The sequence below is a fragment of the Notamacropus eugenii genome, chromosome 4 (genome assembly GCF_028372415.1).
Source record: "Notamacropus eugenii isolate mMacEug1 chromosome 4, mMacEug1.pri_v2, whole genome shotgun sequence".
Classification (NCBI taxonomy): Eukaryota; Metazoa; Chordata; class Mammalia; order Diprotodontia; family Macropodidae; genus Notamacropus; species Notamacropus eugenii.
Window position 1 is genome coordinate 49,825,282 of NC_092875.1, and position 576,716 is coordinate 50,401,997.

General features: G+C 45.6%; 3 protein-coding genes and 2 long non-coding RNA genes across 16 annotated transcripts; 3 read left to right on the forward strand and 2 right to left on the reverse strand.

Annotated features, from left to right (window-relative positions):
* The first annotated feature begins 80,928 nt into the window (after positions 1-80,928).
* FBRSL1 (fibrosin like 1) lies at positions 80,929-378,365 on the forward strand. 7 transcript variants are annotated; one of them, XM_072600792.1, is made up of 19 exons: positions 80,929-81,406; positions 166,459-166,662; positions 214,635-214,739; positions 230,175-230,210; positions 299,253-299,282; positions 347,830-347,875; positions 352,573-352,918; positions 353,462-353,703; positions 355,221-355,381; positions 357,427-357,477; positions 358,846-358,941; positions 362,112-362,183; positions 362,550-362,579; positions 362,883-362,954; positions 366,188-366,320; positions 369,857-369,934; positions 370,545-370,628; positions 371,611-371,818; positions 375,509-378,365. In XM_072600792.1, the coding sequence occupies exons 1-19, from the start codon at positions 81,092-81,094 to the stop codon at positions 376,689-376,691; spliced, it is 3,492 nt and encodes a 1,163-aa protein (XP_072456893.1). In that variant the 5' UTR covers positions 80,929-81,091; the 3' UTR covers positions 376,692-378,365. The 7 variants fall into 7 exon arrangements, with proteins under 7 accessions (XP_072456893.1, XP_072456891.1, XP_072456892.1 ...); XM_072600790.1 differs by lacking the exon at positions 355,221-355,381 and adding an exon at positions 355,459-355,676; XM_072600791.1 differs by lacking the exon at positions 355,221-355,381 and adding an exon at positions 355,459-355,676 and having other exon boundaries at positions 353,465-353,703.
* Positions 378,366-461,540: 83,175 nt separating this feature from the next.
* On the reverse strand, positions 461,541-462,845 carry LOC140499417 (uncharacterized). Its single transcript, XR_011965438.1, has 2 exons — positions 462,691-462,845; positions 461,541-462,115 (listed from the first exon to the last, which is right to left on the reverse strand). It is a non-coding gene; the product is annotated as an uncharacterized lncRNA (long non-coding RNA).
* A 452-nt stretch (positions 462,846-463,297) lies between these two features.
* On the forward strand, positions 463,298-499,848 carry CHFR (checkpoint with forkhead and ring finger domains). Of its 3 annotated transcripts, XM_072600803.1 has the most exons (18): positions 463,375-463,726; positions 467,041-467,140; positions 471,642-471,751; positions 475,133-475,192; positions 475,338-475,550; positions 478,295-478,462; positions 481,406-481,568; positions 481,939-482,093; positions 482,216-482,378; positions 487,307-487,449; positions 492,350-492,472; positions 492,776-492,859; positions 493,918-493,988; positions 495,229-495,316; positions 497,045-497,152; positions 498,054-498,126; positions 499,293-499,364; positions 499,504-499,627. In XM_072600803.1, the coding sequence occupies exons 1-17, from the start codon at positions 463,513-463,515 to the stop codon at positions 499,333-499,335; spliced, it is 2,079 nt and encodes a 692-aa protein (XP_072456904.1). In that variant the 5' UTR covers positions 463,375-463,512; the 3' UTR covers positions 499,336-499,364; positions 499,504-499,627. The 3 variants fall into 3 exon arrangements, with proteins under 3 accessions (XP_072456905.1, XP_072456904.1, XP_072456903.1); XM_072600804.1 differs by having other exon boundaries at positions 463,298-463,612; positions 499,293-499,848; XM_072600802.1 differs by having other exon boundaries at positions 499,293-499,848.
* On the reverse strand, positions 478,019-505,531 carry LOC140499418 (uncharacterized). The gene is made up of 3 exons (XR_011965439.1): positions 505,369-505,531; positions 481,295-481,474; positions 478,019-478,441 (listed from the first exon to the last, which is right to left on the reverse strand). It is a non-coding gene; the product is annotated as an uncharacterized lncRNA (long non-coding RNA).
* A 227-nt stretch (positions 505,532-505,758) lies between these two features.
* GOLGA3 (golgin A3) lies at positions 505,759-547,552 on the forward strand. Of its 4 annotated transcripts, none has more exons than XM_072600797.1 (24): positions 505,794-505,880; positions 510,117-510,427; positions 513,286-513,567; positions 515,308-515,420; positions 517,439-518,121; positions 520,386-520,497; positions 521,428-521,734; positions 522,274-522,476; positions 524,789-524,926; positions 527,653-527,814; positions 528,296-528,664; positions 531,243-531,320; positions 531,623-531,886; positions 532,281-532,375; positions 534,093-534,309; positions 535,063-535,206; positions 535,583-535,780; positions 536,526-536,642; positions 536,933-537,072; positions 537,912-538,044; positions 538,276-538,398; positions 539,292-539,456; positions 540,283-540,443; positions 545,538-547,552. In XM_072600797.1, exons 2-24 carry the CDS (start codon positions 510,298-510,300, stop codon positions 545,728-545,730), a joined length of 4,527 nt encoding a protein of 1,508 aa, XP_072456898.1. In that variant the 5' UTR covers positions 505,794-505,880; positions 510,117-510,297; the 3' UTR covers positions 545,731-547,552. The 4 variants fall into 4 exon arrangements, with proteins under 4 accessions (XP_072456900.1, XP_072456902.1, XP_072456898.1 ...); XM_072600798.1 differs by having other exon boundaries at positions 513,286-513,444; XM_072600799.1 differs by lacking the exon at positions 510,117-510,427 and having other exon boundaries at positions 505,759-505,880.
* Positions 547,553-576,716: the final 29,164 nt, after the last annotated feature.

Sequence of the window (576,716 nt, forward strand, 5' to 3'; positions counted from 1 at the left end):
CCATTCACCCTGCAGGTATTTTTATAGCCATGTTACAGATGAGGAAAACTGAGAGTCAGAGAGGACATATGGTTTACTCATGTTTGGTTCATTCCTTCATTCAAAGGCATTAATTAAGCACTTACTATTGCAGACCCTAGTTCTCCTGTTTCTAAATCCAGTGGTCTTTTCAGCTATACCAAGGAAAGAAGATGAGGAAAAGGCATTTTCTGTCCCACACATCTGCTGAATTCCCTTCTTGAATTGCCTGGTCCTGTCTGAATGCTCTGGCCCTTTCCCCAGGCCTCCTCCTCACTGCACATAGTGTACCCCAAGTGCCCAGGAACCATGCCTAGCACACAACAGGCTTTACCCGCAGGCTCTGTTTCTGGCTCTGCAGCTATCTGGGCTGCCTGGCATAGGATTGTCGATTTAGAGCTGGCAAGAACCCTAGAGAATATCACTGAACTCTCCCACGCCCATCATTTCACAGATGAGGAAACTGGGGCCTGGAGAGGGGAAATAACTTGCCCAAGGTCGGGGAGGTAAGCCTCAGGGGCCAGAATTTCATTTCAATTCAATAAACATTGATTAAACATGTACATGTGCCTGGCACTGTGTTGAGCACTGGGAAAGGAGATCCTGTTACTCCTTGAGGAGCCAGGTGAGACCTAGACTTGGGGTCAGGAAAACCCAAGTTCAAATCCTACGTCATACATTTTACTAGCTGTGTGACCTGGTCAAGTCACAACCATTTTCATTGTCGTGTACCTATACAGCACTTTAAGGTTTGTAAACCACTTTGCAAATAATACCTCATTCGATTCTCATAACAACTCTGAGAGGTAGGTGTTATTATTGAGACTGGCTTACCCATAGTCACACAGGTAGTAGAGTTTCTGAGTTAGGCTCATAGCTCACATCCTCCTCTCTTCGGGTCTGGTACTCTATCCAATATGTGCCTCTTTCAGCCTCTGTTTCCACACCTGCAAAAATATAAGAAAAATGACAGCGCCCAGCTCCCAGGGTGGTTGTGAGGGTCAGATGAGGTATTTGTAAACTGCTTGGCAAACCTGAAAGACTAGGTTGATGGTGATGCTAAACACAACTCTTTCTTTACCCATTTGGTATCTGGCTCAGCACGAACTCCCAAAGGGCAGGATCAAGGCCTGTGTCCTTGGTCATGGACAGGATGTTCTGGGCAGGGCAAAGAAAGATCTGGCAGCTGCAGGGCCTGGCAGACACAGCTGCGCCCTCTGAATCTGAGCCTAGCTTGGCGTGTATGGGGGCAGGGCAGAAGGGGACTAAGCTGGAGCAGGAGTGCCTGGCATGTCTGGAGAGGGAGCTGTTTTTTCTGTTTCCTTCTCCAACTAAGCAAAACCTACGGGTCTCAATCATTGTCAGAGAGGGACATTGCGAGTACCCTCCAGGAGCTCAAGGACATCTCCCTGGGTGCTAGAATCTCATCCTTCTCTAGACCTGCCAGGCTCCTAAATCCTGGAGGATAGAATCAGAGCTGGGAGAGACCTTAGAGACAGTCATATGACTACTTCATTTGACAGATAAGGAAATTGCCCCCACTCAAATACATGGGGAGCAGCAGGTCCAAAATTCAAACCCAATTCTCCCAGAAGCAATGCTTTTCTAATACAATTGGCTGGATCAGGGTCCTTGTCACCTGGGCATGTGGCTCTGATAAAGGAGACAATGAATGGTAAAAAGAGCATGGTTTGTAGGCAGCAAGGTCTGGGTTCTAATTCATTTTCTCTCAACTTGTGGGAGTCATCTTCTCTGTGTGACCCTTGGTAGGTCACTTCTCACACGACTTCCTGGTCCATACAAATTATTTATCAGTGTCAAATTCAAATAGAAACAGATTGCTGAGGGCAGCATTTTAAGTTTGAAAACCACAGATTGATATTATCTATCTTGCATTTTTATGTATTTCATTAAGCATTTCCCAATTACCTTTCCATCTGGGCCAGGTTACCCTGAACTCTAATTCTGAGGCTTCCACATCTCTGATGAAGAGTTTTTGACCTGGAATCTTAGAACTTTTTCATGAGATCATAGACTTAGAACTGGCAGTAAGGGGCCTTAGAGGTCATGTACTCAAACTGTCCCATTTTACAGATGAGGAAACTGAGGCAAGGGAGAAGAAGCACAATGTCAATGAGATAGTAAATTGTAAAGTCAGCATGTAAAGCCAGGCCCTCTGACCTAGATCCTGCCTTCTCTCCACCACCCCACCCTGTCACCCTGGTCAGAGCAAAATCACTAAGCTCTCTGTGACAAAACAAAGTGGGAAGGCTTGATTGGATACAGGTGTTCTCAAAAAGCTCTGGGTGAAGGAATAAGCTGAAGGTATGTTATGGTGGCCCCCAAAGTCCATGCAAACTCTGTTTGCATTAAGGGAGGTTTCTGGATCAGGACCAAGGAGCTAACAATTTCCCGTGCTCTGCCCAGGCCAGCTCACACCTGGAGTATTGGGCTCAGGTCTCAGCAGCCCAGCTCAGTTTAATAATGACACTGATATCCATAATACAAAAATATTTATAGTAGTTCTTTTTGCAAGAACAAAGAACTGGAAACAAAAGGGATGCCCGTCAAGCAGGGAACTGCAATACAGATTATGTGAATGTGATAGAATATGAATTATATGAATGTGATGGAATATGATCATGTCATAGGAGATGATGAAAGGAGTGAAAACTTGTATGAACTGATGCAGAGTGAAGGGACAAGAACCAGGAGAACAATGTATACAATAACACCAGTATTATAAAGATAACTTTAAAAGACTTAAGAGCTCTAACGAATGGAGGGACCAACCAGGGGATCCTAGGGGACCAGTGAGGATTCTTGCTCCCCACCTCCCAACAGAGAGATATGGCATCAAGATGGAGAATAAGACATCTATTCTTAGACGTAGCCGATGTATGAATTGGTTTTGCTTGAATGCACATACGTGTTACATTTATTACATACATGTTACATGTTAATCATTTTCTTTTTAAATGAGGAGGGAGGTAGGAGAAAAAATAAATGCTTGCTAATTGGGGAAAAAAAAATAGGACATTGAATTAAGTTGGAGAGCCTCTGGGATGGTGAGGGACCTTGAGACCATGTCATGTAAGGATCTTATTGAAGGGACAACATTTGGAGACATTGAAAACTCAGCAGGAGGCATTCTCTTTCCCCTCAAACTCTCCCCTGGAGGCTGAAGGCTTCCCACCCTGGGCTCCTCCTTCAAGCCCCTCTTCACTCCAATCCATCTTCCACACAACTGCCAAACAGAAATCTCTTTCCTCAAGGGCAGATATGACTTCATCACTTTCCCAGTCAATCAGCTCCAAAGGCCCCAGAAGATAAAATACAAACTCTTCTGGTAGGCTTTTAAAGGTCTTCATGACTTGGCCCCAAGCTATCTTTCCAGCCTCATTATCCCCTTATTGAATCCTTTGATCCCATCCAACTGGATTATTCTGGGTTCCTTATGCACCACACCCCTTCTCCTGACTCTTTTTCCATGCCTAGAATACACTCCTTCCCCTACATATTGGCCTCTTAAAGTCCCTAGCTTTCTTCAAAACTCAAAGCACTCCTTCCTACTCAATGCCTTTCCTTAACCCATCAGCTCCCATTGTCCTCCCTCGTGAATTGGCTTGAATTTTATCATCTTCTATTATTATATCCCATATACATCCATTTATGGACATATTATCATCCCCCTCCCCTCTGAATGGAAGGAACTATTAATTTGTGTATCTCCAGCTCCTGGCACATAGTAGGTGCTTTATAAATGCTTCTTAATTGATGTTTAGACTGGAGAACTGAAGACTCAGGGAGGATGTGAGAGCTGTGTTCAAGTATTTGAAGTACTCTCAGGAGGGGAAAGCCCTTGACTTTTCACGCCTGGCCCCAGAGGGCAGAACCAGAAACAAAGGGAAGATGTACAAAGAAGAAAATTAAGGCTTCATATGAGAAGAAAAACTTCCTAACACTAGAACTGTCACCAGGTGGCCTGGTCTACGCCAGAGGTGGTGGGTCTTCCAGCAAAGTGTGGCTGTCTACTCATTGGGTATATTCTAGACGGGATAGGGGTTGGTCTAGATGGCTGCTGAGGTTGGTCCCTGGGGGAAAGGAACCCCAGCACAATCCCTGAACTGGGTGGTCTTCCCATTGGAACGTAAGCCCACTCCACTACCCTCACCCCCAGGGCATGGTGTGCTTTCCCCTTTCTTCATCTCTCTTCAGTGTCTGACCCCTAGTAAGAACTTCATAAATGCTTAAAGACCAATGGACTGACTTTGGGAACCCTGCGCTCCATCAGCTCTCCCACAGCACCACACCCTCTCAGCCCTCCCTTTTCCCCTTCTCCAGAGGATTCTGCACAGGGGGATTCAGCACACACATGTTCAATCAAACATGTTGCAAAAGCAAAGTTATTTTATTGGTGTGTGAGATACAGATACAAGCTGCACACAGGCAGATTAAAGTGATTTACAAGCACGCAGCCTCACTATTCTCTTCAGCCTGGCGCAGTTTAACGTCCCAATCTGACTCTGAAGTAAAGCCATCCCTGTTTTCCTGCTTCTCCTGTCCCCTGACCAGTGGAGAGTTCTTGATGCTTGTCTGTTCCTCTGCCTGTCTCTGTACATTCATCTATCCCTCTATTTCTGTTCTCCTCTCGTCTCTGTTTCTCCGTCTTAGCCTCCAGAACCTCTCTTAACTTCTTAGCCCTCCCTATCACTGAATAGGGGAGATCATACTTGTTTAGTATTCAGAACTTCTGACTTGTATCCTCCTTGGCATGGCAGGCTCACTCCTTTACCCCCTGACCCTTGCATATGAGCCTCCAGATCCACCTCTGCTTCTAGGTTGAAGCCATTGCCACAGAACACTGACTCAGTGGTTCTGCTTTTTTTCTGGATACCAATCAGCATCCAGTCTCTTTTCTGACCCTTCACCAAGTCACTTCCTCTCTGGGGGACCGTCTTTGCTCTTTTCCATAACAAATGCTTCCAGCAGTCAATCCACAGCAAACAACCCATCCCTTCTCTCCCCTCCTCCCTAACCCTGTTCCAATGTAATTGGCAGGCAGAGAAAACGCTGGCCTGTTTCTGACAACAGCATTTTAAAGAGGTCTCACTGTTACAGGGCATTTTGCGGACCCAAATGATTATAACTGGGTTTATTTCATCAATAAAACTGGGACTGCACGATTGGATGTCTCAGGTGGAAACTGAGACAGAAGCTGAGATTGCCATCCAGCCAGAGCTCTGGCTCTAGGCTCCAATGGAAGTGACCCTTGCCCAAGTCCTAGCTCTAGCCCATTCAGATTCCAGAGGAGGGTGGGCAGGGGACATAACAGGAAAAAATCCCAACAGCTCTTCAGTTCCAGAATTACATTTCCTGTGGTCAAGGGAGTAGAGAGGAGGAAGATCCATTAAAGATGCCATCAGACCATGGTAAGCATTGTAAATTGGGTATTTCTGTTCCCACAGTTCAGAGACACACGAAGAGGTTGTGGCCAGTTTGGGGCTTCCCTAAAGTTTCATCCTGCACTAGAACAAAGGTAGCAGAGACACTGGCAAACTAGAGAGTAGGGCAAAGGAAACAGGAGGCAGAAGCCCTAGGGTCAAAATCCCTGATCTGTCACTTACTATCTAGGTAACCTTGGCCATATCATTTAGCCTTTGAGACTCAATTTCTTCATCTATAAAATCAGGAGGCTGAATGGAATCGCCTTTGAGGTTCCTCTCAGCCTTAAACCCATGAGAAACTTTAAAAGTTAGAGTTATGTTTAATCTAGAGAAGATTTAGGGCAGATAATTGGTCTCCTCCTTGCATAGGTGGAAGAATGGTGGTGGAGGTACATAATTCTGAATAACATGTCAGTTTCTTTTATTTTTTCCCGTTTTGTATTCTTTACTACTGAAAATTACTCTCTGGGAGGGAGCTGGGGAAGAAATATATTAGAAAATACAGGTGATATAAAAAAAGGACACATAATTGGGGGAAAAAATAAAATATTAAATTAAAAAAAGATGGCAACTTTTTATTCTCCCCAGTTTTAGGGCAGCCTTAAAAGTTGCCTTCAAATATCTAAAAGATCTTTGTACAGAAAAGAGATTAGGAGTTGCATCTAAGATTGTGAGGTAGAATTGAATTTAGAGATGTTAGATTGGCCATCTGAGCCAAATCTACAGATGAAGTAAGGGATGCTGGAAGTGTCAATAAGTAAGAGAAGGAGAATTCGAACCCAGGTCTTCTGGCTCCAAGTTCAGTGTTCTATTTCTAAAGAACTCTGCTCCTCTGGCTTAGCCCAGTGGCTTGATTCCTATCACTCCTCTCCCTCCTCCCAGGGTACAGCACATAGATGCATATACACTTAATAAGAATCACATCTCTAAACCATTGTGGTCTGGAACAAAGCACCTGGGTTCAAATTCCATCTCTGATATTTACTACTTAGGAGACCTCAGGCAAGTTATTTCACCAACCTAGGCCTTAGTTTTTGGTCACTGGTGGTGCACTGGATAGAGTCCTGGAGTTGGAAGGAACTGAGTTCCTCAGACACTTCCTAGCTGTGTGACCCTGGGCGAGTTATTTTACGCTATTTGTCTCAGTTTCCTCATCTGTAAAATGAGGTGGAGAAAGAAATGGCAAACCGCTCCAGTATCTTTGCCAAGAAAACCCCAAATGGGATCACAAAGAGTTGGACATGACTGAAACGACTGAAAAACAAAAAGGTAATAGTTGCCTCCTCTATAATGGGATCTAAGGTCTCTTTCAGCTCCAACTCTGTGATGCTATGAACTGGAGCTGTCCATTAAAGGCATGGGTTTTGAAGAAGTGAGGTCTTCATCACTGGAAGTTTTCAAGTAGACACTATATGGATAACCACCCATTAAGGCAAATGCAGGGAAGATCCCAGGACTGAGTGAGATATTGGATCTAGATCACCTAACTTCCATTCCATCTCTGAGACTCTAGGCTCTGAAATCCAACCTTGCCACTGGGTGAGCATTCGTTCTCAGAATAATCATCATTCTCATGCCCAGAAGAGTCAACAGAGGTCATTCGTCCTGGCTAGTCCCCCTACCTTCAAATGAGGATCCAGGTAGCCATGGGTAAAAGGCTAAGTGGCTCCTTTTCTGCCCTTTCCCCCTTGACTGGGGGCCAGCATTAAGGAACAACTGAGCCCCACTCTTCTCTTCCCAGGCTGGAGGCGCCTGCGGCCCCAAGGGAACACAAGGCTACTTCAGTCTTGGCAGACCTAGAGTCTCATCTTGGCAGTGACTCATCTCTCCTCCTCTCTCTGAGGGAGGAACAAAGACAGTCAGTGCCTAGAAGCAGTTTCTCTTTTCACCTTCTGTTTATTGACTTAAACTCCAATTTACAGTGGACTCAGGGTCTGGTGGACCATCCTGTGGATGTCTGGTGTCAGTCATCCCATGGTAATTAGAGAGAAGAGAAAGAGTAAGACCCTTCCTTAGCCCTGTGAGCTGTGAGGGCTGGCTGGGCAGCTGCCTGGAAACCCTGGGAGAGCATCTGATCCAGCCTCGGAATGGTTCTGAGAGAAAGGCAAAAGGAAAGAAAGATTCTCAATTCCTCAGTGATAAATGGAGATATTAGGGGACAGAGAGGGTAGGTCACTTATCTAAGGTCACTTAGTGCACCAGAAGTCTTCAAAGAGGGCTTTGATCCCACCTTGGACAGGGGAGCAGCTACCCATCCCAGGAGAGTTTAGCTTTACCCTGGAGTCTTTGATCCAAATTCCCTCCCTTCCTGCCCAAGACAATAGCCCCTTTGACTCCCAAAGGTCAAGCAAATGGGCCAGGTCATGTCAGGTCAGACTGGGTGGGCTGGGTTGCACGACTCCCTGCATTCTCTTCTCTCAACAATCTAGCTTCCAGGAACTAGATGTGATTGTGATTCTGGGTGCTTTGGAAGGAAAGCTCCCCTAAGTATCCACAGAGTACTGTGTTAGACTGACCTGTAGGCCTTGAGGTAAAAGGGAGCTTGTGTCTAGGATGGAAGGCAGATGAGAGAAACAAAACCAGGGATTTTCTCACCCAGAGCCACTGAAATGGAGTAAACCCTCAGGTGAGCAAAAGGGAATGAGGCCAGCCTGAAGCAGGACAATCTCACCACCACCCCAGGATACCAACTACTGTGCAAGAGTGTCTGGGAGGAGTCCCTTATTTTAAAGGATTCTTCTTCCAAACTTAGCTGCTGAAGGACTACAAGGATTGTCAGAACTCGCTAAGTTCAACACCCTGGGACAAAGCACATGATGCCCCACCCTAGATGATTCTGGAGGGGAGGAGGGTAAAGCTCAGGCCAGGAGATTTGGATCTTCATAGGAAAGGGGCATTTTCATTCTAAATATCTTAGCTGTATCTAGTTGATGGGGTACAGGTTCTAGAAGCCCCCTTGAACTCTCCTTGAATTTTCCAACTTCTTGTGAGGGAGGGGCTGGAGAGTGCTGGCAGAACTGAATTAGCCTGCAAGGCCCAGGGGATCTGGCTGGCAAGGGAAAAGGTCAGTTGGCACCTGAGTAGGGGAAGGGGTCAGAGGGGTAGATACCCCAGAGACAGCCATGGGGGTGAGGCCACAGAGGGAGCCACCTCAGCAAGACCAGTGACTGGGCTAGGAGAGATTGGGGTAGGGATAGGAACTGGAGAGGTGGTGGGAATGGAAATGAGAGAGAGGGGGGATGAAGCCCTGGGGGCCATAAGAAAGGAGTCATTTTGTTGGCCCCTATTGCCCTTTTGTGGGGCAGCTCCAGCTAGGAGCATCTCACAATCTTTCCTGAAAACGGGTTCTGAGAGAGTTTGACCAAGGACATTATGTAGGAATTTTCTATCCATTTTCCTTCTTGGCAACAGTATAATTCTAACTGCAAGAGAGTATTGTGTTGTAAATTCCCAAACCAGGACCACACTTCATGGCCCTCTAGGCAATACTGAGGCCAAACAATGTTGCAAAAGAACACCAGCTTTTTCTTTTTAAGTTCTGTAGAGAAACTAAACTTTTCCCAATTTTGTAAAAGACAACTCAAAGGCAAACTTTTGGGAATTGAAAAGGATTGATCCATTAGAGGAGTAGAGGTCTGGAAGACCCTTCCTCCATAAAGGAGGATCTGAGAGTAAGCCTCAAGAAACAAATAAAACAAACCAAGACAAAAAAACAAAAAACTACCTGAAGTTTTTCCAGTTCCCTAGTGCCCAGAGAATTGAAAGAATTAGATATACACTTCTGGATGGGGCATCTGTCCTTGTCCTGTATGCTTCAGAAAGTGTGCCCAGGTCCATGGCCTCCAACATAACCACTGGACGGAGAACCTGAGAGTACAAGACAATCTGCTAGCTGTCTGACCTACTGGGACCTGAGAGGTCAGGCCTGAAAAAGCACCTCCTAGGTGCTCAGAGGATGAGAGAGTGATAAGGAGAGGAGTTGGCTGACATATCTTTCAGTTTTGGCTGGAGAAGAATTTGAGATTGGTGATATTCCTGGTCAGCGAAGCATATGTTGAAGTGCTTGGGCCCCCAAAACACTGACACCCCAAGTCCCGCCCAAATGGATTCGACTCAAGCCTTCTTCTAGCCAAAGTAAAACAAAGTTTATTAAAGGTCCTGCCGTACTAGGTTGACTTTTAAGAAGTCTCACCATTGGGCGCAGAGCCAAGATGACGGAGTAGAAAGACACACATATACAGGGTCTCCCCACACAACCCATAAAATACCTGTAGAGAGGGACTCTCAATAAATTTTGGAGCAGGAGAAGTGGAGAACAACAGAGTGGAGGAGATTTCCAGCCCACGGTGACCTGAAAGGCCCATGGGAAACATCGGTTGCACCGGATGCAGAGCACAGCGTGAAACCTAGCCCAGCCTTGGCCTCACTGTGCACAGCTCGTGAACAGCCCTCGGGGACAGAATATCTAGTCACAGAAACCCCAGTCCCAGGAGCAGTAGTTCCCAGATCCCTCAACCCACAGCTGCCAAAGGTCAGTGACAGGGGTTTTTCAGCTGACCAGGAAGGGAGAAGGGCCTTCCATAGCTGTGGCAGCAGGCAGTGGCCACAAAGGCTGCACAGTAGCCCTTACAGACACACTCCATTGTTGGAGCGTAAAAACCCCTGGGGGCACTGAAGAGCTGAGTCTTGCCTCAGCCCTGTGTGGAGGCCCTGGGGGGAGCTGATCTTTGTCTCACACTGAATGGCTGCCCTGCCCATCCAGCTTATCTGAAAATCAGCCCCCAGTGCTGACTTGGCAGAACTGGAGGCCAGGTGGCTGTGGAGAGGAACCTCTGCTAAGATTCTGGGCACAAAAATTCCTCTCTGCACCCAAACCAGTACACGCTTGATTGTGCCACCTTGGAGGAAATGAGATCTTACAGATTCCCACAGTATACCCTACTATTGACAAAAGACCCAAAATTCAAGTAACTGGTTGGGAAAATGCCCAAAAAAGGGGAAAAAAATAAGACCATAGAAGGTTACTTTCTTGGTGAATAGATATCTTCTCCCATCTTTTTGGATGAGGAAGAACAATGCTTACCATCAGGGAAAGACATAAAAGTCAAGACTTCTGTATCCCAAACATCCAAAATAAATATTCAATGGACTCAGGCCATGGAAGAGCTCAAAAAGGATTTTGAAAATCAAGTAAGAGAGGTGGAGGAAAAACTGGGAAGAGAAATGAGAGAGATGCAAGAAAAGTGGGTCAACACCTTGCTAAAGGAGATCCAAAAAAATGCTGAAGAAAATAACACCTTGAAAAATAGGCTAACTCAATTGGCAAAAGAGGTTCAAAAAGCCAATGAGGAGAAGAATGCTTTAAAAAGCAGAATTAGCCAAGTGGAAAAGGAGGTTCAAAAGCTCACTGAAGAAAATAGTTCTTTCAAAATCAGAATGGAACAGATGGAGGCTAATGACTTTATGAGAAACCAAGAAATCACAACACAAACCAAAATAATGAAAAAATGGAAGATAATGTGAAATATCTTATTGGAAAAACAACTGACCTGGAAAATAGATCCAGGAGAGACAATTTAAAAATGATGGGACTACCTGAAAGCCTTGATCAAAAAAAGAGCCTAGACATCATCTTTCATGAAATTATCAAGGAAAACTGCCCTGATATTCTAGAACCAGGGGGCAAAATAAATATTGAAAGAATCCACAGATCACCTCCTGAAAGAGATCCAAAAAGAGAAACTCCTAGGAACATTGTGGCCAAATTCCAGAGTTCCCAGGTCAAGGAGAAAATATTGCAAGCAGCTAGAAAGAAATAATTCAAGTATTGTGGAAATATAATCAGGATAACACAAGATCTAGCAGCTTCTATATTAAGGGATCGAAGGGTGTGGAATATGATATTCCAGAAGTCAAAGGAACTAGGACTAAAACCAAGAATCACCTACCCAGCAAAACTGAGTATAATACTTCAGGGGAAAAAATGGTCATTCAATGGACTTTCAAGCATTCTTTTTTGAGTTCTTCCATGGCCTGAGCCCATTGAGTGGGCTGGGATACAGAAGCCTTGACTTCTGTGTCTTTCCCTGATGGTAAGCATTGTTCTTCCTCATCAGAAAGGGAAGGAGGAAATACCTGTTCACCAAGAAAGTAACCTTCTATAGTCTTATTTTTTTTCCCTTTTCTGGGCATTTTCCCAGCCAGTGACTTGCCTTCTGAATATTCTCTTCACACCCACTTCACCTCCTGACCCTCCCAGCCAGTGCTTGGGGTCTGAGATTCAAATGCTGCTCCCCAGCCTCAGGGCTTTGGGCCGAACGGGGCTGCTATTCAGTGTGAGATCAAGTTTAGGTGCTCAGGTGGGGGCAGGGCCACATCTCAGGCTCAGTTCCCTCAGGGGGTTTATGCAGAGACCTTCAACAATGGATCCAGGCTCCTGCCTGCTTGGAGAGCCCCGGCCTGCTCCCGCCTCCGCTGCTGCCTCCTGAGGGGGCCTGAGTTATGGGGGCACCCCACTCCCCTCTCGACCCACCAAAGAGACCCTCTCACTGACCCTTGTCACCTGTGGGTGGAGGGACCCACGTGGCCGCTGGAGATTCTGTCCCTGAAGCCTGCTCGGATTCACTCCTCTCCTTGCCGCTCGGCCATGGCAGGGCTGGGCTTGGCTCCATGTCCACAGCATGACGAACCTTTTGCGAGAGGTTTGCAGGCTTTCTGGAACAGAAATCTCCTCCGCTCTGTTGTTGTGTGGCTTCTGCTGCTTCAGAATTTGTTGGCAGTTCTTTTTTACAGATATTTTATGGGATGTGGGTTCGGAGCTAGTGTATGTGCGTCTTTCTACTCCGCCATCTTGGCTCTGCCCCCACTTTCAAGCATTCTTAATGAAAAGACCAGAACTGAAAAGAAAATTTGACTTTCAAACACAAGAATGAAGAGAAGCATGAAAAGGTAAACAGCAAAGAGAAGTCATAAGGGACTTACTAAAGTTGAACTATTTACATTCCTACAGGGAAAGACAATATTTGTAACTCTTGAAACTTTTTTCAGTATCTGGGTAGTTGGTGGGATTACACACACACACACAAACACACACACACACACACACAGAGACAGAGACAGAGACAGAGAGCACAGGGCGAATTGAATAGGATGGGATCATATCTTTAAATAATGAAATTAAGCAGTAAGAGAGGAATATATTGGGAGGAGAAAGGGAGAAATGGAATGGGGCAAATTATCTCTCATAAAAGAGGCAAGTAAAAGACTTTTCAGTGGATGGAAAAAGGGGGGAGGTGAGAAAAAACATGAAGCTTACTTTCATCACATTCAACTAAAGGAAGGAATAAAATGCACTCATTTTGGTATGAAAACCTATCTTACAATACAGGATAGTGGGGAAGAAAGGGATAAGCAGGGTGGGGGGGATAATGGAAGGCAGGACATTGGGAGGAGGGAGCACTCTTGGGGAGGGATAGGATCTAAAGAGAGAATAGAAGAAACAGGAGGCAGGATAGGATGGAGGGAAATATAGTCTTACATAACACGACTTTTATGGAAGTCATTTGCAAAACTACACATATATGGCCTATATTGAATTGCTTGCCTTCCCAAAGGGAATGGGTGGGGAGGGAAGGATGAAGAGAAGTTAGAACTCAAAAGTTTTAGGAACAGCTGTTGAGTACTGTTCTTACAACTAGGAAATAAGAAAGACAGGTAATGGGGTATAGAAATTTATCTTGCCCTTCAGGACAAAAGAGAAGATGGGGATAAGGGAAGGGAGGGATGTTAGAAGGAGGACAGATTGGGGATAGGGGTAATTAGAATCCTCAGTGTTTAGGGGTGGGGGGGGGACAAATAGGGAGAAAATTTGGAACCCAAAATTTTGTGGAAATGAATGTTGAAAACTTAAATAAATAAATAAAAAGAAGTCTCACCATTTATGATGCTTGTATCAACAAGCTAACTAGACAGAATTTGAATCTAAACTAGATTGAATCTGAGCACCTTCATGGAGGCAAGATGGAGTTTATATACAGAAAGCCTGTGGGAGGGATCTAGGGGTAGTCTAGTAGTGTGGGAGGAGAGATCTAGGGAGGGTCTTGAAAAGGAATCTAAGGAAGATCTTGATGGGACTGGGTGACCTGAGGTCAGAACCAAGATAGGGGGGATTTTGATGGGATCAAAGGTGGGTGGGAAGCAGCTGGAGGCAATCTGGCATAGCAGACAATGGAGAGTTAGACTAGTTTAAGAGGAATAGATTTGGGCATTGATATTTTGATAGGATTAAGGGTAGGAAGTAGGTGGCAGCAATCTGGAGGTAACAGACAATGGAGGGCCAGGCTCAGTAAAGGGTAACAGAGATTGGGGCATAATGATCATGAAAAATTTATGGCCTCAGGTGAACCCCAGATCAAGTAGGAAGATTCGATGATACTTCAAGGGGGGGTCTCAGAGCCTGTACCCCATCATAGTCATTCCCCCATTAGAATGTGAGCTCCTTTGCTTTCTTTGTATCCTTTGCATCTAGTTCAGTGTGTGGCACAGAGTAGGTGCTAATACATGCCTTTTTGAATGACTGTGGACTTCAAGCCCTCCTTAATCCTAAACTTGGTCCTACTCTCCTATTTCTTAGAGTCCCAGTGACCAAATGCCCTATAACCCAGAGGTGGTGAGCCTCACATAGTGGGACTGTTCCAGCATCCCTCAGAGGATTTTCTATGAGAGAGGAATCAGGTTTATTCTACTTGTCCACAGAGGGAACAACTGGGAGCAGTGGGTGGATAAAGTTCTTAGAGGTAGATCTCCCCATTAGAACTGGTCCAAAGGTCCTGGGTTCCTCATCACTAAGGACTTCTGGGTATGCTGTGGAGGGGATCCCTGTTCCGGTATTTATTGGACTAGATGGTCCCTACAGTCCTTTCAACTGAGACATTGTGAGTCCACGATTTCCTGGTGTAGTGGAAAGATGCGGGGAATTTTTTGTCAAAGGATCCAGACACAAATCCAGACTCTATTTGAGATTCATCACTTATCTTTTTGGGTCTCAGTTTCCTCACCTGTAAAAGGAGGGGGCTGGAACAGATGAACTCAAAGGTCCCTCTTGCCTCTAAATCTGTGCTCCTATGACTCCACAGGGGCAGGAAGGGGCTGTGAAGCTTCTAGCCCCAATAATCTCTTGATATCCTATTTGTGTTTTTAGCTATAAATGAGATTTTCTCATTGTTCAGTCGTTTCAGCAGTGTTGGACTTTTCTTGAACCCATTTGGAGTTTTCTTAGCAAACCCATCCTGAAGTGTTTTGCCAGTTCCTTTTCCAACTCATTTTACAGATGAGGAAACTGAGGCAAACAGGTAAAGTGACTTGCTCAGGTTCATATAGCTGGGAAGTATCTGGGAGATACCCTCTCTCATCCCTACCCTGTTGATCCAGCAGCACCCCTTAGATGGGTGAGGGGATATAGGAGGGGAAACACTTGGGAAGACACAGTCTCAAGGACAAAGAGACCCCAGGTAAGAGATGTGGGAGCAGCAGTTAGATGGTCTTGCAGCTAAAGCTATGTCTTCCCACTCAGCTGTCTATCTGGAGGGGCCTGTGGAGTCCGCAGGGCAGGGACTACCTCATGTATTAAATTCAACTCCAAGAGGCCCATCTGTTAACACGTCAGATTTGGGGGGTGGGGCGGTGACACCGAGAGTGAGAGGGTCCTAGAAACATTCCTATCCAGGTTGTCTCTGGAGCAAGGCAGGGCAGGACCATTTTAAATAAAAGCTGCTCTCAAATTCCTTGAGTGATTTAAGAGGCCTGCTGTCTCAGGGCTGTTTGGAATAGTCAAAGCTAGGATGGGCTGGCCAGAACCAGAGTGACCTGATGCATGTAGTGTCAGACTATCTGTAGGGATTATTGAGAGCAGGGGGAAGATGATCCAATGCTCAGCACCCCTCTGCCTCAGCATCTAATAAGGAAGAGGAGAAAAGATGACTGCTCTCCCTCTCAAAATTGTTCCCATCCTTCAAGACTCCTGTCCTGAAGGTGTTGTATTCTGCACAAAACCTTTTCTGCCCCTCCAGTAGAAATGAATTCTCTGGGCTCCACAATGCCTCCTCTCCTCACCTCTTACCCAATCCTCCCCTCACTTCCACTCTTAGAATTTTGCAGTTCTCATATATTTGTGGTCACTCTTCCCAGATTGTCTATATGTCTGGGCTCTTATCCCTCTGAGGGACTGGGCATTTCTGAATCAAAAACTAGGTTTTACACTTCCAGGTCTCTCTCTTACTGATAATGTTTGTTGAATGAATGAATGAATGAATGAATGATGGGAGAGAGATCAAAGGCCCACCCAAAGTCTAGGCCTTAGGACAGAGGAAGGATACTTGGTTACTTACTGAGGTTGGGTGAAAAATTTATCTTTAGTGCCTTCCCTCCTTAACCTCAAACCTAAGCCTTAGAGTCTATGCTGTCACCAGGTTGTCCAGCTCTTGGCCAGGCTCCCAGTCTGTACCACCCTCCTCCTTCCATCTATTTCTGTACTATCCCCCCTTCCCCCCTAAACCTATGATCCAATGTTCTATGAACTATTTCTACACTGTATCCCACTCCCCCCTAAAAAAAAAAGCTTATTCTCAGCAAGGGGTGAGTTGGGAATGAATCTTTCTGACAAAATGCTTCACATTGAGTTACAGGTTTCATAAGCTCCCCATCCTAAAACATATTGTATTTTGAAAGGGGGGCCAAATCTTAAGTCATAGAAAGGAGAATGTAAAAGTGGGATTTCAGTGGGGAAAGGAACAGAAAGAGGTAGGAAGTTGCCTTTCATTAGGAATGCAACAGAAGAATTGAAAAGAGTACTTGGTTTGAAGTCAGAATACCTGAGTTCAAATCCAGACTCTACCATTTAACTACCCAAGTGACCTTGGATTTACCCCAACTTACTTGGAGTTTCAACTCTCGGAGATCCAGTCTTCTCATCTAAAATAATGATAAACACAGCACCATACAGAAACGGACAGACTGGGGGGAGGCAAGGTGGCAAGGGGGATAGAGCTGCATCCTTGGAGTCAGGTAGCACCTGAATTCAAATTTGGCCTCAGACATTAGCTGTGTGACCCTGGACAAGTGACTTAACCCCCTCAAAAGAAACAGACTGACTCACTAGATGGTCTAGAAGGTCCTATCTACCTCTATAGCTCTCTAAATCTAGCATCTGGGATCTCACTAATAGACCGTTACGTACTTGAACAGCAGAAAGAATTCAGGTAATTGAAATCACTGAATCTATTATCTTATCAATGTGGGGACTCCAAAGGATTCAATAAACATTTATTAAGTACCCACTGTGTATCAGGTAATAGAGATAAAAAAAAAAGACTGACAGCCCTCTACTCATAGGGGGAGGGGCTGAAGGAGATGGTATGCAAGGCTTGAGTTAGCAGCTTGGTGATGAGATCAAAAGAGATGAGCTTATCCTTGGGAGGGGCATCTTATTCCTTGGAGTTGAAACTGGACAGAGAAACAGATTCCGAGTTCAGTGAGCAATAGAGTAACAGCTTAGAATCCACTTATCCTTTCCCAGCTTGTGTGAGTGAATGAATAAATTTTGTCCCATATCCTAAAAATCCCTGGGAGCCTTCCCCAAGGCCTTTGGAAATTCTGCAGATGCTACAGGTCCCATGGGGGCTATCGGTTGATGTTCATTACTGGGTCATCTCCTTTTGGAATCCCCATCCTCTGGGAAATTTCCACCATCTTGAGGTGAATGGTGGATGTGAACAGGCTGCTACGTAGGACAAATGAAGCATCTGGGGGTTTTTTATGAATATTTTCTTGATTTCTTTTTTCACATCATCTTTTCCCCCCCATTCTGTTCCTTCCCTATTGCCAGCTCAGACAGTAGTGGCATGAGGATTATAGCTGAAATTTTATTTCTGTAGGGTAACAGTTCTCAAACAGAAGACCCATGGGGGTCCCTGAGACTCTTTCAGGGGGTCCATGTAGTCAAGTTTATTTTCTTAAAAATACTAAGATGTTATTTGCCTATTAAAATACTGCCTCCCCTACCCCCTTTACCAACTACATAGCTGTGTAAGGCCAGTTTTTCTTCATATATTTCAACCACAACAACACATCCCTTCAGAGAATGCAGAAGTAGATAGGGGAATCCAGCTATTTTCTATTAAGCCAGATATTAAAGAGATTTGCAAAACGTGTAAAACAATGCATCTCTTTTCACTAATTTTTGTTCTATCCTAGCACTTAGCACAGCGCCCAAAGACACTGAATAAATGTTTAGTGATTAATTATTTGGAAAAATAGTTATTTTTCACTAAAATGCTATTTATGTTTACTATAAAATCGTATTTAGTATACTCACTTTTCACTGTTTGGGGTTATCTTTAAGGAATTGATAAATATTTTTAAATTCCAGCTTCTAATACAGCATATTATTATCCTGATATTAACAACAGGAACAAAAGTTTTATGGGGTCATCAATCATTATTAAGAATATAAGATTGAGAATAGCTAATTCAGGAAACTCCAGGAAAAGGAAACTCTTCCTATCAATGCAAGTCAACGTTCCTCTACTAATTGCTGTGTTGGTGACTATTGTGGAACACTGAAAGCCAAAGTGACTCACTCAGAGACCACATATCCATTGTCAGAGCCAGGAACTGAACCTGAGTCTTTGCTACACCTGGAGTCAGGAAGACTCATTGTCATGAATTCAAATCCACTGTGACCCTGGGCAAATCAATTAATCCCGTTTACCTCAGTTTCCTCATCTGTCAAATGAGCTGGAGAAGGAAATAGCAAACCACTCCAGTATCTCTGCCAAGAAATCTCAAATTGGGTCACACAACTGAAATGATTGAAGAACTTCCTGGCTCAAAGGGCAGCTCTCCCTCACACTGAAAAACAAGAAAAAGAAGGGGAAAAATCAGTTCAATAAAAGTAACCAATACACCAACCAAATCTGATAGCATAAGCAATATTCCCCATCCAGAGTCCTCTATCTCTATAAAAAAGACAAGGAGGAACATTTTGTCATCTCTCTAGGCTCAGGCTTGGTTGCCATAGCTACACAACATTCAGTTTCAGATTTTTGTTCTTTCCATTTACGTCACTGTTGTTATTTTGAATATTGTTTCCCTGAATCTGCTTACTTCACTCTGCATCAGTTCATGGAAGTATTTTCATACCTTCTCTGTATTCACCACTCATTTTTACAGTGCATTTCATTTCATTTATGTAACACAACTGGATTAGCCATTCTCCAGTCGATGGAGACCTACTTTGTTGTCAGTCTTTCAGTACTATCCACACATACCACCACGCACACGCACATACACACACACGCACACACACGCACACACACGCACATTTTCACTGATAATATAGTCTGACCTATTTTTTTTTCTGAATTAGTCCTGGCTTCCTTCAAATCCTAACTAAAATCCAACCTCTTATAGGAAGCCTTTCCCAATCCTTCTTAATTTTAATGCCTGCCTACTCACTGTTAATTATTTTAATTTATCCTATACATAGCTTGTTTGTACATGGATGTTGGCACACTGTCTCTCTCATTAGACCGGGAGCTCCTGGAAAACAGGGCCTGGCTTTTGCCTTTGTATCTCCATCATTTAGGACAGTACCTGGCATATAGTAAGTGCATAATAAATACTTGTGGACTGATTGATTTCATTGGTGAAAAGGGAACTCCCTTTACCAGCACATCTCTTATTGGCGTTGCTCCTAAGAGTCCAGAATTGCCTGGAGAGCACCCAGAGTGACAGGGTCAGGACTCAAACATAGGTCTTTCTAACTCAGAGAACAACATTCTCTCCACTACACTATGCAATCTTCCATTAAAAGACCTGGAGGGGTTTGCCATTTCCTTTTCCAGCTCATTTTACAGATGAGGAAATTGAGGCAAGAGGAGTAAAGTGACTTGCCCACAATCACACAGCTAGTAAGGGTCATCCTCAGTTTCCTTCTTCGAAAGTGTGAATGAAAAAGATAGCACCTATCTCCCTGTTTGGCAAGAGGATCAAGTGAGATAATACGTGGAAAGCAGTTTGAAACATTTAAGGTAGCTAGTTTTTATGTGCGGGTGGATGTTTGGGAGTGGTGGGGGAAGGCTTCAGTGTAGGAGGAGGAAGTGAGAAATGGCCTGTCGCCTAGAGCTGGCAGAGGGAAGCCAACAACTTTAGGTCCCTACTCACTCACACACTCACACACACACACACACACACACACACACTCACACTCACACTCATACACACATGGATATGCATACGCTCAATGAACACTTTTGCACACTCACATGCACACATATATACATACTCAAGCTTGCACATACATTCACACTGACACACACTCACATCTGCACACCCATTCACTCCTACACGCTCACATACACACATTCACATACATACATGTGCATGCACACTTGAGCATGCACATAATTCAGCACTTTCACTTACTCATACACACATTCACACATGCACACTGTCACAGGCACGGACTCCACACACTCAATTTCAGGTTGGGGAAGGAGCCTGCCATGTAGCTGTGGAATGCATGCCTTCCTTTTGCCTGCAGGACTCTGAACCTGGAGGAAGGAGGGCGGGGGGAGGGGAGTCTTACACCAGGAATAACTTGGTCAGGTCATTGTTACCCAGCCCCTTTCATCACAGGAACAGGCAGTAATGACAACTGCTTGGCCTCTGTTCTCCCAAGCACGTTGGCTTTTGCTATTGTCCTTGTTCAGGCATGTCTAACTCTCCATGACTCTTCCACCCTCCACCCCTTTCCTTGGCATTCAAGGCTCTACCCAGTTTTCCAGCTTTATCTCTCCACTGCTCCCTTTTCTTCAGAGGCATCAAACACAAACTCAGCTGGTCCCAAGAGGTCCACAGCACTCAGAACCAGATCACAATGTAATTGGCATATATTTAGCAAAATAAATGAAAATACAATAATCATAGTCCCTTAATCTCCTGTCCAATAGTGTCTGGTAAGACAGCACTATGAGAGGAGAAGCCTCTGGCTTTCAAGGGTGACTTGAATACAGACCTCTCTTCTCTGCCTTGGTATTTGTTTGTTGGTCTTAGGGGAAGGAGATCAAGTTAGAGTTCTGAAAGGTCCAGAGAGCCAGCCCTGCAAGGCCCAGGAGTTTGGGAGCCATTGAACCCATGCCAGCCAATCCTGCTCAGAGGAAACTGGGACTCACTCAGCATTTGAAAATGAAATTGGTGGGTCCAATGCCCTCTCACAGTCACTGCCCACCAAATATGTGGTTCGGTGAGAAGCATGGTGGTGGTGCTTGTTCACCCTATCTTCTTGAAGAGGGCAGATGACATCGAAAGGGTGATGACTTGTCTGTGAATTGGATTTAAATGAGGCAAAGTTGCAAAGTCCTCAACCTCCCTCTCCTCCTAACACTACTGAGTACATTGTCACATGCTGTGGGAAGTGGTTCCAATGTCTGCCATCCCATGCGCTCTTCTCCAACTGCTTTTGGAAAGGCCCAGTCCTAGGTACCAGATTTGTCTACAGTGAGAATGGATGGAGCATGTCACATCATTTCTATAGGATGCAACCAGTCCAGGGTGCTTCTGCTTTTTCTCAAGTCTGAGCATCTCATCCATGTAGGTAGAGGTCCCTCTGGCCAAAACCTCACTGTACCCCAGTGATTCCCATTCACTAACCCCTTGCTGGTTTATGACAATGGTCTAAGGGGGTCTATGTTAAAAAAAAATTTTTTTAACGGTGGTTAGAAATATGGCAACTCAAAAAGACAAGTTCAGAGGACCCCTTAACATTCCTCAACATGCCTTAAGCAACAGTTGCAAAATATTGTGAGCAGTAAATTACCCTGAGAGTTCACAACACATTTTTGTTGTAGTCACTTAAAAGTGATTCTAGGAATAAAAAGGCACTGCTTGGCTACTGTCTGCATGCTCCTCTAACCCTATATTCCTTTGAAGTAAAGAGAGTCCTGTTCTGACTTCCTCAGACAGACCCTAGTGGTCTGGTGCTTTATCCAGCCTACCTCTGCCCTGTGACCTTCCTCAGCACAGTGAGGGGCACTGGAGGAGTGGTTATAACCGCTTCTCCAGAGCCTGGGGAAAAGCCCCATTCGTCCCAGCCTGGGCATGGCTCTGTTCAGTATGGAAAAAACAGATAAATATTCCCTTGGCAGCAGTGGGCACTGAGTGAGGAAAGCCTTGACCAACATCTTTAAAAAGAGGCCAGTGCTCTGAACTCAATGGAGAAATATGTGACCTCAGGACTGTGAATGTGGTCTAGCACATAAGGCTACCTCCAGGCTCTCTGGTTACCCGCAGCCTCGATCCAGGGTAGAGAGCTTCCTATCATGACCCACATTCTGTACCAGCCCCAGACATATACACATTCACACAGGCATGCAAGCACACACACACACACACACACACACACACACACAATACAGACACACTTGTACTCACACATACACAAAGGGATTTGACAGATACATACACAGACCAACACATAGAGAAATTCACCATCACACACATATATCGAATCATATGATACACAAATAAATATTTACTCTTAAATAATACATACTTATACATTCATAAGTTCATAGAAAGGTAGATTCAGAGTTAGAAGGGACCCAAGAGGCCATGTAGTCATAAGATCATAAAGTAGCAGAAAATAACTTTTACAGATGAGGAAACGAAGACCAAGGAGATGGGATTTGTCCAAGGTAACCCTTGGCAGAGCTGAGATTCAAAGCCTAATTCTCTGATTCCAAATCCAGTCCTCTCTCCATGTCATCATGCTATAATACACTCACGTATACTAACACATATGTATGAATGCATGCATATACTTGTGTAGATATACATACACTAACTTGTGAATATACTCATACTCACATCAACATGCAAACTCATCTACTAACTTGTACAAACACACATCTATGTTATGTAAACTACACAGGAGGAAAACTTTTCTGAAGGTCAGGTCCTACTGAGAAGGTCTTGGCCTCCCACCACTGAGCTATTCAGAAGCACCACCATGGGCCCATTTAAGGCCTATCAGTCCATGATGTCCTTTCCCAGGCCAGGAAATGTCTCTGGTCTGTTACAATTGTAAGGAAGAAGCAGTTCTTATGGCTCCATAGCCCTGAGAAGCCCCCGGGGCAGATAGATACCTTGAGGACAGAACCCAGAGATTGTATTCAGTAGGCACTTGCTTGACTCTGCCTTCTTGGAGGAAGAGAAAAAGGGGAGGGGTTGCTTGAGATATTTAAAAGGCCTGTCAAAGATTGTGTCTCCAGTCAGATCTGTAAACAGAAATTCTGGATGCGTGGGAAAGGGCAATATAAAATGAGATCTCAAATAAACATTGTCATTTATGAGATGAAAATAATGCATCAAGTTACTAATACAAATTGAATTGTGAAACTATTAGCTTAGATACAGTGGCCCAAAGCCCCATGCAGGGTGACCCCGGGACAGTACACTGTGGGGAGAGACCTGGGGATACCAATCCAAGGGGAAAAGACACCCTTCATGAGACTACCTCTGGGAAAGCCTAAGAGGGAGCCTCAGGAAAGAGAAACCACCAAACCACCTGGCAACTTCCCATTTTAACTAGTCTTGCTATCAACAATGTTGAAGGATTAACAAAGATTATCCAAATGTAAATGTAGCAAATTGCAAAGTCTTTTAAGATTGTTTAAAATGTTTGTGGCCTTCAAATTTTGGCACCCTGGGACAAAGTCTTGATTGCCCCACCCTAGTTATGACTCCAACCCCAGAAAAGTTTACAGCAGCAGAAGAATCAGGATAAAGCATATACAGCTCATACTTTCTAGGAATTCAGTTCCATTCAAGAAGTCAACTATGTTCCAGGCATTGTGCTAGGTTCTGGTAATGTAAGAAAAATTAAGCAACGTCTGCCCTCAAGAAGCTTGTAATCTGCTGGACAGGAAACATTATCACAGATGCAAACAAAAATATGCAGAGTAACTGGGTTGGGGAGAGTAGTAACAACTTGGAAGGGAGGAGTAAGAAATTGAGGAAGTCTCAAAGGAAGCTGGGGATCCCAGGAGGTGGAGATGAAGAGGGATGCCATTCTAGGCATGGGGGAAAGCCTGTGCAAAGGCATGGAGGTGGGAGATAGGCACAATAGGACAGCTTGGCCAGGAAGAAAAGTGTATGTGACAAGGAGTGATATGAAATCAAACTGGAGAGACCAGAGTCTGGTTTTGGAAGGCTTTAAATGGTAGACAGATGTTTGTATTCTATTTTAGAAGCAAAAGGGAACTACTGAAATTAATGAGCAGAGGAATAAGGTAGTTGCATTTACACCTTCAGAATATTAATTTGGCAGTTTTATGGAGGATTGATTGGAGAGGGGAGGGGTTAGATGTGGGGGGACCAGTTAGGAGACTATTATTGCAATAGTCCAAGTAAGAGGTAATAAGGGCCTTCACTGGGGTGGTGGTCCTGTGGGTGGAGAGAGAAGGCCACATGTGAGGGATGCTATGGAGTTAGAATGACAGGCTGTAGCAACTGATTGGGTGCCCCTCTACAGAACTAGGAAAGTGAACTGGGCAACTTGGTGGTGCTGAGTTTGAATCCAGCCTTAGACAGTTACTAGGTGGGGGACCCTGGGAAAGTCACTTTAATTTTGGAGTGCCACAGTTTCCTCATCTGGGGATAATGATAATAATAATACCTACATCCCAGGATTGTTACGAGGATCAAGTGAGATAATATTTGCATGCCTCACACATAGTAAGCTCTATGTAAATGCTGGCTATTATTATTAGGTGAGAAAGAGGGGTGGAGGAGGTAGAGATAATACCTTTGAGATGCTTATCCAGGTGGAAATATCCAGCAGGTGGTTGTAAGACACAGGACTGAAGCTCAGGAGAGAGATGAGTAGCTGGATATATACTTTAGGGGAGTCATCTGCATAGAGATGATCATTAAACCCACAAGGGCTGTTGAAATCACTGTAAGACAGTATATGCTTCTTGGCCTGGTGTCAGAGATTGATGCACATTTCCAGCCATAAGTCCCTTGATTCCCTCCCTCCCTTACTTCTTCCTTCCCTTCCAAGGTGCCATGAACTTACTCCCATCCTTGTCTTTCTAGACCAGGAATTTCTTCCTCCCAGATGTTCACCTGTTAGATTTCTATCCATCCTTTAAAGTCCAACTCCAATGCCATTTCCTCAGGGAGGCCTCTCTGGTGCCTTCATTTGGCAGCTGCTTCCATCAATTATCACTAGAGTTATCTGTGTTTGTCTTATTGTCCTACTGAGCCATTAGCTGCCCAAGAGCAGGGCCAGAGTTTTGAAGCTCTCCCTCCTCTCCTAAGAGCATCCTCATTAAACACAGTGAAGGCAAGATCCTTCCTTATTCACAGATCAAAGAGATCAATCAGTCCCTAAGCCTGGGCTGTGGGTGCTTGAAGGAGCAGGCAGGGTCCAAGCTGATGCTAATAGAAGGGAATTCCCCAAGCTCTTCAGTGAGCTCTTTGGAAGTGCATAAAAACCCAGCCCTGAGGCATCTGTTCTCCCCTCTCTGTGAATAGCTTTTTCAACCTTATCATTAGTGTGTAGCATTTTAGGGTTGTCACGAAACTTAGAGAATTTCTAAGTCAAACTAGAAAGTCAATCTAGGTTCAAAACCCGGCCTGGCCACTTCCTGCCCTCTCTGAAATTTCTCTGCCAAATGAGACTCAGAAGGTCTCTCCTGGTCTAGGATCTCTGAATCCCAGGCTTGTATAGGCAAAGTGACATGGCAGGTTTTGATTTGAACCAGGCCTCTCTTTCCACCATATGATAAGGAAAAGTTCCTATTTCATCTTCTCCTCCATAGGTTATGAGTGGGGGCAGGTAGGGGACAACACAGCACGTGGAGCACAGGACCTGCAATCAGGAGACGAGTTCAAGTACAGCCTCAAACACTTCCTACCTATGTGATCCTGGGCAAGTCGCTTAACCTTGTTTGCCTCAGTTTCCTCTTCTGTAAAATGAGCTGGAGAGGGAAATAGCAAACCTCTTTGCCAAGAAAACCCTATAACAAAGAGTTGGATGTGACTGTAAAAATGTACACAAGGTGGTTGGAAAGCCTATCTTGAATCTGAGAAGCTGGCTTCCAGTCCTGCCTCTGACGCATACTGGCTTTGTGATCTGGGCAAGATATATACTCTCAGGGTCCCAGGTAACTGTGAAACTCAATAGTGCCCGTGATTCTCAAGACCATTTCTCAGTCTCTCCATCTGCCACCTTCTCGGGGTAAGACTTCCACCTCCAATCTCTTCCTGTCACTGGGGAGTTGGTCCTGCCACCCCCTTTGGAGGAAGCACTCCCACCAGCCAGATCAGCTTCAGACTCCTTCTAAACCTGGCCCCTGCAGAGCCCACCCCCAGCCCTTCTCAGTTCCTTGTATGGGCTGTATTCTCCCATTAGAAAGTAAGGTCCTTGAGGGTAGAGGCTGTCTTTCTTGTTACTTGTATCTGTATCCCCCGCCCTTGGAATGGTGACTGCGGAAGTATTAATACAAGTTTTCTTTCTCCTCCTCTCTGTCTGTGGGTCTCTTTCCATTTCCATCTGTCTGTCTGTCTCTCTCTCTCCCCCCATGTCTCCATCTGCTTGTCTCTCTTTTACTTTTCTCTCTCTCTGTCTCTTTCTCTCCCTCCCTCCCGTCCTCTCTCCCTCCTTCCCCCCTCTCTCAATCTCTCCACCTCCATCACACAGATGCACGCACACATTGATAAAATCACCTCTCTCTTTTTTTTTAAAGTAACAAGTATGCTGGGGTCCCAGGGATAAAAGAGCAAACACTAAACCACAGACCCCAAACTGAAGGAGGGGAGGAATCCACAATATGCATACAGATAAAAAAATATAAATAAATACAAAATCTGCAGGGGTAGAAGAGAGGGGAGAAGGGGATCAGGACAGGTTTCCTCTAGGGGGTGACACTTGGTCTTACCCTTGGAGCCTGGGGCTTCCAAGAAGCAAAATTGAGGGAAGAGAGGACAGCCTGGGTCAGAGGGGCCACGCTGGTAGATGGAATGTCCAGTGTGGGGAACTGCACATCAACTGGTAAGTATTTACTAAGCACCTACTGTGTGCCAGACACTGTGCTAGGCTCTGAGGATACACTTTCAGAGAAGAAAACAATGTGCTTATACTCTAATGGGGGAGACATGCATGCCCAAGATGAATAAAGGCAGTTTGAGGACAGCAGGCGCAGGTAATGATCAGGATCATTCAGTCCTCTCATGGGAGGGTGGAATACCAAATTCCTCCCAACGCCTTCCTTTATAGAGAACAGAAACTGGACCCTCAGTTTACTCTAGTCTGCCTCTGTGTTGGTTTCAGCTCCTTAGAACAAGATGTCTCCTGCCAGATAGCTTGTTCCCCATCCTCTTTTCTGTCTCCCCCATTAGATTGTTACCTCTTTGGGGGCAGGAGCTATTTTTTTTTAATTGTATCCCCAGAGCCTGACACATATTGTTGTTCAGTCTTTTCAGTTCTGTCTGACTCTTCATGGCCATATTTGGGGTTTCCTTGGCAGAGATACTGGAGTGGTTTGCCATCTCCCTCACCAGCTTGTTTGACAGATGAGGAAACTGAGGCAAGCAGGGTGAAGTGACTTGCCTGAGGTGACCCAGTTAGTAAGTATCTGAGGCCAGATTTGAATTTGGGTCTTCCTGACTCCAGACCTGATGCTCTATCCACAGTGTCACCCAACTGCCCATGCCTGGCACAGAGTAGGTATTTAATAAACATTTGTTGGATTGAATCTGTAAAGGCCTCCTATAGAGGGAGATATTTGAGCTGAGTTATGAAAGCAACCGAGGACAATAAGTTGGAGGAGAAGAGGGGGCCGTTGCAGGCATGGGGGACAACCAGTGCCAAATAGGTCAGTTTGTCTAGAATAGAAAGCACTTGGGAAGAAGCTGGAAGGGAGGATAATAGGCCATCAGCTTGAGAAGGTAGGCTGAGCCAGATTGTAAAGGGCCATGCTGGAGCCAGCTCTTAGTAAGCTGATTGTTAAATTTTCAGCCAGCATTTATGACTTGGGAATTGGCAAGCTGCAAATCAAGACTTGATGTTGCTTTGTTGATTGTCTAGACTTAAGAAAGTGATGGAGAAAATGTAGATTAAACTTAAAAGTGTGTCCTGCTTTGGTTGTTAAACATTTCCCAGAAAATCACCAGCTTTCAGTACCAAAGAGAGAATTTTTAAATTTGATTCTAGAGGCAATAGGGATTCACTGAGCTTCTGGAGCAGGGGAGTAACATGGTTGAATGTAATCTGCCTCTTCTACCTGCACCACAGAAAAGATGGTAAATGGAGCTGAACCTCCTGATTGGGCTATAGGCACATGGAAGGAGGAGAGCTCCTGGATGTCCAGAGGAGCTGATTCCAGGTCCCCACCAGGTCAACGTTGCTTCTAGTGGATCCAAATAGTGACACACAGACGCTCAATAAATTGCTTGGTTGACAATGGGTTAACTTTGGTGGAGTTAAATGTTTATGGAGTACTCCTGACAGCCAGTCTCCTCTTAGAAGTGAAAAGAACCTTAGGGATAGGAGTGTGCACAAGGTATCTTACCTGGTCAATGTTTGTTGAATCAAATTGAATCTTGTCCAAACTCCTCATGTTACAGAGGAAGAAGTTGAGATCTGCACCAGGCATAGGGGTGGGGGTTCTATGCCCAAAGTTCCACAGTAAGTCAGTAGTCAAGCCAATTCTAGTTTTGCACTCCCAGCTCCCACACCAGAACTCTCCGCATTGGACTACCTTACCGCTTTCACCTCAAGCACTTGTCACTCAAATCTTCCTCTTTTCCAAGCCCAGGCAGGAAAGATAGGCTTGTGTGAAAGGTGTTAGCACACTTACTATGTCCTTGGGTTTGCTTTCCAAGTTGGAAATATCAGGTGGTTTCCATTATTAAATATTTACCCTCCCCTTGGCTTCTGTGTCATGGAAACACCACACCAGGATGAGCAAAGAAGAGGAAACACCAATTGAGAGGAAGGATTCTATACCACTGGGTGGGCAGGGCTTGATTTCTGCAAAGTCTGACACCTGGGCTTCCTGTTCATTTGTAAAGGTGCAAGATTAGCAAAGACGGAAGGCAGGAGGCAATGCCATCCAGGTTCTGGGCTCTGAGCCCAACTCTGCTATCTTTCTGGGTGCCCCCAACTGGGTCCAAGTCTCAGTATCCCCTTCTGTAAAATGTGAATCATTGTCTCTGCCTCATAGAGAAGACAGGAGGAATGGTGAGGATCCCGAAGAATTGAAGGGTTCAGATTCCAGCTTTGCCATTTGGATGACTCTGGACAAGTCACAGGCTTTCTGAGCTTTTCTGTCAAATAAGGAAGTTAAACTAGAGGACCCCTGGTCCAGACATAATTTTATTAAACTATGACCTTGTGGTTTGGTGCTATTATTACTTCCATTATCAACTAACTCCATAAAGTCTTTCCTGATTTCTTCCCCCACTCTCCTCACCCCCATTGGTTGGTGCCCTGCCTCCCAAAACTATCTTCAACTAATTTTACATATAATCTGTATATACCTATATATATATATACCTATATATACCTACATATATGCCTATATATATATGTATATATATATATATATATATACACATACACACACACGTTTCTTCTCCATTCAAATGGAATATAAGCTCCCTTCTTTGCCACTGTCCTCAGTGTCTAGAACACAGTAGGTCCTTAATAAATAAATATTTGTTGGTAGATCAATTGGAGAGAGAATCATCTTGGAATCAGCATCAGAAACCCTACCCCAACAACCTCTTCTGGAAGACAGGGACAGGGTTCAAATGTCTTTCCCATGCTGCAGTTCAGTTGTTTCGGGTGTGTCCATCTTTTCGTGACCCTATTTGGGATTTTCTTGGCAGAGATATTGAAATAGTTTTCCATTTCCTTCTCTGGCTCATTTTACAGATGAGGAAATCGAGGCAAACAAGGTGAAGTGACTTGCCCAGGGTCATACAGCGAGTAAGTGTCTGAGGCCAGATTTGAATGCAGGAAGATGAGTTTTCCTGATTCCACTCTTAGTACTCTATCCATTTCTTTCCCATAGTCTGGTCCAAGCTCTATAAATGCCAAGATAAACCCAGTACTTAGAACAGTGCCTGGCACAGGGTATGAGTTTAATAAATATATTACCTGACTGGTTAAACAGGGGCAGCATGATGTAGTGGGTAGAATGCTTGGTTTGGAGTCAGGAAGGCCTGGATTCAAATCTGCCTCAACAGTTCCTAGGAATACCTAGATCCCTTTAGGGTTTATTTCTGGTGTTTCCAGCGCTATCTTGGTCTCATCAAGGCTCTTTCTTGGGCTCAGAACATAAGATAGGAATGGAAATAGACCTACTCAATCAATGTGGATTCACTGATACAAGAAAACTGGCAAACTAACAACATCTTGTCCCCCAGTAATCAGTCAGGTGCCTTCTATGCACTTAGTGTCTTAATGAAGAAGTGGGACTTGAACTCAGGTCTTCTTGAGCTTGATGCTGGCTCTCTATCCTCCACACTAGTATTGCTTCTCATAAATAAGAGCCTGGTGAATTGATTTGGATGAAAACCTCGGAAGCTTACTATCAGGTATCCCTCCCTAGTGACCCATTCCTTCCAAGCACGGAGAGTTCCTGCACTCCCCTGGCAGAGGTGACCTACAGAGGGCCAAGGATGAAGGAGAGAGGGCAGCAGATCCCTGGCACCTCCTGGGCCTTGTGGATCCAGCGTGGCCATGGGTTCCTCTCGCTGCTCCATAGAGGAGCAATCCTCCCGATGGCTCCCTGAACAGTACGGGCATGTTGGCATAGGTAATGGAATCCTAGATCAGGACTGGGAAACCCTGGGTTCAGACTCTGCTTCTGACACGGACTAGCTATAAATCATAGCTGGGGCATTCTCTGAGTATCGACTCCCTCACCAATGACATGGAGGAAATACTGGAGCCATGGTGCATAGAGAATTGACCTCGAGGCCCGGAACACCTGGACTCAAGGGGCAGCTCATACATGTGCCCCTGTGCTGACTCTTCAGAGCCCTGGGCAAATCTCTAAGTCTTTCTGTTGCAGAGGAGGGGCCACATGCTTTGCTAGATGGGAGTTCCTAATAAACAGTGTAATCACAGTCCCTATCCCTACTGTCTGTAGGATAGGTTAGTTGTGAGGCTTAAATGAAATTTCAAGGTCTTGCGTACATATCAATTACTGTTGCTGTTTTCAGACTCACCTTGAGGGCCAAGAGTCCTGGGGATTCTGGCTCTAAGTCCCTGAGATGTTAGATGTCAAATAGGGTCTGCTTAAGGTGTGAACCCTGTGGATCAAAGATTTACATCTGGATGATGCCTCAGACATCATCTAGTCTAAGCCCCTCATTTTGCAGATGGAGAAACTGAGGCAAAATTACCCAAGGTTTCACTCATAGCAAGTGGCAGAGCTGGGATCTGATCCCTGAGTCCTGGACTCTTAAATCTCACTTTCTTTCTACTGTACGCACCATGCGCTCTCTTAGGCCAAGCACCGCCATCCTGAGACACTTGGCCTTTTGATCTAACTGCTAGAGTGTGCTTAAAGGTCATGTCAAGATATATCCTTGCTCCCCAGATTTCTCATCCCCTAAAAGAAGGTCTTTCTCCCTTGCTGCCCCGAGGTCACATCAGGACAGAGGAGCGTGCCACCGGAGGCAGGCTGTTCTGGCCAGGAGCCTCGGTAACGAAATCCCCCAGGGGCCCGCTGGGACACCTCCAGGCCAGCACCGGATCCCATAGCAACATGGCAGAGAGCACTGGGGCCCAGCCCAGCCCAGCTCCCCAGCTCCCTCGTATTGACATTGGCTCTGGGGCTAGGCAGCCTGTTTATCCAGAGAGACTTGGAAACAATGAGGCTGCTTCTAATGCGCCAGCTGGGGAGGGGGGGAATGGAGGGCAGGGGCCCAGAAGGGCAGAGCAGACCCAGAGGGAGGCTTTGAATATTAATGTCTTTTCTCCCACTCCACTCTGTCTGGAAAGCCCTTCAGTTCTGCAGGCAATTAGGACCAGGAGAAAAGGAGAAAAGCTTCCCTCCTGGCCCAAGGCTCCAGACATACTGAGCCCAGAGCTAAGAAAGACTTCCAAGAAGATTTAGAGCTGAAAGAGACCTTATGGGGCATCAAATCCAATCTCACCCTATTCCACTTATTTTACAGATAAGAAACTGAGGCTGGAAAGGCCAATATCATTCTGGGAGAACCCAGGTCAGAAGCCAGGAACCCTAGGCCCTGGAGCAGGTAGCCAGCAGTTATGCTTGGGGTGGTAGTTCAAGTATATAGTGGGGTTCATGATGATAGTACATGGGGAAAGGGTCAGTAAGTCCGTCAATAAACATTTCTTAAGTGCCAGGGACGGTGCTAAGAGCTGGGCAAAAACATGGTCCCTGCCTTCAAGGAATTCACATTCTAACGGAGAAAACAATGTGCAAACCCCAAATAAGATATACACAAGATAAACTGAAGATAATCTCAGAGCAAAGGCATTAAGAATTAGGGAAATCAAAGAGGTTTCTTTTAAAAGATGGGATTTTAGCTGAGAGTTGAAAGAAACCAGAAGGTGGAGATGAGGAGGGAGAGACTTTCAAGCATGGTGCACACCCAGAAAAAATGCCCAGAGTTGGGAGATGGGGAGTCTTGTACAAGGAGCAGCCAGGAGACCAGTGTCATTGAGTCACAGAGTAGCTGGAGAGGGGGGAAGGAGTCAGAATTCAGTTTGAGATTAGACAAGGGTTTGGGGCTCACAGCCTGGAATGTGGCATAGACTTTAAAAATTATTTGTTAGCTAGGATTCGAGTTAAAGTTAAGATTAGAGTGGAGAAATTAAAGATTAAGGACGGGGTGTGATTATTGGGAAAGATCATTCTTAGGCAAGAGGAGATCTAGTCACCTGGTATCTCCCCAAGATAAAGTGTCAAATTTGATTGCCAAGAGAAAGAAATGGGGAAACATTCAATCAGCATTTGTTAATCTCCTGCTAAAAACAGGCATATACTAGGCTGGGCTAAACATTGGGAAATAAACAAAATAAAATCAGACCCTTCCTTCAAGGACTTCACATCTGACTTGGAAGGAAACAAGACCCATAGATAAATTAACACAAAATACATACACCAAGTACTCTGCCCAGAGACATAGGCATGGCCTAGGTGACATCCAAGGGGTCCCATCTAGCTCAGTTATTCTATCTGTGCCCTGGGAGAGCACTTCTTCCCAATTAATCACTTCCCAGAAGGGGTGAATATGGGCATCTTCCTGTGCTAGAGTGATGTATTTCAGAGACTCTCAGATTCACCAGCCTTTGTTTTTCTAAGACTCTTCCTGCCAAAATTGCCTTGGTGGAAATCTTATTCATTTCAGAGATTAGGTCACTGGCAGCTTTCCATGATGATGGATGGGCTCGTTCCACAGATACACTGAGAATGGAGACTAACTCTGGGCACACTGACACAGAGGACCCCATCTACACAGGGTAGCTGTGTAAACAAGCAAAGGGTTTCCAACAATTGGGGAGAGAAGAGAAATACCTAGAGAAGACATTGAAGGTAAAATCTGGAATTCAAGACTTCAAGTGCCCAGTCATAACCTTGGACCGGTATTTAGGCTACTCAGTGGGAAAAACAAAGGAGCACCAGCCCCAGTCCCTGCCCTCAGAGAGCTCCCAATTGGGGGACAAAGATCCAGGTCCTGCCTTAGGGGCTCTGACAGAGGAGGAGCAGACACAGACCCTTCCCTCAGGGAACTCTTAGTTTAGGGTTAAAAGAGTGAGGAAACCCACCTTCTGTTGTATGTAGGGAGAGAAGGAAGATGAAGGTGGTGTCAGGAGTACAGTCAGTGTGGTAAGGACCTTGGCTGTGGATGGGAAGTGGCCAGGAGACCTGGCCCTGGCCAGGAGAAGGGGACAAGGTAGTAAAGTAGGAAGAATGTTGTCTTTGGAGTCAGAGTGCTCGGGGTTCAACCCTTACTCTGCCATGTACTAGCTGTGAGACCCTGAGTAACCATGTGTCCTATATGGACCTCAGTTTCTTCTACAAAATGGAGGTACTAGACTGGATAGCCTCTAAGGTCCCTCCCTTCTTAATCCTTGATCTCCTGATCCTACTACTAGATAGCTTTACATTCTAGGCAGCTCTTTTGTAACCCCCCTTTCCCCCTCACCCCATACACCCTTTCCTTGATGGTAACCACAGAGAATGACTTGGCTCTAAGGAATCAACACTCCAACTTCCACAGACATCCTCTTATTGCCACTGCCTCAATCATATGCCCTCCATTCTGCAGCCTAATAAGGATTATTGTAGCTTCAGCCTTCTTTGGAAACTCCCAGAAAGCTTTCCTGACTCTCACAGGGTGGCTGGGGGCAGGGGATCGGCTAGCACCTGTTAAAAATATGTCACAGTCTCCCTACTTGATATTGGAGCCCAGTCATCCAGGAGGATAAGAATAGCGGGTATGTATATCATACTTAAAGGCTTGCAATGCCCTTTATATACATTTTTCTCATTGGAGTCTCACAGAAACCCCACCACCAGGTGCTAACTGTATTAGGATCCTTGGTTTAAAAGGGAAAAAGACACAGACCCTGCCTCAGGAAGTTTATAGTTTTTAGGGTTAAAAGAGTGAAAAGTGGGAGAGGGGAACCTGCCCCTCACAGGAAGCATTTCATAGGGTCATAAATTTAGAGCTAGAAGGGAGCCAAGAGGCCATTTATGTAGATAGAGGCCCTGATATGGAGACAGATGATGGATGGATGGATAGATAGATAAATGCATGGATGGCTGGATAGACAGACAGGCAGATAGATAGATAGATAGATAGATAGATAGATAGATAGATAGATAGATAGATAGATAGATAGATGACGGATAGATGGATGGATGGATAGATGGATGAATAGATAGATAAATGCATGGATGGATGATAGACAGGCAGACAGAGAGAAAGACAGATCAATACATACATACATACATGCATATATACATACATACAAAGATGATGGATAGATGGATGGATGGATGGATGGAGAATATAGCACAAAGACATTAAGTAATTTATCATGGTCACACAGGTAGTCAGAAAGTGAGGCAGAAGTAAAATGGTGTTTTCCTTGTGCTGAGCGCCCATCTGCTTGGCCCTATCCTGGTCTTCCAGGTTCTAGCTGTAGGTGGACTAGAATCTCTGCTTCAATACACCCAACCAGTGATCTCATGGCCTTCTCAGAAACTCCTCCAGTGAGAGGAGAGTCATTCTCTCCTTCCCCACTTTGAAATAGCTCCTCCTATTAAGAAGTTTTTTTTCACATCAAGCTCCCTCTCACTCCCTATGATTTCCACTTCTTCTTCCCTCTGAGGTGAAACAGAACAAGCCTCATCTCTCTTCCACATTCAGACTTTTCAAATAACAGAATACAGCTAACATGTCTTCTCCAACACCCTCCTCCCACCAGCCTCCTCTTCTCCAGATTTAACATTCCCAGTTCCTTTAACTGACCTTTCTATGGCAAGATCTCAAGACTCTTAACCAACCTAGTTCAAACAATGAATCAAGCAAGCAAGGAAGCATTTACTAAGCATCTACTTAGTACCTAGTAGTGTCAGGCACCATACTAGGCACTGTAGACACAGAGAAAGTGAAACAGTCACTACCCCCAAGGAGCTTCTAAGGAAGACTTTCAGTTCAATAAACATTTATTAAGCACCTTCTGGAGTGGATGCAGTGAAGGGGAGTGCCATAAAGCTGATGTGGGTTTTGCAATCAAAACTAATCTAATCAGCAAGCTTGGCAGCTTGCTGCCAAGAGGAATGAATGACAGGCTCATGACAATGCAATTGTGACTCGCAGGAGAACGCCATGCCACCATCATCAGTGCTTATGCTCCCACCATAACAAACACTGATGAGGTCAGAGAAAAATTTTATGAAGACCTAGAGACCCTTATCATCAATGTGCCAAAAGAGGACAAGCTTATAAGTCTGGGTGACTTTAATGCTAGAGTAGGCTCAGACTATGAGACTTGGCAGGGAGTACTAGGGAGTAATGGAGTTGGAAACAGAAACAGCAATGGTCATTTACTGCTGAAGACTTGTGCATCACATGACCTTCTCATCACCAACACTGTTTTCCATTTACCTGAACACAATAAACATCGTGGATGCATCCTCACAGCAAACATTGGCATCTAATAGATTATGTGACTGTAAGAGAAGAGACAGGCAAAATGTGAGAGTGACAAAGGCAATGTGTGGTGCAGAGTGCTGGACTGATCATAGACTTATCCTTTTCAAGCTAAATATTCACATTCATCAAAAGTGCCACCTCCAAGGCAAAATGACTACCAGAAGAATTAATGTCAACAAATTAGATTTCTTCTCTTAGTGTGAACAGTTTGTTGCTAACTTAAAGGGAAAGTTGAGCCAACACATAGTTGGCAACAGTGGAGCAGAAAAGGAGTGGGCAGCTTTTAGAGATTTGGTGTACAGCACTGCATTTGCTCATCTGGGTCAGAACACTCACAAACACCAAGACTGGTTTGATGAAAATGATGAGGAAATTCAGAAGCTGCTAAATGAAACACGAGAACCACAGGATACACCATCAGGATAGTTCATCCACCTCTAAGAAGGCAACATCTAATTTCATCAAAAACAAAGTACAAGCAAAGCTTAGAGAGATGCAGAATTCCTGGCTCAGTAAGAAAGCAGATGAAATTCAGTTTTATGCTGATAGCAACAATCCAAAGTGCTTTTATGATTCCCTGAAAGCTATTTATGGACCAAAAACCTATGGTGCATCACAACTACTCAGTGCTTATGGAGTCACATTGATTAGTGATAAGGACATGATCCTAGAGGGATGGGCTGAACACTTCCATAGTGTTCTCAACAAACCATCATCAATCAATGTTGAGGCCACTGACTGTTTACCTCAGGTTGAAGTCAATCCCTCCTTAGCTCAATTTCCAACTGAAGAAGAAATCTTGAGGGCCATTAGGCTCCTTTCATGTGGCAAAGCACTTGGTACTAATTCTATTCCAGCTGAGATTTACAAGGTAGGGGACCATTGCTTATACAAAAGCTCAGTAAAATTTCCAGGTTACATGGCAAGAGGAGGTTATCTCCCAGAAATTCAAGGATGCCTCCACTGTCCATCTCTATAAAGGTAAAGGGAATTGATTGCCCTGCAACAATCATAGGGGAGTGTCTCTTTTGGTCATTGCTGGCAAAATTCTTGCTAGAGTTCTCCTTAATAGACTGATCCTTCACCTGGAAGATGGTCATATACCTGAGAGCCAGTGTGGCTTCAGAAAGGGCCAAGAAACAGTTGATATAGTGTTTGCTGCCTGACAACTCTAGGAAAAATGCCAGGAGCAGAACAGAGGTCCTTACACAACGTTTGTAGATCTGACCAAGGCCTGTTATTCGTGAGGGCTTATGGAAAATTATATCAAAATTTGGTTGCCTGGAGAAGTTCATCAATATTGTATGTCAATTTCATGATGGCATGTTTACCTGAGTTCTGAGTGGACAATGCTCTTGTGCCTTCCCAGTCACCAATGGAGTGAAACAGGACTATGTGCTTTCTCCCATACTTTTTAGCATAATGTTTTCAGCCATGTTGTCAAATGCTTTCAATGAGGATGAACACAGCATCAAGGTCAACTACCATACTAATGGTGAGTTCTTCAATTTGGAAAGGTTATAAGCCAAGACCAAAATGGAAGGAGTGTTGGTGCATGATTTTCTGTTTGCGGATGATTGTGCACTCAATCTAAGCCTCTGAATCTAAGATGCAACAAAGCATGGATCAATTCTCTGCTGCCTGTGCTAATTTTGGCCTAATAATTAACACCAAGAAAACACAGGTGCTCCATCAGCCACCACCACACCATCCATACATGGAACCATCATTTACAACAAATGGAGAAGTTTTGAATGCTGTGGATAATTTCACTCACCTTGGTAGTGTACTTTCCAGGGATGTACACATTGACAATGAGGTTGATGCAAGCATTGCCAGAGCTAACTCAGTGTTTGGGAGGCTCCAAAGAAAAGTTTGGGAGAGAAGAAGTATTAGACTGACTATCAAAATGAAAGTCTACAGAGTTGTTGTGCTGACCTCATTGTTGTATGCCTGTAAAACGTAGACAGTCTACCAGTGCCATGCCAGGAAACTGAATCATTTCCACTTGGACTGTCTTAGGAATATTCTGAGAATCACCTGGCAGGATGAGGTACCAGACACTGAAGTCCTTGCTCAAGCTGAACTGCCCAGCATTCAAACTATGTTTCAGAAAGAGAAACTCTGATGGGCTGGTCACGTTATTTGAATGCAGAATGCACGCTTGCCAAAAAGACTATTTTATGGAGAACTCACATGGGACAGGTGATCACATGGTGGTCAGAAGAAGCAATACAAGGACACTTTCAAGGTCTCTCTCAAGAACTTTGGATTTGACCGTGCAACATGGGAGAGCCTGGGACAGGACCACTCAGCCCAGTGTATCCACATCAGAAAGAGTGCTGTGCTCTATGAGCAAAGCAGAATTGAGACAACATAAAGTTAACATAGGATGCTCAAATTTTGAGTATCCACCCCCAAAATTCATAGGGACTATCTGTGCCCAACCTGTGGTAGAGCATTCCAAGCTCGTGTTGGTCTGCTCAACCACAGTCATTTTGGTCCTCTTCAAAGACGAAGGACAACAACCAACCAACCAACCAACCAACTGGCTGGGCACAGTGGGTAGAGACTGGGCTTGGAATCAGGAAGACTTCTCTCTTCTTGACTTCAAATGTGGCCTCAGACACTTATTAGCTGTGTGACCTTGGGCAAGTCACTTCATCCTGTTTGCCTCAGTTTCCTCATCTGTAAAATTAACTGGAGGAGGAAATGGTAAACTTCTCCAGGATCTCTGCCAAGAAAACTCCAAATGGGGTGAGGGAGATTCAGACATGACTCAATGACCACACCAGCAACATACCAGACATTGTATGAAGTGCTTTCCAAATTCCTCTTAATTCTAGAGCCTTCCTTCTGTTGATTATCTCCTATTTATCCTGTCCATGGCTTTTTGGTACATAGTTGTTTGTAGGTTTCTCCCCTTTAGGCTGTGAATTCCTTAAGGAGTGACCTTTGCCTTTTCTTGTATCTCTAACATTTAGCTCAGTGCCTGGCACATAGTAGGAGTTTAATAAATTTTTTATTGACTGTCTAACAGGGAAGATGACATGTATTTAAAAGACATCTATAGATATGCACAAAATACATGTAAAACATTGTATGTTCTCCAGCTAACCAATGTCCTTCTTGCAATGTGGTGCCCAAAACTAAACACACAATGCTCTAGAGGTGATCCGACCACAAGAAAGAACATCCAAATGACCACAGAAACCACACTATCAGTAATCTAGAACTGGTAGGGATGTCAGAAACCATCTCACCCACCTCTCCCATAATTTTACAAGGGAGGAAACTGAGGCACAGAAAAAGGAAGTGATTTTGCCCAAGGCCTCCCAGGTACTAAGTGACTGAGGCAGGATTTGAACTTTGGACTTCTTGATTCCAATCATTCCTAGAAATGTAGCCTAGCGCAAGAATGTTATGGCCTTTTAGGCCACCATGTTATACTTTTGATATATACTGAGCTTGTGATCCTCTAATATCCAACCTACTATTTGACCATGTTCTCCTCTCCATCTTGTAAGGTATTTGCAATGTAAGCATAAGATTTTTGAGTTATCCTTATCACTTTTTGTCTCGTTCCATTTGATCCAATGCTCTAGCCCTGTCAAGATCCTTTGGAGGATTCTGATTTGGTTATCCAACCCCTCCCAGCTTTGTGACTTCTCCAAACTTATCTACAAAACCATCTACAAACTCAATAAGTGGGTCTAAAAGAGTTTCCAGCTGGAGGAGAGGCTTCAACTCTGGGCAATACCAGCTGGTGAGAAGCCAAGCTAACCCACAAGAGAACAAACCAGGTGGCAGAAGGGGCTGGAGATTGAGTGATCGGAGGGTAGGTCAAAGCATCTCTGGCTGTTTCACCTGCAGGAGAGAAGCCTCAGAAGAGCCTTGAGGAACTGAGATACAAGTAGATAAAGCCAGGCCCTGCAGACTATGTGGATTGGACTTGTTCTTCATGGCCCCAGAGGGCAGAAGTCAAAAGTGGGACTTTGTGGAGCCAGAATTCACCTCCCTGTATGGAAAACCTAAGTACCCATTTAAAAGGATCCCAAAGCTGAACCTCACACTGGAGTGGGAAGGAATGAGCAGTTCTTCACTTGAAGATCTCCAAGTGGATGCTAAAAAATTGCTTGTTGTAGATGTTGCAAAGGAAGATTCCTGCCTAGGTATGGGATGGACTGGATGACTTTCAAAGTCACTTCAAATCCTGTCCTGCAGTGGAAAGGATACTGGCTCTAGATTCCAAGGATCCTTATTCTCAGGCTTAGTAGCACATGGGCTTGGCAGAGAATAGGTGCTTGGTAAATGCTTGTTGATTGATTATTAACTGTACGAACTTGGGAAAGTCTCTGAGCCTCAATTTCCCCATTCTGGGGCTCCTTCTAGCTCTCTCTCCATCTAGGGGCCTATGATTCTTAGAGCTTGACTTTGGAACTCAACATCGTGACTGTGACCCTATCCAGGTCACCATGGCAGTCCCTGGAAGGTTTTAATTTTCTCTTCAAGGACATTATCAGTCCTCCCAGGTGATAGAGGTACAAGGAGTCCTAAATCAGCTGGGCTGAACTGACACCCAATGGTGAGGTGGTAAGCTCCAGAGTCTGGTCAGGGACAGAATGACCTAACCCGTCACTGCCCAGCATTCACAGGGAGAGCCTCTATCCACTCCCCACTCCCCACCTCCCAGCCCACCTCCACCTCCCCCAAGGAAGGAAAATTGGCAACAATCTTGAGCTAAAGGGCAAAGGATTTTTTTTTAGACAAGAACAAACCTCATGAATGTATTTTCAGACATTTAATTATAACCCTTTCAAAGTAATAATTCCCATAACAGATGGGCATCTGTCAGTAATATCCTAACAACAGGAGACACCACGTTCCGTCTGATGTTATTAACACTGGTTATTATGTGTGTTCAAAAGTCACGGACTCCAGGAGGAATATTCATGTAAAAAACAGAAGCTGAGCATAGCCACAGCCCAACTGGATTCAGCCAGAGAGCCAGCTTAATAACCCTACATGCTGAAATGTGTGATTTTTCCCAGAAATGTTTATACAGAGCCAGACGCACCTTTCCCCGAACTCTGGCTAGTCAGCCAGCCTGGGGATGTTTACAGGCCCCTTGGTGCTGCCTGGCAGGCTGCCTGCCCAGCCCTGCAAACAAAAGGAACTCAGTCTTCCCTCAGACCCATCACCTGAGATACCTTGTAGGAAGAGATTCCAAACTACCCTGAAGAGGCCTGTTTATTATGCACCTACTATGTGTCAGGCTCTGTGCTAAGGGGAAGAAGCGCTGGGGTTGGGGAGTCTGAGGACCTGGGTTTGAATCCCAGCTCAGTCACTTATTAGCTATGTGACCTTGGGTAAATCACTTAAAGTCTCTAGGCTTCTATTTCCTCATTTGTCTAATGAGAGGGTTAGAAGATCATCTCTAAAACACCATCTGGCTCACAATCCACAAAAGTCTTTCCTTTCCCCATCTCTGAAGCAGCAGATTTCTGGACAGGTTCAGACCCTGAAGAGGTTCTTATTAACTACTTCTCTGGCTCTGAACAGCACCCACCCTGGAGCCCTGGGTATAATTACCTCCAGGGGGGAGTCAAATGGTATTCAGCTAACAAAGTAGATCAAGAAGATCAAGTCTAAGATTAGGGATAGAGATTGAATCTGTGATTTCCTTAGCGTAGGGACCTCCCAGGTGAGGGAGAGTTGCCTAGAGCACTGAGAGATTTAGTGATTTGTCCAAGGTTACACAGTCAGTATGTGTTTGAGGCAGGACTCTGTATCAGTTCATACAAATCTTCTAAAGTTTCTCTGAATTCGTCCCTTGTATCATTTCTTATGACACCCAAGGCTTCTTGGCTTTGAGACTGGCTCTGTAACCGCTAAGACAAGCATGGAATATATGTGTTTATATATGACTTATGTATGTATGTGTGTGTGTATATAGTTATCCCTTCCACATCACAGGGATTAGAAGCATGATGCCCCTATGATCTGGAAAATCCTTGTATGATTTTTTGGCCTTCCCTTCAACCTAAGAAGTCTGATTTTTTCCTTTTTCTTTTATGGGGTGTTTACAGTACCTTATTGCAAAATTTGGGTTAAGTATTTGGTCTCAGACTCTGGCTACTGCAAAACTCTCCCAAAATTTCCATTTAATTTCTTAGGCCAATGGCAATATATCAAAATCGCCATGGGGAAAGTCATGATGTGGAAGAAATAACTGTATATGATGTCAATTTATTGATGGAATACGTGTGTGTGCATTATGTGTGTATGTGGGAATATATATTATACATATATATGATGGTAATTTATTTTCTCCATGAGAAAATGCTAAAAAGCATAAAAGACTTGGAAGTACCCAAATGACAAAGACAAAAACAAGTAGTAATAATTTATAACTACTATTTTGCTCTCTCATGAGGTTGATACAATATTAAAACATGAAATATTTTGTGATCTGATTGAATACACGTTTCCCACTCAATACCCATCATATAGCAAGCCAGGCCAGAGTCTAGGACTCCTCTGTGGCTATCTTCTCCAACAAGGTATACAGTTGTAGAATTGTCCTTTCTTCTTCTGGTGAGCTTCTTCACTGAGGGGCCTGTGAATTTCTCACCTCTAGAATTCACAAGGCTGCCTTTCAAAGATTGGCCACATCCTTTTCAGGTTTGCCCTTCTGTCTGTCACCTATGGTGTGGGAAGGAGCACAAGACAAAAGAGGCAGCCAGGAGACCAAGGCCCAGAGTCAGGCAGGACACATGCCCTTTTTCCTGGGCTCATAGCTACTACCAATCTGCCCAGGGGTGAGGAGGGGTCCCAGAGTTACATGATGCTGGATTATAGGCATAGAGAGACCTAGAGTGGCATCCCTACTTATATTCTACTGAGTGGACTGGCTTTTCTTTATTTAGTGGCCTATCTTCTCTAACCCAGCTTTTGTTTATTTATTTTGCTGTACTAGGCTGCCTTATATTCAACTGTTGCTTGGCCAAATATAAGGAATCGATCACTAACAGCATCCTCTTGGCCGTTACAAAGGGGGGATGTTGGACCCAAGAGAATCACCCACCCCAGCTTGTGCATCATCCCAAATGAACAAGACCTTTGGCACTAAACCATGCCCATCCCCAGAGGTTTCCACACTCAGCCCACCCCTGCAGACCCATCCTCACACATACTCCATGGGATGCACTACAATCTAATCCCTTCCAACTTCCCCCTTTCCCCAATCATATTTTTGGACTGGGCCCAGGACCTAATTTATACAGAGAGACCTGGGACCTGTAGAAGGACAGGGGGGAATGGAAAGAAAAACTCCCTTCCAACACAGAGTTGTACTCCCTTTGCAACTTAGAAAGTTGTATGGTCAGTCACTTATAGTCAGTAAACATTCATTAAGCACCTACTATATGCCAGACACTATACTAAGTTCTGGAGAAACAAATATAAAAAAAAGAAAGTCCTTACCCACAAAAGTAAGCTGAAAAGGCAAGGTAGCCAGCAAAAGGAGGGGGGAAAATTTCTCCACTGGGTGTGGGAGTGGGAAGATGGAGTCAACCCCAAAGGACCACCCAAAGGAAATGAAAACATGGCTGGTCTTACTCAAAGAGTAGGGATTTGAACCCAAGACCACTGACTCCAAATCCATCCCTCTTCCTACTGTAGCATGACACCTTTATTCTAATTCAATTCAACCAACATTTTTATTTTTTCTTATTCTAAACTTGACATACACACACACATATGAATATTTTCTTGTATGAAGACATTGATGCTAGTTCACCATCACTGGCCCTCTTCTCCTTCCCAGTTCTCTGTAGCTTCTCCCCAGTCCACATCCCAGTGTTGCAAAACCCTTCCTTCTCATCAATAAATATAGTCCAACAAAACCAGTCTACATTTTCATTCTACACCTCACCTCGTGTATCATGTCTCCACCAGGATGTAGGAAGCATGTTACATCATTGGTCCTTCAGAATCTTGACCATTCACTGCATTGATCAGAATTCTTAAGTCTTCCAAAGTTGTCTTTCTTTACACTGTTGCTGCCATTGTGTAAACTGTTCTCCATGCTCTACCTGTTTTACTCTGCATTAATTTATCCAAATCTTCCCAAGTTTCTCTGAGTTCATCCTAATCATTTCTTATGGCACCATAATATCCCATTACATTTATATACCATATACCATAATTTGTTCTGCCGTTTCCTAGTTGCTGGACACCCCTTTAGCATTGTTTCTAACTCCTTGCTCCAATATAAACATCGTATTTTAGTATGTATGTGACTTATCTCTTTTTTTTTTTTAATCTGGTTGGAGTGTAGGCCTGGTAGTGGTAATACTGGGTCAAAGGGTACACATATTTGTGGGAGGGAGGGATAGTTCTAAACTGTTTTCCAGAATGGCTGGACAAATTCACAGCTCCACCAAAAGGATACCAGGGTGCCTGTCATCCCACAGTCCTTCCAACAACTGTCATCTTTTCTTATCTGTCAAGTACAAGACGGAGAAGCAAGCTTTTAAGTACCCACTCTGCTAATCTTGGCGTCAGGTAATAAAAGACACAAAGATTGGGCTTTCCACTACTTCCTGTTCCGTTATCTCCAAGGCAGTATCCTCTCTCTTCCCCGTGACTAAATTAACCCAGCACTTCTTGCCTGCCTCTCCCTCGACCAGGGTCAGAAGTAGGATTCTAAGGGACCTACTGGAGCCAGCTCATAACCTGCTCAGAAGGGCCAATTGCTACATTTTCAATGTGAACATTTATGCCTCAAAAATTGACAAAAGCTGCAATTCAGGGCTTGATTTATTGTTTTTCAAGTTGTCTAGTCTTAAGAAAGGGATGGAGAAAATATTAATAATGTAGATTAAATTTTAAAATCTGTTCTGTAGAGATCCCTGCCAAAAAAAAGAGCTGGTTGTTAAACATTTTCCTATACCCCTTTGCTTTGAGCCCAAGTCTCCTTAGTTCCAGTTGTAGTCATCCATCTGCTCTGTGCACTCAGCACCTAGACCAAAGAGCCAGTGGCTCTGCAGGAGAGCATTCTTGGCTCACAGTGGTCTTGGGCCTGGGACAGAGGCCTTTTGGTTCCCGGCCCTGGCTCTGACCTTTCCAGGCCCTGACAGGAACCCTGGGACACCCACTTGTCTGCTTGCCTGCCTGCAGTATTTTCAAGCTTTCAGAAGATAGTTGCTTGGAGAGTTTCATCATGCCTTGAAATGCTAGTGAGGCTTTAACATTAAAATTAATGACAGAGAGATTGTGGTCTTTCCAAGAGGGAACAGGGACTGAATGCTTCTCCCTTGAAGAAAGAGAATGAGAATGGAGCCTTAACTAGGGAGGGCTCCACTTTCCCCAACAGGATCCCTTTAATCATGGAAAATTGATTTTAAAGATTAAAGACCCCCAGCTTCAGGCAGAACCACTTTGGAGTAATTGGGATGAGAGAGGCCTGAAGCCCCCATGTCAAGAGCAGGGAGCTGAGCTGGGGTGAGGGATGGGAGAGGAGGCAGGGCTGATGGAGAAGGGGACTGGATAGGAGGAAGAGAGGGACAGAGAAATGAAAGGCTCTCCCACTCACTGAGAATTCCTGTGGCTCAGAATAAGAACCAATCACCTTCTCTGTGATCAATGACATCGATCTCTAAGCGAGTCTGCTCTCCCAAGGCAGAAGGGGAGCTGCTGAGGGCAAGGACCCTGTCTGTCTGCACTCAGTCTCCACCAAACTGGGAGCTCCCTCAGGACACGGCCTGTGTCTCTCCTCTATCTCTCACAGACTGTGAGTTCACCCAGGGCAGAAGCAAGGTGGACCTTTCTCTCCCTGGTATAGAGCTGGGTGCTCAGAGCATCTCTGAAAATAATTTGAGTTGAATTGTGGCAAACCACTGATAACCCAGACCCCCAAAGCTTCCTTAGCAGGTCCCAGGTTTCCTATTCCTGGGAGTATACTATTAAAGAGACCAAGCCTGTCTACATTTAAACCTGACTCAGCCCCAGACTCCCTAAACCATAACCTATTGACCTAGGCCTAGTGGGAGGTTCCTCTAATCCTGGTCCAGTTTCCTTTTGTGCATGTGTCCATTAGAATACAAATTCCTTGAAGGCAGGCACTATTTGTATCCCCAGTGGGTCAGCACAATGTCTGGAAAAGGTGCATGCTCTCTCCTCCTCTCTCCGTCTCTCTCTCTCTCTTCTCTCTGTCTCTGTATCTATCTCTGTCTCTGTCTCTGTCACTCTGTCTCTCTCTCTGTCTCTCTGTCTCTCTCTGTCTCTGTCTCTCTCTCTCTCTCTCTCTCTGTTCTTCTCTCCCTTTCTCTCTCTCTCTCTCTCTCCTTTTCTCTCTGTGTGTGTCTCTCCCTCTCTGTGTGTGTGTGTGTGTCTCTCTCTCTCTCCTCCTTTACCTCTAGGCAGAGGTATTGCCTAAACTGATTCGAATTTCTCCAGGATTCATCTTTTAGAACAATCAAAATTATTTTGACTAATGGGCAGTGGCTTTCTGGGTCCAGCCTGGGTGATTCTCTTAGAGGGGAACGTCTAAGTTCCCAGAACAACCAAGGTATGTGAGTTTGGGATGGGAGAATCAGAGGATCATAGACTTAATGCTACAAGGGATTTTAGAATTTCCCTAATTCAATGCTCTCATTTTACAGATGAGAAAACTGAGGTATGGTGATGTTAAATGACTTGCTCAATGTTACACAGGCAGTAAGAGGTAGGTTGAGGAATCTTTCATTCTTACACTACTGCCAGACTCTGTGGCATCTCTGCCCAGGCACCTCCTACCAGACATCTCTGGGAAGCTTCCCAGGATTTAGATTTTAAGGGGGTCCACCTTATTTGGTAATAGTGATGATGGTGGTGGTAGTGATGGTAATGATGGTGATGATGATGGTGGTGATGGTAATGATGATGGTGGTGATGGTAATGATGATGGTGGTGGTGGTGGTGAAGATGATGATGGTGGTGATGGTAATGATGATGGTGGTGATGGTAATGATGATGATGGTGGTGATGGTAGATGATGAGGGTGGTAGTGGTGATGGTAATGATGAATGATGCTGATAGTGGTGGTAGTGATGATAACAATGATAATGTTGGCGGTGATGGTAGTGATGATGATTACTCACATTGTCCAATCTCCTCATTTTATAGATGAGGAAACAGGTTCAGAGTGGGTGGCACAGCCAGGATTTCTTTCACCCCCAGAAGCCCCCCAACTCCAAGTCCAGTTTGCAAAGCACCTTATATGTGTTATTTCATTTGACTTTCTCCACAACTTTATTGGTTCCCTAGTCAATCAACTCCTCAAGAAGGATTTATTGATTGCCTTTCCCACCATGGTAACAAGCCCAGGGTTACTTCTTGTGGAGAAAAGAGGAGATGTGAGGCCAATCATTGGGAAACTTACAATATTGGGAGGGGTACTGAAGGGGGGGGTTTCCTGAATGGAAAGAATGTTAACTGGAGTTCCCCTCTCTGACCTTTCTAAGCAAAAGGTGAATCTGGCAAGAAAAATTCAAGTTTCTATAGGCCTGATCCTATTCCTTTTTTATTTTCTGTCTCAGTGTTATCCTCCTTTTAATCAATCAATGAATCAATCAATAAGCATTTATGAAGGGCTCATCCTGTAAAAATGAAATAGTCCCTTCCCTCAAAGAGCTTCCATTTGAATATATTCATCAGAGTATATACATAATATATAGTCTTCCTTATAAAAACCAAGAGCTCAGATCTGGGGTTCCTCTGTGAAACATCAGGTCTCCGTCTGGCTCTGCTGTGTTCTGTTCATCTCTAGATGCTAACTCACTCTGGAACAGGACCTTTCAGTGTTACACAGCTCCCCACCCCCACTGACACAGAAACCCTTTCCCTGGGGACAGGAGCAGCTGTTTCCATCAACTGTTCATACCTTTCTGCTTAAAGTCCTGTGTCAGGGAGGGTAGAACCATCAGCTGGGAATCTCTGGGGTACTATTGCATTCAGAGCTCTCCTCCTTTTCCATATTTTCTAGAAGGGAAGGATTATATGGTATGCCACTATGGTACTGTGGACAGCAGCTACATTTGGAGTCAGAGATGCTGAGCTCAATTCTGCTAGGGTTACTTCCCACATGGGTCACCATGGGTGAGTTATTTCACCACTCTCAGCCCTAATATCTGCAAAATGAAGGGACTGGACTAAATGACCTATAAATCAATCAGTCAACAAGCATTTGTTAAGCACCTACTACATGTCAGACACATGATAAGGACCTTTAAGATTCTTCCTGAATCTGAGATCCTATGAGAAACATACAAGACTGCTTAATTTGTGATATTGACTATAAGTTTTAGGAGCCTTTGGAGTACGGAAGATCACTTTGGATGGGGGAACCTAGGAAAGAACAATGGATTTGAAGTCAGAAGACTTGGAGTAAAATTCTACTACCTTAGGAAAATCATTTCACATGTCTGAGCTTCAGTTCCCTCATCTGCAAAATGAGGAAGTTGGACTATTTGTACTCTCAGGTCCCTGCCAGCTCTAAATCTATGATTCTACAGCCTCTCGATCCCCTGCTACAATCAGATTATAAATTCTTGACAAGGTGGCAAGATTGGCATGTTAAAGAGGGTTTCCTCCCCAGGAATTCCTTATACTCATGAAGTCACAGGACTGGTCCTTTCCCCCTCACACACATTCTCCTAAGTATTATTTGAAACTTCATTGATCTAGAGTTGGAAAAGACCCTTTATTTTGCACAAAAGGAAAATGAGGCCCAACAGGTCAAGTGATTTATCCAAGGCAGTAGGTGTCATAGTTCAGGATTTTACATCAGGTCCCCTGATTCAGATTTAGAGGTTTTCCCAGGATTTCTCCTAGGTGCCAGGGATACAGACAATGTAAACTATAACTCATGCCCAAAGGGAGCTTACCACCTGAATGGGAAAATGAATAATGCAACATTTTCACAGGTAAATATATACAGGCTCATGGAAGGAAGAAATAACACTGCAAAATAAAGGAACCGGGAAAGGCTTTCCATGAGCAATGGTCAGGGGACAGGGGAAGGGACTATTGGGGAAGGGATGCTACACAACTGGTCAATACCAGAATCCAGCAGAGCCAGCCAGATGGCTTTCACTGTCTCTGAACCCACTGAAGTCCCCACTTCTGGCCTCCAATAAGATGTAAACCATCCCCCTCGCTCTCTTTGCCGCCTAGGCTCCCAAGTCCATTGAATGAGTGGGTAATTGAAAAAGAGAAGCAGAGTCTCCAAAGCCCCCAATGACTCAGAGAGATGAGTCAAATCAAGCAGTGCTTTAGAGAAGTGAGTCACCACGAGTGGGAGACAGCTCCTAATCAGGGTTTGAAGGGCCCTGGGCAGCTCCCCCTCCCCACTTCCCCCTCTTACCTTCTGTGCATCCATCCTCTGTTATTCTGATTGCCTGCTTCGCACATCCCAACGGTCACTTAGCAACAGGACTAGGTCTCTCCAGACCAGGACCAGACCTGGCCCTACTGTCTGCTCTTAGAGATATTTTCCCCTTCCTGGTTGTTCTGTGAACAACCTGTGGAGTCAGAGAATCCCAGCATTTTTGAGTTGGAAGGGACCTCAGTGCATCTAGTCTGTCCCATGCCTGAAGAATTCTTTCTGCCACTTATCTGACAAGGGGTCTTCCAGTTTGTGTTCAAAGACCTCCCAGGAGGATCATCTAAGCCACTATTTGGCAATAGCGCTGTCCAAGGTCCCCTAATCTCAGTCTGCCCACCTCCATCTCCGCCCCACATCATGATGATGAGTTCCCTCTTGCTCTCTGACCCTCTGGAAATTCTCACCTAAATACAAACCTAAAATTAAGAATGAACAAAAGGGTGAAAAATCATTTATCAGGTGCTTCCTATGGGAATTTGCAAATGGCTGGAAAATGGTTCCTAGCAAGGGTTTCCATAGATGCTGCTCTGGGATCAGCTAGGGAGAAAAAGAAGAAAACTAGGGGCAGGTAGAGGCAAAAATGGCCAGAGTCATGATCTGTCTTCAGGCATTTGAAGAAGGATTATTAGACTTGTTCTTCTCAGCCTCAAAGCAGAACTAGAAGCAATAGTGAAAAAGAAACAGACTCACCTCAATATACTGAAAAAAATGCTAACTATTGTCATCATTGCTGTTCAGCCATTTTGGTCTCTTCATGACCCCATTTGGGGTTTTCTTGGCAGAGTTACTGGAATGGTTTGCCATTTCCTTCTCCAGCTCATTTGACAGAAACTGAGGCAAACAGGGTGAAGTGACTTGCCCAGGGTCACACAGTTAGTAAGTGTCTGAGGCTGGATTTGAACTCAGGAAGATGAGTCTTCCTGACTTTAGGCTTTGTGCTATATCCACTGTACCACCTAGCTGCCCCTAACAATTAGTTGTCTCAAAATCAAATGGACAACCTCCAGAAGCTCCCCATGTCTGGAGTTCTTTTGGCAGGGGCTTAATGACTACTTGTCAGAGGTGATGGAGAAAGGATTCGGGTTCAGGCACAGGTTGGGCTAGCTAGTCTCTGAGATCCTTCTTGTCCTGAGCTTCCATGAGCCTGGATCAATCAAAGTCTGATTGTGACTTATCCACAGACATATTTTCATCTCAGGCCAACATCCTTCAATCAATCCATCACAAGGATCAATTAACACCAGCTACCTGCCAGGCACTGTGCTACATGTTAGAGGTATAAGACAAAAATGACTATCTTGGTTCTCAAGAAGTTTGCAATCTAGATGGTGAGAAACCACACACACACACACACACACACACACACACACACACACACACACACCCCAAATGAATAGAAATAAATGCAAACTTGTTGGAGTTATGAACTGATCCCACTACTCTGAAGAGTAATTTGGAACTATGCTCAAAGAGCTATAAAACTGTGATCCTTTGATACAGCAACACCTCTGCTAGGTCTGTATCCCAAAGAAATCCAAAAAAGAAGGAAAGGACCTATTTGCACAAAAACAATATTTATAGCAGATCTTGTTGTGGTAGCTAAGAACTGGAAATCAAAAGGATGCCCATCAATTGGGGAATGGCTAAACAAGCCATTGCAATGGAATAGTATTGTGCTATAATAAGTGACAAGCAGAATGATTTCAGAAAAACCTGGAAAGATTTATATGAACTGATGCATCGTGAAGTAAATAGAACCAGGAAAACAATGTACACAGTTAACAGCAATACTGTTTGATGAAGAATTGTGAATGACTTAGCTATTTCCAGCAATATACTGATCCAAGATAATCCCAAAGAACTAATAGTGAAGCATATTATCTGCCTCCAGAGAAAGAACTGATATTATTTAAACACAGACTGCAGCATGCTATTTTTCACTTTCTTTTATTTTTCCTTTTATTTGAGTCTTCTTGCACAAAATGACTAATATGGAACTGCTACACACAATTGTACATGTATAAGCTATATCTGATTACTTACTGTCTCATGGAGATGAAAAGGGAGGAAGGAAAGGTTAAAATTTGAGACTCAAAACTTTCTATCAAAAAATTGTTTTAAAGAAATGGGTGAAAATAATCATGGGAAGGAAGTACAGTACTAATAATTGAAAGATAAGGTAAGGCTTTGTAGCTTGAAATAGGCAACCAATGGAGCTGGCCATGAAGAGGTGATCCCTCTGGAGCCACCCAGCACAGGAACTTTCTGCAAGTAGTAGTATCATCAACAGAGTGTTCCACTGGGCACCCTGGGTTCAACCCTCTGGACTACCCATTCCTCCTGGGTAATCTCCCTTCTGGGTTTTTAAGATACTACAGTCTCCTGACTCTCTGACTTCTTTGACAACTAGTCTTCAGTCTCCTATGTGGTGGATACTATTATTCTCATTTTCCAGATGAGGAAAAGAAGCACCAAAGTGTACTAGACTGATGGCCAGATTTAGAGGCAGGAAGACCTGGAATCAAATGCAGCCTCTGACTGATACTGCCTTTGTGACCCTGGACAAGTAACTTAGTCTCTCAGTCTCTCTATAAACCTAACTCAGAAGAGCTGTCATTTTGTATTTGTGGCAAGAGTCTTTACACCAGGAATGTGATAAAATCACAGGTCCTGTTTGGTGGGGGAGGGAGAGGTTAGGGAAGGAGACACATGAAGTTAAGGTTCAGAGAGTTTAACCAAGGATCACACAACTAACAAGTATCTGAGTAGAGCCCAGGTCTTCTTGGCTCTCAGTCCAGTGCTCTAACTTGTGCACCTCCACAATAAACTTTGTCATTCATATTAACAGCTCCAGAGAGCAGGTTGTAGTCATCCAGTCAAAGGGTTACTCCATGTTCTTTATTTTCTTTTCATGAAGGACATTGATTCTTGCTGTTTATGTCCTGAGGATTTCATTGTGCTGTGATTAAAAACTAATCCAGGATGTTATGATTGACTCACCAGAAGACATAGGGCTTCATCACCGGTTTTCAAAAGAGACAATGGCCTTCCAAATTGCTGCCATCACTTTTGAAAACAAGACAGAAACTTTGCTTGTTCAGAGGCCCAGTGCAGATCAGGCTGCTGTTGTGGCAGTTGCATGAGCCAGAAGTGTAACTAGGACAGGGCTGCTGTCAGTTTGTCCCAGGGCAAGAAATGCATTGGGTGCCAATGGCAACCTTTTCTCCTATAATACCTGTCCAGGGGCCTTTTAGAATGTGCTTCCTCCCCTTTCCAGCCCCACCTCATTTATGGGGTGGGCTTCTTCCTCCCAGAAGATACGGAAGATCTTTCCCCTCTGGTCCTGAGCTTCCATGAGCCTGGATCAATTATCTGATTGTGATTTATCCACAGACATATTTTCATCTCAGGCCAACATCCCTCAATCAATCCACCACAAACATCAATTACCACCTACTACCTGCCAGGCACTGTGCTACCTGCTAGAGGTGCAAAGACAAAAATGAATATCTTGGTTCTCAAGAAGCTTGCTGGTGGCTCTCCCCTGGTTGCTACCCCTTCCATTCTACCCCATTCTACCTGCCCCTACAGTTAAGAAGTCTCAAGGTTATTCTGGTGTGGGCTCCCTTCCCTAGGCCCTTCCCTCTCATGAGCATTTCTGCATCACTACCTCCAGAATCACAGAAACCTCCTAGTGTCCTGGGGGGTGCTGCTTCACCACCTTGTTTTTCCCAGCCACAAACATTGCCAGTTACAATCCTACTGAGAGTAAATTGTTTCAGGAGGGGAAAAATATACATCAGTAGTTTAGTTGATAAATGGAAAGAGACACAGCAACCCATTAAACATAAGTGGACATCTGTGGATATTTACAGTTTTTCTCCAAGGGAAACTTCATTCCTGTTTTGTGAAAGATCTGTCACTGCCTTCCAGGTCAGGCTTCTCAGTTCCATTCAAGCCATCCCTCTGCCTTCTTCTTCTGCTGTTGGATGATCCATCATTGAGGGGGTAGGAACCAGGAGAAATCAAAGAGGTTCTCTTGAAAAGCCTTGCAGATACTTCTCAAAACTTACCAGTCCACAGGTATTTTTCTCCCTTTGACAGACTTCTAGACCTTCTTCTGCACTGACCAGGGTGCTGAAAACAGTTCCTTTGACAGCAGGACCAGTCAGTTAACTGGGACATGGTGACTGGAGAGGGAAGCAGACCATGGGAAAATATGTCTTAATTTTAAGTAAAAACTTGACATCCTCTTCCAGCCTCCAAATTGTTCTTCCCTAGGAGACAGTCCTTCAGACATATAATGACAACTGTCATAATTTCCTCTCTCCCCAGTCTTTTTCTTCTCCCAGCATCCCAAGTTCCTTCAAGAGATTCTTCTATGGCTTACTTGCCAGTCTCTTCAGCATCCTCAGACTACACATTAGTCTGTCAATAGTTCAACCCTTTAGTGGCACCTCAATCTCATTGGTATGTATGTGTTCTCCCTCTAAAAGAGCAGATTATCCTTGCACATAAAGGTGGCCAGGCAGTGTTGATGCAAGAGATAAGGGAAGGAAGCCTCTGCATGGTGGGCCCAGTATCCCCCTGGGGCATCAGGAACAAGATGAGGAAGTCACTGAAAGTAAACAATCACATGGAAGCCAGTTTCCTGGCATGATTCTAGGTGCAAAGTCCTCCCCCATTTGTTTCAGACCTTAGAAAAGGGAAACTCATCCTTCTGGAGTTCTGGAAATCCCAGAATGTCTGAACTGAAAGTCTATGCAGTCCAACCCATTATTGGGCAGGAATCCCTTTTATAATCTACTTAGCAGGGGGTTATCCAGCCTTTGAAGACCTCTAGGGATGGGGAGTTAATAAAGGCTCTCATCCCTATTCAAATACATTGAACAGTAGCCTCATTCTCCAGTCCCACTATCCTGCAGGTCTTTTTCTTTCCAGGCTAAACATCCCCAATTTTTGTTCTCTTTTTTGTTTCTTTCTTTGTTTCTTTTCTATTTTTTTAGGCTGGGTCTCTCTGTCTCACCTAGGCTAGATGAGCAATGGTCACTCATGGGCCCAACCTAAGAGATAATCAACATATGGGTGCCAGACCTTGTGTGGACACCCAATCAATTATCATTAATAATAATTATCAATAGTTTATTAACTACTATTAATAAGTGGATATCTATATCATTTTACATTTACAAAATGTTTTACAAATGTTATCTCATTTGATCATCACAATAAACTTGAGATAATAAACTAGGTGCTATCCCTATGTACATTTCACAAATGAGGAAACTAAGGCAGAGTGGAATAAGTGACTTGTCCAGGGGAAAGGGAAAGGAGAAAAGGAATAAGCATTTATACAGCACCTATGAGGCATTAGGCTTTGTACTAAGTACTTTTTACAACTATCTTCTCATTTGACTCTCACATTAACCCTGGGAGGTAGTAATGATGGTATTATTATATCCATTTGACAGTTAAGGAAACTGAGGCTGGCAGAAGCAAGGTGACTCACAGCTAGTAAGTGTCTAAGGCCAGATTTGAACTCAAGGCTTTTGGGCTCCAAACCCAAAACTCCTCCGTTGTGCCACCCAGCTGCCTCAGAACTCCCAGACTCAAATGATTCACTAGCCTAAGCTTCCCCAGGAGCAGAGACTACAGGAGAATATCAACCACATCTGGAATCTGCAGTTTTTTTCAACTGAACTCAAGACTCTTTACCATCCTCAATTCCCTCCTCTGGGCACTCTCAATCTTATCCATGCCTTTCTTAAAATGTGGTTCCCAGAGCTGAACCCAACACTGCAGATGACAGCAGAGGACAGTGGGACCACCATTTCTTTTATCCAGGACCCCATGCCATGAAGTGTGGCCTGAGATTCCATTAATTTCCTGGCTGCCATATTCCTCTTTTGATTCCTGTTGTAGTCCATGACAGTAGCCAGATCTAGACAGTAGAACATCTGTCTAGTGAGTTTTGGACCCAGTCTCAAAGGTACTACTCATTTTTAACCATGGCACATTGTGAAAGAATTCCTTCTCCCCACATTAAGGAGATTTTGACTCCAAACAGTCCTTTCCCTACACCATTTCCATGTCCTAATATGGCTCATGATCAGTTCAATGTCTGAGCATTTAAATTTACAAACCTGGGTATTTACTGTCCCTTATGCATGATTGATGTTTGGGCTTGTCTCTAAGGAGAACCATGAGCTAATTACTCAAGAGTAACTTGACGATGGCTTTCCCAGCCACCACCCTGTGGTTTCTGTGCCTTCCACCCAGGAGCTGTGCTAAAGGTTAATGGGCCACATGTGGTCCTCTCTCTTACCTCCTGTGCTGAGGTAGTCATCAGCCATGCTCAGAGCACTCAGACCCCTGAAGATTGCATTGCTGTCAGCACCATCTCTTCCTACACTATTGCACGGATGGCTTGACAGATTTGCTTGAAGTACTCTGCTTCTCTCTTGGGGCAGATGTGGCTTTTGCCCCTGAGACTGCAGGTGTCCCCAAGCAGAGGGGACCATGGATAACCAAATGCAAACCAATCATCCAAAACAGAAAAGCATAAGCAGTCTCTTCTGGTAGAAGCTACTCTACAGCCCTAAAGTCTTTTAGGTCCCAGAGGAAGTTAGCCAGTGGGGCACTGGGTAGGCATCTGACTGGATGGGCTCAAGCACCCAGAATTTCATTTCACTTGTCTGATGAGTTCATCTAGATTGTCAGTCTCCTGAGGGCAGGGATTGTTCTGGGCATCACATTTTAGGAAAAAACAATGACAATCTACAAAGTATCACTGGCCAGAATGGTCAGTGGCTTTTAATCCATGCCACCCTATAGGAATCAGCTGAAGGAACTTGGGGTGGTAGTCTAGAGAAGATAAGACTGGAGGAGGATGAAGAGGAGAATAGGATGGCTTAACTTCAAGTGTCTGAAAGGTGGTGACGTGGAAGAGGTTTACAGTTGTTCTTCTTGGCCCCAGAGAACAGAATTGGGAGTAATGGGGGGAATTTACAAAGAAGCAAATTTAGACTTGATTTAAGGACAAATTTTCTAACATTTAGAAATAGGTCAAAGTAGAATGAGCCAGTGAGAGCGATAATGGGATCCCTTTCATGGGTGGTCTTTTTTTCTATTATCATTCAATTCTATTTTATTGTTGGTTTCCAGTACTTTCCCTCACCTTTCCCCCTCCACCATCCATTGAGAAGGAAAGAAAAACAGCTCATTATACAGATATGTAGAGTCATGCAAAATAAAGGACACAGGAAGTCTTCAAACAGAGGCATTGGATGACTACTCTCCAGATACATTGTCAAGGGGATTCTTTCCTGGATGTTGGTTGGGGTAAGTTAGTCTCTGTGCACCAGTGACCTTTCCTTCCAGCTCCAAAATTCTGTGCTTCTGTGAGACTTCCTGTCCACTGTGTTTACAAAGGCCAAGTACACACCTGAAAAAGCATCCCTTCTCTGACATCCCCAGTAAGTGATGGTCCAGCTTCCGGGAGCAGAACTCCTACCCATCCTACCTACCCATACAACCCAATCCATCCATTTGCAGACTACCATCATTGTTAGGAAGGTGCTTCTAACACCAAGCCCAAATTTATCTAAGTGCTAGCTAGAGACTCATTGATTCTAGGTCATCTACTTTGGAGAAGAGGAAAAAAATGGCAATGATCACAAACATGCACGAGAAAATTCTAAGGTGCCTTCTATGGGGAGGAAGGCAAGCGTTAAGGAGTCACAGGCCTCCACCCTCATAGTTCTTGTAGGCTCATTTATGGAAATTCTTTGAGAGCCGAGTTGCATCTCACAAAGGGAAGGAGGAGAGAAGGAAGGGCACTGGCTGCTTGGTTTGTTTTCTTTATCTTGAAGGATCTATTTAGACTCTTTTTATTTTTATTTTTTAGACACGATCTTTAATTGTTTTCTTGGCATATATGTTGGGGGAAGGAAGACAGAGTCTAGAGGTGGGGCCTAGGGTCTGATCCCTAGGGGTGCAGCAGTAGGGTCCAGAAGACTGAGTTCAGATGGCCCAGTATGGGCAGAAAAGTGCTGGATTTGAAATCAGAAACCCAGGGTTCGAATCTGGTTCTGCTGCTTCCCACCTGTCTGGCAAGTCACCCCCCCTCCTCCATCTCTGGGCCTCAGTTTCCTCCACTGGGAAACGAGAACATTGGATTATGCAACCTCTAAAATCTCTTCTGGCTCGAAGTCTGATTCTGTGAATATTCATGACCTGTGGCCCTGGAGACCTTGACCAACATGGAAGTACAGAGGAATTTCTTTCCCTTTCCCTCTGCCAAGGAAGGTGGTGGACTCTTCATCCCTGCTTTCAGGATGGCATCCCTGCCCTGGCTGGTCTCCAATGATTACCACCCTTGTAACCAGTCATTTGGATCTTTCTAGCCTAAAGGATCTGGCAGAAAGCAGAACCAATTTCCCCAGCCAGCCAGAAGGCATTCCCCTGTGGGCATCCCCGGGCAGTCCCAATCCAGCCTAAACATGCTGTTCATGTGGATGGACAGATGGACTGACATATGGACAGACTCTTTGAACAAGGTCCAGGAGTGATTTAACATTCAACATGAAACACCCCAGCATGGTGGAGTAGGGAAAGCATTGGACCTGGAATTAGCAGGGACCCGAGTTTGAATCTAGCATCTGACATTTGCTATTTGTGAAACTGGGCAAGTCATTTGACTATTCTGAGCCTTTGTTTCTTCATCTATAAAATGGGAATGATAATACTTGTAGTACCTAGAAAATTGTGAAAATCACACAAAATAATGTGTGTAAAGTACTTTTTATAGACCTGAAATCAGACCTGAAATCAGACCTGAAATCACTGTATAAATGCTAGTTATTGTTATACTGTAGTGATAGCGTGATGTTTTGGGAGGTAGCGGAATATAGCTGAAACAAGTGGCTGTGGAGTAAGAGGTTCTGTGTTCAAATCCCACTTTGGATGCCTACCACCCATATAATCTTGGACAAATCACCTCACCTCTGGGAGCCTTAGTATCCTCATATATAAAATGAGGGTGTTGCACTAGTCTGTTGAGGTCCCTTCCAGCAGCAGGTCCATGATTCCATGAGCTGTGACTCAGAACACATGCTGAAGCCTTCCCCAACATGCACTGAGTTATTCACATCTTGTCCTCTTGATCTAGAATCAAGAAGACCCGAATTTAAATTTAGCCTCAGACACTTGACTATGTGACCTTGGGCAAGTCACTTCAGCTCTAAATGCCTTGATTTCCTCCACTGTAAAATGGGAATCATAATAGCACCTACTTCCCAGGGTTGTTGTGAGGATCACATGAGATAGTAGGTATAAAAACAGTACAATGCTTGGCACACATTAGGTGTTTAATAAATGCTCCTTCCCTTCCTTATTTTCCCTACTAGAAGGTAAGCTTCCTGAAGGCCTTTTTTGTATTCCTAGTGCCTGACCCATAGTTTGAGTTGTTGTTTAGTCATTTCAGTCATGTTCAATTCTTTGTGATCCCTTTTGGGGTTTTCTTGACAAAGATTCTGCAGTGGTTTGCCAGTTCCTACTCCAGCTCATTTTACAGATGAGAAAACTGAGGCAAATAGTGTTAATTGACTTGCCCAGGGTCACCCAGCTAGGAAGTACCTGAGACTGGATTTGAACTCAGTTTCTCCTGACTCTGGGGGCCACACTATATCTACTAAACTTCCTAGCTGCCCATATAATGAATACTTAATAAATGTTTGCCCATTGCCTGGATGACAGTTGACCTCAGAAAAGAGGCAAGCTGGCCGTTATCACTAAGAGCTTTATCTCACACACCCCAGGGCTGCTTGAGACAAATTTTATGTTTTGTTGATGGGGACGCAGATCCAGGAAGAGATGTCCTCTACCCACTCAAGGTGAGGGTTCCCAATGCCTTCCTTCCTCTGTGGGGAAACTGGCTTCCTGAGCCTATTATCTGTCATAAACAGAAGGCTTATCCAATCTGCCTATTGATCAGAGAGATTAGAGCCTGGCTCTTTCCTCAGGGGCACCCTGCCTCCCATTGATCTGCCCCTGACTGATGCCTGTATTCTTTGCCAGTTTTGTATGGCGGAGGTGAGGGCCCGGAGATTATTCCATCACTCACTGTGAATGCCAGAGGATGCCTGACTTCATCTCAAGTGGTGTGATACACAGTCTCTAGGGCCTCCCGGGCCTGTTTGTGCTTATACCCACAGAGATAAACAAAACTCTTTTTGACAGTATCATGTTTGATAAAACACCTGATACTCGTGCTCTTGTTGCTTCAGGAGTTGGGTACAATAGGAAACTGAAAGATCCCCCTGGATGGAGTGCTGCCAGAGGTCAAGGACCCTCCCTGGGGTGGGGAGAAGGCAGTAGTGACAAATAGAAGGTTAGTGAGAGAGACAGAGGCAGCAATGTATAAAGACTGTAAGCTAGCACACGTCCAATGCACAAGTAAGCGAATCAATCCAGTTCCACTTAATTCCAAAAGGCTTTATGAAGCACCCACTCCGTGCTGGGGGCAGCATAAGACCTCCGCCCTCATCAAAAACAAATGTGAAAACAGCCCCTGCTTTCAAGAAACTACCTCTTACCTAGGGGAACCTGGAATGTTTCTATCATAGAAGTGGGAGGGGATTGTCCAGGCATCCCCTCAGACGCTGTTTTTTTAGGTGCTTCCCTGCAGTTTGGGAGAGCTAGCACCCCACAGGTGGATGGAGCTGCTTGCTCAGATAGCTTAGACCAGTCAAACTCAAGTAGAAACCTGTTGTTCGTTTGTTTTTCAGTTCTGTCTGACTTCCTAACCCCATTTGTGGCTTTCTTGGCAAAGATGCTGGAGTCATTTGACAGATGAAGAAACTGAGGCAAACAGGGTGAAATGACTTGCCCAGGGTCATACAGCTATTTCCTGACTTTAGGCTTGATGCTCTAACCACTGTACCATCCTAGCTGCCTATAAGGATCCATGCAGATGGCATGTTGACTCAGAAGACCACTTATTAACATTATCTATGTTTTATTACAGATATGGATCCTTGTGGGAAGAATATTAACTTAGAAAAACTACAGATTAACATAATTTATATTGTATTGGATTTTTATTTATTTTGTAAACATTTCCCAATCACACTTTAGTCTGATTCAGAGTTTTGCCCATGGGGAGTTTGTCACTTCTCTTATAAGGTACTGTAAGGGCCAGGACAGTCCCTACTGAGTCAGAAAGGTCCTGCAAACAGGCACAGGAATGAACCAGATGTTCTTAGTACAAAGGACCAGCTGGGCTAAGTTCAGAAAGATTCATCTTCAGCTTACGTCAGTGGGATGGAGCGGGGGAGGTTTCAGTTTTTTGTCCATGCTAAGTCCCCTGAAATTGAGAATTATCAGTTTTAAGAGGGTCATGGTGAGCAACTCAACCTACACGTGTGGCATGTGTGCCCATATCTATAGAAGAATGGATCTCTGAATCAATCAATTAACAAACATTTAAAAGTACCTACTCTGTGCCAGCCACTGGGGATAAACTTTGGTATCCTAATCAGATTTTCAGATCACACAAAGTTGGGAGGTATGGATAACACAGTGAATGATAAAGGATCACACCAGGTTACAACATTGGTATGAATCTAATAGCAGAGGATCCTTGAGAATGAATGTAAAGTCTCACACTTGGTTTGGAAAATTGACTTGATAAATACGAGAGAGTTGGAATGGTCAGGCAGCAGTTTGCCCATAAAGATCTGGGGTGTTTCTATTAGATTGCCAATTCAACGTGAGTCCATAGCAAGATATGACAACCTAATTCCCCCCAACACTGAAAAAAAGCTGAGGCAATTTTGGCCCCCATTCCAAGGGATGTAGCTTCCAGGAAGTGATGGTTGGATTGCCCTGGAACCCTACTGAAATCCCATCTGGAATACCGCATTCAGTTCTAGGCACCACAGTGTAGAAAGTGTGTGGGCAACCAGATCAGTCAAGGACCAAGAGTCCATGCCGGATGAGGAACTGGAAATGGCTAGCCTGGAAAAAGGAAGTGTGGGAGTGGGGGAGGGGAAATGCTGGCTATCTTATGGATCAGGCTTGTGGATATGATTCCAGAGGAAAGACAGGTGGGAGCTAAAGACACAGATTTAGACTCAACTTCAGGATGAGCTTCCTAAATATTAAAGCTTGTCCCAAAGTAGAATGGGCTGTCTCATGAAGTAGTGAGTTCACCGTTATCACAGGTCTTCAAACTTAGGCTGGACAATCACTTCTCAAAAACACTGTAGACACGGTTTTATTTTTTTTTTTACCAGTCAATGAAGGAATTTGTTGTGCTAAATTTAATATATTTGTTACAGTGGGTTTTGTTTTTCTTCAGGGTGGGAGAGAAAGAAGACAGATTTTCATTCATTGAAAAGAAATTTAATCAAAGATATTGTGGGGGGCATTCTTACTCTGAAACGAGTTAGGTGCTGTACAACTTTGACAAGCTATAATTCGGCTTTTGTGAAGTAAGTGACCTTGTTTCGCCTTTTTTATTTTAGTATTCCAGCACTTAACACAGGGGCTGACACACAGTAGGTGCTTAATAAATGTTCACTGAATTGACCTTCCCTACACTGGACCTCAGTTTCTTCATGTGTAAAAATGAGTTTTGAGGATCTCTCAGGTTTATATCTTCAGTTTATATCCTATGATTAAGACTCAGAGGAAGCTCACTGCCTTCTCAAACCCCCCAATCTAACTATTCCATTGGTATGGAGACCAGTTCCTGCCTGGCAACAGAACACAGAGATGGATGATTTATGGTTTTAAATGAGACATTGCCAATGGATTGCTGGCCATTGCTGGCATCGCTTGTGGGGGACTTGATTCCAAAGTGTCAGGGACTTCTGAATAGCATTTCCTGCCCCTCCCTATCTTTCTCCTTTCTCCTTCTGCTTCTCCTTCCTTTTTTCCTACATTTTGTTGCAGAAAAGGTGTTGCAGGTTCAAAAACACTAAATAAGAGGCACATTGAATAAAACTCCTCTTTTCTCCCTCTTCTTACCCATGCCCCCCATCTGGAGCTGGTCCCTTGGGAAGCCCTGGGTGTCTGCTATGAGAAGTGTTTGGGATTGGTTGGATTTCACGGGGGTGGGTTGTGGTTGGCCACTTAGTCATTGCACAGCAATGAGACCTCCACACAGGCTAGCCACGCTTGCTCCAGTACCACTGGAGGCTAATCAAAGACTCTGCCTGAGTGGTTCTAAGTCCCACTTGCCAGAAGTCTGGTGATTGGGTTGGCATGGCTAAGGCTTGCCCCAGCTTCTCCTCCCAGCACCTGTGACGAGGTTGTCTCCCTCCCACTGGCCCACGGGTACAGAACCACACACACACACGTGCACACACACACACACGCACATGCACGCACACACGTACACACACACGTACACACACACGGAGATTTATGACCTCAGAGCTGGAAATTCACAGTGTCGATTGTTTCCTCTGGGCCTAGACTCTGCTGGTCAAGGGGATTGACTCTTTCCAGTCTAATCTTACAGTAGCTTGTCCTGGGGCCTGACCAGATTGGGCTAGCCACTCTATAAGCCATACCCAAGAAATATTAGGCAGATTTCATTGATTTTATTTGTATTTGTATTTGTACCATTTAATTTGCATTTTTAAAATACATTTTATTTTGCTTCAGTGAGTGTGAATAATATTATTTTATGGTATTGCCATGAGACACAAATAGCATCATATATATGTGGAGCACTTTGGAAACTTTAAGTGTTATATAAATGGTTTTTTTTTAAGTATTTAGTAAGTGCCTACTATGTGCCAGACTCTGTGCTAAGCACTTTACAGATATTATGAAATTTTATCCTCCAAACAACCTTAGAAGGTAAGTGCTATTATTATTCCCATTTTACAGATGAGGAGACTGAGGGCAAATGAGGCCAGATTTGAACTCAGGTCTTGCTGACTCCAAATCTGGGACTATAATTCACTTGGACGCTAATATCAGAGTCACATCTGGATATGCCATCCCCACCCCCAGGCTAGAATCAACAGGTTTCCAGTAACAAACAGTTAAACCAAAACAACCCCCACCCTAACCTTGTCTGACCACACTTGGAACATTCTGCCCCTATTACCCTTCTCCTTGTAATCAAGACAAATAGTTGAAGAAAAAACGACTCCTACAAGAACTACTTCATCTGACAGAATCCCAGCCATGTCACACTCAAATGGGGGCCATTAAATTATACACAAGGATCCCTGCTAGCCAAACACTGACTTTAAAAACCACATGTTAACATTATCTACATTCTAGGAGGTTCTAGAGTGCTGGATCTGGAGTCAGGAAAACTCTTTCTGAGTTCAAGTCTGGTCTCAGACACTCACTAGCTATGTGACCCTGGGCAAGTCACTTAACCCTATTTGCCTCAGTTTCTTCATCTGTAAAATGAGCTAGAGAAGGAAAGGGCAAACCTCTTCAGTATCTCTGCCAAGGAAGCTCTAAATGGGATCATGGAGAGTCGGACATGACTGACACAACTTAACAATATTATAATTTTATTTATTGTCTTAAACATTTTCCAATTCTGTTTTAATCTGACTCATGATGCACCAGGGTGTTTGGGACCTCCACTGTCCACAACATTCAGCCCTCATTGGCCCTGTCCATCTTCTGAAAAGAGGGAGATCATAGGATCAGGTATTCACATTTGGACAGAACCTCAAATGTCATCTAATCCACCTCCTTTCATTTTGCAGCTGAGGAAACTGAGGCCAAAGAGGAGAAATGATTTGCTAAAGGTCAGGCAGTCAGTGGCAGGGATGAGATTTGAATGGAGACTTTTTGAACTGGAGATTCAGTCCGTTTTCCACTAGCCAGCCTTGGGTAGATCTTGTTTTATTACGTGGTCATTTGCCCTCTGGTCCCATGCTATTTAGAGAAATGTTAGAGGCAAGATTGAACCGAGGTCCTCCAGGGACACAAAGCCAGTGTCAGGCTGTAAGGGAGGAGCGAAGCAATGAAGTGTAAAAGGAGGAAGACTGGTGGGCAGAGACTGTGCATGGTACACAGAGTGGTGGCAGCTGGAGAGGTGATTCAGTGATCCCTGAGGGGGATGGAGCATAGAGTGATGCTATGTGGAGTAGAGAGGTATGAACAGCTTGAGAAACCAAGGTGTGATTCAAGGAGGCATGAAGCGGCCCTACAAGCCCAGCTGGGTAGAGCTGAAGCAGAGAGGTGGCAGTGGTGTCCTCCTGGCTCCCGCAGCTTCCCACAGGGGAAGCTGGGAGTGCTTGAATAAAGAGTGAATGGATGTTAATTAGTGTCAGATAACCAAGAGGAGGTTGGGAGCCTCAGGCTTGCTTTCAGAGAAGTGGCTAGAAGCAGAGAGATGATCAGATGTTGGGTGTCTGGGAATGGAACCTAGAATGGGCTTCCCTGAGAAGGACAGTGCTCTGCCAGTCCTGAGGCTCTGGGGAGTCACCTGATATTCTTTAATTTCCCCATGACTTGTGGTTTCACTCAATCACAAGAACAAAATTATGAAACAGTAAGAGACCTGAGAGGCTGGCAAATTTAACTCCTTCATTTTACAGATGAGGAAACTGAGGTGGAGAAGGTAAATGACTTGCCCAAGGTCACACAGCTACTACATATGACGGGCTGGAATGTAATTCAAGTCTTGTTGACTTCAGGTAGTTAAGTAGCCTACTGAATAGAATGCTGGATTTGGAGTTAGGAAGATCTGAATTTGAATCTTCTCCTAGATGCTTACCAGTTGAATGACCTTGGGCAAGTCACTTAACTTTCTCTCAGTAAAATGGGGATAATAATAGCAATTCAAAGAATTGGTATGAGGATCAAATGAGATAATAGATGTAGAGCTCTTTGCAAACCTTAAAACATCACATAAATTTTTATATAAAAATTATATAATACCTAATAAATAACACAAATAATAAACAAATCTTTATTGCACGGTGCTACCTCTCAATCAATTAATAGATATTTTGTTGTTGTTTCGGTCTTGGCCAACTTGACTTTGTTTTGAGTGAGGGAGGGCTGTGCAGGTCACCAGCCTCCCTTCTCCTCCAAAGCCATCTGAATCCAGTGACCAGATATTCATCAGGATGACTGGAGATGACCCAGGATGAGGCAATTGGGGTTAAGTGACTTGCCCAAGGTCACACAGCTAGTGAGTGTCAAGTATCTGAGGTGAGATTTGAACTCAGGTCCTCCTGACTCCTGCACTGGTGCTCTATCCACTGCACCACCTAGGTGCCCCATCCTCCTTCTCCCCTGCTCTCCAGTAATATTCTCAGGTTGGGTCCCCAAAGGAAAATTTCACCGGGTTGAAAATATTGTGGGGAGGTATCTATACCCCTCAAAACTGTAGCTCACAAGCCCCCATAGGTGTGTTTTCCTTTATCAGTCAGCCAGTATACACAAGCAACTCAGAGCAAAGACATTTACTGAGATGGTACAGAATGGACAATGTTAAGAAAACATTCCCCCCACCCCATCAGCCTGGAGTACATTTACCCACATCTATACACAGTGTCAGTTGGAGTGGACAAATATATAGCAGACAAATACTGTGGAAAGGCACACACCTATGTAGGGAATACTCCCTCCTCCGACATTATAGGGCCCTTTACATGGTAGCCTCATGCTGCTTCATAGTCTACAACATCTTTTCTGGGCAGGTAGCTCATATGACCTCCCTGTTTCTCTCTGTATTTCAGCTCTTCACCATCAGGGCTAAATGTCTCTTGAATCCATAGCTGATTCTCATGTTTGCTGCCAGGAGGCTCATCTCTCCAGGCTATCTCCTATCCAGCTCTATTTTGGCCCGTCCCCTGATGCATGTCTGAGTAGCTCCCCTGCTCACGGGGGTGGAGCGAGGAGAGAGCCATCCTTCCCCTCAGCCCTAGAGACCTCTGGGAAAGACTCAAAGGACCCTCTTAAGAAGTGAAATATTTTGCCATAGCTGACTGTCTTCTTTGATGTCAGGGGTCGCCCCTCAGAGGTCTTCTGCCTCAACTGATTACTTAGAGAGTTTCTCCATTTTTTTAAAAGAGCCATCAGGGTCATGACTAATTGCTAGCGGCCCTCTAATTCCATCAAACTTGACTGAGAATCCTTTTTGTAATCTATCTATCTCTATAACTCCTTAGCTCCTCCACGGAACTGGGAGCGGCCAGGAGTCTTCTGATCTACTCCCCCATTCCATAAGTAAATCCAGAAAAGTCCTCTTTGAAGGAGGCGTCCCCTGAAGGAAATGGGAGATCCAAGAGGCAGAGGTGAAGAGGGAGGGTATTCTAGGCATGTACGAAGAACCAGAGGTGGAAATAGTGTTGTATGCCAGGGATAGAAAGCAAGCCAGTTTGGCAGGAGTGTAGCGAGTGAGGGGTAGTCATGTATGATTAACCCAGGAAGACGGCCCGAGGCCAGATTATGAAGGGGTTTAAATGCCAAACAGAAGAGTTTGTGTTTGGTCTTCAGGGCAATGGGGAACCCTTGGGGTTTCAAGAGTAAGAAGAGAAATCTGCTCAGAACTGTGCCTCAAGCTGTGCAGAGAGGATGGATCGGAGAGTAGGGAGACTGGAGGCAGGGAGGCTATTTAGGAGGCTACTGGTTGCACAGAGTGCAGGACAGAGGTGATAAAGGCCAGAATCGTGGCCTGACTTTGGTTCTGAGGCTTGTCTTTGCTCGGAAGTGGAGGATGTTCTGAGGTCCTAGGGGCGCATCCTGACCAGAGGCAGGGGTGAGATTCTCAACAAACAGCCAGAATCAGATCTGAACAAAGCTCTCTGGGGTGTGTCCAGAGTGAGCCTGGGATCCTGTGGATAAAGGGGAATAAGGGGGGAGGGAAAGGAGAGTTTCAGAGTCCAATTCTACTGCTTCTGGTTTCTGCCCCATATCCCTGCACACACCCTCCCATCAGGCTCAGAGATGTTCCAAATTCCTTCCATGCCTAACTTCAGCCAGTCAGTCAGCTGGTCATCTTTTGCCCTGCCCAGGAGGCAGGGTAGGTCACTGGAATTGTCCCAGGGAAGCCACAAAAGAGAAAACAATGCTGCAGCTGTTTTAGTTAACACGCGCGCGCTGCACACATACACACACACACACACACGCCAAACTCATACAAATCCAGAAGCCAGTTTCTCAGATTGGAAGGGACCTCAGGAAGCCAGAGACAGATTAGGACCTAGAAACATAGAGTCAACTAGAGAACTGGACCTACAGTCAGCCAGATCTGGGGTCAAATCCCCACACTGACACTGGGTAGTCAAACCCAGACCTCCCAGCTGCTCTTGCCTTTCCTGCCCCACCATTACCTTCACATATTTAAAGATGTATATATTGTCTCCTCTGATAGAATGTAAGTTTCCTGAAGACAGAAACTATTTGACTTTCTGTTTTTGTATTCGCAGTCCAGCACAGTTCCTGGTACTCAGTAGGCACTTCATAACACTTGCTGAATTAGATGAATGCTATTGAGGAGATTCTCAGTAAGCTCCAGAGTGGATTACAAGGTGGTTTCTGAGGACCTTCCTACTCTAAGATTCTGTGTATTAGAATAGAGGAGAAGCCTAGTGTCCAGAATGTGGGAGGTGGATGTTCTGCTGTCTTCTGCTCTGACCACATCTGGAGGATTGCATCTACTAGATCTAGGCATTCCATTTTAGGAAAGGTCATTGACAAGGTGAATCAAGTCCAGAGACGGTAACTAAGATGGAGGCAGTACACAGAGAGTGTGAGGAAATGGAGGGAAAAAGAGATTCATAGCCTGAAAGAAAGCTGACTTGGAGAAACATGGTCACTGTCTTCCAGTGTCTGAAAGGTAGGCATGTGGGAGAAGGAGTAGAAATCTTCTGGGGGGCCTCACAGTGCAAAATAAAGGACAGAAAGTGTCAACGAGAAACTGAGAGGAAAATTAAGGCGATATTCTACATGGTTCTGGCAAAAGAGTATGGTCTGTCTTGGGAAGTAGTGGCTTCCTCTTCACCATAGGTGAATTAATGGCTGAATTGTCCTGTCCATCTGTCCCATGTGCCTTTGAGGGGCTTCCTGTTCAGGTATGGGGGGACTGGATGGATTCCGAGGTCCCTTCCTGCTCTGAAGTTCTGTGATTCTGTTTTTTAGGAAAATTTTTCCAAGGGGAGAGATGGGAGTCTTTGCCAACCTTGAAGAAAGCACCTTCCACTGCCAAGAAGCCTGCATGGTGTCTTCAGGCTTGTTGGACAGGGTCAGTGACACCAGCTGGGGCTCATGGTCTTTGTGCCAGTGTCTTGAGAGTACTGCAGGGTTATAATGGTTTAGTCCATGACTCCCATGTCCTTCATTCTCCTGGAGGGAGGAGCGAATAGGGTCAGCCTGAGCTGCTTAGCCCAGGATCAGGCCCCCTTGGTAGCAGTATCATTGGACTGATACGCTACGTGAAACTGCATTATTCAAAAAGTTCATGACTTCAGAAAATATCTGTGGTTAATTTAATTTTCAAATGCACAGTTTTCACCATGGGGAAGATTCCTGTGTTGTATCAGCAAAAGCAGAACATTTCTGGAAACTGTTTCTTTTGGGGAACTTGAGATCAATGTCCCTAGATAACTTGGACTTTATGGGTTTGGATTCTGTGGATTTGCTATCCTTAGACACAGTGTGGTGCAGTTGTCAGATCACTGACTTGGGAGTCTGTGACCTGGGTTGTAATCCTGGCTCAGTGGCTACCTAGGTGACCTTGGACCATCACTTCACTGCTCTCTGCCTCAGTTTCCTCATCTGTAAAATTAACAGCTTAGACTAAATGCCTCTAAATTTAGATCTAGGATATATGAGCAAAGGGGAAGAGATTGTTGTATGGGTGAGAGGCAGTCATGCTGCTGGAAAACTTCAATTAAAAACTGGATGTTAAGGGGTATTTTAGAAGGGTTTTTTGGTCAGGTAAGGGTTGGATTCGATGGTCCCTTTCAACCTATTCTGAGATTCTGTGACTGAGTGTAAAGTCTCTAATCTACCCAAAATCTCTCTTTTTCACTGACCAATCTAGCAATTTTCTTTCAACAAGGGACTCAGTGCATAGACAGGCACACATACTATAAGCACATGTGTTCACACATGCACAATACACATGATCATACCCCAATGCATAAGGACATACAACATGTCCAGTCAGACACATGCTTGTATCTAATCCCTCATCTGGAAAAGTGGCTATTCTGTGTATTGACAAAGGGCAGAACTTACATAGGTGTTGTAAACGGGAAGATTTAGGCTCAGTGTGAGGAACAACCTTCTCACAATGATAGGGGCCCTAAAATGAGAGGGCTTGTAAGGGAGGTAGTGAGCTGACTTTCCTCAGAGGTATTCAAGCACAGGTTGGATGACCACTTGTCAGGGATATTGTAGAGAGGATTCTGGGTCAGATATGGTCTGAACTAGCTGACTTTTAGGGTCCCTTCTAAATGTGAGATTTTGGAATTCTGGCACCCAGAGAGGACTTGAGGGTGTCTCTGTCAGTAGCAGACACTTGGGTTTTGAATGTCTCTAGCCTGGAGATTGGAAATTCCTTAAACTCTTGACTTCTGTTTTCACATCTATAATTACTAATAATATTTTTGTTTACAAGGTTCACAAAGTGTTTTCTGTACAGTAATCTTCCCAACAATGATACATTATGATTCTCATTTTATAGATGGAAAAACTGAGATTTAGAGGCTTAGTGACTTGCCTGTGGTCACACAGGTAGCAAGGATAATTGTAGGATTTTAGATTTAGAGATGGAAGAGATCTTAGAGATCATTGAATATACACCCTTTATTTTATAGACAGAAAAGTGTGATCTAAAGAGCTGAGGTTACTTGTTCAAGATCACGCAGGTGGTAAATAAGAGAGCCAGGTGTTTGCTTTTTTTTTTTAATTTAGGTTCAAGGACTCCAAATCCCAGTCTTTCTCCTGGAACCCACTATTGGATTGGAACCCAACCCTTTCTGGACTCCAAATCTGACACTCTTTCTACTATGGAGCATTGAACTTGGGGTCAAGAAGACCTTGGTTCAAAGACCAAGTCAGTTAATTATTAGCTGTGTAAGCCTAGACAAATCACTGAACCTTTTTTTTTCCTTCAACCTCACTTTTCTCATCTGAAAACAGGGCTAATAAAAACACAAACAAACCTGTAGTCTGGTCCTCACCTTTGAGAGATGTTATCAGGATCATGAGAGAGAAAGAACGTTTATACGTGTTTTACATTTTACAAACTCCTTTATATCCATTGGATTCTCATAAGACCCTATGTTGTTAATGAGTTGTTTCAATCAGCCGGACCCTTTGTAATCCCATTTGGGGGTTTCTTGAAAGAGATATGGGAGTGGTTTGCCATTTCCTTCTCCAGCTCATTTTACAGATGAGGAAGCTGAGGCGAACAGGCTGAAGTGACTTGCCCAGGGTCATACCTAGCATCCCTTACTAGTGTCTGAGGCTGAATTTGAACTGGAGTCCTCCTGACTTCAGGACCAGCACTCTGTATACTGTGCTACCTAGTTGTCCAAGACCCTGTGAGGCAGGTGCTTTTAATTTACTCCTATTTTACAGATGAAGAAAGTAAATCCAAGGAAAAAAGTTAAGTGCTCACTCTAAATTAGTTGACTTGAAAATTTAATCATAGGACCATAGATTTAGGGCTGGAAAGGGCCTCTTAACGGTCAAGTCCAACGTTCTCATTTTACAGAAAAGAAAACGAAGGCTCAGTAGAGTAAAGCGGCTTGTCAGCATCTGAGGTGGGATTCAAACTCAGGTCTTCCTGAGTCACTGAATTCTGGTATTCTAACTCTGTGCACTTTATATCAATGTCAGTTATCATTATTGTACCAAGTTGCCTCTCAGTGAGTCTCAATGAGTCTCAGATGCTTTCTGAGGTTCCTTTCAACTTTTCTTTCTATGATACACTATGAGAAGAAGAAATTTGAGCTTTCCATGGAAATGTCTTGGAAAGAACCCCAGCAAATGACTATGTTTGATCTCTCTCACTACAGTGAGCCCTTTAGGCTGGGCAGCAGCTAACCATGGTAGGAACCAATTCCCCAGGGCTGTCTCTAGCAACTCTTGACAATGAAGCAAACCATATGAACAGTCCCCTTGAATAAATATTTTTAGACCAGTTCAATTGAACATTAGAAGTGGAGAAGACCTTGGGAAGACCTTCAGGATACCACTCCATGTGAGGGAGATCGAGACCTCCTGGACACCCACTGCTATACAGAAAGTTTCGTAGAGAGGGACCAAGGTGGGCAAGAGTTCTCCTGGGGTATGATGAATATTAAAAGGAGAGGGAGGAACACGTCATCTAATAGCTTCCATTTTTAACTAATCTTCCTTATTAAGTAGGGGTGCTAAGCTCAATTATTTCTATTTGCAGGAGTACAAGTACTGTCAGCACCCCTGGAAAACTCCCCAGCTACCCTATCCTAGTTACAACTTCATTATTCACAAATCTTGAAGAAAAGAAAGTTCCTCTTGGCAGAGATGTGTTCATCCTGCATGGTTCCTATCCTCCAAAGTAGGCGTAGGCACACAACAGGCACTCAGGAGGCAATGTGGTACAGTTGTAAATTTGGGGTCATAGTACCTGAGTTTGAATTGCATCTCTGCCACTTACTACTCTGTGACTTTGGGCAAGTGATCTAATATCTCAGAGCCACAGTTTCTTCATCTGTAAAATAAGAGGGCAGGACTAGATGCCCTCTAAGGTCCCTTACAGCTCTGAGTCTCTGCTCCTTGGATATAGGTGCCTATGATCATTTTATCAAAACTTTGGTGGGTGCTTCTTTAATCCTTTCTGAGGGCATTGGGGAAAAGGGGGTTGAAGGAGAAAGGGCAACTTTGGAAGTGTCCTTTCCCTCTTTGCCTAAGAGGAGTAAAGGCACCAGTGGACTCTCCAACCGTGTGACCTTGGGCAAGTCAGTTATCCGATCTCTGCCTCAGTTTCCTCATCTATAAAATGGGGATAATAACAGCGTGTACTTCCCAGGATTGTTGTGAGGATCAAATAAGATACTATTTGTTAGGTGCCTGCCCTACAATAGGTACTTATAAATAAATACCTCTTTCCTCTCTTCTCCCCCATCTAATAATAGCCTACTATCTTTGAGAGGGAGGGAGAAAAAACTGGTGTTAAAATTCTGATCAACACAGCAATTTTACCACACATAGTGAATTTTTACAGAAAGCCTGGCATATCTTCCAGAGGGTTTGAGGTAGAGAATCAGCCCTTAGGTTCTTTCTCTTTATTAATACTGAGTTGAGGTGCTTTACCTCCTCCAGGATGTGTAATAATGATAATAATGTTGGGAATAATTTGATACTATATAATATTGGGAATAGTCTTGATACTATATAATAATAATTTAGGAGAAAGGAGGGAGGTCAGACCTGTTATTACAGTGGTCTAGGGAACTTTTAGTATGGAAGCTCCCTCTACAGTGTAATATGTTCTTTAGAGTTGCCTGGAGCCCTGAGAGATCACATGCTCATGGTCACACAGCTAGTGTGCATCAGAGGCAGAATCTGAACCCAGGTCTTATTGACACAAGGCTATGCCTATCGATTACTTCTCTGTGTCTCTCTAATAATATTATGCTTTAAGTTAAGCACATTACAGACAATATTTCTTTTGAGCCTCACACCAATACTGTAAGGTATTACATATGTAGATATTATTATCTCCGTTTTATAGATGAAAAAACTGAGGTTGGAGTGATTAGGTGACTAGATTCAAATCCTTACTACCTATGTGACTTTGGACAAGTCACATAACTTCCCCGGAGCCTCAGTTTCCTCACCTGTAAAATGAGGGTCTTTTCCAGATCTATGGACCCTGTGGCTTTCTGAGAGTCACATCGCTCACAAATGTCAGTCAGGATTCCTGACTCTAATTCCTAAGCCCTCTGTTCACTGAACAATCCTACCTGTTCCCAGGTGCCAGGGTGGAAACACCTAGAGGACCCAATCAATGGTCACGTGACTGCACCTTGCTACTGTGACTAAATGAATTGTATAAATCCTGAGTCCCTGATGTTGCCAAAGCAAACACTTCACTTAGTGCAAAGACCATGAAGAGGGTTTGTCAGTTACTCTGAGTTTGTCTATTTCCCGGGAAAATGGCTCTCAGCTCCCGAGCTCCTGCTCTCTCCCTGCGGTGGTGAAAAGCCTATTTGAACCCCAAAGCAGCAGATGGCTTGAGGCTGATTTATGGGGTCTGATGTAGATCTGTTAAAGCAAATTTAATTCTGAATACAATTTCATGTCAATTAACTTTGTTCCCAGCCTTGTAGGAATAGCAGTGAAGGGCTGAGGCACCACAGCCAAGTGGCCAAGATTTATGGAGCGGCCTCCCGTGTCCTGGAAGCAGCTAATTATTTATAATGATTCCTGGGGCTTTGACAGTGATCAAAGTTGGCAGTGAAGGCCAAGCCCCGCATGGGAGGGCAAGGATGACCAGCAGTGTACAGGAGCCTGGGGAGCTGACCAGCAGAGAGTTCAAGTGGCCAGGGAGGGCAAGAGTCAACTCCATTCAATAAGTCGATGTACCAGTGAATAGGCAGTGTGGCAAAGTGAAGAGAGTTAGGAAGACTCAAGGTCTCCAGAATATACCACCTGTGTGACCATGGGCCACCCAATTAACCCCTAAGTGTCCTCAGGCATTCTCGAAGGTTCTAAGACTAAAGCAGGTGCCCCACTGCAGTGGCAGAGTGAATTACCCTTAAAAAAAAAATCACAAAAATGCTCTAGGCAATAGAGATGCAAAGACAAAAGTGAAATTAATCTCTGCCCTCAAGGATTTTACAGTCTCCCAGGAGAAGAGGACAACAGGTTCCTCAACTAAATGTTACACAAGGAAAAGCTGGAGCCAATGAATTTTTAAAAAATATTTTGATATTTGAAAAGTGTATTCCAATATCTTGAGTTCCTTTGTTATCCTATGTATTTTATTTTATGCTTTTAAAAGCATCATTCTGAGAAGGGGTTCACAGGCTTCAAGGCCCAAGGGGATCCATCATACAAAAATGATAAAAAACCAAACCAAAAGAAAATCCTTTTGTAAAAAGCCTTTCTGGTCCCTCTTCATGGTAGTGTCTTCCCTCTGGAATTATTTCCAATTTATTCTGCAAACTATATTTGTACATAGTTGTATACATGTTGGACTGTGAACTCCTTGCATGTCTGACACATAGTAGGTGCTTAATAGAGGCTTACTGTCCTGACTAGAACCCACGAACTAATGACTGCCTGAACATGGGAAGCTTTACAAAGGAGGTGGTGTGAGATGAAGCTTGAAGAATTTTAATCACTTAACCATTTAGTAATCACCAACTGTATTTCGCAAAGAAATTGAAGTACTTCAGATCTTGAGAATATTACATTCTAGAAAAGACAGGAAAATGAGGAGGGAGGGCACTCTAGACATGGGAATGGCTTTTTAGCCATGAACAGACAAAGGGAGATGGAGCAGTGGGTTAGAGGGGAAAGCCAATGTTCCAGTCTGGCCAGAAGGGATGCAGCTCCCGCCCAGAGTCAACCAGATGAGCAAATGCACAAGTCATCCCTGTTCCATCCCACAGCTGGAGGCAGGACCCCCTCTGTGTTTTGACCCTGACCCAGATGAGGGGGCTTAGAGTCCCCTTGGCAGGAAGTGAGTTTGAAGCTGTTAACTGGATGGGAGAGAGATGATTAAGTCAAAGTAGTATGGGGACCATAGAGGGTCCCTGGGATTACCATTCTGGGCTCAAGATTCTCTGGTTCCCCAGGTGAATGATCTGGTTTTCTACTTCAAGATTTGCCCTCATGAACATTGCTCTCTTCCTAACCTAATTCACACTGGTAAGGATACTGTCGTTTGACTTTCATACTCCAAGAGGACCATGACATCAGGAAGGTGATGCCATGACTTGCAAGTGAATTGTGTTTAAGTGAGGCAGGGCTGAGCAAGGTCACTAGCCTCACTATTTCCTCTGGAGTTATCTGGGATGGCTTTTGCCATTTGTATCTCGGCCGCATATGGATCAGGACCATTGGAAGTGGGCCCTGGTGAGGATAGGAGAGGCACAAAAAAGGCAGTTGGGTTTAGTGGATTGAACTCTGAACCTGGAATCAGGAAGACATGGGTTTAGCCCCTTTCTGAGTTCCCTTAGTTATGTGAACCTGGATAAGTCACTTAACTACCTCATCTGAAAATGGAGATAAACATATTTATACTCATTTCACAAGTCACAGAGTTGTTACAAAGATCAAATCATGTAACGTGTCTAAAGCATTTTGCAAATCCTAAAATGCTATATAAATGTCAATTATTATTTCTCTAAGGAAAATTTGGCAGCAGGAATTGCTGATACCAAGTGGGAAGGCGACGGTCTATTCCTTTCTGGAAAGGGAAAATACAGTGTTGAAGATGGGGGAGGAAGGGGAGGAGTATGGCAAGGAGACTTCTGAATTCAGCATTGATGAGGGCATCTTGGTCCCTGAAACACAGGACTGAGACCATAAGGCAGACATTGGGGTAGAGGCCTCTAGGCTAGCAGTAGCGCTTGTACAGTGCTAGAGAATTGCCTGTTTTCACATCTATCTGCTTTCATTTCCCAATCCATTATCATTCACCCAGAGTTATAATGTGATGAATATCATTGTGTGCAAAGCCATTTGATGCACAGAAATCACTGGAGCTGCTGCCTCTATTTGCAATATAAAATTGACTTGGTTGGTGGGGAGTGGGGGTGGGGGAAAGGCAGAAGGTGATTCATGCAATTTATCTCCAATACAGTCTCCCTGGAAGCTTGATTAATAAAACGCAGCATCCTGATGCTGATTATCTAATCAGTTCTTTGGCTATATGTCCTGCAAAAGTGTGTTTAGCCACAAAGGTGGGTAAACGTATTTCCTTCCAGAAGATAAGTCATCCAGATTTTACCTTCTCCAGGGGTTTTCAACCCTGTCCATGGTCCAGTGCTTTTCACACATATGCCTGGACACAACCGCTCAGCATCTACCCTACTTCCTCCAAAGGAGACAAGTCAAAACAAACAAAACCAGGTAGGGAAGGCAAGCGCCTTCTAAGTATTGTCACTGGGAGGCATTTAAGAAACTGCCAATCTGCTTGGTTCCCCCATCCTGGCTGGCCATTTAGTTTTGAAAAGAATAAAAGAGGACTGCAGAGGGATTGGAAGTGAATATTGATGGTCTCCTCCACAGGAAGATTCTAATAAATCTGCAAGGTAATCTCCCCTGCTTATCGTCCTGCTAATTTCTCTCTCTTTAAGACCTTTGATCATCTAGAGAAAAATTACTTTGGAAATGAATTGTCCCTTCCCACCCAATGGTAAAAGGTAATGCAACCTCGAAGTTACCAAGTGGTTAGTTGTGGAGAAAGAAGCTAAGGTGGGGGATGAGAAAAACCCTGACACCTGATCCCAACTCCAAGTACTCAGTCCCTCCCAAGGCCTTTTCTAACTGGTGGTCATCTTCAGGAGGCTAGCTGGTGTCATCATAACAATAGCTAATCTTAAATCGTCCTTGACATACTTTAGCTTATTTGTGGCATACAACAACTTGGTTAGGGAGAAATATTGTTCTTCAGTAGTTTCAGTCGTTTCTGACCCTTGGTTCCCCCGTTGGGGGTTTTCTTGGCAGAAATAATGGAGTGGTTTGCCATTTCCTTCTCTAGCTATTTTACAGATGAGGAAACTGAGGCAAACAGGGTAAAGTGACTTGCCCAAGGTCACACAGCTAGTAAGTGTCTGAGTCTGGATTTGATCTCAGGTCTTCCTGACTCCAGGCCTGGAGCTAACAAGTGTGAGAAGTAGGATTTGCATTCAGTTCCTAATGACTCCAGAGCTAGCGCGCTCTCCATTGGACCACAGTTAAGTGACTTGCCTCAGGTCACCTACATAAATGTGAAAGGTGGGATTGGACCCCAAATGTTCCCTGATACCAAATCTAGCATTAGCCTCTATTCTGGTGAAGTCCAACTCAATCTGAAACGGATGCCTGCCTGTGGCACATGTCGCATTGTATTTTTATTTATTTGTTAAACTTTTCTCAATTACATTTTAATCTGGTTTCCTGCAGCACTCCGGAGCTTGGTGGCTGGCCCACTGGCCTGGAGTCTGACACCTCTGTTTTACTCCAAATTGTCCTCCGGCTGCCCACAGACTCCCTCCTGGTCTTGGAATGGACTCCAGTAAACCCAGGTTCAAATCCTGCCTCACTAGCTGGGTCATTTTGGACAAGTCATCTGGGAGACAACTATACCCAAACCAATATTAACTTACGGCAGATAAAAAGTTTTGCACACTTTAAAGTGATATAGAGATGTCAGTTTTGTGTCTGTCTCCTGTTTCTGAAGTCAGCTCTCTGGGAACTAGATCTCATGGCTCCTGTCTTGTCTCCTTCAGAACCTCTTTACAGGGTTAGCACTCAAAACGAGGCAGGATGTGGGGTCTATAGAACTTTCTACTCACTGAAACTTTTGTCCAGAGAAAATAGCCCCGAAAGTACCATTGGGACGTCCCTGGCTTTCAAACCTCTGCCCACACTAGGTTCTGTCCCTAACCTGTCACTCCCCGTAGCTCCTTCTCTTCCCTTTGTTTTGGGGTGGTGAGCACCAGGTTCTCTCAGTCTCTGGGGCTCCCACCTCACAGCACTATTGTGATGATCTCTGTAAAATGCTTATTCCATAGATCCTGGCATATATGGAAGAGGCACCTTTTCCCTCCTCTTCATTACCAGGGTTTCTTCACAATGTCCACATTCTTTATCGGTACCCCCACCCCCAGAACCTCCTTTGAATCAAGGAGTCCTTGATACATCATACTCAATGCTTTGCTCATTTTTTCCTTTACCTTTCTCCTTGGTGGTAAGCCATCCTCGATCCTCCCTCATGTGCCCCAGGGAAGGCTGACATGGGGGCAAGGGGCACCTACCAGGTGTCTAACTGCCCTAGGGCCCTAAGTGCCAGAAGCAGGCCTAGTTTTACCCTGATCAGTGCATTATTCAGGTATCCTGCCTTACCTTTCGTCCTGGAAGCTGCTTCATGTGCTAAATCCCTAGGAATAAGAGAAGGAAACTGGAGGTAGCCTGGAGGGAGGCGTGTGTGTATTCAGTGTTCTCGGTTCTATAAGTATCACAGCCCCACCCCTTCACCTTAATAGGGCTGGGAGTGGGGGAAGACTTATCACAGCCTCTACTAGATGAATGGGGACTAGGAGAGCTGGTTGGAGGATTTGGGATAATTCAGCCTAGGAAAGGTGTCTTACTGGAAGTCAGGGTGTTCAACAAATGCTTTTGAAAACCTCCGAGTTCCAATGGCTGTCTTTGACACTTACTAGTTGGGTGACCCAAGCGTACATCTCCTTTTATGAAGAAGCCTCATTTTCCTCAGCTTAATAATAAATAAATTCCTCCTAATGATAGGTCAGAGTAACTGACAAAGTTGTTGTGAGGTTCAAAGGTTTTGGAGGAGGGGGGAGGAGGCAGTGAGTTGATGGGGCAAGTTAACAGAGCCAATAAGGTGGAAGAGATGGGACCCTTTTGCACCTGTCAGCCAGAAGTAGGATGGGTCCATCTGTGATGAGGGTCCCACTATAACTGTAATTGATTTCGGGTGTACTGCTCAGAGACATTGGCCTGGGGGCTGAGGAACACTGTGAGGATACACATAGGCTTTTGCAGGGGGAGTGTGGGAAGGCCTGCTTCCAAACACAAAGCTGAAGGTTACCTCCTCACCCAAGGAGGCAGAGATTTGTATTTGAGAGTGAATGTCCCTGACTCATCCAATCCCGCGGGTAGGAGGGTGTTTTTCTCTATCCAGTCCCCCAACAGAAAGACAGCGAAGTCAAGTATCTTTCACAGCTTCAATTTCCTTATCTGTAGGACATCTAACCCCTAACAGCCCTAACGGCCTCTGCGCCAGGGTCTCTCCTCCACCCCATCTAAAGCGAGGGGGTTACAGTTCCCTTTGAGGGGTGGAGCCCTAGTCCTTGAGAAATTACAGTTACACTCTGGGAGGTCAGGGTCGGGGCCACCCAAGAGGAGGGAAAGTCTCTCTCTACGGTCCTAACACCAAGGATTCACCTGCCTGGGGCAAGGGGGAGGGAGCTGCCTCGGGGGTAGCCAGACTCATCCCCGGGTAGGAGAGGGTTAACTCTGCGGGGTCCCCAAGAACCATCCCTCCCCGGTGAGAGCCTGGGAGCTGTGGCGCCCCCTCCCCCAAGCTCAGTTAATGGAAAACATGGTCCCCGGAGGGGAGGGCTTTCTCCCTCCTCTGAGGCTGAGGACGCCAGGGGGAAGGAGGGGTAGGTGGGAGGGGCCGACCAGTGGGAGTTCTGCCCCCCTCCTATTTTGTGATGGCAGGGGAGGCCCAGGGCACGTGCCCCTCTTCGACCCTCTCCCCACAAACCAGGAGTCGCCCCGGGCTCCCCACGGTCCCGGGGGCACCTTCCAGGAGGGATGGGGCGGGGCGGAGGTTGGGGAAGGAGGTCCCCCTCTACCAAGGGGCGGGGCCACAGCGGGTTATTCCAAACACACCACGGGGGGGGTCATGCTTGGTTTCCAGAGGGGGCGGGGCCGCTCTTGGGTTCTCCTGGATTTGGGGGAGGGGGTCCCCGAAACCCCAAGATCCCGCCAGTGCCAGCACTCTCCCCGGCTCAGGGGCTCGCCAGCCTAGTCCTCTTTGGGGAGGTGGCGAGGACGTAGAGGCGTGGGTTTGTCTGGGCGGGGGCTGAGGCCTGGGGGAGTCGCCCACCCCCCCGCCCTCCCCTGGGGACAGTAGGAGGCGGCCCCCCGGCCCCGCCGCGCCCCCGCCCGGGCTCCCCGGCCCCCGAATAAAGTCCCTCACTTCCTTTGGTAATTACAGGCTGGCGGAAATACGTCAGTTGTTATCTGCTCTGGGCTTTGCTGCACTGTACAATTCAGAAGGAGAGGAAATTTCCCCCCTCCGCCCGCCTGCCTGCCCTCCCTCCTGCCTGCAGCCGCTTCTGGCCCTTTAAGAGCCCGGATCCAGCCCGCCGAGCCGCCGAACCGGGGGCATTTCACCGGGCCTGGGGGGGCCGCTCCCCCGGAGAAGGCGTCGCGGGTGGGGGGACGACCATGGGGAGACAGATCCCCGAGCCGCGCAGGGCAGAGCAGCCACGCTGAGAAGCTTCACGTCCAGAGGCCGCTCCGGCGGGGGGGCGCCCTGACACCCCCACCCCGCCCTCCCATCCCCTCCAAGAGACGGATGAAAGTTCCCGAGAGGCCCGGGGGGGAGAGGCCGAGCCGAGGCTGGGTCTGCCCACCGCCCCCCCCAGCGGGCGTGTGACCTCGCCCCCTCCCACCTCCTCCACCCCTCGGGGCTTCGGGAGGGGCGGCCGGGGCCGGGGCCGGGGCAGCCCCGCCGGCCCCCAGCCCCGCGCGGCCCTCGCTACAAAGTTGCAAAGCCCCAGCGTTCGGATGGAATTCTGTGTTGCGGCTTAGTCCCGAAGGCGGACAGAAGGAGGGCGCGGGCGGGAGCGGAGCCTCGGAGGGCAGAGAGAGGGAGCCTCCGAGGGCACGGAGAGGGAGCCGCCGGGGGCACGGAGAGGGAGCCGCCGGGGGCAGAGCGAGCCGCCGGGGGCACGGAGAGGGAGCCGCCGGGGGCAGAGCGCAGCGGACCCCTCCGGCGCTGGAACAGCCCCGGGGGGGCGTCCTTCGCCCGGTCCTCTCGTCTGGATTTTTAAAACCGTTCCTCCGGAGGGGTTAAACGGTGGGGGCTTTTTATTCCATTTTTAAAAAACCGTCCTGGGGGTTGGAGTCAAGGTCATCGAGTGGCTTTTCCGCGGCGGTGGCGTCCAGCCCCGGTGGATCCCTAGGGGCAGCGAGGAGGACTGCCTGGCGTGGGGCGGCGGGCACGGCCGGGGCCGTGGAAATGGATGGCAAGGTCCGGCAGAGCCGCCGGTCTCGATCCCAGAGGGACCGCGTGAGGCGGAGGGAGGCGGCCGCCCGCGAGGCCCGGAACCAGAGCCCGTCGTCCGGCTCGGAGAGGGAGCCCAGCCCGGGCAAAGAGAACACGAGCCAGAACTGCGCGCACCCCCGGGGCGCGGCGACGGCGGCGGCGGCGGCGGCGGCCGCCCCCCGAAACGCACGCCCCCCGCGCCGCCGGCGCCGGGAGTCCAGCTCCCAGGAAGAGGAATTGATCGATGGCTTTGCCATCGCCAGCTTCAGCACCCTGGAGGCCTTGGAGGTGAGAGCGGGCGCCGGGCTCCCCCCTTTCCTGGCCAGTCTGGGGGCGCAGGCGGGGCTCCGAGGGTGTTTACTTTCTGGGGCTAGGAATGGGAGGGGGCTGTGCTTCTGGGAGCTTGACTCCAGAGGGCTCTCCGGAGCCGGACAGGCCCCTCCTCCGCCGGGGGCCCCGAGGCTCTTTGGGGGCCCCCGTGGCGGATAGTCTGGTCTAAGCGGGGACCGACGCGGTCCGTGAACTTGGACCGGCAGGTGAGGCGTCTGTGCAGCACGTCAGCACTGACTCCCCACTCCCTGTACCCCGCACCCCCGACCCTCCGGGGGCCGGGGAGTCGCTGACCGGAGCGTTCCTCCGGTGGGTGTCTCATCTGGAATTTCCTGAAGCCTCCCCTGTGGGGCAGCCGGACCGGGCGGGGGCGGGGGACGAGGGCGGTTTTTCTAGAATGCTGTCCGTGTCCGGAGCCCAGGCTTTGGGTTGGGCCGGGGTCACCTGCCCTCGTTGGCTCGAAGGGGTCAAGACCCGGCTGTCAACCTTTTCCATCTTGCGGTTCTCTAAGGCCCTCTCTCAGGTTGCCAAATTGTGATGTTATCTGCAGCCGGAGAGAGTGGGGAAATGGATACTGCGGGATGTTTTCTGGGGATAAGATGTTGAAATGGCTGATTTCCACTCCTTTCTTTCCCCCTCCCCCTTCGTCTGTGTGTCTGTGTGTCTTTTTAGGTGGGAATATACGTTGGGGCAGGTGACTTTTAGAAAGTCTCACTTCATGTTGATGACATGTTTGCCAGGGGTTTGTCTGGAGAACTTATTATGAACAGTATTTACTGAGCAAATTCACCTCTTCTTGTCTGAAGGAGGATGACAAACCAGGGCTGGACCTGCTTGGAATGCTTTTGGAGGAGGGTGTTGTTTTTTCCCTGGTGGGGATGGGTGGTAGGGGTCTAGTGTGTGTGAGGAATCTGGGTCTGGGGAGGGCTGAACCTTGTCCAGTCCCCAAACCAGTCTCCCAGGCGAGTACCTGCTCAGGTGATTTCCCAAGGCCCTGGGTGTTGGCTACTGCAAGGCTATCTGTCAGTAGGAGAGCTCCTGCTGACCTGGGCAAACTCTCCCCTCCCTCCTGGAGCCGGTAAGGAGTGGGGCTTGGGTGTTTTGGCCTTTCTGTGATTTGTGTTTAAGTGGATTAGCAGCAATAGTAATTGTTGCTTAATGTAGCAGCTTTACTCACCTGATCTCATTTGATCCTTACATGTTCCCTGAGGTAGAGCATGTAGTCTGTATTTTTATTCCCATTTTACAGGTGGGAAAATAGAGCCCCCAACCAAGGGAAGTGACTTACCGGAGGTGGGGACTTGTACTCAGCTCCAGATCCCAGTCTACATCTCTTTCCACTCTCTGATGATGGCTGCCACTTATTTTGGGATTTAGCTGGCATTTTCTTCTCAGTTTCTCTGATTTTTTTTTCCCCTTTGTGTGGCACTCCTAGTATCCCTAATCTAGCAGCAGCATCTCAGTTTGCTCCTAGACCTGCCTGGGCTATGGTTCAGAGATCGTAGAATTTAGAACTGGCCAGGATCCCTGAGAACTGATCCAAGTCCCTTGTTTTTTACATATAAGGAAACCTGGGTCCTGAGAGCTTGTCATTTCAGGGCTTGACTTTTGCTGTGGGCTTGAGAAGGTGGACCTTGAGTAGTATCTGTGACAGGTCCATGGGAGGGGTGAGGATTGGGCAGTTTCCGTTAACCTTGCTGCTCCTGAATGAGATAAATACCTGGTCTGGACCTGTGGGGTTTGCTCCTGGTTGGGTGGGACCTTTAGGTTGGAGTTATGTACATTTTTCTTTCCCCCTTAGAAAGGAAGTGCCCTGAGGGCAGGATCTGACTTTTAGCTTCTTTTTATATTCCCTGCGCCTGGTATCCACTAAGGGCTTAATAAATGCTTTTTTGATCTGCTAAATAGAGCTTTGGGAGTAATCTCCCTCAGCTATGTCATCACTCCCTTTGGAAGTTTTACCAACCATTTATTTAACTCTTACTGTATGTCATCTCCTGGGCTAAGCTCCCAGGATACAAAGAAAGGCAAAACCTTCACATTTTAAATTGTATTAAAATGATTTGTTGATAGAGCCATAGGGTTTGGAGTTAGAAAGGGATCTGACACCTCTCATTTTACAAATGGGGACATTGAGGACCTCCCCCCCAAATTCTTTTGAATCAGAGGCCTCTGGCTATAAATTTTCAACCATCCTCAGTTTGTGTACGTGATGATAAATTAGTAGAGCTATTGGACTGTAGTGTATGGAGCCTAGTTTGAATCCTGTCTTATACAGTAGGAAATGTTTGTTCCCATAAGGCCTAGTTCAGGTGGCACCGTGATCCTTGCTCACACAACCCCCTGCAAAGTTCCATATACACTTGAGCTGTTATTATTATTTATTATTGACTGACTGTTAAACCCCTCAATGGAAATCAGTCTCTGAGAGGGGCTCCCAGGGAGATAATATTTATCTGAGGTGTCTGCATTGAGAGTGACATTTAAAACAGAAAGCTTCTTTGGGGTTAGGGGAACCACTGATGACTAAGAATGGCCTTTATCCTTGTCATATCGAGAGAATTTGAAAATGCCCAAACTTCCTGCAGCCGACCAGCGTCGGTAGCCTAGAGAGTTAAATTTAAGGACCTTGCACCTTGAGCCTGGATGTTTCTTCCTTCTCTCTTTGACTCCTGAGGGCAGGGGTCAAAGTCAGTCCTGTGTCAGAGGCTAGACTTGAACCCAGACTTTTGTAGGCATGAGGCCAACACTCCACCACACCCACTGCACCACATAGCTTCACATATTGGAGGCAATCGATGCTTGTTAGTTAGGGAGGCATTCTTCCTTTATTGTAAAGGATGGGCAATAGAACTTAATGTTGATTTCATTGGGATGTGCTGCTAGATAAGCAAAGGAGTGTCTGGGTCCTTCCTTGAGAAAGGGAGGGAGGGGAGGCATCAAGCTTTGGGGAAAGAACTCAACTTGGAGTTAGGAAGTTAGGGTCCAAATCTCATCTGATCCTCTGGATGCTCAGTGGCCCCCAGGACAGATCAAAGGAGAAAATACCATGTATGCAGAAAGCCTTTAAAACCTTACTTTTCCTCATAAATATCTGTTATTAGAAAGTGCTAGGTATCACTGTAGTTTCTACATTCAAAATTAGGGTCCTTTAAAAAAACAATTCCCTCCACTATCCCTTTCCCCCCAAAATCCTGTCTCATTGCTAGAGCAATAAATAGGATTTATTTAGGGCTAGAAGGGACCTAAAGATCCAATCTAACCTTCTCATATTACTAGAGAGAAAATTGAGGCCCTGTGAAGGTTAAGTGGTCCCAAAGCCCCTCCCGGAGTAAGTTGTAGAACTGGAATTTGGACCCAGGACCTCTAACTCCAAAGGCTTCCACTGTCTCACGCTTGTTCCTGGTCTTTATAACTGACTCATGGTATCTATCTGGTTGTTCAAAGTCTGTACTGGGCATGCTCACTGGTCATCTGTGAAAGAGAACATTTCCCAGATCTGAAGGCTCTGGTGACAGATGGGTCACACTTTCTTCTGACAAAGGAGAGACGGCATCTCGTTAAAGGATTCCCCTTTTCTCTAATTTTTAGAAGCTCTGATGGACTCAGACTTCTGAGCAGAAAAGAAAGGCTGGTTTGAGGCAGGTTCCCTAGGCCTGGTTTGAGGGCTGGAGTGACTGACTTTGTAGACCCTAGTTTCTTTCCTTTTTTGTGTGTCCTGGATCCTTCTAGCCATCTGCTGAAACCTGGACTCCTCAGAATCATGGTTGTAAATGCATAAAATACAGTGGATAAAGGAAACCAATTCTGTTGGAATGTAGGTATCAGAAAAAAAAAAAACTTAAAACAAGGTCAGATTATTAAGAACTCTTGCTCCCAGAAAAAGTTGTCTCCCTACTTTTCTCTACTTTTTTTATTTCAGCCCACAATTATTAAACACTACTGGTGCAGACTGCAGACAGAAAACCACATCCCCTCCCCTCAGGGATCTAACCTTCTATTCTGTCTTTAGCCCCTTCCCCAAGCTGAGCTTTCACCTTAGACTTCCTAGGAAGAGGAGCCCTAGGGAGTGGAGAGAGGTAGGGGGAGGGGCTGGCTACTGGTAGGTGTCCCTTCTACTCTAGACCCTTGTGTCCCCCAAGGTTCCTTCAGCTTTCTTGCTCAGTTCAGTCTTTTTTTTTTTTTTTAGTTGAGTCTGATTCTTTATTGACCTCATTTGGGAGTTTTCTTGGCAAAGATACAATGGTGGTTTGCCATTTTCTCCTCCAGTTCACTTTACAGAAGAGTAAACTGAGGGAAACAGGGTGAAGTGACTTGCCCAGAGTAACACAGCCAGGTCAGATTTGAACTCAGGAGGATGACTGCAGGCCTGGTGCTCTATCCACTTTACTGCCTCTCTGTTTGGAGGACTCAATAAATGCCTGCTTCTTAAAACTTTCATTCTCAGGACTGTCTGTGGGCACTCCCTGCCCTTGTGAGGGGGCAGAGAATAGGAGGGTTAGGTACAAATGGTCATTCTTCTTGTTTCCTAATCCCAGGCAGTCCTATTTCTGTCTCAGGACACAAGAGGCCAGGCTGTGGTGTGGATGCTGAGGCCCACTGCCCACCTAGTAAGGATGCTGAGAGGGCTGTGTGGGGTGGCAGAAGAATGCTACCTGTGAGAGTCTGACCTCAGCCTCCCCACCTATTTGACCTTGGGCAAGTAATTTGCTCTTTGAGAACTTTGGTTTCCTCCTCTGTCAAAGGAGGGGATTGACTTCCATACCCATAAGATCCTTGATTTCTGTAAATCAAATGATTCCCCCACCTCCCTTCGATGTTACTGGGGGTGGCAGTGGAGGGGTGTTGGATACACCTTGGGAGGGGAGCTTGAAGGTTTGTTGCTAAGAAATGGGAACCTGAGGTGACTTTTGACCTTGTCCCATCAGAGCAGTGAATTGCATGGCTTGCACGACTCCTGAGGGTGGGTTGGGCCACCTGTCTGTGTATACAATCACACCTTGTGTGCTCAGCAATTTCCATGTTTATCCATGTTCTCTATGGTACTCTGTGAGGGCATCTAAGACTGAGGCCTCCTAACAGTCCTCTTCACCCTGCCCGAATCCCCTCAAGGAATTTCATCCTGGAGATTGGCCACAGATGCAGGAAGAGGGATTTCTTCTGCCATTACCTGGGCCTCAGGGTGCCCTCCCATAAAAATGAAGGCTTAGAATAACTTCTGAGGTTCCTCCCAGCCCCAACCTTCTGTGTTCTAAAGGCCCTCCTAACCCTGATATCCTATGTTCTAAGGCCTCTCCCAGCCCCTGACATTCTGGGTTCTCAGGGCCCTTCCAGCTCTTTCATTCTGTGTTCTAAGGGCCCTCCCAGCTCTGCCATCCTGGGTTTTCAGGGCCCTCCCAGCTCTGCCATCCTGGGTTTTCAGGGCCCTCCCAGCTCTGCCATCCTGGGTTTTCAGGGCCCTCCCACCTCTGACATTCTGTGTTCTGAGGGTCCTCCCAGCTCTGGCACTGTACTTGGGGAGGGGAGGTAGGGAGCAGTGGAAGGTGGAGTCCCTTGCTAATATCACCCTCGGGCTGTGAAGGGGGAGAGTACAGGCCCTGGGGACTGAGGAAGTTGGGTCAGTGGAGCCTCATCCGGCTGCCCGGGAGATAAACACCCATTTCATGCAGATGAAACTGCTAATTGGGTTTGAAGCTGGTTGGGTGAATCACGGGAGAAGTATCAGATGGATGTGGAGATGGCATTTAAAGGCGCTTTGATCCTCTGCTCTGTTCCTTTTAAGTAGGAGAGTCGGGCTAAAAAAGGAACTTGGTTGGAATGCTAATGAATCAAAGTCTCCAGCACCAATTGTTTACTAGAAACTGCTCCAGAGGAGACAGATTTCTTTGGGGGCCACCCTACCGAGGTGGCCCCCGGAGCCTGCCCTCTCCCGCTGTAGCTTTTCAGGACGAAAACCTCCTTCCCGTGATCTCCAGGGCCATGTTCTAATGTTCTCTGCCTCCAGCTCTTGGTGCCCGAGGCAGAATGGGGGTGTGCCCCACAAGGGCACTTCTGGGACTCGTTGAGTCCTGTGGGGCCTGGCATCCATACCATCGATGGGTGCAGGCTATGGCTTTGGAGTCAGACTGGGTTCAGTCTTACTAAATATGTGACTGGGGCAAACCACTTAACCTCTCTGGGTCTTCTCAGCCCCGTAAAATGAGGGAGGGACTTGGAGTTAAGATCCCATTCATGCCCCCTTCCAGCTCCACATCTTTGACTTCCTTAGCTTCCTCCAGGACGAACACTGGGCTGGAAAATAAAGCTGTCAGCCAACGTTTATTAAGCTTCTGGGTGCCCAGCATGGTGTGAGTCACTGGGAGTAAAAGGTAAAAAATGGTTCCTACCTTCTGGAGCTTACGTTGTATAGGGTACAGAGCTGAGAGCCCTTCTTTGCCTAGGTGGTGGGTTGGGGATCCTCGACATTGCTGTACTGTCGGTTCTGGTGATCTAGCTTTTAGCAGTGGCTCCCCCTCCCCCTTATTATCAGGAAGGAAAGAAGGAAGGGAGAGAGGTTGGTTTTATTTGGAAATGAGAGTGATAGAAAAGATTAATAAAAATTAATAACAACCAAAAATCAGCCCAGGGCCCTTGTATTTCCCAGATCATCTTCCTTTTGAAGCCTTCCTGGTCCTTCTCCTTCCTAGCAGACCACCTTAGAGTAAGCAGTTGAGGAGGGGGGCTTGAAGAAGCAGACTTGGTTCTTTCCTCCCTTCCTCTCCCCCAGCCTGAGCTATCCAGCCTGTGGAGGGATTTGTGAGACCAAGTTCAGGCCTACTGTCTGCTAATGGGGAGAAAAAACAGACTTGTCTGGCCATGGGGTGGGGATGCCTAACCTGGCCTTCTGGTGTAGAATTTGAATAGCAGTAAAAAACTGACAGGCCCCCAGTAAAGAACCTCCCTGTTTTAGACTGATGTGTAGATGGTTCTCTCTCTCTCTCTCTCTCTCTCTCTCTCTGTCTCTCTCTCTCTGTCTCTCTCTCTCTGTCTGTCTCTCTCTGTCCCTCTCTCTCTGTCCCTCTCCTTTGTGTCGGGACTGGAAATGATTTTGGTTCATTGAGAGGCCAGGAAGACCACCATGGAGAAGGCCAAAGTACTTGTCCCTCTTTCTTCTCTTTCTCCCCCCCTTCGCCCTCCTTTCCTATGAAAGTCTTAAGTGGATCAGGTGAGAAAGAGGGTTGGCTAAAGGACTGCATTACCTGTCTAGAATTATGAAGCAGGATTAGATAGATGGAACCTTGGATAGAGCACCAGCCCTGAAGTCAGAAGGACCAGAGTTCAAATGGGACCTCAGACACTTACTAGATCTGTGATCCTGTACAAGTCACTTAATCCATACTCAAAATAATTGCTGATGTCTATAGAGCCCACTTTTCAATCTTAAAGCATTTTCTCTTTATTATCTTACTTGATGGGCGATATTGTCATTCCCATTTGAAAGGTGAAGAAACTGAGGTTCCCTGTGTTGGCTCTAGGCTTGACTGCCTCTAACTCCTTCAGTATCAGCGTTAGGATCAAGGCTGATCCAACCCCTGCCTTCAGCTTGGGCCTTTATCCTCTTTGACCCTTGGGTCTCTGGGAGGAGAGAAATCTTTTCAGAGCTTGGCTGGGGGCCAGTGTTGGTGGGTCCTCTGGCTGGAATGTTGAGGATGAGGAAACTGGAAAAGGGAACTTCAGGCAGACCAAAGCCCTATTTGAGAGAGGAACCACACAGAGCAAATGCACTGTTGGAGAGGGATGAAGGCAAAATCCCCTGTAATTCCCCCAACTCTGTGAGACTGTGTGTGTGTGTGTGTGAGAGAGAGAGAGAGAGAGTGTGTGTGTGAGAGAGAGAGAGAGAAGTGTGTGTAACAAGCTATGCTAAGGACGTTACATTTAAAAACCCCAGTGAAACCCAGGAAAAAGTCCCCTCTGTGCTGAATCAGAGTTAGTCACAGGGCAGCCCTTGGCACTGAGTCCTGGCAGAACTATAAAGCTCAGCTGTCTTTGGTCCTGTTCTTTCTCTCCCTGCCCTGTCACCCCAGGGCCCTCAGGCTTCCCAGATTTTTCCCTAGGCCCCTACCCTTCTGCCCTTCCCCCTTGACTCCCAGAGGTACTGTGGGTCTCTACACCTGTCACTTGGAAAGCACCTGTGACCAAATGACTTGTTCCTGACTTGGAGGAACTAGATGGATTCTCCCTCCAGGGCTATTTCTGTTTTCACAGGTGCCTCCTTAAAACTGTCTCAACCCAGAGAAACTTGTCTGTATAGTAGAATTCCAGGCCCATGTGGGAGGAGTATGACCTTCGGGAAGGGAGGGGTGGGACCAGCCCAGTCAGAAAAACTCTAGGATAGAGATGGACTGATTCCTATTTCAGACTCTGCAGCTCAGCTAGTAATCAGGGAGGAATCCGTGGATCATAAACCTAGAAGGGATCCCAGAGACCCACTCATCCAGCCCCTTCACTTTAAGGATGAGAAAAAAACCCCAAGGCTTGGAGAACTGGTTACCCAAGGCTACCAGGTTGTAATAAAAGGACAGTGAATGATGAATAATAATGAACCCGACTCCTGTGTCATCACTCTTTACATTCTACCACTCTGAAATGGACCTCAGAGACAGTCTAGTCCAACTCTCTTATTTTACAGATGAGGAAACTGAGACCTAGGAAAGTTAGTGGCTTGCCTGTGGTTCCAGTCCAAGTCCTGGCATGTTCAGTGCTCATCCACTAGCTGCCTCATTGCCAGTGAGCCTCAGTCTTCCTGTGCAATGTTTTGTGTTCTATGCAGCAGTAATGGGGTTGAGTTCACTGGGGTTGGGTTGGCTCAGTTCTCCCAAGATGCCAGGCAAATTTTGGGAGGCAAAGGCCCTAGCCCTGGAGAAATTAGGAAAGATTTCATATAGATGGTACTTGAACTGGATTTACAAGATTCTCTAAGAGGTAGAGGTGCAAAGGAAAGGATTCCAGACATTGGGGACTTGGTGTGGGGCCAGGAGATGGAACATGGAGTAAGGCAAGGTCAGGAGGCATGTTGCGCTGGGCTCTAGAGTCTGGGATAAAGTTAGAAAGGTATGGGGTCCATACCAGGTTGGAAAGGACCTCAACAGAGGTATTTGATCCTAGAGGCAATAGGGAGTTGCTGGAGTTTATTGAGTAGGGGAGTGATAGACCTAGGCTTTAGGAAAATCACTGGCTGCTGTGAATGTGATGGATTTGACAGGGAGAGACTTGAGACCAGGTACCAAGTGGGATGCTATTGGAAGTGGTCCAGGGGAGAGGTGATGAATGCTGGAGTCCATTGATTAGCACAGCCCCTAGCACATAGTAGGTGTTTATTGAGTTAGTGTCATGGCCTGAGATAGCTGTGGGACTTTGGGTGGTGGGTCCCTGAGAAGGGAAATGGATGGGGGGGGGGGGGGTGTACTGAAGAGAAATTTTCTCGAAGAGGTGAATGTGTGGAAGTAGAAGTTTGTGTATCTGGGAGAAGTTGGGGCTGGTGTCCTTCCCCAGGGGATGAGGCCAGGGCTGTTGGGGCCACCTGGGCTGTGTCTGACTGTGCTCCCCTGAGAACTAATAATGGAACTTTGCCTCTGAGGATCTCAGAAGAGCTGGGTCACTGGTGGGGATGAAGACCCTCAGGTGCTCTCAGGATGTGCAGGAAGAACCGGGTAATTATGGGATCACTAAAGAAGGTGGGAAAGACCCCAAGGCAGAAACAAAAGAGCAGGCCCACAGACCTGACCGCATTTGGAGGGGTTGCTTCTGGGGGCTTAGATTCATTCTCACTGGAGTTGGCAGTGGAGGGTGGGAAGGAGAAGAGGGAGAAGTCAGACATGTATGGGGGCTAGCTTGTGCCTGGCCTTTTGCAGGGCCTGCTGCTGGTGGGACTCCGGTCCATTCCCATCCTGTCACCCGCCTCCCTACTTACCTTCCTACTCATCTCCAAGAGCAAATACAAAATCTCTATTTGACTTTCAAAGCCTTTCATAGCCCAGCTGCCTCCTGCCAGTCTTCTTACACCTTACTCCCCAATATGTACTCTTGTATCCAGTGACGCTGGCCTCTTGGCCTTTCCAGGAATAAAACATCTAAAGTCCTAACTAAAATCCTATCTTCTACCAGAAGCCTTTCCCAGCCCCCTGAATTCTAGGGCCTTCTCTCCTTCCCTACTTATCCTGAGTAACACGGGCAGCTAGGTGGTACAGTGGATAGAACACCAGTGCAGGAATCAGGAGGACCTGAGTTCAAATCTCACCTCAGACACTTGACACTCACTAGCTGTGTGACCTTGGGCAAGTCACTTAACCCCAATTGCCTCATCCTGGGTCATCTCCAGTCATCCTGATGAATATCTGGTCACTAGATTCAGATGGCTGTGGAGGAGAAGTGAGGCTGGTGACCTGCCCAGCCCTCCCTCACTCAAAACAAAGTCAAGTGCAAGTCATGTCATCATTTCTTTGATGGCATGGTCTTCTTCGGCAACAAAAGATGAACACATACATCCTGAGTAACAATTTGTTTGCATAAATGTTTGCTTGTCCTGGTAAACTTTGGGTTCCCGGGCCTGGCCCTCAGCCCTTGGTAGGTGCTTAATAAACGTTTATTGTCTGATTGACAATAAACTCCACCAAAGAGTGCAGGTAGTTTTCCTCCCCTGTGCCCTTATCTTACTGCCCCTTTTATCGAAGTTTCTTGGCTGGTGGTGAATGTATAGGCAAGGATAGAAGGATGTCCTGATGCTGGGGAAGACCAGAAAAGGTGATAGGGCAGCTGGGTGGTACAGTGTGTAGAGCTCAGGACCCAAGTTCAAATTAGGCGGCACAGTGGATAAAGTACGGAACCTGAAGTCAGACTTCTGTACAGCTTCAGACACTTAGTAGCCGTGTGACCCTGGGCAAGTCACTTCATCCTGTGTGCCTCAGATTCCTCATCTGTAAAATGGGCTTGAGGAGCAAATGGCAGATAGTTCCAGTATCTTTGCCAGGAAAACCCCAAATGGAGCCACAAAGTAAAGATTCAGACTCACTGAACAACAGTTAAGGATGTGATACTTGTAGCTCCATAAATAACTGATAATCAGAAAACACAAGCCTCCATCTTCTGTCTTTGTTTTCTACCACCTGTTGTTGCCCAAGCCTGGAGTGCTTCCCCTCTTAGCCCCTGCCCCCTTAGTCTTTCCTGGCACCCCCACCCCCACCCCCAGCTGCTAGATTCTCCTCCTCCAAGGAATGTACTCTGTATTTAGCCAGTGTGTGAGAGAGCAGAAGGGCCAGAGGGCCAGCTCAGCCCCAGTATGCTTACTGCTGTGAGACCCTGGGCCAATCACTTGTCTGTCCCAGTGCTTTTGACTTTGTCCTTCATTTTTTGAAGAGGACCATGACATCACGGAAGTGATGCCATGACATGCAAGTGAATTGGATTTAAGTAAGGCAGGCCTGTGCCAAGTCACTAGCCTCACTTTTCTCCTCCCAGAGCCATCTGGGTCTCGTGGCCAGATGATGATCAGGATGACTGGAGATGGCCCAGATGTGCAGTAGGAGACCTTGGCCTTTGTAAGCTAAGGTCTTTAACAGGTCTCAGTTGGACTGAGGTAACAGTGCTTAAGGCTAGGTAAGAAGTGAGGTAGAGAATGACCTCTTTACCTAGCCAAAAAAAAAGTCCCTGAATCAGTCTGGGAGGGGAAGACCCTCCAGGTTTTTGGCCCAAACCGAAACAGCTGCTATTTACATTCACTCTGAACCAGCATGGGCTCCAACAATGACCTAGTGGGTCTGCTGTCAGACTGAAATTGTAGGGAGGTGCCCACCTGCCTAGACTTGGGGAGTTTCCCCACCTGGGTGTTCCTTCTTCTAAAGAAATCACTGCTCCCGCCGGGTTCTCTGGTACCTTTTCTTTTTTAAATGCCTCTCCCTTTGCAAGTGAATGGGAGAGCTGGGTTTCTCTCGGCGGCTGGGACTGTTGGAGCTTTACAATTTTTTTTTTTAAATCCCCTGTTGATTGATTGATTGCTTTTAGATTTGCAAAGGTCAAAACCAGCTGTTGTTCTTTGAACAAATGAGGGCATTCCTGAGAAAGCTGGTGGAAATTAATGGACCAAGTTAGTTGGGAGGGGGTGGGGGCACTGGGGGGGTGTTTATGGTTGTTTTTGGTCTGGCCTTTGAGCCCAGGGCTGGAAGGGACCTTGGTGCTCACCTCCTGCCTTATACTAGGGATACAGCCTCCCTGGATGTGCCTGGGAAGGGAGGGTGGGGAGAGGGAGGTCATCTACACTCTGCTTGGACCAAAGGAGGAGGAGGAGAAGGGAGAGATTAATTACTGGATGAGCCACTAGCACAACTTTTAAACTGAGGGGGGGAAGGCCTTGCCTACCTGACCAGCTTTCCAGTTCTGCTTGCTTCCCCTGAGACTGACTGGAGAAGAGTCAAGGTTAACCATCTAGTCCCTGGGTGTTGAGAAGGGAGGGGTCTCTGGAAGGGGCTCAGGCTGGGGGCGGGGATGGATTACTCCTTTTTTCTAGCACTTTGACTTCTTGCTGGTTCTCTATCTCCCCTCCCACTCCCACCTGGGACCTTGTGTCATCACAGTAACAGCTAGCATTTATATAGATAGCTTTACTCTAGATCTTCTTAATGTCCCCATGAGCTCAGTGGTTTTTTTTTTATTATCATCACTATTTTGTTCTTGTTTAATCCTATCCCACTCTTTGTGAATCCGTTTGGAGTTTTCTTGGCAAAGACACTGGAGTGGTGTTGCCATTTCTTCCTCCTGCTCATTTTACAGACGAGGGAACTGAGGCAAACAGGGTTAAGTGTCTCACCCAGGGTCACATAGCTAGTCAGTGTCTGAGGCTGGATTTGAACTCACGAACGTGAGTCTTCCTGACTCCAGGTCTGGTCTACCATTCATTGGACTGCCTAGCTGTCTCCTCCTGCAGAGCTGAAATCTTGAAGGCAGGGACCTGTGTCCTTTATATTTTCTCTTCTCCCATTCCCTGATGGCCATGGGACATTTTGCTCTGATTTATGGTGGCAGTGGCAGGGGGAGTGGGGGGGAACATGACCTTAAAAACCTTCAGGGGCTTGAGGGTCATGAGCCTGGAGAATGGGTGACTTGGCTGAAGTCATCATAGGAAGCAGAGTTTCAGTCCCCATGTGTTCTGCTAACACTGAAGGAACTGGACATATTTGGCCTGAACTGAGGGATCAGTAATGATGACTCTCCTCCAAAATTTGAAGGGTCAGAGGGAGGGAGTGCGTGTGTGCATGCGTGCGTGGGCATGTGTGTGCGTGTGTGTGTACACACACATGTACATACATAAGAGTGATTAACTTTTTTCTTCTGAAGAGAAGAGAATTTGGACTGGATGGGAGGAAAACTTTCCTAGCTTGGAGAATATAAGCCCTTTGAAGTCAGGGGTCATTATCTAGGAGAAGACAGCCTATAGAGGAAGGTCTAGAACTTTGCTAGAACCCCACTGAGGTTGGGGATGAGATGGGACTGGAAAGTAGGGATGAATGATGGGGACCCCAAGAGCCTGTAAATGGCAGATCTTTCATGGTGAGTGATGGTTGGAGACCCCTGCTTGGGTTTCAGAAGTTTCTCTCACCCTTGAATCCCTCATCTCTATTATCACTTAGAGTGTGACAGAGAAGAAAAATGAAGACTTGGGTGCAGAATTAATTGAATTGCATGGGAGAGCTTGTGCTGGACTTCTCTTGAACAAAACCAGCTTGTGTGGCCTGGTTGTAAATGTTTTCTGCAGGCAGGAGGGGCTTTGGGAGCTGATGGGGCTGGGAGAGCCAGGCCTCCTCCCTCCAGAATTCTGCCCTGGAATCCCCAGCTGCTGAGGGGCTGGCCACCAGGAAGGAAGGTCACTTTCTCTCCAAAGGCTGGGCTTGAGGAGAGGGGAGAGTGAGTGCTGGTTGGCTTTCTCCTTCCTGACTACTCTGACTGGTAGGGGTGGCTGCTCAGAAATGCCACACCTCCTAGTTGTGTTTCTGTCCCTTCTTACCCTCCTCTGGGGCACCCCTGAAACCGCACCTGATGTTTGCTCCAGCTTGAGAGTTTGTACTGGAATCTTGGTAGGGAAGGCTTCCCTTCCTGACCTCCCTCCCCTGGTACCCCGGGACCTCTCTGCTTGGGCCCTGGGAGCCCATATTCATTCTTGTCTTTATGGCACTAGGCCTGGGTGGTGAAATCAGTGCCTCACTGGGGGTGAGGGTAGGGTTCACTATCCCCTTCTGATCTCTTCTCAGGACCACCCAAGGTGCTGGTTTAGGAGGAGGAGAAACCGGGTTCTAGTCCTGTGTGAGTGGGCCAGTTGGATCTCCTTCTGATTCCTACCCTGTATAATAAGAGGTTGGGCTGGCCCTACCCTCCAGAACCTGCCTTCTGTCTCCTGTTCTCTGATTCAGCAGCCTCGGGCACAGCGTTGGTATGGAGCGGTACTTGGTGTCCAGACTCCAGTTTGTTTGGTTAATCCCAGCGGTGACCCCTGTTATCTCTTTACCCGACGCTTGCTTAACCTTCTGGGCTAAAACTTCTTCAGTCTATAAAAAAGGAGAGACCAGCCCATGCCCTGACGGCTTCCTGGGGTGGGAGAGGGGGCGGGACCTGGGGCATCATTAGCTTTCCCTGTGCTGTGAGCCTGGGAATCCTCCGGGGAAGGTTCCTCTGAAGTCTGCTGGGTGAATGGCTGGTGAATGAAATCCCTGGGGCGTGGGGGGTGGGGAAGGAACAGGTCCCAGACCTGACTAAGAGTGAGCTGGGTCCCTTCTTTTCTCTTGGCAATTTCTAGATCCCCCTCCCCAGGGACTGTACTGCCCCTGATAGGGCCCTGGGGTGGTGTCTGCACCTTTCTAGGCAGGGCCAAGAGAAGATCGGGGCCTGGATGGCAGGAGCCCCTTTCTTGGGGCTGTTGAGTAAACCCAGGGGCTGGATCCGGCCGGCTCCTGGGGGCCTGTTTGAAGCTCTGGAGACGTTTGCATATCATGGGAATCTCTGTTTGCTTATGATAAAAGGGGAAAGCTGAGCCCTAGGGACTGGACTAGGGGCCAGCCTGTCCCTGGACACTTCTGCAGGCTGACATGAATTTCTTTAACACCGCCCCCTCCAACTTTCCGGGCGGCTAGGAGGTCCAGGAATATCCCCCTCTCCCCTTAGAAGCTGTTCTGGTGACTTGGGAGCCTCCTGAGGCCAACTCTTCTTACCCCTATCCTTCCCCCAGTTAGGGTGCTGGAATCCGTCTGCAAAGGATTTGAAGTTTAAATTAATAAAAATAAATTAAAATTTACCAAATGCCCAATATGTGCCAGGCTCCGTGTGAAACACTCTCCTGGGTTCATACCCTGATTCCTTTGCTGAATAGTGAGTGACCTTGGGCTAGTCCCTGAAACCCCCCCCTCCCCCATCCTTAAGCCTCTGTTTCCTCATCTGTAAAATAAAGGCAGGAGAATTAGATGTGCTTTGCCCTAAATCCATGATCCTAGGCCCTCCCCTCCCCTCCCCTCTTCTAGTCCTCTTTCTCTGTCTCTGTCTGTCATTCTCTTCTCCTCCCCCACCCCCCAAACCAAGATAAATCTGGAGCCTGCTGGCTCTCTGCTTATGCTATCTGCAGGAATTCCTATGCTCTGGAGGCCATCTAGGGCAATTCTCCCATTTTACAGGTGAGGAAACTGAGGCCCAGAGAAATGAATTCACCGGGCCAAGGTCACTTACACTGAAGGTCCTTCCTACACCCCCACCCTGCTTTCTTTGACTCCCACCTCTTTTCCCTCCTTCTGGGACTCTGCCAGGGCAGCCCGAGGTTTTTCAGCCTTCCTCTACCCCCTGCTCCATTTTGCAAGAGACTGCCTCTGTACTACTAAGTAAGCCAGCCATCCTGTATGCACCCACTCGGCATCTAGAATTCCTAAAGCATGAGAGCATTTCATCCTGAGCTTCTGGGAGTAGGGACCCCTTCATTGCTTTCCCAGACTGGAGGGAGGGCTGGGACTTTGGGGATGCCTGGGTACAGGGGAATATCTGAATGAGCAGGAAAGGTCAGCTTCTTTCTCTTCCCCCCCTCCCCCCATAGCCACCCAGCTCCTTCTGGTCAGGAGCGGAAACAGATGCCCAGGCTTCCTCTGGTGAAGTCTTAATCCCAAAGACCCCACAAAGGAACTCAGACTGAGCTTCTGCTGACAAGAACCAGCCTCAAGGGTGTGGGAAAAATGAGGAGGAGGATGGCTTCGGTATCCTAGCTTTGCTTTGGATCCCAGGGTCTGTTTGTGTGGGTATCTGTGAGTATCTGTGAGAGAGAGTGTGTGTGTGTACATGTGGGTGTTTTGTGTGAGTGTGTCTGGGAGAGTGTGTATATGTGGGTGTGTGTCTGTGTGAGTATATATATGGGTGTGTGTCTGTGAGTATATGTGGGTGTCAGTGTGAGTGTCTGTGAGAGAGTATGTGTGGGAGTGTGCATGACTGTCTCTGTCTCTCCCTCAACCCCCCCCCCCCCCCCCCAATTACTGGGACTGAAACCTCGGCTCGGGTCATTGATTTACGGATCTGAACACACCCACACACCATCTCCGAGGTTCCCCATGACCTGCCAGGGGACAAGCTGTACCAGCCTGGGATTGGGATGAGAATGGGGTGAGCATGCCCTGGGGCTTCGCACAGTTGGAACTGGCCGCGTGTTTTTAGCGTTATCTGACTTGTGTTGACCTGTGACCTGGGAGGTGGAGGAGTGGAGGAGTGAAGGGCGGGGCTTGTCCCCTCTCCTGGTGCTGATTTACCGAATGTTTGCTGGAGCCTCCGCTCCCACCCCGCTGGAGTCCTGCTTGGAAGCACTGAGGTAAATAACACTGGTACTAACAGTCAGCCTTTATTAAGTCCTTACTGTGTGCCTGGCCTTGTGCTAAGCTGGCCTGCTGAGGGATGCAAGTGGAGACCCAGAGACATAGTGAGACACAGTGGCGGCGTTAACGTGCCTAGCTGGAATTTATACAGCTCGTTCAAGGGTAGCTGCAAAGTGCTTTACAAACATCTCATTTGGTCCTCCTACAGTCCTGAGAAGTGTTTTTGTTCCTTGGGTTCATTCATAGCCGACTCTTCCTGATGACCCCATTTGGGATTTCTCTTGGCAGAGATACTGGAGGGAATGTTTTACCATTGCCTTCTCCAGCTCATTTTACAGATGAGGAAACTGAGGTAAACAGGGGAAATGACTTGCCCAGGGTCACACCGCTAGAAAATGTCTGAGGACGTATTTGAACTCAGGAAGATGAATCTTTCTGACACCAGTTTGGGGACTGTCATCCTGTTTTACAGATGAAAAAAATGGAGACAAAGGTGAAGTACTTGCTGAGGGTTATACAGTCAGTAAGCATCAGAGGGTGGATATCAACACAGATCTGGTACCAGAGAAAGAGACTCTGAAGTGAGAGGTAGTGACTTTAAACCTTGATTTTGACACTGACTGCCTCAGGCAAGTCACATAGTTGAATAGACCTCAGTTTTATTATCTGTGAAGTGGGAGAATTGCAAGAGAATGATTTCATCTAGAACAGGTTATGCCAGATGATTGTCATTTTTTTCCCCGACAGGTTTGCTCGCAGATCAGTGGCACCCTGAAGTGTTGACACAGGTTGTAGATTACAGGGAGTCAGTTTGCAAACACCCAGTCACCTGCCAACTGACTTGAGCTCCTAGAGTGGGAGCTCCTAAGATTAGGAAATTTATTTCATGGGTGGGAGATGGGCAGGAGTAGAAAGGAGGCTTCCTTCTTTGCAGGTGCAGGATGCCCTTACACACTTGGTGGTCTTCTGCATCTGCCCCTTCCAGGACCCCCATTTCTTCCAAATAATAATACTACTGCCTACTGTTTATATATTTGTAAAATACTATTTATATATTTTAATTGAAATATACTACTCTTTACCATATTATATATTATATATTGTGGTGTGCCCTTTGGTACTCCCTAGCCCAGTAACAAAGGGAAGCCCCCACCCCCAGACTCAAATTCTGATCTGGAAAGAAAAGGGGGAGATAGGGAAAGTGAACAATTGGAAAGCCCCCCAAAAAACAAGAGATCAACTCGGGTTGTAGAGACATGTTCCGGACTGAGACCGGAACAGGAAACTGAGTCTGAATACAGAAAAATGCTAAGGCCTTGTTGTGAGAAGATTGCCAGGGATGCTCAGAAGCAGGGGTGGGGTAGAGAACGAATGCTTAAGGGAACCAAAAGAGCCTTCCCCCCTTTTTCCTCTTGTAGCCACATGAAATCAAAGGAAGGAGAGAACCATGTCTGCTTTCTGTGAGACAAGTGAAATGATGAGTTCAATGAGCGGACCATTTATTAAATTCCTTTTAAATTCTAGTTTTCATTCCTTAGTTCTGTTGGGCAACTGAGTTCTCAGTTCTCTCCCTTCTCTCAGTCATTCACTTATGAAGCACCTACTATGTGCAGATCTCCAGAGATACAGAAAGAGGCCAAAGACAGGCCCTTCCCTCCGGGAGCTCACCATCTAAGCCCTCAAATGCCCTGATCTATAGCCTGGATGGTAAAGAAAGGAAAACGCAGATCCACTGTTTTTGTTTTTAAATGCTATCTCCCGAGGCTGCCAAAAATAAGTGCTAAGTGCTTCTCCACCTGGCTCTGGGCTAGGAGCTGAGAATACACGGCAGAAACAGAAGGTTCCCTGCCCGCTGGGAGGGGACAGTTCTGAGAGTCTAGGAGGACCCTCCTGGCCCTTTAAATACCGTATTTCACCACATCATCGCACCCTGTACAAATTGCTTTGTAATTTTCTATTGATTGCATCATTGGTGCATGTATAATTCTGTCCATCTCGACCCTTAGAAGGGAATCCGAGCCGCAGTATGGACACGCATTTATCTTCTGCTCATTGGGAGCCATGGGCCTAGAATCCTCAGCACACACAGGGGCGTTGTCAGCGTATTTCCGAAAGCCACCTTACATGTTTTCTTTAAGAGCTATGCTGGACTCATGGTTTTGTTACTCAGCCTGATGAAGAGCCAGAGACATGGGGGTTGGGGGGCAGACTGAGCTGCCATGAGTATGTCACATGATATGGTAAGATTTGCATCTTCCCCATTTTAACATATTCATGAGTATTCTGTGCGTCCTAATCTTGCACCAAAGACAGTTTAGTAAAAAATGATTATTAAGTAATACCAGCATGAATTAAAAAAAACCTTCATGTAAGGGTCGCATCCCACTTTTGACACAAAACTGTGACAATTAGTCCAAAAAGAGAGGAGAGGAAAAAAACAGTTTTTACCCCCCAAAGAGCTAACATTCTGAATCATGTTCGTCCTTTGTTGCCAAAGAAGACCATGCCATCAGACAAATGATGACACGACTTGCACTTGACTTTGTTGTGAGGGAGGGAGGGTTGTGCAGGTCACCAGCCTTACTTCTTCAGAGCCATCTGAATTCAGTGACCTGATATTCCTCAGGATGACTGGCCTTATGCTTAGATGAAGTAAATTCTAAGTCTCAGTACACAGATGGGTAAATATAAATGGAAAGAGGAAGGAGGAATCAGGGAAAGCTTCCTGTAGGAAGTGGCTCTTGAGCTGAACCTTGAACATTTCAAAAGGATGAGAAAAAAGGGTGGAGCATCCCAAGCAGGGGGAAGGGGAAGGTCAGCTTGTGCAGAGTCACAGTGGGGAGAAGGAATGTCATGTCTGGGGTACTGTCAGCTGTCTAGATGACAGAAGGCAGAACCACTCAAATCCTGTTTCACTTCTCCTTTATTCAGTGAAGGAGTATCATTTTTAGATTAGGAAGAATAAATGTCATTTCCCAGAGGGAGGAGAGCAAACTCGTAGCTGCCCTCCATGAGTGTCAGTCAACTTGCATGTGACTGCTGATCCACTAGAGATGGTATTTAGAGGGGAAAGACCTAGCAGAGCTAGGAAGAGTTCTGGAGACAGGCAAAAGTCCCGTTGTTAGGGATGTTTCCTAGGGACTCTGTTCAGGTAAAAGTTGGATTAGGGCTCTTCCAACTTGGAGGCTCACAGTGTGATGTAGTGGATAGAGTATGGGACTTGGAATTGGAAAGATCCTGCCTCACACGCTTACAGCTGTGTGATCTCTGTACCTTTAAAATGAAGGAGTTGGACTTAATGACTTCTAAAGTCTAGCTAGACCCAGATGGAACCTCTCATCCCCAAAAGAGCAGAAACAGGGACTTTGCCCTGCTGGTTTTCTTAAGTACCCCTCCTCCCCACTTAAAACAAGTCCTAGTCTGATTTAAAGATAAGAGGAAAAGCAAGAGAACAGGGACTGTCAGTGCTTGACCCCTGCCACTCACCAGGGGGCTGGTGTACAGGCCCCAAGACTTGTGGAGTCAGGGGAGAGATTCCTTGGAAAGGAGTTGGAGCCACACATCGAGGCTCATGTGCCCTCCCTGCCACAGAAGGAGAGACTGGCTCCCACACTCCCTTAGGAGTGCTTTCAGTCAGGAACGGTGGCCAAGAGCCCCTGAGATCTAGGAGTAAACCGTAGGCCACCAAAAAGACATCCCCCAGAATCAATACAGAGGTTTGGGCTAAATGGAAAATCAATCTGTATCACTGATCCTAGTTTAAATATAATCCCTCTCCCACAGAGTCTCACTCTGCAGCCTTGGCTTGGGAGAGCCAAGCTAGAGAAGTGAGTAGGACCCCCCTTTCCTCTGTTGTGTGTGAGTGATTGACTGGGGCCCTTGCTCTGTCCCTGATTAGCTAGGGGACTTGGGGCAGGCCACCTCTGGTGACTAGATCTCCAAGGGGGAAATGTAAGAAGTGGAGGTGCCAGAGATGGGCTCAAATTCTTGTTCTGTCATGTACTACCTGGGTGACCATGGACATGCTATTTAACTTCTGGACCTCGGTTTCCTTGACTGTAGAAAAGAGGATTGAATTAGACAACTTTTTCATTGCCCCCCTTTCTCAGAATCATGAGTTTTAAGTATAAAATAAAATACATAGGAATAACAAAGGGGATAGATCATCTTAAAATAGAGTTGTCAAAATGTTTTTTAAAATTTATAGACCTCCTGAAAGCTATGCAGAGACCTCAGATTAAAACCCCCTGGATTAGATGGTCTCTCATGTTCTGTCTGTTCTCTAGTTCTCACTTCTGAATAGGGGGTGACATGGTGGGTGGGTAGGTGGGGGAGCCCAGGTTAGCATTGCTGAGATTACTTCTTTCTCATCCTGGCTAGAACCCTCTCCCAGCCCTTCCTCAACCGGTACCCTGGGTTTGGAGGAGACAAAAGCATCTCTGTGTCTGCCTGCTTGTCTCCCTCTGTCTGCCCGACTTTCTCCATCTGTTCCTCTGTGTCCAGCTGCCTCTGACCAGACGGGGTTCTCCCTCTCCTTGGCCCTCACCAAAGTGAGGCCTGAGCCAGAGGGATGGGAGTAGGCAGCACTGGTGACAGGTCCGTGTGGTTGTGCCTGGATCTGGGCCTGCCGACACCTCTTGTCCTTGGGGGCTGACTTTCTCCCTCCGAGTCTTGGATATTGGCATTTCTGGGGGCAACAAAGGAATCAGCCTTTGAGTTTCTTGGAGTCCTTCTCCCTTCCCCCCCTCCAGTTGTACACACTTTTTGCTCTCTTGGTTACGATCAGGAAGCCCAGGATCATTCCTCACTCACCCCTGTCTTTGCCCAAGGCCAAAGGAAAAGCGACTCTTAGGTAACTCTGGGGAGCCTAGATTTCAGGCTTGGAAAATATGATCCTCAGAGGCTATCTAATTCAGCCTTACTCTCATTTTATAAACTGAACCCCAGGGTGGGGCAGGGACTGGCCCAAGGTCATACAGGTGGTAAGAGGCTGAGTCAGGACTTGAATCCAGGCCCTCAGATTCCAGGAGCACTTTTTACTCTGCCTTGAGAGGGGAGGTCTGTAGTCCAAGGAAGAATCCTTTGGGCCAGTGTAGGAAGCAGAGAAGAAGGATACTTGTGCCTTAATAGAGGAGCTGAGGTTTGGACTATGTGGATCCTGTTCTGGGAGGGTAGGGCCTGATGGTCATCTCGGTGCTGAGGATTCTTCAGCCTCCCTCCCAGCCTCCCAACTCAGGGCTTCAGCTGCCATACTGTCCAGCAAACATCTTCAACACAACTTGTCCAAAACGAATTCTTCCCCTTCCCCCAAACCCTTCCTAATTTCCACATTCCCCTATTAACAGAGGAAGGTAGGACCATCTTCCCAGCCTCTCAGGCTGCCCAAGTGTCCTGGCCTCCTCATGTTCTCTTGCCCATGCAAGCTGTTATCAAGGCCGGTCCATCATCTCTCCAGTACACCCCTTCTCTGCTGCGACGCTGCCTGCAGTGCAGGCTTGTGTCACCTCCCACCTGGATTACAGAGGTAGCTGCTGGGGTGTCAGCTGCCTCAAGTCTCTCCCTCTTTCCCATTCCAATCCATCCTTCATTCATCCACCAAAGTGATCTTCCTGAAGCACACCTGGGCCCCGCCACCCAGAAAACTCCGGTGGCTTCCTGTTTCTTCAGAGTCCTTTATAATCTAGTCCCCTCCTACCTTTCCTGTTTCCTTACTCTTTGCTTCTCCTCTTTGAGCCATTGATGGCCTCCTTGTCTTTGGGTTTTCTCAAGACACCCCATCTCCAGACTCCAGGCATTTGCATAGGCCATCCCCCATGCCTACAGTGCTCTCCCTCTTCATCTCCTGCCTGCTAAAATCCCATGTTCTACAGAAGCCCTTCTCCATCTCCCTTAATTTTAGGGACTTCCCTGTATTCATTAACTCTCATTTGGCTCCCCCCCCATCTTGTTTGCCAGAGTTGTTTGCTTCTTATTGGCCCCCATGAATTAGACAGTGAATTTGCAGTGTTCTTTACCTATATTATCCTCACAACTGTCAGTGGTAGGTGCTATTGTAATCCTCATATTACAGAGGAGGTAATGAGGCCAACACAGGTTAAGGGACTTGCCCAGGATGAGATGGTTACTGAATGTCTGAGGTCCCATTTGAACTCGGGTCTGCCTGATTCTAGGTTCAGTGTCCTATCCACTGAGCCATCCAGCTGCCTGTACCTTGTTTTTCATTACCTCTATTTCTCAACACTTTCCCTTCCCCTCCCCCCATCAAATGAGATAATATTTATAAAGCACTTTTTGAAAAGGTGCTTAATAACACGCTTGTTTCCTTTCTATTCCTTTATTACAAAGAAAAAAATAAGAGAAGAAAAACTCCGTTTAGTAAAACTAACCAACATATCAAAAAAGTCTGACATTAAATGCAGTGTTTCCTATCCATAGTTCCCAGCCTCCACCAAGAACCAGTGCCTTGCCCTGTTTCCTCTTGGGGGCCAAGCTTGGTCATTATCATTTCACAACATTCCATTTTGATTATTATGGTTTCCATTTACATTGTTGTAGTTGCTGTGTATATTGTTTTCTTGGTTCTGTTTACTTTGTCAGTTCATAGACATTTTCCCCTGTTAAATTATCTTCGTCATTTTTCACAGTACCATGACATTGAGTTGTGTTCCTGTACCAAAATTGTTTCACCATTCTCTATCCTTCCTCCCTCTTTAAAAATAATAAAGGTCCTAGTTGCATGACCCTGGGCAAGTCACTTAACCCTGATTGCTGCTATGAAAAGAAAATAATAAAGGTCTTTCACTTTCTTCCTGGAAAGGCCGTAGTTCTAGTGTTGGAAGAGATCATAGAGGTCACCTAGTTCTAGTTCTCTTATTTTACAGAAGAGGTATGGAGAGATTAAGTGATTGTGCACAGGGAATAAGTACAGAGCTGGAATTCAAACTTAGGTTCAAATTCATTACGCTTTCCCCTGTAACTTACTGAGACCCTCATGTTTGGGGACCCAAGGGCGTTGAGTCCCCAGTTGGATGACTTTTCCTTAGGTTTTACCTTCTCCTCTGGTCCAGAACAGTCATGGTGGGTCTTAGAGTAAGGCGAGGTAAAAAAAAGGTCAGACCCAGTTGCAGGCATAGCATTCCCTCTTATCAGGTAGCATGATATAAAAGAAAAGAATGAAGGCCTAGGTTCAAAGCCTGAGTTGGCTCCCTTGGGAAGCTCTCCTAAATTCCCTTTGAGGTTGGTCCTAAGTCATAGAACCTCAGGGACTGACCGGCCAGCGTAAAAGGAATCCTTTCTCTATCCCTTCTTCCCTACATATCTTTTCTCTTGTATTTTCTGTAAGGCTTATGGTCTCTAGGCTCCTGCCCTCTATATCAAAATGGCATAGCTATAGGTAGCCCTGGGATCCGAAAGGCTGTGTGATTGAAATGCAAGCTTTGTCAGGTTCCTTACTGGGTTTTCCAGAGGGTTCTCTCTGCACAAAACAACAGCTAATAATGGCCTTGACTTTCCCATATGATAATCTCATTCTTCAAAAGGGGAGGAACCGAAAAAGGGAGGAGGGGAAACTGTATTCTTCACGTCTTAATGACCTGGTTGCTGAAGTGGAAATGACAGAAAGCTTGGGGAGGGGAAAGAAGTGACCACTTTATCTTAGATTGTGTGTTCAGAAAAATGAAAGCTGTTTGATGTGTCTTAGATTTTGGGAGAACAAATTTCAGAGTCTAGAATAGGATGAGTCAGGCCCCAAACTAAAATTTAGTGTGAGAGAGACTAGTAGTCACCCAAAAGATAGGAGCTCTAATAGTAAAGTTTAGAATTACAAATAGAAACAATTTTAAAGAAGAAGAAAAGAAGGGGTTGTTTAAGGAGAATTGATGTGACTGCTCAGGGAGCTCTCTAACCAACTTAGGTCTATGTCTAAGAAAGATATATATGGGAAAATAGAAGCCAGGACAGGTAACAGAGTGAATATAAAAATTAGACTGACGTTGGGCATATCAAAGCCAAGGCTATTGAGGAAAACTAAGGGGACCAGAACATTTATACACGCATATATAAGCGTCTGAAATAGAAAGGTCAAAGAAAGGCTAGGATAGGGACTTGGGAGATTAGAGATGGTGAAGAGAGAGCCATTCACCTGTTAAGTTCTATTTTCTGTGCTGAGGAACCTGATGTTTGGACAAAGAACCAAGTAGCTGATAGGTTAAGATATTAATAGGGAGAGGGTATAAGAAAGCAGCACCTATCTGTCCCTCATGATGCAGGCCACCATGCTCAGGTGAACTGTCTCTCTACATCTTCAGGTCTGTGACCTGACAGGACAGCAGAGGGGTTGGACAGGAATGGAGAAGGGGGGCAAATTCATCCCTCTTCCCACCCCCCCAGAAGAGGGAAGATAGCAGAATCTCTGATTCCAGAGCCAGTGAACTTGCCTTCCGCTAATTCTTGACCAAATTCTACTAGGTATTATTAAAGAGATGGCTAATGAAAATCTAGAAAAGGAAATGGTGTTGATAAGGAGCCAGCTTGGCTTCTTCAAGAACAGGTCATGCCAGACTAATCTCATTTCCTTCTTTGACAGGGTGATTGGATTGTTAGATCAGGGGATTTTATCTAGATATTAGCAAAGCATTTGCCACAATCTCTTATGCTCTTTTTGCAGAAAACATGGAGAGATACTGGTTAGATGGCAGCATACAGTTAGTTATGCATAATAAATAGTGGTTGAATGGATGGCCCCAGAGGGTAATGAATCGTCGATGGTTTTCTGTCAGTTTGGAAGGTCTCCAGTGGAGTGCCCCAAGGATCTGTGCTGGCATTGTTCTTTTGGAGATTTTCAGCTATATAACTTGGATAGAGACATACATAGATGTCCTTTATGTGTGACTTAAGGATTAATGGGTTGGACAATAAGTTCCTAAGAGATCTTGACCATCTAGCACATTGAATCAGATATGAAGAGAAGAAATAGAAGAGTGGTAAATGGAAAGCTTTACACATAGATTTAAAAAGTCAGCTTCCCTCTGTTTTTCGGAAGAGATGTAGCGGCTAGACAGCAGTCCCTAGAGGCAGAGGGATTCAGGGGACTTTTGTAGACTGCAGGCTGGAGAGGAGTTAACTGGGTGATGAGATCCCGTAGGCTACCTGCAGAGGAATGCTGTCTAGGTGTGTGCCCGTGGTGGGCCTGCCTCGGCCTCTGCCCTGATCAGAGCACGTGCAGAGTACACGCACATGTCCACACTCAGGATCTCCTGATAACGATAATCTATGGTTGTTTGTTTTCAGGCCAATGTCAGTCTTTTGCTTTTGACACCATTTTCCTTCCTCTTTCCCCTGGCTTGATGTTCCAGCCCTGGGGAAGTTCTCCTTGACCCTCCTCTATGGTACTAAAGAAAGGCCTCCCTCTCACTTTCAGACTACACAGTAGTTCTCTGGGCCACCTTGTGAGGCCTATCTTGGGAGTCTCTTTTGGTTCTTACCAGACTGGATCTGGTCCACTCAGTTTTCTGGACGTAGCCCAGGACTATGATTGGGGAAAGGCTGCACTACTCTCCCTTCCATCCAGGGGCCATCCTCTGCACCAGGCAGCGTCCTAGGGAACAAAGCAGACTTGGGAATTTTTACGTTCATTCAGAACACAAAAGCCTTGTCTCCAGGTGTACGAAGGGCTGTTGGCCTCAGAGGGCAGAGCCAGGAGCACTGAGGGGAAGGGGGATGAAGAAAAAGATTAGACTTCTTGTCTATTAGAATAGAGCCATCCCCAAGAAGGCAGCACTGCCACTGGAGCTAGTGGGCCTCCCTCATTCAGGGTCTCAGGGCATGAACTGGTTGGGGAGGAGAAGGGAGGATCCTGTTTAAGGTTCCTCCCAACCCTTGACGTTGTGGTTCTATGTCTCGCTTTTAGAGGACACCTCTTGTCCAGATTTTTAGCCCCCCAAACTATATGATGCTAGAACAAGAAAGGGGGGGAATCTTCATAGGGAACTGATGAAACTGCCTTCCAAGACAGGGTACTTGGGTCCAAGTGTCCTGATCTATAAAACAATAGGGGGCTGAACAGATAGCTTCCTCATCTGTAAGTGGTAGGGTTGGGCCAAATGACTACCTATAAGTAACTGTGATGGGATCTGAAAATAGGGGACTACTGGTCATGGGTGACTGGGAGTTCAAACTGGCTTCAGATACTTAATAGCAGTGCGACCTCTCTCTGCCTCAGTTTCCTCATTTGCAAAATGAGAGGTTGGCTTCAGTGACTTCTGAGGCCCTAAATCTGTTTTCCTGTGATCTGTAAAGCAGAGGGGTTGAGCTAGCCCCATGGTCCTTTCTAGCTCCAGCCAAATCTGGGATCTGATGACTTACCTGTTAACTTCCCTCCCCCCCTCCCATGCTTGAGAATTTCCATGAGCTCCTTTCTCTGCATCCCCCTCCTTTTAGGAAAAAGCAGCCTCTTGAAATGAGAAGCATTTCAGATGTTGGCTCTGGAGCTACTTTAACATGCACAGTTTATTTTTAGAGCAAACAATGTCAGCCAGATTTGTACTAATTGTTGGCAGCCGCACATCCCAGTCTCCCCCTGCCCGCCTCCCAAGGATGACAGGAACACAATGTTTGCTGATTGCCCGCCCCTGTTAAAATAAGTAGGACATTAATTTCAGAATCGTGGAGTGGTGGTGGGGTGGTGGAGAGCTTTTGGTGGCGGGTGCTTGTGGGATACCTACCCCAGTGTGTTCAATGCTGGGGGCTTGAGGCCCAGGGATGATAGGATGGGCTTTGAGCCTTAGAGAAAGACCTTGGGATGTACAGAAGGACAGCAGGCTTCCCCTCATCTGAGAGTATCAGCAGGGAGAGCTGGATGGCAGTGGCCTCTTTGACGCTGCCTCCGAACCTTTGCCTAACCACACACCAGCTCCTCTGGACTCTGTGCCTTCTGGTTTCCTGGAGGAACCCCTGAGGACTGCAGGCCCTGGGTGCCCTGAGGGGATGCTCTAAGCTGAGGCCAGAAGGCCTGCCCCTTGGATCCACCCTGAGATGGCCTCTGAACCTCTTTGCCCTTGTTCTTAGGCTAGTTTAGTTTTGTAGTACTCAGAGAAGGATTTAAAACCATCTCTTCTGGGTCTCAGTGGGTAGACCTAGAGTTGGGAAGACTCTTCTTTCTGAGGTCAGTTCTGGCCTCAGACACTTCCTGGCTGTGTGATCCTGGGCAAGTCACTTAACTCTGTCTCAGTTTCCTCATCTGTCAAATGAGCTGGAGAAGGAAATGGCAAACCATTCCAGTATCTTTTCTAAGAAAATCCCAGCTGGGGTCAGAGAGGCAGATACCACTGAAAAAATGACTGAGTGACAACCTCTGACTCCAGTGCTCATTCTGTCATGCCACGTTGCCTCCTCAGTGAGAGTGAAATGAGCTTGTTTTTGGGGGAGGGGGCAGGTGTCAGAGAGGGATAAGAGATTTGTTTGAGGCAGTAGAACAAGCTTGGCTAGCTGGGGAAAATCAGGGAGTACTTCCTGGAGGAGGTGTTGTTGGCTGGTACGTAGCCTACAGAACCCTTTTTCTAGATAAAGTGACTGCCCTATTCTCTACCTTCCATCCTTCTGTGCCCTAGAAGGCCCTTCCTTGTCTGAGCTCTGGTTCTGGGGCATCCCTGTAGGGATGTCAGGTAGGTCCGGGAACTGGGACAAGTGGCCCAGGGCTGGCTGCTGTGGAATTTACCTCTGTGTCCCTCACCCCCTTAGGCTGTTTGCCTGTAGAGTGTGGTTTGACTTTGGGGTTATTTGGACTCTTTGCTAAAGGCCTGCAGGATCGATCTTTGGGTTGTCCAGCTTGCCCTGCCAAAGTGGCTTTACTGAGATGTCAGCCATTCTGTGATTCCTCCCCACCTCACTAAACTCCAGTGGCTCCCTGTGACCGTGGATCCAAATCCTTTAAAGCTCTTTCCTGCTTACCCTGCTCTCCGGGAGCCCTACGATGGTCTGCTTGCTGTTCATCCAGCCTGATGCTACTGCCCCTTGTGCCTGGGCTGCTCTCCCCCTTTACCTCCTCCTCTTTATTTCCCCACCTTCCTTCATGACTCCGAGCTCCAGCCTGTCCATCTTTTTTCCCCGGGTTCTTGGGCTTCCCCTCTACATTTTTTACCTTTTGTTTTATTATATTTTTTGGCCTCGTTGCCAGAGCTTGGGACTGTTTCTGGTACATAGAGGACATTTCAAAAATGCTTGTTGAGTGATGATTGATTGTTGGACTGCTGGGGGGTGGTGGGGGGAGGGGCATGGGGGGGGCGCTTCTTCCCTTTGATGGTTTGGTGCATAAGGTAGAGAGGGAGCGAGGCCAGGGGCAGAGAGAAGTAGTGTATTGTACTGGAAAGAGCGTTAATTCAATTTGAGGATCAAGAGACTTGAGTCCCTGTTCCCTGCATGACCTTGGTCAGGTTCCTCATCTCATAAGTGGGGATGATACAGGTACCTATAGACCTTATCTCACCAGGATTTGGGGGATCAGATGAGATAATGTGTGTCCTATTGCTTGTACACCAGCCGTTACTTCCCCCTTTCTCTCCCTCTTTTGAGGTTCCTGGATCCCCAACATATATTGCTGTTTGGGAGGGCCCTGTGGGTGCTGTGCTCCCTAAGAGGACACAGGCTTCTCTAGACTCTGTAGGAGATGAGGAGACTGGGCCTGCATTGAAGTGGGAAAGGTCCCTGGTACACCTTCCCTTCCCCGGACAGTAATAATCTGCTTCAGGATCTCTCCACCTGAGCCCAACCATGGAAGCCTGAGCGAACAGGCAGACCTCCCTACCTGGTGGAGTGTGAGTGTTTAACCCCTGGGGCCTCCTAGGGAAGGATCTGAGGGGAGCCCAAGGTAAAGGCTGCATGTCTGTCCCCTAGGCACTGAACTCCTGACTGGGGGCTTTGGGAGGGCTTTAACCTGCCCTGGAAACTAGGACTGGCCCAGGGTGTTAATGCCCAGGGCTTAACAACTATGTCTTAACTCCTCTAGCACCTGAAGGGGTTTGCAGAGAGATTTACTTAAGTCCATGCTGGTGTCTGCCCTGGCTGCCCTGCCCTGTGGGGAGTGGCTCCCTAGGTCCTGGAAGCTTCTTGGAAGGCAGACCTGCCTTTTGCTCGTATATTTGGGTCTTGGGTGCTTGCTGCATAGTAAAAGCTTACGAAAAGCCCTTCCTCCTCCTCTTCCTCCCCCAACACTTAGTATTCCTTCCCTTCCTCTCTCCTTCCTCCCTCCTTCCCTTCCTGCTTGTCTCCTTCCCTCTCTCCTGCCTTCCCTTTTACTCCCTCAAGTTTGGCATCTTTGTTCCCATTTTGCTGATGAGGAAACCAAGGCTCAGAGGGTTCAGATTGGCGATGGCTTCTCCGGGTCACCCTGAGTGGCAGTGTTCCAGGTGCTCTTTGCCTGTGAAACCCTGCCTCCTGAGGCTCCCGGATTTTTGACATCTGTTACTCAGTGTGGTTCGGTGGAGAGAGTTCAGGACTTGAAAACCTAGGTTCAGATCCTGCCTGTGACACTTATTGAGGGAGATGTGACCTTGGGCAGCCACCTAATTTCACTGGGCCTCAGTTTCCTTATCTGTAAAAGGGAAATAACAATAGCATGGATTTCACAGGGTTGTAGTAAGAATGAAATGAATGTCAGTTCTCCTGATTTGCAGGCTTCCCAGTGTTAGGTAAAAAAGCCTCTGACTTATTCCTTCTGCCCAGTTATTTTGTGACTGACTTTTTATTGTTACTTGTTTGGCGGGTTTTTTTGGAGGCAATCTGGGTTAAGTGACTTGCCCAGGGTCACACAGCTAGTAAGTATCCGGGGCTGGATTTGAACTCCAGTCTCCTGACTCCACGGCCAGTGTTCTATCCACTGCACTGCCTAGCTGCCCACAGCTGACTTTTAGAGAATTGCTTGAGGACACTTCGAGACTGAGAAGGTCACACAGCCATGTAGGCTCCAGAAGCAGGATGTGAACCCAGGACTAACTGATCCCTGCCCTCCTTATCCACCCCAGCTAGGCTTCTTGACTGTGTATGTAGCTCTTTGGCAGTGTGGTGAAGTCTGTGGGCCCCTTCTCAGAATCAGTGGCTTTGGAGACATAAAATAAAAATACATAGGATTCCAGTGGACAACAGTTACTGAAACAGTTATCAAACAAGGCTTTCAACCCTGAGGTCCCAGAGCTTATGTTAGCAGTGCCCTTCCCCATGTTTTTCCCATCGCTCCCCACTCCCCTCCGTCTGGCATCTCCCCTCTCTTTAAGTTCCTATACTTCAAGCTCGGAAAGAGAACTGAGCTGTGTGTTGAGACCCCGCTTCTCATCTCAGCTGTGTAACCACAAGCCCTGGCCACTTCTCACTCTGGGGCTTGGTTTCCCTGCCTGTATAATGGGGAAAAGAAGACTTCCCTTAAGGGAATGTTGCAAGGGAAACCCTTTGTAAACTTTTAAATGTTTCTAGAAATGTAAGTAAGTTGTTATTGTCATTATTGAGTTAATTGTCTCTCCCAGAGGGACCTAGCCCAGTGGCATGTTCTGGAGAGCTCTCCCCGAGGCCCAGAAAGGAGATACCTGCAGGGCCCAGTGGGGCTGGGCTGGGGGAGCTGGGGAGGCCCCTGAACCCAGCAGCCAACGAATATTTCCCCATCATCTTGCTGGGTCTGGGCAGAGGCTGGCAGCCTCCCAGGGCTGCCCTGCTGTTTTCTTGAGGGAGGAGGCCTTCCCTGGGGCACTCCTGTTTCCTCACTTTGCTGGCAGCCTTTCACACATTATTGGCCTCTAATCAAGGTTTTTCTGCAACCACAGTGGGATCCTGGGACATAGGATCATTGATAAGTGGCTAGGCAGGCTGAGCAGTGTGACTCAGCCTGGCCTTTCTCTGGTTGGTAGCAGCACCCAGTTCTTCTCCCATGGCCGGCTTCACCTTATTTCACTCTGGGGCTGAAAGAGACCTTGGAACAGAAACTCTGACAGAGAACTGGAGGGCTCTAGAGGCAACTTACATTTTACAGATGGGAAAACTGAGGCTTGATAAGTTAAAATGCTTTACCCAAGGGCACAGTGGCAGAAGTAAATGGTAGATTCTGGATCAGAATCCAGCTCCTCCACCTCCAGTGTCAGCCCTTTATCCTGTACCACACTCTGTCTCTTAGCTAAAGGGAGCCTCAGACCTTCTAGTCCAACCTATACCTCACCAAAAATTCCCTCTAGAGCATTCCCAATAAGTGGCCATGCACTCTGCTTGAAGACCTCCAGTGACGGGGAGCTCACCACCTCCTAAGGCTCTGCTCCTGTACTTGTCAGGAAGTCTTTGCTTATATCTGGCCTAAGCAGCACCTTCCACTCACTTGTCTTCCATGGGACAGTCCAAGCGACACTGCCATGCCCCTAATCCCCCCCTCCCTATCTCCTCTTCAGGCTGAACACCCCCAGTTTCTGAGTCAGCTTAGATCCTGCATCAGACACTTCCTGGATGTGGGATAGAGGTCCTGGCAGGAGCACTAGAGACCCTCAAGCCAGACCCCAGCACTTCACAGATGAAGAGACCGAGCAGCTTGAGCAGAGAGACCCAGGCTTCCACTGACAGTCGATGTATACATAGCATTTCTTCCAGCGGGAGCCCAGTCCTGTTTTGCTAAGCCCTTTCTGGCCCTGGAGGACTTCAGGAGGTCTTTAGTCTCTCCATTTGCAAAATGAAGGTGAGGTGGGGGTCAGCTTAGCTTCCACCTCTAAGATCCTGACATCTTGGTCTTGATCCTCCCCCCCTCCCCATGTGCCTAGCTCTGTGCTGGAGGTGAGGGAACTGCTTTCAGCAGTTGGTCCTTCCAGTCAAGAAGAGGAGACAAGACCTGAGTGAGGAAAGTTAAATTCCAGTCAGCTTTCCAGACGGTAGGTGAAAAGCTGTCACCAGGCAGTCCACGATTAATGGGCATATGGAGTCTGCAGACAGTAAGTGATACGTGCAGCAGCTTGGAGGGAGCGAGGGAGGGAGGGAAGGGATTGAGGGAGTGAGGGGTCCCACCAGGCTGCTGGTCAGGGAAAGTTTCGTGATGGAGGTGAGATTGAGGTGGTCCCTGAAGGGTGGTTGGAATGGAGAGGGCAGGGGCATTCCAGGGAGAGAACTGACTGGCATTTGATAGGGAAATCCCTGGGCATAGACAAGGGTCAGTGGAGGAGAGAAGGATGTGCAAGAAGGGAGCCCCCTCTAGAGAGAGAAGGCAGAGGAGACTTTAGGGGAGGCATTGAATGCCAGGCTAAGCAGTGTTCTGTGGGTAGGCTGTGGAGAGTCACCCAGCACATTGAAATGACAGTAGTAGTAGTAGTAGTAGTAGGAGGAGGAGGAGGAGGAGGAGGAGGAGGAGGAGGAGGAAGAGGAGGAGGTAGTGTTCGCATAGTACTTTAAAATTTGTCTCTAGTTCCTTTTAGGAAGTTTTTTTCCTTTTTCTTGAGGCAGTCCAGGTGAAGTGACTTGCCCAGGGTCACACAGCTAGTGTCTGAGGTTGGATTTGAACTCAGGTCCTCCTGACTCTAGGGTTGGTGCTCTCTCCACTGAAACTTCACCTGCCCACTGTTTTCACTTCCCAAATGGGCCACAGGCAGTTTCTCACACCTGCTCTCCAGGGGTCTGAATTACCTCTCTCTAGGCCTTCATTCCTCCTTTATGAAATGAAGGCAGGATCCGTTTGGGTCTTTGCGGCCTATGGCCCAATGGATGGAGGACATCAAGGTGAACTGGATTGGTGTGACAGGAAGCTGTTCCTCTGCTGGTGTGCACCAAGTCAGAGCTTCCTGGGAAATTAGAATGCGCAGAGGCCGTTCATAGAGTACTGGCCTTGGAATGAGGAGAAGTGGGCTGGAATTTTAGTTCTTCTGAATTCCTGGGGGTCCTCAGTTCCCTCTTCTGTCACATGAGAGTGTTGGACTAGATGACCCCCACAGTTCCTGGCTAAAGATCTGGTCCCAGGACCAGAATGAGCTCTGTCTGCAGCCAGTCTCCCCCCCTTCCAAGGCTCTAGTCTGAACTGCCAGCTAGGCAGCTAGCTTGGAGGAGGAGGGAGAAGGAGCACTAGGGAAAGCAGGACAGGCAGGTGGTGAATCATGGCTGATTTACACGCTAGGCAGGGGCTATAAGCAGCATAGAGACATTCCTTCTGAGAAAAAAACCAGCCCTCTGACTCACTGATCCTGCTGCTTCAAACCAATTCCCACCTTTGACCTCACTGTCATATCTGAACATAAAATGCTTTAAATGAGGTGTTTCCTTCTCACCTCAAGCTGTGATGTGAGGGTATGATTTTACAGTATCCATGTGGAGTCAAGCCCTTACCTCTTTCTAAAAGAATGAAATTCTGAGGTGTGGTCAGAGAGAGCCCTGGGGTGAACACTTGGCTAGTGTTGGGTGACAGTAGATTTTTTACATCTCCCAGTTTTTGCATAATCTCTACCCTGGACTGTTACTGGATAGGGGAAATCCACCGAAATACGTAGGGGGTGGGGGTGGTAATCCATTAAAAAAAATCAGTGAGCAAGATAATAATGTGGTCTTAAGACCAAACATTGGGCCTAAAAATCTGAGTTTCCTTTCTTCTCCATTAGCTGTGGTTATCCTCTAGCCCAGATTCCCTTGCAGGGAATGAAGGCTGGGTCAGAGTGTGCTGACCAGCCCTCACTGGTCACACACAGCAGAGCTGGGGCTTTCTGTCCTGGAGTGAGCCCTAATCCTCTGTGCCTGGTGAGAATGCCTGAGTAGCTTGTCATCCTCACCAGACATGTTGGATTAGGGCTTCAGCAGATGGCCCGTTTCCTGCCCCCTGGGAGCTCCCCGAGCCGTGTCCTCTCCCCTTCCTGCCCCTGGAGAACAGGACAGTAGGAGAGCCAAGAGCTACAAGGCCAGGCAGGCTGATTCCCAGCAGTGGGTGGTACCCATGTCATATATACCTCACACGTGCAGCTCCACCGAGCCTTACTGGGCTACTGAGGGCTTCCATAGCTATTAGCTCATCTGATCCTAACAATAGCCCTGTGGAGCAAGCAGGGGCTGGGTGTGGTGGAAAGAGCGCCTGACTAGAGTCAGGAGACCTGGTTTTCAGGCCTAGCCCTGCCAATTAATAACTATGACCTTGGGGAAAGTCTGCCTCTCTGAGCCTCAACTTCCCCACCTGTAAAATGGGGATAATAAGATTTCTCTCACAGCTCCCTTCAAACCTTGGGTAAATTTGTCATTACTGTTGTTATAGGTTTCTCCACCTTTTGGGGAGCGATATCATCGTTAGAGGGAACTAACATGGAAAACTCCCATTGATGGCAGTTTTCAAAGTATTCCTAACTTAGGAGAGCTGACTGGCCCTTGGCCTAAGCTGTCTAGCTAGTACAGGGGTGGGGAACCTGCAGCTTCAAGGCCACACGTGGCCCTTTAGGTCCTCAAGTGGGGCCTGAATTCAGTCAAAGTGTTTGTCTGCTGCCAGGTGTTAGGGCAGACTTCTGCGTGGGAACAGCTTCCAATGCCAACTTGCGTTATCCCTCTAGAGAAGCAATTCGGTAACAAGCATTTTTTAATAAGTGAAACTCTGTTTCCTCTCTGTTTCCCTTTATCTTTGGAAAAGAAAAGGAAAACCCTAATAACAGATCTGCATTGTCAAACAAAATCAGTTTCCATATTCTCCCTTTCCCGAGAGCACATCTCGAGACTGTGTGTGTCAAGACATGTGTGTCATAGGGCCTGCTGAATTGTGATTGATTGTGGGGTCTGAGGAATAACCATGTGTGTAGTACCTACTGTGTGCCAGGTGATCTCATTTGATTGTACAAAAAAAAACAAGCATTTGTTAAAAGATCCTGCTGTCTGGGCAGTTTTATGGATGGATGGATAGATAGGTGGCTGGCAAATGGATGGATGAATGACTAGGATGGATATAGATTGGATAGGTGGATAGATGGATGGATGGATTTAGATGAATTGGTGTGTGTATGGACGGATGGATGGATGGATGGATGTAAATGGATAGGGGGTGGATGGATATAAATGGATAGGGGGTAGATGGATGAATATGTGGGTGGATGGCTGATTGGATATAGATGGATGTGTGGTGGATGGATGAATGGATAGATGTAGATGGAGAGGTGGATGGATGGATAGAGGTAAGGGCAGTGAGGTAGAAGAGTAGATAGACTGTTGGACCTGGAGTTGGGAAGACCTGAGTTCAAATCTGGCTCACTGAATTGAATCTATATTGTGCTCTACGCTCTAATTCCTTCTCTATAGAGCCTTTGCCTTGTCAAACATCTGTCTCCCAGAAGCCCTGTCTTCCACTTTAAAAACAGTCAGCAGGATTATCTGTCCGCTCTTAAACATACAGAGGAAACCCTTCGCTGTTCCACAGACTCAGATCCAGCCTTGGGGCAAAAGCCTGTCTCTAACGTTTAAACAGCCGCATCTTCCACAGGCCTTGTAGAACCCTGCAGACCTGAAGGGAAGCTGTGGTTCCCTTTCCTCCACACTGCAGGGAAGCCTGCTTTCTAAGGCATCTTCTTCCCCCCACCCAGTCCTCAGGCTTTCGGTGCTTGGCTCTGGGCCAACTCCGGAATTAATTTTGGAGGTGACTTCCTAGTTTCCAAGAGGAAAATGTTTTGCTCTTGTCAGTCGGCCCTTGCTGGAGAAAAAGGGGAAAATGAAGACTCCCCAGGCCCTGCGTCTTGGGGCCAGGCCAGCCATCCAAACTGTTTTTCCTTAGAGCTGCTAGAGGTTTCTTTCTCCCCAGCCACACCCACACTCACAGGAGCCAGGGCCCTGGTGGCTGTGCCAGCTGCAACTGGTAAGTCTGACATAAAATGACAGGCTTCTGGGATTGCCAGGCAAGGTTTCTGGGGCTTTTTTCTCTCTAGGTGGGCAGCATTTCTCCCTTGCTGGGCTGGAGGAGCAGGTGAGCTGAGTTACCAGGAGCAGGGCTGAAACCCAATAGATCTAGGGAGATACCCACCTTGAGCCAGGGTTCAGACCACATAGGTGCTCGTGCTGCCTTTCCCTGCCCCCCACCCCCACCCATCATTGGTTTCTCTTAAATGATACAGATTTTTTCCCCCAATGGAAACTTTCTCCCCTGTGCCTTATTGAAATTGAACCTTATTAACTCTTCAGAAATCAATGGGTGTGGATCAGGGAGACCATGTAACAGTACGAGCTGCAGATGATAATGTGTGCATTAGCCAGTGAGCATTTATGAAGCACTTGCTGTGTGCCAGGCTGCTGCCCTAAGTGGCAAGACAGGCCCTGCCCTAGGAAGGTCACCGTCTGAAATGAGGGGGACAGCATGCAAACAGCGACCAATGAGACCTGTGCAGAAAAAATCAGGGATCTTTCCCAGCCCCATTCGGTGGCCCTTCCTTGTCTCTGCAGCCACGTGAGACGGCTCGGGTACAAGTATTTTTTGACTGGAAAAGCCTTGGTGGCCTACCCTACACACAGCCTCCGAGGTCAACCCCTCAGTTCTTGGGCCAAGAAGCTTAATTGATAATGTTTTTGCCCCATAAGCCCCCATTTATTAAAACGGAGACTTTGGGGGATGAGCAGGCATTGTGCAGCCTTTGCCGTTAAATTAAAAGGCTTCTTCATGAATCGATGCTTGGTCATTGTGGGCAGGAGCAGCTGCCCGGTCTGATTCTGTGGCTGGTTGAAGCAGAAGGATCCCTAGATAAGCTAGTTCTTGGGTTTGGGGGTGGGGGAGAGAAGGCCCGTGTGAATGTGGTGTGCCTCGCTGCCCTCAGTGCCCAGGCCAGCTCCTCCCAAGGGAAGTTTATAGGCCAGAAGGATGTTTATGGAGAGATCAGAGTAGGCTGGGGTGGGGAGGGGCAGCCCTGTCATCAGGGGAAACTTTTATAAATGAAGGCCTGTACCCCCGCCTCCTGTCCCAACCCCCTTTGGGGCTCCCCCCTCCAAGAAGGGGATCTCTGGGTGGGGAAAGGGAGAGGGATCAGCTGTTAGCCCCTTCTGTACGGCATCAGCTGCCTGGCTGAGAGAGGCCAGTGACAGGTGGGCAGCCAAGCTTGGGCCCACTTTGGGCAGTTGGTGTCAGAGAGTAGAAGCAAGGGAGGAATCCTGGGATAGCAGACTCATAGCTGGACCAGGCCTCAGAGGTCATCCGGGTCAGCCTCCTCCTTTTACAGACAAGCACACTGAGGCCCACAGAGATTATAAATTGGCCTGTTTGGACCCAAAGCTTAGGAGGGAGGGGGTGAGTCTACTAATCCCTCCCGATTGCTGCCTGGCTTCCTCTAGCTGCTTAGAGGCAGCAGAGTCCAGGGCAGGGGGAACACAGCTGTTTGCACCCGAGTGTGCCCTTTTCTTTCTGTGCTTTCCACATTATATGTGGGTGCTTCCCCAGGCTCCTTCCAGTCTTCCCCTCCTTGGCTACAGTGGCTTTTCAGGCCCATTCCAAAGCCCTTTTCTTCCCCTTGGTCCCCGGTAGATGCTGGTTTGCCTGGAGGTTAGCAGGCCACTTAAGATGCTGGGCAGGGACTTCCCTGGGAGGGTTTGCAGTGGGATTGTAATGGGAGTGGATCTGGGGAGCTGGCCCAGCCCAGCCGCAGCTGCTCCTGCAGAATCCTTAATAAATGGCATCAGGGGAAGATGGGGAGAGAGTGGTTCACCAGGGAAAGATCTGGAGTGTGTGCAGGGGAGAGGGGGAAGGAGTGTATCTGATTTCTTCCCAAGCTGCTCCCCTGCTTATACCTCTGCCTTTTCAGAGGTCAGTGCTGACCTCCCTGTGGGAGGCGGGCAGTTAGGAGCCCAGTTCCAAAGCTCCCCCCCACCCCAGTACCTTTTCTGGGCTCCTGCCCTCTCTTCCTGCAAGCAGGAAGAACAGGCAGGCTACTTACAGATGCCTTCTCTTAGTGGAACTGGAGTCGAAGGTCAGTGCCGAGGCAGCACATCCAGTGAGCCTAATGCCCCTCGTTTTTTTTTTTTTTTTTTTTTTCAGATGAGGCCCAAGATAGGAAAGGGGCTTGCCACATGGCTAAGGAATGGCTGAATGCAGGATTTGAACACAGCATCACTGGGTTCTTTCCATTATATCATGATGCTCTCAGAAGGGGGTTGGTGACTTTTCTGAATAGTTTGGCAGTAAAGCGTATTAGTTTCTGCTCCGACCTAAAGATAGTAGCCTCACAGGCCAAGGAGAAGGCTTCCTCATAGGTTCCAGGTCCTGTCTTCCCCTCCAGACTGATCCAGTATTCTGTAAGGCTCCAGACATGGTTTCTTGGCCCTCCCTACTCACCCACCCCCAATATCACGGCATCACCAAATAAATAAGTGGAATGAAATGAATTCTGCTGTCTCTCTGCTTTACCAGTCTGATCCCTAAATGTAGAAGATCAGCAGAAATTGCTAACGATTTAAAAGGCTTAGTGCTGGCTACCTGGGCTTTTTGGGGTGGGGGGCAGGGATGGAATAGCCACTGGGAGCCAGTCCCCCTCAGATATAGGTCAAATGCTAGGCTGAGATCTATGTAACAGCTTGTAGAATACCCTCAGGATGAGCCTTTGGGGGCAGCTCTTTCCATGGCCCAGATGCTTCAGGGCAGGCGGAGTTACTGTTCTTGGGAGAATGAGCATTTATTAAGCTCCTGCTGTGTGCCAGGAGAAGAGCTCTTCCCTAGACTGAGTGCTCCAGTGATGAGCCTCTGTTCTTGCTTCCCTTTATTACTCTAATAACAGCTTCCTGATTGGTCTCCCTCCTTCCCGCTTCTCTTCCTCCTCAGTCCATCTTCCACAGTGCTGCCAAAATAATCTGCCCAAATCTCTCCTTTACCTAAAAAACCTTCGGTGGCTCCCTATTACCCAGGCATTCCAAACCCTCTGCCACCTGGCCCCCACCTATCCTTTTCCAAACACATTTGCTCTGTGTTCTTTCCAAACTGGAGTACTTGAGATGGTTTTCACTCTTGGCATTGACACACGCAGCTGACCTTCCTTCCCCTTCAACTGTGTAGTCCCTTCCTGCCTCATCCTTTCATAAATCTTGTTTTCTGTGAAAGCTCAGAGCATTCTGGTATCATCCCCTTCCTTCCTCCCTGCTCCCATTGTTAATAATAATAAAAATCTAAGGAAATGATTAAATGTAAAGTTTGCTGTACAAATAACAGTAATAATAAGGATAGAGTCATATAGCGCTTCAAGGTTTGTAAGGCATTTTACATATGTCATTCACTAGATGCTGATGCCACCCCTCTCCATCACTTTGTATGGATTTGCTGCGTTTCTTTACCTGTATAATGTGGTTTTCCTTGCTAGAGGGGGAATACGGTAAAGGAATAAGCATTTATATAGCACCTACTGTACGGCAGACACTGTGCCAAATCTCATTTGATACAACAATGGGAGGGAAGTGCTATTATTATTTATAGTTGCTGCAACTGAAGCAAAGTGACTTGCCCAGGGTCACCCATCAAGTAAGTGTCTGAGATTGAATTTGGTCTTTGTGCATCAGCACTCCACTTAGCCACCATGAACTATTTCTGTTTCTGTGTTCCCAGCACATAGTAGGCACTTGGTACTTGATTTTTGAATGGTTGTCTTAGCAGCCCAGTAGCATCCGGAGGATTATTATCACCACCTGAGATGAAAAAACTGAGGACTCAGAGTCATTAAGTGACTTACCCGGGGTCTCACTCCTAATATACGTCTAACTTCTAGTCAGATGGACTTTATACACTGTGCTCCAGTGCACTTTTCTCAGGTCAAATTGCTTTGTTATCTCTACATACCATAAAATGGTGGAATGCTGCTTCTGAGAGATTAAAGACAGCACAGAGAAGTCTTGGATTTGGAGTCAAGAAGACTTTGGTCTGAAACAGACCTGAGATGCCTGATCTAACCAGAATGTGTTAGACACGTACTAGGTGCTTCTGTGTACTGTGCCAGTCCATGGAGGGATACAGAGACAGAAAAATTGAACTGGTCCTGCCCTCAGGAGCCTACATTCTCCCAGGGAGGAGGATACCACTCAGATACGCAGATCAATCCCCATGAATAATAATTGGAAGATGGAAAGACTCAAGACTTTCCAAAGGAGGGGACACTAGAGTTGAGCCCTGAAGAGATTCCAGGAGGAGGCAGAGGTGAGAAGCCAAACAATTCCAAGCATAAGGGATAGCCTGTCAGAAAGTCTGCTGAGAGCACGCAAAGCTGAATTCCTGGGGTTGTCCACAGTCTGTGGCTTTGAGCCCCCAAAGTGCCTTCTCACTGGCAGTGCCTCTGTCTTCAGATGTGGGGACTGTGAATTGTGTCCTTGATGGCAAGTTCTCTCCTCCTGGCACATGCCCAGAGTCATTCCGGCCCAGATTTCGCCAGGGCTTTGAGGTTGCCCTGCGGTAGGTAGGTCATTGGCCTGGTGCCTGAGAGCTGCTGGAATGAATCCTGGGCCCTCATGGCTGAGTTAGAACTTAAAAATATTTTTTTTCTGATGGTTCAGGGTCTGATAAAATGCACTCCCTTTTCCGTCTCTGCTGCCCAGATAGATGAGCATCAACTTGTCATTTGATGACAATCTGGGATGTCCAGGTACTTAGGATCTCGGGATCATAGAGTTGGAAGGGATGTCTAATCCAACCCCTTTGCTTTGCAGAGAGAAAACAGGATCATATTTCATTCAACTCTATATAAGTGCCTACTGTGTACCAGGCATTGGGAGTGTCCCTGTGTCCCCTACTCTCGAGATGCTTATAGTCTAAGGAGCAAATACAACACACTAAAGAAAGCTGAATAGGTGGGGAGAGGTTGCCAGGAAGGTGACTTGCATGTAAGAGGGTGTTCAATGAAAGTAAGCCAGTAAGCTCAGAGCCCTCCATAAAGGAAGCTTTCGGAGGGGCTTAGTGCTCCACTTTCCATCCTCCTGGTCAGGGGGGAAAGGCAGCTAAGGGAGGCGGGAAGGGGCTGTGTAACTAAAACTGAATCAATCACCAGGATGGTGAAGATTGCAGGGGATCAGCTTATGGGGCGAAGGCATGATTACACAGTTAGCTGGGTAAAGAGCTGTAAAATAACTTTCCAAAGGTCATGTGAAAGTAGGGATAGTGGGATTTGAATCCAAGCCCTCTGACTTTTGACTGTGCCTCTGGTCTCCTGAAAAGCTCCATTCACTTATCATTCAAACTGTTAGGGTCTCAGTCCTTCCGTTAGAGTGTTGAGGGATGACTTGGTTTCACTCAGTTTCATTCGCCATGGATTAAGTAGGAACTGTGTGCCAGACTGGGTACTGGGCTCTGGATAGATGAGGGTGGGGCCCTGCCTTCAAGATCCTGGTGGAGATGGTTGTAGTTTATGAAATGACAAGTAAATACAAGGGGATGAGCCTTTGCCTGTGAGAAGCTGGGACAGAAGAACGGGCTGGGCTTGGAGTTCTTCCCAACCCTCAGACAAGATCTTTGTGGATCCTTCCACACAACCACTAAACTGGTTTTCCTGATTTATAGATCTGACCACATTATTCACCTGCTCAATAAAATCTAATGGTTTTCTATTGCCTCTAGAATAAAATATGAACTTCTGGTGTTCATCATTCATCACAGCCTGGCCCCTTCCTTGCTTTCTAGTCTGCTTACTCATCACTCCCTTCTCCATACTTCGTGGACCAGTAGCAGTACTGACTTCTAGAATCCATGACATTCCACCTCTCTTCTCTGCCTCTTGGGATCCCAGGTTCCCTTTACAATTAAGCTCAAATACCACATTTGCCATATTGATTTTACTGATTTCTCTCCCAAAGCTATCTTGTGTTTGTTTTTTCTGTGTTCTGTCAACATTTATGTGTTGGTACATGTTGGCTTTCTTGTTAGGATGTAAGCTTCTTGAGGGCAAGGATTATTTCACTTATATCTTTTTCTGTATGGAGCCTGACATTTGTATTGAGTTTTTAAATGGTGGGCTGAAGCCCCACTTTTAGGATATTAATGTCTCATCAGTAGGGGTGTTACTGGCTGGAAAGGGGCATAGAGCACAAAAATTTGACATTTTTGTGTCCTATAATGTTTACCCTGAAGTGGTTGACATTGATCAAATGTCCCCCAGGTCCCACTATCTACTCAGGAGCTGAAGGATGTAGGAGTCCTAAAAGAAGCTGTATATTCGGGGAGATTCAGGGGTCCAAAAAGAGAGTACAGGATCTTTGGTAAAGAGCCTGGCATCCAGATGCCTAGCAGGATTTGTGCAAGTGCTACCTGTTTTTACCTGGGTACTTCCCAGCCTCAGGACCATGATGATAGGAGTAAGTATGGTGTAGTAACGGGAGCCTTGGATTTGGAGTCAGGAGGCTTGACTGTGACACTTAAATGCCTTATGACCCTATGAACCTCGGTTTCCCTTTCTAAAATGGGGCTAGTGTCATGCCTCAAGGCCCTGCCTTTGGCCCTGTGCTAGTTCACATTTGTAACCACTGACTTAATTGAAGACTATAGATGGTGCGCTGGAGGGGATGAAGAGCTTGTTGGATGAAACAATCTGGAGGGAAAATGCTATCAGGAGCCTAGAAGAATAGTTCAAATCTAAGGAAATGATTAAATGTAAATTGCTACCTAAGGGTCCAAAAAGTCAGCTGTACAAGTGCAAGATCAAGGGGTTTGGTTACAGAGTCATTCACGTGGAAACTGTCTCATAGGATGGAAAGGGAAGGTAATGAGCCTTTTCCAATGTGCCTATATGTGCCAGGTGCCATGCTGAGCAGTGCCTTTACAAATATTATCTCATATGAGTCAGAATTGGTGTGAGGTGAAAGCCACAAACTGGTTCTTGGCTCTGCTGAGAGGGCTGGGGATATCTCCTCTGCCCTGTGCCCTGATTAGACCACATTTGGAGTACTATGCTCAGTTCTGGGCACCACATTTTAGGAAGAACATGCAGAGGACTTTCACTGCAGTGAGGAGTCTGGAGACAGAATGGAAGACATTTATCCTGGAGCAGCAGAGTCCCAGGCAGGGTCAGGGAAGCCATCTTCTGACCTTGGAGGCTTGTCATAGGGGAGAGGGAGAGGGATTGCTTTGTTCTGCTTGGCTCCAGGGGAGTCTTTAGGGAAAGTTGAAGAGAAGCAGATTTAGGCTTGACAGGAGGAAAAACTTCCTCACTCAGCCCGATGGGTGCCAGGCCCAAGTGCCTGGGCACTGTTCCCAAATCCGCACAGAGCTGCTTGTTCAGCTGGGGCCCAGGGCAGGCAGAACCCACTGCACCCTCCCTCCGAGGGGTTGGGGAGGCCTCGTCCCTTTGGGAGGTAAAACATGTCAGAGAAAGACCTTGGAGAACGTTGGCCTCTTGTCAGTCTGCAGATGACCCAGGAGAGAAAGGCCCACTCCCTGTTATACTGGACAGGAAAGTGGAGGCTTTCCTTTGGGCTGCCTGGGAGTCCTGCAGGGTGGCAGCTCTCCCTAAGCCTGCTAGTTCTCCAGACTCCAGGGGGTCTCCGGCTCTGGTTCATTTCTCTCCTAATGCCTCCCTGCTTCCTGAGGCAGCCCTTTCCATGCAAGGACAGCTTTAATTATTAGGAAGATTTTCCTCCCACCAAGCCATTATTATAACTTCTACCTGTGGCAGACTGGTTCAGGGGAAAGAGCCATGACTGTGGATTTGGAGGCTCTGGCTCCAGCTCCTGCTTCTGATTCATGTTACCTGTCTGATCTTTGCTAGTCATTTTGTTAAAGGGGGTAGGGGTGTAAGATGGTGTCTGAGGCCCTTCCCAACTCTAGAACCAGGCACCTCTATCAGGAAAGTCTTCGAAGCACAAAGGGAAAGGAGGGCATAGTCTAGGATGTGAAGTCAGAAGACCCAGGTCCAAATCCTAGCTCTTTTCTCTTTCCTCTCACCTGTGTGAGGGGCTCGGTTTATTAATCTGTAAGATGACAGAGTTGGGCTTGACCTCTGAGGTCCTTTGTAGGTCTAAATCTAAGAGCTCCAGACTCTTGTGATAAATCCTCATTTCCAGTTCTTTAGGGACTGGTGTTCCTCGGTCCATGTCTTGCAGCCATGTAGCAACATCAGAAAGCTTTTTAATGCTCATTTTACAGATGAGAAAACTGAGGCCCAGAGCTTATTTTCCTCTTCTCTAGGCTCAGCATCCCCATTTCCTTATTCATGCGTGTATGTGGGAGAGAGCAGTTGGTTTGCTTTATCAAACCACCTTTATTGACTTTTTAGATAACCAAGAGAACTTGGCCATTTGCCAGGGTGACTCCTTCCCTTCAGGACCATGATGATAGGAGTAAGTATGGTGTAGTAACGGGAGCCTTGGATTTGGAGTCAGGAGGCTTGATTGTGACACTTAAATGCCTTGAGACCCCACGAACCTCGGTTTCCCTTTCTAAAATGGGGCTAATAACACCAGTACTGGCTACCCCTTTAGGATTATTTCAAGAAAGCTCTTTGGAGACATTAAGGATGCAGGCACTCTGCTGGGCTCCCCCGCCGAAGGAAAGGAAGATACATTCACATGCCCTGGTGGCCTAGGAAGCCACTCGGAAGCAGTGATCTCAGGGGAATACAGAAGCTCAAGTTTTTAAGCAGAAGTGTCAGGGGACCCTCTATGAATGGCAGCATCTCTCAGGACTGAGTCTGTCCAGCCCAGAAAATCCGCTGGCCTCCACCTCCCTGGAGGAAGGGATTACCAGGCCAGTGTGTCTGCCTTAGCATAGAGGCCCTGTAATATCTAGACAGTGGGCCGGTAAATAAGGTTTCAGCAATCTACCCCTGGAGGAATACAAATTGGGGGTGGTTTTTGTCTGTCCACAGGACAAAGCTGCCTCCTGGGTGCGATGGAGGACCCAAGGGGGCCTTCCAGAGGGACTCTCAGGGGGCTGGATTTGGTCCCAGCCTGAGTGCTTTATCGCCAGATTCCAATGCTGCCTCTAGAGGAGGTGTGTGAACCCTGGGCAGGCCATTTCACCTTTGCCTGTCAAGCTTTCCTCATCTGTCAGCATAATACTAGGACTTAGGACTTACCTAAGTACCTAATACTAGGACTAGGACTAGGACTAGGACTTACCTCCCAGTTTAGTTTGGAGGATAAAATTTGCAAGGCTTAAACTGTGTATAAACACTAGCTATCTTCATTAGTAATAAACCGCTTGCCACCCTTCTGCTCCACCCAGAGTGACACAATGACCCTGAATTGTGTTGAGCCAGGGAGGATCGAGACCGGTGGACAAGGAAGTGTCTGTTGGTGCTCTAGGAGGGGCCAGTTGCATGACTGATGATCTCTGGTACCTGGCATATAGGTGAGACTGCTCACTCAGCAGTGAGAGATCAGTGGTGACTCACTGTGGTTTGTATCCCTGGCTGACCTGTGCCACTATGCCTCTCTACAGGCCCCTCTCCTTAGGTTCTGACTGTACCAGGAATCCCACAGCAGAGAGAAGGGCTAGGGGCTGTCTTTTGCCTTTCTTTGTATCTGAAGAGCTTAGCTTGGTGCTTGCACACAGTCAGCACTTAATTAGTGCTTAATGATGGATTGGCTGTGCCAGGCACTGTAGAGACAAAGACACAAAAATGGAATTCCTGCCCTCAACGAACTCACGTTCTTTCTACTAGGAGGAAGTCAAAATCAATCATTCATTAAGCATTTATTAGGTCCCTACTGTATACACACACTTAAATAGGACAGACAAAAACAAAAACTGTACCAAAATCATGCCTCTCCCAAGGAGCTCATATTCTGTATGGGGCTCACACTCACAAAAAATTCCCAGGGCTTGGCACATAATAAGCCTTGCCACTCATTATTAAGCTGCTTTGGGTCCCTGAAGGACTAGGGTGAGTGCTTAGGAAGAAAAAGGGGTGAGTGATGCTGCTAGGAATGGTGGGAGTGGGGGGTTCAGAGCAAGCTGGGATGGGACCACAAGGCAGAGCCAGCAACCTTGGCCTCCCCTGCTGGGGAGGACAGTTGAGACTTCTCTTTGCCAAGTTCTAATTAGTTTTTATCTCCCCATGGCCAGTGCCCCAACCCAACTGGTGGCTTTTATTGGCCCTATGTAATCATACCTCGAAGTGGGGCTAAAAATAGCAACATCCAGATTGCTGGGGACGGGAGTCCAAGGACACCTGGGGGTGGCCTGGCTCCTGCTTGGAACCCAGGGTTGCTACAGGAAACGTGAATGATGCCTTAGTCCAGAGGGTATTTTTGCCCTTTTCCGAGGAACCCCCTCTATTCTCCCAATCCTTATCAGGATGTACAACTCTGGCAGAGTGCAGAGGAGAGGCTGGGTAGTGTAGTGGAACTTGCACCCGATTGGGGAGTCCTAGGTTTGGAAGACCCGGCTTCACAACCTGTTCCAGCATCTTTATGAGCTGTGGGACCTCCGCAAGCCCACTTATCCTCTTTCTGCTCTCTGAAATGAGGGAGTGGGACTAGTCTCTGCAGGCCAGATCTATGATTTATCTGTCTAAATCAAATAACAAACTCTCTGAGCCCATAAGGATTCTTTCCTCCCCTCTAAGCTCCATTTTGTGCCCTCTTCATTCCGTCTCCAGGCCAATGACTCTGGCCTCTTTCCTGTTTCTCTCAAAAGACACTCCATCTCCCAACATGTGCCTGCAGTACCAGCATGGCGGCTTTCCATGCCTGGAGCTCCCTTCTTCCCCATCACCACCTTGGCTTTCCTGGCTTCCTTCAAGGACCTGCTAGGAAAATCCCACCTTTTATAGGAAGGCCTTCCTGATTCCTCTTAATTCTAGTGCCTTTGCTCTCTTGATATTTTTATTTCCTATTTCTCATGTTTGTGGCTTTTTTTGGTACGTAGGTCTGTTGTCCGCATGCTGTCTCCCCCATTAGACTGTGGTATCCTTGAGGATAGGAACTGTCTTACCTCTTTTTCTGTCTTTGGCACAAGACACACAATCCCTAGCACATAGTAGGTGTATAATGAATGCTAATTGGCTATCATTATTGTCTCTTTTCTAGACTGCATGTTGGGGGAAGGGATTGTGTCTCATTCATCTTTGTCCACCATCATATCACTGACAACCTCCTCCCCCATGTCAATGAGTTGAATTAATGAGTATATTTCTGCATGCATGTAGTTCAGTTCCATAAACGTTTATTAAAAGGATCATGGTGGTCAGGCATTGTGCAAGGCTCTCCTGCCTTCCAGGAGTGGGGGGCAGAGGTTGGGACAACAGGACTGCCTGAGGGAATCATGCGCAGATGAGTATAGATGCAAAATAAAACCGCAAAATTATTTGGGGGAGTGGGGGCGGTAGACAAATATAATAATGTGGGGGCACTAAGGATTGGGGGCAGTTTGGTCATGCAGCGGATTGAGTATTGGGTTTAGAGTCAGGAAGATCTGAGTATGAGCTGTGTGACCCTGGGCAAATCACTTCACCCTGTTTGCTTCATTTTTTCTCACCTGTAAAATGGGGCACACTGGAAAAGGACACTCTAGCATCGTTGCTAAGAAAGCCCCAAATAGGGTCGTGAAGAGTAACCAAACAATAGACAGCTATTTAGAATTGGGGGAGTAATCGGGACAGTCCTTTTGTAGGCATGATGCTTGAGCTAAGCCTTGAAGGAAAGCAGGGATTCTAAGAGTCCAAGCTACAGAGGGAATGTGTTCCAGGCATCGGGGATGAAATGGATGGGGAGTGTAACTGTCAAGGCATGTTGTCCCAAACTGGCAAGTTGTCCAGTTTGGCTCAGATGGGTAAGTGAAGTGTCCATCTTTGTTGTTTTTGGTGGTTGAAGAGGGCAAATTGACCTCACACAGTCTTGATTTGCATGTGAATTGGATTTAAGTGAGAAAGCTGGGCAAAGCCATAGGTCAGGATGACTGGCAACGACCCATGATGTGTCAAGTAAACCCAGCCTGGTAGACTGGATGGAGTCCGATTAGACTGAGGACTGAAGAGATTGTATCTTGTCCTAAAGGCAAGAAGAAGTCCAGGAGGGTTTTTAAACACATGATGAGATATTTGACAGCTGTGAAGGCTGGATTGGAGTGCCTAAGGGCCGGCATGGTGGCCATGTGAGTAGAGAGAGGAGGTTGATGTTGGGGAATATAAGTCAGCAAGGCTAGTCAGCTGATTGGATGGAGGGGGGACGCAGAGGGGGAAGGAGTTAACTGAAACAGAGAGATGTGAGATCCAGCCCCTACTGTTTATGTAGTGTTCTTTAGGTCAGAAATATTAAGCTAGGGAGGGCGCCTTCAGTAATCATGATAACAGTCATTTCCTTAACAACTTATTTCTTTAGTGATTGTTTTTCCTCTGAATTCATCTAATCTTCTAACACTGTACTTTTCTGCTGCCTTTAGCATTTTCTAATTTGCATTATTATTGAAGATACTATATGGCCAGAAAAGGAGCTGGGTCCGTCATGTGGTAGGGGGGCAGAATCAAGGGACAGTTCTTGTATTTCATTGGTATTCACACAATGCCAAGAAAACTCAACTTGGTACCACCCCTGCCACACATCCTCCCTCTCCCTCCAACACACACGCGTGCACACACACGCACAAAAACCAAACAAACACAGTGTCTGGCACCATGTTTTGGAAAGGACACTGACCCCCTCCACCAAGATAGTCACACACACCAAGCCTACATACAGGATGAGGCCCCTTGCCTGGGATTTATAAGTGTATGTAGGGTCATAGATTGCAGGATCTCAGAAACCACTTGGTCCATTCTCCTCATTTGACATTTGGAGACTCTGAGACCCAGAGAAGGGGGTAACTTGTACCAGAGGCAGGATTTGAATCAAGATCTTCTAACTCCAAATCCAGCGTTCTTTCCACTCTACCAGGATACTTCTCAAAACATAGTGGCCCACATAGGAAACAGTGTGACCTGGGCGTTACTGGGGCAGTGTGTGAATTTCTCACATCCTGGGAGGGCATGGACCAAGTATGGACTAGAGTCGCCCTGAGGGTAGGGACTAGCTTTTTTTTTTCATTTTCCATATTTCTCCAGCAGTATCTATTTCATGAATATTTGAGATGGAATGAATGAATGTATCCTTGAATGACTAGGAAGCACTAAAAGGCACTTTTAGTTATTAAAAAACTATTGATTTTTTTTTTGTTTGTTTTCACATCACCTAACTTTCTGTATTTCTTCCCTCCCGGAGAGCTATCTTATCTGTAACAAAGAACTAAAAAAAGGAAAAACAGGAAGAAGAAAAAACTTAGCAGAACCCATGTGTGCGGTGTCCCACGCTTGTGGACCCCCCACCTTTGCAGAGGAGTGGAGGGGGCAGGCATGGCTTCTGTGCTTTCTTTGGAAGGAGCAGACTTGTTCTTTGTCATTTTTAACATTTGCTTGTAATTGCTGGGATATTTTTCCATTTGCATCATTCTGGTCATTGTGTATATTGTTTCCTTGGCTTTAATTTATTCCATTGTGGATTAATTCATGTAAATCATTTCAAACTTTCATTTGTCACATATGTGTGTATCACAGTATGTACATTCATACTGTATATGTATATATGTACTGTGTACATATATATGTACATATATATCACAGTAATATTCCATTACATTTGTGCATCTAGCCATTTTTCAATCGATGGGCAATCTACTGTTTCTTGTTCACTATTACAAGAGGTGCTGCCAGAAATAGTTTGACTTATAGAGAGACTTTCTTTTTATCTAGTTATTTCTCTATAAGTATGATCTAAATTCTTTTGGTCAAAGGAGTAGGAATATTTTAGTCACTTTATTTGTATAATTCCAGGTGGCTTTCCAGAGTCATTGTACCAATTCATAGCTCCACCAACAATGCATTAGTATGCCTATCTTTCCACAACCTCCCAACAGTGATTGAATTCTGAATATCCATCTTTTGTTTTCTTTGCCACTTTACAGAGTGTTGGATAAAAACCAACGGTCTTTATTAGGTTTAAGATCCAGGAGCAAGGGGAGTGGCATGGTTAGACTTGGTATCTCTAGGTCTTCATTGTCCCATGCCTGTCCTAGACCTGCTGTGAAAGCCTAAAGGCCTTTTTGTTGTCCCATCAGCCTCTGCTGGCTCTGACTGGTGTGGTCTTTCTCACCTTTATCCATAGGTTACTCTTGTTTTTCACACTTTTCCTTGTTCTGATCTTGCTGGTATCAGTCTGAGGCAGGTTGCCTTAGATATAGTGTGGCACAGACAGAGTAATGGTGGAGTTGTGTTCGTGTCCTGCCTTGGCTGCTTTCCAGCTGTTTTACCATGAGGAAATCTGTTAGCCTTTCTGAACCTCATCTGTAAAATGGGGATAAAACAAATGAGATCATGTGTGTAAAGAAGACTGAAAATTTCCAAGCACTGTATAAACGCTGTATAAACAACAGAGCATAGGAATGAAAGGAAGGAAATGGGCATTTATTAAGCACCTACTGTTTGCCAAGTACAAGGAATGCATGTGAAAATGTGAACTTGTGGTTATGTGCTGATTTTTTTTAAAGTTGTGTATTAAATTGCACAAGTTAGTGACAGAATAAGAGGATGAGCTACCTTCTAAATTCCCCCTTTCTAATTTGGGGCTTCTGTTTTGTCCTCTGAGGAATGGCAAGGAGTAATGGATGGTGGGAAGAAGGGAGGGAGGACCTTTAGCCAGAGGGAGGGGAGAGAGGGCCTGCAGCTGTGGGAAGGGAAAGGGAGCCAGCAGCTCTGGGGGGAGCCTGGCTGCTAGTGATCTCCCCTTGCCCCCTGGGATGTGCAGAGGGCCTGAGAGCTGCTGTTTCCAGAACTGGTAAACTCTAGGCTTATGAGTTGCCCAGCTGACGAGTTGGCCTCTCACAAGTGTCCCATGGGTGGATGGGTGTGCTGCGTATGCTGTTGCTTTTCTTCCAGCTCTGACAGTGTAATTGGCCTCCACACTCTGTTCTAGTGTTTCCTGGCAGGGTAGGGAGCCCCAGGCCTGAGATTGGGACAGGCATGTGGTCTCAGCTCCCAGAGAGGATTGTCTGACCTCCTAGCTCAAGGCTCATGGGCTTCTTGTTGATGATTAATTTATCTCCTCTCTTTGCAACTTGGCCAATAAATTAGGGCCCTGTCATTAATCTATACCCAGAGGATGAATTAGCTTTCCTGGGCCTTTGGGCAGGAATGAATCTGATCCCAAACAGGAAAGAAAGCCTTCCTCATTGTCTGATCTGGAAGATCCTGTCAAAGCGCAGGGCCTCAGTTTCCTCATTTGTAAAATGAGAGGCTTTCAGGACAGAGCATTTAAGATCTCTTAGCTTGAGATCTCTGATTCCATAATCCTTTAACCTCTCTCTGCCCAAATTTTATCACTTGGAAAGTGAGCTTTTGGATTAACAGGTTTCTTCCCCACCTCCCAATCCAGGATTCTATGACAGGACACCAAATAATCAGCCCCTCAGTCACCAGTAAAGAAGACAGATGCTCCTCACAAATGCTCTACTGGTTTTCTGGTCCTTAAATTACAGATTGGGAGCTGGCAGGCGCCATCTTGATCCAAACTGCTTGTTTTAATGGTGGAAGAAACTGAGGTTCAGGGTGAGAGACAACTGAGATTTGAACTCAGGCCTGAGGATCCTCAGAGGGTTCTGGGTTTAGAACTGAGGTCATCCAGCCCAGTGGTGTCAAACTCAAGTTAGTACAGCAAGCTCTCTTGGCCCAAACCAGTGAGCAGCGCTGCCAGTCTGAGGAGTGAGATGCATGGAGATGATACAAGGGCACACAGATCTCCTTTTTTAAAAAATGTAATTTTTATTAATGCCTTGTGTGTTTATATCACCTTTATTTCTTTTTTTAAAATAAAAAAATTTAATTTTCAAAAATTTGAGTTCCAGATCTTCTCCTCTCTCCAGCCCCCACCCCAGCCATTGAGAAAGGCAGGCAGTATGATACTGTTATGCATGTAAAGTTATGCAAAACATATTTTCTATATTGGGAATATTGCAAAGAAAAAAAAAAGACAGAAATAAAGTGGAAAAATGCTTCAGTCTGCTCTGAGAGTTCATCAGTCATCATCTTTGTTTCTAAATATGTCTTTTCCCCATTCCCCTCCCCATCTAGCCAACCCTTTAACCAAAGTTAAGAGAGAAGGATGGGGGGGAAAGAGTTAAGCAGAATGATAAATAGTAGCATAGTTTGGGGTGTGCAAAGCACTTTATATCCCCTATCTCATTTGATCCTTAAAACAACCTTGGCGGGTTGGTGCTACTATTATCCCCATTTGACAGAAGGGGAAACTGAGGTTTTAGTAGGCAGAAGTTAAATGATTTACCCAAGGTCATATAGTTAGGATTTAAATTCAGGACTTTGGGACTCCAAGGCCAGTAATCTATCCACTGGACCACTTAGCTGCCTCACATATCAGTAAATTGGATAGCCAATGTAATATTCCACACCTCTAGCTCCTGCCTCTGCACTGAAGGGAGGGGTTGGTTTCCAGGGCCACTTTTGGTCATGACAGTGATAGTGTGATCAGTTGGGATTTTGTTGTTGTTTTTCCTTCCGACGGACGCTATGGTGGTAATTTTGTGTTTTATTTTCCTGTCTCCTCTCAGCATCCTTTCCATCAGATTCCAGATCTGGAGTTTTCTTTCTATGCCTGGAATGCACTCGTTCCCTCCATCTCCTCGTCTCTTTCCTCCTTTAAGATGCAGCTCACACCCTTCCTTCCCAGACTCCTTGTAATTCACTGCTATGTGTCTGTATGTTTATCTATTCATGTATTAACTTTGTACTTGTACTGTCTATATTTTTATATGTCCTTGTCTTTCCCCACTAGAATGCAGACTCAAGGGTTCATTCTTTGCATTTGGATCTCCATGTTGAATTGAATTAAAGTGAATTGAGGTAATGAGTGACTGATTGCCAAGGAAAAAGGAACCTCAGAGCTTGTAGTGGAAGCTCTTAATAGATATTTGGGCACTTAACAAATATTGGTTGACTAATTAATTTGTTTCCAGGTCTTTCTCACTGCAAAAAGCCCTGCTGTGAATTTGCATATTTTGACTTAGAGGGAATCTTCCTTTCTCTCACTTGGAATATAGATTGTTCCAGAAAGTCCAAAAAACTTTACTAGTGTAAAACTGTACTAAGAATTTGGGGGGCCTGTAGAGTGCCAGCATATAGTACTTAATAAAAACATGTTGCCTGTATATGCCTAGCGGTGGGATTTCTGAGTCAGTGGGTGTAGATGCGTTAGTCCCTTTTGGAGCTTGGTGCCAAATTAATGTTCTCTGAGGTGTCTGTCAGGGGTGATCCGTCTGGAATCTCACATACTATTTCCCATAAGTACCCCCAGTTAACAGCCCATGAGCAAGCAGCCTATGTTTTCTTGTGTGATGGGAGGTGAAAAGAACAGATGAGAGATCCCTTCCTTCTAAGAGCTTCTCTTGGATGTTTCCACTGCAATGAGCTGGGGCTTGGAGAAAGAACCTGAGTTCTGGGACCCGAGCTGCCCCAGCACCAGCTTGTCTGTATTCAGAGAGGCCAGTCCCCAGGGTGTCCAAAGGGGTTGAGTCTTTTAGCCACAGCAGCTCTCCAAGACAGTCTCTTAAGTTGTATGATCAGTGTTGTCTGGGGGAGGACCCACTTTCAGGAAATCCCAGCACACTTCAGGAATGGAATCCTGCGGAAAACCTCGACCATTTTCTTCCATAGCGGTATCCACGCTCGGTCCTGAGGGAAAAGATGTGCTCACTAATACTGGAGTCACTGGAATAGCTTGTTCCTGGCTGTTGGTACTGGCTGTGGTGGACCTGGAATATTAGAGGGTCACCACGCCCAATATCCAGTCAGTTGACAAGTCTTGGCCCTCCTCCCTCTTCAGGACTGCCACTCCAGCGGCCGCCATCTTGGTTGGTGCAAGCCCCATCATCAGCAACAACCTCCTACTTGGATTCTCAGCTTCCACTGTCTTCACTCCGTCCAAAGCTTCCAGGCGGATCAACTAACCATGTCACTCTCTCTTCCAGTGTTTCTTTGCTTTTCCAGGATAAAGTACAAAAACTCATCCAGGCATTTAAAGCACTTTATTACTTGGCACCAGCATCACTCTCCAGATTTATTTTACCTTACCTCCTTCTCTACTCCATTCTAACCTAATGGACCTCATGACTGATAACTGGAACTGTTATTTAATCTCCCTGCATTGTGCCCCAGTGCTTGTCCTGGCCTTCCTTCTGTTCTTAGCTCTGTGCCTCCTAGAAAGCTTTTCCTGATCCCATTTCTGTCCCGATGTTGAAGTCCCTCTGGCTCCTCAGATTTTATTAAAATTAAATTATTTGGTTGAGTACATACTTCATCTGCTTATACGTTGTATATCCCAGCTAAGTGTAAGCTCCTTGAGGGCAGGAACTATTTTTCAACACAAGAGTTTTGCCCATAGGAGTTGCTTAATAAATGCCTGTTGTATTGAGGGGGGGGAAGCACTGATGAGGACTTTCTCTTATTATTTGTTGATTTTTATTACCATCTTGTTGTATTTTCTGCAGTATCTGTCCTATCTGCAAATGAGGCTGGAGTATCTTCTCACTTCATAATTTGGGGCTGAACCTTTTGAGAAATAATTTTGCTTGTTCTTTAATTCTGTTTTTTGGTGGTGATGTTGTTTTCCTGCCTCTGCTTCCCTCACTTTGCATGTCTTCATGTTCCCCTGTATTCATCATTCTCTCTTTCAGAACAGTGTACTTCATTGCGTTCATGTACTATAGTTTGCTCAGCCATTCAGAGGCCTGTACTTTGTTTCCAGTTCATTGTTACCACAAAAAAAAAAGACTGATATAAATATTTTTGTATGTACGGTTCCTTTTTGTCAGTGGTCTCCTTGGATTATCAGAGGCAGTTTAAGTAGAATGGTGGGTAGAGTGCTGGACTAGGAAATGGGGAAGAGCCAATTCAAACTTTGTGATTGACCCTGGAAAAGTCACTTGACCTCTCTCTAAACCTCAGTTTCCTTATCTGAAAAAAGGGGATAATTGTGGTACTTTGTTCCCTTGATTAAGAACCTTGGGATCAAATGAGATCATATTTGTAAATTGCTTTGCAAACCTTATTATATAGGCAGCAGTGGGGCGTCTGGATCAAAGGGCATAGATAGACATTTTAATTACTTGGCGTGCATGGTTTCAGTTTGCTTTCCAGAATAATTACAACAATGCATAATTCCACCAACGATGCATTAGTGTCCACAGCTTCGTCCCAGAATCTCTGATTTGGAAGAGACCACTAAGTCTATCTTTGACCAAGATTCTTCTCTGGACCTAGTGAGGGTGAATGCACTCCCTCCTTAGGCAATGCTTTTGTACAAAATCAAGCCAAAATTTGCCCTTTTACAATTTCTACTTGGTTCTGTCCCCTGGGCCAAGTAGAAGTAAGTCTCATATTTCAACCATTCATATACTTGAAGGGGTTTCCATTTCCAGTCCCCTTCTCCTTCCACCTCCTCCCCTCCATCCCCAATCTTCTAGGGGCTAAATATCTCCCTACGTTCTTATGATTCTTTTCTCTGTTCGCTCTCCAGTTCTCTGTGTTCTTTCTGGTCTCACCTGCTCGTTTTACAAGAAAGGAAAACAGAAAGGAAAGAAATGGGAGGATGGATTGGATGTGGACTGGATTCAGATCTTGCCTCACAGCACTTGTTAGTTGTGTGACTCTGGGGCAAGTCACTTAACCTCTGGGTGCTTCTGTTTCTGTAGGTGACATGAAGGTCCTTTCTGGGGCCCGATGCGTGGCCCCCCCATCAGACTGGCCTCAGCATGCATGGTAGCTGGGGAGGGTGTGGATTCAAACCCAGTAAACTGCTACTTCGCCTTTCTCTTCTTGATATGAGCTCTTTCCCTCCTCCCCCGCCCCCCAACTCTAAACAGAAAGCAGTGAGATCCCTCCCTTACCTCCCCCCACTCCTTACTCTCCAAACCAAGACAGCCTTGAACAGCCTGGCCCCCCCCCCGCCCCCCCCCAGGTTGGGGTCACTAGGGGTCACGGCTGGCTAGAGGCCTCCCCATCCATTGTCCTTCAGTCCCCACGGAGAGGCTGTGCGGTCATATTGAAATGGAATTAAATCTTGGAGGGAGCCTTTGGCCGGCGGGCTTTGCCAGAACCAGGGGAGGCATTCTTTCCCCACCCAGCGGGCCTCCTCTCCTCCCTTCTCTTGCGGGCCCACCCTGTTCTGGGCACCTGCGGGAGTGCGGTGTCTGCTGCTTAATCGGATTAAGCAGAGCCGCCCGTGCTAATCTCTAATCCTCTTCCAAAGAAAAATCCAAATCTTGCTGCATATTTCTGGTGTTTGTGTGAGGGGGACAGATTTTCCCCCCAGGGAGTTGTGGCGGATGAATTGACAGTTTGAGAGGCAGACAATTGGATCAAGACCGCAAACATGCCGCTCCGGAGCTGTTCAAGTCACCATTGAGGGGAGCTGTGAATGTCTAACCGTGCTCCCCTCCCTGGGGGAACCCGAGAGGAGAGGAGGGGGGAGCCAGTGTGTTTGTAAACAAGGCAGGGGGACCGGGGGCTTTGGCGAGTTAGCTGAGGGAGGTCTTCAGCCTGGGCACCTCTTAGACCAGTGGCTTCTGTGTGCTAGCCCATGCCTCCCTTCTTCCTCCTCCCTCCTCCCTCCTTCCTCCTTCCTCTTTTCCTCAGGAAGACAGTGATCTTTGCAGTGCCTAGACCTGGGGACAGGGTGACATGGTGGGGATGCTCTCTCTGAAGCCATGTCTTCCTTCAAGGCTCACTCAGATATGACCTCCTCTTGGAAACCATCCATGATTTGGAAGGCCTTGGAGTCTACAGATACAGGTTCAGATCCTGGCCTTGCCACCTTACCTGTATGGATTGGGAGCGAGTCTTGGTTTCTCTTTTATTTAAAAAAAAAAAAAAGAAGAGGGTTGAGCCAATGTCTACAGTCACTTCTATTTCTCAAGTATGTCCTCCTACAATTCTCCTAGCTGATCTATACTAGCCCCTTCCTCAAATTATCGCGGTGCTTTGTGCATTGTTCTTACTTTTTGGTTGTGGCCAGCTTTTTGTGACCCCCATTTGGAGTTTTCTTGTCAGAGATGCTGGACATTCCCTTCTCCAACTCAGGCTGACTTGCCCAGGATCACATAGCTAGTGTTGGAGGCTGGATTTGAACTTACAGAAATGAGTCTTCCTGATTGCAAGCTGCGTCACCTAGCTGCCCCAGTGGAATTCACTTGTATTGTATTGAGCTTAATCAGTGGCATCACCAGAGAGAAGGGAACAGAGGGAGCCAGTAGTTGAAATAACATTGGATTCAGTCAAATTCTGGCTGAGCTGTTTATAACCCTCTGTGAACTTGGGCTCTTTTCTGGAGACTGCCTCCGTTTTCTCATCTGTGGCAGGAGGGGTTTTGGAGTTCATATTCCTTGCTGCCTTAACATCTAGGGTCCTGTTCAATTCAGCAGACATTCATTTTTTAACAGCCTGGAGATACTAAAGAGAAAAGGAAGGAAGGCGTGAAGGAAAGAAGGAAGGCAGAAGGGAAAGAAGACTGAATTCAGAGAAAGAGAGAGGGAAGGAGAGAATAAAGAAGGGAGGGAGGTTCTTGCCCTCAAGAACCATACATTCTACTTGGGATAAAAGCATGAAAGTAGAATAAGGAAATATAAAATTAGAGTCTCACACACCAAGAGGGTTAGGGCTCCCCAGGGGTTTTGTTTTTCTGACTCCCAGGGTTACCTTCCTAGACCAGCTGCTGTGGGCTCTGAGAGAATGACTGAGAACTAATCCAGAGTAACTGTACCTGTGAACATAAGCTCCCTGAGGGCAGAAGCCACTTCATTTTTGTCTTTGCATTGCTGCAGAGTAAGGACTGGGCTTCATAGATGCTGGTTGATTGGTTATCTGGGCAACTGCCAAGGCCTTGCTTTCCTCTACAGAAGGGTTCTTTGGCATAACTCAGTTAGCTTGGGTGCTGAATCCCACCACCAGGATGCTGAGTGCCCCCAATCTGTGAAGCCCTATGTTCCATAGAATGGGGTCTGCCTGGGTCTTGGCTTTGGGTGAGGAGGTTAGGACTGCTTAAATGGCTGTATGTTGAACATCTGTGGGACCAGATCCTTATTCCCAGCAAAGACTTGTGAGTACCTGGGGGAATATCCCCTTCCTACTCTCTACCCGGACCTGAACAGCTGCCCACAGATTGGATGATGAAAGGAAGTGGGCCTCTGATGCTACTCTGTGGAGTCTGGCCCTCCCTCCAGGAGGACACTGTTAGATTCAATTTCTGTGACCCTTCCTCACATGAGCCCTGGATGGGCGGTGTAGGAACTGGCTTTATTATCTTCATTTTACTGCTGGAGAGTCAAGAGGTTTGAGGAAGGAATGTATTTCAGGCCTGGCAGATGACCTGTTTGGAAAGGCATGGAGACAGGAGATGGGTAGGTGTGTGCACAGAACCACTCATTCTGAAAGTGAGAGCCCTGATGATGGAGGGAGGGTGCAAGGGCCAGGGCCAGGGCCAGAGCTCGCTCCCTGACCATAAGTGCCAGACAAACACGGACTCTGGCCTTGATGGTCTTCTGCCTGTTGCTTTCATTTCCTAGGCTTGTGTCTCTTAGGAGAGCTGGGGCAGGAGGTGGGGTGGTCCAGTGGGAAGTGTGCTGGGATCTTGGCCTCTGCGTGTGAGTACATATTCCACAGATGTCTTTCATCGTATTTAGAGTCAGAGAAAGTGGGATACGATGGAAAGAACGCTTGATTTGGACTCAGAGGATCTGGCTTCAAATCCTACCCCCACTACCACCACCACTCGACTGGCCATGTGGCCTTGGTCTGCTTGTTCTGGGCCTCAGTTTCCTCTTTTGTAAATTGAAAAGGTTGGGCTAGATGACCTTGAAAGCTCTTGTCACTCTGGCTCTGTGATCCCTCCAGCTCTGAATCTATGGTCCATTGTGTGGGGTAGGCCCAAGCTGCAGTTACCAGGGCTGTTGGGAGTGCCTGGTATGTGGCTCTAACAACCAGCTTTGCACACAGTCTTTCTCCTCCCCCTCACATTTGTCTCCCTTTCCCTTTTGGGGGAAAGCTCTGGCAGACAGCAGGTCCCAGACCCAGAGGCAGCTGCTGCCTGGACCAGGGGGCCCAACAGCCCCCCCCATCCACCCACCAAGAATCCCAGCCAAGATTTGTAGTTAGAATCACACTTTTGTTCCCAAAGCTGATGATTGGAGGATTTCAAGACCTCCTTTGATATGCTCTCAGTCCCTAATGAGCCTGGACTACTGCTAATGTCCCTTCACCAGTGACAGAACTGGAAATGGTCTGAGACATCAGTTGTCAGTACCTATGGGATCATGTAGGTAGATAGTTATATGCAAAATGTGCACATAGGGGCAACTGAGTGGTGCAACGGATAGAACACCAGCCCTGGAGTCCAGAAGAACTTGAGTTCAAATTCCTGCCTCAGAAATGTACTAGCTGTATGGCCCTGGGCAAGTCACTTAACCTCGATTGCCTGAAAAAACGTGTATAACATGCAATCTGTTCTGGAGGCCAGGGAGTACTTGGGGCATCAGGAATGACCTGTAGTCAGTGCTTGAGGAATTAGGAATTGTAAGATGTGGAAATAAGGAAGGGAGAACATTTTGGTCACAGGGGACCTCCAGTGCAGATACATGGAGGTGGGAGATGAATATTGTCTGCGACCAAGGAATAGTATGGTGCTCGCTATGCTAAACATGCTACAGTTATCTCATTGGATCCTCTTAACAACTCAGAGTGAGGTTCTATTATGATTCCCATTTTATAGATGAGGAAACTAAGGCAAACAGATTAAAGTGACTTTCCCAGGGTCACACAGCTGATAAATGTCTGAGACCAGATTTGAACTCAGATATTACTGACTTAAGCCTGGGTGGTGTATCTCTTGTGTTACCCAGCTGCCCTGTCTACATTATAGACCAGTGTGGCTGCAACATAAAACAAATCTATCTGGAGAAATGGACTGAATACACATTGGAAAGGGTTTTCAGGTCCAGAGGTTTGTGTGTCCTCGCCCCACCCCCAACCAAAGGGGAGCCATGGAAACTTCTCAAGATTTACCAGTTTGGCAGCTGGGTTCAGGGCTAGATTCAAAGGGGATTGGTCCCATAGGCCCTGAAAAGGCTGAAGGCATTTCCTCTCCTCCAGGAAGAATGAACTCTCCTAGGTCCTAGAACATCACGCAGAGTGCGGGTGGGTCACATTGGCATCCAGTTGTACCACCTGGGATGGGATGGGAGGAGACCCGTTTTCTCTGGGACAGTGAACCCATTGTGCTAGAAATCAGGAGATCTGGGCTGAAACCCAACTATGCCACCTGGACAAGTCACAGCCTTGGTTTCCTCATCTGAAAAATGAGTGCCTTGCACCAGGTGACCCCAGGCTGTACCTTGCTCAATAATTCAGGCTATTGATTAATGGACTGTGACTGGTAAGTTTGTCCTCCCATTGATTCTGCAACCTGGTCACTCACTGAGTGAGGGCTCTGTCTTTCTAGCTGTTGCTCATTTCCCTTTGTGAAGTCATTGAGCACTCACTATCTCCCCAAGGCTATGGATGTGTAGGAGTTGCCTGTGGAGCTGTGGTCCCCACCTATACCCTTGGGTCCATATGACCTGCTGTCCCCTTTACTCCTGCTTAAAGCACAGTTATCCAGCCTTTGAGATCTGACCCCATCTTATGGTGGAGAATGCCTGAACCCTAGAGAAAGGAAATGTCTTCCCTTCAGCTAGAAAGGGAATTTGGGGGGTCTCTGTACTGGGAATGAGGAATCGTGGGTTCTAATTCTGATCAACGCCAACTAACTGATCAGGGTTCAATGACCCTGGCTTCTTCAAGAACCAGAGGCAGTATGGCACACTGCTTTGGAATGAGAAGAGCCGGCTTGGTATCCAGCCCAGATATCCTTGGACTGTTTTCATCTGCAAAATGGTGGTTTGGAATTGGTTGGAATCATTGACTTAGGAGCTGGAAGGAATCTTAGAGGCCATCCTGCCTTCACTTTAATGAGGAGAACTGAGGCTTGAGGAATTTAAACAACCTGTGTGGGTCATACAGCTTTTGGTTACTCAGTCATGTCAGTCTTGTGTGACTCTTGGCAACCCCATTTGGGGTTTTCTTGGCAGCAATCCTGGAGTGGTTTGCTATTTCCTTCTCCATCTCATTTTATAGATGAAGAAACTGAGGCAAACCGGGTGAAGTGACTTGTACAGGGTCACACAGCTAGGAAGTGTCTGAGGCTGGATCTGAACTCTGGAAGATGAATCTTCCTGACTCCAGGCCTGGCTCTCTATCCACTGCACCACCTAGCTGCTCTTAGTACATCTTGGAGGTGGGATTTGAACCCAAGTTCTGTCACCTCCCTAGATGATAATAATAACAGCTAGAATTTATATAACCTACTGTGTGCCAGGCACTGTACTGAGTATGTTAGTTATTCTCACTGAGCCTCACAGTGACCCTGGGAAGCGGTGATATCATCCCCATTTTTCCAAGTGAGGAATCTGAAGTTAGTTAGGTGACATTCAAGGTCATCCAGCCTAGTGATCTCAGGCCTGGCCATTGTTTTTCCCAGTCTTCCTTTGGGCCAGCTTTCTAGAAGCCAGGTTTGTTTGATTTTCAGTGCTGTGACTTTTTTCCTGGCCTGGTCTGACCTACCTCTGGAGGCTGAATGGTTGAGAGCCCCTCTCTGTGCCCCTGGCTTGGCTCTCTGGAGTCCTTCCTCCTTAGGTGGCTGGGCCTTCCTCCGCTGCTCTTTTCGGAGGTGACTTTTTCCGCATCCACCTGCTTTTTGCAGACATGATCTGACTTTCTTCTGGCAGTGCAGAGATCCTGACTTCAAATGTCATGATCAGGGGTTTGGCCTTTATTCCACAGGCGGGGGGCTGCTCTGCTGGGGTGGAGAGGGCAGCCTGTGTAGGAGTAAGGGATTGGGGGGACTGTGGTCTGTGGAGCTCTGACAACTCCCAGTCCTACTGATACCCATCCTTCCTGTTCCCAGCCTAAATGTTCCTGCTTGGGAAGGAAGGAGAGGAAGCTGGAAGTGTGGCCACCCACTGTTATTTTGCTTAAATGCAGGAAAGGAACAGACAGGGGTGTCTGAGATGCCCCGCTGGGCCATAAGCATGTGGGAACTGGAGTTCCTGGAGGACCCGTGGAAACCTTGACTGGGCATTAAATTCATCTGCCAAGTCCCTGGGGGTAGTGATTGCAGCTCCTGGTGCAGGAGACTGGTGAGAGCTGGCCTGACTTCATAAGTCATTGGAGCATTGGGTTCCAATCCTGACCCAGCCTCTGTTCCTTTTAATGCAAAACGAAGGGGAGTAGGCTGTCCTCATTTAGGCTCTGCGGACTTCTTTGTGATGACAGTTTCACTGAAATTGGTTTCCTTTGTAAATCCTGTGTATCTGCTTATATAAACATGATTCCCAGAAGGCCTTACTGGGGTCTCTGAGGATTCCATGATGATACAGAAAAGGCGAAATAGATGGATGGCCTCCAGCTTGTGATCCTGTGACAACCCCTCATTCTGCAGAGGGAACTGTGCAGATCAGGAAAGTTCTACCCTTGTGAGACGTGTGTGCATGAGCGTGTGTAGCCAAAACTCCTTTAGGAGCCCCAGTCTGCTTCCTTCCTGGGTTTTTTCTTCCACTAGGGAGTCATAATATAAGATAATAGATTCAGACCTCAAAATGGATGTTAGATATTACTGGATTCTAGGTATGCAGTGGGAAGGGTCTAACCTGAATGCCAAAGGAATCTCTCATGAAATACCCAGTTGGGGCAGGGCTCTTCCATCCTCTGCTTGGAGACCATTTTTCCAGATAAGGAAACTGAGGCTCTGGAAAGGGGAAGTGACTTGGCTGAGATCACATAGGATATAAGTAGTGGAGTTGGGATTTGAATCCAAGTCTTCAGACTGGCCTCTTTCTAGTCAATCAGCAAGCAAACCTTTATGAAGTGCCTACTGTATGCCAGATACTATGCTGATTGGAGGGGATACAAAAAAAAGGCAGAAGAAGGTCCCTGCTTTCTAGCAACGATGGGGGTGACAATAGCAAACCACTCTGTACAAACAATACAGAATCAGATGGAGATAATTAAGGGAGGATGATCAGGGAAGGCTTTTTATAGAAGGTGGACACCAGCTGCTTCTCCCCTCTTCCTATCTCTCCCTGGCCCAGCCTGTACCAATTTGCTACCCGTCCAGTTGCTGGTGGTGCCTGGCTTTTTTGCCCTCCTCCCTCCACTTTTTATGCCCACCCCTACCCTGCCGCCATTGGGCAGTACCTGAGGATCCTCTAATTGACATTAATAAACTGTGTTGATTCTGGGATCTACCTAGCCCTGCCATATCAAAGCCCACCCACTCAATTCCAAGGTCCAGTGACAGGCTGTGGGTGCTGTGCTGGGTTCTGCTTAGCAGCTTGTGGGATTTGCTGGAGGTGGTCAGTGGGGGAAGTCAAGGTAATGGATCAAGTGCCAGGGAGAGGCTGCCAAGGAAAAGCCTGGAACAACTGTATGTGCCCAATAACTACCCAAAACCAGTCCTGAATTTGGACTCAGTTTTAACTCCAGGCCTGCCAGTATACATGTGGTATGACCTTGAGCAAACCCTTCTCCTAAGCCATTCATTCATTCATTCTTAGATTCAACAGGCATTTAATGTTTTTGCTGCTGGAATTACAGGGCAAGGATGGATGAGTCCTTGCCTGCAGGGAGCTTAAATTCTGTTGGGGGAAACAATTTAGACCCATATGCCAGTGGAAAGTAAATATGTAATCTATAGAAGAGAACTTTAGCTAGGAAAAGGGGAATCCAGGAAGGCTAGTGTAAAGATTGCTATGGTGCTGGAGTTGGACAGAAACCTGAGTTCAAATCTGGCCTCAGACACTTACTCACTGTGTGACCATGGGCAAGTCACTTCATCCTGTTTGCCTCAGTTTCCTTATCTGTAAAATGAGCTGGAGAAGGAAATGGCCAACCGCTCCAGTACCTTTGCCAATAAAACCCCAAATGGGTTTTTACAAAGAGTGAGACAGGACTGACGAATGACTCAGCTACACCAACAGAACTGTACTCACCCCTCCTGTTCACTGTACATATCCTTTATTTCCATATTTATATGTTGTCCCTCCAATTAGAATGTATGCCCCAGGGCTGGGACTGTCTTTTTCTTTGTATTCCCAGCATGCTCAGCACTTAATAAGTGCTTATTGACTAACTAGCTACCTGATTGCCTGCTTCAAGCCCAAGAGAACACTTCCTCCAGGAAGCCTATCCTGATTTTTTTTTTGGAGGCAGTCAAGAGTTAAGTGACTTGCCCAGGGTGACACAGCTAGTTAAGTGTCAAGTGTCTGAGGTCAGATTTTATGTCAGGTCCTCCTGACTCCAGGGCTGGTGCTCTATGCACTGCACCACCTAGCCACCCCCTGATTTTTAAAAAATTGATTGCCCCCACCCTGCAAGGATGAAGCATTTTGCTTTCTCTCCCTCCTACCTCCTTCCCCCTATCCCAAAAGGAAAACAAAATCCTTGTAACAAATCTATAGTAAAATCAAGCAAATGACCCTTCCAAAAATCAGCCTTCTCCTTCTGCCTCTTTGGTCCAGCAGGCAAGTGAGTGCTCCCAAGGAATAAGCCTTGATTGATTACGGTCTTCAGTTTTTCAAAGGTGTCTCTTTTTAACCAGGTTTTAATTTGACAGGTTGCACCCCCTCTACTCTTTTCCCTCTGAATCAATTCCTTTAAGTCTTCCTGGGTTTCTCTGAAACCGACCTTTGGGGGTTGGTCCTCTCCTCCTCATCTCTGGCAGCTCACGGTGGCCACATCCTTCGTGCAGGACCTCAGTCCTGGGTTTTCTGGGCTGTTCCTTAATTCACCTAAGAGGGAATGTGTTATTCCAATGATCAGGCTATCCTCTCCTTGCAGGCAGGCCCATGTGCTTTCTACAGCTTCACATGGAGGTCCAGTGCACACTCCCCCCTCTCTCCCCAGTAAAATAAGTACACCCCCAAAGAAAAAAGCCTGCCTGCTAATGCAGCATCCCTGGGCCTCAGGATTTCTGGCCACGTCATCAGTCTGCCTGCTTCCACTTGGCATGAATCTTGCATTGGAGAAATACTGCCCGACGTTTGAGTTTCTTCTGGGAATGGAAATTGGTTATGGTGTCGGCTCAGGATATTAATCATCTCTGACCCTCAAAGTATGAAAAGTTATTGTCCTTTCACTGAAGATAAAGCATGTAATTCACAAGGATTTTTTCCAAGTGTTAAGTCAAGAGTAGAAAACTCATATATCTGTCGCTATCAGCCCTATCTAAGGAAGGCGCGGACCCTGGAGTAGTAAATGTGCCGTTTATTCTGGGGCCTGTTGGACGTGGCATCTCAACAAGGTGCCCGCTGGTGTATGAATCTAGACTGTGTTCTGGCCTCTGCCCAGGGGCTCAGAGAGCTTTTTAGTAAATGTTCCGGGAGTTATTCTAGAGTCTCTCAGGTGGTTCGCTAGTGTCCATTGGTAAACGACCATGGGATTATCCTGAGGTCTCTTTGAGTTTAATGGTAGCTGTGAGCAGATAATCTTGTATTTATTCTGGATCCTGTCTGGTGGCTCACAGTGATGCTCAGATCGTTCTCGTGTGTGCGTGTGTGTGTGTGTGTGTGTGTGTGTGTGTGTGTGTGTGTGTGTGTGGAGAGAGAGAGATGTGGTACTGTACCATCATTTCTTGGCAGAGACACTGGTGTGGTTTGCCATTTCCTTCTCCAGCTCATTTTCCACATGAGGAAACTGAGGCAAACAGGGTGAAGTGACTTGCCCAGAGTCACACAGCTAGGAAGTGTCTGATGCCATATTTGAACACAGGAAGAGGAGTCTTCCTGACTCCAGGGCCAGCACCTCCTTCCCTGCACCATCTAATCCTGTATGTAATTGTAGCTAGCCTTTATAGAATGCTTTAAGGTTTGCAAAGCACACTTTACAAGTGTTCTCTCCTTTGATCTTCCCAACAACCCTGGGATGTAGGTATAATTATTTGTCCCCATTCTGCAGATGAGGAATGAGGCATACAGCAAAATGCAGTGTCTGCCCAGGGTCAGACAAGTAGGAAGAGCCTGAGATTGGACTCTGGTCTCCTGCCCAGAAGGTCAAGCCTTCTCTCCCCTGCACCCCCAACTCATCTGGGATTGGTGCTGGGATCTTTCTGATGGCTCATGGTATCCATTGATGGATCACTTGGGACTTATTCCGGTATCACTAAGTGATCTGAGTGTTACACTCAGCTTCTGTGGTGGTTTCCAGTGCTTTTTAATTTATAAATGATCCAGGGTTTATTCTGATAGAGCCTTGCTCTACTTTTCAGTGTTCCCTAGTCTGTGACCTGCCTCAGGGCAGCGCCTGGATCTCCAAGCTCAGAGCTGGGCCCCCTGAGCTTTGAGCTGTGGCTTGGTTACTTTCTATTGGGCACGTACATCCTCTCCTCCATACCAGACCTGGCCTGGGGAAACTTTGCAGAATCCGGAAACCAGCATCTTCCTTTGGCCAAAGATCTAGCTGCTGAATGCTTGGCCCAGTGGGGATTGGGGAGGGGCAGGAGCAGAAGGGAGAGTGGTTTACATTGTTTATGGGAGTTTAGAATCTTGGTTGGGAAGAAAACTCTTTTGAATGCAGATGGTAATTTCATCATTAGCTCCAAATTACAGGGTTGTGACAGCCCTGTGGGGAGGGGGGGGGGGGGGTGAAGATCACAGGCTGGAGCCTCTTACATCTCTCCTTCTGGGGCTCGTTCCTTCTTGCTTCTGGACTGAGAGATGCGCCCCCGGAAGCAGCCCCAGCCCAGGGCCAGGGAGTCAGTACTCCCGGCCTTCATTGGGGCGGCATTGAGGTGCACGCACTGTTGGGAAGGCTGTAAAAGACCAGCCTGAAAGGGGGCCTTGCCCTCTTGGAACGGGCCATTCTCCCATCTAGTGCTGGGTCCCAAGGAGGCCTCCTGGAGGGAAGACCCGGGAGGGCCGAAGGCAAAACATGATAGCAATAAGAGTGATCATGGGTCTTTAAATAGCATGTTAATGTTTGCAAAGCAGTTCATGTGCTTTGTCTAATGGGATGCTAGAGTGTTTGTCATTTCCTTCTCCAGTTCATGTTACAGATGAGGTAACGGAGGCAAACAGGGTGAAGTGACTTGCCCAGGGTCACACAGCTAGTAAGTGTCTGGGGCTCCCTACTGAGCCACCCCGCTGCCTTTTACATCTATTAAGCACTATTATAAATGCGTGTTCTTCTCAGTCCTCCTTCTTAATTATCATTATTATGCTTCCTAGTAAGTGTCAGAAGTAGGACTAGTGGGTCTTGTGCCATTGTGGTGCAGGGACATGGTCCCCCTTTCTCTCAGTTCTTAACTTTTGCTTTCCTGGTGGATCTCTCCCAGTAGGTTGTAAGCTCCTGGAAGGCAGGGTCAGGTTTGTTTTGGTCTTGGGTCCCTCTTGCCCTTCGTGCAGTGGGTGCTGAATAGGATTATTAGATTTAGAGCAAGAAAGGGGACCCCTCAGACCACTGAGACCTCACTCTACAGCTAAAGGAACTGAGGTTGGAGCAGACTGAGGTTAAGTGACTTGCCCAGGGTCACAGTGCTAGTTAGTAGGTGTTAGGAGGTAGACCTTCCTGACCCCAAACCTAAGTGCCCCATCCCCTGAGCCATGCTGCCTTAGCTTGACAATTCCAGTGAATGCCAAATTGGTCAATAGAATGAACCCATCTCCCAAGTGGCACTAAGTTTCCTGAGTAGATAGCCTAGCCCTGGGCCAGTCCCTCAGGGCAAGGTCAGAGTTGGACACAGGGGCCTCAGCTCTGTATAGCCTCCCTAGTTCTGCTCCATGAATGATCTGGAACTAGTCTCTCCCTTTGCTGGATGTAGCCCAAGACAGTTTTGGAGGAGAGGCTATTGATGAATCCCATTTGCCCCTGAGAGAAGACTGAACAGCCGAGTACCTTGTCCCTCCCCAGCCTGTGAAGCACCGAACCAAGTTCGGAGATCTTAGCCTTCATCCTGAACATCCAGATCCTGAGTTATATTCAGGTATTTTATTTGCCTGGCGGAAGAAGGCTAAGACTTAACTCTGCTTGCCCCCGCTGGGCAGTAGGAAGTCCTGGAGAGACACCAAGGGGCAGACTGAAACAGGGGGGACTATACAGAGATGGAATGAGATGCTCCCCGAGGCGGGGGACTGTCTTTTGACTGTGTTCCTGGTGCTCTTCCTAATTGCCGGACACATAATAGGTGGTTTGCACAATTTCTTGGCACATAGTAGGTGCTTAATTAATGTTTATCAACTGACTATTCAAAGGAGAAGTCTTCACGCTAAGGCTAGACAGGCTGGACAAGCTGTATGACTGTGTTAGGGAGCCCATTCTCTTTCAAATACAGCCTGAACTAGCTGACCTCTGGGGTCAGAGGTCCTGATCATGTACTAGCCATGTCACGTTGGACTTCAGGCCCTTCCAGCTATAAATGCAGGGACCTTTTAAGACCCTACTGTGTTTAAAGTACTGGGGATGCACAGAGAAAAACCAAACTTTGCTTCCACTCTCCTGGTAGGGATACGTGTCCAGGGAACTCAAAGGCAAGGTGAAGCTGGCAAGTTAGAGTGTGGGATGGTTCTTGTGTGTCACAACAGAAAGTGGATCTGGAGGTTTGGGTTCAAATTCTCCTTTTGATTCTCTCAGTTTCTATCTCCTTTCCTTCTCCCCTCCCTTCCTTTCCCCCATTTCATCCCAAGCCCACAAGATCCTAGGGGATCCGTGGCTCTTCACTTGCCATTACAGAAGGGACAGACTAACCTGGATGTTGGAGTCTTGGGAGATGTCTCTCATTTGGGATGTGAACCTTTCCTGGCTCACAGGGACTCCTGATGGAGGCTGACCCAACTCTTGTCAAGAGGCCAGGTTGTTCCCCTGCTGTCCCTCTCTTTAAAGGCATGACAGTCCCTATCTCACGGTCTCTGGACTGCCATGAGCCTGAAAGGGGGTCATGAATGGAGCCCTGATTTTGGAATGTGTGCTCTCATTCATTCAGTCTACAAACACTTGTTATTAAACACCTGCTATGTACAGAGCACAAACCCAAGGCCTACCCTTTCTATTTTTGACCATTGTGGGAGGGAGGAGCAGGGGGGGCAGCTCCTCAGGGATTCCAGGCCCTCTGTTGGGGCTCCCTGATCCCGTCCTACCCTGAACTCTGAAACCGAAGCCGGAGCCCATGTAGGCCAGACCTGAGGAGGCTAGGCCCTCCCTCTCTGCCTGTGACCCATTTGTACTTCTCTCTATCGGCCCCATGACTCTGGCCTCTGGCACAAAGACTCTCTTCAAGCCTGGGGTGGCCGTGACAGACACGGGATTGTCCCGGCACGCTGAGAGGCAGAGAGGTGGTGGAGCCATGGCGCCCCATTGTCCGGAGCTGGAACTCAGTCGGGCCTGGTCTTTGGGCTGGGAGAAGAGGCCCCAACCCCAAGCCGAGCGTGTCGTCTTGTGCCAAAATTAACATCTTCTGAGCCTCCTCTGGTGCCTCATGGGAAACTCTGCATGGCCCGCCCTTGCCAGGCTCCTGCCTCCCCCTTCCTCCCCTCTGTAGCAGCTGATCCACACAAGACTTCCTTAATGCATCTTATTTTGTGTCAGCCACCCAGGTTTTAAATTCGACTTGCCTCACTTTACTCATAGCCTTGTTTTAAAAACCTGTTGTTTCCTGAGATCATTTGTCCCCTTCCCTTTCTCCTATCATCTCTCTGGTCCCTTTCCTCCTCCCTCTTCCCTGTTCCCTGTTCCCTCCTCTCTGCTCCCTGTTCCCTCCTCCCTGCTCCTCTCTGTTAGATTAAGGCTTGACCAGAAACCACAGCCGATGGTTTGTTTCCAGGCCCACCCACAAGGTGAGGCCTCCCTCCCTCTTTCCACAGCAGATTAAAGCGAGAACTATCCCTCTGGGATGGGTGAATGAAGAGATGTGGTCTACAAGTCTTGGGGGCATACAGTGGGACTGTTGGAATCCACATCTGGGGATTTGGAGTCAGAAGAGCTGGGTTCAGATCCCAGCACTGCCAGTGATTTAGAGCTTCATTTTTTTTTTTCTGTAAACACGATGCAGTGGACAAGATGACCTTCAGAGTCCCTGACCATATGCTTGGGTGGTCAGCTGTCTGTGACCTGGCCAGGTGGACAGGGTCCCTCCCCAGCAAGCCTGTGGGACCTGTGTCCAGGAGGCCGGTTTCTTTGTGGCTCTTCTGTGGGGGCCAGCCAGGTTCATGTCCTGGGTCTGGGGAGCCATCCCTAGGGGCCAGTGGGAGCTGCAGCTAAAAAATCTTGTGCTGGAAGGGGTCTCAGAGACCATCTAACCCAATCTCTGGGCAGTTAGGTGGCACTGTAGTACACAGAGGCGCTAGGCTTGGAGTCAGAAAGACCTGAGTTCAAATTGGACCTCAAATGCTTGCTGTGTGATCCTAGGCAAGTGCCTTAACAATGTTTGTCTCAGTTTCCTCATCTATAAAATGATCTGAAGAAGGAAATGACAAATCACTCCAGGATGTCTGCCAAGAAAACTCCAAATGAGATCGTGAAAAGTTGGATATAACTGAACAAGTTCGATCCCTGCTTCTTTGTCTTAAGAGACAGGGAAACTGAGGCCTGAGGGTTACAGTGATTTGCCCTCAAACACATGGATAGCGCTTTTGCACTAAGATTATCTAATGTCACACTTAGTGTGCTTTCCTCTGATGGAGCTCACAGGGTCTGCATAGTAGACCCCATAGCATGATACATCGGGTAGAGGGAGGTTGGAAGTGGGGAGACTTACATGCAATCCTCCTTCTTACACTTTTATTTGCTGTGTGACCTTGGGTAAGTCACTGAGCACCTCTCCTCTCTTCCTCATCTGTAAAATGGGGATAAAATTAACACCTATCTCCCCAGATGGTTGTGAGGATCAGGTGAGATAATATTTGCAAAGCACTTTGTAAACCTCTAAGTGCTCTATCAATGCTAGCTAATAGTAAAGATGTTGGTCATAATAATACCTTGGAAGAAATGGCCTTCCAAAAGGAATGATGGGAGAGAGGAGGCAGCTCAGTCCAGACTGTGTAGGAGGAAAGAGAAGCATGTGCCAGGGATCTGAGCTTTCTTCCAGGCTCCAGGAATGGAATAAAATACATGCGTGGTAACTGGAGAGTTCTCCCCGCCCTGAGTGCCTGCAACTCTCTTAGTGAATGTTGTCCTTTTCATCGGCCTCTCTGGTTTGCTTAAGAGGTGGTTTCAGCCCAGATCCTGTGAGCACTCATGTTCCTAGAGCCAGAATGGACCATCCCTTCTTCCCTCAGCTCCATGTGCCCAGCCTTAATTACCATCAGCAGGTAACTGGCCCTGTGCTGGGCTCTTGGCCGCTGACTGATGGACTCTGTAAGTGGACATGATCTTCCAGGGATGGCCGAAGCAGTTTTAATCGGCTCCCAGGGAGGGCAGAGAAACTCGGCCCTAATTAGGTCTGACGAGAGCCTCAGCAGGTGTCCCTGGCCAGGGGAAGCAGGAGAAGGGTAATTGCTGTGGATTTCGTATGTCAATGTTTTGACAGTTATACAGACTTCATTTTACAGGGACTCTGTCCAAAGGGGGAGCTCACCTTGCAAGCCCAGGACCCCCAGGAGACATTCTAAAAACCTTCACATTCCTTTTGTCTCCCTGGTCTGCTTTCAAAATCAAGAAGCCACTATCCCTCAGAATAATACCTCCTATAAAATGCAAGAGCCCTAGTCATCTAGCCTGTCCAGTGAGAGAGGACCATCCAGACAGGCCATGTCCATCTTGGACAGTTCTAAGGGTTGAGAAATGTTCTTGAACACAAAGCTGATTTTAGGCTTTGTTCCTGATTCTGTCCTGGAACCAATGCAGAATAAGGCTCATCATCCCTCCTTCAGTGCCTGGCACATAAAATCTGGACTTGAGAATTGCTTTTTCCCTCTACCTTTATATGACAGCCTGTCAAGTAGCTGAAGACAGACCACCTTCTTGTGTTTCCGCCCCAAGCCAGCAGTCATTTATGAAGCACCTATTGTATTTCTCAGGATACCAAGAAAGGGCAAAACCATCTATCCCTGCCCTCAGCAAGTTCACATTCAAACAAGAAAAGAATGTGTAACTCCTTGGGCACGTAGTAGATGTATATGGTAATCTCAAAAAGGATTAGTTGATCACGACTGAGGCAGTCCCTTGAGCTAAGCCTCAAACAGCTTCTGAGAAGGGGAAGTAAGGAAGGAGTCCATTCTGGCCTTGGGAAACAGCCCCCACGTGGAGGTGTTAGAATGAGGAAACTGAAACCCCAAAAGATTCCTACTAAACTATGCTTACTATTGTGGTGTGGACAAAGTTACAACATAATATTAAGTGACAGAGGCAGGACTTGAACCCAGGTTCCTTTGACTCTAAATCTAGTGCTCCGTTGTGGTTCTGCACTTAGGTGTCCAAGGCTACCTCTCGCCTCTGACCTCTCCCACCCACCCCCAACCTGTCCCTTTTCCCTAGGGTTGCCCAAATATTGTGGGAAAGCCCCAGCCCAAGCCTGGTCTATTTAAAGCAAGCTGTCATTAATTCTGCTAATAAATCACCAGGCCGGAAACAAGAGTCTTGCAAGATTAACATCTACAATCAATGGGGAATTACAACATGGGTTTTCACAGCCCAGACTGGGCTCAGGCTGCCTGAAATTTATGGCTAAACAAATCTGCTTATAAAAGAGTGTGTTGACTGGAAGCCTTTATAGATCATTTCTATTATTGTTGGATGTGCGGCTTGAGAAGGTTCACGCAGGAGCTTTGCCCTCCCATGAGTGGGGGGGAGACAGGACTACCTTCCTGAAGGTAGTCCTTTCCCATTCATGAAGCAGATATGATGGTTCCTAGTTTTACAGATGAGGAATACTGAGCCTCAGAGGGAAAGTAATTTGTTCAAGTCACACTTGACTTGGAAGTAGTAAAGCCTCTTAGTAACATTATCTCATGGTAGTCTAAGGATCAGGCATTTTAAACATTTTTATCCCCATTTTATAGATGGGAAAACAGTGACTTAAATACATTGTGACTTGCCTTGGTTGTATAGTCAGTGATGTGATGATAAGACTTACCCCTGGATCTTACCCTCAGGAGCCAGTAGCCTTTCCAGTATACCACACTGCCTACTACATATGTGAAGCTGGTCTTTGGTACTCTCGTGTGACCTGGTATATTTCATCTTGCTTTATCCCATTTTTCTAACCTTTAAAAATATTTTCGGATCCTGTCATCTAGCATGTTAGCTATTTCTTCTATCTGTGCCAGCTGAAGAAAATTAAGTCGTTATAATTTTGGAATTGTAGTTGTGGTAAATAACATAGGACCTGTGATTTCAGAGTATGAGTAGTGGAAGATATACAGTAATTGCTGTGGGAAGACCTGAGTTCAAATGCAGCTGTTACTTGACAGTTAAATGAACTTAGAGATGTTTAGTCTGAGGAAGGGGAGCTTTGAAGGAGGTAGATATGATAGCTGCCTTCAGATATCTGAAGGGATTCCAACTTGAGAGAGGGATTAGACTTTTTCTTCATGGCCCCAGGAAGCAAGTAAATGGGAAGAAATAGCAGAGAGGTAGATAATAATTAGGGCTGTCCAAAAGCAGAATGGAATGCCTTGAACAGTAATGGCTTCTGCCTTGCTGAGGCTGAGAGCCTAGGGGTGGCTTTTCCAGGTAGGTAAATGGGTGGCCACGGAGGTCTCTCTCTGGAAATTCTGTGACTCTGTGACTTTGTACCTTTTCAGGGCCTCAGGTTCCTCATTTGTTCTATCCAAGAAGTTCCATCCAGAGACCATCTAGGGAGGGATGCTGTTCCACAGTGGTAGCTGGGGATTGGCTGGGGTTAGAGGCTGCCCAGTAGTGATCAGCACTGTGTTGTCCGGGCTGCAGCCTGAGCCTGAGCAAGAGGCTTCCTTGCTTTAATGAACCCCCTTAATGGAAGGGTGGGCTGATGAATTTCAGGATCAGAGCTTGGAATGGACATGCTGCTCTCTTGAGGTTAAGCCCATAAGAATGCAGGCTGACACAGGGGTTGGCCCAGTGCCTGGGGGGCGTTTAATAAATGATTCTTCTCTTTGACTCTGACACATAGGGTTACATGCGTGTATACGAATGAATATATCTGTATGTATCTAAATCTGTAGATGTATCTCTGTATATGAGAGAGAACATGTACACAGGAAGGGACCTCTCCCCTCTTCATTTTACTTATGAGGAAACTGAGGTGCAGAGGAAGTGTAAGACAGATAGAAATGACAGAACCAAGATTGGAACTTAAGTGTTCTTACTGAGAGGTCACTGCTGTACTCACTGCACCGAGCTGCCTGTGGTCTCAGACTGCCTCTCTGCTCTATGTCGGGCAGTCAGATGAAGATTTCTGGGCTTTGGATCTGGGCTGGGTAGGTACACAGGGCTCTGAGGCCCATAAACCCATTATGCCCTTACCGTGTGAAGTTCTCGGCATCACACAAAAGAAGGTATGAGCATGACTGAACAATGCTGCCAGGCCTGAGTAGCGTCCTGGCAGAGGGCTGCTGCTTCCCCTTGCTCATGGGATGGAGTCTAGGGACACTGGACTCCAGGTGGGAGTCACCTTGTCCTCGGTACTGGCTGTGGTGATTGGGCAGAGCTCAGAGTCGGCCTCCCCCAAGGCCCTTTGGCTCTTAGGGCTCCAGGAGCCGGAAGAGCACCTGATAGTTGCCGTGGGGCTGCCTTCCACAGAGGCGCTGGGAGCAGCCGCCAGGACTTTGAGTTGGTTATCACAAGGAGGTCCAGCCAGTCCCTGCCTCTCCATGAGCAGGTGTCTTTCTTCACTAAACCCTGTCCTAGAGGTAAGCCCATGACTGGGAGCTATGATCCTTGGGGACTACGCAGCTTGGGGCCTTCCTGTTTGAGAATCCTCTCTGATCCCCAAGCCTGCATCTAGGGATGGAAACATAGGCCGACCAGGCTCATGCACAGCGGGATTGCAGCCTGGCTCACTAGACAGACTTTAGATCGGCTCTTACAGGAATCCATGAGCTGGTGCCCTACTCCCATTTGAGGGAAATGAAAGTGACTGACACCAAGGTCCCCAGCCCTTTCTAAAGGGAAACTCTTCTCCCATCTACTTTACTTTATTACCCATGGGGTATGGATTACTCAGCTAGCCACACAACCCAGGGACCTATCAAGATTCTCAGTCAAAGCAGAAACCCCTCCCCCTTCTCCTCTCCTATCCCCATCTGACTGAGATGTGATCCTGATGGTGAAGGACTCATTTACTTGGGCCTACAAGGCCTTCTGGCTAGTTAGAGCTGTGTGTAAAGGAAGAGTTAGTGGGCTCTTTTAATAATTATAGATCCTTGGAGATAGTGGGCCATGTGGATAGAAAGCTGATTTTGGAAGATTTGGTTTACATCCTGCTTCTAACAGTATGCTGATGGGGTGATTCTGAATTAATTAACTCTAGATCAACAGCTCTCTCTGGCCTGTTAGTTGAAGAACCCCTTGTGGATCTGCACTGGTCAAGGGATTTCCTCACTAGGAGTCCTACATGAAAATGAAATGATTGAATAAACTCTCCCACCACCCCCTCCCAACCAAAACAAACCAAAACAACCCTCCTAGGATCGAACACTTAGAGATTCAACCAGGGCTTCCCAACCTCTTGGTTGGGCCCCTTGGCTTTCAATAAGACTTCTTGTACCCCCTACCCTACCCTTCAATATAAAATGAAATAAATTCCAGCATTTTCCACGCATAGGCCCATGCATTGAATCACACAATTATAAAAGTACATTCTAGTATTTTCCATACATATGTACAAATAAATTGATTTTTCATAAAGGCAACTATTGAGCACATAATACCTTTTCTGTATCGTGAATTTGCTAAATGTGTAGTAGAACAGTAAGTGAGTGAGACCCTCCATCCTTATTTCTTGTCTACCACCAATCTTTTTCTTAGATGAGCTTTTTTGGAAAGAGCTTTTTTGCATGTTGTAATCAGCCTGTAGTTTGTTTCTTGTTTTAGACTTGATTGAGAATGGTACTGAGAATCCTGATTCCCAGAAACCAGTTGTTATAAATGGAATTAAAGCCTTCAGAGCACTCTTAGAAAGCCTGGGATGGGTTTCTCTGAGGCTTCACCAAAAATTGCGTAACATCGTTGATTGGAAATCAGTTCTGAGTCTCTGGTTCTTGCAGTGATCAATTAACTGGGCTGCCATCGATTTTTTTTTCCTAGCTCAGTATCAAGTGGGCTTCACATCCAAATCCCATTCATTGGACTTGGATCAGTAGGAATTATTCCTTCTGCTGTCCTAATTATATCATGAATACTCCTATCCCTTCTCTAAGCCACAGATGTTTTTCAGTAACACTAAGCCACTTTCTGGGATATTTAAACAATAATTGAGTTATTGACCAAATTCCCAGCTTCTTTCTCCCATAAGCTTTCCGGTCCATAAGAGTTTCTGTTCTAGTCTTTTTCCGAAGGAAGCTTAGACATTATCAAGTCCAACTCTGACCCTTGTTTGTTGTCTCCCAGTTAGATTGGGAGCTCCTTGAGGGCAGACGCTGTCTTTTGTATCCTCAGTGCTCAGCACAGTGCCTGGTACTTAGTAGGGGCTTAATAAATGTTTATTGACTGAGTGGTACAACTTTCCTAAGGTAACAGAATTAGTAAGGAGCAGAGCCAAGGTCCAAATCCAGCCTTAAATCATAACTCATTCAACAGGTATTTCATTAAGCACCTCTATATGCCAGGCACTGTGCTAGGGGATAGGGATACAAATACAGACGTGCCCTCGAGCTGCCATTCTGCCATCTTTTCATTAGTCTAGACATCAGCTCATGTTCGATTGCCCTCTGCAGCTCCACCATGGCTTTCCTTGTATGAGGTAGGTAGATTAGGTGTTATTCCCACTCTCCAAATAAAGCAGTTGAGGCTTGGAGAAGTCAATACTCAGAAGTAGCAGGAGTGGCACTCAAATCTGGATTATAGGATTATGGAATGAGAGCTGGAAGGGGCCTTATAATAAGGTTGTCTAGTTAGGCCCTCATTTTACAGATTAGGAAACTGACCCGGGGGAGGGTGGATGACTTACCTGAGGTCACAAGTCCAAGTGTTTGGCCCATACCTCCAAATGTTTCTGGGCTATCCCTACCTGCAGACATTTGCCTTGAGGCTGCCACTCTCCATATTGAACCCACCAGGGTGGGCACTGAGCATATACTCAACAAGCTTCCTCTCAACAAGGTCCTTAGGAATGAGGAAACATTTGGAGCTATGGTCTAGCAGATATCTAGAATAGTGGAGCAAAATGGCGCCAGGTTCAGGTTGTTGGCCCACTTGTCTGGCCTAGGGTGGGGCTGATGGTGCCGGGGTGGGTGGGGCAAGTGCTGACTGAGAAGGGAGTGTCCTCTGAGGGCAGGGATACAAGCGGACTTTGGAGGCCAACACCTCCCAGGGGATGCCATTAAGCATGGTGTGGAAGGAACAGGCCAGGGGATGAGGGGATCATGTGTGGAGCTCTGCCAGCAAGTGCCTCAGTGGCCTGTCCTGACGGGAGAAAGAGAGAGAGAGAGAGAGAGAGAGAGGAAGAGAAAAGGATAGATAGAGGAGGGAGGGAGAGTGAGTGAGAGAGAGAGTGTGTGTGTGTGTATGTATGTGTGTGTGTGAAAGAGAGAGAAGGAGGGAGGGAGAGAGAGTGAGTGAGTGTGTGTGTGTGTGTGTGTATGTGTGTGTGTGTGTGAGAGAGAGAGAGAGAGAGAGAGAGAGAGAGAGAGAGAGAGAGAGAGAGAGAGAGAGAGCTGGAGGAGGGGTGTTCTTTTCCATGAACCAACTGGAGATGCCATCAGGAGAGGAGCTCCCTCCTTTCAGGGCCAGCACTAGACCCTCTAATAATCAGGCCTCAGCCTTAGCCCAGAGGGAGGCACTGGCGCTCACTAGACCATAGATTTAGAGCTAGGAAAGACCTCAGAGGCCATGAGTCCATATCCCTCCTCATTTTACAGATGAGGAAAATGAGGTTCAAAATGACTAAGTCATAAATAGCAGAATCAGCAATTTGAACCCAGATCTGTTGGTTCCAAGTCTGGTACCATTTCTACTGTACCAGGCTGGTTCCTCCAGGGTGGAGAGGGAAAGGGGGAAGTCATAAAGGGAGGAAGTATTAATGTAGTACTTACTGTAAGTGCCAGGCACTGTGCTGAGCATCATTTTTTTAAGCAAAGGTTATCTCATTTAATTCTCACAGTAATCCTGTGATGTAGGTGGTATTATTATCACCCTCATTTTTCAGTTTGGAAACCTGAGGCAGAGAGCCATTAAGTGACTTGCCCAGGGTCACATAGCCAGTGTCTGAAGCCAGATTTGAATCTAGGTCTTTCAGACTCTAGGCCCTGTACTTTGCCCTATACCATCTAGCAGCCTAGCTTGAATGAATGGGTGAATGAATGAATGAGTGAATGGCTACACTTGGTTATTAGTCCTTACTCACACTTACTTGTTACCTACAGCACTTGGCCCTCCTGGTCCCCCAATTCGATTCATGCTTCCCTCAGTGTCTCCTGCCTAAATGGAGACAGGGATCTGGCCCGTACCCTGTGGATCTATAGAGTCATTAGGGATCTAATATGAAATGGACAACACCTGGTGCAGGGTTGGGGAGGATCAGGATGACCTGAATGGACACGTACACTCTCACTCATAGACATTCCCCAGTGGACTTATCCATCATTTTCCTTTCCAGGGGCTAATACTTACTGGGGGAACTAGGTAGCATTGTGTAGTTCTCCTCTGTTCAGTTAGATTTCCCTAATTGATAGTGCAGTAGGGCATTAAATTTGGAGTTTGAAAGCCCAGGGTTCAAACTGCCCTGCAGGATTTTAGCTTTTTGACTTTGGGTGAATTGCTCTTGGTCCCACTTTCCTCATCTATAACATGATGGGATGAGGCCCCTTTCCACCAGAGTCCTTCTCTCACTATATTCTTGTGAGCTTTGAAGGGCTTTGTCCTGTGGAAGAGTGTTAGCCTTGATCTGTCTGCCCCTGAGAGCAGAACAAGGAGAGAAGGTAAATTGGAGTATTGGAATGAGGGAAGACTGTAAAAGTTATAGCCATCCCCGGGAGGATGGAGTGCCTTGTCTCCATCCTGCAGGTGGGATTCTCTTTGAGGCCTGGGCTGGACCAGAGGACCACTAAGCTCTGTGATTCTGAAAAGGAAGGGAGCCTGGGTGTGTGGGTGTGTCATTAAGGCAATTGACCGACTACTGAGCTCACCTGCTGTGTGTCAGGCCCTATGCCCAGGGGTGAGAGGGCCACACCCTCCAGAAGAGCCAGGCTTTCCCTCCAGCTCAGTCAGGTCTCTTGAAGAGAAAATCCCCAGACTGGTTCTCCGTCTTTTCAGCCATTAACAGGGCCAGCTTACCCAAGGATGGGGATGAGTGACTTGGGCATGGCCGCCTTGAGGACTTGGCCCTGAACTGTGGTACTGTTTTAGTGTGGAACCTCTCTGGCATTCACCCTTTTCCATTGCACATCTCCCCAAGGTCAGTGTGACCTGATGACTGTAGGCCAGTTCCCTTTGGTTGCCCCTGGGAAAAGGCAGTGGTCATCATAACTGATGCTTCTGCGGCATCAGAATGTCTGTGGCTCCAAGCGGGGGCTAACAATCTGGGTGCTCCCTGGATCAGAGCAGTCTGGCCCTGCCCTGGAGTCGTGGTGAGGTGGTTTCAGTTATGTGGCACTCTTCATGACGCATTTGGGGTTTTCTTGCCAAAGGTCCTTGTCCCAGGGTCATGTTGCTGGTAAATGTTTGAGGCTGGATTTGAATTCAGGTCTTCTGACTCCAGGTCTGATTTTGTGTCCTGACAATACTTACCTCCAGGATGGCTTTTATTGGCAACATTTTCTCCTGTGTTTTCATTTTTTCAGGATTATTTTCTGAACTGGGACTCAGTGTTAGGGCTGCTCTTTATGAATTTGTGGGGAAAAAATGATTCTGGTCTGCTTTGGTACTGGCCTTATTAACTAGGATTTGATTAATGAGCATTGCTTTCCTCCAGGTCCTCAGGAGCACGGTCAGGCTGTTTTGGTCCAGGGAGCACCTAGCTAGGCAGCCTCCCATTGGAGCCTAAGGTCAGAATGGCACACTTGCAGGTCCCTGGTGTCCTAAGTTAGACCCTGCTCTGGACTCTGTCTGCCCTTGTATACGGCAGCTGGTGCTGGGTCACCCTGGCTTCTCCCTAGTTTCTAAACTGGAAAGTTTTCTGTGAGCTTTTTTATGTGGATTCGCTTCCCCAAGCATCCTCAGACCTCTAACTTAGCACAGTGCTGGGCACACAGTAAGAGCTTAATAATTGTATGCCTGCTCTGGCTCTGTTTGTCTGTCTCTCTGTCTGAATCTCTCTGCACTCGATGAGTGTAGCTAGTTACATATGTGTGTGTGTGTGTGTATCTATCTATCTATCTATCTATCTATCTATCTATCTATCTATCTATCTATCTATCTATCTATCTATCTATCTATCTATCATGTGGAGAGGCCCATGCATTTGTTTTTTCCCTGACTTTCTTGATCATTTCTCCATCTTGTGTGTTCTTGTTCTCTCTCTCTCTCTCCCAATCCCGCCCCCCCTTTCCTTTCCCCCTCTCTCCCTTGATTTTATCCTGATTGTGACTGAGCTGGGCTGGCCTACTTTCACTCATTCCTCTGTCTTGTGGAGAGCCTTAGAGAACTCCCAGGTAAGGAAAGTCTCTCTGCCAGTGTAGGGGGACCCCTTCTCCACTTTTTATAACCTTAGGGAACTTCTGAGAGCTTTCACTTGCCTGGAGTCATAGAGCCAGGATATATCAGAGGCTAGAATTGAATCCTCAGGTCAGCTTTCTCCATTTTGCCTCACTCCTGCTCCACAACATGTGTATTTAAACATTAGTGCAGAATAATATGCCAACTGATTTCCAGTGGTTGTGGGGGAGGACAGGAGCAGCTTGGGGAGGGGGAGGAATCAGAATAGACTTCCTGTAGGAGGTGGTGCTGGAGCTGAGCTTTAGAGGAAGCCAAGGATGGTAGGAGGCAGAGGTGAGGGGGAACACCACAGTCAGACCTGGCCATGGGACCCAACATGGAATGTCATGGAGGAGGGACAGCATGGGGGCCTGTTCACACTTCCCCGGGGCACAGTACCCTTATCTAGTTAGGGAATTGATGAATTTTTGTGATTTTCATTGGGTTAAGAATGGGTGATGATGGTGATGGTGATGACTGGAGCTCACATTCTTGTGGCTCTTTAAGGTTTACAAAGCACTTTGCAAATGTTGTCTCATTTGATTTTGTTATCCCCATTTTAGAGGTGAGTAAACTGAGGCAGACAGAGGTGACATGACTTTCCCAGCTAGTAAGTAGTTATCTAATTTGACTCTGGTCTTCCTGTCTCCAAGCCCACCACTATATCCACCTCCCTACCTTGCTGACTACAATGTGCTTTCTAAAGGTTGCTCCCCCAAGGGCAACAACCTCCCCCCAGGAAAAGGGGGGAATGAGGCTCAGAGTGGACACAGAGAGGGAATTATTTGAGGTTTAAGGGTGAGTTCCTTGCCCAAGCATTTGAATTATCAGCCTTTGTTTCCATTTTAGCATTAGAATTTTTGCCATGGTGACGTTAATAACGCCCTCTTGGCCTTTCCTTCTGGGATCTCTGCCTCTGAGTGTTTTCATAGGAAGCTTGCAGATGGAAAGATTAATAACTAGATTTCCAGGGCCACCTCCTTGGAGGCCAGTTGCCTCTCCTGCTGGGATCTAGGGAAGTGGAACCAGAAAGGGGGGATAGGAAGAAGGCTGAGCTTGGGAGTACCAAGGATTATTTTTTGGGTTTTCTAAATTGATGTCCAATAACAGGAAGGCCCAGTTTGCTGGTGTGAGTAACTGTAGATCTCAGAAACTGATACCCAGTGACAGAAAAGAATCAGTTAATGTTTGGGAAATTAGGACCCCAGAGTCCTGGGGGGAGGGCAGAGGGTGGGAGTGAGTGACCAGGGAGGGTATAGATTTAGAAACTGGAAACAAGACATGACCCAGAGAGATCCCTTCTCTCCTCCATATCCACATCCTGCATCAGGATGGGCCTAGGTCTCCTTAATCTCTGTAAGTGACCTCACCCCTATGGGGAGGGGAGGGGCTCCCAACAGATCCAGGCCTCCCTTTGTTCATTGATTTCCTGGTTTACTGTTCACCCAGCTGTGACTCCAGCCCAGCTGTGGATACTCCTGACTGGGAGCCAAGAAGGGAGGGCAGGAAGGGGAGCTAAGCATGCCCATGCCTGCCCAGGGAGCCTGGGGGATGGGGAAGAGTAGTGGATGAAGAGGAAGGGAGACAGTGTTGCCTCCTCCATCCCAGGGGAGGAGGGATGAGACTGGGAGCATTTAGCCACAATGAGCTCCATCCATAGAGCTGTGTCAGTTTCTAAGAGTTCTCCACACTTGTTAGTAAGCATTTATACAGCATCTGTGTGCCAGGCACCATGCTGGGCACTTTTCAGAGAGGATCTCATTGGATCATAGGTGGGAGCAGCCCTGCCCTTTTTGGGTGTGGCTGCTCAAAATCAACCACACTTTTCCATCTTGGGTTGTCCTTGGCAGTCATTAAGTGCCTACTGTATGCTAGGATCTGGAGACACAAAAACTGGATAGCCCCTGCCTTCAGGGAGCCTCTATTCTGGAGGGAGCTGGGAAGGCAAACTGTGTGCATACAGAATACTTTGGCTTGCACCCACATAAATATCATCAACCAAGAAGGGTTTATTGAGCACCTGCTGTATGCCAGACTCCAGACAAGGTACCGAGGATTTAGAGATGAAATTGCATTACCCCTGCCATTATCGATTAGAGCTGAGTCTGGAGTCTAGGCCCTCAGTTTTACCGATGGAGAAATTGAGGCTTGTGGCTAGTTTGGGGTCCCCTAACATTTTTGCTCTCCTTTTAGTCCCATCTGAGGTGTAAGACGTTGACATTCCACCCGAAGAGAATCCTGCATCCACATATCAGCACAAGTTCTCAGACGGGCTTTGTTTTGCAGGGTGTCCCAAAAGTCTTGGTGCAGCACTTTTGTGACAACTATTTAAACTTTTTCTGCATCTTAAAACTAGTTTTGTGAGTCTTTTGTCCTTGTGGCTGGTTTTGGATGTTGAGATCAGGCCTTAGTTACAGGGTCTTTCTTGTGGATCTTCTGCTTTGTGAATTATTCCTGTCAGAGGTAACCTGGGGGCAGAACCTACTTCCCTTTGTCTTTATATCCTTTGGCTTTTAACCAAAAGCTTGTTGATTAGTTGCTGTAGAGCTGGAGAATCCATCTTCCTTATTTCACATGTGTGGAATCCTGTCTAGCTCAGAGAGAGGTTACAGCCCATCAGTAGCAGCAGCTGTTGGAACTCGTGTCCTCTGAGCCACGTGGCTGGTGTTTGGGTTCTTTCTGATACACCCAGTCATTCTGTGAGACAGCATCAGATCTTAGCAAGTCTTGTCAGACCCCCCACCTAGATAGATACCTGGAGCAAGTCACTTAACCTCTGTCTACCTCAGTTTTCTAATCTATGGAATGGGGTTAATGAGCCCTTGGGGTGCAGGGGTAGGAAGGAGAAAGGAACAATTTATTAATGTTTTTGTTGATTATTTACTAAGGGCCTACTGTGTTCCAGGCACTTTATAGGATCTCATGTGATCCTCATGACAACCTTGTGAAGGAGATACAATTATTGTCCCCATTTTTGCAGTCAGGGAAACTGAGGTAGTTGGAGGTTAAGTGACTTGCTCAGGCTAATGCCCAAGGCTGGACTGGAACTCTTCCTGACTCCAGGCCGAGCCCTATGTGCCGCAACTCAAAGGGTGTGGTTATAAAAACTAGATGCACTCATGATTTCCAAGGTCTTGGCTCACCTTGCAGTACTACCTAAATAGATTAAGGATCAAAGCGGACCTTGAATCCTGGGCCAGCTCTCTCTTTTTGACCCCACTTTGTCTACCTGTTGCTGCATAAGTAAATGTCTGTTAATATTTGGGGAGAAATGAGAGCCTCAAGTTACAGTGAAGGGAATTTTGGGGGGCAGCACAGTCTTTCTGCAGTGTTTCATTGCACTCACTCACCCTCTGTCTTCTCTCCTCCCCTGCAGAAGGACATGGCCCTGAAGCCCCAGGAGCGAAAAGAAAAGTGGGAGCGACCAGCCAGCAAGAAGGCCCGAGAATCAGAAAACTGTCCCTCGGCCGAGCCCAGTGAGAACGGACACGGCCCCCGGGACCCAGGGAACTCGGAACGGGAGCCTGAGCGGGGCAAAGAGCGAGTGAAAAAGAAGATCCCCTTTCAGCTCACCACTCAGGTAGGCAGGCCTGCTCCCTGCAGCATAGGGGGTAGGGGGGGAGCAGAGTGGGGAGACACCACAGCTGTAATAGCTCACCATGAGCCGTTGAGACCTGGGCAGGCTACCTACGAACCCCAGGATGTGGGGACAGGGCCTAGAGAAGAGCAGAGCACAGGCAGGAGGAGGAGGAGGGATCCACCACCCCCTGGCAGTGACAGAGGAGGTGTAATCAGTAGGGATTTAATAAATGTTCACCGTACTGTGATGTATTGTGTTGGGATCCGTGAATCTTGACCCCATTTCCTCTTGATAATCCCATGAGAGGAGCCAGATCTGGTGTGTGGAGAAGCAGTGACCTGTTCTCTCCTGGCAGTTTATCATCCATGGAAACCCTTGTGTCTCATCTCTTTCTGTCCGGATGAGTTCTGAGGCTCTGAGAGTCTGGTGTGGTACCCGGGCATCCCCTCCCTCTATCCCTAGGAGCGAGTGCCAACCCAGCTGCTTGGTCTTGGGTTAAAGTTTCTTGGGCCATTGGGGTCAGGATTCCTGGTCACCTCTGGTAGGAGTAAGGGTCGGAGTGGACAGGAACTGGCCACCAAGAGTCAGGGATGTTATCGATGTGGGCATCTCAGCACACATGTAGCCCTCCTGGATTGGAAAGAAGGCATCTGCGTTGCATCTTAGTGCTAGAGAAACTTATAGACCTAAAGCCAGAGGGCCCTAGAGACTACCTAGTATAACACAGGTTGGGAAATTGGGGCCTGATAAGGTCATAGTATTATAGATAGAAAGCTAGAAGGTACCTGTGAGGCTGCCTAGTCAAATCCCTCAATTTCCAGATGAGGAAACTGAGGCCCAGGGAGGTGACACCCCAGGTCAAACACGAGGGGTGGGTTTGAGCCCAGGTGCACACTGCAAGGGTTCCCCTCCTGTGGTAGAGTTGGATGCATTTGAGCTTCTGAAAGGGCAAGCAAGGGAGTACGAACCTCCCTGGTTTCTGTAGAGCAGTGGATTTGGCAGCCACTGGGAAAAGGGATGCCCCAGGGGCAGCCCTGCCATCTTCCCCTAGCTGTGATCCGCTGCAGCTGCTATTCCCCTGGGGCCAGCCGGGCACCAGGCTCACTTCCTGCCCTCTGACTTGTTTCCCTAATGCACAGGCTGGCAGGGCTCTGGCTCCTGTGCCTGCTACCCCAGGGGGTCCCTGTTCCTGCTGAGCCTCTAATTCCACTCCCAGTCTTAGGCCTGACAGGCCAGCGATTGTATCTTTGCCCTTGGCGGCCCAGGAGGCCCAAGACATTCCAGGGAGTGGGCCTGGTTTTAGAACAGCCTGGCTTCAGAGTACAGGGCCTTGGGGATAGTAATTGCACCTACCTCCCAGGTATTGTGAGAATCAGACAGGTTAATATTTGTAAAATGGGCTTAGCACGGTGCCCAGCACATAGCAGGCATTATGGAAATTCTCATTCCTTACTCTGTCCCCTTCTAGCCAAACTGGCACCCTTGCTATTTCCTGTGTAGACCATTACATCTCCTTTCTCTATTCCTTTTACCCAGGCTGTGCCACATGCCAGAAATGCTCTCCCTCTCAGAAGGTGCTCCCCTGGGAGGCCTCTGGTGACTCTTCCATCTGTAGACCACATGCTACTTGAGAGCAGGCCTAATTTAGTTTATTTTGTCTTCGTATCTCCTGCTCCTGGCACAGAGTTTAGTTTGTTCTTCTGAGACCAGACCAATTAGGATTCCTTCAGTTCAGGGAACTCACAGTTTGGAAACTGCCATTTTAGAGTGGCAGGATTTGATCTCAGGTTTTACTGATGCTGAGGCAAACTGTCTGTCTGCTGTACCCTATCTCTCCACAGGAGGTAATTAAAGGAAACTCAGGAGATCAAAAGGAAGATTTTAGTTAACACAGTAGGTACAGTTAAGTGACTCAATAGTAGAGCATTGGAAGAGACTCTTCACTGAGGCTGAGTAACATCCCCTTCACACCATAGTCTAGCCTGAGACAGGCTCTCTCCCCAGAGCTCTAACTGGGCAGCATGTCTCCTCTCCACATGTATCTTGAAAGAAGTCAGGTGAGCTCTGGGACTCATCCTGGGATTCCAGGGCAGGTTGCTGCCAAACCTGTTCCTACAGTTTCTCCTCTTCCAGAAACTCTGGGCTCCCTTGACTCTAGCCTTGCCGAGGCAGGAATGTGGAGCCGTGTGTTTACCTTCTTCTCCTTCCTTTCCTAAGGCATTTGGCCCCAGTTCAGTCCCAGGGATTAAGTATGACTCGGTAGTCCGGGTGCCTAGAATAATACCCAGGGGGTGAGGTTTCTGTTTTTCAAACCTCTGCCTGACTCTCTTTTTTCAAAGGCTGGAAACAAGATCACCCTTCTTTTCTATGGTAAGCAGAGTGGTCTCCCCATCCCTTCCCCTCCCTGGGGGAGGCGGGGTGGGGCAGGGCAGGGCAGGGCAAGGATGCCCTCAGGCCTTCCCAAGGGCTCTATCTTTGGAAAGACCCAGACTGCCCTGCTTGGGATCTACTTCCACCGACCATGGCTTCTAATGGTCAGCTTGGGAGAAGGTATGGGGTCCTGGGCACAAGTCTCAGCTTTCAAACCATTAATGGTGAAAGTGAGAATCTGGAGGGTGGGTTGTGGGTTCGGCCTCTCTTCTCCTGCCCCCCAACTCCCAACAGAGGTGGTAGGGGCAATTACTTTGTTTTGAGGCCAGACTCCAATGGTTCAGCAGTTCCAGATGTTTGCCCAGAAATGCAGCTGCTTTTCTGTTCAGTAATTCAGTCCCTCCCTCAATGACTGGGCCAGTGAGGAGTTTCTTTTGAGGGAAACAAAAGCGTCTTGTTTTCAGGCCTGCACTTTAAACCCCAGCTGGGGTTTGGGCTGCTTGGGGGGACGGGTCAGCATAGTTCAGAGGCCTGTGGGTGAATGGGAGACATGTGCCCTCCCACACTTAAGGAGCATGTGCATAGAAGATGCGTGTGCATCCCTGGCTCAGGACCAAGATGAGAGCGTGGGCAGATGTGAACCAGAACAGGGATGGATGGGACAGGCCAAAACCAAAGGTAGTCTGCTGGGGTCCTTGGTAGGGCAACAAAAGGATTTATAGTCAGAGGACCTGGGTTCGAATCCTTCCTGCCACTTTCAAACTTGTATGACCCTGGACAAGTTTCATTCCCCCTTCTCCTCCTCCCCGCCTCTTCCCCCTGCCCCTCCCCCCCCTTCCTTATCTATAAAGGAGGGGGGTGGGGAACTACATGACCTCTGAGGTTCCTTCTAGGTCTCCATCTAAGATCCTATGATCCAGTGAGTTAGATTTGAAACTAACATGATAGAATGGAAAGAGGATTGCCACTGCCACCTGGAGTTGTAGGACCTGAGTTCAAATCTCAAAATACCCTTACCCTTCTTCCCCTTTGGTTCCTTATCTGTAAGATGGGAGTGGATTGGACTGGCCAGATCCCAGCCCCTCACATGTCTGATGTTCTGGACCACCCTTCCATAGGCTGACACTCCTGTGTGGTGTGAAGCCAGTGCGAACCAGAAACATAGCCTTGCCTTCCTTCCCAGGATGCCTGCTCCATTCAGGTCCAGGGGGACCAGTCTACTAGGAACCCATGTCCTTGGCTCTGAGCTACCAACATCTGCTCTCTCCTGGGCTAGACATGGGGGCAGCACAGGCCTAGGATGCCAGTCAAGGCAGGCCATGAAAGACTGTCCCAGTGACCTTTGTTATTCATGTTGTAAAAATATTTAAAATGGGGGTAAGGACTCCATCTGTGATTTCACTGGAAGAGGAAACTCCCTCTGTCAGAGCTAGTTGGCACCTTCTCCACAATTAGCCTTCCAAGGCCCCAGGCTTCTCCTCCAGTGTAGAGGGGAGTCATGGTCATCCGGCATGGTGGGCACCCAAAGGCCCTGTCCCAGCTCAGCCCTGGTCCTGCCTCCATTCAGCAAATACTCATTAAGCAGACCTGTTGTGGCCCGGCCTGGGCCTGCTACTCCTACAGCCCCTCCCTGATTCTGGAAGCCTCCTTCCCCACCCTCCCCCTCACCAGGCCTCCTCACTGGGCCTCCAAATGGTGCTTGGTGCCTTGTTCCAACCATACTCCTCAAACGGCCAAAGGCCTGGCTGTCTTTACAGGGCCTAAGGCCTGTCCCACTCAGTGTCAATCCCAACTTCATAAATTCTAGGGGCTCCCTGTTGCCTCGAATATGTTGTTGAGGAGTCGTTTCAGTAGTGTCTGACTGTCTGTGACCCCGTTTGGGGTTTTTCTTGCCAGAGATACTGGAGTGGTTTGCCATTTCCTTCTCCAGCTCATTTTACAGATGAGAAGACTGAGGCAAATGGGGTGAAATAACTTGCCTGGGGTTACACAGCTAGGAAGTGTCTGAGGCTGGATTTAAACTCAGGTTCTTCTGACTCCAAAGCTGGTGCTCTATCCACTGGGTCACCTGGCTGCCCATGTCAAATATAAAAGGCCCTCATTTGACATTCAAGGCCCTTCCAGCCCTGGATTCCTCCCTCCTTCTCCATCACCACCCATCCTTGTGGCTTCCTCTCTGCTCTACCTGCTAGCTCCCCTGGCTTCTGCAGGGAGGACTTTGCTGATCCTCTCCAGCTTCCACAGCCTTCCCTTCTCAGGACACCTTCAGGATGCTCTGTGTTCCCTTTGTATCTTTGTGTCTCTAGCACTTAGGACAGTCTCTCACACGCATAGCATGGGATTAATCAAGATTGATTGATTGATTGATTGATTGGCTGAAACACAATGGATCTAGAGTCGGTCTCCAGCTATGTGACCTTGGACAAGTCCCCTGATCTGGTTGCCTCAGTGTGCCTGACTGTAGAATGGGGATCATAATAAATTTCCCTCCTAGGGTTGGCGTGAGGACTGAAAGAGATCATATTTGCAAGGTTCGTGTTAGCACAGTGACTGGCACTTAGCAGGGCCTCTGGAAATGCTTGTTCTCCCCCATGTTAGGTTCCTTGCCCCCACTCCCTAGTGGAATCTGAGACTTAAACAGCTGTTATAACTCCTGTCTACCGAGGTGCCAAATGAGGCCTGTGGGAGGGAATGTGGGCCAGAGAGGAAGGTATTTACCTTCCAGGAGAATGAAGGAAAGTTTCCTGGAGAAGGATTCATCTGAGTTGGGCTTTAAGTGAATTTTAAATTGGTGGGGGGAGGAGAAAGGAGAATTTTCTAGGCCTAAGAGGGTGAGGGTGGGAGCAGCTGGGGGGCACCAAAAGTGCACAGAGTCAGGAAGATTCATCTTCTTGAGTTCAAATCTGAACTCAGACACTGACTACTTGTATGACCCTGGGCAAGTCACTAACCCCTGTTTGCCTCAGTTTCCTCATCTGCAAAATGAGCTGTAAAATGACAAACCACTCCAGTATCTCTGCCAAGAAAACCCCAAATGGGGTCACAGAGTCAGACTTGACTGAAACAACAACAAAGGCCTGAGGGGGACATTGTGAAGAAGAAAGAAAAAACCCCGAGATTTACTCATCGAGTCAGCTGTAGAGAGCTAGGATGAATTTTTGAGTGGAGAAATAGCAGGACCAGATTACTGTGTCAGACGGATGAGGCCGGGAGGGTTTGAAGATTGGGAGGACATGAGCCCCACTCGGCACCATGGCTGGAGAGGAGGTGTGGGAATTAGTAAGTGCCCGAAGACCGTGGCCATAGGAACTCAGCAAAACCTGCTCCCTGATGGGCAGAGGAATCCTTCTTGTGCCTGGCTGGAGGACCACAGGTGTGAAACATGGGACAGAACATCTGGCTTTGTCTGTTTCTCCACAGTTTTCTCCTTTTTAGGTTCCCCTTTTACAATGAGGCCTGGATCTCAGGGGTTTGGGAGGTGCCCAAACTTTAGGGTTAGTGAAGTCAGAGGGAAGAGCATATTAGGGAGAATGATAAACTTGATTTTAGAAACATAGGAACCTAGATCTAGAGCTTAGCCTGGCACCTGGAACACAGTAGGCTTTTACTAAGTTTACTGATTGATTGATTTAGAATTGGACAGGACCTTAAGCCATTTGGTCCATTTAACAGGTGAGGAAACAGGGTCCTACAGAGGTCAGGCAGGTCACCAAGGTATTAAGAGGCAGACTTGGATTTGAACCTGTGACTCGACTTTAAATCCAGCACTCAGCCATAGGCCCATAGATATAGAGCGAGAAGGTACTTCAAAGGCCATTCAGCTCAACCCTCCCATTTGGTAGATGAGAAAGTGAGCCTCATAGGAATTAAGCCACTTGCCCGATGTCCCTGTAGATAGGGCAGGATTTGCCCCCAGCTCCTGTGACTCCAATCCAGCAGCCTTTCTACTGTATCTATTTAGCCCCTTTGCTGCCTGAAGTGCTTGGGATTGGGAAGAAAATTGAGAGGAGCTTGCAAAGAAGATTGGTTCAATCAAAGTAGGAAAACTGGGGCTAGGCAGTGTCTGAAATCTGGGGAGGACAAGGGAGCATTCGGTGCAGCAGAAAGGGGTGGGCTTCTGCGTCAGAAGCTGCAGAGAAGTCAAGGAGGAGGAGAACTGGCTAAAGGGGAGTGGGTAAGGTCACAGTCAAGTGGTGGTGAGCAAGGCAGGATTGCATATTTGTTGGGAAAAAGAATGGGATGGTTGGGAAGTGTTGTCTACATTAGAGGAGTCAGCAGTACCCAAGCAACCTGAAACACTTCCGTTACAGCCTGAACCCGGGAAACATTTACAATGTAACTAAAATACAGGAGAACATAGATAATGTTAATCTATGGTTTTCTAAGCCAGCGTGCAGCTTGCAGGGATCCGTGTGGATATCCTTTTTATTTGAGTTCGGCATCAGTGGTTTTTATACAGCCAGTAAATTTAGCAGTGACAGAGAGGAGGGGATGCTGTAACTAACCTGGTGGGAAGGAACAAAGGGAGGTTTTATTAGTTTGGGGGATACCAAAAGGAACTAATGAAGAGGGAAGATAGAAGGGGTGGTTTCTGAAACAAGGGCCTGGAGGAAGGTGTGGGAGAAAGTGGGATTGAGTGTGATGGAAAGAACCCCAGAAGTGGATCAGTTAGACCTGGTTCTACCGCAGCTTTTCCATTTGCAGTGTGACTGTGGGCAGTTCTCTCTGAGGGCCTCACTTCCCTCCCATTAACAGCAGCTAGGGGCCTGTACTAGATGGTGGGGGGGGAGGCAGGGGAGGAGATTGTCGTGTGTAGCACCTACTATGTGCTGAGCACCTTACAGACATTATCTCATCTCATTAGCTGGACTCAGGCCCTTTCCAGCCCCAAGTCAGTCATCTTTGGAGAAGTCCTGGACCAGGTTGATAGGAGATAGGGGACAGTAAAGGGTTCTGGTGGAGGGGCACTTGGGCCGGTTCAGTCGGGCTGCTCCCTTGCTGGCTGTATGTCAGGGGTTGTGCCCTAGGACCTTGATACAGAGCACAGGGAGTGGGGGGTGGGGACAGCAGATCCAGGGGCAGAGCTGAGAACGAGTGAGAAGAGAGGGTGGGCGCAGCCAACGAGGACTCTGACCCTGTGTCCTCTCCCACCCTCCCCCTCTCCTGTGTTCCTGTTGTACTGGTCCCTGGGACCCCAGGGTGCTCTAGATGCCAGCTTGGGGCAGCCCAGAAGCCTGGCACTCCTCCAAGCGCAGATGAGCTGGGTTCCGGTCCTGCTGGCCAGCCTGTCTGACCTTGAACCTTGAGCCTGTGTGCTCCTGTGGGTTGGGACTAGATGCCTCAGGAGGGGACATTGTGGCTCTGCCCCTGTCTGCTGCCTAGAGCAGGTGGCCCTCCCAGCAGCTTTCCCAGACTTGGTCTGCGGGCCCATGGTGCCCTCTGCTGGCCAAAGCCTAGGCTGCAGCCAGCCTGTTCTCAGCCCTGGACTGTGGAGAAGGGGAGGGGGCCTGGTTCCTGCCCTCCAGGCACGCTGCCAGCTCCTTCTGACAGTGTCCTCACAAATGTTTTATGGTTTCCAGAGCAGGCATTCTCTTGTCTTTATATACCTGGTACATATTAGGTGCTTAAACAGTGCTTGTGGACTGACTCTTCATCTGGGCTTTCCATCACAGCGGTGTGGAGGGGAAGGGGGGTTGTAGTCCTCATTTTACAGAAAAGAAAACTGAGGCCCAGAGAATGGAAGGCACTTGTCCATTGCCACCCAGCTAGGATATCTCAAAGCTGCGACTTGAATCCAGGGCTCTAGGCTAGAGCGGTGCCCACCCTGTGGGATGAGAGGGAGGTGGGTATATAAGGATCCTGGATTTGTAGTGGTCAGGGACAACTTTGCTGATTGGGTATGCCTATGTGGGTGGCAGGTCATTAAGGTCCATCGTCGGCTCTCCCCCAGCACTACCTAGGGTCCTCTGCTCTCCCTCATCACCACCTGGGGTTCTCAGGTCACCCCCATCACTGCCCCATGCTCAGCTCACCCTCCTGCATTGAGGTCAGACAGGCCAGCTGGCCATATACTGCTTGCTGCCCTGCCTCCCTCGAGCCTTCTTGGAGCTGAAGGATCCAGGCAGGCGAGGCCTCCCTGCTTTCCTCTTCCCCCAAATGCTTGTTTCCATGGAGAGGACAGCACGGCCTGCTCATTATTAGAAGCAGCTGCTGGCTGTTAGCAGAGCATCTGATTGCTGGCCAGCCCCAGCAGCAGGGGCGGGGAAGGAGCAAGAATAGAGGGCCTTCCAGTCTGGCCTTTTTGTGAGGCTCTGGCAAGAAGCTGCTAGACAGGGGTCATGGCCCCATGCAGGAGTGGAAGGGGATGTCCCTGAACTTATGTCTGCATTTGTCTTTTCACGTGCTGGCTGAGTGTCCTCCAGCATTCATTGCAGAAAAACATTCTTCTTTCTGCTCTGCTGGACGTGGAGGATGACTTGGTTTCTCCCACCACTTCCCTACTCCCCCCACTCCCCCCCAGTGGATGGATGGTCAGAGCTGTGGCCTCCATGGGCTTACTCCAGAAACACTGAAGCCAACTCCCTTCCAAAAAAACCCGCAAACCAAACCAAAAGCCTAGTGAATGAAGTGAGAGACATTACGGGGCAGGACCCTGGGGAATATCAAGAGGGGGGAGGGTGATGGGAAGCTGGGAGAGCTAAGACCCTGCCCTCTGAGCAGGGGGACATGGCCCTCACCCCAGGGGAGCTGATAACAACACAACCTATCCCTGCTCCAGAGACACTGAAATGAGTGTGCCTAGCTTTGTGTGTCTGTGCTAGGGGACAATGTGGCGGGGGGGAAGGGGGATGATGCACATAGAGCACAAAATACTTGAAGCCTCACTCTGTGTCAATGGAACAGACAAGCTTGAAGAAGGCCTAAGGAATGTACCTTCCTTCTTTGCAGAGATGGGCGCCTGGGAGTGTGGAATGTTGTATAGATGGTCACTTAATTTTGTTCTACTGCTTTTTCCCCCTTCTATTTTTTATTTTAAACCAGGAGTGGCTTCAGTTAAGGGGAGGGATATTTTTAGAAATGAAAATGATATAAAAATACACAACAACAATGAAAATCTAAAATAAATTATTTACCTAGCACTTTTGATGGTTTGGGTCTGGAAGGGGCCTTAATAGCTAGTCTGCTAGTCAGCTAGTGACTTGGCTGTGGTCAGGTAGCAGGCTGACGGAAGGCGCCTTGGGCATCTCTGCACCACCTCCCCCCATCTTACAGAGGAGGAAAGTAACACTGAGGCCTTAGGAGTAGCACGTGACCGCCAGTGTTTGAACCCAGGCTCTGGGCCCTAAATCTGGTGTTCCCTCTACTAATCAGGGCTGCCTTGGTCATCATCCCCATTTCACAGATGGAAAAAGCTAAGGCTCAGAAAGTTGGAACAATTAAGCCTTGGTCTTATAACAATAAAAATTATCATTAGGCAGTATACATAACGAACAACAAAACTGGTAACCTAAAGGTAATAGCCAACACTGTTCTAGCTAATTATCTAATTGTTATATTATCTAGTTATTGTATCTTCTAATTTGATGGCATGAAGTATCACAACCTTGAATTAACGAGGCTTGTTTTTAAAGGACAAAAGAATCCTGCCTGATGGCGCCATGCTGGGGAACCTGGAGAAAGTGCTTGACCTTGTCCCTGGCCTGGCCTCAGGACACAGCCAGGCCATCCCATCCCCAGAGGTAGCCAAGGGGGCCACCAGTTATCACCCTGGGACTGCTGTGGCCTTCCTTGGCCTCCAGCTTTGTTTGGAGGGGACTTAGGGGATGGGTCTAGTGGCTGGAGGTGCCCCTCACCCAGGGCCACAGGTAACTCCTGACCCCCTCCCCCTCCCCCTCTCTGTCCCCAGCTGCATTTCTGATTGGTTTTTCCAGGATTTGGGCATTTCATACTATCCCAGAATCTGAATTTAAAGGGATTTTAGAGGCCCTAGCCTCCTTGCTCCATCCGAAGACCTCCATTGAATCTCTCCTGGCCACCTTGCCTTCCTTGCTCAGGCCTCCAGGGGCCTTTTTCCTCTAAACTGGTCCAAGATTCTTCTCTGTTTTCCCATCTTTTGATCTGTGAATAGTGGGTGGGAAGGGGCAGAGAATGAGAGTGGGAGGGCATCCAGGTAAGTGGCGGTAAGGTTTGACTTGCGTGTGCCAGGGGGCATTGCCACAGCATCAGTTTTCTCTGAGATCACCTCCCTTTTGCACTGTATGTCTCTTGTACATACACCACTCTTTGCATGTCATCTCATTAGAAAGTGAGCTCCTTGAGAGCAGGGATATTTTTTGCTCTTCTTTATATCCGTAGCACTTGGCACGTAGTAAATGCTTAATAAATACTTGTTGACTGACTGGTTTATTAAGTACCTACTATGTGCCAGGTAGTCTGAATCCTCTATTTTGGACCCTTGTCAGTGATGACTGGCTAGGGTCCTTCCCTGGCCTGGATGGATGGGAAATTCAGGGCAGATCTCCTTCACTTATTGAAGTTTGCATGTCTGAGCACACGTGGCTGAATCTGTTACATGTGCATTTGTGGCAAGGACCGGGGCATTTGTGTAGTTGGCCTATCATGAAGGCTTCATGCCTTCGATAGTAGTGTAATATCGATAATTACAAAAAAATCTAGCACTTATGTAACTCTTTTAAAGTTTACAAAATAATATGTTATCTCATCTGGTCCTCACAGCAGCCCTGGGTGGTAGGTGCTGTTATCCTCCCATTTTACAGTTAAGGAAGCTGAGGCAGGCAGAGATTAAGTGATTTATCCAGGATCGCACCGCTAGGTGTCTCAGCCTAGATTTGGACTCTGGTCTTCCGAACTCCTGGCCCAGTTCTCTGTGCACTGTGACTCCCCGTAGCTGCCCAAAGAGGCTGCATGAAGTCCTGGAGCGAGGAAGTGATTGCTTTGTTATTGGACGTATTATGGTATTTGAGTTCATCGGAGTCCGAAGGCAGTTGAGGGGCAGGGCTGATAGACACTGTTCTTAGAGCTAAGAGACCCTGGTGATGCCTTGTTAGAGCACTGGGAATGCTAGCATCCTGCCCGCTGTCCATGCATCTGACCCTGTTTCTGCCTGCAGTGACCAAAGGCTTGGGTGACTGTTTCTGCATTGGCACGGCCTGGCCCTTTGGTGTTTTCTGCTAAGCATGTGTTATATAAACATGGAGTTTCCTTGGCCCATGGAGTGGTATTCGTTCAGGGAAACAAAACCCTTTCTCTGAGTTTATAAAGTGATTTAAAAATAAAACATTTTCTCCTTGGTGGGAAAAAACATGTCACATGTCACTAAATAAACGAGTGGTTTATAAATGAAAGAGCAGGTTTTGCTGGACTGAGATTCATTATCTCCCTGTTGCTCCCCACCACCCCCTCTTTAAGGCACAGAGAAGCCTTATTAGGTGGGGCTCAAGACACTGGTTTCTGGCCGGAGAACCAGAGGGTTGGGAGTTAATGGAATGGGATGGGAAGATTGATGCTTACTTCCCCTGCTCCTTTCAACCACCCTGGGAAGTAGGTGCTCTGGTTATCCCCATTTAGCAGATGGAGAAACTGAAGTAGACTGTGGTTAAGTGACGTCCGTAATTCTAAACTTGTTTCACAGAAAGTCGCAGGCTCCTCATGATTGCACTTTCTGGTTTGCAAAGCTGTCGGTCTACCTTATCCTCTTTGGGCCCCATAACCACCCTGTGAGGGAGGGCCTAGAGATAGTGTGGTCCCCAAGGGCTTGCCCAGGGTCAGCAGGGAGGAACCAAGTCCAGTGGTCTAGAACGACTGCCTTCCATCAGGAAGACCCTGGAGGCTAAGGTGAAAGGACATCCAAGGTCACCTTGTCTAACCCATACCTAAAGAAAACTTCTTTCCATGGTAAAGCAGCTGGAGTTGATAAAGCCCCAGACATGAAATCAGGAAGACATGAATTCAAATTCAACATTAGACATGTAACTGCTGTGTGACCCTGGATAAGTCACTCCCCTAGCCACAGTTTTCTTCATCCATGTAATGGGGGTTACAATAGCACCAACCTCCCAGGGCTATTATGAGGATCAAGTGAAATGAGACTTTTAAAGCATTTTGCAAACCTTGAAGCCCTATGTAAATGCAGCTGTTTTGTTATTAATATCCATGATAAGTGGTCTTCAAGGCTTTTTACTTGACATAGTAGAGGGGATGCCTCGATTTCCATTTCTGGCCAGCTTTTGTCAGTAAGAAGTATTCCCTGACATCAAACTGAGCTCTCAGTGTCTTCTGCCCATTACCCCGGGGCCTCCGTTGGAGGCCAAGCAGAGTAAATCTCTCTTCTCCCTTGAGAGCCCTTCTGAAGGTTGAAGACAGCTCTCATGTTCCTTAGGAGGGTCTTCTCCTTACAAAACACACCCCTAGTTCCTCCAGACAGTATCATCCTAAAAGATTAGTCTTCAGACCTTTCAGATGGTGGTGCCTTCTTAATGGCTGATCAGTGTTTTTCCTAAAATGGGACTTTCGCCTCCCCCGTTTTCAAGAAATTGTCTCACCTCAGTGGAGGGAGGGGTCTTTTTCTGAGTCAAGACAGGAAGGAAGTTATTTTCTGGAGCGAAAATATGAAGATGTTCCATTATATTTTATAATCACAATAGAAGCTATAATATAAACAGATGAGTTTACGTTCTATGCACAGTGATTTTCACTGCAAAAAGCTGCCTGAATTCGGGCTCCTCTCTCAATTAATTATTTCTCAGTTGAGGGAAGTTTTAGGGAGGATTCCAAGCTGCCCTTGTCTTTGGGCCAAGTGAATGACTTGGCAGTGCGAAAAGATCTGGGGGTATTAGTGGACCACAAGCCCAATATGAGACTCCAGCCATGATGCTCAGTATAATCTTAGGAGAGGTTTGGTGTCTAGGATGAGGGAGGTTATAGTATAATGATGACTTCCCTGGTATTGGATTCTTTTCAGTACAATGCAGTGTCACTTAGTGGTTAAATGCTGCCCTTGGAGTCAGGAAGAAGGTCCTGGCTTGGAAGCCTGTTGCAGACACTACCTGTGCCACCCCGGCAAGTCAGTTGGCCTCTCCACCTCAGCATCTTCATCAAGAAAATGAGCCTAATAAAAATATAAAAAAGGGCCTCAGGGCTACTGTGAAAGTATATGTAAAGCATTTTGCTCCCCCCAGAGCTGTTAATACTATTGTTATCACCTTTTAGGCAGCACATTGAGGAGCTGGAGAATTTCCAGGGCCTCCAGATCATTCCCTTTGCAGCTCAAGAACCTTAGGGGGTGTTTAGCCAGGGCTTGGTGAGGAGGGACCCTTTGTACTTTTTGAAAGACTCAGAGAGGAAGAGAAATTGAGTTTAGTTCCAGGGGCGCTGTGAGAAGCCAGGCACTAGGAGGGGTGTGTGTGGGGGGTAGGGCTTCCTAGCAGCGGGTTCTAGTGTGGCCTTGCTAGAAGAACAAACTTCCTAGCAGTTAGCCAGCAGTCTGAATGAGGAAGGAAGGCCACTGGAGGTAGTGACTTCCCCATTAGTGGAGGTCTCTAAGGCAAGATTGGAAGACCACTGATCTTCTGGTTGTAGAGGGTGCTCTTGGAGGGGTTTTCCAGGGGTAGATTCCCCAAACACCCTGGGAACCACCCCATAAGAGGTGAGGGCTCCATCCACTTCCCTGGGCTAGGACCTTAGCTGCTGGGGCTTAGCAGGAAACCACATTTGAGGCTGTAGGTGGAGGTCTGTGGAATTGGGCTGAGAAGCCTGGGGGCAGGGGTGGGGAGTAGAGCTTGAGATCAGAACATTCTCTGTGACTACAGTACCCTCATTTATCCAAGTTCTGTGGCCCAACTAGTGCTTCCCAAGTTCACCGGGGAGGGTGATGGGCTGTAGTACTGGAAGGGATACCCATGGAAAGTCATCTTTGAACTCACTGTTGTTTGTTGTTGGGGATCATTGTGAAGACAGGGTACACTGTTTATGGTCTAGGAGGCCAACTCAGGGAGCCCTGTCCTGGGGATGGGGTGGGGTAGAGAGGTAGGGAGATGTATCTGGGAAGAGGGGGGAGGCAAGCCAAATCCTTCCTAGCCCTAGCGAGTGGCTGATTGGGCAGTGGATAGAGCTCTGGGCTCAGACACTTCTAACCATGTGATGCTGACCCTATTTGCCTCAGTTTCCTTATCTGTCAATGAGCTGGAGAAGGAAATGGCAAACCACTTCAGTAACTTTGCCAAGAAAACCCCAAGTGGGGTCAAAAAGAGTCAGACGTGACTGAAAAAAACGACTGAACAAAGGACAGATGGGAGTCTAGAGCTGACTTAACATGAAGTATTTCCTACAACAATATGGAAAAAGCTCTGGACCTGGATTAGGAGAGGCCTGGGTTCAAATCTCCCCTGTGACTACTGACAAGTCACTCACCAGCCTCCTCTAATGTGAGAGTGCTGGTATCCACAGTGCCTGCCTTGAGGGCTTGTTGTTAGGGATTTCAAAGCAGAATTAGGTATTTCATTTTTTTTAGACTAAGCTTTGATTTAATTAGTACAGGTGACTTTCCTCCCACTACACAAGCTCCCTCTCCTAATCCAGCCCCTTCCCTGCAATTTGCCTGGTCTTCACCTGGAATTTGGGGGCCTTTGAAATTGTCCAGAGCATGGAGTGATTTCTTCAGGGTCTCCCCAAGGCTGGGAGGCTGCCTCCATACACACACAGAGCGGAAGTTGACTCTAGACTCTTGAGAATCTGAAGAGAAGAGGAACACGTGTTGTCCCCAAGCCCACCCAGGGTCTGTTTCCTGCGGCTCTCAGTTCCTATTCACCCCAGACACACACACAGAGACACAGACACAGACACAGACACACAGACACACACACACACACACCCCTTCTGTGAAGTGAGAACAGAACCAGTGTGGGTGTCTGCAGTGTTTCAGGAAGTCAGACTTTCTTGGTTTAAACCAAAATAGACCAAGCTGCCAGAGAGTAGACTTTGGGCATTGGGGGAGGACAGCGAGGGACAGGGACCCTAGAAAACGAACACACACACGTACACACACTCACTTTCTCTCTCTCTCTCTCTCTCTCTCACATTCACTCCTGCCCCAGGTCAGACAGGCTTCTCTTCTTACCCTCTCCCATCAGCCAGAGGGAATTTGAAGCCTGGGCTCCCTCCACAGCTGGTGCATCTAATCCATCACAGATGTGCACTGGGATACCTCCCCATCTCCTGCAACATCTAAATGGAGATAAATAGAACGTAGGCAGCTATAAATAACCATCAGTCACTCCTCTGGATGACTGACCTCCTCTTCAGTTCCCCCAGGGCAAGAAGGTCCAGGGTTAATCACACATGGAGGGAGTGAGCTGCTCAGTACATGGCCTTTGCATATACTTCTCTACGTGTTGATTCTCTTTCTTAGAATAGGCTCACGGGCGAGCCTAGCACACAACAAGCCTCAAGTACATGCTTGGTTCATGAATCAATGGACGAGGGCTCCCACCATCCCCCTCTGGCCACTGAGATGTCTTGCTGAAGACAAGTGCTGGAGGAGGGAGGGAAGGAACAAGAATTTATATAGTGCCTACTATGTGCCAAGCACTGTGTTAAGCATTTTACAGATGTATCTCATTTAATCCTCACAGCAACCCTGGGGGGAAGTAGGTACTGTTATGATGCCTATGTTACAGATGAGGAAACTGAGCAAACAAAGTGACTTGCCCAGGGTCACACAGCTAGATTTGAACTCAGGGTTTCCTGACTTCCAGCCCAGTGCTCTCTCCACGGTGCCATAATAACCAATATTTAGCATGACCTTTTTACCAGCTCTGTTATCAGAGCTAGGCAGCTGAGTAAATGGAGCTGGAGATTCCCCCAGGTAAAGATATAGAGCCAGGCATGGGGGAGAAATTGCCCATGCAAAACCTTAGCGGCTGGAAATTAAATATTATATTGGGGAAACAGTTTTGTAGAGTGAGTGAGGGGGTAGTATTATGAAGTAACCTAGAATGAGAGACTGGAACCTTGATTATAAAGGACCTTACAAAAAGAAACAGAGAGGTTTAAATCTGATCCCAGAGGCTGTGGGGAGCTTCTGAAGACTGAGCCAGGGAGAGACCCAAAATACTTCTATGCATTAGAATTGTAGCTATTGTGAAGGGTGGATTATCGAGGAGAGACGAGTCAGGGAGAACAATTAGGAGTTTAATTAGGAAGGTGAGACCCAAGGGAGATTAAGCCACTTTCCCAAGGTCACTGAGTCAACCTGAGGGAGATGTAGAGAAGGCCAGCTGCCAAAAGGGCCAAGACAATAGTTGGTCCTGTCAGTCCAAGCACTGTTTCTAAAACAGCCTCCTTTGTGTGAGCTGATGATCCAAGGATAGAGAAGGAAAACTCGACTCTAGGTCCCTGGGGAAGCAGGGGAAACCCCCATAGACCAGGTTGGTTGGTAGACAGGATGAAGCCTTCTGAAAACTCACTTCCTCTCAGACAAGTATGTATGAGGAGTCCTTGGAGAAAATCCTCTGGGAGTCAGTGACGTTGCCTTGGGGACAGTTCACACATACCATTGTGAGACTCTGAGGAGCTTTGCAGAGGGGGGTTAGTCACAGTGCATCCATGGGTTCAGGGTTCAAGGGAAACATATTCTTAAGGCCAGGCCTCTGGTGCTTATTGCCAGATTATCACCGATTTTAGCAGTATGTTGTTTGTGCCTGGTTGTTTACATGTCTCTTCTGTTAGATGGAGAACTGTCTGATTTTCAATGCTCAGCTCTTAGCACCTAGCCTGGCGCATAGTAGGTGCTTAGTAAATGTTTGAGTGAATGAGTGAGTCTGGACCTGGCAAGTCACCATGCATAACTGGAAGACATACGTCGATAGCTGTATGGGCGGACCTGTGTGTGGTTGTACATAGGTCTATAAATGTGTGACCACAGCTGTATGTATATGTTCGTGTGTGTGTGTGACTTGTCTCCTTGTGAGGCCTCGAGTGTCTTCTTGCTTTATAGTTCCACCCCACAGAGGGGCCAGTGGGAGAGGATGGGAGAGGATGGGAGGGGCAGTATAGAGGGGAGATCCACTGTGGCCTAGGAAATAGGAAGCCAGGTCCTGGATGTGTCGCTCATTCACTGTGTGACTTCAACAGGCACACTACCTGTGTCTCAGTTTCCCCATCTGTAGAATGGAAAGATTGAACCAGATGCCTTTGTCCAGATCTGACATTGTCTGTTCTAAGGGCCTCCAGGCCCTGACTCTGGGAATTCTAAAGGCCCTTTCGTCTACCACATTCTGTCATCTATGTTCCATTGGTAACAGACCTAGAAAAGACTTGAGAGACCACCCAGTTCAGTCCCTGAGAGGGACGGAGGAGGGGAGCTGAGGCCCAGGGATGGGAAGCAATTTTTCCAGGGTTACATAGGTGGGAGGCACAGAGGCAGCATTTGAACACATGTCCTGACTCCAGAGCCATCCATTGTTCATTCTCGTGTATTCTCTGTGCACATACGTGTGTGTATGTACATGTTTATATGTGGCTGTGTAAGCTTCTTGATTTGTTTATGCTTCTCTTCCTTAAAGTGTCTCTGTGAATGTCTCTGTGTCTGTGTCTCTGCATGTCTCTGTGTCTCATTCCTTAACAAGCCACAACATGACCATCTTTTTTTGTCCTCTCTCTTTGCTGGGGAACAGGTGGAAGATGATGGCTTTCTGAGGTCTGCTGCTTCCACGGGAAGCTGAAGGTGGGGGTGGGGTGGTGCTTTGAAATTCCCTCCTACTTCAGGGAGTCCCTGCTCCCCTGGGGAGTTTTTCCAGGTAGGGCTGAGCTGGCTTTCAGTAGCTCCTGAGCTAGGACAGGTAGAGTTAGGAACTTTATACTGGGCAGACATGGTGGCAGGAACAGGGGGTGGAGAAGACCTATTGAGTTCCTGGGATCTGTCCCCATCTCTGTCTGGAGATGCCCAGGGAAGGAGCAGGCGGGCATTGGTGAGCTATCCATGTGGCAGCCCAGCTGACAGCTTTACTTCCACTGGATGGTTGGTGGAGTGCTGGTGCCACTTAGTGGGAGGAGAATTGAATTGACACTGTGTGTGTCAGGAAACCTGAGGAGCAGGACAGAGCGTCCCCCTCCCGGAAGGCTGGTCAGGAGGTCTTGGAAACAGCTGCCAGGGTGGTGGGTGGGGTGGGGTGTGGTGTGTTGACAAGAGCTATAGGGAAGGGGTTTTCTGGCCACAGAGTGTGTGCCAACGCCAGCTGCTCCCAATCCCCCTCTACTCCCACATACCAATACTAAAAACGCTTCCTTTGTCTAGCTCTGCACACGGGCGGCAGGGGGAAACTGGAAGTACTTTGGAGCACCAGAGTCACCACCTCCATGCCACTAGCCAGCCACTTACCATTCATTAAGCACTTCCTATGTGCCAGGCACAATGGAATGATCAGAAGTTGAGGTCATGTTGTTTTGTTTTTAAGGGGCCATCACAGTTAAATGTCTGTCCACTTGTGTTAGGGTTCACAAAGCCTCTTGGGCATCCAGCATGGGAGAAGACTGGAGATCTAGCAGGCTGTTGTAATACAGCTTTGGTGGTCAGACCTACCCCAGCCCATTTCCTCCTTAGGAACTACATGAGATTCAACACTGAGAGCCAGAAAGTGACTTCAGGATTTATAGGTGGGGAAACTGAGGTCTAGGGAGGTTGCCATGGGATCACAGCTCTGGAACCAGAAGGGAAGTTAGGGGGTGATCTAGTCTAACCGACCCATTTTACAGATGAAGAAACTGAAGCCCCAGAGATACAAATTTAGAGATTTAGAGATAGATTGGAACATAGACCTGGGGAAAGAGACCATCTTCTCCAAGGACCTGTTGAGCTCAGGAAAGGCTCGCCCAACGCTGTATAGGTAATGAATGTGTGAGGCAGGATTAGAACCCCAGACCTCTGACTCAGAGCCAGTGCTCCTTCTATTTCTCTGTGGATGGACCAGCTTCCAAATTACACATCCCCTTATGGTCAACTGAGATCAATATAGGATTGAGAGTGGGAGGGGACCTTCTTTTGACTGTCTGGTCCTACTTCCTCATTAACAGAGGGGAAGGGACAAGTAGCAGAGGCAGGTCCTCCAACTTCCAGTCCTGTCCTCTCTCCACTGTGCCACATTGCCAGCCATCCTCTTTAGACAGCGATGGGAAGGATACGAGGGTAGGGGGTGAGACCAACAGGGTGGGTCAATGCAGCACTTCTCAAATCTAAAATCCTGTGCTCTGGGGAGACTGAGGTAAAGTACAGGTTGAATTCCTAGATCTTGTGACAGCTACAGGAGATATGTCCCCAACATGTGCATGTTGTATCTTCCTTTCCCTACCCTTGGAATGGAAGCTTTGTGAGGGCAGGGATTCTTTCATTTTTGTCTTGGTATGCTAGCCCCCAGCAAAGTGCTTGGCACGTGTTCCTTCTCTAAAATTTATAGTCTTGTTGAGTTGCCCTAGAGCATTGAGAAATTTTAAGTGACTTGCCTAGGGTCATACAACCATTATATCTCTGAGATGGGACTCCCATTCTAGACCTCCCTGCATACAGAGCTGAGATCTTTGCTACTTCAAAGCCAGCCCCTGACCACTGGGCTGCACTGCCTGACACATCGAAGGAATTTTAATCCATGTTTGCTGAAATGACTTGAATTGCCCATCCCCAGGTGCCCTGTGCTGTCTGTACTCAACTTGTCCTCCACCGTGCTTGGCCTGCCCTGTAGCTCTGAGCTATTGCCAGACCCACAAGCAGGTAACAGTCTCCAGGCTGAGGCAAGAGTGGAGAAGCCTTTCTAGCTGGGGGAGGTGAGATTGGGAAATGCTGGATAAGCTCAGGATCCACAGGTCCCTGCTGGGGGATGGGGATGCAGGAGGAGCTTCACAGCTCACACCAGGCAATCCCAGGCGTAGAGGTGATGCCAGGGAATGAGGGTCTGGCCTGGGGGCAAAGAGGGAGAGTATGGTGATATGACTGGACCCTCCAGGGGCATTGTGATCTGGCAGGATAGATTGTTGAGCTCCCAGAGTCAGGCAGTCTCTCACCTCAGACATTTGCTAACTGTACGACCCTGGCTTTGGACTCTCTCAGCCTGTTTCTTCATCTGTAAAGTGGGGATAATACCTGCAGGCTTTGCCTTCCTGTGTTGTTTTTAAGGTTTCAATTAGCGTTTCAGATCTTAGTGTGAAAAGTGCTGTTATAAGGGCGAGGGAAAGAGGGTGCTGAGCTTGGAGTCTGGGAGGCCTGGGTTGGAATCCTGCCTCAGACATATTAGACCTCACCTCATTTCTTTCAGCCTTATTTTCCTTCTTTGTAAAAGGAGGGGGTTGCACTGGATCCCTTCTAGCTCTGTGAGCCTGTGCACTGTACATGTCAGCTCAGAATTGAGTGGCCCCATGGTGGCCACTAGTTACTGGGGCTTTATGGACCGCAGTTAAACCTGGGTGTGAGCCCAGTCCCTCCGTTAGCCAGTCAACAAACACCATGTACTGATAATAGATTACAAAGAGAAACAGCCCCTCTGAGGGAAAGGTCTTTGTTTCTGGGCCACACAGCAAGCTTTTCTTCTTCCTTGTCCCCCTACACCTACCCACCTCCCACCTCCATGAGTTTCCTGTGGAAAAACAACCCTCATCCCTAGGAAGCCCCTGGAATCCACTGCCGGGGCAGTACTTGGCTTCACTAAGGGCCAGCAGCTCCCACAGTCTGGGAGCGTTTGAGGAGAAATAAATTTATCCTTTAAAAACAAAAGAGGACTAGACAGACTGGCCGACCCTCAGCATTTGTCATGGTATGATGGGAGCAGAACTGGTGTGGGGCTGGCGGGGGTCTGACAGTCCTGACTTCCCCTGAAGCCTGCCTCCAGAGGGATGGGGCCAGTGCTTGGAATCTGGGATGGGAAGAGCCTTTGATCATCTGGGACAGCCAGAGGCATACATACAGACAGACAGACAGCTGGGGTGATTCATTCCTGTACAGTGTCTGTGTTTCATCAAAATACGTGATCCTCCCTTGGCTCCTTTCAGGTCAAAGCAGCCTGCTCTACCTCCCCTGGACTGGACCAGAATGTTTATCAACAATCTAGGCTCCCCCCCAACACACACGCACCGAAGGATTCTTCAGAATCTGCATCTTTAACCTCGATGTGCAGAGCACCCTTCCCTTCCCCGTACAGTCATCCTTTTTTTTTACACAGGTTCAGGATCAGGCCTCTTGACCTGAGGTCCATGAACTTTTGTTTTTTAGTATCCTGGTAGCTATTTCATTGTGATTTGTACCCCTCTGTGATTTATATTAAGCATTTAAAAGCTTGATTTTCTGAAGACTTTGCCAGAATGCTCTACGGTCACTTGACTGGACCACATTCTCAGGCCCCTCTGTGATCAGCGTCAGGTCCCCTTGGGGACTTTAACCCAACCCTTCTCCTTGAGGTGATGCTAGAGATCCTTTGCTATTAGCCCCCAGACCTTTAGCTATATCTAAACTTTCTTGAGGAAGCTAGATGGCTCAGTGGCCAGAGCCGTGGGCCCAGAGTCAAGAAGGCCTGAGTCCAGCCTCAGATGCTTGGCAGCTGTGTGACCCTGGGCAAGTCACCTGTTAGCCACTGGGGAAGAAAACGGGCAATGGAAAACCCCATGAACAGCATGGTCCTCAGGGTTATGAACCGTCAGACACAATTGAATAACAACAAACTTTCTCGAACTCTGAGCCTCCCACAATCCTTCCTGAAGTCCTGCATCCAACTTGGCCCTTGGTGTTCAGTGGCTTGGCCTACCCGCGCTCCTTCTCCCCTTCTTTGCGATTGCTATTCAGTCAGCAAATGTTTGCTACTCTCCCTCTGTGTGCCAGGCGCTGTGCTACACACGGGGGGTGCAAAAAGAGACAAAAGACCATCCTTGTCCTCAAGGGGCTCTACTGGAGTGACATCAAGCAAACCACAGGGCAAATAGGAAATAATTAACTGGGGGAAGCCCTGGCAGGAGCCCTGGCAGAGGTTTCCAGCCAAGGTTCAGGAGCCTGGTTCTTGTTTCCAGGCCTGGCCTTCATCTTGCCCTCCTATCCCTTTCTGTTCTAGCCACACACTGCATGAGCATCATTCCTGAGGATTATTTATTTACAAGTCCATAGGTTTTTGTGAAGTGAAAAAAATAATACAGTTTGACCAAAGTAATTTTTAAAGGAGAACTAAGTTATATCTATAACCTGTCAGCTTCCAGGGGCCTGAAACGGATTCTTTTTTGTCTTTGGAATCACAGTGCCTGGCACCTGGTAAGCAATTCATAAGTGTTTGTGGGTGGGACTTATTCAAGGAACAAAAGAAAACTAATACGAATAGCATTTATGTTGTGCCTACTGTGTGCCAGAGGGCAGTTCAGTGAGTAGCGCACAGGACCCGGAGTCAGGAAGACCTGAGTTCAAATCTAGCCTCAGATACTTCCTAACTGTGTGACCCTGGGACAGTCACTTCCCCCTGCTTGCCTCAGTTTCCTCATCTGTAAAATGAACTGGAGAAGGAAATGGCAAACTACTCCAGGATCTCTGCCAAGAAAACCCCAGATGGGGTCACAAAGAGTCAGAAACAACTGAAAACCAACTAAACGGCAGCAGTGTGCCAAACACCATGCCAAGGGCTTTACAAGTATCATTTGATCCTCCCAACAACCTCGTGAGGCAGTTGCTTGCCTTGCCCCAGTGTTACAGGTGAGGTGCCCAGCATCACACGGCTAGTCTGAGGCCAAACTTGACCTTGAGTCTTCCCATCTCTAGGCCCAGTGCCCTATCCCCCATGCCATCTGGCTGCCAAGTCCATAATGCTGATGTCTGCTGCTTCATTCATAGTGCCTCTTAATCACTGGCTCGTTAGACATCTTCCTTTCTGCGAGTCAGTGAAAACATTAGTTGCTGTCCTTGGTGCAGTCAGGTTTTCCCATCTCATTGAAAATCACAGTAATTCACCCCAGCTCTTTCCTTTACATAGACATTCCTTAGGGTTGGGGTCCAGGGGTTCAGGCCCCTCGGAGATTGAGAGCTCAGATTAAAGATGGAGCCTGGGTATACAGGGAGAGATACTTGTGTGCTTTCAGATTTTCCTGGTTGGATGGGCCCTTGGGGTCAGGGACTTGTCAATCCCATAGGTCAGTATTGGCCTGGTTTCTATTTCTCTTCTTAGCAGGCCTGGGTATAGGAGCTCATCTGGGATGGGAGGGGGGGTGGTGCACCAGGGCAATGAGGACCCTTCTCTGGGACCAGCCGTGTTCTGAGGGTTGGCACCACAGGGGCTTCAGCATAGTAAAGTGAGTAGCCTGGGCTGAGTCCAGCACTGTCCAGGGCGGAGGAGCCTCCCTATACATCATTACTGCTGTCAGATTTCTTACAGTAAGAGAGGAGGGCATGCTTGAGGTTCATCACAAATCACGAGCCCACCAGGTATGGTGGACAAGGTTTCTCAGAGTCCTTACTTCATTCAAAAAATATTTATGAAGCACTTACTGTATGCCAGGCACTGTATCAGGTCATATTGGTATAGAGTTGAAAATGCTGTCAGTTTCCTTTCTACAAGGAGGACAGACACAACATGTATGCAAATGAACAAACACATAATAGATAAATAATGTTTGAATCATTTGGGAGTTTGGGCGAGGAGATCCCCGTCAGGTAGGGAGTCTGAAGAAAATCCCTTTGTAGAAGGTGGCATCTGAGCTGATTCTGCAGGAACCTGAGGGTTAAAAGAGGCAGAGGGGAGGCAGATGAACATTCCAGATATGGAGGGTTGTTTGTTTAAAGGCTGGAAGGCTGGAGGTTCTTTACCAGGAACAGCAAGTTGGCCAGAGTACACTGGGCTACAAGCCTGGACAAGGAGACTGGAGACTATTCTAGTCCTAAGTGAAGGATCTTGTGTTTTGTTCTCAAAGGAATAGGGAGCCACGGAGCTATCTGAGAAGGAGAGTTATCTGTAGTAAGTTGTGGTGAGATTTGGCACATGAGTGAATCCTGAGACTGGTGGGTGGTTATTTTCCAGCTGAGAAGGTGGACAGATGTTCTCCCTGAACACTGAATCAGCGAAGGGATGAGAAGAGACAGACAGTGCAGTTCAGAGTTCTCCTACAGGAATGAGAGAGATATTCCAGTAGTGAGACCTGTGAACAGAACTCAGGTCTGGGGGGAGGTCTTGGAAGTTCCTGGCAGAAGGAGAGATGATGGCAAGGAGGGGACTGGGGCTGCTGGGTGTCTGGGGGTGGGAGGTGTAGCAGTCACGAAAAGGCTGGAGGCAGCAGGGCAGGAGGCCAGAGACTCCCGTGTTACAGTTGGCAAGAGCCTGACTTCCTGACTTCTCTTGGCTGTGAGAAGTGCAGGGGGAGGGTGAATAACTAAGTCTCTGAGAAAGAATGTGTCTGTGTGAGAAAGAGAAAGAGAGAGAGAGGAGAGAGAAACTGAGAGAAGAGAGAAACAGAGAGAAGGAAGGAAAAAGGGGAGGGGAGAGAGAGAGAGAGAGAGAGTGTGTGTGTATGTGTGTGTGTGTGTATGTGTGTGTTTTCTCTGGCTACTCAATAGGGTTTGTGCACCTGTTTGTGTCTCTCTGTCCTTGGATGTATTCATGTGACTGTGTCTATAGATGGCTAGGTGCCTACATAAAGCTGTACGTAAGTGTGTGTGTCTGTATGGACAAGGTGTGCAACAGTCTCCTGGGATGATGCATGAGGCTGCATATTTGTCTCATTGTGGAGGTTGCTGTGGGACATTGTATGCAAGATGCTGGGAGTTGGTGTGTGTGTGTGTGTGTGTGTGTGTGTGTGTGTGTGTGTGAGAGAGAGAGAGAGACAGACAGACAGACAGACAGACAGACAGACAGACAGACAGAGAGAAAACTGTGTGTGACCAAGGAGAGAAGAGTTTGTGAGCCTTGGCTGGGTGCCTAAAGAACATAGGGTGTAAGCTTGGTTCCACTTAGTCCTTGGATCAGGTGTCAGTAAATAATCAGCCAGCATTGTTCTTCCAGTTGGTGCTGGCCAAGGATGTGGATAGGCCAGAGGCCCTTGGTGGAGGTGGGAGCTGGTGTCCTGTGTCTCTATCACTCTGTCCTGTGACCCTCTCACACTTGAGTCCAGGGACAATTCCCACCAAAGAACTTTTGGGCTGTGAATTGGAAGCCTCAGAGCTCTCTGGTCCTGCCACAAACGGAGGGCGGCCCACAGTGTGTCCAGCTGGTGTTGGCATTGAGGGTGAAAGTTCCTCCCATCAGATACCATCTGATTCCAAAACACTTAACCAAGTGCCAGGAATGGGATGCTGCCTGGAAGGATCAGGTTAATCACTGGGGCAGTGTGGGACCTGGGCCCATGTCTCAGGTTTGAAGAATTGGAGATGGACTGTCTTTCTTTCTGATTAGCGTGTGCAGAGAAACCTGGCCGCCGGGCAGTCCTCCAACCTCCCAGGGGATGGATGGGGCAGGGAGCTGGGAGATGAGGATATTTACATAGAAAGAAGAAATTAAACATGGAAAAAACCATTCTCAACGGGCTATTCATGCCAGGTCCTGGAAAGGGCTCTTGCTTTGAACTCCATCTGGTACGTGGCTTTCCAGGCCTCTTTCTGTCCTGCTTGGTACCCAGAGCACTTCCCAGTGACAATTAAAATGTTGACACCTGGCTTTGCCCATGCAGATTAGGGGCTGATTTTCAGTAATTATATGTTCTTGCCAACAGTCTACAGCAATCTTACCTTCTGTGTGGGTATGATAACACTTATTAATTCAATAAAAGAAATCCATTCACAGGCAGTTTTCAAATGGAACACCTTGGGAGCATCTGGGAGCTGCAGAGCAGTTCCTTCCTTAGACCCCTGGTCTGTCGGCCCCCACTTAGAGCGATTGTGCCAGGCACTCATTAAAAACAGAGGTCAGGAGGCAGGCTGCTGCTGTTGCCCCTCTGCCTGGCCTGCTGGTGTTGACTGGCTGGCATCGAGGAGCTGTTTACAGCCAAGGGAACCAGCCGGGCTTGATTTGGGGTCTGAGTAGATGGATTGGACCTACATAGGCAGGGTGTGGAATGCTCACTTATGGCAGAGAGCAGACAAGTGAGAGATTTTGCTTTCTCTGGATTCCTTCCCACCACCCACCCCTGCCTCCCCCTACCCCACAAGTGCAAGGAGGGCTTAGTTAAGTCCACACTCTTTCCTTCCTTCCTTCATTCATTTTTTGGACATTTGAAAGTACTTACTATGTTCCAGGATCTTTATTTTAGGAATGCTCTAGAGCAACCCTCAGCTGATGGTGAGTCGGTGTGATGGAGTGAAGTCACGGGATTTTGTACCCAGAGATAGCCCTGGGTTCCCTTTCCCCACTTACTCCATTGCCTTTCCTCTGTTAATTATTTTCTGTTTATTCAGTATATAGTTCACTCTGTATATTTGCTTGTGGCTTCTCTCCCCGCCTTGGATTGGAAATGGTGGGGCAGGGCAGGGACAGTCTTTTGTGTCCTTTTGTCTGCACAGTTCCTGGGACACAGTCGGTGCTTAATAAATGTTCATTAGTTGATTGGTCTGGTAAGATACCCCAGCTCTGCCCCTGGATAGCCTTTGACCAAGCCCCCTTCCGTCCTTTGAGTTGAGCCCACTTGACTGTATGCTCTCCAGCACGAAATCCTAGCACACCTTTGTAAAGAACTGGTAAGTCTCAGCCCAGTGAGGTGATCTCATCCAGAAAGCTCTCTTTGATTCACCCATAGTTCTCACATGCACCCTTTTTGTGGCACAGTTCTAATGTACTTATTTTGTAGCATTGGATATGATGGTGGTAGGCAGGTAGGTAGGTGGTGCACTGGTTAGAGCACTGGACTTAAAGTCAGAAAGACCTGAATTCAAATCCACCTTCACTTCCTAACAGTGTGACTGTAGGCAAGGTACATTGTCTCAGTTTCCTCATCTGTAAAATGGGGATAATATTAACACCTACTTCTCAGAATTGTTATAGGGGGTCAAATGAAATGATATTTGTAAAACAGCTTACTGCCTAGCGTACAGTAAGTAGGTACATTCTCTCTCGCTCCATCTCTTTCTGTCCTCTCTCCTTCCTTCTCTGTCCCTTTATCTCCCTCCTGTCCTCCCCCCCTCTTTCTCTCTCATACACACTTTCTCTCCTCCTCTTCTTTCTCTGCCTCTTTTTCCTTTTTCTGTCTCTCCTTTCTCATTCTTTCTTTCTTCCCCTGTTTCGCGCACGTGTGTATGTATGTGTGTGTGTGTGTGTGTGTGTGTGTGTGTGTGTCCGTGTCCGTGTGTCCCCTTTCTAAGGACAGAGCTAGTATTTATCAGGAGATCTCACTTGGAGTCCTGGCATTGGAATTTTCTTAGCTTTGCGACCTTAGGTCATTAAAGCTTTTTTCAGACAGTGAGCTGAGTCAGGGACCTGGCTTCTCCCCTGTGACTGCTGACAATTCACCTAACCATTCCAAGATGCACTTTTCTCATCTTAAACAAGGAGGCTGGACCAGATGACCTCTCAGACCCCTTCCAGATGGAAATCAATTGTTCTGTGACCTCTCAAGTCCCTTCCAGCCTTTCATCTGTCAAACACAGGAGTCCCTGCAGGAGAAGCCCAGGGTGCTCCATGGCTTTGCTGGCTCCCATGTTTGCCTGTACCACCCTGCCTTGGTACAGCCTTACAGATAAGAAATGCAGCTCTCTTCACATGCTGCTGTGGCCTGGTGTTGGCAAAGAACACACTGTTCCCAGCTGCATATCCAGGCCTCCAATTAGAGGAGCTCTCTCATCTCCAGCTTCCTGATTGACATCTCAACCTGATACACCTGGTTAGCATCTCAAATTCATCCTATCTGAAACTCTCTTTCCAGCCCCCAGTACCCCAAAGTCTGCCCCGCCATGGAGTCTTTCTATTTCTAGTAATAGAACTGCCATCTTCCTTCCTAGGCAGTACACCTTAAAGGTCTTCCCTTTGCCTCACTACACCCCCAGCCAATCAGTTGTCAAAGCTTAAGGGTGCCACTTCTGCTGTATTTCTTGTGTGCCTTGTATCTTGCCCAGACTTAGACAAGTAGTGTTTGAGAAGCCAGGTTTTGAACTAGGGTCCTGTGAACATAGGTACACACATATCATGTTTTCATATCATTGAGGGTAGGGATCATTTCATTCTTCATGCTAGCACTTGCAGTGCCTAGTTCAGGAAGGGGGAACTTGTTCTGTGAAGTTTGGATTCAGTCAAAGAGTTGCACTTGAGGACCTCGAGGGCCAAGGCCTCAAGGCCGAAGGTTCCCCACCCCTGGCCTAGTTCATAATGAGCACTTAATAAATCCTTGATTGATTGATAGAGACTGCTAGGTGTCACGCTGGATAGAGCTCAAGGCCTGGATTCCAACAAACCTGAGTTCAAATCCCTATTCAGAGGCTCCCTAGCCATGTGACTCTCTGGGTCAGTCACTCTGTGCCTCAAGTTTTCTCATCTGTAAAAGGGGTGTTGTAGCACCTCCCTCCCAGAGTTGTTGTGGGGATCAAATGAAAGAATATTTGTAAAGCACTTAGCACACAGTACCTGGCACATAGTAGGTGCTTAACAAATGTTTTTCTTATGGTTGCTGATTTTAGTACCTGGTGCCTTTAGTAAATGCTTGCACTTTGATAATTGATCGACAGATTAGGCCATGGGGGCAGGGATTTGGGTGGAGTTGGCACACCTGCCGAGTAGGGTGGGTTTCTTTGTGAGAGGCCAGGGGAGGAGTCTCGCCAGGGGGCTCTGCTTAAGGAGCAGGCAAGGTTCAAAAGGGCCTCCTGGCTCCCAGGCCTTTGCCTGGTTTTTTTCTTGCTTATTTCCTCTTTCAGCAGGAACAAAGAGGCTGGTTTGAGGGCTGTTGGAAAGTCTGTTCTCAGGGAAATGGGATTTTACAAATGTGACATTTTCTTCTTGAACATAAAATTGGGCTTTTCACATAGCACTATTAGAGTATAGAGCTTTAATTATGCCCTAAATCCACTCCTTTAGCCCTGTGCTCACACGATTAGCGCAGAAGCCGTGCCAGGAGAGGCTGGGCGGGGCGACGTTTCCCCCCATGTGAAACTTCATACCGTACAAATTATTAAATGCAAACCTCAGGAGGAAGATTGTAATGAAAAATTCAGCATCCTCATCAAGCCGCCCGAGTTTGCTGCCTGACTCAATCCAGAAGGAAATGGGACTGGGGCTGATGGGGGAAGGGAGGAGTCCTGGAAGGACTGTTTGCAACTGGAGCAGCCGCTGTGGGTAGGTAATGCTAGTCCTGGGAGCCCTGTGTTCCCTTAGGGGTGAAAGGGTGCAGTTGGCAGAACCCACAGCCAGCGCTCCCATCCCATGTGTCACTCCCCCCACATACCCGCAGAGTCTGAGGCTGGGGGCCTCTAAGAGGAGCCCCTCTGGAAGGACAGAACAGCAAGGGATGATCAATCCATCCCTTCTAGCAGCCCCTCCCCACCCCTTGAATATTGGCACCAAGCTTACCCACCAAGCTGTCTTCCAGCTGAGGTTAGAAAATGAGCATGGACCAACCCCCAGGGTCACTTGTTTCTTGATTGGGGGTCAGATTGGGGGTGGGAGGAGGATGGAGGGAATTGTCTGTATAAACAAAGGCCGTTCCCATGCTTGAGATTAAATGATCCGTTTGATATGAGAGTGAGTGTGTCCGCTGCAGGTTGGCTGGATGTATGTGATTGTGTGGTGTCCAGGCGACTGTGTGTCTCTGTTTCCCTGGTACTTTTTGTGACTGTCTGCATACTGGGGTTGAGTGTGCATTTCTCTGACTTGATCCCTGGGCATTTGTACCCAGGGGAAGCTGAATACATGATCCCAGATGACTCTGTGTCTTTGACAGGAGAAATGTGCTTGCAGCGCTGTGAGTCTGACTTTGTTACTGTGTAGCTTTGGGTGTAACTTATCACACATAATGCTTACAGATGTATACATCTCTTCTGCAACTGTGTATATACAATTGCATGTGACTTTGTATAGAACTGAGTGTGAGGTTTGTGGGTATTTCAGTGACTGTGTGGCTATGTAAACTGGTGTGTTATCTCATAGTTGGTGAGTGTGTTTCTATCTGGGTGTGACTGGTGCTGATCTGTCATTATGTCTTGGTGATCTTTTCAGAGAGCATTTATGGACAAAGAAGCATCTCCTATGATGGTCGCCCTGGAGGTGGGGACTAGGACTGAATCTGGAATTTCATGAAATCATACAGAGAGGACTATATGCACCTTCTTATAACTGACAGAGCTAGAAAATTACCTGTTTACAGGACTTCCAGCATCACACTGCCAGGAATGCAGTGTGCCAGAGCAGACAGATGGATTACTGGTCTTCCTGGTTCCAAGGCCAGCAATGAGCTGGCCTCATGAACTGGGAATTGAAACACAAAAAAAATAGAACAGCCCCCTTCTCTCAAGAAACTTACATTTTATTGAGGGGGAGATACCATTTTACATATATTATTTACATACCCCATGGAGCTAGTGGCACCAGGGACCGAGTTTTGTACCTGGGGTCAGGAGGACCTGAGTTCTCTTTGTGACTCAAGACACTTGCTAGTTTTGTGACTCTGCACAAGTCACTTCACCAGTTTACCTCAGTTTCCTCCTCTGTAAAAGGGGGATATAACAGCACTTGCCTCCCACCCAGGGTGATCATGAAGATCAAATTGCATAATATTTGTAAATACCTTAACAAGCCTTAAAGAGTAGCTAACATTTATGTAGTGGCTACTGCATGCCAGGCACCGTGCTGAGCACTTTACAAAGATTATCTCTTTTGAGTCTCCCAGCAGTCTTGGCAGATAGGTACTATATTATCCCCTTTTACGGATGAGGACACCGAGGCAAACAGAGGTAAACTGACTTGTCCAGGATCACACAGCTAGTAAGTGTCTGAGGTCATCAGATCTGAACTCAGCTCTTTCTGACTGGAGGCCCGGGACATTATCTGTTATGCCATCTGACTGCCTATAGAAAGGCTGGCAGCTACGTCATCGTCATCATCATTATTACCGTACCATTTGGTAAATCTCCTTTGAGGAGTTGGGATTATACATGTATGGTCTCACGTATGGTTTTCTGGCGTTGCATGTATGTGTAACAGCGGTGTCTGGGAGTGAACGTGCTTGTGTTCTCAGAAGGTTTGGGTAGAAATACTACATTCAGCAGAATCCCCCAACCTCGTGGTGATTCTGGGAGCCCGAGACAGACAGACTGGGTTTCAGGAAGGATGTGTCTGGGGAGGATTTGGAGCTCACTCTCTTTCTATAAATATGAGAAAAGTGATTGAAGGCAACTGCTCCGTTACCTTGGAAGGGAAGGTACAGGAAGTGAATGGGAAGCTACCTTCTTTCACTTCCTCCCTTGTCTTTCATTTTTCCTGTCTCTTCCATAACCTTCTTCCACCTCGCTCCCCCTGCTCCCCCAGGTGTTCTGAGATCCAGTGGCCCTCTTGGCCATTCTTTGTCTCCTCCTTCTGGATTTCCTGGCCTCCTTCAAGTCCCAGATCAAACACCGCCTTGGACGATAAGGCCTTCCCAGCCCCCTTGAGGTTGGTGCCATCCCTCTGTCGGTTATCTCCGATTTATCCTGTCTGTAGCTTATTTGTACGTGATTATTTTTTGTGTAACATATCCCCTGTTAGACTGTGAGCTACTTGAGGGGAGGAGAACTGCCTTTCGTCTTTCTCTGTATGCCCTGGCAGCACCATTACAGATGTGCTTTTTGACCAACCCACATCCCCATCTCCTTCACCTTCTTTTCCCCTTTCCCTTTCCCTTCCCTTTTCTCCATTCCCATTCCCAATGGCCTGATCTGCTCAGACTGTTTGACTCTGCAAGCAGAAAGCAGAGTGAAGGAGGGGAGGAGGGAGGGAAGGGGAAGGGAGGCGGGAGCTGATGAGGAGACCAGATGGTGCCGGAATCCCCCGCGGATAGCCAGCTTGTATTTCAAACCCAAGCTCTGTTTCTCCCATTCACTCACCACAGGCTCTGACAGATCAGAAGGAACGTTCTTAGCTTGATGCAACCGGATTCTCTTCTGGCCAAGACTGAAACATCTGGCCCCCAGCAGGGCCTGCTTCCAGAGGGCCAGGCAGGCGTGTGTGCACACATCTGGCTTGCTGAATGCTGCTGTGATGGCGGTGGCTGCGTTCCCCTGCGAACCCTGCCGCCATCCGCTTTGTTTGAGCCCAGACAGTCGACCGAGGCCAAGCTCCATCTCGGGGCCTATGGACCTCTGGGACAGACCTTCAAGCTAAGAACAATTTAGCCTCCTCCTGTGGGGACATGTGTCTAATAGACTGGCATAGTGACTGGGTTGAGGCTGTCTGGCTCATGTGTAAGCTCCTCCTTGCCTGGATTTGGAGTTTGTAGAATCCTAGACTCAGGCCTGGGAGGGACCTTAGAGATTATCTCGTCCAAATCTCTTGTTTTACATTTGAGGAAACTGAGGGCCAGGGAGGAGAGGTCACTTGGGCATGGAGGCAGTGTTTGAGCTCACCCTTAAAGGATGCACCATCTCTATATCATAGATACAGAATTGGCAGGGGTGATCACCACTCCCAGTGGTCTCCTCCGGATGTTATACTCTTTGTAACCCGAGGCTTAATACAGTACCACACCACATAGAAAGAGTTTAGCAGATGCTGCATTCATTCATTCATGCATTCGTTTATTCATTTATCCATCCAGTCCTAGCCCTTCATTTTACAGTAGAAGAAATTAAGGCCAAGAGGGAAAGGGACTTACCTGAAGGTCACCTGGAAACAGGGTTTGAACTCAGGTTGTCCTTTCACTATAGAGGGCTAGCTACCCCTTTTGATCATGTAGGGTCTAGTCTGACTCCTCCTTTAAACACAAGTCATGGCCTGAGAAAAGTCATTTGCATTTCTCTAACCTACGGTGGGAGGCTCTTGGCAAGGTCACTCCCATCAATGGGAAACAAATTCAGAATCGGCACTGAGGGGGGAGGCAGTGCTACCTAGTGGTTAGAATAATGAACTTGGATCCCAGAAGCCCCAGATTCAAATGCCACTTCCAGCACTCTTTGGCTATCACCTAACCTCCCAGCTGCAGTTTCCTTCTCTGTAAAATTGGGAGTGTGCCTGACAGTACCTGTCTAGCCTACCTGCTGGAGGTATTGTGAGGATCAGATAAGGTAATCTGCATACAATGCCTTCATTATAAACCTCAAAATAGAAAATAAAACCGAGCTATCCTTAGTATTATTTTAGCTCAAAGACATAGGGTGGGAACATTCCACACATGTTGTGGTGTGTGTTTTTTTTTCCTACAAAGTGATTGGTATCTTCCCCTCTTTCAAGGCTCTTGAGGACCATCCCTTCATCATTTGTTCTACTTCTGCCTCTCTATTTCACTGGGTCTAATCCAACTCTTTTCCCATCTTTCCTTTTGTGACCTCCATTTCTATTCCACATCCAAAACCATGATAGTAGAGTGCAAACATGGTGACTTCATTGTCATTAATAGTGAAGAAAATGTGTTACAGGTCACCCCAGTTTAAATTGCTCTGTCGTGTAGACCAGGGGTGGGGAGCCTGCGGCCTCAAGGCCTCATGTGGCCCTCTAGGTCCTCAAGTACAGGCTTTTGACTGAATCCAAACTTCACAGAACAAGTCCCCTTAATAAAAGGATTTGTTCTGTAAAACTTGCACTTGATCAAAAAGCCGCACCCAAAGACCTAGAAAGCCACATGTGGCCTTGAGGTCACAGGTTCCCCACCTCTTATAGACTCCACATTGTTCTTCTCTCATCATTTTGATGATCCAACTAGGGCTGACTTCTCACTAAGCAGCTTGTAAATTTATTTTCCCTTCTCCTGTTAAGAATCTTGAGTTAATACTGCTCTGTGTGCTGTGAGCTAAATGCTGAGGGTGCAAAAAGAAAAGTTCGTACCTTCATGGGGTTTATCTTCTTTTTTTTTTTTTTGTATTTGTGATGTTGATTTTTATTTTTTTTCATTGTATTTATTTTTAATGCTCTACAATCACTATCATAAAACTTAGATTTTTTCCCCCTACCTACCTCCCACCATCCCCCTCACTCCCCAAGACGGCATGCAATTCTATATGGGATCTACACATACGTTCCTATTGAATACATTTTCATTATAGTCACGCTGTGTAGAAGAACTGAAATAAATGGGAGAAATCATCTAACAAACCAAAACATGATACACACGCACACGCACACACACACACACACACACACACACACACACACACACACACACACACACACCCGCATGCTGATCTGCTACATTCTGGATTGAATTCCGTAGTTCTTTCTCTGGATGTGGAAGGCATTTTGCCTTAGAAGACCATTGGGAATTTTTTTTTTTTTAATGTCCTTGCATTGCTGTGAAGATCCAAGTCTGCCAGAAAAAACTCTCGCACACTGTGGTTGTTGCTGTGCACAAAGTTCTCCTGGTTCTGCTCCTTTCACTCAGCATCAGATCATATAAGTCCTTCCAGGCCTCTCTGAAGTCTTCCTGTTCATCATTTCTTATGGCACAATAATGTTCCATTACATTCATATACCACACTTTATTCAGCCATTCCCCAGTTGATGGGCATCCCCTTGATTTCCAGTTTTGGCCACCACAAAGAGTGCTGCTATAAATATTTTTGTACATGTAGGACCCTTTCCCATTTTTTTGATCTCTTGGGGATATAGTCCTAGTAGCGATATTGCTGGGTGGGGTTTATCTTCTGATAGGGAGAGAAAATACAAATAAAGGGGCCACAGGATAGTGTTGTGATTTAGACAATTGATTACATGGTACTTAGAACCAAGAGGCAGTAGATGAAAACCCCTTTCAGCATTGATTTAATTATGACTCCAGACCTGGAAATGAAGGAGAGTAGTACAGCTGCGTCCATGATGATGGTGAGGGAGAAGATGCCTAGGCAGTCAAGTGAAGCCTGATGGGAGACTTTTAGATGTTGTAGGCCATGAGCAGCTGAGTTACAGGGCTCTGGGGCAGAACTTCTCCATTGGATAAAGGTCTAAATTTATTACTATTGGTGATCATCTCTCTCCACTTGGAAAGGAGATCCAAGGGTTTGATGACTGATATGGTTCCCAGTCTGTTCTGGTGTCTTCTGGTGGGGATTGATGTATGTTGGTCACTGGTGGTATTTCAGCCCAGTGTCCTTTTATCTGTTTGCCAGTTGTCAAAAGCTTGGTTAAATAGATCACGTTACAGTTGCTTCAATGAAGCTGTATCTTTTCTTTGCATTTTTCTTCTTGCTTTTGTATTGATTTTCATCTTTTCTTTTACAAGTGCATAGTCCTGCTGTTTCAAAGATGATGCTCCCATTGGTAAATAGTCATTTTCTGTCAATGGAATCTATTTCATTTTTGTTAGAATAATAATGATAATAACAGCTAGCATTTCTATAGTACCTACTATGTGCCAGGCACTGCCAAGTGCTATAGAAATATTGTCTCCTTTGATCTTCACAACCACCCTTTGAGGTAGGTGCTTTACTGCCCCTATTTTATGACTGAGGAAACTGAGACCAAGGAAGGTGAAATGATTTGCCCAGGGTCCTAGTCAGATTTGAACTCAAGTGTCCCTGACTCCAGGCTTAGCACTCAATCTACTGTTGCCCCCAGATGCCTTGAAGGGCCATGTGTGTCAATTCACACAAAATTGGTTTGAATTTTTTTTGGAGTTTTCTTAAATTCTGGTCTTTCTGTTATCATAGGCTCTCAGAGATGGAAGAGGAAGGGGCTTCAGAAGCCATATAGCACAAGATACCTCATTCTACAGATGAGGAAACTGAGGCCCAGGCGAGGTCAAGTGACTGGTCCTTGATCACACAACTCATCAGCATCTAAGGAAGTATTTGAAATTAAAGCCCTCTGACTCTTTGTGACCATTTCCACAGAACATTGTCAAAGCCAGGAGACTATGTCAGCAAGGGACTGACCTAGTGGTGAAAACCTTAGGTAGGGTATTACTCAGGAATCAGACAGCCTGTCACTGTGATAGGATCAGAGGCTTCCCAGCTTGGCTGGGCCTGCCAGAGCTTGAGTCACATTGTCATAGCCTTCGGGAACCTAGGGTTTCCTCAGTGTCCTGAAGAGAGGTCTTACTGGGATTTAGGCACCTAACAGGCAGTTCATGATCATAATAGCCAGCATTAAATAGAGCTTGCTATGTCCCAAGCGCTACCTTCAGTGCTTTACAAATATTGTCTCCCTGGATCCTCACAACAATCCTGGGAGGTAGGGGCTACTGTTATATCCATTTTACAGATATGGAAACTGAAGTTCAGGGAAATTAAGTGCTCAGGATCACACAACTAGTAAGTGTCTGAGGTCAGACTTGAACTCTTGTCTTCTTGACTTCATACCCAGAGCTCTAACCACTGTGCCACCTGGCTGCCTCATAAATATTGTTGAATTTTTTTAATGGCATTGACACAGAATAGCAAAAAATCCATCCTCCCTCCTAGAAAACTCAATTTGTAGGAAGGGATGAAACTTCAGGCTTTAGGTGGACTCATAGTTTGACCATTGCTATTGGCACTCCCTCCACTGGCACCTACCACAATCTTGCCATTCCCTCCCATTGCATATGGTTCTTCTCCATGTCTTTTCTCAAAGAACGTCCACCGACACTGTCAGTTTCTGTTAACATTTTATGAATAACTGTTGCCTAATTCAAAGTGGCCATCTTTTCCTTTGGGGATCAACCCATCCCCTTCACTCCCACGTAAACTGGCATAGTGTCCTTTGCCAACTCCCAATTGAATGAAACCCCAGGACCATCTGGGCCATCCTCGGTCTGGACAACAGCACTGTTTCTCACAAGCACTCATCCAGCCTTTCCTCTTGAGATCACTCATTCTCCTTTTGAATGACTGGAAGCTCTCCCTGAATATCAAGCCTCAGTCTGCCTCTCTGCACCTTTCACCCCTTGTTCTTGGATCTGTCCTCTGAGACCATTTCTTTGCTGCCATTATCACCCTCTTGACAAGTATTGATTTTGTAGTCTGCTAAAATCCCCCTCCCAGTCCTTTTTTCAGATGAATTAACATATAACCACATAACCCCAATACTGTATTTGCAAAATTTATTTTTCAAACTAAGAATGTAAGGCTTGATAGTTCATCCTATTAGGTTTATCCCTATAGGTCTATTCTAGCCAGGCTTTTTGGAGGGAGTTTCACCTATGTTGGTCTTAGAATAAAGAGAAGAATTTTAACAGATAAGGACATTCCAGACATTGCCTCTTTGAACAAAGCTATAGGAAGAAGGGAAAGAAGGATGAACACAGTAAATGAAGACTGGCTCATTTTGATTTGGAGTGGAGAGAGGCTAGTGGCAGGTGGGCCCATGAGCAGGCTATTGTAATAGTCCAGGCATGAGGTGATAAGGGTCTGTACAAGAGTGGCACCAGTGTCAGAGGAGAGAAGGGGGCCTGTGTGAGAGATGGGGAAGGTAAAATCAATTGGTCTTGGCAACAGATTGGGGGTGTGTGTGTGTGTAATAGAGTGTGGAGTTGAGAATGATGCCTACATTATGAGTCTTGAGTACTGCTAACATGTAGATAGTGAGATAGATTATTAATTTAATAAGCACTGAAGGTATAGCAGACACTATGTTAGCTGCTATGGATACTGAGAGAATATTAAGCAGAAACTGCCCTCAAGATGTTTATATTCCATCAGGGAGACTTAGAGAACCGTTGATGAAACCAACACTAAGTGAAAGAGAGTGATGCGATCGAAATCTGGGGAGGTACGTTGGAGCCACTCTTGGAGGAAGAGGAGAGCCTTGATGAATTTGTATTTTAGTCTACAGACATTGCATCATAGAACTTAGATTCAGAACTGGAAAGGGAACTTGGAGTTCACCTGTCTCATTTTATGGGTAGAGAAATGGAGTCCTTGAGAGGTTAGATGACTTACTAGCCCATGGTCATAGAGCGAAGCTGAGATTCAAACTTTGGAAGTCCTCCGCCTTGAACAACCTGTCAGCACCCTGTCTGTGGCTCCATGTCACATCCATTGTCTGAGCTCCATGGCAACATGTGTATTTGGGGCTGGGTTTTGGAAATGAGAAATCCAACGATTCAAGCCCTTCCCTTGGCCAAGATTCTAAGACACAGGGTTTGAAAATTAGCCTTGGTAAAGGAGCAGATACTGACTAGGGCCACATCTGCCAGCACAGTTGACCTGACTAACTGGCTGCTGTGAGCAGGAGCTTTCCTGTCCTGGACCAGAGACAAAGAGCCTCACACCCTGACCCTCCATGTCGTCATCCACAAATCCCCACTCACAACAAGCTTCTTTCCTTCCATCCTAAAACTGAGTAAAATGAATCACGGAAGGAAAAAAAAAGATTGTGGAGGAGGCCAAGCAAAGAAAATCGAATTGCAGTGTGTGAAGAGATTTCAGAAGGGGCCTGGGGAATACGTGGTCTCCAGACTGCCAAGTTAGAGCAAGTATAAAATCTACAAACAAGCCGGAGATCTGTCCCGGCTGATCTCATTATGAGGCCTGCTTGGGATAGATAAATCCTGTTAGAATGTGTGAAGGGCTGAATTTCCAGGGAAAAACTCCCAAGTAACATGTTTAGCTCATTTCAGCCTTGTTTTGATACATGGGCGTTTTCAGGTTTAAAGAGAGTACATTTTTAAAGGAAAAGCATTTGTTTGGTCTTCAGCAGAAGCAGAGGCAGTGAGGTGGCAGGGTGCCCTCTTGTTTGGGAAACAGATGCTTACGGTTTCAGATCTTGAGTCACTAGAGGTGATGAGTAGATGCTAGGGCCTCCCGACTTAGCTGCAGGGCATCTTCCCACCCTGGGCTAGTTTTCCTTTCACCAGTCAGGTCTTCCCTTCCTTCTCTTCTCCTCCACTCGCATGCAGTACAGTCAGGTGTTCCCTCCTCTGACCATACCTTCCCTTCACTATAGGGCCTTCTCTCCCCTGGCTACGCCTGCTTGCAGCTACCCAGACCAGGCCTTCATTTTGCCGTCTTAGCCTTCCCATCCTTCCTTCCTTGGATCTACCTCCCCTGCCTGGTAATAAATAACAGTAACTGGCATTTATATGATGGCTTAAGGTTTGCAAAGCCCTTTACATTTGTCATTTCATTTAATCTTCACAACAGCCCTTGGAGGTAGGTGCTGGCTGTTATTATCCATTTTACAGATAGGAAAACTCGGGCAACTTGAGATTAAATGATTTGCCAGTGGTCACAGAACTAGTTAATGCTTGAGGGAGGATTTGAACTCAGTTCTTACTGACTCCAAGGCCAGGACTCTATCCACTCTGGCATCTAGTTACCTCCTTTCTCTTCCCACTAGACCTTTGGTCTTTCAGTCTCGTTCCCTTCTAGGAACAGGTTTCTCTACTTACCTTCCCTGAGTGAAATGAATGCCAGATTAGGCTCACTGATCCAACTCTCCTGTCTCTCCTAGCCTGTTGTTCCTGACTAGGCTCACTGTGCCAGCCTTTGTATCCCAAGCTCACCAACCTGATCTCTCTTTCCCAAACTTTTTGCCCAAGGTTCTATCTTAGACTCTTCACTTCAACCTCTCCATGTCCTGGGTCGTTCTATTTTTTCAGCTTATTGATACCTATGGGACCTTGGGCAGATCACTTAACCTCTGTGCCTTAGGTTTTTTCACCTTTAAAAATGAGGGCATTGGATTGGCTGATGGCCTTTCCTGTAGTAAATACTATGAACCTGGAATTCCCAGCCCCAGTCCCCATCTTAGTGCAGAATTGGAGTGTCTGGACTCATTTCCTGGCTTTTTTCCCTACTCATTATATGACACGAGGCAAGTCATTTGTTCTTTCTGTGCCTCAGTTTCCTCAACTGTCAGGAAGAGGTTGAGTTAGTCAATCCCTTTTGACTTGATTCTCCCATAAGCTCAAATGAGTGCTCCTTATACCTTTCTTATGGTCTGGCTGTGCCTTGGCTCCTAAGAGAGCTTCAGTCCCTCCTGCCACTCACCCCTCCTCAAAGAAGGAACTTAAAAGAAGAAAGAAATGTTTCCTAACTACACGAACCAAGCTTGCTGTGACTTTAAGAACTCGGACTAGGAAGGATGGCCTCAGAAAATCACCCACCCCCCACTCCCCACCCGCCTGCCACAGCAGCTGTAGCTTCCGATCTCGTGGAAAATGAAGGCAGATGATTCAATTTGGCCTGTGTTCGGAGCACGCTTCCCATGCTCCTGTGTGTGTGTTGGAGATAATGAACAAACCCGTGGTGCTGGCTGAGTCTGCCGCTGGAGCCCAGGGGCCTCCCTGGAGGAGGCACTGTGCTTTGCTGGGTTAATGGGGGTGAGGGTCGTCCCAGAGCTCAGCACCTTTCAAAACAGCTTAAGAAAAGAATTTGTCTCCCCTGGCCCTTGGGCTCCGCTCCCTGCCCACTCAGATGGGAGTTCTTGATAAATCGAAGTGCGTTTATTAGTAATGAGCAAAGCTAGGACTGCCAGGAGGGTTTCTGGGGCTCCGGGAATAGCTCAGCTCTGCCCAGGGAACATTTCTCTCCCTTTCCTCTTTTCCCTCTCAGAATTCTTCTGTCTCTGGAGCCTGGGATCTTACCTGAGACCAAGTGAGGCTTTAGTGGAATGAGATGTAGACAGTGGGCCAGAGGTGCAGTTTTTAATTGTACCCCACCTTGGGCGATGGACAGAGGTCATTTAATTTGATCCATGCCTGAACAAGAATTCCATAGAGGATCATGGTTTTTATAACTGGAAGGGACCTTAGAGGTCATTACGTCCAACCCCCTTCATTTTACAGTTCAGGAAATGGAGGCTAAGTTAATTGAGGTTAAGTGCCTCAACTATAATCCCACCGATGATCCTCAGAGACCTCCCACCACCTTCCAAGGAAGCCCATTTTACTTTAGGACAACTGTAATCATAACAATAGCTTGTATTTCCATACCACATTAAGATTTATAAAGCACTTTGCAAATAGTATCACACTTGATCCTTACAGCACTCCTGGGAGATGGGGACAACTGTTATTCCTATTATACATATGAGGAAACTGAGTCTGAAAGCTGTTAAGCCAGTTCTCCAGGGTTACATACAGAATTTAGACTCAGGTCTTTATCACTCCAAGCCCCACCCTCCGTCCTCTGACTTCTGATTAAGAGGTAGGCCTGGGTCTTCTGAGTCCACAATCCATTCCTCCATCGGGTCCTGGCATGCTGTGTCCTACACAGGTGTGCAGTGACAGCACAGTCCTAGCAGGGAATCTGTCCATGAAGGCTTCACCCAGAATGTAACCCCCAGCTAGATGCCAACGGAAAAGCTGTGGGTGCCAGCCAGGACCCCGCCTCCTGTATGGGGCACGTTTTAATTCAGCTTAGTGCCTCAGTTCCCCTCAGGTAGGCAGGCCAAGTGCTATTCCCCATTTTTATTTTTATTTTTTACAAATGAAGATAGGGTGGCTCCTTGAGCCAAGATTTCCCAAGACTCCTTAACCAGGTGCGTGGCAGAGCCAGAAGTAAAGGAGTGTCTCCCATCTCCGTCGCTCTTTCCATTGAGAGAGTTGGGTTCATTGGTTCCAGTAGCATTAATTATGTACCTGCTGCATACCGGGCCCTAGAGATACAGGGACAAAAGCAAAGCAGGCCTTAACCTCATCCTTGAAGGTGAGGAAGGAGGGGCATCCCAGGGGTATGAAGCACCCTCCCCACCCTGTGCAGAAACATCAGTCAGGGATATAAAAGCACCACTCACAGTCACAGTGGCAAGGGCTTTCCAAGTCCCCAGCATTTTACATTGGCTCCTAGAGGCAGTGAGGAACCGTCAGATGCTCTGGCATGTGCTTCCTGTGCCTTTGCTATTTGCCTTTAGTGGAGTCTGAGGTCCTGGGGTTGGAACCATTTCAGTTTTTAATTTCTGTATCCCCAGCACCAAACCTGACCCATAAGAGGCACTTAATAAATTCATGTTGAATTGGGTTGAAATAAATGGTGGTGCAGGGCGCCAAGTGAGGACCAAGCAGGCTGCTTCATCCTTGAGACTTAGCAAGGGGCCCGAAGGACAGAGCTGACCTAGGTCCACCCCAGAGACTCCCTCCAGGGCCCCAGGCTTGGGACAGGATGAAGACAACCTCTTTGGGTCATAGCCTTTCTTTGCAAGCACTTTCACACCTGGGTAACCCCTCCTTCTCAGGCCTAGACCTTTCGCTGGGTGGCATGGTGCTGTGGGATGAGCTGAGAATGTCTCAGGCCCAAGAGGGAGGTCAGGGAGCCTTCTATTCCCATGGGAACCCTGAGGCCTTGGAGAATTAATCTGTCAGGCAGGGGGTCTCAGGGACCAGCTCCTGATCCATTCAATAATCCCCTAACCTGGGCTGCGTCCATGGAGCCACCTCCCCTGGCTCAGCAGTATAATTACTAATGTATTAAAGCAGTATGATTTGGTGGCGCTGTTGGGGGCCTGTGCTAAGCCCCTGAAGATGAGCAGTACCTGGCATGTGAGTGGTTGTCCCTTAAGGCCCTGGGCGAATCCAGGAGGCTGGGAAAGCTGGGGATACAAGAAGTGGGGGGCCCAGGAGAAAGGTGAAATTGGTACCTTTGCCTCAGTCAGGTAAGAGGATTAGACTAGTGGATTGCTAAGGTCCCTTCCCACTTCTGACATCATGTTCTAAGCTCTTTTCCAGCTCTGACATCCTGTGTTCTAAGGTCCCTCCCAGCCCTGACATCCTGTGTTCTAAGGTCCCTCCCAGCTCTGACATCCTGTGTTCTAAGAGACCTCCCAGCTCTGACATCCTGTGTTCTAAGGGCCCTCCCAGCCCTGATATCCTGTGTTCTAAGGACCCTCTCTGCCCTGATATACTGTAGATCTGTGACTCCAGTTCCGGGAATAATTGATTCTTATAGGGAAAGACTAGTTGCACTTGTGAATCTCCAATGGGCCTGTCCAGGCAGCACTTCTGTGGCTACTCACCCTGTGGCACTAATGTGGAAGGTCCATTCACCTTAAGCTTCCATATTGGGGCTGAGGCTTGTTTGAATGATTTGGACCCTGGGTGTTGTAATACCTCCTGGCCAACTATCTGTGGAACCAGGTGAGATCTCCTTCACTGTTTGCACCATTAAAGAGCTGGTTTTGTGGGACTGAATGGCACCAGTTTCCCAGGGAAAAATGTTCAGGGCGAGGTCCAGGTGGTCATGGAAGCCACTGTGACCCCATGGTCTTCTCTGTTCCCTTGCCATCTCTTCCTCTTAGTTCTGTGGTTTTTTCCTCCCTCATCTCCTGTGCATATACCTCTCCTCCCTTTAGAAGCAGTAAGGTGGCATGAAAGAGTGCTAGGTATGGAGTCAGGAAGACCTGAGTTCAAATCTGTCCTCAGACACTTGCTAGCTGTGTGACCCTGGGCAAGTCATTTCAGCTTTTCTTGCCTCAAGTTTGCTCATCTGTAAAATAGGGGTAATGCGATTGTTGAATCCTGGCCTCCTGAGGGGAGGAAGTACTCCATTCTGTCACTGTGGGACTGAGTCTGTCCCTGGGCAGCTAGAAGGCAGCTCTACCTAAGGGCCAACGTCAACTGGGACTCCCCACTGGTCTGTCAAGATCTAAAATAACGAAATGGCAGCAAATGTTATGCATAGCGTGTGTGTGTGTGTGTGTGTGTGTGTGTATGCATGTGTATGTGTGTGTGTGGTGTGTGTGTGTGTGTGTATGTATATGAGGGGAACTAGTGTGTGTGTGTGGTGTGGGGGGGGGGTGGTGTGTGTGCATGTGTGTGCATGTGTATGTGTGGTATGTGTATGTGTGTATATGTGCGTGTGTGGTGTGTGTGCGTGTGTGGGGGTGGTGTGTATGTGTGGTATGTGTATGTGTGTGTGGTGTGTGTGTATGGTGTGTGTATGTGCGTGTGTATGTGTATGATGTATGTGTGTATGAGGGGAACTAGTGTGTGTGTTTGTGTGTGTGTGTGTATGTGTGTGTGGTGTATGTGTGTGTGTGTGTGTGTGTGTGTGTGTGTGTGTGTGTATTACGGGCACTCTTCTGACCTGTGGCATCTCTATAGAGATTACCTAAAGCCTCAGGACTTGCCTTTATGAGTCTCCCAAGATAATATTTGTGCAAGATCCAAGGTGAGAATGTCCCCTGCACCTCCATCTTGAGAGACCTAGATGCCATTTTAGGGAGGGCATGGGATGCTGGAGAAGGGTTTCCTGATCAGCCTCTTTTCTGATGGGGTCTCAGAGGAACATGTGTCAGCAGTGCAGGCAGAAGGGGAGGTTCTAACTGGAATGGGCCCCTTTTAATTTAGAGAGAGGGATCTCCTCAAGAGTTCATTCCTGGAGCCTCTCTCCTGTTAGGGAGCATGAGTAACCCCAGGGGAAGCCTCTGGTGGGGAGACTGAGGCCATCAGAGTTGGGGGAAGGGATGGTGATGTCTAACGTTCAGATGGTGTAAGGTCATTTCTGTGGTAGGATGTGACTCGAAGAGATCACAAAGAAAATCTTTTCTCATGTTTTTAAGTTCATGGAACTTTCACCACAAATTGAAAATAATTCAGAGGGTCCAAGGCACAGCACAGCTTTTACAATCTGAAAGAATCTCATCAGAGAGGAGAGTTTTAGAGGACCTAGGGAAGCAACGAGGTTACCCAGGCCACTCTAATGGAAAAGCTGAGTACCCTTGGAGTTAGGAGAGAAGTGGGTTCTAATCCCCCCTCTTGTGTTTACCAGCTGTGAGCCATAGGCAAACGTGAGCTGACTCACATTTCAGTTTCCTCATCTGTTATAATAAAGATAGCTCCTATAATTATAAATTTGTTGGGAGGGTCCAGTGCAATAATATATGTAGGACGCTTTATAAGCCCTCTTGTGTGGCTGGATCTGTTGTTATTTTTACTTTTTCCTTGGGAGATTTAGGCTTGGAGAATCAGTCCGTCAATAAACATTGTTCAAGCATGTCCTGTCGGCAGCTAGAGGTGGAGCAGTGGGTAGAGCACTGGGCCTGGAGTCGGAAGGTCCAAGTTCATATCTGTCCTCAGACGCTTACTAGCTGTGTGATCCTTGGCATGTCACCTCATCTTCTTTGCCTCAGTTTCCTCATCTATAAAAAGAACTAGAGAAAGAAATGGCAAACCCCTCCAGTATCTCTGCCAAGAAGACCCCAAATGGGGTCACCAAGAGTCAGGCATGACTGAAAAATGACTGAATATAAACTACATTTCCCTGCTGAGAGTTGTTGAGAGTATATCGACAGGCAGTAAGCATTTATTAAGCATCTACTATATGCCTGCTCAGAAGATTTGGGCCAGGAGTGCCTAGTCAGTGGATAAACATTAGGTACCTATTTTAAAGATTTAGGTTGGGAGTAAGTAGTCGATAAACATTTTTGTAACACCTACTGTGTGCCAAGCCAGAATAGGAAAGGAAATAAATAAATAGGACAGAAAGAGTTTCCAATGTGAAGAAGACAACACACAAAGGAATCTAAGGGGGAAGGGGGAGCAGCACATCAGGGGGTCACTGGCTCAGGGGCATGATGTTCTGCTGATGGGAAGTGGAGGCTTACTGGAACAACCATGAGGTCAGTGCATTAGAAGAGAGGAAGTCTGTACCTATGAGGGACACAGTAACACCTTTAAGTATTTGAAGGGCTAACATGGGGAGGAGAGAGCACATTTGGTCTGCTTGGCCCAAGAGGGAGGATGGTGCCAAGTGATGCCAGCAAGCATTTATTAATCATTGTTGTATGTGCAGCCCAACCTAAGTACCGTGGACACACAAAAGCAAAGAACTGTCCTTGCTCTCAGAGAGCCCATGCCAACTGCTGGGAAGTCCTAACGGTATTATAGGAAGGGACTGCCTAGGGAGGCAACAGGTGAGACCTTCTGGTCTTTAGGCCAGGTGACCACTGGTTAGGGATGGTGTTAGGGGGATTCTTGGTGCAGGTACCTGGCTTAACTGAACCAAAAAAAAAAACCCTGAGGTCCATCTCCCCCAAATCCGAAACTCTGCCTGGGGTAGGGAACCTGGGCCTTGAGGCCACTTGTGGCCCTCTAGGTCCTCAAGGGCACCCTTTGACTGAATCCAAACTTCATAAAACAAATAGTTTGTATTCGGTCAAAGGGCTACCCTTGAGGACCTAGAGGGCCACATGTGGCCACAAGGCTGCAGGCTTCCCTCGCCTGTAAGGGATAATATGTTTGAGTGCCTCCAGTGTAGTTGTGGGGAGCAAAGGAAGTCATGGAAGTCCTTGGTCAACTGTGTATGTGTCTGTGATGATTTCGGTGCTATAACTGTGATCATTACTGTTTGGGGAAGGGAAACATGCCATTCTGCTAGGGAGGGAGGGTGCCTGAACCTGGTGTCTCTCATTCCCACAACTCTGATGCATACCATGAGGGGCAAAAAAGCTCAAATCTGGCCAAGACTTCCTCTGCCTCCCTATGATCTATCCAGTCAGCCACCTCTCCTTTCAGCTATTCCCTGAGGAGGGATTTCATGAGAAGCTCCCTCCCTTAATGTTCCCTGCTGCCCACCTGCCTTGAAGGGGACCATGTAACCATAGGTGGTCGAGCTGCCCAATCACAACTACCAAATGCCATGTACCTATTAGCACCTGATGTGGAAGCAGAGGACTCAAAAAGGAGTCCATAGGCTGGCAGCCTGTACTGAAATGATCTTAAGATGTGAAGAAAAGTTATAAAGTGATGCTGGTTCCCTTGGTGAGATCCATCAGGGATGGGCTCAGTATAGGGTAAAGAATCTAGAGTGGGTGGAGGGTCAGCCAGGTATTGGGCATCTGGGAGGCAATTTGGGAATGGCCATATTGACTCTTTTGTGAGGGGTGGGGGATGATGTGATGACTTGCTTTCACAGCCTTAGGGAGGTTACTTCACAGTGTCCAGCAGATCCCTGGGGGCTGCATATTGACTCAGAAAACCACAAATTCACATTTGGTATGTTATTATATATTTTTATTTTGTTAAATTTTTTTTTAACTCATTTCAGAAATTTTGTGAGCTTTGCATTTGACACTCTCCTTTAAGCATCTCTATAAGCTGGTAAGAGAAGGTACCAGCCTAATTAGTAGAGGGAGTTTTCTCACCTGGAAGTTCCTCAAACCAGCGAAGGGACTGGCTCCAATCTCTTGTCAAGACTCTTTACTTTTTAAAAAATTGATGATCTTTCCAAAGGAAAAAAAAAAACATTTTTGTTTTCCAGTGTTTCCTTTTCCAACCTTTTCCCTTCCTTCTAGTCTTGAGCAAACTCAATATACTTTCTTCCAGGTCCACAAACAAGGACCACGTTCTACCTCTACATATGCTTAAAGAAAGAAGGCCTACCTCACCCACATATTGACTCTTTAAAACCATGAGTAGACAGATATTCTTTTGACCAGAGAACCCCCGAGGTCCCCCTTAAAGAGTTAATGTCCCCTCCCCATATATACCTCTCCCCACCCACATACACATGCACAGAAAAAAGGCATCTGTCTAGGGGGCGGAGGCAAGGTAGCAGGGTGATGGCACTAGTTTGAGAAGCAGGATGGAAGATGAGGCTGTTGTTCTGAAAGACTCTCCTTCTTGTCTTCCAGATGAAGGTCCCTTCAAGCAAGACCAGCGGCAGGAACAGTGAAGAGGACAGTGTTCGAGAAGCCACCAGCTCTCAGTGGAGCAGCTCCAGGGACCAGCTCAGTGACGTAAGTACCTGCCACCCTACTGCCTGCTAGGCCCAGGATGCCTGCTGGTCAGCATCAGGGGCCCAGCATGGAGCACAGCGACTCCTTCGTGCCCAAAGTGTTTTTGGGGCTCAAGTGGCCATCAGTGAGTGGGCCGCAGCCCTGACTGTGGCTCCTGGGATAGGGAAGAAAGAGCTGCTGAAAACTTTTAAAAGGAGTGAAGAAGATGCTTCCTCTCTGGCTTTTCTCTGTCTCAGGGATGGGGGTGTACAGTGCCCAAGGAAGAAGACAAGCAGTCACAAGGGGAGCATGCTGTTGAGTCCCAGGGAAGTCACCAGCAAGGCTGCCAGCTAATTCCACGTGCAGGCTTTTTTGTGTGTGTGTTAGCAATTAGCATTTTGCCTTCATTAAAACATGATTTTTTACTAATTAGGCCCTTTCCCGTTAGGAGGGATTTAAATGAAGAACAATAATCAAACACTGGCACGAGCATGTCTGAAATATTAAATTTACCATTTCAATGGCGAGCCGCGGCAATCCCTGGGCGCAAGGTTTTCATGTTGAGTTCTATTAATGTGAAATATGCTTCATAACTAAAACCTGTCACAGGAACTGGCTCGCAGCAGCCAAATCCAATTGGACAGTTAATTTAGCTTTCAAATTGAAAACACCACCTCTATCAGGAGGCTGAGGCCAGCCTGGGAGGGGAGGAGGGGAGCGGGGTGGGGCAGAGAGGCCAGGGTGGGGGACACAGGCCTCTGCCAGGTCTGATGGATTTGCTATTAGAGCTTTCTGAGCCCCCTCTTGAGAGAGCGAGGGAGGAGAGGGAGACGTGGAAATGGCCCCCACAAATGTGTTTAAAAGCTGAAAGTATTTATTAAAAATGTCAGCGGAAAAGTGCTTCTGGCAGATTAAAGTGGGATTCAGGCTGACAGCCTGACAGGGAATGTGATGGGGAAAATTCTCTCTCCATGTGCAGAGCCTTGAATGGGGCTTTGTAAACAACCCATGCAGAGGCAGGGAGGATGAGAGAAGGGGAGACACTGAAGGGGAGGAGGTCAGGGGACACCCAGGCTATGACCTGAGCAGGAGATTTAGATCACCAGAGCCCTGGTTTGTGCTCCCCCCCCCTTTCCCCCCAGGCAGGTGTGGGGCCTGATGCTGATGCCGGGTAACGCTGGTGAGTATTCATTCAGTCTATGGAAGGAAATAGCTTGGGACCTGTGGCCAAGGCCCGCATCCCCATTTCTGAGGCAGCTCCAGGCTGCAGAGGCCAGTTAGGCCATCAACAAGTAGTTGTGATGGCTGTCTCTGGGCCAGCCAGTAGGCTGGGCACTGTAAAGAGAGCCACATCGATAGAGGATTTTACTCTTTGCAGAGCACTTTGAAATCATTCAGGCAGTCAGCTTTTACAATATGCCAGGCACTGCATTAAGTACTGGGGAAAGGACAAAGGCCCTTTCCTTGAGGGGCTCTCAGTTAAATACTACCTGTATGATCTCAGGATAATGCTGAGTGAGGTAGGTTTACAGATTAGGAAACCGAGGCCGAGAGGTCACAGCCAGTAAGTGTCAGAGACAGGAATTGAACCCCGGGTCATCCTGACTCCAGAGTCCACCCTCTATCCAATGTCCAGGCTTTTTTCCTATAAATGCTGTATAGAGACATTGGAAAAGATTAATAAACACCTATTACATTCAAGGACAAAAATGAAAAGATTGCCCATGCCCTCTGGAGGCCTCCCAAGCCCTCCCACCTCTTGGTCCAGCAGCCCTTGGGCCCTTCCCTAGGTCCTGCCCTCCAGCCTGCAGGCCCCGGCCTGTTCCTCTAGGATCTGCCCTCCTTCCAGTAGCCAGGTGGGCTTGTGTCCTCCGTCCTGAGCCCTGGCTACCTTCACCATTCACTGAGCAATAAGTAGATAAGGGACTTTAGTGGTGAATTTCTGGGCAGGGTTTGTCCGGAGTCTGAGGCCTTGGGGACTGGTTCTGGCAGGGGATGGGAGGTGTCTGACCTCAAGGCGGGGGCGGGGTATCTACTGTAGTTTATTGGGAAACTTTTCCTCCAGGAAAGTGAAGCTGTTTTCCTTTGCAGAGGGAGGGAGCCCCACACCAGCCGGTTCTGCTTTGACCTCTGTTCTCTTTGGCTCTGGGATGTTTCCCCTGGCTCCAGTGAAGACGGACCCTAGGCTTCCCGTCACCTCCTCCCTCCCTCCTTGGGGGACTGGCCCAGACTCTGGGGCCTCCCACCTTCCCGGCAGAAGAGCTCGTGGGAGGCATGTGTAGAGCATCTGACCCAGCGCATTCATTTTAGAGAAGGAAACTGGGGCCCCAGACAAGGTCACACAGGCAGCAGCTGGGATTCGAACCCAGTTACCATCTTCAAATCCAGCTTTTATTCCATGGTGCTGCGTGTCTGATTCTGGGCCTGTCAGCTCTGGCTGGAACTTAACTCTTGTCTTCCAGATGGGCACTGCTAGGACTGGTCTCAGGAGCAGTTTAAACAAAAGGGTCTAAAGGGTCTGAAGGTCTTGGGGTACTGAGGCAGGGGAGGCCCTCTGTGTGTCTGGGGGGTCTGGAAAGACAGGTAGTGAGGGTCATGGCATCACTGTGGGGGGTGTTGAATTTAAGGACCAAGAAAGTTCCAATTAGGGGACAGATCTGGGGTTAGAGGCATTCACCTTTCTTGGGGACCAGACCTCTCTCTTTCTCTGTCTCTGTCTTCCCCTCCCTCCTAATGTCTATCCCCCGGCTTTTGTCTCTCTTTCTCACCCTCCCTTCCTCTGTCTCTTCCTACCTTTCTCTCTCTTTTCCTCTCTTTTCATTTCTTCCTGTCTCTCATTCCCCTCTTTCTCTGTCTTTTTCTTCCCTCCTCTCTCTGTCTTTTTGTGTATAGACTCCCCCCTCTCTCTGTCTCTCAGGAATTAGAGCTTCCCTCAAGGCACATATTGGGGGTTGGAGCCCTCACGCCCCACCCTCAGGGAGAGAAGACTCCAAACCAAGGGGTTCAGGAGAGGCCTTCTGTAGGAGGGAGCTAGAAGGATGCTGAGGATTCCAGAAGTCACATGTCAGGCAGGAACCTGGGCCAAGGAAGGAGCATCACGTTGGTGGACCAATGAATGCACTGGGTCTGTGGGGATGGAGACAGGAAAGAGGATGAGGAAAATGGGAGCTGGATTGAAGAGGCCTTGGAGTTTGGAGTTTATCCTGGAAGCCACAGCATATGTGCCTAGGGGTCGTGCAGTGGAATTTTGTGTGAAGGGCTGAAGTGTGGAGCCTACTGCCCATCCCCCCTCCTCACCCCTGCAAAGAGAGCTCCATTCAGAGCCCCATTCAGGCTTGCATTCTTCCAGAAGGCTTTCTTGACCTCCATCCTAAATCCGCTGCATTCTTCCTCTTTTTACCCTCAGGGTCCAATGGTAATACTACTGACAGGTCCTCCGTATGACTTCCCTCCTTGAAAATGGCAGTTATATCCCCTTCCACAATCTCTTCAGAGTCACACCTGTAGTAGCTAGATCACCTTCCAGTTTCTGCCTTTCTGGATGTAGCTGTGTGTGTGGGCGGGGGGTGTATGGTGTTTGGGGGTGTGTGTGTATGTACACATGCATGTATATTTATTGTTGTTTAGTCATTTTCAGTCAGATCCAATTCTGATTTGCTATTTCCTTTTCCAGATGAGGAAACTGAGGCAAACAGGGTTAAGTCACTTGCCCATAGTCACTCAGCTAGTTAGTGTCTGAGGCCAGATTTGAGCTTAGAAAGAGGAGGCTTCCTGACTCCAGGCCTGGCCAGAAAGAAGATGGGAGAGAAAGGGGGAGAGAGAGGAGACAGAGAGAAGAAGAGAGAGAGGGAGTCTTGGAGTCTCCTTAGAACTCATCAAGGTGGACTACTCTCTAGGTATTCTTCCCCGCCTCTTGTGCTTGCCAAGGTAATTTTTTTATGCCTACATGTAAGACTTTACTTTTATCCCCACTGATTTCATCATAGTAGATTAAGTCCTGCTAGTACCTAGATCTCTTTAGATCCTGACAGTGTCGTCTGGTGTGTTAATCAGGTTTCCCAGCTTTCCATCCTCTGCAGATTGGATAAGCATGGCATCTGTGTCCTTATTTATCCATGCCATTAACAAAAGCATTCAAGAGGGCTGGCCCAACCACATATCCTGTGGGCTCTTCACTAAGATCTCCTATTGAATGAATATGGAGTTGTTAATAAAGCCCAAGAAATCCAACAAATATTCTCTGAGGGAGCCACATAGTCAAACTCTTCTCCCCACACTATTTGAGAAATGAGGAAACTGAGGTACAGGGCCATTAAGTATTTATGAGCTTCAAGATAGTGTTCAAGACTCTGGGAATGCAAAGAGTAGTCCCTCTCCTGGGGGCGATTCATTATATACTGCTTTTATTCTGTTTTACATTCTGTTCTTACATGGCTACTGGTTGTATCCAGCCATACAAGTAGTTGTAAATTCACCTAATTGTATTATCTTGTAGCCTTTGTCTCTGTCTTATCCGTCTGAATCTTGCATCAAGTACGTTAATAAAATCTATGTGAACCAAATTTATAGCATTCTCTGATCTGCCATCTAATAACCCCATCCAAAGATAAAACTAAGTTAGTCTAGACTTGTTCTTGACAAAGTGATGTTGACTCTTTGGGATCTCTGCTTTCTTTTCAAGATACTGTGAAACCTTCTCTTTGATAATCCGTTCTAGAGTTTTGCTAGGAGTTAGGGACAACTTCACTGGACAGTTTGAAGATTCTTAACAATTTTTGTCACAGGAAAACATTTGCCCTTCTGAAGGCCTAGTGTTATCCAGAGTCTTTCCAAGCTCTCCAATAGTGGATCATCAATAACCTCTGCCATTTTTTTTTTAGCATTCTAATCTGATCATCTGTTTATCATTTGTTCAGTCATGTCTCATTCTTCATGACTCCATTTGAGGTGTTCTTGGCAGACACTGGAGTGGTTTGCCATTTCCTTCTATAGCTCATTTTTCAGATGAGGAAACTGAGGCAAATAGAGTTAAGTGACTTGCCCAAAGTCCCACAGCTAGGAAGTGTCTGAAGCTAGATTTGAACTCAGGTATTCCTGACTTTATGTTTAGTGCTTTATCTGCTGTCCCAGATCGTTTTCATCTAGTGACTCGGAGTTCTAGAGTGTCTAAATGTTCTCTACTTTAATTTCAGACATTTTGAATCCAAAAATCATTCTCTTTGGGGGAAGAAAGAGAAGCTGAGTCAGAGCTGAGTAGTTCTGCCTTCTGTCATCTTTTATCACTCTCCAGGCATACTGAACATTAGTCTTATCCATTTTTTGATCCTCTACTTTTTCCCTTTAAGCTTTATATTTAACAAAACCAAACAGAACCCTTGTAGTCTCCTTAGTCGTAATTGCAACCTCCGTTCATCTGGATGTTAGCGTTCCTGATGCTAGACTTAGCTGTACCATCAGATCTACCCTCTGATTATTTTAAGGCTCTAAGTTGACTGACTTTTCTTCTTGCATTCCTGTCAGTCTCTGTAGATAAATCTTGCTTCCCCCACTCTTCTTTCTCTTCAGAATTGTTTCCTTCTTTGTTCTTAGAACTTAATTCTTGAGAGCTTTCCATTGTTTTTAAATTAACATTAAATTTTATTCCATTTTCATGAAGATCCTGCTCCTTCCCATCTCTTTCCGTCCCACCTCCCATTGAAAAAGCAACATGATTGGTGGTTTTCCTTAGTTCTGAAGGAGGACCAATGTGACATCACCGTGATAAAGTGAAGTTTCAGTGTGTACAGCTGTGGTTGATCAGACCAATATGAGCTCGGAATGGTCTACCACAGGTTGGGCACACGTAGTCCAGACAAACATTTGGAATGGGTGCATGCACGCACATGCGCGCGCACACGCAGACACACACACACACACACACCTACCCACCCACTCTGAGGATGTCATCCCTCTCTCTGGAGGTAGACAGCTAGGTAGCACAGTGGAGAGCATTAGATAGGAGTCAGGGAAATCCTGCCTCAGACCTTTATCTATGTGACCTTGGACAAATCACTTCCATTTTGTTTGACTCCATTTCCATGTTTGTAAAATGAGGATAATAACAAAACCGACCTCCTACAGTTGTTGTGAGATTCAAATGAGATGTCTGTAAAATATTTTGTAAATTTTTATACAGCACAATATTAGTGAAAGCGATAGTGGTGGTGATTTTATCATGGACTTCCTGGAGTCATGGCAGGTCCTGTTGATCAGTTTCTGGGTCTTTTAGAGTTACTTATCTTTGCAATCTTGTTGTCAGTGTATAAATTGTTCTAATTTTTCTCAGTCCATTTTGCATCAATTCATACAAGTCTTCCCAGGTTTCTCTGTAACTGTCCCTTTCATTATTTTTTAGAGAACAGTAATATTCCATCCCATTCATCCACCACAACCTGTCCAGCCATTCCTTAGTTCGTGAGCACCTCCTCCTTTTCAAGTTCTTTGTCACCACAAAACAAGCTGCTATAAATACCAAGTGTCCCAAAAGTCTCAGCACAGTTTAAAGCTTTAATAGCTTAACACTGCACTAAGACTTTTGGGACACCCTATATTTACATACACTGGGGGCCTTGTCCTCTTGATCTTTTTGAGGGGGTTGGGATGGGACACACATTTTAGTCATTTTTGCATCCCCTCGACTGAATTTGCAAACAGCTTTAGGCTGTCTGCAGGTCTTCTAAGTGATTGGAGACATGCCTTCCCCAAATCTAGAGAATATATGGGGTGAAGTCCAGCTTTGCTTCCGTGTCCCAAATTTCCCTGCCAGCATTCCCATTATTTAAATCGAATCCACCATAGCAGTTCTCTATATTGATTTCCTCTATCTTCTGGAGCATAAAATCATCTTCAGACAAGCCAGTAACTTAATTGGGACAAAGAGTGAGAACTCAGACACTTACTCCCTCCCTCCAATCCCATTCCCCGTGGCTACTTCATCATGTCTTTTGGCAAGGCATAGGGGAGAGAGAAAGGATTCATTAAATGCCAACTAAGAGTCCAGCACTGTGCTAAGTGACTTACAGATATTATCCAATTTGATCCTCCTAACAACCCTCCGAAGGAAACATCATTATTACCCCATTTTACAGAAGAAGAAACTGAAATTGAGAGCAGTTGAGTGATTAGTACAGGGCCAAGCAGCTAGGAAGTGCCTGAAGTCACATTTGAACTCAGACTCCAGAGCCATTACCATAACCACTGCCCCACCTTGCTACCTAGAATTCTCAGCCTTCATTTCTTTTCATTTGTTTGGTCTGTATCTGAGTTGCAGTCAAGTCTCTTCCCTTCATTAGGCCTTCCCCTTTCCCCATCACTTGGTATTGAATTTGTCGTTGATGACATAGCTGGGTACTTTGCCCCACGGGTGAGAGTCCTGGGCATATGTAGCCAGACTGACCTGGAGAATAGCAGACAGTGTGGATGAGGGGGTATTTTAAAAGCATTTGAAGGCTTGTGATGCTGAGAAGGGAGTTGGCTCTTGTTCTGACCTGCTTCTGAGCACTGAATGGGGACCGATGGGTGGTCGTTGAGAAGGGGCCGGGCGACGCTATTAGAACAAACTTCTAACCATGGGACATGTCCCAAAGTTGAACAGGCCGCCTGGAGAGGTCATGGATTGTCTGTCCCCCAAACCCTGAGACTTTAGACCCAGGTACCCTACCAGAACCCAGTCGTCCTCATTAGGTTTGATAGATTTTAGGAGCCTTTCTGGCCAGTCTCAAAGACATACCCCAGAAAGACCTCTATTGTAGTGGTCTGGTCAGGGGCCATTCATCTGTGCCTAGGGGGTCAGAGCCCTGGCCTATCTATCCTTGTGTCCCATGACCCCAGACAAAGCTTGGGCCTGTTTCCCAAACAGGATTTTCTTCCCCACCTGGGGAAGGGGGATGGGGGTGGGGGGGTGAGTGGGCGCAGGGCAGTGACCTCATTCTGAGTGTCTGGGGCCCAGGGCTCCTATCAATTGTGCTCAGTCTGTAGTGCCAGGGCCTGTGGGGCATCTGAGTCCACTAAAGCCTTTAAAGGAAGGCCTCTCTGCCCTGACCCATCAGCTTAACAAGGACTGGGGCTAATGGATTTTCTCTCAGACTGAACTGAATGACTCTTCCTTCATTATCATTTAAATAGGACTGAGTTGGTGGGGCAGCCTGATAATTGGGCCATGGTGGGGGGTGGGAAGCATCGTCTGGATAATGGGGGCCTGAGGGGAGGCCCTCTGGATAATGGGGACTTTTGGGAAGGGTGGGCCGCTCAGATAATTAGGGCCATGGGGGCACTAAGGAAAGGCTGGGCTGGGGGTGGAGAACTGCTGAGGGTAATTGTCATGTAGTCTCAATTTTGTCACCACAAGATGGGAACATAGAGTAATGATTGTACGTGTTGGGGGCTGGAGAGGTAGCAGAACTGCCCTAGTTAGCAGGAGCTCTGGCCTAATTGCCCAGGCCTGATGAATGAAGACGGATTCCAGGCACAGCTTGGGCCCAGTGTGAGTGCTGGTGCAGAGGACCAAATTGCCAATTATTGGTCCTGGACAGGGCTGGCAGGTGGGGCCTCGGTGGGGGGTGGGGGGCTTGGTAAGAAAGCCTCCCTCGAGGGGGTTAGGGACCACAGCTGGACTGGCCTTCCCCTCCCCCTGAACTGTTCTGCTGGAGGGGACAGGAAGGAGCCTGGAGGTGGCTCATGATGCCCATTCATTTTAGAGTCATCTATGACTCCTTATCCTCCCTCTCCACAGCTGGCCAGCTAGAAAGGACCTCAGAGGCCATGTAGTCCAACCTCCTCATTTTACAGATGGGGAAACTGAGGTGTTGAGAGCTTATGGAACTTGCCTGAGTTGTCAAACCCTGTTGATTCTGCCCCTTCTGTAGCCCTCCATCTCTTCTGTCCTGGACTGTGGTGAAAGCCTCTTAACTGGTTCCCCAGCCTTCAGGCTCCTCACTTCAGTGCATACTTAGAATTATAGTATCACAGGCTGGAACCCAGCCAGTCCAACCTTCTTTCCTTTGTACAGATGTGGAACCTGGGTTCAGAGGTGATGGGGCTTATTTCGGTCCCATCAGCCGCATGGGAACCCAGGTCCTCCTAACCAGCTAGAGCTATGAACTCTGCCACTCTGGGCCTGGGACTTTGTGGATGCCTTTCTGAGACAATGCTTAAAGGCTGTGTGATCTTGGCCAGTCAGTTTTCCTCCTCTAGGGAAAGGGAGAAGGCTGACCTAGGTGACCTCTGATTTTCCTTCCAGCTCTAATCTGCTTATTCTAAGGTCCTTCATTCCCCTAAGTCTGGTCCTAGGCCTCCTACCTCTGGTGAATCCTCCATCCCCCAAGGGCCAGGAGTGCTGGCCAAGGACCTGCTTCCCTTACGTCAGAAATGTCTGTCCATTCTGTTCTCTGGGTAAGAAGCTGGGTACCGCCCACTGCTATAAATTTTCTATTTTGCCTTTGAGAGAAATATTCCGGGAACAGGCAGCTTTCCTCTCGGGCAGGGGCCAGAGCCCTGAGCCCCTGGCATCTGTCAGGATTATTCCACACATAAAATGCAGTGAATCAAATGTCTCTAGGCTGAGCTAGCATGAGCTCCAGTTTCCCGCTGGGGAAATCTCTTTTACCCTCTCCTTGGACCAGCAAGGCTGGACGGGCTTCAGTTATTAGCATGTGGATAGAATTGTGAACTTGGAAGTAGAAAGGCCTAGGTTCAAATTCCATTACACTAGCTATTTTATGACCCTTTGGCAAGTCATTCATTCAACATGTGGTCAGCAATCATTAAGCACCTGCTGTGTGCCCAGGTACAGTGCTGGGCTGCTTAGAATATACGAGCAGCAGGAGCAGTCCCTGCCCTCAAAGAGCTTACATTCTTTGGAGAAACTACATGGACCCAGAAAATTAAATTACAAAATGTCCTCGGGGGGATCAGGAGACCTACTATAAGATGTGGTATTTGAGCTGACCTTTGGAGGTAGCCAGGGGAGTGTTGGGAATAGGGACAGCCAGCACAGACACTGCTTGACCTCTCCACTCCTCAGTTTCCACATCTGCACCTGTCTTCACCATGCTCTTGTGATGATCAAGTGACATAATGTAGGTAAAGCTGGCAAAGTATGAGCAGAGTAGGTACTTAATCAGTGTTTATTGATTGACTGTTATTGGTCTTTTCCTGTAACTCCTCAGTCAGCAGGCATTTATCAGGTGCCTCTTGTGGGCCTGGCACCATGCTAAGCTCTGGGGATACAAAGAAGGGCAAAAAACAAGCCCCAGTCTCAAGGAGTTCACTGTCTAATGGGAGAGACGATGTACAAACAACTCTTGTGCAAATAAGATACGGACAGGGTACATGGGAGATTATGTCAGAGGAAAGGCCTCCTGTAGATGGTGAGGTTTTTAACTGAGACTTGAAGGCAGCCATGAGCAGGGAGAGCATTCCAGGTATGGGGCACAGCTGGCAAAAACTCACAATAATATTTGAAGTGTGTCATATGATGAAAAGACACCCCCACCTACACTTTTGAGAAGAGGAGAGGTTCACAGGGCACATGTTTTGGGACTTTCTCAGTGTGTCAGTCCATCATGCTGACTTTTTCCCCCCTTCTCTTAACAAAAAATACTCTTTGCCATATAGGATACTTCTCAAGGTGGGGAAGGTACGATACTATGATGTTGTAAGAAAGAAAAACATGAATAAAAATTGTTGGTGGAGAGGCAGAAAGAGAGAGAAAGAGAGAAAATATATATTACAACAGAAATCAGTTTTATTGAAATACAGTCATCATTGTGCTTTTTAAGAGAACAAGTTCATGGAACCCAAGTTAAGGTCCTTTGGTGCTGTCTTTTTCCAATGAGGAAACTCTCTTAACTGGTAAAAGGCAGCAATTTCTCTGCAGCTTTTATAATGTTAGAGAGTTGTCTGGGCACTTACCAGGTAAGGTGATATATGTACCCACCTGTAGTTCATGCAGTCCAATCAGGCAAGATTTTGACCTCAGGTCCTCTTGACTCTGAGGTTGAATCTCTTTACACCCAAGGCCTTTCATCAGCAGCAGCAGCAGCTTCATCAGTGAAATCACACATCCAGTGATCTTCAGGGCACTCAGCCTGGGACAGTATTCACTTGGATCCATGATCTCATTGAATTTTAAGGATCAAAAACCCTCAGTGCCAGCATGCCTTGTGTGACTTTTATTCAGACCCTCCTCTAAACTCACTGCAGGTGTCCACCTGTTACTCCCAGTGGCGTGTCCTTGCCATACCCTGCTGTCCCTTACTGGATGACTGGCCCTAAAGCACATTTCTTGGACGATGACTGACACATGTACTTTTCAGGCTGCTTGTGGGTCATCACTCCCTCTCGTTTCCCCTCTGGGATCTCCATTTTCAGTTCTGGGTCAGTTGCCTGTACAAGTGTACAAAAACAAAAATCAGTCCCTTCCTTCAAGGAGCTTCTGTTCTACTGCAGGGTAGGATGGGTGCAAAGGTTGTCAGGCAGAGTCTAACTCTCTTTATTAGGGCAACTTGGTGGTATAGTAGATAGCGAGCTGAGCTTGGAGTCAGGAAGAGTTCTTCCCAAGATCAAATCCAGCCTTAGATGCTTCCTAGCTGTGTGACTCTGGGCAAGCCACTTCAGCCTGTGTGCCTCAGTTTCCTCATCTGTAAAATGAGCTGGAGAAGGAAATGGCAAACCACTCCAGTGTCTAGCAAGAAAACTCCAAATGTTGTACGTGTACACACATAGACACACACAGACACACACAGACACACACACACACAGACACACACAGACACACACACACACACACACACACACACAGACACACACACACACACACACACACACACACCAGGTGGAGCTGATGATATGCTGGGTTGGGTCCTAAAAAGAGCTATATGGAGCTCAGTGAGGCTGTGCTCGCCTGTGAGGGAAGCAGTAGATTGTAGGGGAATGAAGGAAACCCAGCTCTCACAAGGACTGAGGAGGGATCAATTAGGTGCCACAGGACTGACCCTGAAGCTGGGGGGGCCTTTCTGAGCTGGCCTTTGACTTTTCCAAAGAAGCACAACACTCCTGGCCCACCCCCACCCTCCAGAGCAGCTCACTCTGAAAAGGGCCTTCTGTCTGCCCTGGGAAGGCAGGGCCTCTCCCCTGCTGCCTAAATCCTCCCCCAGGACCAGTCATTAGCAAACAGCAGCAAAGAAATGTACTCCTCCTTGGCATCCAGGTGCTGCCCCTTGGGTCCCACCAGCCCTTTCAGTATTTGTTTGTATCTTCTGTTACCACTGTGGAATAAGATCAATCAATCATCAAACGTTTATTTCGCTTTGACTTAGGCCAATAGGTAATATGGGGAGATAGAGAAAGGGTTCCAGAGTCAGGAAGGCCTGAGTTCAAATCCAGCCTCAGTGTGACTGTGGCAAGTGAGCAAATCTCTCTGCCTCGATTTTCTCATATGTAAAGTGAGGGAAATAGTAGCAGCTACTTTCCTGGGTTGTGCAAATCCAATGAGATAATATTTGTAAAGTTCTTTGTGAACTTTAAAATGCTGTACCATCATCATCGTTACATGCCAAGCACTGGGGATACAAAATGAAAATTACCCCTAAGTTAAAGTAACTTAACATTTATAGGGGGAGACATCTTGCTTCTGTATGTCCTTTGTTTTCCAAGAGGACCATGACATCAGGAAGGTGATGCTATGACTTGCAAGTGAATGGGATTTAAGTGAGGCAGGACTGTGCAAAGTCACCAGCCTCATTTTCTCCTCCCAGAGCCATCTGGGTCCATTGGCCAGATATAGATCAAGATGAATGGAGGTGGCCTCTTAGCTCTGAACTGGGAATAGAATTCAGAAGCTATTAGCTCAGCCACCTCCTTTCCCAGATGGGGAACCTAAGGCCTAGAGAGACTCACAGATTTGGAACTAGAGGGGACACACACAGGATGATTGATTTCGAGGTCAAAAGAGAAGTCATCTAGTCGAGTCCTCTCACTTGACAGCAGAGGAAACTGAGGCCTTAGTAAATAATTAACTCACCCCAGGCTCCCAGATTCTAAGCAGTGGAGCCAGAATTTTAACCAAGGTCCATTAGCTCCAGGTCCCTAGCTCTTTCCACAGCCCCATGCTATCTCTCAAAGCCTTTCCTTTCCTTTCTGACCCTGGGGATTTTGTACCATGCCCCTTTCAATCAAAAGTTTTACATAACCCTAAGACTTTGTTAATGTTCAGCAAGAGATAGCCTGATATTGCAGGCTAAAATTCAGATTGGAGGGATCATATGAGAGAGAGCATGCCCTGGAATTTCTAGGTCACATCTGGAGACCAGTGGATGTGGGGGCTTGTTTGAGGTGTTCCCACTTGTATTTGGTCCCATTTCTCCATCTCCGCTTTCTCCATTCCTGCCCCATCCCCAGTTCTCATCTCCTTTTCTAGTAGGTAGAAACCACAAGCAACTTGTGAGTTTTGTGGGGCATTTTCCACAAGGGAGAGGGTCAAGCCAAGTGTCTGCTCTTTCTGTACTTCCTCCAACCCTGGAGAGCTTTGGCAGCAAGATCAAGCTCCCAGGACCACTCCACCCACCCCTGTCCCTCCTAGTCCACCACCTTGGGTTGTCCCATTTGGCATCCAGGTTCTTTATTGCTGGATCTCTCCCAACTCAGTTATTCAGTTCAAAAAACCATTTCTTAAAAGGCTTATTACTCTGGATATCCTTTTATACTCTTGAGCAGGATGTCTGCAAACTACAGGCCAGGGATTATATCCATCCAACCTACAGCCTGTTTTTGTAGGAGCTAAGAATGTTTTTAAATATAATAAAAACCATTCTTAAGGCAGTGAGGCAAATCTATGTTTGCTAACTCTTGCTCTTGAGTGATCAGACTCAGAGTTACAGCATCTCATGCTTAGAGGGGACATCTTTGACCATCTGGTTCGACCCATCCATGCACAAAAATGAATCTCCTTGAAGTATACCAGCTTTTGCTTGCAAATATCCAAGGATGGGGTCCCATGATCCCCTTTGCATCATGCTCTTTGGGATGACTGATCAGAGGAAAAATTTTCCTAACTACTGACATTTTTCCATATTTCCCAGATAACTCCCTTTTCAACCCATGGTTCTGATGGTAATCGCTGTCAGAGAAAGTAGGTGGTGGCAGGGGCCCTACGGATGGGGACTGTTGCGTGTGTTGCTGGGTTTGGTAATTGTACAGGTTGTTTTTCTTTTGTCTGAAGTGGGGAATGGATGGGCCATAGGATCTAGTCATAAATCACTTTAATCACAAAACATATCAGGAAAACTTAATATTAAAATGTTGCAATAAAAAATAGAGGCACGGGTGGTGGGGATACCTAGGCGAAATGTACCATCCCTGCCCTCAGAGGGCTTTCAACTGAATGTTGCCCTTTAGTGGATCTCACATGAAAAAAATGGACATAGGATGAAGGGCAGAACACACAAGGCGTCCCAAAAGTCTCAGTGCAGTCTTCAGCCATGAAAAGTTAAAGCTATTTGAGCAAAATAAATCTTTTTAAGGTTTAACAACTTACAACTGCACCAAGCTTTTGGGATCCCTACATAAGGGTATAAGAGGGAGATCTAGACCAAGTGCCTAGCACAGAGTTGGTGCTTGATAAATAATATTTGGTTGATGGCTTTAAGCGATGTAAGAAATTTTGAAGAGGAGAGAGGTCAATTTTAAGAGAATTGAGGCAAGCTTCTGGGGAGATAGCCCTTGGTCTGGCTTATGATGGAAGATAATAGAATTACAGATCTGAAACGAGGAGGAACCTCAGAGGTCATCTGATAGGCCTTCTTCCCATTGTCTGTGTGGGTAACTGAGGCCCAGACATATTAAGTGCCTTGCCTTTAATGCCCAGCTAGTAAGCAGCAGTGTCAGAATTTGAATCAGGTCGTCAGGTCTTTTCACTGCACTAAGCTGCCACCCTCCCAGAGATAAGAGTGAGGTACAGCTTAGCTCCAACAGCTAGTGTGTGATGGGGAATAATGTGAAATAAGGTCAGGAAGGGTTGGGCAGGTGGTAGAGAGCCTTAGATGCCAGCTGAGGAGTTTGTACTTTGCCCCTATGGGCAGTGGGGAGCCAGGGGAATGATATGCACCCAGTGTTCCTTCTGGTATAGAGTTCATCAAGAGCTATCCAGAAGTGAGGGGCTTTGAGAGCGATAGTACCTGATGTCCTTTAGCTAGGGCTTAGGTCATGTCAACAATTCAGCTTCACAAGCATTTGTTCAGCCCCTGTTGTATGCCAGGCACTGTGCTGGGCACTGGGATTGTGAAAACAAGGCCAAGTGCCCATCCTTGAGACCTTACATTCCAATGTAAAATGCAACCAGAAGCTTAGACCCTCGCCAGTTCTGCTACTTTCCCTGGTGTGACTTGCCCTGTCATTGACTGACTGTCCTTCCTCCCACAGAGCTCTGCCCAGGCCTTCTCCGGACGAGGCTATTCCGTAAGTCACTTTCAGTGTCTTTGTGTCTGTCTGTTTCTGATCATTGCAATATAGGAAACTGAGGGAGGATGAGGAAATGGGGAAGGGTGTGGTGAAGAGGGCTGGGTTGCTAAGGAACACCACCTATGTTGGTGGCATACACAGACTGACTGCCTTTGCTGCTAGTAAAAGACATCCAGATGTACCCTTTGGTGGGTATATGGAGAGTTTAACCTACACAAGGTAGGAATGGCCCAGTCCCATCTCCCTCCATCTTCATTGGCTCCGTCTCAGCTTCCCCTATTGCCCCACCCCCATCTCTCTATCTCTGTCCTATTTCCCATTTCCATCACCATTGGAGGAGACAAAGGGACAGAGTGATGGATTTCTGAGGAATTTTTCACCTTGAAATACATCCTGACCAAGTATGTTTTGGTGCCTACCAAATATATGTTAGGTGGTCATCCAAGGTGCTTACCAAGTGTGTGTCAGAGCTCTCCCCATAAATGCCTCTGCCCATTTGTGCCCAACTGGGTCTGGGGAAGATGTTCTCTCTCCTCCTGCTCTTTTGCCAGAAGCCTTTGGAACCCCATCCCCAGACATACTGGGATGTGGGCTGGGTAGGCAGGGAGTTAGATATACGTGTTTGCTCTGAGATCAGGGCTCCACTTCATATGAGCTTTCCTGCCTCCAGAGGCCAAGGGGAGCAAATTGAAGGTGTAAAGGGAAGGAGGGGTTGATCATTTCTATACTAGTCATAGGAACACTTGCCCCACAGTGTGTATCTGTCTGCACCCTGAGCCCAGCCCCACTCTCTGTTACTCTCCTCATAGGGCCTCTGGAATAATGGTTGATCAGTTGTTGTGGATGGCTGTGGTTTGACAAAGAAATGAATGTCCCTAGAATGCCCCTGTGAAGTGCTCTCTGTTAAAATGAGCCCTCTCAAGGGCACAGAGCTCAGGTTGGAGGGGGCGCTGCTCCCCTAACTCCTCCTGGACTTCCATCTAAGGGGCTGAGAACATTTTAAATGACCCTATCAGCTTTCTTATGATTCTGGAAGCATTTACCCTTAGAACATCGCATGTCTACAATATGAGTTGGCATTGAGAGTAATCTTGACCTTGGACGCTTGGTTCCCTCACCTTGGGTGCCCTGACCAGGGCTAGGGGCCAGACTGACCATGGACAGGTACAGGCCAAACTTTAGACCACAGGCCTATGTGAAATACAACTAGATTCCCTAGAAGCATATAGGTTGCATTTTGGTTCAGTTGCCATGATCTAGGCGAGGGGGAGGCAGATGTGCCAGAGCATCAGTCGTGGGCATACCAGCCGTCACCCTGTGGATCTCTGTCCCAGCTCACCAACCTGAACCAATGAGACTGAGAGGCTGAGAGATGTGGAGAGACTCCAGTCCTACTGTTAGGATGAGCAAGTCTTTTATGGCCAGTTTCTGTTCTTTTTTTTTTTCTTCTATATATATGTTTTTTAAATTTTTTTAAATTAATTAATTTGTTTTCACTTCCATATATCTTAGATTTTTTTCCCCCTCATTCCCCCCTCCCTCTCTGAGATGGCATGCAGTCTTATATAGGTTCTACACATACATTCTTATTAACTACATTTTCACCTTAGTCATGTTGCATAGAAGAATTACAGTGAACGGGAGAAACCATGAAAACGAAACATAACATAACGCAGGAGAAAATGGTCTGCTCCATTCTGTGATCCAATTCCATAGTTCTTTCTCTGGATGTGGAGCCAGTGTCTGTTCTTGCACATGTTCTCACTCTCCTCTTTTCTCTCTCTTTCCCCTTTCCCCCCTCCCCTTTATCCCTTCCCCATCTTCCTCTCTGTCCTGCATTGAATTTGGCCAGGCTTTGCTATCATCTGGTCTGTTGCTAACCACCAGCCTTCATGCATGCTCACAGACCAGCTCCTATCAATGGAGAGTCTGGGAATTCAGGTCTCTGCAGGCTGCATTAGGAGTGACCTGTGGGCTATAACACATAGAGACTTCTGTATTCACACTCATACACTCACACTTAGGGGTACAAAGACATACATATCCATGCTCTTAAAATCTCCCCCGAGTTCTGATGCAGTTGTCCATGTGGCACTGGGGTCTGTTTTGTCAGATACAGGTAATTCATTTTAAAGGGAAACTTGAAATGCGCTCCACTCTCTGCAGTCTCATTCTTTTTCTCTTTTCTTCTTCCTATCTCCCTTATCCTTCTTAATCTCTCTCTGCCTTTTCCTCTTTCTCCTTTTATCTTTCTCTTTCTCCCTTTCCCTCTGGTTTTCTTTTCTTTCTTACGTCTCAGATCTGCTTCCCATTAAATAGCATCCTGCTTCTAATTAGGATGAAAAGTGCTTATAAATTTTCCCTGGTCGCCTTGCCCATAAATAGGCCTGGGGCCTGGCTGGCTAAAACTGAATAGCTTTCCTAGGACTGAGTCTAGGACTGGTTTGGAATCCCGGGGGGCTTCATGGTGCCCTAGTGTTTATGGGGAGAAATCACAATAAGATGGCAATTCATACCTTCCCACAGGGCTTTTAAGTAGGGAGCAGCCATCTGTCTCATCCTCCCTCCTTTCCCTAGGGCATCCTGAAACCCTTGTCTGGTTCTCCCTGTTCAGTGGTGTTTTGTCCTATCTTCTTCTCTACTTTAGTTGCCATCTTCTGCTTAGGCTGTGGGATAAGAGGGGTGCCCCAAAGCCAAAGGTGGGCCCAATGTGTGCTACTGTTCCTTCTGCTATGTCCAGCCCTAGCCCCCAAGGCCTGACATCCTTTTTCTCCCAGTCTCTGGTCTTCAGGAGCCACTCCAGGCAGTTGACTCCTCCCTTGCTTTCTTTCCTCTCTCCTCTTGGTGGATAAATCCCACAGAAATACCTTGCCTTTGTTTCCACACAAACTCAGGACTGATCGCTCCACCTCTGGAGCAACAGTCACTGTAGCAACTCTCATGAAAAACTCTGGCTTAAGGAAGGGATTAAAGCAGCGTTTGCCTGTTTGGGTGCTATGTTCAGATCTGCTGAAGGCCACTGAAACCCATCCTTCTTCAGTTGCTCTCCCCCAGAGTCCAGCCCGTTCCAACCCTTACCCCTGCTGGCTTCTGTTCTTTGGGGCAATAGGGCCTACTACAGGATAGCAGACCACTCACTGAATTTGTGATGGTCCCTGTTTGGTCCATAGCCTTGGTTTTGTTTTTCAAAAGGAAAACATTTTCAATCAATCAAGTCAGCCAAAAAGTATTTATTAAGCACCTACTGTGTGTCAGGCACTGTGCTAAGATACAAAGAAAGGCAAGTAACAGTTTCTTTTCTCAGGGAACTAGCAGGCTAACATGGGAGACAAAATGTCTTGAAATAGGTAAATTAGCTTCTGTCAGGAGTCTCTCAGGGTCATGGAGGTGATTGATGGTTACCCAGAATTCCTCTTTTTACTGTAGTATCCTCCTTGTAGGAGTGTCTGTAGATCATGACATCTCTTATTTCCCAAGTCCCTACTAAAAGCCCACCTTCTACAGGAAGCCTTTCTAAAGAAATCTCCTTTAAATCACATACGTTCCTTCTATTGATTATTTTGCAGTTTATCTTGTCTATGTCTTGTTTGTACATTTTTGTTTCCATGTTGTCTCTCCCCCATTCGTATGTGAAGGCTTTGAGAACAGGGACTTTCTATTGTCTTTATATCCCTAGGAGTTATGAAAGCATCGGGCACGTAGTAGATGCTTAATAAATGTTTTTTGAGTGACTCAGTGGTCATGATTACAGGTTTAAATAGATTAGTGAAACACTGGAAAATCACAAAAACATTAAATACATGTTTCATGGAGTGATACATTCCAAGCACTTCCCAGTTCCACTATGGCATATACTACCCCTTTCAGGTTGGAGTCTGTTTCCTCTGTGTCTACTCTCCTCATCATTAAGAGCCACCCTGGAAATTTATGGTCTTATAATGGACCTCCTGTCTCCCAGGAAAATAGGATCAGGGCACAGATATTCCACAATGAGCAAGTGTAAGAGCTTTTGGTGGCTCTCTGGTCTCAGGTGCAGAGACAAACAAGACAACCAGGTTCCTGAATTTGCTCCATAGGTTTTACACCTGTCTGTCCTCCATAGTAGGAGGAGCGCTGCAAAAACACTCCTGAGGCTATCACCCAAAGGGTGATATCATCCTCTGTACCTGACTATCACAGGTCTAATGCCAACAGGGCCAGGACAGCTGGGCCTGAGTATTGGTCCTCCTCTGCCTTCCTTTGTCCTTCAGAAGAATGTCAGTCACTCCTGCTTCTGATGTCACATCTGCTGTCCAAAGATTCCTGACCATATTGGTATTGAAGCTGTCCACTCTGCCCTGGTGGACTTTTAGAAAACACTGTCCCCTGTGGACATCTCCCCTACATGTGTAAGGGCTGCCTTCCCTCCCAAGGTTGGCACTAAAGTCTGTCCCTGCTGACATCAATCCCTGACGAGACATAATAAAGGTTGGAGGCAGGGGGAGTGAAGCCCCTCTATCAAACAGTCATCCAGTAAGTCTATACTCCATGTCTTTCTGCCCTCGTGGTCACACAATCATGGGGTTAGAAAGCTCCTTCAAGGTGGGATGGTCTCTCTGCACCTGGCTTCAAATTCTGGCTGTCACTCCCTGTCCAGGCCTCAGTTTCCTCCTCTCTACAATCTAAGTGGCTTCTAAAGTCATTTCCATGATTGGAATCATGGGCTTCTGAGTTCAGATTCCAGCCTAGACACCTTTAATCCATGTGGCCTTGGCCAAATCACTTAACCTCTCTTAGTTTTCCTATACATAAAATGGGATAATAATAGCACCAACCTCAAAGAGTTGTTAAGAGATTTAAGTAAGATAATATACATGAAGCATTTTATAACCCTTAAAGCCATGTGTCAATGCTAGCTACTGTTAATGGAATTATTGTTTTATTTGTGCCTTTTTTAAACGTTGTCACTTCCCAAGAAGTCTGCCTTCCCCACTCCCACCACCCCCTCGTGTGCACATAAGAGTGCGAGTGCTCGCATGCATGTGCATGTCTGCACGCGCACACACACACACCACATTGACCTCCTTTGTAACCAAGTTAGATTAGACAAAACAAAACAAGCCAAGATTCACATCTGCTAATATATGCCTCACTCAGCACCTGGAGGTCACCACCTCAGTCCTAGTGTCTGGAGGCATGCTTCACTCTCAGGCCTCTGAAACAACAATTGGCCCTGAGTTCTTCTGAACCCTTCAGTGTTTTGCTTTTTTCATTTCCATGTCAGCATCTTGTGACTTCTTCCCACCATCCAGCTCATTTCATTCCACACCTATAATTTGGCATTGCCCCGTGGTGTGTTCCCTGTCCAGCTGAAATGACTGAGGGCTCACCGTGGCTTTTGCTTTGTCCATGCTGTTCCTTCTCTGCTTTTAGACTTTCTATTCCGAGCCTAGTACCTTGAATGTAATTTCAAACAAACAAACACCCAGAAGCTGTGGCTTCATTCCTGGTGAGAGCCTCCCTATAGAAATCAGCCCCTTCTCTATAGTTTAGAGTTGCCTGGCACTGGGGGGCTGGGGTGTATAGGATTTTAGGACTAGAACAGGCTAGCATCTCATTCTGCCTTCCAGTCGTTCAGGAGAGGAAGCTGAGATGAGGCTGGCTTGGTTGACTTGTCCAGGGGCACCAAGGCCAAAAGGCTGAGAGATGGGGCTAGGCCCCAGGTCTTCCTGCCAGCCAGGTCAGTCCAGCTGCCTCCCCCTGCACAGAGGAACATTAAGAAAGGCTCATCATCCTGGGTGCCCTTTTGCTTGAAGAAGACCTATTGTGAGTGGATGCTGCAGCAGCCCCTAAAATCTCCCTCTTCCTCGCGACAGTTCTTAGACACAGTTTCCACTGTCTTCCTTTTTGTAGATTAGACATCTCCACTACCTTCACCTGGTGCTGTGCTGGTTTCCAGCCAGTATCAGCTCTGAGGGGGCCAGCCCCCAGTGGCCTCTCCTCCCAATAACCCTGAGCCACAACCCCTCCTTCACCCCCAGCCCTGCTTCACCTTCTCTTTGCTGCTATCCACACCATGGGGTCAGCCCACGACCTGACTATTGGGATAGGGTATCCATGGTCCCCCATTGGGACCCTCCCAGAAGCTGGGTGCAGGTTTTCTCACATTTCTGCTTCAGCCTCAACACTGAATTTTATGTCTTTCCTTTTGGGTTTAGATCAAAGCTATTTCTGCTTTGGGGGCTGTAGGGTCTGTGTTGCTACACCACCCCCACCCCAGCCTGGTAGGGTGGAGGGGGATGTTCCTTATCCCTTTCTAAGAGAGAATCCCTTTCCCACAATGCTCCTCCCTCCCCCCCAAGCCTCCCAGGTGCGGCCCCTGCCTGGTCCTCCCTCCTGCTACACGAATGAGTAACAGAAGCAGATGGCCCAGCAGGAGGCCATCAAAAAACTGACAGCCCCCCACCCCACCCCCAGCCTCTCCCTGGAGGCTGAAGCTGCTTTACACCAGGCCCCAGGGGACCTGTCCAACTGAAGGGACGATTTGTCTGGCCCTGTGTGTGGCCTCCCAAGCCCTGCTAACTGCCCACCTCCTGGATGTTCCCTGACTGCTTCCGATGACTCCTGATCTCCCACCCTCGCCCCAGTGACCACACCCCCAGGCCTACTGACTGACCCTTCACTGTGTCCACTACTGCCCATCCCCCCTCGGCCTGACTACCCCCAGCCTTCTGACCGCTCCCCTGTTGCTACTGGCTACAGATTCCTTTTGTAGCCTTCTGGCTACTGGCTACAGATGCCTTCTCCTTCCCTCCACCTTATAGGCAGCTCCCAGCCTGGAGCTCATCTCCATGGAAAAGCAGGGCACAGCTTCTGGCCTTGCCAGGAGATCCACCAGCTGTCATATAGATTGGGGCCTTCAGGACAGCTCACAGGCTCCCCCCTTCCCAGCCTCCACCTTCCACTTAGCCATTTATCCTTCTTCCCCCATCACTGACCCTTTACTGGTTAGTAAAGAGAAAGCAGACCATCACCAGATCTCCCAAGTCTCAGGGCTGGGGGCTGCCTCTAGACACTGTGGTTCAAAGCTCAGTACCGAGGAGGAAACTGAGGCCTAGAAGGAGAAAGTGATATTTTATCATTGTCACACTGTTATTTAGTGGCTAAACCCAGGTTTGTTAGCTTTTGCCCAAGTCTCTCTCCATGGCAGAGCATCTCATCCTGCCAAGGTTTATTCCTCGTTGTCTTTGACAGCCTGAGGCTAACTTTGTGCCTCTGGTGAGGAAGGTGTTGGAAAATCCTCATTATGATCAAAGAGAGGGCACTTCTACAGTCAACACTCAAGGAAATTGGAAGGGATAGTTGGTACCTATATAACGCTTAAAGTTTGTAAAACCTTTTTTCTCATTGGATCCAACTTTGATAAGGAAACACAGTTTAAGTGACTTGCCCAGAGTCACATAGCTAGTCAGGATCTGAGGCAGTACATGAACTCGGGGCTTACTGACCCCCCCAGGTCCAACCCTCTATCCCCTGTATTACTTTGCTGTGTCTTGACCACCCTACTGTGACTGCACTTGGTATACTCAGTTGTCTGTCCCATATTTAATCAACTGCTCAGTAGTGAAATAGACTTGAGTCCAGTCCCAAGAATGTCAAGGACACACGGCTGCTTGTCACAGCTCATACATTTGACTTTTTCCAATTCTGACAGATTTCATCATGGACCAACTAAACTCTTCCTTAGCTCCTATCTCCTCTGCCCCAAGGTTCAGGCCCACAAGAGGGGGCTCTTCTCCCAGCTACCATGTAGAGACATTAAAATCCCTTTGCCACCCCTGATGGGTTGATAGTATTGCCCTTCTCATCCAGTAAATGCTCAAGTCTCTCTCTGTCTCCCTCTGCGTTCTCATTCTCTCTCTCTCTCTCTCTCTCTCTCTCTCTCTCTCTCTCTCTCTCTCTCTCTCTCTCTCTTTCTCTCCCCCCCCACCCCCTTCCGCTCTCTCTCCCTCTCTCCACATGCTGATCAACTTTCGTTCTGTCAAAAAGTTAGCATCTTATAAAGCCACATTAGTGGATCAAAACAATTTGATTCAGTTCGACAAACATTTGTTAAGTACTTACTGTGTGCAGGATGTGTTATATAAATCAATAAGCATTTATTAAAAAACACAGAAAGGCAAATCTGCTTCTTGGGCTTGGGGTACTTACGTTCTAATAGGGATACCATGTATAAAAAATATGTACAAACAAGGTTGAATCAGCATGGTAACTTCAGAGGGGATGGGGGGGATGGTTCTAGCAGCTGGAGGGGGGAGGAGGGCAGCTTTGATAAAGAATTATAATCATTTTTAGCATACCTGACATTTTTCAAGTTCTCTAGTGTTTACAAAGCACTTTACATATTGTATCTCATTCAACACCTTCTGAATCAGTCAAGCAAGCAGTTATGACATACCTAGTCTGTGCCTGACTATCTGCTAAAGATATTATTATCCCCATTTTACAGCAGGAAATAGAGGCCCCAGGCGGTTCAGTGACTTGACTTGGTCTGATCACTAGTAGCTGTCCAAGGTGGCTCCTACAATAGGGTGGAGGCCTCATCATCCCACAATAGCCAGTATTTGGGGAAGACTTTGCTTTCCTTGTTCCACTGTGCTTGCTACAGCAAACATGGGGCTCTGAGGGACTCTAATTTACTAGCAAACAGTTATCAGAGGCCTCTGGGCATAGACTAGATACTGGAGGTGGAGTAACAAGAAAACATTGGAGCTTGGCAAGCAGCCCATGTTGAAAGAGTCCCCAAGGGTCCTGAAGACTGACAGCTGAGAGACATGGGACCAGTGGGCCTAAAAACCTCAGGATCTCAGAGCTTCCCCTCCTCCTAGACCCAGGAGCCTATATCCATCACTGTTCTAGCTCAAGGATCTGCCTGACACAGTAGGAAGCATGCTGGCTGCAGAGTCAGGGTCTGGGTTCAAATCCCCCATCTTAACAGTTAGTTACTACCTGTGTGACCTCAGGAAAGCAGTTTAAGGCCCCTGGGCCTCAGTTGTGCTCAGCTTTCCTTCAGTAATCCTGCGATGCAACCACTGCAATGCAGTGGTGGGCAGTGTGGGGATGTCTCTCAATTAACAAGTGTTTATTTAGTGCTTCCTAGATGCCAGGCACTGAGCTCAGTAAATAATCCCTCCCCTCAGGGGGCTTGCATTTAGATAACTCAGGATCCTGTGGGCACCGGTACCTGTTTTATTGGGAGTGAATCAGGTGCTTCCCAAGGCTTCATGGGTCAGGAGTGGGGGCAGCGGTGGGGAAGGCTCCTTTTACCACATCAGCCTTGGTTAGGGTTTCTCCTGGGGTCCTGTGTTAAGCAGGGGTGCCAGTGGGCATCAATGAGGGAGAAGGTCGAGTGCATGCACAGCATTTGGCCACATATCATGGCATTTGTGAACCTTGGACAGCATGGTGCTCACAGTAGGACCCACACTCACACTGGGGTTAGGAACAGTCACTACCACCCCAAGACTCCAACATCCAGTGCAGCTGGTACAATTCAGGCAGGCATTGCCAAGCTCTCTCTGCTGGCAAGGTTCCTATGTTTGTACCCACTAATTGTGTGTGCTCAGTAGTAACCTGAGCCATGACTTAGACCCACGTAGACATTACAAACTCCCTTCCACACAGAGCCACCCTAGCAACATTATGTGGAATTAGATCCTGGGCCAAGCCTGCCACCCCCATGGCTGGACCAGGCTTCCCCTGATTTCTGAAGCTCTTGGTCACTCACTTCTCCTAATCCCACCAGGTGTCTGTCTGTCCATCTGTCTTTCGATTGCTCACTTTTAAGCCCATCAAATGGAATATGTGTGTGTGTGTGTGTGTGTGTGTGTGTGTGTGTGTGTGTGGTGTTTATATCTAGAATAACCCATGGTAAGTGCTTGATAAATGCTTATTGATTGATATATTTGTCTAGATATTAGTAAATTACTGAAAAAGTTCTGTGCTAATGGAAAAGATGGAGGATGTGGACTGGGCAGTATAATGGTGGATTCCAAACTACCTCCATGGCCAGCCTCAGAGAGCCATAGTAAATATGTTGATATCACCTTGGACGGACTGATCAGAGGAACTGGTTGGGACCCAATTAAACAAGGAGAGGCAGGTGAGCTGGCTCACCTCTGGGAAATTGCACCGTTCCCCCTTATGACCCCACGTGAAAGGCTCATCTTTCCAGTATCAGTATTCTGCTGGTATGGTTATCTGACTCTTGAGACATGCAGTCTTGCCATCTGTGAAGAATTTCACAGGGCCAGTGGAGAGTTTGTGAGTGGCCCATAGAGCTGACAAGAAGAGCAGCCGGAGAGCATGAGATAGGAGGACTGGTCGCTTAGGGAGAGCTGAGGTGGGGCGGGAGGTGAGGGGGCGGTGTGAGAAGAGGGGTTCTGACAGCTTTGTGTTCCAATAGTGCATCGTTGGTTTTGTCAAGGGAAAGTGAGGAAGGCTGTAGTACATTGGTGGAATGGACCCCTTTGGGGCAAACTAATGGGAGGAAATAGGCAAGGGTTCCATGGGTTTCAGTCTGTACTTTTAGAGGCAGAGCTGGAACAGTGAAATCATAGGTCTATTTGAGTCATCTTGCATCATCGTCAGCTTCATCACAACAGTAATAATAATAGATAGTGTTTCTGTAGCGTTGTAAGGTTTGCAAGTGTTTTATAAGTCTTACCTCATTTGATTTTCACCACAACCCTGGAAGGTACAAACTATTATCATCCCCATTTTACAGCTGAGAAAACTGAGGCAAACAGATTAAGTGACTTGTTCAGGGTCACACATGTCTGAGGCTGGATGTGAGCTGAGATCTTCCAGACTCCAGGTTGTTCTCTGCACCACCTGCTGTCTCGCCACTTAACTAGAATGAATGAATGAATAGCATTTATTAAACACTTACTATGTGTAAAAGCACCAATGGATAGGCATTCCTTGCTCTCAGGAAGCCCATAATCTAATGGGGGGGGGGGGCTTTCCCTGACTCAGTTTACCAGTCACTTTTGAACCTGTTAGGCCTCACTTTTGCCCCAAGCCCTTCCCTCCAGCTTCCCTCCTGTGCTGGAATTGTCTCCTGAACTTTTGCTGTAGACACCCCCATCCTGGTCAGAGAACAGACCTGTCAGGAGATGCCTGGCCACACAGAGTTTGCAGAGGAAAGCCCTGACCTGACCACATGCAAAATCCCTGGGGGTGGGGTAAAGGCCTCATTTTCCTGATGCATTTCCTTAGCAAATTCTGCTCTGTGTCTTTCATGCAAAGTGTGGGCTTCTGTTCCTTGGTGCTGGTGGGGAGGTAGAGCAATGTGGGGAGGCCTTCTCCAAAGAGAAAACAGCATCAAGGCTCAGGCAACCCCTAAGCCCCAAAGAATATGGTGAGAGTGAAACTTCCCCACAGTTGGATTGACACCATCTAAGCCTTTAGGTTCCCTGAACTTGGGGTTCTGTCTAAGAGAAACCAGCCTTGCCTCCCCTTGGAGGATGCTCCTGACTATCCCTGTGATCTGAACTCTTTTCTGCTTTGTCCCTTGCCTGTCCAGTAGCCTCTGATCATTGACCAGTCAAGTAAGGGGGAAGGACCAGGGACCTGTGTTCTTCCTGGAGGCAGGGAAGAGGGAAGGGAGGGAAGAAGGAAACTGGCAAATAGATAAATCGGCAATAGATGATACACATTTTAGACAAGCAGACATATAAACGGATCCAGGCAGGGAAGGGAGGAAGGTTGTTCAAGCACTGTGAATACAAATAGAGAAGGAAGGCAGTCTCTGTTCCCTGGGAGCTCACATGCTAATGGAGAAAACACTAGAAGTCAGTTGGAAAGGTCCTGTGCTCCTCCAGGGCAGTGGCAAAGCAGAGAAAAATGCTATTTTCACAGATAATCCATAATCCATTTCTGCCTAGAACTTTGAGAGGGTCATCTCCCTTTTCTGGGACTTCAGTAGCTGTGGTTTCAGTGCCCACAGCAGCACTGGCCAGGCTGCATTTTGGTGGAGGCCACCTCCCCCAGGATGGCTGCAGGGGTTGGGATGGGAGGAGAACCAGCAGTGGTCTGGCAAGTGCTTCCATTCCCAAGGTTCTTAGGTTTACCTGCCCATCAACACTGTTGCATTGTGATGAGTGAAGTTGTGGACATTTAGCTTTTCATGTTGATGAGACATCTGGATGGAGAAGTTCAGTAGACTGTGCTCAGTGTTTGGGGTTGACAATGGGTAGGAAAGTGGATGCTTTCCTTCTTCATAGGTATTGCTCCCTTCATTGGGGGCTTCACAGCTCCAGTTGGAGCAGGGCCTCTGGGCTGGGCATCACTACACTCTTTTCCAATGGAGATATAATGATGATGGTTTGATCTGCCCTTCTACTCTGATAGTAGGTATTAGTATGGGTGTATCTCACTCAAAGTGAGAATGTGATAAGACCTTAGCCTGAAAGGGCCAGTGCCTCCCATTGCATCCTGGGCCATGTGCAGTCATCTTGATGAGTATCAGGCCACTGGACCTGGAAGGCTCAGGAGAAGAAAGTGAGCTTGGTAACCTTGCACAGCCCTCCCTCACTCAAATCAAAACTGCAAGTCATGTCATCATCTTGATGTCACGGTCCTCTTGGAAAACAAAGGACAGACACAATAGCAACAACAAGGTGTTAGTGGATAGAGAGCTGACTTGGAGTCTGGAAGACCTACATGGTGGCCATCTTTACAGCTGCCAAAGCTTTGCCAGTTACTTCATCTTGATAGACTTCAGCCTCATCTGGAAAATGGTGGCAATAATGCTCAGTCCCTCATTGAGTCCTTGGGAAAAAAAATTCCTTTTGTAAGTTTAGTTCCTCATTTTATTCTTTGTCAGCATTTTCCTGGCCCCAACCCCTGAAGTAAGACCCCTTCACCCTGTTATCTCCAAAGCTATGTTTGGTCTTTGGCAGGCATCCCCACATGCCTCTACATCCTTGCTCTCCCTCTTCCCTCGTCTTGAAAAGTATAGGACTTTCCCTAACCCTTCACAGAAACCCTTCCCAGCTCATGGCCAACCCCACCTACCATGTCTTTTTTTTGTCCGGGACAAGGGCCATGATTCTTAGTCTTGGGACCTCAAAAATAGTTCCCTTACTATGGAGGAAAAGACACACAGTGATCTCAGTCCTACCTAGGTGTGCCCTTGAGGGGAGAGGTCAAAGAGGAGGGGGCTGGAGAGTGGACTGGGAGGAGATGAATCTACCAGTAGGGCAGGTTTGAAGTCCAATCCATCCTAAAGATCCAGGCCTCTATCTGTCCTAAAGACCCAGGCCTCTGTCTGTTCTAAAGACCCAGGTCTCTGTCTGTCCCAAAGACCCAGGCCTCTGTCTGTCCCAAAGACCCAGGCCTCTGTCTGTCCTAAACACCCAGGCCTCTGTCTGTTCTAAAGACCCAGCTCTCTGTTCTGAAGACCTAAGGCCTGTCTGTCCCAAAGACCCAGGCCTCTGTCTGTTCTAAAGACGCAGGTCCTGTCTGGTTGTAAAAACCATAGATACCAAACTAGAATGGACCTCAGAGGCCATTTAGTCCAGTTTTCTTATACTGAGGAGACAACCTGAGGCTAGAATGATGCTGTGGTCTACTTAAATAAGTAGTTTGCCTGGGGTTTTGTCCCTTTCTTCTCTGCCTCATCCTTGTCTACCTTCCTCTGTGTCTTTCCCTCCTTCTCTCTCTCCCTCTATCCTTAGTATATACAAGTTCTACCCCTGCTACTTACTAGCTTTGTAACTCTGGGCAGGTCACGTCACTTCTGTGAGAGCCTCAGTTTCCCCACCTGTAATTTGGGGGTGATAATGTCAAAAACGAGAGAAACTGCAGGAAGTACTTTACAAACAAATCTGGAAGCCCTGTGTAAAAGTAAGCTGCTATCTCTCCTGCCCTCCCTCCCTCTGTCTCTCACCTCCCTGAAGGCAGCCTTCACGCCCAAAGCAGGGAGGGGTTCAGTTCACCCTTCTCTCCAGGGACCATCCTTTGATCCCTCCTCTGGTCTTTATTTCTTTCTCCCTTAAGTCTGAGGAGGAAAGTTAATGACACCATAAAGCTGGGGACTCTATAAAAACCTCTGATTTACAGTCTGTGATCCGAGCCTGTCCTGAGGCTGCCCATTAAGGGGGAGGACAGACAAGGGGGGGCCGCCTGCAGCTTTCGGATCCCTGGCCCCTTATTTATGGCCAGATTACAGGGTTTGGGTGTGTGCCATAAATCAAGCAGCTTATCTTTATAGTGCATGTAATTAACCCTTTAATTATTGCCTTCCTGCCAGAGCTGGGAAGAGCTCGTTAGGAGAGTAATGGAAGGCACATGCACTTAGGGCTGGGTGTCATTAGGTTTTTCTTTTCCTCCTGATTAATTTTTTGGAGGTAGAAAGTGGAGAAAAGTCTATTTGGGGTCCAGGCATGTGGGTGGGGCTAGAGGAGAGATATGGTCAGTGGGGCACTGATTGGTCACTGGGAATGTTCATCTCTAACTATGCCCCCAGGTGTCTTCAGCTGCTCCCTTGGGGAAGAGGATGATAGATCAGGAGATGTCTGAGGCCCTCAGACATCCCTCCACAGCCCCATGGTCGAAGCCTCTTTGGTCTTGGCCTCTGTGACCTCAACTTCAATGACCCCAGCCTCCCATGACCTATGCCCTTAGGACCACTCTGATCCCCAGGGACTCCTTCTAGGGACCTCTCCCTCATATGTTTCTGCGTTTAGTGGTCACCACCAGCTGTTCCCCCCTTTCCTCTCAAATTCCCCTTCCCTTTTCCCAGGTTGGCCCCCTGAGAACCATTGGGCCTGTCCAGAGCTGTGGACAACACATATACCAAAGGAGCTCTCCCCTGCGGGGAAAGCCTATTGGAGCCGATCAGTTAGGGGAGAGGAGCTCCGAATCTGTTATATACCCAGAATCACACAGAATTAAAGGGTTAGAAAGACTCCACTGGCCGTCCAATGTTTGAAGACCTCTCCTCCCTGGAGTGCTGCTGGCTACTCCTAGTTCCCTGGTCTGAGACCCAAACTGACTTCTTTGTGACTGTTCTTAGTATGGGGGAAGGCCTTGTGTCATGTCCTCAGCATCTTCTCTTCTCCAGATGCCCTGTCCCTTCCTCTGATGCTCACAGAGACTCAGACTGGAGTCCGCTTTGCTTTGTTGGACATCTTCTCAGTGCCCCCAGCCTATCAGCTCCCTTTAGGTAATGAAAACAGTTCTCTGTAGTCTGTTCAGGTAAGCCAGGACCAAGAAGAGAGTAGACACCTCATGGAGCTGTGTTTTGAAATGGATTCCTCTTGATCTGTGTTCACCTCATTTTAAAATGAGCTCTCAGAACCCCAGAGATGGGAGGCAGAAAGCAGAAGCAGCATCAAAACCTAGGCTAATAACAGGGACAGCCAGGTGACAAGATCTAGAATTCATGCTGTGGTACTGGGTAAGTAAAGGCAGCTAGGTGGCAAAGGGGTTAGAGTTCTGGACTTGGAGTCAGGAAGACCTGAGTTCGAATCTAGCCTCAGACACTTTACTGTGTCACCCTGACTTTAGTTTCCTCTTCTGTTAAATGGGCATAACAACACCCACCTCTTAGGATTGTTGAGGATAAAATGAGATAAGATTTTTTTAAAGAACAGAGAAAACTTTAATTTGAAGAAGCCCCTTCTAGCTTTAAATCTATGATCCTATCTTACTGTAAAGTGCTTTGTAAAACTTGTTAATGGAAGTTAGGGTTTTGTCTGTGCTATCTGAAGCCCAATCCTGCCCACATTTAAGAGGGCAGCGAGTAGGGGGCCAGAGAGGGCTGTCTGAAATTCCCTGTGTTTCAGATGCCCGAGTGTGCTTGCTGGTTCTGACTGAGGTTACCTTGGGGCCATGCAGGAGCCCCAGCAGCATAGTCTTGGAGGCTCCAAGGGTTGCCTGACCGACTAACTGACCCTGCCCAAATAACTAAGAAGTGATTGGTGGCCACCAGTCATCCCTATCACATGTCATTAGAAAATTTGGATACCTGGTAATATTGTGTGTGTCTGTGCCTGCCAAGGGCAGGAGGTGAGACATGGGGCAGCAAGAGATTTTGGTGGACATAGACTATAGGTAGTAGGGTCAGAGGCTGGCCATGGCTTAAGGGGAGAGACTATTGGCAAGCTAGGGAGGGGCTGTGGGTCAAGGATAGACCTTGTTGAAGAAAGAATGTAATCTGAGGGGTAGATCATTGGTAAGGGTCAGTGACGTGGTCAGTATAGACAGTGGTCTTATCACCCATCTGGCAGCATTGGGAGGGTCAGGATCGGGCTGTGGGTCAAAATTTGCTCTTGATTTTATCATTTCGACTGGTGGCTTCATTTATGTGGAGAGCTCACTCTGCTCATCCAGGAAATGATAATCTTAGAGAACTGTGTGGAGCATTGAGGATTTAAATGACTTGCCCTTGGTCACATAGCCAGGAGGAGTCAAAGGCAGACCTTGAACCCAGATTTTATCCTTGGTGGGGACAGACTATTGGCAGGGTGAGTGTTGGGCCTTAGGCTGGGGAGTTTACTCCAGCCCAAGTCTATTTGATGAGACTGGCCCAGGGCAGGCTAAAGAAGGCTGGACTCTTGGCAGGCCCAGGGATGGGTCATTAGCCAGACAGACAGACCACAGGCTCTGAGCTAAAGCTTCCCTTTAGCCAACAGCCCTGACTGAGCAAGCCTCACTCTGGTCCTTCTGCCTTGTTTCCATGGTGATGAGATGACCATCTCTCGAGAGCTGCTCTCAGAATGACACCAGCCCTCTAGACTACAAATGGCTCCATCTCCTTCTGGGCTTTTTTTAAGCCGAGAACGCTCATCCCAAACCTGGGGTGGGGGTGGAGCGAGAGGAGGAAGGATGTCCCATCCTTCCTACAAGGGCGCTCATCACTGGAGGGAGCTCCTCCCGACCTTGAGCCGCTGGGAAATTAGCGTATTCCATAAAAATAAAATTACCAGGAGTAATCGTTTGCTGCGTTTAGAAATTAACTGCTTTACAGACACTTGGTGAAGATTTAAGGACTTGGTGTCCCTTCCCTGGGACTTAATTCCTGCTCCGTACCATAAAAAATTATATAACTTTATATCATCCCAATAAAACAATACTTTCCAGAACCCAGTACATTATTAACGGTCACAGAAAAACCCACTGCGTGGAGTTGCTATGGTCTCCTGCCAAGTTCTCGCCAGCTTTCCTCTCTGGGCAAAGCTAGCAGAGAGCCCCTTCCCTCCCCTCCTTCATTCTGGGCCCTGGATTCCTCTGGACCGTGGGGACAATAGATCTCTGGAGATCTGTAAGGAATGTTGGATTTAGAGATGGGATCCTGAACTTGAATACTGCCTTGGACACTTTAGTCTGTCTCTATCACCTTGGGCAGGCGTGCGTGTGCGCACACACACTTACTCTCTTTCTCTTTCCCCATCTACAAAATGAGAGAGTGGGATTAAATTTCCTCTAACCTCCTCTTCTAACTCTAGATATATGAGCCATGGGGGGAGTGTGGTGTGAGACTTTGAGGTGCCTGTTTTCCAGTTTCTAAAATGAGAGGCTCCCATTAAGGCTTCTGGGAGACATTATGATATGGTAGAAAGGCCCCCAGATTGGGAGTCCAGGAAGATGGTTTATGTGACCTCAGGTATGTTCCTTAGCCTTCCTAGGCCTTATCTGTAAAATGAAGGGATTGGACTTTAAGGTGAGAAAGGCTGGATATCCAGATGGGGAGGGCAGGGCACCTTTGGGTGACCTCTATCAGTCCAGTGGGTGCTCAGGTATGAGCGTGCAGAGGAGGGCCACCAGAAGGTGAAGGAATTAAAGCCCTTGCCAGTGCTACAGCGGGCTGAAAGAGTTGGAGGTATCTTTTGGAGAAGAGAAGTCTGGGGGGAGAGGTAGAGGCATATCAGCAGTCTTCAAGTATTCCAGAACCCATTCTCATTCTGTTTGACCCCAAAAGACAGAACCAAGAACAGTTACAGGAGGCACATTCAGGTTTGGGGTCAGAGGAAATGACCTATTCATTGGAGCTGTGCAGATCCAGCCTCTTGATGGAGGAGTGGAGGCTCTCTCCCAGGGAAGCCAGGTGACTGATTCTCAGAGCTGGTTGGGCTAGATGAAGCCAAGGGCTCCACCATCTCTAAAATCCTGCTCTTCTCTGACAAGATGGTCTCTAGGGTCCTTTGTGGCTAGAGATCTATGATCGTGGGCACTGCGTCCTGCTTCTGGATAAGCACATCCCCCATCGCTGTTTGGCCTCAGGTGGGAGACCCTTTTCTCAGGGAGTATCACCCACTCTTGGCCTGACTAGCATCTCCAGGGGCCCCTAGTCTCTCCATTGTTTTCTCCCAGCTGTCCCCACTCAGGAGATGACACTAGTGAATTCCCACCTCTCTTGGCTTTTTGCAAAGCCCGTGTTAGGAAGTAAGAATGTTTTTTCTCCTAGAACAAATGCTTTGTTTTTCCTGAGGAAGAAACCCATAATTAGCCTACCAGCTGCTTACAGCCAAGCTCCTCTGGAACTCAGCCCTGGATGTGGGTGGAGTTGTGAGCTGACTGGCAGGGCCAGGGGCTTGGCCCTCCTGGTAGGTGGAGCAGTGGTTAGAGCACTGGGCCTGGCTTCAGGAAGACCTGAGTTCAAATTTTCCTTCGGACACTTAACAGCTTGTGGGATTTGGGGGCAAGTCAGTAAATTTCTCTGTCTTAATATCCTTAACAGTTTAAAACAATGAGGGGAGGGAAGATAATTCTAGTACTTCCCTCACAGAATCATTTCAAGGGTCCAGTGAGATGACACCTGGAGAATTTTGCAAATCTTTTAGTGCTACATACATACATGCACAAGTGTATGTGTGTATATATATATATAGTGAGAAGTATGTGAGTGTGTGTGTGTGTGTGTGTGTGTGTGTGTGTGTCTCCTAGTTATAATTAGTCCCATCTAGGCGCCCCCAAGAAGAGGTCACAAGAAGAGCCCACATAGTTAACTCTAGCACAGAGGAGCTTGTCCAGTGACTGGAGAGGCTGCCTGGGCCCCCAGGAAGGCCTTTCAGGCCCTCTCTTTGCTAAAGGATAAGATACTCTCCTTGGTCTCCTGATCAAGGGCCAAGGCTAGTCAGAGAATCCTAGATTGAGAGCTAGAAGGGCCCACAGAGGTGCTGTGGTCCAGACTCGAAAAGGAAGCTGAGGTGCAGAGAATCTCAGTGAGTGACCCAAGGGTGCGCAGATAGAGCCAGTGATTGGGTTGACTTGAAACCCCAATCCTCTAATGCCGAATATGGGCCTCTCTTCAGCATCACAACTGTGCCCTGGTGTGGATCCAGAATCTCTCCAGTGTCCCAGAAGCTTGGACATATAAGAGACTATTTCTAATTAAGGCTAATAGTATCCCTATTACTTTGAAGGCTAAGGCCATCCTAACCCTCTCTGAACAAGAATACAATGTTCCTAACAAGCTTATTCTGCAGAAACATAAAATCTCAGGTAGAAGATACCCCTGAGGTCACCTAGGGCCACTGACTAAGAATCCTCTGCATCATCCCCTCCCACGTGGTCATCCACCTGCTGCTTGAAGTCCTACCAGGAGCAGAGAGCTCACTACTTCTGGAAATGGCCCCCAATATTAATGAATGGGTTTAATTGTTAGCAGGTTTATCCTGATATGACATGTAGGTGGGTCAGTACACAGAGCACTGGGCTCGAAATCAGGAAGACTCATCACCCAAAGTTCAAATGCAGCCTCCAGCACTTACTAGCTGTGTGACACTGACAAGTCACTTAGCCCTGTTTGCCTCAATTTCTTCATCTATAAAATGTGTGTGTTCGTCCTTCATTGTGAAAGAAGACCATGCCATCAGAGAAATGATGACATGACTTGCACTTGACTTTGTTTTGAGTGAGGGAGGGCCGTGCAGGTCACCAGCCTCCCTTCTCCTCCAGAGCCATCTGAATCCAGTGACCAGATATTCATCAGGATGACTGGAGATGACCCAGGATGAGGCAATTGGGGTTAAGTGACTTGCCCAAGGTCACACAGCTAGTGAGTGTGAAGTGTCTGAGGTGAGATTTGAACTCAGGTCCTCCTGACTCCTGCACTGGTGCTCTATCCACTGCACCACCTAGCTGCCCCCATCTATAAAATGAACTGGGCAAACCACCCCAGTATCTTTGCCAGTATTCAGGACATTGAAGATAAAAGTCATAAAGAGTCATACATGACTGAAAAACACCAGTTTTTCCAAAGCTGACAAATGACTGAACTGAACTTATCCTGACATCATGCCAAGATTGATCTCCACTCATTGCTCCTCATGCTGTCCCCCCACCCCTCCCAAGGCCAATCAGTCCATCAGTGTTTACAGTCTGCCAGGCCCTGGGCTAAGAGTTAGAGCCACAAATAGAAGCAGTTGAATGGTCCTGACCCTCAAGAAGCTTCTATTCCAATGGGAGAGGGGCATAGCCACACATAAATCAAATAACAAGCATTTATTAAGCACATGCTGTATACCAGGTATTATGTTAAGCAAGGAGCTTTGTAAAGAAGGACAGAAGCATCTATTCCCTTAAGGAGTGAATAGTCTCTGTAAAATGGTGCCCTCCAAGTGGTTCTGGCCACTAGAGCTTTAGGCCTGCCTCCCTCTGAGGCAGCTCCCAATGCCTAGTGACCCTGGCTATTGGTGATTTCACCTGATATTCTAATAACTTAAATATAGCTTAATTCTGGCAGGATTTACTGGAGATGGATGCGTTTCTAGCGTCCCTATCCCCTACTCCCACGCCCTTCCGGAAGCTAGATACTTCCTCCCCAGCAGCTCATGAGATTCTCTTTAGCACCATAAAATTAGTTAGAAAGTAATTTTCTTAATTTGGTTCCTTGCAACCAAATAAATGAAAACCCATCTCCAGCAGAAGCCAGGGGATTTAGAGTTTTCCTTTATTAAGGAGAAATGAGTGTCTATAAACTCAGGATGAGGCTGGGGAAAGAGGAAGATTAACCCAGTAATAGGCCCCGAGAACTACAAGATGTTAGCCTGAGGGAGAGACTAGGGGCAGGTATTGTCAGGGGAGGTTATGGGGTGGGCCTGAGGAGAGAAGGAGGATGTGAAGGGCCAGGAATAAAAGATAGAATTGTCCTGCCCTGCCCAGGGTTCAGTCCTGAGCACTCCAGCTTAGAAAGGTAACCAGAATGATTAGAAAAATTGAGGTGAAAGAGCCAGGATAGGGAAAGCCTTAGGGCCTTCCCATATAGCCTCCTGTTTGGTCCCTATCACTTCAAGCTAGTCCATTTTCCAGTGCTGCCATTGGGATTTTCCTAAAGCATAAGTTAGCTACGTCACCACTGTACCTACTCAGTAAATTCTATTGGTGCACTATTATTTCCAGGATTGTATATAAAGTCCTCTGTTTGAGCATTTTCCCATTAGAGTCCCTCATTAGACTGGGATTTCCTTGTGGTCAGGGACTGTGAAGCTCTCAGATCTGGGTACTGGGAATTATGGGCAGTGGCAGGGGCACCTGACACGTGTCGCCACCTCCAGACACCACCTTGGGAGCTAACACTGTCTGTTTTACTGTGTCAGGTCATTAAAGACAAGGTGGCGGTGACCAAGACTGTGTGGTATCGAGGGTAGAGTTTGGGACTTGTAATCCAGTCTAGTCTCAGACCCTTTCTGATTTTGTGGTTCTTGGCAAACATTTAACCCTTTGGAAACTTCAACCTCTTCATTTATAAATGGGGGATGATGTTAACAGCTACCTCAGAGGATCTCTGGGAGGATAAAAACAGATAATACAATGTACTTACAGATATACAAAATACATACTACAATTTCATTGACATAGCACCATGAGGCATGTAGAAGTTTACGTAAAATGCCTCAGTTGATTATATAAAGCATGTAGGCTCTTTAAAAGTGCAGTACAATTTTATTATTGTTATTTAGTGTGTGTTAGTCCTTTGTTACCAAAGAAGACCTGCCATCAGAGAAATGATGACATGCGCCTGACTTTGTTGTGAGGGAGGGAGGGCTGTGGAGGTCACCAGCCTCACTTCTCCTCCAGAGCCATCTGAATCCTGTGACCAGATATTCATCAGGATGACTGGAGATGACCCAGGATGAGGCAATTCGGGTTAAGTGACTTGCCCAAGGTCACACAGCTAGTGAGTGTGAAGTGTCTGAGGTGAGATTTGAACTCAGGTCCTCCTGATCCTTCACTGATGCTCTATCCACTGCACCACCTAGCTGCCTTGTTATTTAGTATGGTGTCATGAAAAGAGCTAGTTGTGTGACCTTGTTCCTGTGATTTCCCTTCTGGATTTCATTTAGTCAGTCAAATGTGGAGACTATGCTATTGGGTCTCTGAGACCCCTTGAATATCTAAGCATCTATGAGGGGTGACTGTGACTGGCACTCAGGAGTCCTAGGGAGCTGAGCTGCTCCCTCCCCAAGGACAGTGACAGGCGTGGCCCCAGAAGGGCTGCTGACTTTCCCGGTGTTCCCTCTTCTCAGGGGATGTAATTAACTAATTCCTTTGATTGCCTGCAGGGAATTTTTTTTTAAATTGACTTAAAATTGTTTATGTTGCATACTGACAATTTCATAAAATATTTTCTGGTCTGTGCCAGACTGTCTTGTGTGTGAGGTCCCCTTCCCCCTTCCCGATGTGACCCTAGACTTTCCTTCCATGTTTACAGCAATAGTTGGGAGTGACTGCCAAGGTCCTCTGTGGATATTAAACCCTGGGGTCCACAGCCCATTAGAAGGCCAGAGAGAAATAGAGACTGGCGGAGGAGGAAACACATCAAAACTCTTAGCTCTGTGTACACGTGTATATGGGAGGAGGGGGGAGGCGTACAGTAACAAAGCATTGACTGGTTCTCAGAGACTATGAGTTGAAATCCTATCTCTGACAAGTATTACCTATGTGACCTTGGACAAGTCACTTAAAAAGCTTTCTGCCTTAGTTTTCCCAACTCTGAAATGAAAGGGTTGGACTAATTGGTCGCTGAGGGCCCTACCAGCACTAAATTTATGAATACAAGTTACACTTAGTCTGCTTGTGATTGACCCTCTTCCTCCACCAAGGCCATGGGCCAAGCTGATGCCATGGGTAGCTCTTTGTTTGCGCCAGGCCCCCTCCCCATCCCAGGCGTGTATACGTGTCCCCCATCCTAAATCCCTGACTTTTCTGTGTATGTGTTTACATGCGTATTCTCCATCCCCCATGTCCCACATGCTCTGTATTCTCACTTAGGAACCCACACCCCGAAATGTCCTTCTCACCCTTCTGGGAGCCCACACTGGAACAGAGCTGGGCTGCACCTTATTCTGAGGGAGCTTTAGCCTCTGGTCAGAGGCAGTCAATCAACCAAGTAAGCTTTTACGAAGCGCTGACTACAGGTATGAAACATAGAGGTGACATGTTAATTAGTTGGAGTCAGAAAGGAGATTTCAAATCCTGACTCAGACATCAGTTGTGTGACCTGAGTTAGTCACTCTCTTTGTGCTCAGTTTTCCCATCTGTAAAATGGGGGTCATCACAGTACCTACTTCCCAGGATTGTTGTGAAGATCAAATGAGAAGATACGTAAATCTCCTTATAAAACTTAGAGATCTCTATCATGCTAACGAGTAGAATTCACTGTTTAGCACCTACTGGGTGTCAAACTCCTAGGGGATGGGGAGACTCAGACAAGAATAAAGCATAAAACTTACATTCTATTGGAGGAAATGACATCTAAGAATATACAAAATGTATACAGAGTAAGATTTGGGAAATTGGTAATAGGACAGTAGCAGCTGAGGGATTTTTGGAAAAGCCTTGTATAAGTGCTTATGCCAGAACTGAGCCTTGGTGGAGACTAGGAGGTATAAGAGGAAGTGTGTTCTAGGCCTGAGGGACAGACAGCCTGTGCAAAGGTGTAGTGAGAGGAGATGGAATGTGATGTGTATGGGGAAGGCAAAAGGAACTGACCTGCAGAGTGTCATGTGTAACAAACCTGACTTTCGAAGTGATTTCCTTTTGTCTTTGAAGAACAACCCAGACCAGAAGGGAACATAGAGGCTGCTGGAACCTTGCATGTGCTCTGCCCCTTCCGCATGCTCCTCACCAAGTGCTTGGGATGCTCCAGAGACCTCCAGGTTCTGCAGAGACTCAAGCTCGGCTTTATGGATCCCCCCCAGCCCTTGAGGAGCAGCATCTCTGTCCCCAGATCTCAGGGTCTTCCATGGTCCAGATCCCTCCGCACACTCTCTCTTTACTGCACTGGGCAGGAGTGTGTCGATGGAGAGGAGCAGGCAAGTGAGTAGGGCTTGCAAGTCCCCATTGTCACCCCTGATATCACGCACACACCCAGGCAGGGCCCGCCCCATTCTCTCTCCAGGCGACATCTCTGCACCTTCTTGCCATCTTTCTTGGTTTTTTTTCACCAGCTGCTATTTCAATCACTTGTGCCTCAAAGGAAATATGTGGCTAGAGAGAGGGGGGTTGAGGTTTGAGGGCGGCATGTGGGTGGGTGCACTTGCCTTGGGCTTTTCATTCAGTCCCTCAGCTCAGGGGATGCAATAGGAATTCAGACTGTTGGGATTGTGGGTGTAGAGTTTTATGAGGAGAAATAGCAGGAGGGCACTTGAGCATGTTGAAGGAACCATCGTTAGAATCTTTGACCTGACTTTGCCTACCTTGAGCCTTTCACCACATGGGGGTTCTTATCCTCCTTAATGTCAGAGTAGAAAGAAAACTGGATTAATTTGGAATCAAAAGACCCAAGTTAAAATCCCACCTCATGCCCACTACTCATGTGAAGTTCACATCTGTAGAATGAGTAGGCTGGAAAGATGCCTTCCTTGGATGGAGGTCCTTCCAGCTCCTTATGAGGGCCCCAGCTGGAACTGGGATCCACCACCCCACAATGTAAGAGTCCAAGAATGGAGAAACTGACCCCATGGGAAGATCTTTGTAGTAGTGTCCCTGCTATGCAGATCTCCAGGCAGCTTAGTGGAAGAAGTCATCCTCACTTGGAATCAGAGAGAGACCTTGGTTTGCATGTCATCCATGACACCGGCTCCCAGGAATGATGGCAGGAAGATACTTTGGCCTTGCCTTCTCTTCAAAATGGTCTTCATGTTTGGACTGTTTCCTCTCAGGGTTGTTGTAAACCTAAAAGCCTGCCATAATCAACCAAGTATTTATTAAGCCCCTACTATGTGCTAGGCATTGTAGTAGGTGCTGGGGATGCAAAGCTGAACACCCTTCAGGGAGTTTGCCCTTTATTTCTGCCTAGTCTTGGTTGGACACTGCAAGATACAGAGATGCCACAGTGACCCCTGGACCCACCCCAACAGACAGGGAAATGCCTATCTGGCTCCCAGTCCATAGAGTAGCCCTCAACCTATAGCTTAATTGTTCAGATCCCCAAATAACCTAGTAAGTAAGGGAACATTTCCATAAAGTCCTAAATAGCACTGGATTCTCTTTAATCAGTGCTCACCTGTATTTTTTAAAAGCTTTTATTTTGGTTTTAAAATTTTAAAAAAGCATGTTTCCATATACACCAAAGAACAGAAGAGGATTATGTATGAAAATACATGTCTCTGTTTTATAAATACATATTTCTATTTGTGTGTGTGTGTGTGTGAGACAGAGAGACAGAGAGACAGTGGGAGACAAGAGAGATTGGTCTTTTTTTAAGTATATAATAAATCCAACACGCCACTTTCAAAAATCACCTGTTTGTCATGTTTGTTTTCTTCTAGACTCCTATTCTCTGCATTAAAAAATAAAATTGCTTTAATGATACTTTGGGGGGGTCACTATGGTTGACACCCATCTAAGTTTCCCAGATCTCCCTCTCCCCATGAAAGAGAAAAGAACAATCCATGTAACAAGTAATCGTAGTCAAGCTAAAAAAAAAATCCATACATTTGCTATGTTCAAAAAGTTTTGTCTTTTTTGCATGTTGGGTTCCTTCCTTGTCTATCTTGAAGTGCATAGCAGGTTTTTCATTGGTCTTCTGGAATTCTTGCCCCCTTCCTTCCTGGCATGAGGTATAGGGAGGGGGCTGGAGCTGAGGAGGAAGTTGATCTCCCCTTTTCCTTCCTGGTGGGGCTGTAGGAGAAGTGGAGCCCGACTTGTAATGAGGTGGAATCCCTGGGCCTTTGTCCCCAGGACACAGAAATCTAGACTTCACTTTCACCCCTTCGGCATCACAGAAACAGCTGAGCTTAGCGTCTGATCAGCAAACACTAGTTGGTTCTGCCTTTCCTCGTCCACACCTGAATTGGCTTCCGAGTTGTCTGGTATTGCTTGCCTTGGGTGCAACAAACTCCGAGAGAGACTGGCTGGTGCTGCCATCACAGTGGCTCCCGAGAACGCATCTACTCCTGGTTGGTGGGGCCATCCCCTCGTGTGGCTCTGGCCTTGGAGTTTTGTCATTTGGGTCTATTTGGGTCTTTGCTTGGCTGGACTCCCCTCGGTGTCCACACGCGCGCACACACACACACACTCACACTCTCTCTCTCTCTCTCTCTCTCTCTCTCTCTCTCTCTCTCTCTCTCTCTCTCTCTCTCTCTCTCTCTCTCTCTCACACTCACACTCACACTCGCACCCACCCAGCAAGGAGAAATAATGGTGCTGATGAGCTCTTATCTGTTTGTCACACTCCTTCCAGCGAGGGAGACAAATTGATTTGTGTCTGTGGCATCCCGGGCCTGAGAGTACCATAATTTACCACTAACTGCAGCTTTGACACGATGGTTTTGTAACCAATACATAAGGCATTTTGCTCTGCTCAGTGCAGTCCTTTCCTCCACCTCCATCGCTTTTTGAGTTAATGGACTGGGACTCCTTCAATGCATCGGAATCTACACGGGCGAGTGGTGAACGAGGCCACTTGTGCCTCTGGCTCTCTGCTCCTGGTTCAGCTCCTGGGCTGGGAGTCACCTTGGAGGGAGAATCCTCCTTGATTTGGCAGGTAGAGCTGGGCTCTTGCCCTCCTTACCTTTTCTCCCACTCCCCCACAAAGTCATGGAGTTACCATGTGTCAGTCTAAAGGGACCCCAGAGGGCATCATAGCTGAACAAAATCCCCTCTACAGCCCCCTGTAGCAATGAGGATCTCACTTCCCTTCAGTACCAAGGTCCTTTCCATTTAGAATAAAGTCTTCTTCTACATGTAGTCTAAATATCCTCTCTGTAACTTCCCAGAAATCCTGGGGTCTCATAGGGGCAGGGACCTGAAAAGCCTTTCTGTGGAACTTTTAATCAAACAAAACCCACCACCACTCACCCACTAAGAGGTCATGTTGATCCCTCAGCTTAATCCCTGATTGGCCCAGGCTAAATCATCCTTCCAGCCAGCCTAAACTCAACCCTTAGACTTGTCCCTGGCTGGGGGCTCTGGGGCCATCCAGAACAGGAGGCGTTCCACCCCTGGCCATTCAGATACATGAAGAAGCTTCTTCCTAAGCCTCCTGTCTGGCTCTTTCAGCTGGTCTTCCCATGTTCTGTGCTTGTTACCACTTCAGATGCTCCTCACCTTTGTGATTGTTGGTCTGCATCTCTGTCCCCCTCCTCAGAACATCTTCCTGGACTGAAATGAGGCTCCACAAGCCTTAAAATCCCTGATGGGAGCAGGAGGGGTCATGCAGGGACGGTTAGCCAAGATAGCACCTGGAAAAGGCTTTGCAGACCTAAAAACACTGTGAATGTGAGCTGTCACCATGTGGTCTGATGAAGACAGCATTTAGGCAGTGAACATCTGTTTGGTGTCTGCTGTGTGCCAGGCCGTGTGCTAAGCACTGGGGATACAGAAAGAGGCAGAAAGCAATCCCTGCCCTCAAGGAGCTGACGTTCTAGTGGAGGAGACAACAGGAAAACAAATATGTACAAATATTCGGTACACAGAATGAATAGGAAATAATTAACAGATCACTCAGCAGTGATCAAAGCATGTAGTACCCTTGTCACTGAGGTCAGCACTGACAAGTAAGCATTGGCCCTCATGGGCAGTGGATGAAGCTCTGGGCCTGGAGTCAGGAGGACCTGGGTTCAAATTTGGCCTCAGACACTTCCTAGCTGCGTGACTCTAGGCAAATCATTTAACCTCTGTCTGCCTCAGTTTCCTCAACTGTAACATGATAACAGCACCTGCTTTGCTAGATCAAATGAGATGATCTTTGTAAAGTGTTTAGCCCAGTGCTGGCACGTACATACAGTAGGTGCTGTATAAATGTTAGCATGCATGTATACACATATATGTAGATGTGTGTGTACATATATATAAAACAGACATAACATGCACATATATGTGCACACATACACTCATGCACACAGACTCCATCACCCGTTAGAGGATGACAAACTACCAAGGGCTGTGATGTGCCCTGAGTTCCCACGTGGGAGCAGTCCCTTCACAGCCAACAAATCCAGGAAGACTTCCTTCACAGATGAGGTGGCTTTTGAGCTGAGCCTTTCATTAGACCGTGTAATTTAGAGCTTGAGAGAACTTAGAATTCATCTCATCTAATCCCCTAATTTTTCCAGTTGAAAAAACTTGGACCTTTTACTTATAGTAAAATGACTTGCCCAGGGTCTTGGAGGTAACCAAACCAAAATGCAAAGGCATTTCCTCCAGTTTGAAATCCAAATGAGTTTGCACTGCCTTTCCAAAGGCTGATTAGGGTCAAGGATCACACCTTTGCCACTAGTTTGGGGAGATGGACAAAGCCACCAACAGCCCTCTTCTTCCTCTCTGCCTTTTCTTTCTTTCCTAGAGCTCAGTGAGTTCAGCTTCTCATTTTGAGGAGCTGACCCAGCTTCGTGTCTCCCCCAGTGTGGTGATTGACAATCTCAGTCACCTGATCCATCCTTCTTGTTGGGCCGATAAGTTTCAGGGAGGTGATCATCTCCCCACAGAATAATCTCCAGAAGTCAGATTTAAACTCAGATTCTAGGCCACCAGAATCAGTACTCTTTCTCTTGGCCCAGAATGTCCCACTGACCTGGATGGCAGGGGTCAAGGACATCCCAAACATCCCCACCCTCAGGACCCCACAGTTACAGCTGGTTGGTTTTTTGAAGGGTTTCTTTCCACCTTTCAATTCTCAGTTTGTTGTGCATCCCTCAGGCCTTATTTATTTTCTCTACTCACCTGCTGCAGTCACAGGGATGCCTTCCTCATATTTGACCCAAAGTAAAGAAAAGTCTAGTTGTCCACCCCTGCTGAACTGTCTCTGTAAGCTGGTCAGGACATATTGTTTTGCCTGTCTGTCATGTTCCAGGACTATGTCAATGACTAGAGTTAATTGAGGTATTAATTAATGGATAGTAGGGAACCAAGAGAGAATGAAAGGCTTTGTTTTGATCAACAGACCGGGAGAGGGAGGACTCCACAGCTCATAGTGAGGACCCCTCACCTCATAGTGAGGATCCCACACCTCATAGGGAGGCAAAACCAAGTTAGAATGGAGGGATCCTCCTAGGAGATAGGAACAAATACTTTGCACTCCTTAGAAGCATAGACTGCCCTTCTGTGCCAAGACCTGTAGCTTCCTCAGGGCATGGAGCAAAGCTCTTCAAGAGGCTTCTCTGCTCAATTCTCTCTCCCATCTAATTAGCAGTCTTTCCTTCAAATATACTCTATTATTTAATCTATAAAATATTTGGTATCTCCCAAACCCTTACTCTTGTGGACACTTTGGGCACAATAGAGATCTTGCTTACTCAAAGTTCTTACAGACCCATAGATCCTGCAAAGTCACAGATCACATGAACCCACTGGTCAGTCAGACCCATTAACCATGAGCCACTGTTGTTCACCCCAAAGTCTTGGATTCAGGGTGTAACTGAATCAAAGGGTCTTAAAATGAGCCCTGTCAGGAACTTAGAGGTCATAAAGTCTCAACTTCTTAGTTTACTGATGGGGAAACTGAAGCTCCATTAAGTTAACAAGTGTCTGAGGCAAGATTTGAACTTGGGTCTTACTACTCTGTGTCTAGCCCTCTGACCCTTCTAGGTGGCTTGAAAAAAAGCAGTTGGATCATGAAGGGACATGGACCCCTCAGTCTTCTGACCTGAAGACAAGAGAGAGTCAGTGGAGGGAGGTTTTGGGGACCACTCAGAACTGGTCAGAGCTCCTTCGATCATAGAATGTCAGGACTGACGTTGGAGACCCTCATGCCCAGTCCTTATTTTACAGACAGAACTCAAAGGGAATGAGACTTTCCCAAGGCATCGTTCATACAGGGATGCCAATTTGGAGGAAAGCTTGCATTCAACCTTGTGCATTAGGGAGGGAAATCCTAATTAAAGCCTTAGCCAACGGAAGTCATTTCTTATATTGGCCTCATTCATCAAACCTCCAAGTGCTTGTTGGTAACGCTTGTGGGCTTCCTTCCTTCCTTGGCGGAAACTGTGACCTGAGGCAAAGTCTGGGGAACCCTGAGCCAGTGAGCAGGCACTAAAGCTGGTTGTGCCAGGCCCCACCCTTCAGGATGTGACCCAGAAGAGTGTCATCTATTTCTGTCCTTTGACTCTGGGCCAACCAGGTCTGCATAGACTAGGCTGAGACATAACTAGATTTCATCACAAAATCTCCAAGCAGGGCAGGACCTCAGCAGCCTTCTACAATGTAGCCAACAACTGTTCATGCTTAAAGAGCTGTAGGGGTGGAGGGTTGGGGGCAGTAGGTTAGTTCTGCCTCTCCCTCTTCCACTTTTTCTCAAATTTTCCCTATTCAGACTCTTTGGACCAAGCAGAAGAAAGTTTATTAGGATCATACATTTTTAGAGCTAGAAAGTATGTTTGAGGTTACCTAGACAATGGTTCTTAATCTGGGGGTGATAGACCCAACTTAATAAGATTTCAGGGATCCATGAACTTGAATGAAAAAAAATTACATACTTTATTTTCACTGACCTGCCATTTAAATGTATCCTTTCTTTTTATTACGAATTTTTGGGAACTAGATATTATTCTGAGGAGGGGTCTGTAAGTTTCACCATGATACTTCTGATATTTCCAGGTAAAGAAACTAAGGCCAGGAATGTTCAGTGAGTTGAGATGTAAACTCGTGGTCCTTTGAGTCAACATCTAGGCTTGAAGTGATGTGGATAAAGGGTGTGATTTGGGAGTGAAGAAGAACTGAGTTCAAATCCTGCCTCAGACACTTCTTAATTGTATGATCCTGGGAAGGTCACCCAACTCTCAGCCTTTGCTTCTTCATCTGGAAAATGGGGATCATAACAGCACCTTTTTGGGAGTAATTGGATGAAATAATATTGGCAAAAGAGCTTTGTAAACGTTCAAGCTGATGTCCAAGTGCTAGTCAGCCACAGTGAGTCTTTACAGTGTCTCTTCTCCATGACCAGGTTTCAAGTACTTGAAGACCACCCAGGTGCCCCTGCTGTCTTAAGTCTTTTTTTTCTTCTCCATGCTAAATATTTTTTCTTCCTTCCATTATCTAATTTCTCCTGTGACATAATATCAAGCACAGAACCCAGGTTAAAATCCCCCACTCAGCAGCTTATGTGCTGTCTGACCATGGACAGATCACTTTAATTTTATCTGTACCTTGGTTTCCCCATCTGTAAAATGAGGTATTCTTTCCAGCTCAGAATCTATCATTTTATGAAATTTGTTTACTCTCCTATATATTTACTCTCTAGTATATTAATGATCTGTCCTTAGAGGGAGGGAGGTGGTTCAGTGGATAGAACACTGAGCCTTGAATTCAAATCGGGCTTCAAATGCTTCCTAGTTGTGTGACCCTGGGCAAGTCACTTAACTGCTGTCTGCCTCAGTTTCCTCAGCTGTAAAATGGGGAATAATGATAGCACCTGCCTTTCAGGGTTGTTCTGAGGCTCAGATAAGATGTATTTGTAGCATACTTGGCACAGAGCATGGCACCCAGTAGATGCTCAATAAAGACTTGTTCTCTCCCCCTTCCTAGAAGGTGGCACCCAGAAGTAAACATTGTATCCCAGCCGGGGACTGATCTGGGTCTTGATGGGCATTGTAGCAGAGCTTTGTCTGTGAGGAGCAAGGCCCTGCCTATACCCACCATCCATCCATTTTTGATCTACATTATTGGCAGTTGTACCCTAGGTTAATTGTCCTGACTGCTTCTGGTGAGAACTTTCTAGGTCTATTTACCTCCCTATTTCCAGGTACCTTGACGGGCAGGACATGCTTATGTTTCTAGGGAAGGACCCTACAGGGCAAGAAACCCTCCATGTTTCTTGGGGAGACTTTGGAAAGATCTAGGCTCCCTGTGTCCTCAGTGAAGGATTTGGAAGACCCAGTCTCCTGTTTTGAGGGAAGGCCTAGAGTCTAGACCCTAGACACTCCTGTGTTCCCAAAGAAAGACTCCAAAGGCCCTTACAACTTCATGTTAACAGGGGAGGAAACAGAAGGCCCTGATGAATATTCTTGTGTTTTCAGAGAAGGATTTGGAAGACCCAGTTAGTCTTGTCTTTCTATGCGATGACCCTAGAGGCCTAGACACCCTGAAGTTTTCTAAAGACAGTTCAAGAGGTTGAGATATCCTTGTGTGTCTGTGGGAGGGTTCAGGAGATCTGACCGTTATTGTTTTCCCAGAGCAGGCCAGTGACAGGCCAGGCACAGGACAGCCAAGTGTGCTGTCTAATAAGGTTGTATAATTCTGATATAACAGCCCAGCTCTGTTGTACTATTAAAGCTTTAAAATATTAATGCTCGTTAATGGCATCGCTCAGCCATTTTATATGATTAGTTTTACGCCTCTCCTGGGTTGGCAGGAAGGGGCGTTTTTAATGAAATGTTCCCTGCTCGCCTGACCCGCCCGCCGCGTGCTCGGAGGCCGCTTTTATGAGGCAGGTTTACGGCGTCCATTGCTCTGCTCCCTGAGCTGCGCCGCCATCCTCATTGCTGCAGTAATTTCTGGAGAAGAGATAAAAATAAGTCAGAGCATTCTCCATGGGCAGGGGAGCCCATGCTCAGGCTCTGACCTTTACGTTGTCATACCCGGATTGATCACGGTGCCGGCAGGAGGTGGTGTCAGGCCTGCAGCGTCACCGGAGGAGGCTGAAGGAAGTTTGTCACGGATGGCCAGCAGCCTCGTGTCTTGGGGGGGTGGGGTGGGGACATGGAGGACAAGGAGGTGATTAAAATAGTCTGATAAGTCTGAGGTTGCCCCTGAGCCCCAGCCCTAAAAGAGGTTCTTGTATAACAGTAGAAACATCAGTATGATAAAGAGAGAGAGTAGGTGCTCATACATGCATGGGAAGACTGTGTGTGTGTGTGTGTAGTTGTCCGTGTGTATATTAAATATGAGTGTGGCAGAGAGTGATTGTGCATGTGTTCCTGTGTGTGGAGGTTGATTATATTGAGAATCCCTTCCAAGTTATGAAGATGTTTCTCACCCATAGCATGTCTGGTATCTTCAGCGACATCCCTTAGTGCAGAGGGTCTTAACTTTTTTTTGTGTCTCTCTGGCAATCTTGTAGTCTTTGGAATAGAGTCGTGTTTTGCACAAATGTACAAAACAAAGAAAATTGCAAAGAAAACCAATTATCTTGAAATACAGTTATCAAAGTTAGTTGTTTTTGCTCTTAAGTTCTTAGGCACCAGGTTAAAAACCCCTTTGTGCAAGAGGCAGCCTGGCATAATGGATCAAGCACTAGACTTGGAATTAAGCACTTTTATCTCCCACAGGTACCAGTAATCTCTTAGTTGCCAAATCCAATGGCTTTTTCTCAGTCCTCATTCTCCTTGACATCTCTGCAGTCTCTGACACAGCTGATCATGCTCTTCTCCTTGGTACTTTTTTCTCTCTACCTATCAGACTGTTCCTTCTCTATCTCCTTTACTAGGATTTCCTCCAAGTCATATCCATTTCCTATGGGTGTGTACCCCACAAAATGCGCTTATAAAATGCATACATACACACATAGAGAAACATCAATGAGCATACACAGAAACAGATATATCCACAGAAACACACACACTGCATTTATAAACACACAGATCTATCTACACACACACACACTATCCTATTTCAGTATTTCTTTTTGGTGCTCTGTCTGTGGCCAGGCAATAATTGACAGGCTGTGAGGAGTCATTGGTGATCTTAGCCATCATGATGAGTCAACTTGTCCAAAAACTGTGTCACAAACACCCAGCTTCCCTCAGGTCCTCAGTGTGTTTAATTGCTCTAAATCAGGAGTTTTTGACCTTGGCTGTATCCTGGACCTGCCATCTGAGGAAACCTGTGGGCCTTTTCTCAGAATCATGTTTTGTTGCCTACTCTCCTAATGGAAGGAAATGCTAAATTTCAGCTAGAGCTTCGCAAGAAAAAAATATAATTTCTTTTCTATCCTGGTTCACAGACTCTGAAATCTTTATTCCGGGTTAAGAACCCTTATTCTAAATAGAAGTTAAAAAGCAGCATTTTCCCTCCTTGGATTGCACTTTGGGGTTTAATGAGAACCTCTCCGTGCCCATCTGAATGACCCATGACTCTTGTGAGCAGCCGCAGAGTTTAGAGCACCCTTGCTCTCTATCGTGTGTCTTGATCTCTTTCTACAGTCTAAGTTGGTTAATGAGCTTCCTGTTTAGACCCAGTGTGTTAGTGTAGAAAGAAATGCTTCAGACCCCACTCTGATACTTAAGATCTGTGTGACCTCATCTATAAATTGAAGGGATTGGATTTGACAGATTGGACAACATTGTGGTTCTAAACATATGATCTTATTCCATTTAGCTAATTCCTTCTTGTAGTGTGTCCAGGTATTCATTTGTTCAAAAGAGAGCTTTCTAGCCTTTGTAGGATGATTTTGCTCAAAGAATTTCAGTCCATGGGCCCCCGTAGATCCTTTCCTCTGAACCTTTGAAGTTAACTCTCCCAAAACCTGTCTGTGGTCCATGTCAGACTTGGTCCAGCTTTCTCTACCACAAACTCAAAGATGGAGTGTCCACTTGCACCCCAGGTTCCCAGCATTTCATCATTTACATGCCAGCAAACAGTGCCTCCTTATTGATGAGAATAAGATCACAAGTTCCCCATGCTAATGATTCCATGACCTTTTATCATTAAGGCAACTAGAAATTACTAGCTACCCTGCTTTTGAGAAGGGGGGAAGGGAAGAGACTGAGAGAGAGGCTGTCATTTTTTAGCTAAAGATATTTTGATCATAAAGGTCCTCCTCCTAATGTCATTGAGGCATGGAAGTAATTCTAGATTCTTGAAGACTGTCCCTGTGCGTAACCTAAGCCTTGACTGTTAATACTAAGCTATTGATGATGTCTGTATCCAGGAGCCACCCTAGCCACAGATAGAGAGGCTCACCACCAGTAGACTGGTCATGAAAGTGACACCTTCTTTGTCTGAAGTAACACGTGAAACAGACAAGATTACAAAAGGACCCTTAGCCCGATACAATTGTCATCTGCCTTTGCAGTGATGGCAACAGAATGGTGGGAAAGAAGTCAGAGGGTGTGAAGGATGATTCCATTTGAGACTATCTACCAAGGTTAATTTTTGAGGGTTTTAAATTGTTTTATGCTATGTATGAAATGAGTTTATATGCTACAGGATATGCTGAACCGTGCTGATAGCAATGTTCTGGCTAGAAATGGTTGCAAATGAAATAAAAGAAGCCACTGCTACATAGGAAGGATCCGAGAGGTCATGGATTGGGAGCTGGCAGGACATTTTGCAAGGAGATGATGTCCAGCCTCCTCGTTTCACCATTGGGAGGCAGAGGGGGGGCAATGGAAAGAATGGTAGATTTTGGAATCAAAGAGCCAGGTTAGGGATGGATAAAGGAGTTGTATCTTCTCTTTTTATTGCTTTGGGTGCCCAAGGGTTACAAGAGAAACATCATTTCATGGTACATGTGATCACCATGCCTTGAAGCATTCCTAATAAGATTGGGCAAGGGACCACCACAAAGAGTTGTAGGTTCTGTTCCCCCAAGGTGTTTGATGTTTTTTAAGCATGGAAAAGTAGAGGATTTCTCATCCTCAGTGACTTCAGCATGAAGATAGATATTGGAAAGCATGGCTAGAATTTTAAAAATTGGAAAATATAGTTTGTGATTCAAAAATGAAGGGGACCAGAGGCTTACGGAATGTAAAAATGTAAGCTTCTGTCCCTCCCACAGTTGCAAAAAAACTTCTTAAAGGGTAACAACTGTTTCATCATTGTCTTTGTCTTCTAGCTGTCTAGTACTTCACATAGTGGGACTTGATAGATCTTGGTGGAATTGAATTAAATTGAGAACTCTCACAGCTGTAGTTCATGAATACTTTCATCAGCATAAGAGATGAGAGGTGCTAAAATTGGTGAGCTCTGAATCACATCACCTGAAGAAAGGGTGGAAGTTACCAGCTTAGGAATCACTTTAGAATTATGGTATATGTTCAGTCTAAAGGGGTCAAGTTTAATGCTTGTGAAGTTACACTAATTCCACTCCCAACTTATATAACCAAGCTAGTGTTGCTAAACAATGGATATGGGTATTAAAAATGGATAAAAAAATGAAAAATGGATAAAAGCACCAACATTGCCTGAGGGTTACCATTTCTAAGAGATGTTTGACTCATCCACAACAGTTGCCTAAGTCAGCAAATGTCCAGTGTTCATGCAGAGTGGAGAGACTTGGTAACCCAGCACCAGTTTAGAATACAGGTATCATTTATAAAATATTACAGAGGAGAAGGGACAAAGATCAGAGTAATGGCACATTATACAAGGCTGGAAAATAGTAACCAGTGAGTCTGCAAAAGGCTTGACATGAGATTCAGCTAAGCCAGATGTCCCCATGAGTATTTATCAGTGAAGCTAGATGGAGGCCAACAAATAGATGTGAATTGGAACAGATCTGCAACTGTATGAGTAGTGACATTATCATCGTCAGTGACATTAAAACCTTGAAATGAAGCTGGACCGAACTGAAGAAAGGGGAGAGCCATGCTGGAGGGGACACAGTCTGAAAGACACTCAAGGATTAATTTTATTTTTTTTTGTAATTTTATATTATTTTTTTTCACTTAAGAGCATTTTTTCAATTACATGTAAAGATAGTTTTCAGCATTCACGAAGGACTGATTTTAAAGATACTCTAAAGAAACATAAAAGATAATGGAACGAATTTTCCCAAAAAGTCATTAGTATCTATTGACCCATGTGCCTATTTCTCTCATCTCTATTAAATCTTTATGAGATTTTTTTTAATATGGCCAATTCAGGAATTTGCTTTACTTGACGGTGTGTATTTGTTATAGGAGGTTTTGTTTTTCTTTTCTTTTTTTCTCTATTGGAAAAGGAATATTTTTAAAATTTTTAAAATTGAAAAATTAAATGAAAAGAAACAAAAAAAATCTTCTATGTACTTATCAGAGTAATTCTTGATGAAGAAATTAGAAGAAGACGAGCAGGCATTAAAGAAAATCCTTTTCCCTGAAGAGTACACACTGTGACCCCTTACCTATCATGTACACTCCCTAAGAATTGACCTCTAGGTGGGCAGCCAGGCTAACAGAGCATCCTCTAAACTGTGAGTGGTTCAGGTGCAGGATGCTGGAAGCACCTGATTCCCTCCCAGCGATGCCTGTGGGAGATAGATTGTGGCTCCAGGTGTTTTACACAACTTTTCATTTAGCATGTAAACAAGCTACCCAAGTCCTTTCCCAGGACGATTAAAGACCCACATTGACATGTTGTGAGACATGAGCACTTGGCTGACATCCTCAGGGGAGGGAGAGCAACCTCTCCATCCTGACTGTGGCCCTAGTTTCAAGGGCTGGTGCCCAAGCTGGTGCCTGAAGATCAGGGCAGGATTCAGGTTGGTGTTTAGCATCGGAGCCTTAGGCTGGCATCTAGACTAGTGTTCAGGAGTGAGGCCTGGGGCCAGGATTGAACATTGTGGTGGTATAGGAGGGTAGCAGGGGATCTGGTGTCTAACGTCTAGATAAGTGTTCATCATTGGTATCCTGACTAGTGACTGGAGCTAATATTCAGAGTTGAGTTCTGGTGTCCAAGACCAGTGTTCAGCCACTAATGAATGTGGGTTATCTTTCCTACCCTCCAAAAAGAGAAGCAGCATAGGGTAGTGGATAGAGAGAGATCCAGGGAGTCAGGAAGACTGGGGTTCAATCCTGTCTCCAACACAACCTGTGACTGTGTCACCTTGGGCAAGTCACCTAATCCCTCAGTGCCACAGGCTTCTAAGTTACAGAGAGATACTGGCCTCCCTTGGAACACGGAGCTTCCTCATTGAGATTTCCTATAACAATGAGAATCATGGGTGGGTCCCATCTGGAAAAAAAAATTTTTAGCAACAGAAAAAGCCAGTGAGACACACACTCACACAGAGTACACAAAACCATGCGTGCTCTTCTCTGCCCTGATGAGGTTGACGGCTTGTCATCTGTGGCCTCTGAATTCTCAGAAACACTCACCACAAAAGCTGGTGTTGTGCCAGCAGGCCTCACACGGTGGGCCTCCCTTCCTCTTTCTGTGTGGGGAAATCAAAAGTCTTGGGGAGAAAGGGGAGCAGATTCAGGCCCTGCCCTCTGGGAGCTTCCAGTATTGGGGAGACAGAAAGAGACAAACCAGTGCTCTGCCCTTAGGGAGCTCTCCATATGGGGGGGCAGGTTTCACATAAAAAAAAGATACCTCTGAATGTTAGGCAAGATTTGGTAAATTATTTGGAATCAGGAAAACCTGGGGTTCAAATCCTGTCTCTCTAAGATTTAGCAAATTGTGTGACATGGGTGAATGACATCATCTCTGTTTGACTCAATGTCCCCATCTGTAAAATGGGGCATTCTGATTCCCCTTGATGGCATTATTGTATTTATATTGCCTTCATCTGTACTTGGATCTGCTTGTGCGTGTGCGTGGCTATATATATGTATATTTTTCTACATAGGTGATTGTCTAAGTCTTCCTTAGCATGTCTGTGTCTGTGTGAAAATGTTTTCTCTCTATGAAAGATAATCACTGTGATCCAGAGAAGGGTTAGCTAGACTAGAATCCTTCCTTGTAATGCATATACACTTGTGAAATTGGATTCATTATGGATGCTAATGGATGTGATAACCTGAGCTTTGGGTTGAAATATGCCAGTGTGATCAGAGATGCAAACTGGGTCCTCAAGAGCATCTGCTCTTATGCTCACCAGTGTTTACATAAGGAACTCATGCCTAAGCAAGAAATTGTCTTCTTACCTGAGGTTGTATCAAGGTCTTAGAGCCAGAGCTAGACTCTGAGCCTGGGACAGATGTGGTGATTGTAGTCATTGTGGGTTCACTGGAAAAACCTCTGCAGATTATCCCAGGACCAGACTGTATCAGAAACAGGCTATGGGCAAGTCAGATTTTAACTAGAACTGAAACCCAGAGATTTGCTCTCTTGTCGTAGACCCAACTTTCTCAACTTTCTCAGTGACATTAGTCAAAGTGGGAATTGACTGAAGGTGTTGGTGCATGTGGGGGTTAGCTAGAGTTCTCTGTTATCTTGGAGATTAGCTAGAGATGTTAGTCAGGGGTGAGCACTGGATGGAGATGTTGGCCACTTTTAGGATGGGAGAGAAGACGTATCATCAGTTTGTGGAGATAACAGCATAGGAATTGTTTGGAAGCATGGATGAACTAGTGTGAGGATTGGCTTTAGATGTTGGCAAGTATGAGAATTGCCAGAAACAGTGTTAAATCTGGGCATAGATCAGCAATAGGGCACTGTAGGGATTATCTCCAGAGGCAGTGGCCAAAGTGAGAAGTAGATTAGACTGATCATCGTCCTGACTGGCCAGATGTCGTGATTAGTGTCGGGATTGAATACCAAAGACGTTGATTAGCATGGGAATTAATCAGACCTTCGTCTGATTAGAGACATCTCTAGCGCCAGTATAAAATTTGGCTCAGTCCAGTAGTTTGGGGACATTATCCAGTCAGTGTCAAGATCGACCAGAGTCAGTGGTCCTCATTCAGTGTTAATGTCCTGGGGTGTTAGACTATTCCCAGATCTGTCCTTAAATCCGTCTGCTTCCTCCAGAGAACAGTTTTCTTCCAAAGCCCCTCCCCCATTGGCCTTATGGACAGGGATCTTTCTCCTTCCCTTCCCCCACCCCCAGCCCCAGGCATGCCTGACACTGTCGTAAAGGTGTACCCAGGTGGCTGTTTGAGGCTCCTCCTGAGAGATGATTAAAGCCAGATGAGTCTGAACACAGCCCCTTTTGTTAAGAAACAAAGGCGGATAATTGGACTCACGTGGAGGGAGGAGACACTTCGTACTTACGGCCCAGTAACTGGAACAGTCTGTGCTCAGTGAGGTCACTTAGGTGCTTCCTCGCTGCTGGGCAGACAGATAGATGCCTGGTTTTTCTAAGAAAGCCCGACAGACCATCTTTTAGCAGCTCAGCCCAAATCCAAAGGCAGAACTGATCCACATCGTTCTCACCACAGACAGGAAGTCCTTGGCAGCGATGGGGTGGGAGTTCATTGAGGTCTTCAGGGAAAACAGCGAAATCCCGGAGTTGTTTTTATCCTTTGCCTCTCCTGCCCAGCCCAGCCGTCATCCTCAGACCTCTTTCCTGTGACCTGCACAGTCTCCAGGGGCACTCCACAAAATAGGAGGGCAGAGCGGATGTGAAAAAGGTGGTTCGCACATTGGACCTTCCAACCCAAAGAGGGCTCTCCTGGTCTGGATGGGGAATAGGGGGAGAATTTCCATGTAGCTTTCTGTGGACCAGTGGTCAACAGTCCTTCTGCATACCGAAGCAGGTTACCAGGCCCCAGTTAGAGGCCAGTCACGTTCATTGATACATTGACAGAACCCCGCATGGTATGCAGAGGGTGCTGAGTCCTAAGGAAGGGGAGGAAAGAAGCTGAGGGCCAGAATGAAAGGAGATCTACCCAGGGCAAAGAGGGGCTGACCACTATGAGGAGAAGGGGTTAAAATGGAGCAGAAAAACAAGGCCTGATGCCTGGTATGGGGAAAGGGGAGCAAAAGGGCCCCTGGAAGCGTAGAGAGCAACAGGGGAGAGGATGCACAGAGCCGTATAGTCCTTAAACCTTGGGGAAACAAGTGGGTGGATGGTACCTTCCACATTGGTGATGTCAGAACTGGCCAGTGATGGATGCCCAGATGTGAAAAGAGGCGCATTGCTGGGCTCTCCAAAGCAACCACCTCGCTGCCCACCGCCGCTGGGTGGTGGGGGCTGTGATTTGCTAGTCTCCAACCAAAATTCAATTATGCAGTGCAGGCAGGGTTTGCTGTGACACAGAGGGTTAGAAATTAATGTTAACACTGTTTCTGGTTAAGACTTTTTGTGTTGATAAATAATTCATAAGGCAGTTAGCTCTCTGAGGCTGACAACCCAAGGATGTATTAATACAGTCGACTCTGCGAAAGGTCAGCCCTGTACAGGGGAGCATCTGAGCCATCTTTTATTCATTTCCTGACACAGACTCATTAATTATTACCGTCCTGGAAGGGCTGCACGGGAGGAGCGCTAATGAGAAAAAGGATATTGGGTTGGAGATCTGACACTCACTCTTTGAACCGACTTCTAAAAATCAGAACAATGCTGAGCTCTTAGCCAGGCCAGGCCAGCTCTTCCAGACAGAGACCCTGTAATGGGGACCAGATGGTGGTTGCTCTGTCCGGGTTGGTTTGGAGGCACTCCCTGCTTGAGGGGCAGGGGGATGGAGATTCTGAGGAAAGTTGTCTGCCCCCAGGACTGTAGATGAGGACCAGGTGCCCAGACAGCAGGAGAGAAGCTTGCTTGGGTTAGATAGTTCGATGCTTCTCTGCCCCGGGGCATTTCCAAGGGTCCCCAGAGGTGGGGAACAGGACACAGATGGCTTAGGGAGGGAAGCACGGCTGATCCTCTCCTGTCTGCTTTCCATACAGATGGCAGAAACTCCTTTAGAAAGTTAGCTCTAGACTCTGAGCTGTCCCAGAAACAGGGCAACCTCGCTAATAGGGTTAGCCTCCCCAGCTTCCTTGAATTCCTTCCTTTGCCATCTTTAGCACCTGGGACTAGAACATGATCACTTACACACTGTGCTTGACCCAGTTATTCTCCTCACATAGGTTCATAACATCATTGACTGAAAGCTGAGCAATATCTTAGAGGTCATCCAGCCCAAACATGCAATTTTATAGATGATGACCACAGCATTTATTGAGCTCTTTAAGGTTTGCAGTGAGAAAGTGGGCATTTATTAAGCTCCTGCTGTATGCTAGGCTCTGTGCTAAGCAAAGAGATGCAAAGACAAAGTCTGTCCTATCCTCCGGGAGCTTCTGATCTAATCTAAAACAAACAGATTAGATATCGTCAGGATATACAAATGGTTTTACGTTATCTCAGTTATGAAAATTGGGGTGAAATGTTTTGACCCAAGGGTAAGGAAGAGCCAGTGTTTGACATCAAATCCCCTCACTTGAGATTGTCTCCGAATCTCTAAGGAGTGAGCCTGGCGTGGGCCTGTTGCCCAGAGTTCTACAGGACCAAACCACAGGCTTTTGAGGTGCTGGAGGCCTCCCCTCCTGACTCTCTAAATCAGTCAGTCAGCAAGTAGAAGCACCAGTACAAAGAAACTATCGCTGATGCAGGGAGCTTTCTCTTCCAGAGGTTGAGCAGCCCAAATAGCAGAAGGGCAGAAGTCCTTCCCCTGGCTCTCTGGGTAATTTCCCTGAAGTCTTGCTATCATCATTAGACTAAACCTGTGGTTCTGCCATGAGTCTTCTGAGAGTTACCCTCTCAGAGGCAGGGACAGATTAAGAGGCTTGCCTCCTGCTCCACTGCCAAGACTTGAGCCCAAGTCCTACCAGACTCTGAGCCCAGCTCTCTCTCTCTGCTACATCACAGAAGCCTAGGGTTTGGGAAGGGAAGGAGGTACACCTCAGCCATGAACACAGAGCCCAAAAGATGTGTTTGATGCAGGATGACTCATTGTGGTTTCTGGAGACCCTTGAAAATGAGCTTCCCACGGTGGGCCTCTGGGGAGTCAGAGGAGCCTCTGGGTCTTTGCCAGATAAGACAAGGCCCGCATCTCCCTGGAGAGAGAGCTGTTCCCCTTTCTTTAGATGGTTGGAGGTTCTAAGCTCTCCCTGTCCAGCCTGACAGTAGCTCTGGGAATGATTTTGTGGGGTGAGGGGGCAGGGGAGCCCCTCCTGCCTTGGGAACCCCCTCTTTCCCTTCCTCCACACCTTAGAGCCATGGGTCTACAGAGTCCCATGGCAGACCAGCCTCACTAGGGCCAGACTCACACACATCCACATGTAACAAAACACCACATTGCTGTATGTGTACCACTTGCTACAGCTGTGTATAAATTTGTTTAATGGGTCTCTAACTCACCATCAGACTCATAAAGGCAGCCACTGTACAGGCTATTAGGCGGCAGTAACTTAATTGCTCGTTAATTGGGTAATTAGTGCTTTGTTTTGCTTTAAAGCCTAAACACTCATAAAAAGTGAATTAGCTGAGTAAACAAGAATGGAATTTTCATGATATGCTGTCCTAGCAATTGTGCATAATTAATCAGCCTTTGACTATGATTCCTGTCCTGTCCTGGGCCGCTGGGTCAGGTTTGGGGTGGGAGGGAGAGAGAATGAGGGCAGGAAGACAGGATGGTCCTGGGAGAGGAGAGCAAGGTCCATGGGGGTTTCCTGGCTGGTATTTGTCAGAACTGGAGGATGGCGCATTAGATCCTTAGACAACATCTAGTTCAACCCCTCATTACACAGATGAGGGAACCGATTACGCCCACAGCCAGCCCAGTTAACTTGCAGAGATGAGACAAGAACCCAGGTCTTTGGAATACAAATCATGTGGATTTTTGCTTTCTCCTTCTGGGTCATTCACAGTGGGGAAGAGTGATGGATCTAGAACCAAGAAGACCTGGGTTTGAATCCCTGCTGTTATTTAGTACCTGTATCACCTTGGGCAAGTCATTTCATTCCCCTCCACCCCTCAGCTTCTTCATCTGTAAGGAGAGGGAGTTAGGTGGCCTTCAGAGGCCCTCCCACCTCTAATGATCTTGAGATTACATCTAATGGTGGCCCAGTGAGTAGAGCCCTGCACTTGGACTCAGGAAGACTTGAGTTCAAGTATGAGTTCAGATACTTACTAGTTGGCACGATCTGGACACGAGTCATTTCCCTTCTGCCTCAGTTTCCCCATCTGTAAAATGGAAGTAATAATTACACCTCCCTTCCAGGATTATTGTGAGGCATCTGACACATAATAAGCCCTTAACAATGCTTGCTGTCCATCCATCCCATACACAGTGGAAAAGTGATTAATTTGGAGCTGTAGGACCTGGATCAGAATTCTTCCTCTGTTGCTTACTACCTGTGTTCCTGTCAGCAGATCACTTTCCTTCTCTCTGGGCCTTAATTTCCTCAGCTGTAACATGAGATGGTTGAGTTAGATGGCCTCTGGGGTCTCTTGACGTTGGCAGTCCCTGATCCTGAGAGTTTGCAAGGCAGGTAGACCCCAGCCCAGAGCTGGCTACCTAGAGGCATCTCTCTTCCCCTGATCAGGGGCCCAGAGGGAAGGACTCCTCTGCTGTTCTCACTGTCCCCCATCCCTGAAAACCAGCACTTGGAGGTTTCTTGGACCTAGTGGGATCAGGCTCTGAGATGGAGAGGTACTGGATATGGAGAGGTACTTTCATGGGACTCAACAAACTGACCCAGGTTCAGCTTCCCTGCCACCTTTGCAGGGATCCAGAGAAACAGGAAAAAAGCATGAATCTAGAGTGAGGACACAGGTTCAAATCATCAGATTGGACGAAGTGTTAATAGATTTAACACTGGAAAAGGATCCCAGCAAAACTCCTCCTTTTACAGATGACGAAACTGAGGCCCAGTCAGGTAAAGGATTCTCACTTGGATAGTACGTGAAAGGAAGATTAGCTTGAGCTGCTGTCCTCAGACGCCAGCGCTGCTGTAGTTCTAAGCATTCTGCCTCTCGCTCTTGTTCCCAGCAAACACAGAATGTCTCCTTGGGGGCTTTCAATTCTGGCCAGGTCATATTGTGTAAGACTCCATGACGCTGCCAGTAGGACCATGGGCAAGCACTTTATTAAGCTGCCGAGACCTCACTTTCCTCATCTGTAAAATGAGAGGATTGGATTCAGTCCCTCTGAGACTCTAGATCTAGGATCCTGGGGAGGAAGGAGATGGGCCCACAGAAATCCCTCACCCCTTTCCCCCATCTGAGGAAAGGCTTGAAATCCCTCCATCTCAGAAAAAGGAGTCACACAAGTGAGGAAAAGCTGACGGGTAGAATTTTAAAAGTCAGTGACCCACAGGAAGCCTTCAGAGTATTATTGGATACCCAGCACAGATCGTGCCCAGGATCAGAAAGACCAGACTCTAGAAACAGCTCCCTGTGGTGTGTTAACTGGCAGTTACAGGAGGCATCCCAGGGAAAGAGACGTCTTTGAAAGCCTGGAGCGTGACGAGGACAGAGGAGCCCCCTGAGTGTAGCAGCAGAGGCCAAACAGGACTCCGAGGAGCACATTCAATGGGGACTTGGTGAAATTTTTAAAAGAGAATCATAGAGGAGAATCTGCCAGAAAGGCTAATCCTGAAATTTTACAGCTAGGAAAGGTGAGGCCCAGAGAAGCAGCCAATAGCACACAACATGTCAGTGCCAGAGTCAGATAGACCTGGGGTCTCTAGCACTGACTCCTAGAATGCCCGTATCTCCCATTTTACAGATGAGGAAACTGAGGACCCCAGAGATACAGTAATGTGCCCAGGATTAGACTAGCAAAAACAGAGCCAAGATTCCAACCCAAGGTCTCTTGAGTCTAGCCCCCTTTCTTTTTCTCAGCACTTGTATTGGGTGGATTACAGCAAACATTTTGTTCTCAAGGCCTCATTACACTCTTAGAAGTTATTGCAGCCTCCCCATGGAGCATTTGTTTATCTGGATTATATCTATTGATCTTTACCATATCAGAACTTAAAATGTCTTAATATTATTATGAAGATAGTTTTGATCTCATAGACTCCCTGAAAGGATCTTAGGAGCTCCCTTGGGTGCCCAGATCACACTTCAAGAATCACAATTATAAGATTATATATACTGACATGGAAGGGGCCTCAAAGGCCATTTAGTTCAACTAAAAAAGAAACTGAAGCCCAGGGAATACAGGAATTTGCTCAGGGTTTTAACAGGTAGTAATCACCAGAGGTTAGATATGAACCCAGGTCTTCTGCATCTGTAACCGGGGACCTTCCAGCAGATTGATTGCAAGGAAAAGGGAGCTCGGAGGGATACCAAGGAGCCGGATGATGGCCCAAGGGAATCTTTGGCTTTTTCCTGTAGACCTCACAAACTGATCCCAGAATTGGATCACCTCATCAGTTAAGCCCAGAATCACAATCAGACATGACACGTTACCAGGAGCAGGAGGGGTTTACTGAGTACCTGCACTGGGTCTTGGCAAGCTGTCATGGGGGTCTGCTCATGCAGAAGATGGTGCAAATCAGTGTGAAAATCTGGCATGTGGGGATTTTTAAAAAATCTGTTTTGGTCAATGATTCAGGAAGGGAACCAAAGAGTCAGTGTTGATGGTCTCCTAACAGTGGAGACCCACATGCTCATCCCGTTAAAACAAAAGGCAAACATGGAGGGAGAAAATAGAAAAGAAAGTATTCTCCTTCTGGTGTATAACTTTGTCACTTATGCATTTAGGGCACTGCCTCACTTAGTCACAGGCCCCAGAATCACAGTGTCCAATACATGGTCATCCAGCCTTTCTTTGCTTGAAAAGTGCCATTAACATTATTACCTCCCCAGGCAGCCCATTGGACTTGTAGATAGCTCTTGTCTTCAGGAAATGTCATCTTACATGGAGACCAAATCTATGTCATGGTGACATCCTGATAGCCTTCCCCTCTCCCCCCCCCCCCGCCCCCCGCCGCCCCGCCTTATTCTAGGATCCAAATCTATGTTTCTGCAAGCTCCTGTTCCCTCCTGCCTTTGGGGACCAAACTGTCCCCTACCCCCAAGTTCAGTTCAGCATTTATCAAGTATCTGCTCTGTGCAAGGCACTCTGCTAGATTCTGGAGGGGTGCAAAGAGGAAAATGTAAGAATCCCTTCCTTGATGGGGCTTCCTGGGGTGTGTGTGTGTGTGTCTGTCTGTCTGTCTGTCTGTCTGTCTGTGTCTGTGTCTGTGTCTGTGTGTGTGTGTGTCTGTGTCTGTGTATACAAAGTAATAAAGGGTAATGCCAAGAGGAGGACTGTAGTGACCAGGGAGCTCAGAACAGCCTTGGGATCTGAGCCTTGTGCCTTGAGGGAGGCTCAAATGAGGAGGATGTGCCTCCCAGAGATGTCGAACCCTCCGGGGTATGAAGTGGATTGCCATGGCCAGAGAACAGCTAGCACACTCAGCATTTTAAAGGAATAGGGACTATAGGGAGTGATAGGCATCTTGGTGACACAGGGCACCAGGCCTGGAGTCAGAAAGACCTGAGCTCAGATTCAGCCTCAGACAAACACTAGCTGTGTGACCCTGGGCAAGTCATTTAACCCTGTTTACCTCAGTTTCCTCATCTGTAAATAAGATGGAGAAAGAAATGGCAAACTGCTCCAATATCTTTGCCAAGAAAACCCCAGATGGGGTCATGAAGAGTCGGACACCACTGAAACGACAGAACAGCAACCATGGGAATGGTACAGAATAAATAATTAATAATAATATAGATAATAATAATAATATAGAATAACTAATGGAAACAATAACGGTGGAAATGTCAGCCCAAGCCCGGTTATAGAGGGTTTTAAATGGCAGAGCGAGGCATTCTCCAGGTCCCTTTTCCCTTCAGATGTCCTCTCCATGGCGCCATCTTTGTCATTTGATTGTCCAGCTTGTCAGCATCCTTCCCGTCAGGGTATCTAGAGAAATGAAGCTTCTGCCCTAGCTAAGCTCTACTTCTACTTGGAGGAACAGGGTGAAGATAAGACATGCAGGTTTAGGGGAATATGTGATGTGGGGGGGTGAGATACAAAAATCTTGTATGATGTTGGTTTTGGTTTTTGTTTTAGGAGAATAAAATCACTATTTTTCACAGTAGGAGAAAAAGACAAGGAGTTAAAAAGCATTTGCACCTTTAGTTACAAGACTTTTTAGTATTTAAAACTCCTTGGGACCTGAGAAAACCTCAGTCTCACCCTCCATTTCCATTGAGGGAATGAAGTCCAAAGGTGTTGAGGTCACTTGTCCATGATCACACAGCTGATCAATAGTAGAGCCCCTGTTCAAGCCTACTTATCTGATGCCTCCAATCTAGAGGTCTTCCCACTACATTCAGTTGAGTAAGAAAGGAGAAGCCTCCTGTGTACCCTACCCACTCTCCTTTGGATGTGTGCTGATAGCAGAATCCTGGGACTAGAGAGACCTTGGGTAGGACCCCTAATTGTTTAATATCCCTGAATTCAGAAGATAGAAATAGACTTGGTGTCCAAGGACCTGGGTTTGAATCCCAGCCTGGGTGCTTACTACTCCTCTGACCTTGACTTAAAGTCCCTTAACTTCCTTAAGACCTGGTAACCTCATCTGTAAAATGATGGAGGGTACTGGGCTCAGTGACTCTGAGTGATCTCTTCAGTTCTGCATCTGGGATCCTTCCATTCACCTGGACTGCTATATTGGTTCTCTCTACCCATTGGTATTGCCAGTACCCACCTCAAGGGAGGGTTCAAGTGAGATAATATAAGATAATGATCTTGTACAGTAGTGCTTCACACATACTAGGTGCTATGTGAATGTTTCTTCTTCAACTCTGGCACCCGCCTGTTCCCTAGTGCCCTTGTAAGGAGTAACATCCTATGTAAACCTTAACCAAACAGGCAGCCTTAAAGTCAAAAAACCCTGAGTTCAAATCCTATCCATACTGTATGACCCTGGACATGTCACTTAACCTCTAGGCAACTCTCTAAGACAGAGAATGTACTGACCTGACCTGCACTGAGAGAGGGAGTTTTCCTCCCCCTGGAACCTCCTAAACCAGTGAAATCCTAGGCCTAGCCCCTATTTCTGCCTCTATTTTTGTTATCTCTGGGAAGTCATTGAGACCTAAGGCAGCTCCTAGAGAAAGGCTGGCCCCACAGCCCTCCCCCCTCCCCAAAGAAGCTCACCTAAAGTCTGGCCCTGCAGCCCCCCAGCCTCCTCCTCAACCCAACCCCTGGAAGAACTGAAGAGGAGGAGGAGGAGGCGAGAACTTGGGCTGAAAACATGCTCAGCTCTGTTTGAGTAGCACTAATTTATATGACTTAGGTGGGCGTAAAAGGATGAGAAATGACCTTTTCAACATGACTCCAGATATAAAAACGATCTTACAATCTTATTATCATGAGAACATTTCGCCTGGTATTAAGCTCCATAAATTACCTTTTCCCCAAGCTAGTAACCCTGTGTCCCCTGGGGGCCAGCAGCAGAGGAGATGCCTGCTCCTGGCTCCTTATTTTAGCTGAATTGCTTAATTGGTGTGTGCTCTCCATCCCCGATTGAGTATTTGGAGCACAAATGAAGGTTAGAACCTTTGCGCTAGTTATCGACTGAAGGAAAATTGATTCACGCTCAAGAGTGCAGTTGGGAGAAAGGACGCGTGATTCTCCCCAGGAAGGAGGGCGCTGGCTCATTTCTTGAGCCTCCCACCCCCCACCCCCAATATTTCTTGCAAAGGTCAGGCCAGCTGAGCAAAATTTGTAAAACTCTGAAACATTGTTCAGGAACCCAAGATGATGTTACTATAGGGAGTCCTGGGAGTGAATAAATCAGAGGAGGGAGATGGGGTTACCCCCTTCCTTCTGCTTCCTTTATACTGCTATACCCCTATAGATACACAGTTACATATATGTTCAGGACTTTGATGTTGGGCTCAGAGATTACATGGTATTGGAAGAGGGGTGCTGAGTCACCTGGATTCAAATCCTGAACTGTCTCAGTGACTTTTCACCTCCATGGGCCTTTGTTTCCTCATTTTTAAAATGAGGAACTTGAACTAGATGGCTTTGAAGGTTCCTTCCAGTTCTAAATCTAGAACACCTGCGTAGGAACTGGTTTGACTTTTTTTTTTTTTTGTGATTCCCTAGCACTTGGGCACAGTGTCTGGCACATGGTTGGAACTTAATAAATGTTTGTTGATTGGTTACATAGTGCTTAATCAATGACTGGTTATGGAAGGGAAGGAGGAAGGGAGGAAAGAAAGGAGAGAAAAGGTAAAACCAAGTGGCAGAGCAAAGACCCACCTGAGCTCTCCCCTAAACCCTTCCAAACACCTTTGAATAAAAACTCTGGACAATTCTAGAGTGGCAGAACCCACAAAAAGACAGAGTGAGACACTTTTCGAGTCCAAGACAACATAGAAGGTGAGTAGGAAAGGTCTGTTGCACCAGGGTGAGAGAGGAGTGCAGGCTGCACCAGCCCAGACCTGGCCCCAACAAACCAGGATAAGGTTTTAGGGCAAGTGAATCAGTGATACCAGTGATGGTTCCCAGACCTTTCAGCCCATAGACAGTAAGGGGATTAGACAACGAGTTGGAGTGAGATTTACAGAGGTCCCTTTGCTGGCACCAGGGGCACGGCTGTCTTGCACTGCCTGTACTTGGATCTACATCCCTGTTGTTGCTCTTTGTCCCAGTGTGAGGAGATGCACTAGCATAGCAGGACTTGTGGCCTCAGAGGAGCAGGGTCCCTGGTCACAGTTCCATGGTTGAAAAGAGTGCTTGGCATCTCTCACAATCAGTGCACAGTATAGGAGAGTAGTAAACACACCTCTCCCCAGATCATATCACCTTGAAAGAGCTAAAAACTTACAGGTCCCCAGAATTACCTCTGAAAAAGAGCTGCAGAAAAAAACCCTGAACCTTGGAACAGTGCCCCTCCACTTGGGAAGCAGAGCCCCACTCTGGCATAGAGTTAATAGTCAAGAAATAGGCTGAAAAATGAGCAAACAGCAGAAAAAAAGATCTGACTGTAGAAAGTTAATGTATGACAAAACACACACTCAACAGAAGATAACAGAGTCAAAGCCTCAAATAAAAATATGGATGGGTTTCAGGTCATGGAAGAAGAATGCAAAAAGGATTTTGAAAGTCAAGTAAGAAGTAGAGGAAAAACTGGGAAGAGAAATGAGAGTGACGCAAGAAGATCATGAAAAACGAGTGAACAGCTTGGTAAAGGAGGCACAAAAGGATGCTGAAGAAAATAGTATCCTAAAAAACAGAATAGGTCAAATGGTAAAAGAGGCACAAAAATCCAGTGAAGGGAAGAATGCCTTAAAAAGTCAGATTGGCCAAATGGAAAAGAAGGTATAAAAACTCAGTGAAGAAAATAATTCCTTAAAAGTTACAAGTGAGTTTATGAGACATCAGGAAACAAACAAAATTAAAAGAATGAAAAAAATAAAAGAAAATGTGAACTATGTCATTTGTAAAACAACCAACCTGGAAAATAGATCCAAGAGAGAGAATTTAAGAATTTTTGAGCTTTCTGAAAGTCATGATCCAAAAAAGAGCCTAGGCATCATCTTTGAAGAAGTTGTCAAGAAAAACTGCCCTAATATTCTAGAACCAAACGGTAAAAAAGAAATTGAAAGAATCTACCAGCCACCTACTGAAAGAGATCCCCAAAAGAAAACTCCCAGGAATATTACAGCCAAGTTCCAGACCTCACCAATCAAGGAGAAAATACTACAAGCAGTCAAAAAGAAACAGTTTAAATGTGATGGAGCCAGAGTCAGGATAACACAGAATTTAGCAGCTTTTACATTAAAGAATTGGAGGATTTTGAATATGATATTCTAGGGGGTAAAGGAGCTAAAATTACAACCAAGAATCACCTTATACCCAGTAAAACTGAGTATAATTTTTCAGGGGGGGAAATGGATATTCAGTGAAACAGAGGATTTTCAAGCATTCCTGCTGAAAAGACCAGTGCTGAATAGAAAATTTAACTTTCAAATAAAAGATACAAAAGGAGCATAAAAAGGTAAACAGGAAAGAGAAATCATAAAGGATGTGATACGGTTCAACTGTTTATATTGCTACATGGGGAAATGATATTTATAACTCCAAAAAACTTTCTCATCATTAGGGCAATTAGAAAGCGTATACGTAGATGGAAAGCAGAGATGTGATTTGAATGTGATGGTATGAAAATGTAAAAAAATAAAATTAAGGGATGAGGAAGACGAATGCAGTGGGAGAAAGGAAAAGGAAGAGATAGAATGGGATAAATTATCTGACATGAAAGAGGCTTAAAAGAGATTTGACAGTGCCAGGGAAATGGGGGAAGCCAGGAGAGGAACCTCTTATTCTCATCGAAATTGGCTCAAAGAGGGAATAATATACACACTCAGTTGGGAGTAGAAATCTATCTTACCATACAGGAAAGAAGGAAGGGAAGGGGATTAGAGAAGGGAGTGGGGCTGATAGAAGAGATGGCAGTAAAAGTCAGAAGCAAAACACTTTTAAGAATGGACCAGGGAAAAAGGAGAAAGTAAGATAAACAGGAGGAAAATAGGATGGAGAGAATTGTGTAGTTGGTAATCATTACTGTGAAAAAAAATTTTTTACAGTGAGTTTTCTCTGATAAAGGCTTCTTTTCTCAAAAGCAAATAGAGTCAAATTTATAGAAATAGGAGCCATTCCTCAATTGATAAATGGACAAAGGATATGAACTGGCAGTGTTCTATCTATAGTCATGAAAAAAATGCTCTAAATCACCATTGATGAGAAAAGTGCAAATTAAAACAACTCTGAGCTACTACCTCACACCTGTCAGGTTGGCTAATATGACAGAAAAGGAAAGTGACAAATATTGGAGGGGATGTGGGAAAATTAAAACACTAATGCTTTATTGGTGAAGTTGTATACTGATTCAGCCAAATATACTGAGAGCAATTTGGAACTATGCCCAAGGGCTGTAAAACCATGCATGCCCTTTGATCAGGCAATGTCACTGCTAGGTCTGTATCCCAAAAATATCTAGGAAAAGGGGAAAGACCTTGGGCTTATCTTTTGTATTTATACAAAAATATTTATAACAGCTCTTTTAGTGGTGGCAAAGAATTGGAAATCCAGGGAATGACCATTAATTGGGGAATGACTGAACAAGTTGTTGTATATGATTGTGATGGAATATTAATGTGCTTTAAGAAATGATGAATGGGATGCTCTCGGAAACATCTGGAAAGATTTATATCAACTGATGCAAAGTGAAATGAGCAGGAGGAGAAAATTATCTGCAGTCTCGGCAATATTGTATGATGATCTACTATGAATAACTTATCTATTCTCAGCAGTACAGTAATCTAAGACAAATCTGTAGGACTCATGATGAAAGGTGCTGTCCATCTTCAGAGAAAGAACTGGTAGGGTTTGAATGTAGATCAGAGATACTATTTCTTTATTTTTCTTGGAGTTTTTTTTGGTCTGTGTTTTCTTTTACAGAATGATTTACATGGAAATGTTTTGCGTGACTACACATGTATAAACTCTCCAATTGCTTGCCTTCTCATTGAAGGTTGGGAAGATAAAGAGGGAGAGAATTTGGAATTCAAAATTTTGGGAAAAAAAGAATGTTAAAATTGTTTTTACATGTAACTGGGGAAAAATAAAATATAAGATTAGAAAAGGAGGAGAGGAAGGAAGGAAATGGATAAAGGAAGAGAGAAAAGGGAAAGAAGGGAAGGGGGAAAAGAAGGAAGGAAGGAAGGAAGGAAAGAAAGAAGGACTGACCTACTTTCTGACCATAGATCTCTGAATGATCACTGAATGACTGTCACTCCCAGTTACTCAGACTTACTTACATACTTACATCTCTTTCAGCTCTAAATATGTGTGAGCTTTCGCTTTTTCTAAGGACTTATTGTACTTTTATGTCCCCATCCATACAAATGGACATCGGAAGCCCAGCTTTGGTGCTACCCTGCCCTGGCCTGGCCCATTCCCTGGTCCCTGGGCTCAGCATCTGAGCATACCTTGACAGAGCAGAATTCTGTGCTCAGACCTTCTGGTCTCTGCCTGACACAGTTGCTGGAGGATTGGACAGGAGAGGCAGGATCCTTTGTAGGGATCTCTCAGTCCAGCCCCAGCTTTACTTTTGGGTCACCCCAAACCACTTTAGACCCCACCCTTTGCACCAGTCACACACAGTTTCCTGGCTTGAGTCTTCTTACTTCAGACTTCACCTTCATGCTGTAGATCCCCAAGACCCCTTAGAGAAACTGTAAATTCTGGGACTGTTTCCTATTCCCTTTACTCCCACTTAACAAGTGACTCTGTTAGTGGACCCTGCGGGCTTGCTGTATGACCCTCCAGACTGACTGGGGCTACAGAAACCCAGAGGTCTGCCTCAGAGGTCCCCAAAGAGGCATCCCTGTCCCCATCTGCTCACTTCTGTCCCCTGTCATCAGGCCTAGACCCAATTTCTTTCCTTAGCAGATATTCTCTGACTTAGAGGTGACCTTGCTTCCTAGCAGGGCTTATCTACGCATAGAGCTCCTCAAACACATTAAAAGGGAAAGAGATTTTTGTCCTGGCAACTTTGCCATATCATTCTCCTCTCTGAACAGTAGGGCTCAGGCAAGTAGGAGTTGGGAGGAAAGGCAACCCCCTGTGTTTAGAGCTCATGATATTCCCAAAGTCTGAACCCAATCCTCCAGTGCCAAGCTCTCACCCCTCAAAATGTCCCACACTTTCTAGATGTCCTAGGCTACCAACATGCTACAGTTCATTGACAGGACATGTGAAAACCAGCTCTTGCTGGCCTGACCCTTGAACTTGTGTGTTTACCCAGAGCAAGAGCTGGCCCTGTACCCTGGGCTGACAACACTTCTGTGGGATCAGATGGAAGTATTTTGCAGATCTTAAAGCATTGTAAGAACGCTAGCTATTCTCTTGCACTAAGTCTTCTATGGCCGACATCTCCTGGAACAACCACTAGATTTGGAATCAAAGGACTTAACTAATTGTTTGACCTTGGGAAGGTCACTGTTGAGCCTGTAAAATGGAGAAGATTGGACTCAGTAGTCTCTGAGGTCTCTTCTAACTCTTCAGTCAGTGGTGCTGTGATTCTGGGATTCAGATATTATCTTGGCCTAGCTCATGACCCCCCATCCCGGGCTTTAATTACAACTGCCATTGAACAATAAGTCTGATCTGATAGGCTCTGCTTACAGAGACTGCTGGTTGCCTTAAGGTAGTGCAGAGGTGGCAGTAGGCTGGGAAGAGAAAGAAAGACTGAGAACTTGTTCCCAGAGGCTTTCCCCCTTATACTCAGCAGGAACTGATCACTAACTTCAACCACTGGCAACAACATGCCTCACTTATGTTGGGTCTCCTTTGAAACCTGCCCCCTGACCTCAGAGATATGTTCACCTTGGCTCACAGGCTTCTTTAACCATGGCTCTGAAACCCAAACATTCTTCGGCAATTTTCTTTGCCTTTGGGGTAATGTCCTACACCTCAGCACATCCTTTCTGCAGCAGCTGGGAGAGCCTAGAGTAGGGGAGGGCCCAAAGAGACTATGATTTGATCACAGAGGGTCACCCCAGGGGGGCATTCATTCCACAGTGCCCCCAGGAGTCCTAATAAGGGGTCTCTGAAGGCCAGGAAGTCCCTAGTGTCAGAGACACTGGATCAAGTCCCTCAGTTTCTAACCTCTGCTCCATCCGTGGCCCTTCTTGGACCCTGAGCTTTGTCACCTTCCTGGGACAGGAGAGCTGAAATGTTGTACTGGGAAACTGAATCCCAAAGGGAACATTTTTCTCTACTCATGAATTTTTCATGTCTTTGTTTGAAAAATCCCTGGCTGACCATTGCCATTAAAGCTGAGTAATTAACATTCACCCTGTAAAAAAAAAAAAAAAAAAGGAAAGGAGAATGAGGCTTGTATTTATTGAGGCTTAATAGCCTTTTTTAAAATGTGGGGACTTTGGTGGGGTGTTGGTAAATTCCTTTCATCTCCCTTCCCCAAAAAAGAAAAATCAAAAAGCTAACTTCTGAATTTTCCTCCAACACAAACTTCCCGGCCTGATCTCTCTAAGGCAGTGTTGGAGCATGCTGAGGGCTGGCTTTGGCAGGGATGGCAGGTCAGAAGGTGACAGTGAGAAAGCCTTTCTCAGTGGTTCAGTAAAGTCAGAGGATCGTAGGATTTCAGTCTGAGAAGGACTTTGGAAAACACCTCTTCATACAACCTGTATAAGAGGGACAGATTGAAGGGCTCAGAGAGATTGAGACTTGTCCAGAGTCACACAGATAATAAATGGTAGAATTGGAATTCAAACCCAGGTTGCTGTGACTCAAATTTAGTGTCTGTTCCCTCTTCCTGGATCTCTTCCTTCTTTACAGCAATAACAGCAAGAAGGCCTGTAGGAAGAGACTAGTGGATTTGATCCTGGCTCTACCTCATACTCCCTGTGTGACCTGAGACAAGTTATTTGACTTCTCTGGGTCTGTTAACCCCATTTGTAGAATGAGATGGCCTCTGAAGATCCTTCCGCCTCTAAATCTGTGATCCTATGATCCAGTGGCCAGGCTTTTTCTTTAGAACAGGACCTTGGGCTTTCTCTGAGGTTAGTTGGGTTGGATGCCAAGGTTATCAGAGAGAGCCAACTATCCCTTGACCATGGGGCCCAGGGCGCTGTCCCTCAAGTTTCTTCTCTGTCTTTGGCTAAGAACTGGCCCCCAACTCTGTCCCCTCCTCTAGTCCACACACCTGCCCCCATTCCAATTGCATCAAGGCCAAGAGATTAGGGTCAGTCCTGACATACTTCCTCGATGACACCCATCCCACTATTGGGGGCTTGGACACAAGAAAAACTGATCTTGACTCCTGAGTGAGACACTGGAATCTAAGTGTCTTCACTGAGACATTCACTCCAGGGAGAACAAGGTCATGGGGGGAGATTTTGGGAACATTGAGAAGCTGGGAGTAAGGGTTGAAGCTGGGATAGCAAGGGAGGACAGGACAGGCAAATCAGATGAGCATTTATTAAGTACTTTCTATGTGCCAGTTTCTGAGGATACAGAGAAAGTCTTTCCCTTGCCCTAAGTCCCACAGTTTCTGCTTTCAGGCCACTCCCATTCTGATGTAGGAGACAACAGATCATAATCTCATGTACATAGAAGTTGTAGACAATACACTTGAAGGTAAAATACTGCCTTCCTGGGCAACCTGCCCAGATCCCAGTTGAAGTCAAGCTTTTGGGAGAAAGTGAGGGCCTCAGTTCCCCTCTCTTTGGGGACATAATGGTGCCTGGGAAGGAGATGGAAACAGGAGGAGAAGGCGCATAAGCATTGATACAGCACCTACTGTGTGCAAAGTGCTGTGCTGAACACTTCACAACTATTATCTCATTTGATCTTTACAACAACCCCAGGAATTAAGTGCTACTATGATTCCCATTTTACATGCGAGGAAACTGAGGCCAGTAGAGTTGAAGTGACTTGCCCAGGGTCACACAGCTAATAAGTATCTGAGGCTGGATTTGAACTCAGGTCTTCATGACTCCAGGCCCAGTGTTTTATCCACTGTACCACCAGCTGCCTCTTCAGAAAGAGCTGCTGTTTATGGGGGAAGTAGAAGGATCGATGTTGCAGCAGCACCTGTAAGGGGAGGCCTCCCCTTTCTGAGATATGTAAGTATTTGCTCTGAAAGGATCTTTTTCTCCATAAGAAATGAAAGGTCCAGGTCCCAGGGTTTTGTCCCTTTACACAATGGGGATCTATACCCTACTCTAGCAGGGATCTGTCCCTGTACATCCCCTCAGTACCCCCAGGAGCCTGTCCTTCCAGCATATGATGCCCCCCACCCCCCACTATGTACATTTATACCACCAGTACTCCACCCCCTAGTCCCGAAATAGTGATGTGCACCCTCAGTGCACCATGGAGATTTGTGTCCCTGGCAGGATCCTTTCTCCACAAGAGGAATCCCCCTCCCTGACAGGGACTTGTCCTCTCTATACAGTAGGGGTTTATGCCCCTTCCATAAAGGGGCCTATATCCCTCACCTTCCTCCAGCAAACATCTATCCCCATACCCTCATAATTCAGATCCCTGCCCCTGCAGCAGGTGTCTGTCCCAATATATACAGTGAGGGCCTCTCTTTTCCAGGAGTGTGTCTTTCACCCTTATATGAGGGGGGTCCTCTACTCTCTCTTTATCCTGTTTTCCCCCATAATGCAGTCCTTTCATGAAAGCATCTGGCCTCTCCATGCGTGATGGGTTGGGGGGCTAGATCCTTTCCCCTTCCATAGCCAGGGTCTGTACGCCCTCCTGCAGGGATTTGCCCACATTTAGTCGTGGTCTCCACTCTCCAGCCAGAATCTTTTTCTACCACTCTCCCACGCCTGTGCCCCCACAGACAGAAGATGTGCCTTGTGCTCCCCCTACCCTAGCAGTGATCTGTGTCATCCACTCCCCTTCAGCAGGCCTGGGGAGTGGGGCTCAGACCGGAGGGAGCCCCCCCCATCCCTGCCATTCTGAAGGTCGTCTTGCTAGCAGAGAGACAGATGTGAGGGGTTTTTGCTCCCCCACCTCTTACTCTGATTAATTGCCTCATTCAATTCCGACTATTGCAGTTAAACATTAATTCAGCAGGACTTAATAACGTATTCATTTATGACCCTGCCTGCTCAGGCTGACAGTGATGGGCTGTTTTTGTTAATTATAGGGATCCATGAGCCCCGTCCTCTACACGCTCTCACTGACGGAAAACACAGCCCTGGCACACGCGTGGTCTTTGATGTCAGATAAATCAAACCTCCCTGAGGAGCTGGCTACAGGGCGAAATATTTCTTCCTAAATATTTTCCACCAAATGCATCTTCCCGCCGACGCTGCCACGTTGGTTTAAGAAATAATCCAGGGAGATTTGTCACAAGGCTGGGGCTAGGGGCTGGGGTGTTTTGCCAGGATTTGCTGGCAAGATTGCCCCAGTTCCCTGTTAGGCTTAGAAGAGGAAGCCCCTGCCTCCTAGATGAGAGAAGGCCTTTGTCTCCTTCCGGAACTCATTAGAACTCCCGCTAATTAGAAGATTTTCTAAGCAGGCTGAGGATTCTTGGGTGAGGGGTCCAAGGGAGGGGCCTCACTAACCAAGAGCCTCTTTCCTCACCAGCCCCAAGATAGCAGGCAGGAATCACAGCCTTGGCAGGAGTATGGCCCTGTCTCCATCCTTAGGGTTCTGGTGGTCAGGGCACCTCCCCAGGCTGGGGAAGTGGCCATCAGAAGCAGAGTGCCCACATCCCCCACAAGGGGGTGGAGGTGACAGCCCTGCCCTGAATGGGCACATGTTCCATTGTGAGTTGTTCTGCATTTCTCTGAGGCCAGATCACCTACCACTAAAAATGACAGCTTAATCGGGATCATTCTTTCCACCTTGTGGGTTCTGCCGCGTTAATTAAGCGGGAAGCATCCGGATTGGGGGTGCCTTCCGTGGCTCTGCTGGGAGGTACTCTATTTCTGTCTTGAGCTGTCTCAGCAGATTGAGGGGGAGCATAACACTGGCATGTATTCCTCCCCTCCAAGCCCCACCCCATCCCCAGTGCTGTGGGCATTGCTGTGTCCCCCTCCTCTCCCTGGGGCCTCAGCTAGTCCTGGAGCCAGCAGCCCCGTTCTGTTGGCCACATCCAGACCTCAGCCAGTATTTCTCAGAATCTCCGCATCGAAGTAGCTTGGTGACCTTGTGGGTAGGATTAGAATCAGGAAAGCCTGCCTCTAATACTCAATGACTGTGTTGGCCCTGGACAAGTCACTTAACCTTCATTTGTCTCATTTTCCTCCTCCTTCTAGGGTTGTGAGGATCAAATGAGATCAGGTTTGGTTAGAACAATGGCACGTACTAGGTGCTTCATAAATACTTGTTTCCTTCCTTCTGGCCTCTGTCTCCCCTGCTTCACCTGGTGTCTTGTTAATCTGCTGGTTTAGGGGCTCTGACTTGAAATACAATGTTCCTACCTTTTTATGTTGCTGCCAAGTTAAGAATTTGAGTTTCCAAGAGCTAACTCCTAGATATCGCTTGTTGCCTCTACACAGCTATGTCCAGCTCTGAGGTGCTTTGGCCTGTACAGTCCCTACCAATCATGAGATATAATAATATATAAAAAGAAGCAGGGTATAGAAATAGTAAAAATGACCTCCCTTGTACTAGTGCCATCTTGTCAGGTCTCAGTGCTCCTGGGTTATATAGGGCTCTTTGAACTCTGTCTCAGAAAGAAAAAAAAACTGGATTTGGAATCAAGATGGCCAGAGTTCAAAGGCCAGCTTTACTTTTAATGTTAACTGTGTGACCTTGGGAAAGTCATTTAGCCTCTGGATCTCCATTTCCTGTAAAATGGGAAATTAGGTCATTTGAACTCTTAAGATCCTCGTATGTCCAAGTTGTCATTCTATTCTAGAGGGGCATTCCCTCAGCAGTAATAGGAATAGCTATTATTAATATTTGTTGTTCAGTCGTTTCAGTCATTTCTGACTTTTTGTGACCCCATTTGGGGTTTTCTTGGCAGAGATACTGGAGTGGTTTACCATTTCCTTCTCCAGCTCCTTTTATAGATCAGGAAAACTGAGGCAAACCAGGTTAGGTGACTTGCCCAGGGTCACACAGCTCGAAAGTGTCTGAGGCTGGATTTGAACTCAGGAAGGTAATTTTTCCTTACTTTAGGCCTGGAACTCTATCCACCGTACCACCTAACTGCCTTAGCGTTTCTGTTGTTATTGCAAAATAAATTGTTATTTTTCAGCAAGACATCAGAAGCCACTTGCTAGACATTACAGTTGGCTTTAAAAATTAAGTACTTACCAAATTCCACATCCCCAAAGCACTGTTTTCATGGATAAACTACAGATCCCTCACTAATACAAATATAGACCTCCCAACATTCCTGACAACCCAACTAGCCACATGCGCTGGAGCCAGAGCATCCCAAAGACCAAACCTTTTCCTACAATCTCCTGGCTATAGCATCATTCCGTAAAAAAAACGGAGTGGCATTTTGAATACATACCCTCACACTAACTACTCATAATCTGTGAGATGCATGGACCAAGAAGCTTTTCAGATGCAGAGGCCTTGAAGTGATGAGGATGGGCTCACAGACTGGGGTCTGTATCCTCCTGGGAGCTGCTGCTACTGCTGTCCCCAAGAGATTCAGCAAGCCCATCACAGATGAACTCCCATCTCTATGCTTTTACTCCCCTACAAAAACCCAAATGAACATAAAATCTCAAAGAATGGTAGGATGGTGACCTGTCCTGGGACCTTTTCTGTCCTTGTTGAAAAAGATAACATGATGATAGTGATTTTAAAGCAGCCAACATTTATGTGCTTCTTGAACACTTGCACAGAGCTTTTTTGTACAAGAGAGTATCATAGAAGGAGAGCTGAAAGAGGGGCATCTCATCCAACCCCTTCTTTACAAATGGGGAAAACTTAGGCATCACACATCAACATCACAAGTATAAACGAGGGAAGATGTAGTTTTGTGGTGTCTGACTCTTCATGACAGCCCAGACCATGGCCTGCCAACACCATCCATTGGGTTTTCTTGGCCAAGATATTAGAATGACTTGTCATTTTTTCCCAGTGCTTAAGTGACTTGTCTAGAGTGACCCAGTTCACAAAGTGAACAGGCATGACCTGCCCACCCAACTCCAAATCTCCTCTGGGCTCTGCTGTAGGACTGAACAGTTCCACTTACTCTCATCATTCTGTCCATGGGAGACCACTCTAGATCATCCACTTCACTTCCTTGAGTGAAGACAGCAGCCTGAGGCCTCCAGGTTTTTCCCCTCTCCTCTCCGTCTTCCCTTCCCAGGCTCAACCTCATTGGTAGCATTCCACCTCCTCTCTCCATGAAGTTGCCCTCATTGTCTGCAATGCTCTTCCTCCTTACCTCAGTCCCTCAGATCCTTTGATTCTTCAGAATGCAGCTCAAACCTCTCTTGGACTGATTTTCATCCCATCCCTTCCTCTACAGTAGTATTTTCCCCCCAAAATTACCTTGAATTTATTTTGTGTATGATTTGTTTTTTACTGACAAATGTACACGTTTTATCTCCTGATACAACGTAAGCTTCCTGAGGACAGATTGTTTCATTTTTTTTTTCATTTGCTCCCATTCCCAGGGTTTACACTTGTTGATTGGTTGAATTATTGATTAAAGAGAAACATATACAAACGACTCCTCATGAAACTCCCTTCTTAGAGAGACAGTCACTCTGTGGTCTCTAAGTCCCCCAAAGCGTGGCTCAGAGAATTTTGACATAGACTGACATCTGTCTGCTCTGGAAACGAGATTTGTTTCCAGTTTCCAAGATTTGTTACCAAGAAACAGGCCTCTCTTTAGTATTCTGCGTTGGCTTAAGGTTTGGGCCCAATCCTCCCAGTCACCTGGGCTGCTCATTACCTCACTTCACAAGCGAAGATATATGGTGTGGACATTTCTGGGGTTAGGTGAATCGAGAACAGCTTTAATGACCTGACCTGAGGAGTAATCGTTAACAGTTCAATGTCAACTTAAAGAGATGTCATGGGTCAGGTACCCCCCAGATCTGCCCTGAGACTTCCCTCTCCAGCATTTGTATCAGTGGCTCAGGTGGAGGTATAAATGGCCTATCCATCAAATTTATTGTTGACATGAAGCTGGGAGAGATCAGGCTGTTCACTGAGTGACAGAAAAATATATTAACAGGTTAGAACACTGAGCCAAAGCTGGTAAGATGAAATTTAACAGAAAAAAATTTTAAATCCTACCTTTGGGTTCCAAAAAATCAGTATCACAAATGTAAGTGGGAGAAGCTGTAGCTTTGTCATGTCTGACTCTTCATTTCTCATTAGTGATCACTAATGCTATCTGTGGGATTTTGGGGGGGCAAAGATACTAGAGTGTTTGCCTTTTCCTTTTCCAGTGAATTCAGGCGAACAGAGGTTAAGTCACTTGGCTAGGGCCACATAGCTAGTAAGTATCCAAGACTGGATTTGAAGTGGGTTTTTCCTGACTCCAGGCCCAGAGTGCTCTATCCGCTGGGCCATTTTGCTGCCTATATTAGATGTACCTGTAGAATAGTAAAAAAGATAATGGAATTTTAGTGAACTGCAAATTCATTATGTGTCTAGAGTGTGATATGGCTGCCAAGATTTCTGCTTTCCCAGACTGTGCTAACAAAAGAGTTCCCACTATACTTGGCCTTGGCTAGATCATCTTTGGAATACTATGGGTACCACATTTCAAGGGCATTGACCAAACTGGAAAACATCCACCAGGATGGTGAAGGAACTTGGGACCTGGCCACATGATGACCAGAAGAAGGACCTGGGGACGTTTACCTTGAAGGAGAAGAAAAGACTCGGGGGAGACGTAATAACTATCTTATTATATCTGAAGGGCTGTTGTAGGGACAGACTTTTTGATTTATTCTTCACCTCAGAAGGCAGAAAACTTGGTAGAAGGTGTAGAAATTTCAGGGAAACGGATTTTGGTTTATGCTAAAACCCCAAACTCCTAACAATGAGAGCCATCCCAGTGGGGAATGGGCTGCTTGAGGGGGCAATGGGTCCCCCTGTCAGAGGTTGCATGGCCACTTGTGCAGGTGTTGTAAAGTGGATTCTTGTGGAGGGAGGGCTAAGACTAGAAGACCTGCAAGGCTGCTTCCAACTCTGAGAGTGTGTGTAGCCAGGGAGGAAGGAGAGGTGGCTCACCTGGTCATCTGGAATCAGGAGCTGGTGTCCTCAGCAGTTGACTAGCCTCCTTGGGTTGTTGACAACCCATGGTTCATCCCTTCCTCCTTCTTAGATGATATTGAGCTTTCTGCCAGATGAATCTCTTAATGTGAACTCCTTGCCTTTGTTTATACAATTTCTGAATCCTTATTTCTGCTGTTCTGAACTTAGGAGCTTGGATGTAGAATTGGGAAAGATTTGAAAATGCAGAATGTCAGAGCTGGGAGGGCCCTTAGAACATAGAATGTCAGGATTGGGAGGTGCTTTAGATCAACACGTTCAAATTTCTTATTTTGCAAGTGAGGAAATTCCTCATTTTCAGGTAAGTAAACAATTAAGGCCTAGATGGGATAAGTAGTAAACCTGAGATTCAGACTCAGATCCTGACTCCCATTTTATATCTCCCGAGTTCAGCATTGTCTCCTTTCCACCATGAAATGGGACCCTGGCCAGGTCCCATTTAATCTGGATGGAAGGATTGACTCAATCAATAAGCATTTATTAAATACCCACTGTATACCATGCACCAGGTGCTAAACAGGATCCTTTGGGATCTCTTGAGCAAGAAGTATGTAGCCTAGGGTGGATCCTGTTGGTGTACTTCCCTTGAACCCAGTGGGCCCACAAACCAGGGACCCTTTCCCCTGCCAATCAAGGACCGTCTCCTATATCACTGATCACTAAATTGGAAATGGTGTTTTACGGCAGCAATAAAGGAATGGTACAGCGTGAGGTACGTTTTTATACAACTCTATGAACTTTGTCATTGCAAACATTATAGCCTTGAATGTGAGAGCGCGCTGGAAGGCAATATAATTTGATTACCGATATTAATCACATAGAGTACAACATATAAAACCAGTAATGCATAAGTCTGACTGGAGCCAGAGAACCCTCATGTGCATCTCAGGGAGATTTATTCTCAGTAATATAATTCATTTGACATGAAAGTATCATAATTGCAGTTGCTAGGAAGAGATTTTTTTTTTCTTTTAAGGAAAAAGTGGCCCTGATTTCAAGAGCAGAATGTTCTTTGCCTAGCTTCTCTTGAGAACCCAGAAACAAAAGATTGGCCAAGTTCATAGTCACGGGATTGTGGTCTTTGTGGTGGTGGAGACCTCGAAGGTCATCTAGTCAACCATCGTTTCGTCCATGGCCAATCAGAGGCCCATAGAGAGGGAGAGATTTATCAAGGTTAGAAGGTAATGAGAGCTGGAGTCAGAATTGGAACCCAGGTCTTGATAACAGATCCAGCACTGATCTTACTACATTACTTGGACCACTTTTCATAAACCAGCCAAGCTAAGAAGCTTAATGGGAGTGTTGGAAAGCAAGGTATTTGTGTGCCCCCCACCTCAGGTATCCCTGTGATATAGTATATTCAGAAAGGGGCAATAAGGAGATTTAATTAGATCCAAGCTTTGATGCTTTGTCACTACATTTATGTTTACCTTAGTTTCCGGCTCCATAAAATGGGTGGGAGTGGACTGGATTTCCTCTGAGATTTCTTCCTGCTTTGGATTTATGATCTTATGATTCTGAGATTTGGGGGTGCTGCCTGAGGTCTGTGTGTTGCTTGGCTTTCTGAGGTCACCTTTTGAGCTTCTGGTGCCATCACTTTAACCTTAGTCTCTTCCACACTTAATGGAATGATGGTTTCCCCAGTGCAGGAGCCTCCTGTGGCAGGGTGTATCCCAGATCACACTTGCCTTCTCCTCCTCCACCCTCACCCTGCCTCTAGCACCTTTGTCTGTTTCTTCTCTTATTTCTTGGCGGAGAGGGGAGTTAGGTCTTCATGTTGTATTTAGCCATCCATCTTTTGTCTCCTATTCTTACTACAACAGTCATTCAGCGCAAGCATTTGCTAAGCTCCTACTGTGTGCCTGGCACTGTATGAGGAACTAAAAATAGAAAGATAAAAATGAAGTAGTTAAACCCTTTCCTTGCTATTATTTACTGAACACATTCTATGTGCCTGGCACTCTGCTAGATGCTAGGACCACATGCTTGATGTTAATCAGCAAATATTTACCAAACTGCTACTCTGTACTGGGGCAGGGCTGGAGAGCCATAAATGAGATAGCCCCTGCCCTCAAGGAGCTTACAGCATATGTGCATATAAGTAGATTAAAAATCCATACAGTATAAATCCAAGATGGTGGAGAGGGGAGAGCAGGGTAAGTGGAGTCAATATGAAGCTTCTTTAACAAGTGGTACTTGAGCTAAGCCTTGTGAAGATGCAGGAATCTTCAGAGGGGGCAGGTAAAGTGAGGGGGTTCCCTTCCAGCCACAGGGGATAGTCAGGAGCAGGAATGTGGCTGGAGTAGCAGCTCCCCATGACAGGTCTAAAAACAGGAACTTGATGGTGACAGTCTCAGCCTATTGAGTACCCTGTTTCAGCAACTCTAGTAATCACATACATATGTATATATGTAGATGTAAATTCGGGCAGGCACCTCCGTGTGTGTGCACACATAAGTCTTTTTGTCTCAGTAGCCCCAGAGGCTCACGCTGTGCCTGTCACATAGTAGGTGCCTAATAAACCTTTGTTTAATTGAAGTGTACACTTACATAGACATACATGTAGACTGATCTCACTTGCTTGTGTGGCTGGGCATTCCTGGATCCACCACACACGTACCCACACGTATGCCTACAAGTGCATGCATGATCAGATGCATTAAGTTTGGGGGTGGTTGTGATTTTACAGTCTGTGACATTTTCAAAAGGCATTTGAGCTGCGTGTCTCATCGCCCCCTCCTCATTCCCTCCTCCCCACCCCCCACCCCCTTCCCGGCACGCTCTAACGGGCTCAGCTCTGACTAATATTCCGTGTTTCACTCACCAAATAATCAAGCCGTGTTTAGCTCCTTCCTAGTACAGTGTTCTCTGAATTATTGAGGGTGTTTGATGTCAGTAAGCATCTGTGACAGAGGCCTCGAGCTCTAAGCGGAGGAGTCCCCTCCCCCCTTCTCCTCCGCCCCCTTGCCATCTCTGCTTTACAGAGAAGACAAGGCCCAGGCTACCTCGGCTGTCTTTCCAGTCCACCTCGCCTGACCATAGCCAAGCTGGCCTCATCTTACCAATTCACCAGATTCGCCCACTTTTGTTCCTGCAACTCCTAGCTCCCTGGTCTTTCTTTATCTGGCTCCCTACCCTCACCCTTACTCCTTCATTGGCTCCTTTTCCTCCCTGGTGGGGCCTATTGCTTTATAGGCAAAGCTCTGACTAGGGCAAGGTGACTGGTCCTTTGTCCATGGCAGTGGCCTCATTCCAAGGGTCTTGCTCTTCCTTCATTAGCTTAGTGACCTTGTTGGGTTAAAGATGGGCTTCCTTCTTCCTGAGGCCGTATCCTGGCAAACCTCCCCAGTACCATCCCATGTAATGCCTCCTGCCCTTTTTTCAGCTGTCACCATCTTTGTCAATCTTAGGTTCTTTCTTTCCTGCCACCATCTAAGGGCCAAAGATGGGGACAAACCAGAGATTTGGGCCTTGTCTTCTCTCCATTCCCTTCATGGCCAATCCCTCCATAGTTTAATATTTCCTGCCCCCGTTTCACAAAACCATCAGTTAGAACTGTCCCAGAAGCAAATGGACTGCCTTATGAGATGATAGGTTCCCCCTCTTCAGATGTCTTTAAACAGAGGCTGGATGACTGTTTTGGGAGAATATATTATAGAGGTGATTCTTGGTTCAGATATGGGTTGAACTAAATGTTGTTGGTTTCCCTTCCATCTCTGAGATTCCAGAAGAGCAACCCTCTGGACTGTGATCTGTGAACACTGGACACATTCCGTGGCTCTATCCTGATACTTGTCCCTGTGCCCAGAACCAGCCTCACCCCTGAATGTTTTTCCCCAGGCCCTGGCTTGTAAACATGGGCATAGTGGGCTCAGAGAGTAGTGTGAGGACTTGGGGATTGTTCCCTCAAGACCTGAAGGATCTCATTAATTCACTCTCAACACACCCTGTCTATGTGCTGCCATGATGGGGAGGGGTGTTTGCATTATCTGTATTGTTGGAATGGACTTCTGAACTGCTGAACACTGATTGGCTTTGTTGGAGTTTTTCAGAGTACATGTCACAAAGATCGAGCTACTAGAGACAAGGGAGAAAAATGACATAGCCCCTCCCTTCCAGGGGCTTCCATCCTATTGAGGAAACATAGAGGGTTAATCCAAGAGAAGGACCCAGGGGATAGCTAGTGGCATCTGATCCTCTGCTACCATCACAGACCCTCTCAGCTCCTTAGAGGTTTTCAGAAAGAAGCCCAACTGGCCATCCGTGCTAAAAGCCATAGGTCAAACACACAACCTGGCAAAGAGCTTAGCAAAATGGCTTCACAGTAAAGAAAACATGGGTTCAAGTCTCATCAATGATTCAGTCAAGGCCTTATGACTGGGCAAGTCAGCAGAAATTCTCCCTCTGAAATTCTTAGTTGCAGAATTTGTGTTCCTCCTTGGTTAAAAGGGAATTTCCTCGCTAGGAGTTCCCTACACCAAAGAAATCTTAAAAATGCATAAGGCCTTTATTCTGTGAGTTTTCGTGCCCCGCCCCGCCTCCACACACACATTTAAAGGCCTAACTTGATACATTCAGGAGAATAAGGGGAAGGGGCCTCAGAAGAGGATCTTAGGGTATAAGATAGATCTGGGACCCAGTTACCAGAGACAGAGGCTCTGAAGCTGCTGGGTGATGGCTGTGTGGTTTTGCAGCCTCTTTCCAGACACTCAGTGGAGGTGCCACTGTGCTGACATCTGGCTGGCCTGAGGGTCTTCATGGATTTGACTGGTTCTTTCCTTATATCCACCTCTCCCCCTTTCCTCTGGGTAGCTCTGCACAGCTTCTTTTCCCACACTGTCCCTACAGTGCCCAGATCCTGAGCCCTGAGCTCAGTAATGTGGAGTTCCCAGTGGTTCCAGAGCAAAGGTACCCCTGCTAATTCCCAGATAGCTCCCTCCGTGATACCAGGGACAATCACAGCCAATGCCACCTCTGATTAAACCTTGTCTTAGAATGCCTTCCTCAGCCGTCCTCCACCCCCACCATGTTCCCCCTCTCCCATGTTCTGGGATTTCAAAAGGAGACAAATTTGCTTTTCTCTCCCTGAACATGAGATTTCCATTAGCAGTCAGGCTGGAATGGGTAGGGCAGACTGGGAGGATCAAGGTGTGTATTTTCTGTTCCCTGAAGTAGGTGTTAACCGCAGACAGGGAGGATGTTAAATAATGATTTAAGAGGTTCATTTTAAAGACTTTTTTTTACATGAAATTTTCTCTCTTTCTCTCATCCACAGTGTGACAGCGAGAGCGATATTGATGATAAGGTAAGATTTGAGTTCTTCCCTCAATACCTCCCTGGTTGAATGGAAGTAAACATCCTTTCTCAACAGACCCTCAACAGGCTGACTCCCAGTTCAGTCCCAAGCCCTGAGACGGCTATTACCACTTCCTCAGGCTCAAAGGGATGTTCTTCCTGGGGGATTATTGACCCTCATTCCTCACAGAGGACATTAGCTTTGGTGTTGGATTGTCCAAGTCCTTTATTTCTCTTCTTTCCCTCTTCTGGCATGAGAATGAGGGGGGCAGGATGGGTCTTTGGGTTCTTGGCAAAAGCCCCTATGAAGGGAGGAGAGTCAGAGAAATAAGGAACCCCAAGTTTGGTACCAACTAAGGTCTCAAACCCCTTTAATAAAAGGATTTGTTCTGTGAAGTTTGGATTCAGTCAAAGGGCTGCACCTAGTGGGCCCATGTGGCCTCAAGGCTGCAGGTTCCCCACCCCTGGTTTGGGATAATCTCTGGACTTCACTTGTCTGTGTACTGTCCTCCCATACTCACTCCCCCAGTCCCTTCACCACGGGTAACTGAGAGATGTCTGCGACATATCAGGGTACTCGGGAGAGGATGTGTTAGAGGATAGATGATCCATTGGATGTTGGCAATAAAGTGGGTTTCCACAGTGACAGCTTGATCTCATGCCTATGAGACTGAGAGAAGGCCAGTTCCTGCACACATAGAGAAAGCAGGAAGCAAGAAGGTGGACCATGTGTGTTTGTGGGAAGGGATGTATTTGGATGTCCTGTGTGAACGGGGCAGGGCCTTCAGACATTATTTGGGTGGATGGAAGAATGAGAATTGGTGGTTTCCCTGACCATGGAGGTGCTGAGAACACCCTTTCTCAGAGGGGAAGTTTTCTTTTCCCTCCCTGCACAAGCCTTCTGTGTGCAATAGGTCAGTGGGTCACCGAGCATTCAATGAGCACCACTGTGTACCAGGCCTTTTGCTAAGAGTTTACTCTTGAAGGTGCTGGGGCTCCTCTGATTTGGTGACTTCCCTAGAACCTGTTCCTAGGGAAGCCAGAAGCCAGGCTGCAGAAGTCATAGAGCTGGGGAAAGACAAGCTAGTCATGACTCAATTTATATGTAATCTATGCCACCTTCCTGGCATATATCAGGCTTGAATAAGGAGACTTAAAAAAGGAAGAGAGAAGGAACATACCATTTGCTGAACCAAACCCAGCTCTCCGTCACCTCAGCAGTATGGGGAGGGCTGGGGGTAGGGCTGTAGGTGCTGACAGGCGCCAGGCGAGTCCCCTGGATGAAGCTATAAATGACGTGTGGCGGCATTGGACAGACGCGCCATTAACGACATTCTAAATTACCCTGGCGCCCGGGCGAACAGCATTCCCACCAGACTGACGTTTGCTACATTGGGTTTGACTTCACCTTGTAGTGGAGAAATTGAAATCTGAACTACATTGATTAGCTTTCCGAGTGCACAATCGGAGGTTACCTTATGAGGAAGCAGCTTTGAGCCGGTGGGTCCCCACAGGGGAGTGGGGGGGGGGGGAGAGGTGAGCCAGCCGCACACACCTGCACGCTCTGACTTTGCCAGGGCCTCAGGCAGAATCAATCCCAACCAGTCCCAAGCCCAGCAATTCCCTGGTCCTATCATGTTCTTCCAGTTCCAAATCCAATGCTTTTCCATCATGCCATTCTGCTTCCGAGGTGGGAGTACTGGACTGGAAATGCAGAATACTTGGGTTGAAATGATGCCTCCACTGTTTGCTCACTGGCTGCCCAAAGGCCATTCTCAACCTCAGTTTCCTTATCTGTAACAGACTCATGAGTGTATGTAAAGTGTTTACAGAATGTTAAATATTCATGTCACGTCATGGTACCCTCAGTAAGGAGTAGCAATCTTGGTGCAGCGTAGGGGTCCCCAGAGCACTGGCGTCATCCCTATGCAAGTGCCCACTCTTCCCTTACTATCTATGGCTAAGTGCACACATGAGGACATGGGAATTGGTCCCTCCTGCCTCTCACTCCTTTTCTTTAGGCCCAGCCTATCCTCAGGCTCTGGAAAGCTCCTAGTCTGGAATCAGAGATGTTTATGGTGGTCTTGGATCTGATCCCTGCAGACCCTACTTTATGAGGTAGCAGCCCCAGTCACAAGGCCTTCCCCTCCTTCCTATGCCCTCAGGAACTTTCTTCTGAGCAGGCAACCCTCAGGCCAGGGGTGGGGCTCCAGGAAATCTGGGTTCTAGTCTTGGATCTTCCACTAAAACTTAGCCAGTTTTATCTTGGACAAGTCCTCTGTCCTCCCAAATTGAGAATATGTCTTGCACCAGATGACTTCTACTCACTAGTGACTTCAAGCCCTCGGGCCCTTCCCCTTCTCCTTGCCTATGAGGGTGGACTCTGTCCACAGAGAGGACATCTCTGTCTCTTCCAACTTTAGGGTGATAATCCTTTCCATTCAGGGGATCAAAGATTTTCTCTTTCTCTGATATCACAGGGCTAATGAAGGGTCTGAAGAGGCAGATAGGATAGATTATTTTTATTAGTTGCAGTCCTTCGCTAAGTGGTGCAGTGGATAGAGCCCTGGACCCAGGGTCAGGAAGACCTGAATTCAAATTTGAACTCTGACACTTACCCGCGATTACTGGGTAAGTCACTTCACCTCTGCCTGCCTCAGTTTTCTCATCTGTAAAATAGAAATTAATAACAGCACCTACTTCCCAGTGTTGTTTTGAGGGTCAAATGTGATAATATTTGTAAAGCACTTAGCACAGTGCCTGGAATGTAAATGCTAGCTAGTATTATTAAATTATTAAATTGATAAAGCACTTTGTGTAGTGCCTGAGATGGATGAGGCCCCGGAGAAGGAAGTGCTTTTGTTTTAGTGCAGTCATTTTAGTTGTGTCCGACTCTTTGGGTGCCCATTTGGGGTTTTCTTGGCAGATGCCAGAGTGGTTTGTTATTTCTCCAACGATTTGACAGATGAGGAAACTGAGGCAAACAATGAAATGATTTGCCCAGGGTCACCAGCTGGATTTGAACTCAAGTCTCTGGGACTCCAGGCCAAGCACTCTATCCACTCTACCACCCAACTGCCCCACATAGATACCAGAGAATATTTGTAAAGTGCTCAGCACAGTACCTGGCACATAATAGCCACTGTATAAATGCTAGCTTATTATTACTATTAAATGAGAAAATATTTGTAAAGTGCTAGCGTATGCTCTGGCACCTAGTAGGTGCTTAAAAATGCTTGTTTCCTTTCTGGCTTCCTCATCTCTCCCCCTCCCCCCCATCTTGTAATTATGTATAATAATAAGTCATAAATAGCTGGCCTTTCCATAGCATTCTCAACCAACCCTGCAGTGGTCATCTCCGTCTTTCAGATGAGAACACAGGCTCAGATGTCAGGGTCACCGAGGGTCACCCAGCCAGCATCCAAGAGAGGTTCAGATCTCAGACTTCCTAACTTCCAGTCCAGACACCTTAACCCTTCGTTGTTCATTCTGTCTCCCTACTCAAATAGCCACAGATAGACACATCTGCTCAGATCTGGCATCCCCTACCACCATTGGCCAACCCCATTCCTACTATAATGGAAAGCCTTTGAGGACAGGGGTTGGGTGGTTTGGTGGAGAAGGAAATTGGTTTGGTCTTTTCAGCCTCAGCACCTGAGAGACAAGGTGGCAAAGTAGGGAACTGACCTTCAAGCCAGGAAGACTTATCTGTGACATCTTCAGGGGGTTCTGTGACCCACCCTTTAACCTCTAAGTGGCCAGGCAACTCTCTAAGACCCCACATTGCAGCAAAGGGCTGGCCTGTGGTGACAGGGAGTTTCCTTCCTAGACTGGTGATATCCTAGGTCCCCATCCCTATGTGCCTTACCGTAAGTACTTAACAGATGTTTATTGAATTTGTGACTCTGTGCCCCCTCCAGCCCATCCTCACTCCCCACCCCCAGGACACTCCCCCCATTTCGGATGCTTCCTGGCCTGAGGAGACTGGGGAGCCATACTTGGTGAGGGCAGGAGGGAGGGCTGGGCTTCTCTCGGTTTCAGGCATCATTCTGCTCCCTGGCAGTTACTGTGATATGCTGTCCATGCACTATAAACATTGTTACTGAAAATATATACTTCCTTTTAATAGCAACTCCAGCATTAACAGATAAGCAATTACTGTTCATTTTCAGGAACTATAAAGTCCTCATTAATTCAAGATTTATGTAGTCGGAGCATTTAGCCCAGGAATAACACCACCGAGAATTGGTTTATACACATGTAATGACAGGGCTTACGGCTCACTTTAGCCAACATTTCCATAATAGAGGGTTATAAACCATCGAGGCTGGCTCCTTCATTGTCTCCTTCCTACCTGGGCCGCTCTCGAAGCAGCTTTGGGCCTAGGATCCTGGCTGCCTGGCCAGGGGTCAAGCCCCCCATGGGGTCCGGTCCCTGGGAGCCAGCAAGCTTCTTGGCTCTATCTATAATGGCAGTTGGAAGCTGTGAGGGGGACATCCTGTGCCCTGCCCGACCCCACAGTCTTGATGACAGGTTGTCAGGTCAGTCCCTCCCGTTTCTGGGCATGCCTCCTGGCTATCACTCCATCTGATGGCTGCTCCTGGAGGGCAGGGAGGGGCAGAGAGTGGAGGAAGAGAGGAAAGACAGAGGGAATCCATGGCTTTCTGTTCCTGATTTAATGAGCCATCCCACCCCACTCCCCACCCCCCCCCTTCTGAGGCTGCACTGCTACCTCAGCCTCCTCAGCTCCTGCTGAGGGCGGGAGGGGCAATGACTCTGGATTGACAGGCCACAAGCAAGGGGGGAGGGCTACAGCCCCAAACTCCTTGATGGGGATGCTGTTAACCTCCATGAAGCTCACCCTTGGCTTGAAATAGCCCTGCTTCCACCCATCCTGAGTGCCCCATGCTTCCTCGGTGACCTCGAACGAGACCATTTCCATACCCAGGAAAGCTCACTTTTCTACATAGCCTTCCCTTGATGAGTCCCACCCACCACTACCCTTGGGGTCACTGCCTTTTGTACACCAGATAACAAGACCAGCTTGACCCTGTCTGGACTGGTGAGCAGTGAGTTCCTCGACCACAAGGTTTGCACTTAGCAAATAATAAGGGAAGGAGGGTGGCCCAAGTGTTTTCTTTTTAAGAGCTCCTTCTAAGAAGGTCAGTCAGCTCACAAGCATTTATTAAGTGCCATATGCATGCTAGGCAATATGCCAGGGATGCAGAGAAAGGCAAAAATGAACAAACAGTCCAGGAAGCTCATGCTCTTACGGGGGGAGATAACATGTGCACAACTAGCTATCAACTAGAAATACCCAAGACTTTATAAAGTGTATGTAATTTGAATTATTTCAAAGTAGTTTTTAAGTTCACTGTCAGAACTCTGCACTTTTCATAATCAAATTCAGTTCAGTTCAGCCAGCATTAGGCACCTGCTATATGAGTCACGTTGCCTGGTGGAGGGAGAACAGTCCTGGAGTTAGAAGTTTGAGGTCCAAGCCCCATCACTCCCTCCCCTGCACAAAACACTTCACCTTTCTCAGCTCTAAGGAGCATCCCAAGACTGGAAGCAGTAGAAAAGTCACAACCTATGCCAGTAGAGGGATTTTTCTCATCATGGAAGGCCTCACACTAAGGAAATCCCAGGCCCAGTCCCTCTTGGGAATATTAAGGAAAATAGTCCCCAAGCTCGCTAGGTTGCCTTTCTGTGGGGCCTGGGAAGGGGGACAGTTTGACAGAAAAGTAAATAAGACATGTACAAAATAAGCTTCAGGAGTGGAGCCCTAACCACTAGGGAAATCACGAACAGCCTGTCGCAGGATGTGCTGAGCCTGAAAGAGAACTAGCTCTTGTTTTTTCCTGTAAATTAGATTCTTGTGTACTAGGTTTTTGAAAACCAAGGCCCAACTGTTGGAATACATGAGAGATCTAAGACAGGGGCAGCAGCATGCAGGAGGTGAATTCTGCCCTGGTCCCCTTTGTGGGGCCAGGCCTGAGGGGAGGGGCCCACCAGGCTGGTCTGGAGGCCTCCATCTGCTTAGGTACAGCCCCTGTGAGGGTAACCTCTTCTAACCTTTGACCCTCTCTGCTCCTGGACCTCTTGTTAGCTTCAGGTCCTGAGGCACAAGCCCACCCCAGAGATACCTCAGGCTCAATAGTCAGGTCTATAAATTACAGCAATTGGAGGCTGATTTTTTTTTACCCTGGGAGAGAGAAGATGTCACTCAGTGAGAACAAGGAGTTGGAGGGGAGGGGGAGGATAGAACTGTGTCCCATTTGGAGAGACCTGGGAATACTTGTGGGAGGCCTCTACTCGGCAGCATGGAAAAGGGAGTTCCCTTTGAGGCAGTCTTGTTGCCTCTTTTTTAACAAATCATTCTTGCTTATGAGATGCTTGGCCCCATTCTTTGTCTTCCTCTAAAGGACTGCAGGTGATGCCAGCGCTCTCTAAATCAGGTGCCTTCTTACTTTGGCGTCCTGAGACAAAGCCCCAGTCACTGCAACCTAGTTGCAGCTTAGAATGTCTGTAGGAATGAAGGTTAGAGAAAAGCGTGGTTGGAACCAACTTGTGAGGGGTCTTGCTCTCACCAAGGCCAGGCTGGTCCCTGCCCACACATCTCAGGGCTGCCTGACTCACAGCTCTTGACAGCATGTTGGGAAGCTCTGCTCACCCCGTCATCTCCAATAATCAACAGCCCACCCGCCGACACTTTGACAGACTTAATGGTTTTTTATACAAAAATGGACAGACTTAATGTTTCAACTGTAGCAATCATCCGTCCTGATCTCTTTAATGAAATTAGATTAAGCGCACCTGGGAAAATGCTGAGACGGCACATTGCCTTCATCACCTCCTTTAATTTAAAACCAATTTGCGGGGAAAATACTCTGTGAAGCCCAAGGCTGCTTGGAGAGAGACAGAGGAGGAGGGCAGGGAGGGATTTCTGAAATCTGTCTGGATGGCTGCTGGCAGTGTTAATTCCTCTCCCTGCTGTGCTGTGAAATATTAACAGCCTTTAGGAACAGATCGGGGAGTTTAGAGACTCACTGCCATGTGGCTACCCCAGCACCAACCCACCCACTGTCTTTCTTCAGCAGAGGAGAAACAAAAACAGAAATCTTAGGCAGAGGCCTTTGGAGGTCTGGGAGCCCAGTGGGTACATCCTGAGCTTCCTCCCCCGTTCCAGGAATGGGAACAGCTTCTACTGTCCTCGAGGACCACCCCCAGTGGCATCCGCCATTGTTCACCAAAATCTCTCCCTCCTCAGCAGAGATTGTGCAGGGGGATGGTCTCCTTCCTGGATGTCCCCCCAATCTATTCAGTTTAGTAGAACTCGTATTCATTAAGCACCTGCTCTTGTCCAGGTGCTGGGGACACAGAGGCAAAAATGAAAGTCCCCTCAGAGAGCTTCTATTCTGTTTTTGGGAAGCAACTGGTAAACAGATATGCAAACACTAAATGTTTATTTACACGTATCAGTGAGACTCAGGGGTAGGGGTGAGAGTGGCCAGTGACATTCAGTGATAGGACTGAGAGTGACCAGTGAAATTCAGGGGTAGGGATGAGAGTGAGGAGTCTTCCTAATAAGGGATTCAGCATCTCATATCTCATCCATGGCAGTAGTATTATCAAATTTTTTTAAATCTTGACCAAGGATTCTTAGCCTGGGATCCATGAAACAGCCCTGTCCCCCAACCTGGGCTCATGTATAGATTTTAGGAAGTCTGTGAACTTAGATGAAAAAGAAAATACTGCTTTATTTTCACTAACTTCTAACTGAAATTTAGCATTTCCTTCAATAATTTTAAAACTTGATTCTGAGAAGTTCATAGGTGTCACCAACTCTTCCAAAGGGATCCATAGCATGTGTGCATGCATACATACATGCACACACATGCACATGCACACACACACACGTGCACATACACAGTTAAGAACCCCTGAATTAGAAGAACTTGAAGATCACATAATGTCACGCCCTTAAATGAGGTAGCTTAGAGGAGGTCGTACAGAGAAAGCCACCAGTAAAATCAGTCAGTAATCTTTTTGTGTGCTAGGTGCTGGGAATACAAAGACAGAAATGAAATAATTCCTACCCTCTAGGAGCTTCTGTTCTGTTAAGGAAAAGAACATATCCCCAGATAGAAAATAAATGCAAAGTGATTTTGCTGGTGGAGCTGCCCCTCCTGGCCAGAGAGACCTGCCGACTCCTGTCCTTGGGTCCTTGTCTGCTCTCATGCTGAGCTCTCTGGCTCTCGGGTGTTTTCCAAGGTTCTGTTCCCATTTGGCCATCTCCCTTTGGGTACCTCATGGTACAGTCATCTTTGAAGATTGGAGGTCACTTGAGGTCAAAAATTGGGGTGTTTGTAGCTGTGTCTATTCTAAAGTAAGGGACCTAGCTGGATTTGGCCAGTTTGTACACCCCAGAGTCTGGGGTGTGTTTAAGGTAGGGAGCCTGGAATGTCTGTAGGAAATAAGGTTAGAGAAAGGGGTGGTTGGAACCAGCTTGTGAGGGGTCTTATATTCACCTACAAATTACATTCAGTGCATGTTGGGTGTGTGACCCTAGGCAAGGTGCTTAACCTCTCAGGGCTCCCAGACATGTCTGTCAAGGCTCTTAAATTGTAGAAGATACCCTGATCTGTATTGGAAGAGGGAATTTGCTCACCAGGAATTCCCTGCAGTGATGAAATCATGGGTCCAGAATCCCTCAAAAAAATAAAAACTAACTTGATATATCCTCTTTGATCCTCGTCAGTCTGGAAGCTAGTCTCTGTGTTATTTTCTCTTCACAAACAAGAACACTGAGATTGCTAGAATGAAAATAACTTACCCAGGGTGACACTGTTAAATAAGGAGGATTTGAATTCAGGTCTTGGTTCCCAAATCCAGCACTCTATCTACAAACTGTCTCTGATAGTCTAGGCTATGAAATGGAGAAGGCTCCATTTCCACAGCCAATTTCCGTACCAATTTATACCATACCATACCGCTTCCATACCAATGCACAGTATTACAGATGTTATTTCATTGACATGGCTATGCCCTCCAGTGATTCTGACATAGATAGACCCTCCAATGATGCAGGTGCCGGCCCATCACATTTCCCTCCTCCTGTGCAAAGAGCTGTTCTGTGAGCTAACAGCCACAGCTCAGCTCCCTCTGGTATCATGTGCTAAGGTTTAACTAGTTCTGCTCCCAGAGGCCCTGTTAGAGAGGTCGAGTTAGCATTATTAACCTCATTCCACAGATCAAGAATATGAATCTTGACAGAGGTGAGTTGACTGGCCCAAGGCTTCACAGTTAATGAATGAGAGGATCAGGACCAAAGCCCGGGTCTTCTGAGAACTCACTTAAAAATCTAGGGCCATAGAATCCTACAATTGGAGCTGGAAGGGTCACTAAGGGCCTCCTGGTCCAACCCCCTCATTTTACAGAAAAAGAAACTAAAGCCCAGAAGTCAAGTTCATGGGATCATGGTCCTAGCCCTAGAAGAGTCCTTAGGGGCTGTGTAGGTCTAATGCTGCCCTTTTAAAGATAAGAAAAACTGAGGCTCAGAGAGACAGCCTTTCTGAGAACCCAAAGATAGTGATCAAACTGCCCAGGTAGAATTTGAACCCAGGTCCTGTCATAACAGAGCCTTGGCTCTTTCCACTGTGTTGCACAGGGTCCCTTCTCAAAGTTGTCCCAAAGCAGGAAATGACAGAAGAGAGATCTGCAGCTATCTGGCCTGAGGAGGGAAGGAGAGCTCATGGGTGACTGATGGCTTCACAGAAGAGGGACCTAGAAAGATGGGAAGGACTTTCCCATGCCAGACAGCAGCAGCAAGGACACAAAGGCAGGGAGGCCAGAGAGTACTGCATATGAGCAGGGAATGGAAAGTGGTCAAGCTTAGCCAGAATGCAAATGGTAGAGCAGAGAAGGCTTGGTTGAGGCCAGATAAGCTGTGGAGAGCCTTAAATGCCGAGCCAGAGGGTTTATACTTCTCTTAACACGTCCTGTTAAAAAGGAGGACTGATGAAATGTGACGGGAGCAACTCAGCTGTATATATCGGAGGCAGAGAGGTCTCCAGGATAAGTAGAAAGAAATGAAGGTGTAAATGAAGCTGGTGGGTACGTGGGTGAGAAGGAAGGGAAACTTGGAGAGGGGTCAAGAGGGCAAGAGTCCACTGAACTTGGAGAATTATGTGTGGAGGGTATTCTTATCCTAGTACAGTTTACACTAGCTGGCTGCCGAGTTAGGTTAGGAATTCTGTTTCTAGATGTCAGGAGAACAAGACAGAAAGGGGATGAATATGGAGTGTGTTGGAGGGTGGATGGCGGTAGAATTGACCTGACCAGGCAGAGCAGAAGGTGGGGGAGAGGCTGGGGGAGAGTCTCTGTATCTCCTTTTTTCATGGCATCACAGAATTTTTTTTTTAGGGCCCTTGAAGATAATCTCATTTCACAAATGAATTCAGTTTGGGATCCTTAGAGCCTGAGGTGGCCTGAACCTTCCCTCCTCTCTCCCCTCCCACCCCCACCCCTTCTCTAAAACAGCAAGTCAGAAGCAGAGGGTGGAGGGAGGGTGTCAGAGGCTGGCACATGGACTTGAAAGGTCAAATTCTGTTGTCTCTTTTGTGTGCTTTGGAGGAGACGAATGCTTGAGAGTCATTGTTGAAAAGACTTCCATCCCAGATGTCACTTGAGGGAGGAGAGGATATTTAGACAGTTTGCTCCTTTCCCGGCTGCCCCTGAGTGAAGGAGGCCTTGTTTCATGTTGTCTCTCCCTACTTCCACCCCTTCTTGAGAGTAGGAACTTCCTTTGTCTGGCATACAGTAGGTGCTGAATAAATACTTGTTCTGCATCCTGACTAAACTCCAACCCCTCTCCTCCCTTACCCTCTTTGTATCCTGGGCCCTGCTTGAATCCTTCACCAACAGTTGGAGGATGTTGATCTGAAGTAACTTGATTGCCCAAGGTATTGACCTCCACCAAGGCCCTGTCCCGCTCACCTGCTGCATAACAGGCTAGAGACACAGAATATGCTTGTTAGTGAATTTAGAGGTCAGAAGACCTCGGTTCAAATCCTTCCCCTTATGTTTATTACCTGGGTGACAGGCAAGGGGGCCTCCACATCTTCCTTTGTAAAATTGAGAGGGACCCCCTTCCAACTCTGGTTCTATGAGCCTTTACAGATTCCAGCTGCTCAGGACTTCAGCCCTTCCCCAGACAGACAGACAGACTGACAGTTCAGAAATACTTGTGAGGCTTTGCATCAGACCAGACCTCTGGTGCTGTTGGCAGCCCCTGGGCCCAAGGCCCACAGGGAGCCCCCCAGCCAGAGCCCTGGAGGTGGCAGCTAATCTGGGAAGCCCCATAAAGAGCCCCCGCTCTGTCCCAGGCTCGTCAGAGGATTCGTTCCGCAGCTGCAGGGGAAAGAGAGGTGTAAACTGCCAAGAACCGTCTTAATGACGGCTGGAGCAGGAGCCAGATGCCAGATGGCAGCCTCCGCTGTGGCTGTGGTTGGTATTTAACTGCGTTTTTATTGGAAAAATATGGGGTGAAAAATTGTGTGGGACTCATTAGGCGGCCTGCTGTGCTTGTGACCGGCCTGCCAGTCTGTTTGGGGCTTGGGGCCAAGCTGCCTCTTAAGCCTTAGCTGTGGCAGCCCCCACCTGGGGGGGGAGGAAACTCCTCTTCTTCCTCTTCCCCTTCCCCTTCCTCTTCCTCTTCTCCTTCCTTTTTCTCTTCTCTTTCCTCTTCCTCTTCTTCCTCTTCTTCCTCCTTTTCTTCTTTTTTCTCCTGACTTTTCTAACTTCTTTATCTTTACTTCCTATTCCTTCTTTCTCTTATTTTTTCTTTCTCTCTTTTCTTCCTCAGAGCATGACACTTCCAATCCTTCTCTGCTCTCTCCTCTCCTCTCCTCTCTTCTCTCCTATCCCAGCTCCAGCCAAGACAAAGGCTGATTCCATCCAAAAGCTCCAGGCTCAGTCTGTCAGAGGCCTCCCAGACCCCCCGGAAAATACCACCTGATCAGGCCTTTCGAGTCCCAGCCCTGCCCTTCCTGCCTCTCTCTCCTCTGCTCCAGCCCAGCTCTAACCTTGCTCTACCCTGGGGCCCATTTGGCCTGGTTCTAGCCATACCAACCTGGCCCATGGCCCTTCTTTGGCCTCACTTGGCACTAGACCTCTGGTCCTCCATTTCCCTAGTGTTCCCTCCCCTCCTCTGAGTCCAGGCTACAGATGAGTTTCATTTTCCTCTTCCTGCATATAAACTAAAAATATTGAGTGTAAGGCCTTGGGAAGAGAGACTTGCTCTTTTCTCTGGTGCAAAGGCATCTAGAAAATGCCTTTGATTTCCTTCTCTCCCCAACCCTACACCCCCCAGCCATCACCAATCAGGCAGAAAAGACCTCAAGATAAGAGGGAGCATTCCCTGGTGGGCTTCTCTCTACTTGTTTCTGGGGGAACCTGAAGCCAGAGGAGGGAGGCCTCCTGTCTGTGTGCTGCTGCCCTTTCCAGAGTCACAGAAGCCCAGAGGTTCCCTTCCCAGTATTTGCAGGTTGGAGGACTGACAGCCAGGGTCATTGACTTTCCTGGGTAGTGTAGTGAGGGGAAAGACAGGGCTCATGGCTGAATCTTTGCAAGATGGATTTGAATACAAACCAGGGTTCACTCCTGCACAATATGGCCCATGAGCAGAAGGTCCATTCTTCTCCTTCATGGAGGCCCCCAACAAACTCTGTGAGAGCAGGGGCTTCTCCCCACTCTCTCTCTTTCTCTCTCTGCCTCTTCTCCCTTTCCTTTTTCATATAGTAGAATGCTGGAGCCGTTAGACTGCCCTGAGAGGTCGTCTCACCCAGCCCCTTCTTTTTTAGATGAAAAAGGGCCCAAAGAGCAGCAGTGACTTGCCTGGATGGTAAACGTCGGAGATGAGCTCTCTTCCCCCCACCCCGTCTGTCTCTCCCCCTTTTTCCCTTGTACATCTCTCAGCTCCATCAGACAGTGCACCCATTTGTGGGCGAGCTAGGCCTGATGTGGCTGTCAGTGTCCAGCACCCTGGGCCCCCTGCCTTCCCTAGGAAACGGCCCCACGTGTTGGTCCTTCTGGTCCCCTCTAGCAGGAAGCTCCTGCAGTGCTAGGACTTCCTTGGGGCTGACACAGGCACGTTTGGGAGGTTTCTGCCTTTTAGAGGTAATTTCTCTCTCTCTCTCTAGTGTGTGGGTGTGAATCACGACTGTTTCTCTGCTTGGCCTTGGAAGCGTTCAGCTCAAACAGCCAAGTTTTCTCCCTTTGAAGGAGCTTTTCTGAGCTGTGAACTGTGTGAGCTTTCTAAAGAGCATTCATGTCTCATCCCACAGGCTGCCTCACAGAACACACACACACACACACACTCACACTCTGACCCACTGAACACACCTACACCCTGCCTACATACACAAACACATATACACACAGCCTGACTCACTGCTCATATATTCACACTTCATCTCTACACACACACTCCTATCCATGTATATTCACAAAGCTGTGTACACACACACACACACACACACACACACACACACACAGACAACCCATCCATCCATCCATCCATCCATCCATCACCACCTATCCCAGGTCTGACCTTCCAGGGAGTCTGGGTCCCTAGAGACATTGAGAGATGCAAGTGTTTCTAGGATCATTGGTGTTTTTTTTTTTTTTTCTAAAAGGAGATGGAAACAAAGACCAGGGGAGCCCCAGAGCCCCTTAACCTCTCCTGCCCCCTTAGTATGTATCACCGAGTGATGATCTTCTCAGCCTCAGCCTTCTTTGACCTCTGACCTCTGGCCACCAGCTTGCCTGGCAGGTCCAGACATCAGCATTCTGCTTTCATCCAGTTGTGACCCAGGCTGTGACCTCTAGGCAGCTATCAACAGACAAGACAGCTGGCCTTGTGGTCTAAAGCCTCCCATCACTTTCTCAGGGGACAGAAGGGGTTGGTTTTTGTTTTTGTTTTTTTTTTAATGTGCTACAGGGTTGGGGATAGGGGAGGGGTTTTGCCTCTACTTCCCTTTCTGATCTAGAAAGGTAAATGGCCTTTATTGAAGGTTACTCATTGGAACCACTGTTGATCCAATCCAGATCACATGGGGAGCTAGTGCCAGGAGGCAAGGCACCGTGACCCACCTACAACGGAGAGTCCAGAAAACTGCAGTTATATCTCAGCTGCCAGTAGTATGACCTTGATGGAATCTCTCTGGGCCTCAGTTTCCTGTTGAGAAAGAGGATTTGTTTTAGAGGAGGGAGATTTAGCCTGCATCCTACCTTGGCTGGGCAACAGCATACAGTGAGTGGAAAGAGGATTGAATTTCCAGGAAGATCCTAGGTTCAGATCCAAGATCTTAAGTGCCTACTGTGTGCTAATCATTGTGCTAAGTTAAGTGACTTCTCAGGGCCCTCACAACTCTTATTCTGTGATCTCAATTCCAGGCTAGAACAGAATGGAAAAGCATTTATTGAGTACTTACTATGCCAAACACTGCTAAATGCTGGGAATGCACACATGAAATCAAGGTAGCCCTTGTTCCCAAAGAGCTCACATGCTGATTGGAGGAGAGAGCATTTCTAGGAGGATTCTTCTGCATAGTGGATGGAAACACCCAGTTATCCTTGCAGCACATCAGCAGGGCTGATGGCAAGACCCCGAGGTCCTTAGGGTTCATTTAGGAGGGGGAGATTCTCATGGGACTGGGGTAAGCAGAGCTCCACTGTGGGGCAGTTGGGTGAAAAATGCATGTAGTGGGTGAGGAGGGAGAGCATGAGGAACCATGAATTCAGGTGTTCAGCACAGGACCATCTTGGTAAAGGCAGGGTTGGAGAGGCCATGGGGGTGGTAGGTTGCCCACTCTATTTCCTCTCTAGTTGAGCTAATATCTTTGATGTTCAGGAGGCTGAACTGGTGAGGGTGGGGCACTGTCACCAAGAACACATGGGTTTCCTCCTTTTCGCCCATCAATTGAGCAGGCTGAGCCCATCCTCTGGTCTCTTTGCCTTCCCCCTCCCTCCTCTGCCTCCTTCCCCCTCCCCCTCTGCCTCCTTCATCCTCCCACTGCTAGGAAACATCAGGGGCTCCTTGTGCTGCACCAGGCTCGTTTGCCAGCACAGCCTTAGCTGGGGCCTCTGGGGGACAGCCGATTATAGAGGAGCCCCGGAGGCCCATAGCAGCAAGAGGAGAGAGGGCTCTGCAGATGGCTTAATGGACTCATTTGTAACCACCACGAGATCGGGGAGATGAGTTGTTGCCACGTTTTAATTTGACAGGCAGAAGCAGGGTGACGGCCCCTTCCCTCAGCTCCTCCCTAGCCTCCTCCTCCTCCGCACCCACTTACTGAAGTTGGGGAGGAGCTGGGGGAAGGGCAGGGGTGGGGGAAACTGGGGAGGGAATAAGCAGGGTGACATGAACTTGAGGCTCTCAGCCTGGATTGTAGGGGTGTGCACTGCCATTTACTCATCCTGATGTTGGGGACTGTCTCTCCTCCTACCTCACCCCCACTTTGAGGAGGAAGGGGTGGAGCCCCTCCGTCTCCCCAGAGGTCTCTGCATATATGTCTTCAGTAACAACTGCTGCACTCCATCTGCTTTTCCTGAGCACCTACTGTATGCAGGGTTCTTTGTTTAGTGCCAAGGCCACTGGGATCAAGCCACTGTTCTCATGGAGCCAGATGATGGACAGCCCACAGACTGGTCCAGCAGTTAGTAGGTGCTACTGAGAGAAAAGACAAAGAGAAAACAGTCCTTGCCCTGACAGCACTTCCATTCTAGTGAGGGAAGAGAACAGTGCCTAGAAGATTAAATTCAAAATGCTTACCAAGTAAATACATAGTAGTTTGGAGTTTCGGAGGAGGTGCTGGCAGTGTGGAGGGAGAGGGACAGGATGCAGCACCTTGGCTTAGATTTGAAGGGAACTAGGGATTCCAAGAGGCAGAAGTGAGGAAGGGGAACATTCCAGGCATCCAGAGCCCCCCGTCCAAAAGCACAAAGTTGGAGATGCTGTATGTGAGGAACAGCTGGAAAGGCAGATTGGTGCTTAATGAAATGTTGTCTAAGGACTTGGATTTGAAAGATCTGGATTTGAATTCTGCCTCAGATGCTGACTGGTTTTGTGACTCTGTGCCTTAACATTTCTGAGCCTAGGTTACCTCATCTGTAAAATGGACTAGGCGAATGCACTAGATGGTGTTGGAGGTCCCTTTCAGCTTTAAATCTATGATTCTAATTGAATTGGACTGGGCTCTGGTTTCCTGGGCCCCAGTTCTGCTCCAGGCTCTTGACTGGACTCCAGGCTGTAGGCTTTTGGCTGGACTGGCTGTTTCCGTGTATACTCAGACCCTGGGAGACATTAGCCAGCATAGATTGTTAGTGACAGCCGGACACTTTAACGCTCAGAGGAGAAGTTTGATTTAATAGGGACCCTGTCATTTACCATTTGTCTGTGGGTCCCAATGGGGTGCCCACTGATCAGCTGCTCTGTGCCCTGAGTGCTTTGTGGTCTTAATCCTGACCACAGATTGTGGGGCTGGGGGCACCCCCGCCAGCAGGGAGGAGGGGAAGGGCAAGAGCTGGGGCTGGCTGCTAGGTTGTTAATGGGTGTCTACCCTGCTGCCAATCAGGTTAGTGTCTCATAAATAGGAGATTAATCCTGCCACTGTTGACATTGCTGGTGCTGCTGTCCTGCCCTGACTATGAAGGGGTCCACCTATGTCATTTGGGAAGTGGATAGAGGCTTTAAGGTGAAGGGCAGGCTTGGCTACCACTGGGCTTGGCCAGGCTGGTCAGGGGAGGGAAAGAGAAACTGGGTTTGGGAGTTGGATTTTCCTAGCTTAGAGGAAATAAGAAGGGAAACCCTAATGTGTGAACTTTATCTAGCAAAATAGATGTCTTTGGCTCAGATACAGACATGTTGGCATAGATGCAAAGGAAAAAAAACCGTGAATCCACACATTCAAAGGCACATCCTCACATGTAGGTACCATGCCACCATTTACCCTTGGTCCTTGATTCTGACAAGATAAGATTCCTTCTCAGGGGACCTTCTCCAAGATGGGGAAGCAATCTTACAGACAGGACCACCCTTCACTGCCCTGGCACCATCCTGTTCCTATCCTTGCCATCTGTCCTTCAAGTCAAATACTGCTGAAGACCTCTTCCTGTCCTTGTGCCCAGCCTGACTATGCTAAGGAAGGGAAGAGGACGCATGAAGAGCCTGCCCTCAGAGAGCTTACCATTTTGAGGAGACAGAAAGGGGAAAAGTCTAGGGCCATGTTTTCTGAGAGCTCTGTGTGTAGGATAGCCAAAAAAGGAACAGGCCTCCCTCCTGCTATGAAGGAGGCCATGGTCTGGGGGTCTGCAGGAGATGTAGAGCCAACCCAGTTCCTGCCTTCAAATGAGTGACATCACATAAGCACCCATTGAACAAGGGATTATTGAGTAACTGGCTAGCCAGGTTGTGTGCTGGGGACACAAAGGCAGAGAAGAGGGCCTGGACACAGAAAAGTCGGTACAGACTAAAGACCTGACGATTTGTGGATGTTCTTGCAGCTGCGTGGTCAGGGGAGGGGGCAAGGAAAGGTCTCATGGGAGATAGAACATTAAAGGCGAGTGGGAAACCTAAAACAGACAGGTGAGAAAGGAGGACATACTAGGTAATTAATGCCTGGGCAAGTCCTGGAGGTGAAAGTTGGATTATATTATGTGAGGAACACCTCTCACAGTTGCTAATATGGAGGAGGAGGAGGAGGAGGAGATTCAGAGTAACAGCCCATACCCAGTGAAGACTCTGAGGGTAGTGGAAGACGATGTAGGATTACATTGTTTGTGTATCAATTATAAATTCCAAAAAGGGAACCAGATTTTAGGGAAGAAGATGGTGAGCAGAAAGAGGAAGACGGCTGAGGACAAAACCTTGAGAGCTGCCTGTTTTTAGAGGATGAACAGAAAAAGAACTACTAAAAGAAATAAAGCAGGTGTGATCAAGGAAATAGCAGGAGAGTCAGGATATGGTTTCATCACCCAGAAGCTAAGAAAGGAAAGAGTATCCTGAATGAGGATGTGATGTGTAAGCGTTGAATGCCTCACGAAGATCCAGAATCATAGATCCAGAGCCAGAAGGGGCCTTAGAGGTCACCCAGTCCCTCCTTTTTACAGATGAAGAAGGTGAGTAGGAGCACTGAAGAAAGGCCATGGAATTTTGTGGCTAAGGAGACACTTGGCAACCTAGCCAGCCCACTTGGTTCAAAGGAAAGAATGATGGATTTGGACCATAGAATCCATTCACTGGCTCTGTCTCTTAGCAACAGTGTGACACTGGGCAAATCACCGATGCTCTCTGAACCAGCGTTTCCCCATCCGTAAGATGAGGCCATTGAATTAGATGACCATTCTTATTCTTGTCAGCTAACTCTAGAACATTATCACCTTCACTGCTACACTTCCCCATGGTTCAGAGACTCTCAGCAAAAATTTTCCCAAGTGTGAGTGACATAGAGTTTGGATTTTCCTCCTTCCCCTCTCCTCCTGCTCACCCCTAAGCTTGAGGAACTGATAGACCTTTCTTTCCAAGCCCATCCATGTTTAGATTCCTCACTGGATGGTCATAGTGAGTTAGTGTTGCCTCTCATGATAGGATCAGAGGGGTGACATTAGGAAGCCCTCCCATATGCCAGAGTTTTCTATAGGCAAAGAGAGAGGACATGAAGCTAGTTGCACAGAGAGATGAAGGAGAGAAAAACAGAGACAGAGAGAGACTCCTCAACATTCTGAGTTGGAAGGGACCTTGCAGGCCATCTTGTCTAAACCATACCTGAGCAGAGATCCTCTGGAAGGCATCCCTGACAAAGCAGTTATCCCAGATCTACTTGACCTTTCGGTAAATGGACTCTTGAAGCAGCCCATTCCACTCTTGGACGGCTCTGAGTGTTAGGAAACTTGTCCTTCTATCATCCTGAAACTTCCTGCTTTTCCCCCTTTGGCCGTCTGAAGCCAAAAGAACAAATCCTGCAAATGTGTCAAGAAAGCAATCATCTGTCCCCACTGGTCTTCCCTTTTTCAGGCTAACACTGGCTCTTTTAGTCCCCATGGATGGTTTGGATTGCAAGGTTGCCCTTCTGTGGGCCCATTCTTATCAATGTCCTTTCTAGAATGTAATGCTCAGATCTAAACATAATATCCCAGGAGTGTTTTCACCGGGCATTGGAGGGCAAGGCAGTCACCACTACCTCACTAATAATAATTGGCATTCATAGATCTGCTTATTTGCAAAGTTCTTTACATACACTGTCTGAACTTACCATAATAATCATGCCACATAAATTTCTGTTGTTGAGTCATTTCAGTTGTGTCTGATTCTTCATGGCCTCATTTGGGGTTTTCTTGGCAAAGATACCTCATTTTACAGATGAGGAAACTGAGGCAAACAGGGTGAAGTGACTTGCCCAGGGTCACACAGCTAGTAAGTGTCTGAAGTCAGATTTGAACTCAGGAAGATGAGTCTTCCTAACTCCAAGCGGCACACTCTATCCACTACAGCGCCACGCAGTTGCCCACAACATAGGTACTATAGATATTGTCTTGCTTTTACAAATAAGGAAGCAGAGACTCAAATTATTGAAGTGATTTCTATTTGCCCACAGTCACAGAAGAGCTAACCTGTAGAGGAGGGGTTTGAATCCAGACTTTCCTGACTTGCCACATCATATTACCACTCCCCCTTCGTGCCTCATTCTACCTGGTTTTTTTTTCTCTTGAAATGCAACCTAGGTGCGTTAGAGATTATTGGCTGTCAACGTCACTCTGTTAACTTGGTCTTATTCACCAGACCCCTCCGTGATTTTTTTTTTAATATGAACTACTATCTAATTGCCAGGTATCCCCATATGCATACTCATGGAGTTATTTAGTAATTCTTTATATTTATTCCTATTGAATTCCATTTTATGAGATGAAATTAAACAATATGCCCCATGCTTTACAGCTGCTGTCACCACTGCCACCACCACCACTACTACATCCTAACAATTTGTTAGCCACTCCTCCCACCTTTATATCATCTGCAGATTCAGTTAGCTGGCCCTCTCTACCATCTAATCTATACATGTGCAGGATCCTTGGAACTTTTCCATGGACATCCATCCAGGTTGGTAGTGATCTATTCATTATTCTGGTCATTTGGCGCAGCCATTCAGCTAATTCAGAATTCACCTAACTCAGCCAAAGTCTCCATCTTGTAAACAAAAGTGTCTTCAGAGACTTCGTCAAATACTTTGTTGAGATGTCCATAAACTATGCCCAGGCCTTTGCCTTTATCTGCCAGTCCAGTAACCCTGTCATTAAAGGAAATGGCCTGTCCTTGATGAAGTCATGCCTCATTGTAATTGCTGCTTTGCTTTCAGAGTGTTTGTGAACCATCCTTTTAATGCATTTTTGAATTTTTTTAAGAATCAGGGCCTATCGTTTGAAGAATATCGTTTCCCTTTTTTGGAAAATTGGAGTTATATTTGCCTATCTCCAGTCAGGCTGCCCCTCTTCTATTCTCTACAGTTTTTCAGAGATCATTGATAGTAGACAATTGTGAAAGTTCATTCAGTACCCTGAGTGGCCAGGCATGGTGACTTCAAGTCATTGAAGCCAGCTGCTCTTTTTTTTTAACCATGTCCTCATGTAGCATCACTTTTCTATTTCCTATAAACTACTTAATCCTTCATAGACTGAAAAGTATTCATCTTGGAAGAGAAAATCGCTACAAAATTCATCTTCTCTGAGTCATCCGTTATCATTTTCTCATCCACCAGAGCAGCTGGAAAGTATCTTTTCTCTGATCTATCTCTTGCCCCAAGCATGGCTTTAAAAAAAAATTGAAAGCTCCTTTTGCATTGTTATAGGACTGCCCCCCTCTTTTGTATTCATTTTCTGTTATCTGCCCTTCTGTCTTCTGCATGTGTCTTTTAAAAGTCTGAGTCAGGGAGTGCCTATGTGGTCACATCCATCTCTGCCTTCCTCTGTTCTTCTTCCCCATTAGAATCATTGGCTTTTGTGTCATTGGTTTTGTTTTAAGAGCTTCCCATCCCTCTTGGCAGGACTTCTCCTCTAGAGTTTGAAGCTTGGGTGCCTTATCTAGTTTTTCTCTAAAATCTTATAAATCCATTCTCCCTAAGGGTAGGGTATACATTAGATCTCTCCCCTCCTAATCTGTATCAAAATAGAAAAAAAGGAAAAAAGACAAAGAATGAGAGACAGAGACCCAGAGGGGCTAGGAAGACCTAGAGAGACATACTGAGCAAAGGAGCATTAAAGGTAGGGCCAAAGTTTGCAGCAGTTTGGGGGAGTGGGGGTGGTCGTGCAACAGGATTTTTTTGGGCTCTGTGCCCAGACCTACATTGGAGACATCTGCAAGTTGAGTGGGAAATGAAAACGAGAGGTTACTGCCACAAGCTGGAATTCGTTGTTCCAGGTCCTAGGGAAATCAGAACTAAACTAGGTGAACCAGAACGTTGAGAGAAGCAATGCTAAAGCCTGGTGGTTGGGCCTCCATCACTACCATTGTGTTTCCTCCCCTCCCTGAGTAGCCCTGAGGGTCAGGGCAGAATTTCATGGAGGTGTAGTCACTGTGTTTGCACCTTCCCCAAGGAGTCCTCTAACCAGATGGTCCCCTGATCCTTGCACATTATTCTTGAACCAGAATGGTCAGAGGTCACCCCCTGAGCTGACCCCACTCCCCAGAGCCCCCTCCAGTGAAAGAAAACAGCTTCATCTGGAATAGACCCTCCCCAGAGTAACAGCCAGAGGTCAGAGAATCATGGAGCTGAACCATGAACCGTTAACTGTGGTGTCTAATTAGACCCACACCTAAGTGGTCATCCCCTCTGCCACGTGTCTTCTAGTTATTTACCTTCTGCTAACTGACCTCCAAGGAGGGGGAACTCACTACCACCTGAGGCAGCTCATTGGCTTGTGTTTGGAGAGATCGGAGTATTTGGAACTACCTCCTTACCTTTAGCCAGAATTAGGAGGCAAGAACACATCGGTTCTGGGGTCAGCGGACCTGTGTTCAAATCCTGGCTCTGCCATGACTACCTGCATGGACTTGGGCTTTTCCCTAGGCCTCAGTTTTCTCATCTCTAAAATGAAGGGGTTGAAGCAGGTCCCTTGTAGCTTTACATCTGCAATCCTAAACCTAATCTCTCTTAAGGATGATAGCCCTTCAAAAACTTGAAGACAGAAATCATTTACTTACACACATACACACACACACACACACACACACAGACACAGACACACACACACACACACACACACACACACACACACACACACACTTTTTTCTTCTTCAACCTCAATATGCCCTGATCCTCAACGTGTGAAACATAAGGGCAGAAAGGGCTCTTCCCCTTTCCCCTCACCCTTATCTGAGATGCCATCAGATTCTGGGGGTATACAACGATGAGTCCAGGGGAGAGTTACATTTATAATTCTACACTTTGATGGGGAGGGGCGTATATTGATCCTTTTTGACTTTGATTACTGATCAGCAGAGAAGGAATCTCCCTGGAATGAGGATAGTAAAGGAGGAGGGTATATGTTGTACTGTGGTAGTGGGGCTAGACAGGACATTGCTCCTGTTGACTGACTCAGTACAATTCAACCACCATTTATTAACTGTTCACTGTATGCCAGGGATTGTCCTAGGAGCTAGGGATAGATACAAACAACAAAAAAAACCAAAACACATCATGGCTTCCCCCAAGAAATTTCCATCCTTATGCAGAAATCAACAAGTATACACAACCTCAACGCAAAGAAACTTTTTTTTTGGAGGAAGCATGATCAGCTTGGGTAGTCTGGAATGAAAGATGGGATGGAGGGAGGAGGATAGGGTCTGTGTTGTTTGAGAATCATTTGAAAGAATTAGGGAAAAAAAGATTTTGGATTGTGGGAGGGACAAGATGGCCATTTCCAGTTTCTGCTGTTCTCCTTGCTCTCTTTGTGGCCTGTCCTTCACCTCTCCAAACCTCAGTTTCCTTGTCTGTAAAAGGAAGAAATGACTCCTTAAGGGCCCTTGTAGCTCTTGAACAGAATCCCTGGGGCAGAGGACACATTCCTCTGCTGTCACCCTGACTTCCTTTCCTAACAAGAAGGAAAGGCTTGGGCTGGGAAGCAGACATTCCCCTCTTTCCATCCCAAACCTCAGTGACATCATTCTAGGATTCCCAAGCCTCAGCCCCAGCCTGGGATTTTGGCAGCTCTCAGTAGATGAGAGAGAGGGTGGCTGGGCTCCCATCTGGCCAGGCATCTGTTTTTAGGAAAGACAGGAATCCAGTCACACTCCCTCCTCCTCCCTCACCCCAACTTGTGTCTCTTCTCTCCCCCCTCCCTTTCAGTTGAGGAGAAAAGCTCAGCCTGTGTTCTGTGTGCCCCCACTGGTGACACTCCAACATCTGGTACCCACCTATCCCATTAGCAAGAGTCCGTGGTTGGGACGGCCTGAGTTGGGAACGGAATGGGCCCAGATGAGCTGAGCTCATCTGCTCCGAAGGAAGCAGACTTTTCAGGCCAAGTGAGAGTAGACAGGCAAGCAAATGGAAAACATGGGGAGCTCCATTAGAGCTGAAAAATTCACTGCATCCCTCCGCAGCCTTGTTCATATATTTTTGTGCTTCCTAATTGGATAAACCTGTAACGAGCATTAGAAAAATGTTGGTTTTCTAATGAATCTGCGGATCTCCCCTAGTGTTTCCAATTAGCCAGAGTCTCTAAAATGGGCTTTTTCTTCCTTGGGAGAAGGGGATGAATGAATCTAGTTAATTTGGGATCGAGCCTCCTAGTGCCCCCCAGCAGCTGCTGGGTCATTATTCTGGATGTGCAGGAGAGTGTGTGTTCAGGCGCGCGCGCGCACACACACACACATATGCAGTTACACTAATTGTGTCAGTCACTTAGTCACCTCCACATATGGCCACATTCTCGTCATGCATCCATACAGACCCACATTCCTGTTTTCTCAGACACACTGCTTAAGACATGCCCATACAGCCGCTCTCACATTCACAAAGTCTCCGTGACAATCACACACAATTCCTCATACCGTTCCCTTCACAGGCTTACTAAAGGTATCCTCACAAAGGCCCATTCACAGGAACACAGTCATATTTACACACTCATCCTATTCCTGCATAGTCACAATTTCACACATACGCAGTCACAAAGCCACACTGAGACAATGTTATCACACAAACATCTGCCCTCACAATCACACATGCTTATGAGAGGAATGGAACCTTCTCTACATAGAGTAATAATTTTAGGATCCTTCATCATCTCCTAATTATTCTCCCCCTCAATCCAAGCAGTCCTTGTTGGCATTGATGCCAAGAATATTAGCTTGTGACTTAGAAAAATTCTCTCATGCCTTTTGTTAGAGTTTGTCTTGGAAATGAAAGGTCAGTGGTTTTCAAAGTAGCTTAAAGGCCCCAAGCCCCTGGACCAGGTGGGTTTTTATTTGTGTTGGCTCTAGAACATGTCAGACAGCTTTTTTCCTAGGGGTGGAAAAAGCTAATATCCGGTGTCCTGCAGGGTTCCCTCCACCCCACCCCCCTCAATCCCATGTCTGTCTGGGACAGTATCACTGGTGTCCATCACCAGCCTCTCATCTGCCCTCTGTCCAGCCCTGCTCTGGCTTGAACTTCATAGGATGGGGGTGGGGAGGGGGAAGAGACTAACATATTGGTCTTTCTTGGAATTGCCAAACACAACAGAAGAGAGTATGTGTTCCAATGCCTCAGGGTTGCCAGGGTCCCTAATGTGAAAGTGTAGCCACATTCCATAACGCAATGGGGCAGCCTTGGGTAGCTGGCCCATGTTATATACAATGGAACATTTTGTCAGCCTCTTGCACTGCTGAGCCACAATCCAGACTGTCAGTTGATGTGGAAGGGCAGCTTCCTGGTGAACCTCCAGGCCTCCACCCACTCCATGTGACCCCAGAAGCCCTTGACTTGCCTCTCCTTCCACTCCCCCGTACAGTGACATCCACCACCACCCCTTTTTGTAGTAATGACAAATGGAATCTTAATGCTGTTTGGGGAACCACTGTATTGATGAATACCATCATTAAGTCCCCAAATGGATTATATATATTTGGTTTAGAAACCTAATATTTAATATTAGTACACTCTCCAGTGGCTGGTATGATATCTCTTGATAATCTGTTCCCAACCCATTTCCTTTTAGATTTCTAACCTCATTAAATCTTTCCTATTGGTTATTTTCTATTCTAAACAAAATTAAAGATGTACCGTCCTCAGGTTTTAAAGAGTCTCATTTTACTCCCAAACTGGGTGGAAAACACAGAGATAAACATTCTTCTCAATGATGAATTTAAAACTGTTTTTCCCGTCAACTGCAATTGCTAACCACATGGAGAGTTGTAGCCGCCTGAGGAAGCCAAAGTCAGTGATGCTTGAAATGGTGTTTGTTGTAGGGAGATCAAGCCCTCCCATGGTGGGTTGACTCCCATTGGGGAATCAGGGAAGAAAAGGGGAGTCATGAGTTGTTGGGATGTGGGGATAGCCTCAGTGACCACCTCGCCATTAATGAGTGTGTAGAAGGTTGGATATGGCTTTAAACCCTGACTCAGACACTTAATAGGTAAGTATGTGACTTAACCTCTTAGGACCTGTTTCCTCATCTTTAAAATGAGTAGGGGTGAAGGGTCTCTGAGGCCCCTTCTAGATCTAAGCCTGTGAGTCAGGAAGACTCAAATTTCAAATCCTGCCCTGATTAATTGCTGTTACCAGCTCTAGTGATTGTGGGCAAGCCCCAGTACCCTCCACTATAGAATAGTCATAATAATAGAGCTGGAATGGCATGGTGCTGTCAACGGGGGAGCTAGTGGAGAGATATTTCTCTGTTCTTGGGTTTTCCACAATCATAATCAATCCACAGGTCTTGTACTGGGCCGAGGGGAGAGATGCAAAATTTAGGCCCTTTAATGGCACTCACTGCTTAATAAGGGGATAAGAAACTGAAATAGCTCTATCAGAATGCTTCAGTGAGCCCAAGATCCCCTAGATTTGGAGGTTTCCTCCAGTAATGCAGGCCTCTACCCATCTGCCTCAGAAACTTCTGCCTATGCCCTCCTATAACATCACCTCCTGTGGGGGATGGGAGGGAGCTCTGCCTCATAGCCTGGAGGCTTTCCTCATGTTTTCCCAGACAGATGAGGGGACCAGGAAGTGCTTCTCCACTTCTTCCTCCTTGCCAGGTGACCAGCCCATCTTCTCTCCCTATCCTGTAGTTCCTCCTCACAGCTACCATGCCAGGCACAGTACCATGGCCCTCTGTACAATGCTCATTTGCAATTCTTCAAGGACTCAGTCATACAGAAACCCTGATAGAAATCTGGCATCAAAAGTGATAGCTGATAGTAACAGTGATAAACATGTCAAGGACAGGCAGAATTGGGGGTGGGGGAGAGGTTGTCATGAAAAGAGAAGAACATCATGGGCAGCCTAGCTCCGGCTTTAGTGACTGGATTGCCTCAGTTCTAGACTTGGCATTACTCAGGAAAGTCCCCATTCTTTGAGACATGTTACAAAAGCTATAGGAAAGGAAGACTTTAGCAATGGTACCTGTCCTGCCCAACCTCCCTCCTTCTCCCAGGCCTCCCTAGGAAGGGTGTGGCCCATAAAGGAAAGGGGTGAAGGTGGTAATCTGGTGACCTGTGTGATGATGTCTGTGTCAAGTTGTATTATGGACATGCTGGGACAGTTACTATTTCCTTGATTTTCCCTTTTCAGGGGAAGAGAAGGAAACTGTTATGGCTAGGAAAACCTACTCAATTTGGTGACTCAGGGATATGTGTTCAAATGCCCAGCTCTGCTGTGGGTTCTCCATGGAGAGTCCTATGCTCACATACTTCCCTTTTTTTGGGTCATACATTTCTTGGATGAAACGTTTTCTTCTTCATAACTCTTTGCATAAATTCATAATTTCTTGTATTGCACTTTGCTCACTTTCACCTCTCCATTTCTCTTTATTAGCTGTCCCTCGGTATATAGTGTCTGTATATTCTGGTTTTTCCTTGTAAATTAACCTTAGAAAACACTCTTGTGTGGTTCTGAGTGTGTTTTGAAAGGAAGTAAGGTGTCCAAGGGAGGTGGGTACTGGAAATAGACTCTTGGATCCTATGTCAGGTAGCAGAAGGGTTTAGGGGTTGTAGGCTTGTAGGATGAATGAAGAGGGCAGCTAGGTGGCACCCAGCCTGGAATCAGGAGGACTTCAGTCCAAATCTGGCTTTGGACACCAGTGATGTGACCCTGGAATTTGGAGATGGGGAGAAGAGACCTGTCCCCAAAGGCCCAGATGGCTTTGATGCAAGTACGGGATGATAAGTGGATACAGGAAAGGAGAAGACTGGCAGCCACCCCATAGCTCCTTTCTCCCACCCTTAGCTGTCTTCCCTTGCTTGATCTTACAGGCCTCTTAGAGCCCCCAGTCCTTCATTTCAGTTTCTTCAGTTGGAGGTGGGGGGGAGGAGGTTTAGAATCCTCCCCTAACCAAGGTTTCCAGTGCCATCCTGCTATGGGGCCAATCAGGTCTTCTGCCTGCCCTCCCCCTCCCCCTCCATTTGGGGACTGAATGGATTTTCTCCCGGGGGATAGTGCCTGCCCTTGGCTTTCAGCCAGCATCCTCCTCTGAGACTGATTATCCTCAGCTTGCACCAGCATCAGATCCCCTGGCCCAGTGCTAAGGGGCACACAGAGGGCAGGCTGGCATGTGTTGGGATAACCCCTCCAGGGTGTGCTGTACTTTACAAAGTACTTGCCTGAACTCAGAAAATATCCCAGTTGGAAAGTAGCTCAACGGCTACATCTAGTCTAATCAAACCTGTAGCTGAACCAGAATTCCACCCCCAGCCCAGGCCCAGCAGCCAAGGAGTTAGAGCAGAAAGAGACTTTAGAAGTCACCTACTCCATTGCTGTCAAACTCAGACAGACAGCTGAGCTGGGGGAGCTGCCACCACTTCATTCAAATATAAGGATCTCTGCAGGCCAAGTATTGACTTTGAAAACCAAGTATTAACATTTGTTGTTGTCATTGAGGCCTTTCAGTCTTGTCCAACTCTCCGACATCCTATTAGGAGTTTTCTTGGCAAAGATACTAAAGTGGCTTGCCATTTTCTTCCCCAGTTCATTTGACAGATAAGTAAACTGAGGCAAACAGTGTGAAGTGACTTGCCCAGGGTCACACAGCTAGGAAGTATCTCAGGCAGGATTTAAACTCAGGTCCTTCTGACTCCAGACCTGGTACTTTATCCACTGTGCCACCTAGCTGTCCCATCTGAGTTCTCTTGTATGTTTATTTAGTTAAATATTTCACAATTAAAATTTAATCTAGTTCAGCTACACTTGGGAGTGCCCTGAGCCACAATTAATTACACCAGGAAGTTTCACGTTGGACACCTCTGCTCTGGTCTGAAACTCTTCCCCCACTTTACAGGTGAGGAAGGTGAGGCCTAGAACTGGGAAGTAACTTGCAAATTGCCTGTGGCAAGATCCTAATTCAGGTCTTCCTTAGCACTTGGGCCCACAAGCTTTGCCAAGACTTGCCATCCTTTGTTTCCTGTGAGCGCTGACCAGGGGGGCAGGCCAGGTATCACTGGCCATTTTACAGATGAGAAACCTGAGGTTCAGATCACTGAAGTGATTTCCTACCCTCCTCCTCCCCAAAAGTACTTGTGGAGGAGCTGCTGAGATCCAAGTGGAGGTCCCTTCATTCATTTATTCAGTCCTTATTTAGATAAGTAGTGACTGCTCATGAGGTCAATCCAAAGACAGATGGGCCAGGGGCCTGCTTTCAGGAATCTTAAAAGCCCATGGGGTCCAGGGGAAAGTACAAATAACTGTGAATCCAGAGACAGCATGAGGAGGAGGGGGCCAAGCAAAGGGCTGTGAAAAACCTGAGAGGCAAAATTGTCACTCCTGCAGTCATCTAGAGGGGCAGAGGGGCAGGGAAAGCTACCTGGAAAGAAAAGGAGGGAACTTCAACCAAGAGAAATGGAGTAGGATGGAGGCACAACCCATTCCAGAGTGGGTAAGGCTAGATTGAAAGGGAGGTAGCCATCCAGTATGGCTGGAACTGAGAGCCAATGAAGAGGAACAGTGAGAGAAAAGTGGGGGAAGAGAAAGTACCTACTGTGTGCCAGGGATTCTGCTAAGCACTGAGGGAGTGTTTTGGAGCTGTGGAAGGCACTGAATGTAAGGATGAGGAGGGCTTGTTTTCTTGGAAGATTTCTGAGAAACTCAGTTAGAGGGGTTGGTGCTTTGGGGAAGGAGTGGTGAGGCCAGTGAGAGAAAGCAGTCAGATGACAAGGTTGCAAGCCCGGGTGACTATGAAGGTAACAGTGCCATTAGGGGGATCTGGGAAGGCGAGGGCAAAGAGAACAAAGGAAGGGTGGAATTCTGGTTCAGCTCCAGGTTCGACTTGGCTAAATGTAGCCTTTGAGCAGCATCAATTTTAAACCCAGAGCTCTTTGTCCTTGGCCACGTATCACACTGTGTTTTCACGAGGGAGTAGATGAAATCATCAGGGGGCTGTTGTCCTTCATTCTCAGAGGACCAGAATGATATCACCATGATAAAGTCAAGTTTCAGTGTGTCCAACTGTGGCAGATCAGACCAATATGAGCTCGGAGTGCTGTACCACAGATTGGGCCCAGATGGTCAGTGTGAACATTTGGGGTGGTTACTCCAAATTTGTGCATCCTACGTTTCCTTTGTGCTGTCTCAATTCTGCTTTGCTCATAGAGCACAGCACCTTTTCTGATGTGGGCACGCCATGCTGAGCGGTCCTGTGCCAGTGTCTCCCATGTTGCATAGTCAAATCCAGAGTTCTTGAGAGTGTCCTTGTATCGTTTCTTCTGGCCACCATGTGACTGCCCAGAGGTGTAAAGTGTAACCATCTTGATGGTGTTGGACAGGGTTGAAGAGGATTGCGTGGTGAGCAAGTAGAGGCTTATTATATATATGCGTTACTCTGGTCAGGATGGTCCAGCCGTAGGACACTTCCTCTCTGGCCTCAGGTTGTCTGACTCCTTCCCCTTCCTAAAATGTACCCCCTCATCACCTCCATCTCCTAGGATCTCTAGCTTTGTCCGGCCAGCTCAAAGGCCTGCTGGGCATTATGGTCCCTCCCAAAGCCATCTTGTGTCTCATTCATCTGTATTTTATGTTTCATTATCTTGTCACTCACTTCACTCCCCTCCCTCCCAACAGAATGTAAGTTCCTTGAGGTTAGGGACTGTTTGGGGAGTTTTTTGGTTTTGCATCTGTTAACAAAGTAGGTGTTCATCAGGGCTTGTGTCATTCTTGGGATGGGCCTGGGCAGTCACCAGGTCTGACCCGGTAGGGTCAGGGGGAGGTCTTACTAGGGCGAGAGCAGGCCAGGGCCAGGAGAGGGGGGCCGCGGATGCAGTAAGGTCACGGGCAGGGAGATGGGCCTGGCAGAGGGAAGCCAGCCGGGGCGCCCTTCCCCAGACTTGTTTTCCGAAGGGGAGGGAATAAGCGCCTTGTGGCAGTGCCAGGCACCGTGCGGGCGCTCTGCCCCCGGCCCTCTCCCGCGGACGGGATGCCCGTGCGGGGCCCAGACCGTCACCCGTAGACATGGGGGCCCGCCCGGGGCTCCCGCCTCCGCCCTGGCCTGAGCTTGCCCGCCGCCGGCCTCCTCTGGGTGCCCCTCGCCGGGCCTGCCTCTCTCGCCCGGGCTGCCTCCCAGAGCGCGGGGCTTCGGGGGGCCCCAGGCGGACGCCCCGGCCTGCCTCTCCGGGTGCGCACGTGCGGCTCCGCGCCCCCACCCCGACCGGAGCCCGGAGCTGGGGGATGGGAAGGAAGAGGGCGAGGAGGCCCCCTCCGGCAGCTGCTCCTGGGAACACCTCCGAGGCTCTGGGTCCGCGGGAGGTGGGGGCAGGGGCGGGGGGCCCTTCGGGGGCCGGGAGCGGGCCGCGCGGCGGAGCCGACTCGAGGTCTGGGGTCAGCTGGGGCTGGGGGCGGGGAGGCTCCGGGAGCCTGCTGCGGCCGAGGGCGGGGAGGGGCGGGGATCCTCGGGCGCTGGGGGCGGAGCCAGGGAGAGGGAGGGGCGGGGCAGGGGTGGGGCCAGGCCGGGCGCAGCCGCGCTGCGGAGCCGCCCCGCCGTCGGCGGATCCGTGCGTCTTGGCTGGATTAGTCGAGCCTGCGGGTGCTGAGACCCGGCCGCCCGCGCCACAGCCCCTGCTCAGTGTCCAGCGCCGCCTGCGAGCAGGCGGGAGCCCCGGAGCCGCGGACCCCACGCCCGGGTTCGGATCAGGGCACGCGCTGGTCGGCCGCGGGGCCATGGCCCCCGAGCCCTAGAGCTCTCCGAGCGCAGCGCGGTGGTGCCGGAGCCGGAGGATGCGCCCCCCGCGCCCCCGGACCCTGGGCTAGGGCTCGGGCGCAGGGGCCGCACCGCTGCCGCCCCCCAGACCGACGGCCCCGCGGGCGCCGAAGGGGAGCCAGGCCGCCGCCGCGCCGGGAACCGGTTTGAGCCGAGCCGGACCGGAGGCGCTCCCCCTCCCCCCAGCTGCCCGCCCGACTTCCATGCTGCCTGCCCGGGCTGCCCGGCGCCGGCCCGAGGACTAGCCCTTGCTGGAGTCCCGCCGAGCTGCGAGCTGACCGGCCGCTCGGACCCGGACCGACCCAGGCCCCGCCGAGTGGTGAGTTGTGAGCGGCGCTGCCTTCGATGGGAACCGCAGTGCCCGCCTCCCCCTCCCCGCAGGCTCGCACCGCCGGGCTTGGCCGGGGGCGCCCAGCCACCCCCGGGAGCCCGAGGGCCCAGCGCGCCGCGGGGTGCCCCGCCTGAGTGTGGCCGGCGCCCTTGGGCCCCGTGTGGGCACGGAGCACATGGAAGGAACCGAAGCGTGCGCGCGGACCCGGGCTCGGCCGGGAGGGCGTGCCGCGGCCAGTGCCGGACCAGGGGCCCCCTTGGCAGGGAGGGAGGGAGGGAAGAGGCCGGGAGCCTTGTCCACGTGCCTGGCCGCCTTTGTGTGGGGCTGCCCCGTGTGCGCAGCGGGTGTGGAGGTGCCGCTGACCTCCTCGGGCCGCCTCTGCCTCCCTGGGGGGCTGGACTGCTGGGACGGGAAGGGTTTCTGAGTTTGCTTTTTCTTCTCTGCCTGGGGCAGGGTCTTGTGGGGAGGGAGGGGGAGGTAGAGTCTGCTCCTGCTTCTAAGGAGCTCTTCTTTCCTTACGGTATTCTGCCCCTGGCAGACTCCCGGGGTCCTTGCCCCGGGCTGATCTCGAGTTCCAGGCTTCCTGAAAACCGTTGGGGATGTGGATCTGGTGTGGCTCGGGCACCGCTGCATGCCCCCTGGCCTTAGACTGGGCCTGGGCCACTGGGCTTTAGCCTGGCAGCCTCCAAGACAAAGCCCGTTTCTGACCCTGCTGCTTGAGGAGGTGGGCTGGGAGCCGGGATTTCACCTAGTGTCCCGGGATGGGAGGAGAGAGGTTTACTGTTCAAAGTGGTGGTCCTGCCAACCTGAGAGAGGAGCGCTTTGAAGGACTAACCCTGGGCACTGAAGACCTTGCTCCGGTGTCTGCTAGCCTGCCTGCTGTGAAGCCCCTCACCCTCCCCCATCTGATGACCTTTGTCACCCTGAGACGTTGTGACCCATTGACCTCAAAAGACAGGTCCTTTTTTTCCCTTCCCGCCGCCTGCCTGAGCAGGTGGTGTCTACTGGAGCCTGGAATGATCTGAGAGGACCCAACTGATTAGTGACCGCTTAGGCTTGAGTCACTGAGTCAAAGCTGGCACTAAGGAGAGGCAGCCCCCCTGGGGACTAGGACACTGTCCTGATTGGGACTTTCACTCAGTGGAGGAGGGGAGGCATCAGCCCCCTCTCATTCTGGGGTGTTTCTTAAGACTGATCACGAAGGAATTGCACGGTTTCTGTCTGGCTATTCCCTCTTCTGCTCCTCCTTCCTCACCCTTCTCCTCCCTTCCCATAAAATCCAGCAGACTCCCCTACCCCAGGTCTTAGCCACTTCCTGGGAGACAGAATTTGTCTCTTTGGAGTTTTGTGAATTGACAAAGTGGGGTTCAGAGGTCATTGGCAACCCGGGAAAGAGGACAAAGCACCAACCTAGCCAGACAGTTGCCAAGAGTTCCCTGGATTTGAGATAGCCAATACTTTGGCGTTTGAGGTCCTTTCCCGCCCTCCCCAGGGCCTGCATGGGCCACCCATTGTTTCAGTCTGTTGAATGCACCTGGGACGTTGGCTGTGGAGCCAGCCCTGGACTTCCCTGGGCCCTGAGAAGCCTGCAGAGCCTCAAGGTGCATGCAGCATGTTGTCCAGGGAGAGGACTTTGCAGATGCTAGGGGTCATTGGCCGAAGGACAAGCGGCCTTCCCCATCCCCACCCTCAGCCCTGGCGGTTCGGTACTGTGATCTCTCTGGGTGTGTGTGACAGGAGAGCACACAGGGTAGGGGGGCATGATGGCGGACCTCCTAAGAGCAGCCTTGTGCAGTGAGTTTTGATAGTATTAGGGGCTCCACCGTGTGGCAGCTGATGGCCACTGCATAGACTGCTCATCGCAGCAAGGGGGGCGCGCTTCCATTCTGAGGTTGGGAAAAGTAAACCAGATGCCTCCCTCCTACAAAGAGGTCAGGGATTTGCAGAGGCTTCTTCAGAGGCTGTCTAAGGCTTCAGAACCCATCCATGCCCAGTCTGTCCGAGCATTTGTATTCCAAATCAGTGTGGTTTGATAATAACCAGCCAGCCCTGTCTCTCCCGGTTTCTGGGTATAACTCCCTAGGGGTGGTAGGCGCTTGCCCCCAGATTTGGGGGGAGGTGGTGATCAAGCCTTCATAGGTGTCTTCTTTCAACCAGAAGATAGGGCCCCCTGCCTAGAAGAGCATGCTGCTACCTCCTTCTTTGGCTCTGCCCAGAAAGGAGAGGGCCCCAGGTACTTGCTTGGGACCAGGTTGGTTTCTAGAGAAAACTCTTTAGGAGATTTATTCTCATGTGTCTGAAAAGAGTTGGCCTATCTGGGAAAAAGGAAACCCAACATACTCTTTGTGGAGTACCTCATTGTCCAACCACATGGAGCTCTTTGGGGCTGCAGAGGCAAAAGCTGTAGGACCTGTGAGCCAAACCACCCTCATTAGGGTAGTCTCATTCCTTCAACTTCACACTAGGGGACATCCCCAAGTCTGGCCATGGACCAGTCACTTAAACCTTTAGCCTGATATCTCTCAGCGTACTAGAACTTGCTACGCCCACTTGGAATAAAGGACTTTGCCCCCTAGTATCCTTTCTTGCCTTTTGTACTGGAGCTTGGATTTCCCTTCTCCTGGAAATGTCATGAGAAGGCCCCCCCCAAGTGGCATTATTCATATCCCTGAGCTCATTTCTTTTATCTGCAACTGTAACGATAAGGCCAGCCAGGCTTGGCCAGGATGATAAGATGCCTGTTAAAAGTTTATGCTGATCTGGGTGAGTTCGAGCCCCTCCCTGAGTTGGAGGCTAATGAAGATTTTAATGGGGAGATCTCTCAGAGATTAGAAAAGCTCTTTTGTCTCCCCTGGATGCTGTTACTCCCTGTGCCCCAGCCAGCCATCTGGGGCTGTGGAATTGGGGGATCAATCCTGCTGGCTTCAGCTCAGCACTAGCACACTCTCTGAGAGCCTAAATACAAAGAGAATCTTGAGCTGGAAAGGACCTCAGAAGCCCCTCATGACCTGAACATCAAGCCCAAGCAGTGTTGGGGCCAACAGTCCCATCTGGGTCTGCCCTCTGAACCGTCTTCCACATGGCAGCCTTTCAGATACTTAAAGACGATCCCCCTCTTCTCCAGGCTAAATACCCCCTGTTCTTTCAAGTAACCAAAGTTGCATTCAGTTCAGTTCAGCAGGTATTAAGTGCTCGTACAAAACAGCCATACAGAGACCAAAACCCGGAGAATCTGTACTCAATTTGTGTTCCCCTGCTCCTCTGGTCACCTTCCTCTGGGTGCTGTCCAGCTTCTCAGTACCCTTCCTGAAATGCCATTTCCAGAACAGCACAGCACAGCACTTTAAAGGAGATTGCACCAGGGCAGAGTGCATCGGGACTATCACTTCCTTATTCCTGGAAACCAGGCCCCTCGCAAGATAACATTGGCTTTGTTCCTCGGAGAAGCCTTGCTGGGCTGCCAAGTCGTCTGAACCACCCCAGTTCATGTTACATCATACCTGACCTTGTACAACATCTGCCTGTTGTCTTCCCCCCTATCAGACTATGGGCTCCTCCAGATCCCACTGGCTTCTCTCCTGCCTGCTGACCCGATGCTGCCTCAACCCAGCTCTGGCAGGGTCAGTAAACCTGGACTGGATCCCATGCAGAATGAATGACACCCCAGCCTGATCCCTGCTGGGACCTTTGAGGATACACACACAGACCAGAAAGCAGTCCACAAAAAAGGACAGGTCAGATCAGAACCCTCAGCTTGTGGTCAGACAGGGATTCATCTCCTAGAGGGAGAAAAGCTGGTAGATGATCCCTATTCAGCCTGGATGGAATGAAGAACACTGTCACAAAATGGCATTACCAAAGAAATCATCCCTTTGACAAGAAAGACCCTGAGAAGTGGCACAAAGCCCCTTGGGGAGGAGACTGCTTTGTTGTGGGTTCTGTGGCCCAGGGCCCTTTTGTTCTCAGACTTAGCACTCATACCATTGACTTGAAATGACTTGCCTGAGTGTGGCACAGGCAGGATTTGAAGTCAGGTCCTCTGACTCCCACATCCATTTTCCATTGCTCCTCACTGCTTCTGTGTCATTGACCTGGGACATGGTTGAGTCCCTCTGGTAATACAGAGGTCTGAGGTCAAGAACAGGCCACTCAGTTAAGTTAATGGCCTGGTTTCCATGGCTAGAGCTGGACTTGGGGTGGGAGCCAAAGAGCTCACCTTCCAGGCCCCAGCTCTGATTCCAACCCTTGAGAAGTAGATACCCCAGTGTTGCTCACCCCTCCCTCCTTTCTAGTCTGGCCTCTGGGCATTGAGACAATGACCCATGACCCATGACCTGGTCTAAACCCTTGGGGGAGAAGGGGGAAAGCCTCCTGTGGTTGACCTCAGTTCTCATTACAACAGAGGGCATTATTTCTCCTTACATTCCTTAACTGACAGGAGCATTAACCTAACTCAATGACAGGGACTGCTGCTGGCTTTGTCCCCATTTTAAAGACCAGGAAACCCAAGCTTTAGGAGATAGTATCTTGCACAAGGCAGTATAGCTAGCAAGTGTCAGATTCAAACTGAGATCTTCTTGACTTTGCTCCCACCCTCCTGGCCCTCCTCCTTGTTACTACTCAGGGCCATAAGGGAGCATCTGGGTTCTAGGATAGAGCCATGAGGACAGGACAAAATGAGCTCCATGCTTACTTTGGGGCAAGGGGAAGAGAAGGAAACCGTCATTTACTGTGTGCCGAGCACTATACTAAGTGCTTTACAGTAGTGTCTTGTTTGATTTTCACAACAACCAAAGGAGGAAGGTACTATTCTGATCCTCATTGTACAATTGAGGAAACTGAGGCAGACTGAAATGACTTGTGCTACCAAGTGTCTGGGACTGGATTTGAAAGGAGGCAGGAAGAGCAGAGCTTCCTGGGGCCCTGGTTGACTGGGAGCAGGGCTCCAGAGTGTATCGTTTATCATCTGCAAACTCCTGAAGAAGGATGGCCTTGACCAGCGATAACTAATCATTCCGTGGGTTAGAACTGGCTTCCCAGTAGAGCAGGTCATACAAATGAATGCTAGTAAAAAAGCAGTTTAAGGAAGAATCGAGAGAGATGTCAGTTCAAATCCTGGCTGTGGAGTATTTGCTAGCTGGGTGACCCTGAATAGATGACAGGGCCTCTCTGAACCTTAGTCTCTTCCCTGATAACATAGTAATACAAAATCCTGCTTGAACCTAGGTTTGTTGCTAAGACTCAAGTGAGTAAGTAAAGTAAGTATAAGTAAAATTTGGGGGGACTTAAAAATTTCATTAAAATGTCTGTCATTATCCCATTTTGCAAGGTAGGAGACCTGGGTGCAAAAAGGGAAAGTTACTTACCCAAGGTCACGCAACTACTAAGTGGTACTAGACCCCTGTTGTTCTGATTCCAAGTCCAGTATTCTTTGCCCTGGACTTTATCTTGTCTCTCTAAGGGGAGACGAGCAGCTGCAGAGTGTGGTGCAGGGGCAGCCCAAGGCAACAGAACAGCTTTAAGACTGTCACTGGTAGATTAGAGATAGTGATAGTGACACAGTGATTGTCTGGAAGGAATCCTAGCAGTCATCTGGTCCCACCCTGAGGGCAAAAGGCACCAAGTGACCTACCCCAGGTCACACTGAGAGATAGCAAAACCAGGTTCTCAGATTCTGATTCCATGATGCCAGGCTGTGTCCAGTCAGTAGCCAGCTGGCACTGAACCTCCAGCAGAGACCAGGTAGACTGCCCTCCCCTCATTGTCGTATCTCCCTTACATCTGCCAGATTCAACATCCCAAGCGCCTGGGTCACTCCTCTGCTCAGAAATTCTCAGTGAGTCCCAGTTACCTCCACGAGGAAAGCCTGAGTCCTCAGCCCAGCATTTCAAGTCTTAGGTGACTGGCATTCCTCAGTTCATTCTCTACTCCACTACACCGACCTTGGCATTCCATTTCTGTGTGGCCCCCATGCCTAAAACCCAGTCCCTCCTTCCATAGGCTTCCCTGAAGGCATTAGGCATCCCTTCTAAGTACCACCTTCCCTCATCCCTCCTCTTGTTAGAGCTGGTGTTCTTATCTGAACTGTGCCTCACTCTCAGTCCCGAGGAGAACATAAAATTCTGGAGGGCAGGGGCCATTTCTTTTCTGTCTTGATAGCACCAGGGCCCAGCACATAGCAGTTCCTTGCACATAGTAGGCCCTTAGTAAATGAATGGCAAATTGAGTTGATCCAGTTGAGTTTCTGGGGCATACTAGTGCCGCTGACCCTGGGGGCAGTTAGTTGGAGAGAGAGGCCTATCCCCCTATCCCCTGTGCCACATTACTGCATGTCTTAGCTGATGTCAGACAGGCAAATGAGCACAGCAGTTCAATAGTCAATCAACAAGCATTGCACTTTGCTATGTGATAGAGATACCATTCAGCAGACAGGATGGTCCCTATTCTCTCGAAGCTTTTATTCTGTTGGGAAAAGGCCCTATGTGAGTGGGAGCTGAGAAAAGAGATGTGTGCTGGTGACAAGAGCTGAGTTCGTTGGGTCAGAACTGAAGACTTAGGGGTTCGCTCTCAAGGTCTGCCCCGAATGCAGTGCAGGCCTTCTCTGAGTTCAGGCAGGAGAGCGGAAGCTGGCTCCTGGAGGTAGCCTCCTGAGTCACGTTGGTCTTCACCTTGGAGGGGTGGAGGAGGTTGGCTGGCGCTGAAGGTCACACCATTGAGCTGCGTTGTCCCCAGAGGCTCTGGGCTCATTATCTCTCTGAGCAGATGCAGGGTCTCAGGGCTGATAAGTTGGAGGAACGCTCCTCATTCCTGATTCAAGCCCTGGCTTCATTTCATTAACACCGGACATGGTGGGCTTCCTGGCACCAAATGGTTGCCCCCTAGAGGGGCAGGACTTGGATATAGCTTGGAGGGACAAGCCCTGATCTCCCCCTATTCCGGAACCTCTGATGTTCCATGGTCTTTGTGGGAGGTGCAGGGGGGCAGGGAGAGATGCCTTGCTCACGCCTCACATGCTTCATGCTCTGTCAGCCACTGGGTCATGTAGAAGGAGCAGAGAATGGGCATGAAGGGCCTTTTTCGGCAACATAGTACAGGGGAGTGTTTGTTGACTTGTCACAGTACGTGGATTCAAATCCCACCCCTGAGAAATGGCTTTGAACAAGTGTTTTCTCATCTGTAAAATGAGGGGATGATTGGATTAGATGGCCCCTGAGGTCCTTTCCAGCTCTAGGATCATAGGATCCCAGCTTTTGAGCCAGAAGAGAACCTTAGAAGCTATTTTACAGATGGAGAAACTGAGACCCTGAGGGAGGAAGTGATGCACTCAACATCACCCAGCTACTGAGTGTCAAGATTTGAACCATTGAGTTCTTTCTGAGTCCAAAGTCCCATTCTCCATCCACTGTGCTGGGCCCTGAAAATCAAATTCCTCTCAGAAAGCTTCCATTGCTCTGGGAAGGCAGCATTAAGAGCAGCCCCTGAATGGATCGTGACTGTAGAGCCATAAGGGGCCTATCTTAAGAGAGGCTATTTCATCTAGCTGTCATTTTACACATTAAGGGAGGTTAAGGGACTTTCCCAGGGTCTCTGAGGTAACAGATAGCAAGGTTGAAATTTGAACCCCAGGTTCTTTGCCTCCAAATCCAGAACTTTCCATGGCCCTTTGGGCTCCACTCAAGGAGCTCTTCTCTTCATCTTCTAGTCAGCAAGGAAGATATTACTGATAGTGAGCCAACATTTGTGTAGCTCAATAGTTTACAGGCACAGTATGTGTAATGTCGCAGACTGTGGTGTAGGTGCTTCTGATGTTTGTTGGGCCTTACCTGTTAACTGAAGCCCAGGAAAACTAACTTGCAACTAGTGTGGGTGGCAGACTTGAACCTAGAGTTCTGCTGACTCCATTACAAAAACCCAGTGGTCTGTTGACTGTGGCCAGATGACCTCCCATGTGAAGCACCTGACCCCACGTTGGGCCCACAACACACCTCCATCCATCCCATAACCTGCCCCATCCCTCCCCCTCAATCACATTGGGCCCTCGGGGCCTCGACAGTGGCCTGCTGGGAGACACTAGACTGTGACAGAGAAGCTGTCTCCTTCCTTAGCCAGCTCTGCTTCTCTCCAAGTAATTAAGGCTTCACAGATGTGAGAACATCTGCTCATTGGAGCTCCAGTCCTTACCAGGAGTCGAGTTAGCATTTCTGGCCCCAGCAGCAAGTGCTGTTTCATTGGTGGGTGGGAGCAGAAGGGATGGGGTCTTGGACCAAATCTTCTATGGGACTTAGGGAGAGAAAGGGGCCCAGGGGTTCCAGAGCACGCTCATGGAACAGATGAGAAGGCATTGGTGCTTAGCTAGCCACTCTCCAAAAAGTTCCCTTGTCTCATAACCTGGGTCTCCCTCCTTTTTAGCTTGCATATTCAGTCCTTGCAGAAGGCAAGGAAAGTTTCAGATTTTTAGAGTTGGCAAACACCTTATAGATCAGCTAGTCCAATTTCATCATACAGCTTAGGAAACTGAGGCTCAGGAGTGAGGAATAACTGCCAGAAGTAACTGAAAGCATCCAGTGCTGGGCCAAGAGTCAGGAAGGCCTGAATTCAAATCCAACCTCAATACTAGCAGTGTGACCCTAGGCAAGTCACTTAACCTTTGGATCAGTTTCTCCAGCTGTAAAATGAAGATAATAACAGCACCCCACTGAGCTTGATGGATGGTTATGAGGATCAAATAAGATGATATTTCCGAAGCACTGAGTATAGTGCCTTGCACATTGTAAGCTCGTCCTATTCCTCACAGCAATCAATGCCTCATTCTGAGCGCCAGTACATCTTTCAGACATGGTGACAGGGAGGATGGTAGGGTCAAAGTGCTGTGTCCAGTACCGACTATATGGAGTTGGAAGGGTCGTTAGAGATTGTCAGTCAGAGGATCACAGATTAAATCAACCTGTCATTCAGTCAGCATGCATTTATTAAGTACTGCTTTGTTAAATGCTGGGGATATAAAAAGCAGCAAGCCTTGGGAATCTGCTGTGGGTGTGTAGATAAGGAAGTCAGTGTTTGCAGGATATTCACAAAATAGTTAGAATTGAGGGGGTAGGGTCACTGACAACTGGGGGGATCAGGAAAGTCCTGGAAGGGAAGTGGGAAGCCAGCTGGTCCAGATGAGGAATCAGAGAAAGCAGGTAACTGACTCAAACTCACAGCAGGTAGGGGCAGAGCTGGGCTCTGTTTCCACTGCGTGTCCACTTGACACCTCCACCCTATTGTGGACAAGTCAGTAACAAAGAGCTTCACTTAGTACATCCGTAGGGTGAGGATCATAATCATTGCCCTCTTTCCTCCATGAGGTTGTTTGAAAGTGCAGTGCTTTATAAACCAGACAGTTACTGGCTCTCACCCCTTCCCCTCAGAGGTTAATCTTCCTTCCATCCCTGTGTCTTATGTTTATGTAGATGCTGTCTCCCACAGTAGAATGGGAGCTCCTTGAAGGTAGGGACTGTTTTTCTTTATCTCCTCGGTGTCCAGCACAGCCAGGACACTCCAGAAATGCTTGTTAATTAATAGATGGATTGAAGTTTCTGAGCCCTGGCCGTTCATGCTCTAGAGTTGGGGCATCTTTGAGCTGTTTCCATGGACATGGGTCAGTGTCTGCACCTCTCTGAGGATGTAGGACAGAAACTAGGCCTGATGTGCCCAGGGATTGCTTGGCAGAGAGATGGGAATCAGGGATGACCAAGGCTGTCCTCAGGACTTAACCAGAAAAAAGACCCAGGCCAGAGGCATCAGCCAACTTCTTAGCACCTACATCCCTTGGGAGGACCGTCTAGCCAAGAGTGTCCCCTTCCCCCTCTGCCACTCAGCTGCTTCAGGGCAGGGGGAAGTAGCTCTCATCCAAGAGCCCACAGCCTCATTAATTAATACAAACTTCCGGGAGCTTTTCATTCCAGACCTTGGTGAAGTCCAGTGGTCGAGCCAGGGCTGTTAGTAAAAGGAAAATGAAGTAAATGAGCTGTTCTCAAGCTGGTGGGGGAGGAGTGGCCACGAGTCAGGAAGGAGAGAGAACAGGACACCCCAAACCTTTGGGGACCCTCTGGCTCCAGCTTGGCTGGAACCTTTCAGAAAAAGTTCCTGCAGTGGTTTTAATTTGGCGATTTCCTTTGTAAACAAATAAATGAGGCCTTGGTGGCTGGAGAGTGGGATAATAGGAACCTGATTGGGAAAAGAATTGAAGTGGGGGAAATGTGTCCCCAGAGCCTAGTAATTGGGAAAATGCAAACACCCGGCCTGGTGTGCCTTGTGGGGGCCCCACTCGAGGCTAAGCCACACCTGAGTTAGCTAGCTGTACACTGGGGGTGGGGTGGGGCGCTGCATGCATAGATGGTGTCTCTGTGAACACAATTATGGTAACTCTTAACACAGATGCCCCACTGGGCACCTGGTGACCTGCACTGTTGAAGGAGGGAGATTCATGCAGGTCTCTCTCTATGTGTCTCAGCGTGTGATTGTATGTCTGCCTGTCGATAGCTTTACTCGGAGCCTTCCCAGAGTCCACACCATGAGTACATACGTGTCTGTATGGGACAGCTATTTGGCTGTCAGAGCAATGAACTTGGAAGCCGAAGGACCTGAGTTCAAACCCATCCTCAGACACTAGTTGTGTGACCCTGGGCAAGTCACTTAACCTCTATTTGCTTCTGTTTCCTCCTCTATAAAATGGGGATCATCATAGGGTTGTAGTGAGGATCAAATGAGAAAATCTTTGTAATGTATCTATAAAAGAGCTGGCACGTAGTAAACTCTGTATACATGTTGGCAATGACATACCTAGTATCCCTGCCTGTATATTACTGAGTACTGTATATTACCTTCTGCTTCTCTGGGATGTCATCCTAGGTAACTGCATCTACATTCCTAAGATGGTGGTACGCTGGAAACCTTCCAGGCTTAGTGATTTTGCTTCTGCTGGAAGGAGTAGCTTTTTGAGGGGAAACTGGGGGACAGGTCCAAAAGAGAAATGTGAGCAAGGCCTGTGCAGCCTCCAGCCCTAGCGCCATGTGCTGGCATGCATTCTTACCTAGTCTAGCCTAACTGTGTGAATTCCCTCTCACTCTTGCCTCTACTTGGGCATAGGGGCATAGCCACTTCCCTCCAGGGAGCCCAGGGTCTCAGGTTTCATAGAGTCACAGTCTTACAGCTGGAAGGCACCTCAGGCTCAGCTACCTCATCTTACAGTTGAGGAAATCAGGAAAGTAGGATGGCTTGCCCAAGGTCACATAATGACCCCTAGAGTGGAATTTGTACCCAGGCATCCTGGCTCTTCCCAGCGTGCCATGCTGTTTTCCCTAAATCAGTGACCTCTTTCCTCCCTTCTCAACTACAGTGTTGCTGAGGGCCAGAGAGCAAAATGGGGAGGCCCTGCTATTGGTTGTGTGCAGGGGGGACACACACCCCGCCTTAGCTTCCTCTGCAAAAGGTTCAACCTGGAAGCCCAGCCTGATGGTCCCAGAGAGTGACTGTCATTGTTCCTGGCTGGGCATTAAGAAGTGGGGCATGATGGGAGAGGAGTGGGTCCTGGTCCTTTATGGGTCACTCTGAACCTATGCACATGTACACACACACACACGCGCACACACACAACGCACACGCACATGCAGACACACCCTTCTGTGCTATCAAAGGCAACTAATTCTCATGGCCCCCTCTTCCATGACCCAGGGAGTCCTTCTGGCTCTCAAAACATGATCTTCCAAAAAGCAATCAAGAAGCATTTGTTAAAAACCTTCTGTGTACCCGACAGTGTATTAGGATCCGGACTGAGCATGGACCACTCTGGGTCTGCACCATTCCGCTTCTTGACCTTCATTTTCCCCTAATTTCCTAAACCCTCCCATCCCTGGCCCTGGTCGCTGTCTCCCTCTGCCTTCCCTGCTCCCCCATCTCTGCCCCAACCTCCATCTTCCATGTGCCTCATGACCTCAGAGGCCCCAAAAGCTCAGCCACTTCTCTCTACCTCCATCCTGGGAGACCTGGATTCAGTGCAAAGAAACACACACCCCTCCCCAACAGTTACTCGAGTTGAAGGATCTGGATTCATCTCCTCGGCCTCAGTTTCCTCATCTGTAAAAAAGGAGGGGTGGTTTTCTCTAGCCCCCAAGGTCCGTTCCAACCCTAGATCTGTGAGCTCCTCACCTCCCCACCTTCCTCTAGTAAACTTTATCAGAAGTTGGTACAGTACCAGGTTCTCTGGATTTACTGTGGTTTTTATGAGCTATAACCTGAGGTTCCTTATCACAGCTCCCAGGCCCTGTACACGGCCCAGGTCATGTTTCTCCCATCCTGGCTCCCCAGAGCCCTTGGAGCTCTCATTAGATGGGGTAGTGGCTCAGTGGAAGAAGGTAGTGAGATGTGCCTGGCATAGAGGCAGGGCCCCCACCCTCAAGTTCCAAACCCAGGTCTCTATCTGCCTCTAGGATGCTGTCCCTGGATGTCCCCCTGGCAGGCTAACAACACAGGCTGGGACAGGACCACACCAGGGGTATCTCAGCCACAGAGTGACTGTGTCAGTGATTTACTCAAGAAACTACAGAGGATCCCTGGATAAAATCCCAACTCCTGTTTGTCATTGAAAGCCCTTTATTAATCTTACTTCAACTGACCTTTCAAGGCTTATTAAGATAATAATGATAATCAGTGGGCTTTCACTTATATGGCAGTGTTAGGTTTGCAGAGTGCTTTACAAATATCACATTGATCTTCACAGTCACAAACAAAGTAACCCTGGGAGAGGGTCACTGTTATTCTGCCCATTTTACAGATGACAAACTGAGGTGGGGTGACTTGCCCAGAGTCCCACCGTTGGTAGGGTTCTGAAGCCTGGTGTCTCTTCACCGCATCCCTAAGCAGCCCTCTCACCTCCAGCCAAACTGGCCCATGGTCATTTTCTCATACAAATCATTCCTATTTCCATGCCTTTGTATATCTAGGCTGTTCCCCCTGCTTCAAATAAAGAAGCATTTACTTTAAGCACTCAGGATCAGGCCCAGGCCTTAGAGCTAAGAATACCCTCTTCCCCCCACCTCCCCCAAAAAGTGATAAAACCAGCCTTTGCCTTCAAGATCCTTATGTTATCTTCCTGGAAGTGACAAAACAAGTCTACAGATAAATTAATAAAGTTGATTTGTAGAGGGAGAAAGCATTGACAATGGTGAGGGGTGGGGGAAAGGGGACACCAAAAGGCTTCTGTAGGAAGTGGCCTGCTGGTCTACTCTGTTTCACTGACTCAGTGAAGCAAAAAGTATTTATTAAGCATTGAGCACCATGTTAAACCTTAGAGATCAGAATAGGAAAGTCAGTCCCTGCTCAAGGTGCTCATATTCTAATGGAAGAGACAACACACAGAAGGGCCCAGTGATCCCCAGGGTGCAGCAGCCAAACTGATCTTCTGGAACTGTCTTCATGCCAGGGCTGTGCTTTTACCACCTCACCCCACCCCCACTCCACAGCAACTACCACCACCTGGTTCTTCTTGTCCAACACCTTCCTTTCCTTACCCGCCCCCTTTCTACATTCACTGAAAGGTAAATGAACTTTGAAGAATTTATTCCTAAAGGGTCAAGGTACCATGGACAGCAGTATGGCACAACAGGTTAAATCCTGCCCTTGGAATCTGCAGGATTTATATTTGAATTCTCCCTCAGATTTTTAACAGCTGCATGGCCTTGACCAAGTCCTTTTACCTCTATTTTGTTTCCTGTAAAATAGGGATAATAATCACATAAGACTGATGTGGGGAAAACTCATTAGGTTTATAGCCTAAGAAGCAGGAATCTGTTACTCTCTGTGTGACCTTGGGCAAATCACTTAACCTTTGGACCTCAGTCTCCTCTGTAAAATGGGAGGAGGGATTGGACTGAATGTGTCCAGTCCATCTCCAAATCTAGGATCTTGTGATAATATAAACTACTTTACCAACCTTAAAGACCATAGAAATGTTATCCTTGTTATTGTCATCGTTATGTGTGTTTTGCCAAACAAAATCACAGCCCAATGTTGTAAACTGGTAAGTTCCTAAGTGAGTCTGGCTGATTAGCCAGTGTCTAGGCCCCTTCATCATGTCTGGGTACAAGATGTTGGCTGTCCCAACAAAACCAGGCCACAGTTGGGCCCCATCCCCATCCCCATTTCTCCCTGCTTGGAAGCTGGGGCTCTCTCAATACCTAGTATTAGCTTATATCTAGCTTTGGCCTCCATTTTAAAGCCCAGAGCACACCTGCTGCTAATGCAGAATGGCTATCATCACCTGGTTAGGCTCTCATTTAGAGAACTTAGGCTTGGAAGGAACCTCAGCAACCAGCTCCTTCAACCTGTATAGAAAAGAAATCCCAAGTATAACATACCTGCCCAGGCACCATCCATCCTCTGCTCAAAGACCTTGAGGAAGGGGAAGCCTGCTCCTCTTCCGGGGAGCCAGAATCAGTGTCTGTAACTTCCCTCTGCACCCAAGCTGAACAAGTCACATCCTTTTTATGCCTGAAGGCCCTTTAAGTATGGAGGACACCCATCATCCTTTTCAGACTGACCTCTGGTTCTTTCAGCTCCTCATCTAACATGTCCTGCAGCAGTTAATTTATTTGTTAGATGTTCTTCTTTATTGGAAGGCCTGGAGGTGACTCTGGTGGCTTATCTTTAGCTCTGAGCTCTGGTATGTCCTGAGGGATGGTAACCAGATTTTCCTGCAAGATCTGGAGCCTCTCCCCTATGTAGGGTCTATAGGCCAAAGGGCAAGTCTTCCTGACTTGTCTCTGACCTGTCCCAAATAATGCCTGGGCTGGTCTTGGACCTCCGCAGCCCAGAGGACTGATGCCATAGAGATTCCTAGGTAGCTTTCTGTGTTTGGCAGAAAGTATCCTTCAGTTGTCTTGTTCCTGGAGGGGACCATGGAAGGATTCTCTAAAAGGGAAGGGAGGCAGCGTGGTATAGAAGGGAAAGCCTGGCTTTGGGCTCAGAGCCTCGCTCTGCTGATTGGGTAAAACCTGTGCTGGGGTGCTTCCTTCTCTCCGCTCTAGTTTTTCCCTCTGTAAAATAGAGGGCTGGACAAAATTATCTTTCTATCCAAACTAATGATTCAATTTTAAAAAGGCAAAAAGTTGGTTTCTTTTCATGCTTACGGATGAGTTATGGGCATGTCTGACGGTTGGGCCTAATCTTTCTGAGACATGCTTATTCAGAAGAAAACATGCAGAGAGGGTGGACTGTGTCCTTTCCATGTCTTGTGTTCTACTTCAGGCAGGCCATTGAAAATATGACCTTACACATACATGCGCATGTGTGTATAAGAGCTGAGCTTCCTTCTCTCCCAGAGTTTGCTAGTGGTCTCAGAGCTTTCCACCTTTGACCCTTTCAGCACTTCTTACACTGTGGGTTGAAATGGGTCTCAACCCACAGTGTAAGAAGTGCTGAAAGAGATATATTGTAGTCTAAGATAAAGAGACCCTTCTTATTCCTCTTATTTTTCCAGTTGCAATAAACATTAGGGACAGTGATAACATCAGCCAGGGAATTTGATTTTAGGAAAGCTGTGGACAAGCTGGAGCAGGTGGAGGAATGCAGCCAAGATGGTGAAAGTGCCCATGTGAAGAGTGGGCTGAAGGCTGAGCAGAGAGCAGAAGATTCAAACTGTCTTCATTTTGTCTGAAGGACCATCAAGAACAAGAGATGATATATTAGTTCCATGTGGCTCCATTGCACAAAACTAGGAACCCTCCGGGAATTACGAGAAGGCAGATTTCAGCTTGATAGAAGGAAGACTTTTCTAACGGACAGAGCTGTGGAATAGACTGGTCCAAATGTAGTGAGCTCCCCATCCATCACTGGAGATATCTCAGCAGAGTCTGGTGATACAAGAGCTTCTAGGTTCTAGGTGGCAGAGTGTCCAGTTTAAATGCTGAGGGCCTATCCTGTTCTGAGGTTTTATGATCATTAAACAAGGGAGGTTTCTATCAAAACAGTTAAAATGAGTCCCCAGTGGTGTCGATGACACCAAAGGAAGGGAAGGGGGGAGAAATTCACAAGCTTTTGGTTAGAAACTGGGCCACCATCTTGGTGGTGACTGGGGGTGAAGAGGAGGACTTCTCCCACTCTGCATGTGTGATGTTGCAGGTAGGGGAAGCATTGATACCCAAGACTCCCATCCATAGATAGAAGACGCCTCTGTGCCACCAAGTTCATTCTCTTGCCCAAGGGCAGCATGGCTCTTCCACATTGTTTCCTCTGGTGGACTGTAAATTCTTGAAGTCAAGGAGCTTGAAATTGTCTTTTGTGTTTTTAGTCTTTGCTTCCCCATAAGGGCATTTAATAAATGCTTATTAATTGACTCAGGAACTAAGCAGCTATGCTATTTATGATGAGTTTTGGAAGAGTCCCCGGAAGAAGGCAAATACTTTATGGATGGGAAGAGACATAGTTGACAGCTTACTCACTGTGTGTGTAGGGTGTGGAGGGGGGCATTGGTGTGTTCCCACTTGTGTGGCCCATTCCATAGGGTCTCATCCAGACCTGAAAGTGTCTACATGAAAAAACTGAGGCCCAGGGAGATTAGGGGACTTTTCCTTAGGCCACACATGGTATTTTCTTCACCAAAGAATGCAGAGGCTCAGACTGATGGGCCTTACAGAGCCTGTGCCTTCTTCTACCACACCCCAGGAAGTTATGGAGAAAACCTGGTATCTGAGAGGAGAAAATGGGAAGATAGATTCAAACACCCATCAGAGTGCTCTAATGTTTCCTCCTTCCTGTGTTTCAGGCCTCCGTGGGCTCTGAGAAACTCTTTGCTCCAGCAGCTAGTAAAGGTAAGAGATTTCATATATTCCACTCCCACCCCTGCCCCACTCCACGCTGGGACCTACATGGGCAGCCATTCCCATTTGCCCCACTGGATCTCAGTCTCCCCATTTGTGAAATGAGGAGTCAGTTTTTGTCTTTGCCTAGAGAGGGTTGGTGCCTCCATCCAGTAGGACTTTGAGTCCCAGGACAGAGAAGGGTATAAAAGCAAACAACCCTGTCAGTGCCTCTGGAATGCATTGGAGCAATACCACCAGAGATCCAGCCTGTTTAATTATTCATCAGGAGCTCGCCAGCCAAAATTGGTTTTTGATTTAAAGCATCCAGGCATCAGTGTGTTGGGGGAGGACAGTACCAGATGGGAAGCAGTGACGGGACATCCAGAGGAAAGATGTGCATGCGTGTGTGTGTGTGTATACGCACACAGAGGTTCATTCATCTTACCTGTGCTGAGGGTAGCCACGAGCCCAGTGCCTGCGTTACCCCCAACAATGCCAACCCAGTTTCATTGCATTTCCAATGACTAAAGAGCATGAGATCTCTTCATGTCCCATCTCTCCCCCGTCCCTCTCCCCCACTTTTTATTTACAACCATGAATTTTACAGAGCTGGCTATGGATAGGGGAGAGATGAGGCAGGAATTGCCCTCTCAGGGTATGTCTGGCCTTCTTGTTATATGCTATCCTACCACAGTGACCTAAAGAGTCTGAGATACCCTTCTACATTAATTGTTACAGGAGAAGGGTCAAAGGGGACATGGCCCTGTCTTCCCAGATGGCGTCAGACCCTGCCCCCACCAGGGCCTCCTTGGTGACCTTTGCTGTAGCTAATTAAAAACCTAAATTAGAATAAGCATTTCAGTTTTTTAAAGAGAAGGCAGAGCTACTGGACTCTTTTTTTTTTTTTTAATCTGTGTCAGGAATCCTCATCTTACTAGAAAGGCCAGAACATGGCTCATAGGGAGTGAATAGGCCAAAGATAAGTAGGGAGGTGGTAGGAGTGCTCCCTTGGATCTCTTCCCATCCCTAGGTCTAGAGGAATTGCATAGATAGGAAAGGTCATGGCAGAAGACAGAACTACCTCAGGCCTAGGGGAGGGCAGGTGTGCCCTTGATTTAAAAAGAGAGAGAACAGAGTCTGCACACTCTAGGCCAGTGAGGTTGACTTCAGTTACTTGAAAAATTCTAGAACACACTGTTGAAGTGATGGTCAGTGAACATCAAGAAACGAAAATGGAGGTCACAAAGAACCAGCTTCATCCAAGACAGGTCATGCCAGAATAACCGTAATAGGCTGGCGAGTCATGGGGAAGCTGTAGGTACCATCCTCAGAGATAGCGGCAAAGCATTTGAGCCAAGTTTTTATACTGTTTGAATAGATGAGATAGAGGGATGGTTGGCTTAATGGCAGTCTGTTTTAATGGGTTCAGATTGGGTTGAATGGCTGGCTGCCATTCTGGCATGCCAGAGTGATTGTCTCTGTAAAAGAAGGTCTACGGTGAAATGTCCTTGGGCTCTGCTTTTGGGATGGTGCTAGTCACCTTTTTTTTTTTTTTTTTTGACTTGAATAAAGGCATAGCTGGCTTCCTTATCAGTTTAGGAGATGACATGAAACTGGGAAGGAAAATCTACCACATTGAATGGCAGATTAAGGATAAAAAAAAAAGATCTCAACAGATCAAAATGTTGGGCTGTATTTAATCATCAGTTAAAGTCTTACCTTTGGGTTCAGAAAATCAATTTCCCAAAGTACAAGATGGGGGAAAGGATGACAGATGGCACTTTGTCAGAACACAATCCAAAGGGTTTAGTGGCCAATGATCACCCCAAAAAAAAGCTAATACAACCTAAAGCTGTTGTAAGAGAGGGGAATGGTGGGTAGGGGCAGGGAGCCACTTTCCACATGAGTAAGTATTGTGTTTTTAGGATGCCACATTTTAGGAAGCACATTAACAAACTGGAGAGGATGCAGAGCAATACCACCAGGATGGGGAAGGGTCTCATAATCATGTCACTTGAGGATCACCTGAAGCAACATTGGTTGTTTAGTCTAGAGAAGTTGTTGATAAGGAAGGAGGAAGGAACGTGAGAGCTGTATTCAAGTATTCACAAGCTCATCTTGGGGAAGAGAGATTATCCTTCTTCTTTAGTCCCAGAGGCTAAAGCTAAGAGCAGTGGGTAAAAGGTGTCAAGGCACAGATCTTGGCTCACTGTAAGAAGGGAAGAAAATACTTTGAATTAGAGCCATCTCAGAGGCTGATGTACTGCCCGAGAGGCATTGGCTTCTCCTAGCTAGAGGTCTTAGCCATAGCCACTTGTCTAGGGGTGTTGTAGTAAGGATTCTTGTTCAGGCATAGGATTGCACTCGATGGCATCTCAAATCCCTAACAACTGCAAGACTCTCATGGGCATATTCAGGCAGCTAGATGGCACTGAGTCAGGAAGACCTATGTTCCAATTCTGCCTGTATACCAGCTATAGGACTCTGGGCAAGTTACTTAATCTCTGCCTCAGTTTCCTCATCTATAAAATGAAATCATTTTATAGATACTGTGTGTTATGTAATAAAGCATACATAATGTAGGCATTAGAGATAACAGACTACTTTGGAGTTATTGTGAGGTCCAGATGAGATGATATTTATAAAGTGCTTTGTAAGCCGTAAAAGCACTAAATAAATGTTAGCTTTGAGGTTGTCAAGGCCCCGCGCTCAGCAGAGAAGCTGTGGCACAGACTGCGTCAGGAGCAAGAGACTTGGCCTGCTCCCCTGAGGCAGTTGGTAGGTGGGAGAAGTTTCTTTAAAATATTTCAGAAGCGTCTTAGGAATATCGAATTTTGCCTAGTTTATGTTGGGCTCAATTTTGGACGGTCTTGAATCTCAACTGAGGAATAGGGAATTGTCCTAGGCAGAAGGGAGCGTGGGAGCTTCTTGAGCAAGGAGGTGACATAGACACCATTTGAGCGAGCTGGGTCTGGCTGCCATGTGCGAGTTGGGGGCTTCTTCCTCTTTTCCCTTTTTCTGCTCACCAATCCCATATCCAAAAACAACTGAAATTTAGTTGGAGACAGTGGTAATCAGATCAGCAGAAAGCACAATATTTTAAGGAGAGGAACAGGTTTTGCGGGGAGGGAGGCACAGGGATGGTGGGTTCATTGGGCCAGTGAGAGACGAGATACAAATGTCCAGCAGGTTGTTGGACATCATGGACAGCAGCTTTCTGGGAGGAGGAGCCGTTGGGCAGAGAACGTCAACATAAGAGTCATTTGCTTAGAAATTAGGATTGGATCCCAAAGTCTGGGTGGTGAGAAGATGAAAGGGAGAGTCTATATGGAGAGAGAGAGAAAAAGAATCTCAAGGCAGAACCTTGGGAAGCACCAAGGGGGCAGATCTGGAAAACAGACCAAGGAAGAGCCACAGGAGAAAGCTGTGTCCTGGAAGCCAAGGGAAGAGTACCCAGAAAGAGGGAATAGTGGACAGTTATCACAAGCTACAAAACCGTCTAAGGATTGGGTCTTAGGAGGTCGTCTAGTTTAGCATAGGGGACTGGGGTTCAGAAAGACCTGAGGTCAGATCCTTCTTCAAACACTGAGAAAGTCACTTGTCTTTTCTGCATCCCCATTTCCTCATTGATCAGATGAGAGGATTGGACAAGAGCCTTGTAGCTCTCCATCTGTGTTCCTATGTTTGTACCCCTAAGGGACTCCCATTTCCCCACCCATCAAATGAGGGGGCTGGATTTTATGGCCTCTAGGGTACCTTCCAGCACTAAATCTGTAAGCCAGATTTTGTACCACCCCAAATAGTGATGGTTCAGATCTGATGAGTGGGTTCTCAAGTTGTTGAGAAAAGAAAGCAGATGGAAAGGCTTGAGGCCACTGGGTGATCCAGAAGTGTTGGATGGAGCCCCAGAGACCAGTAAAGCCGTGAGGACCAGGCTAGGGCAGCAGAAATGTGTCATGGTCACAGAGACAGGGCAAAGGGATCTGGAGATGGGTTAGCAGAGACTAAGAAGGATGACTTGGTCTACATCGCTACCCTTCATGCACCCTAGAGTGTACCCAGCCCAGCCAACCTTGGCACTGTTGCCCACACACTGCATCCCACATCCCAGACCTTTTCCTGAGAGGGTCTGGGGTCCACTCCCACCCTTCAGAATCTGTAGCATGGCTCCACTCTGGGGCCACTTCATCACCCAGGCCTCTGGCTACTAGGGACCCCCTGCCCACCTCTGAACACAAGTGGCTATTTCCTCTGAGAGAGTGTGGGATCTTTGGATGGACTTAAAAAAGATCAGTGGGTTTGTGGGTTTGGACTCAGGAGTTGAAAAGCCCATCTCTGCCAGTTACTGCTTGTATGACCTTGGGCAGGTCACTAAACCCTAATCAGTAAAACAAAGGGGTTGGACTAGCTATATTCCAAGGTCCTTCCTGGCCCTCGATCTGTGGCCCTGTATTATAGTCTATAACTGTTGTAAAAACAGCCAGTCACTATCATCCCTCTCACTGCATCCCCAGCCCCCATGTCCCTGTGGCTCCAGGTTGAAGGGCCTCCCCCTTCCTTAGGTCTTAGACCCGGTGTCTCTGGGATTTCCCAGGGGCTGGGGTTTAGGGTCCTCTTTGACCTCCTTGTGAGGCCAGGATCCGGGTCCTTGTAGACTCTACTCTCGGGCCAGGCCACAGTGGCTCACCCTCTTGTCTCCCTTCCAGGTTTCTCGCTGAGTGAGAAGCCCGAGACAAAGGCTCCTGTTGGACCTAAGGTCTCAGGATTGGAGCGGAGCCGGGAACTGAGCACCGAGACCCCGTTTCTGCCATCTGTGCCCAGTCCCCCGGCCCCCACCGTCACCACAGTTCCTATAGGCGCCCCCTCCAGCACCCGAGCCAGCCCCTTGGTGAAGAAGGAGGCCCCTCCCCCACCCCGCCTCACTCCACAGCCTCAGCAAGTGCAGCCTGCACCCCCGCAGCCCCGGGCCCCACCCCCAGCACACGTGGGGCCCCCCCTGGGCACCTACCCCGGCCATCCCCCTGCCACCCACAACGGCCTGCACAGCCTCAGGTAAGGTTGGCCCCTTCCTCTGGGGAGGGGTTTGAGGGTGGGGGGACTGGCCCACTGTGGGGAGAGCAGACCTGGGGCAGGATAGGCATGGGGGCTGGTTCAGGGCCCAAGGGATGTGGTGACAGCGCCATCTTGGGGTCCAGTTTACTAATTTGTCTTTCCTTTGTCTCTGTGGCCTCCTCCCACTTCCTCCTGTTGTTTCTTGCCTGACTGTGGCATCTCTGTCTCTCCTCCTTCATCCCTCACCCTCTTACTGTCTGTCATTTCATCTCCTTGTTCTTCTTTCTTCTCTACTTTCCCCCACCTCTCTCTGTCCCCATCTCTGCCTGTCTCTCTATTCCCTGTCTCCTGTCTGCCATCTTCCCATCCTCCTATCCTCCTTCCTCTTCTTTTGGCCCTTGACCTTTCTCCTATCTCCCTCTGTCCCTCGTCTCTCCTTCTGCCCCCCATCTCTCCCTGCCTCCATTTTTCTTCCTGTCCCACATCTCTCTGTCCCCCCTGTCTCCCTTTGCCCCATCCTCTCTCCCCCTTCCCATCCCCTAGCAGGAGCAGCAGCGCCAGCAGTGCAGCCAGCCTCGGCCTCCCCAAGCACGTTGCACTGTCCCCCCACGGGCCAGGCCCAGCCCTGCCTCTGTCCATCTCCAACCTTGCTACCTCGCACTTTGCTCTCCGTTCCCAAGCCCAGCATCAGCACCACGCGGCGGCCATGTTTGCTGCCCCCCCCACGCTGCCCCCTCCCCCATCGCTCCCTACCAACAGCCTGGTCATCCCTGGACACCCAGCCGGTACGTCCCCAGGGTGGGCAACCCCTTGCAGAGATGGTACGCAGGGAATTTAATTTTTCTGAGAATTGACAAGAGCTTGGGATAGGAGAAATAAGTGACCCCAGGGGTCGGGGGGATGGATGGCTTCACTGGCCATGGGCCTCAGTCAGCTGGACTCAGGTTGGTTCAGAGACTGGGAAGCAATTAGGAGTCTAGTTTTTAGGGCTGGAAAGTACTTTAAACATCATCTCGTCTGATCCACCTCATTTTAGAGGTAAGGAAATTGAGGTCCAGAGAAGAGGTGCACAGCTAGTGTCAGGGTCAGAACTGAAACCTATGTCCACTGATTCCAAATCCCACAGTCTTTCTGCCGCAGGACCCCCCACTTTGCCCATATAGCCCAGCTGCTTTACACGTGCACGCAGTCATGCACACATGCACACACACACATACTTCCTAGCAATCAGAGACCAGTCTAGGGCCTCTGCCTCTGACTAGCCCTCAGAAGCCCATGAAAGGCAGAGGATCTGAGAGAGACACAGTCCATCTCCCCACATGGGGGAGGCGCTATGCCTGCATTGCCTGGGAATATAGGGTGAAAGGGGAGCCCATTTCCCAGGTAAAGCTGTGAGAGGGAATTCTCTTCCCTAGTGATAATATTTCTTGGGAGGAGTCTTGGCCCTGGTTTGGGAGAATGAGCCAGTATGTATTTTATCAGGTTGGAGGTAGGGGTTGTTTTCACCCAGATGAGAATTCTTGAGAGAAGTTGTAGAGAGATGGGGGACATTTGTAGGTCACAGAAGTCCCGGGTGCCTTAGGAAAGGCTCTTCCCCAGATGGCAGCACCCGAGGCACTTGTCCCCAGAACCCTTTTCTGAAGGAAGAGCAGTCTCACAGGGGCCAGCTAATCAGGGAGAAGGCCCTATTGGGGAGACTCTTCTGGGGCAGGGGGAGTCTTGGGGACAGCCTTTGTTCCAAAGAGAAGGAGCTTTCAAAGTGAGGTCAACCTTTTCCTCAGAAGAGACAGGGGATCCCTGTGGGGTTCTGAGAGGACTTGGGTCAGAAAATATCAGGGAGAGTTGTTAACTGCCTAGGAGAGATGAGGGAGAGAAGCCCAAACCCCAGGCCCACCCAGCATAACAGCGGAAGCCCGTGGATGCCCAGTGTTGGAAGGGGCTCGTGTTCCTATGGGAAGGGGCAGGATGTCAGGGAGAACCCCTCCCCCTCAGGTGGGGCATTTCTGTGGCAGTGCACCAAAGCCATTCCTTGAGGGGAAGAGGATCTCCGAGCCTTCCCCGGGCAGGGCCTGGTGCATGGCTCAAGGCAGGATGTTGGGGGAGTGGGGTGGTCGGGCAGCCCTCTCTCTCGATGGGAGGCCCTCTTTCCTGTGCACAGGGAATAAAGGAGGAGCCCTCTCTTTGGGAGGTGGGGGGTGGGCGGTCACAGGGGGGCCTGTTCCCCAGCCAGGGAGAGGGGTGGGGGGGAGGACAGGCCTTGTTTTCTGCTGGGATGACTCATGGTGTTCTCTCTTGTCTTTAGATACCAGCCTGTTGATTTCATTCAACCAACCAATCATGTATTGCCAGCCTCATTCGGGGATTCTGATTGGTACTTTGTCACAGGCATCCCTCTTACCTCCACCCTTGAGTCCTCACGTAGAAAACACCCACAGCATTGCCTGCCGAAACAGGGAGTGCCAGGTGAATATCTGCCCCCCTCCCGCCCGCCGGGACTCACGGCCGACGCCTCTGTGTCTCTCTCTCTTTTTCTCTTGTAGATCACGAGCTGCTCAGGAAAGAGCTGAACACGCGTTTTCTGGTCCAGAGCTCGGAGCGGCCCGGGGCCTCAGGGGGCCCGGGCTCGCCACTGCGGGCGGAGTTCCATCAGCACCAACACACACACCAGCACATACACCAATACACATTCGCCCCCTTCCCTCCCGGCCCGGCCTCGACGCCGCCGCTCCTCTCGCCCTCCGCACCCGCCCCTGCCCCGGTGCGTAGCGCCAGTGCCCCCTGAGTGCCAGGGGAGAGCGAAGGAAGGGAGGGCGGGCCGGGGCCAGGAGGGAGGTGGGGGGGTAGCCGGCCGGCCAAGAGCCAGGCCCAGGCCCACAGCACACAGACGCACGCGGGACTGCCCTCCGCCCCTCCATCCTTCCTTCCATCCTCCCTGCCTGGCATGACCGTTCCTGTTTCTCCGCTCACACAACCTTTGCTTGCAGCCTGGTCCAGCGAGCGGACACACACGCACACATACACATACATACACACACACACACACACACACATGCTTCTTCTCTTTTTTTCTCTTTGGTTTTCCTTCTCAGAGGCAGCTGGTGGTGGGAGGTCCTTGGACACCACCAGACTCTTAGACTCTGAGGTCTTTCTGTATGTTAGTGGCACCAGGGAAAACTTTCTCCTGCTGACTTTGTGCCTGAGGCAGCTCGGGCCCTAGTTCCATGTGTGCTCCGTGTCCTCTGTTCCTCTGGTCTCAGACCTGGTCCTCGAGACTGTCTCTTCTTTTCTCCATCAGTGTGTCCCTAGAAAGGCTGTTGGGAAGGTGATTCTGAGGCTCACGCATTTCCTTCCTGTGCCTGTGGCCTAATTAACATGATTTTACCCTGTCTCCAGGGCCAGTGGACTTGACCCCACACCACAGCTTTCCGTCTGTGTCTTCTGAATACCATTACTATAGTTCTTTCTTTTTTCCTGTGTCTGTGACCCGAGGTTACGGTTCCCCAGCCCATTGTTCATGACCTAGTAACATTATTCTCACACACACAAACATACATGTGTCCTTGACTTGGAAATATAGTTCCTTGGGCTGTTGTCATATGTCCTTAGATTATGTGGTTCTCATGGCCCCAGGTCCTGAGGATGTGCCATCCAGCTCCTGTGTCCTCATGTGTGGTGATTCCTTAGGCATGCAGGGGATTTGGGATCAGGGCCAGGGTTCAAATTCTGGTCCTGCTACTTCTCTCACATAGGACCATAAAGCAAGTCACTTCACCTTGAGCCTTGGTTTCTTCCTCTGTAAAATGGAGGGCATTGAAATGGTCAACCTTGAAGGTCCTTTCCGGCTTTAAATGTATGATCTTGGCTCTGCTGGCAGCTAATAAATGGGGGCCAACTCTCCCTACCCTCATTTCACTATCTTTCCCCACATACACGCACACACACACGTGCACACACACACACACGCACATACACATATGCATACACACATAAAACGTTCTGGTAGCCCAGATGTTTTAACTATGTTAACATTCCAAAGTAACCCAGAATATAGCACCACATGGGCTTACAATCTGTATCTTATCCATGGTTCCTTCCCGATGGGGCCCTCCCAGGGAGGGAGCAGCCCTAACACCATGGATTAATGGGAGAGGAGGAGGGATCACAGAGTTGCTTTCTTATCTTGAACTGGGACATGTGGAGGTTAATGACCACTCTTAGGCTGGTAGTGATTCTGTGACCTTTGTATCCCAGAACAGAACCACCCAAAGCTATGGGGGTGACTTGGGCTCCAGTGTCTGGCATGGGTTCTTCCTGGGAGTTGAGGGCCAGGGCACAGAGTGAGCACCCGGAGAATGGCTCCCCTTTCCCTGGGGAGACTGGGCTTGCGACCCCCACCCCCCACCCCCCGCTTGCTCACTTGGTAGTGTGTCAGGGTTGGGAATGAACGGATTGAGGGAGACATCTGTGCTGGGGGAGGGGCCTCATGCTTCCTTTCTTTTTCTTTCTAGTTTGACAAATACGCGCCCAAGCTGGACAGCCCCTACTTCCGACATTCCAACGTGAGTGTGAGAGTCCTTCTGTGTCCAGTGTGTCTGCAGCCCCTGCTGGGCTTCTGTGTTCACTCACAGCCAGTGTGGCTGTCCTCTTGATCCTGCCCTATATGTCTGCCATTTTGTCCTCTGTCCCCTGCCCTCTGTGTCTGCCACCTTTGTCTTCTGCCCTGTGTCTACCATTTTGTCCTTTGTCCCCTGCCATTTTGTCCCATGTAGCTATTTTTCCTGTCTCTTAGGACTGTTGCGCACTATTTATCCAATCCTATCTTAGCTTCAATGAGCTAAGAAGGCCTTTGCCAGTGAAGGCAGACCTCCCCCAGCACTTGCTTAACTCATAGAATTGCCTGGCCCCGTAGCTCTGTACTCCAGGCCTCTTCTACCTTTTGCAAGAACCTGTGGCTTTGTGGGAACTCCCTGAGCAGGGGGTGCTGGCTGGAAGATACCTAAAGCTTCCCAGGCCCGTTAGGTTGGAGAAGCTGAGCTTTGCAGCCCCACGGGGTGAGGGGTTAGAAGGAGAGCAGGCAGAGTAGTGTCTGACTCTACCGTTAGCTGCTGGGGAAGGCTTGGACATTTTCCAAGTCAGTGGACCTAGTCTATGCAGGGCCCACGGGTATCTGTGATGAGCCCTAACAGGCTGCTGCTGCTGCTATAGTTAGGCTAGCCTCAGTATGCTGGTGACTGTAACCTAGCCTCACTCCCACTGTGCTGCCCCGTCTGGGCCGCTTAATTAGGAGGGGTGGGTGGTATTCTTGGCTCCGGTGGAAACAGGTGTTTCCATGTCCGTGTGTGCGCGCCTGTGTGTATGTATGTGCGTGTGTGGCATCAGGAAGCAGCCATGCTGGTCCAAGGTGGGTGTGAGCAGGCTTCCGCTCCCAGGGTTGCTCTGGGAGTGGCTCCTGGCCTTCCACCCACTGTCCTTTTTCCAGGTTAATAAAGGGAAGGGAATAAGCATTTTTCATATAGAACCTACTGCGTGCCAGGATTGTGCTAAGCATTTTACAGACATTATCTCATTTGAGGCTCACAACAACCCTGAAAGCTAGATGTTGTGATGATCCTCATTTTACAGTTGAAGAAACAGAGCCAGACAGGTGAAGTGAGTTGCCCAGGGTCCCACCACTAGGAAAGTGTCTGAGGTCAGATTTGTACCCAGGTCTCCTGGCCAGGCCCAGTGCTGTATGCACTATGGCACCCCCAGTCACCTCTTTAGGGACCCTGGAGGGGTGGGCCTGACAGCTGGGTTTACTTTATTCCCCTGGAGGCACAGCCTAGGGGTTTTTGGCCTGGCCACCAGGCCTCTCCCCTGCTTCTGTCCTCCTGGCGTTCTGTCTGACTGACCTAAACCAGACCTCTCTTCTCTTCTTCTCTTTACAGTTCTTTCCATCCTACCCTCCTGCCATGCCCGGAATGGCCCCCTTGCTTGCCCACTCAGGCCCCTTTGGGTCCCTACAGGGAGCCTTCCAGCCCAAGGTACCAGCTGCCCTGGGGGTGGGAGAGAGGGAGGGCAGGAGTGTGTCCCGGGTTCCTGTGTACATGCCCACGGGGGCTGCATGTGATCCACCTGAACAGGACGCCCCCTCTGGTCCAAAGGCAGGGGTCTCTGACGCATACATTTCCCACTCCACTATGACCCATAGGAGCGTGGGCTGGTCTAGAGTTGGGCATCTTGGGGTGCGGCTTTGCTGTGAATGATTCTGAACCACTGACGGAAACAGACTCTCTCCAGCTTGCCCCTCACTCCTGGGAAGAAAGGAAGAGGCTTATAGGCCACACATATGGACTGGGCAAGGTCTTCCATCCTCAGATACTTCTTCTGCAACCTCAACATCAGCATGGCTGAGAAACTTCCCAGCTGTGGGCCAGTACCTTGTTCAGAAGGCTTTTCAGGTGCCCTTGGTGTGCAGAAGGTGCAGAAGGCTGGATTGGATGTCCATGGTGTAAACAGAGATGTCCAAGAACCTTCCCTGTTGTTCTGAGTTTGGAGGAGCTGCCTTTTTTTTTTTCTGTTTCTTTACCACAAGAGACAAAGCAGAAGGGGAAGGAGCCTCTGCCCCCACCCTAGAGCCAAGCTCTGAACCCCACCCCAAGATGACCCCTTTCTCTTCAGAATCATTTGAGAGGCTTAGGCTAAGGGCATCCTGCTGGCAGCCTGTATAGCCTGATAGAGCGTGATAGAAGCCAGATCTGAAACTGTGAATCATCTTTCTTGCTCCCCACATACTCCAAATCCAACTCTGTTCTGGTCATGATGATGCAGCAGACATCAGGAGCTCAAACATGAAGGAGATTACAGTGGTCTTTCTGCCTTTACCAGAAATTAATCTGAGCAGAAGACCCCAGACTGCTTTCCGAACCTTCACCCATCCTTCTTCAGAATATCCAAAAGCCTATGTTCTCCCCAGTACATTTCAGGATTCCCTCTTGCTTCCCTGGACCGATGGACACAGAGTGTGATGGACTTGAAAGCAGTGTAAACGGGTCTTGTGTAAGCATTTAAGCTGGTTGGCCCTGCCTCACCTAGAAAGAGAATGGGTTAAGTCAAGGTTCTAATGCGGGCCCTCTCTAGAAGGCAGAACCCTGGCCCTAATCTGGGGAGCCACACTTACATGATTCAGTTTCCCTATCTTTCAAATAGGTGGCATCCTATGTTTACCTGAAGTTGCCAACCTGAAGTTTAGCTGAAGTTGCCAACCAAACTCATTAGGAGCTGTCACTTCTATCATTTTTTTAACTATCTTACAAGATGAGACAGGACAGAGGTTATGTCCACTCTATACATTGGGGAAACTGAGGCCATCCAGGACTAAAAAGCAGTGCATAGAAGAGTAGGAGGAAAACTCAGGCCACTTTGCTTCTGGTTTCTTTTAAGAGAAGCAAAGACCCATGCGAGCCCAGTTGAAGAAAACTGGGCCTCCCTCATCCATTTGCCTCATCTGGATCTTGTCCAGGCTCACAGGGCTTTGCCTGGGTCAGAGCCCTTCTAAATTGTTCCACAGGCCTTACACACCCTCCTGAGCTAGACCACGTCTCTAGCTCAGGACCCACAGTGATTTATGGTACCTGAGCACGATTCAGGGCAGCCAGAGTACAGCTGCTATCTCTATTTGGTGCTATCTCAGGGACACAGAAGGAGAAACAGGCCTGGAATGTCTCACCAAAGGCAGATGGGGGAAAAATCTGTGTTGAACCGAATTCACATCTAAGCGAACTTGGAAGTAGAATTGGTGTGCCAGCATCAGGGACATGGTATCTGCCCTCTTCAGCCCACAGCCATAAAGGGCCCCGGATTCTCTCATGAAGCCTTGTGAAACATTGGACCCCACAGTGGTACTGGAAGCAGCCAGAGACTTTGGAGCATCTTTCTCCTTCCAAGTCATCTGAGACTTGGAAATCACAAAACCCTAAGAGCTAGAAGAGAGTACAAAGGGCCATGTAGGCCCCCCGGCCCTGAGCAGGCTGTCCTGGAGAGCCTTCTAGACCAGTGGTCAGCTAGCCTCTGCTGAAAGACATCTGAATATGGGAAATTGATTCCATTCCAGTGCTAGCCTCTCTCTTCCTTCCCTTTGGAGATGCCTGAGCTCTCTCCCCACAAAGGACATGGGTTTCCAGCACTTAACACAATCCCTGGCACACAGTAAATGCCTTTTTACTGATGGTCTGATCCTTTGGGATGGATGGCAGGGTAGAGCTGGTACTGGCTAAGATCCCCACCCACTCTCCCCATGCTTGAGGCCCAGGGTCACTGTGACTCTTCTCCTTGGTCCAGCATGGACTTGGAACTGTGTCTGAGTTTTAAAACTTTGCAAGAAAGCTGCTGATGTGTGCGTGTGTGTGTGTGTGTGTGTGTGTGTGTGTGTGTGTGTGCGCGTGCGTGTGTGTGTGCAAGTGCATAGGATCATAGACTGAAAGCCATAGGGGGACATCATTTTCCAGATAAGGAAACTGAGGCTCACATAAGGTACAAAGTGGCCAAGATGAGATTCAAACCCAGGTCTTGAGACTCTTAAATCCAGTATTTTCTTCCATGACCCACTGGGTTCATGGGCCACTGAACAGCCCTAGAGAGAACTTTGGGAATCATGAGCTGTACCAGCTGGAAAGGGTGGCTGCTGTTTGGCAGGAGTGATAAAGAGAATGCTGGGGAACAGCCTTGTGGCCTCAGACCTCTCCTCACATCTGTGCTTGGCCCCTAGGTTTCAGAGCCATCTATGACCCAAACAATCAACAGTTGTTTAAGTGGCTGCTCTTGATGTGCCCAGCAGGCGATGTGCTAGTCACTGAAGAATAAAAATGACAAAACTGAAGCAGCCCTGCCCTCGAGGAGCTTGCCTTCTAGCAGAGGAGAAAGCATTGCACATATATACAATACAGAATTCTTTGGGGAGGGAGGGAGGGATCTAGGAGCCAAGCAGTCAGGAAGGGCTTCCTGGAGAAGGTGGTGCTTGTGCTGAGTCCTACATACCAGCCCAAGGCTGAAGACAGAGCCTTCATGCCTCCTTCCTAACCCAGCAAGGACTCAGAGCCATGTCTGATGTCAAACGGGCAAGATAGGAGTTGGCCCAAATGTGCAGTGTAGATTGGACCTCCCTTTAGCCAGCTTCCTCCTAATTTACATCCTCTCCTTTCTCTCTCGATCCCAGACATCAAACCCCATCGATGTAGCGAGTCGGCCGAGCACCGTCCATCACGCCCTTCTACAGAAAACCCCAGGGGTAAGTATCTGGGTCTCTTTCTTTTGTGCTGTGTTGGTACATGCCTAAAGAAACCCTTGATTAACTTGGGAAGTTTCCTCCATTTTTCAGAGGAGTAAAAAACCCCTTTCCCCAAGGTCCAGGACGTATTCTTCCACCACCTGGATTTTATTACATTGAGACTGTCATATTATGTGAAATGTCATGGAGCGGGGTGAGGGAAGCAGGGGAGCTCTTGGAGTCTCCTGGCTTAAGACTTCACCCTGTCATCTCCAAAACTCTCTCATCCTCTCCCTCCTTTTTGTGTGTCTGTCTGTCTGTCTGTCTGTCTGTGTCCCACCCTCCAAAGGGTAATAATAATCCTCTTACCTTCTCTGTTGGTCACAGGTGTCTGACCCCTACAGGACACAGGTCAGGGTAAGTAAGAGAATGTGTAAATTCAGGGGCCCTTTGGTCATGTAAAGGGCATAGTCCTCCAGCAGTTCCTTACAGGCTGGAGTGGTAGAGAACCAGGGAACTTTGGCAGCATGGGATTGGATCCCTTTAATAGCTAGGCCTGGGTCTCTAGTACTGTATCTGGATGCAGTTGCTTCCCCCACATCCCCATCCAACCATTTCCCCAGAAATCCAAGCCAAACCTCAGGGAGGGAGGAAGGGACAAGACCCAGAATCTCACCAAATAGGTGCCTTTAGACAACAGTTTTGTCTCTCCCGTTGCAGAAACCAGGGAAGTGGTGTGCCGTGCATGTCCAAATTGCCTGGCAAATTTACCATCACCAGCAGAAGATCAAGGTGAGGCCTTCCCCAGAGAGGCCCATCAGAGGATTCTTAGCCACCATGTCAAGTCACTAAAACGTCCTTGTGGACTGAGGGTTTGGGCTGAGTCTCAGATGGGTCTATTGCTCCCAACTGATATTTGTGTGGGTGGGTAAATGTGGGTGTATTGGAGGGGTTGGGGAGAGGAGCAAGAACAGGCATTTATTGAGTACCTGCAGTTTGCAGACCTCCTTAGATGATTGCCCTAAGGAGCACACAGTCTAGTTGGGGAGGATCAGACTATACTGAGATGAGGTGTAAGTCACTCTACTTACCCAGCCTGGGAAGAACTGTCCCAAGCCAGCCAGACAATGCCCACAGAGGTGTGTTTACATGCACTCGAGAGCCCAGGGAGAGATGGCTACAGGCCCGTGTTGTAGGGGAAGAGACTTGGGTCAGCAAGGTCTGGTGTAGGGGAGGAGGACACTCCAGAGGTAGAGGAAGGGAGGCATTGCTGGGAGTCACTGACCATTGGTGAGAAATAGTGAGGCTTATCTGGAAAGAGATTAGAATGAGGAGGCAGGGGCCCCAGGCTCAGGATCTGTTTCCTGAGAACCTCTGTGACCTTTGTCAGGTCTTTTCAGCCCCAAAGCCTCAAGTTTCTTCCTCTACAAAATAAGGGACTTGACTCTGGCCCCTTCCAGCTTTAAATCAGTGATGCCCTGAAGGAGTAATGAGGGAGAATGGCCCAAACAAATAGAGAACCGATGGGAGGTTGGGTTCAGATCAAGGAGGACTTTGAATGCCAAGAAAAGAAAGTTGGGTTTGTTTTATAGTTCCTGGGAGATAGTGAAACCTCTTGAGTAGGGAGATGTCATTTAACTGCGCTATTTTGTGTGATGCTTCCTTGGGCAGCCCATGTGTGGGATGGATTAATGGATAAGTGGATGGAAGGAAGGAAGGAAAGGGGGAGAGTAGAGGCAAGGAGGCCACTTAGGAGGTGGCCACCCTTAGTAGTCAAGTGAGGAGGAGCAGAGCCACAGTGGGAGTGCAAAGGAAGGAACCAGTTGTGAAGAAGGAGTTGACAGGACTTTGATGACCTGTTGGCTATGAGGAGGTAAGGGAACAAGGCTCTGAGGCTTCCGATGCCTCCCCAGACCACCTCCACCTACCCCAAACTGGATGTCCCATAGACACTCAAACACAGTACATCAATGTGGTAACACTAATAGAAATCCACATGGCCCGGCCTTGGGAATGTGGGATTTCAGGAAATGTTAGTCACTCAACAAGCATTCTGAAGCTAATAGCTTACCATGCACTAGGTGTTGTTCTCAGCAGTGAGAACACAGAAAAAAGGCTAGACCAGGCTCTGCCCTCATGGAACTGACAGTCTCATGGGGGAGACGATCTGTGTGGCATGGATGGTGCTCGGGATGGGGGCAGCTGGATCTGTGAGCAAAGGTTCTGAGACCCAAGGGAGAGGAGGGGAGGCTATTCCTGTGCTGCAGAGATGAGAAGGATGGATGAAAAATCTCGAGTGTCTTGATTATAAGACTGTTTATTGCTATTGGAAAAGGAGCTTCATTAAATCAATAAGGAGAGATTCTAGGTATTCAAAGACTGAGGACATGGGAGGGAGGGGGAAGGAATTGGAGGCAAGGAAGGTGAGTGGTTATGTCACGAAATATCACCAAAGAAAGGAATGGAGGGGTCCAGGCGCCAATCTCTGCATGTTGATCTCCTCAGTGCGTTCCTTCTCCCTGGCTCAGTAAGTCAACCCTGCTGACAGAGGAGTTGTGGGGCTTTGTTGGTTTGTTGAAGGGAGAGGGAGAGAGGGAACAGGCATTTATTAAGCCTGTACTGTGTGCCAGGCAGTACTGTGTGCTGAGCATTTTAGGAATAGGATCTTATTTGATCCTTATAACAGCCATGACAAGGAGGAGCTCTCATGATCCCCATTTTACAGAGTGGGAAACTGAGGCAGGCAGGTTAAATGATTTTTTTTTTTCCCCAGAGTCACACTGCCAGGAAATATCTGAAGTTGGATTTGAACTCAGGAGTTCCTGACTCCAGGTCCAGCACACTATCCACTGAGTTGCCTAGTTGGCAGTTACTATTCCCAGCCATCTCTTCAGAAGGGAGCTTCTTAGGACTGGTCATACCAGAGCATGTTTGTGGGAAGGAGGGAGAGATGGGTGATGTTGAAGATCTGTTTTTAGAGTAGAGCTGGTTAGTAAAGCCCAAGCCTGGAGGAGGCAGGATGGGGTGACAGTCTGATGGCCACCTACGAGAAGGCTAACCTTTGAGGAGAGGGAAACACCTCATCCCTAGGAAAGAAAGGGGAACTGGTACAAGCAACTCTTGCCACCTCAGAAGCATCATCAAACACCCCTCTTTCCTCCCACTTCTTTTTTTCCTTCATTGACAGCCGGGGGCTGGGAGCAGCAGGGAGGAACAAGCTGAGAGCAGACAGCAGATGGGGGGAACTTGAGCGTCCAGCAGAGAGTAGAAAGGGATGTGGGTAGAGATCCCAGCATAGCTGTTGGCTTCCTGTGAGATCTCAGAGGTCAGAGGCATCCCTCTGAACCAGGATGACTTGAGGTGGAATGGCAGACCTCCCCTGGGCCTCAGTTAACTGATCCGTAAAATGACTTTCCGCTACAAGTCTGAACTGAGGATCTTTCTAGTGAACCTTTCAGGCTCGGTTTCACCATCTAAAATGAGAAGGGTGAATGTAGAAAGTTCCTTCTGGTTCTAAATCTGTGAGCCTGTATTTCCTCTTCGTACAAGGAGGGTCTGGACTCGGTTGGTCTCCGAGGGCCTTTCTAGCTCTACACCAGGGACTCCTGGGCAGTCCTGCACAGAAGGGGCAGATTCTAGAGGCTGCTGGAGACAGATGGACCAGGTGACAGGGAAGGAACGACCAACTCTGCTTTTGGAAGGGCCATGGGGGAAGAAAAGTAACGCTTGGATCTGTTTCTATTTGTCCTAATGAGAGGAGGGAGCAGGGCTGGTGATAGGGAAGTGAGGCCCTCCATAGAAAAGGTAGGGTGTATCTGTCAGCCCACTCCTCATGGTAGATGAATGGCTGGTTTGAGGCCAGAGGCTGTAGGCTAGCTCACCCTGTGCCCCAGCCCTGGGGTGTTTATTGACTGACTTCCTAACCAAGAGCATCTCCTTCTGGACTAGAGGAGCAGAGCAAGGAGCCTGGGGGGACTTTGCCCAAAGACCGCCCCATCCAACACACATCCTATGTGTCTTTGCAGCAGATGCACCTGGATCCCCACAAGCTGGAAATTGGAGGCAAACTGGACCTCTTTAGCCGGCCACCTGCACCAGGGGTGTTTCCTGGGTTCCATTATCCCCAGGACTTGGCCAGACCACTTTTCTCAACCACAGGTAAGAGCCACCAACAGGGGCTGTGTGTGTGTGTTTGTGTGTCTGTCTGTCTGTCTGTTTGCTTGTTCTCATTGCCTGCATTGTAGCCCAGAGTGAGGGAAGTCCAGGTTTCCTCTGTTGCTTTTTGACCCAGATGGAAGTCTCAATGTAGTGGAGTGGGTATGGCTCCCTCCAGCCAAGAAAGTCTTGTGTTTGCTCTCATTCGGCTCCCTCCCTGTCTCAGGAAAAAGTGTATCTTCTGTGGTTCTTGGGATGTTGCATATGCCATGTAGGAAGGTCAAAGTCGGTGTACTAATGATGGAAGGGACCAGGGGTCAGGCCAGATGAGAACTGCCCAGCTGATCATAAAGACCACATCAGACATTCCAGGAGTGGGTGGAGTCTTGTTCTTTGGCTATCTCTGTGATCATGAGCCTCCTGGATGGGGGCCCTGTGCCTTTAAGCTGATTGGATGATGTTAGCTTCAAATCACGGCGCGGGGGGGGGGGGGGGGGGGGGGGGGGGGGGGTAGGGGGAACTGGACTTGATCCCTTGCTCAAGGGTTTCTTTATGTCCAGGATTTGTATACAAACTGCACCCAGGCACCAATTGAAGCAGCTGGAACCCAGCTGGAGGCAGAAAGAGCCAAGAGGTCAAATAGCTCCATGCCAGATGCTGGGCTGGCCAAGGGAGCTGCTGAGATCACTTCATTTCACTCAGCAAGGGGTCAGCACTGAAATCCTGAAGCAGCCAAGGCTTTTAACTGGTGCCTTACTTGGGCAGTTTGGCTGAAGAAGGTAGGGGAGTCAGGAGGGACAGATTTAGAGGGCAGGAGGACACCTAGCATGCAAACAAACCAGCCTGCCTTGAGACAAGGCAGCTCCTAGCCTGAGCCTGCAGAGAAATGGGGTGGTTGAGGGGGAGAAGCCAGGAGGACATTGGAAGGTCAGTCACTGTACAGACAAGCTGTCCCAGGTCCCTCCTAAAGGGAAAGACACTTAGAGGAAGCCAAGGCTACGGGAATGACCATTGAGGCTGTGAGACCAGCATGTTGGCAGAAATTGAACAGGCTCACAGTCCTATTCCTGGGGTCAGAAGGCACAGTCAGGACTCCCTCACTGAGATCTTCCAAGGGAAGCTGTGATCAGATACAGGTGGGACAAGATGGCTTCTGAGGCCCCTGCTCTCCAGATCTAGAGCCAGGGTTCAAGTCTGTGAGTAAAAATTCACCAAGCACACTAGCCAGGGGGCCACAATGGATGGAGCTCCAAGCCTGGAGTCAGGAAGATGTAAGTTCAGATTGACCTCAGACTCTCACTAGCTGGGTGATCTTGGGCAAGTAGCTTAACCTCTGTTTGCCTCAGTTTCCTCTACTGCAAAATGGGGGTTATAAAAGCCCCTGTCCCTCAGGGTGGTTGTGAGGATCAGATGAGATATTTGTAAAGTGCTTAGCAGAGCACCTGGCCCATAGTGAGACTATATAAATGCTAGCTATTATTACTGACATGACTTTGGACAAACTGCAAGATCAACAAATTCAAGTTAGAAAGGGCCTGAGAGATGATTCTAATTCAGCCCCCTCATTTTACAGATGAGGAAACTGAGGCTCTGAGACCAGGGTTACCTAGAGATCAAGTGATATAATACTTCCTCTGATCCTCAGTTTCCTTATCTGTAAAATGGGAATAACACTGACCTTGCTTCCATCACAGAGGAAAGCCTTTGGTAGGCCTTGAAATGCAATAGAACTGTGAGCTGTTATTGGCTAAGTCCAGGCAAGTGCTGATGATCTGGGGTTTGGTTGTGCATACCAGGACAGGTGGGGGCAGGGGGATACAGTAAATCTGGGTGACATGTCAGGGGCAGCCAGCGGGCAGATCTTGAACTATAGAGGAGCAGAATGAATTGTCATGGCAGCTGCATCTGGGGCCATTTTGTGTGTGAGAGAGAGACAAACAGAAGGGGGGGGGGGGGTGAGAGGAAAGATGCCCCTTTCAGAGTCTTGCCTCTCCAAGCCATCAAATGTTGGGATATCTTTGGGCAGCTGAGAAACCATACTGCGGACACTTAGAGCTGCCTCCCTAGTCCTCTGAGATTGTGGCTAGGATTCCTCTTTTAGTCCCAGAAGGCCAGTCTCCTGCTACTCCTCTCCCCTCCTGTCACCAAAGGGAGCTCTTTCTAAAGGTTTTTCCTCTTGCACAAAACAATAGAATCCAAAAGCTACAAGCGACCTTTGAGAACCTCTCATTAGTAATGGCAGGGAAACAGGCAGGGGGTAAATTTGCCAAACATGTGAGAAAGTGAAAAGAAGCCTGCAGAGCCTCCCAAGCCATTTTCCACACTGTTCCTTGGCATGCCCAAGAGCTCTCTCAACTACCTCAATCTCCTCCTCATCATTTGTAGGTTGTAGGAACTGCAAGGGAGTTCAAAGGTCATCACATCCACCCCCCTCCTCCTGTTACAAATGAGGAGCCTGGGGCCAGCCAAATAGCCCAGCACCACAGGCAAGAAACGGCTGAGCCATGATTCAGATGCAGGTCTTTTGACTCCAAAATGAGTGCTCTTTCCATCATCTGAATGTCTGTTGGAGCTTTTTGATGCTCAGTCAATCTGTCGATCTCCCTCCCCCCACTCTGCCCCACTCCCTTTCCCCTCTTCCTTGACTTTCCTTAAGCTTAATATTATACTCACAAGATGGGGGAACCAGAATTCTTTTCCAGGTCTGATTCACATGAAGAAGACACTAGTTTGCTGGGGTGGACATGTTGAGAGCCATGTGGCTGTACCAGGTTAGGCTTAGGGATCTTTAAAAAGAAAAGACAAGTCATCACAGTCTGATGCACATCCTAGATTTTAGGAGGACATTCTTCTGAGGATTCACTGAAAAGCATGAACTCCAGATCTCTGGGAGGATGAGAAGTTTGCATGTACAATGAAAGGCTTCTAAGTTTCCTTCCATTTCCGGGGTGTGTCTGTGTCTGTGTGTGTGTCTGTCTGTGTGTGTGTGTCTGTGTGTGTTAAGACCTGATCCTAAATCTCATTGCTCAAGGTACATAGGGGAAAAATACCTGCCAATACAGAAATGTCTAGGCAGAACGACTCACTTCTCATTATTCTGCCCCAATCTTCTCTGCCAAGGGTTACACTTTGGGGCAGAAAAAGATCTGTCCTGTCCCCCTAGCCATGACTAAATAAGATAAGTAGAGAAATATCAGGAGTCCATTTAGCTAATAACTACCCGTGACTTGAAGTCACCAGGCCCATAGGAAGTGCCGTTGCCCAGTTTTGAAAGAAAAGTGAACTTGGTGGCCAAGTCACTGTTGGTCCTTTCTGAAAGACCATGGAGGATAGCAGTGGTGCTTGAGGACTAGAGGAAAGCGGGTGTCCTGGTTTTCAAAAGAGGGGAAGAAAATAGAATCTCCAAACCATGGGGAGGTTGGACCAGAAGACGTGAGGGTCCTTCCTGCTTAAGCTTGCTGCTCCTGGGCACCTGTGATATCTCCTGCAGTGACAGCTGGCCTGTGATTGGGACCCTCTTCTTCCTCTTCCTTTCCCAGGTGCTGCCCATGCACCCACCACCCCGTTTGGTCCCTCCCCCCACCACAGCAGCTTCCTGCCCACCAGCCACCTGACAGGTAAGTGTATGTCAGTCCAGCAGGCCCAGAGGAAGACCTGGGAAGGAGAGCTGTGAAGGGAGATGAGCATAGGTCCAGATGAGCAGGGTAGGATTTAGGAGGGAAGAAGCAGGTAGTCCAGCCAGTGTCCTCAAGCAGGGACCTCTATGGCCTGTGCACTGGGCATACAGAATCAAAAGGGAAAGTCTAAGCTCCCATTCTATCACAGCAGAGATCCTCCATCAACAAACATTTATCGAAGGCCCACAATTTGCCAGGCTCTTACTGTGCATCAGACATCTAAAATCAGCAGTCACTGCCTTCAAGGCACTTAGATCTAGTTATGGTAGACCTGCTGTTTATTAAGCATCTCCTATGTGCTCATTGCTAACCTAGGTGCTGAAGGTAACCAAATTAAACGACTCTGTTGGCCCTCACTCAGTGACCAGAGAGCTCCTTTCCTTGGAGCCCCAGGGCCTGGAGCCTGCTGGAGCACATGCAGAGCTAGGGGTGGGGGTGGGGGTGGAGGTGTCAAGGCAGTGCCTGAGCAGCCTAGAGCCTGGATGAACCTTCTTCTGCTGGGAGCTAGGCCACAAGGGCAGATCCTTAATTCCCACATTTGCCTCTGCAGATCCCTTCAGCCGGTCCAGCACCTTCAGTGGCCTCGGCAACCTGGGGAGCAATGCGTTTGGAGGCCTGGGCAGCCACGCACTGGGTGAGTGTGAGCAAGGGAGAGGGAGTCAGGCCCTTATTGAGGTCCTGCCAGGAAGTATCATTGAGCAGCCAGCTACATGCCAGGCACAGGAGATGATAGTAATAGGCAATGGATTGATAACATTTCTCATTGAGTGCTTAAAGGTGTGCAAAGCACTTTACTTATGTTACCTCGTTTAAAAAAGAAAAAACCAGTCCCTGTCCTCAGGGAACATTCTGCTTCAGGAGGCCTCGGACATAACTGAAAATGATAAGGAGAAGCCACAAAGGGACCATTGGATGTCAACCAAAAATCCCTAGCAGTTTGAGCTGCCCCCAAAGTGGGATGGGCTGCCTTGGGAGGTGGTAGGATTCCCCCTCCTTGGAGGGGTCCTCAAAGAAGAGATGTCCGCATCTCGGAGATCCTTGATCTGGAGATGGAAGGGACATAAGAGGCAATCTAATCCAACCCTCCCATTTTGCAGGTGAAAAAACTGAGGCCTGCTGAACTAAAGTTAAAGGATTTTCACAGAGTCCCATTAGGGACAAGGGTGGGATTTGACCCAGGCCCTCTTGACTTCAGATGTGTTATTTTTGCTGTAGTCCATTGTGTCTTAAGGGTGTGTTGAGCTGGAGGGCCCTTCTCTCTGCCCAAATCTACAATTCAGTGATTTATATCCCAGCATTTACTAGCCCTGTAGAATCATAGGCTTTGGAGCCAGAAGGGATCTGAGGGGTCATTCTAGTCCATCACTGTCATAGATTGGGAAACTGAGGCATGGATTGATTTGTCACCTCCTGTGAGCATCAGACCCTTCCAAAGGGAACTCTCCTATTCTGTTACCTTTGTTGTGGGGAGGAGAGAAGAGCAAAGCCAGGCCTTTACCTGAGTTCTGATCACCTCCTTCCCCATCCCCATCTTGGCTTGCATCATCTTTCCTGCTCAAGACCTCCCTTTGACCTTCTTGGTTCCTTGACTAACCGTGACTCTTTCTCCCATGTAGCTCATAACAGCATCTTTGCTCACAAGGAAACCCCAACCCTGCAGAACTTTAACCACCCCCATGAGCCCTGGAACCGGCTACACCGAACACCACCCTCTTTCCCAACACCTCCACAGTGGCCCAAGCCTGGGGACCCTGAGCGAAGCTCATCTCTGAGCAACCATGATCGAGACCGTGACCCTGAGAAGGGCAAAGAGGAGCGAGATCGGTGAGTGTCTGGTCTGGACTGGACCTCTCCCTGCCCTGCTGAACTCATCCCTCCCTCAAGTGTTGTGGTGACTCTGGGTCACTCCAATCAGACCTGAGCAAAGCAAAGCATGTCTTAGTCTTTGGGGTTGCAGTGACAAATATAAAGGAATCACTGTCCTTAGTTGGGCAGAAAATGTGACACATTTATGTGTCCAGTGAGGACGTGTGAACCCAGGGCAGCCTAGAGCAGGAACGAGTCCGTCAGTAGCCTGGACTGACCCTTTGCCTCCATTATAATACTAGCTCCTATTTATAGAATGCTCTAAGGTCTGCAAAGCACTGGACAGATATTTGAACCTCACAAAAATCTGGAAGGTATGAGGACTTAGATAATTATTATCCCCATTTTATAGATGAGGATCATGAGGCCCAGAGAAACTCCATAGTCACAGTAAGAGACCCAAATTCAAGTCCAGCCCACTACCTGGCATAGACGTGCCACTATGCCTACCCGTCACACGAGGATGAATAAGATATGTCCTTTCTGAAACTAGCCTAGCCCTTTTCCTGGCATCCCTTTGGGGGCCAGTGATCTCTCTGCCTGAACTGATGCACTTTGGACCATGGGAACAGCCATACTTTCTTTAGAGCAGCCCATGCAGCTGCCAAGCTATCATTTGGTGTCCTGTTTGGAGGTCCGCATGACTATCAGATACCCAAGAGAGAAAAATAAAGCTGATTGCCCGGTGACCCCCTTCCCCTGCCTATCCCATTACTAGGTGAGCCCATGAGCTCTTGGGTATCGATGTAAACCACTGGTTCTCTGATTTACCCCTGGAGAAAAAAGATAATTTCCCTCCTTCAGCCATGCTAGTGCCCAACTCTTGGGATGGCATTTGAGAGCTGAGGGCAGAAAAGCCTGAAGATTTAGATCTAAAGTTGGAGAGGTCCTTAGAGAGCATTTAAGGCCAGACAGACCCTTTATTTTACCCTTGAGAAATCTGAGATCCAGAGATCAAGTGACTTGTGTATGGTCACGCCAGGAGGAGGGAAGCAGTCGAGATGGTATTTCAATGTAGAGCAGAGGCTGGAGGACCCCTTGCTGGGGATATTAGCAGAGGGAGGGGACACAGCTCTGTTTAGTAGCCACTAGGGTTCCTCCGCACTTGGAGATTCTTCAAGATCAGAGAAAGGTAAGTTGGGCTGATCAGAGAGGATTTCCCAAAAGAAACAGGACTTAAGCTATTCCTCCAACATGATATTGGGGAGGGGGACCCAAAAAAGCATTCCAAGAGAGGCAAATATCACGAATAAAGCAAAGATGAAGGTTGGTCTGTACTGATCAGAAGTGAGGCAGTTGGCCTCACTGATGCAAGGAGGGAGAGCTTTGGGAAATTCTGTAGGACAGAAGCTTGAATAGGGTCAGGAGAGAGCTGGGTTTGTGGGCCTTGAATGTCAAAATGAAGAGTTTATAGATCAGTCAGCCCCAAAGCATTCGCTTAATTAGCATCTATTGTGTGCTAAAAGCTGGGACTACAGAGGCACAAATAAAACAGTCCCTGCTCTTAAGGGGTTTCCATTCTATCAGAACACAACATGTATCCAAATAAGACAAAACAGAATGTGTACAAAGTAAATGGAGGGAAGCAGAGGGAGCTGTTAGGAAAAGCTGTGGTAATAGGTAGTGTATAAGCAAACTTTCTAAGGAAGTGAATTCTAGGAGGCAAGGGCAAGGTGGGAATGGGTTCCAGATTCCATCTGACAGACACTATGGAGTCAGTGAATGTTTGGAACCAGAGGAAGAGTGATGGGAGCAGCCTTCTGCATTAGGGAGATGAGTTTGGCAGGGTGGATCATAAGGGAAACTCTACTTACGAGGATACCACAATGGACTGGGGCAGACTTGATAAGGACCTGGAGTTGGGTAACACAAGCCGGGGGTTGGGGGGCAGAGGGAGGGGTACATGGTTGGAGATGGGATCAGCAGGACGTTTGCTAAGGGACAGAGAAGGATAAAAGGTGACTGTCAGTGGTGATGCAGCCCACCCCTGCCAGAGTAGGACAGTTGTGGGGGAAGGGGTAGTTTAATTTGAGATAGGTCAATTTTGAGGTGCCCATGGGCCATCCCAGTGAAGGTATCCAAAATCTTGGAGCTCAGATTAGGGCAGAAGCCAGGGCTAGGGTTGCAGAATTGAGAGTTCTTTGTAGAGAGGCCATGATCAGACCCCTTAGAATGAATGAGGTTCCTCAGAAAGAAACAGAGGGCCAGACTGGACAGAGAGCCTTGAGATCGGGAAGACTCGGGTTCATGGCCATGGGCCAAGTCACATAACCTCAATGGAGCCTCAGCCTCTAATACCGGGTGTCTGGACCCGGAATTCAGGTGGGGTTGGCAGATAGTTGTTCCAGCTCTAACCTGCAAAGGTTATCTAAGTAAATAGAATACCAGGGAAAGAACTTTGGCAGTCACCTCCAATTAGCTAGAAAAAAGAAGAGGATGGGATTAAAGAGTGATGAGAGAGGAGAAAAACTAGGACAGTAGTATATGTACTGTCAGAGGGACTGAGAAAAAATCATTTGATCAGAAAGCATTTTTTAAGCACCTACTCTGTGCCAGGTGTTTACAGAAAATGTGGTGCTACGGAGAGATCAAGGCAGGAGGGGCCTGAGAAAAGTTTTGGGTTCAGTTGCTGGCACCTTGGAAAGAATAAGAGGAAAGGTGTTGCCTGGTAGGGAGAGTGAGTGCTAGGCAGCCGGGTCAGAATCTCACCTCATGCACTTGCTGAGCAGGGTTCAAATCCTGTCTTGGCTACTCGCTGCCTTGGACTCTGGACAAGTCAATCAACCCCTCTGGGCCTGTTTCCCAGCCTGTGAGATGATTGGACTACAGATGACCTTCCTGTCCAAGCATCATCATCTTATTCCCTTCCCAAACCTTCTCCATTGCATCAGCTAGCTAATATCAGACCTTCTCAGAGGGACCTCCCGGATCTTACATTCTTTATTTCTGTGGTTCCATCTGCGTAGAACACTAGAACTGGTTAACCTGTTTGGGAAGGGAGCAAGGGTCACAATAGATACCTTCAAATGGTTATCATGGGGAAGAGAGATCTGGTTTGTTCTTTTTGGCCCCAGAGGGCAACAGGAGGAGCTGGAGCCCTAAGTAAAACTTGGAGAGGCAAATGTAGCTTAGGTGTAGCTTTCACCTAAGAAAAAAATTCCCTTAACAATTAGAGCTATCCAAGGGTGTCATGGGTTGCCTCAGAAATGGAGTAGGTTCCCGTCTTCTCCTACCCCACCTCCCTCCTCAGAGATCTTCAAACCAAGGCTGAATAGACACTTGTTGGGTAGGTTCTTAAGAAGTATGAGTAAAACCAGACAGCTGTTACCTCCCAGTACCAAAATCCTATTATTTTGTGATACTTGCTGTGGGGAAGGTGGCACAAGTGAATCCCATCTTCAGAAAAGCTGGCGTGCACAATTCTGAACTTAGAAAATTAACTTGGGAGATGATTGCTCATGTTGCAAAAGGAGGGTCTCCTTAAATAAGGAGAGCTATATCTCTCTCTCATTTACTCACATATTTTTGAGAGCATACCTGCCCTGTGGAATACGTTTCTCCAGCATGCCTGGGTGTGCGTGGGGAGGGAAGAGCCCTGTTTGTGTTTGAGTCTGTTTCTGGCCCCTAGCAAGATGTTTGTTTCCTCAGGGACATCATGGACAAAAGCCGCCATTCTAACCGGTCATCACCCGCATCTGCACCTGTGACCCATCAGATCAGCAACCTCATTCGTAGTAACAGCCAGACCTCCATTGACCCCTCCCGGCCGGCTGGCCTGGGTGAGAGAGAGCCGCCAGACCGGCTCCGAGATGCCCCGTTGCCTGAGCACAAGGTCAAAGAGAGCCGCTCCCCGATAAAGGAAGCCCCTAGCCTGGAGAAGCGGCCCCCTGACGACAATGGGAAGCCCATCATCCAGTCTGTGTCCCCCTACAGCAAACCCAACCTCAGCGAGAGCCTCAAGCTCAGCGGCCTTGTGACCGCCAAGGAGCTGGAGCGAAATCCAGAGCCTCTGAGCGACCTTTCCAAGATTAAGAATGATGTCAAAGTCAAAGAAGAGCGCAAGGAGGATAGTGATGTGCTGGTGGTGGGATCTGAGCCCTCCCGGGAGCCCTCTGCAGCTCCCTCCCTGCATGGGCTGCCCCTTCCCCACTCAATGGCCACATCGGTGCCCCTGGCCATGGGTGGCGTGCATCCCATAAGCAGTGTGAACATGTTGGACCGCTCCCGTGTGATGACCCCGCTCATGGGCATGAGCCCCCTGACAGGACGGGAGAGGCTTCCCCACCCAGGCTTCTCCTGGGATCCACTGCGTGACCCTCTGAGGGATGCGTACCGCAGCCTGGATCTGCACCGGCGCATGGACCTCCAGCTGCGCTCAGACCCCTTGCACCGCCTCCCAGCAGGCTCCACCTTCTATGACCATGAGCGCCCCTATCGGGACCGGGAGCCCCACGACTACACTTCTGAGAGCCTGCTGGAGGCCCGGCGGGAGCAGCAGGAGCGCGAGCGACTCCAGCTGCGTGAGGAGCTGGAGCGGGCCCGGGCACACCACCTGCACCCACCGCCCCTCGACAGCCACCTGGCCCACGTGCCCTCCTTTATGCCTCACTTGGGTGGGATGCACTACCCCAGACTGAGCCCGTCCACCACCGCCCTGCACAACGGGATCCTCAACAGGACCCCCCCAACTGCGGCGTTGAGCGCCCCGCCTCCCTTGGTGCCTGCCGGTGGCACACGGCCAGCCTCCCCACGCAGGACTACGCCCCTCACAAACTCTGAGGCCAGGGACTACTCCCCATCCCGGAACCCCAAAGAAGTTGAGGCGCGATAGTCCCCCTTCCCCTTCCTGTCCCCCACCAAGAATTTTAAAACTCCTGTACATAAACAGAATCTTTTACAAAATGCACTGCTGTAAACTTTTTTTTTATGTAAATTTGTAGAACTTTAAGCACAGTTCCATAAATCCTGGGGGTTATACAAACTTTTCAACACAAAGCTTGTGTAGCAGGGGAATTTAATATATAGCAGATTCTGGTGATTTGGGGTTCGTGCACAGAAATGGGTTATTCAAAAACAAAAAAAAATCGTTTGTACATTTTTTTCCCAAATGTGAGAAATGTTTTTAATGCATTTGTATTTTTTTTTAATTTTGTGCTCTTGACTCGCTTTAAAAAAAAAAAACTGGCTTTTTTTGTTCTTAGTTCGATTTGCCGTTTAAAGTTCTCAGCTTACTACCGCGATTATTCCCAGGGTTTCTTAAAGTCTTATTTATGGAGAGAACTGTTATTTCCTACAGCACACTGTGAGACTCCCAGACAAGACCACCTGGTCCTTCCCTCCCCTTGGTACTTTGGAACCGAAGTTACAGATCTATATTAAAATAATTATTAATAATAATAATGTACAAAACTGTTTGTTTTTTGCCTTATTATATTATGCAGAAATTTAAGAGGGATTTTTTGACTTCTTGTTTTAAAAAGAAAACCAAGGAAACAATTGTAAATATCCTGTTAATATAAATGTAAAACATTAAGTTCTTAACATAAGTAGACTTTATAAAAAACAAAATGGTTTCTAGAACCACTCTGGTTATTTGTTAATAACATGATTACAAGACTCCTCTCCTGTCAGTCGGGAACGGTCTCTAAAGATAAAGGTGACATCTATATACTTCACTTACACAAGAGCTCCAAAGCAAGTTTCACTGGGTGATGGAGAATAGGAGGGGGCAGTTATCAAAATCCAGACACCATACCGCACCCAAACCAACTTGTAGCTTTGGAAAGAGGACAGAAAAGGGTACATCCTGGAAAGAGAAAGATTTTGTTTCTACACAGAGATGGGCTGGTATGGGTCAGGAAAGGGTAAGATAGAATGGAGGGGAAGCAGACACTACAAGTAGGGATTTGGGTGTCCTTGCTGAGCGGACAGGGAGGCAGGAGGGACTGGCAGTCTCTGGGGTAGCAGAAACTATTTTCTATGGATCTTTATGCTAATTGTGCAGTGTTTTTACTGGAATCAGTAAACCAGACAAGTAGAATTGTAGGAGTGCTTTAAAAAAAAGTCTACTGGTTGATTTTTTCTTTTTATTAAAGACAGAAGAAATTCTGATATATTCTCTAGTACATGAAGACCATCAGCCGATGTTTGTTTCCGTGTAGTCCTTTGGCCTTGGCCTCTGTGGCATGACTTGGTTTTGGTTTCCAGTTTTACTTTCGTGCATATATATATAAATATACACACACACACATATATATATATGTCACCATGTTTTCCTTGCTGTACACCCTCCTTATGTGTTTATTTTCCGATGCCCATGTTTTATATAGACATATCTCTATCCCGGGTGCTTTACCCTCGTTAATTCTGCCATCCGCTGGTGTTTTCTTTCCTCAACGCTGTATTCTCCATCCCCATCTTCCCCTCCACAACCCCCTGTAATTTTAAACTTTCTGTTTCCTTGTAGATCAATGAAGATAAATACAACATTGATTTTGGATGAAAAGATGGTTGAGTGTTTCTGTGTCTTAGCTTAGGACTGGTTCACCCTGAGGCTAATGGCTTATCGACAGATAATGCTCAGCCAGAGCTTTTCAGGGGGGTGGGAATGAGGGATGGGGGGGGGGGGGGGGAGACTAGCCAGCAGCAGATTCTGCACTGCAGAGGAAGGGGGAGGCCTTTGGTCTGTGAAGTGCCAGTTCATCCAAGTAGAACCCGTTTGCCTTTGGGCAGAAGTTCACAGTGAATGCATACAAGACAGTCCTTCATGGGTCCCCCTAGCCCAGCCCTAGCCAACAAGAAAACCTTGATGAATGAGTGGCTCAATTAAATGGTTCAGCAAGCCCCAGGGAAGGAAAAATGTCCCGGCCTTAGGAAACCAAGCTTTCTTTATCACTTTCTGTAGTACTTCTAAAAGTATCCAGATTACTGAGTTCATCTTCCAAGGTCCCACCAAGAACAGGGTTGGGTACCCTACCCACTTCCCTTCACCATGGACAGTACCTGCTAAATAGGGATTCTTAGCCTGGGATCCATGAACTTTTTAAAAAGTTTTAATAATTGCCAATATAAAACAATGCTGAGAAGGGGTCCATGAGCTTCACCATACTTCCAGAGGGGTTTAGGATACAAAAAAACAAGAATCCCCACCATACAGGGAGCTCCTATGCACAACCTTGTTTCAGGGATGATGTTCCCTCTTGTCCACTGGCCAGGGTTGTGTCCTCCACGGTAAAGGGACCAAAAGGTAGGGTGAGGTTTTTAGATTTTCCAGGAAATAGGCATTGCCTGTGAGCTGCAGTATCAATACTTTTCACTCTCCCAGATAAAAGATCAATTTAGAATTGGAAGGAACTTCAAAGATAGAACATCTAGTGCAGTCCCATCCCCGTGCCCAGCCCCCATCACCTCCCCTCATTTTACAGGAAACAGGCTCAGAAAAGAAGTGATTCACCTGAGGTCAAAACTAGTCAGAATTCAAACTTGTGGCTGCAAATTAAATGCTCTCACTAATGCTCTGTTGCTGACTTTTCAGACTCCTGGATTTTGATGGAACGTGCCTGCTCCACATTAAAAAGAAAAAATAGCATCCTTTAATTTGAGGGGGAAAATAATCACCTACTCTTGCAAGCTGAAACCTGCAAGGGGGAGCAGAATCATATTTTAGAACTGCAGGGCAGGGAGAGTGTAATTCCTGTTGGGGGAAGCTAATTTTGGTGTGGGTGTGATGCTTGTCTGCTGATGGATGCATGGAGTATGGATGTGTCTGGGGGAAAGGGCCCCACATCAGTGTACCAGAGCTGGGATTTGACCCTAGTTTTCTGACTACAAACCTGTTAGTTACTCCTTCCACTAAAACATCACAGTTACTGTTACTGAGACTCATTCAGATTCTCCGGTCAAAGAAGATAGGTGAGATAGTTACAGCACTGAAGGGGAGATTGCCCCTGGAGAATTGGGGAGGTCCTTTGGAGGCAAGCCCTCACACACCCTCCAGCTGTCCCAATTCCAGGCCTTTTGGGGAAGAGGAGAAAGGTAGTAAGGAAAGAGCCTGATTCAAAGAACAGCTAATTCAGAGGGCAAGAAGTACAACTTGGGTCAGGGCAAAAAATATTATCCCTATGGCAGCTGCTGACCAGGAACAAGAGGGTCCTTGCAACCAATCGGAAGTATGTTATCCACAAGAATACATTCTGCCAAAATGAGGCCCACTCACTGTATGAACTGCCAGGTCCCAGAATTGAAAAGAATTTCAGAAGCCAGCTAGTTCAACCTAGACCTAAACAAAAATGGCACCCTGGAATGTTTTAGGGGGAATAAGTGCATGCTCATTCAGTGAACTGAACAGTGTTGGTGTGGGATCTGGGGAAACCCAGCTTCAAGGCCTGCTTCTAACACATCTGCCCTAAGACTGTAAAGTGCAGAGAAGGTACCCATCTGGATTGGCGCCTAGGAGAACCCAACGTCAGTGGAATCATAGGTTCTGTTTCCTATCAGAAGTACAAGAAAGAGGGTCCTAGCAGTTTCCTAGCAGAGGGATTGGGAAGAACTCTGTATTAATGCAAGCTAATGGGTAGAAAGTTGGTCTCAGAGCCAGGAAAATCTGGGTTCAGTTCCCACCATGCAGCTGGTATTCTGGACAGCCTAAGCTCACACAATACGTACTTCCTGTATGACCTTGGACAAATGACTAAACTTTTACAACTGCTTCCTCATACAAGTTGCACAAAAGGTGCCAACTTGTAGTGGTTGAGGGAATTCTTAGAGGGTGGGGACAGGGGAAGGGGAGGGGGGAACATCCCATTACCTCTTCACTAAGATCATACTAGCTTTCTTGGCTCTCTGCTTGTGGGTAGAGGAAGAAATGAGGGATGAAAATTACAGACACCTTTAGATACAAGAGAATGAAAACCTATCTAGTGAAAGTTGTCCCAAAGAGGGGAATGGGCTACCAGGAGAGATGGTCGACCTCATCATTACTTCCTCATCACTTTCAGGCTGGGTGACTCTTTGGGAATATTGTATCAGGAGGGTCCCTTTATTTTTAAACTGGGCCCCATCACCATCTGAATCTCCTAATTCTAAGATTGTCTGAGGCCATACTAGCTCCAGGAGCACCCAGTGGTCCCAGGACCTTTAGGAAAGAGCAAGGTTTATCTTAAACTTTACACGAAGCAGGAAGCTCTGAGTCCCACAGAGATTACATCATGATGATCTCTGGAGATCTCACTGGACAGAAAACCCCAGAAAAGATTGAAAAAGTTGGAAATGTTTCACCTGAATGGAGAAGGAGGCAGGGAGGGAATGGGAATGGTGTGACGGGGGAAGTGAGGGAAGAAGTGATTTTTCTCTTCATGTATTATGAGGACTAATGGTTACTGATTAAATATGGGAGCTTAAGTTCTAGTGTGCTCTAACCCAGCCAACCACCTCATGCTCTCTCTCTCCAGGTTAGGTGTTATCTGCTGTGTCCATATTAAACCTCATTCATCCTCCCTTACTCCTGATCCTGTCTTCTCCAGGCTAGACATACCAGTTCCTTCAATGAGTAAGCTCAGTGCCCTTTAGCACCCAGGTTATCCTTTAAACTGTGTTACCCAGAGCTGAACACAATACTCCAGATATGGGCTGGCAAGAAAGGTCATTGCCTCCATGTTCCTACAATTTTTTTTATTTGGTCTGGGTATCTCCCTGCAGTGCCTAGTATAAAGCTTTATAATTGATAGACTTGGCCCTTCTAGTGATTCTGAATGCTAACTGCGCTGATGACTCCTGCTTAATTCACTTGCTGGAACTTCTTGCTCCCAAGAGGTCCAAAATCCACCAACATCCACTCCTGCCAGTCAAAAATGGGTAGATGAGGACCTCAAGCCAGGGCCACCTGCTTACATAGAGAAATCCACCTCCCATACTTGAGGATCCCAAAGACCCAGAAACACAAAACAGAAATGTTTTAAGAATATTGCTACACCCTCTGGTCCGCTTAGAAGTGAGAATAGAAAAGAGGAACTGGAAAGTCCAGTTCCTTTCTGGGCAGCCCTGGTTGTGACTATCAGATCAGACCCATGTTCCCAGCAGGAACAGGATTTGAAGACCAAAAGGGCACCTGCCATGAGCCACAGGGAGAAAACTTGTCAGCTTACTCTCATTCCTCATTCTAGACAGCAGAGGGGGAAAGCAGAAGCATATGGAGAAGCTCTCTGAGTGTGGCAAAGTCTGGGTCACCCAAGACTCTTTAGACAACCCTTTTCCCCGTCCTCAGGGACCAATCAAGCTTCAGAAGAGGTTGAGAGAGAGAGCCTAAGACTGGCCCAGAATTCAGGTCTTACGTTGGGTCCTTAGCTTTGGGGAAACAAGTTCACCAGTGCACCTTTGGTAAAGAGTTGTGACATTCTGAAAAGCAGTTGGGAGCTATGTACCCAGTTTCACTACCGTGTAACCCAGCTATACCACCATGAAATCTATACAATGCAAAGAGATCAAAGAAAGGGGAAAAGGACAAAAAAAACCAACAACCCATAACAGCTGTTTTTTTGTAGCAGCAAATAGTCTTGCTCCATAAGAAATGAATCATTTCAGAGATACTTCAGAAGACCTGTATAAACTGTTGGAATGAAGTGGAACTGGGACAACATTTTATGCAATAGCTCCAACATCGTCAAGACAAGTAACATGACAAGACTTAAGAACTCTGATCAATGCAGTGACCAACTGCTCCTCCAGAGGACCAGTGATGAAGCACACTACCCACCTACTAAGGGGTGGGTGATGGGCCCCAGACAGCATGGTGAGACAGACATCTTTCAGAGGCCTCCAACATGGGTATGAGTTTGGGTTAACTATGAATGCTTATTTCAAAGGATTTCCTTTTCTTTTTCTTTTTCCACTGGAAGGGAAGAGAGGGGTATGGAAATAAGGTAGCAAAAAAAAAAAACAAAACAAAACAACGAGAGAAAGAAATGAGTCTCATTGTAAGCCTCCTTTTTAAAAAATACACAGAAGGCCAGGAAGTATCATTGACAAGTCAGACAGCTTTCAGAGTTAGCATGTTAAATTTATTTTAAATTTAAAAAGGAAAAACGAGGTACAGCTAGGTGGTACAGTGGATAGAGCACCAGCCCTTGAGTCAGAAGGACCTGAGTTTAAATCTGAACTCAAAGACTTACTAGCTGTGTGACCCTGGGAAAGTCACTTAACTCCAGTTGCCTCCCGAAAAGAAAAGTGAGCTATACATAAGAGACAGCCACAGCTTTGTTTACAATCTTATGTTTCTATTCTGCTGTGTATAAGGAAATGTCCTTTCTATTCAGTGTTTGATAAGTTCAGGATATACACAAATAAATAATTTTTTAAAAAAAGGCTGGAAGTTACGAAGAGGCTTCTGATTTTATAAAACCCCTGATTTTGTAGGAAAGGAAAATGAGGCCCGGAGAAGAGGAAGGAAAAAAGGCTTCTCCTCTTTTCAGTAAGTGTCAGAAGGAGGATTTGAATCCAACATAATGGTGAATTCCTTCTAGAGCTTCCATTTTGGAGAGGGACTCAGGCTTGATTGACCTACATTCCCCTCGTGGTGTGCTTCTGATTTTCTGGCCCAGGGTGGGTGTCCTCATCTCCCTCTCCTACACCCACACACTCCCTTTTCTGCTTCCTTTTTTGAGTTGCCGCCTTCTGTTAGAATGTAAGCACCTTGAGGGTAGGGACTGTCTTTCTTTTTACTTATATTTGCATCCTTGGAGCTTAGGACCTGAAACATAGGTAAGTGCTTCATAAACGCCTACTGATCCCCAAGGCTGTCTTGAAACAAAGACCCTGAGAACTGGTCTTTATGCTCCTCCCTAGGGCTACTTTTTGAACCCAGGTCCTAAATCCTGGTCACTTGAAGCTGGTCACTTTCATCAGTATGGGCCTCTTGACCCTTTCCCAGAAGAGAGAGCAGCAGCAGGGGCTTGACCTGTGTGCATCTGGACAGTTGTAGGAATGAGGATGCGAATGGTTTGCCAAGTTTAGTTTGCCAAGAACTTTCCATACTTTATCATGAGAGAGAAGATGGTACGATGGAAAGAAAAATGGCTCTGGAGTCAGAGAATCTCACTTCTGATACTACCTGTTTGACTTGGGCAAGTCAACATCTGTCTGGGCCTCAGTTTCCTCATCTGTAAAATAAGAGTTGAATGTTCTCTGGGGTTCCTTCAAGCTTTAAGTGTAGGTAGGAGTCTATGGCCTCACTATAATCTTTGAAGTAAATATTACAGGTATTAGTATTTCCACTTTACAGACTGCTGTAGTATACTATAGTACAGACTTTACTATAGATTGTAATATTTACTTAAAAGATCATATGTATATATGTATATATATGTGAATGAAATATATAGATGTTATATAGACTATATATGTGTATGTGTGTATATATGTATATGCGTGGGTACATATATGTGTATATGTATATATGAAACAGACTTAGGCTATGTGACATCGTAATGGTCATACAATTGAATATAGTTGTATTCAAAGAAATTCAAACCAATACATTTCAGAAGCCATATTCAAAGCTCACTCTTCCAGTTAAGTGGTATAGTGGATAGAGTAGTTGACCTGGAGTGAGGAAAATATGGGTTCAAAGGTGGTGGCAGATCCTTACCTGGGCTAATAACTACTGGGTGTCTTAGTTTCCCAGTTTGTAAAATGGGGGTTGTTGGGAAGATCAAATGAGAAAATTTTTGTAAAGTGCTTTGCAAACCTTTAAACACCATATAAATGTTATATGTTATTATTATTGTAATATTCCTGATTATAAAACCAGCATTCCTTTTACTACCCGGCACTACCTCTCAAAAATAATGAACTCACTTTTAATGTTTGCAAAGCTCTTTCCTTACAATAACCCCATGAGGGATGCAGTAAAGTGTTATTATCCTCATTTTACAGATGAAAACTTTGAACCACTGAATGCTCAAATCAATTCCCCATGATGAGATTGTTAATAAGTACCTGAGGCAGAATTTCAACCCCTATCTCCTAAGCCTAAGTCCGATCCTCTATCTGAGAGGATCCCACACAAGCCTATCAACCCAACCCCTTCACTGATTGAAAGAACCCTGAGTAAGGCTCAGAGATATATGTCACACAATAATCACAAACATTTATTAAGCTTTTACTATGTGTGAGACGTTGCACTAAGCAAACTTAGTGCAAATACTAGCAAAAAAAGAAAGACAGTCCTTGCCCTGGTTTATTGTCTAACATGGGAAGACAACAATACAAAAAAAAAAAAGGAAGCTAAAAGGGTGTGTACAGGGGAGATATATATAAAGGTATGCACACTAGGACATGGTATTGGAGTCAGGAAATCAGAAGCACAGCTAGCAGGGGAACGAAACTTGGTCAACCTGGGCTCCTCCCCAAAGTGGAGAGTCTGGGTCGAATTTGCTAACTATTCCAATAGTATGATGGAAAGAAGAGCAGCTAGGTTGTCTCAGTGGTTAGAGCACCAGGACTGAGTTAAAATCTAGCATCAGACACTTAAAAGCTAGGTGACCCTGGGGAAGTCATTTAATTCTGTTTACCTCAGTTTCCTCATCTGTAAAATGAGCTAGAGAAGGAAATGACAAACCACTCCAGTATCTTTGCCAAGAAAACCCCAAAGGGGGTCACAAAAAGTCAGAAACAACTGAACAACAAAATCATTTATTTCATCTGGCAGGAGAATGGGGAACCACAAAGCTTTTTGACCTACTTTTTTTCTTGTACTGGAAAGAACACCAGATTGTGGTCAGAAGATCTGGGTTCAAATTCTACCTCTGAAGCTTATTGTATAATCATGGAGATATCACTTTTCCTCCTCTCTGAACCTCATTTTCTTTACCTGTAAAGTCAGAGGTTTAGATTAGATGACCACTAAAGCTGCTTCCAGTGCTATTAACCACAATCAGAAGAAGCCAGCACAACAAAGGGCAGCTGAAAGGAATAAAAATAAAGCTGGTTATTAGGCATTAAGCCCATGTGGTCACGTGGGTGTGCCAGTAATTATCACTGTTGTCCTCCTGCCTGGCTAATCAGTTCTCTGGTCAGCTGAGTCCCCTGGAGAGCTCAGACTTAAGTAGTGGGGAGAGGCACTGAGCTGCCCTTGAAGACACACGAGCTGACATGAACTTCCAGTGAGGGAAGGGGGTAGCTCAGAGAGTGGGAGAGCTGGAGATGACAAAAAGCCCACTTCCTCCACAGGGTTCTGCCCACAACCTTTCTCTCTAAATGCTTTTCCCTTAACAATCTCATTTCTTCCCATAATGTCAACTACCACCTTGGTACAGACAGCTCCAAAATGTACTACTTGACCTTTCTTCTGGGCTCCAGACCCACATCTCCAGCTTCCTACCAGACATCTCACCTTGTATGTCTCACCAGCATCCCCATAGAGAGGCATGCAGTGTATTAGAAAGTGTGATGGCTTTGGAATCAAAGAACCTTAGTTCCAATTCTTCTCTGCTGTGACCTTGGGCACTTCCATTCTGCTGCCTCAGTTTCCCCATCTATAAAGTGAAAGGGTTGGGTTAAATGACCTCTAATTTCCCTTTTAGCTCTGAATCCTTTATCCTGTGTCTAAAACAAAGCTTATTGTTTTTTCCCCTAATACTTTCTTGCTTCCAACTTCATTATTTCTGTTGGGAGTATTGCTATTCCTTCAGGCACCCAGGTTTAGAATCTTAGTTATTTTTGGCTCTATTCTTCCTCACCCTAACGTCCAACCAGTTGTCCAATCCTACCAATTGTACCTCCTTGAGGCAGCACTCACTGTCTTCCTTTCTCTTCACATTAGCACTCTCCAGGTTCAAATCCATCCTCAGACCCTCACTAGCTGTGTGACTCTAGGCAAGTCACTCAGCTGCACAATGGGAATCATGATAGCACTTACCTCTCAGGGCCATTGCCAGCATAAAATAAAATTATATGTGTGTGTGTGTATACACACATACATATATATACATATATACACATATACATACATATATACATATATGTATAAAGGTAATAAATACAAAGTAAACCTTAGAATGATATATAAAAGTTATTTTTTAAATAAAGTTATTTTTTAACTGGCTGTGTGACTTCGGACACGTCAATTAACCTCTTCATGCTCCCCAGGCAAATCTGTAGAACTGTTGCAGTCTGCAATGCCATTTAACACAGTGCCTGGTGATACTTAATAAACGTTCATTGACTGACTGCTAAGGGAGTTTCCTCATCAACAGATTGAAATTCCTTTAGATTGAAATTAAGATTGCTCATTAGACAGATGAAATTACAAATGTGCTCTGTTCCTTAATTTACTGCCTATTTGACTTTGAGGTAATCATTCCCCCTTATGGAGCAGCAGTTTCCTCATCTGTAACATGAGGGGAGTGAGACTAGAAGACCTTTGGTGTTCCAGCTTTTGACTGAGAATTCTACGAACCTTTGCAACTTCTAAGCCCAATGACATTGGAATTAAGAATAAGGTAAAAGGAAAGGTTGAAGGACAAAAGGTTAGTATTTGAGAGACCAGATGACCTCTATGGTCTTTTCCTATCCTATATTTATTGTCTTAAGGAGCTCTAGCCATGTTGGTGATTGCTTTGGGTGATTGTAAGATCTAGGGTTTGACTCTAAGGTGGAGACCCATATAGAAACTGCTCCCTTTCCCTCATCAACTCCTCTCCTCCCTCTCAACAGAAGGTCTTGATTCCTATTTTCCCTTAAAAAATAGAAGGCATTTCCACACTCAGAGAGAGAAATATGGAAGTCACTCACATAATGTAGCAGATCATGTTTCTGTATGTGTATCTGTTTGTGTATCATGTTCTGATTTGTTATACGGATTCTTTCATTTATCTTAGTCTGACTACATAGCATGACTATAGTGAAAATATACTCAATAGGAAAGTATATGTAGAATCTATACAGAATTGTATGCAGTCGTGGGGAGGGAGGGAGGTAGTGGGGGGTGGGTGGGGAGGGATAAAATCGCAATTGTATGGCAGTGATTGTTAAACATTAAAAAAATAAAAAAATTAATAAAAAAAAAAATAGAAGGCATTTGAAGTGAGCACCTTCTCTCCTACTCAACACCTCAAAACCACATCTATATAATTCTAGTTCTTTCCTGTCATTAATTATCTCCAGTTTATCCTGCCTCTAGTTTGTTTGTACATAATTATTTGTAACTTGTCTTCTACCATTAGACTGTGAGCTCCTTCGGAGCAGGAACTGATTTTTTGCCTTTCTTTATATCCCCAGAATGCTTGGCACATTTCGAGTTCAGTTGTTTCAGTTATATATGACTCTTCATGACCCTATTAGGGGTTTTATTGGCAGTGATACTAGAGTGAAACTATTAATCTTGCCATTTACTTTTAAAACTTATATAAAATTTAATTGTTATCTTTCCTTAAAACAAATTCTATAGAGTGATGCCTCAGAACTTGCTAAGACTTTTCAGAAGGGAGAAAGTTCTTGGAATTACCCCCAAAGTCTCAGGAGTTCTCTCCTACAGTCTTAAAATTATCAGTCTTCAAACTCCTTAATCTGCTAAGATGTTTTTAGTCATTCCACAAACTTTTGACTATCAGACTTTATTTCTGTGATTCTACAGTAGTCAAAGCTGAAATGACAAGGAGAAAAAAAAAGGGTCTTGCAGATTTTTTTCTTTTCCTCTTTTCTTATAACCTAATCTCTTGCTGAAAACCTAAAGTGGGAGTTAGTCCTGCTTATTGAAACAAGTCCTTCAATTATAAAAGTTCATTAATCTTTCCCAGTGTTCTAAACTCTTTGGCCACAACCCTTAGAAGTTTTTCTGGCTGGCTGTGCTTTAAATCTTTCAAGGTAACAGAATCTAGCTCACAACACAGACATTTTACATTTTACAAAGACGCAAACACAGATGAAATGACAAGACAGACACAGATAGTTTTAATGAAGTATGTGGTTACAATCCATACAGAGACACACAGTTACCGAGGTATGCAGTTTCCACTTTACAGAGGCATGTGGTTTAAAAAATATTGGAAGCATGCAGAAGGACAAGAGGCATGCTGTTACAATTTCACAGAGGTGTGCAAAAAAACATGCAGCAGAAGCACACAGAGAGGTCAATGAACTGAGGTATGCAGTTTAAGAAAGGATATCCTTACCAGAGTGATCAAAGATGAACTGAGTCACCGAAGGGGTCCTGCAGTTTTCCTCACAATGAATGGCAAGCTTGACCAAGGTGAGAGCTCTGAGGATTGGAACATGGACAAGAACAGAAGACTCACCAGATTTGGGGGGGGGGGAGGCAGGGCTCTGAAGAAATAAATTTGCAGTGGCACCTAGTCCATTCCCACTGATGCTGTAATGTCCAAAGGCTCAGTTCCATGTCCAGTCCCACTTCTGATACCAGTTAATGTCAAGTGAACCAAACCAGCCTCTAACCTGTGGATGGCCAGAGCTGAAAGAGAGCAGGCTAGAGGCTGGAGACGCAAGAATCAAACAAAAGTTTAATTTCAAAGTAAAGGAGACAGCTTGCAAGCAAAGAAATATGCCAGAGCCCCACCCATAGCGGGGGCACCTGCTTTAGAACAGGCAGTTCTCAATACTTTATACCAATGACTGTGCAGTGAGCTGTAGCTCTGACAATGAGAGGGAATAGTGACTTGTGCTAGCTCAGAAAACACCTGGTGCTGGTCAAAGTTAACTAATAATTATGTGATTTTGCCAGAGAGTGAGATCATTCAGAGGATTAGCACAAAGGATTGTTGTTATGCCAAGCTCAGGGAAGAGTCTGCTTGCTGGGTCTTAGCTTTGGAAAACAAGGTGTCTTCTAATATCCTGACAAAGGTTTGAGGTGACTCTAGCTGTGATCTTTCTCATGGGTTTATTGTCTATGTCTTTTTTAGGCTGGTGAATTTATTGCCAACAAATTGTATATTTGGCAACTTTAATCCTAGGAGATTAAGGTGTAAAGAGAATTATGAATAAGTACTATTAGGGAAGTGGACTCCTCCAGTTTAAATTAATAAATAATATTTAATGAACTGGGGTGAGGGCTTTGAGCTTAATTGATAAAGGAAGGAAGGAAATAAGCAGTTACATAGCTCTGTGCTAAGCACTTTACAAAAACGATCTCATTTGATCCTCCCAACAACTCTACAAGGGTAGGGTCTACTATTATCCCTATTTTACAGTGAAGGAAACTGAGGCAGAAGTGAGGTGACTTTCCCAAGGTCACACAGCTATTGCATATGTGAGACCAGATTTGAACTCAGGTCTTTTTGACTCCAGGCCCAGATCTATATTCATTGCTCTGGGATACATTGAAAATTGTATTTATGAGGAAATACACAAACATCATAGATTACCCCAGTGTTTGGGATGATACATTTAAATAAATGTGGGAATGAATCATATAGCAGACTATAAGGCGCAACCTACAAGCGTGTGGTCAACACTAAAATGATATTCTTGCAACACTTAGAGTGAATTCCCCTTTCATTTCTATCTCTCAGAATCATCCAAAGTCAGTTCAGGTACCAACTCCTGTGTGAACCATTCCCTGATGCCTCCAATATGTATTTTGTCTCCCTCAAATTAATATATATTTTCCTTTCTGTACATATGTTGAGTCCTTCAAATAGGGTTCTTTGAGGGCAAGAACATTATTTCCTGAGCACCAGGCACAGTGCCATGCCCACAGTAGTCAGTTAATGAATGGTTACTGAATCGAACTGAACTGGATAACATGCCATATGAGTACTAACTGAAGAGATGACTTTGGGATAGATGCCAATGTGAAAAGCTGCCATGTGGAGGAAGGATTAGTCTTGTCCTGCTTGGCCCTAGATAGTAACGTGTGGAAATGTCAGAGAGGCAGGTTTAGGCTTGATGTTCAGGAAAAAGTTCCCAACAATTAGAGCGGTGAGTCTAGAAGTAGGATAAACTGGCCTCAGGGGCAGTAGATTCCTCCTCGATGGAGGTTTGAAGCTGAAATTGGATAAGGGCTCATGGCATTTATCACAGAGAAGATTCATACTCAAGAACAGGTTAGACTAGCCACTGAGGCTCCAGCTCTGAGGTTCTAGGTATGATGCTCTCTCATGGATGCTGAATTTCAGAGAGGTGGTGCTCCCTTAGGATGCTATTCACTCTCCTTCACCAATTCTACTTTCTTGTGGCCTATGGTCCCTAAGGGAGCGTGCTCCTTAGAGGATGGGAGAAGGGCTCTCTTGAGAATGACTTTGCCTTGGGGATTGTATTTTCATGGGATGGGGAATGATACATCCTTGAAGACAATTTTCCTTCACGGATCCCACTCCCCTGAGATTGGGCATAGTTTTTGTCATATAGATAATACAGACTCTATAACAACAGGTTTAGCTCAACAGCAATTTATCTGAAGAAAATGGAGGGGGTTTTAATAAGCTAAAAATTTAGTATGAATTGATAATGTATGTCAAGGCAACCAAGGTAATCTGTAACTGCCTTAAGAAGTTCCTAATGTCTAGGAGTGGGGTGAGGTTAAAGGTAGTGATAGTACCCTTGTACCCTGCCCCTGTCAGAGATAGCATGCTCAGTCCTAGGCGCCACATTTTAGCACAGATATCGGAAAGCGCACAGAGGACAGTAATCAGATTAATAAGAATATCAAAAAACATACCATTCAGGGAATATTTGACGAAACTGGTAATATTTTTCCTAGAAAAAGAGAAAACCTATAGAAACTCACTTAAGATAGTTGTCTTCAAGTATCTGAAGGGGCTGACTTGTGGAAGAAAGATTAGATTTTTTTTTCCAACTTGACCTCAGGGAGCTGAGCCAGGAGCAAAAGTTGGAGAGAAGCAAATTGAGGTTTTCCAAAGCTACTGACCCTATCCCTGATTACTACATCTAATGGCCTTTCCTCAATCCTCATCCTTCTTGACCTCCCTTTGGCCTTTGATATTATCCATCAACCTCTCCTTCTTGATGCTCTCTCCTCTCTAGGTTTTCAGAACCTGACTTTCTCCTTGTTCTCCTCCTACCTACCTGACTGCTCCGTCTGGATGTCAGGCACAGGCTAGGCTGTGGAATATAGGGGTATAGTTACAATGATGGAAATAATGCTTATTTGCAATGAGCTTGCATTGTTAATGAACTAATTAGTGAAAAAGTGTTTATCGAGAGCTTACAATGTGCTAGCAATGGGGAAAGAGATAAAAATGGGGAGACAATCCCCATTCTTAAGGTCTTCATATTTCTTGGAAGTGAGGGAGATTGAGAGCTGGCCAAAATTGGAATGAGATTTCCCCTAGCTTGCTCTCCCTCCCTCCCTCCCCCCCCCCCCGCCCCGCCCCTTCTAGCAAAATTAAATGTCAGGCAATGGTTTTCCACTTGGACTCAATAACCTAGAAGAGGTCTTCAGAATCTGAGATTCTGATTCCTACCTTCCCTTCTGAACACCCTCTTCTGGGTCCTTCCTTCTCTTGCCTAAATAGAGGGAAGCCAAGACCTCATAAGAAGGAAGAAAACCTACCAGTCAGGAATGCTCTGGCCCCCTGGGCTCTTCCAGGCTAGGGGTGGAAATTTGCCGAGGAGGCCCAGAGCACCTGGAGGCTTCAGCCAGGGAAGTCAACAGCTCTTTGTCCTAAGGCCTCTCCAGACAGGGGCTTGCCAAAACCAGAGCCTGGGCCCTTGCTAATGAATGGATTTAATTGTCTGCCAAGCCCCAGCCCAGCCCAAACTAACAAATTAAAGTTTATGACCCTGTGGTCTCATTTACAACAGGATAATACTGAAACTTGACTCTGTGAGGGCCTGAGAGAGAAGAGAGAAAATCCCCGCTCCTTGGGCCAGGAAAAGCCCACACCCTGTTAATAGGAAAACCGGCTGGTTCCTTGGCTTTGGAAACCCCCTCTGGTCCTCTGTCTTCACAGCCAGATGGGCCACCAATGCCTGTTGATCGAAAAGATCCCTAAGCCGACCCTGGTACCCCCTCTTCTGATTTCCCACCCCCAGTTTTATCTTAGTATTCTGTCCCTCTTGAAATGATTTTGTATTCCTTCCCATGTACTTCAGATGTACTTACCTGTGTGAAAGGTGTTCCATCCTCCCCCAGTAAAGTGGAATCCTCTGAAAGCACGACATCTATCATGTCACCCACACTCCCTGGCCCAAGAAATTTCAGGGTCTCTCTAGTGCTTTTTGGATCAAATCTGAACTCTGAAGGTAGACATTTAAGGACCATCATGATCTGACCCCGCCTTACCTTTCCAGGACCTTTTGTGTAGGACCTGCCGGCTCTTCCAGGAACAAGACCCTCCATCTCTCAGCTTCCAGCATTTCCTCTGTCCCATGTCTGGAACATCCATTCCAACAACTGATCTCTTCTTCCTCCTCCTCCTCCTTCTTCTCTTCTTTCTTCTTCTTCTTCTTCTCCTTCTCCTCCTTCTCCTTCTTCTCCTCCTTCTCCTTCTCCTTCTTCTCCTCCTTCTCCTTCTTCTCCTCCTTCTCCTCCTTCTTCTTCTCCTCCTCCTCCTTCTCCTCCTCCTCCTTCTCCTCCTTCTCCTCCTTCTCCTTCTCCTCCTTCTCCTCCTTCTCCTTCTCCTCCTCCTCCTTCTCCTCCTCCTCCTTCTCCTCCTTCTCCTCCTTCTCCTTCTCCTCCTTCTCCTCCTTCTCCTTCTCCTCCTTCTCCTTCTTCTCCTCCTCCTTCTCCTCCTTCTTTCTCTTCTTCCTTCTCCTCTTCTTCTGGCACATAGTAAGCACTTGATAAATGCTTATTTATTACTTGATTATTCTCTGAACTTTATCACTCCACCCCTGGTCTCTTTGCCTTCATATAGGCTATCCCATTGTCTGGAGTGACTTGGATAAAGTGCTAGACGTGTAGTTAGGAAGAGTTATGATCCAGCCTCAGACACTTACCAATTTCAGGACCCTGGCAAGTCGTTTAACGTCTGTTTTCCTGTCTCCTCCTCTATGAAATGAGGGTAATAACAGCACCTGCCTCATAGGGTTGTTGGGAAGGTCAAATGAGATAATGGTTGTAGGATGCTTAGCACAGGACCTGGCAAATAGCAGGTGCTCAATACATGTTGTTTGTTATTGTTAGATTCCTTTGAGCCTTGGATCGTGGGTCATTTCCTAAGGGTGGCCTTTCTTGCCAGATTCCTACAATTGCCTTTGCTCTTATCCTCCTCCTCAAATTACCGGGTATATCCTTAGCTCTGTACATACTATATCCTCCAGTAGAACATAAACTCCGTGAAGTTAAGCACTGGTTCTTTTTTTTATCTTAGTATTCTCAGGATTCAGCACAATAGTTGGCATAGAGTAGGCACTTAAGGATTGTTCATTGGCTTGGATTGAACTGCATGGCTCCCTTCCATGCTGGAAGACCTCAGTCTGGCTGTGGGCTTAGGCTGCTCCAAGCCAAGGCCAGGCTCAGGCTGTTTCAAGCAGACCTTCCTTAGGGGAGATCTGAGCCCTGTGTGTGAAGGACAAACTCATCTTTCACCCGAGGCTTTTCTCTGCAAACTCTAATGTCTGTCATTACCTCCCCACCAGCAGTCAGAATTCCCCTTAGAGCCTCCATCTCTCATAAATTATTAATTATTTTAAATGAATGCAGCTGCTGGGGAACCTCAGCCTCCACCGCCTGTAGCATCTCACCCTCCACTGCCTGTAGCATCTCACCCTCCACCGCCTGTAGCATCTCACCCTCCACCGCCTGTAGCATCTCACCCTCCAGCCTCCTCTCCCCAGGGTTGTTTTCTGTGGCCCTGTTCCCCTCTCCCTCAGGCTGGAACCAGGCTGCTGCCCCCCCTGCCCCCCAGAGCTGAACACAACAGCGCCTGCATTGCCGAGCAGGGAGACTGCATGTGGCCACGTGGGAATTGGGAGAGCCTGTGTTCAGATTCTTCCTCTGATACTTACTAGCCATGTGATAGTGGGCAAGCCACTCAGGGATGTAACAAGGGAGGGGCTGGGGGTCTTTGGCAGGTACGGGAAATTCAGAAGGGGAGAGAAGAGGAGGAGGAGGAGGAGGACCAATATTTATATAACGCTTTAAGGTTTACAAAGCACTTTCCCTATGTAATCTCATTTTATCCTCAGAATAATACTATGAAGTAGGCACCATTATTCCCTCCGATTTATACATGAAGAACCTAAGGCTGAGAGAGCGTAAATGATTTGTCCAGAGTGACAGAGTTAATAAGTGTCTGAGGCAGGATTTGAACTCAGGACTTCCTCCCCTCAAATACAGCTCTAGATCTAGTACATTAGAGGCCCCCAACACTCCCAGATTAGAATGTAATGGAATTGGGAAATATTTAACAAAAATAAAATACAATTAACATAGATGACATTTTAAAACTAAGTCAACATGTGGCCCACGGGGATCTTTATGTATGGTTTAGTGGCTTCAGTCTCTCTCTGAGTTTGACCCCAACTACTCCCTCATCTGGCTAGCTGCCTCTTAGGTACCAGTAGCATCATCATCCCCAAGCTGGCTGTCTATCTGGTGTCAACAATCATATCCAAGGAGCCTAGGTGGCACCATAGTGATCACTGAACCTGGAGTCAGGAAGGTCTGAGTTCAGATTCAGATTATATAGCTGTGTGATCCTGGACAAGTCACAACCTCTGTCTGCCTCAGTTTCTTCACCTGTAAAATGGAGACCATAATAACAGCACTTACCCCCCAGGATTGTTAGGTTCAAATGAGATCATATTTGTAAGGTGCTTAGAACAGTGCCTGACTTATTCTCTTCTCTTTCTCAAGACACATTTCTTTTACCTCCCTTGGGTAACTTAGAAAGCTTTTGGTGTTCCTGGGGTACATATTGAGGCTCACATAGAGTTGAAAGGGGCTCTGAGACAAAATGAAACAGTCTACACACACCTTTATTTGTATTCAAATTTCTGGTTATGGCTGAGAAACCACTGAACTCTGAACCTTGCTTTCTTTTTATCTGTAAAATGGGTATTAATAATACTTGCAGGTCTTATCTCATCAGGCTTATGCCTATCTCTAATGAGGTAATTTGTGGAAACTGCTTTGTAGTTTAAATTGATATGTAAATGTCATCCATAATTATCATTGCTTGAGGTCAAACATAAATTCACATGAATGAGGAGCTGACTCCAGTCCTGACTGTGTGACCTTAGCAAAATCCTTTCCCTCTCTGGACCTCAGTTCTCATTTGTAAAATGGGCATCTGTAAAATGAAAGCATTAGGTTAGATCTTTTCCAAGATCTAAGGTTCCTTCCAGCTCTAAATCTATGACCCTGTGATCACGATGAGCCCAGAGTGAACCAGAGAGAGAAGAAACCACCAAAGTTGATGGCTCTGATAGGGGTAGAGAATCTCCCGAAGGGGAATAGGACCTGAAACAGCATTGAGAGCAGGGAGGTCTAGAGAAAATCTTGGAATCCTAAGACCTGGGTTTGCTAAAGGCTCAGACACTAGCGATGTGACCCTGCAAGTCTTGCATGATCCTGAAAAGTGGTTATCTTTTATGAGACTCAGTTTCCTCATCTTTAAGAATACCTGGAACACAACAGTATTTGTGTCTCAATCACCCAAGATTTGGGTTCTACCTCTTGCTCTTAATTTACCCTGTGAACTCGTATGAATTCTTTCCTTCTCTGAGCCTCAGTTTCCTCGTCTGTAAAATGAGGGCATTTGATGCAAAGACCTCTCAGAACCTCACCAACACTAACAACTGACAAATCTGTTAATAATAACCACTGAGGCTTACATAATTCTTTAAGGTTTGTGGTGAACTCAGTAATTCATTATTTCATTTGCTTCTCAGAAGAACACACACACCCCCCTCCCCCAAGGAGGTGTTATTATTATCCTCATTTGCAGCTTAGGGAAATAGTTTTCAAAGAAGTTAAGCAAATTTCCCAGGGTTTCATATCTATTAAGTGTCTGGCTGAGGTGAGATTTGAACCCAAGTCTCGCTCAGTCCAAGCGCTATGCCATGTTACCTTTCACCTTATCAATTAGGGTTGTTGTTAGGAAAAACTTAAGTCAATAATGGAACCTGGCAACAGCTATTGTATTTATTCAGGCTGAGGAGGGAGCTCGGAGGACTCTCTGGGGCTGGCAGATGTACAAATGAGAGCTCAAGGAGAAATTAAGACCTGCCCACTTTCAGATGAGTTTGACAAAAATTAGAAGCCCTCTAAAGGTCTTCATTTGACAAAGAGGGAAACTGAGTCAGAAAGCTGAACCAAAGTCACACAGGTAATAAGTGACATTATCAGGACTTGAACCCAGGTCCCCTGACCCCAAATCTTTCCACTACAGCATGTCAAGTCAGAGTATTCCATTTTAGAGTATCGTAGACTTTAGAGTATCGTAGTATGGCAGAAACCTCAGAGGTCATCTAAGTCCTATCCGTATCTGAGAAGGGATCTCTGGTTCCAGTGACTAGAACCTTGGCCTGTCTCCAGTCCTTCAGCCCCATTCTTGCTCTCCATGATTTTTCAGACATCACCTCCAAAGGTCATATCATTAAGTTTTTTCAAGACTCTGTATGGTAGCACAGTCACACCCAGTGATGTGAATTCATTAAGGACAACTAGATGCTCTCCTCACTTATCTTGGGTTTCAACTCCCTATTCAACCATCTCTCCTAGTCTGAAAATCAATCTCTGTAGAGAAAACAGAAGAAAACAAAAGGAGTTGAGCAGTTCTTCTTTCTTTCTTTTATGTCATATCCTCCTCAACCACCAGGACCAGAGGTTAGCATGTAGCGACTTAATCAGCTGGGCTGTGGGGGTGAACTAGTACGTACTCTGGGGCTCGCAGAACCTAAGAGTTGGAAGTGACTTCCTTGGAGTCTAGTTCACCTGTGATGCCCAACACTCACAATGACATACAAGCAAGTGGTCAGCTAATCTCTGCTTGAAGACCTCCAATGATGGATCTACCTGCTGCCTCTGGAGGCAGCTCAGTCCAAGATAAGCTAACTTCACTGTGAATAAGTCTTTTCTTTCATCAGACCTAAAAGGGTCTCCTTGTAGCTTCTAACCATGGCCTCTAAGACAAGAAGAACCCATAGTGTCCAGTGAAAAACCCATAGTGTCCAGTGAAAAACCCATAGTGTCCAGTGTTCCCAGGCAGCCTCCCACCCAAGTACCAACCAGGTCTGCCTGACCTTAGCTTCCTTGATAGGGCATTGATGGGGCCTTCAGAATAGTACTATATATATAGATATACATACATACACACACATACATGTACATATAGTATGTGTATGTGTATATATTGATGTGTACGTGTATATATGTGTGCATATTTATGTGTGTGTATTATGTTCATGTGTATATGCACGTGCATGCACATGTACATATGTGCATGTATATACAACACACACATGTAATACGCACATGTCTGTGTGCCTATAGACATGCACACATGTCACTCTATATACACATATATGAACTATTTTTACATAAAATGTATATATCATGTTATATGATTAATTATTGAGCTAGTTATCAATATAGTATGATTATAATATAGTACGCATATAAACATGTAAATATGCATTTATATAATGTGACATACTTAGAAGAGGGAAGTATGACAGTTAAAATTGCTCATATATGTGTGTGTATGTTTATGATTCATCTATTCACATATCATGTGTGAACTAGTATTCTGGGCTGACTATGGGCAAATCACTTCCCCCTCTCTAAGCCTCAGCTTCCATCCCTGTAAAATGAGAGGGCTGGAGTTCAGAGACTCGAAGGTTCCTCCGAACTCTTTAGTCCTTTGAGGTGAAGCTTCAGGGACTTGGCTCGTCCTTCTGCAAACAGTCGGCTTCGTGTGGCCTGACCCAAGTCCCTGACAGCAGCTGGCCAAGGGGGAGGAAAACCAACAAACAAAGGAGAAACCAGACCTCTCTGGACAGATGTTTCCCTTCATGCTGCCATCGGGGAACAGGAGGTAATTGGGTCCAACATCACCCTCCTCTCCCAAACCCAAACATCTCCACTGTGGCTGTGGGGAGGCGCTGAGGTCTGGCCTTCACCACAGATGTAACTCATTGGCCTTGTCTTCTGTGTGAGAAGACAGTCTGCTTGGCCCATGGTTTGGTTGCCCCCCCCTCCTGCCATCCCCCCTTCTCCTGAGATTGAAAGGATTTCCTGGCCTCCAGTCAGTCCTGCTGTGCAGGGCCTCAGTCTGGCTCTGTTTGGATAAAGCTCACTCCAGGATTCCAAGGGCGTTAGGTACACAGGGACAAACCCAGTTCTTCCTGCTGTCTGCTCAGGTCTGGCCAGACTGGCTGAGCAGCTTGGGAGAAGGAGCTGTTGGCAGCCTCTTGCTCATCAGTCGGAGGCCATTAGACATGTACCCACCAGTAATAACAGCCATATTTCTCCAGCCATGGCGCCTTCCACCCGCAGACCTCAGGAAGCTCTCCTTCCCCTCCCATCAAAGTGGGGAAATGTGGGGAGGAAGGCTGGAGATTTACCTTAAAGGGCCCAAGCTTGCCTTAGGAACTGCAGCCGCAGCTCCAGAGATCTGCAGATGGACATTCAGGGACAGGAGCTGTTCAACTAATGGGGCATTCCTCCCATCCTCCCTGGTTGGCAAAACCAAAGGCACAGGTTGGGAGAGGCTTCAACTCAGGAACAGAATAAGGCCATGCCATCTTATGATCGGTGTCCTCCTGCCACCCCCAAACACCCCCTTCTCTCGGTCACCTTGTGCAGATGGGCAACCTTTTCTTGATATAAAACGAGAAAAAGCTCAGAAATCCAGGATTCACATTTACTCTACAAAACAGAATCTGATCTTAACAGCTGATATTCCTAAAGCATAGGTCTGATAATGATGCTCTCCTCCTCAAGAAACTTCAGAGGATCCTTATTACCTTTAGCAACAAACAAAATAGAAAAATCCTTTCTGTGTCTTTTAAAGCCCTTCCCAGTCTGACTGAGATCTCTCTTTCCAGGCTGATTTCAAGAACTCCCCCTCATGCACTTTCTATTACAGACAGACCATCCCGTTTGCTTTCCTTTCTACACAATAGTCAGTCCCCTGACTCTGTACCTTTGTCCAGGCTAGCCTGATTGCTGGAAGGTTCTCTCTCCTTAGCTCCCCCCTTGGGAACCCTGACTCCCTTCAAAGCACTTCTCCAGGGGCACCTTCTTCAAGAGAGCTTAACGGCTGGCTACGTTGGTAGGGGCAGATCTTAGAAGTTACATTACATTTGCTTGGGTGTACATTTATTCTGTTACTTTGTACTGACTTCTTTACATATATTTTATGTTGCTACATTACTTTGTATTTACTTATCTGTGTATCTGTTGCTTCTCCCCCGTAAAAAATAAGCTTCCTGAAGGCAAGGACTATATTTCATTCTGTCTTTGTGCCCATAGTCTCTAGTATGGTGTCTGGCATACAGTAAGTGCTTAATAAATGCTTGTTGAATTGAATTTTCATCCCTGGTCACCCTGTTGGTAGACATTGGGCACTAGAATCCAGGTTCCCCTACCAGCTGTCTCTCACACTGATTCTCAATGCACAGCTGAGGTCCTGGGGCCATACTTGACCTGGAACACTCTGCTTCATTCGTTCTTTCACCTCTGGAACAGAACTGTGCGCCAGAAGCAGAGACTCCCAACAAGCACTCCTCAGTCTGACTCATCAGTGTACACTCTGAGGGGAAAGCCCAGGTTTCCTTCCATGCCCCCTGATCATGTGATCTCATTCTCACTTTGTCAGGCAACAAGCATTTATTAAGCTCTTTCTACAAATGGATGAGCATTTTATTAAACATGCGAAATGCACTGTGCTAAGCACTAAGGATTCAAAGGAAAGCAAAAACATCGTGCCTGCCCTGAAGAAACTCACAGTCTAATGAAAGAGACAACATGAAAATAGTAAGTTAGATATGAAATATATACAGAGTATGTATATGCACACATACGTACGTACATATATTTAACACATACAGATATGTATACACACATTATATATCTGTGCATATATATGTGTGTGTATAGATACATGCATATAGATGTATATGTGTGTGTATGTGTATAGATATATGTGTATATATGTGTGTATAGATATATATGCACATATATATGTATATATGTGTATGTGTATAGATATATGTATATATGTGTGTCGGTGTGTAGATATCTATGCATATATATGTGTGTGTATAGAATACATGTATATGTATATATAAATATATATGTATATGTATATATATGTGTGTGTGTACATACGCACACACCGAGTACATGAAAGGTTAATCTGGGAGGCGAAGGCAAGAAAAGACCTTCAGTAGAAATAGGCCCATGAAATTTTGTTGTTGTTCAGTCACATCTGACTCTTCATGACTTCATTTGGGATTTTCTTGGTAGAGATATTGCCATGGTTGGCCATTTCTTTCGCCAGATCATTTTACAGAGGAGAAAACTGAGGCAAACAGGATGCAGTGACTTGCCCAGGGTCACACAGCTGGTAAATGTCTGAGACTGGAGTTGAACTCAGGAAGATGAGGCTTCCTGACTCCAGACCCGGTGCTCAGTGCGTTGCAGTAGCCCACATCCTTAACTTTTGCTCCCCTATGTTCCATTCAAAAGGGTCTAGTTGCTGCTGTCACCCAAGTCTGTTCAATGCCTTTTCACTGGCTTCCCCTCCTCACCTCCACTTTTTAGAATCCCTGACTTCCTCCAGGACTTAGCTCAAACCCTACCTTCTGTAGGAAGCTTTTCCTGATATCCCAACTACTAGAACCTTTCCTTCTAGGATCACCTTCCATTTGCTCTTAATCTATTAAATCTTAACGTCAGTGCCTTCCTCTGAGTTGATCTCACATTCATCCTGGGTATATCTTTTTCCTTTGTAATTGTTTGCATATTTCTTCCCCCACTGAATTGTGAGCTCCTCAAGGGCAAGGACTTTTTTGGCTTTTCTATGTATCCACAGCACTTTATGTAGAGGAAATGGATGAAATCTTTGTTTTGTGAGTTGGAGGTGAGTGAGAGGGGGAAGGAGGAAGAAATATCTTTTCCTCATAAAAAATATCCTTAGAAGTCAAAGAAATGGAGCGCCAGAGCAGGTTGTCTAAGTTGAGATAAACCCTCAGTCTGTCTTGTTAAAGGAGATGAGCCATTGACTTTCTAAGGAGGCCACCATTATCTTAGAAATCTTTCTCCATATTCTGATGACATTCATTATAGAGAAAACATCCTCATTGGAACAAACCATATCTTTGGAACTCCTGAGACCCAGACTTAAGATAGTATCTCCCAAATCACCTGACATCCTGTTTTTATTACTCAACCTCCCCAATAAGGCCAGTGACTTGAGCATCCTCACCTGATAGGTACTTTTGGCCACCTACCCTAAGGCTGTGTGTCTCCTTTGGCTCAGTCCATTACTATCTACCCCAGGATTGATTAGCCTTCATCTGACGCTAAGGAAGCTTTTTGTCTTCCTCCTGATTTATTGATCTCCAGTCAAACAGACCAAGGTGGGAAGAATTACTCTCCTAGAGGATCTCAGGACTTATAGACTGAGAAATTCCCAAACACTTAGCCAGTGCCTGGTGCATAGTAGGTTCTTAATAAATGTTTGTTATTGTTCAGCTGTCAACTGTTCATGACCCCATAAGGGGTTTTCTTGGCAAAGATACCGGAGTGATTTGCCATTTCTTTCTCCAACTCATTTTACAGATGAGGAAACTGAGGGAAACAGGGTGAAGTGACTTGCCCAATTTGAGCTCAGGATGATGAGTTTTCCTGACCCTAAGCCCACCTTGCTATCCACTGTAGCATTCAGCTTCTCACCTCTTCCTCTTCTAGGTCTCTATATTTTCAAATCTTTTCATTCCAAGCAACTTGAAGATTATGAGTAATTTAAACATATTTTGAGTTTTGATGGGTTGATGTTATATTCTGGTGATTGTGGTGAACAGTTTTGACTGTTACAGTGCCCTGGTCAGGAGAGTTTACTTGCTGAATTCTTAAAGATACTTTAAGGTATGTGTTCATCTATGGGGATTGGTCATCTGTCAATTCATGGATGATGACAAGTATCTGATATATAATTCACTAGCTACCATGTCGTCTTGGTATTCAGCAGGTGCTAAATTTTTACAGCCTGCAGTTATGTATTGCCTAGGCTCTATCGTTTCCTTGAATAATTTACCTTCATCAGTAAGTCAGAACTCCTTAAGGAGAACCTTTCTAGATGGTGCAATAGTTAGAACACTCAATATAGACCTGAGTTTAAATCCAGTATCAGACACATATTAGTTGTGACCCTGAGCAACTCAATTTGCCTTTATGTAAGCCTGTCTTCTTACCTCAGTCTTCTTATCTGTAAAATGGGGCTAATAATAGCACTCTTATAATAGTAGTGCCTACTACGAGCCACACGCTGTGCTAAGCACTTTTATAATTATTTTCTCATTTGATCCTCACAACAACCCTGGGAGGTAGGTGCTATTATTGTCTCCATTCTACAGTTCAGGAAACTGAGACACAACTTAAGTGACTTGCCCAAGGTCAAACAGCTAGTAAGTGTCTGAGGCCAGATTTGGAATCACGTTTTCTTGACTTCAGGTCCAGCACTCTGCTCACTACCCTCCTCAGGTTCCCATGAGTGTCAAATGTGAGAACATTTGGGAAGGGCTTTGCCTACCTTAAATAAAACCTCTAACTGACTTGCAGCTGAAATCTATGTTTGACTCTCCCTATTAGAATGTGAACTAACTCCTTGAGAAAAGAAACTGTCTTCCTTTGTATCTGTATCCTCGGGGATGAGCCCAGTGCTCTGTACATGTGACTGGTTACTAAAGGCTTTCTCATTCACCAGCTTTAATCTTTTTGGTCCAGGAGAATGTAACAAAGAGCCATGGGTGAAATTGCAAAGAGGGAAGCTCAGCCTTATTTTAGTCTCCCTAAGGATACCCAGAGCCACTCATAGTGGGCTCCATAAAGTTCCCCAGCTCTGAGACTTCCATCTAAGTCTGGGGGGACCCATGCTGGAGGGAAGCTTCTCATTCAAATGTAGGTTAGATTAGATCCAGGGTTAGGGAACCCACAGCCTCAACACCTGATTTGTTCTGAGAAGTTTGAATCAAGTCAAAGGGCCACACTTGAGGACCTAGAGGGCCACATGTGGCCTGGAGGCTATGGGTTCCCCACCTCTGGATTAGCTGGCCCTTAGATCAGACAGTGTGGCCAGCTAGCACAATGGACAGAGTTTACCTGGAGTCAGGACCACCGGAGTCTGAATACAACTTCCAATGCTTACTAACTGCGTGATCGTCAACAAACAGGTCATTTAACCACCCTCATCTGTAAAATGGACACAGCACCCACCCCATCAACAGCCCAATTAGAAAGTTTAGCCTTCTTGAAAAAGCTAAAAAGGTCACAAAATGACAGTGAAATACTCTATCAGGTATCTTCTTCTTTATCACAAGATTGTTGTGAGGATTACATGAGATAACATACATAAAATCCTTTGGTCCTTAAAGCATGTAAAATATATATGTATTATATGTTATCTAATATGTGTTACATATTGTTATATAATACAAATACATGTGAGTTATATATTGTATGCTATAATATATATCATACTGTAATGTTCCATAATCTTCTATATTATTTTCATCTCATATTCTTATATATCATAATTCTCATTCTTATTTATTATAACATATACACTATATTATACTATATAGTACGTATACTATACTATACTATAAAATATTATGTACACTCTGTAAAATGTGATATATACTATATATGTCATATAGATGCTCGCTGCTATTATTTTAAGTTTAATTTTCTCCACTTAGTAGGAGTTTATTTTTCCCAATTACATGTAAAGATAATTTTCAACATTCAACATTCATTTTTTATAAGATTTTGAGCTCCAAATTTTTCTCCTTCCCTCCCATCCCTCCTCCCCAAGATAGCATACAATCTGATACATGTTATACGTGTATAATCATATTAAACATATTTGCACATTAGACTTGTGAAAGAATCAGAACAAAAGGGAAAAACCATGAGAAAGAAAAAACAATAAAAGTAAAAATAATGTTTTGATCTGCATTCAGACTCCATATTTCTTTCTCTAGATGTGGATAGCATTTTTCCAATATATTAATTATTATTAATGGTTATCAAGGTCCCTCTCAACTCTGGGATTCTATGAAGTCTGCTCTCAGCTCCACATAGTTACCCTGAACCCAGACGCTCTTCTCTTAATTAGTTGCCCTTCCTAGAGCACGCAATTAAGGCTTATGCCAAGAGCCATCCCTCCTCCCATTGGCTCGGGGGCAAGGTAGAGAGGAGGGAGAAGGCTTGGCCCAACTGGAGGTCATTCTGATCATCAGAGGAACAAAGGGTGGGTCACAATGAGGCCTGAGATGCTATGGGGAAAGGGGATATCACATCTAAAAAAAGCAAGAAGAGACCTCAAGCCCAGTCCCAGATTCCTGATAGCTCTGAGATAGTCCTGGAAAATCCTAACCACATCCACAAGCTCCCTCTCAATCCTCCATTGCCACCAAGGTAGGCATGAGATCCTAGTGCCTGTATGTGGAAAAGAAAGGGAAGGAATACTGCTTGGATAGAAAAGTAGAGATCAAGAAATGAGAGGCTTACAGATGGGGAAACTAAGGCTGAGAAAGGCTGACTGTTTTTTTGTCCAGGGTCCCACATCTAGGAAGCGTCTTCCTAAGGGGCAGGCACATTTCTGAGCAGTTAGCTCTAGGTTTTGTGAGAAGGCTTTTTGCCTTTCACACTCCCAGTCCAGCATCGAATTCATCCTCATGTCAACAAACACCAGAGGCCAAAACAGTGATCTCTAAACCCCTTCCAACCCTGACAGTCTCCTGGCAACAGGACAACATTCAGAGAGGAGAGTTTTAAGCCCTGGTTCCATTTTCCTCCGCGCTCCTTCCATCCACAGCATCTTTGAGCACACACACCAAAATCCCACTCTGAGCCTTGGGTCGGAAATAGTCTATTTCCAGGGGCCAAAATATACAAAAGTCTCATGTGTCTCTTCAGAAAGAAAACGAAAAAGAAGCCTTGTCTGTGCTGGCAAACGTTTCTCCAATTTACTGTTCTCTCTCTGGTGGGAGGTGGCTGATCTGGAACTCTCCTGGCATTTTGCAGGCCATAAAAGTCAGGAAAGAAAAAACTTCCCCCTGAATTTCCTGCAAGCAAAACTCAGTCAAGGCCTGTTTCCCTGGGAGCCCAGGGCCAGGGTCTCAGGGAAGCCAGAAGCCTAGGACAGAGGCCCCATACAGGCAGCTCCTTTCTTGTGTGTCCCTCAGAGCCAAACCTTGCGATGTAAAAGAAAGAACTCGAGATGTGCGGTCAAAAGAACAAGCTGGGGGACCTCAGATAGGTCTAGCCACGACTCTCTAGTCTCCCCCCAGCCCTCTCTCTCCTGTCTGCACAATAATGGAGCTCCATGATCTCTAAGCTCCCTGCCAGCTGCTAATGTCACGGGCTGGTGATATCTCTCCACAGGAGACATCTCTCTAGCTGGGCCCTGAAGAAGAGGGGAGATTTGGAGGAGAGAGGCATGACTGGGGGTTTTCCAGGTAATACAAGCCCAACGATACAGGCCAGGCATTCAGTATAACAAGAACTGGTGTTTATAAAGTGCTTTAAGATTCACAAAATGCTTTTCATACCTTAGCACAAGGCCTGGTACATGGTAAATGCTTAACTAAATAATCGTTGTGAGCTCGTCTGAGTTTTATGACAACCCTGTAAGTTTAAGTACTATAGTTGTTTTTATTATTCACATTCCATTTGAGAACTGGGGAAACTGAGGTCTGTTGTTCAGTTGTGTCTGATTCTTCCTGATCCTATTTGGGATTATCTTAGCAAAGGTACTGGAGCAGTTGGTCATTTCCTTCTCCCGCTCTTTTTACAGGTGAGGAAACTGAGGCAAAAAGGGTTCAATGACTTGCCCAGCATCCCACAGCTAATAAGTGTCTGAGGTCAGATTTGAACTCAGGTCTTCCTGACTCCAGGCCCATCACTCTATGCACTATGGCACCACATTTTAAATTGAGGTTGAATTGAGGTCTTATGGAAGATTTAAACCCAGATCTTTCTGACTCCAAGAGGCAGATAGGAAATACAGCCATGGAATCAGGAAGACCTGAGTTCAAATCCAGCCTTTTATTAGCTGTATAAACCTGGGCAAGTCACTTAACCTCTGTCTGCCTCAATTTCCTCAACTGTAAAATGGGGATAATAATAGCACCTACCTGTCAGGGTTCTTGCAAGAATCAAGTGAAAAAATATTTGTAAAGGGCTTAACACAGTGCCTGACAACAGTAGGTGCTTATTAAAGGCTCATTCTTCCTTCAAGCTCAAATCTTAAAGAAAATGAGCCTGGTGTGTGTTGAAGAGTATGATGGAGAGGAGCATTGAAAAGTAGAAAGAGGTGAACTTGGACCCAGGGCCACATGGCAGAAGGCATTGGCTGCCAGGTTGAGAGGGCTGGACAACAATGGATTGGATTCTGCACAGTGATCATCGGTTACATAGATGCATGGAATGGGATTGTATCTGTGCAATTCACAAGAGGGTCTGCTAAAGCAGTTGACTGGGGGTCTACCCCTGAAGGCCATCCAGTCACTTTACTTACAGGAAACCAGAGTTGCTCTAGGCCACCTAAAAAAACAAACCTGAACTTCAGCCTACATATTTTCCCCTGAAGTCAAAAGGTCTGATTGAGCTTCAGCACCAATTACTCTCAGCTGGTGTTCTCCCTGTTTATTGGCAAGACTGCCTTTCATGTCTTCTTTCCTGAGGCTGGGAAAATTCTCCCAATTATTCAGATGCTCTACCTACTGAAATATCGTATGTTGCCTATAGGATCTGTGCCTATGGAGCATATGGTGTGCATGGCATGGCCTCCAACATGAACATGGATCTGTGATTCTTCCAATGGTTCAAGCTGCCACCCATCCATATCCATCCATCCTGTGAGAGGACTCCCCACCATCGTATCCCATAAATTCTGCACAGAGGGGGCTAGGCACTCAATGTGCTGGGACTTTCCCCCACTTTCTCCTTAATTTGTCCCTCACTCTAGATACACAAAGGCCCCACCATTTTTCCCTAGTTACACAATTTTCTGATTACATTTTTCCAGAGGTATCAAACTCACAGCTATCTGAGACATTCAACCAGCAAAACTCCCCCATGCTGCCAGATCAAAATGTAATTGGGAAATGTTTAACAAAATAAATAAAAATACGATAAAGCATAGATAATGTTAATTTGTGGCTTTCTAAATCAATGAGAGGCAGGCGATGTGAGTCTGTTTCTATTTGACACTGCTGCTTTACCTCTATGCATTCATAATATATACATATATATTATATGTATAATAACATATAAATTAAAATGACAGGATAGAAGAAAATAGAAGAAGATTCATTATGCATGATATATCAAGATTACAAGCAACACAAAGGCCAATGGAAAGACACAAAGAATCATAGATTTAAAACTGGAGGTGACTATAGAGGTTGTCTAGTCTGACTTCATTTGACAGATGAGGAAACTGAGGCTCAGAGAGGTGAATGACTGACCCAATCAAGGAAGGTAATAAGCATTTATTAGACACCTACTATGGGCCTACCTGGGTGGTACAGTGGATGGAGTACCATGCCTGGTGTCAGGAAAACCTGAGTTCATATTTAGCCTCAGATACTTACTAGCTATGTGACCCTAGGCAAGTCACTTAACCCTGTTTGTCTCAGGAGAAAGATGGCAAACCACTCTACTACCTTTGTCAAGAAAACCTCAACTTGGGACACAAAGAGTCAGACACAACTAAACCACAAATGTGCTAGGAGCTGTGCTAAGCGCTTTCCAAATGTTATCAACCTTGAAAGCTAGGTGCTATTACCATCTTTATTTTATAGTTGAGGAAACTGAGGCAAACAGAGTTAAGTGACTTGCCAGAGTCACACAACTAGGAAGTGTCTGAGGCTAGATTTGAACTCAGGTCTTCCTGACTGCAGGTCCAGTGCGTCATCTACTGGGCTACCTAGACGCCTACAAAAGTAGTTATCAACAAAGTCATGATTCCAACTCAGATGCTCTTAGTCTAAATCCAGTGTTGGATTAAAATGGAGTGGCTATGAAGGGTGTGGAGCTTAGACGTTGGCAGAAATGGAGTAATAAATGCCTGAAAGGATTTTTGCTTTGGGGTCCTGATCATGGTGTGCCTAAGCAGACTTCTGTGTGTTATTAGTGGGTTTTCCATTACCAAAGATTTTCATAGATTGGATGACTACATGTTGGATGTGTTGTGGAGGGGATTTTTATTTCCATTTAGGTACAGGTTGGACCAGATGGCTGTTGAGGTCTCTTCCATGTCTGAAGCTCTGTAGTGGCATACTCAAGACATAATGATATGCAGGACATTATCTGGCAGAAAAAGGAGTGAGTTGTTCACGTACTGAGAATGAGAAATAGTAGGCAGATGGCCTGTGTGCTATATTTGTACTCTCAGAGATGTTAAAAGATCCAGAGGAAAGCATCTGGCCCATTGGATGGGAACTCTATGGCGGACTTATTAAAAGATATTCACACAAATAGCATAGAATGGAAAGAGTTGCAATCCATGTAAGTTGAAGAAAACTGTAGATTCATCAAAATAAGTTGATGTTTCGTGTGTGATTATATGGTTGTGTCTCAGGCAAGGTTAGGGTATGGACTGACTTTTCCAAAATTTCTTGGACCAGAGAGCATTTGTTCATCAGGAAAAGTTCCCAGGACTACATTTCCCATGAGACTGTGTACTTGAACTATTGTGTGATTGTGTCAACAAGAGATGATAGGAGATAGGCTTCAAGGAAAAAAAAGAAATGAAGCTCAGGGTCTAAGCAAAAGATGTCTGGGATTGTGCTGCCTGTGTCAAAGGAACCCAAGAAATCGGACCTGTTAACAGGAATATCATGCGATGATCAACTATGATAGTCTTAGCTCCTCTCAGCAATGCAATGGTCCAAGACAATTCCAAAAGATTCATGATGGACAACGCTATCCACATTCAGTGAAAGACCTATGGAGTCTGAGCGCAGATAGAAGCAAGCTATTTTCACTTTTTTCTTTCTTTCTTATGGTTTTTCCCTTCTGTTCCGATTCTTCTTTTACAACATGAGTAATGTGGAAATATTAATATGAGTGTACATCAGATTGCTTGCTGTCTTGCGGAAGGGAGAAGGGAGGCAGAAAAATTTGGCACTCAAAATCTTACAAAAATAAATGAGGGAAAAATATCTTTACATGGAACTGGAAAAAAATACTAGTAAGTGAGGAAAAAAATAAATCTGACATGTTCCCGAGACCCCATGAAACAAGGAGAGATGTCTTCTAAGAGTGGAGAAGTTAGAGGAAAAGGATGCCAGCAGGAACAGTCTTCAAGTTACTATGCACAGGTGCCCATAATGTATACGTCCATTTGCATCATTCCCACTCCAGAGAGTAAGACCTTACTGAAAGACATTTTCCCATTTCAGAGGCCCTGAGTCTTAGAGCAGCTGTTTCCCCAAACTACTCTTATGGGATTCAAGGATGAGATTGTATTCATTCAGGAATGAGTGTTTAGATATACTTTTCTATTTCTTTGTTTTATAATCCTGTTGTAATTAAATATTTTACTCTTCTGAAGTATAGCTCTTAAGTGGTATGCTAGTAAGGTACAAGCTGAATTTAGATGAACTTTAGAAGCTTTAAGGAAACTGGATGGGGAAAACAGAGGAGATTAGTTATAATGGAGATTGGATTTGGAGTCAGAGAGACAAATTCAGGAGGCTCTGATTTCAAGCCTTGAGAATGTGATAAGACCAGTTATGAAATGTGAAGAAGCCAACAGGAGAATAAGGTGACAGAAAGGCATCAGTTGTTGAGCTGGGAGCCTACTGATTGGAAAAGAGCTGACTTATTTTGCTATTTGAACTGATTGCTCTCCAACACCATCTGCAGTTTGAAAGAAGATTTCCCAGAAATGCTTAGTTGTTCTCTATTACCTCCTCTAGTCTTAGATGCAGAACCTGAGAAGGAAAGGCTTACATTTTTTTTTCTGGCTGAGAGCTGATTGGACAAAGCAGAATATTGCTCAGTAAAGAGTTGTCTGGGCTTATCTGCACTGATCAGAGAGCCAAACTGAAGAGCTTTGCAGTTCCCTAACTTAAGGGAACTGCTTGTTATAATAGCATAACACTTTATCAGTGCCCTACTAAGAGTGACTGTGAGTTAAAAGAGCTTGTTGTTGCTTCATCAGCTTGAGAGGAAAAAAGAAGTAGATTTCCCCAGTAGCAAAGTGGAGAGAACTAGAAGAGGAGCAGATAATATAGAAGCAGCTTTGTGGTGCGGATTGTCTCTTCAGAGGCCAAAGACTTCAAGGCCAGTAGTCCAGAGCTGTGGATTGCCTCAAGCATATGGTGAAATAGAGCGCCCTGGAGTAAAGGGTAGACTGTGAAATTATGGTTATTCCTGTTCTGTTCTTTTATTGAGTAACTATTATATGATGGTTATTCTTGTTTTCACCTTATTGTTAAGTGAAATGTTTTATGCTTAAGAGTTAATGGTGTCATGTCTCTACTTCTTTACAGAGGTATGATGTCCAAGAACATGGAACACTGCACATATTTTCAGACTTTTTTGATATATTAATCTGTTTTGCTGATTTTTTTCTCTTTTAATCTTCAAAAATATTCTTTGTTATAAGGAATGACTCTTGCAGAGAAGGAAGGGGATAGGATATTGGGAGACAATTGAAAGATCAATGAAATTTTAGTTTTTAAACAAACACATGAGTTAATGGTGACAAGGTAAATATTTTTGTGTAAATGGGAAACATTCTAGTGGGGACTCAGGAGCTATAGTGACAAGTGATAAGAGCATGTCCCTGCCACACCAGTGTTACCTTTAAGACACTAAGAGAAAATTTGAGTTGTAGCTGCATGGTTACAGTCCCTCTCTGGAAACCCTGGGGTTTCCTTCTGATGGCCAGGCATAATGAGATCTGAATGAGGGCAAGAAAGAAGGTTATACCACACCCTGGGTGAGATGGATTTTGCACACTCACACACACATATGTATCTAGGTGTATATGTGTATAAACACATATGCACATGTTTATTACTTATACATATGTGCATGATAAAATGGGGATATATGTATGTGTAATATAATATGCACATAAGTATGCTGACATATACATGTAACCTATGTGTTATATTCATACACACGATAGGATTGTGTATGTGTATACATTGCTTATATTACATGTATACATACATGTGCATATATGTGTGTACATGTAGTCCACACGGCTAAGACATATTTTTAGGTTTCTTGCACGGTTGAGTGCTGCGCTATTTGCTCTCTCTCTCTCTCTCTAATGGTGCTGTTGTTTTGATGGGCACCCTGTGGTCCTAATGCTATTAGCAGATGCTTCATGCTTTTACCACATGTAGGGAGACTAACCTGTACTTTCTTTTCCCATTTTAAACTTTGGCAGAATATTAAAAGCGACTTTAGCCACATTTTAAGTGGCAGTACTTAACGCTTGGTCTTATGCAGCCAAAGGTCCCTCTAAGTAGAGAGAGGACAATGCTGCTTCATTGGGCCTCAAAGGTCTTCAAAGGCACTAATCTGCCCATATGAGACCAAGGAATTCAGCCTTGGCATGTACTTGGGGATGCCCTGACTTTCCAAAGCTTTCTTTTCCCAGTTGCAGGCTTAATGGCCACAGCAATACTCGCCTTCCCAAAACATATTTCCTTGGAAGTTCTTTCCCCCTTCTGAAGAATTACCTGTTACCCCTAGTACTTCTAAGGAAAGCTGTGACTTCATGAGATGGGGAGGATGGAGACAGGCACACAAGATCTCCCAATATTGGAAGGGCTGTCCTACGGCGTTCTGCTTGGCCCCAGAGACCAAAACTAGCAACAGTAGAGGGAAGTTGCCAAGAGGCAGAACAGCTCTCTAAAAGAACAAAATCCATTCCTGACAATTAGGACTGGGCCAAAGTGGAACGGGCAGCCTCGGGATGGGGTAATTCCCTTCTCCCCAGCAGTCGATCGCAGAGCAAAGAAAGGCTGCAGAACCACTTCTCCGGGATGCTGGAGGGGGCATTGGCATCCCCTTTGAACCAGCTGGCCTCTGAAAGACCCTTTCAAAGACTCTGAGAGCTTGTGATTGATTCAGTGGGAAACTAGCCATATTCCTTTTGACTTGGTAAAATTATGAGGAGATGGTTGTGCTGTATGGGCAATGAACTCCAAAGGTTTTGCAAGCATGAACAATTCAAACATTACGCCACTTAATCTGATGCATATTTATTGTTATGCATAATCATTTCGGGACTGCATGGTAATTAGGCATAAATGGTAAGCAGCTCAGGGGAAAATGACTGTAATTAGCATTTCTTTTACATTCAGCCAAACCCAATTTTTACAGTTTTTCTCATCGTGCTTTATTGGTTCTAGATGCTCTAATCAGTGACAGACACCGCCTCTCTCACAGGGCTGTTGTGGGAAAATGCTGTATTCACTTTAAAGCGCACCATAAAATGGAACTTATTGTTATTAATAATAACATAGACAGTTTCCCCCAATACCTCGTATACAGCTCAGCACTCAGCTCTCACGCTAACGTGTACATGTTCATGTGTTCAATTTCAACAAGCACTTATTAAGGATACAAAGAGAAAAACACAACTATCCCTGCCCTCCAGGAGTCTATATTCCACTGGAGGGAAGGGAATACAGAAATCAATCTCCTATAGGGGAAACTGAGGAGGAAGTGAGCGCTAGCAAAGGAGGAATCATTGAAGGCTTCCCAAAGAGGCCAACACCTGAGTTGAGGGTCTGAAAGGAAGATGGATTCTGAAAGACACTGACGAGGAAGAGGAAGCGCATTCTAGGGATGGGTCAGTGCACAGAGGTGAGAGGGGAGTGTTTGAGGAATGAGTGACGCTGGATGGTCAGAGTTGCTTAGATTATAGAACTGATCTAGGGGAGTCTGAAATAAGGCTGGAAAGGTAGGTCAGATCGGGATTATGGAAACCTTAAATGCCAGATTACAGGGTGTCTGTTCTATTCTCTAAGCAATTTTATTCTCCAGTCATGGAAGGGTTTTGAGAAAGGGACTCATAAAGTCAGAGTCTGTTTTAGGAGAAGAATTTTAGCAGGTGTGCCGAAGAGGCATTGGAAAGAAAACAAGTTTGGAAACAAACAAACAAACAAAAACCAGTCTGGATGTTGTAACAGGAGTCCAGGTGAAGGTGGTGACCGTGGAGTGGAGATGGGGAAATAGATGCAAGAGATATTTAGCCTCATTAAGCCTGGCTATAGGGTAGAGGTGGAGTGAGAGGCTAGACTCAAGGATGATGTTACAAAACTGGGTGATTAGAGGCATTGGAAGTGCCCTAGATAGAAATAAGGAATTTTGGATGAGGGACAGGGAGGTTTTGGGGGTGGGGGTGGAGAAAGGAGAGATGAATTCTGCCACTGATCATCTACTTTTTGTAAAACCTGTCAGGGAGATAGAGATGAATTAGGGGATGAAAAGTAACTGCCTTCAAGGAGTTCACAGTCTAGCTGGGGAGATACTACTACTACTACCACCACTACTACTACCACTACTACCACTACTACCACTACTATTGCTACTAATACAATGCTAATAATAATTTACATTCATATCAAACTTCAAGGTTTCCTTAGAACTTTACAAACATTATACGTATATTTGCTTTTTACAACACCATAGTGAGGTATTGTTTCAGGAACTATTATCACCCCCTTTTTACAAATGAGAAAAACTGAGTCTAATAGAGATTAAATGAGTGTCAGAGGTAAAACTTGAACTTGGGTCTTCTTGACTCCAAGTCCAATACTCTAGACATCTCTCTTGTAAAGGTGTAGACACCCCCATTAGTACTACATTGAGATGATTTCCAAAGTTCCCTATTGCTGTTGAAGGTACCAGCATCCTTCTAGTCACTCAGGTTTGAAACCCAGATGTCATCTTCAACTCCTCTCTCATTTATCCCACATCCCAATCCATTGCCAAGTGAGCCCAGACTCAACACATCTCTGTTTCCACAACATCTCTTCTAGATGTCTCCTTTCCACTCATTCCAATGAATGCCCTCCTCACCTCCCACCTGGATTATTTCAATGAGTCTCCTTTTTGACCCCCCTCTCTCAAGTCTTTCCCGACAGCCATCTACCCTCCCCGCTCCAAATGTTCATATGGACTATTTGTGCCTGACCTGTGGTAGAATCATCCAAGCTCCCACTGGTCTAATCAGTCACAGTCAGACACACTGTACTTTGACTCCAACATAGTGATGTCACCTTGGGCAGCTAGGTCTTGCCACAGTGCACAGAGTGCCTGGCCTGGAGTCAGAAATTCCTGAGTTCAAATCTGGCCTCATACATTTACTAGCTGTGTGACCCTAGGCAAGTCACTTCACTCTGCCTCAGTTTCTTCATCTGTAAAATGAGAAAATGGCAAACCACTCTAGTATCATCTATCCTCCACACAGTTGATGGTGATTTTCCTAAAGTGGAAGTCGGACCAAATTACCCTTCTTATTCAATAATCTCCAATGTCTTCCTTTGACCCCTAGTATCATTCCTGTCTGGAAAGGAAGACATTCAGGTACTGAACTCCTTGAGAAAATAAAGTAAATTGTGAAAATAAAATGAAACTCCTTGAGAAAAAGAAAATAAAATATCTGTGAAGCATTTTACTGACCTTAAAGCACCATATGACTGCTAGCTATTGAGAAACAAGAGAAACATGTAGTTAGGAAGGCCTGGGTTAAAATCTTGACTCAGCCACTTACTAGCTGTGTGTCCCTGGACAAGTCAATTAACCTCTGTGCCTCAGTTTCCTTACTGAAAAATGAGAGGATGGGACTCAAGGTCCCTCCCAAACTCTAAATCTACCATCCTACAAACCCTATGATACTCCCAAGAACAAGAGCTTTATTTTTTTACTCTTGACAAAGGGACTAGGATATTTTTTCATACTCCATCAAGGAGATATCCTCACTCTTCTCAATGGAGATATCCATATTTTATATGGGGCTGTATTCAGGTTCCTTCTTGTCATCTCAACATGGATATTCTGATTCATACTTAGGGCACTGTCTGAACTACCACTGGCTCACATGCACCTCATGATATAGTAGATTCCATATGACTCAAATCTCCACCTCTTCCTTCCTCCTCCTCCTCCTTCTCCTTCTCCTCTTTCTTCTCCCTTCCCTCCTCTTTCTCCTCCTCCTTCTTCCTTCATCCCTCCTCCTCCTCATTCTCTTTCTCCTACACTGTGTCCAAATCTCCCCTTTGTCCAATACCCCTCCCTATCTCATACTATACTTTTCAATTTAATTAAAAAAAAAAAAAGGTTAAACACCACATGTCAGGGTCTGGGGAGACAAAGATGGGCACAGACAGACACAGTCTTTGTCCTTTATGAGTTCATATTCTGCTGGAGGACAAAAAAAATGTGCACAGATACAAATACCTATAAGGTAATTGGAGGAGCATCATAGAGTTATAGTTTTCAAACTGGGTGGAACCTTGGAAACCAATGAATCCAACCCAACCTCTTCACTTTGCAGATGAGAAAATGAGGGGGTTAAGTCACATGCTGAGGGTCACACAGCTATCATGGCAGTAACTGAGGAGCCTAAGGAGGCTCTAAGTCCCTCCCCTCTCCACCACACTGTTCTGTAGAGCAATAGCACCTCCATAAATCAGGAAAAACTTCCGGGTACACATGGTACCTGAGATGATCTTTGATGATAAGATAAGAATTTAGAGAGGTGGAGACGAGAACAGAATTCATTGCATGTGTGCAGGTTAAAGGCAGGGACTGTGCCGTTCTCCCTTCCCCCTCCCTTTAGAAAAAAACCCCAATAGTAATGTTTTACTACTTTTCTTTACAATAATATTATGTTGCGTTAATGCCACTCCACCCCCACTCCAGAGTCCTAACTTATAACACAAAGGAATTGCTAGGCCAAACAAATTAACACAGAGAACATATCTGACTGGATACACAACATTCTACACCCATCATCTCCCATCTTCCAATGGAGGGAAGGGGAAAAGTTTCATTGTCAATTGTGTCATCTTTAATTTGTGTATGACCTACAACTCCTAGCACAGAATCGTACACATAGTGGGCATGTGATAAACTGGAATAAGGATGCCAAAGATGACCTCCTCTGACTTCTCAGCTTAGACCAGGGATAAACCTGAGTTTGATGTCAGTTCTGAGAAAATAAAGAATGACTTTATGGAATTGGGCAAGATCAGAGCTGGGGGAGGAAAGGAGAAAAGGAGAGAGACAGAGACAGAGAGAGAGAGAGAAGAAGACTGAGAGAGAGACAGAGACTGAAACAGAGAGAGAGAGGGAGGTGAGTGAGAGAGAGATAGAGATAGAGATAGACCGAGAGAGCCTAAGAGAGAGGGAAAAAGAAACAGAGACAGAGAGACCAAGGGAAACAGAGAAACCAGAAGGAAGGGACAGAGGTTGAAACAGAAAGAAAATACAGATAGAGAAAGAGGGGGGGACAGATCGAGAAAGAGAGAGACAGAGACAAAGAATAACAAAGAGACCAAAAAAGAGAAGGACACAGAAAGAGAGAAACCAAGAGAGACAGAGAAAGAGACTAACCAAAAGGGAAAGACAGAGATAGAGACAGAAAGAGAGACAGAGAGAGAGACAGAGAAAGAGAGAGAGAGACAGAGAGAGAAAGAGACAGAGACAGAAAGAGAGACAGAGAGAGAAAGAGACCGAGAAAGAGAGAGCAAAAGAGACAGAGAAAGACAGAGATAGAGACAGAAAGACATACGTGTCAGAGAAAGAAATAACCAAGAGTAAAATGGAGACAGACCAAGAGAAAGAGACAGAGACAGACAGAGACCAAGAGACATATACAGGGAGATAGAGAGCAATTCCAAGAGAGAAAGAGTGAGAGAGACCTAGAAAGAGAGATAGAGACAGAGACATACACATAGAAAGAGAGATAGAGACAGACTGAGAAAGGGAGAGAGAGAGAGAGACAGAGAGAGAGAGGGAGAGAGAGAGAGACAGAGAGAGAGAGAGAGATAGAAAGAGAGACAGAGACAGAAAGAGAGACAGAGAAAGAGACAGGAGAGAGGGACAAAGAAAGAAATTCCGAGAGAGAGAGTGAGAGAGACTTAGAAAGAGAGATAGAGACAGAGACATACACAGAGAAAGAGAGATAGAGACAGACTGAGAAAGGGAGAGAGAGAGAGAGAGAGAGACAGAGAGAGAGAGGGAGAGAGATCAAGATAAGCCGAGACAGCAAGACCAAGGGAAAGAGTTTCAGTGAATTAGAGCATTTTCTTGGCAAACAGATGAAGTCTTGGCTTGGCTCCCACCCCCAGGGCCCTGCCAGCCTGGCTCCATTGTCAGCCTCCTTACCCTTAGGATACAAGGCTTTACCTCTCTCGACCCCATGTTGCCTCACAAGGATTTTGCACATAGGAATCGCTGCTGAAGGCCTGGTGACAGATGGCTTAGGTTTTCTAACTGGAAGGGGTCTTTGGGGTCACCTAGTGTCCTCTTCTTGTTATACAAATGGAGAAAATGATGTCCAGAGACGAGAAGAGGTATCCCAGCCAGGGAGCAGAGTCAGGACCTGAATCCAGGGCTCAGCATTCTTTCCATTATGCCGCACACAGTTTTTAAAACCCACAAGGTACTTTCAACTCATGATGTCATCTGGGCCTCCCAACCCCCCTGTAAGGTAGAGAGAACAAGCTAATTATTAGCCTCATTTTACTGCTGGAAGGCAGCCAGGTCCAAAATACAGCCCCAGTGGGCTTTGGAAGCGCTCTCTTTGCCCCCTTTATGTTACCGATGAGTGAACTAGGGCTGAGGGAGGGAGGACAAGTATTTATTAAGTACCTACTGTGTTCCAGGCACCATGCTAGGTGCTTTATAAATATTATCTGTCAGTTCTCACAATAGCTCTGGGCTTTTTGTTGTTCAGTCTTTTCAGTCATGTCCAACTCTTCATGACCCCATTTGGGGTTTTCTTGGCAGAGATATTGGAGTGGTTTGCCATTTCCTTCTCCAGCTCATTTTACAGATGAGGAAACTGAGGCAAACAGGTTTAAGTGACTTGCCCAGGGCCACACAGCTAGGAAGTGTCTGAGGCGAGATTTGAATTCAGGGCTGCTAGATAGTGCAATGGATAGAGTATGGGGCTTGGAGTCAGGGAGACTTCTCTTCATGCAAGTTCTAAGTCTCCATCTTCCTTTGCAGCCCCACCAAGACAGCACTTCCCTTCTGATGGTCTCTCTCCTCATCTTGAATTCTACTCCCCTTTGAGAAGATTCTCTTTAGCCTCCTGTGGTGACTCGTCCTTAATAATAGCTAATTATAATAGCTAGTATTTATATGGAGTCTAAAGTTGGCTACACTTTGCAGACATTATCACACTAGATTCTCATAGTCTTGGGAGGTAGGTGCAATTACCATCTCCATTTTACAAATGAGGAAAATGAGGCACAGGAAAATTAAGTGACTTGCCCAGGGTCACACAGTTAGTAAGTATAATTACAAAATAATTTATGATTCTGGTGGGCAGGTGTAGTGCAATGAATTTCTAGACACAAAACAGAAGGCATCAATAATTTTTTTTAAAGAAAACACATGCTACATCCCGGATTAATCCTGTCTAACCCAAGTGCTATGTGTGTTTTTTGGATGACTTCTGCAAAGCTGGTTCCCCTTGAACCCTCTTTGCTTGCACAAACCCACACAAGCAGGCATGTCGAACACCATCTTCCCAGAGTCTGCTAGTACAGTCTTGGGGGAGCCTGCCCCAGGCAGAGAGAGAATCTCTGGGTCTCTTTGGAAGCCAGAAAACTTTATCTTAGCTGAAGCAACTACCCTGCAGGCTTATCACTGCTTATTAATATCAAGGTTTAAAAGACTGTTCTGGTAAACAAACCAGAGCTCCTGGCCCTGCTTAACAGAACAAAACTCTGAGGGCTTCAGGCTTCCAGACTGCCCAGGATCTTCCCAAATGGCACCCAAAGCCAAATTCTCAGACCTGGAGGCTTTCTGTAGAGAGGACACTGTGCAAAGGCAGGGCCATCCTTGTAATTTGCAGGATGAGAGGCAGCAAGGGATCCCCAGATGGGAATTAAGTCAAACAAGAACTAGACCATACAAAATGATGAACGTGAGGAGTTCAGAAACATGTGGGTGAACTTGGAAAGAATTGGTGTGATGGCAGAATCGGGAGGATAATTCACCCAGTGACTAAGAGAATTTAAGCCAAGGCTTTTTAACCTGGGGCAAGGGTGCAGCACCTAGACATGTACCCAGTGCTCCAGGCAGGCTAGACCAAGACATGGCACAAGGTCCTATTTTCTCCCTTGGCTTTATAAATCTCATCTCATTTGTTCCTCACAACAATCCCTATTTTATAGATAAGGAGAAGAAGACAAAAAGAAGGAGAAGAAGGAGGAGGAGAAGGAGAAGAAGAAGGAGGAGGAGGAGGAAAAGAAGAAGGAGGAGGAGAAGAACTAACATCTATGTTTATATAGCACTTACTATATTCCAGGAACTGTGCTAAGCACTTTACAAATATTATCTCATTTGATGTTTGCAACAATTCTGGGAAATAAGTGCCATTATTACCCCTATTTCACTACAACTACTACTGTTACTACTACTACTACTACTACTACTACTACTACTACTACTACTACTACTACTACTACTACTACTGCTACTACTACTACTATCACCACTGCTACCACCTAGCATTTATATAGCACTTACTATGTTCCAGGAACTGTACTAAGCACTTTACAAATATAATCTCACTTGATAATCACAACAATTCTGGGAAATAAGGGCCATTATTACCCCCATTTTACTACTACTACCACTTCCATCTAACATTTATATAGCACTAACTGTGTGCCAGGCACTATGGTAAGCCCTTTTTACAAATATTATGTCATTTGATGCTCACAACAACCCTGGAAAGCAAGTGCTATTATTATCCACATTTTTACAGATGAGGAAATTGAGGCAAACAGGGTTAAGTGACTTGCACAGGGTTACACAAGTAGTTAAGTGTCTGAGGTTGGATTTGAACTCAGGAAGATAAGTCTTTCTGACTCCCAGGTCCAGCCCTCTATCCACTGTGCTGCTTAGCTGACCACTCGTAGAATCCCTAGCTCCCTTCAAAGTACAGATTAAATGTCACAGAGCAGGCCTAGGTTGGTCCCCTCAGTTGTTAGTGGACCCCCTACCAATTGCTTTGTCTAAGTTTTGTATTTGCTTCCCTACTGTTGCTAAAGGATGCACAATCCTTCCAATCTCCCAAGCTTTAAATTTTGGCATCATTCTCAACCCTCAGCATTCATCCCACAGATGCAAGCCATTGCCAGATGTTATCCTATCTTCACAACATTATTGTTCATCATTGCCCTTCTCTCTACTCACACAGTCACTGCCTCAGGCAGGCTTTCATCACCCCATCAACATCACATGTAGAAGCAAAGATGGCAGATGGTTGGAGTGATCCAAGGCTAAGGCTTGGCATTAAAGACTGGATAAGAGGGCAAGAATGTCCAGAAAAGAGGAAAGAGTAAGGTTGAACTAATTCGCCAAGGAATCAAGAGGGGAATGTGAGGAAAGTGTCAGTGCAGGGGTAATAGCCTGAAAAAGAACTGGGGAGCTGTGGGATTGGAGGCCACAGTGAGGAGAATGGGCAGGTTTGGGGGTGAAGGAAGACGGAGAGGAGGAATGCCATCAGATTGAGATCAGATAAGGAAATTTCAGAGTTCATGAATATGGAATGGAGTATTTGTGGGTAATGGTACATGATTACCCAGTCTTTGATTGAAGCCTCCTGAAACCCAGAGCTTCCTATGCCCAAGGCAGTCCATCCCTGCCATGGGAAGGTTCCATTTGTTAGCAAGATTTTCTTTCTATCAAGCCTAAATTTGCTCTTTGCCACTTTGACCTAATGTACTCAGTCTTCTCTGGAGACAAGTAGAATAGATTTAATCTCTCTTTCAACTTACCTCTCTTCCAATACTTGAAAAGAGTTTTCATGTCTTCCCAAAGCCTTCTCTTCTCCAGTCTGACTTTTTAAATTGTTCCTTGAGCAGTTACATGATGGCCTTTTCCCCAGTCTGCAATTCTCCTAGTATGAATGCCTTCCTGCTATTTCTCATACAGGACACACTCCATCTCTCCTCTGCTTTGCACTGGCTATTCTTCATGCCTGGAATGCACTATATCCTCATCTCTCCCTTTTAATATTCCCTAGAATCCGTTGAAATTAAGGTCTACTGCCACCTTCTACAGAGGCAGCTAGGGGACTGAGTGGAGAAAGCGTTGGGTCTGTTGCCAGGAAGACCTCAGTTCAAATCTGACCTCAGACTTAATACCTTTGTGACCCTGGGCAAGTCACTTAACCTCTGTTTGCCTTAGTCCACTGGAGAAGGAAGTGTACTGCAGTATCTTTGCCAAGAAAATCCCATGGACAGTATGGTCCCTGGATCACAAAGGGGCAGACACAACTAAACAAAAATTAGTTGGAGAAGGAAATGGCAAACCACTCCAGTTATCTTTGCCAAGAGAACCCCATAGACTTCATTGGTGGCCTATGGTCCATGGGTTCACAAAAAGTCAGAAAACCAAAAAACAACCACCTTCTACACAAAACCTTTCCTGATTTCCCGTCCAGTTACTAATGCCTCCCCCCATCCCTTGCATTTATTTTGCATATACTTATATGTTTAAATATTTGTCTATACCAAAAGAATACAAGTTTCCTGAGGACAGGGTGGGTTTCCTTTTTGTCTGTGTCTTCTAGTGCTTAGCTCAGTGCCTGATACACATTAGGTAGTTAGGAAATGCTTATTAATTAGTCAATTGACTTAAAATATGGCATGATCTCAAGGCTCTTTACCACGATGACCATCATTCTGTGGATACTTTTCAGAGTGGCATGCTGAATAAGAAAACAGGAGGAAAGACTAGATGGAATTTGTCTAAAAAAGATCTGGGGGTTTTAGTGAACTACAAGCTCGTTGTGAACCAGTATGCAGTTAAATCAAAGTGAGGCTATTATATTAACAGAGATATGGGAACCTGGACTTGAGAGGAAATACTTACACCATCTTCTGCACTTGTCAGAACATATCTAGAGCGTTCTGTTCAGTGCTAGGGATCTCATTTTAGGAAGAACATTGCTGACAGATCAGACTGGAGAAGAGAAGATTTAGGAGAGACAAGACAGCTCTATGCAAGTATTTGTAGGGATGTCATTTGAAAGAAGGACTGGACTTTCCCAAGGGCAGCAGGAGAAAAAATGGGCTCAAACTGCAAAGATATATTTCAACCCCATTTCAGCAGAAACTTCCTTCTAATGAAGGCACTCCACCATTATTTTTTTTTTTTGATGTAATCAGAGTTAAGTGACTTGCCCAGGGTCACACAGATAGTAAGAGTCTGAGGCTGGATTTGAACTCATGTTCTCCTGACTTTAGGGCTGGTGCTCTGTCCACTGTGCACCATTATTCTTAATGGTAACTGCAAGGAAATAGTGGATTCCTCCTCCCTGGAGGTCCTTAACAAAGGCTGGATGATCACTTGTTTCCAGTGATGTCAATGGCATTCTTATTCAGGGACTAGGCAAAAGGGAATTCTTGACTAAGGAACAGAGGGTCTCCAGTTCTGAAATGCCATGATATTATGAGAAAATTAGCTCTGGAGGATGATGTCACTTTATGGGAGCCCTAAGAGAAAAGCAAAGAGATAGAAGCCTGGTAAGCGTTCTTTCTTTCAGGCACAGATTAGAGGTGGTATGGAGGAGGGGCCCAGATCAGTTATAGTAGCCTAGAATGTAAGTATAAGCCATTTACTCTATGTTGAATAAGCTCTGTCTCCAAGAGACAATGTAGAATAATAGATAGCACACTATACTTAAAGTCAGGAAGACCTAAGTTCAGATCCTGCCTTGGACAATTACAATCTTCATGACCCTAGCTAAATCACTCTCCCTTTCAAAAATGAGAGGACTGGGTTCAATGACCCAAATATCTCCAACCATGCCTTCTCCACTCAGGACATCATCCCTCCTCCCTCTCCTTTGGAAAAGTAGAATCTACATACCCTGTAGCATCCCTGGGCTTTAGCAGACATTGATCTTATCTTGCTTGGTTCCAGCACTCTCCATTTATGTCCAGTCATACCACTATATGTATTCCCACTCCACCTCGCAACTTGTCACTTTCCAACTCTTCTCTATGACTTGTCTTCTCCAATTTGAATATAATCTCCTTGTGGACAGGAGTTGCCTAAAGTGCTTTTGTTTGTATCCCTAATGCCTGGCCCAGCTCTAAATCTATGACCCTAAACGTGAAACTTTGCATTTCTGACACAGACCATTCCATAGGAAGCTGGCTCTATGCCTCCTTTAATCACAGGGCATGGTCCCAGTGTTATCTGGGACCCTTTGCCAACTTGGGACTTGTGATTAGTGGGAAAAGGTCCCTCCTGGAATCACCAGTAGCTGTGCTGCTCAGGAGTTAGGAATATCTGAGTCTAGGTCTATTTTCATTGCCTTGGCACATGCTGGGAGGATAACAGGTAGTCCCGTTACATATCAAGCTGTGGATAAATAGGGAATTAATCATCAGTCAATGAATAAACATTTACTAAGCACCTACTATATACCAGGCATCGTGCTAAGCACCAAGGATACAAAAATAGGCAAATGAAAGTTTTCTGCCCTCAAGGATCTCACAGTCTAATGTGTTGTTCATCATGGTAGCCAGGATCTCTTAAGCAGATTTTCCCTGCAGCCTCATGAAAAAATGTTCTTACAGCTAAACCAACATGGGTTCTTAGATCCAATGCTATGTAATAGAAAAAGAATATGATAGAATCAGAGTATTTTGTTGTGAATCCTGGCTCTGGCAAATCACTTAACATCTCTGGGCCTCAGCTTTTTTCATCTTTAAAATGGGAAAATTGGACTCATTGGCTTCTCAGGTGCTTTCCATTCTAAATCTATAATCCCATCCACGTAGTCAGATGGTACAATAGATATATCCCTGAACTTGGAGTCAGGAAAAACTGAGTTTAAATCCAGCATCAGACACTTCAGCAAATCACTTGTTAACCTGTGCCTATCTTAGTTTCCTCATCTATAAGATGAAGTTAATAGCAGCTCCCTCCCAGGATGGTAGTGAGGATCAAATGAGATGATACGTGTAACCTTGCAAACCTCAAAATATTCTATGAATGTTAGCTATTATCCAGACAGCACCAGTCAAAAGGACTATCTCATTTCATCTTCTTGTCTCTAATACAGGGGTTCTTAATTTTGTATGTGTGTCTTGGACCCCTTTGGCAGCCTAATGAAAGCTCCGGACCTCTTCTCAGAATCATGTTTTTAAATGCATAAAGTTAAATACATAGGATTACAAGGGAAACTAATTATGTTGAAATATAGTTATCAGTATATTTTTAAAAACAAGTTCACAGACCCAGATTCAGAACCCCTACTCTCATTCTTTATTTAATTCAAAAAGCATTTGTTAAGTATTTACAATGTGCCAAGCTTTGTGCTAAGCCCTAGGAATCCAAAGGCAGAAATGAAACGTCCTCATTGGCCATACAGTGTGTGATGTATGATACTGTCACGAGAGTCACGAGCCTCAGAGGAAGGGCAGTGTGATTCAAAAGAAAGAACCTGGGATATTGAGTCATGGAATCCGGGTTCACATTCTAGCTCTGACACTCATAAACTCTCCAACTGCAAGAGAACAGCTTTCTTTCTCTGGGCCTCAGTTTCCTTCTTTGTAAAAGGGGGAGCTTGTGCCAGACAATCCCTCAGGATCCGTTTCATTTACACAGCCCGATGACAGTTATCTGAAGGGAGGAAACCAAAGCCAGTGGTTCTGCTGAAGTCGTGGTTTGAGATTCTAATTGCTAACTTTCATCTTTTACCAGCATCAATAATACATGCTACCCAGCCCACATGTTCTTTCACCGCCACAGTTATTAAAGCAATAAAGCAGTATCAGAGGGGTGGTTACTGGAGCTAATGGCACCTCTGGGGGATTAGCAACACCCAGGAGACATCTTAATCTTATATATAAAAAAAGCCCCCACACACCCCCTACCCTCCCATCATATCATATGAGTTCATTTTTTGTGTCTGCAAACAGCGGTTTCTCCTCTGAGTGCCCTCTGGGAACAAAGGATGACTGGTTTACTTGCAGTTGTTCTACCATCAGTAAAGAGAACACTAAATCTCATTTTAGAGATCCAGGATTCCAATCCCATCTCTGTCCCTTGCCGTTGGTGCCATCTTGGGGAAGTTACTTCTCTCTGGGCCATATATCAGTTTCCTGTTGTCATTCCCTCCAGATCCAAGAGAACAAGGCTGGGAGAAGCCCAGACCTTCAACTCTGACTCTATACTCCCTGAAACACACCATACAACCTCAGGTGAAGCTCCTTCTCCCCTCTCCACCTCTAGTTCTGGTTGTTATCATTCTGAAATCATCAGACAATTGATTACCCTCTCGTTCAACTCAAAGAGTTGTGATGGTGTGACCACAGGTCCCCTGGATTTCCTCACCTGGGATAGGGCTGATGTCCTGGATGTCTTCTGTACTTATATCCCTGGTGCTTAGCACAGAGCTTAGTATACAGTAGGTGTTTAAAAATGTTTTTCATTCATTCATCTATAAAATGAGGAGGTTTGAACTTAGAGTCAGCAAGACCTAGGTTCATATCTCACCCAAGAGACTTCCTATCATTCTAACCCTGGACCAAGTGACTTCATCTATAACCACAGTTTCTTCATCTGTAAAGCAAGGGTGTGAGTAAACTTGGCCTTTAAGGTCCCTTCTAGCTCCACTATAGATGGAGAGCATAGCTTTAAAGTGAAAAGGGATTGTCAAGGTCATTTAAGCCATACACACCCTGCTTTACAGACAAAATTGAGGCCCTGACTTGAACGCGCTCGCTGAGGTCACACAGTAATAACAATTGTTGCCCTTTCTATAGCTTGCAATCACTTTATACACTCAATCTCATTTGCTTCTCCAAAGGACCCTATGAGACAGGCACCGAAGAGGAACTGGAAGCATGAAAGGGTAGGTGATTTGCCTATGACCCTATAGCTAGTAAGGGGCCAAGGGCAGGATTAGAACCCAGAACTAGTCTATTATTCTGTTGATACCACTAAGCTGTACAAGTGGCCAAGCTGGCATTCAAACTCTGGCTGACGTCAACTTTTTGCTCTAAGCTTGACAGGGTGAACCAATACTGAGGATTTATAAAGCGAGGCAAGAAACAACCCTAAGGAAGGGGATGGGGTGCAGTAGGGAGGTGGTAACCCCCCCCCACACACACACCAATCTGCTTTGTAGTCAGTTCACAGGATGTCTCCAAGAATCAAGCCTGGCTCCATTCATTCACTAATTCCTTCCTTCCTTCCTTCTAACCAGTTTAAAGAATCAGCTACAAAGGACCACACTAGGCACTGAAGTAGACAGGATGATAATTAAGACATTCCCCCCATCCCCTCCTATCCACAACTAGATGGTAACGGTAAGGGCTGGATAGTTAGGGGAAGGAGACTTAGCTCCATATCCAATTGCAGGCACAAGTTCTGAAGCTAGATAGGTCAGATAAAGCAGTGTATTAGAAGATCAGCTTCATCATGGAAAGAGTCCTGGATTCAAGGGAATTGAGTTCAAATCCCAGCTCCACTATTGAATAGTTGGGTGACCTTATTTGATTCTCAAAACAACCCTTTGAGATCAGTGTCACTTTGTGGTGCCTTTTTTCAGTCATGACTCTTCATGACCCTATGTGCGGTTTTCTTGGCAGAGATACTGGAGTGGTCTGCTTTTCCTTTCTCCAGCTCACTTTATAGATGAGGAAATTAAGGCAAACAGGGTGAAGTAACTTGCCCAGGATCACACAGCTAGTAAGTGTCTCAGGTTAGATTTGAACTCAGATGTTCCTGATTCTAGGACTGGCACTCTATCCATTGCACCACCTAGCTGCCTTAGGTGGATAATACTATCCCCATTTTACAGGTGAGAAAAATAAGGCAGAGGTTAAGCAATTTGGCTAGTCACACAGCTAGTCTATGGATGAATCTGAACTCAGGTCTTCCTGACTCTATCCACCTAACTACTTACTGCTTAAGTTAGACTTGCAAGGGTGAGGAACCTGCGGCCTGGAGGCCACATGTGGCCTTCTAGGTCCTTGGGTATGGTCTTTCCACTGAGTCCAAGTCTTACAGAACTTATCCTTTTATTAAGGGAATTTGTTCTGTAAAGTTTGGATTCTGTCAAAGGGCAGCACTTGAGGACCTAGAGGGCCACCTGTGGCTTTGAGACCACAGGTTCCCCACCCCTGGGTTAGCTTTCTAAAGTCTTTTACCCACATTATTTCATCCAATCTAGCAACTAAGCATTTACATAGCACCTACTCTGCTCCAGGCACTGCGAAGTACTTTACAAATATTGTCTGCTATGGAGAGAGGCGACATGATACAATGGCTTTGAAGTCAGGGGCCCGGGGTTCAAACCCGGCACAGTCATTTTGTGCTTTTAGGTAACTCTCTGAGATCCAGTCTCCTTGTCTGTAAACTGAGAAGACTGGGCTCAACAGTCCCTGAGGTTTGCTCCGGACCTCCAGTCATCTAATGCACCAAATCCTGGAGTTACAAAGGCATAAGAGTCCCTGGTCTTAAAGAGGCTGGAGAGATGGGATGTGTACTCAAGTGAGTAAGTACACACATGACATTTGAAGGAGAAGGGAAACAGCACTGACCACTTATGAACCGGGAGGGTTTTCATAAAAGATGGGGCATGGGGACTGAAGGAAGCTAAGCATCCTAAGAGGTAGAAGGGAAGGAGGGGCATGCATTCTAGGGAAAAAGGACAATATGGACCAAAGCAAGGCACCAGGGGTTATTTTGCCCTGCTCAGAGGATCACAAGGAGACCCATTTGTCTACAATGTAGTGAGTGCATAAAGGGGAGTGATGCATGGTAAGCTTGGAACAGCAGACTGAAGCCAGGTTGGGAAGGACTTCAACTACCAAGCTGATGAGTCTGTGTTTTGTTCTGGTGGCAATAGGGATCTCCTAAAAGTGCTTGAGTGGAGGAGTGATGGGGTCACACCTTTGATTTTAGGAAGATGATTTTGGAAACAGGACCAGAGCAGAGAGAGGAGTTTGGAAAGTGAGAGAGTCCAAATAGGAAACTGTAACAGGACGAGTTAGAGCCGACCCCTGTCCATTGCAGGATGCCACACTGAGAGCTTGCCTAGATAACCTGGGGGCTTGTCAGTAGGGGTGGAACTAGATGGATTTCAGGAGGAAGGGTCTCGTCTTTGTTTGCAACATGGCAGTTCTTTGTCCAGCTCCGGATGTCCAGTGGAGAAGACACCCATATAAAGAAAGGTGTTAGGTGATAGGGCTTAGAAATGTTCACGTAATTAACACTATATATACATGTGAGCTAGCTGGAATAAACGGAGTCCTCACCACCTTGTCTCCCTCCTCATTCATTACTCACTAGATCAAGGCCTCTTGCCGGACAAGAGCCTTGGGTTGGGTTTAGGGATCCCCGTAATGGTCTAGGGGACCCCAACAGGAAACTGATGTGCTCAGTCCAGAAGAGGGGTGACAAAAAGTTCTGAACCAAAATGGAAGCCACATGAGTGGAGAGGAAAGGACAGATGTGGGACATAATATGGAGGGGAATCAACTACACTTAGCATCTGATTTGATATAGGGGATGGAGGAAAGGAAAGAGTCAAGGATGATGCTGAGGTTATGAAGTAGGACAACTGAGAGGAGGGCGATGCCCTCAACAGAAGTAGGGAATTTTGGAGGAAGGGTGAACTGTAGAATGAAGAGATAATGAGTTCTGGTTTTGGATATGTCGAGTTTGAAATCCCAATGACACATCCAGCTGGAGACATCCAACATGTAATTTGTGACTAGAGTTCAGCAGAGAGATGAAGGTTGGATCTATCAACCTGGGAGCCATCTGCATGGAGAAAATAATTGAACTCATGGGAGCTGATCAGAATCACCAATGAAGTAGACAGAGAGAAGCAAAGAGGGGCCAGGCTAGAGCTTTTGGAAATATCCAGAATGGTAGGATGGGAGATAACAATCCAGCAAAGGACTAGGAAGGAGCTTTCAGACAGGTATGACTTAGGACCAAACATCTAGCGTTGGAAGGCAACTCAGATGCCACCTAGTTGAAAGCCTTTACCCAACAACTGGGAAAATGGAAGCCCAAGAAGGAGACTTGCAGCCAAAATGGATGGCTTTTTTTACCAGACCACCAAGATTAAGCAGCTAGCCTAAGTTCACTCCCTCACTCAACTGGTAAGCTGGTAAAATCTAGAAAGGGAACTTGGAAGTCATCTGCTCCAAATTCATCATTTTACCAATGAGGAAACTGGAACCTAGAGAGGTTCATCAACTCACCCAAGATTAGACAGGTATTAGAATTTGAACTTAAGTCCTCTGAATCCAGAGTCAACATTCTGTCCACTGACAGGAGTTTCACACCAACCCTGTAGAGCAGGTTCTACCATCTTTGTTTTTTTGGATAAGTACCCTGTTGCATGGAGGTTCAAGAAAACTAGAGCTCCTAAGAAGAAGAGGGGAGGAGAGTGACTAGTCCAGGGTTACCCAGTTGGTAAGGGTCAGAGGTGGAATATGAACCCAGACTCCAAGCCCAGCACTCTACCTACCATCCACTTTGGTCTTCGCTTTTAGCCTTTTCAAGTGTTGGAGTGTTGGTGCATGATTTTCTGTTTACAGATAATTGTGCACTCAATGCAGCCTCTAAAGCTGAGGTGCAACAAAGTATGGATCAATTCTCTGCTGCCTGCTCTAATTTTGGCCTACTAATTAACACTAAGAAAACACAAGTGCTCCATCAGCCACCACCACACCATCCACACTTGGAACCATTGGTTACAACAAATGGAGAAGTTTGGAATGCTGTGGATAAGTTCACTTACCGTGGTAGTATACTTTCCAGGGATGCACACATTGACAATGAGGTTGATGCACACATTGACGATGAGGTTGATGCACACACTGCCAGAACTAGCTCAGTGTTTGGGAGAGAAGAGGTTACTAGACTGATTACCAAACTGAAGGTCTACAGAGCCATTGTGCTGACCTCACTGTTTTATGCTTGTGAAACATGGACAGTCTACCAGTGCCATGCCAGGAAACTGAATCACTTCCATTTGAACTGTCTTAGGAAGATTCTGAGGATCACCTGGCAGGATAAGGTGCCAGAGACTGAAGTCCTTGCCCAAGCTGAACTGCCAAGCATTCAAACTAGGCTTCAGAGAGTGCAACTCTGATGGGCTGGGGACGTTGTTTGAATGCAAAATGTACACTAACCAAAAAGATTATTTTATGGAAAACTCACATGGGGCAGGAGATCACATGGTGGCCAGAAGAAGCAACACAAGGACACTCTCAAGGTCTCAAGGTATCCACCCCAAATATTCACATGGACTATCTGTGACTAACTTGTGGTAGATCATTCCGAGCTTGTATGGGTCTGATCAGCTACAGATGGACACACTGAAATTTCACTTTATCATGGTGTTGTCATTTTGGTCCTCTTCAAAGATGAAGGACAACAACCTACTCCTTCATACTGTCTCTCCTGGAGCTTCTTTGTTGTATATATCCCCTTCCTAGAAAGCATAACTTCTACCTGTTATGCCATGAAGCAGCCTGTGGCACCTCCTTCCCCTTCTCAATGTACATAGCAGTCATTTACCTGCCCCTGACAATCTCTCTGGCACCCCAACCCTACAAACTCTGTTTAATCCTCTCCACTGGAACTTAAGCCTGAGCTACCCATTCAGCACTGGGGGGGGGGGGGGGGGGCACAAGCTGGCCCTCACTTAAGATAATTTTATGCACAAAGAAAAGGGCACTTCATCTTTTCCTTCTTTATATGGCTGTTGGGTCACACTCTCCCCCGCTATCAACCAGCCCAGCAAGGGAAAGCTTGGCTTCTCTTCAGTTTTTGGCAGCATCCTGACATCCTGGTACCCTGCAGAGGAAACAAAAGCTCCCTGAGGGCTCCCCAGGCTAGGCAGAGGAGAGCTCCCATGAAGGCCAAGTCTCTTTCTTAGCTTCCCTGTGTTCAAAGGATGATAATCTGAATGTTGTAAAAGAGGGAGGAGACTTGAAACCAATGCCCAGGGAAGTGGGTTCTGTGTAACTGAATTATCCCTCAAAATCCTTCATTACAAGAGAGTCATTTTAATAATAATTAATAATAAATCCTTATACTGTTCAGTCACAGACACTTTAAAATTAATTTTTAATGATCAACATTCACTTTTATAAGATTTTGAGTTCTAAATTTTCCCCTACCTTCCCTCCCCCTCCCCAAGATGCATGCAATCTGATGTAGGCTATACAGGTACAATCATATTAAATATATTTCCACATTAGTCATGAAAAAGGGAAACATCATGGGAAAGAAAAAACAAAAATGCTTTGATATTTTTAAAGTGCTTTCCCCCTTCTTACAAAAGATCAAACTGAGGCTCAGTTATAAAAATAGGTCATATCCAGATAGTACTGTAGGGTGCTTTGGAGTCCAAGTTCAGAGCTTCCTCACCGTATAACCCCCAGCAAGTCCATTAACCTCTCTCAGCCTCAATTTCCTCATCTCTAATATGGGGATAATAATAGCACCCCACTCCCAGGGGGACTGTGAGGTTCAAATGAGTTAACAGAATCTTAAAGTCCTACAGAAATATTAGCATTACCCTCATTAAAATATGGGGTTCCTTGAAGGCAGTGACCCAGTTTTCGTCTCCTTTTCGTTGGTATCCCCAAGCTTAATAAGATGCCTGACACATAGTAAGCATTTATTGACCGATTTGTTGACTGGCCAGCTGACCTTTGCAACTTAACCTATATTAAGATTCCATATTAATGAAATGTTTCATTTCTGTCTTCGTATCCTGCGTGTTTCGCATACTTCGCTCACAAATAGGTGCTTAAAAATGCTTATTAATCATTTGCTCATGAGATTATAGATTTTAAAGTTAGAAAATCCTGTTTAACAGGGAAACTGAGGCTTGCCTAGGGTCACATAGGCAGTAAACAGCCAAGCTGAGACTTCAACCCAAATCCTCTGACCCCAAGTCTATCTCTTTCCCTATCGTACTTCTTGACCTTATTTCATATTCAACGAGCACTTATTAAGCCCCTACTGCATGGCAGGCATTGTGCTAAGGCATATGAAAGTATAAAACGAAACTGTCCCTTGTTTCAAAGAACCTTCTATTAGAAGGAAATAACATGCACACAAATAAGTAAACACAAAATAGACACACACTTATTTACAAGCAGTAAGAACTGGTGGATATGATCCTCATAACTTCTCTTTGCCTCAGTTTCCTCAGCTAAAAAAAAGGAGGGAATTAGTGACTTGTGATGCTCCTTTCCAGTTTGAAATCTGTGCTTTCTATGACCAGCCCTGTGAGATAGGTAGATATGGTAGACAATTGGCTGGAAGAAGTCAAATCCAAATCCTCTGAATCCAAATCCAGTGTTCCTTGCTTAACAAATGCTTGCTGATTGATTAATCATGCCCATTTTACAGATGAGGCTGCAACACCTTAATTAACACACCCAAGGTCACACAGGCAGCTAATTGCCAGACTGAGGCTTGAACTCAGATCCCTTGATGCTAAAAATCCTGTAGTACTTGCCTTTAGACCAAACTGTGTCTGGTAACCTATTGAGCCAAGATGGTGCCTTTGTAGGCTATACCAGAATTTTTCCAGGTAGATGGGGATTGGAAATTGAATCAATATAGGTCAAAGACCTGGTCAGTTTCTTTGATATGACAACTCCTTCCACCAATCAGATCAAACTCAATCTTTAACTTAGAGTCTTGGAGGCATTTCTGAGACTCTTTGAGTGTCAGAGGTGGGTTTTGAACTCAGGTTTTCGATTCCAAGTCTATCAATGGTTCACTTTGCCTTAGGGGACAAAGACGAAGAAAGCCTAGAGAGAAAGAACCAATAGATGGGGTGCCCTAGAAATCAATCCTTAGGTTATCCAACAATCAGGGGCTGAGATTACAAGCAGATGTGCACGTGTGTGTCCTAAATTCCTTGATGGGGGTGCTATTGATTTATTGTGAGCATATATCAGTCCAGCTGCCCGCCTGGAGACCGCTGCGGCTTCCCTGTCAGAGATCAGTCAAATCCTGTTTGAAAAGGGGGAGTTTCTGCGGCGGTCAGGCAGAGAGGCAGATAATGGAATCCACCAGGCTTTCCCTTTTCACACATTCTCCATCAAACAGCCCCAGGGTTTACAAAGCGGTACCCGCAGCAGGGAGAGAGAACGTGCTTCCAGAGAACTGCACACTGCTGCTGCTGCTGAGAATGGGGGTGGGCTAAGAGGGTAGAGGGGAGGAAGGGGCATTGCAAGCCACCTGCCTGCCTACTGACAAGCCTTTCTGATGAACAGCCCTGCCCTGGGCCATGATGCTAAAGACCAACATTGCCATCTAGCGGCCAGAGTTCAAAAGTAAGGCCTGCCTTGGGGTCCAACTGAGCACTGGCCACATTGGCTATCCGGAGCGGCCGTAGGAAGGGAGGAATTATTAGACTGTTTTCTCAGTGTATGGTGTCATTCCAAGTCTTGGTGGATGAGGAAATGGAGAAAATGAGGGAAACAGGAAAAAGAGGAGGAGAAAGAAATGAGGTGGTAGGGAGACAAGGAGCAAAGAAGAATTGGAACGGTTCCAAAGCTAGAGCAATGTCATTGCCCTCCGCAAAAGGGACTCTCAAGACAGCTCACTTCACTCAGCACTCAGTTTTCTTTCCATACCTGACATCTAACTCCTGGTCTTTGGGTAGGTCACTCATCTCTGGTTACATGACTCTTGCTTACTGTTCACTGGCTCTCAGCCTGGTCTTTGTTTACTCTGACCCTGACGACTGGAAACTTGCTGCTCTCCTAATCTTTCCAAGTCGCCATTCTCCCACATGGTCCCCACATCCCTGGCAAGATTTCTATTACGTTTTCTAAACTGGTACTCCAAAAGTTGCTTGACACACAAAGGCTTCTAGAAGAATTAGTTCCCCAAATCAAACATGGCATCCATTCACTGAGCCCAATCTTTTACAGAAGTAATACCACGAAATTCTATTGATCTATTCAATATCCATTGGTGTTTATAGGGAAAAATTTTTCTTTTTTTAAATTTAATATTTTATTTTCCCCCAATTACATGTAAAATCAATTTTTAGTATTTTTTTTTAATTTTGAATTCCAAATTTTTTCTCTCCCCTCATTAAGAAGGCAAGCAATCTGATATAAGTTATACATTGTACAGTCGTACAAAATATCGTCATGGTATAAGAGAAGAAACAGACCAAAAAAAAAACCTAAAGAAAAATAAAGGAAAAAAATGTAAAAGTATGCTTCAGTCTGAATCCCAACTCCATCAAAGGCAGAATGGCTGCCTGGACCATATTCAGGAAAAGGGTTTTGGTGATCCATTGCCCACTCAGCATAGAGTTTGTAAAATCATGGAATCTTAAGACGTCTTAGAAGTTATCTTTTCTAGTGCCACTCCCAGGCCACGCATGATTCCCTTCTATAGCACCCTTGACAGGTAGCCATTTTGCCTTTGTTTGGATTCTGCCAGTGACAATGAACTCAATGTCCTATATGATTATAACATGGTTTCCAGTCCTCTTATCTTCCTAACCACCTTCCTCTAGACGTTCCCTAGTTTGTCATTGTTTTTTTTAAATGTGGTGATCAAAACTGAACACAGTATCCTCAATATGGGATAACCAAGGCAGAGGTAGCACAGAATATTGGAAAGAACAATCCATCTGAAGCCAGAGAGACCCAGGTTCAAATCCCATCTCTGCCACTTTCTGCCTGTGTGACCTTGGGCAGGTGACTTGGACAGGTCTCTGGGTCCATTTCCCCATCTGTAAAATGAGGTCCTGTTCAGTTCTACCTCTATGATCCTAAGAGAAGTATTACTACATGCTTTCCTCTACTATTGAGATGAATCTTTATCCTGGTCCTAAGAGATGAAGTAGTATAGATGAGAGTCAGGATGCCATCCCTGTCAAGAACATCAGGCTGATTCTGAGAGAGCCAAGGCATTCTCATAAAACAGTGATCAAAAGGATTTGGAGCCCTTTACCAATCAATCAATCAACAAGCATATGCAAAACATTGACCTGAATTTTGGGAACCTAAAGGCAAAAATGAAATTGTCCCCATCCTTATATTCTAATAGAAAATATGCATAAGTTACTGTCCTTTTAACATACTATCCTTTCATATGGAGCAGTTCGGCACTGAAAAGGGTGGAAAAATTAATTTTGTGTCAAGAAAATAGAATTAAGCCAACTGATAAAGAAAGTGAGGTATTATTTCTTCCGAAGGTAAACAGTTTAGTACCTAAAAGAATAGGAAAAGAACTTTGGTTAAATAAAAACAGCTAAAATCCCTGTGGAAAGAAATGCATAGTTTGTGAGTACTATGGAGCAGAAAATGAACTGCAGCATAAACGTAAAGGATTAAATCACTGTGAAGCATACAAAGTAATGCCTCTTTTATATGCAGAAAGTTTGATAGTTTAAGGGGGTAGAGACATAACTTTTATTTATTAAAAACTGATTTAAAACAAGAAAAAAAAATGTTTCCAAGATCACAGCATGTGATAGAGCGCCATTTTGAGAACTTATAACTAGTGCTGAGGATTTTATGTTCCCTCAGCTCATTTGTATATAACTGTTTTCAAACTTAAGGGGGCAAAATATACAAAATGAGAGATCATATTACAGTTTAGACACAAAGAGGTGATTAAATAAGGACTGTTGATTTCATAGGGGGATTTTGTGGGTTTTTAACTTTCTAAGTGAAAGATGAGTACCAGGAGGCTTTGATTAAGTGGTTCAATTAGTTGGTAGGAGTTGTGGTGAAGACAAGGAAGAATTTGTTGGGAAAAGAAAGACTCAGTAGGGATTCAAACATCAGCTGGGTAGGAGTTATTTGTAAATACCACCAGCAGTTACTCCTTTGGAAGAAAGCTTCCATTATATCTGCCCTTCAAAACCAGAGCTCAAAACAGGTGATCCCTCATAGAAGCACCTTCTGCTGCTCTCTCTGGTTTGAGAGAGAAAAGCAGAAAGGAGAAAGTGTACATGCAATTACTTATATAATATAACATATGGAGGTCTATTTGGATGACAGATTCCTGATAAGTGAAGAAATGGCTGGATTGACTTGCCTTGCCCACAGAGTTAACCTGAGCTTTTTTGCCTTGAGCACCAATTGGAAGATGATGAGAGAAGTGCTGGCTGATGCGGTCTGTTTGGCTCAGAGATAGCCAGCCTACTAAGCTTTGAAGATCTCTGATTTAGAAGGTTAATGTTTTTCCAACCCCTTTTTAAGACTGGTTGTTTTCATTGAAAAAAAAAAACAAACTTGTAAATGCTTTGTGGGTTGGAGAGCAGCAGAGGATTTGTCTAACTAAAGAGCAGTAGCTTTGTGTGGTGCAAATGTTCCTGAAAGTACCAACAACACCAAAGACCGCAATCCACAGTTTTAAATTACCCTGAACAAATGAGTTTTCCTTATTCATGTGTTTATCTGCTAGGTTTCCATAAGTATGTGTTCTCTCTCCCCAATAAACACTGAGTACGTCAGTGAGAGTGTATGAACCAAGTTTATGTGTGGATTGTGACATATTTATTATTCCTTCATTTGCTTTAATATACAAGTACCTGTGATATCGTTTCTCCTACTAAGTAAATGTCCTGCTAAGTAAATGTCATGGTTAAGATCTAAATATATCATTATTAGAAGTGACTGATTTTAAAGTCAATACCTTCTGGCTGGTCAGCTGGGCTTGAGCACATCATCCTCCTGGTCATCTTTCCCATATGGGAGAACTCCCCCTGCCGTTATCAATCATCTCCAACCAAGAAATCAGGATCTTCAACCTCTTAAATGCAGAAGATTCCCTCCAAGACTGACACAACATCTTGGAATCATTGTTCAATCACTTATATTCAGGAAAGAAAACACAACAGAACTGATAGCCGACAGCCCCAAGATCCAGGTTCAGTTAATCTTGCTGGGAGTTTGGGTTGGCTGCCCCTTGGAAGTTGTCAGAATGGGGAGACAGATGCACTCTCTCCTTGCCGCTAAACTCCTCCATAGAGGCTTAAATAACTCTAACACAGTCTATAGCTGAGAGGAGAGGAAATGACTAAAGGTGGAGTCACTTTTTTTTAAACAACCACAAGTCAGTGGCTATTCCTATTCAGTGACCAATATGGGAGTTGACTGGTCATCCCCAAAGTGACCACATGTATAGAAGATCCACCCACCCCACCAAACCATGCCCCTTCAGATATCTGGACAAGAAGGACACTTTCATTTACTTGAATTAAAAATTTGTCTAGGGGTAATATGAAATATAGGTCCAAATTATTAAAGAATTATAAGAAAAATGCTGGTTCTGCCCTTCCCCTATAGCTGGGAACTTTTCTAACTCAGTCTAACCTTCTATATTTGTAAGATATAGCAATTGATTTTTCTGTGGTCATATAGTTCATTGATCATCAGAAAGTAAGAATGCAAAGAAACCATCAAGCAAACCACTTTTATGGGAGGCTTTATCCAAACTCCCTCCTACTTAGCCTTCCATTTCTCCTGGGGTCCCAAGAGATGGACCTGTACAACCAACTCCTTGCACATTGCGTCACCCAAGAAAAATGAAAGCACCTTGAGAAAGAGGACTATTTTATTAAAATTTTGGCTTTGGATTCCCATTGCCTGGAACAGGACCTTGTGGTACAAAGTCATAGGATCAGAGATTTAGAGCCTAGATCTCAGGGGTGATCTCCTCCAACCCCTTCATTTTACAAGTAAAAAATGAGTCCCAAGGAGGTTAAGAGATTGCACCATGGTCCCTCAGACAGTAAATGTTCACTTGTTGGATTGCAAGATTGAAGGGTTGGTTCCCCTCCACTATAGTTCTGAGATGCTGTGATTCTGATAAAAATCACCAACAGTGACTCTGAAGAGAGAAAAGAGAGAAATGCAGAAGAAACCAACAGTTAAGGTGCAGGGCAAGGGGTATGATCTGGCAAAGTACACTGAGAAGGAATAAGATAATGGAGACAATTGGTATCATGTAAAAGCATCCAAGAGAGGATATAGAATAGCGGAGGGAAACCTTTGACCTTAAGGCCACATGTGGCCTCTGGGTCCTTAAGTGCGGCCTTTTGACTGAATCCAAATTTTACAGAACAAATTTGTTGAATAGCTGCTTCACATGGGAACTTTCCTCACCCGGTTGCTTCCTCTTCTTGGAAGTACAAACTACTCTATTCATACTACCATCTTGGAATATTCCTCTGCAAGGCCCATCCCTCCTCCCATTGGTGAACTCCTCCTGGAGCTGCCATTTTGTGGATAGGTCCAGACTGACTGACTTTCATTCTTTTCCTGTTGGTCATTTCCTCTGGACTTCAAACCCATTCATTTCCACCACCACCAGTTCCACCTCTTTCAGCTTCCTTATCTTCTGACATTAGAATGTAAGGACAGGGAATGTCTTTCTCCTTGGTTTTGTATCCTCAGCACTTAGCAGAGTGACTGGCACATGGTAGGACTTAATAAATGTTTCTTCCCTTTCTTCCTAGACTGTGCCTGATGCATAGTAGGTCCTTAACAAAAGGCTTTTGAATTTTTTTTCCACTAGGAAACATTGGAGAAAAACTTTAGTGAGAGCAATATGGAATATTAATGATTAATTTTAGACTGATTCCTCCCAGATGAGGGCAGGAACTATTTTACTTTTATTGATCCAGTGTCTAGAACACACAGTCCAACATCTAAAGCTGAATGGGACTGGACCTCAGACAATCAGGCTGGACAATCTAATCTAAGCCTTGTTTTATAAATGAGGAAACTGAGGTCCATTGAGGAAAATTGACTTGCCCAAGGTCACAGAGGTGGTAACTGTCAGGAAAAGGAAGTCTTCTGATTCTAGAGTTCTTCCCACTGTCCTATTCTTCTATCCTGTAATCAATCAATCAATCAATCAATCAACATTTATTAACCACCTGCAATATGTCAGGCACTATGATAAGCACTGGGGATGCAAAAAGAGGCAAAAGAGAGTCCCTTCCTTCAGGGAACTTACACTCAAGGAAGGGGAACAACGTGTGAACAAATATGTATAAACAAGCTATGAGCAAGATAAATAAAAAATAATTAGCAGAAGGAAGGTACTGGAATGAAGAGGGGTTGGGAAAGGTTTCCTGTAGAAGGTGAGGTTTTAGCTGGGACTAAAGAGGTAAGGAAAGAAGCCAGGGAGGTCAGTAATTGTAGAGGAGAAAGAAGAGAGCTCCAGGAAGGGGAAACAGTCAAAGAGAATCCTCAGGGCAGAGAGATAGTTCTTTATTCATGGAACAGCCAGGATGTCATGTCACTGGATACAAGAGTATGTGTTGGGCAGAAAGGTTAAGGACACTGGAAAGGTAGTTGGGGGTTAGGTCATAAAGGGCTTTGAATGTCAAAGAGAACATTTGTTGCTGGAGGCGCCAGGAGCCATGTACTTTAGGAAAATCACTTTGAACTGAATGGAGAAAGATTTGGAATGGGGAGAGACTTGAGGCAGGCAGACTCACCAGCAGGCTATTGTAACAGGTCAGGCGTGAGCTGATTAGAGCCTCTACCAGAGGGGTGGCAATGTCAGAAGAGAGAAAGGGGCAAATTTGAGAGATGTTGCAAATGTAAAATCAACGGGTCTTGGCAACAGCTTTGATATGGAGTGTGAGAGACAGAGAGGAATCCAGGATGACTATTAGATTGGGAGTCTGAGAAACTAGGTGGATGATGTTGACCTCTACAGTAACAGAAAAGGTAGGAGTAGGAGAGGGTTTAGGGGGAAAGACAGATAATTAATGCACACTGAATTTAATTGAACTGAATGAATATGTTTGTAATATTATAATGTATGTCAATAGGAAAATACAATTTGATTAATAGACATTTGCTTTTCAGATGACTTTTTAAAATTATATTTAATTTTTTCAATGAACAAAAAAATCTCCTTTTTTTAATTATATGCTTTTTATTTTCTACCTCCTCCATTCCTTTATTAGAAGAAACAAACTCTTTTTCAAAAATTATTTATTTATTTTTAGTTTTCAGTGCTCATTTCCATAAGATTTTGAGTTTTCAATTTTTTTCCCTTCCTTCCCTTCCCCCTTCCCCAAGACAGCATGCAATCTGATATAGGCTTTTCACATTAGTCATAATGTAAAGAAGAATTAGACAAACAAACTCTTTTAACAAATATGTATAATCAAGTAAAATAAATTCCCACATTTAGCCTTGTCCAAAAAATATGTGTCTCATTCTGTACCCTAAGTCAATCTGTGTTTATGGTTGACTTTTTAGGGATGTAATTTCGACAGCAGAGTAAAGTATCCCTATATGGTAATAACCAAGTTTTCTATTCTTCTCCAATAACATTTATGAGTCATCTCCCAAGTTTTAAGCAACATTCTATATTCTGTGAGTGTCTCTATCACTCATTTTTTATAGACTGGTAACATCAGTACTTTGTCTCTGGTATTGACCATAGGGTTCCAGAAGAAAGCAGAGCAGCAGAAATCTCCTGGACCCTCTTGGATGGATGCTTCCATCCCACCTGCCATCTGTGTGCCTGATGCAAAAGGATCCTCTTGCCAAACCTGTCAGAGAAGAGTTCTGGGAGTTCCTGCCTGTCCAAAAGCTCTGAGAGAACACTGCTGACAGACAACAGAGGTCACAAATTTAGCATGATCAAACCCTGTCCTCTAATGTGACTAAGGACAGGGAAAGCCAGCTCTGTAATAACGTGCAAGAGAAATGGAGAGCCCAAATTAGATCCAGGAGGAAGGGTATTCTGCAAGTGCAACTGAGTTTTTATCTTCTCTTGTCTTCATTCTGACACTGCATTAAAGAGGCTGACAGCCAATGTCCCTGGCGGTCCAAATCCAATTTTGAACCAAATAGAAAAGATCAGCTTCTGAAGACGGGGAATGAATTGGTTCTGCCAGAAGAAAAATTAACCCTGAAACAAGTTTATCTCCAGCCAGTCTCTTAGGATAACTGCCTGGTGGCTGTTTAAAGGGCCTGGTGGTCTGAGTTTGTTTATTTCTTTTCTGAGCTGAGAGAATTCAGAGATTGAAATGGCCAAGCTGTAGAAGGCATACATTCCTCTCTCTATACCCAATTTATACCCTAGGTGACTCCTAGTCAAGATTAGTTAGTTAGAATTGAGATGGAGCATTCCTAAATAACTCTTTTCTATAATCCCTAATGCTTAAGCCACAATCTGTAAAAGATCAAACCAAGATGGGAGTTCATTTGCCATTTCAATTCCTATTGTCTTGTAGATCAGGGTTGGAAGTGGAGGTTGGGGTGGGTGGGGGAGCATCTTCTTAAAATCCACATTCTCCATTCAAGTCCTTCACTGGTGCTTCATCATGGAACTGAGCCTGGGTTCTTACTGGATAGACTAGTGTGGATTGTAAACTGTGAAGGGTATAACCAGCTGGAGAGGCTTCAAGTCCAGATTTATCTGTTTTCTGAGGACCAATTTCTAAGATCGGAAGGGCTCCGTCCCCTGGGTAGGTGTGAGATGATGAACTTTCCAGACATAAATACTCTCAGAGTCTGTCTACTAAGCAGGAGAAAGGTTCCAATCTGCATTGGCAGAGGGGGAACCCATACCATTGAAATCATAGCTTGAGGCTTTATTTTGTTTTGTATTTCCTAAAGATTCCATGTACTCATACATTGGCTCAAGAAATACCATTTTGTCTGATGAACAGCCTAGACAAGTTCAGAAAGGCTCCTCTCCAGATTGGCTGTGAGAAGGTGAATTCATAAGCCATAAAGACTGTAAGATTGTCTAAGTCAGTTAGCACTGACAACTAGCATTTATTAAGCACCTACTATGTGCCAAAACTAAATGCCAGAGATGTAAAAGAAATGCAAAATAAAACATTGCTTACTCTGAAGGAGCTCACAGTCTAATGGTGGAGACCACAAGTAAACAACAATACAAAAACAAAATATGTACAGGAGATAATCAGTCACAGATAGGTGCTAAGATTAAGGTTGGCAAAGGCTTCTTTTAGAAGGTGGAACTTCAAGCATAACTTGTAGGAAGCCAGGGAAGCTAGAAAGAAGGCCAGGATGAGGAGACATAAGGGGCAGATGCTCTGAGTGAAAATGATTAGTCAGTAGATGGAGTTATAGAACTTCTGTGATCTTTTAATGGGAGGACAAAGTCCACTGACAAAAATACAGATCTCTGAATTATTGAAACATAAGTAAAATCTTTGTGCAATCATCCAGCTGCTGTTTGTGGTCCTGGAAGACCGTATCATTAAGTGTGAAGATACTTCCTAGAGAATCCACCCAGTCCCCATCAGGCTTCTCTCAAAAGGCATGAACCTTTGAGTTTTCAGGATTCCAGAATTAGAAGGAACCTGGAATGTTAGCTTGTTATAAGAAGAGGAACAATTTTCGCCTCCCCACAAGAATGTAGGACAAAGGTCACCAGATCCACCCCTTCCCACCAGTCTTTTAAATTGTTATTATTTTCATTTTATATGGATACTATTTTGTACTCAGCTTGCATTTATCTCTAAATATGTTCCTGCCCTCTTCTCTACCCAATGAACCATCCCTTCCTTGTAACAAAGTTTAGAAAAGAAAGAAGAAAAAGTAGTTCAGCAAAACCAACCAAGACAAGGATGGTGTTTGACAGTATATATAATACTCCAAAGCCATAGAGGCCTCTCCCCCATTTCTGCAAAAGGAGGGAAGTTCATCTTCTTAACTCTTCTCCAGAACCAAGCTTATTGGCAATTGATAATCAATAAGCATTTATTAAGCACCTACTTTGTGTCACGCATTATACTAAGAGCTGGGGATACAAAAAGAGGCATAAGATAATCTCTGCCCTCACAGAACTTACAATGTCATGGGGTAGACATTCTGATTACAAGTGTTCAGATTTGTTCTGTCCCTCTTTTACTTTACGTTGTTGTAGAGACTGTACCCCCAGTTTTCCTGGTTCTGCTTGTATCGCTCCTCATCAGTTCTTAAAAGTCTTCCCAAGAGTCTTTGGATTCTTAAAATTCTTCATATTTTTTTTTCTTATGGGGTAGTTATATTCTATTATTTTCATGGGTAGTAAGGCTTTGGAAACAATGGTGAACATAAATTCTCCAACACCTGTCTACATAAGCATCTAGCAGCTAAGGAACTGTATCTGTATCTGAAAAAACAAAAACATCCTTCATCCTAGAAGGAAAGGGAAGCCAGAATTTCACAAGAAGTGAAAAATAAACATTGTTCTCAGGATAAGATGGTATTCTGTAAAAGCCACCAGGAAAGGAGCAGTACAGGTACCAGGGTATCAGGACCACTACTACTGTTGCTCCTGCTAGCTACACTAAGGGCTGAACTAGACAAAAAGCTACACAATGCTAATACACAAGGGATTGCTGCTGTCAGATGAATCTTTTCCCCATTGTTTTCTCCCAGGGCAGGTTCAAAGGAATTACTGTCCTCCATAAAAGGCATAGTGAGTGTCCTAAGGGAAAAGGCATACCCCTGGCATGCCAAAGGAAAGAGTAGGAAAGAATGGCCTTACCCTGTGAGGGTAGGGGTCATTCCAGTGGTAGTATTTAGGTTTCCTGCTAAACCTAAAAACTCCAACCACCAACCATTTGCCAACTGATGAGCACTTACTTTGTTTACAATGCTTTGCTACCATTAAAAAAAAGTTTGTTCTGAATATTTTGATATTGATTGGATCTTTCTGCCTGTTTTTAACCTATTGGGAACACCCCCACCCCCAAATCTCACATTACATTAAAGTTCCATCATAATTTCCATATCCCTATCACTGTGGTCAGAGATATGATGGAGTTGAAAAGGATAAACTGGGCTTAGGGAGCTGTTGTTGAGAGAAACAAAAGGAATAAAAAAAATATATCTAACTGAAGGAGTTTTAGCTGGCTAGGCGTAGCTGTAAGCATAGATCACAAAAGAGTTAAAATATTTTGAAGCAATCGGAAAAGTATGCAAAAAATCAGAGAATATTTATTAAGTGTCTACTGTATGTCAGGCATGGAACTAGGCACTGGGGATAGAAAGATTGCAATCTACACCCACACAAATGAAATCGTAGACTACTAAAGTGTTGAAAAGATAATTTTTTTTTTCAAAAATCACTTCCTAAAGTTTCCCTGTAATCATGTGCTAACTTAGGAAATACCATGAGCCTATTCTGTGAGGACCAGCCTAGTTAACTTCAAAGAGGGTCAATATAAGGCTGCAGGATGACTAATTTATCACTCACAGCAATTTTATAAAACTGCTCTCTAAGTAACAGAAGACTTGTGAGGTGTCAGTGGAAAGAATCCTGGACTATGGAAATATAAGTTAAAACGTTGTGCCATCATTCGACTGTTATTAAATCATTTCAGTTTTTGCAAATGTAGGGGAATGGTTGGCTTTTGACCAATTAATTTTTGCCCCCTCCCTCCGCTCAATTGAAATACAGTCAAGGTATCAATAATGTTGTGTTTAAATAACTGTAAAAAACAAAAAATAAAACCCAGTCATGACGTTTGACCCCTTTGACGTTGTTCAGTCATTTCAATCACATTGAACTCTTTGTGGCCCCATTTGGGGTTTTCTTGGCAAAGATGCTGGAGAGGTTTGCCATTTCCTTCTCCAGATCACTTTACGGATGAGGAAACTGAGGCAAGCAGGATTAAATGACTTGCCCAGCAAACAGCTAGTAAGTGTCTGAAGTTGGATTTAAACTCAGGTCTTCCTAGCTGCACATTGATCCCTTTAAAGTACAAATCAATTCTTTGACTGACTTAAAATGGGACTCTAGGCTTTGGCCAAATAGGGAATTTTTTGTTTGCTTGCTTGCAGTGGATTTGTTTGTTTGTCTTGCCTTTCTTTATATCTTCATCACTTAATTCAATGCCTGACACTTAGCTCATAGTTGGCAGGTAATAAATGCCTATTGACTGACTGATTGAAATATCAGCCATCTTCTAGAGAGCTGACCTTATAAACCTGTGAGTGACAAATTGAGGGCTCTTGGGATGGTAACACACCATTGCGCTTCGTGCAGAATATATTGAGATCCCTCGTGTAGTTTCAGGGACCCATTGTCAAGATTCTCTACCCGAGACTCTCCTTCTTGGATGCCCTAGCACATCCTGTAAGGATCCACTGGAGAAAAATGAGCATTTTCTCCTTCTTTTGTTTTAGACTGTAATTGGGCAATGCATTTTCCGTTATGTTTCCTTTACAGGTCAAACCAGTCTCTCTGAGATAACTATTGCATGACTGAATGGTATTACTATTTTCATTTTGAATGCAGTGTGGATGTTGAATTCCTAGAATACTGGTGTCTAATGATTCACCTAGAACACATTTTGGGAGCTCTTCCATGTTAATTTCTTTTGTCTTATTTTGCTTTTGAGTAGACCTAGACGTCTTGCCTTATTGTGACATGAATCCAAATATCTTCTCTGAAATCTTTACAGCCCACAGGTTCATAAGAGAAGGTTTGCCTAATGGTCCAGAAACCCTGAGCAATCAACCCCAAGAGCTTAATTTCTTTGAGGCAGTCTCATATTTCTTTGAAACCTTCATGAAGTTAATTGACTTCCATTTAAGTTAGCCTGTTGTGCTAGTGAAGAATGAATTTGGATTTCTGATTGGAATGACCTCTGTGCTTTTGGGGTCTGCTAAGGGAATTTCAGGTGCCTGGTATGTGTGTTTCAGGGACCCAGAGGAATTTTCAGCCAGTTTGATTTCTCACCTAAAGGGTAAGGGGGTGTTTTCCAATTAGCACCAGGACCCAAAACCTGACATGTTCTAAGAGCTCTGTAAAAAGCAATCTTTCTGAGGAGGGAAGGTTTGATTTTCTTTTCTTCTTTTAAATATACAATTTATTTATTTTTTCAATTCTCAACATTCTTTTCCACAAGAATTTGAATTCATATTTTTTTCTCCATCTCTCCCCACCCACACCCAAGGATAGCATGCATCCCATCCACCCCTGCCTCCAATCTGTCCTCCCTTCTATTATTCCCCCACTTCCACTCCCACCCCTTTATTTTCATGGAGGGCAAAATAGATTTCTATACTCCACTGCCTATGCTCCTTATTTTCCAGTTGCATGCCAAAATAATTTTTAACATTCATTATTAAAGCTTTGAGTTCCATATTCTCTCCCTTCCTTCCACCCCACCCACCCTCATTGAGAAAACAAGCAATTCAATATAGGTCATACATGTGTAGCTATGCAAAATACTTCCATAATAGTTTTGTTGGGAAAGACTAACCACATTTCCTTCTGTCCTATCTTGCCCTCCATTTATTCCATTCTCTCCTTGATCTGTCCTCCCACAATAATGTTTGCTTCTGATTATCCCTTTCCCCCGATTTGCTGTTCCTTCTATTATCTTTTCTCTCTTATGCCTTCCCTCCCCCCCATAGATTTCCATATCTAATTGAGTGTGTGTTATTCCCTCTTTAAGCCAAGTCACATGAGAGTAAGACTCACTTATTTCCTTTCATCTCCCCCCCTTCCCCTCCATTGTAAAAGCTTTCTTGCTTCTTTTATGCAAAATGATTTGTTACATTCTACCTCTCCCTTTCTCTTACTCCTAGTACATTCCACTCAACAGTAAATTTTTTTTAGGTATTCTCCTTTCATATTCAGCTTACCCTGTGCCCTTTGTTTATACACACACACACACGTATATATATGTACACACATACACCTATGTACATGTACATACTTACACATATATAATATACAATATTGTATATAATATACAATAATACATACCCACACACCTACATATATATATGCACACATATATGTGTGTATATGTATGTATGTATCCCATCTATCTTTCTTTCTCTCTGTCTGTATGTATGTATTTCCTCTATCTACCCTAATACTAAAAAAGATCTTATGAGTTACAAATAACATCTTTCCATGTAGGAATGTAAACAGTCCAACTTTAATGAGTTCCTTAAGGCTTCTCTTTCCTGTTTACCTTTTCATATTTCTCTTGATTCTTGTATCTGAAAGTCAAATTTTTCTATTCAGTTCTAGTCTTTTCAACAAAAATGCTTGGAAGTCCTTTATTTCATTGAAATTCCATTTTTCCCCAGACATATTATATTCAGTTTTGCTGGTTAGTTGATTCCTGGTTTTAATCCTATCTCATTTGACCTCGGGAATACCATATTCCAAGCCCTTCAATCCCTTAGTGTAGAAGCGCTAAATCCTGTGTTATTCTGATTGTATTTACACAATACTTGAATTGTTTCTTTCTGGCTGCTTGTAATATTTTCTCCATGACCTGGGAACTCTGGAATTTGAATATAATATTCCTAGGAGTTTTCCTTTTGGAATCTCTTTCAGGAGGTGGTAGGTGAATTCTTTCCATTTCTAGTTTACCCTCTAGTTCTAGAATATCAGGGCAGTTTTCCTTGATAATTTCTAGGCTCTTTTTTTGATCATGGTTTTTAAGTAGGCCAATAATTTTTTAAATTAATTTATTTGCTTTCAATTTTCCACAATCACTTTCATAAATCTTAAATTTTCTCCACCTCCCTCCCCTTGATGGCAAGCAATCTTATATGGTTTACATTTTCACATTAGTCCTGTTGCATAGAGGAATTAAAATGAATGGGAGAAACCATGAGAAAAAACAAACCAAACCAAAACATAACACAAGAAAAAATAGTCTGCTTCATTCTGAATTCCAATTCCATAGTTTTTTCTCTGAATGTAGATGCCATTTTGCCTCAAGAGTCCTTTGGGAATGTTTAGGTCCTTGTATTGCTGTGAAGGGTTAAGTCTACCAGAAAAATTCTTTGCACACTGTGGTTGTTACTGTGTGCAATGTTCTCCTGGTTCTGTTCATTTCACTCAGCATCAGTTGATATAAGTTCTTTCAGACCTCTCTGAAGTCTACCTGCTCATAATTTCTTATGGTACAATAGTATTCCATTACATTCATATACCACAACTTGTTTAGTCATTCCTCAATTGATGGGCAACCCCTCAATTTCTAGTTCTTGGCCACCACAAAGAGAGCTATTATAAATATTTTTGTACATGTGGGACGCTTTCCCATTTTTATGATCTCTTTGGGATACAGTCTTAGAAGCAATATTGTTGGGTCAAAGGGTATGCACATTTTTGTAGCCCTTTGGGCATAATTCCAAGTTCCTTTCCTGAATGGTTGGATTAGCTCACAGTTCCACCAACAATGAATTAGTGTTCCAATGCTCCCATATCTTTTCCAACATTTACCATTTTCCTCTTTTGTCATGGTAGTCAATCTGATAGGTGTGATGTGGTATCTGAGTTGTTTTGATTTGTATTTTTTTAATCAATGGTAATTTAGAGCCTTATTTCATATGACTATAGATAGCTTTAATTTCTTCCTCTGAAAACTGCCTGTTTATATTCTTTGACCATTTATCAATTGGGGAGTGACTTGTATTCGTGTAAATTTGACTCAGTTCTCTATATATTTTAGAAATGAACCCTTTATCATAGATACTAGTTGCAATAATTTTTTCCCAGTTTTCTGCTTCCCTCCTAATCTTGGTTGCATTGGGTTTGTGTGTGCAAAAACTTTTCAATTTAATGTAATCAAAATTATCCATTTTCACTTTATAATTCTCTCTATCTCTTATTTGGTCATAAATTTCTCCATTCTCCATAAATCTGACAAATACACTATTCCTTGCTCCCCTAATTTGTTTTTGGTATCAGCCTTTATACCTAGATCATGTATCCATTTGGACTTTATTCTTGTGTATGGTGTCAGGAGTTGCTATGCCCAGTTTCCTCCACACTATTATCAAGTTTTCCCAGCAGTTTTTGTCAAACAGTGAGTTCCTATCCCAGAAGTTGGCATCCTTTGGTTTATCATACAGTAGGCTGTTCCTTGACTACTGTGTCTTGAGTAGATCTTGAGTACCTTACCTCAAGTACTGAGGTCTTGAGTACCTTACCTCTTTCACTTGTCTACCCCTCTACTTCTTAGCCAGTACCAAGTGGTTTTGATGACTGCTGCTTTATAATACAATTTGAGATCTGGTAGGGCTAGGACAACTTCTCTAGCATTTCTTTTCATTAATTCCCTTGATATTCTGGACCTTTTCTTTTTCCAAATGAATTTTGATATTATTTTTTGTAGAGCTGGAAAATAATTTTCTGGTAGTTTAATTGATATGGCACTGAATAAGTAAATCAATTTAGGTAGAATTGTCATTTTTATTATATTAGCTCAGTCTACCCATGAGCAACTGATGTTTTTCCAGTTACTTAGATCTGATTTTATTTGTGTGAAAAGTATTTTTGTAGTTGTATTCATATAGTCCCTGGGTTTGTTTTGGCAGGTAGACTCCCAGATATTTTATCATTTCTACCAAAGCTTTAAATGGGATTTCTCTTTCTATGTCTTGCTGTTGGGCTTTGTTAGTAACATATAGAAATGCAGATGATTTATGTGGGTTTATTTTGTAAACTGCAACTTTGCCAAGTAGTTTTTTACTTGATTCTCTAAGTATATTGTCATATCATCTGCAAAGAGTGATAAGTTAGTTTCTTCTTTGCCTATTCTAATTCCTTCAATTTCTTTTTCTTCTCTTATTGCTAAAGCTAACATTTCTAGTACTGTATTGAATAACAATGGTGATAACGGACATCCTTGTTTCACACTGCTCTTATTGGAAATGCGTCTAGCTTATCCCCATTGCATATAGTGCTTGCTGATGGTTTTAAGTAGATACTGCTTGTTATTTAAGGAAGGCTCCATTTATTCCTATGCTCTCCAGTGTTTTCAATAGGAATAGGTGTTGTATTTTGTCAAAAGCTTTCTCTGCATCTGTTGACAAAATCATATGGTTTCTGTTAGTTTTATTGCTGATATGATCAATAATGTTGATGGTTTTCCTAATATTGAACCAGCCCTGCATTCCCAGTACAAATCCTACCTGATCATAATGTATTATTCTTGTGATAAATTGCTGTACTCTTTTTGCTAATATCCTATGTAAAATGTTTGCATCTATTCATTAGAGAAATTGGCCTATAATTTTCTTTTTCTGTTTTGGCTCTTCCTGGTTTAGGTAGCAGAACCATATCTGTATCATAGAAAGAATTTGATAGGACTCTTCTTCACCAATTTTCCCAAACAGTCTATGTAGTATTGGAATTAGCTGTTTTTTAAATGTTTGAGAGAATTCACTTGTAAATCCATCTCCATCCCTGGAGATTTTTTCCTAGGGAGTTCATTGATGGCTTGTTCAATTTCTTTTTCTTAGATGGTGTTATTTAAGTATTCAACTTCCTGTTCTGTTAATCTGGGCAATTTATATGTATTTTAAGTATTTATCCATCTCACTTTGATTGTCATATTTGTGGGCATACAGTTGGGCAAAGTAATTTCTAATTATTGTCTTAATTTTCTCTGCATTGGAGTTCATCCTTTTCATTTTTGATATTGGTAATTTGCTTTTCTTCTTTTTTTTTAAATCAAATTGTTCAAAGGCTTATCAATTTTATTGTTTTTTTCATAAAACCAATGATTAGTTTTCTTAATTTCAATTTTGTTCATTTTTCCTTTGGTTTTTAGTATTTCTAATTTGGTATTTAGTTGGAGATTTTCAATTTGTTCTTTTTATAGCTTTTTCAGCTGCATGCCCAATTCATTGATCTCCTTTTTCTCTATTTTATTCATGTAGGTATTCAATGATACAAAACTTCCCCAAGAACTGCATCATCCCACAAGTTTTGGTAGGTTGTCTCATTATTGTCATTCTTTTGAATGAAGTTATTGATTGTTTCTATGATTTGTTATTTAACTCACTCATTCTTTAGGATTGGATTATTTAGCTTCCAATTAATTTTTGTTCTATCTTTCCATGACCTTTTATTCCATATAATTTTTATTGCATCATGATCTGAGAAGGATGCATTGCCTGTCTCTGCCTTTCTACACTGCATTGTAAGGTTTTTATTTCCCAGTACATGTAGACCAATAATTTTTAAATTATCTCTCCTGGATATATTTTTCAGGTCACTTGTTTTTCCAATGAGATATTTCACATTGTCTTCTATTTTTTCATTCTTTTGGTTTTATGATTTTTTAATGTTGTTTTATAATTTCTTGATTTCTCATAAAGTCATTAGCTTCAATGTGCTTCATTCTAATTTTTAAAGAACTATTTTCTTCAGTGAGTTTTTGAACCTCCTTTTCCATTTGGTCAGTTATGCTTTTTAAAGCATTCTACTGTTCATTGGCTTTTGGACCTCTTTTGCCATTTGGGTTAGTATATTTTTAAAGGCATTTTTTCTTCAGTATTTTTTTGGGTCCTCTTTAGCAAGCTGTTGACTTGCTTTTCGATATTTTCTTGCATTGCTCTCATTTCTCTTCCCAATTTTTACTTCACCTCCCTTACTTGATTTTCAAAAACCCTTTTGAGCTCTTCCATGGCCTGAGCCTATTGCATTTTTTTGGAGGCTTTGGAGGTAGAAGTGTTGACCTTAATGTCTTCCTCTGATTGTATGCTTTCATCTTTCTCATCTGAAAGGATGGAAGAAAATACCTTTTCACCAAGAAAGTAACCTTCTACAGTCTTATTTTTTCCCCCTTCTGTGGCATGTCTGCAGCCAATTACTTGACTTTTGAGTCCTTTGTCAAGTGGAGGATATACTGCCCTAGGCTTCAGAGGTTTTGTGAAGCTGTTCTCTGAGATATCTCTAGGGATCTGTAAGTTCTCAGTTTCTCCAAGGTGGCACAATCAATGGAGAGGTGTTTACTCCTCTCCTGGCCTGTGCTCTGGGTATGTGAGCAACCAAAACACTTTTCTGCCCTGGAACTGCAAGTAGGATTCCCTCTCCACAGCTGCCACCAGCTCCACCACCCCAGTGCGCCTCCTCACCCCAGGACTGTCACTCAGGATTGAGACCCAGATCAGCCACTAGATTCCCCCAGAGGCTTTAGGCTGAGGCCTCCAAAAGTGGATGCTGCAGCAGCAGTGGCTACCACCACCCTGGGATGGGACAGTACTCCCCTCTTATCCAGGTGAAAGAGCTTTCTTACTGACCTTTGAAGCTGTCTTTGGCATCTGTTGGTTGAGAAATATGGAAGCCTCAACAGCTGCCCATGATTCAACACCCTGAAACCTGCTCCAGTACTGTCTGTGCTGCACAGCCCACCCTGGAATGTGCTCCCCTCTGAGCCTGGTGTGATACACCTTTCCTGTCAGCTTTCCAGGCTGTCTTGAGCTAGAAATTTGTTTCACTCTGTCATTTTGTGGCTTCTGCTGCTCTAGAATTTGTTTAGAGTCATTTTTTTTAACAGGTATTTTAAGGGTTATGGGGGGAGAGCTTGAGCCAGTCCATCCTTCTACTCTGCCATCTTGGCTCTGCTCCCTTGATTTTCTTTTCTTTATTGTCTGTGTCTTGGGGCTGACATTGGCAAACACCAAGGTGGGCAACATATGAAAATTTTTTAAAATAATATTAATTTTATTTATTGTTTAGTGTTCTACAATCACTATCATATAATTTAGATTTTTCCCCCTACCTCTCCCCCTCTTCCCTCCTCCCTCCCTGAGACAGCATGCAATTTTATATAGGATCTAGACATACATTCCTATTAAATACATTTTTACTATAGTCATGCTGTGTAGAAGAATTGTAATGATGGGAGAAATCATATAACAAACCAAAACGTGATACACACACAAAAAAAAATGATGTGCTATATTCTGCAACTGAATTGCATAGTTCTTTCTCTGGATGTGGAAGGTATTTTGTCTTAGAACATTGGGAATTAACCTATGAAAATTTTGCAAAATTATACCAACTGCCCAGATATAGGCTAAAGGGCCCTTTTAGCATGAGAGGGATAAGGCTAGCATCTCTCACTTCTCTCAACTCAGCAGGCCTGTATTGTTCAATAATAATAGCCTATAAGAATTTTATAAAATGATATTTCTTAAATTACATTATCATATGTTTTGGGGATGAATATAATTACCAAACTCATTAGACATGGTGGGCCTCTACCTTCATTAATTTCTGGAATGTTTAAACATGCCAGTCAATAAACATTTATTAAGCACTTACTATGTTCTAGGCACTGTGCTAAGTACTGGGAATACAAAAAGCAAAAGACAGTCCTTAACCTCAGGGAGCTCCTAATCTAATCCTATATGGACTACATTCATTGGGGATGAGAACTTTAAAAGATAATGCTTGAGCCTCCCTATGTGAATAAAGAAGCTATCCAGAATTAGTGGCTGCTTTGCCAAAAGTGACCTAGTTGATGTTTTGGGCACAGCAAATGTTTAACTAGTGAGAGAGAATATGGGAATAGGGGAAAAGTTAGTCTCTAAGGAGTACATGGAATACATATGGGGGAGTAAGGTGTCAGAAGAAAGGAAAGGTAGGAGAGGGCTAGGTTATAAAGGTTTGAATGGTGATCAGAAAAATTTTGTATTTGATTCTGGAGGCAATAAGGAGCCGCTGAAATTTATTGATTGGGGGGTGACATGGACAGCTTGTGCAAAGATATAAAGATGGGAGGAGAAATTTGTGTAAGAGGAAAAGCAGGAATGCTAGATTAGCTGGGTCAGACTGCCCTGGTGCAGGCTCTCATCACCTCAACACCTGGATCATTGGAACACCTAATTGATCTGCCTGCCTGGAGTCTCTCCCCACTCTAGCCCATCCTCCATTCAACTGTCAAAGCAATCTTCCTGAAGTGCAGGTCTGACCATGTCACCCTCTATTCAATAACAGGGCTCCTTATCAACTCCAGCACCAAACACAAAATTCTGTATTTGGCATTTAAAGCCCTTCATAGACTGCACCTCCCCCTTACCTTTCCCACTTTCTACAGGAAGTCTTTCTCAAGCCCTCTTTACTTGAAGGACTTCCCTCTGTTAATTTCCTCCAGTTTCTCCTATGTACAGCTTAAGTGTATATAAGCCTACAAGTCAAGACCAAAGTGGAGAGAGTGTTGGTGCATGATTTCTTGTTTGCAGATGATTGTGCACTCAATGCAGCCTCTGAAGCTGATATGCAACAAAGTAATGATCAATTCTCTGCTGCCTGTGCTAATTTTTGCCTAATAATTAACACTAAGAAAACACAGGTACTCCATCAGCCGCCACCACACCATCCACACATGGAACCATTGGTTACAACAAATGGAGAAGTTTGGAATGCTGTGGATAAGTTCACTTACCTTGGTAATGTACTTTCCAGGGATGCACACATTGCCAGAGCTAGCTCAGTGTTTGGGAGGCTCCGAAGAAAAGTTTGGGAAAGAAGAGGTATTAGACTGACTACCAAACTGAAGGGCTACAGAGCCACTGTGCTGACCTCATTGTTGTATGCCTGTGAAACATGGACAGTCTACCAGTGCCATGCCAAGAAACTGAATCGCTTCCGTTTGAACTGTCTTAGGAAGATTTTGAGGATCATCTGGCAGGATAAGGTACCAGAGACTGAAGTCCTTGCTCGAGCTGAACTGCCAAGTATTCAAACTGTGCTTCAGAGAGCACAACTCTGAGGGGCTGGCCACGATGTTTGAATGCAAAATGTATGCTTGCCAAAAAGATTGTTTTATGGAGAACTCACATGGAGTAGGTGATCACATGGTGGTCCGAAGAAGTGATACAAAGATACTTTCAAAGTCTCTCTCAAGAACTTTGGATTTGACTGTGCAACATGGGAAACACTGGCACAGGACCACTCAGCATGGTGTGCCCACATCAGAAAGGGTGCTGTGCTCTATGAGCGAAGCAGAATTGAGACAGCACAAAGTAAACACAGGATCCCCAAATTTGGGATATCCACCCCGCATATTCATACGGACTATCTGTGTACAACCTGTGGTAGAGCATTCTGAGCTCCTATTGGTCTGATCAGCCACAGTCCAACACACTGAAATTTCACTTTATCATGGTGATGTCATTTTGGTCCTCTTCAAAGAGGAAGGACAACAACCAACCAATCCCCATTAGAATGGGACCTCCTTGAGAATGAGTCTTTTGCCTCTCTTTGTATCCTCAACTCTTAGCGTAGTGCCTAATATGTAGCCACTTAAAGAATGTTTACTGTCTGAAATTTTAATATTAATTATATAATTATTTATTATCTATAATTATGTTATATACTTTTTATTATTAGTAACATAATTACTATATAACTAAATAATATGTCATCAATATAACTGCCATTGTAGAGTGCTGAGAGTTTGGAGACACCAAGGTCATCCACCGCATCTCGAGCCATCACCAGTCTTCTTGACTCTGTCCTGACACTGGACTGTGATGACTCTGAAACAGAGAGTGAGGCTGACCAAGTCATGCATCTCTGCCTCACTTAAATACAAGAATCAAAAAACACCACCCATGCCATTTGGCCTTTTTTACCTATCTCAAAGTCCGATGGTGACAGGCAAGTGACAAAGCAGCAGGTGAAGATACACTGGGAGCTGTAGTCACAATTCTCACACAGGCAGCTCAGACCATAGGGTTGTCTTCTCACTGGAAGCAGCAGAGGGAATCCGTAGCCCTATGAATGTCTGGGAAGCCTTTTAACGATTGCACTGCTCATGTCTTGCTGTGAGGAAAGGGCTAGAAAATGTGCCCTAAAAATTGTCTACTTACCCAGCCCTGGCCTGATTACCACAGCAGGCAGGGATCCCATCCTGAAGTCAAAATGCACACACAAAAAATGTACAAAAACTTCTGCAAAGATGATTCCACTTGCTATCGATACATGGAATGTGTACATACCTATAGACAACACAAAATCCAGTAGTCCTGAAAGATGAACAGCTCTCGTTTTGAGAATACTCATCAGGTATCATATTCAAATAGCAGCCCTGAATGAAGCAAGGAAGGCAAATGAAGGCCAGTTTACTGATGTCAGAGCTGGATACACGTTTTTCTGATTGGCCTCAGTGAAGAGAAATGTCATGCAGCAGGCATAAGTTTAGCAATCAAAACTAATCTAGTCAACAAACTTGTACGTCTACCAAAAAGAGTGAATGACAGACTCATGACAATGCGATTGACATTTGCAGGAAAATTTCACGCCACCATCATCAGTGTCTATGCTCTCACCAAGATGAACCCCGATGAGGTCAAAGAAAAATTTTATGAAAACCAGGAGACCCTTATCATCATTGTGCCAAAAGAGAATAAGTTTATAATTCTGGGTGATTTTATGGACTCAGACTACCAGACATGGCAGGGAGTCCTTGGGAGGAATGGAGTTGGAAACAGTAACAGCAATGGTCACTTACTTTCAAAGACTTGTGCATCTTATGACCTCATCACCACACTGTTTCCTGTTAACCTAAATGTAATAAAACTTCACAGATACATCCTCACAGCAATCCTTGGCATTTAATAGACTATATGACTGTAAGGACAGGAGACAGACAGTATGTGAGAGTAACCAAGGCAATGTATGGTACAAAGTGCTGGACTGATCATAGACTTATCCTCTCCAAGCTAAATATTCGCATTCAACAAAAGCAGTAGCCCCAAAGCAATATGACTACTAGAAGAATCAATGTCAACAGATTAGAGTACTTCTCTGAACAAGAACAGTTTGTTGCTAACTTGGAGGGAAAATTGAGCCAACACACAAATGGCAACAGTGGAGCAGAAAAGGAGTTGGCAACTTTTAGAGATGTGGTATATAAGACTGCATTTGTTCATGTGCGTCAGAACACTCACAAACATCAAGACTGGATTGGTGAAAATTATGGGGAAGTTCAGAAGCTGCTAAATGAAAAATAAGAACTCCACAGGGTTTACCTACAGGATAGTTCATTAATCTCTAAGAAAACAACATTTAATTTCATCAAAAGTAAAATACAAACAAAGCTTAGAGAGATGTAGGACTCTTGGCTCAGTAAGAAGGCAGATGAAATTCAGTTTTATGCTGATAGTAATAATCCAAAGCACCTTTATGATTCCCTGAAGGCCATGTATGGACTAAAGACCTATGGTGCATCTCAACTACTCAGTGTTGATGGAGCCACACTGATCTAAGAGAGATGGGCTGAACACTTCCATAGTATTCTCAACAGACCATCATTAATCAATGCTGAAGCCATAGAACATTTACCTCAGATTGAAGTCAATCCCTCCTTAGCTGAACTTCCAACTGAAGAAGAGGGTTTCAATGCCAATAGGTTCCTTTCATGTGGCAAAGCACCTGGTGCTGATTCTATTCTAGCTGAGATTTACAAGGTGGGGGGAGTGTCCATTGGTCATACAAAAGTTGACTGAAATTTTCTAGATTATATGATAAGAAGAGGTTATCCCCCAGGAATTCAAGGATGCCTCCATTCTCCATCTCTATAAAAGTAAAGGAAATTGATTGTCGTGTGTGTGTGTGTGTGTGTGTATGTTCGTCCTTCATTGCCGAAGAAGACCATGCCATCAGAGAAATAATGACATGACTTGCACTTGACTTTGTTTTGAGTGAGGGAGGGCTGTGCAGGTCACCAGCCTCACTTCTCCTCCAGAACCATCTGAATCCAGTGACCAGATATTCATCAGTATGACTAGAGATGACACAGGATGAGGTAATTGGGGTTAAGTGACTTGTCCAAAGTCACACAGCTAGTGAGTGTCAAGTGTCTGAGGTAAGATTTGAACTCAGGTCCTCCTTACTCCTGCACTGGTACTCTATCCACTGCGCCACTTAGGTGCCTGATTGTCCTGTGACAATCACGGGGGTGGGGGTGGGGGCTTTCTCTTAGTCATTGCTGGTAAAATTCTTGCCAGAGTCGTCCTTAATAGGCTGCTCCTTCAGTTGGAAGATGATCATCTACCTGAGAACCAGTGTGGACTTCAAAAAAGGCCAAGGAACTGTCAGTATGGTGTTTGCTGCCCAACAACTCCAGGAGAAATGCCAAGAGCAGAACAGAGGTCTGTATACAACATTTGTAGATCTCACCAAGGCCTTTAATGTGGTCAGTTGTGAGGAGTTATGGAAAATTATGTCAAAAATTGGTTTCCTGGAGAAGTTCATCAGCTTGTATATCACTTTCATGATGGCATGCTTGCCTAGGTTCTGGATAATGGAACATGCTCTTGAACTTTCCCAATCATCAATGGAGTGAAACGAGACTGTGCACTTGCTCTTTAGCATGATGTTTTCAGCCTTCTTGTCAAATGCCTTTAATGAGGCTGAACACAGGGGCAGCTAGGTGGTGCAGTGAATAGAGCACAGGCCTGGAGTCAGGAGGACCTGAATTCAAATCTGACCTCAGATGCTTGACATTTACTAGCTGTGAGACCCTGAGCAAGTCACTTCATCCCAATTGCTTTGCTTTTTCCTCTTCCGCAAAAAAATTGAGGGTGAGCAAGGCATCAACTGATGGTAAAGTCTTCAACTTGAAAAGGCTATAAGCTAAAACTAACATGGAGAGTGTTGGTGCATGATTTTCTGTTTGCAGATGATTGTGCACTCAATGCAGCCTCTGAAGCTGATGTGCAACAAAGTATGGATCAATTCTCTAATGTTTGTACTAATTTTGTCCTAATAATTAACACCAGGAAAACACAGGTGCTCCATCAGCCAGCACCACACCATCCATACATTGAACCATCAGTTACAACAAATGGAGAAGCTTTAAATGCTGTGGCTAAGTTCACTAACCTTGGCAGTGTACTTGCCAGGGATGTACACGTTGACAATGAGGTTGATGCACTCATTGACAATTAGCTCAGTGTTTGGGAAGCTCTGAAGGAAAGTTTGGGAGAAAAGAGGTATTAGATTGACTACCAAACTGAAGGTCTACAGTGCCATTGTGCTGACCTCGTTGCTGTATGCCTGCAAAACATGGACAGTCTACCAGCGCCATGCCAAGAAACTGAATCGCTTCCATTTGAATTTTCTTAGGAAGATTCTGAAGATCACCTGGCAGCATAAGATACCAGACAATGAGGTCCTTTCTCGAACTAAATTGCCAAGCATTTAACCTCTACTGAAGAGAGAGCAAGTAGGATGGGCTGGCCATATTGTTTAAATAGTTGTTGTCCTTTGTCTTTGAAGAGGACCAAAATGACATCACCATTGTAAAGTGAAATTTCAGTGTGTCTGTGGCTGATCAGACCAATATGAGCTCAGAATGCTCTACCACAGGTTGGGCACAGATAGTCTGTATGAATATTTGGGGTGAATATTCCAAATTTGTGCATCCTGCATTTACTTTGCGCTGTCTCAATTCTACTTTGCTCAAAGAGCGCAGCACATTTTCTTACGTGGGCACGCCATGCTGAGCAGTCCTGTGCCAGTGTCTCCCATGTTGCACAGTGAAATCCAAAGTTCTTGAGAGAGACCTTGAGAGTGTCCTTGTAGTGTTTCTTCTGGCCACCATGTGATCGCCTGCCCCATGCAAGTTCACCATAAAATAGTCTTTTTGGCAAGTGTACATTTTGCATTCGAACAATGTGGCCAGCCCATCAGAGCTGCACTTTCTGAAGCATAGTTTGAATACTTGGCAGTTCAGCTCAAGCAAGGACTTCAGTCCTTGACCATCTTCCAGGTGAAGGATCAGCCTATTAAAGAGGACTCTAGCAAGAATTTTGGCAGTGATCACTAAGAGAGAGATCCTCTTGTGACTGTCGCAGGACAATTTATTCCCTTTATCCTCATAGAGATGGACAATGGAGGCATCCTTGAACTCCTGGGGGATAGCCTCCTTTTTCCATATAACCTGGAAAATTTCAGGCAACTTTTGTATGGGCAATGGCCCCACACCTGGTAAATCTCAGCTGGAATAGAATCAGTACCAGGTGCTTTGCCACATGAAAGGAGCCTAATGGCCCTCAAAACCTCTTCTTCAGTTGGAAGTTCAGCTAAGGAGGGATTGACTCTAAACTGAGGTAAACGGTCAGCGGCCTCAGCATTGATTGATGATGGTCTGTTGAGAACACTATGGAAGTATTCAGCCCATCTCTCTAGGATCATGTCCTTATCACTAATCAATGTGGCTCCATCAGCAGTTTGGTGTGAGTACATCACACCAAAGGTACTGGTCCTCCCTAAACACACTCTACACCCCTATTGTTTAAATACAAAATGTATAATTGCAAGAAGACTATTTTATGGAGAACTCTTGCAAGGAAGGTGCTCACATGACAATTGGTAGAAGTGATGCCAGGACACTCTCAAGATCTCTCTTAAGAGGTTTGGAACTGATTGTGTGACATGAAAGACATTGGAACAGGACCACTCAGCATGGCCTGCCCACATCAGAAAGGGTGCTGTGCTCTATGAGCAAAGTAAAATTGAGACAGCACAAATTAAAGGTAGGATGCACAAATCTGGAGTATCCACCTCAAATATTCACAGGGACTATCTGTGCCCAACCTGTGGTAGAGCACTCCAAGCTTGTATTGGTCTGATCAGTCACAGTCAGACACAGTGAAACTTCACTTTATCATGATGATCCTTCAAAAACAAAGGGTAACAACCACCAGGGTAGAGCATTCTGGGCTTCTCTTGGTCTGATCAGTCACAGTCAGACACAGTGAAACTTCACTTTATCATGATGATCCTTCAAAAACAAAGGGTAACAACCACCAGGGTAGAGCATTCTGGGCTTCTCTTGGTCTGATCAGTCATAGTCAGACACAGTGAAACTTCACTTTATCATGATGATCCTTCAAAAACAAAGGGTAACAACCACCAGGGTAGAGCATTCTGGGCTTCTCTTGGTCTGATCAGTCACAGTCAGACACAGTGAAACTTCACTTTATCATGGTGATCCTTCAAAAACAAAGGGTAACAACCACCAGGGTAGAGCATTCTGGGCTTCTCTTGGTCTGATCAGTCACAGTCGGGTGCATGGTAACTGGACTCATGCACAGTGATGTCATTTGGTCCTGTAAGAATGAAGGATACAAATCAAGCAACCAATCAGTTATTTATCAATATTATCTATTATATTTAATTGTGCACAGATAACTATATATCTCGACATATAATTATAGCTTAGTAGCAGTATAGACTATCTATGCTTTATCGCATAGAATGTATTATTTTACATTTAATTATGCATTGGTGTTTATTACAATTTGATCCACAATTACATACACTTACATGTAAAATTTGATACAATTACCCTGCTTTAATTACATATTATGTAACGATACGGTGACATAATTATATGTCATTGCTATTTCACGTAGCACGTATTATCGCACGCAATGCGATGACCGTTTTCTGTTACTACATATAATAAGCCTGGAAGGGTCGGCTCCTAGGATTGTCTGGAGCCGGCCTGCAAACAGCTCTTCCCGTCGAACTGAGGAGTCGGGGGGCAGATGGGCTGGGCAAAGGGGCGCCCTGAGGGCCGTGACTGTGAATGGAGAGACGGGGACAGAAGTGAGAGATGTTCTGGAGGAGCTCGATTCGGAGGAGGGAGTTCTAGGTCTCCAAGTCGGCTTCGGTCGCTCACCAGTCGCGTGCCCTGAGGGGTCGCCATGTGCAGAAGGACAGGGTTGGCCCACATCTCCGAGGTTCGTCCCAGTCCTGCGCTGCGTCCTGATAGGATTCCTGCTGAGGTTCGTGGCGTCCAACGTCACTAAGATTCGGTGAGATTCTTCCTTCCCCTCTAGTTCCTGCTCTCTCGCCTCTGCCCCTATCTAAAATGACCGCCGCCACGGCTTCAGTACGATGGATCAGAAGGAACAAAGCGGACTTGTGCCCAGAACAAAGATGGCTGCCCCTGCTCCTCCTTCCGCCCCAACCGACGCCGGCCGGGAGGACTTTCTAGCATCCTCGCCGCTCGTGTCTATGGCCATTTCCGAGCCCTTCTAGCCGCCGCTCTCTCTTTCGGCCTCCGGACGGCGGGGGCCCAATCGCGGGCGGTGTTTCCAGGGCTGGCCCCGCCCCCGGTCGGATCAGCTGACGGCTTGGCGATGTCTGTTGACAGCGGAGGTGGGCAGAGCCCAGGGCAGCCGGAGAACAGGCTCGGCAGCCCGGGCCTGAGCCAGAGCACAGCCTCGGGGAGGGGCGGCCCGGACTCGAGCCAGGGGCGCAGGCGCGGTGCCCGGCGCAGGCGCAGACACAGCTGCCGACCCCGACGCCGCCTCGCCGGAGAGAGGCCGGGCCGGGCCGGGGTCGAGCGTCTGACCCGGAGCGGGACGGCAGCAGGCGAGGCCCGGGGGCTGGCGGAGCCGAGGCCGAGTGGGGCTTGGGCCCGAAGCTGAGGGAGGGAGCCGAGGCGGACCCGGAGCGGTGGCCTCTTCGGGGCCGGGCGGGGCCGATGTGAGTTCGGATGGAGCAGCCCTGGGGGAGGCTGATACGCCTGGGCGCCGCCGAGGGCGAACCCCCGGTGCTGCTGCGGAAGAAGGAGTGCACCATCGGGCGCAGGAAAGGTGAGGAGGCCCGGCCTGGGCCTCGCCGGCCCCTCAGCGTTGCGTCCTGCCCCTGCCCTCCCAGCACTAAAGGGGAGCCGAGAAACAGGGGGGCTCGGCCTCCTGGTCCGCTTGGTAAGCGCCGTGGCTGGAGCTCAGCCAGTCAGCGAGCATTTATGAAGCGCTTACTGTGTGTACTGTGAAACCGAAAGCCCCCCAGGGGCTTGTATTCTGAAGGGGGAACAGCACCCTTAAAGGGGACCCTAAAAGGAAGAGCGGCGGTGGGGGTGAAGGGACCCAGCCTCTTCCTGTGAGCCATCAGACGTGAGCTCCCCGAGGTCAGGGACCCGCTTCGCGAACCCGAAGCCTCTCAGCGGGGGAGCTGCGGGTTTGTCCATTAGAGGATCGCTGTGGTTCTGAGTCACCGGCTTGGACTTCTTTTAGAGGATTCATCCATTAGGCAGCAGATACTGATCCAGCCTCTCCTGCTCTTCAGGGTGTGTTCCCAAAGTCTCAGCACAGCTTGAAGCAGTGGAGGAGTCTTAGGGGTGTTACAGTGGATGGAGGGGTGGAAGGAAGATCTGAATTCTCTTAATTCCACTGTCCTCCCTCTGTTAGCTCTTTCCCGTTCTGTGGGGAGCTTGCTCTGTCTATATGTGTGTGCACGTTGTCTCTGCTATTATATTGTAAGCTCCTTGACAGTAGGGACTGGCCCTTGTGCCTCTTTTTGTATCTCCAGGCATATAGTAGGTACTTGATAAATGTTGATTGGTTGATTCGAGTCCTACCTCTGAAAAATGCTGCCTAAAATAGGCTGCCTCTGGGTACTTTAGGCCCTGAGTTTCAGAGCAGGCGCTCACCTGAATTGGTCTAGGAAGTTTTTCCTCACTGAAGTTACCTGTAGCAGTGAAACTGTCCCTAGGATGATCTCGGAGGTGTGTTAAGAGTGGAGGATACCAGTATAAAGAATGAAATCATCCCTACTCTCCAGGAGGTTACATTGTGACTGGTACCTATGTAAGTATGTAAAGAGTGGATACAAGTTAACTAGATAAGGCCAAAGTGGTTATTATCAAGTACTTCCAGACTATTGGAACCAGGAAGATTAGTGAGCTGAATCGTGTGCCTCTTTTGAGCCACTGTATATACGTAAACAGTATGACTTTGTTTTAGGAATGAGTCAGCTTCTGACTTGTACATGTTGTACTTCGAATGGGAGGTGAGGATTCCCACAGTGACTTCTTTCTTTGTGTGAAAATGGGACTGAAAAGAAAAGCTGTTTTTGACTGTGCAGTCCCGGCCACGCACGGTACATGGAAAACCTGTTTCCTTGTTATGGTTGATATTTGTAGAAACTGTCCTTCAGCTCTGGCCTCTAGAGCTTGTGCTTGGCCTGAAGCTTTGGCTCAGATCTTTCCTTTTTTCCCTGCTGTCATTATTAATTAATTGGCAGACCACAATGTGTCATGACTGTGGACTGAAATCTTTTACTTGACTTAAGAATTATCATAAGGCTCAGAAGAGACATACCAGGGGAGAGATGTAAAGGAAGACTCCATTCAGTCTAGTCAACTAGTTTTTTGAAATCCATTGCTTCCGGTATCATAATCAATAAAACATCAAGCCCTTACAGGAGAATCATCATTCATCCAATCAAGTATTTATTATGAAACAATCCCTACTTTCAAGAAGCTCACATTCTAGCAGAGGAAACAAGTGCACATAAGAACACATATGGGATAAACACAAAGTAAATACAAAATTAAATATAAGGTAATTAGGGAGAGCACTAGCAGTTGAGAGGATCAAGAAAGACTTCAAACAGAAGATGATCCTTGAGTTGCATCTTCAAAGATGAGAGAGAGGCAGAGATAAGAACACCCAGGACCAAAGTACATCTGTGAGAGAGAGAGAGTTGTGTGCTAGGAACACAGAGAAGACCAGTTTAGCTGGATCTCAAGAGAACAGTAAGGGGAAGGATATTCAAGGAGTCAGGAAAGATAGGTTGGGGCCAGGTTGCATAGGGTAGACAATGTCAAAGTCTCTGGCTGGGCCAACCGAACCAGATTAAAATGACCTTGGGAAAATGTTTAACAGAATAATGAAAATTACAGTACAACATAGATAATGTGTATTCCTGGTTTTCTAAGTCAATATTGTTTCTCTCTGAGTTTGACACCACTATTTTGGGGCTTTAAAAGTTCAGTGGAGAAGTTTATCCTAGAGGCAGTAAATAGACCATTGCAGTTGATGGAGTAGGGGAGTGATGTGGTCACCTCTGTGCTTAAGGAAAGTTTACTTTGGCAGCTGAGTGGAAGATAAACTGGAATAGGGAGAGACTCTAGGCAGGGTGACCAATTACGTGCTTGTTGTAATAAGCCAGGTGGATGCTTGGAGAAGAGCAGTCAGAATACCAAGAGAGAAGCAGCAGTGTTGGCCGAAGATTGTTGGCCATATGGGGTGAGAGTGAGAAGTCTGGACCGAAGCCTAGCTTAGATGGGGAAGGATTTGGAAGAGGGTCTGGCTTAATGGGAACAATAATTTCAGTTATGCTGAATTTTAAGATGACTCATAGTTAATTGTGGTTAATATATTACAGCCAGTTAGTAGCTGACTACAGACCATACCAGAGATAGCAGGTTTATGATAAGGTCCTAAGTAACCTCTGAGTACTTGTAGTCCTCTGTAATGAGCCACGTTTCTCTTAGCTTCAGTGTGTCAGAAAACTGAAACCCAAAGAACCAGTGGAAGGGACACGTTTTGAACTCCCAAGCCTACTCCTACTATAGAACAAGTTGTCTAAAGATAGAGGAGGAGAAGGGTAAGGAAGGTAGAGATAGGAAGTAATTTGGACTTCAGGACAGCGTGATAGGTAGGTTCTCAGCATGAGGTGATATTTGTGGACTGGCTTAGGAAGGTGACTGATATTTTTGAGTTGTGTGAAACCATGTTTGAAACAAAATTTAATCATTCCCAAATCACTTTCACATTTTCTTTGATACTTGTCTTTTAGAAGTAATCTAACTTTGCCTTAATATTTTAAAAGAGGAAAAATTGTTGAGTATTGATTAGCCCAAGGAAGGTTAATTTTTATTATGACTTCTTAATTTTTTATTCATTAGCTTAGTCTAGCTTGACTTTTGTGTAGTCATTTGGTTATAGCTGGATTTAATGGTGAGTTTTGAAATTTAGGATCTTAAATCAGAAGTAAAAGATTCAAGGCTGGCTTAAAAAACTAAATAACACTAAACTTTTTTACTTTTTTGTAATTATGAAGTGTTTGGTGCTCTGATGTACTGGAATAAAAATGTTTTCCTGCATACATTAAAGCAGGAGCTTGCCTTTGAATCACATACCTTGACTAAGGAAAGGATATTATTCTTCTTTCATAATTAATAGCAAATACTAATAACAGCTTTCCCTTGACCCCCTAAAAATCCTTATTTCAGGTTGTGACCTTTCATTCCCTGGTAACAAATTGGTGTCTGGAGATCACTGTAAAATAGTGGTGGATGAAGAATCGGGTCAGGTTTCTCTGGAGGATACCAGGTGAGCACTCCCTCCTTCTCCCCCACCAAGCTCTTATCCTATCCTATCTGTGGGTTCTGGCGTGTAGTGTAAAATGGACATTAAGTAGACATTAAGAGAAGAAAGATAATTCTGTATTTTCTCATTTTTAGAAATTTTGATTTATTTTTCTGGGAGATGAAATTTTTTGTCCTGTCATACAATGTATATTCCATGTCATTTGCCAGAGTAGTGAAGTGGATTTTCAGTGGAAGGAAGGAAGCACTTCACAAAGTGAAACTTTGGAGTCTGGCAAATACTCTCTTAGAATTCTATCAGAAATATTGGTTGCAAGCGGTTGGTTTTTTAGATTCCAATTCAAACTTCTTAACTTGGAATTTTACTTCCTTCACAATTTGACTCCAACCCACCTTTCCCAACCTTATTTTGCATTATTCTCCTTACACTCACTGTAGTGTTTGACTCTATATAGTCAGTCAAACCAGCACCATCAGTTTCCAAAACTCCATGTTATATCTCTCAGTACCGTTACACAGGTGGCCCACATGTGTCTCCACAAGTCCGTCCACATCTCTGCCTCTCAGAATCCTTATTTTTCTTTAAGGCTCAGCTCAGGTGCTGTCTCCTCCATAAAGTCTTCCTTCTCCCCACCCCCAGCCCAAAAGTGCCTTTTTCCTTCTTATATTTTCCTAAGAGTACTTTGGAGCGCTCTTTTCTTCTGTGTCATTTTATTTTGAATTACAATTTTCTATAACATGCAAGTATCCTCCAGGAAGAATGTAAGCTCCTTGAAGGCAGGAATTGTGTTTTGCATTTTCCTATCTTCCATCCCTAGTACAGTGCTTTATACATAGTAAATACTTAATAACTGATTGTTGAGTTGAATTTAATTGAATTCTTTGGGCTTTGAGGCCTTCTAGGAGGATCAGGTGCTGACAAGGAAGGAAGGAAACTAGCATTTATTAAGCATCAGGCACTGCATTGATCTCCCCATAACAACCCTGGGCAGTAGGTGCTGTTATTATCCCCATTTCAAGGTTGAGGAAACTAAAGCAAACAGAGCTTTAGTGATGTTTCCCAGGTCACACAGATAGTAAGTGGCTAAGGCTGGATTTTTTAAAAAATTTAATTTAATTTTCAGTTTCAAATTTTCTTTCTCCCCTTTTCCTGAACCCTTTGAGAAGGAAAGGAAAACATAACCCATTACAGATATGCACAGTGATGAAAAACACATGTCCTCGTTAGCCATGCTCTTCTCCCTCTTCCCCACAAGAAAAATAAAGACAGCACAAAATATGCTTAAATCTGCACTGTGATTGCGTCTCTTCTCTGTCACGAGTAGGGTAGCACATTTTATCAGGAGTTCATTATAATTGGAGCCAAGGGTGGGGTCATTGTGTTGATCATCGAGTTATTAAGTCTTTCAAGTTATTTGTCTCTATAATATTGTTATATCAATTGTTCTGGCTCTGCTGTCTTCATTTTGCATCAATTCATACAAATTTTCCCAGGCTTTTCTGAAGCCATCTACTTCATCATTTCTTACAGCACAATAGTATTACATTGTCTTCATATACTGTAACTTGTTCAGGCTTTCCTCAATTGATTCCCCTTGGGTTCCAATTCTTTGTCACCACAAAAAGAACTACTATAAATATTTTTGTATACACAAATTCTTTTTTTGATTTCTTTAGGGTATAGACCTAGTAGTGATATTGCTGGGTCAGAGAGTATGCACAGTTTAATGACTTTTTGGACGTAGCTTCAAATTGTTCTTCAGAATGATTGGACCAGTTCACAGCTCCACCAACAGTGCAATAAATTACCTGTTTTCCCTTTATCATTTCCCATTTTCCTTTTTTTCCATCCTAGCCAATCTCTTGGCTGCGAGATGGTACCTCTCACAGTTGTCTCCATTTGTATTTCTCTAATTATTAGTGATTTAGAGCATTCACATGGCTGTTGGTTTGGCTTGGATTTCCTCTGAAAACAGCCTGTTCATGTCCTCTGACCATCTGTCAATTGGAGAATTGCTCATATCCTTGTAAATTTGACTCAGTTCCTTATATATCTTAAAAATGAGAACTTTATCAGAGAAACTTACTGCAAAGCCTTTTCCCCAGCTTCCTCCTTTTCTTCTAATTTTAACATTCGTTATTTTTATTTTGAGTTCCAAATTCTCTTCCTCCAACTCTTCCCACACCCACTGAGAGAACAAGCCATTATACAGACCATTATATATGTGAAGTCACACAAAACATATATTAGCTCTTTTTTCTAATTTTAGCTAAATTAGTTTTGTGTAAAAACTTTTAAATTTTATGAAAATTTTCTATTTTACCTCCTGTGAGCCTCTTTATCTCTTGTTTGGTCATTAATTTTTCCCTTCTCCGTAGATCTGACAGGTAATTTCTTCAGTGCTCCATCAGTTTGCTTTGTGATATCACCCTTTGTGTCTAAATTATGCACCTATTTCAGGCAAACTTTTTAAAGCAAGGATGGTCTGAGATGTTGGTCCATATCTAGTTTGTGCCAGACTATTTCCAATTTTGCCAACAGTTTTTGTTGAATGGTGAGTTCTTTCCCCCAGTTCCTTGGATCTTTGGGTTTATCAAACACTAGGTAACTGTTCATTTGCTTCTGTATAGTGTGTCCTTACTCTCTTCCACTGATCAGCCTCTCTTGTTTCTTATCTAGTACCAGATTACTTTGATGATTATGGCTTTGTATATAACACAGCTAACATTTACATAGCACCTATTATGTTTTAGTCACTGTGCTAAGCAATTTGCAAATATTGTTTTATTTGATCTTCACAGCAAACCTGTGAGGTAGGCGCTGTTATTCTCCCCATTTTACAGATGAGGAAACTGAGGTAAACAGCGGTTATCAGTGATTTGCCCAGGGTCATACGTCCATGAAGTGCCTGAGGCTGACTTTAAATTATCTCCTTGACTTGGAGCCTAGCACTCTGTCCCCTGCACCTCCCAGCTGACCTCAGTCTAATGTGAAATCTATTAATGTTAGATATACTTCCCAGTTTTTTTCTTTGATTCCCTTGATGTTCTTGGTCTTTTGTTCCTCTAGATGAATTTTGTTATTATTTTTTCTAGCTTTCTAGCTAAAGTAATCTGTTGGTAGTTTTATTGGCATGGTACTGAATAAGTAATTAATTTAGGGAGTATGGTCATTTTTATCATATTGGCTTGACTCTGAAACTGGCTTTGAACTTAGCGTCTTCCTGACTTCAAGCCCAGGGCTCTATCCACTGCACTGCCCAGCTGCTGAGATTGCCTAATGATGAGCCATGTTTGGTATAAAGGATGGTGTGCTGGAAGCACAGCATGGGGAAGGGAAAGCCTGGTTTTCCTACTAGTGGGAAAAGATTGCTGTCTTAGCTATTTGCTGACAGGATATAGACATCACTTTCTGCACTCTGGCAGGGTAAGGATTCTCCTCAGAGAAGCCATGAGATACCAGTCAGGACCCAGTGCAGAGGAGGATATCTGGCCTCTTTTCCCCACCAAGACTAAACTGGAGCATGTGGTTATGGCCTCACTTGGCCTTAGGTGTTTGCAGCATCCTTGGAGAGAATCCGAGATCTGGTCCTCTGGAGAGCATCCCTATTTAACCTTGGGAGGTGGTCCCCTTGTGCTGTCCCCATTGTTCTTGTGTCCTGGATGCTAAAGCTTCTCTTTCTTCCCTGCATCCAGTTAATGATCAAGAGTTCTTGATTTTATCCACATGGTCTCTTTTGGCTGTCAAATCCCTTTCACTTTTGCATCTCTCCCCTCATCCAAGCCCATTTTATCTTAGCTGGAGTTTTATTACCACTTCTTGTCCTTGCTTCCAGGTGGGGATACAAAGAACACTGAGGAGGGCTGGCTGAGCCTGCCCACTAGTCTGGCTCTGCTCCTGCCTTGCTATGTGACTTGAGCAGGCCACGTGAACCCTCTGTACTTCAGTTTCCTCAGTCACTTTCTGTGCATCTACTCTTTATATAGCGCTTATATCAAGGAGTTCCTTGAGGGCAGAGATCCCTGCATTGATAACTTGCTAACCTTAAGGTTAGCTACCTTCATTCAGAGGGACATCTGTGCTGAGCCTGCTGGAAGGAAGAAGAGGAAATGGTTTTGCAAGGAGGGCTGAGATCTGAAGGGAAGAGGGCAAACTGATGATGGAAATTTCATCCCTAACATCCAGTTATCAGTTTTGCAGGAAGAAAGATAGAGAAGGGTAGGAGTTTTAGAAATTTTGAGTTGATAGGTTGATTATGTCTAATAAACAGGGAGTCAGTAAGAGGAGTAGTAAGGTTGTTTTTGCAAGAGAACGGTTAGAAAATACTTCACCTGTTGGTTTCTTTGGGGATTGATTTGTAACCTGTAAAGCATTAATGTTGGATTCATTTTCTAGCATGACTAGGAATGCTGTTTGATAGCATGGGCCACAGAATTTAGCACCCAGATGTATCCTTTGTATTGGTTTTCACTGATTCTCTAATTGTATTTTTTTCTCTTGACAGCACTAATGGAACAGTAATTAATAAAGTGAGGGTCGTGAAGAAGCAGTCATATGCTTTACAGACTGGGGATGTCATCTATGTGGTTTACAGGAAGAACGAGCCAGAGCACAGTAAGGAGACTGGGGCTTCAGGGAAGCCTCGGAACTGGTGGGAATGGGGTTGGGGGGGGCAGTAATGCTGACCCCAGAGGGACTTGAGGACAGCCTTGGCACTGATCGCATTCTGAGCTCTCAGACCATGGCAGCGACCAGCCATCAATAGTGTTTCTTAACCATGGCAGAGCTGCTGAACTGCTTTGGCACCAGGGACCGCAGGATCAAGCCCTTGCTCTGCTTTGGTGACCTTGGGCATCCTCTCTCACCCTCACTGTCTCCATCTGTAAAACTGAAGGAATTGGAGTAGCAGACCTCTGAAGGGAAGGCAGGGAAAGGAATAAGCATTTATTAAGGGCCTACTGTATGCCAGAGGGGCAACTATGTGGTGCAGTGGATAGAGCACCAGTGCAGGAGTCAGGAGGACCTGAGTTTAAATCTCACCTCAGATACTTGACACTCACTAGCTGTGTGACTTTGGGCAAGTCACTTAACCCCAACTGCCTCATCCTGGGTCATCTCCAGTCATCCTGATGAATATCTGGTCACTGGATTCAGATGGCTCTGGGGGAGAAGGGAGTCTGGTGACCTGCACAGCCCTCCCTCACCCAAAACAAAGTCAAGTGCAAGTCATGTCATCATTTCTCTGATGGCATGGTCTTTGGCAATGAAGGATGAACACACACACTGCATGTCAGGCACTGAGCTCAGCACTTTACAAACATGATCTTATTTTGCTTCGGAGATCCCTTCTTTGATCCTGTAACTATTAGTGACTCTCAATAAGGCCCCTCCTTGTACACATCTTTCCCTTTTCTAAAGTGTTCATTTTTTGCATGATTCCTTTCCTCTGCTGCTGACGATCACTCAGCCTCTGCTTGTACTGCTCTCATTTATCATAGTTATCGCTTCATTCTTCCTAGTCCGTCCTGTTAGCATTGTCTGATCTAGAGAGACATTATTAACACTTCATTCCTCGCAGCATGAGAGTTTCCAAAAGGCTTTTTATAAGCAATTTCATGATAATGACATTGAAGCCTTCCTTAATCATTCTGGTTGGAAGTGCCTTCTCCCATCAGGGGGTTTCGTCACATGAAGCCCATCTTCTTATGTACTTCATGTGTTAGAAATGGGCATTACGTTGATACGGACACATTTGTTCAGCCCTGCTCGATTACAAGTGGCTGGAGAGGAAAGGATTGAGTCCTCATTTGTCTTTGTCTCTTACCTTTTCAGATGATTCTGCCTTGTTTTTGTGAAGTTAGGAAAGGTGATCTTGATTAGCCCATTAAAGGGGAAATGGCAGGCTTGAGGTTGATCCAAAAGGGGATTAATAACGATTTGACTTTAATCTGGCAGACCTATTAGGAGGTATGCCCCAACGACCAGTCCCATTTTAGTCACTGTCTTATTGGTTCCCTGGATAACCTGATGATCAGATCTGTGAATTATACTATGTGAGAGCTAGAATTGATGATACTCTCCAAAACAAGTTTAAAATATAAAAGTGAATTTTTGCTTTGGGTAAATGGTTCCCCCAAGAGGCACAAGCAGTTGTGGGGACAACAATAGCACATTAAATGGGAAAACTAGGCATGAGTACAAAAGAAGATGATCTCAGGGATCCTAATGGACCACAAGCTGAATATGGTTAATAGTATTGTAAATCCTAATGGTTCAGAGGCTCATTAAAGGGAATATGACCTTTAACTCTTCTATTCTACTTCACTCAGATGTGGTAAAGTAGAAAGAGCTTTGAATTTAGAGTCAGAAAACCTTGGTTCAGACCCTCGCTCTTTATCAAGTGACCAGAGCAGCTCATTTCTCCTTTCTCCCTGCCCCACCTTCTCATGGCTCCGCCTGGCACAAGTCTCTCCCCACTCTGATCTGTCCTATCCTCCACTGCTAGCATGATCCTTCTAAAGCAGCAGATCTGACCATGTCTCTTTCTCTCTCTCTCTTACACATACACGCACACACTCTCTCTCTCTCTCTCTCTCTCTCTCTCTCTCTCTCTCTCTCTCTCTGCGTTTCTCTGTCTCTCTCTGTCTCTTTCTCTCTCTTCTGGTCTTATTGTAAAGATGTTAGCTTACAAAAGCCATCCAGGGCCATTTCCAGTCATCCTGATTTATATCTTCCTGCTGGATTCAGATGACTCCGGAGGAGAGAGTGAGTTTGGTGACTTTGCACAGGCCAGCCTCACTTAAATCCAGTTCACTTGCATGTTACCACCTTCCTGATATCATGGTGTTCTTTGAGAACAGAGGACAAACCACAAACGATACCCCCTTTTCCCCACATACCTTGTGATCCAGTAATCTGTCCTCCTGGTTCCCTCCCACAGGATACTCCGTTTCTCAGCTCTAGGCATGTTCTCTAGCTGTATCCCTTACTCCCTCCTCATCTCTTATCGCCTGGCTTCCTTCAGGTCTCAGCTAAAGACTCAGCCTTCAGTAAGAAGCCTTTCCCAGTCTTCCTTAATCTTCGTGCCTTCCTTCGGAGGTGATCTCTATTCTGCCCTGTCTGTCTCTTGTTTGTCCATACATGCTGTCTTCCCCATTAGACTGGGAACTCCTTGAGGGTAGTGACTGTCTTCTGCCTATTCTTGTATCCCAAGTGCTTAGCACAGTGCCTGGCACATAGTAGGCCCCTAATAAATGTTTATTGGCTGACTGGCACTTACCGTGTGCTAAGCCCTGGGGATAAAAATCAAGCTCAAAGAGCCTGTATTCTGATTAGGGGAGAGAATGCACATAGGAGGTTTCAGCTTCAGGGTAGGTGGGAAGGTTTAGTAACCCATAGTGTGCAAAGGCAGGGTTGGTGGTGAACTTAGGTGCACTCTTGGAAAGGGTGTAGCCTGGTAGGATCAGGGTGAGTAGGGTGAGGGGTGGGTGGGGGATCAAAGGAGCCCCTTGGGAAACAAATTGTAGTCAAGACATGAGAAACTTTTAGAAAGAGGAAATGGGGATGAACTAATTGTTCCATGGCACCTTTATTGTTCAGAAACTGTCCTTTTGCCACTAAGACCTACCATTGGGCAGCATTTTTAGTAGACCAGTAGCTATGGATATTTTTAACCTTGCCACTGTCCATCTTCTATTCCAGTTCCAAATATACCAACCCCCTGGCTCATTCTTTGGGACTGATATACCCTGAGATGAATGGGGATGTTTTGAGATGCTTGCTTCAAATCTTTTGAACTTTGTCAGATGCAGAAAGCTGGTTTGGAGTTAGTCTCTAAGTCTTATTTAGCAACAAATATAGCAATTTCCAACAACTCCTAGATAAATAGGAGGTTTGGAAGAGGTAGAAAGCAGAGAGGAAGATGATTACTTTTTCCCTCTAAAAATTGTTTTTCCAGACTTTTGCTAGTACTTTGATTGTTTCTTCTCCTTTTAGATGTTGCATATCTCTATGAATCTTTGAAAGCAAAGCCAGGCATATCCTCAGAATTCATTGGTAAGTAAAACTTGAAACTGAAGACTGGGTGGAAAGCTAGGAACCCTTATCTTAGGAGAATTCTTTTAGATCTTCATTTCTCTGAAGTTGTGACTTTTTCTGCCTGACCCCTGCACACATGCTCCTTCTGGTTCTTTGATTGCAGAGGCTACTGGAGAAAATGTGTGCAACGTGACCAAAGATACCTCAGGTTTAGAAGGAAGTGATGATACCCAGGCCATGCCATCCTTGCCCAACTATCAGTCTTGCTTTGAGGAACCACAGCCATCTACATCTACGTCAGACCTCTTCAATACGTCCTCTACCTCTCTCCTGGAGTCTGCTACTGCTGAACGGGAGCATCCTTCTAGATTTGGTGGTAAGCTCTTGGTTTGCGGGGGTGGGAGTCGGTGATGCTCAAGAGAGTGATGTAGTTGGGATCTCCTAACATCTTTGTGGTCAGGAAGACAGGGGAAGGGTTTTTCTGAGCATTTGAAGGTATTGTTAGGCATCATTCCCACCCTTTAGGCTTTTAAGATGTGTATTTCTTTTCCCTAAGGGCAGTTAAATCCTCCTGGAATTTAAGCTGCTTGAGATCCAGGACTATGTCTATATACAGGATGTCCCAAAAGAGTTTTACTAGCTTACTAGCAACAAGACTTTTGGGGTACCCTTTATTTATCATAACTCTAGCTCCCAGCATGGTTATGCTGAAAACAGTAAGGATAGGCCCAGTGCTCTTTTTAGGCAAGAAGTCAGGAAGAACAGAAGCACGTGTAGCTGACCAGGGGGAGACAGTGCATTGTTGTGTCTCAGACACTGTAGGCGAGAACGACCTGTCCTTGTCTGAGGAGCCTTGTGTGGCTCTCAGCGCAGCCAGACCCCAGCGCCTCCCCTCCACCTGCACTGAGGGGTGTGTCACTTCATACATTGATGATGATTTTATGCATTGCCTTTGACTTTGAGCTGCTAGAAGGCAAGGAGCATGTTTCAAGAGAAATGGCTTTTTCTCTCCTACATTAATAGCCGGTGATTGGATTTTCTTTTCCTCATTTAGAAATCCTCCTCTTTAGGCTATTCAGATAGCCTTTGAAAGTACAGGGCTGAGAATGGGATGAGCTAATGGGCGAGATGCCCCCATCACCCAACTGGAAAAGTTTAGATCTGATCAAAAGGTAAAGAAATTTGAGTTTAGGTAAGCTGAAGGATTCCAGCCCCTTGTGTTTAAGTCAGACAAGTCCAGGTGGAAGTGGATTCCCTCTTTGTCTAGGGTACCCCAGACAGGGTGAGATGGGTGGAGGAGTCTCTTTCACCAAGACTGGGTGCCCTCTTTAGAATAAGCCCACCTCTCATTACAGTGTTCATTCATCACTTGCTAAGCAGTCAGAGTTAATTTCCACCCACAGGTGTACCCCCTTTTCCGAAGGCTTTGTAAGTATTAAAGGTTGTAGTTCTCTTTGATCCCTGAGAAGAACAAATGAGCCCTTTTTGTTGGCTACTTGCTAGCTGTCATTAATAATTAACATTCATTATAATTTACCTGGAACCTCTGTCTCTTGGAAGTTTTCACTTTGTCACATCTTCTTCTTTTGTGTATGATGTTGAACACATAGTACTTATTGGATGAATGACCCAAAGAGCCATTGTGTTAGATCCAGAGTTGATCAAAGGGAGCTTTTTGTTCTTTCTGATGTCTGTTGGTTTTGGATGTCTGCTTGATCCATAACAATAATAATAACTTTTAAAATGTATAATGCTTCCAAGAGAGCATCATGCTAATATTAGCTGTGTTTTATATGACAGAAGCCAAGTGTGAACAGCGTGCCCATGATTACGTTGAGAATTATTGTCTGAAATGGAATGGGACCCCAGCTTCTCAGACTCCGAGCCCAAATGGCTAGTTTTTTTACTTGACTTGCTTTGATCAAATGCAGTCTTGTGTTGAAGTATTAATGGAATAATTGCTTGTGCTCATATGGTACTTGGAGAGTCAAGGAACATTTCCCTTCTAACAGACCTGTGAGGCACGCAGCTCTGTTATTCCCATTTTACAAATGAAGAGGTAGAAGTTAAGAGAAGTTAATTGTCTTGCTCAGGGTCACACAGTAGAAAAGAGCAGGACTTTAACCCAGTCTTCTAACTCAGAGTTGAGTGCCGTTAAGACACGATGCCAGGCACTTCATTGAGTTCAATTTTGCAAATCAGTCTGGTCTGTTAAAGTCTGAAGTTATTGATAAGAAGTAAGTATTTGAAAAATATCACTGACCAAAACCTAAATTCACTGATTCCCCTGCCCACTCTCTTTCTCTCTCTCATTCACACAATGAGACACACACACACACACACACACACACACACACACATACACACACACACACACACAGAGCAGTTTATAGTTGAGCAAACATTTAAGTGCACTCTATAGAGCACTGTGCTGGGCACTGGAAGAGGAAAGAAAATAATTTTTCCAATGCAACGTGGTCTGTGGTCTCATAGTTTATGTTATAGCACTTGACATTGGCCCTTCTGTCTTTTCATTGGGCTAGTTTATGAGAACTACCTGTAGTAGCATATATGATATGAGTTTGGTAAAACAACTTTGGGGGCCAGGTCTGTTAATGCATTGAAATCATTAAATCTGACATTTCCTCTATATTTGGTTAATCAATGATCCTGTTAAGAAATTATTTTATCCAGCTGTTCTGGCTCTCTTTTAAATTTGAATAGAAAATAGAAACTCCACGTTTCTCACTTGCTTTTACATGGCTCCAGCAGAAGATAGATGGCTTTCAGCTAAGAAGTATTCTATATATGAGTGCACATGTGTGCATGCATTTGTGGACTACATTTGATATTAATAACCGGTTTTTTAATTAGTGTGTATGAGCTACCTATGTCAGTACAGCTTGTTTCATACACTAGTTTGGGCCAGATAATCCCTAAGGCTTTTTCTAATCCCTGATCTGAGTGAAATACCTGACTGCTGGAGGGGAAGGCTCCTTGTGGACAGAAGTGGGCCTTGGGCTTGAAGTAGGACTTTTGCTTAAAGAGGGATGGAGTAGTTCCTATACAAGGATCCCTCCTGATTTCTTTTGTTTTTGCTCTCTTTTTCCTCTCTCATAGAAGCCAGATGTGTAAGCACATCCCTTGACGCTCAGTATCGGTTTGCCACACGTGATGACGCCTCCAGTTTCTTATCAGCTCCTCTGGACAAAGAGGGAACCTCAGCTTTTCTGTCCAAACCTCAGGACTGGGAAGACTTGGGGCCTGCTAAAAAGAAAATGAAAGGAGGTTAGGCGATCACATTTCTTTTTCACGTTGTTAACAAACCTACTAATCATCAACGAATACCTTCAGATATATAAACAAGGATGAAAAAGATTGAACATGAAACTCAATGTTCATCAGTTCTAGTCTGAACAGTTATTATCTTACTACATATGTCTTACATGTATGTGACAAGTGTTTTCTTCCATGCTCCTCTGATTTGTTTATGATATCATCCTTTATGTCTAAATCAGGTACTCAAACATTTTGAGTTATCTTAGTATAAAATGTGATATATTGATGTATGCCTGATTTCTGCCAGACTGATTTCTACTTGTCTTGGCAATTTTTGTCAGTCAGTTCTTGCCCTAATACTTGGAATTTTTGAGTGTATCAAGTCTGAGGCTGCTGTGCTCATTCGCTTCTGAAAATTGCTGCACCGATCAGCTTCTCTGTGTCTTACCCAATACCAGATTCTTTGGATAATTCGAGCTTTTTAGTTTAGTTTGTGATCTGGTATTGACAGGCCCCTTTACTTCTCTTTTTTTTAATTGCCTTTGATTCTCTTACTCTTCTTGACCTTTTGTTATTTTGTCTAACTCTATAATCATTTGGTAGTTTTATTGGTATGTCACTGAATGAGTAAATTAATTTAATTAGTATTTTTTATTTTATTGACTTGACCTATCCACGAGCAAATACTATTTCTCCAGTTAACCAATCAGTAAACATTTATTAAGTGCCTTCTGTGTGCCAGGCACTGTGCTGAGTGCTGGGGACTTTTCCCTCAAGGACCTTACAGTCTGAGGGGCAGGGGGAGGAGGGGGGAATGGGGGACACAACATGCAAAAGGCAGCTGGAGGGAGATGTCAGTCAGAGCAGTTCAGCCAGGTGAGGAATGAGGAGATGTCTGAACTGAGCTCTGCTGAAATGGAGGTCTAGAGGAGGGAGAGGGGAGTGATGAGACAGAGTCCCAGAGCTGATGAGGTTATTCTTTGGATCTGTCTTTATTTGTGTAAAGAGTTTTTTGTATTCCGTTCATATAGTTCCTGTGTGTGTCTTACCAGGTAAACTGCCAAGTTCATATTTTATGTAATTATTTTACTTTTTAAAGTTTCCACTGATGTTTTCTGTTTCTTACATTATTGTAGTATCCCATGTATGTATCTCTCCTGTCTCAGAGGACCATCCTATATGATAAATAGTATTTTTTTGGAAAGGAGGAAAAATTCAGCACATCATCGTATTAAAAAAATCCCCAAGCATGTGCAGTGTGTAGCCCTGTGCATCTCCCACTCTACAAAGGGCTGGCTAGTCATTACAGTTTTATTACATTTACTTTTGACTTGTTGGATGTATCATTATTCTTTCCATTTCCATTTCCATATTTACTATGTATATGGTCTTCTTAGCTCTTCTTCCTTCTGCATCATTTCACATTGATTCATTGTACACATCATTTCTTACAGCACTATGATGTTCCATTCTATTTACGTACCAGGACTGTTGTCCTAATCAACAGCCAATTCTCATGTGTCACAAAAAGGGCTACTCTAAATATTTTGGAGTAAATGGGGTCCTTTTTACTCATCAGTGGCTCCAGTAATACTCTCTTGCTCAAAGAACAGAGATATTTTACTCAGTTTATTTGCATCATTCCAAATTGCTTTCCAAAATGATTGCTCCATTTTATTTTACAGTTCTACCAACAATGTATTAGTATTCTTATCTTCCCACAACCCTTTCAATACTTGGCATTTTTGCCAGTTTGCAGGGTCTGAGGTGAAACCTCAGAGTTGTTTTGATATGCAGTCTCTTAGTGATTTGGAGTCTTTTTTCGTGTGTTTGTCAATCTTCACATTTCTTTTTTTTTGAGAACTGTTTGTTCGTATCCTTTGACCTTTTATCTGTTGGGGAATGGATGTTGATCTTATAAATATTTATTAATTGTTTATATATATATGTATATATCTATTCTATATATATCTCCTTATTATAAGGGTACCAATCCCTTATCAGAGAAATTTAACAAAAAGATTTTTTCCCATTCCACCGTACTTCCCTTCTTGTGCAAGTTGCACAAGATATGGTCTATCCTGAAGCTTTGCAGTTTCAAGCTCCCTCTTCTCCTGGTTCCTTCAGTTCCTTTCATCCCATTGGCTCTCTTTCCCTCACCCCTGATCCCCTCTTCTTATTTGTTACACCTTTCCTTTTAGGGTTTTGCTTATTCATTCCTTTTTCTCCCCTGCTTTTCTCTGGTTATATATTTATTCCCACTCTTTTCTTCTCTAAGTCAGATAGATTCCCCTTGCCTCTCCTCTCCTTCAGCTCATCCTGTTCAGGTTTTTAAATTTCTTTTTTTTTGTGTGTGTGTGTCTCTTTCCATAAAGGATTTCTCTCATTCTCTTCATCATCTGTCTTCTCTTTCTGTTTACTCTGGATGCTTGTTCTCTGTTTCATGACCCCTATAACTATCTGGTCTTTCTCTTTTTTTTATGTAGCCATAGCTTCCCAGGTATCCATTCTAGGCTCTCTCTTTTAGGTACTTTCTACCAGTGCCTTATAGGGCTTACCCCATGGATTCCCCTTTTCCATTCTGCCTCACTTCCAGAATAGCACCAGTTACTGTAGGGGTCAGAGAGGACTCTGCTCCATGGTAGGGCCACTCCCCCACTGTGTTCTTAATTATGCAGCCCACCCACTAACATAGTCCCTTTCTTGTGGGCCGTATTTATTTTATAATATTTTCCTTGAAATCTCCTCCCTGTGTCCATGCTCTCCCACTCCTCTAGGTACCAGTTGTTCCAGGACCCTGCCCTCACACAACTTATGTTCTTCTCTGGGCTTTTTAGATACCTGCGAGTTCATGAGCAGGGTCCTCAGCTCCTGGTCCTGTTGGTCAGCAGAATTCATGCATCAGCATAGATGCCAGGCATGTCCTCTCACACTGCCCTCTTTCTTTTCCAGATGGGGACACTCATCATCTGAGTCTTCAGTTGTTTGTCACAGACCAGTGTAAAAACAGCAGGGCCATTCCTGAGGAGGTGAAAACAGCAAACATGAAACCCGACAAAATGGAAGAAACTCTGACTTGCATCATTTGTCAGGAGTTACTGCATGACTGTGTGAGGTGTGCTGCTGCTGTGGTGGCGGGACGGGAGGGCCTGGGGCAGCTGGGACCAGACTACAGTCAGGGGGTGTTTTCTGAGACTTTTCTAGTCCTTTTTTAACTGTAATACAGAGTGCGGGCGTGCCATTTCTCATGGCGTTTGGCCAGGTGCCCTTTCTTCCAGTGCTCTGGGAGATAGGTGACCCCAGGCAGCTCCTAGTCATCTCGTCTTATGGACTGCCCCCGAGGTGAAGGGACTTGTCCAGAGTCCCACATCTGCTATAGAGGAGAGTGAGATTGAAGGCAGTGCGTGTGGGCAGCAGGTGCCAGCAGGCCCCTTCCCGGGCGGCCAGCCCACGTGGTCAATGAGCCGTGTTGTGTTTATGTTCAGTCTGCAGCCCTGCATGCACACCTTCTGTGCCGCTTGCTATTCAGGTTGGATGGAGCGGTCCTCTCTGTGCCCCACGTGCCGTTGTCCAGTTGAACGGATATGCAAAAACCACATCCTGAACAACCTTGTGGAGGCCTACCTTATCCAGCACCCAGGCAAGTGCAAGGCAGCCCATTCTTAGGAACCGATGAAATGCCTGAGTGGCCATGGTCCTCAGCCTCTGGCCTGCTGGTTTGGGCTGCCTTCTGCTCTGAGGTGGTTTTTTCTTGACCCCTAGATAAGTGCCGTAATGAAGAGGATATGCGCAGCATGGACGCCAGAAATAAAATCACGCAGGACATGCTGCAGCCAAAAGTCAGAAGGTCCTTTTCAGATGAAGAGGGAAGTTCCGAGGACCTGTTGGAACTGTCTGATGTGGACAGTGAATCTTCGGATATCAGGTGACTCCCCAGCTGGGACGTGGTAGAGGGTCAGCTTCTTGGCTCTCTCTGCGGACTTTGGGATCCTCCTCAGAGCTGGCCTGCAGTCACTGGGGGTTGTGGCTTTGTTTGACATACTGTTATTTTTTTTACAAAAAATTCTTATTCCCTTTTTGGATTACTTGCAAAACAATAGAAGCAGAATTGGAAGGAACCTTTGAGATTAGCTCTCCAGACCAGCCTCCCATCTGTTGCAGGCAGCCCTGGCAAATAGTCATCCTGTCTCTGTTAGAAACCTCCAGTGACACAAAACCACCGCTTTCCAAGGCAGGACACAAAACTGAAGCAAACAGTGGTTAAGTGACTTGTCCAGGGTCATACAGCTAGTAAGTGTCTGAGGCTGGATTTGAACCCAGGTCATCTTCCCTCCGAGCTGGGTACTCTGTCCAGTTCTTTCTTTTGTTTATCCAAAATCTGCTTCCTTGTAACTTCCATGCATTGGTCTTTTTGGTCTTATTTCTATCCTCTTAAGCCAGCCAGAACATTTCAGATGGAAGCCTGTCAGAAGGCTATTACTGGGTCTCATCTAAATTTTCTGCCCCTGTTCTTTTAACTGTTTATTACATATGACTTTCAGTCTGTCAGCATTGCTCTTAAGATAGGAGATCAAGAACTGAACGTAGTCTGCTAGACTCGGGCTGATCAGTGTCATGTGTGTCTGATTTGGGACAGTTCAGCCTAAGAGTGTATTAACTTTTTAAAGAAATCACATTGCCCACGTGGCTCATATTGAGCTTATAGGAAACTAAAACCTATTTTTTTTTTTCCTGTGAACTGCTCTTAAATCAAAGTCACCCCCATCCTGTACTTGGGCAGCTTACTTTTGGAACCTCAAGTACAAAACTTTGAATTTATTTCAAGGTTATGGGGTTTTGTTGGCACAGTACTTGGCTCACTGGTGTAGATCTCAACCCTTCTTCATTTTAGGAATCTTTGAGAGTTGTTTTGGCTGAAAAAAGCATTACCTGGAGTCCAAGCTGTTGATGATCCCCATATCTTGCTAGGCTGGGCCTTGTACAATAGCTGTACCATCACCATGATAGTGTACATTTATCCTTATTATGTTTTACCTTCTTAGTTTTTTACATTTTACAACCTGTTGAGATCTTGTTGAGTCCTGATTCATTTGTATAAAATACTACTTATTCCTTTCAGTTTTATTTTGTCTACATACTTGATAAGCATATCATTTATGGTTGAATCTAGATCACTGATAAAAATGTGTAATAGATTAGGGTCCAGAACGCAACTCTGTAGTGCTTTACTAGAAGACTCTCCATGTTGACATTGTTCAGCTCTCTGGGCGTTGTTCAGCCAGCTCCAGAGCTTTCTAACGGTGCTATTTATTATTGAGCCCACTTTTCTCCATAGGAAATTGTCATGCCTTGCTGAAGTTAACAAGCAGTAAAGTTTAGCATTTCTCTTATCTGTCAACCTAGTAACCCAGTTTTTAAAAGAAAATTAGGTCAGTTTGACTTAATTTCTTTGTGAATCCATGCCAGTTTCTGTTGTATTGAATAATCATTTTGAGAATCTTAACTCTAATTTGTTAAAGTGACTAGATGTTGGAGATGATGCAAAACAATCTTACATTCTATCCTGTCCCTCCTGAGAATACTGTCTTCTTGAAGTAGAAAACATTGATAACTGGCCACTTTCCTGAGTTGGTGGATGTGAGGAGCCTGCATTTCCCAGTATAGTATTCTGAGGTATCCTGACCCAGATGTCTAGCATCTAAATACCGTATGTATAGGGCTTCATCTGTATTGGCCATAAACCTTGTGAGCTCTATATTAATGAAATCTGTGTCACTTCATGCTGCCTTGCCATGTTCTGTGGTGATACAGTTCTCAGTTGGTACAATTTATCACCCACACCCTCTCACCCTGTGCAGTTCTTATCTATGTTTTTCCATAAATCTTTTGTAAAGGATCTGCCAATGTTCTTGAGAGGTCTTCCTCTAGGTCTTTTAACATTTCACACTGACCAGTTATGTCTTTGTTGGAATTGGTTAGCTTGTTTGGCTATTAACTGAGAACTGTGGCAGCTCCTACCAGTCTAGAAAGAGCTGGTGTTGGGCTTGTATGTCTCTTACTTGGGGAGCAGCCTAGTTAAATTCAGGGAGGCTCATTTACCAGAATGGCCACAGGAGTGATAACTTTCTCAGCCCAGCACCTCTGTCAAGCTAATAGAAGAGGTTTCAGTTGGCATCAGTAGAGGGAATGTGACCCACACTGAAGGAGCCATGGACTTTTGAGATATGAATGTAGAGAGACCCATCTATGCAAGGGGAACAAGATACAAGAATATGGAGAAAAAGACGTGTGTTAGTATGGTGCTCAATGGCTAAGAATTTCCTTGGGAGTGGACAGAACTAGAGAAGAAAGTAAAAAATTGTGGACTGATGGGTAGTTTGGAAGGTGATGATCAGAAGTTAATTCTTAATGCAGCTATGGTAGAGTAGTCTTTGGAGAAGCATGACAGAGAGAGTGATTGAATCCCAAGGGTAGCAGGAAGGAGTTTACAGCAAAATAGGGCTGCTGTATAGTGACAACTAGGATAGGAACCAAGGTCTTAGACATGGTGACAGCAAGGAGAGGGTGAATCCAACCATGATTGCAGAGGAGGAAGCAGGTGGAATTTTCAAGTTATCACTATATTAAGGGAAAAAGATGGGGAAGTATCGGCTCTCTGTGGTGTAAAAATTGTTCTAAGATTTTGGCCATTTCAGTGTTGAATTTCGAAGTACAGAAAAGGAATCTTTTTTTTTAAATTTGGTCACCTTTTGAGTTCCAAGTTGTCTGTCTCCCTTCCAGTTCCCAACATTTGAAATCAATATCTTTGTGCAACCACACAGTACCTACTTCTATATATCAGTTCTTTTTGTGGAGGTGGAGAGCATCTTCCTTCATGAGTCCTGTCACTGATATAAATGTTCCTGTTACTCAGAGTAGCTTAGCATTCACAGTTACTCTTCACATAATGTTGCTTTTACTGTATACAGCGTTTTCTTGATTTTACTCATTTCAATCTGCATTACGTCATGCAAATCTTTTCATGTTTTTCTAAAATCATCATTTCTTACAACACAACAGTGTTCTATCATGAGCACTGACCACTTGTTCTGCCATTCCCCAACTGCTAGGCCAGAAAATGAATCTTAACTTCTGCTTATTCAGAGAAAGGCTCTGTTGATCACATACAAACATGATCCATGAGATCCTGACTGCCTCACTGTTACTCAAGGCCTCAGTATTGGTCAGCTAGCCTTTTCGGGGCTTTTCAGGTTGAGTTTGTATGGCCTGCATAGGATTGGATCTGTAGAATTCTGTACGAAGGAATCCATCTGGATCATAGGGTCATAGATGTAGAGTCAGCAGACCCTCAGAAGGACCTACTATGTGCCAGGCAGTGTGCTAAGTCCTGGAAACCCAAGGAGCAAAAGCAAGTCACTGCTGTCCAGGAATTCACAGTCTAATGAAGAGACAAGATGAAAACGATTATGTAGAAAGAAGGTATAGACAGGATACACTGGAGGTAATTTCACTGGGAAGGCACTGAGATTTAAGAAGGATTGGAAAAAGCTTCCTACAAAAGGTGAGACTTTAGCAGAGACCTGAAGGAAGCCAGGAGGCAGAGATGAGGAGGGAGATAATTCCTGGCAGGAGAACGAGACAGCCAATGAAAATTCCCAGAGAAGTAGGGGTAGCATGGGTACATCGAGGGGGAGTAGGAAGTGAAGTGTAAGAAGACTGGAAAGGGAGGAAGGGGCCAGTTGTGAAGGGCTTTGGGTGCCACACAAGGTATTACACTTGATTCTAGATAGCATAGGGAGCCACTATAAGAGAGTGACATGGTCAGACCTGCATTTTAGGAAGATCACTCTGACATTCAGATGGAGGAAGGTCATTAGTGAGGAGAGGCTGGAGATAGGGAGCCCTACCCACAGGCTATTGTAGTCCTCCAGTCCAGGGCTGATGAGGCCTGCTTCAGGCAGGTGACGGAATCAGAGGAGATAAAGGAACATCTGTGACATGCTAAGCAACTGATTTGATCTAGGAGGTAAAGAAGAGTCAGTAGCTGAGGCTGACACTTAGGTGGGGATCTTGGATGACAGGGACGGTGGTGGTGCCCTCAGCAGTAACAGGGGAGTCAGGAAGAGGGCAGGAATTGGGTAACAGAGAGAAGATTAGTTCCTCTGAGTTTAAGTCATCTATGGCAGGGTTTCTTAAACCTTTTCCCCTCCCAACCCCTTCAGGGTTTCCTTAAACGGTAGGTCACGACCCTGCAACATCCAGTTCTCACTGTCTGATTGGTAAACTGGTGTTCAGGAGATAGGTGAGAACTGGACAGAGAGACCTTAAAATCCTTAGCCTGGAGATGGTCAGTTCATCCATGGGAGCTGCTGAGGTCACCTAGTAAAGGAGTACAGAGGGAGAGGAGAAGAGGGCCTAGCCCAGAGCCTTAGGAAGCATGGGTGGTTCACCCAGAGTTAGCACATAGGACTGAGAATGAACGGGTGGAGAGAGCAGAGGCATCGAGTTCAGCCCCATTTTAGAGATGAGGAAGCTGATGCCCATGAGGTGAAGAAGATTTGGGCAAGGTCACAGAGGTAGGCTTTGAACCCCAGCCTTCTGACTCTCAGACCAGTTCTCTTCCATCATCTCGTGGGAGCCCTTCACAAGTGATCCATCCTCAGTCTAGCAGCTCCATCATGAGCAGTCCAGAGAGGAGGGAGGCGAAGCACATTAATGTCAGGGACTTCCCCTAAGTGTCGGTCACTATAGGCATTTCTGTCTTTATGTGTCCTCCCCCACCCCCCTGTCATCAGTTGTATACAATCTCCGTTTAGGGCACTCACAGTAGACTGAATGCTGTTTGTCTTTCAGCCAGCCATACGTTGTATGTCGGCAGTGCCCTGGTTATAGAAGGCAGGGTGTGCAGCCTGTCCCCTGCCTGCTGCCCGGGAGTGAAGGAGGTGCCTTTGAGGCACCTGGAGATGCCCCCTCCACGTCTGCCAGCTTTCCTGCAGGTGAGTGACATCAGAGTGGTCCCCTGAAGCTCAGGATGTGCTGCCACTGGTCTAGAGGCAGGAACACCCCATTCGTATGGTATAATAGAGAGGCGAGAAGAGGGCTGGAGTTGGAGTCACAGCACTTGGTTGGAGTCCCCGCTCGGTCATTTGTCAGCTGTGGGACTGTGACCAAGTCATTTTGTCCTTTTGAGTTTCCTCTTCCTCCTTTGTAAAATGGGGATAATTACATTGGCACTGACTGCCTCAGTGTTGTACAGAGAACATTCAGACATGTGAGCTATTAGGGTCAGGGAGGGAGGTATTCCAGAGAAGTGACTTTTCCAGATAAATGATGCTTTTCCTTTAAAGTTCTAATGCTTTTAGTCTAACAGTTTTAATGGAAACCCTTCTAAAATATATTTTATACATTTTTGCCTTCATAAGGCAGATATCCCAGCTCTAGATTCTCCAGCCCGATTCTGTGTCTGCTCTCTCATTTTTCTGTTTTCTTCTGGTTGTCCTCTGTCACCCTCCCTACAGATATGTAGTTTCCATTGCAGTCCCTCCCCATTCACTTTCAGTTTGCTGTGTCTCATCTGCTTTGGCTTATCCATAAACAAGCCAAGGATCAAGCAGATGACCGCTGGCAGCCACATCCAAGACCTGTGGCACTTTATTTAATCCCTAAGCCTCCCTTTGGGTGAATATGAGGGCAGGAAGGGATGACTGCCACCTGACCCATTTGGGGCCTCTCTAGGACTCCAAAAGTTACAGATCCTTCAGACGCAGTAAGAAAGAACAACTTCTTCTTCCCTCCATTAGAGTCCCCTAAAAAAAAGTAGGGTGATGATAGCTTATTCGGGGAAGGGGTACTCAGGTCATAAGGATAAATAGTGCTTAGGTGAATAGTTAACAAAACCCATCAATGAGTTTCTGAATGGCTCTCTTTAGTGCTGAACTATTTTTTTTTTTTTTTACTTTTGGTAAAGGTCTGACTTCCATTTTAACCATTTATTGTCCATTCTCTGCTTCTCTAACATCTGTCCTTTGGAAGAGGTGGGGGTGGAAGGAGGTCAGAGAACACAAATCAGAATTCTATTTAAGTCAGCAACCATGTAGTACTTCCTGCATGGAGAGTCCTATGCTGGGCACTGGGGGAGAGACAACATTAGACGAGACATAGTTTCTGCCCATATAGAACTTAGTCTCATGTGACACACCAATAACTCTATGGGACAAGTGTCTAAAGAAAGGTAAGGAGAGGTGGGCTGCAGGGGGAAGCACTCATTCTGGCTTGGGGGACATTGGTGGTGGCTTCAGGGAGAAGGCGCCTGCAGCCTGTGGGGTCAGAGGGCATTCCAGGCATAGGAATCACCTTGAACAAAGGCATAGTGGTAGGAAAACCCCAGGGCATGTGTTAGTAATAATAACAGTATCAGTAACTGACATTTATTATAGTAGTTAAGGTTAACAGCTAACACATTATCTCATTTGATTGTAATGAGAGTCCTGTGAGGCAGCTACTACAGGTATGATTATCCCCATTTTACAGATGAGGAAACTGAGGCTCAGAGAGGTTAAATGACTTGCCCAGAGTCATACAGCTAGTAAATATCAGAGGCGGGATTCGAGTCCAGGTCTCTGCTGACTCCAAGTCCAGCACTCTTTCCACTATGACGTTCTGTACAGGGGATGGTAAGTAGTCCAGTTTGGGCAGAGTTGAGATTGTGTCTAAGGGGAATCCCATGAGATTGGATGAGTATGTGGAGGGCCTGAAACAGCAGGATAAGGAGGCTAAACCTGATTCCACAGGGACCTGTCAGAGGTAGGGCAGAGGAGGAACAGTTGCATCAAGAAAAGGAATCTGGCAGCTGGGGAGAAGTCCAGGTCAGCATGTTCATCGTGAGGCAGGTGGGAAGGAAGGCCTACCCTCGGTGAGGACAGTGTGAAAAGAGGTGGCTGGTGCTGAGGAAACTCAGGGTCTGAGTGTAGGAAGGGAGTAGGCAGGAAGAGGAAGAAAGAACACCAAGATTTCAAAAGTTAAAAAAACTGAGTAAATGGATGCTATTGATAAAAAAATCTGAAGAGATGCTCTTTGGGGGGATGGGCTGGAGGAGGGAGATGATAAATCCATCTTTGTACATGTTGAGTTCCTGGTAGAATTGTCCTATGGGCAGATCTGAAACATGGGAGAAAAATCAGGGTCAGAGAGTCATCTGCAGAGATGATACAGATAAGATGATTGCTGTATGAGCCTGCTGAGATAAAGAAAAGAAGAAGACAGGGCCAAGGAAAGAATGCTTAAAAACACTCACGTGAAGTGGTTGGGAACATAAGCCAAAATAAGGCAGGAAAGCTTCCTAGACAGCATGTCTGGCCTCAGTGGACAGGGGGGTTTTCTTGCTCCCTGGAGTGTTTCTGTACAGATCGGGAAACCAGGGAGCCAGACTTGTGAAGAAATGTTTGCTACATAAGTGGGATTTTTGTCTAGCTGAAAGCCTTTCCTGTGAGACAGAGTATATTGTATTAATACTTAGGCTCTGTGATAGCTCTTAGATTCTCTTTTCACCCCTGGAAATAGACTTAGACCTTTCTTGTCTAGGTAGGTGTTCCATCTGCATTCTAGAATTTTGCAGGGAATCATAGTCAGGATATTTGCCCTTCTCCACACCTACAGTGCCTCTTCTGTTCTCCATGATTTTCCATGGGTTACTGACGGTGGCCTGGCCATCATGCCTGCCTGTTCTTTCCATGCACAGGTTTATGTTGGCTCTAGGGTTTACTTGAACTCATCAAGGCCTCATTTCCAATCTCCCTACTTATCTTGGGTATCATCCCCTATTAGTCACCTCTGCTCTCTTTCTAATCTAAAAGTCACTGTCCCTGGCAAGAAAACAAAAGCAAAATACAAGTTAAGCAGCTCTCCCTTCCCTTCTTTTGCATCAGGCTCTTTGATCTTCTTTTCCCCCAAGAAAGCTTAAAAAATACATTGGTCTTATTAGCTTTCCTCACCAGCCTTAGCTCATGTAGAGCTTTAGTACATTCTTACTGGATCTGTCACACTCATATTCATCCTCCTATCTGCCCTTGCTATCATCTTTTACAGATAGATTTTAAAATCTAAATTAGTGGATGACTCCTTTTTAAAATTCATTTAGGTCTCTGTAGACAACTTTCCTTCTCTTCCTTAAAGAACTTGTCTTTACAAATCTCCAGAATATTGTCCTTTAGTTTCCCCATCCCTTCCAGGCCAACTTCCCCTTTAGAATTTCAGTTCATATTGACTCCAAACCTTTTGAAATCTGCTTTGCAAAAATCTAGGCAACATGTCAGACTTTGCTCAGTTTTTCTCAGCTTTTCCACTACAGATTCTCAGACAGAATGGACATTACCTCTTTCCAAAAATTCCCATCATTTCCATTTCAGCGACCATTTTTGTTTCTTCTTGTTGACAGATGGAGACTAAAAGTTCTCACTGGTTTCTTCACATTTTTATTAGCCCTCATAACGTATGCTCCATCCCTAGCCAAAAGCTCCTGGCATTCCTGTCTTTTAAGCTGTGGTCGCGTCAGGTAATTTATCTTCTAAACCAGCTGCTCCCTTCCAAAATGTGTTTGTCTTCTACTGGCAATGGTCATGAAGACTCCACTTAGACACTTCAAGTCTTCCATTTCTCAGCCAAGACACATGATCATCAGTAGAGTTTTCCAGGGTCCTTCTGGCAGGACCCTGTGGTTGGACAAGCTGTTGTTCTCTGATTGATGGACCTCCACTGCTGTTTTCTTCTGCATCTTCCTGGGTGACTTCTTCCGTGACAGCAATCCCTGTGATGAAGAAGTGAGGCCTCATTCCTTAGAGGACAGGCAGCAACCCCTCTCCATAGCACATATCCTCAGCTGTGCGTGTTTAGTTTGTGTCCTCAGCCCCTTCCACCCTCCATCTCCTGGTGCAGGTCAGGGTGCCCCTCCTCCCTCCCCCCTGCAGATACTTTTCCTTTGTTTTCACATTGAGGTCTCCCCCCCCTTTTTTTTTTTGATAAAAGGAACACTTCCTTCTTCCTGTTAACTAGAGAGTGGAAAGGCATTTTTTGAGTCCAGTTATCTCCTCGCCCAGGAGGGAGATTAGCTTGCACTTTGAGCATAGGTAAAAAATAATTTGGCCATGGCAGAAGGACAAACATTTATGGAGGTCACTGAACATTCTCAGTGTTCTCTTGTCTGCTTCTGTGTGTGTAGCAATGCCCCTGAGTATACTAAAGCGTAGCCCTTAAGACAGGCTATGGGATAGTATAATGTGTGCCCACATACTTATAGAATGAGGTCAGGTTCTCTGATCCATTTAAAGGGGAAAAGTGTCTTGTCCCTTGGCAGGAATAACAATATGTGATTTGTTTTCTTAATTTATAACTTAATTTTTGAGCCCATTCTTTTCTTTGTGTAGACCAGGAGAGTAACTCCTGATATTTCAGTGATGAGAATCAGATTTGTGGACCCTCAGTTAAGTGAGCCATTTACTAATCAGCATTTCTATATAAGGGATTGTGGTAAGTGTTAGGGACAGAGACAAACAGGACATGATTCCTACTCTCAAGAAGCTTACAATCTGTGAGGAAAGTTAAGTCAGCCATCAGTGTCTGTAGTGCAGCGTGGTGTGTGCTGATTCCATAGGAGAGCTACAAGGTGTTAGGAAGGTGGTGGGGAAGGGAGAGGGTACTTCTGGCTGTGGAAGATGTCAAGAAATCCTGGTGGTCACTGGTGTCTTGGAGAAGGAGAGGGATGTCTGCAGGTGTGTTTTGGGGGGCCAGAGTCAGGGAGGTGGGAAAAGGCAGGCACAGGGTCCGAGGACAGGAGGACAGTGCTGTCTTGGGGCTTCTCCAGTCTTACTTTGTACTCACCCCTGACTCTGGTCTGTGATCCAGCTGCCCAGGACTACGTGTGTCCCTCACAAGGAAGTCATGCCATATGCACTTGCTGTTTCCAGCCCATGCCAGACAGACGAGCCGAGCGGGAGCAGAACCCGCATGTTGTTGCCCCACAGCAGTGTAAGTGAGGCTGCTTGCAGCCCCCCTCCAGACAGACTGTTGCTCTAGGGGAAGGGGCTTGGAAGGATGGACCTGAGCTTCTCCCCAGTCTTTACCCAAGTCTTCTGTACTATAAACTGCCTAGAGCCCAGTGTGTCTGGGTTGGCCCAGCCCTCTGTCATTGTGTGGACACTGCCTGGGGCCTCTGTGGGTGGGTTCAGTTTCTCTGGGCTGCTCTGCTTGGCCTGTCACTGGCTGCAGGGTCTGCTGAGTACAGTGCTGACCTCGTGGGTGTCTGACACATTTTTCCTTTGTGTCCCACAGGCGCTGTTTGCTCACAGCCCTTCTGCCACCTGTACTGGGGCTGTACTCGGACAGGCTGCTCGGGCTGCCTGGCACCATTCTGTGGTAATGATAGAGCTGAGAAGTCCCTCTGGAGCCCAGGAATGGGCTTTTTTGTCTATTTTCTCTGTGAGCTTGAGGCTATTGTCAGTTAGTCTATACACATTTATTAAGCCCCAGGCATATGTGCCAGGAATTGGGCTGAGTGCTGGGGATACGAAGAAAGATAAAAGACAGTCCCTGCCCTCAAGGAGCTCAGCCTCACAGGAAGACAACATACAAATAATCACATGTGAGCTAGTTATATACAGAATAAATTAGAGAGGATCAACAGAGGGAAAAGCACTAGCATTGAGAGGGATGGGAGAGGCCTCCTGTAGACAGGGAGATTGAAGCAGAGTGAAGCCAGGAGGGGACAAAGAGGGAGAGGGTTCCATGATGGCATCATAGAGGTCCAAGAAAAGGGCAAGTTTGCATTTGTTGTCTAGTTAGACTCCCATTTCCATCTCTCACCTTTCATCCTGTCCCTTCCAATGTCTTGCTTTGACACCTCATCGTAGTGTGACGATAAGCCAAGCACAAGCGTGGGCAGATCTTTCCAAGGTAGAAAGTCTTGCTGAACCATCCCAATGACAAGAGACCTATCTAGCTAGGTTCAGAGAGATCCATTGCCAGATTTGAGGAATTTTGGGGTCACAGCAGTTCTCTAAGATCATCTGCTGAGACCCCACTGAGAAACTCAAAAAACCCTCTCAGTATTGAAATCATTTATTAGAATGATAGGTTTGTCAGAAATTAGGGTGGGGTATTTGGGAATCCACCAAGTTCATATTAAAATGGGGTTCCACTTGTTTCTAGAAAAACAGCACTAGAAGTGAACATAAAATGGGTTACAATTTTAGACCTCCACAGCTGCAGAGGAGAGTATGGGAGAGGCTTCAGGGGGCTCATGCTTTGGAGGGAGAGTGTCAGGCAAGTTGGGGTTTGGTTTTTCATTATCCGCTTGGCTCTAGTTTTATCTTGTGACTATTCTGTCCACAGTGATTGGGAAATGGCTTGTCTTCTATGTTAGGTGAACGATAATTTTAAGATATTTTATAATATATTTTCTCCCTTTTCAACAGAGATAAATCTTGGTGAAAAATGTTTAGATGGTGTACTAAACAACAACAACTATGAATCAGATATTCTAAAGGTATTTATTTTAAAAATAAAAGCAGTATGATATGAAAAGTAAAAAATATTTAGTAATCACTGCCAGAGAAAAGCCTAGAAAGCAGCTCTGTGTTAATGAAGCTATATGTAGACCTGTCACTTCTTTAGCAGCTACAGCCCTTCTCCACTTTGGTTGGCCAGCCTGAAAATATCTGCTAAATTTCTTACGGCTGCTATTTACTAATAAGTAAAATCAGTAGCCAGACTTCATTTTATGAGTGGTGGTACATTAAAATGTGTACATGGTTTCCCAGGCCAATTCAGAGCTCTCATTCCTGGCTGAAATGTTGAATTTTAATATGACAATCTCAACTCCTAAAGATTCCTCCTTATATTCCATAGGGGTGAAAAGCACACTCACCCTGCCAGACTCCTGTTAAAGGCAAAGGACTATGCTTCACTATTCAACAATATGACATCTGGTTTTCCAGAGGAATCATGTTACTTGAAACTTGAAATGTTAATGTGGAGATCTGATTGCTTTCTTAATTAAGGATACGTTCGATTTAAACACAGCTTTGCCAGGGACCTCTGTTGCTATTTACTTTGTAAATTATAAGAAGGATGTCCTTGAGACAGCTGCTTATGGATTGATTGTGCCCATTTTACAAATAAAACAACCTGAGAGAAGTAGAGTGGGTTGGCCAGAGTCACATAGCAGTTGAGGGGCTGAGGCAGGATTCATACCCAGTACTTCCTGATTTCAGCTCAGCACTAATCACATGGGCTGATGCTGAGAACTATTTGGCACCTTTTTTTAACATGAATGGTTCATTTGGTTAAACAAGAATGCAAAATCTTCGTTTGGGGCTCAGATGAGCCAGCAAGTCCTTGAGCTTTCTAAGCATCAGCTTTGGCTCCAGTGGAAACCCAGGACAGAGATGGGAGCCCAGCTCAGGTCCACTCGTTTATTACTGTCCCCACAAAATGTTCTCTGGTAGATATAGGAACTTGAGTGCTAGCCAACAAAAGTGTTGTTGTTAGCATGAGCAGTTTTCGCCCTTGGTCAGTTACACTGGCCCATCTCCACCATGGCCATGTTTTAGGGCTGTTTTGGAGCCACCCAGCCCAGCTCATTTTAGCTTGCTCTTTTTCTTCCTTCCCTTTCCTTCTCTCATCCCCCCTCCTCTCTCTCTCCCTCTCTTGTCCCCCCATTTTTTCTCCCCCCACCTTTTCTTTCTGTGTGTGCTATGTAACAGGCTTTTCCCATCTCCTCACAGAATTATCTAGCATCCCGGAACTTGACATGGAAGAACGTGTTAAATGAAAGTCTGCTGGCTCTTCAGAGGGGGCTGTTTCTTTTGTCAGGTGAGCTTCCTGTTCTTGTATCATCTCAGACACTCGATTTTCCTCATTAGGAAGGATGGTGAGTATTCAGGGAATCCCATGACTTCTGTGCTCATCTCTTTGTAAGAGGCAGAGGTAGCATTTTGTTACACTTGCTGCTATCAGGCATGTCTGGGCCAGCTTCTCATGCTTTCTAAATTTTCAAAAAGATCCTCTTTATGGACCAGGGTGAGTTTTCAATGGGTAATGTTTAAAAATCCTAAATAAATTACTTTTCCAGCCCACATCAGAAACCTTCCTCACTGGCAGGGAAGCACCATCAGGATGCAGAACAGGGTTGCAGTGAGAGACAGTGAGGGGTGCAGAAGTGTTTGGTCCCAGGACACACCGCTTTTGGGGGAAAGAGGCTGCACAAGAGGACAAGGGGCCAGCTTAGCTCTGTGATGGCTCTGGCTGTAAGGACTGCATGCAGACAGTGTACCAGAAGAGTCTGACCACTGTTCTGCTGGGTCCCAAGCCTGGGCATCGAGGTTAGTCATAAGTTGGACAGCAGGGCTCAGCTCCATGCACCATTACCCTGAGTCAACATGTAGTTTGTAGTTATTAAGTGCCCACTAGTGAGAGGCAGCCAGATTGTGCAATGGACAGAGTGCCAGGCCTGCGTTCAAGAAGACCTGAATTCTCCATTCTCCCAACTTTCTTAGTGATTTTAGTGTCTGGTCCATCATCTTCCTCTTGACTCAATCCTGTGCCAACAGCATGTTGATGACTGCAGCATTAATCTGATCTCTCGATCCCTTAACCTCCTTAAAGCACACTGGTCTCTTCCACCTCATCTGAGCACAGTCATCTATCAGACCTCCCCATCTCACTGATCCGGCATGTAGCAAGTACCTGCTACGTGCACGGCACTCGGCCGAGGTTCAGGGGAGACAAGTACTGTAAAATGGAATGGTCTTGCTTGTAAGGAGTTTACATTCCATAGAAGAGGGCCAGGAAGCACTGGTGAGCAGCTGCTCCTCCCCGTCCCCCTACAAACATGCTCAGGCCTCCCGTCTTCCTCCATTGCTTCACTTTGACAAAGTATCCTGTCTTCTCAGACCATCCATGGAGACAGGTGGCACTGTAGGTAGAGTACTGGGCCTGAGGCAGGAAGCTGTGAGTTCAAATCTGGCCTCAGAGCAGCTGGATCATCCTGGACAAGTCATCTAACCTCTGCTTCAGTTTCCTTATATGTAAAATAGGGAAAATCTTATCCCCTGCCCTCCCAGGGTTGTGAGGCTCAAGTGAGATAATGTTTGTAACGTGCCTGGCACAGAGTAAGCACTATACAGGTATTAGCTATCGTCATTATTATTATCATTAAAACTGCTTTTTCAAATAATAAAAGCCAGCATGTATATAGAGCTTTAAAGTTTGCAAAGACCTTTACAGGAACCCTGCGGGGACAAGCGCTATTATTATCCCCATTTTAGAGATGAAGAAACAGGCTTAGGGGGTGATCAAGTCACTTGCTAGAGTCCCACAGCTAAACAGTACCTGAGGCTGGATGTGCACTTGGGTCTCCTGACTCCAAGTCTAGTGTTTCCTCCACTGTGATGCATATTCCTGAGACTTTAGGGTATCACTGACATATTTTACTATTGAATAAATACTATTTGTGATTTGTCAGCAAGATGGTTGGTGCTTTGTGAAACAGCACATGACACGAGGATTGTGTGATGTTGTGTATAAGGATTTTTTTTGTAGATTACAGAATTACTGGAAACACTGTGCTGTGTTACTGCTGTGGCCTACGCAACTTCCGAGAGCTGACATACCAGTATAGACAGAACATCCCTGCTTCAGAATTACCAGGTGAGGAAAAGGGCCTCCAGGCAATAAAACTGGCTTGTTTGTTTTTTAAGGGCTGCTCAGCCAAGACTTACATGAACTGATGCAAAGTAAAACGAGCAGAGCTAAGAACATATTGTATACAGTAAAAGCAATACTGTGTGACGATTAACTGTGCATAGTTTAGTGTTCTCGGCAATACAAGGATCCAAGACAGTTCTGAAGGATTTACGGTGAAAAATGCTCCCCACCTTCAGCGAAAGAACTGATGGATTCTCAATGCAGACGGAAGCATATGTTTTCTTTATTTTTCTTGTGTTTTTTTTTGTCTGTGTTTTCTTTCACAACATGACTTACAGGAAATGTTTTGTGTGACTGCACATATATAACCTATATCAAATTGCTTATCTTTTCTTTTTTTTTTTTCTTATCTTTTCTTAATGAGGGGAGAGAGGGAGAGAATTTAGAACTCAAAATTAAAAAAAAAATGTTAAAACTGTTTTTACATGTAATTAGGAGAATAAAATAAAATATTAAATTTTATTTTTAAAAGGTTCCTCAGCTAGTTCCTGCTTTCTTGGCTGCAGTGAGGGCAAGACCAAGCCTGTTATAAGGAAAAGCTTGCAACTCTGGAGATGGAGAATTGTTCTTCTGCTTTAATGGCAGCTCCATCCAAGAAGCATGTAAAAGACTTTCTCTATATCAGTACTAGTAAAAATGGTGTTTTTTAATAAAGACACTCTGCTGGGAATGATACAATTTCATTTCTTTTTTTTGATACTTGGTGAAATGTTTTCACAGCTGTTTGGTGAAACTGCCTTGGAAGCCAGAACCCAAGTTGTTACTAATGTTAATGTTCTCCAGGAACTCCCACTCTGCTTTGTTTACAATCTCCATTAAGCAGAATCTTTGGCTTCTTTTTCAGGGACTGTAACATCTCGTCCTGATTGCTACTGGGGGCGCAACTGCCGGACTCAGGTTAAAGCACACCATGCCATGTGAGTGACAGCCAAGGGAATGTGGATTTTAATGGAATTTGAGGTGGGGTGGGGGATTTATTCTAATGGCACAGGGTGCTGATGTTCAGTGGTGACAGGTCAGGATTTGTTTTCTAAAATAGAGTAGGACAAAATCTGTGGAAGGTACTTACTGTTTGTTAGACAGAAAAACTGGGATGAAGAAAAATTTTAGTAAAAATGAGTGAAAAACAATAGAAAAAGTACCTTAGCCCTCCCTAGCTAGAATTCCACTTACCTTTCCAAATAGTTTCTGAAGAGGAAATATTTTTGGCAACAAATTTTCATATGTGACCATCTAATATTAAGGAAAATGCTTCCAATTTGAAGGCAGGACTCTAGGTTTCTTAAATTCACCATGATTGCCTCCCTGCTTCAGCTCTTTGTCCCATCTTAGTTTTACAGTGGAGCTAAGCTCTCTTCTTCTTTGACTGGCACCAAGCACAGGGTGGAAGAGTAGGAACTTGCAGAAGTGGACGACTGTCTTGGACTTTTAGCTTGAAATGGCTGGCAATGGCGCAGGCGCAGTGCTTCTTAAACTACAATTTAAGAATCGCTGAAGGGGTCATGAGTGGAAAAAGTTTAAGAAGCCCTGGCTTAGAGGATCTCCTGTTTTCTCAGCACCAAGTGGAAAGGGCAAGAAATAACTATTAGATCTCTGAAACTGTAGTAAAGGTCAATGGAACTAATATAATTTACTTCCCAAATTTTATGATGGATCTACAACATACCTGTTTTATATCTAGGGACATCTTTGTGCTGCTCAGGCTTTAAGTAGAAGTGGGCAACAGTTTTGGGTTGTCAGATTGGTGATTTGAACAGAGAACTAAGCTCTGTCTTCAGGCCCCCATTCCTCCTGCAGTATCATTACTGGCCTTTGTTCTTCCTGGAAGCCAACAACAGAATTAGTTTGTCTTAATTCTTTATGAGGCAAAAGCCAGATGAGTGATTTCTGGAGAAGTCTGGCTTAGTTACTGCCACTCGCTGTCCACAGACACCACTAGAAGGCTTCTGGAAATCATAGGAACAGAGTATGGTCAGACCTTACCCAGCCAGCTGTAGTTTGTGACATCTGTGGGAGTTCAGAGTTCATCTGTTTCATTGAGTCTTGTCTTTTTGTGTAACTTGAAAATGTTTCTTTTTTTCAGGAAATTCAATCATATTTGTGAACAAACACGCTTCAAGAACTAAGCCTTGAAGTTTGAAAGTCTTGGATGTTTGTATGTAAAACAAAAAAATTTTAAAGACCTCAAATATGGAGCATAAATGTTTTCAGGGCATTTTTTAGTTCCCTCTTGGAGGGGAGTTGGATATCTCTGCATCAGGTACTGGTGTGATTTTTTTTTTTAAATTTTGTAGAGCTTTACATCTGAGTAAGACCTTTTTAAGTAACTTGAGGAGCACTTCGTGGTGCCCATCAGCCATGTCATTCCTGCAGCGGTGGTGGTGGTAGACTGGAAGAGGCACTCAGGATAGGCAGGAATGGCACTGAAGCTCATCAGATATCCTGAGGCTGAGTGTTTGTGGTGCATCGGGTTGGGTGAAAACCGTGATTGTCAAAGGAAAAAATTCACCCCCAACTCCCATCTTTTGAGAGGAGAGCCTCGTTTTGTTTTTTCTACCTTCACCAAAATGGTTGTTAGATCAGGAATCCCTTTTTACCAAGAATTTCATATGGCAAAAAAAGGACAAAAAATTATCGAATACACTGTTTCCTTTGTTGCTTAAGAAAAAGAAGCAAATGTTTACAGCCCATAGGGCATGCCTAGTGCTTTGCTGTAGGAAAAAGTTTGACTCATATACATGTGTGTGCGAGTGTGTGTCTTTTAGGTTAGTCAGTCTGGTGCTTTTCATTCCTTATTAGAATTAAATCTCACAAGCAGCACAAATAATATAATGTATGATTTATAAGCCAGTTAGAAGTTGGGAGACTATCCTGCATATAGGAAATGCTTTGTGTGTCTATAGATCTTTGCAAACACATGGAAGACCAAACAGTGTCACTGGCAGATTCCCTCACTGGCACGCTATGACTGGTACATGCCCCTTTAGTGTTGCCATCTAAGGAAGGAACCACATGGCAGTATGTAGCTGCTTTATTATGAGAAACAAACATTTGCCACAAGAGAGACAGCCTTCCTCCACTGCTTTAGGTTTGTGTGACATCCAAAAACAAGACTCCTAATATTCTCATAAATATTTCTTTTCACTGGGCATTGGAGATGGGTGTTTCCTCAGCTGTATCATTCTCTCTGGAACTGACTTCAACAAATAGTCATTAAGTAGTGCCTATCTGTTATGCCAGGCATTGGGTCCCATGCTGGGGGCACAAAGACAAAAATTGGAAGCATTTCCCACTGTTGAGGAGCTACAGGTGGCACCAGACCGTAGCTCCTTGGAGAGAAAGAGAGAAGGAAATCAATTCCAGGGCCCTCTTCAGCCATCCCAAATCAGGATTTAACCAGGTTGCCAGGTGTATAGCCTGAATTTGCTTGGACTCAATAGGAAGTCAGCCAAACCAAGTTACCTCTCTAGTTCCTATGTTTTAATTATGCTTCATGTTTTTAGCCAAATTGATACTTTAGTGAAAAGGGACACAGGACACACTACTTCAAGTCAGAGCTTCGAGAATGAAGGGGAGGGACAAAGAGGGTTCACATTCCATCCTGCTGCTTTTTAGCATCCTGAATTGGGTGCTTCCTTATTCTACTTTAAGCACTGACTGTGGAATGTGATCCCAGCTCCAGAGGTCTGTGTCTTCCTGCTGGACTGTGCCCAAGTCATCATCTCTCTATTCAGAAATCCTAGACAGTGTCTCATGTGTAAGTGCACCCATTTACAGCTTCCTCCATAGAGGCAGTCAGCAATCATATAGCAGCCTTTGTTTCCTACTTGCCCTGGCATCTTCTGCATTAGAATTAAAATTTTATCTGGAATAATACTTGAATTATTGTTTTATGTAAAGCATATTTGTTTTCACGCCTTTGTTTTACACAACCAACTCCTGTTTTATCAGTAATCATTTGCCTGAAAACCTGCAAGTTATTGTCTCTTCTCAGGAATATCATTTTCAGTTGTCTTTTTGGTGTAGCCTATGTTGATGGAGGTAAATCCTTTCTGTTAACAGTGCAGAAATGTGCTTATTGTTTCCCTCTGTCTCCCTTTTATGCCAATGTTTTTTTCAAAGAAATCTGTTGCCATGCTGAAAATTTGTGTGATCAGTCTGCTGATGCTTCTACCACTGATGAAGACTGAGCGTTGGCATCTCATCTGAAGCCACTTTTGATGTGCTCCATTTTGTGTGGGGCTTTGTCTAGAAGCTGATCTTGGGTGCTGGGTCACCATCAACACACCACCTGGTTCTCAGAGCTTCCTACTTCTTCTTCCTTAGAAAATATAAATCTGCTTTTCTATGCATAAGGTTGAAGTGAGTACAATGGGACAGAAGCTTTCCCAGTTATGTTGGATCTGGAAATGCTGAGACAAAGGAGTACCCAGAACCTGAGTTGTGATTATTTTCTTAAGTGACTAAGAATACAGGGTGGGTAGTAAGTATTCTTGACAGGACTCCTTTCTCTGTCACTGTCCAGCAGTTGTCATTGAAAGTGATTGTTTCAGTACAGCAGAAATACAACCTGTTTTCATCTGTCAAGTACAGTCAACTTTAGAACAGACCTGGGAGCCTCAGATCCAGCCTTTGGCTATGAATTTGATACTTAAGGGCTTTGTTCTATGAAGACGATGGTCTAGTTCTTCTAATGCGTTTGTGATTTTCCTCAAGCTACAACTCCTCCTTGCACTGAGGGGAAGAAAACTAACCTATCTTAAATATTGTTGTTGTCTGTGTCTTTGTTTCATGGGGTCTTTTTTCCCTTGTACTGATGGCTGGTGGAACATGATTGTATGGGATTTGTTGGTGTTTGAGGCTTTGACCTCAACCTTATTCTGCAGGCCTTGCTAAACACCTACTGGGCTTTCTCAGCTACTTGTTTGTCACTTGGGAAGCAAATATCTTAGCAGCAATTTGTCAGTAGGATTTAGATCTGGAAAAGAACTTTAAAGATCTGGTAGTGAAGCCCCCTCATTTTATAGGTGAGGAGGCAAAAATCTAGAGAGGGAAAGTTAGGGTCTCACAAGTAACACAGCCAGGGGTCAAACACAGGGTCCGTGGTCTCTGAAACCATTGTTCTTTCTCTTCCCCACAATGAAATGACTTCTTCCAGTTAAGACTATTGGAAATGGTGTCTCCTTAGCTACATCACTTTCTTTGGAATTGGCTTTGACAAACAGTTATTAAGTAGTGCCTACTGTCATGCCAGGCACTAGGCCCCATGCTGGAGGCACCAAGACAAAAATCAGAAGCGCCATCTCCTCCTGTTGAGGAGCTACAAGTGGCACCTGAACTTAGCTCCTTGGAGAAAAGAAGGTGAGAAGACCACCTGTTCTTCCACAGACTTCCTAACAAGCTACAGAGATGCCACCATTAGACTGAAGATTCAATCGTAGTATTTAGCACTGGGCATCAGCTACTCCAGGACTTCTTAAACTTTTTCCACTATGCTTTTTGGCAGTGTTTGTTGGCCTTATGTGGCACAAGGGCATCCTCAGTGTAAAATGTGCATGCTTTGTGCTCAGAACCAAGGCTGTAGGGAAGTTTGTGGCAAATGCTCCCTGAAACACCTCAGATTTGTTATGAGTTTGATTTTTAATTAATTTTTGGTTGTTGCACATTCAGAAACTTTTTACTGTTGCCAAATTTTTCACAACCCCTCTTGAGATTGAGACCCACAGTTTAAGAAGCGCTGGTCTAGACCACCCCCTTTATTTTACAAGTGAGGAAACTGGCTCAAAGAAGGGGAGAACAGATTTAATTGATGATTTTAAGGTTTGCAAAGCACTTTCCTTACAACAACCCTGTGAGGTAGGTAGTAATAGTACACATATTAACTCCATTTTACAAAGGAAGGAACTGAGATTATAAGTGGCATGTTAATTGTTAATTCCCTCTCAAGTTCCAGTTTTCTCAGATGTCAATTCAGTCTCCCCCACTGGGCCTGTACTTTAGCCTAGGCTTCAAATTCATATTTTCTCTCTCTCACTATGCTTTAAAAGGAACTCAACAGGCCTTGATTAAACACTTACTGCGTGCCATGTTCTGGGGATATCCAGACAAAATGAAAAAAATGACCCCTTCCCTGAAGGTCCTTTAACATGTCCATAATAAAACCATTACCTTCCTTTCCTCCAAATTTCCCCATTTCTGCTGAGGGCAGGAGCATTGTCCCAACTATTTGTGACTTCTCCTTTTCTCTCATCCCTATATCCAATTAGTCACTAAGTTTTATTGATTCTATCTATACCCACAACCACCACAATGTGAGGCCTTTATCACTTCTCTGACTGTTGTGAAAACCTAATTAGCTTTCCTACACCATGCTCTCCTACAATCCATCCTTCACAAAGCTGCCAAGATATTACTAAAGCCTGTGTTTCCCGCACTAGAGGTCAATGGCTTCCTGTGCCTCGAAGATAAAACTACTTTTTTAGCATTGCATCTGCCTCAGGCATTTCTTATTCATTCACTCAGTTACAGCCCAACCAGCCTGTTGTTCCCCAAACTCAGTAGTCCATCTACCTGCACGTTTGCCTGTCTGGAATACTCTCCTCACCCTACTGCCTTTCAAGGTTCAACTCAAGTACTTTTTTTTTCCTGTGGGAAACCTTCCTGATTCTCTTCGTTGTTAGTATTATAAACTCTTCAATTACCTCTGATTATCTACTATTGACTTCTCTACAGTGGTATTCCTCAAGCCACATTTCCTTTTTATGTCTGTGTCCACAGCCTCTTGCACAGGGTAAGCACTTAATGCTTAAATTGTCCACTTACAGGGTCAACATCCCTCAATTCCCTGAATACACTTTTCTCTCTGGTTCCCCTTTCCCAATGGGACCTGTTTCCAAATTAATCCTACTCCATGCCCGAGATACATGGCAGCCCTGCTTGCTTGTTCTGGAATGTTTCCTGCTTTCAGTATCTTCCCCTAGAACTTAACCCTTGATAGCACAACTCTTCAGTCAGGAATGTTATGACTACAAAGTTCACAGCACACTCCAGAGAGGAGTGACCAGCTGAAGCCCGGGTTAAGATAGGGTCAGGTTATCCACCTGTAATCCACATGGGCAAGCAGAGCTTGCCAGTCACCTGCCATGGGGCTGGCTAGGCATAGGTTCAGCTTCTGACAAGGGAACCTGAACACCGCAGAGGTTCTGGATCTCTAATAAGGTAAAGTCTTCAACGGCAAGCCGGAGCTGCCATAAGTACCCTGGCAGACAGTGATAAGGGTACTGCCCTGGGGTGGGTAAGCTTTCAGAAAAGTCTGCATTAAAAGGTGTCTGTGAACTTTTTAGTCATAATATTCCTGATAAACCTTATTTCAGTCTCTTAATAACCCTATGAGGCAGAGACTACAAGAACAACTATCTTGCAGCTGAGAAAGGAGGCCAAGAGAAGTGCAATCTCATGGATAGCAATCATTCGATAAACCCATCTTTCTGACTGCCAACGAGTGCCTGCTGCTCACAAAGCGACCCGACAGACGCTGGGGATGTAGACGAAAAGCAAACAGCCCTGTCTTCCAGTAGCTTGAATTTCACTGGAAGAAAACATCCTGTGGTTGGGCCTGGAGTCAGGAAGAGCCCAGGTCAAATTTAACTCAGGCACGTCCTCCTGGCCGACCCTGGGCAAGTCGCTTCACCTGCCCTGTTCTAGAAGGGACCACCAGGGATCTCCTTGCCCCCTAAGCTGGAGATCCCGTTCCGGGAAGCCCCGTCATCTTTTCTGCTCCCGCGCTTCCCTGGGGACTTTCCCCTGCCATCCCTCTCTCCCATAGTTAGGATCGAATCCCCAAAGTAAACCGACAGTGATCTGGTGCGGAGAGGGTGCGCGTGGCCCCTGGGGCGGGGAGTGGGCTGGCCCGCTGGGTCGCCTTCGCAAGCCAACCAAGCAGCACTGAGAAAGCGCCCGCCACGTGCCAGGCCCCGAGGGGGCGAAGACAGAAGGCCCTGCTCTCAAGGAGTGTAAAGAGGGCCCGGGGGCGCCCTGCCGCGCTCGGGCGCGAGTCCCGAAGGGAGAGACTGGGGCCGGGGCTCACTCGGCTCTCCCTTCCCCCACCTCCCACCCCCGTTCTAACGGAAAGCCGACCTCCCGGAGCCTTGAGCTCTGACCTGGCCGGCGAGGCCTGGTCAGGGGAGCTCCGTCCGGTCGAGGGGAATGGAGGGGGCCTTCACCACTCACGCCGCTCCTTCGGCCAGGGCTCTGCCACGCTATCGGAGACAGTCAACTAGCCTCGACTGTGCCGGCCCGGAAGCTGGCCCTCGAGCCCTACCTGCTTCCGCCGGAAGCAAGACCGGCCAACTTCTTCCTGTTTGGGTTCCAGGAGGGCGGGTGCCCGGCTCTCGTTGGCCTTCCGAAGAGAGCGGAAGTCGTGCTGTTCCTTAGAGCGCCCCCAGGAAACACGCTCCGCCACGCTCTCAGTGCCGCTGGGGCCCGGCCCTTAGAGAGCCTCCAGCTCCGGGACCTTTCACCCCTGGGGGAGGCGGGGCTCGGAGCGGGGAGGAACGCTTCCGGGGGGACGCGGAAACCTGCCACACCGGCCCGCCCCTCCCCGCCCCGCCCGCGGCAGAGCCACGTCTCGGCCGGAGGAGCCGCAGGAGCCGCCACCGTCGCCGCCGCCGGGGTGAGGAGAGCGGCGGGGCCCAGGGGCTCGAGCCGCCGTGCGCCGCCCCGGGAGGGAGGAGAGTCCCCCAGCCGGTCGGGCCCAGCTCCTGCCGCTGCGGCCTCCGGCTCTGGGGCAGCCGCGGGGTTAGAGCTGAGGGGCCCGGGGCCTCCGGCCACCGAGGAGGAAACTGAGGCCCGAGGCCCTCGGCGCGGTAGCCGAGCCGAGCACTGGAATCCCGGGCCTGCCACCTCCAGCCCGGCGGCCGGCCCCGGGACTCAGCTTCCCCGCCCTGGGGAGGGTGGGGGGTGGGGATGACCCCAGGAACCGGCTCTCACAGAGCACGTGACGGAGGGTATCTCGTCGGGTCCTCCCCACACCTTGGGAGGGGGAGGCCGGGACCGTCTCCATTTTACAAACGAGGAAACTGAGGCAGGCCGCGCTCCAGGCACTTGCCCAAGGTCACCCAACTCCCAGGTATCCGAGGCTGCATTGCCACTCCCCCCCGGGTGGCTGCGTTCGAACTCAGACCCTGCGCGTTTGCTGAGGCTGCCGGGGCTGGGGTGGGGGGTCCTCCCTCCTCCGACAGCGCTGTCACCATCCCTGCCTCCGGCCCGAAGTGTTTGTTTACCTGGGGAGAGTGTGACCAAGGGTGGCCTCCAAGTCCACCCAGCCCTGGAGGGAGGGCCAGGGAGCCCTCCCTGAGGATCGGGGGGCGGACAGGACCTGGTGGCCCCCAGGCCGTGGGACTCGAGACTTCCTAGGGTCAGGGTTCCACCCCGTTTCTCCGCGTTGGGAGGGGTCTCCAGTGGCGTGTTCCAGGAGGAGCCAGCTGGACATGTAAGTCGCTGAATTCAGAAAGAGAGGAGAAATTCGTTCTCCTTGTCTTGGAAGGAAACCCCACCCAGTCCAGTCCTGGAAGCCTTTATGGAGTGTCCGCCCTGGGCTGGGCACTGTGCTGGAGGCTGAGGACCCTTGACCTCCAGGGGTGCCATGTTCTTCTGGGGGGGGGGTGTGTGACAGTTTCCTGGGAGAGGTTGATCCCAGCTAAGTAGCTGTTTCTGCTATTACTTTATATTAGGTTACCATCAGATTTCTGGTTTTCACTGATGGCTCTTGACTTCCATAAGATAAATCATGATTTGTATTTCATGTTGTTTGTTGGCCACGGGTTGAACAACTGTGATGACTGTTTTCAGCTTGGCTGCAGAGTAGTATTTAAGGATCTATGCCTAATTAATGGAACTGCCTCATCAAACATTGGCCTTTTTCAGGTTCATCTTGTTCATTCAGTTTTGTGCAGATTGCCAACCGGAACTTGGACAAGTAATGAATTAAATTTAAGCAAGCAACCGTGGATTTCTTAACCCAGAGACTGAATTTACATTGTGATTCTTCCAGACAAATAGATGAGGAAAAAATTTCCGGTTGCACATAGTGCTTCTGCATTTAAAAATGGTCCATTCTACTACCACCACCACCACTACTATCACCAAGTATTTCTTTTTTTTAAAAACTTTTAAAAATTAATTTGTTTTCAGTTTTCTACAGTAACTTCTATAAGCTTTAGATTTTCTCCCCCTCCCTCCCTGAGATGGCGTGTAATCTTATATGGGTTCTACACATACATTCTTATTAAACACATTTTCATGTTGCATAGAAGAATTAAAAAGAATGGGAAAAACCAAAACAGAACATAACAGAAGAGAAAATAGTCTGCTTCATTCTGCAATCCATTTCCATAGTTCTTTTCTCTGGATTGGAAGGCATTTTGCCTCAAGAGTCCATTGGGAATGTTTTAGGCCTTTACATGATCACCAAGGATTTCTGATGCAGGTAGCAGCTCTGAATTTAGTTTGTCTTGGGATGGGGGCATGGGGTTAAACTATAAGGCTAGTCAAGTGTCATCACCTTATGGGCCAGTTAGGTTTGCAGAAAAAAAAAGGTGTACTCTATTTTAATCTTGGCCATCCATTTCTAAAATTATTAAAATATATTAAAATATTAAAAGACAGTGTCAGTTACCTTTGCTGGAAAAAAATAATTCAAAGCACTTGACCATTGTGGGAGTGTGAGAACACTTTGTAGCTTTGAAAAGCTCTATAAATTCAATCTATAAGTTCAATTGGTAAACATTTAAAAGTGCACCTACTGTGTGTTTGCTGTATCTAGGGAGATACGGTGCAGAGCTAGTAGGGAGCAGTGATGCAAGTAAATAATACAAAAGAATAAGCAATAAATTCGTGACAGGCCCAAAGGATAAACAAAGATGTTCTTAGTAAATGCTGATTGGGGGCTGGAGGGAACGCTCCAGAGAAGACTGACTGGAGGAAATGACATTTGAATCAAAGCAGGAAATTGACAGGCTGGGTGTCGGTATTGGGGGAAAGATATCAGGGGTGTCTGGTCCAGGCAGAGAGTACGGAAGCCTGAAAGTGCAGGCTGTATATGAGGGCCAGCGAACAAGTCTGTTTGGCTAGAACAGAGAGTCCACAGAGAGTGATAGTCTGAGATAAGACTGGGGAAGAGGGCCTTGAATATTAGGCAGTCCCTCAAGCAATAGGACACTATTGGGTATATGAGGAAGGCAATTAATTATGCCTGGCAGTGCTAGTGAGGATATGTTGGATCTGGGAAGACTTACTAGGAAGCTATTAACACTAGTTCTAAGTCAGTGGTGATGGAAATTTTTGCTACACTAGTCCTAGTGGGATAGGGAAGATGATACAGATGCAAGAGATTTTTTGTCTTTAGAATTTGCTAACTAGACACTGCTAGGGGTGGCTAGGTAGTTCAGAGGATGTCAGAAAGACCCGAGTTTAAAGCCGCCTCAGACATTTACTAGCTGTGTGACTCTGGACAAGACACTTACCCTCTTGCTTCTCTTAATCCACTGGAGAAAGAAATGGCAAATCACACCAGTATCTTTGACAAGAAAATTTCATGGACAGTGGTCCACAGGGTCACAAAGAGTCAGACACAACTGGAAAGGAGAGGTTGAGGATGAGAGAAGGGTCAGAGACACCAAGATTCTGAACCCAGAAAACTGAATGAATTTTGGTGCCACTGACTGGCATGTAATATTTAAGTCAGGAGTAACAGGAGATTGAGGAAAAATAATAAGCTCATTTTTAAATGTAAGCTGTCATCATTGTTAATATAAAGGATGTTGCTTATGGGCAAGTTAATAATTCCTATATTCTATTTCTTTGTTCTTTGTGAAATGGAAATGAAACTTATTTAATAGGTTTTTTTACAGGCTTAATATCAGTGTTTTGTAGTAGAAATGATATTAAATGTAACATTCTTGTAATCTTTTGTCCTTTGCAAAGGAAGAAGAAAATCAGTTAGAAAAGTTTAGTAATGTTCTGGCTGTCCATCTTCACATATAAAAATGCCAAGCAGCTTGTCTGTGTAGCTTAAGTTTGGCTCATCTCTTAGAAAGCTGTTCCTGCCCCCTTTTTGTGGGAAATATACATCTGAAAGGTAGACCAAGGAAACCCAACTGTTAATTTTGAAAGTGTTCTTCTTGCCAGCCCTTCCCTTGCCCAGCCCTTTTATTTCTACTTGAAAGGGGCCCAGGCTTCAGGCCCTTTGTCCCTGTCCCCACTGCGCCCTCCTCTTTTTCCTGATTTCTCTACACTATCCCTCTGTACTTCTTTCACCCCATGGGCCAGGTAAGGCAACTAATGCTCTTCTGTGACCTTGTTACTCTGCTGCCTAAAAATCTAAAGTGACTCCCCCTTCTCTGTCTGAACTTAAACTTGGGCCTGGTATTCAAGGCCCTACCATATGGGCCCTTGCCCAGCCTTAGCCCATCAGTTTCCCCTTAACCCCTTCTGTGTTCTCATCAAACTAGAGTTGTCTCCATCCCTGTATTGTGCTTTGTGATTGGGGCAAGTCACTTAACCTCAAAGAGCTTCAGTTTCCTCATCTGTAAAATGGAAATCCATGATGTCGGTACTAAACTACCTCCAAAGGCCATTATGGGGGATCAGATGACATAATGGACCTCACCTACTCGATGATAAAGTGCTTCAGACAATTTCAGCTCTTTACTCTTACCTTGGATCATATCATTTGTGTTTATGGTTCATCCCTTATTGAGTCTTAGCTCCTTGAGGGCAAGCTATTGCCAATTTTCATTTTTGTATTCCTGCTGCCTAGCACAGTGTCTCACATATGCAGGAAGGGCTTAATCATGCATCCAGCTTGGAAATGCTAAATGTTTTTCTGAGAGTGCATGTTTGGTTACAGGCTGCCTCTTATCACTTCCTGGGTTCTCAGCTTGTGACCGACACCAGCCAGCAAATGGAAACCTTAGCTCTGTGTTTCTGAATGGATTTTGACTTGCTGATGGAGGGGGAAAAGCAGGACTCACCATTGGCTCATTCATAAGCTCCTGTCGGCACCACCACCATCTGGGCTCACAGCTGCCATGGACTCTTCCCCCAGTGAGCAAGGTGGCCTACTCGAAAGCAGATCTAGCAATGGCATCCCCGACCACTCTGGGACCTTTGTGACTCACACAAACAAAATGAATCAGGCCGATAGTGGGAAAATTCACCGTAAGTCTTTGGTGGTGAAGTGCTGTCTGGGTCAGCTAATGTTATTACTGAACGGTTTGGATAATTGTTACTTAAATACAGAGTTGTTTCTGGTGACAGTAATAGAGTCCTGTTGTTTTGTAGTAAGGCTTATCTCTAGAGATGAAGTAATTTTATTGTTTATTGTAATGTTTTACTGTTTCATGAAAGCAAAAATTGAAATTCGGAGGAGTAAACATTCTGAGAATCCTTTGGTTCTCCAAGTGATGAAATCAGGCAGTCACATCACTCTTGATTGTTTATTTAAAACTTCTCATTCGGGAGGTCTTAGGGGAGGAGGGAGAATAGCTTGAGTCCCTCTCACTTTAAAATTTCACAGTTTTCAGGAATCTTATTGGCTATTTTTCTTGTTTGATGCTATATTTAAATGTCATAATGCATATCAAGTAGAATATGAACCACCAAGAATTGGTAGTTCCTGGAGTATTGAGTGTCAACTGCCAGCCAGCAGTGTTGATTTACTATGTTTTTCCTTATGATGCCCTGACTCTGTGGATGTGTATCTAAGAAAAGTAGAAGTGCCGTGTGACCACATTGCAGCCACAGAATGGAGATTTGTGTTAGACTGAAATTAGCTGGAAGTACTTTTTGTTTTTTAATTTGCCATTGTGATTTTGTTAACTTGGCTACCAAATTCGTCTCTATTTTCAAATGACAAAATTTGATTGACTCACCATTCTTTATGGAATTTATCGTAGAGGAGGATAAGATTAATCCTGCCGAGGCATTGTCTGTCTTTGTATTTTACCTTTAGAGAATTGAAGCGTACTGATATACCAAATGTCACAAAACAATAAACTGAGCTTTCTGCCTCAGCCACTTCATCAGCTCTGTGACCCCATCTGCAAAATAGGATAATAGTGACACTGCCTGCTAGTTGTGAGGAAAGAGCTTTGCAAACCTTACAGCTCCGTGTGAGTGTGAATTGTTAGAATTTCACCTTACCAAAACACACATGCTTTTTCTAGTTCTTGTAAGAAGGCATTTAAGCCCTTTAAACTGCTTGGATAGTTGTTGCTTAAACGTAAAGCAGGTCTTGGTGACAGTTGATTGCTCTATATGAAGGTTTTTCTCAGAGATAACGAAGGCCTGCTGTTGATTGCATCATCCCACCAGATTACAAAAGTGAAATTTGAAGCTCAGATGAGTAGAAATTTGGAGTTATTTGGTTCCCTGAGTTGGAATTCTCCAGTCCTCTTCCCACAGAGTGTGAGATTGAAATCCCTTTTAGGATTCTGAGGCAAACACATCCTTGGGCTCGGCTTCTCTAAAGATCAGCAGGGTTAAAAGTACTAAAGCAATAATGAACACTGAATCACATAGTTTGGTTCTGTGCACTTGCTCGGCCTCTTAAAAACATGGCTTCGGTCTTTGCAGAGGTTGATTTCTACAATGAAGTGAAATTCACTTCACGTAAACTCAGCCATCAGCTCTCGTGCTCTTCTTTGTAGCCTTTACGTCACAGACTCATCTGTATAGATGGGCACAGTCCCTTTTTTGAAAGACATTTTTGCCTTCTGACTTGGTTAAGATTTTCTCATGAATGATTAAATTTTTAAAAATTTCTCTTGTACTTTGCACCTGTTTCTGTTTTTAAAGCAACATAAATTTTTATTTCAAAGTCAACCCATTCAAGAAGTGATCCTTTAAATATATTCTTAGCCGACCCCTAGTTGCTAGGTACAAAAATAGTAGTCTGTAAGGCTGTTGTTTTGACTTAGGGCATATATTTTAGGAAAAGTTTGGTTTAGCGGTTCATCAGCTTGGCTCAATGGACAGCAAACCAACAGCTTTGTTGTGTGTGTGTGCGTGTGTGTGTGTGTGTGTGTGTGTGTGTATGTATGTGTGTGCATGCATGCATGTGTATGACATAGAGACAGGGAGACAGACCTTGGACAAATTACTTGACCTCTCAAAGTTTCTGTTTCCTCATTTATTAACTGAGTGAGCAAACCAACCTGCCAAGGTGTCTTCCTGATCCAAATTTATGATTCCAAGGTCGTTAGGAGCTAAGTCTCTGGTCAACTCTAAATATATATGGATTGATGGATTGATTGATTGCATCTGTTGATAAAAATCAAGTAGGTTGGTTGACAGATCTCCTTGGTCCTAGTCTCGGCTTTACCAGTATTTCATGGATCATAGAATTTCTTTGCTAAAATGGGGATAATGCTCATAATTTAAAAGTGAATTGAATGGATTGATTTGTTTTGCTTGATTGCATTTGGAGGGGGAGGTTATTGAGTAGTGACAGTGACCAAAAACAAAACAAAAAATCAAACATTTTATCAGGAATAAGGGGCTATCAGACACATACTGCATCTATTTAGAGGCCAATGGGCTAAGATTATAGATATGTTTTCCAAGCTTCAGAAATTGCTGATTTTGTTGGTTTGGGTTGACCCTCTGGTAGCACAGGGTTACAATCCTGCTGTAGCTCAGGAGCTGGCCTTCGACTGTCCTGGGGTCAGCCATGTGAGAGGGAGCTGTTGGGACTCTAGCTCTGAGGCCCATTCTCAGGCACCAGATATACAAGTTGTCACTGGGTCTGCTTTAGGCACTGCATTTTACATTTCCATTTACTTTTATAAAGCAGAGAAAAGTTAGTAGGATTTCTAACTATCCTTATTTACTTAAATGAATAGAACTCTTATTTTTAAAGAGCAGATTAGCAAAATGTGAACCTGCTTGTGTCCATCCAGCTTTAAATCACCTCCTGTTAATGTTTAATGAATAATATGATCAAATGGAGGGGGGGAGTGGAGGGAATTTCCCCACCAGAATCCCACAGTATCCCAAAGTTGCTTTCTTTTTTCCAGGTGCCAGTGTTAATGTTAACCAAGTGTCAAATGAAGAAGGAAACATGGAGGAATCCAACAAAGGGGACGTCTGTCAGAATGGACCCACAACCCATTTCCCTGATCCTCCATTGTCTCTTGATTCCACCACCAGACCATTTGGTCCTGAACCATCTCCAGGTGTGGCTGGTTTCCATGACAACCTAAGGAACTCTCAGGGATCTAGTGCTGAGGGCGTAGTTCTTAGAAAAGAAGCTTTGCAGTCTCTCAAACTCAGTCTTCCTATGCAAGAAACTCATTTGTGTAAGCATCTGTTTACTGTAGTGCCCCTTCTCTCCTCTGCTGCATAAAGCTTTCACTCTTTTCAAAGACTTCACATGCTACCTGAGAAAGTATTTTAACTTTCATTAAGGTACCTGGGGGGGTGAGGATTGTGGTTTACAATCTTTTTTTTAATCCTATATTTGCTTATTGCTGACTATGTGGGGTTTTTGTGTTTGCCACATTAGCCTGATTCTATAGAAGATAAAAATGAATCTGTTTGGGAAAAGGAACATCATACAACATATTATGAAGGAACCATGTTTTCTATTCACACGAGCACTCTGGTCTTTGCCTCACCACAGAATGATTAGGAAATTATTCTTTGGGTATTTTCATGTGTGGGAAGCATTTAACCCCAAGAGAAATTTGCCGCTGAACTTACCTGCCAAAGCTCTTATATAGCCTGTCAAAGTTTACAGATGAATTCTAGGGGCTCCTTGGTTATCAGGGATTGATTAAAATCTTCACTAGTATCACTTCAAGATTTCAGGGATCTGTGCTGTGGTTGATATGAACGCTACCATCATCAGCACAGATCAAAGATCTTATATGCATGAGAAAATAGTCTGTGCATTGCTGGGGCTGTTGATGAGCCTCACTATACTGAATAAGGCTGGTTCTTGAGACAGGCATAAAAAGTGTCTGTCCCCAGGCCCACGCTTCTGCCATCTTAAAAAAAAATTTTTTTGTAAAGTATCTGAAAATGGCCCTTTGTATTTTTCTACAATGTAAGTTTTTTCCAGTATTACTTCTTGGGGAGGGGTTTTCCACTTGTGGGGCCCTCCTAATGTGTTGCACAAAAGTGAATCCCCTGATTTTAAAATGAGAAGAAAAGTCACAGGTTTGATACAATCACATTTCCTTGGCACGTCCACAGGACCTGGTCCCTTTTCTCGCAACAACAACAAAAGCCAGGGGTTTTTCTGAAGACTGTTGTCTCTGCAGACTAACGCTGTCAGAGAATTGTTTCTCTGCCTTCTGCCATCCTAGGATTTGACATGACGGTATTCCCAGGATTATTCACAGGCTACTAAGACAAAAGCAGAATTGGGCCTCCAGACCTTCTCTTATAGCCAGACGCTGCCTTTTCTGTTACCTGCATCTGGCTCTGAGTTGTCAGTTTGTAGCCCAACCCCTTAAATATTTTGTGCTTCTCTTAGGTGCTTTTGTCCAGTTTATGCACAGAGCTTTTATGAATGCTGATTGGATACCACATAAACCACTGCATAGCATAGCTCATTGTTACAGGGATTCAGATAAACCATCAGTTAAATAGTATTCCTGAAGATATATAAAAAAAATAAAGGACTGTAAAATAACAGTTCTTTCCATGTTTCACTAGTAGCAGTAGAATTATGTGGTTCCACCATACATTCTTGTGTTGCCTGCTGGGAGCCTGTAAGTAGCAATCCTGAAGCAAGGAGAATGGGTCAGAGAATGTCCAGAAACAGGCCACGGGCAAAAACTGTGGACTTTGAACTTGATTTTATTTATTATTATTATTCTTGTGAATAGTGTTTCAGTAACCTCATCATTATTGCTGTGTTACTGATGTGCTCTGCCTTGTGTATTTTGCCAGCTGTGCTCAGTGTCACTGCATTTCCTCACTCATTCTCGGGTGGTGACTAAAAGTGGAAGAGCAAAGCTCCCTCTCTGCCTCTTTTGGTCTCTGAGTTTTACATGCTGCCTTTGGTTTAAGGAGACTTTTATATCCTCTAGGTTCAGCTGAAGCTTCGCTTCCCTTGGAAAAGGAGGAACAGATACGACTGCAAGCTAGAAGGCGACTTGAAGAACAGCTCAGACAGTATCGAGTGAAGAGACACCAAGAGAGAGTAAGAACATTGTCACCAATGCACTTCTCACAGTGCGGGCTGGTGGAAAGTGTGGTTGGGACACGCAAGAGCAGAAAGGAGCCGAGAACCCTGAAAGCCTGAAGGAAGGAATAGCCAGCTGCTTTCTAGAACTAGAGAGTCTTTGAGAGGAGGGGCCTCACACATCATCCAGTGCAGCCCACGGCTGAGCACGATGCTCGCCAGATCTGTCCTCGCTGCCTCAGCTCACGGGCCTTTGGGCTGTGTGTCAAGCCCTCTAAAACTCCCAGGTTTTTTCACATAGACCATGTCTTGCTGTCCTTTTCCTGGCTTGTGCGTTGGTTGTTTGGCCCTAAAGAGAGGACTTTGATCTCTTTTACCTTTCATCTTATTGATGTCTTGTCCTCTCAGCCTGTTATGATCTTTTTCGATCCCAGTTCTTTCATCCCTTTGGTTGCTGTTGCTCTCCAGTTTCATGTCATCTGCAGATTTGATAAATGTGCTGTCTCTTGATAAAATATATGCCAAGTCATTGGTAAAATTTGAAATAATACTGGGCCAGGGACTCCAGATTCCAGAGACCACCCTCCAGGTTGACAGTGACTCCCTAATAACTCTTCTTTGGGTCATTTAGCTGGATCTTACCCCATCATCATGACCTCCCATCTGTCTCCTAAGGCTGTCATGAAAAGATGTGCCTAATACTTGACTGAGCCTGCCAGTCACCTGCTGACTCTCAGTGAGTCCTTCTTTCCCTTCCAGGCACTCGGAAACCCTCCTCTTACTGATGCTGTCTGTCCTGCTAGGAAGCACGTAGGCTCAGTGGCCTGTCCAGGTGTTGAAGCCCCTATTCTCTGACCTTTTTGGAAGAATTTTCTGTGGTTCTGGGAACTTCATTCTGGACTAATGAGCAGAAATCCTGGAGGGCTGGTCAGAGGCCCACATACTATGTCTTCTCTCTCTCTCTCTCTCTTTTTTAGTTTTCAGCATTCACTTCTATGAGTTTTAAGTTTTCTCCCCTTCCCTTCCCATGATGGCATGCAATCTGATATAGGCTCTACACATACATTTCTGTTTAACACATTTTCACATTAGTCATGTTGCATACAAGAATTATAACAGATGGGAGAAACCATGAGAAAGAAAAGAGTCTGCTTCGTTCTGCATTCCGACTCCATAGTTCTTTCTCTGGATGTGGATGGCCTTTACCATCATGAGTCCTTTGGAATTGTCTTAGGTCCTCGCGTTGCTGAGAAGTCTGTCAAAATCAGTCATTGCACACTGTGGCTGTTTCTGTGAACAACATTCTCCTGGTTCAGCTCACTTTGCTCAGCATCAGTTCATATGAGTCTTTCCAGGGTTTTCTGAAGTTTGCTTGTTCATCATTTCTTATAGCACAACAGTATTTCTTTACATTCACATACCACAGCTTGTTCAGCCATTCCCCAGTGGATGCACATTCCTTTGATTTTCAGTTCTTGGCAACTACAAAGAGAGCTACTATAAATATTTTTGTATGTGTGCATCCTTTCCCCATTTTTATGATCTCTTTGGGCTACAGCCCTAGAAGTGGTATTTCTGGGTCAAAGAGCCGTGTCTTCTCTCATAGGAGCTGAGCAGCTCTGCTTTTCCTCCACTTTGTTCTTCTCACTGTTTGCCCCAGCAGCCGTGCTGGTCCATCGTTGGCCTCCAGCTTGTCCGTTTTCTAGTCATTCTTCTCCAACCCCATTCTTGGCTTAGTCTGAGCTTTAGTTCTCTGTCCCCACCATCTTTGTCAAGTGCCCAGAGGCTGGCTACAAATGGTGAACTATTTTTAGCTACAGTGGCTCCTGAAGGAGGTCTGCTGAGGTTTGGGGCAGTGAGAGAGTGTGGTCTGGGATGGTGGAGAGAAGCCCTCTTGCCCTCCCCTCTCTCTCACACACACAGGCCGAATCACAGCCCTTGGTAGTTTTGCTTCACTGAAGGTGAAGGGAGTAGGAAGTAAATCACACACTGTGGCTTTTAACCTTCAACATACTGTTTGTTTTTGTCTTTTTCAGTCTAATCAGCCTGCATCCAGAAACCGACCTACCAGCACCCTGGACCCAGAGCTCATGTGGAACCCAGAAATCTTACCCAGAGCCAGCCCAGTAGCAATGACAAAAGAGTATTCCTTCCTCCGGACCAGTGTCCCCCGGGGACCTAAAGTAGGCAGTTTAGGACTTCCAGCACATCCAAAGGAGAAAAAGAGTTCCAAATCAAGCAAAATCCGGTCTCTGGCAGATTATAGAACTGAAGATTCAGAGCCTGGAATTGCTAGTGGAAACTTTCTGGCTTCTGACTCTGCCAGGGGCTCCCTGCATCAGAACAGAAGCAGTTTGACATCAGTGGTATCTGAAATCAGCTTAACTCCTGAAACAGATGACCGACTGGAGCGTTCTTCAGTGGCAGGAGACAGCGTCTCTGAACTGGATGGAAGCGAAGGCGGCATGAAACTGGACGGCAATGACAGTGACAGCTCATCTTACAGCAGTGTCTCTGGCAGAGGAGCATATGGAGTGTTGAGCACAGTGGATAGGCAGGTAGCTTCCTACCTGGTCAATGGACAGGAGATTAGTTCTGAGGCAGTGGGCCAGTTTCCTTCCATTAGAGATGTCCTCCAGGCTGCTGCAGCTGAGCACCATGCCCCAGAACCAGATATCAATGGGGATGTGCAGAGTCGCAGAGATAGCATTTCCAGCAGGTAAGGACTCATGGAGGTCCCAGCCCATGCAGTAGCCTTTTCCTCCTTGGAGGCTGTGTCCACTTGTGCAAGCTTGTGCTAGTCACTGAGCTATGCAGCAGGGGAACAAAGACAAAGCAGAGGCTCCTCAGCATCTGAGGGGGGCTAATGTCGAGTTTTTCGGCAGTTCCTCAGTAGACTCTGTCAGTGCTTTGGTACTTTTTCAAAGGAAGTGCAAACAAGCATTTTCTTGGATCACAGGATCTAGATCTCAAAAGGAGTGTTAGAGATAATTTGATCCAGTCCCCAGATTTTACATGGGAGGACGCTGGGGTGTAGAGAGGTATGTCATTGGCAAGGTCCTGCAGATTGTAAGTAGAGGTAGGATTTGAACTCGGATCTTTTGAGTCCCCAGTCAGTGCTGTACCCCCCTCTCCCCCTGTCTTCAGAAGCATTGGATCTCCCCTTGTTTTTCATGCCTTAACTCCATAGCCTGTTGTGCCCCTGCATTGCCTTGTGTTGGCTCCTAATGGCCATTGGAGCCAAGTCCAGGTTCCCTGGCTGGTTGTTCAAGGCCTTACAGCCTAACCTTGGTAGCACTGTTTGACATGGTCCTAAGTAATGCATTTTCTGTCTTCAACTCAACAACTTGCCATTTCCCAAGCCTTAGTTGGTATTTAAAAAATGTTTAAGCCTGTCTTCTATCCCTTATTAGACTCTCCCTCCTAGAGAGCAAAGAAAGCCTCCTTTCTCAATTCTCTCAGTATTTCCCTCAATACCGACAGTAGCTCACATTCCTGTAGTCAACCTTGCAGAGCCTAAGGAAAAGCATTTATTATTTATGAAGCACTTTCCCCACAGGAACCCATAGAGCTAAGGGTTATAGTATTAGTTCCATTTTACAGACTACAAAAGTAAGACTCCTAAGAGGTGAGGAGGCTTGCATAGGGTCACAGCTTAGATTAAAGCTGGTGTCTGGCACACTCTGTGTGTATCACATACTTGATGCATGTTTCTTTGGTTAGGATGGGAGGGTGCGGGCTGTCCACAGCCTGGAATGGGCCAAAGCGAGTTTGTCCAGCTTCTTCATGTGAAAGAAGAGGAAACCCAGACCCAGAGAGTGAAGTGACAACTTGTTCAGGGTTACCCCATAGCTGGGCCTCAGCCCCAGATCCTCCCTCCACCTCCTGGCTGAGTGGGATTGGGCTGGATCTGGGTGGGTGGGTGGGGGGGGGCTTCTTTCAGAATCTCCTTTTTAGCACTGATGTATTTACAGCATAAGCCACAAGTTAGTTACTTGGCAATGGTGGGCTCTTTCTTGCAGGTGTCTAACTGTGTGCAGTAGGATATGAGAGACTTACTAGAGGATCCAAGCAGAGGGAAAACAAAACTTGCTTTGTCCTTTGACTTATTTCTCAGACTTTCAGACTCTTTCCTTTGTAATAGAGGGTTTGATAGAGAGTAATTCCAGAAGTCATTGTTATGTCTCCACTCCCATATTTTGTTTATAGCAGATCCTAGTGTAGAGAGAGAAATTATGTATTCTCCAACATGTAAATTAAATCAGATATGATTATGTCTTTAAATACACATTCACCTTTACATGCTGTCCCTAGGGTGACCTACTCATTGAAGGGTCAGAGACTTTGTGCCAGTGTGGCTTCGGGGTAGAGGCAGGCAGCATCCCCCCAATGTCTGCTGAGTAGCTCAAGCTCTATCGTGCCTCCAGAATAGCTTATCTTTGCTGTTCCAGCAGCCACCACCCCAACAGGGCCACCATCATCAGCTACTGAGATTATGGTGGGGGCCTTTGAGCAGACCTCTGTTCTCTCCTGCCCCCAAACCACTATTCACCCTCTGCCATATTTATCTTCTTGTGCACAGATCAGGGCATGCCTCTCATCTGCCTAAAAACCTTCCGTGGCTATCTCTTGTCTGCTGAGTGAGGTCTGCTATTCAATATCCTACCCCTGCTTTAAGGCCCAGCTATGCAAGTCCTCCTGATGCTAATGACTGACTGGACTCCAAGGTCCTTTAAGGTGGCTTGTATCACACCATCTCTAGGTCTCATAGGGCCTTTTGTTTGCACTTAATTATTGTTTTGTATCCTACTTATTTGTGTAAACCTCATGTTCTCACATCGACCCCCAGGAGGCTGAGGACCAACGGGACATATAGTGTAGAGCTGAGTATACAGTTGGTGCTTAATAACTGTTGAGCTTGTCATTTAATAACATTTATGTTTACTGAATTGGCTCCCTCTGAAAGCATCTCTTACCTTTCAGCATATCCATGGAGAGCTCTATTGCTGGGACTCATGATGAAATGTTGCAGGTTCTTAAAGAGAAGATGAGGCTGGAAGGGCAGCTGGAGGCTTTGTCTCTTGAAGCCAGTCAGGTACTGAGCTGCACCACTGGGGCTCATGAGAGAACAATTTGTCAGTGACTTAGCGAGTCTGTACAATGAGCCCAGGGGAGTTAACAAGGTCTGGAGACAGACTGGTCAGTAACCTGGGACTGTGTTTATACCATGGCTCACTTTCTCTCAGGGCATGCAGTAGTGTTCCATCCTTCAGACATAAAGCACCTACCAGTGGGACTTGGAGAAACAAAAGACCCCCCCCCCCAAAAAAAATCTCTGCCCTCAAGGAGTTAAGACCTCTTGTAGGAATGCAGTAAGTACAGATTAATTTTGAAGAGTGAGACCCTTAGAGACAGTTGATACCTACTGAGTATTGAGAAAGAGAAGTAATGGTAGCAGTGCTGCCTGTTTTGTTTTTATAGGGAAAAATGTGAATGCAATGCCCCTTTGGTCCAAGGAGGCTAAGGAGGCGCAGTAGTTTGATGGACGTTAGCAATGTGGCACATTTGGGCTCTTTCCTCATGTATTGTGTAGTGAGCTACCTTGGAAGAACAAAGGTTTCTCCCTGCTTTCAAGGCATGCTTGCTGGGGGACGCTGGTTTTGGCCACAGATTGGACAAGATGGCCTTTGAGGCTTTCCTTCCGCCTCTGAGGTTCTGGGCTTCTGTAGTCTCATTCAACTCCATTCCACTGATTAGGAAACCCAAGGCCCAGCAAAGGCAAGTCATTTGCTGAGGGTAAAAATTTGAAAGGACTGTTCAGATGTCTCCTAAGTCCCAGGTCATAGTCCTAGGTGACATTCCACTCCATAATTCACTTGTTTCTTAGATGTGTCATCTGTAATTCCTAGTCATTTTGGGCAGCATGTCTTTTCACAATACCACTCTTGATTTAGATGTGCTACTCATGAGAAGTGATCCTTTTTTTCTGGGAAGGTAATATTGTATTGTTTGGGAAATGTTTCAGGCCCTTAAAGAGAAGACCGAGCTGCAAGCCCAGCTTGCAGCCTTGGATACCAAGCTTCAGGCCCAGGTGGAGCAGAGCCGAAGCAGCCAGCAGAAACAGGACTCGCTGAGTTCTGAAGTAGACACTTTGAAGCAGTCCTGCTGGGATCTGGAACGGGCAATGACTGACTTGCAAAACACCCTTGAGGCAAAAAATGCCAGCCTGGCTTCCTCCAACAACGACCTGCAGGTGGCCGAGGAGCAATACCAGAGACTCATGGGAAAAGTAGAGGACATGCAAAAAAGCATCCTCAGCAAAGATAACACAGGTAGCTGCTGTGGGCCTGGCACTGAGGCTGCAAAGATGCACGTAGGTCACACAGCTAGTTAAGAGTCTGAGGCAGAATTCAAACCTTAATCTTCCTGTCTCCCAGTCCAGCAGCAGTCTGTCTACTGGACCAGGCTGCCTTCAGTGCCTCTTGTTCATGGTGGGCATGCCTGTGTAGAACAGTGCTCAGCTAGTCAGTAAATGGTCTTCCTTTTCTAGTGTGTTATCTAATTTACCTCATTAGGGACTCTTAGGATATGAGGAAGGCCCTCAAACAAAGCCGAAGTATACTATGTAGACCTCCTGTGGAGGCACACAAGGCCACTGGGCAGGGTCCATGGCCATCAGTTAAAGAGAACACACAGTGTTCTTTGGTGATTGGTGGATGTTATTGGCCTTTTCACACAGATGCTGTAGTATCCACATAGGGGTGTCCACTTCTGTATGTGTTCTTCTGTTGAGAAGGAATACTTACTATTAGAATTCTGACTCTTCAAGTGAGAAAGCTGGTATTGAGCTTGGCATGGGCTTTGTTTTTAGTGCACGACCTTCGGCAGCAGATGACGGCCTTACAGAGCCAACTCCAGCAGGTTCAGCTGGAGCGCAGCACATTGACGAGCAGGCTCCAGGCCTCCCAGACCGAGATCACGTCACTGCAGAAGGTCCGGCAGTGGTATCAGCAGCAGCTGGCCTTGGCCCAGGAGGCCCGAGTCAGGCTGCAGAGTGAGATGGCTCACATCCAGGTAGGCCTTGTCCCCGCCCAGCCACCTTGGCTGTTCATGGTGTCCATATATGCACCAGCATTTATGACTCTGAACTGTTTCTACCCAGGTATTGTAGTGCACATTCCCAGTCACATGTCTTCAGGTTAATGTCACATGGGGTAAGAATTAGCAAACTTGTGAAGGGTTCTCAGGTTTATATTTTTTTCCAAAGAAGGCTGGATTTTTATTAGTTACTTAGATCTATTAGTGAACCAAGCGATTTACATTTTCCAATACTATTTTAATTTTCTGCTAGGGAATGACCTAAACTGCAATTCTTGAGTTTCCTTACTGTTATTCCCCAGCCATAGTTTGTGTCTTTTAGACAACTGGTCTTTTTATTTACATCTAAAATGTAGTTTTTGGTCTTGAAGGCTTGGTTCTTTGCTCACCTGTGCTTAGTAAGCACAGTCCCTTTGTGGGTCATAGCACTAGACTAGGAAGAGCCATAACAGTCTTGCTTTCTGCAGTGCTTTATGGGACTCAGATACTTTTATGTGCTGTATCATTTTTGATCCACATTTGGGACCAGAGCATTCATTCTCAAACTGGAATCCATGAGCCTTGGGCCAGGACCATAGAGTTAGAGTTTTTCAGTATTGAAAAAAGATGACAGGCCCAGTGACATACACCTGGAGTCCTTGCTGCTAAGGAGGTTGAGGATGAGGCATAGCTTGAGTCTGGGGGTTCCGATTGGCAGTTGAGTATTTCTACTAAATATGGCAAAAGTTGGGGTCCCCCTGGGAGCAGGTGACTGCTGGGCTGCAAATGGTTCAGGCTAGAAATGGAACAATGCACAGCTTCTATGTTAGTCAGCTGTGGAGGTGGGCTCAGGAGCGGCCCTTGCTCTCTGGGTCAGACATAGAGACTCAGTCTTAAAAAAGATTGAAAGACACCTCAGAGACTATCATTTTTCCAAATTCCTACACCTGGCCTCTGCTTTAACACTTCAGGAGGCAGTATGGCCAGGGAAGTGGGAGGACCACAATTTAAATCCTTCCTCTAAACATGACCTGGAGCAGGTGAATTTACTTCTTAGTTAATCTCTACCTTTTAAGGGCTACTCTATATAACAAGCCTTAAAATATTTGAAAGCAACAGTCATGCGACCTTCCAAGGCTATTCTGTTTTCCAGGATTATCACCCCTAGCTCCTTGTTTCCTTCTTCTCTGACATATGCTGAACCAGCCTGATTACTTCTTCTGTGAGTGCTCTGGATCTTACCCCTAAAACTGGACACAGCACTACTGATGCAGAGTATACTGGGACCCTTATTGCTTGCGTTTGGAAGCACTGAAGCCTTCAGTGTCAGAGTTTTGGGGAGATCCATTGTATTACTGATGAAATTTTCAGGCAACAAAAGCTGCTCTTAAGCCCAAGTCTATCCCATCCTGGCCTTAATTTTTTTTATATTAAATATAAAAACTTTATATTTATCCTTGTGTAATGTCATACGGTAATTTTTAGTCTCTAAGACAGAAGGTAATCTGCATCAGTAGATGGAGTTCTCTCATCTGAGAGTCTTCATTCTGATGAAGTGCCTAGTAATGGTTTGATTCTAATCAGATCTTTTAGAAATCTGGATTCTTTCATTGAATGTAATACTGCTTCCTCTCAGCTTTGTATCATCTACAGAGTTTTCTGAACATGCCACTTGTCTTTGAATCATTAATAAAGTGTGAGACAAAATGGGGTCCTGGGGCAAGCCCCTGTCATCTCCCTCGAGGTTTCCATCAATCCATCTCTTAAAAACCCTAATGATAATTAATATTCATAAATTTTACACCATACAAAGCACTTGTTGTACATTCTCATTTAATACTTACAACAACCCTGAAAGGAAGACAGGATGGTCTCCATTTTACAGGTAACAAAATAGGTCCCAAAGGTTAAGTGACTGTCACACAGCCATTAATTGGCAACATCAAGATTCTGCCCCAGGTCCTCTGCCTCCCCAGTTCCAGAGATTGCTTTTTCACATCACAATCACCTCCAGGTCAGCTGTCTTTGACAAAGTGGGCACCTAATTACACTCTTACCATTTGGAAGCAGAAAGTCAGAACAAGTATAGATACATTCTTCCTAAGCAGGGAGGTTACCCAAATGGTCCTTAGCCTGAGTCTCACTGTCCTGTATTACTTAGAGCTGATTTTATCTGAATAAGAGCAGCAGGTAGTAAGGGTTAAGTACAGGCATTTGAAATAAATTTAGCAAACCCAAAGGGAAGATATCTCTTCCACTTTTGAATCCAATAACTTTTGAACTTCAGATTCTCTCTTTTTCTTCCCAAGGTTGGACAGATGACCCAGGCAGGCATTCTAGAGCACCTTAAACTTGAGAATGTGTCATTGTCCAATCAACTGACAGAGACTCAGCAGAGATCCATCAAGGAAAAGGAACGGATTGCTGTTCAGTTACAAAACATAGAGGTAAGAATCTGTCATGTTTTGGGTTTCCATTATTGTTTAGTCACAGAATCAAGGAAGAAAGCTCTTCTCTTCTAAGTGGGAATAGATTGTTAACCCACCTGAATTCTGACTGTCACCATTGTTACCTGTCTTCTCTTGGTGTTCTTTGTGGTTCCTGCCTGTTCCTCCTTAATCTTGGGTGCCCCACCTCCCCCCGACCTGGACGGGGCTGGAGGGCTTGAGCGTCAGTGTCCTCTTGGAGGGAATGAGCATCTACTGCATGGTGTTTTCATGTACTGCAATTTTCATCTGACTTGGGGAAAAGAATCAAGTGGAGTGTTTGTTATTTTGGAAAGGGCTTTCTTTGTGTGAGTTAGAAGAAAAGCGAGAGATTCCATGGGTTCAGGCTGTAAGTCTTAGATGCCATGTCATGTCAAACCATAACCCCTGTAATCTCTTGTTTTGTCTCCCTAAGGGAGAGTCAGCTTTAAGCCACATCACCACATGAGCCACAGCAGGGTAGAGATACATGCCAGATAGCCTTAAATTCCCCCAATAAATTCTTCTTATTTGGAGGTCATATCCCTGAATTTATCTAAATCAATCCATGAAATTGTTTTTATTTTTGTTCTTAGCATTTTGATAACTGTACTTCAATGTAGTTGGTTTCCTTTGTAATCTGTGTATTTTATGTCTGCATCTGAGAAGTCTGTGCACTGTTCCAGAGTTCCAGAGGAATCTTGGGCACAGAAAGGATTAAGTACAGCTGCTCTAGATCCTGCTAGTGCCTATTTTAATTTTCAGTATAGCTGCCAACTTTCCTGTATATCTTCCTACATTCTTACAGCTACTGCTTCTTCACTTCAGAAAGTACCTGATAGTTACATATTTCCTAATTTACCAAGCCCCTCTTCGTCCCAGCCATACCTGCCATGATTCTGCAAATTGCAGATCCCCTTAGCGCATCTGTTCTATTTTGTCTTTGTTGGATTACAACCAAGACCTGTATGTGTCCTACATATATTGAGAGTATAGATGCAGTTGTGCTTTTGTGCACAGGAAGAATAATTTCATGTATATCTTTCAGCTTCTGTCATTTCTGACCCATAGAATTCCTCACTCTGCCCTCATTCATGCTCTCATCTTCTCTCCCCTAGACTGTGACAATAACCTGTAACAAGGGTTCCTGCCTCATGTTGCTCTCTGTTCAAGCCATCCCTTACACCACTTTCTGTGCTGGCTTGCACTGCACTGGCCAGAGATCACCTCCACTAACAGCAACCTGACATGTTCCTCATACATACAAGGGGATCATGGGAAGGGTTTGGGGTTCTCCATGTGCAAAAGGGCTAGTCATCTGACAGAGAAATGAGAAAAACCTCTCCCCACCCCAGACTCTGAGCAGGGTAAATCGTCATGAAAGAAAAGGAGACTTGCAAATTCGTTCTAAATGTGTCTTGCCTCTGTATGTACATATCTTACTCATCTCACTAAACATAAACTCCTTCAGAGCAGAGACTAGTTGATTTTGTCTCTTGTGTCCACAAGGCCTTGCATTTAGTAGTTACTTAATGAATATTTGGAGATTTGAATTGAATTGAAAGTCTTCCTGTTTCCAACGCCTGTCTTGATCCTTTCCTTTTATTGGGTTTTGTGGGCATAAAGACACATTAGGTTGAATCTTTAAGAAGTTGATATTTCTTCCTCCATTTATGGGTTATCAGAGATGTCAGGATCATTTACATTTTATAGCCCTAAGAAGATATTGTCTTATCCATTCCCACCTTTTTTGTTTTTCTGGATTTTGAGATCTCATGGAAATTCATCCTCATCAGTTGGGAATTTCACTACTTAGAATAATGTTAACTGCCAGATGTCATTTCCAGATCATCTATAAAAATATATAAGTGATTCTGGCAGCAATCCCTAGGGAACTGTACTATTAGCACCTCTTTATCCAGAAAAATCATTCCAATGTTCGTCTTTATTTCTGCCTCTTCACAGTTTTTTTTTGTCCATGGCAAAGTATTCCCATATGCTAGTGTTTGAGTTGTGGGTTCGTGATTTTTAAACAACTTAGGGTGTAGAAATTGTCAATCATTCAAATGAGTATTTATAGAGCTTCTACTGAGAGTCCAGTGTTGTCCAGAGGGAGATACAGGGAAAATCCTTAGTTCTAACCAATAAATTATGTCCTTTGGTGCCCTTTTATCCATACACTCAAAAGAATTCAAGGAGATTAATTAGATTTGATTTCCCTATAAAGAAATTATATTGACTTGTGCTTATATCCAAATTTGTTTATAGACCCAATTATCCTGCCTTTTCCTATTGATTTGACTTACCATATGAGACACCCCCATCTGTAGTTCCCAGGACCTTTTCTTTATCTCCTCTTATGAATAGCTCTTCCATTGGCAGTGACTTACTTGGCCCCCAGCTCTAGGTGCCTGTGGCACTCTTGAATCTATGATCTTTGGTTGCAGAGACATCCTGAGGAAGTCTGGTGAGGTTTTGTTTTGGAGAAAAAATATATTTATAATTCTGTAAGTTAGAATATATCCATCTTCTTTCCATCACTCTCTCATTTTTCTCTTTTAAAAGGCAGAACTCCTCCCTTGTTGTGGTGCTTGCATGTCCTTATGTTTACTCACCTTCAGAAAGACTCATCTATGAACTTTGACCTGGTGAGGAGTGGAGGGGGCATGTTGTATTGTATGTAACCATCTCCTGGCTTTTGTGTCTAGGCGGATATGCTAGACCAGGAAGCTGCATTTATTCAGATTCAAGAAGCCAAATCTCTGGTGGAAGAAGACCTGCAGAGGAAGCTGGAGGAGTTTGAGGATGAGAAGGAACACTTACAGAAAATGGCAGATTCTGCCACATCCTTGGAGCAGCAGCTCCAGCAGGTGAGGGCATGGCAAGGGCCAGACCCCAGATAGCAACACAAATACTTTTGTTCACTTTGGATTTAATCATAAAATTGCAGGGTTAATTGCCACTTGTGTAATGCATGCCTGTGATTGGGGTGTGCACGGTAAGGAGAGGGCTGTCTGGAAGCCCTTGGTTCAAGTCTTGCCTCCAGCACAGGCTCAGTTATCATGAACAAATCATTTAACCTCTGAGGGCCCCAGAAAATTGTATGACACAAGTTACCAGGGAGCTGGACCTAGTTCATACACGTACAACTCCCTCAACTGATAACACCACACGTCTAGTCTGAGAGAACCAAAAAATTAGGCATGAGGTATGTACTCATATAACATGATAGCTGGCACTCAAGTATTTCTTTCGTTTTTTTAAACCTAAACAGCGACCCACAAAACAGACAAGTGAAAACTGAAGTTGTGTTGTTGTATCAAGGTGGCTTATGGTGTTGATTTCCCACAGGTAAAGCTGACTCTGCATCAGCGAGACCTGCAGCTGGATGCCCTGCAGCAGGAGCACCTGGACCTCATGAAGCAGCTCACCCTGAGCCAGGAGACTCTGCACACCCAGGAGCAGGCTTTCAGCGAGCTGCAGACCCGCCACGAGGAGCTACAGGCCAGGCTGGAGGAGCTCCAGGGAGACATGGCCACCAAAGATGACACCCTCCAGGTTCTGCAGAACGAGAAGATTGTCTTGGAGGTGGCGTTGCAGGCAGCCCGGGCAGGCAAGGAGGAGTTTGACCGTGGTACCCAGCAGTTGGAGATGGATGCAGATGCCACCTCAGAGCTCTTGGAGCAGCTGAGGCAGGAGATAGCTGTCAAGTGCAGCCAGGTGAGGAAGTGGGCTGTTCTTTGGGGTTACAGAGAGGTGCTCACTCAGTAAGATTTTTTTTTTTAAGTTTATATACAACTTTTCCTTGGGGAAGACACAACATTAGAGCTCCTAAGGGGCAGAGATTGGGTTGAGAGGAAGAGGCAGAATTTAGGGAGGCCGGTGCAGGGGTCCCTGTCTGCCAGGCCACCTTTGAAGCCACTGAGTTGTCTTGGGCCACATGGCCTCTGGCACATGAGCCAGACATTGGTAGCTTTTTAATATGTATAGCTATATACAGGGTCAGAGAAACATGGAGTGAAGCTGTACTACTTGTCCTTTGAGAGAATTATTAAATTGTCATGTGCACCAGCAGTTTGAGGTGATTCACAGAAGGGACTTTGGCCTCATGGGAGAGCTGTGTTTCATGTCTAACTTATACTAACCCTCTCTGACGCAGGGCACATTCCTTCATACCTGGGAGCCTCAGTTTTATTATCTGTAAAATCTGTCAGTAAACACTTACTAAGTGACTACTATGTGCAAGTCACTGTGCTAAGCCCTAGGGATACAAAAGGAGGCAAAAGACAGCACCTGCCCTCGAGGATCTTCCCGTGTAACAGAGAAGACAACAACAAAACAAATACGCGTGAGCAAGCAACGTACAGGATAGATAGGCAATAATTAACAGAGGGAAGGCAACAGAGGGTTGGGGAAGGTTTCCTGGAAAAGTGGGATTTTAGTTGGGACTTAAAGAAAGAGAGGGAGGTCAGTATGCGGAGTGGAGGAGGAAGAGTGTTCTGAGCATGGGGGATAGACAGAGAAAATGCCCAGAGCTGAGAGATGGAGGGTCTTGCTCTTGAAACAGTCATAAGATCAGTGTCACTGTGCAGTAATTGGGGAATAAGATGGAAGGACACTGGAAAGGGAGGAGGGGGCCAGGTTGTGAAGGCTTTGAATGTCAGGCAGCATTTTCTATTTGATGCTGGAGGGAATAAGGAGCTTCTGGAGTTTGGGGGTAAGGGGAACAAGGGGTGACATGATTGGACCTGAGTTCTAGGAAAAATCTCTTTTGGCGGCAGAATGGTGAGAAGTTGGTTTTACTGTATTTGTTCATTTGGTAGCTATGGCCAGACTAACTAGGGCCCACAGGGTCAGTCTAGAGCCCTTCTACTTCATCTCTTAAACATCACTGGTGTAGTTCAAAGAACAAAGAGGGAAGCATGTACTTGGTGGCTTGGCTGGGAATGACTGATGAACTAAATCTTTGACTGCAAAGTCTTCCTCAGGTTCTTCTGTACCTACTGGAAGTTTAGCCTGATGATTAAATCTGTGAGTCACTAACTGCAGATGTTGTCCTCCCCGTATTTCATGATACGTGTGTCAGTCTCCCTGATGTTTTGTTTTGACTTCATGATTGTACCTCAGCTCCATCTCAGGTATCAGAGCATCTCTGTGAAACATTTCTGAGTTAGGAAATGGGGAGAGCATTTTGTCTGTCTTCAGGGTTTGCAGCACAGTTGGGGGTGACTGGAAGGACTGTGTGGGGCTCAGTGATAGAGATACAAAAACAAAGAGAAGTTCACTAGGGCATCTGAGAGATAAAGAAAAGGAGGAATCTATTCCAGGCATGGGGTTATCCTTGTAAAGGCACAGAAGTGCAGTGTTGAATTTGAGGAGCCAGCCAGTACAAAGCAAAAATAAATGAAAGGAGGATGATAAGAATTAACCTGGAGTTTGTGGTGGCCGCAAAAATTGGAAACAAAGTGGATGCCCATCAGCTGGGCAATGGCTGAACACAAGGTGGTGTGTACATTGGAGTAGCATTTGTGCTCTAAGGATAGGAAATGTAGAAAAACTCGTAAGAACTGATGCAGAGCAAAGGAAGTGGAGTTAGGAAAACATCATGCATTAGGACTCTACAGTGTGGGTAAGAACAATTTTTAAAAAGCATTTGAACTCAAGTCAAAAGTAATAGCTAATATTGGTTCTAGAGGACAGCTAGTGAAACACTTCCCTCCTTTCAGTAGAGAAGCAGGGGACCGACCATAGAATTGGGACTTTGCCCATGCTCTCAGATGTGCCCATGAGATTGGCTGGTTTTACTTCACTATTTCTTTTTTACAAAGCAAGGTTCACTGACAATGGACGGTGTATTGGGAAATGAGTAAAGGCATCAATAAAACTTTATAGATGTCGACTTGTCAGCTCAGTGGAAGATAGATTGGAGAAGGGGATGGCTGGAAGCAGGGAAACTAAGTAAAAGACTTATGGAATAATCCAGGTGAGAGGTAATGAGGTCCCAAATAAGGTTAGTGGCCTTGTGAGTGGAGGGATGAAGGGGATAATAGAAGTCAAGTGAACAGGATTCGTCCACTGATTGAACCCAGGGATGAGCAAAGGGAAGGGGAGGGCTAGGATTCTTCAAGGTTGTGAGGGAAGCTGGGAGGCTGGAAGGATAGGACAAGATCGATGGTCTTTGAGACTTTGTTTCATGCTTGGCTGCATAAAAACAGACTTGGATGATGGTTCTTTAGATTGAATGTCTCCCTGGATCCCAGGGGCTGGTATAACAGAGTGTCTGTATTTCCTGTTCCAGGTGGAAAACCTGCAGCAAGAAAGCATTGCTTTGAAAAAACAGACTCAGAAGGTGAAGGAGCAGTTTCTTCAACAAAAGGTAGAGTGATGCTCCTCATCAGTTCCTTCAAATGAAAGTAACAAGGAAAAATTCAGATTGATGTAAGTAGTACACCCTGTAGATAGAAGCATTATCTTTTAACTGATCATGAAGACAGACTTTTAGCCCTTGACTTGGTTTCCTTAAAAGATTTTTATGAGCTCTATCACAAGTTCCCCCTAAAAATAGTTGTTTATAGAGTTTGAGCATGAAAACTGTTGAAAGAAGAATTTTTAATTAAGAAAAGTCGCCTTAGACACCCTTTCCTAAGAACATTGTGTAATTCTAGTATGTCCTAGTAGGTGATGGTGGAAGCGTACCGGAGGGATGCAAGTTCCAAGGACCAGCTGATCAGCGAATTGAAAGCCACCAAGAAAAGACTGGACTTAGAGATGAGAAATCTGAAGCAGGAATTAATCAAACTTCAGGGTGAAAAGAAGTCCGTGGAAGTGGAACATTCCAAGTTACAGAAGGAAGTGTCCCAAGTTCAACAGCAAATGACCAAACTCGAGGAACAGCTCCAGCTGGTGCAGAGAGAACGTGATGAAATGGAGACACAGCTACAGGTCTGGGTGGTACTGGCAGAGTGATCTCAGGGGGATGTCTAACTTGATCATTGCAGCTACCAAGAGGTCTTTCACAAGTATTCGATTTCTTGGTTCCTCCAAAGTGTCTTGTTTTAAGAATAGGTCCTCAGGGGTGGGGCTCTCAGCACTGCAGGTAGCAAGTACCCACAGAAGAAAAACAACAACTGAGACAGCAGGTAGCCCCCATTTTATCAGCTCTGCATATGGAGGTGCTCAGGTAGCCTCCAGTGCACCTGGAGTCACGATGTTCACTCCAGTTCTCAGACCCCTGTCCAGATAGCATCTGCTACCATAAAGCAGGCCACAGAGCAGACTGAAAGATGGTTCCCTTCCAAACCTCTTACATTGTTTATCCATCTCTCTCATTTTCAAGTCTTTGCAGTTTGACAGAGAACAAATGACATCTCTTACAGAGGTGAACGAGGTGTTGAAACAACAAGTAGAACAAATGCAGCTAGAGGCAAGAAAGTAAGTATGGCGCTGCGGGTGATGACTTAGCCCCTCAGGGCCTGGTGCCTGGGTGATGCATGCGCAGAAGTGTAGATGAGCACATGCCAGTGTTCACGTGGGGGTGGTTTCATCACAAGAGGTTTTTCTTAATATATATACCTATATGTGGACAGTTACCTGTGCCTACCTGTGTGTACATATAGATATTTAGGAACGTATGTGTAGTCCTCTATATGTGGAAATGTAGACCCATCCCTGCATGTTTCAGTGCGTTGGTGATTCTGTGCTCTCCTGTATGAAATCCTTCTTCCATAAGTATAAAATCTCATACCACACATACCTTCTTATTCTGTGTACTTGTTATATTTGCTCATATATAAAAATCCACGAAAGAGAATATATCCTCTTGGAGGTTTTAGTTTTTTAAACATTTGGAAATGCTATTACAGCCTTTTACCCTTTTACTTTTATGGTGTATGCATCAAGTTTCTTCTCATGTTTATTACATAAATACTTGTGCTTGTGAACAAGGAAAGAACTTTTCTTAACCTGTTCTTCTGCCCAGAATATGTACAAACCTTAAAATGAAATTGACTCTTTAACATTATTCCACTCTAGATTGAAGCCTGTTTGTCAACAGGCGGTGTGGGTATGGTCCACCTTAAAATAAAAAAATACTCCAAGGTGGGATTTTCCAGGCTGACAGATTGGACAAACTGGAGATCTATTACTTGCATTGTGAAAGGTTCCACAACTCTCCAAAAGGAATTGATTCAAGCTCTTCTAAATGGAAAGCTTCCCTAGTTCATTTAAAGTTCTTCTTGCAAAAGTCGTGTTTGTTCCCTGTTCTGGGGTAGCCATTCTGTTTCACAAAATGGCAGACCATAATCTGCAAGTAGAAATGGCAGAAGGTTAAGCTTATCCACTCAGACATTATCGTTTAGATTTCAGATCATGCTTTTTAATCAGAGAATGTCAGAGTCAGAAGCAGCTTTAGACTTTCTTTGTCTCTCCAATCCTTTCTTTTTTAGTTGAGGACCAACAATGGCAGGTGACTTGGCCAACTTGTGGCATAGTGTCAGAGGGGAATGCTTTTAATGGAAGAGAAGGGTTACGCCCTGTATTTATTCTTTCTTTCTTTAAATTATTTTTTAAAATAAATGTTTTATAGTTTTTATTTTTAACATTTGAACATTTATAGTTAACATTTAACTTATTTTTAAAATTTTGATTTCTGAATTGTCTCCCTCCCAGTTCTCCATTCATTTAGCAAGAAATAGGATATCATTTACACATGTGAAGTCATGGAAAGTTTATTTCTGTATTAGATATGTTGCCCCCATGATCTTTCAGTGTTACCATACACACTCTCCAGCCTGTCATGGGATATGAATTGATTTATTGCTATGATTCAGTAGGTTTTTTTGGTTTGTAAGGAGAGGGAGTTTTCCTTTAATTTCATAGAACCCTTCCCAAGGTCCTCTAAGAAGAGGAAAATGCCAAGTGAAACCTTGGGACACCTTGCATGTCTTACCATTGATTTAGTGAGTCGTTCTTTGTCACTTCCTCCCTAGGTCCTTGGCCTTTATCGTATTGTGACAAGAGTTAGCTCTGGAGGCCTGCGAGGTTCCTTCTGAGCTCTGAGATGACATGAAGCTAAACATTCTATTTCATTTCAGTATTTGATACCTTTTAAGCTCAGAATGTTTTCTTACTTCTCCTTACTTTGCTCCAGGGCCATTACGGAGCAGAAGCAGAAGATGAAGCGATTGGGTTCTGATCTGACCAGTGCCCAGAAGGAGATGAAGGCCAAGCACAAAGCCTATGAGAATGCAGTGGGCATTCTGAGCCGCCGCCTCCAGGAAGCCCTCACTGCCAAAGAATCCTCAGAGGCAGAATTAACCAAACTCAGAGCCCAGGTCACAGAAGGAGGAAACACCCAAGCCCTAAATGTAGGCAGATGTCATTTTCTCTCCCCCATGTGGAGGTGTGGGGGGGGAAGTGGACCAATTGCCAGTCCCCCCATACCCTTCTAGGTCTTAGTGTCTTCATTTGTGAAAAGAGGGGGGTAGATCATAGGGTTTCTAAGGTTCCTTCCAGTTGTAATCTGATTTATTAGAAAGATGTAATTTTTTTTTCTGTTAGAGAACTTATTGGTGTATAAATTAGGGAGTCAGACAAAAGATTTTCTCTCTAATTTTTTATATATTACACACTCTACCATTTCAATGCCTCATAGCTTTCTTGCTTAGGATACACTTTGTAGGGGTCATCCATGTTTAGCAGTTTCTGCTGCCCCATTGCTGTCACAGGACCCATGAGGGGCCTTGTACCTACTTTTCAGTGTGGTAGTCTTACTTCTAACACACGGTATAGGCCCCTCCTGTGAAAGGAGTTGTCCTTTTCCTGATTTCAGAATGCTTCTGTATCTTTCACCAACCGAGTACAAAAACTGTACCCCATGGTTTTATTTGTTACCATATGAAAATGTACATGGTTTGGGCATGGTAAACCCCTTCTCAACAAAGCTTCTAAGGAAATGTATTAAAATATTTGTTACCATGTATGAAACTTCTGCAAGTGAGCAGAACCAGACGCTACCCCTTCAAACTGCCCTTGCTCAAAGGAAGCAGACATGTTGAGTGGTTGTTGTCATGTGCCCTCATGAAAGCAGGAAACCCTGAACCTGCACCCTCTGTCTTCAGGAACGAATCCAAGTCCTGGAATCAGAGCTGCAGACTGTTGGTCATAGTAAGATGGTGCTGGAGAAGGAGCTCCAGGAAATCATCTCGCTGACCAGCCAGGAGTTGGAAGAGTACAGAGAGAAAGTCATAGAGCTGGAAGATGAGGTGGTTATTTCTGCTTTTTCTTTGGGGAGAGAGGTAAAGGATGCTGTGGGGATGGAGAGTGGGGAATGGCAGGAAAGATGGGAGGATGTCTGTGGGTGCTGCGATAATATGCTGGCTAGTGATTGCATTGTGATGGTTTAAGCTGCTTTGTGGAGATCTTGTGCTCCAGTCTCATGTTTTAGTGTTGCTGACTATTGTCTGGGATTCTGTTGAGTTGAACTCTGTTCATGCAACTTCTGTACATCTGTAACACACTCTGTGTGGTCTATTGCCTTACACAGTACTCTCTGTGATAACCATTCATCAGAATATTTTACTCACTAAAGTGCACAACCAGCTCAGGTCACAGTGAACCTTTATTGTGATTTCTCTCCAGCTTCAAGAATCCAGAGGCTTTAAGAGGAAGATAAAGCGACTCGAAGAATTAAATAAGAAATTGGCTCTTGAATTAGAACATGAGCGAGGAAAGCTGACGGGTCTGGGACAGTCCAATGCAGCCCTTCGGGAGCATAACAGTATCCTAGAAACAGCATTAGCCAAGAGGGAGGCAGATTTAGTGCAGCTGAACCTGCAGGTATTTGAAGTCTTGTGCTAGTGGGTTGGTTCTCAGGGATCTTAAAATCAAAACACATCTTTCTTAAGAATAGTTAGGAGTGGAAGAATTTGACAACTAGCCACAAGCAGAATTACTGTTTCTTCCTCTCTATCCTCATTGACGCAGAATTTCCACAGTGGAAATGAGAACATTTCTCCTTCTTTCATAAGGCTATAGTAGAATTGGTAGTTTTACTTAAACAAGTTTTCTTAAGGCACAGCTTTCTCCTTTAGTATCAAATCAACATGGCTGACTCATGGTTTGGGGTTTTTTTTTTTACTTTGGCTTAGGAAAGTAGAGATTGTTATTGTCTTGGTCATTCCTTAGCTCCATTGTTTGGAAGGTTCTTCTGGTAAAAATTATACTTCACCCACTGGGGACTTGGCCAAGCAGTCCATTAAGAACCACCCTTGCTTGAGAAAGCTAAGCCATAGCAGTAAAGTCTTTCCATCCTGCAAGCTAAGTAGTTAGTTTTTACATGGGTTCTCTGGGAAACCATCTTAGTCTCTTCACAGAGACTCGAAACACTGTGTCTTTAAGTACCACATTGGAGTGTCCAGGGTCCTGCTGCAAGCTGATGCCAAGGAGAGCCTGCAGCTCCCACCCTAAGGTCTCCTGCTGTGGCAGTGCTGTCAACCTCCCATGCCCCGGGTTTTTACACTGACTGTGCTCCCCCGACACCTGACAGGGCAGCACCCCACCCCACTTTCCTCTTGTGGTCTAGGTCCAGGCAGTTCTACAGCGCAAAGAGGAGGAAGATCAGCAGATGAAACAGCTTGTTCAGAGCTTACAGACGGCACTAGAGAAGGAGAAGGCCAAAGTGCGCAGCCTCAAGGAGCAGGTACATGGGTGCTCAGGTGTATGTGGGTGGCTGTGCCTGCTCCTGCTGCCTCTGATTCTCAGACCAGACCCCACCTGGGTCCATGTTGGCTTGGCACCTGCCAGAACTAGAGGTACTTAATACAGAGATGGGAGTGTCAAAGCCATTTCTCAGCCTCCTTCAAGGAGTAGGACTTAAAAGCCCTTTTATCTACACCAGAAGTAAAACAGTCTGCTTAAATGCTTGTTTATTTCATAGAAAATGCACCTTAATAGGCTTCTTGGCCTGCCTCTTGCCTCCCCTTGTCACAGGTGGCTGCAGCCAAGGTCGATGCTGGACACAGCCGCCGTCATTTCCGAGCTGCGACCTTGGAGCTGAGTGAGGTGAAGAAGGAACTTCAGGCCAAGGAGCTGCTTGTTCAGAAGCTCCAGGCAGAAGCAGACAGTCTGCAGTGAGTATTGCCTAGCCGAGCCATGCCTCGAATCAGGAAGACTCACGTTGAAGTCTGGCCTTGGGCACTTAATGGGCAAAGCCCTCACCCTCTGTCTACTTCAGCTTTCTTAACTCTAAGATGGGGATGAGGATGGCACCTACTCCAACAGGGTTGTTGTGAGGATCAAATGAGATAATCATCGTAAAAGTGGTTGGCATAATACCTGGCACACAGTAGGCACTTAGTGAATGTTAGCCATTCATAGTATTATTGTTAATACATCTCAGTATCTCCTGAGGTCTGGAAGCCAGAGGCACAGAGTATAGTGTCTTTTCAAATCTGGGTCGTTACCAATGCAGACTTTGCTGGTTTGACGAAGTTTACTCTTGGACTTCATCTGTCTCCAGCACTTGGCTATTGGGTAGGATCAGGAGGAGCATCTCAGATTCCATTTGGCCTACTTTCTAGGGCAACTCTCTAGCTGATGTTATGGATAGGCAGAGTTTCTGCCACCAAGGAATGCATTTGATGGTAACTAACAAGGGTGTAGTAAATCACCCTTAAAACAGAGCTGGCATCTGTGACCAGACAGCACCTGGTCAAGATCATCAGACAAGCTCATCACAAACATCTCATTATCAGATATCTTTGCTTACCTCTTTCTTGGAGTCTGTATGCTCATAAATCCCCAGTGATCTGGTAACATTGTTGTATGTCTTATGTATATGACCTTCACAAAGATGCATTATACAGTGACAAATGCCATCACTTCTAGACTGGACTTAGAGACTTTTGCAGCCAAAAAGAGGCACAGATCAGCACAGAAATCTTATTCTTGCCCTTGTGTTTCTCCCTAGGGCGCAGGAGGGAAAACACTGCCAAGAAGTGTCCCAGTTCCAGCAGGAGTTGGCAGAAGCTCGGGCTCAGCTGCAGCTTCTGCAGAAACAGCTGGATGAACAGCTGGACAAACAGCCTGTTGAAAACCAAGAGGTAAAGACCTGAAAGGGCTACATCATCAGATAGCCAGAAGCAGCAGGCTCTTGATTTGGCTGATCTTGTTAAACAGTTAGATGAATTGATAGAAGACTATTGACTTTTTCAAAATGGGATAAGATATCATTCACACCACACACATATAACACTTTCCTTAAGAATACGTCCTTTCTAATGGATTAGTGAACTATTTTGCAACAATGTTCTGCCTTGGTTCTCTTCCATTAGGTTGAAGATCTCAAATGGGAGATAAGTCAGAAAGAGAGAGAAATCCAAGCCCTGAAGCAGCAGCTGGATCTGACTGAGCAGCACAGTCAAAAGGAATTGGAAGGAATCCAACTGGCACTGCAGGTAACTGGCTAAGACCTCTTCAGGAGATTATGTTTTCTAGTTGGAAAACGACAATGGCCCCTAGCAGTCTCAGGCACATGCCTGATAAGGCTCTCTGTCAGAATTGTCCTCATTCTTTGCAATTATTCAGGATTGTCCCTGTGAAAGGGAAAAGGAACCTGCAACTACTCAGATTGCTCACCTCTAAATAAATGGCTTTTCTCTCAGGCAGAGGTAAAAGTAAACTTTTATTTCATGGGAATAGCCTAACTTCTGCTCATAGCTGGCCCAGGAACTTGAGTGCCAATCAGAATGAGGGATATTGGCCTCATGCTGTTTTCCCTGGGACCATTTTTCTTCTTTTAAAATGAGTATTGGGGAATTAGGTTCATTATTTCAGAGAGATGTTGGCAGAGTGGTCTCATCAGAAGTCCTGGCACCTGCCGGCTTTGCTCTGAGCTCTGGCAGCTTGCCAAGGCTTGCCACTGTAGAAGAACTGCCTACCCTGCCTTGATAAAGTGATTGTAATCACAGCCATGTTCTCCATACCAATGAAATCTCATCATCATTATTCCTGCTGCTGATAGGATTCATTCAGTGACCTGCAGAAGTTCTGTTACTATAGCAGGCGGTCCTCAGAGAGTTCTCCCTGACAAAGCCATGCAGGGATATCCATGGAGGGGAAAGTCCTCTTCCTTTCCTTTAGGCAGCCCCTTGGCCTACTAAACAGGGACCAGGCCTGGGAATCCAGACTAAGACCAATGTCACCTCCCCTTCTCAGCCCCAGGAATCAGGGAGAGGCCTGTAGGAGAGAATACTCACCCGGGAAAGTGGGGCCTTCCTTAGCCCTCTGGGAATCGTTGAGCTTCTGATTTTCCAGAGGGGCTGAAAAAAACTCTCACTTCTCTCTCCAGAATATTAAAACCGAGCTGGATATGACTAGGGAAGATCTTGCAATGACCCAGAAAGACAAATTCACCCTTCAGGCTAAGGTGACAGAGCTGAAGAACAGCATGAAGACCCTGCTCCAGCAAAACCAGCAGCTACAGCTGGACCTGAAGCATGACAAGATGAGGAAGGTAGCAGCCCCTGGCCTGAACTCCCCCTCTCCCCACCCAGGACTGGCCACGTGCTCATGCTGCTGGGCCGTGGCCAGCAGACTCATGTCCCCTTTGGAGCTGCCAGTTTGTAGTGAGTTAATGTCACATGTGGAAGGGGCTTTGTGATGGGAAGATCCTTAGGGCCACAGCAGGTGGCAGATTCTGGACCCTCTCCTGCTCAGGAGAATGGTGTGAGTGGCACCCAACCCAGAAAGCTGCTCCTGAATAACTACTGAGAGGCCACAGGTCCCAGTCATCATTGGCTTAGGGTCACAGCACACCTGAGGCCCACTCTGTATGGGCTCTTCCTGCTTTGTCTTCAGAAGACCTTTATAAATTTGAGGTGAATTGCTAAAATTCACCCTTCTGAAGTAAGCGTAACAGTAAAATAATGGTGAAATCTGACAACTTGCTGGATACGTAACAGTTCCTTATGATGCCAGAAGTCTTTCATGGAAAACTCTTTATTATATTCTGGTTCATATCTCAGGAGAGTTATATTGAAGATCACAAGTTTTACAAGTGATGAACATAATCATTATGAGTTACCGTATGTAAAGTGCTTTGCAAACCTTAAAATACCGTATAAATGCTAGCTATTACTTGGGTGGGGGCATCAAAACCTGGGCATTGTACTTACTGAATTTTGGGGCCCTGGTAGCAATAACTGGGTAACATTATGCCGAATTAGAAAGCTTGGGTTTGCACATCTGTATCTTCATTGTTCCTCTCTTCCTCCCCCCACCCCCCTGCAATCTCTCTCTGTCTATGAAACATAGGCACTAACAACACATTTGTTTTTCAGAGGAAGGAACTGAAGGGAGAGACCAATTCCAACCCTGTGACTCCCGTTAAAATTCCAGACTGCCCTGTCCCTGCCTCCCTTCTAGAGGAGCTGCTCAAGCCCCCACCCACTGTGAGCAAAGAGCCACTCAAGAACCTGAACAGCTGTCTCCAGCAACTGAAGTAGGACCTTTTTGTTTATCATTTAGTAAAGAAAATGGAATCTGTTGGAAAAATGTTTCCATGTATCCAACAAATGGTTCTGCCAGCTTAAAACCTCCTCCTTTCCCATATCTCCATTCCATTCTGCTGCGTCTCATAGGATGACAAAAGTTTCTGAGTTGAACAGGTTCACCCAGGGACTCTTTCTTCCAACTTCCACCTGAACAAGACTCCCCTTGCACAGATCCCCAGCACAGGGTGAGCCTCTAACCTAGGCCTGCACAACCTGTGGCTCATGGCCACTTGCTGCCTGCTAAAGGATTTCAGGCTCCACCAGTAAAAAATGTAGAGGAAAACATCCCTTGCATGTAGAGGAAGTCCTTTGGCACAGTGCTTACAGCCCCAGGGCCCAAGGGTTGTCCAGGCCTGCTCTAACCCCTGCCAGGAGACCTCCCCTCCCAGGGCAGCCCTGGTCAGAGTGGGACAGCTTTAATTGGTTTTGGTTTTTCTACTCATCCATCCTTTATGGAGTGAATACATACTGTGTGTGCACCCAGGATCCAGAATAGGTGATACTCACAACTTAAGAGAGTCTTACAATCTAGTTTAGTAATAAGACATATCATAATAGAGATCCAGAAGAAGGGAGGCTGAGCTGGACCCTCCTCAGAGGAGTTTTGGATTCTACTGAGCAGAGATTGCAGGGAAGGGCTTCCAGGCAAGGGGAAGAGCCTGAGTGAAGGCAGGACCAAGCAGAGCCAAGCCATGTGGGAGCAGCTGGCCTCTGCCTCCAGGGGAGAGGCTTTGGGAATCAGCAGCCAGAGGTAGAGCCATCTGGGTCATCCTCTCCCTCACTGGCACTGCTTTCTTCATCTGCAATATTTGATCTGTTTTTCCAGTATATGGTCAAATTAATGTGGGGTCTGTAATCCCGTCTGTGTATTTCTTTATTTTGGTCAGGGCCTTGGCCAATTTCCTGTTCTCCCTGAAGGTGTGATGAATTGGATACAATGTTTCAGGAGGATCTGTAGGGGCCGTTCTCACTCCTCTATTCTGTCTAGTATCAAGCCCCTTTTCTTGGTACATTCTGTATAGTTCATCAGTTTTTATACCATCTATGCTTCCAAAATCTACCCCTGCTTCCAGTAGAGCAGTGAACAATTCTTTCCTTGTCAGTCTTTCCAGACTTTAAATCCACTGGCTATTTACTCTTTTCTCTGGGGGAAATTTGTCCTTTCCCCAGTCCCCTAAGTCACTTAACTGAAATCTTGTGCAGTACCTCCAAAAGAGGGTACCCTGTTTCCCCAATTACTAGAGTCAAAACTAGGTGCTTGTAAGCAGGAGGAGCTATCTTCACTCTTAGATTCTTATGGGAAACTACAGAGAGGATATCATGATATGCATGTGCCTTTCCAATCATTATGGCAGTCTTCACGACCTCCTCCTTTAACTTCAGTCCCAAAGTGAATACCAGGGTCTGTCTCCACACCAGGATACTGCCTACAGCAGCCAAAGCCAGCAGATTAGTCGTGGTGTTACCTCCCTGCATATTGTAATCTCTAAAAGCTTATTGTACAAAGGAATTCTGACTGATACCTATAAATTTAAAGCAATCCACACCATCTGTTGTTGATACTTCTCCAGCTCCTTCATCACTGGTTCTCACATCTAGAATATTAATGATTCTCCCAGCCTTTGGGTGAACAGACTCAAAATATTTGTGACCTCTTGCTGAGTAAAATCCTCAGTTATCTCCCTAAGCACTGTGTACCCTGCTCAAGCTGTTGTCCTGCTTTTGCCCTGCTGCAGGGTAAGCTTTGACCTTAGAAGTTTCTCCTTGCAACATTATTTCATTTTCCAACTCATATCTTGTTGTCATGACAACTAGGCTGAGTCTGTACCAAGGCTGTATACACACTTCTTTTGCCAGCCTCCTACTTCTTCTTAGCTAAATGAGCAGCTTTTTCTTCCACCTGAGACCTCCCAGCTTCCTCTTTTAAAGGAGAGTCTGAATGCTAAGAATTCCCATGCAAACTAGCTAACTCTTTTTCCATATGAATTTTTTTCCTTAAGCAGCTTGTCTCTGCTTTCAAACATAGTGTGGTAAACTGTTAATAAAATCCAACCTCTCCCATATACCCCTGCCAGCTCTTTCCCTGGTCTTATTGGTGTTCATTGCCAACAACCTTTCCAATTCTCTAGGTTCCCCCTCCTGTAACCTCGCTTCCCAGTTTTTACAGAGTCCAGCCCTTTTAGCCCATTTCCTTGCAAGGGAGGAATATTGAAAATCATCCCATCCTGGAATATCCATTTCTTCCTGTAAATCCTTTCTGCCTCCAAGTGGAGATTGTATGCCCTGTGGTTTTTGTTGGTGATGCCAAATGTATTGTCCAGGCAACATTCGCAGCACCGAAGGTGACTGAATATGCCGGTATAGTTTGGAATCACAATGTATAACAGTCGCTAAATATAGAAGGCAGAACCAAAACATTTATTCAGACACCAGAAAGCCAAATCCCAAAATCAGAAAGGCATATCCATCGTAGTAGCCAAGAAGTCAATACACATTATCATTGCAGGGGATGAAGCAAGCCATTCCCAAGCTTTCCTGCCCTCTCTCTCCCCACCCCTGTCGCCCCCAGCTTGTGTCCTCTCTCTCTCCACCCTAAGTGCTCTCACTCCCTTCCTCTCAGTTCTGCCCCACCCTTCCTGTTCCACCCATTCAGTAAGCTCCTCCCACCACATGTGACTTAGGCTTCCATGTGATTTAAGCAGGTCCCATGGGGCTATTAATGATTAGGAAATATCTTCCCATTTAAATTAACATCAGAGGTCATTAAATTGCTCAGTAAGGGGAATGCTACAGTTATTATTGACCTAGATTTTAGCAGATAATTTGAACCAAGTTTCACATGCTGTTCTTATCCAAAATAAGAGCAATTTGGGCTAGAAGGTAATACCGTCAGATGGGTTTAGAATGAGATGAAGGACCAGACCCAAAGAGTAGTCATTCATCATTCTGTATCAGCTTGGAAAGTGGTCTGTAACAGTGCAGTAGGGGTCTGGAAGTGACCTTGATCTAAAGTTTTTGTCAGTGACTTAGGTATAGGCAGAGACGGAATGCTTTTCAAAAACAACCAGCAGTTATAATAGCCAGGATTCCAAAAGATCTTACAGGCCAAAACTATGAGGTCGAATCTAATAAGATGAAATTCTTTTTTGTCCTCTTTTATTATAAACTTGACAAGCATCAACAAATATGACTGTCTGTCAACATTAACAAAAAAATATAGTAAAAAGATTTTATATGAAGTCATGAATCTGTATTATATATACTTTGGATAATTTTAAAGTGTATATTTAATCTGTGTGTCCCATATAGCCTTGTTTGTCCATGTCCACTTTCTGAACTTGGTTCTGTTCTTTTCTGTATATTTTTTAATGTTTTTTTAACTTTGCATCAGTATCTTCTCATTACTCTTCCCAAGTATTCATCTTCCTCATAGTCCTCCCCCAAGAAAATGAAATCTGCCCCCCTTTAATGTATAATAAAATAAAATATAAATAGAAAATAAAAATAAAATATAATGGCAGGGGGTGTGTGGGAGGGACGATAACACATTGCTCATCTCTGATAACACATTGGTCGTCTCTTAAGATAGTTTGATTCTGTACTGATAGTCTCTACCAAGATAATGGAGGCTTGCTTCATTACCAGTCTTTTGGAGTCATTGATTAGTCATTCAGCTCATATGTCTTCCTAGATTTCTCTTTGATAATTCTATACTGTGTAGTAATATTCTTTTACATTCATGTACCATAATTTTTTTGGCCATTCTGCAATTGATGGACACACCTCCGGCCTCCAGTTCTTTGCTATGGCAAAAAGTGCTGCCATAAATATTTTTGCATTTATCAATCCTTTTCTTCTTCTTTGGTCTCGTTGGAGTATGAAATTATTTACTAGGTATAAAATAACTGAGGATCAAAAAAATTAACTTAGTAATAAACTATACTTGAAGTATGATTAGACAGTGATTTACTTGAAAAAATCTGGGCTTTTAGGGCACTCCAAGCTCCAGATGAGTCCGTAGTGTAATATCACAGCCAAGAGAGCTACAGCAGTCTTTGCTGCAATAAGAAAAGAAAGTGCCCAGGCCTAGAAAGCCAGTCATCCCTCTGTACCTTGTCCCAGTCAGTGTGCATCCACATGCTAGTATGAAGGTCATTGGTAAGTTAGAAAGTGCAGTCACAGTGGTCAAGGGTCTTCGGACCCTGCCACCTGATCTGGAGAAGGTATAGGTCATGATTAGCCTGGTAAAAAGAATATTTGTGGGAATTATGACTGTTTTCAAGTATTTGAAAGACCATCACATGGAAGAGAGATGAGTCCCATGTGGCAGAATCCCAAACAATGAAGGGAATTAGCAAAGTCACCACAATTCAAGCTGACCCAGACGGGAATGGGTGCCTTCGAGACGTGGTCAGTTCTCTATCCCACCAGGTCTTTAGACAGAAGTTAGCTGACAGCCCCTAAGGGTATTTGTTTTTAGGAGGATTGTTGTTCAGGGGTGGTTAGCACGTGTGGAAGCTGAGGTGCTCACAGCCCAAGAGTTTTCTGCGTAGTTTTCAAGAGATTTTTTGTGATTTATGTATTGTTTGTCTGTTGTCTGTTAATAGATCACCTCTGATCCCTTAGGATGTTTCCTTTGAATATTTGTATCAGCTCAAAATGTCACACTTCTGTATATCATGCTTACTCAGCTATTTTATCTCTGCTGTTTTTCTTTTTATTTTGGTTATTTGTGGAAGGGAGGGGTGTTGTGGGGGGTTTATATATAATCATATCATATTCCTTTTTTCAGCAGATAAAATATTAATGTATTATTTCATTTTCATCTAACTGTGTTTTTTTTTTTAAAGTGGTTAACTATATGGTCTGGTTCAAATTTATGTTATGGGAGGTTGAGAACCCAAGTTTATTTTCAGCCACATCCAGTTCTTAAAGAGGATTAAATGTTGTGATAGAAAATTATTATATCTCTTTCTAATATTCCTAGATTGCCTTCTTTTGATACATACTTATTCCTTTGACCTATTTCCTTTTCTTAAAAGGCAAGAAATGGATAGTCTTCAGCGTCAAATGGAAGAGCACACGATCACAGTACATGAATCCATGTCTTCGTGGACTCAGATGGAGAGTCACTTCACGGACCTCTCAGTTACCTGCTCTCCTACTGCCTCTTCCAGCACTGACCGGAAGGAACAGAACTCCTCTGCCCACAACCAGCCAGGATTGGAACAGTGACCCTGGGTCCCTTCTTGGCTATAAATGTGTGAAGGATCATTGTTTTCTCACCTTATTTATTTGACTGTACTTGATGTTTTTCTTTGAGTTGCCGTTTTGAGTTCTCCTTTTGCCTGTGAGGGTACAAGAGAGTGATGGCAAAGGACTCAAGAAGTAACCTATTCCTGGGCCATACTTAGTTCATGGTTCCTTTGACATGATCCTGCTTCCTACCAAAGTAACACAGTCTCAGATGGGGTCTTGTCTCGGATATTTCTGAACAGGAGTCTGGGTCAGTTTTGAAGAATGGGATGCCAGGACAGAATTCTGAATGATCCTCTTGGGAACCCTGTCAAGAAGGAGATTTCAGAATTGTAGCCATCAGTGGAGTCATCTGGCCTGGGGAGTTCTTGTTCCATGTCTCACTTTCCTTCTCAGCTTGGTGGAAAACTTTATTTTCCTGCAGAGAAGAAAACACTTATTTGCACCTTTTACTTTAATACATCCTATAGTTGGATGTCTATAAATAGTAAAAAAAAAAAAAAAATTACATAATTGTTACAAAATACCTTTATATAATTTAAAAATTACTTGGATTGTCTTCTTTGTTCTTCTGTCTTGTTGCCATGTTTACGTCTGCTGTTAGAAATTCTTGTATATAGAGTATTTAGGGAAGCTGACCAGTACAGGTAAGGCTTTTAGAAAAATAATTATTTTATTTACTATACCTTTCAAACACAAAAATGCCTATATGAAAGGGTTTGGGTTTTTTTTTTAATCACCTTTCAACTCAGCTGTTTGCAAAGCGCACAGAGCTTCTCTTTCATGCTAGCTGAAGTGCCACATTCCTAAGTGGGGGTTAGGGGACCTATCACCACCGGGTCCAGAAGGACCTGGGGTCCCACTAAAGCAGAGGAAAAAACCTGGGAGGATGAGGGATTGCATAGAAGGGAGGGAGGGAAAGGAAAAGGAGAGATGGACAAAGATTGGTGACGGGTAGGGTAGGATACTATAGTTTGGCTAGCCTCTGGCTTAGGTTCCTGGATCCATCTGCCCCTGGCAGGCTGCTCAGAAATAGGATAACAAGAATCTCTCCTCCCACCTTTGGCTGTGACAGCCTGCGGTTTAGACTTGAAACTGACATCAGGTGAGAGTCACCCCAGCCAGCTGAAGCCAGTGTAGCCATTGAGAGAAACACACTCCTGCAGACTGGACTTTATGAGCATGTTAGCTAGAGTTACCAAAAAAAGGTTCTCTTTTAGTCTCTTTCCTGTGTAGGAATCATTGTTTCTGATGCAGATGAGTGGAAAAAATTAAGAGACCAGTATCAGTGCAGACTTCTCGTTGTCTTCTATTTGCTGGGTGCTCTTGAAACCTAGAATACATTGATTTACAAGTTGGCCACCCTAGATAATCCACACTTCAACTCCTCACGTCATTCTACCCAAACTAAACACCATCAGAATGATGGATCAGGGGGCTAGCAGTTTGTGAACTTTGGGTTTTGTTTTGTTTAATTTGCAGAGAAAAATCTAGGGAAAAAAATGCGTTAGTGGGAGATTTTTGTGTTTGTAAGCTTTAGGGGAAGGGGGGAATAATCCATGGAAAGAGCCCTCAGATGCCCGTTCTGCAGGATAACTGGCCTGAAAATGATGTTATGAAGTGTTAATGATCAGTCCAGATATGCTAATGTTTTCTCTGTGTATGACAGAAGCTTAATTGCCCTCATGGGAAAACAGTATGGTATTCTTAAGCCATTTCTGGTGTTCTTAAAACTGCCTCCTAAACTGTGTTGCAAGAGGAAATAAAAATACCTTATCGTTAGTTGATAAGGTTAAAATAACATTAATGTTAAATATACTTAGTGATGCTGAAAGAGATACTCCCATCAAGTGTTGCCATTTCTAAAGAAGTGTCATTTGTTGGGGATGATTCTTGCTGCCATACTGGAAAATCATCCTTCCCAACAGATGCAGGCACAGTGTCCCCCTTGCTGGTCTTGTGTGATGCTAGCATGTGTCTCACCTTTCCTGCTGGTTTCTCCCCCAGGTTACATGTGGGGTGCTCCCTAGCAGGGCACATTCAGGGGTCACTTTCCCACAAAGGAAGAGAAGCTTGGTTAGTTGTCAGGGAAGTCAGACTTCTTCTGTTTTATTTCATCCTTTTATTTCTGCTCTTGGTTATTTCTTGCATTCATTCCTTCTCTCACTCCCCCTCCTGCCCTGAGAAACAGGGTGATTTTCTTGACTCTCTTTGCAATACATTTGTCCCAAAGCCCTAGCTGATCCCCTCCCTTCTGGCTCAGAGAGAATTCACAGGGTCAAGTGTTTCAGCTCTCAACATGATTCTCTAGGCTCAGGTGGGATGGGGGTGGGGTAAGGGAGGCTCAAGACTGTGTTTGGCTTCCCTTTCTTTCCTCCCCTCCCAGCTGCTAAATGTCAGCCCCTTATTTTTCCCTTCCTTTTCTCCCCTGGTACCTGGGACATCCTTGGGTGGGGAAATAAATCCAAGGCCTCTCAGTGTCCACTTAGACACTGTCATTGGACTTCCCCAGGAAGTCACATTTAAAGAGGAAAACTGGTGCCTCCATAACCTACAAGATAATCTCCAGGTTGCCTACTTTGGATTCGCTGAGGGTTTCTTTGTCTGCAAGGGACTCTACTTCCTGTAGCTGTCTCCCTGTCCTACCTCCCCCAGCCAGGGTCTAGTGAAGAAAGGGCTAGGGAATCTGCTGTTTCTTCAAAACCGTAGTTTTGAAACTGACTCCTGAGTCAACATATGGAAAGAAAGCAGGGATAATTCCTTTGTAAAGCAAAGACTTAACTTGCAACATACTTGTAGAAGTCAATAAGGAACATGGTGTTCAGTACTGAAGGGGAAGTTTATACTCCGTGAAATTGTTACTTAGTCTTCCAATTTGTTCCAAGATGTTTTGTGCAACCTGGTTGTCGTTCCTTTGGTACACAACATCTCCAAGAAATACTGTGGATCTTATAGATTCATAAAAACATTTTTCCCTCTGGAGGGTGTGACAGCTGATTTTTATCTTGTCATAGGATGTGAAAGTGGCTGTTAATATGTTTGGTACAGATTTAGGTCCAAAGTGTAAAGGGAGATGCCCCAAGGTGCATACTGATAAGTATAGCAGTGGTTTGTGTCCATCTGACAGTATCCATCTTCTATACCAGTGATGTTTCCCTGTAAAAGCAATAGCAAATCAAATTACAGACCTGTAGATCTGGTGTGGATGTGTATGGACACTAAAGAGTACTAGAAAATGTCTTGGATAGATGTCATGGGGTGAAACCATCCAGTTATTAAAAAGAGATTTCCTAGAGTCTCACATTAATCTGAACCCATGTGGCATGGAATTGGGTGTAGACCCAAGGATCTCATACCTTCCTTTTCCATGGCAGGTTTGTGAGTAGAGGTAACAGAAGCACTTTGTTATACCATGGCCTCACCTCAACTGTGGTTCCCACAGCATGGGCCCAAAGATCGCAATACAGGGGAGCTCCAATATTCTGAATGGTTTTCAGTTATCAAATATTCAATAGTTAATCAAAATAAGCTTCACGTACATGCAAAGAAATTATTCATACATACAAATTTGTTCATCAGGTTGGGGCTCTCTGGTGGAATAATTTGAGGAAAATGTGACACCATGTACAACGAATGATTATTTTACACAGCATGTTAATTAAAAAAGGTTTAAGTGTGCATAGGAATTCCTAAGTTTTGTGCAATAAACTATTTTTGGTAAAGGGTTTCATATTTATTTTTGGGGGGATTCATTATTATATTTAAGTACAATTTGTCTCTTTTATTGAGGTGTGTTTTCCCCCATTCATAAAAAAATGTTACTCTATGGAAATTCTTTGATTTCAGTAAGTTTTGCTGTCATTCTGTCCATTTTCGAAGTGCTTTTCAGTCTAATTTTTTCTGTTCCATTTAAATGACTGATGTAAAACAATTTTGTTCTCATTTCTTTTGTCTGTAGCCCCTTTGACACTCATAACTATGTATGAAAACAAACAAAAACAAGACAGTAAGACTTTACAAGTAACCAGGGAATTAGTTAACGGGAACATCAGTTACCAGGAGTATCACTGAACACATCCAGGGTAACAGAAGTAGGAGCATCAGGTTGAAGTTACCCAGAATCCTATTAAGAATAGAACCTTCCGGAAGGGGAATGAGTTCCCTTGAGGAACAATCAGTCCGCCCCGGAGGTAGTCCAGTAGAGGTTGGGTGACTCCCTCTTCTGAATGTTGTCGAGTTTACACTTGATAGTAAAGAGTTTAGTGCAGGTGTCATCAGGAGCCCCTTCCAACTCAGATTCCATGACTTTGCATCAAGGATTAAACCATGAGCTCAGATTGAATCTAGCTCAGATTCTACCTGGCCCACTTGTCAATATAAGCATCACACATGGTGAGGCTTCTTAAGAGTCAACCCAATATGGTGGATCTTAAACTGTTTTTCTTTGGCTGAAAGAAGGTTTGAGTCTAATTCATTTGGACAGGAACCAGAGTGTTGGTATTTTGGGGTCCCAAGCACCCCAAACATCAACATATGGTTCCCTGACTAAATACTGCCAATCTTCAGTTCTCCAGCCAAGAGTGGAAGTTAGAATTATACTGTTGCTGAGAAGGAAAATGGATAGTGGTTTCCTACGTTATGGCCTTTGTTGAGCTCTCGCAGAACCCAGTTCACAGGAAAGACTGAACATCTTGGCTGATCTGTATGATAGTTGCAAGAAGGGAAGAAAGAGTCCAGAAAAACAATTCCTCACACACTGAACAGTGAGTTCAGTTCACCCTGGAAAATTAGTAACCAGAGCTGTCCCTTAGGTACAGAGCTCTTCTAGTGACTGGCCACTGGGTAGTGATTCAGGGAAGCAGCGTGGAAGAAAGCTGTCTGTCCATCCATCTGTCTATGTTTGTCTATCGATTTATTTATCCATCTATCTCTAACCATTCATCTGTCTGTCATTTATCGTGTATGAGAAGTAGCATGGTATAGTTGACCTGGAGTCAAGAAGACCCAATTTCAAGATCCGAGTGCCGCATACTAGCTGTATGACTGGGCAAGTCACTTAACCTCTCAGCATCCATAGGGAATTTCCCCAAATCAGTAAGATCTTAGGACCAAACTAATGCCTGCATTTATTTGTGTATGATTCAGAATTTATTTTTTTCTATTTCTCCCAGCTCCCTATCACTAAGGCAAAGCAGGTGGGAATGACAATTCCCCACTCCCCACTCCTCAGGCTGATGGATGTGAATTCTTTTCTTTTTCAGGGCTGCACATAATGTTCATATTAATTTAGTTTCACCTATAATAAGAACGTATATGGTGCTTTATGGTTTACTTGAGGTTTCCTGTATTAGGAATGTGTCGGGGCTAGTTTGAACCATTGTTAAACTTTCAACGTAAGCTTTTATACCCTGGAAATTGACATAAGTTTTAATTCCAGGTTTTGCTTGTTTAAGCCTAAGATAGAGGAAATGTTAATAATGCATATTAAATTTAAATTGTTCCTGGTGTACATTCATTCCTTTTCCTCTATCCCACCCTCACCCAGTCAGTTATTAAATACTTAATACTTAAATTAATACCATCCTAATATGACAAAAAAGGAAAATGTTGGATGTTGGAGGGGATGTGGAAAAGATGGGACACTAAGAATTATTGGTGGAGTTGTGAACTGATCCAACTGTTCTGGAGAGCAACTTGGGACTTAAAGGAATATGTATACCCTTTGACTCAGTAGTACTACTGCTGGGTCTGTATCCTAAAGACATCCAAAAAAGGGGTAAAGGACCTATTTGTACAAAAATTTCTAGCAGCTCTTTTTGTGGTGGTTAAAAATTGGACATCAAAGGGATGCCCATCAATTGGGGAATGGCTAAAGAAGCTGTGGTATATGACTGGAATGAAATATTATTGTGCTATAAGAAATGACAAGCAGGATGATTTCAGAAAAACCTGGAAAGACTTACATGAACTGATGCGAAATGAAAATAATAGAACCAGGAGAACGTTGTACGCAGTAACAGCAGCATTGTTTCATGAAGAACTATGAATGACTTAGCTATTCTTAGCAACACAACTATCCAAGACAATCCCAAAGGACCAATGATGAAACACATTATCCACCTCCAGAGAAATAACTGGTATCAACTGAATATAGACTAAAGAATGCTATTTTTCATTTTCTTTCATTTCTTTGGAGTCTTGTACAAAATTACTAATATAGAAACTTTTTACATTTAAAAAAATGCTCTTCAGGCCTGAGCCCTCTAGCCTTAGTAGTTGAGTTATCGTTTTTCTTCAGCATCCCCATCTACACACAAAGTAATGGGGGAAGGGGGCACCCTAGTAACTTGGGCCATCAGGAAAGGACCTAACTGGCAAATTCTATTTCCTCTTAGCATGCCTCCAATTGTTTCAATGGACTTTTCTCAGATTTCATCTGCTTCTGACACTTTGATCACCACCACCCCCCTCTCCTGCATTCTCCCTTCTGTGTTTATTATTATTATCAATAGGGCCAGGCCCATCCCCTATTTCTGTGTCTTCCTCTGATATTGCTTTTATTAGTTCCATGCCATGGGGCAACTGGTGGGACAATGGAAAGAGCACAGAGCCTGGAGTCAGGAAAACCTAGGTTCAAATCCAGCTTCAGACACTGGCTGTGTGACCCTGAGCAAGTCACTTCACCTGTTTGTCTCAGTTTCTTCCATTGTAAAATGGGGGTAATAGAGTGTACTTCCTATGGTTGTTGTGAGGATTAAATGAGATAACACTGTATTTAACAGTGCCTGGCACATAGTAGGTACTATATCAATGCTCATTATTCCTCATGGCTTCTGTGCAGATGATTCTAAAATCTATAGAGTATACACAACCCTCATCTGTCCTGAAATGACTAAAGGACATTAGGAAGCAGAAATGTAAGCTGCAAGGAAGCACAAGTCAGGAACCAGATTCAAATCCTGCTTCTGATGTTACCTGGATCCCTATCGGTGAATGATTGCATTTTCCTGGGCCTCAGGTTCCCCATGTATAAAATGGTGAAGTTGGACTTGATGGCCCCTAAGGTCCCTCCTAAGACCCTGTGATCTGCCTGGATGTTTCATGAATATAAAACTCAGAGATTTATGACTCATCTTTCCCCACAAATCCACCTCCCCTTCTCAACTCTCCTATTTTCATTAAAGACACTTTCATTCTTCCATTGGCCTAGACCCACAAATTTGAAATCATCCTCTATTCTCGTTCACCATCCACCACCCAGTGGCTAAATCTTGTCAGTTCTGCCCTCCAGACACCCCTTATATCCATCCCCTTCTGTCCAGTTACAAGCACCATCTTCTCCCATAGACTATGGTGAGGATCTCCTAACTGGTCTATTTGCCTTTGTGTCTCCTCTTGCCCTATCCATCCTTTATACAACTGCTAAATATTCCTAAAGCATGGCTCTGCCCGTGTTCCTACCCTGGCCAAAGAACTCCCTCCAGCAATGTCCCCTGTTGCCTCCAAGACACAACACAAATTCTTATGTGAGTTGTATGGTGCCTCACGTTCTATTTTTTGCTCATCCCCAGGCTTATTACACATTGTTCGCCAAGCTGGCTCGCTTGCTTTTCCCCTTCTGATATTTTAAGTCAATGAACAGGCATTTGTGAAATGCCTGCCATCTGCAAAATACTGTATTAGGCACTGAAGATACAAAGAAAGGCAGAAAGGCAGTCTAATGAGAGAGACAACATGCCAGCAACAATATTCAAACAATATACATACAGAAAAAATTGGAGATCATTGACAGAGAAGGGAGTAGAAGTAAGAAGTTGTAAGAAACCTCAACGCCCCCTGGAAGATGGGATTTGGGCTGGGACCTGGAGAATGCTGGGGAAGCCAAGAAAGAGAAAGTTCCAGGCACAGTGAAAACAGAACTAGGAGATGGAGTATGAGGAACAGTAAGGAGGCCTGCATCACTGATGGCAGGGAATAAAGTATAAGACTGGGAAGGTAGCAAACAGTCAGATTGTGAATACCCTTGAGCACCAAACTGAAGATTTTCTATTTGATTCTAGAGGTGATTTGGAGTCACTGGAAGTTATTGATTGGGGTGGGGAGTGGGAAGTAGGGATATTACAGTAATCCAAACGTGAGGTGATGATGGCCTGCAGCAGGCTGGGGGCACTGTCAAAAAACAGAGAAGGGAGAGGTGAGAAACGTTACAACGGTAAAACCAACAGGTAAAAGACTATGGGGACTGACAGGGAGTGAGGAGTCTTGGTTGTGGACCTCAGTAACTGGGAGGATGGTGGTACCTTCTATAGTCAAAAGGAAGCTAGGAAAAAGAGAGAGTTTGGGGGAGGGGAAAGAAAACAAGTTCAGTTTTGGATATGTTGATTTAGAGATCTCCATCTTCTCCCTGACTTCTTGTAACTTGGGATCCCATTTCCTTCAAGGCTCATCTCAAGTCCCATTTCCTTTAAGGCCATTCCTGATTCCCTCAGCTGTCAGTGTCCCTCCCCCAAATCAATATTAATTTTGTGAATATACTCTATACTTACCAGTGAACATGGAAATGTCAATTCCTTGAGGGTAGGAACAACCTTACTTTTGCGTCTGTATCCCCAGCTTCTACCATATAGGTGCTTAATAGACACTTATTAGTTGACTGGCCAAAGGTTCTTGGTATTTTTTGTTCTTTGTATTTGGTGGGGCAGCATGATTCCTCCTTAACTCTGAATAGATAGATGAAGATCCAAGCTCTGATGAAAACATTGTGCCCCTTTATTGAGAAATTAGGTGCCTGGAGAAAAGACAGCTAGGGGACAGAATTACAATCCACAAATATTTGATTGTTGAAGAAAGATTAAACATGTACACTCAGGGGCCATGCAGAATTAGGACAAATTGGGGAAAGTTAAAGAGAGAGAGAATTTGACATCACGTCAAATATGGGAAATTTGAGAAAACAAGAGAGATAAATGGAATTTCCTCATCCCTCTTCAGTAAAGGAAATGGGATTGAATGGGTGGCAGGGTTCTATAGAGAATGTCTGTTTCAGGTCATGGCTTTACTTTCCACTACCTTTCTAATCCATGAAGCAGAAACTTGGTAGGATGGAACTTATGCCATTTTATGGATATGGAAGAGTCTATTTTGTTCAAAAGGAACATAAGACTGAAGTCAAATACATAAGCTGTTATTCAGCAAGCATCATATGCCAAACCTCTCTAGGTCTTTGGATGTGGCCTTTTGATTGAGTCCAAGTTTTACAGAACTTCGATGCAGTTTGGATTCAGTCAGAGGGCTACACCTGAGGACCTAGAGGGCCACATGTGACCTTGAGGCTGCAGGTTCCCCACCTCTGGTTTAGGTAGAAAGATAATGAATTCCATTTTGAACATGATGGATTTAAGATGTCTACTGGCATCTAGCTTGAGATATCTGAAAGGCATTTGGAGATGCAAGACTGGAGGTCAGCAGAGAGATTGGAGAAGGAGAGGTGGATTTCAGAATCATGAGCAGACAAAGTACTATCACTGAAGGCATGTCTCATTACTCCCTTCATGAGCCCTTTGCTTTAGCTTTGCTTCCCTCTTCCACTTTGTCACTGCTCATAGGATTGCCTCTGCCAAGATCATCTCATCCTTTGACCCAGCTAGAGCCTCCATCAGAAACCTACTTCTTATTCCAATAGATTCCTATAAGAGCTCCTTAGTTCCACACTCTATCCCAATTCAATTTATTTTCTTCATACTACTACTGCCAGAACAGATATTCTTCCACATAGATCTACCCATGTCAACTCCCTGGCTCAAGAATCTTTAGTCTGTTGCTTCCAAAATAAAATTTAAAAACTTTTGTCTGGCCTTCAGAGCCATATACAATATGGTATCATCCAGGCTTTCAAGCCATGTCTCATTTTTCGTCTTCATGCACTCTATATTTAAGCTAAACTGGTCTGCTTTTTCTCTTCCTCCTTAGAAGATGTCAAACAATCTCCTGCCTCTGTGCTTTTGCTCACATTATTCCTTATGCCTAGAATGCCCTCCTTCTCCATCCTCCAGATTTTAAATAACTAATAACCTTTCTCTTTGAACTTCACATAATACTTTGTTTTCCATCATGATGCACTCAGATAGTATTGTATAGTGTGGTTCTCTGTATTGGTGTCTGTAATAGTAAATAAAACTTGGAGCCTACAGTTCTCTCTGAGAAGCTTAAGACTCACTTTTGGCAGTCTGCCTCCTCTCTTCCTCTCCCTGCCTCTCATAATCTGTTCCTGACATTTTCTGGAAACATCCATAGCTAGTGATTAAAGTCCCTATTTGGTTCATCCAGTCTGCCCACAAGAGCCAAACCTAGGATCTCCCTGCCAGTCACATTAGGGAAGGGAAATCAACCAAACTCTTCTCAGTGATAGTTCATTCCCTCCTTCTACTTAACTTTCTAGCCAAACTGGCCAATCTGGTGTACCCCCATACATGACATTCCATCTCGCCTCAATGTTCTGGATGTCTAATAGAAAATGAATGATCCTCCTGTGGTATGATTAGTGATACAGCAGAAATTAAAGTAAACTGAGAGACAAAGTTCTGAACACAATTCATTTATTAGTAAGGCTGTTGTTCAGTCATTTTTCAGTTAGGTCTGACTCTTTGCCACCCTATTTGTAGTTATCTTGGCAAAGATATTGGAGTGGTTCACCATTTTCTTCTCCAGCTTATTTCACAAATGAAGAAACTGAGCAAACAGTGTTAAGTGACTTGCCCAGGATCACACAAGATGTAAGTGTCTGAGACCAGATTTGAACTCAGGAAGATGAGTCTTCCTCCAGGCCTGCTACTCTACCTACTGCACCACTCAAGTGCTCATTTCTGTCTACTATGCACCAAGGTTCAGTTACTTTCTGTGATTACTCCAAAGGGAAGGGTAACATTAAGCTTAATCTCAACCAGCTTAGCTCCTAGGTACACAAATGACAATTGTGGACAATCTTGTGTAACAGCTTCAGTTGGCTGCAAATACCCTGGGAGTTGTATTTCTTTTTTTTTGTTTTTTTGTTTTTTTGTTTTTTGTTTTTTGTTTTTTTACAAAGAAATCAATTTTATTAGAATTTCAGTTCACTCTTTTTTTTTTAATTTTGTAATGTTTAACAATCACTGCCATACAATTGCGATTTTATCCCTCCCCACCTACTCCCCACTACCCCCCTCCCTCCCCACGACTGCATACAATTCTGTATAGATTCTACATATACTTTCCTATTGAGTATATTTTCACTATAGTCATGCTATGTAGTCAGACTAAGATAAATGAAAGAAATCGTATAACAAATCAGAACATGATACACAAACACATACACATACACAAACATGATCTGCTACAATATGTGAGTGACTTCCATATTTCTCTCTCTGAGTGTGGCAGGCATTTTGCCTTGAGATCCTCCATTGGGATTTTTTTTTTTTTTTTTTTGGTAAGAAGTTCTTGTGTTATTACAAAAATCTAAGTCTACCAGAAAAAACTCTCACACACTGTGGTTGTTGCTGTGCATAAAGTTCTCCTGGTTCTGCTCCTTTCACTCAGCATCAGGTCATATAAGTCCTTCCAGGCCTCTCTGAAGTCTTCTTGTTCATCATTTCTTATGGCACAATAGTACTCCATTACATTCATATACCATAATTTATTCAGCCATTCCCCAATTGATGGACATCCCCTTGACTTCCAGTTTTTGGCAACTACATAGAGTGCTGCTACAAATATTTTTGTACATGTGGGACCCTTTCCCATTTTTATGATCTCTTGAGGATATAGTCCTAGTAGCGATATTGCTGGGTCAAAGGGTATGCACATTTTTGTAGCCCTTTGGGCATAGTTCCAAATTGCTCTCCAGAATGGCTGGATGCGCTCGCAGCTCCACCAACGATGAATTAGTGTTCCAACTTTCCCACATCCTCTCCAGCATTTATCATTTTCTTGTTCTGTCATGTTTGCCAATCTTATAGGTGTGATGTGGTACCTCAGAGTTGTTTTGATTTGCATCTCTCTAACCAATAGTGATTTAGAGCATTTTTTCATATGATTATAGATAGCTTTAATTTCTTCCTCTGAAAATTGCCTGTTCATATCCTTTGACCATTTATCAATTGGGGAATGACTTGTATGATTATACATTTGGATCAGTTCTCTATATATTCTAGAAATGAGGCCTTTATCCCCGAGCTTAGCTGTAAAAATTCTTTCCCAATTTACTACATCCCTCCGGATTTTGGTTGCATTGGGTTTGGTTGTGCAAAAACTTCTCAGTTTAATGTAATCAAAGTTATCCATTTTGCATTTCATAATGCATTCTATCTCTCCTTTAGTAAAGAATTCTTCCCTTCTCCATAGATCTGATAAATACACTATTCCTTGCTTCTCCAGTTTATTCATGGTATCAATCTTTATACCTAAATCATGTACCCATTTGGACTTTATTCTTGTGTACGGTGTCAGGTATGGGTCTATGCCTAATTTCCGCCACACTGTTATCCAGTTTTCCCAGCAATTTTTGTCGAACCGTATTTCTTTTTCAGTTGGGAATAGAGGAAGCTCACTGAGATCAAGCCTGGAGGGTAGGGATCTCCCCTCCCCAACTCAGTGGGAATTTTGAGGATGTCTTGAGAGGAGAAAGAAGGAAAGGATTAGAGGGAAGAGGGGGCACCTCCCTCTTCCTCCTCCTCCTCCCCAAAACATGGAACAGCATTGTGACCACAATATTTGCAGTTCATTTCCTGAATATCAAGCCTCTGGGGGAGGCCATGAGAAATGACCTTTAAGTGGAATAAGACCATATTTCTTATTTTTATTTCTCTTGAAGGTGCATGTTCTGATAGCTGGAGTGTTGAAAAACAGACATCAAGGGAACTGTGGGAAAATGGATGAATAAGGCAGGAAATTACCTAGTTCTCTCAAATTCTGCCCCAAATAACTTAACACCTCAAAGTGAATTTTAGAGTGGCAGAAATAATTAAAAGTCAGGATAAAGCAGTTGTGCAGCCCAAGACCACTTGGGAGGATATTAGGAAAAATCTGACCTTCCAGGGTGGTGGTCTGAACTGCTTGAAGTGTAGATACCTCCAGCCAGATACCTTGACTCAATAAACAGAAAGCTCTGGGGGCAGCTATGCCATTGGCAACTTCAGCTTTGGTATTTTTCATCCCACTGACAGGGTGGGGGTTGAGTGACTGATGAGAGGAAGATGGTGGGGACCAGGTACACTGACCAGAAATGATCCTAAGCTGTGACTTGGAGAAAGGAGGAGTAAGCACTTGGCAGTGAGTGTGATAATAAGGGGCCCTGCTGGTTGTGGTCACTTACAGGAGAATGGAGTCTGTTTTTTCAGTTTTAGGACAGAGGGGTGACCTGACACTAGTAGCCACCAGAATGATCAAAAGAAGAAAGAAAGTTTGTGGTGAAAGTGGTACTGGTCAAGGTTCAGGGTGGAGAGGAGTACCTGAGGTCACTTATAGACCAAATCATGAGCCAGAAGTTTGGTACACTTGACTGAGGATTATAGAACATTAGAAGAATTAAAAAATCAACTCTCCTCACAGATGGAGCTCAGAAAACAGCAGCTAAAAAAATTTGAAACCTGAGACATAATCTCCCACACTCTGACGATAGGTAGTTACTATGGTGATAGAGAAAAATCAGGGTTCAGATTCAGAAAGAGTCAAAACAGGTTCTTGTAAGACTTCAAAGGAAAATGTAAAATGGCCAGAGACTCAAAAAGATTTCTTAGAAGAGCTGAAAAAAGATCTTAAAAAATCAAATAAGAAACATTGAGGAAAAATCTAGAGAAAAAAATGAATGATTCAAGAAAATCAAGAAAACTACGAAAAGAAAATCAACTAGCTAGAAGAAGATGCAAACGCTTATAGAAAAAATGACTCTTCAAAATTAGAGTTGGGCAAGGGGAGCTAATGACTTCATAAGACATCAAGAAATCATACAACAAAAAATCGAAAGATTAAAACGTAGAAGATAATGTGAAATATCTCATTAGGAAAATAACTGACCTAGAAAACAGATTGAGGAGAGAGAATATAAGAATTATTGGACTACCTGAAAGTTATGATCAAAAAAAGAGTCCAGACACTACACTTCAAGTATCAATTATTAAGAAAAATTGCCTTGAAGTTTTAGAATTGGAACAGAAAATAGAAATTGAAAAAAATCCACTGATCATCACCTGATAAAGATACTAAAATGAAAACTCACAGAAATATTATAGCTCAGTTTCAAAGCTCCCAGGTCAAGGAGAAACTATTACAAGCTACTAGAAAGAAATAATTTTAAATATTGTGGCTCTTCAGAATTGTGTAATGTTGTGCCACTACAGTGGCACACAAGATTTAGCAGCTTCTACATGAAAAGACTCAAAGGCAAGAATATGATATTTTAAAGAGCAAAGTAGCTTGGTTTACAACTAAGAATAACCTACCCAACAAAGTTGAGTGTAGTCCTGCAAGGGAAAAATGGATATTTAATAAATTAAAGGACTTCTAAGTATTCTGAAGGAAGAGACCAGACCTGAAGAGAAAATTTTACTTATAAAAATCCAAAAAAACATAAGAAAGTAAATAATTAATTATAAGGGACGTAATAAAGTTAAACTGCTTACTTCTTCTATGGAAAAATTGTATTTGTAACTCTTAAGAATGTTATCCTTGCTGAAACAGTTTGAAAGAGTATTTTAAATATTTTAGATAAAATTCCAAGAGGCAAAGTTCCAGATGTGAAAAAATCCATTTATTAATTAAGTCCATTAAGATTCAATAAACTGAGTTCAGTTATCTCTCTCAGCAATTAAAGATGAAAAGAGAATCTTGACCATCTTAAATCCAGTGTTTTTCCTCTGACAGAGACCTCCCTGACCATCAAAAAGCAACCCAGATTGTTGGACATTTAATGAGGAGTTGGGCTAAGAGCTCTTAACTCCTCCCAATGACTTCATTTTTGAAGGGGATGGTAGCTGAGGAAAGAGGCCAGGTTATGAGATTCAACAGCCTCCAGCAATCTAGGCACACAAAACTACTCCATTCTGGCTTGGTTTCTCCTTCATGAACCAGACCACCCCACACTCTGATGAAGGGACCAAGGTCACATGAGTAGTAGCTCTTGGTAGTACTGACAAGCTAAGTTTAGTTTCTGTTTACAGAGCAGAAAGAAAGGCTCTGCTTCTCCTTTGGGAAAGGCAGGAATGTGATGACATTCCTTAGCTGGAATGGGTGTAGTAGGTTTTTTCTGTAAGCTAATATAAGAGATGACCTTGAACAGAGAAGGCAATTTTGCAAAATAAAATTAATAAACAAATAATACAGCATTAAAATTAATTTTCCTCATTCCCCTTTGATTCACTGGGATACATAGTCTCCTCAATGAATCAATTTGACCAACAGCGTTGACAGGAGCCTTTAGAAACAGGCTCCTTTGGCAAGCAGGCCTTACAGAGAACAAAGATGCATGGGGAAGGATTGAAAGGGTAGGGTTTCTCTCCTCCACTGTCCATTTCATCAATATCTTAGGCCTCAGATGTGTCATGCAGCTCTCTGATTTCTGAGAACATCTACTGCAATCATCTGGTCTTTTGGAAATCCTTGCTCTTAGGCTTTCTGGAAAGAGAGGTTCTCAGAACAGCTTCTTCTAGCAGATCTATTTTTCCAATTCAGGTCACTTGTAGAGATTCCTCTTTCTGTTAAAATCTCTAACTAAATAGATCTCCATGCAACTGAATTCAGCCTGGAATTTTGCTTTGCCAATAACTAGGTCATGTCATAAGGGTTAGGTCAAACCTTATAGCTCTATCAAGAACATCAAATTAGACCAGAGGATTTCCATTTTTCTACAGTCCTTGCTGCTCCTGTCCTTTTCTAAACCAGATAATTGATTTAGAGACTGCCCAAAACAGGCTGAAGTGAGAATCTAAGAGAATCTATGAGGATATGACCTGTAGAATGAGCCTTTCTGGTTATGAATGTGCTATTTACCAATAAAGTTATGTAAGCCTAGGTTAAAGAGTACTTTTTAAATTGACACTAACTCCACCATCATTTAACTTCTGGCATTCATCTGTTTCATCCTTCTCCTTGGATATCAGTCCCAGAAAGGGGAAAAGCTTCAGTTTATTACCTATAATTTTCTCATGATTTAAACAAGCAAATTGTTATATTGATACATTCAGGAAATTCAAATAACAGCAGAGAAATCATAAAGTTTTACAATTTGTTATTAAAGCATGCTCAAAGTTTTTGAATTCCATTAGAAAAATTTATATTTCACATATAAAATTATCTGATACTGTTATTTTCTCAATTTTCACTCTAGCTATTAACTTGAGGTACCTACTCTAGTTTATTTAATTTAGCTGCTCAATCCTTCTTTAGGAAGATGGGACAATGCTAAGGAGCTAGTTCTATAGTTGAACACATAGCTAACAACACCCTTTTAAAATTAATTTAATTTAAAAAATATTTTTTAAAAATTATTTATTTGTAATAAATATCTATTTTTAGTTTTCAACATTCACTTCCATAAGATTTTGAGTTCTAAATTTTCTTTCCCCACCCCAAGATGGCATGCATTTTGATTACCCCTTTCCCTAATCTGCCTTCCCCTCTATCATCCCGCATTTCTCTTGTCCCCTTCCCCTTTCATTTTCTTGTAGTGCAAGATAGTTTTCTATACCACATTGCCTGTATATCTTGTTTCCTGAACAAAAGCCTTTCTAAAGTAGGTGACTTCTATGCTTAAATTCAATGGTCACACAAATGAATTTACCCCAAAGATGCTTATTTCACTTCAATTGTAACAGACAGCTGTAATGGAGTTCAGGAAGAGAGGAAGTCAATAATTCAAGATTGTATCAAATGAGCTGTTTATAGTGACACATACCAATCCTTCAGATCATGCTCCACACACAAGTGTTACTCCCATATGAAATAATTCATCTAAGTAAAATTGCTCTTTTAGGGTAGCACAGGATAGTCCACAAGCTTCTCTCTTCTAAGAAAAATGATGACAATGAAATTCTTTTCTTTGACATAAACAGGAAATGTTTCTGATTTGACTTCACTAAATAGTACAATTATATCCTGGTTGCACAAATTCTTTTACCATTGTCTAATTATTCTAATTATTATTAGATGTTATTATAGATAATTATTAGTCTAATTATCATTCTGAAGGAATGAGATCCTTCAGGGTCTTAATTTTATACTTATGACAGTTCAAGCACTAATTTTCTCTTGCTTTGACTATGGATATGACGAGAAATTCAGATAGAAAGCAGTAAGATCATTCTCATTTGCAGCTTAAAGAAATTTTGATGTCTATTATTACTCTAATAACTAATAGATTCAGTACTGCAATGACAAATTTCCACTGTTTGCCTGCCCTGATATGAGAGGGAGAAAAAAGGATGTGGTTATAACAGCCCAGGCCCAAGCCAGAGGGCACAGAGTGACTCAACACAAGTGTTATCAGGATAAAGCAACCTTGCCTCTGTTTGATTCTAGATAAAATTCACAGTTAAGTTTCTGGCAAAGTCCCACCTCATTTACAGGGAACCAAGACCAGACTCAGGATTTAACCAGTGGGAAACATTCCTGTTCAAAAGGAAGTAACACAACGCAGAAACTGAGTCAAGGAGATTCTGGTTGTCCTTTCAACTTTCTCATAGATGTCCCACAATCCCTTTAGGCAGTCCATGGCATCGCCCATCAATTACTGACCTCATGATAATGCAGACATTCGTACCTGCAATAAAAACCCAGAATAATATCAGATTACAATTCCATGAGATTTCACCTCAAATAGTAAGTTTCACTACACACGTTAGGGCTAGGTTGTTATTATGATTTCTCTCATAGCAACGGTAATTTTATCAGGTCTTTATAAATTTACTCAATATCCTTCTCTTTGTCTCCTTCTAGAGTCTAAACTCCTCCTGGTATAAAAGCACTCAGCTGAATAATTGTAATCTGCAATTTCACATAGACAATGAACATAATGTTCATTGGTGTTTATTCAAATACCCACAAAAATAACTTTGGACAATTGCTGTAAACCTTGAGACTAGCAGACATTCATTTCTTTAGGTATATGAACCTCTGTAACAAAGTAAAATGTCTAAGACTGGTGTCTGGTAAGACTAAGCTGGTTGAACATGTAACTTCAGTACAGACCACTCCAGATATAACTGTATAATTCACCATAAAGAGTCCTAGAATACAAATAAATTTCGAATTACTCCTCTCATCAAGGAATGTTGTAGCCGGGAAGGGAATTAACTTTTCTCCACAGAACTGACTCTGGTTAGGTAGACTGCCTGGCAGATTTACAAATAAGGAGATTTAAACAATGTCTTTCTCTCTCTCACATTCTCTTTTTCATAAAGTGAGCAAGTAGTACCCTGCCCTTTTAAAAATATGTCTGATTAAATACTTCATAGGTTTTAACCTTTTCATAATGACCTTTAATAACTTAACCAATAGTTTCATAATTTTAAGTGATAACTAAATACTTTCAGATAAAATTTTGTCTTTATTATGGGCAGACCTGGAAGTTTCCAGTTTCTTAAATTACAGTATTTCAGAATATTACATATAACATAAATTTTCAAACTTTTTTTCTGTTTTAACTTTTTTCCAAAGTTCTAACATTCAGATTAAAAAGAAACTGCTTTTCTAACAGCATATTTGCGATGACAGTTTACTAAACTTCACAATATCATAAATGATATTATGGATTTGAAACATGAAACAAAACACATTACTAGTCAGGTGACCTTAGTTCAGTTAAATGTATTTCCAAATTACCTTACACAGAAAATCATTCATCCTATTCCATGAGGTTTTAATATAGCTAAACAAATTTTGATGGAACTTAGTTCCTTAACATAAATTGATTTATAACATGAGCTGATTTATACTTTCCCATTCTAACCATAGGTAAAAAGCTAGCTCTTCCACCACTGAATCTTGAGCTCTCAGGTTTAAGCATTATAGGACCTTATATCATATCCTCAGTACAGCTAAAACAAACTTATAGTCATATCAAATAGCAAGGCTCAAGCATCTAATCAGGAAAAACAAGTAAATTTTTGAAACCATTATTATAATCTTAATAAAATAAAATGTACTTGAGAAAAATAGAAGCTTTTAGACAACTCTTTAACAACTAAGTTTATAATCTAACAATATCTAAAGTACAAGAGAAGTCATTTTTCTAACTTGGTGTTTCCAAGTTTCACAATATAGACATATATTAATACACAAACAATACAGGAAATACACAGAAAGCTTTACCAATTTAAATTCACAACTATTATTATTGTGAGCTCAAAGTATGCTAGGCTAAATATTACAAGTCATTGCTTTTAAGATCTCTTACTCTAAGATTCTAGGTGGAAGAATGATTTTTTTTTTTTGGCGCAGGCAGAAAACTCTAAGAAGTTTCATCAGTTTCTGGCAGTGCAGCCCCTAACTACTAAGGCAGAAATCCTTGAGAGTTTTTGCAGAGAGAGTTAATTAAATAATTCTCAATTTGCACTGTATAAGGAAATACTTAGAGTACTATATCATAGTCACAACTAAAACAGAATAGGGCACTGAAGATCACAATAGCTAACATTTACGTAGTATGGCAATGGATGCTAAGCGTTATAATCAGAGTCCTTAGAAATGGTCCTGAAAGGTTGTTTGGACTACCAAATGTTTATCTGTCACTTGCAGCCAACTAAGAAGTTAGGCAGTGTGGTGTAATGAGTAGGGATATGGATTGATTTTTTTTTTTCTCTTCGTTATATCTAATTCTCAACTAAAATTAAATTACTGTCCTTTAATCTGAGCATAGATATAGAAGCATGTCAGTTTGCTGCCAGAGTTCAGCACTATTTCTCAGACCTAATTACTTCAAATTGTTAGCAGGGTTGGTAAAATCTTAGAACTCTGTTTTTCACAGATGAGGATATTTTAAGGGGTCTTTGCTATACCAATCTTCACAATAAACCATTATTGCTATGTTATATGTTTCTCAAGAGTTTTTTAATTGATCTATTTAGAATGTTTGATGAGGTTCAGGCTCTGGGAACTTGGTTGAGCTCCCCTGGAATCTTCTCACTTAACCTGGCTTTTCATACTCAAATCTGTGACCATTGTCTGTTACCTCTTGATTGCCCCACCTGCTTCCCACTTAGGGTCCCCCTAGTCTGATGTTTGTTGACTACCTTCAGCTATTTCCAGCCTTTGATCCTCCTTGGAGTCCCTTCCTGAACTTCTTCTCCCCTCACTATAGACTACCAGGCCCCCCCACTCCACCCCCCATCCCTCCTATAGTCTTTTCTGTATTTAGTCCCACCTTGCCTCCATCAAAGGCGCTCAGATGCAATCCAGCTCAGACTCTGTCTAGCTGGGATTCTATCTGGCCCACTTGTGAATACAAGCGTCACCAATGCTTAGGCTCCTTAAGAGGCAACCCAATTTGGCGAATCTTTAATAAACTCTGTTTTCTTTGGCTTTAAGAAGGCTTGAGTCAAATGCATTCGAGCACGACCCGGACCGTCGGTATTTTGGGGTCCCCCTTCACCCTTAAACCTCTTCATGGGGTGAAGATAAAAGAAATAAGTTTATTAAATGACTGCAGTGGCAGGCATTCTTGGATAGGCACACCCTCCGAAAGCAAAAGTAAGCCTTAAAAACCTGTACCTGACTTCAAAGACCCTCCCCGGTCTCCCCGTTGGCTGGGTAATACAGGGTGTTCAACTTTCCAATACCACGTCCTCCCTTCCCCTATGTATATTGTATGATCATTCAAATGAACCTTTAGCCCTCCCAGAGGAAAAGTCAATATTCATATGCTTATTATGCATGAGCATTCCAAGCAAGACTTAACTTTTACTCTACTTAGCTGACTTCTAACCTCAAAACAAGATAAAAACCAGTTGGATCCTTCTGTCTGTTCTTTTCTGTGTGAGACATAACTCCTTTATATCTCCCATTCCACTGATTGTTAGTCTGAAGTATGGGAAAAAAATTTCTCCATTATATTTCTCAATTTCCCTCTTCTGCTAAAAGATAATCTAATACTGATCTATGTGGATGGTGTCTTCTGCAATCAATTTATTTTTCTGCAGTTGTTGCAAGTCAAAAGACATTCTGGTATGTATGGATCCACTAGATTTCACAAGTGATATATCACATAATTTCCGTAAAAACAAAAATTTTAATTATTCCTCACAATCCCTACCCTTATTTTATTGAAATTTTGTTTCCACATCTTTCTCAGATCTAATTAATGCTTCCTCACTCTCTTTCCCATATAAATTCTTCCCTTCCTCCAACTCCCCTTTAAGTATTGATTATTCTAAACAAATATAGGAAGGGGGAAAGGGAAGAGGCTGTTGATTGATGCATTGACAAATTAAAGAGCCCAGTTCGCTTAGTAAGTACAGATGCAGAAACCCAAAAGAAAAAGGTAAACAATGAATTGTCCATTTAGAAGTCTCATCTCATTCAGCAGTCTGGAGGGCGCAGGGAGACATCATGTGATGCAGTTTTCTGGTCTGGATGCTTGTCCAAGCCATCTTTAGCAGAGCATTTTCTTGTTGCCTTTTTGTAGAAATTCTTTCTTGTGTCCTTTCTCCTACAAAATTGATCTTGACACAATTTTAAATTATCATTCAACCCTTATACCCTTATTATTCTTATACAAGTCTATGCCTTTTCTCCTATTTTGTGACCCAAATACAGAAAAATGAACATTAGAGAATGATCCTATTCTTCCTCTTCTACCAAAAAGCAAGTTTCTAAGAGTCAGTTTCCTAACATTCTTGGTACTCTAATACCATATGCCCAAGAACCAAATCTTATATGATGTTCCAAATCTCTCCACCAAATAAGGGTTCCCCCTTAGAACTTTCCAAACATCACAAACTATGAACTTTCTCCTCCCCAACAATCAGGGTATATACATAGACAGTGCCCATCTCCTCCTAAACTTCTTGTCCAGTGTATTCTCTAACCTACAAGGTTCCTTTCTTCTATTTTTTTAAACCAAACTTCTCGGAGCACATGTCACATTTACTCATCTAAACCTAGACCCTACTCCCCTCCAATTTCTCTTACTGCTTTGCTTCACTATTTTCAGGAACCACCTTTCCTCTTCCTGTTCAAGTCCGCTCCTCCCAAATATTTTACAGACCAAATCCTCTATTTCTTTCAAATACCACTTAGCTCTGGTCTCCTCTCCCCAATACATCTCACTGTTATCTGAATCCTATCCCTCAGCCTCCCATCTCTGTCCATAAAACCCTTGAAATCTTTGGGTACCACAGAACACACAGTATACTTTTCCACTGATGCAAAGAATATTTCACAAGTTATGCCCCTTTAAGAAAATTGTACTGAAATTCTTTCCCCCCAACTAAAGATACTTCTAATTTAGCTTCAGTAACTAATAGAATAACTAATGCTAGGTCTTTAATCAGTTGTACCAATACCCAATTATTCTTATATCCTTTTGAGGTATGTAAGGACCTTATTTCATGTAGCCATATATCTCTTAGACATACTTTATAACAGTAACACTAATGTATCCCAAAGATAATGATTCAACTTTGTGTTTGTATCCTTGTTTCACACACTTTCCATCCATTTTATCTAGTTGTTCCCATAATATTTGGAAAGAATGTTCTATTCCAAGGATTTACTCTTTTACATGAAACTGATGTGGGATGACTACCCATTCAGATCAAAACAGCAATATATCACATACTTACATTGTGCTCATCTTTTACTGACAACTGACTCCGATCACAGAAATTTGCTACAGAAGGAAAAAGACAGAGACATGTGACATACCAAATATGGCAGTATAAAACATCCTGAGCTCTGTTTGAATTCAGATAGGAGTTGCCATTCTCCAACCATGCAATATCAATTCCACTTCATAGCCAGACTCAGAGCTAGTCAGATGGGAAACATTCCTTTTCAAAGGAACACAAGGGGAAAACTCAGCCAGGAAGATGCCATCCTAGATTGAGGCTAAGATTATCCTCTCAGTTTTTTCCCAGATGCAGACCTCCACTTGCTAACACTACAGGATCACCTTCCCTCTGAGTAACTTGTGGCATTTCTCTCAGATACTGATTCAATGCAGACAACTCTATCCAAATTCAAACTCCAAATAAATTTAGTTATGGTCCCAAGAGCCTTTTACCTTAAACATCAAGTTTCACTGACCTCACCTTGGAGTCAGATACAGTTATTTTTACTCTTATTGAGTTGTAATAAGCAATAAAGATTTACCAGAACTCACATAAGGGATTCCCATTAACATATTTTCCTTCTCAAATTTAAACTTGTCCTGGTGCAAAAGTCAATTGTTAGAAATCCTTTCTCTCTATTGTACGTAAACTTGCAATTTCTAAGCAAGTCAAGTTCATTGTTTAGGAACTTCATAACTAAAGCAAGTTCTTTTCCTGAGTCTGATGACCTTGCCCACACAGATGGTTTCTAGGGGTCTTGGCAAGTTTACAAAATAAGAAGAATTGACATGGACCACAGGGAGGGGCTGATATGATGCCTGTGCCTGCTCACATACAGGAAGACTGTTCTATGGGCAGAGCCACTCTAGATAAGGTTTTCACCTAATCCCCTCCTTTCTCTATGCAGTAATCAATGAACAATTTTAGGTTTTATCATTAAAACAGTAACCAGCAGTATAATCAAATTGCTCTAACTGTAATGCAAACAATAAATTTCAAGTGACTTCAAATGCATTTTTAGATTATATAAAAATTATCAATAAAAAGATGGGCTGTCTTACCCTAAGTACAGACACTTACCAGCAGGCTCCTCTACCTGCAGCTTCTGTCCCACTTCCTTTTCCCAGGGCTGTTCCTGTGCTCTGACATACCTTCTTGACTAAGAAGAAGGGAGTGGGGAAAGGGAATGACAAGATTGCTTCCCCTATCTTGGGTCAGAAAATTTTTCTTGTCTCCCTTATCTTGTGTCTCCTATCTTGTCATCCACTTTCCTCATCCTGTCCCTGGTTTCCCCCCATAAAACCTCTGAAACGACTTCACTATTCTGAAACCTCTGTATGAGCATAACTCTTCAAATATCAGTGTCTCACCTAGTTTTCCTGCCAGGAGACCCACACTACTTTCGTGATAGACTTTTGTTTATTTTCTTGCACATAAAACACTCTTCACAGATGTGTTTAGCAACTGTATGTATACTTATACAGCCATATGTCCTCAAAGCTAGGTCACACATTGTTTGTGCTCCCTAACGACTTCCTTGATGTAAAACTGACAAAATTTCTCTCATGATTTGCTTTTTAATCATTTCTCTCTCATCACACAATAACCAATGGCCTTGCTCAGTTTCAATCTCCATAAACTTAACCAAATCTTTCTTTTAAGATTCCATGAACACAGGGATCACTTCTGTCTTAAGGACCTGGGGAATTAGCACATACATCTTCATAGATTCTATGAACAGAGCAGCCTCTGTAGTCTTCTCTGTTTCCCATCACCTCAAATACTGCTCCTTTTTGGTGTCCATTCACATGTACTATGGTAGTTTCATTTGGTAACATTAAGTTAGCCAGTACCTGTCTCACCAATTCTTCATGTATTAGTTCCTTCCTTTTACTGTTTATCACTCTCCAATTTTTTAAATACCAATTTTTCAAATGCAAAAACTACCCCATAAGCACCATCAAAGACAGCTCACCCATTATGTCTTTTTCCCTCTATTACCCTGGAAGATCCATCAATGGAAAGATGACGCCTCTCATAGAGGGGAATATCTCTCAAATCTGCGCATACACTTATTTGCTACTCTATAATAGCAAGACAATTCTGTTCCAAATTCTCACATTCCATTTCTCCTTTTTGAAGGAAAGGCAGAAGGGGGATATTGATACAATATTCAGTCACTAACATCAAACCATCTTTTTCCATTAGTATAGCCTCATAGTTTAATATTCACGAGTTAGTCAGCCACTTTCTGGCCCTTTAAGTTAAAATAATCCTAGTTTAATGTAGTATACTTACTATTAGAAACTCTCTAAATGTGAACTTCCTACTTTCTTCCACCAGAATGGCACTAGCTGCCACTGTTTGTACACATTCTGGCCAACCCTGTGACACTGGGTCTCATAATTTGGAGAGGACTCCATTGACTTATGTTGCTCTCCCAGACCCGCTCCCTGCTCCCCCCTCACCCCCCGTTTTCATCCTTTTGCTAGGTGGGGGAAAATAAATCTATCCCTAAACTGATCTGGGATGAGAGAGGTTAATGGAAAAAAAAAGCTGTTTGCTATCCGCCTTTTCTCTGATAACACCTACTCAAGGCTGATCCGCAGACGCAACAAACCTAGAAATGAGACTCAGCAATTTTGCGGTAGGTTTGGACATAATTGTCATCAATGTCAAATTACCGCTTTTCACGTCATACTTTTGTAAATACTTGATTTTAAAAATAACTCCAGATAGCTTAGTTAGCAATCTCACAAATTTCATAAATGATAGTAAAATAAATTAAACCAAAACTTCCTTTGAAATAAAGACAAAACTTGGAAATTTATGATTTCTTAAATCACAACTCTTCAAAATATTATAACACAGGGTCAAATAGAATGAGTTAATAGTTTCCTAATCCATTTATCATTCTTTTTACATTGTGATTCTTAATCTAGTAACATTTGGATTATGAGAAAAATTGCTTTTCTGACAACACAAATGATGCAATTGTTTGCCAAATTACACAATAAAAGATAATTTAGAAATACAATACCATAAACCATTAAATAATCATGTATTTAAACTTGAAACCAAAGCTAATTAATTACCAATCTGGTGACCATAATTTAGTTGGATGTTTCCAAATTGTTTTACACAGAAAATCATTCATTTCATCACCATTGGCATCAATTTCACATCTAAGAAAAACTCCACTACCATTCCCTTACTAAACAATAAAGTAAGGCAAACAGAATTTTCTTTGGGCCATATAGTTAATAAATTTCTTAATGCCAATTAATTATGTATAAACATATTAGTGATAAAAATATATGTTTCTAAGTCTGATACCTTTGACCCCCTTTTAAAAAGAAATATTATCCACAAATTCATATATTCTCTTAACATTTCAGCTCACATTCACTTTCACATTTTCCTGGGAAAGTTTTATAAACTTTTGAAATCACCTCTTATAATCAGGGCAATGTAAAATGTGCTGGACCAGTTTTTTAACTAATTCTTCTGAATGAGGCAAAAAGGAAGCCTAAGGAATTTGAATCAGTGCTGACAATGTATGGTCACCTTCCCCTCGAGGTGGACTCTTCTGGAGATTGATAATTAATTGAACAGTAATAATCACAAATTGCAATAACTAAGATCTTTACCATAATCAATACCCATAATAGATTCAAAGAAACCCTGCCACAGATCCATCCTGAAAGGCAGATGGATATAATTCCTCCTAATTTTCCATAACTTTGCCTGTTATTTTTCAAATCAGGCTACAAATTCTCATTTCTAATCCTTTCTACTAAAACATAATCGGATTTTTCTCACACCCTTTTAACTTGCTTAAACCATCTGAAGCTGGCACAATGATGGCCAGAATCATAATTTGCAGGATGGGGGAGGGAGTGACTAAGAGCACATGATCTTGTTATTCATCTTTCTCCATCATCTTTCTCCAAATCACTCACACACACACACACACACACACACACACACACACATTTCTAGTTCCATATTTTTACTCAAGCTTGTATTTCTCTCCTACTCTTTCAAACTCCAACTGCCTCCACTTTCCTTTACATTGCAAAGGAATAAAAAAAAAAAACATACTCCAATTTCGTTCTACTTCTCAGCATTTTGTAGAACCTATGGGGACTTAGTGCCCAACCATCTATAAATCAAACCCCCTTAGCCTTTCACTTTTGGCTGTCTGCTTGAGAATTTTTTGCTAATCTTTCACTAACTTCTAGTATTCTCTCCCTGCTTTTTTCCATAGACCTTAGAGTCAAATAGCATAATAAATCCTGACCTATCTTAAACAATAAGTTAGGAGTGACACATTACATTTTTCCCATTTCTAAATACAACCAGAATGAATTCAATTACCTTTCAATTGTGTCCCAGTACCAAAAAAACAAAACAGACACAACAAAAAAACTTTTCTCTTTTAGGTGAGGCAGGAAATGGTTAAGTGCTAGTTAACCTGTCTCTCTTTGATCTGAGGGAAAAATATTCCTCCTTTTTTTTTCTTATTTCTCTCTCCACATTCAAAACTTGGTCAGAGTTGCACTATAGATAAAAAGAGAATTTTTTTCTAATAACTTTTACTCTCAAAAAATTTCCACACCTTTTACTCTCAAAACCTCTATTAACATTGTTCAAGCAAATAGATTATACCTTCCTTTGTACCCACACTCCTCTCTTTCCTATATGCTTAAACTTTCTTGCTTTTTCTTCAATCTACTTATCCCTACTTTGATTAAAACCCCTTTAAAACTGCACATATATTTCTTTCCAATTCTGATCTGACATTTCTCTTACCTGCTTCGACTTGCCTTTACCTATCATATAACCTAAACAGTAAAATACTTTTCTCTCTCTTGTCCACCCACTCCTCTGATACTGCTAAAATCAGGGAGAGAGGACATATTACCAATGTGATACCCACAGCAGCTGCTATGAATTTGCAGGTGTATTTCCTAGGTTGAATCACAAAATAAAACAAACTCTCTTACTTAAAGATGAAATCAAGATATTTATTCAGATACCAGAAAGCCAATTCCACCAAGGTAACAAAAAAATTTATATACATCACCAATCCAGGGAGCTCCATTAGGCTTCTTCACAAATAAACTCCCTTATGAAAAATTCCTCCCTCTCTCACTCATGCTAGCTGCTCTGCATCAGGTCTGCCTAGCTCTCTCCCAGCTCTGCCTTACTCTCACTTCCCGCTCAATCCTTCTTGTTCCAACCATTCTGCAAGCTCCTCCCACCATAGGCTCCATATGACTCAGGCTCCATCAGAGCAGTCAGCTGGATCCGAGGTCAAAGCAGGTCACGTTGACCTATTAAGGTGGAGGGAAAAGAGCTTCCCATTCCATTAACATTACAGAGGGTAAGGGGGAGAGGAAGATATAGCAAAATTCCAAAGAAAGTCCAGCTGTAGCCTTTGCAGGATACCTTTGCTGTCTGGCTGCATTTTAAACCTTACACCACAAACCTGAAACACTTCACAAAGACACAGAGGCACTTGACAAGACTGTGCGTGAACTTAATTTTCTTGTTGACTTTTTTTAGGAGACAAGCCAATTTGGAATTTAGATTAGATAGGTCAAAACTCAAACTTTTCATATGCCAGTATACAATATACTCTGACTGACCTCTAGCCAGTTTACAAAGGCTATCCTTGAGATCCTTCTAGATATGTGCCCCACCTCTCCCAGCACCACTGACATGCTGGGACATTCCCACATCCTTACAAGGGACTATATTGTAGGAATGTTTCCCAGAGAACTTTCCTTTCTCCTTTCCTGGTGCCTTACTTTTCTGTTTCCCCAATCCTATTTCTCCCGTAGAGTTTTTTTTGTAAATATCCTATTTAATACTCATCTATTTCTGACAAATTTCTCTGTGTAGATCCTTTCTACACTCCCATGTGGATATCTTTCACATTCCCATGGTCCTAGACCACCCTGATATTTACTCAATCCTAGACTTTGTAGGATGCTTCCCCCCCTCACAAGTCAATACTTTAATAGTCAGTCTTCTTACCTTGCTCTATATACAAGCTTGCACAATAGTCATGGTTTCTGTGCCCAATTTACACTTTTCTGTTAACACTCCCTTACCCCCTTTTCAATTAGGCTCTGGTCTCTGCAGTCAGAAAGAGAGAACATTCACCCCCAATCCACAAGGCCATTAAAATTAACGAGGCCAGCCTCCTCATCCTTTGAAGATAAAAACTCTCTTCACTCTATTGCTTATAAATTCCCTGCCAATGGACCAAAACTGTGAGAAATAACACATTCAGGCTGGGGAGGGGTGAAGATCAAAGAAATGTTTATTACATGACTGCAGTGACAGGTGTCTCCTTGCATAGACACACCCTTCAGAAACAAAAGTAAGCCTTAAAAACCTATACCCCACTGCAAAGTTCCTCCCCTATCTCCCCATTGGCTGGATGATACAGGGTGTACAACTTACTTGATAGTCCTCCTACATATTTCCCCTTCACATGTTCCTTCTTCTACCACATTTATTGTATGATCATTAAAATGAAGCTTTAGCCATGCCAGAGCAGAAGTTAATATTCATAAGCTTATTACACATGAGCATTCCAAGCAAGATACAACTTTTACTCTACTTAGCTAACTAACCTCAAAATAAAATAAAATCCAGTTGAATCCTTGCTTTGCCTGCTATCTTCTGTGTCAGACATATCTCCTATCTTATATTTCCCATTCTGCTGATTGTTATTCTGAACTTATGGAAACAAATTTCTCCATTATATATCTCAATTTTCCTCTTCTTCTTCTAGAAAGTAATCTATTATTATTAGTAATCTAATCTGTTTATGGTGTCTTCCACAATCAATTTATTTTCCTGCTTTTGTTGTGAGTCAAAAGACTTTCTGGTGCATATGGATCTCCTAGATTTCATAAGTCATATGTTACATAATTTCTGTGGAAACAAAAGTTTTAATCATTCCTCACAGGAATACCAGGATTCAAGTCCTTTGCTAAGTGTATTTTCTGTTGACCCTGGGGAAATCTTTTAACCTCTTGGTGCCCCCAAGCAGCTCTATAAGATGAATTGCTGAACATTGATCAGCATCCACAGGGAGAATTCCTCACTTGGTTGAAAGCGATAGATTCGTATATTTTGAGCTGGAAGGGAAGGGACCTTAGAAACCACTTAGTCCTATTCTCTTGTGGAGATGAGGAAACAGATTTAGAGAGGTGGACTCTTGAGTATTAAGTAGAAGAGGTGATATTTGAACATAGGTCTTCAACTCTAGATCCAATGTTCTTTCCATTGTACCATGTATTTGAGGTCTAGATGGAATGATAGCTGTCGTGTATAATGCTTGGTTCAGTCAATAGACAAGCATTTATTATGTGCAAAATGTTCATTAAGCAAAGACCGTATTAGGAATTTAGGGGATACAGAGACAAAAACCAAATAGTCTCTGTCTTTTAGCAACTGTAAGGTCATAGGTTTAGATCCAGGATGGACTTTAGAGATCATTTGGTAGATTTTTACAATTCCACCTGCCTTTTATAGGTGTTCTAATAAACCTCCTCTTTGGCTGAAAGAAAACTGGCACTGAATTCATTCAAGCAGGACCCATGTGTTGCTATTTAGGGGTCTTAGCATCTCTAAACCTCAACATTGTGACAATTGAGCGAGATATTTATAAAGCTTAACACAGTGCCTGGTACCTACTAGGCACTAAATGCTATCTGTCATTGTGACTCCGCCTTGTCCACATAGACTTCATGAGTGAATTTATCAAACTCCTTGCTGCAAGAAATAGAAATCCCAGACTGTGGCATTTTCCTGACAGCAGGGGAAAAAGGCTAGTCAAAACCCTATTAAGATGTTGTATATAATGACTTTTTTTGTAGTGTGGTGACCAATACTGTTGACTTTTTAATTTTCTTTAAAAGAAATCCTTTGTGATAAGAGATGTCTTTCAGGGAAGGAGATAGACCTAAGCAATTAAAGACAAAAATATCAATAAAAATATCTTTTAAAATGGAAATGCTTATTATACTATTATTTTTTTTAATGAACCACTCAAGAATAGCCTTAAGTCATCCTTGTCTATGGGCCCATAAATTATCCATTCAGTAAGTCTAGAATTGTGCTAGGGTTGAACATCAGCCTCCTTTG

Bases quoted from the DNA above. Each gene is read 5' to 3' on its own strand.
- FBRSL1 (XM_072600790.1), top strand. From the start codon at position 81,092: ATGGATGGCAAGGTCCGGCAGAGCCGCCGGTCTCGATCCCAGAGGGAC. The intron at 353,704-355,458 runs GTACGTCCCCAG...TTTCTCTTGTAG, and splicing joins CATCCCTGGACACCCAGCCG to ATCACGAGCTGCTCAGGAAA. The intron at 358,942-362,111 runs GTACCAGCTGCC...TCTCGATCCCAG, and splicing joins AGGGAGCCTTCCAGCCCAAG to ACATCAAACCCCATCGATGT.
- CHFR (XM_072600802.1), top strand. From the start codon at position 463,513: ATGGAGCAGCCCTGGGGGAGGCTGATACGCCTGGGCGCCGCCGAGGGC. The intron at 475,551-478,294 runs GTAAGCTCTTGG...CCTCTCTCATAG, and splicing joins GCATCCTTCTAGATTTGGTG to AAGCCAGATGTGTAAGCACA. The intron at 482,379-487,306 runs GTGACTCCCCAG...TTTGTCTTTCAG, and splicing joins AGTGAATCTTCGGATATCAG to CCAGCCATACGTTGTATGTC.
- GOLGA3 (XM_072600797.1), top strand. From the start codon at position 510,298: ATGGACTCTTCCCCCAGTGAGCAAGGTGGCCTACTCGAAAGCAGATCT. The intron at 510,428-513,285 runs GTAAGTCTTTGG...TCTTTTTTCCAG, and splicing joins CGATAGTGGGAAAATTCACC to GTGCCAGTGTTAATGTTAAC. The intron at 521,735-522,273 runs GTAGCTGCTGTG...CTTTGTTTTTAG, and splicing joins CCTCAGCAAAGATAACACAG to TGCACGACCTTCGGCAGCAG.